At 42.3% G+C, this 504605-nt stretch overlaps 33 protein-coding genes and 4 long non-coding RNA genes across 72 annotated transcripts; 22 read left to right on the forward strand and 15 right to left on the reverse strand.

Moving 5' to 3' along the window:
• Window positions 1–3657: 3657 nt before the first annotated feature.
• On the forward strand, window positions 3658–15068 carry bcap31 (B cell receptor associated protein 31). The gene is made up of 8 exons (XM_086035161.1): window positions 3658–3822; window positions 4734–4827; window positions 7435–7535; window positions 7641–7785; window positions 11082–11217; window positions 12754–12880; window positions 13755–13855; window positions 14647–15068. Exons 2-8 carry the CDS (start codon window positions 4736–4738, stop codon window positions 14671–14673), a joined length of 729 nt encoding a protein of 242 aa, XP_085891287.1. The 5' UTR covers window positions 3658–3822; window positions 4734–4735; the 3' UTR covers window positions 14674–15068.
• Window positions 15069–17315: 2247 nt separating this feature from the next.
• On the reverse strand, window positions 17316–41825 carry slc6a8 (solute carrier family 6 member 8). The gene is made up of 13 exons (XM_086035175.1): window positions 41128–41825; window positions 33163–33294; window positions 31501–31768; window positions 30011–30143; window positions 26380–26514; window positions 24049–24152; window positions 23829–23953; window positions 22898–23010; window positions 22677–22814; window positions 22493–22595; window positions 20718–20818; window positions 20312–20482; window positions 17316–19251 (listed from the first exon to the last, which is right to left on the reverse strand). Exons 1-13 carry the CDS (start codon window positions 41438–41440, stop codon window positions 19117–19119), a joined length of 1971 nt encoding a protein of 656 aa, XP_085891301.1. The 5' UTR covers window positions 41441–41825; the 3' UTR covers window positions 17316–19116.
• Window positions 41826–51219: 9394 nt separating this feature from the next.
• slc35a2 (solute carrier family 35 member 2) lies at window positions 51220–74936 on the reverse strand. 4 transcript variants are annotated; one of them, XM_086035198.1, is made up of 7 exons: window positions 74920–74936; window positions 69071–69391; window positions 63448–63630; window positions 63013–63164; window positions 61610–61732; window positions 56699–57252; window positions 51220–51437 (listed from the first exon to the last, which is right to left on the reverse strand). In XM_086035198.1, exons 2-7 carry the CDS (start codon window positions 69132–69134, stop codon window positions 51410–51412), a joined length of 1104 nt encoding a protein of 367 aa, XP_085891324.1. In that variant the 5' UTR covers window positions 69135–69391; window positions 74920–74936; the 3' UTR covers window positions 51220–51409. The 4 variants fall into 4 exon arrangements, 3 of the variants coding, with proteins under 3 accessions (XP_085891324.1, XP_085891315.1, XP_085891331.1); XR_015087411.1 differs by lacking the exon at window positions 74920–74936 and having other exon boundaries at window positions 52320–57252; window positions 69071–69466; XM_086035189.1 differs by lacking the exon at window positions 74920–74936 and having other exon boundaries at window positions 69071–69466.
• A 4171-nt stretch (window positions 74937–79107) lies between these two features.
• Window positions 79108–94872, reverse strand: otud5a (OTU deubiquitinase 5a). Its single transcript, XM_086035221.1, has 9 exons — window positions 93940–94872; window positions 87162–87255; window positions 86055–86119; window positions 85601–85757; window positions 83841–83989; window positions 83239–83424; window positions 82503–82707; window positions 81267–81338; window positions 79108–80352 (listed from the first exon to the last, which is right to left on the reverse strand). Exons 1-9 carry the CDS (start codon window positions 94543–94545, stop codon window positions 80216–80218), a joined length of 1671 nt encoding a protein of 556 aa, XP_085891347.1. The 5' UTR covers window positions 94546–94872; the 3' UTR covers window positions 79108–80215.
• Window positions 94873–95994: 1122 nt separating this feature from the next.
• creg1 (cellular repressor of E1A-stimulated genes 1) lies at window positions 95995–101655 on the forward strand. The gene is made up of 4 exons (XM_086035232.1): window positions 95995–96353; window positions 98969–99088; window positions 99176–99289; window positions 100390–101655. Exons 1-4 carry the CDS (start codon window positions 96072–96074, stop codon window positions 100474–100476), a joined length of 603 nt encoding a protein of 200 aa, XP_085891358.1. The 5' UTR covers window positions 95995–96071; the 3' UTR covers window positions 100477–101655.
• Window positions 101656–102944: 1289 nt separating this feature from the next.
• On the forward strand, window positions 102945–105444 carry cd247 (CD247 molecule). Its single transcript, XM_086035256.1, has 8 exons — window positions 102945–103307; window positions 103738–103838; window positions 103910–103948; window positions 104043–104105; window positions 104311–104343; window positions 104421–104474; window positions 105054–105083; window positions 105180–105444. The coding sequence occupies exons 1-8, from the start codon at window positions 103256–103258 to the stop codon at window positions 105243–105245; spliced, it is 438 nt and encodes a 145-aa protein (XP_085891382.1). The 5' UTR covers window positions 102945–103255; the 3' UTR covers window positions 105246–105444.
• LOC147153727 (uncharacterized) lies at window positions 103633–108677 on the reverse strand. Its single transcript, XR_015087423.1, has 4 exons — window positions 108124–108677; window positions 106314–106398; window positions 103960–104078; window positions 103633–103847 (listed from the first exon to the last, which is right to left on the reverse strand). It is a non-coding gene; the product is annotated as an uncharacterized LOC147153727 (long non-coding RNA).
• On the forward strand, window positions 108294–114867 carry dnajc27 (DnaJ (Hsp40) homolog, subfamily C, member 27). The gene is made up of 7 exons (XM_086035243.1): window positions 108294–108686; window positions 110425–110507; window positions 110593–110662; window positions 112475–112639; window positions 112713–112835; window positions 112922–113082; window positions 114410–114867. The coding sequence occupies exons 1-7, from the start codon at window positions 108600–108602 to the stop codon at window positions 114540–114542; spliced, it is 822 nt and encodes a 273-aa protein (XP_085891369.1). The 5' UTR covers window positions 108294–108599; the 3' UTR covers window positions 114543–114867.
• Window positions 114868–125285: 10418 nt separating this feature from the next.
• On the forward strand, window positions 125286–147462 carry xdh (xanthine dehydrogenase). Of its 3 annotated transcripts, XM_086035279.1 has the most exons (35): window positions 125286–125392; window positions 126192–126249; window positions 128981–129077; window positions 129187–129295; window positions 130392–130518; window positions 132538–132599; window positions 133299–133385; window positions 133450–133530; window positions 134445–134589; window positions 134721–134813; window positions 134906–135057; window positions 135469–135562; window positions 136163–136272; window positions 137078–137262; window positions 137338–137500; window positions 138563–138652; window positions 138732–138901; window positions 139921–140044; window positions 140118–140237; window positions 140874–140970; window positions 141043–141167; window positions 141230–141363; window positions 141435–141522; window positions 142615–142701; window positions 142776–142967; window positions 143035–143180; window positions 143259–143340; window positions 144341–144436; window positions 144516–144719; window positions 144790–144842; window positions 144917–145031; window positions 145404–145469; window positions 145544–145732; window positions 146920–147087; window positions 147178–147462. In XM_086035279.1, exons 1-35 carry the CDS (start codon window positions 125303–125305, stop codon window positions 147226–147228), a joined length of 4050 nt encoding a protein of 1349 aa, XP_085891405.1. In that variant the 5' UTR covers window positions 125286–125302; the 3' UTR covers window positions 147229–147462. The 3 variants fall into 3 exon arrangements, with proteins under 3 accessions (XP_085891405.1, XP_085891415.1, XP_085891423.1); XM_086035289.1 differs by lacking the exons at window positions 125286–125392; window positions 126192–126249; window positions 128981–129077; window positions 129187–129295; window positions 130392–130518 and adding an exon at window positions 130737–130838; XM_086035297.1 differs by lacking the exons at window positions 125286–125392; window positions 126192–126249; window positions 128981–129077; window positions 129187–129295; window positions 130392–130518 and adding an exon at window positions 131158–131257.
• Window positions 147463–149557: 2095 nt separating this feature from the next.
• On the forward strand, window positions 149558–156052 carry LOC147153730 (tetraspanin-7-like). Its single transcript, XM_086035309.1, has 7 exons — window positions 149558–149924; window positions 151698–151886; window positions 152597–152671; window positions 152760–152855; window positions 153361–153516; window positions 153577–153660; window positions 155263–156052. Exons 1-7 carry the CDS (start codon window positions 149844–149846, stop codon window positions 155329–155331), a joined length of 750 nt encoding a protein of 249 aa, XP_085891435.1. The 5' UTR covers window positions 149558–149843; the 3' UTR covers window positions 155332–156052.
• A 1-nt stretch (window position 156053) lies between these two features.
• Window positions 156054–161742, reverse strand: LOC147153731 (uncharacterized). The gene is made up of 4 exons (XM_086035320.1): window positions 161286–161742; window positions 158935–159165; window positions 158076–158174; window positions 156054–157522 (listed from the first exon to the last, which is right to left on the reverse strand). The coding sequence occupies exons 1-4, from the start codon at window positions 161553–161555 to the stop codon at window positions 157412–157414; spliced, it is 711 nt and encodes a 236-aa protein (XP_085891446.1). The 5' UTR covers window positions 161556–161742; the 3' UTR covers window positions 156054–157411.
• An 891-nt stretch (window positions 161743–162633) lies between these two features.
• LOC147153732 (uncharacterized) lies at window positions 162634–172421 on the forward strand. 3 transcript variants are annotated; one of them, XM_086035333.1, is made up of 12 exons: window positions 162634–162870; window positions 163800–164002; window positions 164182–164259; window positions 165112–165204; window positions 165289–165387; window positions 166810–166933; window positions 167030–167300; window positions 167373–167514; window positions 168386–168905; window positions 169460–169915; window positions 170656–170855; window positions 171967–172420. In XM_086035333.1, the coding sequence occupies exons 1-12, from the start codon at window positions 162867–162869 to the stop codon at window positions 172012–172014; spliced, it is 2238 nt and encodes a 745-aa protein (XP_085891459.1). In that variant the 5' UTR covers window positions 162634–162866; the 3' UTR covers window positions 172015–172420. The 3 variants fall into 3 exon arrangements, with proteins under 3 accessions (XP_085891459.1, XP_085891470.1, XP_085891479.1); XM_086035353.1 differs by lacking the exon at window positions 162634–162870 and adding an exon at window positions 162894–163567 and having other exon boundaries at window positions 171967–172421; XM_086035344.1 differs by lacking the exon at window positions 171967–172420 and having other exon boundaries at window positions 162645–162870; window positions 170656–171873.
• A 120-nt stretch (window positions 172422–172541) lies between these two features.
• Window positions 172542–180135, reverse strand: f2 (coagulation factor II (thrombin)). Its single transcript, XM_086035366.1, has 15 exons — window positions 179970–180135; window positions 179681–179761; window positions 179527–179606; window positions 179425–179449; window positions 179135–179200; window positions 178955–179063; window positions 178726–178862; window positions 176838–177131; window positions 176639–176755; window positions 176405–176531; window positions 174681–174848; window positions 174418–174591; window positions 173243–173421; window positions 173082–173152; window positions 172542–172990 (listed from the first exon to the last, which is right to left on the reverse strand). The coding sequence occupies exons 1-15, from the start codon at window positions 180028–180030 to the stop codon at window positions 172841–172843; spliced, it is 1839 nt and encodes a 612-aa protein (XP_085891492.1). The 5' UTR covers window positions 180031–180135; the 3' UTR covers window positions 172542–172840.
• Window positions 180136–182420: 2285 nt separating this feature from the next.
• Window positions 182421–189275, forward strand: fbxo3 (F-box protein 3). Its single transcript, XM_086035380.1, has 12 exons — window positions 182421–182571; window positions 183738–183827; window positions 184188–184351; window positions 185260–185374; window positions 185572–185776; window positions 185861–185906; window positions 186010–186094; window positions 186854–186976; window positions 187042–187157; window positions 187240–187347; window positions 188395–188474; window positions 188550–189275. The coding sequence occupies exons 1-12, from the start codon at window positions 182486–182488 to the stop codon at window positions 188685–188687; spliced, it is 1356 nt and encodes a 451-aa protein (XP_085891506.1). The 5' UTR covers window positions 182421–182485; the 3' UTR covers window positions 188688–189275.
• A 455-nt stretch (window positions 189276–189730) lies between these two features.
• Window positions 189731–216192, forward strand: nhsl1a (NHS-like 1a). Of its 7 annotated transcripts, none has more exons than XM_086035413.1 (13): window positions 189731–189794; window positions 191654–191876; window positions 193505–198091; window positions 203636–203743; window positions 205109–205254; window positions 206330–206404; window positions 207404–207632; window positions 207760–207897; window positions 208920–209200; window positions 210346–211600; window positions 211637–213577; window positions 213652–213718; window positions 214824–216192. In XM_086035413.1, the coding sequence occupies exons 3-13, from the start codon at window positions 197464–197466 to the stop codon at window positions 215335–215337; spliced, it is 5382 nt and encodes a 1793-aa protein (XP_085891539.1). In that variant the 5' UTR covers window positions 189731–189794; window positions 191654–191876; window positions 193505–197463; the 3' UTR covers window positions 215338–216192. The 7 variants fall into 7 exon arrangements, with proteins under 7 accessions (XP_085891539.1, XP_085891520.1, XP_085891558.1 ...); XM_086035394.1 differs by having other exon boundaries at window positions 193505–197185; window positions 197463–198091; window positions 210346–213577; XM_086035432.1 differs by adding an exon at window positions 213800–213833 and having other exon boundaries at window positions 210346–213577; window positions 214824–214973.
• LOC147153736 (uncharacterized) lies at window positions 191357–195966 on the reverse strand. Of its 2 annotated transcripts, none has more exons than XM_086035464.1 (3): window positions 195848–195966; window positions 193485–194384; window positions 191357–191854 (listed from the first exon to the last, which is right to left on the reverse strand). In XM_086035464.1, the coding sequence occupies exons 2-3, from the start codon at window positions 194380–194382 to the stop codon at window positions 191490–191492; spliced, it is 1263 nt and encodes a 420-aa protein (XP_085891590.1). In that variant the 5' UTR covers window positions 194383–194384; window positions 195848–195966; the 3' UTR covers window positions 191357–191489. The 2 variants fall into 2 exon arrangements, with proteins under 2 accessions (XP_085891590.1, XP_085891600.1); XM_086035474.1 differs by lacking the exon at window positions 195848–195966 and adding an exon at window positions 195046–195821.
• Window positions 216193–217809: 1617 nt separating the features above from the next.
• LOC147153737 (uncharacterized) lies at window positions 217810–227057 on the forward strand. Of its 5 annotated transcripts, none has more exons than XM_086044736.1 (5): window positions 217810–218197; window positions 220243–220458; window positions 222472–222525; window positions 222939–223016; window positions 224749–225781. In XM_086044736.1, exons 2-5 carry the CDS (start codon window positions 220248–220250, stop codon window positions 224811–224813), a joined length of 408 nt encoding a protein of 135 aa, XP_085900862.1. In that variant the 5' UTR covers window positions 217810–218197; window positions 220243–220247; the 3' UTR covers window positions 224814–225781. The 5 variants fall into 5 exon arrangements, with proteins under 5 accessions (XP_085900862.1, XP_085900856.1, XP_085900847.1 ...); XM_086044730.1 differs by having other exon boundaries at window positions 217810–218193; XM_086044721.1 differs by lacking the exons at window positions 217810–218197; window positions 224749–225781 and adding exons at window positions 219103–219524; window positions 225830–227057.
• Window positions 227058–233263: 6206 nt separating this feature from the next.
• On the forward strand, window positions 233264–243059 carry sh3yl1 (SH3 and SYLF domain containing 1). Its single transcript, XM_086035514.1, has 10 exons — window positions 233264–233401; window positions 234592–234702; window positions 235657–235770; window positions 237621–237685; window positions 237794–237906; window positions 238643–238771; window positions 238883–239027; window positions 240121–240199; window positions 240311–240370; window positions 241079–243059. Coding segments are annotated over exons 1-10 (1026 nt in total). The 5' UTR covers window positions 233264–233400; the 3' UTR covers window positions 241288–243059.
• On the reverse strand, window positions 242072–258282 carry LOC147153739 (solute carrier family 22 member 13). Of its 3 annotated transcripts, none has more exons than XM_086035503.1 (10): window positions 257979–258282; window positions 255020–255117; window positions 250939–251093; window positions 249624–249792; window positions 249436–249538; window positions 249238–249365; window positions 248287–248498; window positions 244724–244832; window positions 244393–244626; window positions 242072–242304 (listed from the first exon to the last, which is right to left on the reverse strand). In XM_086035503.1, exons 1-10 carry the CDS (start codon window positions 258213–258215, stop codon window positions 242262–242264), a joined length of 1488 nt encoding a protein of 495 aa, XP_085891629.1. In that variant the 5' UTR covers window positions 258216–258282; the 3' UTR covers window positions 242072–242261. The 3 variants fall into 3 exon arrangements, with proteins under 3 accessions (XP_085891629.1, XP_085891622.1, XP_085891613.1); XM_086035496.1 differs by lacking the exons at window positions 255020–255117; window positions 257979–258282 and adding an exon at window positions 252808–253326 and having other exon boundaries at window positions 244393–244468; window positions 244578–244626; XM_086035487.1 differs by lacking the exons at window positions 255020–255117; window positions 257979–258282 and adding an exon at window positions 252808–253326.
• LOC147153740 (uncharacterized) lies at window positions 243978–251248 on the forward strand. Its single transcript, XR_015087443.1, has 2 exons — window positions 243978–244046; window positions 250943–251248. It is a non-coding gene; the product is annotated as an uncharacterized LOC147153740 (long non-coding RNA).
• Window positions 258283–259407: 1125 nt separating the features above from the next.
• On the reverse strand, window positions 259408–263610 carry LOC147153741 (required for drug-induced death protein 1). Of its 2 annotated transcripts, XM_086035533.1 has the most exons (3): window positions 263357–263610; window positions 262874–263142; window positions 259408–261228 (listed from the first exon to the last, which is right to left on the reverse strand). In XM_086035533.1, the coding sequence occupies exons 2-3, from the start codon at window positions 263036–263038 to the stop codon at window positions 261094–261096; spliced, it is 300 nt and encodes a 99-aa protein (XP_085891659.1). In that variant the 5' UTR covers window positions 263039–263142; window positions 263357–263610; the 3' UTR covers window positions 259408–261093. The 2 variants fall into 2 exon arrangements, with proteins under 2 accessions (XP_085891659.1, XP_085891651.1); XM_086035525.1 differs by lacking the exon at window positions 263357–263610 and having other exon boundaries at window positions 262874–263328.
• Window positions 263611–264604: 994 nt separating this feature from the next.
• Window positions 264605–269495, forward strand: lipt1 (lipoyltransferase 1). Its single transcript, XM_086035554.1, has 4 exons — window positions 264605–264739; window positions 265305–265855; window positions 267792–268013; window positions 268827–269495. Exons 2-4 carry the CDS (start codon window positions 265327–265329, stop codon window positions 269237–269239), a joined length of 1164 nt encoding a protein of 387 aa, XP_085891680.1. The 5' UTR covers window positions 264605–264739; window positions 265305–265326; the 3' UTR covers window positions 269240–269495.
• Window positions 269496–271297: 1802 nt separating this feature from the next.
• eif5b (eukaryotic translation initiation factor 5B) lies at window positions 271298–285496 on the forward strand. Its single transcript, XM_086035567.1, has 26 exons — window positions 271298–271596; window positions 273601–273711; window positions 273784–273847; window positions 275153–275308; window positions 275432–275909; window positions 275985–276115; window positions 276198–276275; window positions 276703–276853; window positions 276934–277029; window positions 278433–278519; window positions 278617–278676; window positions 278756–279039; window positions 279127–279234; window positions 280101–280211; window positions 280303–280370; window positions 280503–280644; window positions 280713–280844; window positions 280941–281123; window positions 281195–281356; window positions 281898–282029; window positions 282120–282251; window positions 282410–282486; window positions 282561–282725; window positions 282810–282948; window positions 283728–283889; window positions 284965–285496. Exons 1-26 carry the CDS (start codon window positions 271562–271564, stop codon window positions 285070–285072), a joined length of 3552 nt encoding a protein of 1183 aa, XP_085891693.1. The 5' UTR covers window positions 271298–271561; the 3' UTR covers window positions 285073–285496.
• An 821-nt stretch (window positions 285497–286317) lies between these two features.
• bco1l (beta-carotene oxygenase 1, like) lies at window positions 286318–297242 on the reverse strand. 2 transcript variants are annotated; one of them, XM_086035588.1, is made up of 12 exons: window positions 297077–297242; window positions 295944–296072; window positions 294371–294500; window positions 293757–293904; window positions 293530–293677; window positions 291764–291984; window positions 291415–291681; window positions 289920–290025; window positions 289420–289514; window positions 287722–287833; window positions 287436–287628; window positions 286318–287344 (listed from the first exon to the last, which is right to left on the reverse strand). In XM_086035588.1, exons 1-11 carry the CDS (start codon window positions 297138–297140, stop codon window positions 287474–287476), a joined length of 1575 nt encoding a protein of 524 aa, XP_085891714.1. In that variant the 5' UTR covers window positions 297141–297242; the 3' UTR covers window positions 286318–287344; window positions 287436–287473. The 2 variants fall into 2 exon arrangements, with proteins under 2 accessions (XP_085891714.1, XP_085891705.1); XM_086035579.1 differs by having other exon boundaries at window positions 286318–287628.
• A 7187-nt stretch (window positions 297243–304429) lies between these two features.
• On the reverse strand, window positions 304430–345175 carry LOC147153745 (kalirin-like). Of its 4 annotated transcripts, none has more exons than XM_086035610.1 (57): window positions 344670–345159; window positions 343589–343663; window positions 343406–343520; window positions 343119–343311; window positions 342778–343001; window positions 342323–342641; window positions 342111–342233; window positions 341819–342010; window positions 340075–340206; window positions 339862–339996; window positions 339703–339795; window positions 339464–339586; window positions 339257–339373; window positions 337722–337796; window positions 337526–337648; window positions 337348–337400; window positions 336989–337136; window positions 336745–336914; window positions 336564–336661; window positions 333365–333528; window positions 333132–333251; window positions 332968–333047; window positions 330948–331086; window positions 329139–329273; window positions 328771–328924; window positions 328530–328645; window positions 327680–327802; window positions 326738–326920; window positions 325111–325235; window positions 324638–324704; window positions 323572–323681; window positions 323424–323493; window positions 323245–323334; window positions 322652–322744; window positions 322477–322588; window positions 321499–321689; window positions 321312–321413; window positions 321088–321242; window positions 319535–319637; window positions 317932–318093; window positions 317647–317815; window positions 314862–314915; window positions 314010–314113; window positions 313484–313615; window positions 312407–312520; window positions 312253–312323; window positions 312100–312166; window positions 311916–312019; window positions 310913–310982; window positions 310713–310799; window positions 310121–310213; window positions 309992–310042; window positions 309826–309903; window positions 308183–308368; window positions 306295–306466; window positions 306079–306224; window positions 304430–305311 (listed from the first exon to the last, which is right to left on the reverse strand). In XM_086035610.1, exons 1-57 carry the CDS (start codon window positions 344722–344724, stop codon window positions 305126–305128), a joined length of 7041 nt encoding a protein of 2346 aa, XP_085891736.1. In that variant the 5' UTR covers window positions 344725–345159; the 3' UTR covers window positions 304430–305125. The 4 variants fall into 4 exon arrangements, with proteins under 4 accessions (XP_085891736.1, XP_085891745.1, XP_085891727.1 ...); XM_086035619.1 differs by having other exon boundaries at window positions 312407–312517; window positions 314862–314918; XM_086035601.1 differs by having other exon boundaries at window positions 314862–314918.
• Window positions 345176–347382: 2207 nt separating this feature from the next.
• iqcb1 (IQ motif containing B1) lies at window positions 347383–357993 on the forward strand. Its single transcript, XM_086035712.1, has 15 exons — window positions 347383–347578; window positions 347651–347758; window positions 349942–350110; window positions 350224–350341; window positions 350420–350495; window positions 350629–350728; window positions 351610–351776; window positions 353494–353588; window positions 353656–353774; window positions 354363–354429; window positions 354520–354595; window positions 355627–355787; window positions 356137–356274; window positions 356371–356527; window positions 357142–357993. Exons 2-15 carry the CDS (start codon window positions 347653–347655, stop codon window positions 357393–357395), a joined length of 1803 nt encoding a protein of 600 aa, XP_085891838.1. The 5' UTR covers window positions 347383–347578; window positions 347651–347652; the 3' UTR covers window positions 357396–357993.
• Window positions 357994–358137: 144 nt separating this feature from the next.
• Window positions 358138–361489, reverse strand: pomca (proopiomelanocortin a). Its single transcript, XM_086035738.1, has 3 exons — window positions 361459–361489; window positions 358796–358910; window positions 358138–358713 (listed from the first exon to the last, which is right to left on the reverse strand). The coding sequence occupies exons 2-3, from the start codon at window positions 358907–358909 to the stop codon at window positions 358252–358254; spliced, it is 576 nt and encodes a 191-aa protein (XP_085891864.1). The 5' UTR covers window position 358910; window positions 361459–361489; the 3' UTR covers window positions 358138–358251.
• On the forward strand, window positions 358151–389252 carry LOC147153748 (sentrin-specific protease 7-like). Of its 8 annotated transcripts, none has more exons than XM_086035638.1 (22): window positions 358151–359305; window positions 360842–360961; window positions 377336–377420; window positions 377525–377568; window positions 377651–377827; window positions 380154–380245; window positions 380318–380442; window positions 380534–380744; window positions 380818–381008; window positions 382239–382272; window positions 382346–382546; window positions 383786–384009; window positions 384103–384170; window positions 385443–385559; window positions 385632–385751; window positions 385808–385915; window positions 385999–386066; window positions 386174–386214; window positions 386942–386985; window positions 387064–387132; window positions 387901–388051; window positions 389030–389252. In XM_086035638.1, the coding sequence occupies exons 1-22, from the start codon at window positions 359289–359291 to the stop codon at window positions 389168–389170; spliced, it is 2448 nt and encodes an 815-aa protein (XP_085891764.1). In that variant the 5' UTR covers window positions 358151–359288; the 3' UTR covers window positions 389171–389252. The 8 variants fall into 8 exon arrangements, with proteins under 8 accessions (XP_085891764.1, XP_085891773.1, XP_085891782.1 ...); XM_086035647.1 differs by having other exon boundaries at window positions 385823–385915; XM_086035656.1 differs by lacking the exon at window positions 360842–360961.
• On the reverse strand, window positions 363584–377592 carry ftcd (formimidoyltransferase cyclodeaminase). The gene is made up of 15 exons (XM_086035725.1): window positions 377395–377592; window positions 373409–373518; window positions 371913–372096; window positions 371215–371343; window positions 370142–370230; window positions 368940–369119; window positions 368689–368826; window positions 367919–368050; window positions 367777–367838; window positions 365758–365884; window positions 365519–365680; window positions 365356–365399; window positions 365134–365272; window positions 364943–365038; window positions 363584–363735 (listed from the first exon to the last, which is right to left on the reverse strand). The coding sequence occupies exons 2-15, from the start codon at window positions 373463–373465 to the stop codon at window positions 363652–363654; spliced, it is 1623 nt and encodes a 540-aa protein (XP_085891851.1). The 5' UTR covers window positions 373466–373518; window positions 377395–377592; the 3' UTR covers window positions 363584–363651.
• Window positions 389253–389289: 37 nt separating the features above from the next.
• On the forward strand, window positions 389290–416622 carry LOC147153750 (interphotoreceptor matrix proteoglycan 2-like). 2 transcript variants are annotated; one of them, XM_086035761.1, is made up of 23 exons: window positions 389290–389392; window positions 392151–392383; window positions 392455–392622; window positions 393236–393402; window positions 394113–394141; window positions 395669–395701; window positions 396126–396181; window positions 402338–402471; window positions 402568–403695; window positions 403769–403921; window positions 404069–404127; window positions 404219–404239; window positions 404344–404597; window positions 404709–404770; window positions 404843–405068; window positions 405237–406792; window positions 406869–407088; window positions 408831–409041; window positions 410479–410667; window positions 412516–412711; window positions 413670–413749; window positions 414261–414313; window positions 414451–416622. In XM_086035761.1, exons 2-22 carry the CDS (start codon window positions 392305–392307, stop codon window positions 414292–414294), a joined length of 5055 nt encoding a protein of 1684 aa, XP_085891887.1. In that variant the 5' UTR covers window positions 389290–389392; window positions 392151–392304; the 3' UTR covers window positions 414295–414313; window positions 414451–416622. The 2 variants fall into 2 exon arrangements, with proteins under 2 accessions (XP_085891887.1, XP_085891877.1); XM_086035751.1 differs by lacking the exon at window positions 395669–395701 and having other exon boundaries at window positions 402338–403695.
• A 1963-nt stretch (window positions 416623–418585) lies between these two features.
• Window positions 418586–419190, forward strand: LOC147153751 (uncharacterized). Its single transcript, XR_015088607.1, has 3 exons — window positions 418586–418688; window positions 418797–418962; window positions 419044–419190. It is a non-coding gene; the product is annotated as an uncharacterized LOC147153751 (long non-coding RNA).
• A 15-nt stretch (window positions 419191–419205) lies between these two features.
• Window positions 419206–436971, forward strand: abi3bpb (ABI family, member 3 (NESH) binding protein b). Of its 2 annotated transcripts, XM_086044768.1 has the most exons (21): window positions 419206–419294; window positions 419432–419564; window positions 425754–425916; window positions 427577–427756; window positions 429291–429359; window positions 429431–429563; window positions 431285–431466; window positions 431669–431721; window positions 432721–432760; window positions 433428–433487; window positions 433619–433678; window positions 434073–434120; window positions 434195–434335; window positions 434405–434494; window positions 434566–434775; window positions 435203–435308; window positions 435422–435501; window positions 435600–435629; window positions 435709–435867; window positions 435942–436064; window positions 436131–436971. In XM_086044768.1, the coding sequence occupies exons 3-21, from the start codon at window positions 425835–425837 to the stop codon at window positions 436244–436246; spliced, it is 1962 nt and encodes a 653-aa protein (XP_085900894.1). In that variant the 5' UTR covers window positions 419206–419294; window positions 419432–419564; window positions 425754–425834; the 3' UTR covers window positions 436247–436971. The 2 variants fall into 2 exon arrangements, with proteins under 2 accessions (XP_085900894.1, XP_085900904.1); XM_086044778.1 differs by lacking the exon at window positions 433428–433487.
• Window positions 436972–453319: 16348 nt separating this feature from the next.
• LOC147153753 (uncharacterized) lies at window positions 453320–475634 on the forward strand. 2 transcript variants are annotated; one of them, XM_086035772.1, is made up of 12 exons: window positions 453320–453687; window positions 456044–458779; window positions 460173–460368; window positions 461581–461907; window positions 462890–462991; window positions 463603–463874; window positions 465569–465706; window positions 465897–466063; window positions 467456–467601; window positions 470424–470501; window positions 471867–472047; window positions 473327–475634. In XM_086035772.1, exons 2-12 carry the CDS (start codon window positions 456068–456070, stop codon window positions 474312–474314), a joined length of 5307 nt encoding a protein of 1768 aa, XP_085891898.1. In that variant the 5' UTR covers window positions 453320–453687; window positions 456044–456067; the 3' UTR covers window positions 474315–475634. The 2 variants fall into 2 exon arrangements, with proteins under 2 accessions (XP_085891898.1, XP_085891906.1); XM_086035780.1 differs by having other exon boundaries at window positions 460200–460368.
• A 6025-nt stretch (window positions 475635–481659) lies between these two features.
• On the forward strand, window positions 481660–500969 carry cdk15 (cyclin-dependent kinase 15). Its single transcript, XM_086035806.1, has 14 exons — window positions 481660–481891; window positions 482949–483077; window positions 483201–483295; window positions 484641–484720; window positions 485616–485710; window positions 485801–485863; window positions 486016–486139; window positions 486230–486350; window positions 486948–487041; window positions 487486–487549; window positions 488529–488577; window positions 490189–490331; window positions 490409–490551; window positions 500278–500969. Exons 1-13 carry the CDS (start codon window positions 481712–481714, stop codon window positions 490519–490521), a joined length of 1350 nt encoding a protein of 449 aa, XP_085891932.1. The 5' UTR covers window positions 481660–481711; the 3' UTR covers window positions 490522–490551; window positions 500278–500969.
• On the reverse strand, window positions 484458–486175 carry LOC147153755 (uncharacterized). The gene is made up of 3 exons (XR_015087464.1): window positions 486048–486175; window positions 485692–485872; window positions 484458–484705 (listed from the first exon to the last, which is right to left on the reverse strand). It is a non-coding gene; the product is annotated as an uncharacterized LOC147153755 (long non-coding RNA).
• LOC147153756 (frizzled-7-A-like) lies at window positions 497113–499586 on the forward strand. The gene has a single exon (XM_086044803.1). The coding sequence runs from the start codon at window positions 497231–497233 to the stop codon at window positions 498890–498892; it is 1662 nt and encodes a 553-aa protein (XP_085900929.1). The 5' UTR covers window positions 497113–497230; the 3' UTR covers window positions 498893–499586.
• On the reverse strand, window positions 500959–503050 carry LOC147153757 (claudin-24-like). The gene has a single exon (XM_086035793.1). The coding sequence runs from the start codon at window positions 502989–502991 to the stop codon at window positions 502338–502340; it is 654 nt and encodes a 217-aa protein (XP_085891919.1). The 5' UTR covers window positions 502992–503050; the 3' UTR covers window positions 500959–502337.
• Window positions 503051–504605: the final 1555 nt, after the last annotated feature.

A 504605-nucleotide genomic window follows, 5' to 3' on the forward strand; every position in this document is an offset into this window, starting at 1 on the left:
TGACACGACCAACCAATCAAATGGCACGTCCCCTTAGAATCAGTTCTGCTGCCCTGTGTTTCCATATGACTTTGTTGCCAGATTTACCGACTTCAGACCACAGAAGTCAGGATTTATTGTTTCCCAAAAAAAGTGCCAAAACTAGCGACTTTCACTTCAAGACTGGTGTTGTAGCACTGTATGTCAAGTGTGAGTTTTTTCTTCCCCTCTCTGTCTCCTCTATTGAGTGACGGAGAAATGTAGTGGGTGGGCCGTCATTTTTGGCCACGGCCATAACGACAACTATGGATAGCGACGGTTTAAAGCGGGTAGTCTTATTGGGCCATGTTTCACTCAGTATTTCATACTCGCTCCATTGTCCAACAGCAGAAACGGTAAACAAAAATGAGAAAAAAATTAATTAGGGATTTAGCTCTATTAAACGACTGTGAATGTGCGCAGAGAGCTGAGCTCTGACTTTTCTTGCAGTTTTGAGCTAGTAATTCGCCCCTGGACTAGTCAACCAGGCTGTGGCGGTAAAAGGTGCTAGCATGGCCTCTCTGAAACCCATCAGCAGCTCATTAGTCAATCAGCTGTATTGCAGTGTCTTGATTTACTTAGCAATTGAAGTATTAATTTAGATTTCAACACCCAAGTGAGATGTTTGTTAGCGTTGTAAACGTTTGCAAACGAGTCTTTCTTTTGAATGGCTGTTTTGGGGGTGTTGGAAAATTTCAGCAGGTCACTCACTTGGGATGTAAGCTCAATTATTAGTTTAATTCAATTATACAACAACCATTATCCAATGCGTGTTCATTTGTAAATCAAGACTCACACAAGTTGATTGAATTTGCTCGTCCATTTCTTTCAATCTCTGAAATGCAGCAATCAGACAAGGTCAGGTCTGGGCTTCTTTTCTTACCTCGCGAACACTCACACCCGTGGAGGCGAAGTGAGAAAAAGGACGCTGTCGAAGATGCAACCCTCACATATTTAGTGTTGTCCTGTCAGATAAGTCTAATCAAAAATGTTGGTTCTCCATCTATGGCTCATCACTTCAAGGACCAGATGGTCTGGGCCGGTGACATCCTTGGTCACAAGGTTCTTCTACCTCTGTCAGATATCCCTCAAAGCCACATTCCATTGCACCAGACAAAGCTGTGTGCGTGCAGTTATGTGAAGGCCTGTTGGCGTGTGTGTTACACAAGACATAAATAGTTTTCTTTCTTCCCTTATTATTGATTGTTACATGACTGCTTATGTGTAAGGACATTTAGCGGTTTGTGTGTGATGACCATGAATGTGTAACGCAATTACCGTCTGATCAACATATGGCTAACATATTGGCTAATATAAAGCCATCCATCTAGAGTCAGTAATGACCAGCCTGAATTCTAATATTGGACAAATCCTTCAGGGGGAACGATGAGAATCGATTTGCAGCTGTGAGAGAGCCGTTCGTTTGTTTCCGCCAGTTTTTATTCGGTAACATAGAAGCAATCTGGTTAAACGTACGAAATATAAAGTACAATTGTAGAAAATAACATTTCTCCAAAGCTTGGGGGATGTTGTGATAACTTGACTTGTATTGAAGCAGATGAAAAAGTCCTGGAAAATAATTTCAAGAAAAGAGTGGAACCCTGATATTCAACAAAACAGTTTTAAGCCTAATACATGTGACAACAGGGCAATGGCAAAGACTTAAAAACCTAACGCGCAAGCAAATGAAAGAATCCCCCCCCCCCCCACTCCCTTCTCTCCCAACACAAACACACACGGGGTACAGCTTCAGCAAACATTGAAGCAGGGATTTGATTGGATCAGAATGGCTACTTGTGAATGGTCTTATTTAACTAATTACATTGCTTTTTTTTTTTTTTTTTTAAATCATGTAACATAAAATACTGTAGAAGTTTAACCGAGCTAGCTAGATTTCTGATGGTGCTATAGCGCCCATTTGCTCTGGCGCCGTGCCTGGTGACGCATCAGCAGCCCAGTAAAACACAGCATCTTGCCATTGATTTTTCAATCTTTGTGATAAACTAACAATCCAACAAACAGACAGTGTCACTATGACATTGGTTTTTCGAACTTTTGACACAGCTGCAGTCCAGCAAATAGACAATGGCACTAGGATGTCGACATCACCATCGTCCTCCCAACAGAGCGAATCGGTTACCGTGGTAACCTGTATTTCATGAAGCATGACATCATGTCAGCACAAAAATTGATGTTGCTGAGATGTCTCACTCGGACAGGAAGTTACACGGTACTTTACCGCCATGACATCGTTGTGGGTTGAAGTTTATTTTTTGGGGGAAAAAAAAAAATCCAATCCTGTCGAGGGAATCAAGTGAAACAATTGGCTCCTTTCTTCCGGTGTTTATCGGGGGTTAATCGGCCTGGCAACAGCCAGCCGGTCCATCTTGTGCATCATTTATGATTGGGTGGTGGCCAGTCACATGACCACAGCTGCCATGTTTAATAAATGATTGGCAGGCTGCTTGGAAATGGAGAAACAGAAGGCCAACAGGGCTAATAGCGTTAGCTTGTTAGCAAGTCTTGTGTCTGTGTGTCCTTCTGATGTTTCTTAATCATTTGAACCAAGCACCGTGACACCCCTGAGCTCCACGCCCCCTCCCCCAAGAGGAAGCCACATTAGCCTGAGAATGAACTGCCAGGATTGGGGTGCTGCATGTTGCTGATAACAGCACTCTAGGGGGGTGGGGGAGTGAGGGATTATGGAGGGAAGGGTAAGGGGGGGGGGGTTGGAAAGAAGCCAAGCTAAATAAAAGTGGAGCAGCAATATGGCCGCTGTTTCATACTGAACAAAATGTGTCCTAAAGAATACATCGGAGACCCCCATCCAGCATCCCAAGACACACCCACACACACGCACACACACCCACACACACAGAGCACCCTGTAGACCAGGGTTTTCCCAAACTTTTTTTGATAATAATTCTCATTTTTAATTGTATTATTAATGTCTCTCTCTCTCTCTCTCTCTCTCTCTCTCTCTCTCTGCTGCGACACACCTGATTCAATTGATCAGCTAATCAGCAAAGTCTACAGAAGCAAAATCTGCAGAAGCCGGATAACGATCCTGATCATTTGAATCAGGTGTGTGTTGCGGTAGGGAGGGATAATAAACAGTCTGGACGCCGGCCCTCAAGGAACAGTATTGAAGACCCCTGCTCTAAATTGTTCCTAGGTATGATTGTGAGTGTGAATGTGTGTTTGTCTGTGTATGCCCTGCGATTGGCCGGCAACCAGTTCAGGGTGTACCCCGCCTACACTACCCAAAGACTGCTGGGATAGGGTCCAGCACCCCCGCGACCCTAGTGAGGATAATGGATATAAATGCATTTGAAGTAAAATCAACAAACAAATAAATAAATAAACGGCTAAATAAAGCAGATGTGGAATGTGGCTCCCTCTGCTGGACATCAGGCAAATTTAGTACCGTGACGCTCATTGACGCTCATTGACGCTATCCAAACCTCGACTCAATCAACGTGACGTAATGTAAACATGACACGTAAATGATCAATTGAAAATATGTATCGCATTACACGTAGATAGATGTGTATGAACTCAAAATAGCATCCTCGAAATTCACTCTACAAGAACTCAACAATTGCTGTCACGCGTAGTCCCGTCCCTTTTCACGAATCTAGCCAATCACATGGCGTTCTCGGGATGAGCTGGCATTTTCCCCGGAAGTAGGAAGTGTTGGTCGCATAACAAGCTGAAATCATAAAGCTGTAGAAATACTTTAAGACTCGTATCACATTTGCTAATTACGTTTGTTTTTAGCGATTGTTGGTGATTCATCTGCAGGTTGGTGTCAAATTTTCTTCTTCTAAGATTTTATTCTTTCACCGTTCCCCTGGAGCCAGTTTGGGGTTTTTATCTCCACTGTTCTCCAGTAAATAGACGGCCCCTGTTCAGCACGTACATATTTTAAACCTGTTCTTAGTCGTGGACAACATAGTTAACATATTATTACAACTTCGAGTGTGTACGATGAACAAAGAGAGCGTGTTTAGTGGGCTTTCCGTCCTAAACTGGTTAGCTAGCAGGCTGTGCGTTCGGTACTGTTGGCTTTATTGACGTTAGGACTCAAAAGAACACAAATTGTTCCACTTCCACTTGTTTATCTTTATATATATATAAAAAAAACTCTACATATAAAAGACTAGTTTCGAATGAGTTAAGGTTAGCTTTAGAATTGGGTTCTTGGTAATTTTGGTTATTCAACTGTGTTTCATTTGAGTTTAGAACAGTTTTAAACTAGTTTTCAAATGAGTTTACATCAGCTTTACACTGAGTTTCATTTAGTTTAAATCAGGTTCAGACTTGCGTTCAGACCATATGTTGACTGTTTCAGAAGAATTTCTATTGATTGAATGTTTCTTAAACATGCAATATAGTGTGAGTAGTGTTTGCCTTGAGTTTGAATCAGGTTTACTGCAGTCTACAACTCTTGTCTAAAGTTTTTATCTGGTTGCAGATAAGTTTTAGATCAGCGAAGACTTGAGTTTCGAATGAGTTTTCATTGGGTTTACGGTTTAGATATTTCAAACCAGTTTCAGAAAAATGTGTATCAAGTGTAGAATGAGTTTGAAATGAATTTAGATCAGGTTAACCACTGTGATTGGATCAAGTATAGAGTGATTTCAGATTAAGTTTAGAACTTTAGACAAAGAAATTGATGACTCTTCAAGTTCGTGTGTGTGTGTGTCTCACAGTGATGAGTCTCCAGTGGACCGCCGTGGCTGCCTTCTTGTATGTGGAGGTCTTCTTGGTGCTCCTCCTCTGCATTCCTTTCATTTCTGCTAAGAGGTGCGTGCTGCAACACACATTAGCAGGGGTCTGACATGAAGCCTTTTTTGGTGTTGGCTTGTAGGCCTGTCGGGCCTTCATGGGCCATGTTGTGGTGGCCCTGTATATTCCTGCTATAAAATGCGAAGTTTCAATGATTATTTGTGAGTGCAGGTGTGCTTTTGGATACCTGTCTTTGTGTATATTGCAAGGGAGGGAGGGAAGGCGAAGGGAATGGGCGGGTTCTCTTTTTATGTTGTATTTTGACGTTTTTAGTGTGCAGCACTTTGAGTTGCATTTTACGTGTGAAAAGTGCTGTATGAATAAAATTTGATTTGATTGCATTTCGGATTTAGTGCCTTCATACTGTATTATTTAAGCCTTTAAGGAAATATTACTTCTGTGTCGCTGTTGTTTTGTTTTGCATGTTATTTTTGTTCCTCGGTATCTAACTGAATATTCCTTATTTGACATTTTCTGGCCTGTATATCTTGTTCAAGCCAAGCCATTCCTTAAAGAAAGATGGACCCGAGGCACAAAATATGTATGCTCCACGGTAAAAAGGTCAATGATGATTCATCAATTTAAGTGCAAACCAGTTATTTGCAAAGTTTGCAGAGGCTCGGTTCGGACGTCAGCGCCAACAGCCAAAGCAAACGGAATATCAAACCATTGGTAGCGCGAGGCAGCCGCTAGCTCCAAGCTAACGCAACCCACGGTAACGCAGTCATTTAACGAGGGCACGCCAGATGGAAAAAAACAAGCAAGCAGTGTAACGAAGTAACCGAGGCAGTGACTAATTACCTTGCTGAGGACATGATTGCCATTAAAACAGTGGAAAACGAGGGCTTTAAAAGACTCTTCAAAGTACTAGACCCGCGTTACGAGCTGTGTTTTTATGTTTACGTTGTGGTACCTTTTATGTTTACATTCACTGCACATTTTGATAAAAAAATGGCACTATTCAAATTAAAACCTGTTCAGAAAGCTTAGCTGGCTTAAAATGTCTTTCTTTTTTTTTTCTTTTAGTGTTTTATATACATTTTAAATATGTTTTATATGTTTAACATGAGGAAAATGGTCAGAATTGTGCAAATTAGTCTAAAAAAAGGATAAATGTAATGTAAAAAAAAGAATCATGATAAAATTGTGATCGTGATTTTATTTTTTTAAAAATCGTGATGTGATATTTTTGCCATATCGCCCACCCCTAATCCCGCATGTTGGGGCTCATTTAATCTTCTCATTTTGCCAGAATTGTGAGGCGGGAGAAGGTAGAACTCGAATTATTTTGGGGATATGAGGCAACGCTCCTCCAACTCCTCATTTCACGGGGACGTCGACTAAAGTTGACGCATGTAATAAATGAGTCGTCTGTGCGGCTGAATTACTACAATAACCACAAATGTCCATTTTATGATACATGTTTAACATAATATGAAATTAAAGGCAATTGTAAAGACAACAAGGGTTACTCAAAACAACTTTTGATGACGTATCGGTCGGATGTGTGCAGATGAGCTTTCATATTCAGACACATCGCACACATATTTGATTTCCATTCACATACGGAAGAGGCCTATGTCGAATTTGGAAAATTGGAATTGTACTTACGTTCACATTGCATGAAAAAAATCAGGTACGTGTTGCATTTGTAATTGAGCTGCAATGTGAACATAACCTTAGATTATAAGAATCACTCCAATTACGATAAGATTCAATACAATTTTGATACGATTTACACTGATTTTGATACAATTCACTCCGATAAGTATATGATTCACTTCGGTTACAACACGATTGACTAAAATTATGATACCATCGATACTGACTCCGATATCATTCACATTGATCCGGATGTGGTTGACTATGATTGGAAGTCACTGAGAAGATTACCATGCAAATTACTACTATATAATATGAATCACAACAATTATTCTACATTTGACAACAATTACATTTTGACCGACTACGGCTTTGATTCATTCCTATCATGATGTGATTCATTCCAATAAGGTTGCGATTCACCGCCATTATGATCAGTCACTGTGATCACAGTTCACGAGAATTGTGATACGATTCACTTCAATTACGCTGCAATTCACTTTGATGACTATGCACTACAATTATGGTACAAGTTAATTCACGATTCGCTCCGATAACAGTAGGATTCACATCACCATTATGAGGAGTCACGCTGATTGCTGTTCACAATAATTAATGATGCGATCCCCTACAATTGACTCTGATTACAATTCACTACAATTATGATCCGGTTCCCTCTGTTTATTAGTCACTCCATTTGCAATATGAGTCATTGTGATCATGATGTGGTTCTCTGCCTTAACTGTTCTCTACATTACAATATGATTCACTCCGATTGTCCAATTTACTCTGATTACAATTGACTTTGATTATGATTCACATTGTTTGCTACCGCTCACTATGATTGTGATACGATTCTTTGTGGTTTACGATACAATTCACGCTGAATTCAATTCACTCCAATTATGATACCGATACTATGATTCACTGGAATTCCGATATGATTGACTCTGATTAAGGCGAGTTCATGACTTGTGTTTGTTGTGTGTGTGTGTGGGTGTGTGTGTGTGCACGTGCATCCAGGTGGAACAGTATCTTTAGGTCTCGGCTGGTCCAAACCATCGCCTTATATGGCAACACTTCCTTCATGGTGGCCATGGCCATCCTTGTCTTCCTGCTCATTGGTGAGTGTGCGCGTCTACATGTGCATGTGCAAGTCATTTGCGTGAGTTGGTTGCGTCCGATCCAGTCACCTGCCGGTCTTTGATCTGGTTTGTCGTGTTGTGTAGATGCCTTCCGTGAGGTGAGGAAGTACAGTGTGACCGAAAAGGTGGACCTAACTAACAATCCCACCGCCATTGAACACATTCACATGAAGCTGTTCAGAGCGCAGAGGAATCTTTACATCGCTGGATTTGCGCTCCTGCTTTGCCTGTGAGAACACGCACAAACACACACACACACACACACACGCAGTCCAAACAGAATTTAAATTTATTTTCAACACAGTCCAGAACTGAGCAATAGTTGGTTCAAACCTGATCTATAACTCGTTTGAAACTCTGCCTAAACCTGGTCTAAATCAGTCTAAACCGAATCCAAATCGACTCTAAATTTATTTAGTCCAAAACTGATCTAAACACAGACCAAACCTGACCAGAACTCATATGGCATCACTTAACTTCTTCCTTTGCAAAATTTTATTCATTGTCTCCTATATTTATTGGGGATGTAATTTAATCAACGCGTCTGCCGCGCGATCTAGCTACATCGATAGGCTGGTGCACATTGATGCTGGCTACACATCGACACAACACTGTTTTTACAAGTTATTGATCGATTTAATCCATATAATTGATGAAATATTTTAACATTCAAAATTTCCAACACCCTTTTATTTTTTTAACCCTTTTATTTTTTTTTATTATTCAGGTTTGAATGTTGGCTTTAATAAACTTGTATTTGTTTTTCACCGGTGCACGTCATCTCTTGTCGGCACTGGAGATTATAATTAATTGCAATAAAAGATCGACATGGATCATGCAAGCCTTTGGCAAAATTGTTTACAGCAGGGTTTTTCCCCCGGTGCGATATAAGCCTGACGGCCCGCCGGCCTTTCTTGCACCCCCGCCGGCCTAAGGTGGGCTCTGTGATGCGCCCAAATATCACAAGGCGGTGACTGAAAATAATTATTAGTTGTACATGCCTAACCAGACAAAGTCTCCTCGACTCTTTAAAAAAAAAAAAAAAAAAAAAAAACATTCATCCATGGTCGCTCGTTTTTATTGTTCAATTGAAAGAGAAACGAAATGCATCAGAAGAAAAAACACGACGAGCACACTTCACAGCCGGCAAGACGTGGCTCGATGGCGTCATAGCCGCCTCCTTCACGATTTTGCCCTGCCTGGAAGATTTTCAAAGCCTAATGCGAAATCACGGAAATACTTGGTTAATGTTTATCAATACCAGAAACCGTTCATGACAACATGGATGTTGCAAGTTTGTAAAAATCATGTCCCATACACTTTAACTCATTCACTGCCATTGACACATTTGTCTTTTCGCAGTCCGTCCATTCAACCCCGGGAACTTATTTAGATTTTTTTTTTTAATTTTCAAACGTTAGGATAAAAGAGGAACTAAAAATATCTGGCAGTGAATAAGTTAAAAAAAACAACAACAAACAAATGGTACTATTGTTTATTATGATAGCTTCTGGGTAAATATATTATCCGCAAAAATGTGTTATCGTGGCCCACCAATAAATATTTTGAATACATTACACTGACGCAAGTAAAATATCTACTATGAAGGTGGTCGGATTCTCTACCACCAGGATTGCCAGCAAGTTTTCTGGGGGAAACTCTGACACAGTTGTTCTTTAAACGGAGCAATCGCAGCAGCAGGTTTATTTTATGTGAAAATATACACGTTTAATTCTTGTGTATATTTTTTGTTCCACAAAAATGTCTGAATAATTAATCAGCTATGAACAGCGTATCAAAATTCCCTTTCTTGTATCAAATTGTATCGCTCCCAAAAAAGCGATGTATCACTTTACGTTTAATCATTTGGTATGGATACGTATGGTATCGGTCTAAAAACATATCGTTACACCCCTGATATTTAATGCGTACGTGTTTCTCAAACACACATACATTTGACACAGCTTAGATAAGTGATGAGCACCTTATTTTTCGGGCCATAAGGTGCACTTGAAATCCTTCCAATTTTCTCAAAAGTTGTCGGTGCGCCTTGTCGTCAATAAATCAAAATCCTTCCAATTTAGCATAACATTAGAATAAACTATTTAACATCAAATTCTTCCCACAAATAATGCGCTTTAAAACCTGGTGTGTCTTATTCGCTTTTTTAAATAGACCCATCCATCACCAATTGACAGGAGGCTTAACCAGTACCGCAAAGAGAACCCACGCGTGTTGGTGCACTAAGAAGAGCTTCCAGCAGGGGGCAGTGCACCCACCCACATACACACGTGTGCACACTCACACTCACACGCTGCACTGTAATAGACAGTGACTAGTGGATTTCTATGTTGGGAGTGACACCCAAGTTAGTGGAAAGCGTCGGCAGCTGATAGGATATTTCCGGAGCGTCTATGACCCTGCGGCCATATTTGGACGCCGAGTCACTTCCCGCCTTCTCTTCTCGTCTCCTCAATAGACGTCACCCCGAATGCGGCGCTCTGGTTCGTTTGTCCTTTCACGTAGCGTCTGTTACTTTACGCGAACGACATTAGCGTTGGTCATGTTACTTTGACATCATCAGCAGCAGCGCACCACGTGTCGAGGCCATGAGCTCAAAGTGTGCGTGCGTGCGCGCCCGCGTTACTAAATATAAGGCGACGAGATGCAACAGCGTCTCGCGTGTACAATGCGTGCAAGCACGTACGCTGACTTTTAACTCGCCTCATTTCCAGTGTGCTGGAAAGTTGATCTGAACTCATTTGAAAGTCAACCTGTCTAAACCTGTTTGAAACCCATTGACAACCCAGTCGGAAAATGATCGAAAGTCATTTGATAGGCAGACCTGCTTTCAACTCGAGTCTAAATCTGACCGAGTCTCATTTGAAGTCAAAGTCGCCTAAAGCCGAAACTCACTTTGAACCTCTGTTCTCAACTCGTTGGAAATATAAAATTCCAAAATGGCGGTCATTGCAATAACGACATGCGATAAGTGACGATTTATGGAATTGGATGCTTTTACCTTTGACCAATCATACGCAACCTTAAATGCGCATCACCGTCCAATAAGAGAACAGCATCCGGGGGGCATAACTAACACCAAAGAGCTTATAAAATGAATGTTGCTGCATGCAAAAATCGATTTCTTTCATCCGATAGGAAAAATGTCATTTCTTTAGGTGCGTGGTAAATTTTTTTAGTATGGCGCAGCCTTGTCTAAACTCGGCTGATTTGAGATCAGTGTAGCCTTGGCATTGTTGGAGGCGCTCCCAGTTTCATCAAATGTATTCACCTAGCACTTCAACATTGGAAAAACACAATGTGTTGTTTTTTTTTTTTTTTTTCCTGACGTTGAAAGCAGCAACTCAACGTAAACTTTTGCTCCTGCCTTTCGGAGACGAGTCCAAAATGCTCGGCTTGAGATGAGTCGCGGAAGTTGGTCTATCGCAAGGCCGTCCGCCGCGTCCGCCTTGTTGGGAGAAGTTGTCACCACTCCTACTTGATCCCAAGCGTTTGTGCGTGCAGGTTGCTGCGTCGTCTGGCCACTCTTCTTTCCCAGCAGGCCTCCCTGATGGCGTCCAACGAGGCCTTCAAGAAGCAGGCGGAGGGCGCCAGCAACGCCGCCAAAAGCTTCATCGATGAAAATCAAATGCTGCAAGAAGTGAGTGGAGTGGTCGCCATCGCCGCCATCGCCGCAATCAGATCAGATGGCAAGCGAAGCCCTTGCGGGAGGACTTTGATAGTCGGTTGGAACGTCCAACTCGTCTTTTCCTTGTGCAGTTTTCTTGTTTGTGCTTTTTTGGACTTTTCGCTTTTCTTTTTCTATTCCTGTCCAGTTTTTTTTCCCCTCACTTTTCCTTTATGCTCTCCATTTAATTTTTCTTGCGCTTTTTCTCTCACTCTTTCTCTGCCTTTATCTTTTTTCCAATTTGTATGCGTGATTTGTCTCTTCTGTCCCTTCCACTCTTTCTTCTGCTCTTCCCTTTATCTTGCTTTTCTCTCCCATTCTGACTTCTCCGTCACTTGTCTTTGGCTTTTGTTCTTTTTCTCCCACTTTCATTTCTCTTTGTGTCTTGTCTTTCTTACGTGTCCTTTTCTCTTGTCTTTTCCCCCCTTTCGTTTTTTTCTTCCATTTTCTTTTCATTCCAGTCTCTTTTCTTCTCTCTTTATTCATTGTTCTTTTTAAAAATTTGTTCCCTCTTTCATTTCTCTCTCTCTTTTGATTTGTGTCATTCTGTCTCCTTTCTTCCATGATTAAGTTATTCACGCACAGTTACCTGTTAACCCGTTAAGGCCGGGAGCGCATAACCGCATTCCTACCACTGTGGAGCGCTGTTGCGTCTTTCTACCTTTCAAACCGGGAGAGCGGATACGTCACTGTACTTTTTTTAATCCAATTCTCCGTCTCTTAGCCAACTTAATGCATCAGAATATACACGCAACAGTGTCGCGAGACCGCGCACGATGTCGTGGAATTTTTTTCGAGCCGTAGGTAGGCTAATGATCGCCCGGAGCTCTGATTAAAGTAATTACCGGCAGTGATATTTAGACGACGTGCACGACCAGTGGAACCAGTGGAACCAGTCGAACGTGATATGATATGATATGGTTTGTAGACAATGACGATATTGACGTCTTTGTAACAGAATAGAGGATGGTAATTACCACTCGATTTTTTTTAAAAATTAAAATGGTGCTTCTCTGGCGCACTGACACATTATTTTTACATCATCGATTGAAACAGTAAATAATAAATTCTGCCTGTGTGAAAGCCACACGCCTAAGCTCTTTAATTCTTTTGGAATTACTTTTCTGTCTGCTACAGGGGCTGAGATATTAATCATTTTGTAAGTGTTGAATTTCTGGGAGGACGTCCCGTTTTCAAGGGTAATTCCAAAGGCGACCCGACGGTTTTGGGGAGTCCCAAATGACGTCAGTGCGGGAAAGTGAGCCGATGATGATGATGATGATGATGATGATGAAGACAACACGTCGACAGCTGTTTGACTCCATCGCTACTCAGCTGCTCTCGTCACTCACTGCATGGCCTTCATTGACCTTTTCTCAGTCAGGGCACTCGATGATGACATCACAAAATGTTTGGTTTGAACACCCGCTGCTCTCCGGGGGGGCTGCGGCAATTTTTTGCATCTTCTTTCAAACCTGACCAAGACTCTTCTTCTCCATCTTCTGACAGAAACTCAGAGAAGCTGGTCTGGAGGTACCAGAGGCAGGGAAGAAAGGAGGCGGAGTCCACGAAGAGAACAAGACTCTGAAGGAGGAAGTGAAGACCTTGAAGGAGGAACTAGACGCCACCAAAAAAGGTGAGGAGGCAGCGCTCTCACATTAATTGTTGCACCTCTCCTACATTATTCAAACGGCTGTTTGACTTTCCTTCTTCTGTACAGATGTACGGCAATACCGAAATACGAGGCCAGTTCCAATGACGTTGGGACCTTGTGTTAAGCATAAATAAAAACGGAATACAATGATTTGAAAATCGTTCCAACGTCATTGGAAGTGGCTTTGTAAATACATTTCAAATGAACCCTGAAAGCTTATGTATGATATTCATTGACAATGACGAACACAAAGGACATTTCTTTCACTATAATTATAGTTAGGTTTAGTTAGTTTTATTAATGTAAGATGTCTGTTTTTTTGTTTTTTTTTAAAAGATGAAATCAACCCAAACACAGTATGTTCCCAGCAGGCTCATTAGTTAAAACACGGCATTCTGATTAATATTGCGTTTGTGGAATATGAGTTAAGCAGCAAAATCCACCCCTTTTTTTAGCTATCTCTGCGGGCGGCCATTTTGTCACTTCTGTCGACTGAAAATGACATCACAGTTGCTCAGGTAACGACCAATCACGGCTGACTTGTTTTTCGAAGCTGAGCTGTGATTTTTTTTTTTTTTTTTTTGTCACCCGAGCCCTGAGCACCCGTGATGTCATTTTCAGTCGACAGAAGTGACAAAATGGCCGCCCCCGGAGTTGGCTAAAAACAGGCGGATTAACTCTCATTCCACAAACGCAATATCTATCAGAATGCCTTGTTTCGAACTTGTGGGCTTGCCTAGAACACATTCTTGAAAAAGCATTCATTTTTATTTCATTAAGGAAAATACGCTTTTTCGATTTGATTTTGAGTTATTTGGCTGTTTTTTGTTCACTGCATTGACCTGCGTGTTTGCAGCTCTGCGCAAGAGCGACGGTGATGTATCAGCTATGAAGAAACAAGCTGCCAACTTGACGGTGGAATATGACAGACTGCTGGACGAGCACAGCAAACTACTGGTACACACTCCTTCTTTTCTCCCTCCCTTTCCACCGAATTCGGGCCTGCCGGTCTAGCGAGTTGGCCATTTTGTTAACCGGTGTAGTGAGTAAAGTTCAGGTGATCCTCGGAGCGTAGCGCTCTCAAGGCACAAGGAATGCTTTCATATTTTTTTTTTGGGAGGGGGGGTGGGGGATTGGTGGTGAGTAAACTATAGTAAGACCCCATCCAATAATGTTGCTCTTATGTCATCTATCTGTCTACTCTCTTTTCGTCGTCTTTCTTCCCATTCTTTGCGCTGTCTTTCTTCTATTTTCTCTATTTTCACTCCTTCATTTTTAAAAAAACGTCTTTGCTCACTTTTTCTTCTTCTTGCGTCGTTGTGTTTTTTCTCTTCTGTCTTCCTTCCCTCCTTTCACTTTGCTCCCTCTTTTGTCTCATTTTCTCTTCACTATCTCCTTTCGTTTTTTTTAATGTCTTTATTCTTTCCTGTCTCGTTTGTCTCTTTCTCACATTTCTTTTTCCACTCTTTTCTGCCTTTTTCCTTCACTCCTTTCTCTTCCTTTCTTCCTTAATCTCCATCTGTCCTCTTTATTCATCTTTGTCCCTTTACTCTTTCTATTCTTTCTTTCTCATGTCTGTCATCGCTCCTTTTATATTTTCTTGAAGGAATTCACGGCCGCTATATACTTTATACTTTGCCTGTTAACTCCTCCGCACGCACACTCACACACAGTTTGCTGACAATTCCTCCCTGGTTTCTTCCAGGCGGCGCTGATGTATTTTATTTATTTTATTTTTTTGTCTGCAGGCAAGTGGTGACAAGAAGTCTGATTGAGGATGATGACGATGGGTGCTCTTCATCTTTATGGTGGTGGGCCTGCTCCGTGGTGTGATATCACTTCCTGTTGGCGCCTCAATTCTTTTTTTTTTTTTTTTTTTTTTTTTTCTTTGATTTCTTCAATAATAAGAGCTCATATTCCCATTGTTGAAGGTCCCCAAAAACTATGTGGGGTGCGAAAAAAAGAGCATGACCCGAGCGGCCTATGGACTCGACAGGTGTTTGACTCTCGCGGCTCGCACCTAGTAGCCTTTAGCATTGACTCGTTAGCCGCGCTCGCTTATGTGACGCTTTTTTTTTTGTGTGTTTTGTGTGACTCGTGTGTCACGTTGCCATGGAAACTGCAAACACAACATGTAATGTGTCACCTCCAATACACAACTTGACACAAACTTGTGCCGTGACTGAGTGTGTGTATGTGTGTGTGTGTACATCCATTGAACGCGCACGTGGTGGCTGGAAAAGGGGTTGGGTGTGTTGAAAGGCAGCTGTTGGCCTTCTTTTAGAAAGCCCCTTTTTAGCCCCACCTCCTCCAGGATCTTGTTCCTCTAAGCGCTGACTTGAACCAGCCAACTGAGTTAAATTTGGCTCTGTCCTCCACTTTGCTGGTGACGGCGGCGCCATATTGGGAAGGAAAACGACACTCCGGCGTCAACATTGAACGCTCCCGGTCAAAGATGTTCTCGTGAGTGGAGATGCTCTGCTCACATTTCTGTTGACACTCCACTTGACTTGTTTGCCAAATAAAACTAAAATCAATTCTGTAATAGTGACATGATTTTTATTGTTACGGTATATGGCATCCTAGTGGCCGGCAGACGTGCTTATCACGACGGGAATGTGAGTTGGCATACTTTGTTAGTATGTGCCCTGACATTAACTGGCGACCAATCTGCTGTTTGTATCTGTCCAGATGTTGACTGGCAATCAGAAGGTTTGTCACTATCAAATAATTTTAGTCGATTATTGCATGGATTGATCGAATGACCTGCAAAAAAAAATGTTGCATTAAAATATTGCAAAATATTTTGTTCTCAGATTACTTTTTATTAACTGCTTGTTTTAATATTGTTTAACGATTAAACACAACCTAATAAACAATAAAGCAATATCACATGAGAGGGAGTTTTGTGACTCACCAACATTTTGAAACTGAGCTACTTTTTGGGTACTGAGTATTTCAAAGCAATACACTTCTGGGCTTCAAGTTGAACTACATCTTAATTACGCGTTATTTATATTTGTAGTATGACTGCTTTAATTTTTTTTTTCCAGATTCAAACCCACGACCTCGGCACTGTGAGGCGGATGTGCTAACCAGTCTACCACCGTGCGGCCTGCTGATCGGACCATACCTAATTGCAGAGCTGGGCAGTCCGTCCCTGGGCCGGACCGTTCGGATGCCCATTATTCGGACGTGGGGGCCGCGGCTGACAAATAAAAAAAAAAATGGCCGGACTAAGCATGGCCGGAAGTCGATTTTAGTCCGGCCCACTAATCGGCACTCATGCGTGTGACGTGCTCACGAGGCGGCAAAATTTCATCTCAGCCTAATCGGTGAAAGGCTTCTTTTTAGGCTTCTTTCTACTCCCGCGTTGGAGCGAGCGACAACTGATGTTATAGGGATTGTGGTATTGACCCTCGCCCCCTTTTATAATGGTATGCCCCAGTTGTAGATGGGAGGCGCGGCTTACGTGATGTGAAAATAAGGAAATACAAACACGCTTGAACGCACGTTGCTGTCGCACGTCTCTTACACAAACAACTGCCACATTGATTCACATGACTGACGCATTGTGCAGTTGGTGCCAGGTCTGCAACACATGCCACGCACACAACGATTTGTTGCTGCTCCGATCGGTCCATTATATCCCATTTTGCGATGACATAGTTTCCCACACATACTCGATGCCCCACGCAGCTCGTTGCTGCTGCAAAGCAAATAGTCTAGCAGCGTTGTGTGTGGAGAGAATTCACTCACCCACGTTCCCCCTTTGCCGCCACCCTCCACATCGTTTTCGCAATAAAATTAAATGCATCGTCTAGTCATCTCGGTCCCTTTATGGTTGTAGCAGGCACGATATCCATTGTGGCCGCTGACTTTTTGAAGCGACACCCCCTGACTTGTTTCAAAACAACTTGTTTCCACGAGTATATATATTATTATTATTATTATTATTTTATTTTTTGGGGAGTATGCACATTCAAGCTGTGCGCAGCACTGACTCAAGGATGACGCAGCCACATCAAAGTGGAGTTCATGCACTTCTCTGGCGTCTTCCCTATTTCCGGAAATACGCCATAGCCAACCAGCTGTGTCTTAGTGGTTTGCTGGTATGCTTTTATTTTGAAGGCCGGGAAGGAGGGGAAGTGTGGAAAATAAATAAGTAACCTGATTAATCAGCATCAAAATTACGTCTTCATAGAGCCACCTTTGATTAAAATTTGCTATTGAACAGTGTAATGAAAGCGGACTGCAAAAATCAGGTAACATTTACTTTTGCAAAGCTGAAATTCTGAGCATTTGGACAATTTTCAAGTAAAAAAGGTATCCAAACGATTCATTGTTTATGAAATTTGATGTTTATTATTTTAATTAAATACAAAGATAATCAGTTTGCTTTTATGTAGTACTGTCGAAGTCAGAGAAAGTTTACTGTTGAGAGGCTGCAACTGGAGGATATGGGACAATCTTATACTAACAATGGCACTAAATGATTCATCATAAAAAATAGTTGCCGATTAATATGATGATTGAATTGATGATTTATTGATTAATTTTGACAGCTCTAGCGCCGACCAGATCATTGTGTGTGTATGTGCCCTCAGAGTAACTGGTGATCAGTCCATTATTTGTTTAAATGCGGCAGGCGGGACCGTGCCGGGCCGCGAATAGTGAAATTCAAATTCCACGTCTGTGGCCATTGAAACGTGTTGGAGTTTTCTATGAAAAATGAAGGGGATTGGTTTATTTGTTTCAGAGTAACAACTACAAATCAAAAAGAAAAGAAAAATCAAAATCTGCTGTTATTAATAATCTGATTTTTTATTTTTTTTAATAGTGTCTTGTTGAGTTTTTCATCTTTGTGGTTAACCCTCCTGTTACGTTGTGGGTCAATTAAGCCCGTTTTTAAGTAAATGATGTAAAAAGCAGTATTTGTAATGGCTTGATAAATGTAATCATGTAAAAATATTGCTAGTAATTGAGTTAATAATGAAATACAAGCTAAGTTTATTGGGACCCTTTCCCGTTTTTGACACTTTAGGGCACTGCCCAGCAACATTATTGCTGTTCTGACATCCAGGAGGGTTAAACACCACTTCCTGACATTTACATTTGCACAGTAGAACGACATAACATTATTTACAACTTTTTCACAGTTTCTTTCATACCTTTGTTTTTTTGTTTTAATTTCCATTTTCCATTGCTGGTCATGTGACTTTGCGTGATGTGTAAAACGTTCAACAACAACAACAACAGCAACAAAATGGCTACGTGACGTCATTACTGATATCATTCGTAGAAGCTAAAGGCGACAGGAAGCATGAGGGACCTCATTCTTCCTATCGGCTCAGGTGATTGGCTCGCCGCCTGGAAGTAGATCGGCTATATTTGGTACATTTTCAGATTTGGGTGATGACAATTTACAAAAATGGACCGCACAAAAGAAATTTAGCGAGCTAAAATGATCAAAGACTGAAAAGTTTTCAGCACTTTGAACGTTAAGGAAAACAATTTTTATACAACAAATAAAAACTCAAAATCAGTGTTAGTCAGTTGTTAACATGTGCTATGTGCCTTCACTAGTCTAAACATGGCATTCTGATTCATATTGCGTTTGTGGAATATGAGTTAAGCAGCAATATCCACCCGTTTTTGTCCACGAAATATTAGTCGGATTGCCATGTTTAGACTAGTGGGTCTGCATAGAACAGATTCTTGTAAAGAAAATATTTTGGGTACAATCAACATATGGAAAAGTGCCCTATTGATATTAGCATCCAAATAGTTGTATAACAGTTATAAAAACGTATCTAATTGTTGTCTCAAGGGGTATTTTCTTTCAACGGCAGGTAATGCTTTTAAATTGTGTTTTGGGGGTGGGGGAGGTCGGGGGTGAACATATGTCTCCTTTAAACCAACAACAATAAGATTCCCTTTTTTGCATCAAAAAAAACAAAAGACTGCTGATTGGCTGGTGAACAACGAATGGCATTAAGACAACAGCGTAAGGCAACACGCACGACCACTCATTAGTCTTCCTGTGCTGGTATAGTATATTCTTTCTGGGCTTTGTTCGGGGGGGGGGTGGAGAGGATGGGTGTCCGGTCCTGGCTTTTATGCAGGACCAGGCGCTTCACAGTGTTTTTAATTTGGCGGGTTGGACAGGAAGACGAGCGTAATAAAGTGCGATTGAGCGAGCGGGCTGACGTTCAGGGTCACATGACGCTCTCAAAGATGATGACTTTGTTGTCATCGCTGGCGGGCGATAGGGAGTTGAGCGGCTTCACGTCAGGTGCCATGTACTCCAGGTGGTGGCTCCCCCACACCGGGCTGGTCAAATGAGCCCAGCGCTGCAAACACAAAACAGGAAGTCACCGGGAGCAAGTCTGCCGGACGTCAGGCGACTGATGTGTTCAAATGTTGTCAAGGTACATTCTGGTAATTCTTGTTTTCTCTGCTTTGCTTTTGAAATATTGTTTGCAAACGCTTGGTGTTGTGTCTTTGCTTGTGTGAAGCGCATTGAGTTGCCGTGTGTATGAAATGTGCCGTATAAATAAAACTGCATTGCCTTGCCTGGAATATTTATAGCAGGCAAAGGATTTACGATGAAGAGCAGTGATAAAATTAGCGAATTATCAACCAACATTCCGTCCAAGCGAAGTCACATCTCACTTTGATGAAACAGACATAATGTGCCGGGTGGACAGGTTGGGATACGACTAAGGCTCGGATTCACACCCAAAATAAATAAGAAATTAAATGTTATCCGCATGGATAAGCGGTTCGGATAATAAATGGATGGTAAATGGCAGAGCTGGGCACTCCGCCTATGTGACGGACGCCCGTTTTGTAGGCGAGGGGAACTCGTCGGACTAAGCCGTTGGAATTATGTCGCTATCTTAAACGGTTCATGAGCTACGTTGATTTAGAAGGATAGACGGATCAAAACGTAGCAGTTAGTTGGTCGCAATTTGGAGTCGGAAATGCTAACGGAAGCCCGTTTAAAATCATAGGCGGCCCCGTTCCACAGGCGGGTAGTATTTTCTCCGGCCGGACAAAATGGCGGATAAAGGCACGGCAGAAGGCGATAAACAGATTGCGAAATTTGACTAAAATGCCCAGCTTTAGTAAATGGAGTGCACTTACACTACATAGCACTTTATTTTCATGTTTTCCTTTTTAGTTTAAAATAATTTACGTTAACCTCCGGGATCCTGCACTGTACCCATGGCAGACTGGATTTGTTTGTGTTGTATGAGCCTGATGCTATCTTAGCGCTAAGCTAGCTTGTCTGAGGTTTGGCGTAAGTTTGCACGCTTCCTTTCGCTTGCTGCTAGGATGGTGTTAGCGGCCAACGTCGTATCATTTTTTTTTGTTTTTTTTTTTTGTTACGTGGTTGTGAACTCTGACCTGTGCGAAAGAGCCTTTGGCGCGGAACAGTTTGTAGACCAGACTGACGGGGATGCACAGCATGGACGACAGTGCCAGACACCAGCCAATCGCTTCCCCCCACCACGGGTACACGTAGGTGTTGTTGTACGTCAACGCCTTGTAGTTGACCAGATGGAACAGGAAGATGCCCTGCAAGCCACGCACACTTGTATTCGTCCACGTTTTGCCGCGTCAACCGATGAATGCAGATATTGGACATGCTGACGTCCTCCTTCCACATTTCCTCCGTAACTATTCCAACAGTAAAACTGCTCAGCCCGTTCAGGACATGTAGCGTTAAGAACATTCGCTGCATTCCCACATTCATGGTGAAAAGAAGAGACGTTTGTCCGTATGCAGCTATCCGGCGCGCGGCGTCACGTACCATGCACACGCACGGCGTGATGAAGGACCAGCACCACTTCATCCAGGGCAGCGGCCTGTAGCCGATCATGCGTGCCACGTCGTCCATGAAGCGGTCAGCGCCTGCCGCGGGATGGCGACGTCAGCAGCGGCAGCATCGCCAGCATCGTCATCGGCAAGAGCGAAAACATGAACAAATTCGCACAAAAATCTCATTCCATTATTATGAGTCATTGACTTGAAGTGAAATATTTGTTTCATGACAAATACGCACAATTCTAAGATTGTGAATTCTACAAATTTTTTTGTTTTTATTTTGTTGCCATAAATGCCACAACCACCTATTGGTTGGGATAAATGAAGAATGCGCAAACATGTTGAAAGACATTGAAAATGGTTAATTTTCATAATACAATTAGAAAAGATTTTTAATGTTACCATTTACAATTACTATATTTATAATGAATCAACCGGACGGAGGGATAATAATAATAATAATAATAATAATAATAGATAAATGACAAGTTAATTAAATTTAACCATTGAAAATCAGACATCAGACATAACCAAGCAACCAATTTAGGTAATAAAATAACTCCAAAATATTAAACGCACATGTATTTGTGAAATTGTTTATTTCACTAGTATTTTCTTGTTGGATTATGTTCAATAAATTATTTCATTACAGACATTAAAAAATATGAACACAAAAATAACAAATACAGTGGCAGTGTTTATTATCCATCCATCCATTACACACACCTCACACATCACACCTAGGGGCAATTTAGAGAGTCCAATCAACTTACCATGCATGTTTTTGGAATGTGGGAGGAAACCGGAGTACCCGGAGAAAACCCACGCAGGCAGGCACGGGGGGAACATGCAAACTCCACACAGGGAGGCCGGGGCCGGATTCAAACCCACGACCTCTGAACTGTGAGGCGGACGTGCTAACCAGTCCCCCACCGTGCCGCCGGTGTTTATTATTTATAGTTATGCATACTTATTATGACTCAACAATGTATTTAAAAAACGAATACAAAATCGTAAAGTGGAAGTCAACCCAAACATTTTTTTTTTTTAAGAATATGTTCTATGCAGGCCTACTAGTTGAAACACGGCATTCTGATTGATCAGCAAAATCCGCACGCTTTTAACCATCTGAGGGGGCGGCCATTTTGTCACTTTTGTCGACTGAAAATGAAAATGAAAATGACATCACAGTTGCTCAGGGGAAACCCCGAACACATACACACACCGCTGCCCAGATCCCCGCCCCCAAACGGTGACTAGTTACAGGGGCCGCAAAGGGTCTTGTATGAACGCGTCCGTGGTAGGAAAAAAGAAAAAAAGGATTGGGGACCACTGTTGTCACTTGCATTATTATCACAACGTTTTTGGAAAACATTACATTGTCATTTTGTATCGAAATTGTCGCCATCCCCTCCATTTTTTATAACGCTTATCGTCACTATGGTCGCAAAGTGTGCCGGATCCTATCCCAGCTGACTTTGGGAGAAAGGCGTGTATCACCCTGCAATGGCCAGCCAATCACAGGGCACATGTGGAAAAACAACTATTCACACTCACATTCACGCCTCGGGACAATTTTGTAGTCTTCGATGAACCGAACGCGCGCGTTTTTTTAGTTTTTAGTAAGTAATCACGAAGGCAATTATGCTACGGGGTTAACGATCTGCTTGATCATTTGGATGACGGACTATATGATTCCATAGCATTTCTTATACATGTATACTGTATGTTAAGTTAAGGCACTATATAATGTGCTCGTACCGTAGACCCAGGACACCACGATGCATTCCCAGAATGCCTGCCACAGGAGCGTCATCCCGCTAGCTGAATAGTAGTCAAACAACTGGAAGACGTACATTCCTCCCTGCAAGCGCAATTAAGTCAGCCGCTGGATTCTCTCGGCCTAACGTGGCGCGAGGCCGACACGTTGGCGGCGGCCACCGACCTGCGTCACCATGGAGATGTCGATGATGAAGCACAGGAAGCAGCAGAGTGCGACGGCGAGCTCCCTCTTGTAACGGTGTTCGTATTTACCCGGAAACAGATCCAGAATGCCCGTCACGAAACCCTCGACGCCGACAAACTGTCAAATCACGCACGCGGGACACGATTGACCATTAGTGGAGGTCGTGTGTGTGTGTGTGCGTGTGTGAGACTGTGTGTCACCTGACTGTCCAGACCAAGCAGCAGCAGCATGAAGAAGAAGAGTCCTGCCCACAATGGTGCCACTGGCATCAAACTGACCGCCTTTGGATATGCGATGAAAGCCAGACCAGGACCTGGGGTGTGAATACACACACATACGGGAGTCAACCCAAACATATTTTTTTCAACAATTTGTTCCCAGCAGGCCCACTAGTTGAAACACGGCATTCTGATTCATTTAGCGTTTGTGGAATATGAGTTATGCAGCAAAATGCACTTGTTTTTAGCCATCTCTTGGGGCGGCCATTTTGTCTTCCGTCGACTGAAAATGACATCACAACTGCTCACGACGACCGATCGCGGCTGACCTGATTTCTGAATCTGAGCCGTGATTGGTCGTTGTGAGCAGTTGTGATGTCATTTTCAGTTGACAGAAGACAAAATGGCCGCCCCCAGAGATGGCTAAAAACGAGTGGATTAACACTTATTCCACAAACGCAATATTTATCAGAATGCCCTGTTTCAACTCGTGGATTAAGCAGCAAAATGCACCCGTTTTTAGCCATCTCTTGGGGCGGCCATTTTGTCTTCTGTCGACTGAAAATGACATCACAACTGCTCACTGCGACCAATCACTGCTGACCTGTTTTCTGAACCTGAGCCGTGATTGGTCCTTGTGAGCAGTTGTGATGTCATTTTCAGTCGACAGGAGACAAAATGGCCGCCCCCAGAGATGACTAAAAATGAGTGGAGTAACACTTATTCCACAAATGCAATATTTAGCAGAATGCCCTGTTTCAACATATTCTTGAAAAAAAATGTTTGCGCTGACTACCACTTGAAGGGAATGGAAATTAGCGGCCCAATAAAACACTAAGCTCTGTTAAGTTAGCCCCACAAAGTGGGATCTTGACCAAACATTTAGCGTTTAGCATCAAGCTAACGTGGTCACCTGACTCGGCGACCTGCGAAATGTCCACGCTCTGCTCGGCCGCCATGAAGCCCAGGATGGAGAAGACCACGAAGCCGGCAAAAAAGCTGGTCCCGCTGTTGATCAGCGCCAGCACGAAGGCATCTCTGAGCGCGGGGGGAAACACAAACGTTGAGTGGCGGGGCCGTTGCAGCCGTTGCAGCATTTCGCCACCGGAGTTGCGCGGTCCCGCCACACGTACTTGTAGCAGTCGTTGTTGAAGCGGTTGTAGCTGCCCAGAGCTGTCAGCGCTCCCAGACCGATTGCGTATGAGAAGAACACCTGCGTGCCAGCGTCGATCCACACCTGCGGGGTTCAACGCTCAAAGTTCAGATCATCACAACCGCCGGCATTCGCACACGTAGGAATGGAATCATCCGTACGTGCAGCACCTGACAGAAGTGAGTAAACCTCTCATATTTTAGGAACATTTTATCCTATCTTTTCATGGGATAACACTGAAGAAATGACACTGTAAAGTAGTCAGCATGCACACTCTAAAAACAGTTGGGTTAAAAATAACACAATTTCGATCAAAAATGGACTCATCCACAACTTGGGTCATTTTGACCCAATAGTCTTGGTTGTTTTTGCAGAAAATAACCCCCCAAAATGGGCTGTTTTGTACAAAAGAATGCAAGAAATTAGGTCAAATTGACCCAATGTTTGTATCGGCCCATTTTTTACCCAAAATGGTGTTATTTTTAACCCGGCTGTTTTTAGAGTGCAGTTTGTATAACAGTTTTTTTGTTTTTTGTTTTTATGTATATTTTTTCAGTGTACTGCTCAAAAAGATTATTTTCCGAAAGTAGTAATACAAAAAGGTTTCTGTTGAATTTACTCACTTTTATTTCTTCAAAAGTTGCATGAAATATAATCATTTGGATCCAGATACATTTATTTAGGAGATGTATAGTCTACTTACACTTTTAAAAAAACAACTTAGGATATGTATAGTCTACTTAAAAAATGCATCAAGATCCAAATAGTTATATTTCATGCAAGTTTTGAAGAAATTAAATTGAGTAAATTCAACAGAAACTTTTTTTCAGCCATACTGTGCCCGATGGACTTCTCATATACTGTCTCCGATTTTTTAAAATGACAGACGGCTCAACTAGGCTACGCCAAAACTCGCCGGCGAATTGAATGAATGAGGGAATGAAAAGGAGTGTGTGGCTGTGAAAGAGGGCGGAGACAGAGAGAAACTCGAGGTTCAGTGGGTTGAACCTGCTCCCGACCAGGTTAGGTTGAGAAAGTCTGTTACTGCAGTAACTGACCGGGGGATTACGTTACCTCTCTCTGAAATTGCCTCGAGTTGCCCCTCTTTCTCTGGTCTGAGTTACCTCCCTTTTTGAAACGGAAAAAACAGAGTTCCCCCCCATTTCAGGGTTATCAGACTCTGAGTTTTTACTAAACCTGCTTTGTGAAACGGACCCCAGGACTATAACCTTCACTCTGGTCTATTATCCCCTCCCTTGACTAAAGCCTTCACTTGGGACTAGAAGATTCACTTCAACATTCTCAGGCCAAGAACCTTCCCTTGGAAGAAGAACCGAATCCCAGGGACTAAAACCATTTCTCTGGGGAGGACAACCTTCCTTTTGGACCGGACTGCAACCTTTTCTGGGGACTCCATTCTTCTCCCTGGACTACAGCCTGCTCGAGACTAGAACCATCACTTGGAACAAGAAACTTCCCTTCAGACATGAACCTTTCATGATGACAACCTTCACTTGGGACCGGAATCTTATCTCAGGACTAAAACCATTTCGCCGGGGACGACAACCTTCTCTTTTTACTTGAACCTTCTCACTGGACAGCAACATTTCCTAAGGATCAGATCCCGCTCCCTACACTACAGCCTTCTCCCAGGGCTCATACCTTATTTGGAGATGAGAACCTCCTCCACGGACTATATCCTGTCTGCGATATAACCTTCTTTAAGGACAGGAAATTTCACGAGGGAATAGTATATCCTCTCTGGACTAAAATCCTTCATTTGGACCACAACCTTCTCTTGGGACAAAACATTTCCTGGGGACTAGATCCTTCTCTTGCCACTAGTACCTTCTTAAAGGACTAAAACCTTCTCTTGGGACTAGTATGGTCTGTCTGGACTAAAACCTTGATTTGGGAGTACAACCTCCTCTTGAGATGAGAACCTTCACTTGGGACTGAAAGTCCTCTCAGACTCGAACCACATTTTGGAACAAGAACCTTAACTAGGGATTAGAACTTTGTCCCATGACGACGACCTTCTCTCGGGTCTAGAATCTTATCTAAGGACTACAACCTTCTTTTAAGACTAGAACTTTGTCTCTTTGTGGCTAGAATGTCTCACTTTGGTTGGTTTTGGTGCGTACCAATGACATATTTGGGGAAAACATTTTGAATCATGACGTCTTAAAGAATGAGCGGCGTTCATTTTGTGCACTTTGAAGTCAGTCCACGGACTTGCATTCGTTTACGAGGCCCATCTGCCACATCCAATATCACGGTATGTCTCCGATGTCAGAGATCAAAGACTGACCTGGGCCTCCTCCAGCTTGGACCAATCGGGTTTGATGTAGTACATGATGCCATCGTACGCTCCGGGCAGCGTGACTCCACGGACCAGGAGGATGATCAGCACCACGTAAGGGAAGGTGGCCGTGAAGTAGACAATCTGAAAGACATATGACTCCCTGCTTAGTGTTCCGTGGTGACTTGAAAAAGTGGGATTGTCGTTACTTTCTAGCAGAGCTGGGCAGTCCGTCCCTGGGCCGGACCGGTCGGACCCTCCGGCCCGGCCGGATGCCCATTTTTGGGGCGGAGGGGTGGGGGGTGACAAATTTTTAAAAATGGCTGGACTATGCATGGCCGGAAGTGGATTTTAGTCCGGCCCACTAATCGGCCCTCATGCATTTGACGTGGTCGCGAGGCGGCCGTATTTCATCTCAGCCTACTGAAAATGCTTCTTTTTAGGCTTCTTTTAAAACAAATTGTGTCCGGGAGTATATTCAAGCTGCGCGCAGCACTCAAGTATGGCACATCATGCACTTTCCTACTTCCGGAAATACGCCGCAGCAAAACTGCTGTGTAGTGGTTTGCTGGCATGCTTTTATTTTGAAGGCCGGGAAGTGTGAAGGAGGGGAAATGTGGAAAAGAAGTAACTTGTTGAATGCTTGCAGACTTGTCGTCTGTTGAACCCAAATAATTATACAATACGACAAAACCAACCCCAGGGCTCGCAATGGAAGTAAGCGCACGCAGTTGGGTAAGTACGTGAGTAAGTGGCGCGCTTGAAGCGTGTCCACAGCGGGTTTGAATCGTAAATTAGCCAGCTAATTGTCTTTGAATAAACCTCTTCCGTTAGCATCTCTCCCGCGGGGGCATCGTGCAGGGTTTTTGAATCGAACCGTTGAATCGGAACGGGGCGGGGGGGCCGACAATGTTTACGAATATGGCCGGGGGGTCGCGGCCGGAAGGGTACCCAGGTCAAGGGTGGAGGGTCGCGGCCGGACGGGCAAAAAAGGGCCAAGTGCCCAGCTCTGCTTTCGACATCACTCCACTCCATCTGACACTTCAAAGACCAACAGGCGAACACTTTTGTGGAAACACAGACAGCTTCAAACTCCTCGTAAACATCGTCTGCAGCGACCCATGAAAAACATAATATCCGATTTTAAGTCATTTTCAGGCTGAGTGACAGTAAGTCTATTTTCATTGGTTACATTTGACTGCAATAGTACAATGTGAGGTTTAACAACCAGCTCACATGGCCTAATCCTTTACAACTTTTTTTTTTTATCAACATTTATTTTTACTGCTCTCCTTATCGGGTGTGTGCGTGTGTGCGTGCGCGCGCGCGCGTGTGCCTCAACGACCTGACTCACCTTGAGCACCTCGTATAGTTTTGCGCCGCCTGCTGCTAAACGCCATCGGGGATGTTTGAATTGAGAGCCAAGCTCCGTGAGAGCGCGCACGTACGCACACGCACGCACGCGCGCACCCGCGCACACACCTATACAGTGCATGATGCTGTTATCAAAGGATTGTATAACTCGTGGTTTGACATAAGGGCTCGGTGCACATGGCCCATTCCGCAATTCAATCTGACCCATTTAGCATTGAAACATTTCAAAAGTCCTGAAATATTTGTTACATTTATTTTACACATTTTTTTTCCCCGAAAACGTGTTCATGAAATTGTGTCCGCTATTCGTGTGTTGTTTATTCAAAAAATATTCCCGAGGGAAACTTTATGAAAAGGGAGGTAACTCAGACCGGGGAAAGAGGGGTAACTCGAGCCCGTTTGAGAGAGGGAGGTCATTTAAGCTCTCGGTCAGTTACCGCAGCAACAAACTCTCTGAACCTAACCTGGTCGGGAGCAGGTTCAACTCAGTGAACCTCGAGTTTCTCTCTGTCCCCGCCCTCTTTCTGAGCCACACACTCCTTTCCATTTCCTCATTTCGTCAGTTCGCAGGCGAGTTTTGGCGTAGCGTGGTTCTGCCGTCTGTCATTTTAAAAAAAATCGGAGACAGTATATGAGAAGTCCATCGGCTGAAAAAAAAAAGTTTCTGTTGATATTCACTCCATTTTATTTCTTCCAAGTGGTTGCGCGAAATATCATCATTTGATTTAGATACATTTTTAAGTACTAAATAAATGTATCTGGATGCAGATGATTTTATTTTGTGCAACCGCCTGATGAAATAAAATTGAGTAAATTCAACCATCATTTTTTTCCAGTGTCCACCCATGAGATTATGCCGAGGTCCTCTATTATATTATTGTGATGGCAAAGGACTTGAAACTTCCGGAAACTCTGAGTTTCCTATCTCCGAGTAGATCAACTCAGAGTTCCAGATTAGACTCTGGGTTTGATCAACCTGCTTTGTGAAATTCTACAAACAATTTTGTATTTTGGTGTTAATTTTATTGTATAATTATTATTATTTTAAAGTACATCATTTCAAAATGATTATTATCATTTTACTGCTGAATACATTTAATATTTTATTGTGTTTATTCAAGAAATGGTCAATTCATTAGTAATTCATTACTTCATAATTTAATTTTTTCCAAATCTGCCCTCATTTTACCAAGAAGAAGAAGAAGAGTAATGTATCTAGTAATATTTATGACTGAAGGGATAGCTTCAGCAACAGATGGAATTTTTTCGGAAAAATCCCCGCTATAAATTACAACGCATGATAAAATCCGTATTGCACAAGCTTTTATAGGACGATCTCAAAAAAACATTGAGGGTTGAAACTTGAAAACCTGATTTACTAAAAAAATAAAAAAAAATAATAAAAAAAAATACAGGTATTTTTGAAATACATTTAGGGACGCATAAAACCAGCTCTGATTAAAATTAGCTGATGACAAGTGTTATCAATTACAATATTAATGGAGCGAATTGTTATTTTCTCATTGTAACAAGATAGTTGACGCATTTTACGTGCGCATTCGAACTATTTTTTTTTTCCTGTTTAAATTGTGGTTTAAAAAGCATCGCTGTCGGAGTCCTCTGACAGGTGAAGCCACCTCACACTGCCGCCCCGCCCCGCCCCCGTCTTCCCTTCCCTCCATGCAGAAGTCAAAGCGTCCCATGGCGAGATGTGATGTCATAGCTGGAATACACATACCATCTTCATGTGACGCATTATGTAACATTTGGTCTCCACGCGCACACACACACACACACCCCCCCAAACGCACGCCTCTGAGTCACGTCCCACTGCAGAATAAATGACCCCTCCCCCTCCACAAAGGACAAACCACAGGCTGCCACATCGCAGCCTTGCCGCGTCCCTACTCAGGCCTCCTCGCAGCATCGTTGCCATGGGAACGCTTAGTCTGCCGTGCGACTGCGTGCGTGCGGTCAGACAGCAGTGTTCGGGGTTCGAGTCAGGCTCGTTTGGGTTGACGGCTGACCACGTGACCTTTGACCACGCCTGAGTGCGCCACAGCAGCCTCACACACACACACACACGCACGCACACGTTCAATCACACACTCAAGGACACGCAGACAAGGTCAGTATGAGTTGGGTCCTTATTCTAACTGAGTGTGACTCTCTGCTCCTCTCGCTCTCTCGCTGACGTCACCGGCTGATGATGCGAGCAGTGCGAATCCGCGTCACGGGCTACTAGCGTGTTGTCGGCGTGTTTCACCTTCCCAGTGGATTTGACGCCTTTCCACACGCAGAAATAGATGAGCAGCCACACGGCCATCAGACACAACATCAGCTCCCAGTTGACGTCGCCCGGATCGTCTAAGCCCGAGGAGATGTTCAGAACCTTGTTTCTGCACACGCGCGCACACACACACGCACACACGCACACATTATGCAACACATTAGTTTACCTGACACACCGCATTTAACACACGACATGTCACCAGACGTTGCGCCTTTTGGCGCAATGGCACATGGCAGACTTAACATTACGCTCACGACATGACAAGTTACAAAACAAACCGCACGGCACAACATAGTGTCAAACTGTGATTTGCCCATGCCGATGATTTAGTCGGCCGCGCATGTGACGCGGGCAATTGCGCGGACACCTAACGCACTACGTCAGGTGACACATGGCATTTTATGTCACATGACACGTGGTATTTAACACTACATTTGTGTTACACTTTTTGGGCACACTGCATGTCACGTGACACACTGCATGACCGGTTACGTGACTCACTACATGACGTGACATGTCAATAACAGTACATGTCAAATAACCCAACACATTACATGATACATGACACATTAAAGCCACACAATATATGGGACATTACGGTACATGACACACTACATGTAATGTGACATCGCTTAGCATTATATATCACATGGCGTGTCACGTATCACGCATCACCTGACACATTATAGGTCAGGTGACACGTGACATTTAATTTCATGTCACATGACACGCACTGGATATAACGTGTTAGATGTTACATGTAACATTGCACTACAGGAAGTTTCACACGACACACAGTACGTAGTATAGATAGACCGCTTTTTTTCAGGGCCGATACCGATTATTAGAAGTCAAGGAGGCCGATAACCGATATTTGGAGCCGATATTCATTTTTAGAAAAAAGGAAAATATTGGCATCAAAATCTAAAGAAAAATTTACTCTTGACGTTTTTTTAATTATTACATATGCCCTGTCATAAATTTCTAACAAAAGGTTCAGGGGGCACCCAGGATTGTCAGCATGTCTTAAAAAGGATAAAGAAAAACTTAAACAATAGCTCCACGAAATTTTCTTTCGTAAATGTCAAAATTTCAAGATGACAGAAATGTTAAACTTTCACATATCTTTGTTTTGATTTCCACAGTTTTAAATTGATTTACTAGCGGCCAGCAGTTTTAAAATAGGCCGATGCCGATACTCGTAAAAAAGCCAAATGTCGGTGCCGATAATCGGCCCGGCTGATAATCGGTCCATCCCTAGTACGTAGTAACGCATTACAAACGAACATGGCATGTTACACAACATACAGTAACCCGAGATACACTACTGTACACAATACATGACCAGACAGCTAGGTGACACATTACACTACAGGACACGACTCACGCGGCACGTAACGCACTACAATGGTCAGGCCACGTATTCAAGTAGCGGGTCGCGCGGCGGCGATAGCAGGACTCACTCCCAGAATTCGATGATGGGCGATCTGCCCTGGGCCACGTGGGCGCAGGTGAGGTTGCTGCCGGCGACGGTGGCATTGTCGCTGGCGTTGTTGCATTGGTGGAGGCTGAAGGCGTCCACGCAGGAGTTGGTGTTCCAGGGGTTGTCGCACGTGGACCACGGCAGCTGGGCGCTGAACGACTTGATGAGGTAGTAGAAGGCCCACGCCAGCACCATGATGTAGTACGTGTTGCAGAAGAACACAATCACCATCGACGCATAACCCAGACCTGAACACGACAAGTGGAGGACGGTGCTTCTCAAACTTTTTACACCAAGTACCACCTCAAACAATGTTTGTCTTCCAAGTACTGCCGGAATGATCAATATTACCGTATTTTCCGGACTATAAGCCGCGACTTTTTTCCTAGATTTTGAGCCCTGTGGCTTATAGTCTGGTGCGGCTATTCTGTGGATTTTTCTTCCACCGCTAGGGGCGCTCTAACCGGAATGTCAGTCCAATTCAATACAATACATTTCCCATTAACTGGATGTGACTGCAGGTGGAGGAGTTCAACAGGAGAGGGCGCCATAGACTAGGTTATTGCATTAAGTGCTGTAATGCTTTGATTCTATGTTTTCCTAGAGGTCCCTGAAGTGCACATGAATGCGATTGGCTGATGTTACGTCTGTTCTGTTGTTTCCATGTGAAATGCTATTGTTGATTTAGCACGTCGTTGTGTGTTCGATTGGCTGACTTTATTAACATAAAACAAGAAAGGTGCATATGTAGAATGTAGTAGAACAATAGATGGTGGAGTCTGGTGGACATTAGCCGACAAACTGGAGCGGCAGTCGGCAGTGAAATGAAGATAAGTACTGTTTATTTTCTCTTGGTTCTCTTCTGTTTTAATCAGCAACGTTGCCGCCGTGTTAAAAGGCGCTGTTAGGAAAGAATGTGCTCAGGTACATACATGTACATTTACAGTTCATAATTGTTCTTTAAATGCAGTAAATATAAAAGTTTTCAACATAGATAGGTGCGGCTTATATAAAAGTGCGGCTTATTTAAGTTTTTTTTCCAATAAAGATTCAAAACAAAGCAATAAAATGCAAATGCTATGCTCGATTAAGGTCTTTCAAAGTATTTTTAAAATCACCTTTTCGAAAATCGTGTACGTAATTTCTGTAAGATATTTTTCATTTCTTTGCTTTTAAATGCTCTACTTTTAATCACACTACGTGAAGCATATTGAGTTACATTGTGGACCTATTGTACTATAAATCGCTGATTCTATTTAAATTGTTCATTTCTTATCAAGCCCCATGTTCCAATCCTTGATCCGGGATATTTTTTTTGGTTGGGCAAAAAATGTAACCGTCATTCACCGGATATAACAGTAAATGCAACTGAACATATATACTGTACTGGATTAAAAAGCTACTGCGTTGAAGCTACTGTGTCATTATGTACAGTTTGACGATTTCATGAAGTGATTCGATTACAGAGATCCCGCATACCACGAGTGGTAGTCGTACCACACTTTGCGACCCTCTGGTCCACAACACCTGCGGCTCTTTATTTTCACCCTGAGCGGCACTTTGTGAGTCCTCTTTGCGGGAAGCACACTTGAACTTCCCGACGACATGATTAGGACAGGAAGCGCGCGTGTGTGTTGGCTACCTTTGAATAGCGGCGCGATGTTCCACACGTTGATGCTTCCCGCCTTCATGAACTGACCCAGTGAGATCTCCAGGAAGAAGATGGGCACCCCGCCCACAAAGACGATCAACAGGTACGGGATGAGGAAGACGCCTGAGCGGGAGCAGAGAGGAAAGAAGTGACCTCGTCAAGTTAACCATTAACCTGCTCTGCCTTTTGTCACGTACGCTTTTTTCTTTTTTCCCCTCGGTCGCCCATAACGCACAGCAAACACAATATTTCTGTAGACCAACATACAACACATTAGTGTAGTCTGTGTAGTAGTAATAGTAATAATCCTGTCGTTGTTATGAATGAAAGACATAATGTAGGGGTAAAGTACACGAGTTACACTCCTCCGTGTTGAAGTTGTACAAATAGAACACACGGTAGTAGAGTGGCCTTACTTGTTGACCAACGCTAACAGTTTTGAGAGCAGCTAAGGACAGCAATATGAAAACCAGGACAGGAATACGGCAAATGAGGATGTAATGATGACGATGTAAACTATGTTGAAAAAAAGACCCCGATGTCAACTCTGTCAAACGGAAATTCCCTCGCCCGGAAAAACAACGTACGCATTAAATTTTCTACTACTTTATTACATTAACGATCGATTCCTGACAACGGAAGTTTCGGTACCCGGAAGGCGGAACCAATAGCGAAGCCCGCAGTCGCGCAAACTCAAGCAGTCGCCGCTCTATACGACGAAAAAACTTTGACCGCTCCGCCATCATTAGATCAAAGGGAAATTCTCTCTCTCAGAAACGTATGCATTAAATTTTCTACTACTTTATTACATTAACGATCGATTCCTTACAACGAAGTTCCGGTATTGTATCATGAACCCGGAAGCCATAGCGAAGCCCGCTGTAGCGCAAACTCAAGCAGTTCCACCTCCGACTTCCCACTCGATACTATGCAAAAAGTTTGACCGACATGTAAGTTACTTCTTTGGCATGCGTTTTACCAAAATTGCGAAAGGTTTTAAATGTATTCATTTACATTTTCGTCTGTAGTTCATGGCGTCCGAACGAAGAAGAACGGTAATGACCGCGAAAGCGAGAGTGAAATGCATCCGATTATGCGAAGCTGGACACAAAGTAAAAAAAACATCCAGGAGACACTTGGAGTCGGAAAAACTCTAATCTACTAAATCTGAGAAAAGTCAACATTAAAATACTGTACAGTTTACTCTAGTTAAGTACAGTACTGTACTGCATTGGTTTTACAGTATTTTTTCAACAGTATTTGGACCATTTTTGTTCTACTGTACTGTATTTTGTTCATATACCTGTACTTTATAGTGCCGTTTTTGTTTAATAAAATTTGTATTATTATTATATTGCTTGTGTTGTTAACTTGTTACACATGTATTTTGTTAACATACTTGCACGTTTATACAGGACATGTATGGTAGTCATTCCCCACATAAGGAAATATAAGGAAAGATTGGACAGTGCAAATATGATTCCTTACTAGAGAATACTCACTGCATTAAGAACTGAAGTTAAAAATGACAAATTGGGGCCGAAATACCCACCCTTGAGAACTTTCATACATTTCCATTAACGCAGCTAAAATGGTTCAAATCCAAAATGGGCGTAAAGGGCACACAAATGGCCAGCACATGCGCAGCCCAAAAGGACATGTTGTTGATATTAACGACAAGCTGCCGTCCACGTCGACGGAATCACGTCACGCCCGCGCGATTGGCTCAGAGCAGACTAGTGAGACGTGTTTGCATGCTAAACTGCAGCCAGTGCGACAGTTACCAAGATAATCTGGCTAATCCCGGCTAAATCAGTGTGCTAATTGAGGTTTTATTTTTAGAAAAACACTTTATTTACAGCCGGCACGCTGGTCAGCTGGTTGGCGCATCTGCCTCACAGTGCAGAGGTTGAGGGTTTGAATTCGGCCTTGGCCTTCCTGCGTGGAATTTGCATGTTCTCCCCTTGTGTGTGTGCGTTTCCTCCGGCTACTCCGATTTCCACCCCACATCCCCCCCCAAAAAAACATGCTAAGTAGGTTAATTGAACACTCTAAACTGTCCCTAGGTACGATAGTGAGTGTGAATGTTTGTTTGTCTGTGTGTGCCCTGCGATTGGCTGGAAACCGATTCAGGGTGTACCCCGCCTACTGCCCGAAGACAGCTGGGATAGGCTCCGGCACGCCCGCGACCCTCTTTAGGATAAACATTTTGGATAATAGATGGCTTGATTATATGGATTTGATTTACAAAGGAAAATTAACAAACTGAGATCGTTACTATATTACCAAGACCAGCAACCTCATTCAACGAGAGCACTGAAATTCAGAAATTCAGTTTGTTTTGTTGGGACACACTGCAAAAAATCCCTTTATGACCCAGCACCTCCGTAAAAAAAAAAAAAGTTGCCTGTGGTCTTGTAGAATGTCAACCTTGCTTTCTCGTGGGCACAGCAGTGGAGTGCAATTTGTCTCTTCAACTGTAAATAGCCAACTCGGGTTCCCTGATTCGATTCATTAGACATTCATCAGATCACTGGCGGCATTGAAATGTAGTCAAAGAAGACGAAGAAGTACAAGTTGTGCCCGTGAATATTTTCATTCCACCAGGTCAGTCCATTATTAGGCCATTTGAATTGATTGCAACTGGACTGTTCTCGCTGTCTCAGCTGTTTCACCTCTATCAGTTCATGTTTATGGTAGAAGTGATTAGTCAACTTCTCTAATTCACGGTGACTTATCAGTCAACTCATCGCAAATGACAAGATTTTGATTTCTCGTCTTCTAATTGGCCAATATATAGAGGACAGACGACCGGATGATAAAGCTGGCAGTGGGTAAGAATTAGCGCTTTGCCGAAATAACCTCTGCTTCCGTTTGCCTCTACAGTGGTACCTCTACTTACGAACGTCTCTTCATAAGAAAAAGTTACGAAACGCCTCAACAGGAAAATATTTTGCGTCTTGTTACGAAAGAAATTTCAGGATACGAAAGGTAAAAGTATGGGCTGCTGCTCGCAGCTCCGGAGTTTCCTGAACGCAACATACTCATAGCTGCTCTGCCATTGGCTATTACCTAGCATCTTCCTGGCATCCCATTGGCTAAGAGGGACCTCTACCGTATGTCTATGTGTGTGCAGATAGACAGGTAGATAGATAGATATGAGATATGTCTATGCAGCGTCCTCGTCATTCGCCCCTCGGGCCATGAGGTGTTCCGATAGTTTGACGTGAATTTGAAACGAGAAAAAGAAAAAAAGGGAGAAAATCGGGGTTTTTTTTGTCCATACAAACAAAGCAAGAGATAATAGAAAAGTATGAAAAGGGGACGCGTTTTGTTGATCTCACCAAAGAATATGACAGTCGCCACGTTATTAAATCAGCTTGTTACAAAACGCCAGGCAAAAACCACTTCTGAGAGAGAACATGAACCAAAGAGGGCAAAAAGCGATGAGGACAGCAATTAAAAGGTAAACAACCATCATTTTTATTCTTTACTCTATTCTTTGTTTTTTACATTATGCACAACTCTCATTTATTGTGCAATAATCTAATTGTAACATGTCTTTGTTACATGTTTTGATTTCATTTTTATGCTTTATAAAACATTTATGTCTCAATATTGGGGGGCTTGGAACGGATTAGGACATTTACATGGAAAACGCGTCTCAATTTACATAATTTTCTACTCAAGAAATTTCTTCCAGAACCAATTAATTTCGTAAGTAGAGGTACCACTGTATTCTTGAAAGATAAATCGTTGACTGGCGAGTTGAAAGTCATCTATGAAGAGATAGTGTGGCTTGTTGAAGCGAAACAATACAATACAGGACTCCCGCTCATTACAGCAACTCGGTTGTAATTAATATTCATAATCATTTTGGGGTTTATTTCCATGCCTATTCGTACAAATATATCACTACGTGAAACCGGGTCGTGGTGTACAAAATGGAGGCTGTACTGTCCTGAAAAATATCAACAACAATATCGATGAATCGACTTCGACTCAATGTTGATGCCATTATCGTCGAAAACCAAAAAAATCGTCCGTTTTTTTCAACCTCTAGTTGATGCACATAAGCTAGCTGGAACAACACGAGCTTGGGTGTTGGTGTGGAAACCCCAACGATTTATCTCCAAAGTAAGTAAGCGAGCCACTCTGTCACACCCAAGTGTGTGACAAGTCAGTGACACTTTTGTGAATTAACTTTGGGAATTAACGCCAACGAGTTACTTGATGAATCCTGGTGAGCTATCGTCAATGTGATTTGAGGTCTACGCCGGACCTCCCCGCCAACAGGTGGCGGCGGTCATCAACTTCTGGCACCTGGAGGTCACCCAATAGGATTAAAGGATTATTGTCAACTGCCGCTAAACTGCGGCGCACGTGGCGTCAGGCATGACCGCGTCACGCTTGTACACACTGAAAATATCCCTACGCCTTTGAACCCCACATACACACCGGGCCTCGTCACCATGACGACAAATCATCAATAGACAGGAGAGTGGGCGGGGCAAAAGACAGGTTACCCTGGCAACCAGACTGATGACTCAGTCGAACAGACTCCCAGATCCTGGAATCTCTCCAGAAACACACACGGGCACACACAAACAAACAACCCACGATTGTGTACACAAATACATGTACGCAAACACACAACCAACACACTCCTACACACCGGTTAGTGTAATGTAGCTCAAGGTTATTTTGAGGCCTACATCGATACCCGTGTGTGGTCTGCGTGTGTTTGCGCGCGTATGTTCGTGCGCGTTTGTGCTCGTGCTGTATGCTTTATGTATGTACATGTGTGAGAGTGTCGTGTTTTTCCGCGTGTGTTTTGTACACGCGTGTTTGTGAGTTGAGCATGCGTGCGTGTGTTGGGGTGCTGGAAAAGTGTGTGACGGGATGGAGGAGGAGTTGCTGGAAGAAACAAGAAAGGAGGGAGCGAAATGAGAAGCAGCGCTAACATTAGCCGCTAGCAAAGGTCCGAGCCGACATGGCCGCCTACGGAGTCTTTGATAAATGACAACGTGACCTTCAAACGGCGCCAAAGTCAGCAGGGGTGCGGCGACGTCCAGCCGACTTTAGGCGTCGTTCAACTGACCTTCGTCTGCGTAACAAGGTTGTCGCTGTCTTTGTGAGACGCTGAGCGATCGCTTTTGGCTGTGGACGGCAGCGCAGTCACAAAGAGAGCAAAAAAGGGACCTTCATCTTCGTCCTGTGAGAGAGAGCGGACCTTTTCCACCTGCGTCCCTCCGCCCACTGTCATGTCATCCCTTGACATCCTTCTCCCAAACACTGCCGCTGAGTCAGCAGATGGCGTGTGCGTGTGTTTGCGTGTGACCGATGCGCGCACTTTTGCGCGCGCGTTCGCGTGAGCGTTCGCGTGTATAGGCGTGCGTGTTCAAGTGTTTGAGTGTGTGTCATTTTTTGGTTTGTGTGTGTATTTGCGTTTGTGTGCACCTGCGTGTATCCGCGTGTGTTTGTGGGTGTTTAAGTTCGCGTGTGTGCATGCAAGTGTGTTTGTGCACGTGTACGTGGTCTGTGTCTGCATGTGTGTGTAAGCAAGTGTCTATTTGTGTGTTTGACATGTGTGCGCGTGTTTGTTTGTTTGTTCCAGTTTTTTGCCAATCATTCTGAAATTAGTTTCAGAACCTTGATGTAAAGGTTCCCAACTCTAGATACAAAACTCACAACCATTGATTAAAATCAGGGGCGGAGCCATGGGTGGGTCTGAGTGTGCACAGGCCCACCCAGATTGACAGACAGTGAGATTCATGAAAAAAAAAAAACTTTTTTTTTTGTAAATTATGACATTATTTTTGAATTTGTGTTTTGTTGTGTTTTTTTATTGTATTGACTATTCAAGAATGGCATAATTGTGGTTGTTTAAGGAAGATCTGAACGTCATATTATTCACTTTGTCATTTTATTTGAATATACGATGTGTCAGGAAAAGAAGACTGCGCTCAGTGAGAGAAATTTTTCCAGGCCCACCCATTAGCCACGTTTTGGCTCCGCCCCTGATTAAAATGCACTTCTCCCCCTAATTTCTTGGATGCAAATCACATAAACCAAAGATTGTTTTTTCATTGACCGATAATCACCGGTCCAAAATGACAAAGTCAACATCAAAGTACAACCATTTCAAGCTGCAAATGCGCACTTTGCACACACTACTTTTGAGATAACCGCCTATTCATTTCATGACAATAACCCAACAATGTCAATTGATTCAACTTCTCAAAATGACAAGTAAACGTTGCGTTACTCTTAAGTCTTACAGTATGTGGAAGGGGATGATGAGCATGTTCGGATCATAAAAGGAGGATTTCTTTTTTCTCCACAAGCCAACATTGTGACGACGTTACAGGCTCGAATTCGCCGGGCGCAAAGATACTTTCCAAGATATTTGGCAATTGATACCTAAGGCCCGATCCACAACACCGACTTGATGGCAACGATGAGAAATTGTTGATCCTGTGCTCTTTTTGTTCTTCCCGTACAGTAGCCGGATGAGGAACATGTCCGTATGTTTTTGCCCGATTTTTGTTTCCCCAGTAATTGTTGCAGTAGCCTATGGTGTCCTTTAGTTTGTATTCATCAATACATTTCAGCTTTGTTCAATGATTCCGCCGTCTGTGGTATCGTCTCAGCTCATCGTTTTACAGGGAAATTGTGTAGCACAGGATGAGTCACATATTTTTTGTCCTGCAACATGAAGTGGTTGTACAAACAACTAAAGAGTCAAACTATGTGTCTGTCGTGTGTGGGTGATCTAAAGAAAGATCTTATAGCAGTATTTCATGATAAAAGAGTTGTTTTGAACCAATGATCGTGCGAGTGAAAGCTTTTTCCTTAAAGATGTAAAAACACAATGTCATGTTTTGAACGTTAGACTGCAGCCTGTGGGCAAAATATTTGCGGCTTGGATGCACATACCTCGAGTCAAACATTTCTAATATGCACGAATAATTACTTTTGCAACATGCACTGTTAATGTCCGTGATGTCATTCGGTGATTTCATTGCCACTGGCTCCGGGATTGCCTTCCACCGAGCTCCTTCCCTGTCATCTTTTCTAAAGCTTCTCTCTGTTCACAGCTACCTTGTTGTTCGTCAAGGCAAAAAATATGACTTACTTTACGATTAAGTTTCATTTTGAAATATACGATTATACTTTTTTATTTTATTTTATTTTTTTAAATAAAAAATATCTGTCATGGTGTTTTTTTTTTTCCTGAAAAACTATGACGTTTTGTTTTATTAACTTCACAACTTTATTTTGGTAATTGGTTTTCTTTTTCTTGTTTTATTGCACAACTTTAATATTGGTGAAAAACTTAATTCTCTTCATATTCATTTCTATTCATGCTTACGATGCATTTTTATCATGACAAAATACAACTATTCTGGTATTTTTTTAAAACAATATGTTTTCCCTTAAAAAAAGTATTTTTGTTGCTTTTATTGGTTTGTTTTTTCAAATATTTGTCTTAAAAATAGAACTTCGTTTTGGTAACACTGACAGTTTTTTTTCCCCCCTGTATGACTTTTATCTCTGGTTTTATCGCAAATTCTTGTTTAGAAAAACACGACTTGTTTAAGGGATTATGCTTTATGCGTTTTATCAAAAAAATATATCTTGGTGAAAAATATGACTTAATACTGTTAATATGAAATTATTTCTTGCTTTACTGTGACAGTGTATCTGACAACCGTAGCAATTTGCCACATTAAGTACTTTATTACTTTTTTTTTCTTGTTTTATTTACTCAACTTCTTTCTGGTATTCGGACTTTTTGTGGAAGAATGTAACATTTTTTCTTTGTTTCCTCCGATTTTTTTTCCCGCGGAAAACCCGCCAATATTGTAGCGCAACTTGTTTGCATGCGTGGGCATTATGGTGAGTCGTGGAGGCGCCGTGAGTGAGGGCTTTTGCGCTTGAGCTTTGGCCTACCTCCTCCGTTCTTGTAACACAGGTAGGGGAACCTCCACACGTTCCCCAGGCCAACCGCGAAGCCCACGCACGACATGATGAAGTCCATCTGTCTGCTCCATGTCTCGCGCTCCTGACGCACCGGCGGCGGCCCGTGCACGACCACGCCGCCTTTCTTGCCCTCGGGTCCGAGTCCGTCCGACCCGGGTCCGCTCGGGCCGGCCGCCGCCGCCGCCGCTGCCATCAGCCCTCCTCCGAGGTGACTCCCCCTGGCCTCCTCCGGGGGCAGCAGCGAGCAGGTGGAGGGGAGGGGGGGCGCGGGCTGCCTGTCCATCAATCAAAAAGGCGCTCGGTTAAAAATATCCAAAAGATTCTCTCTCTCTCTCTCTCTCTCTCTCTCTCTCTCTCTCTCTCTCTTCGATCTCGAGTGTCAGCCGTCAATCAAATCAACGTGGACGCGTTCCAAAAGAATCAAACCCAAATGAAACGTCCAAAGTGTTCCGACGCCGACGTTCAGAAACAATCCACAAAACACTTGAACGTCAGCTTGAAGAATCTCATCGGCGGGCAGACTGAGAGGAGGGAGGGGGGTTCATCGCCCGACGAGCATGGGGTCGCCGAGTCCTCTTTCCAGTCCGAGCGGGGTGGGTGCAGAAGGAGGGGCGGGGGTGGTGGGGTTCTTCACCGGAACGGTCACGTCTTTGTGGAACGAGACGCAGGCTGGATGGGGGTTGGCTGATCCTGCTGCTGATCCTGTGAGCGCCCGGGCGGTGAGCGCGAGCTTTTTAAAGGGGATGCTACTCCGGGTGACGTCACTGCGCATGCACCGCCCCCACCTTTTCTGACGTCTCAGTCAAGGGTCTCCCTCGCATACGCGCGCACGGAGCATGAATGAATGAGCCTCTCATTAATGGGAATCAAATGAGCGCGCGGTGCGTGGTGCGCACGGAGCGAAAAGACGCACGCGAACAAGTAAACATACAAACATTAACGCGCGGGCAACACCCGCGCACGCTCAAGCGCACGCCAACACGCGCTAGCACACACAGATAGGTAGAAACACGATGGGCAGCAAAAACACACGCATCCTGCACATAAATCACTCGTGCGAACACGCTTCACACAGTTTGCGCAAAAACACTCACATATTGCTCACATCACTCGCTCATGCGCGAACACACAAAACTCGCAGAAACACACAAAGGAGGAAATACACACAATAATTAGTGGAACGCTCACACGCAGACACACATTCATGCGCACAGAGCCATAAACACTCAGCGCGAAAACACACACACACGCGCACACGCACACGCACACTTTTTAAATTGCTGGGTGTGTTTTCCACCTTGTCCTTTGGTCCATTGAGCGACGCTACATAAATCAGGTTTATTATTTCGATATGGAGCACTTGCAAACATTGAATGAATGTAATCGTGTCAAAAGTGCAGCAGGCGACGTGGGGGCGGAGCTTGGACATGACGTCTTCACTAATTGGATTTTCACTATTCTAATAGTTTTGCTCGTCCTTAACCAAGTCTTTGTGTCCCTCGAGTGGTCGCAGGAGCAAACTACACCCACGTGCTCTGATTACATGCAGGAGGTCCTCCCATGTAGGCTTGAACCCCTTCTTTTAAATCAGGGGTCTCAAACTCCGGTCCTCACGGGCGGCTTTTTCCCGCATGTTTTTGACGTTTCCCCCTGCAACACATCTGATTCAAATGATCAGGATCTTTATCAGGCCCCTGCAGAACCTGTTGACGATCTGAGCGTTTGAACTTGATTTGGACCTTTTTGCGATTATCTTCGTTTGAATTTTGTATTCAAACCTACACCCACCTAGAGGAAATTCAAATTTTACTAACTCTGCCTCAACCAAACAAGACCTCGGTCAAAATTGGTTTGGCCCAGTGATGGGCCACAACCCACCTGCACTTGGCCCACATACCTCAATGAATGACGGTTCTTTAGTGGTCCACATATTCACAATATGGCTCATGAATGAAGTGGCTTGGTTAAGGTTGAATTAAGGATGATATCAGGAGCCAGTTCCTGTCCGTTATAGGGCCAGCAATGGTTATACGATGTGGCCTTTTTCCAACTCCCTTTCCGCCGACGTCGCACGTACTCTACGTAATACCCATGTGACACCCCCCTTAAAAAAAAATTTTTAAGATTTTTTAAATTTTAAACACAGTAAACCCTCTAAATAAACAAAAAAAACCCATAAATTACTTTGAGCAAATAACAGATATCTGCTCAATGCAAATAACAACAGTGCCCTCTTGAGGCTGTTTGACAGAAGTGAAATTGCGCTTTGAATAAACCAGCACTGTCAACATTTTTGTTTTTTGTCTTTTCAAAGACCTCATTTGCATTCCCATTCTTCATAGGTCAAGCCTAGGCACAGGTTTGACAAGTCTACCAGACCTGGTTGGAAGCAGTCCCTCAGTGTTCACCGTTTGGGCCAGCGGGTCTGGTTGGGCTAGTCTGAGCGTCTGGCAACTCTTTTTCAGGGCTCGTGTTGTTTGTCGCCGTGACCCCTGCAGCAGGAAAAGCTTGAAGGTGCCGGCGGTTTCGCCTGTACAGAGCTGCGCGCTCGATGTCTCGATGATGTAAGGTCGCTGTGTGGAGCCTCCGCCTGTCACCACAGCAGGTGTGGTCCAAGTCTTTTGGTTGTCTAACCCAGTGTTTTGCCGAGATATTGTCAGGTGTGCCGTGGGAAATGATCTCATTTGTGTGCCCGTACCTGTCAACCCCGGGCTGTGCCGAATCTTACAAAAGTTGTAATTTTCCCGTACATTTCTGTATATAATCTTACACAGTATCTATTTATAATCTTACACAGTATTTATCGCTCAGCGGGAGAGGTGGGGGGAAACGGAACGGACATTTCTATATAGAATTTTACACAGTGTTTATCGCTCAATGGGGGGCTTTGCTCGTGAAAGTCGGGCGAAGTTTGCAGTCGGAATCGCTAACGGACGCTCCGGATTAGAGCCGAAATGGGCAAGACGAGACCGGTCTAGCAAAAAAACGAGTTTTTAATTTTTGTTTTCCCCGCACAAAAATTGTGATACGGCGTACACAATTTGAAATGATCGAAAAACGTATAAAATACGGGAAAACGTATAAATTGACAGGTATGTGTGCCTGTGCGGTGTAGCGCCAGGCAGTGTACTCATGTTTTAACTACATTGCAGTACTCTTCCATACCAGTAGGTAGCAGCAATGGGGCAGGGGCCGACAATGTTTATGATTATGGGGGGGGGGCAAAAAAGGGTCAAGTGCCCAGCTCTGATGATTTGTGATGCCATTCCAAGCCACCATTTTGAATCATTGGCTCTATCTCAGCATTTGTTAATCCCTAGATGGCCCTCACGTTTACGATCTAGCATCTCTGACCTCGTTTTCCGAAACATTATTCTACACCCCCTTGTTACAAACCCATCACTCACAGAGTGATGTGTTCAGGCCAGCCCCCGCGAACGTACCTGCACGTCTTTCAATTGCCGGTCTGCCGCTGTCTCAGGACGGATACGGCCCTCCACATCTGTGTGATTGGCTTGGCTGAGTTCTGTGTCTCTCTGTTGGCTCCTGGACAGCAAATCCACCTCACCATCTTTGTTGATCACCTGACCAAGGAAGTGCAGCTTCCCTTTTCTTAGAGATTCTTCTACCAGTTCTGAAAGTGCAATCAATCATCTCTGCACGTTCCCCCCGGGCGCTTCACCTTCTGATTGAAATAAGCCCGTTCATGAATAATATTGCCTCTCGGGATAAAGTATGCATCAAATTGAGCTTAAACAGTCTCACAATCCAACTCATCTTCCCTCAAATCATAAGTGAAAGAGCAGGAGCACTTTGCTTCCTCCTCGAGCGCATACACCAACGTGCAATTTTGAACCGTCCTGTACCGTGACAACTACTCTTTCCACTCCGTCCACTTCTCAGGGCTTTCGACAAACAAAAACTTTCTGGGGGCTGGAATTTCGCCATGCCAGCACATGACATCATGTAAGGAACATATGTCAAAGTCAAGGCCAAAGTCAAGGTTTTCTACGGCCCCTGGGATGATATTGCTTTATTATTAGATCCGGCCCGCAGCAAGCCGGTGACCGGATCGGGTCCTTCGCGCCTGCGGATGACGTCACGCTTTAACATATATTGTAGCGTCTTCCAAGAACACAGACGTAGTTTAACTATCACATTTTATTAGTCCAACCGGCAACTGTGGGCCGCAGGCGACGACAATACAGTACGACAACCGTTCAATCATGCTCTCCTCTTCGTCCTCCGCTACTGTCGCTCCCATGCTCTCTAGCGAGCCGCGCGATGCATTCATTAACCTCGGAAACAACACAACTTGGCAAGACACCAATTCGAGCACAACATAGATAACCCAATTCGTTACACTATTTCTGTAACATATTTCTTTGCGTCTATATTTGCCACCCCCTGGCTGTTGTTATAACGAACATTACCGCTACTTTTGCGAGGATCGTCCTTTGGTCGTCTACTTGCCGATCCAAGACTTCACCTCACTTTTCGTGGCTTTCAGAATCGGATTGTGGTGAAGTTATTCGGAGTAAAACACGCTTTATTAAGAAATACTTCATGTTAGAAAGATCACGTTGTTTTACTATTAGTAATTGTTGGCATTTGATAAATTCATTTGAGTTTCTACGTAGTGCTGAGAGCAAAGTGTTGATAGCGAGTGACTTTTTTTTTTTTTTTTAATTTTTTCTCCTTCGACACAGCTCGTAGTTTGTTCGTGCCAGCAAACTCAGTAGTCGCAGATTTCCCGTGTTCCACCACGTTTGCTGTTGTGTGTAAATGTTAAAAGGTGAGACTAATCATTTAGGTTCGTGTCAGGTAACTGCTGTACATAATAGCCTAGATATATTTTCTCGTGGGTGACGTCAGTCCGGTAAAGTTAGCACCAGATTGGCACAGTCGGAGTTGTCGGTCCAAACTTTACCTAACTAGTGAAGTCACGTTGATGAGCACTAGTTAGTTATTTCGGCTAGTATGCGTACTATTTTAGTGATGAAACGTGTGAATGTGTATTGTATGTATTGTTTGGCTGATTAATTTCTTGATACAGTGAATTGTAATGTTTAGGCATATTGTTAACAAATGGATATGCATTGGATGATGTTGCTAGGTTATTCTTTGTCTGTGTTGTTGCAGTCCACAGTAAATAGAGATGTCAAGTGGAATACGCGCCTGTGTTCTCTGACAGGAGCATCCACATCTATACCTTAATTGCCACTCTAAAATAGAATCAGCTGGAGACATCATACCAATCATATGATCCTCTCCGTTTTACTTCACATTAGGCCTATGTACAGTTCATACAATCTAGCAACCCGAGGTCAACCAGAAAATTGTTTCCAGTTTGGCAGGAGAAACGCAAACGGTCGGTCCACTGATCTTGTTTCACAAGACGGGCTGCGGCTTCTTCTCGGGTCATAAGCGGAAGTGACGTACGAGCTGCCTCGCAAAAGTAGCAGTAATGTACTTTATTTTATTTTTTATTTAGTAACCCCGAACATAAAAACACAACAACCAGGGGGGGTGACAAACATAGAGGCAAAGAAATATATTACAGAAATATAAAGCGTGACATCATCAGCGGACATTTTTTAAAAAATGCAATTAACATTCTAATCAGTCCGGCCCTCGGCTTGTCGCAAATTTTTTTATTTGGCCCTCCGTCCATTTGACTTTGACACCCCCGATGTAAGGTATAGCCTCAACAATAAAACGGGTTCGGGATCGAGATCGTTATCCAGCTTCTGCAGACCGTATTGATTATATGATTATTTTGAATCAGGTTTGTTGGCGCATGGTGAGATGGACCCCTGGTCTAAGCGATTGGGTTCAAAAGTTGTGGTCAGAAGACATACTTTTTACGAATAAGGGCGGGGGGGGGGGGGTCGCGGCCGGAAGAATCTCAAAGTGATCAGATCTTGGAGAGAAGTCTCGGCTCAAGCAGTGCAATTATGTCCAGCGCATCTTCTTCGTAGATACCAACGCGATCTCTGAAAGTTATTTCGTGAAACTGATTCAAAGGATTACTCCTATCCACAAGTATTTGCCTGGCTGGCCTCTGTAGTTAATGTTGTTGTTCTTGATTTAGATTTAGATATTCCAAATATTCCCAAACTGTCCGTGATTGCTTTCACAAACAATACTAAACTGAAGTTAAACCTGCCTCTTTGCAGGATTAATAGAATTGGATTTGCTTAAACCAGAACAGGCTAAATCTATGATCTATGTTAAGAGTGACTTGAAATTAGGTCAGCTCAAACAGCAATTTAGTCCAGGACTAGGCTGAAGCCTTTTCTGTGAAACCGGGCCTTGGATAACTGATCACGGATTTAATGGTCAGTTAAATACACAAAAAATAGTCACGTTGCCAGAATGAATCTTAAAAAAAGAAAAAATGAAATCCTAAAAAGATGAAGAAAGATGATTTTAATGGAAAATTGACTATACCAGAAACCACTGAGGTGGTTAAGAAATCAAAGAAAGAAAAACTTAAAAACAAACAGTACAAAAAGAGCAAAAATTCGATTAATCAAGTATATGCTAAATAGGGGTGGGCGATCTGGCAAAAATATCATATCCCGATTTTTAAAAAATAAAATCACTATGGATGAGTTCATAAATCAGGATAGATATGATGAGGGTGGTGTGCGAAATTAAAAAAAAAAAAAAAAAAAAAAAAAAAAAAGAATGACTGTGTTAGTGACATACACATAAAAAAAATAAATGATTCAACCATTTAGAACAAGAAAACATGCAAGCAGCGGATGTTGATCTAAATTCAAGGACGAAACCTGGAGTTATTTTAAAACTAGCAAGAAAAAGTTATGTTTTTGTATGATTCATGACCACCATGATTCATGCGAAAAAAGAAAGCCACGCACACGCACGCACAAAATGTAGAGATGTCCAGAGAGAAAATCATTATCAGAGTTGCTAGTGGAGCAAGAAATGTAGATATCCTGAGAAAACACTCGTTGTTTATGATCCAAAAAACGGAAATCGTGTCATCATGTCAAGCACCTTTAGTAGTGGCTTCGCAGTGTTCAGTCAATTTATTTGGTCGAGACTTAATGATTGCATTGAACATTGCAGTTGTTCCATGCGAAGATGGAATGATGGCAAAAAGACCGGGGCAAGGGCAAATTTAGGTCTTATGGTAGCTAATGGCTACCTAATGGTAGCTAACTGCAGACTGTTAAGACAAGATTTTGTGAAAAGAACAGAGTTTAGGAAAACATTGAAGGTGTGGAGAATTTACCAAATCCATACACACTGTTAAACTATTTGGAGACTGAAATAAGAAAAAAAAAAAAAAAACAACATTTGTGGATTTGAGTAACACATTCTTCACTACACCAGGATATCCAAATAGCAGTTTCTGGTTTGCTTTTACATTTGAAGAAAAAGATACACAAATACCCCAAAGAGATTGTGAAAGTCTCACAATATTCTCCAAAGAAATCAGCCCTCATTTGGGCACATTTGATTCTCCATGTGGAAGTCAGATTTTGACTTGTTGGCATTCTTGTGGCATGTACAGGATGCATCTATTTTTGAAAAAGCGAATAGGACAATTACCGCCAAATTATTCAGCACACGCAGCTGAACTACGTACGTTAACAGAAGCGTGCACAATACCGAGAGGCAAAGATGTTACTATTTACACAGATAGTAGTAGTAGTAGCAGTTAATATGCATTTGCCACAGTACACACCTTTGCACAATATTGGCCACACACTCTAGCTGCTTGCAAGTGTGCAGCACACACACCAGGCTCAGACAGTGTGTCCTGAGGGAACGCATTTGCAGATAAAATAGATAAGTGCGCAGCTGTAAGACAGACACACGTGTTAGTGATGAGGAAAGTAATGCAAATTTATACAAAGACACATTAAGCGACATGCAACAACAAGGTATCAAAGTTGAACAACAACTTTGGAAGAAAAATGCCGTTACAACGTTACAAGAAGACATCTATGTATGACCAAACAACAAACCCTATCCTAGAAAAAATAATAATAAAAATGGGCTGCTATATTGAGTAGGGTTGCAACGGTTCACAAAAGTCACAGTTCAGTACGTACCTCGGTACGGGGGTCAAAGTTCGGTACGGGTTCGGTACAGCAATAAGTCTCAAATGCATAGTTTTAACAGAGCGCAAGCTACAATTCAATTTATTTTAAGTCAGGTAGCACTTGCCAACTAGTAACTTTAACTTCATTATAAGAGCAGCCCCTAAGGTGACATGGAAGTAAAAAACAACAACTTTGCGTTCCCTCGCAAAAATTGCGAGATAACGCAAAGTTTTTTGCGAGGGGAACGCATTTTTTTTTTAAAATGCGTGTTTATGTACTTACGGGTCATTTTCCGCGTAAACAAAAGCAACAAAGGGAGCGTTTTCAGCCGTGGGTGGGTTTCATGGAATTGCTTTGAAATTCGCTTGTAATACAAAGACCTAAAATCCGTTTTTAAAATTAAGCACGGTTTCTCCGTCCCTGACTACTGTCGTCTCTCAAACAGCCGCGCGTTAGTGGCTAGGCTAGCTGCTAAACTGACCCGGAACTACATAAACACGCATTTAAAAAAAAATGCGTTCCCTCGCAAAAAACTTTGCATTATCTCGCAATTTTTGCGAGAGAACGCAAATCTTTGCGAGGGAACGCTATCTTTGCGAGGTATCGCAAAGTTTTTGCGAGGGAGCGCAAAGTTGTTTTTTTTTTTTTTTTACTTCCAAGTCACTTTAGGGGCTCGTCGCAGAGGACAGCTCACGCTCCACCACTCTTGTGCGATTGTATATGACAGAGACCACGATCTTGCGCCCGGGATGGAACATTGTAACGGGGCTCCAGCATGGGGGGGGGGGGGGGGGGGGTTCATTGGTATTATACATCAATATTATACAACTTATGGTTTTAATTGCCCTGCTATTGGCTGGCAACCAATTCAGGGTGTCCCTCGCCTACTGCCCGAAGACAGCTGGGATAGGCTACAGCACGCCCGCGACCCTTGTGAGGATACGCAGAATCCCAAATAATGAGTGTTTTTCAAAGGTCAGTCTATGGCTTTCTCAAAGTGAAACACAAATGAACACAAATACACAAATTCAAGGAATCATAAATGAAAAGGATACAAGTGATGGTAATGAACTCTCTCCTGAGGACAGCGCGCCAAATAAGAGTAGCCAAAAAAGGAACAAATCCACTGCCTCATCTGCTAAGCCAGTGCTTTTCAAACTTTTTGGAGTCAAGGCACATTTTTTTCAGTGAAAAAAATCCCGTGGCACAGCACCAGCTGAAATTGTAAAAAAAAAAAAAAAAAGCTGCCATAGTTACTTGTCGGGCACATTCAAATGATTAATTTGATCCCAATTATTCTTTTTGTTCTCGTTCGTGTCCTCCACTATAGTTTCCCCTTCAGTTTTAAAAATATATATATTTCTTTCTAGCTGGGTTTTTACTCATCGTGGCAGGCCTTGCGTTTTTGAAAAACAATTCACAACGAACGAAGATTTAAAACACAATAAATATATTTGGGTTTGACTTCCTCTTAAACTTTCAAAATTTCATCAACAGGCTTTATTAGTGAAGAAATTATGTCGTGTGCATAACCTTTCCCCTCAGAGAAATAATTTGGAGCAATTCTAATATTATCATAAAGTATAAAACTGTATAATAAAGGTGTAAAGGTGTATTGAAAGGTGTATAATTTATGTTTCAGATTTGTTTGACAGTAATTGCAATATTTATAGATGGATGAAATAACCCAGCATCGTCTGGGTCCCTTTTGGACCTAGCGCTGGATTTGCTATTTCAATCAACTTGGGTTGCTTTTAACGCAGAATAGTGTATGGCATGAGTGGGCCTATATGTTGAGAAAGTGGCAATATTCAGAACTTGCGGCCATTTTTTTAAATGGCTGGCAGTCAATTAATCATTATACTTTGCTAATCCAAACTAGAATCCAAGCTTGAAACGATAACCATTTCTTTAAAATACTAATCCTGGCTTCCTCCAAATGTTCTTGCTGCAATGTGATATCTATATCAACACAGTCATGTATCAAAATAATGCTTTTAATTTCACTTTGAAATTGTAGTGTTACATTTTCAGTATATTTCAAATAAAAAAAAAAAATGAAGTCGTGTTACATTTTCAGTCATACAAAAAAACAACAACAAAAAAACCCCTTCAATTTAAGAGTCGTCCAAAACACGAGAAGATGATGCTCTCATGTGTGTGACAGGATCTCAAGATCTTTTCTCCTTCTTGCCGTACCTGCACAATGGAGAAAGAGGAAGAGGAGGAAGAAGAGGTTCATGGTTAGAATCCTGGAGGTAAGCAGTTCCAGGATTTTTTTTTTTTTTTTTAAGCAGTCATCAGAACTCCATAAACGCACGTTCTTCCTTCGGTCTCTTATGATGGATATTAATCAGCAGGATGTCACTACTTTATTACATATGTTAATCCATATTAGTAAGTAGTTTGACCTGATGGTACGTGTCAGTTACGATGGACCGGAAGGCAACAATACATTCTTTGCTTCCACTAGCAGTAACAATAGGGGTGAAAAAAGTAACAATTCACTTTCCTGCATCATATGCATCTATACATACGTACACACACACACACACTCGTCACTCAGGCACAAATTCATTGATACAAATTCTCACAGCAGAATTCAACATTAGCAAAATATGGTAATCTTCACAACTTCTGCAAAAAAAAAAAAAAAAAAAATCGCAGGTGGCGGCAGCTTTTTGTGCATTTGCAATTTGCTCTGGTGTCACTCATTAAGCATGCTACACTAATTATGACTTTTGATCGGAATTCAACATGATTCATTCAATTCAGCCAACCAACTAGGTAGGACTTGGCGATTAATCAATTTTGCTGTTTTATTACAAATTATTTAGAAGGGTGAATTTTTTTTTTTTTTTTTTTCCAAGCGGCTTCCATAGTTGAAAGTACATCCTGTTGCTTACACTGACAGCATGGCTGCCAAGACATGGCAAATAAACCGACACGAGCGGAATTTTTTTTTTCAATTTGTGCGTATGAGAACTAAGGACCCCAGTGGAAGGCAATCGGTCATTACATAGCAAAAGCAGGCGTTTATCTACATGTCAAAGAACTTTGGACAAGGTCATTTTGCCTCACCTGTACAATTTATGAGGGTGGTGGAGGTTGAATGGGGTGCGTGCAACTTTGCTCTTTGATCCATGCAGTTTGAAGATGGAACATTTCAAATAGATTCAAATTGGAAAATGGATTTATGTGGGGAGAAAAGAAGGGAACATTTTTATTGTTAGGCCATATCGCCCAGCTCTACAGTATGTGTTGTTTTTCCATTTAACCCACACAGTTAAAGGAAGGAACAGTTGTTGAAATGTTTGATTTTTCAATGTTTTTTTTTTTTTTTTTTTAATCCCCAATAATTTAATGATCATAATAATCCCAAATTCACATTATATACAAATCATACATTAAAGGGACAGTGTGTAAAATGCAATTGCCATCTAGTGGTGAACTAAGAGAATGCAATGACCGAAGCAAGAAGTGCATACATTTTGAAGCATGCACACTTCGGTGCCTCAGAGAGATCACACTTCACAAGCCTACCACCAATTTCTTCAGCGGAGGTGCAAGCAAAATGTCTTCACAAAAGACTTTTAGTATTCCCTCAGGTGACAAAGTGCATTGCATTTGCTAAACACGCTGTAGTCATGATGTTCAGAGCTGGGCACATGACCATTTTTTGCCGGTCCGGCCGCGACCCTCCACCCTTGACTTGGGCGACCCTCCGGCCGTATTCATAAACATTGTCGGCCCCCGCCACATTACGCAACCCCCCCCGCACCCCCCCAAAAAAAGGCGGCCGTGATTGACGTCGCTGCGGGAGGGACGCTAACGGCAGAGGCTTTTCATGGCTCACTAGCTGGCTAATTTACTATTCGAACCCGCTGTGGACACGCTTCAAATGCGCCAGTAGTATTTACCCAACTGCGTGTTTCCTTGCATTGCGAGCCCCGGGGGTTGGATTTGTCGTATTCTATAATTATTTGGGTCCAATAATTATAGAGAAGAGTCGTAGAAGAAGAAGTCGCAGTCAAGTTACTTATTTTCACACACTTCCCCTCCTTCAAAATAAAAGCATATCAGCAAACCACCATACACAGCAGGTTTGCTATGGCGTCTTTCCGGAAGTAGTGAACAACAGAAAAAGTGCATAAACTCCACCTTGATGTGCTAGCGTCTGAATATACTCGTGGACACAAATTGTTTTGAAACAAGTCGGGGGGGGGGGCGTCGCTTCAAAAAGACAGCGACAACAATGGTTATCGTGCCTGCTACAACCATAAAGGGATGACAAGACGATGCATTTAATTTTATTGCGAAAACGATCTGGAAGGTGGCGGCTAAGGGGGAACGCAGACGCGGGAGTAGAAAGAAGCCTAAAAAGAAGCCTTTCACCGAGTAGGATGAGATGATTTTGGGCCGCCTCGTGAGCACGTCACACGCATGAGGGCCGATTAGCGGGCCGGACTAAAATCAACTTCCGGCCATGCTTAGTCCAGCCATATTTTTTTAATTTATCACCCCCAACCCCTTCGCCCCAAAAATGGGCATCCGGCCGGGCCGGAGGGTCCGACCGGTCCGGCCCAGGGACGGACTGCCCAGCTCTGATGATGTTGAGGAACTACGTTCATTAAGCTTCGCTCCTTTGGGTACCCATAGCAGAAAGATGGCGGCGTAACGCCCTATGTAATATAATTAGTGATTACTAGACCTACGATACAATTCCATATTTTCAAAAAAAGTATGTCGATATGATAGAACATTTTTTTGCATATTAAATTAATAGTGGGTTTTTAAAATTAACATAAAAAAAAAAAAAAAGGCCCGCACACTGTCCCTTTAACAAAAATGAAATAAAAAATCCCTCCTCCTTTGATGAAACAATTTTGACATGTTTTACTTTTCTGGCATTCACATGATAGAAATGTGACATAGGAAAATAAATGATTTTGTTTTATCGATGCATCCATTTTTTTTTTTTTTTTTTTTTTATGTCCTCATTTGGGTCATGAGTGAGCTGGAGCCTATCGCAGCTGACTCTGAGTGACAGGCGGAGTAGACCCTGGCGGACTGGTCGCCGGCCAATGTAATGGCACATACAGACACACAAAAAGTATGTTGGCCAGTGAATGTCAGGGCACATACTGTACAAACAAATGACCGGTCGCCAACCAAAAAAAAAAAGGGCACAAAAATAAGTATTCCACGTGAATAGCTGCCGACGGCTCGCGACACATCGCCAGTTCATGCGGCGGGCCCGGATGAGAAGAGAAGGCATCAGTCGCGAGTCCGCAGGCATGCTGCTCTCGTGTTCTTCCTTCTTTGCTCCAACGAGCCGGCCGATGATTAAGCCATCAATCCGAGGCGTGAACTTGATGCATAAAGGATCGTAACAAAAATCGGTGATCAATAAGGCTTCTTTCTCCATGTAAGGCTCCTTCTCCGCCTGCCGTGTGCTGTGTGCGGCCAGTTAGTGAGTTAGGTGGCAGGTCAAAAGCTGACAGGAAGTGAGCGGGGAGAGGCTGTGATGGAAAATCACTTTTTCACCAACTACTTTTGAGTTCCTAACGAAGAGCCATCTTACAATTAAGTACATTCTTGGTTTCGCTACGCAAATTCTCATGTAAAATTTCCCAAATTCCGTAATTTTACAACTCTAGTAGAGAGCGTAAGATACCCTCGATATGACGAGTCCTCAACAAGGTGTCCGCGTGCACCAGACAGCCCCCCAAGGATCCCATAAGTAGCCCGTGGGCCCATTTAAAAAAAAAAAAAAAAAAAAAAAAAAAATTGCACACCAGAGATGGGACATGGTAATTTCCAAGAAATGTTGTAAGAAGGCTCATTTGGACATGTTAAGTAAACACTTGCTTATCTGTTTCCTACTTTGTTCATTATTAACTATGAGAAATCATTACCATGATGAGTGTCCTCACATCGTTGAATATCAATCGTTATTAAAGATATCGAGTGCCTAAGAAGTAGCTCTCAGTTTCACAACAAATTGGTGACCCCTGCCCTAAATAGTGCCCTCAACATACCTCACAATTAGGGGTGTCCGGGGCGGATAATTGTATCGGATATCGGTCCGATACCAGCCCAAAAATCGGTATCGTATATTATCGGTCTACATCCAAAATCTCCCATATTAGCCCTCTAAGACAAGCAGTCCATTCCAGAGTCCACTCCGGGTCTTTTATCCATCAGCGTCTGAATTTAGCATGCGGAGCCCACGTGATCAAAACAACCACTCCTGTGAATTTTTAAAATAGGAAAATTAACAAGTCCTTCAGGTTGGCAGCTCTGTGAATGTGATCGAGTCATACATTTTTTAAATTTTAGCGCTTATGCAACCAAGTCAAAAAGTTGGGCGCGCCAGTTTACAACCAGTACAAAAACAGTCAGCCCTGCTTTAATTTATTTTGCATGAATTTTATTCATGTGCAGTACATCCTCTTGTTTTGAGGTTGAATTTATGGAACCCAAATGTTTGGAACAAATGGCTCACCTGACTATTGTTACTTGTTTTAATAGTAAAACTCGATCAAGTTTCGTCGAACAATTCATACAAAAAAATTAATGAAAGCGTGTAAAATTCCTGCTGATATCGTATCGGACTGCCACAGTATCGGTATTGTATCGGAGGAGAAAAAAGTTGTATCGGGACACCCCTACTCACAATATATGTTGAGTAGTGTGCAACAACGCACAGGCTTAATTTAACCACTACATCTTGAAATGTAAGTGGTCAGGAATTGCGGAATAATGGCAATGTGTGTTTGTTACTACTGCTAGCTAGTAACTGGTAGCTAACTCATTTAGCAATGAGCTTCCGTTCACACTCTCTCCAAGTAACTGAAGCTCTTCATTCACTCGCATTATTGTTTGTTATGTATATTTTAGCCGTTTTCTCCGGCACAGCTCACCCCAGCGGCATAAAAGTGGCCCGCTGGTGATGTTTGGCTTACGTGTCGTAAGGTACGTGACAATTGACTCATTTCCGACAGTTTTCGCGAGGCCATTTTCGTTTGATCACGTCGCGTGGGTCCTACTGTATTTTGCGCCACTCTGAGAAAAAAAAAAAAAAAGCGCTCTGCTTTGTTAAAAATGTCTTTTCTGCGTCTATTGTTCGATATGATGTCCAGAGTAATCTCCTGTCCACTTTTTTTTTTTTTGTTCATTTATCTATGCCAACCACGTAGAGTAATAGGCAAAATGATCCAATGGTTTTCCATTCGATGACAGAAGTTACGTAATTAATCTGTTTTTCAACTGTTGTGAATCATTTTGCTACGAGGTATGCCGTGAGATTTTTGACAATGTGAAATGTGTGCGTTGGCTCAATAAAAAAGGTAGAGGAAACACTGGAGTGGGGAATGAGTGAATGTTTCCGAACACAGCCCGCGAGAAAAAGAGGGGGAGGGGGGGGGGGATTCAAGGGTCACTTGACCACCACTGACTTTGTCTGAAAGGCCTCCACCTTGGCGCCGTCCTCAGTTCTCAATGTCGAGTCAGACGAACTGAGTTTGGGTGGCGATTTAGGGAGGCTGTACATGTAGACGGCACTGATGACCAGCCCGGCGCCGGCGGCAAACAGCAGGTCCACGCGGAAAGCGAACAGGTAGATGGACGTGATGGTGGAGATGATGATGGAGAAGGAGGTGGCGAAGCCTTTCAGGATGTTGTCGGCGTACTTGACCACCACGGCCACCAGCAGGCCGCCGAACGCTTGATTGAGGATGACGCACCACACCATGGACGTGTAGCCCGAGAAGAAGCCGCGGTGGGCTAGAGCGGCGCCGTCATTGAAGCACAGCGCCAACATGCCCAGCGCCGTGCCAAAGATGCCCAGCTGCACATTGCGCACCCACACCGAGGCCGAGCTCCCCTTCAGGATCTTCTCAAAGTAGACGCCGGCGAATCCCGACGACAGGCAGCTGATGACCACAGCCGTCAGGCCGACTGCGTAGTTCTGATTGGCTTTCTCCGTCTCCTTGCTGCCACCCTGCTGCACCTGCCAACCAATAAGTAGACACGCGTGGGGGGGGGGTCATTTATCATTTATTTATTCATCTATCACTGTGTAGATATGTCATTTTAGTATCACTTTTTTCTGTATTCGTTTTTCACATTCTATTTCCTAATTATAACAACATAGCAGGGCTACACAACGGAAGCCTATTAAAACAATACAATTTAGTGTTTTATAAAAGGTACATTACATGTATTTTTAGTACAATTTTGTTGCAAGGCCCATCCGAAAAAATTAACTGCCCGCCTCCGACTTACGGTATGGGACCCGGCGCTCGACTAGCTAGCTTAGCAGACATCTCGAGGCAGATCCGTCGCCAAGGTTGGGCCATAGGGGCCCGTCCCGGTCCGTCTACGACGGACGCCCATTTTGTAGGCAATAAACGGCAGACGGGAACGTTAAAAAAAAAATAAACGGACTAAGCATAGTCGGAGTCCCATTTTATCCATCCATGTCATCGTCTAGCGCAGGGGTCACCAACTCCGGTCCTCGGGGGCACCTGTCCTGCAGGTTTTCAATCTCTCCCTGCTGTAACACACCTGTTAAAATGATCAGGATCGTTATCAGGCTTCTCAAGTGCTTGCTGATGAGCTGATCATTTGAACCAGGTGTGTTGCGGCGGGGAGAGATGGAAAACGGGCAGGACACCGGCCCTCGAGGACGGGAATTGCCCACCCCTGGTAGAGTTGGACCGTCTTCCGCAATCTTGCAGAGAAGGCTCCAACGGCTGTGTCTCGACCTTACTGGCATCCATTAAATAGTTCAACTGAGAATATGAAGTCTTTGGGTAGTTACTATAATCATAGCGAGCATTAAAGATAAAAGGACATATTTTGACGGACCGTTGGAGCCGCAGCACTGCCACACGGAGATAGCCGTCTCGCCGGCGGCTCGCCTATGATGCGTTTGGCCAATGGCGAGCGGAGACGTTAGCGCCGGAGCTAGCCCAGTCAAGACGGCCACCGCGACAACGATTGTTCAATACGCTAGGCAACGCGGGGGATCAACTTCAAAATAAAAGCGGAAAAAAAGTTAAGACTGTACATGGATCTCAATGCCTTACTTAGCTTTGATTCGGAACATTTAGCCCTGGGCCACAATTGTCGCGGTGGCCGACTTGACTTTGAATTGAGGCTGCACAGCCTGTTGGCTGTCAAGCTGACTGAGCTGCATTAGTCAAATGCGCAAAAGCGCCGGTGACAGACACAAATTGGAGCACAATATTCAATTTGCAGTGCTCATGCGCAACGGTGCACCGCTTATGTGCACCTCTGGATACAGCCTAACTCTTTTTCACCTTTTCAGTCGTCGCAATTTTTCGGGGCGGGGCTTAAATGGGGACGAGCTGATGCAACCGAGGAACATCTTGAGTCACCCGTCCCCGCCATATAAATGTCCTCATTTCATCCGTGGCGATTCAGCGCAATTGCCACTTCCTTATTAATCATAACTTATTTCTACCACCACAACATGCAGTTCGTAGGGGTGCACTGATCACAATTTTCTGGACGATCCCCAATTTTTTAAAAAGCGTGACCTGCCGCTCCCAATTTTTGCCGATTTTTTTTTCTCAGAACCGCCAGCATACGCCTTCGATGTGCCAGTCTTGTCTTACTGTGAAACATTGGACAATGCCTGTGAAACAATACCAAGTGTTTGTTTCAACTGCACATGAAATAACTATCTCAAATAAACAAGAAAAGCAGGTAAGTCATCTCACAGCAGAAAAAGACAGTAGCTGACCTTTTCATACTTCCGCGGAGCGAGATGAGATAAATGAGAAGAAGGGTTTTATTTTAACCCATTAAGGACTAAAGCGCCTGTCTCGAAAGCTCCCCAAAACCGTCGGGTCGCCTTTGGAATTACCCTTGAAAACCGGAAGTTCTCCCAGAAATTCAACACTTACAAAATGATTAAAATCTCAGCCCCTGTAGCAGACAGAAACATAATTCCAAAATAATTAAAGAATTTAGAAGTGTGGCTTTCACACAGGCAGAATTTATTATTATTTACTGTTTCAATGGAAGCTGTAAAAATAACGTGTCGGTGCAAGAGAAGCACTATTTGAATTAAAAAAAAAAAAAAAAAAAAAAAAAAAATCAAGTGGTAATTACCATTCTCTATTCTGTTACAAAGACGTCAATATCGTCATTGTCTGCAAACCATTTCATATCACGTTCGACTGGTTCCACTCCTCGTGCACGTCGTCTAAATATCACTGCCGTTACTTACTTTGATCAGAGCTCCGGGCGATCGACGGCGTCCGCCAAAAAAAAAATTCCACGACATCCTGCGCGGTCTCGCAACACCGTCACGTGTATTTTCTGATGCATTAAATTAGCTAAGAGACGGAGAATTGGATTAAAAAAAGGACAGTGACCTATCCGCTCTCCCGGTTTGAAAGGTAGAAAGACGCAACAGCGCTCCACAGTGGTAGGAATGCGGTTATGCGCTGCCGGGCTTAATGGGTTAAGGGATCTGCAGATCACCGATTGGCCAAAATGAATGAACTTGACGCAGGTACCGATCCCGATATGATTGATCAGTGCACCCGTAGCAGTTAGCCATCAAGCTATGCCACGCCCAGGAAAAAAATACATACTTCCCATAGTGCTGTGTGTTTTGTGCTATTTGGGCTCCAATGTCTCTGACGTGTTGGTGGCGGATGTAGCAAAATTGCCACAGTGCAAAATGTTACGTCTCAAGCCTCACATTACCTAAGGGCTCAGCTAACGACTGTCACGGCTCACTTGTTGTTTGGGTTTGGTCATGTGGCATTTTCACGCTAAGCCCTTGGGCACTGGGATGTCATTTTCAGTCAACAGCAAGTGGTAGTAAAAAGGCAAAATGGCAGCCTCCGGAGATAGATGAAACGAAGTAGATCCTTCTGCTTAATGCGGTTAGGCGCACCCGGCCTCATAACAGCGTTTCTACCATGAAAGCCGGGAGCGCTGTTGCGTCTTTCTACCCTTGAAGCCGGGAGAGCGTATACGTCATTTTCACTTTTTTTTTCTTTTTCTTTTTATCAAATTTTCGCTCTCTTAGTCAATAAGATGCATCAGAATATACCTGTGACGGTGTCGTGAGCACCGGGAGGATGTACGGAATTTTTTGGGGAGCCGTAATGGCGGACGCAGACGATCACGGGAGCTGTGAAATAAGACGACGCGCTTGAGGACCTTGAACCAATGGAACCAGTCGAATGTGTTATATGGTTGGGATTAGGGATGTTCTGATTAGGGTTTTATGACACCGATACCGATCATGCATGAGTGAGATCGGCCGATACCAATCACATGGAATATCTGTATATTTTCCCATTTATCTATGGTGACTGCTATTATGCAATATTATCTGGAAAAATTTGCCAAATTATGGCCGTAATTTTGACAAAAATCTATAAATATTTTCAAAAGCATGAATAAATACAAAACCGTTGCTGGCACAATACAACAATTACTCACAAAGATAACTGAAAAACTTAAATTTACCAGCTTTTAGTCACACAGTTTTTAACACATCAAAATAATCATCAGTCTCAACAGACTAAATTATGCAAAAAGTCAAATAAATAAACATTGCATGGTTCAGAATATAATCAAAATAGAAAAAATAGTCACATGCAGGCTTCAATTGAATAAACTATTCATTGAGTTCCTAAATTGAAACGACTCAGGAACTTGCTTTCTTTTTCTTGTCTTGTGCATAGGCAAAATATCTTGTGCATTTGTCAACGAGAAAAAAAGTCACTGTTAATCTTTGTGAATCACACACTTCCGCTTTCGAGCTCGCCAGGCTGTCACTTCGGAAAAACGGTTACTTTGTCAAATATACGAAATAGAAATTTTCATGCTTTATTTTTTTTTGTATCATGATTCATTTCTTTACTTGGATTTCATTTGGCATTTTCTGAAGTTACTTTAATTTGAAGTTGGCCCACAGACGAAATCGTTGTGGTGGAGGAGGCTGGCCTGGCCACAATCATGCTGACGGGGCTGCGATATGCTTAGTACGCAAACGCATACCGACATACTTGAATCTGGCACACACAAGAATATTTTCATAACACATGCCTACCTGCGCGCCGATTATGCACGCCTGGTTACAACGCCGCCACATGGATGCATTAGCTTTAAGCTAGCGGGCTTAAAGGTTAGCCTTTGTGGGTTGATATGTGGGTTGTTTTAAATACAGGTGTCATTTTCTTGCCATATAGCATCGTTGTAGCGCCATCAAGGGCCGATGCGCGCCTTAATGCCGACTAGCAAGTCAACGGAACATAAGTAGAGAGCTTACAGGGGTGCAAAAAGATGAGGGCGGAGGGAGGCGCGCGGCCTACCTGTACAATTCCGACACCAACGAAGAGTAGCAGTAGTGAAATCCACTGCACTTTGGACAGAGTCTTCTTCAGCATCAGCACACTGAAGAGTGCCGTGGTCAGGATCTTTAGTTGGTACGTCACCTGAGAACCAACCACCAGCGTGAGAATCATCACCATCAAGAGTTGGCCCACCTTTCTCCCCCAACCGCTCCGAAAAACACTTCTATTCTTGCAATACTGAGAATGTTTCACAAAAATATAGCTATTCTCACTCACGTTATTTTTTTTTTGGAAAACATCACTAGCGTCCCCCCCACCCCGCCACAGAAATATAAAACGCGCGAGCAAGCGTGACTTCATTCTTGTCAGATTACAACTATTTAATTTGAAATTTTTTTTTTTAATCTTGTGAATAAATGATTTCATTCCCAAAGGTTTCCAACCAAATTTGTCGGAAAAAGACGAAACATAATTATTTACAAGGTTAATTCATTTTGCGAGCAAGTTCTTAATGCAATTTACTTGTATACGAAGTGAAATATGCAACATGTGAAATTGTCCCCTTACCCAAAATGGGAAGTGACATAATCCAGAACTTTTCACAGAAGAAATATCACAGTCAGTGTTGGATGAACATTTTTACATGAAATTTCTGAATTGTTTTTTTTTTTTTCTTTCTTCCCTGACAGTCATATCAATGAAATATTTGGGTGCTTACTAATTTTTTAAGAAGCTTGGACGTGAAGGTTATGCATATTTCTCTGCCGTCTTAAATTTTAACCATGCCCTCTGTGCACCATTAACTGAAGCGGCAGATAACAAAGTTGGTGCACGCTCATCAGTGTTAGCGTCATCATGGTTGTACATTTTTACAACCATTATTATTATCTATTATTAGATAATATATATCGATATATCTATTATTTGTTGAACAACTCAACTTCTCTGGTTTTTGTTTAGGTCAAAGTCCATTCCAAAATAGAATCCATCTTGCCATCTTGTGGCATTTTGGTGCCAAGTAAGTTGAGGGGTTTACACAGTGCTTTGCTGACTTCTTGCAGAAATGAAAGATGATCACCTTTTTTGTGGGGGAGGTGTCGTGGCAGATTTTTTAACCATGATGATTTTCAACCATTACTGTAGCAAAACCATTTTCAAATGCGTAAGCGGAGTCGCAAATGTGTCATGAGAGTCACGAATGCAGTCAACGACAAATACATAAACCAGATTCACAAATTTGTAACTGGACTCACAAAATGTATTTGTGATTCTCATGACATATTTGGGACTCTGCTTACGCATTTGAAAATGGTTTTGCCACAATAACGGCCCCATAAGATCTTTTTCTTTTTTCTACTTGCCTGCTTTATCAATCATGACAACGTTTGCATTTGTCTTGTGGTTGTGATGCATGAAGTGACCTGGAAGGTGGCGGCGGGCAGGTTGGTGATGGCGATGTACTGCAAGTTGTTCTGCAGGGTGTAGATGAGAGACGGAACCGCCAGCTTCAGCGTGTCCTTGTACTGTAGCAAGACGGTGTCAACCAGGAACAGTATTGTCTCCTTTATGTTGACTGATGGACCACATGGTCATGCGCGCGCGCACACAAAAACACACGCACACAAAAAAGAAACATGAGACAATCAGTTTCATAACTCGGCAGAAATCATCAGACAATTTCTTGAATTAAAAAAAATACTAAGGGGGTTGCTGATTTGATATTTTGCGGTATTAATAAAACGTAAACAAAACGCTCTGTGATGATTTCGCAAAATCTACCTGCGAGCTTTGTGCGTTTCATTTTAGTAACATCTTGACAAGACGGATAATTGTGGCCAAAAGGACCTGGGACTCACATCTCTTCTGCATCAGGATGATGAGGAGACACACCAGCACCTTGAGGATCTCCGCCATGACCACGGCCGACGTGGCCAGGAAGCGCTCGCCTGGCAACGTGCGCACGTATTTGATGCTGAGGATGAGCGACGCATTCTGGACCACCAGCACAGCCAGACTTATGTACTTAAGACTGTGGTTCACTGACACACGCACACACACACACACACAAAGACACACAAACATCTGTCAGGTGGAATCCTTGTATCAACCAACCATTCAGGAAATTAAGTTGTTGGTATTACACTTTATATTGTCATCATACAATAACAAACGCAATACGCAATGATGTTTGGCACAAGCGCGTAATTTGATCGACACATTCACAATGTGGTATGCATCTGGAATGGAAAAAAAAATGAAAGAATTTTTTTTAGCTAAATTAGTATATTCTAAGGTAAGTTCACTGACTTAGAGTATTTTTCCTCTGTACTATGTACAGGCCAAAATGAGTGTTCCTCATACTTTTTATGTAGATGTATGTTGTTGTGTATATACATGTGTATATACACGTGTTACTGCGTATATTTACATAGGTTTGATCCTGAATGTTTGGCGTCAATGTTATACATTAATGGCTACATTATGCCGCCGTCCCTGTGTGACCTATATCTTTGCTGCTGTAACAATGAAAATTTCCCCACTGTGGGATCAATAAAGGCATTCTTATCTTATCTTATGTCTTTTGTTAAGTGTTGCTGTATAGGGCTTGCGAGTGCTGGGATGTCAGATTTTGGTTCGTCTCGGTTATTCGATGAAACGGTTTGGATCGATTTTCAATCCATTTTCGATGAATCGTTACATCCCTATTAGGGCTGGACCGATAATATCAACGTGTATCGCGATTGACACGCGATCGATACCAATGGAAAATGCCTTCGATAAAACGTTCGCTCGACAAAAATGTGAAAACAAACCCGATTGTGGCATGGTGCGTGATGTAGGCAGCGCGCATCCGCCTCCAAACATGAAGAAGAAGTTAAAGCAAACGAAGAAGAAGCGTTTAAACTAACGAAAAAGATGCGGCTAACCCAACAGAGCGCGCATGCGGGCCCGGCAGCTTGTGCGCCATACTCGCGTCGAGCGAGCGGCGTAACTTCGTTCAAATAAATGACCAGTCGACTCAGTAGAAGTCTTACAAAAAAAAAAAAAGGAATTTATTATGCACGATAACCCAATTAAGACGTGGTGTACAAGTAAAAGAGTTCCCTATCTTTGACATGCTAACGCCAGTTAGCCATTTCTGAGCCGCCGCATCGCGCTCAAGTTAAAAATCAAGCAAGTAAAGTATGGATGGACTATGGCAGACAAAAGTAGCCCTAAGACGGTTGGTCAACGATAATGTATGCACTGCCAGTGACTATTAGTTCACTTACATTGTATGAACATTGAATGAAGGCTAATGTATGCGTCCACAACGGCTTTGGGGTACACATAATGCAAATAAGTATTTAGAATGCACTGGTGGAGGAGAAACTGCACATCACGCTACATAATGATGTGCACAAAAACAGTTAACTGTTATGTTTTTTTTTTTTTAAATAGGTTTACAACAAAATCAATAATTATCAATATTGACTGATATGAAATACTTCGATTGTGACAATTTTCAGACATCTCGCCCAGCCCTACTAAGCACATTATGTTTAAAACAGATGATTTAATCTTTATATTCACCAGTTTATTTCACTCTTTCATTGCTACATTGGCCTCTTCTTAAAGGTTAAGATTAAGAAGCTTCCCTGAATTAGTCAGTCATTCACAAGCAAAGATGGGGCAAGGTTCACCTCTTTGTGAACAGCTGCGTCAGAAAATCGTCGAAACGGTTTCAGAACAATGGTCCTCAACGTAGAATTGCAAAGAATTTGGGGATTTCCTCATACAGGATACGGTTCATGATATTAGCAAAAGGTTAAGAGAATCTGGAGAAATCACTGCACGTAAGTGCCAAGGACAAATGCCAACATTGAACGCCCGTGACCTTCAATCCCTCGGGCGGGCGGCACAGGATCAAAAACCAACATCAATATGTAAAGGATATCATCACATGGGCGTAGCAAGACTTCAGAAAACCAATGTCAGTAAATACAGTTCGGCGCTACATTCTACAAGTGCAACTTCAACCTCGACTATGCCAAGCGAAAGCCATTTAGCAACAACACCCGGAAACGCCGCCGGCTTCTCGGGCCCGAGCTCATCAGATGGACTGCGCAAAGTGAAAAAGTGTGTCTAGGGTCTGACAAGTCCACATTTCAAATGATTTGGGGAAATTGTGGATGTCGTGTCCTCCGGGCCGAAGAGGAAAAGAACCATCTGGACTGTTATGGACACAAAGTACAGTAGTAGATGTGCAATTAAACGTTTTTTCTAATTCAAAAAAAAAAAGAGCTGTGAGCAGCTATAACGGGCCCTCGCAACCTTCGCCACATTGGAGTACTTGCACATAGGGCAATAAACATAAAAAATGTAGGTGTTTATGCCAGGCCTGATGTTTGTCCAAAGTTGCATGAGTTTTCACCTAGGTTTAGACCATCAAAAACAGCATAATTGTTCTTTGCAAATGGCTCACCACCACGGGAACAGCATGCAACGAAATAAAAAACGTTCAATAACTCTTCATGTTTGGATGAAACACTCAAAGTTTGAAGACGATCGGATAAAAACTCTAGGAGGAGTTTGTTAAACGATGACCTCCACAAAAGGCAAAAATGTCGGCCAATTCCAAAATAAAGCCAAAATGGCGGACTTCCTGTAAGATTTAGCATATGGCTATAGAGACTTTTTGTAGGTCTTGGGCTGTTACAAATTGTCACAGATCTAGGTAAAACCTACAACCGGCAATGCTTCCTTAAAAATATGTAGGGGGGGCGCTATCGAGAATTATTTTTTTAAACAAGCACAATAAATCTCTACAGTATTTATTTTTATGCCAGGTCTAATGTGTGTGCAAAGCTTCACGAGTTTTCGCCCATGTTTAGACCCTCAAAAACAGCATCATTTTTCTGTATGGAAAATTTCTGGAGGCCATAGCTGACTAGCTAACCTTAATCAGTTGATGGACTCCTGGATCATTTCAATTTGTGAAAATCGTGAATGTAACGGATGCTGTTGCACCAATAAGAGTCAAAGGCACTTTGTCCAAACAAAAAACACAGTGGAGAAACACTGTGGTGTAAAACACTGGTTACAAACCAGAAAAGACAATGTGGAAAAGCTGAACGAAAATGGAGGAAGACAAAACTTCAAATTCACTATGAGTTATACAAACAATTTTTTTAAGAATGAACTGTGCAAGGCCAGACAGCTCCATCCATCTGAAATGATCAACAGCAATGTCAACAACTCTCGCACTGTTTCTTATGATAAACTTACAAATCTTCCTAAACAGATAAACCCAGAACTCTTCTCCACTGAGAAGTGAAATGAATTTGCCAACTTCTTCAGCCAGAAAATCAAAACCATTAGACAAAAAAATGAACACTACGCAGACAAACAGGAAAACTACCCTGTCTCTAAAACCTAGAAAGAATTTGAATGTTATGTCACAATTGAATATGGCAGATTTAAAAATCTTCGAAGAAACTGTTCAGCATTTGCAAGCAACAACATGCACTCTGGACGTGATACCGTCTGACTTAAAAAAAAAATACAAAGTTTTAACCTCAGTAGAAAGTGATCTCCTACAAATGGTTAATAGCTCACTGACATCAGCCCTTTTTCCAAAGTCAACTAAACTACCTGCTATTAAGCCACTCCTCAAGAAAATTACTCTTGATGCCTCTATGATGATCAATTATAGACCTGTTTCTAACCTCTCTTTTACATCCACATTTCCACAAGTCACATTTAATCAGCTTAGCGACTTTCTGGAAAAAAAAGTGAAATTCTTGATACATTTCAGTCAGGCTTCCGAACCACATCAAAGCACTGAGACAGAACTGATCAAAGTGTTAAATGACATAAGGCTGAGCACTGATTTTGCTGGAAATCAGTGCTGCATTTGAGACGTAGAATCGTGAACGCTGAGTTAAAAATTTGTCGGGGGTCGCTATAGAGCTATTTTGGGGAAATAGCACAAAAAATTTCTAAAATACTTATTTTCATGCCAGGTCTAACGTGTGTACGAAGTTTCACGGGTTTTCGACCAGGTTTAGACCCTCCAAAACAGCATCACTTTTCATTGTATACAGCGCATCTCCACGACCACATTGTACAACGAAATAAAAAAGATTTCAAGAACTTTTCATCTTAAGCATCTTTAGATGAAGCATGCAAAGTTTGAAGACGATCCGATAAATGCTTTAGGAGGAGTTCGTTAAAACATGACCACTATGAAAGTCCCCCAAAATTGCGACGAATTCCAAAGTGAATCCCAAATGGTGGACTTCCTGCAAGGTTTAGCACATGGCTATAAAATATGTTCTTGCAACTATTAGGCTGTTACCACCAAATTTTTGTAGATGTAGGTGAAACGTACAACCCAGAATCCTTCGTTAAGAAGGAATTAAGAAAAGCAAAGTTTGATGCTACGCCCCCGTCAAATAGTGTTTCTAAAACGTAAAATATTTTCCCTGTTGTTGTCCCAAATGTTGAGTACAACCCAAATTTGAAGTCAATCGGGTGAACCGTCGAGGACCAGGGGACAAATGTATGAACGCTGTAAATGTGCACAAATGGGCCAAAATTCTACTTTAAAATACTCATAACTCACTTCCTGTACATGTTTGGGCATGGGAACCAAAGAATTTTTGTCTGAGGGTGCTACACGTGACTCCCAGTTTTCATAGTCGTACGTCAAACTTAACGGAGCTGGGCTTTGATGAACAAATCTAGGGGCTCTTTGGCGCCTTTTTCGTCGTCGTGTATGGCGACTTCAAAATATGACATTTTTCGCCAGGCCCGATGTGTGTGCAAAGTTTAGTGAGTTTTTCATTCACGTTTAGTCCCTCAAAAATGTGAATCTTTACGGAGAAGAATAGGGTCCTTGCACATTCGCTTCTCTGGCCCTAATACAAATAAATAAATTCATAAATAAATAACGAAATAAATAAACATGTTCTCTGGAGTCACATGTTATTGCAGACTAGAGCCATATATTGTAATGCAAAGCACTTGCGGCAAATAACTACCAGAAAGTGTTATCAAATGTCATGTAGTGTGCGCCAAAGTCTGAATGACGCCCTGTTTCAAGAAACGGTTGAAATACGGGGTGTGAAGTTACAAAAGGCACCTTATAGTAATATTGACTCTGCCTATGTTTACACTGGGAAAGCGACGGCAGCAACTCAGGCCACTTCCGTGACACTCCCATGCTTGCGTGTCGCAACACAAATAACAGTACCTGCCCCACGTCAGCACCTGCGTACATCAATTTGTTTTTTTTCCCACCGGATTACTTCACTTTAGCATTTGTACTCCAGTGACGTCACGGATGAGCTACTTGTAGAAGTGTTAAATCAACAACTCGCACTGCTAACTAAAAGTCACTCATAATTCTGGCTCACTTCGAGGAGGTAGAAAAATACCTGCAACTACCACGGCTTCTAGAGGAACACTAAAACATTTCTTCACAAAACCTCTTACTTTCAGGGTGTACCCGTCTCGTCATCTTGTTCTCGGCCACCAGGTTGGGTTTTCCATCAGCCATGCTAGCGCTTGCCCCGCTAACGCTCACGACGTCGAGACAAACGGAGGCCCGAGCGCGCGCCTTAACGGGGCTGACGGACGAGCGCTGGGTCCACGAGACAGCGTCTTAATCGGGGCGGAGAGCTGCAGCAGTACCGGGGAGGTCAGCGGGACTGCTGGAGGCAGGGAGGAATCCCGCCGAGAAGCTGTGACGTTCGGGTAACAGACAACCCGTTGAGCTCCTGGAGTGTTAGACACCCTGTCACGACGTATCACTCCCTGTGAATAAAGTCTTTGCATAAACCAATGAATATCAACAAGGTGAACGAGTTCCCTATAAGAGTGACACATCTTATCTGATCCTACTAACTGAGGCGTGCTTGTTCCTCACAAGGGGTGGATTCTATTGGCTGTTGAGCTGGAAAAGAATCCTATTGGCTGTTGAGAAGTTCACCTGACCCTAGACACTCGGGAGCCTAGACTGACTTCGGACATGCAAACAAAGACGCCATCTTGAACCGGTAGTTCACGGCCATTTCTTGCATTCACTTGTATTGAAATATACGGAGCCCCTCTGGTGCCAGGGTATGAGAAAAAAAATATTTTTTTGCTAATCTGTACCCACAGTTTAGTAATCTGTACCCACAGTTTAGTAATATGTACCCACGGTTTACCAATCCGCTTGCATTCTGCCACCCTATAATGACATTTGGGTGATTGCTTGTGGCGAGCGAAAATGGTTGTGAATGAATTTGACGCACGAAAAATGAAAATAAACATATTGGCTAATTGTAGCTGTTCGCAGCTGCTAAAACTGCTTAAACAACACCATAGAACTCAAGCAATAGTATTTCTATTTGATATAAGGGGATGAAAGTGAAAATAAACCATGCCATGACTGCTCTAAATGTGATTCACAAAGAAACAATATCCTTCCTAATTGAATTTACATTGACAGATATACGGCTGTGTCACGGAACGGAAGCGGTTTTCTAAACTGTGGGTACATATTAGTAAACTGTGGGAACAGTTTATTAATCTGTGGGTACAGATTAGCAAAAAAATATTTTTTCTCATACCCTGGCACCAGAGGGGCTCCGTAGAAATAACTGTGATTGGCTCCAATAATCTTAATTTGATGAATGAATCCTATACTCCTCCTCTACGGTGGCAGACAGGGGCAAACGCACGGCAAACGCAGGAATGCTGCGAACAAACAAAAAATGATGCAAAGGAAAAAGACAAACATGCACATGTAAACTAAAAAACAGAAAACAAATGCAAAAGAAAAATGCTGCAAGTAAATGCTGCAAACGGCCAAACGCTGCAAACACAGGAATCATGCACAGAAAAAACAAACACATAAATGAAAAAAAACAACCAACCAACCAAACAAACAAACAAACAAACAAACAAACTCAAGAAAGAGATGATGCAATCATATCAACAAAGTGGAGGCAAACATTACAAACCAGTGAACCACAAAACAAATGCAAAATACTACTACTACTACTACTACTACGACTAATAATAATAATAATAATAATAATAATACGCCTCGGAAATCTAAAACACACCAACCAAAATTATGCAAGTTTACCACCGTTGTTTGTCAATTGTGTAATTTTACTTCCTGTCTTGCGCTAATTTGATATCTTACAAGCTCTTATAATAAAATACGGTTCAAGCCATGTAACTATGCTGCGCTACTGAGGTGGGCATTCGTCAGTGCGCTAGTCCATTTGTGATTTCTTGTCAGCAGGCCCGCCCAGCCGGTCCGAGTCAGCCAAACAGCGTCGAGAACGGACTTGCTGGTACCACATCACACGCAGGTGCCGCAAACCTAACACGCAGCCGATTAAATAAAAAATAAAACTGTGTTAGTGTTGTATAACTTTCAGTCCCACAGACCTCAATGGCGTGTCCCATATTGTTTTTATTTTACTGATCACCACACTGTGTGTGTGTGTGTCTGTTGTTTTAATTTAATTTTTCTTTATGAAGCTGCATGTTTTCTATGCCGATTGGCTGTTGCCGACGAGGGACGGACTTGGCCAACGTGCCAGAAAGACTGACGGGAATTTAGTGTTGGACTGACGATGCCCACCTCTGCTGCTCTCTTATAATATTGCAAAAGACAACATCCATGTGTTTAAAAAGACATGAAGTAAAACGTACCTTTTATTTTCTCCAAAAGATGACAAATTACAGCACCTACTAATCAAACAATCCCACTTAGGGCTTTCAAGAGGATTTGGTCTTTGGTACCGAGGTACCCCCTAGTTGTTTGGCAAACGTCCGTTTAGTCTATTGAAAAAAAGCATCTTTTTTTTTGCCATAGTTTTTTTTTGCATGATAGTCAATTAGAGTTTTGCCTGGCTCAGATTGAGGCAGAGGTGATACCATCCTGACCATGCGCCATGATGTGCATGTATTATGTAAATCAAACTGGCCAGCTTTCTTTCACAGGGAACATAGTTTAAGTTAAGAGTTTCAATAAGAATGACTATTATCACGTTAAAACATTCATTTATTAAAATTAGAGCCACATTTTTTAAATTGTTACTGCAAAGGCCACATTATACATATGGGTGCAAATAAAATAGACCAATTGAACTCAGAGCACATATGCTACCTTTGCTGTGCATTTGGGCTGATTTGTTTTTGTTTTTTTGTTTTTTTCTGGGGTTGCCATTACATTCAACAAAAACGGTGTTAAAACGTCCTGTGTTTAATTTCATATTTTCATTATGCTCAGATTTTTTCCCCATTCCCATTTTGAAAGTGAACTTGGTAGACTACTCAACATTTTTTCCCCCTTCAATCTCATTCGCGTCGAAGCGCATGCATGAGATGCACATAGCTGGTACCACACTTGCCGAATGTCTTCTACTCAATCGCCGCATTCGAACAAAGCCTTTATCAGACGCGCAACAGCAAGCCCATATTTGGAAGTGAGGCTTTTCCTAGTGGTTTAAGAATAGGCATATTTTATTGTTACAAAAGAAAGCCCAGTCTTTGCTCATTTAAAAAAAAAGGAAAATCATGAGGAGACAATATGTATCTTTCAGTGTTAATACAATAAATGCACTTTATTTATAAAGGCTTCCTCCATTGTCCTCATGACGTAAATTCGTCAAAATAGCAGGGACTTCGCTAGTTAGGTAAAGTATTCGGAGTTGTCCGGTCAATAATTCCAAAATGCAACATCATTGCAACGCAAACGATGGCTTTTTCCAATCTCTGAAAGGTAGCCGAAGAGCTACAACTTGAATTTCAGCAACACAATTTGTGGTCTGAGCAGTTAAAGGTAAATGGGCTGTCACTTGTATGTGCAGTTGTGCTTTTTGAACAACCTCCACTGAGACTTGTGCCCTGGGACCGTCAACAAATAGCAAGCACTGACAAGAAAACTAATCAAAAATGAAAAAAAAAAACCATCTTTATTATTCATTGTCGTGTTTCTTTAATAGTTACACACATAGAAGATCTCCAGCTGGTTCCAGTACCACCCTCATTTTTGGAAAAAAATTAATAAATTAGATTTTAGAGGGGAGTTTGTATCAATACTCAATAACTTCATGATAGTACAGAATTAGCCCTCCAAAATCACATCACATATTGATGTGGACTACCTGTTTATACTACAACATTGATATTATGGAAATACAATTTTCTTTAATTTTGTGAATTTCGCACTGTTACTACTGCTCAATAACTTCATGATAGTACAGAATTGGCCCTCCAAAATCACATCACATATTGATGGGGACGACCTGTTTATTCTACAACTCTTATATTATGGAAATACAATTTTATTTCCCCCCCCCCAGGAATACAGTATTTGTTGTTAAATACTGCTCAATAATATGATTGTACATAATTAGGCCTCCAAATTCATATCACGTAAAGATGGGAACTACTTGCTTCTACTACATTTTTATTAGGTGAAAATACTCTTTCCTCAATATTTCAGGATTTTATTTTGTATGTATGCATGCATGTATGTATGGATTGATAAGTAATAAAAAAAACAGGAAATTGTATTTCCATAATATAAGAGTTGTAGTTTAAGCAGGTAGTCCTCTTCAATATGTGATGTGATTTTGAAAGCCTAATTATGTACTACCATGAAGTAATTGAGCAGTAATAACAAGGCGAAATTCACAAAATTAAAGAAAATTGTATTTCCATAATATAAGTGTTGGAGTATAAGCAGGTACCTAATCCACTTAACTCCTCAATTATTTTAAGAAACGTGACAATGAATAACACAGAAGTTTTTTTTTATTTTTAATAATTGTTTTTCTTGTCGGTGCTTCTTATTTGTTGACGGTCCCAGGGCACACATCTCAGTAGAGGCTGTTGAAAGAGCACAACCGCACATATAAGTGACAGCCCATTTACCATTTACCATTAACTGCTCAGACCACAAATTGTGCTGCTGAAATTCAAGTTGTAGCTCTTCGGCTACCTTACAGAGATTGGAAAAAGCCATCGTTTGCGTTGCAATGATGTTGCATTTTGGAGTTATTGAACGGACAACTTCAAGTGTGCCAATCTGTTGCTAACTTTACTTAACTCCTTATTTTGTGAAAATACCCCTTTCTGTATTTTTCAGGAATTTTAGTTTTTATTACTGCTCTGTACATACACATACATACATACATACATAATAAAATGTTAGTAATAACAACAAATAATTCTGAAAAATACAGGAAGGTTTTTTTCCAGAAAATAAAAGTTGTAGTAGAAGCAAGTAGTCCCCATCAATATCTGATGTGTCTATTTGAAGGCCTAATTGTGTACTGCCATGATGTTATTGAGCAATAATATCAACAAAAAAAATCCTGAAAAATACAGAAAAGGGTATTTTCACAAAGTAAGAGTTGTAGTAAAAGCAAGTACAGTGGTCCCCATTTCTATGTGATATGAATTTGGAGGCCTAATTATGTACAATCGGGAAGTTATTGAGCAGTATTTCACAACAAATATTTCTGAAAAAAATAAAACCGAAAATTGTATTATCATAATATAAGAGTTGTAGTATAAGCGGGTAGACCACATCGGTATGTGATGTGATTTTGGAGAGCTAATTTTGTACTATCTTGAAGCTATTGAGCAGTATTTCACAACAAATATTTCTGAAAAAAATGAAATTCGTATTTCAATAATTATAACAGTTGTCATATGAGCAGGTAGACCCCATCAATATGTGATCTTATTTTGGAGGGCTATTTTTGGACTATCATGAATTGAGCAGTATTTCAATGGTCAAAATTTTTTCTGACAGCATCATACTTAATCGTTTCCTCTTCTGTAAAGATACAGTGTTGTACACGTCGAGCGCACTGCGACCAGCTACTGCTAGCAACAATGCTATCTTCCTCCCATCATAATTTTCTAGACCGACAGCCATCTTTCAGTTCTCATCAACATTACTGCTCAACTTCAATTCCTCGGGCTGACGAACGGAATTCACATTTTTTCTGTGTTTTTATCCTGATACCATGTATTGTTAGTACATTACACACCAAAGTCAGTCCGTCTTTATTTCCTTATTCCTCCACATTAACATCCGGCCACTGAAATCCAGAGCTGGCCATTTTACAAAAAAATTGCTGTCCGTTTATTGCCTTGCGCCTACAGCTGGCGTCCGTTTATCTGCCATTTTGTCCGGCCGGACCAAATTGTAATCGCCTATAGGCCGGTCCGTCTATAATTTCAAACGGGCTTCTGTTAGCATTTCCGACTACCAACTTCAACTAACCCTCCAAAAAAAAAATAAAATGAAACGAGTGACTTACACTGACTCTCTGGACCATGGAAGCCTGTTCACATCCTGGTCCCTCACTCAAATCTGTCCCCCAAGCAACAACAACTCACTATTGTTCCTCTTCGCGGCCATCAAATCCTCGCCACGAAAAATAGACTAAAGACTGACTGCAGACGAAAGACGGATTAAACGCATGGGCTTCCGACTATGCTTATTCTGTCTATTTTAAAATTTTTCTCGTCATTCATCAACCGTCAGCAAAATGGCCGTTTGCCATAGGCGGATAGACGGACCGGTCTGTCACATAGACGCATTTGCATTTTATCCAAAGGTCCTTGTTGATGTCGAAATCAAAACTTAATTTGCCATGATTACTTCCAGTGACAGAGCTTCTTCTTCTTCGTCGTCTTCAAAAAAATAAAATAAGAGAAGACGACAACGACAACGAAGAAGAAAAAAAAGAAGCCGTCGACAACAAGAAAAAGAGATGATTACATAGACGGGGAAAAAAAAAGAAAAAAATGGCTTCCGATTATGCTTAGTTGGACTATTTTTTTTTTTATCCCCTATAAAATGGGCGTCAGTCATAGGCGGATAGGTGGACCGGTCCGTCACAATGCCCAGCTCTGCTGAACTCAATACCCTAAGCATTACTGAGCTAGGAACAAGAACAATACATATCGATACAAAAAGCAAAAAATATTAGTGCCAAAGTCAAAGTTCAGTTTGAAATTAAGCTTTCAAGTCAGAAAAGTTTTTTCTAGTCAGGAAAGGGGAAACTAGTGAAACTTGCCTATTGAAGGATTTGTCCAATATTAGAATCAGGCTGGTAATTACTGACTAGATGGATGGCTTTACATTAGCCAATATGTTAGCCATATCAGACGGTGATTGCATTACACATTTATGGTCATCACACACAAACAGCTAAAAGTCCTTTCAGATATGCAGTCATATAACAATCAATCGCGAGGGAAGAAAGAAAACTATTTGTGACTTGTGTAACACACACACACACACACACCAACAGGCCTTCACATAAATGCACGTAGACAACTTTGTCTAGTGGAATGGAATGTGGCTTTGAGGGATATCTGGCAGGGGTAGGAGTCCTTGTGAGCAAGGATGTCTCCAGCCCAGACGACCTGTTCCTCGTCGCCCGTTGTAGTGTGTCGTCAATGACCGCTCCGCTTGTCTGACTGCGCTCCGCTTGATTCTACGGGGAATGTAAATCGTTGGTGCCTCTTCAGCCAGTTTGTCCGATTGGAACCGCTGATAAGTTACACGCTGCTTAAATAGAGTGCTGCTCTGTGCCAGCGCTTCTTCCTGCTTGGTGGCCCTCGGCGGAAAATTGCCATCCAATCAGTGTGCGGCTGTGTGCGGGAGCCCTCCCATCAGTGTAGTGATTGTTTTGGGTTTTTTTTCTGTCAAGATGGTCTTCCATAGCTAGGTGTACATTAATGAGAAATAAAAAAAAATTAAAAAAAATTTGACTTTGGCAAATGGCCCAAATGACACAAAGTGAAAATTTTCAAGGGGTCTGAATACTTTCCGTACCCACTGTCTGTGTCTGTATGGTTTTGTATGTGAAGACAGACATAAACACAATCAACTGAATACAAATAGTTGATCAAGTCTTCTCCCTGCTCTTTGTCTCAATCTCTCTGTATCATCAAACAGATGAAACGCAGATAACTAAATATTGTGTTTCACATCTAATAAGACATGAAATGATACATTGATCCAATTTACATTATTCTCGAAGGATGGACCTGTTGGTCACTTACCTGAACCTGGCTCGTCCGTTCGCTCGACCAGGGGGGGCAATCAATTTTGCACAGGGGCAGCATGCGAAACTGGAAAGCTTGTCGAGGGCCAAGCCAACATGCTAACTTTGTAAGTTTGTATTTAAAAAAAGCATATTGATTTATTTCAATAAATTGCTACACGCGTAGATATGGTATGTACTGTTATAATTTGGAAATATGAATTTTAAACAAAATTCAAAGTGGTCATTAATTAAAATAATTACAGCTTTGCATTTGATTAACTATAACATTTTGTGCACCAAGCGCCATCTCATTGTAACCATTCCTAGTTGGGAGTCACAAATATATAGATAAGTAGGAAGTATATTACTGACAGTGATGTATAATGACAAAGTGATGACTTATAATAAACCTATATGTAAAGTATATAAAACTGTAGATTTATGTGGAGCATTTCTCAAGTAAATCCTCTTGGCCCTTTTCCCTCCATTGTGCAGGAAATAAGAATTTTGCTAGCATTAGGACGACTGTTGTCATTTTTTCTAGTCTTTTTTTGGGAAAAAATGTTGCTAGAGGTGTCGGAAAAATTGCAAAATATAGCCTAAATGTTAATATGTCAACACTGCGGGCAAGTCGTAGCTCTTGCTTGGTACCTTATCTTGTACGAGCATCCACAGGTGTACGCAGAAAATAAAAGCACAACTTTGAGAACAAAAGCACCGCATATTTTACGTTTGACTTCATGGTCACTGTGAGGGCCGGTCAGAGACTGTGGGCGGGCCAGATGTGGCCCTCGGGCCGTACTTTGCTTAGCACCCACCTAGACTAAAGCAGCTCTTTAGGCTTTAATTTAAAAACATACACATTGCATAACCTTGTTTCTTTAACTCCAATCAAAAAGGACGGTGGCAGATCTACTATTTGAGCACCTGTAGCATTTCGTAGCTTGAAAAAAAAAAAATTCAGCTAACTCCTACCTAGCTACTTGAAACAGAAACGCTACCCCCCGCCCCCTAAATAAACAGCTCTTAATGATTTGTTAAAATATTATGTTTCAACTTGGTCCTGTGTGTGTTTTTTACAATTCTATAGCTTGTTATAAAGAACACATAGAGTAAACCCCTAAACATGGGCGAAACATGCCTATGATTACGAATACTATATTGCGGCTAACCACATTCGACACTACAAATGACCAACCCTCTATTAATGTCTAAATGACACTTTACAGTGAATAGGTCAGAAAGTGATTCCGAACACAGCCAGGGACTCTGACAAGAGAAGCAGAAGGCCCTGAACAAGTTGTGCCATTTAAGTGGCAGACCTGCTGTCATCTCATGCAGCTTTTCAAGAATTAGCAGCTCATTCTGTCTGAAACATTTTTCCTCTTTTTATTCCAAGAAAAAAAAAAAAAAGTTCTTTTCATCCCAAGCGTTAAAATAAAAACAAACTTATATTATTAATAATAACAATAATCAATCGTAAAGAGGATAAGTGTGACAATTCTGTTTGTCTCTCATTTGTCGCTTTGTCTCCATGGCGATATTGGTCATGATCAAACATGCAGCTAAGGATGTTGATGATGATGATGATGATGGAGGTAAGAAGAGGAAGACAGACATTTTAAAAATAGATTTCCAAGCTAACTCAAACACGCTGGTCGCCAACAGAAAGTCCTTTCAAGTTGTACAAGGGGTAGACTTCAGGCGTTGAGAGTGTTGCATGAGGCGCCGCTGTCTTTTATGTCAGATTAGCCTTGCTCACTTAATTGTGCTACATGTTCAATAACAATCTGTCTATACAAACCAGAGGGGAAACTTAATTTGCCAGTCAGCAGATAACATGCTAATGCTAATCCGTCAAATAGAATCGCTACAGTTCAGTCGCACAAAGCGATGACATTTTTATGTTGCAGTTAGGTGAGTTATGCTAGCTCACTGAAGTAGAACATAAATAGCTTGAGCGGTGAAAACATTTTTACCTGGTATAAATTTCCCTTTGTCCCAGCTAACTGCTATCAGATAACAAGGTGCTAGGAACTCTAATTTTCACAAACAGTAGATTAGCAAAGCCGCTAATTAGCAACTACCCTTTTAAATTATGACATGACCTTGCTAGCTTTTGTGTTTTGGCTATTGTGGACAAAATGAACTCGTAGTTGGGCCGACAACCAATAACAATGCTGAGAGGCGGTCGCCATGAGCTCTTCTCGAAATAAATATATATATATATATATATATATATATATATATATAGTCACAAAGTTTGTGTTATTTGGCATTCAGGCAAAATTCCAATATATATATATATATATATATATATATATATATATATATATATATATAAATATATATATATATAAATATATATATATATAAATATATATATATATATATATATATATATATATATATATATATATATATATATATATATATATATATATATATATATATATATATATATATATATATATATATATATATATATAGTCACAACGTTTGAGTTATTTGGCTTTCAGGCAAAATTACAATGCACTATAAGTTTTTCAGGTGAACTTTGACCTACTCTAAACTCTTGAAACGACTAATTCAACTGCTTAGTGTTTCAGCACTATTTGCTTCTCTTAAAAAGGACCTGAAGTGCAACATTCACATGTGTTTCCTTATTTTAAATTTCCAACTTCTACGCCTTTCTGTGACTCTTCCAGTGTCTCTGTTGCAAGCACTGTGACATTCTAAACTCAATGGCTGCATCCTATTTAAAGCCTTGCAATGGCGAGGTACTCAATTGCTACACTGAAAAAAGTTGGATCCAGATACATTTCTAAAGCAGACTTTGTACCTATTCAAACAATTTATCTGGATCCAGAGGATTTTATTTAGTGCAACCACTTGACAAAATAAAATTGAGTAAGATCAATTCAAGATCAATTATAATTCAAGCAGAAAATGTACTGGTCCATTTCTGCATCAAACATCTGTGAATTTTGCCCTTGAGCTCCTTATAAGAGAACAAGTTGTGCAAACTACTGAAACATTGAACAGCTGGACAAGTGCATTCAAAATTTCACAGTAGATCAAATGTGTGGGGCGGGGGGGGGGGGCGAGATTATAGTGCATCTTTCACCCAAAAGACCAGTATTCCTAACTTTTTGTGAGCAGTATAAATTGTGCAAACCAGAATAAATTAGAAAAAAATCAAAAATCAAAGTGATGTCATGTGACAACATTATTTCTTGTGGCCAAGAGCTGGCTTGTGGTCGTAGCGGGTCAGTGATCACATATGATAACGCGGAACATGCTAGCAGAAGAAGTGCGTGTTTTGTTCCCATGGATTAGATCTCTCCCGTGACTTGATGTGCGGTTAGCGTGTTCTCGACTGTCTCGTTGAGCCAGAATCCCCTCAAGTTCCCGCTCGGAGGAAAAGACAAGAGGGAGGGAAGGATGGATGACAGTTTGAGAGGAAAAAAATAACTGCATTTCTTTCTTCTGGCTTTGTCTTCAGTGGTTCACGGGGGGGGGGGAGGGGCGTTCATAGGTCGTGTATGTGCGTCCATCAGCTGCTGTCGGGCGACGCTTCTCGCTCTCGATGCTGAACGGCGCCGCTTTGATGTTTCATGCTGTCCAAATATTCCTGTTGGGACACTGCCAGGACTGACGCCAGGATCTCGTCGTCCTCCCAGTCGCTCAGACCTGAGGAAAAAAAACAACAACATACACAACATAAGCAATGCGTATGTATGTATGTATAGATAGATTGGTAAAATAGATTAGATTGATAAAATAGATTGATTCGATAGATCGATGGATTGATTAGATAGATAGATAAGATTGATTGATTAGATAGATAGATAGATAGATAGATAGATTGGGGGGGTGCCACTATACATAAAGGGCACTTAACTTATTCAATGTGTAATAAATCTATTTATTGATTATTTTTATTTTTAATTTTTTTTCCTTAATCTTTTATTTTCCTTTAAGTTTTTAAAGTGTTTCTTTACATTTTTTTTTTCTTAACTTTTTTCTGCTCTTCCTGTCTACATGCCTCTTTGTTCTTATCGCTGGTGCAAATGCAAATTTTCCAGAGGGAGTCATTCCAACGGGATCAATAAAGTCAAGTCTAAGTCTCTAAGATGCAGCGTTGTGTTTGTCATATATATTTTCTTTCTAACGCAAGGCAAGGGTAGCCAATCAATTGGTGTTCAGTAGCATGTTTTCAGTAACAGCTGCATTATTGCATTGTCTTGAACGTCTCAAAAATAAAGCTCTTGTGAAAAATAATACTAAATAACAATACAAAAAAAAATGTACAAAAATAAATATACTGGTTAAAAACAGCCCTTTGAATAATCCATGGTAAAGTTTACAAATAGTAAAAAGTTCATGAAATTGAAGGACAGAGAAGTTCATGTGATTTGTCCATAAATAACTTTTTTTTTTTTTTTTTGGAATCGGAATCGAGAATCGTTAAGAACTGGAATCAAATCAAAGAACCGGAATCGGAGCCGTCCAATAGGAGTGTAACGGTACACTAAATATATATCTTACGCACACACACATCAATCACCCAGCCCTACATAGTGCACACGGTTGATCTTTCTCACCAAATGCTGTAGGTGACATCTCCTGCATAATGGCTCTGTACTCTAAATGATGACGACTCTGATTACTGGGACCTGCAAACACATCATAAGAAACATTAAAAACACAAACGCAAAAAGTAGGACACATCTCATGGGAATTCCTGGAAATTGACGACATTAAACAAGAATGACGCAGGAATTCACCAAGTCGAAAGTTGGCACTTGACCCATTCTAATGCATACACTGCTCTTCTCACAAATAATGATCCCAAGGGTTGACATTAACGGTGGCCCGATGGCCACCACGTTACTGTTTCTGGCCACTTGAAGTTGCCTAATTTTACTTACCTTTATGTATTCTAACCATTTAATTTACAAACCTTTAATTATTTGCCTGAATTGTTAATTGTTAAGTCAAATACAGCTGTTAGTATTAATTACAACATGAATGAATTTATCAAATCATGTATCAAATTAGATCAATCATGTCATTCAAGAATATGCACATTGTGTTTTTCATTTGATTTGTGTAGTATTCTCAGTAATCAGTCTTGTATTTAAGGCGGAAGTCAACCCAAACATATATTTTTTTTCAAGAATATGTTCTGAACAGGCCCACTAGTTGAAACACGGCATTCTGATTCATTTAGTGTTTGTGGAATGTAAGTTAAGTAGCAAAATGCGCTCGTTTTTAGCCAGGGGGCGGCCATTTTGTCTTCTGTCGACTGAAAATGACATCACAACTGCTCACAACGACCAATCACGGCTCAGATTCAGAAATAAGGTCAGCCGCATTTGGTCGTCGTGAGCAGTTGCGACCAATCACCTGTTACTTGAAGCACTGTTGTAATGAATTTTATTCTTTGCAATTGCTTTGAAAATAACTTGGACAACCACATATTTTGATTTGCCTTGACTTTTTACGGCCACTAAATATTTGTCTTGTGTGTTCTATCGGGTGTCAATATATGAGGTAATGCAAATGCCCCTACACATTTCATAAATAAATGTGATGAAATCAACACTGTTGTGAAATGTGCTGTACAAATAAAATTGTATTGTAAAAGTGGTCTCCAAAAAGGCAATTTTTTCAATTGAAATTTCTATAGACGGTATCACACAAATGTTTTCTTGAAAACGGCAAATAACATAAATTTCCAGAACCCATCATATGATTTGAATTTACCAGACTATCCAGAAATGTACTATACATTTTTTTTTAACCCTTTTGCGACCCAAATCACTCGTGAGTGTTACCTGGCGCACAAGGTGAGGGCGGTTTGTTGAGGATGTGGGCGGCACCAGCAGGGGAAGGCGGCTTGATGACAGTCGACGGGGCGCTGGTGAGGTCCGAGTGGGAGGGGTCGGAGTCTCGTTGCCGCGGCGACCGAGCGGCCCAGTCCTCCAGGCCACTGGAGGCCGCCGCCGTGGCTGAGCTGCAGGTGGCACTGGCTTTCCTGGGCTGGAGGGGTGAAGATTACAAGCAGTAGGCAGGAATTATTTGAATGAAAAAAGATGGCAGAAATGGAAGACCTATTTTAAAAAGCCAGGCTATTTATGAATATCTCATGTACTTTATTTTGTCTTGCACGACGCAAATGTGCTTGATTTTATGAATTATCAACATTTTGACTGCCGGGGGCGGCCATTTTGTCTTCTGTTGACTGAAAATGACATCACAACTGCTCACAATGACCAATCACGGCTCGGATTCAGAAAACAGGTCAGCCGTGATTGGTCGTTGTGAGTAAATGTGATGTCATTTTCAGTCGACAGAAGACAAAATGGCCGCCCCCAGAGATGGCTAAAAACGAGTAGATTAACACTTATTCCACAAACGTAATATTTATCAGAATGCCGTGTTTCAATTAGAGGTCCAGCTGGGAACATATTCTTGAAAAAAATATGTTTGGGTTGACTTCTGCTTTAAAACTTTCTATCAATCAAAAGAAAAGGAAAGGAAAGCAAAGTAGTAGACAAGGCAGGCGCTGACCTGTCGGGCCTGCTTCTCCTGGTCCCGAAGCCACTGCAGGTACGACTCCCTGGCCACCTGCTCCTCGATGGCCTCGCATGTGGCCTCCCAGTCGCTCGCTCGCTTCTTGTCCTCCAACATTTGCTGTTCAATCCACGACTCCTCAGACGTCTTGATGGCCGACTTCATCAGAGATTGATCCGCATACTAGGGATGTGATTTAAAGGGGACATAATCAATCCTCTTATTCATGTTAAGGGTATTAAAATTCAAGAAAATAATGGGACAGAAAAATCAAAGGATTTTTTTTTTTTTTTACAATAAATAAAATGTGCGATTAACGACGAGTTAACTACGAAAAAATGTGATGATCACGATTAAATATTTTAATCGAGTGACAGCACTAATATATATATTGTTATTATTATTAATCTATCTCCGAATGTGGTCCCCCAGATGTGTGTTTTCAAAATTACATGCGGCCCACTCCTTAGCTGTGCTAAACTGCAGAGTAATTTGTCAATTTGAGGTGTGGCATGTTTGTTCAAATGCACCTATTAGAGCAGTACACCCTGTGTGCGTGAGCAAATCAAAAAATGGCGTGCGAGCATGCAGGTTCGTACCCCTGGCTTGAAGGCGGGCAGGCCGAGGCCCACACCGATGGTGGCCTTGTTGGGGTTGACCACAGAGTTGTAGTGGATGTTACGGTGGTAGCTCACTCGGATGGGCTCGTCGTTATTCTGGTGGATGCCGTGGAAGGTGTTGATTGGCTCTGTGTCAGGAAGAGGCGGGGCTTAGCCTGGAGGCGGCTGACTGGCAGTTGCAATGAGCATAACAAAACAAACTAGGACTGCAGATATTGAATATTGTTAGATTATAGGATTATACCGATTATACCATCAATTAATCGAATAAAAATTGATTTAGCATTATTAAACGCTAGCGGTGTAACAGTACACGTGGGTGTATTAATACGTTTCGGTATGGAATGTTCGGTTTGGTCCACTTGCGTTCGGTTCGCTCCACTTATTAGCGCGAGTTTACGCACGGGCGTTATTTACTGTTGCATGCCAGAGAGAAGGGCGGCGGCACTAAAGAGGAGCCAGGACGCCAGAAGCCTGGATGGATAAATGACATTATAATGGCATACGCAAACAAGCCAGAGCTCGAAGGTCCCCCGTACACTGCGGTCTCCTGTTTGGGAACATTCTGGCTTTCCTGTTAAAATCGCCTATGGAGAAAGGTACGTGTATAAGTCCCAAAGTTGTGTGCCGACATTGCTACATGAGATTGGCAGCAATGTCGCAACATGTCTGACATAATAACGAAGATCCGACTTTGAATGTTTCCAATTGGAGGAAGCAAGCAGTATTTTTAGCCAAAAACAAAGTACAGCTCGGCTCTGTGCTACGTTCTCCGCTGCTTCTCTCGCTAGCCGTACGATGCAGTCATGAACCTCGGAATCATCACAACTCAGCAACACACAAATCCGACCACAACACAGATAACTCAATCCGTTACAATATGCTGTTTAACATTCAAAGATTTCGATGCCTAAAAAGTGTAAATAAGTTCATAAAGACTTTAAAGTTACTGTATTTCATTATAAAAATAATTTTAATACAATTAGCAATAAGTGTAACTGTTATTGCATGTATTTTCTTTCATCACAAAAAGTGTATAAGTACTATAATGACAACTTGTCTTTAACTTGAATACTTAGATGTGTCATAGGCTGTTGCTGCTGAATGTTTAAAGATTTCAGTGTCTTAATTATTTACATTAAGAGATCTTTATTGTTAGTGTATTTTTTATTCTGGTGTAATTTCTTAGAATGTCACCCGAATGGTTCGCTTTTATTTTTTTTCTCTAAAAAAAAATGTACCATTAATTTGTCATCTTTTCGAAACAAACATATATATTTTTTCAAAAATCTGTTTTTTTGTACCGAAAATATACCGAACCGAAGTTTTCAAGAAACCGAACCGACATGTGACTAAACACAATAACGTGCATATGAAGTGCAGGTACTATATTGGTTGATTTGGTTAAAAGCCTCACGTTCTACAGCAGTATCTGTGTTTCTGAAGTGCGTATGCCTTTAAAAGGCGGCCCTGGCCTGGTGCGTGACGTGGGCATCAGCTGTGACATTGTGTTGGTGATTGAAGACGTACTGTTGTGGTACAAATTGCATTTCATCATCATGCTCACTTATTTCTACACAGAGTGGTGTGCGACTGCGGCGACATTTGTCTATGTGGAAAATTATCACTGTGAAGGTTTAGGGCAGAGATTTTGCTTCAAACTTTTTTTTTTTTTTTTTTTCAATCGAGTTATTTGATTAATCATTGCAGCCCTAAAACTAACAACGAGCAAAGGACACCTGTGCCGTACTGGTACACCTCCACTGGCCTGTTGTACATTTCTGCCATGGCCTGCATCTCAATGTGGTTGCCATGGCAGTTGTTTTTCCTCTTCCGGTTGATGTACGTGGTGAAATCCTCCGTCACGTAGTTGGAAAAATAGTCGGCGTTTTTCATCTGCGAGGAAAAAATTCAGACAAAAAAAAAAAACAAAACTCATATATTATTACTATTGATAGTCCGACTCAAATTGTTTTTTTTCATTCTGGTGTCATTCTGTTTTTTACCACTCACAGATCAATCAATGAAGATGAGAATGCACACATTTTTGTTGTTTTTTTTACTTTAAAAAATGCACGTGAAAACTATTTTTATGAACGTGTTAAAGGACTACATATAAAATACAGTATATTATAATACTTACGACCAGAAATTTCAGTTTTTTCTTTTTTCATAAATTTGCATGCCACTCACCAGGTAGTCCATGCAGTGTTTCCTTACCACCTCGTGCATGTCCTGATCGCCATATACCTGGTCAGCTGACAAACATACACACGCACACACACACGCGCACACACACACACACACACACATTTAGTGTTGCCAACTCATTTTTTGTTTTACTTTAAGGAGTTGAAGCTATTACCCACTTAGACATGTGCCTGTTTTGATTAGAATGAAAAAATATATATTAAAGGTAAATAAATAAAATGTTTTTTTTTTGTTGTTTTTTAACGTTTTTCTAATTTTGTATACTCATTTTACCACACTGACCATGCTAGGTCGAGCCGAGGTGGGGCATGGGTGGGGGTAAGTGGCGGGTTGTTGTTTTCATTTGCATTTGTTTTCATATGCAGCAGATTAAAGCATTTTGAGTCACTTCTCAAAAGTTGCCAAAAGTCTCCAAACTCATTTTTATTAAGTGTTCCTTGGCTAGAGGAACCGAGCTTTGCCGCAAACAGCGACTTCCTAAAGATGCCGCAAAACATTACCTTTGTTGAAATCAATTTCACTTCAAAATAATTTTTGGGCAGTGTTTCAGAGAATAGTGAAGGATATGTTCCAAAGGACAAAGTTAAAATCTGTGAATATGCAAATCTGTGAGTCACAAATATGCAGGGGAACACTGTAGCTACATTTTTCCCAGCGTGCTTTTTGGGACTTGTATTCGGTGATCAAGCTTTGAATTATTATAACGATGATACTTTCTCATTAAACTGTAAACGCTGCATATTCAGAATGCTATTCTGTGTGAATTAAATGTTGGGAAGGGAAGGGGAAATACATGCCAAGCATGTATTATTGGTGTTAAAATGTGCTCCCGTTTCAGTTAAACTCTTTTGTACATCATATACAGCTATGGAAAAAAAAAATTGTTTGTTTTAATGTCTGGTGGCACTAAATGTACATCAAGTGACTAACTGACATACAAGAAAACATGGTATGCTTAAAAGCGCCGTTTTTGGCAGTACAATGTCATAGCTATTGATATAAGAACTTGCAAAGTGATTTTGTCAGTGTTTTGGCTTTCCAAACACCACAGTGACACCTGGTGGCCATCGGAGGAAGCATTCGACTCACCGACGGCGCGGAAGAGACACGCTCCATCCTCCTTCATCTTCTTGATGACGAAACCTTTCTTGTCCTGCAGAGTTTTTTCAAACCAGTGCTCTTGCTGCACACACGAGCACACACAGGGACGCACGCGCGCACACACACACACACACACACACACACACACACACACACACACATACACAGTCGGAATTAATCATTGTTATTACAGCAGTAAGGAGTGAAAACACTGAACAAGAAAGTCCTCAGTTTACAAGCGAGTTCTGTTCCCACGGCGACTCTGGTCCAATAATCTTAAAACAAGGCCTGAATGATTGTTGCAAGCTCTCTCAAACGCTTTTCTCATGTGGAAGAGTTGCACAGGTGAAACAAGGCACATACCTCGGATAAAATGTTTTTGATGTAAAACAGTGCATACGGCGCCAAAGACCAAAGATGCCTTTAACCCATTAAGGCCGGGAGCACATAACCGCATTTCTACCACTAGAGCCAGGAGTGCTGTTGCGTCTTTGTATATATATGTATATATATATCAACGTCTTTGTAACAGAATAGAGGATGGTAATCACTAATCGATTTTTTTTGTTGCTTTTGTTCCATCTATTAGCTATACCGCTTATCCTCACAAGGGTCGCGAGGAGTGCTGGAGCCTATCCCAGCTGTCTTCGGGCATTAGGCGGGGGACACCCCGAATTGGTTGCCAGCCAATCGCAAGGCACACAGAGACAAACATCCGCACTCACAATCACACCTAGGGTCAATTTAGAGTGTCCAATTAACCTACCAAGCATGTTTTTGAAATGTGGGAGGAAACCGGAGCACCCGGAGAAAACCCTCGCAGGCACGGGGAGAACATGCAAACTCCACACAGGGAGGCCGGGGCCGGAATCGAACCCACGACCTCTGAACTGCACGAACCACGACCCCGTCACCACGTCCACGCAATCACCCAATCCCAGTAGCCACACTTGCATCCTCGTGCTCCTCACTTCCGCGTTCCCGCCGAGGGTACGAGTATGTATGGCAATGTTGTTCAACATGCGGCCCGGGGGCCAGATCAGGCCTGCCAAAAGTATGTTGGTCTGGCCCACGTAATTATATGCACATGATGTCAGAAAGAGCAGATGCAAATCATGCACTTAATTTCATTTTGAAATGTTGACTTTACAAATGTTTTTTTAAAGTACGACTTTTCCCGGTAGTAGTTGAATAAAACTTGAAATGTGAAAATGTGGTTGTTGCGTGTTGTGTCGTAGCACGGGGGAGACACTGTGGCGCTCCGGCCCCCGGCCCCTTGGGTTTTTGATAATGCGCTCCCCTGAATAATTTAGTTGAATAGCCCTGGTGTTGGGTGTCCCAATTCTGCGAAGTGCTCTGTCGCCCCGCCCCCTTTGCGCCCTTGTTCCGCACTTTGGCTGAGCCCGCATCCATGGCCCCTAAGCCGAAGCATATTACCCACAATTCATTGCGGATTTGACCAAAATAGCGGGAAACTGACGACATTCAGTAGAATTCCTGTACCTATGCCGAAAATATGTCTCAAGTGGAAATATCCAATTATTACAGTTTATCATATGTATATGTGTAATTTCAAGCGATGTTTTAAAGTCACCGCGTACCCATTACTTATGATTTAGCGCCTCCGTAGTGGCGAACGCTGCAACTGCAGTTAAAATACGTTGCAGAGAGACATCAATCACTCAATCAACACAGCGAGAGCTTTACTGTGTTAAGTGACTTCAATCGCTCTGTCTGGGGGTGGGCACAAAATTAGCTGCAGGCGGCCGCCTTGCAATTTTGAACGCAGGAAAAACCCTGCAAGATAATTCTGCCACACAGCTGTGGCGTAAACATGAGTATATAATAGAGTGTACATCAATAAGGCACAAACTAAAGTGCAGATTACAACAATAATGCAAATCTTGTCCTTACTTCCTACATATCACTTCATTTCATGAAACGTGATATCCATGTTTGGACTGCACTTCTTAATCAATCACAGCAAAGGCGCTCCAACTCTGTCAGACTGCACACAGACGGTGGTTAAATCCTTCCTCTATTAATTAAATTTATTATTATTATTATTTATTATTTTTCATTTTTTTTAAATCGAGTGGTAATTACCATGCTGTATTTATTCTTACAAAGATGTTGAAATCGTCACTGTCTACGAACATACAATTCTGGATATCCTCCGACAACTCACGACACCATCCCATGTATATTCTGATGCATTTCATCGGCTTAGAGACCGAGAATTAGATTTTAAAAAAAGAAAATGACGTATACGCTCTCCCGGCTTTAAAGGGAGAAACACGCAACAGCACTCCCGGCTTTAGTGGTAGAAACGCGGTTATGCGCTGGTCGTTACCTGAGCCCTGAGTAGTTGTGAAAATGGCCGCCCCCGGAGATGGCTAAAAGCAAGAGGGTTAACTCTTAGCCTTGTTTCAACTAGTGGGCTTGCATAGAACATATTCATGAAAAAAATATGTTTGGCTTGACTTCCCCTTTAACTAGCGGTGTTTGATAGGACGGCTTTCCATTCATCTCACCCCCATTCACTGAGGCGCTCACAACCCACTCCGCATTTTGGCATCCGAGACTGCGCGCTTATCTATTTTCAGTGGTATAAGTGGAATTACATACACTGTTGGTGGTACCGTTATAAAACACAGTATGTATATGGCCGGTTTGGTCTCCAACTATCTTTATAATATTTTTGTGAACTAAAACAAATATGAAGTTGTTTAGCAGTGAAATATTATTTCACTACTTTTTACTGATATTTTAAAAGGATAAAGATCCATTTTAGTACCGATGTCATTTTTACATGCAAACCTATTATATAAGCGACAGTGTCAAGTGTCCCTTTAAAGCAGCACCGGGCAAGAAATCGACCTTAATAAAAAAAATTTCACAACTCTTTTGATGAAACATTGACTTACAAGTACAGTAGTTGAATGGGACTTCATGACCTGAGGGGGTCTGTATCGTTTTTACTGGCACAAAGCAACTTTGAGGAGGATGGGACCAACCCTGGCACACATAAAAATACAAATGTCCTGAATTTCTGTACGGCATATTCACTTCCTCCTTTCGCGGTAAGGACGGCCCAGGATTTCACGAAACTACGCGCAGCCACGCATGGGAAATGTGGTTGATTTATGTCAAAACACTACCGCTTTTGTCCACATGGTGCCGCCATAATCAACAAAAACCATCATGACACAGTGTTGCTTTAAGTTTTTTGCCATGATATCTAGTTCTTATTTTTTGGCTTCATTTTAAGTTATATCAAATAAGTGACCTGACAAAATTCTTACAATTATATATTTTGCAACTAGGGGTGTTCTGATACAACTTTTTTCACCTCCGATACAATACCGATATTGCGGTGTGGACTACTATCCAATATTGTCCATTACAATATGAGCAGGAATGATGCATGCTTAATTTATTTTTAGTATGAATGGTTAGAAGAAACTTAATCTAGTTATACTATTAGAACAAATAACAAGAGCCTGCAACTGTATGTATGAGAAAATATTCCAAATGTTTGGGGTCCATGAATTCGACCTCAAACATGAGAATGTACTGCAAGTGAATAAAATTAATGAAAACTAAATCAAAGCAGGGCTCTAGACTGTTTTTGTACTGGTTGTAAACTGGCGCTCAACAACTTTTTTACATGGTTGCAAAAGCGCTAAAGTTAGAAACGTGTATGACTGAATCACATTTACAGAGCGGCTAACTTACAGAAATTCATTTCCTAAACAATTTCTGTTCATTTTCCGATTTAAAAAATTCTGTCAGGAACATTACAGCAGGACTGCCCATGGGAGTGTTTTACTGTTTTTGATACTATTAATGCTTAAAAGAATAAATCACTCACAGATTTTTTTTGACTTAAACTGTGACCTTTCAACAATGCACGCTGCACATATTTGCGCACACATTTATTTTTAAATAAATGCAGGACCCTATGTCAGTATAACGGTCATTTTCATGTGACGACATTCCCAAGCACCAAAATAAATTATCTAAAATGTCACTCACCATGGCTGCACTTCCAACGAGCCATGGCCGTTATTCCAACAAGTATTAATGACTATTATGACAGGAACGACACAGTCCTTGCTGTCATTTTCTGATGCACTTAACCTCACCAAGATCCGAGCATGCCATAAAGTTGTCGTTTGTTGTAGTTTAAGCAATAAAGGACAACATAAGCCGGCAATAAAAAGTTCACTTTGTGCTGCAGTTAGCCTCAAGTACAGTTCGATTGAAGCGTGGGAGAATCTGAGCAGGTAGCGGCGGATGCTAATTGCGTAGCTAGCTTAGCTCCGCAGTCCCGCTTTTGTTTACATGACCTCCGCGGCTTAAAGAGTCTGCCAGATGTGGCAGCAATTCCTCGGAGATCCCGCTATCTTCTCCGGGATGTTGAAAGTGCTCGTCAACTTGTCAGTATGTAGTGTAATACAATGTCGATTAAGTCCACACGATTATAATATCCAGCGGCAGGTATAAGTACAGTGAAAAAGGAAAAGGCACCACCGAGGGAGCCTCGGCTACTGCTCTCATTCAAGTGAATACGCCAGCAGTGCATGCGCTCGTGTTTTTTTTCCTTTTTTTTTTTTTTTTTTTCCAACCGTAAGCTTCAATCCTTATTAAAAAATATGTTTTTTTTTTAGAGTCCAGGACACTTCGGCTCTCGACTTCGGCTAGTTGTAACGTACAACCTATAATTCTTTTCAATCGCCACATCGTGAAATTTGGGCGCCTGGACGGAGTGAACCCCAAAATCCAGCGTACCATAGAGCCCCGTAAAGGACTACCACACCACCGACACCTCCTTTAGCTCATTCACAGGAGTGGTTGTTTTGATCACATGGGCTCAGCGTGTTAAATTCAGACACTGATGGATACAAGACCCAGAGCATATATGGAATGGACTGCTTGTCTATGAGTGCTAATATCGGGGATTTGGGGATGTAGACCGATAAAATCCAATACTGTTTTTTGGGATGGTATCGGACCGATATCCGATACAGTTATCAGATCGGGACGCCCCTCTATGCAACTATATCTTAAGTCACTGTCAATCTTTATATCATACAAAACTACTAGGGATGGGACGAGATCTCGTCCTACAGGATTAGAACGCCACAAGATTTCTCGTCCCTGCACAGCACGAGATCTATTTTCATTTGACGGTGTTTTGGAGTCCGGGTGAATATAGCAGATGCCCTAAAAGGAGCTGTCACCGAATGGGAACTTCCGAGGCCAAATCACGGAGTCGCTGTTGTGACCGACAACGCTCGCAACATGGATGTGGCGATACGTGAGGCTGGCTTTGAGCCACACGTTGAGTGCTTATCGTGCAGGCAATGAACGCAACGCTAGTGCAGCTGGTCCGAAGTTGGCCGCGTATCATGTTTGTTTAGACGTGTCAAGCGTATAGTTTCTTTTTTCCACCGATGCTCAACAGCAGCAGCACTTTTGACGTCTAAATAAAGACAGCTCGAGCTGCCCGCGCACAAACTAATTATGGACGTAATCACGCGCTAGAACAACTCTTTGGACATGATGGCTCGCGATCTAGAAGAGCGGGGTGCCGTTTCTGCAGCTCTGAGGAGCCCAAAACTACGACGAGTTGCAGAAATCTTGGCACAGACGCAGTGACATTCCTCTTGTCGACTGAGAAACAAGTTGAACTCTACAATACAATACAATTTTATTTATATAGCGCATTTCATAATAGCTAGAGCTGTAACAAAGCACTTTAAAAACAATACAATAAATTAAAAAAACAATAAGAGGCAGTGATACATCTATTAATAAATATATCGATAAATATTAACAAATATATAAAATATAAATAAATAAATCCAATACATTAACATAAAACACTATATACAATTGAGTTACTATGAGCACAGTTGGATTTTGTCAAAGTATTCGGTGTGAGGAAAGATCTCGGCTTTAGCTGTTATTTGCAGCAATATTTGAGAGCATGTAACGAAAGTGACTCCTGTTTGCATTTGCACTTTAGAGCTAGATGATTAATTTTCTTGCAGTCTGTTCGATAAAAAACATTTTGAAAACTGGAAAAATTACATTAGGTATTTTTTTGTATTCGAAATTTAGCAAAAATCTCGTCTCGTCCTCGTGGACTCAATCTCGTGAGACATCTCGTCTTGTGGGATTTTTGTCTCGTCCCATCCCTAAAAACTACGGTTTGCCAATTGAGATGACTATACATCAGCAAATTTGTTCATGCTTCAACCGAATCTGTGCTGCTGCGACCAACTTCAGCAGTCTACCAGTGCAAAAGTTAGTGTAGAGCCCTGGCCAAACACACGTTTTTGTTCAATTGTTTTTACTTCAAGTCAGTGGTAGTCAATGACTTCAAGCCACTCAAAGTACCTGCCACTTTTTGTTTACAAATACCACGGAAATGTTCTTTATTTGTAAATTATGAATTGGAGTCGAAAATACAGATATCTGTTTTCAAGTGTAGTGGGTGAAAGTGATAACAAAAGAAAATAATCAAGTAATGTGCAGTTACCTAAAAAATATACTTCAACACAGTAACGTGGTATTTGCACTTCGTTAGTTGCTATCACAAGCGTCTTAATACTGGCAAGCCCAACCGTGTTGCCATGACAAGGACGTGATTGACGTAACCCTAAAACAAGTGTCATTCATTCACTCCCACGTCCCGCAGCGTCCATTTTAGACGCGACCCAGAACCCCTACACGGGATTGAATTTCCAGATATTACCTGCTCGGCGGTGGCCGGGTCAACGGCCTGCAGGCGGGCGGCGTTCTCGTACTCGTCCTCGCTGTTGTTACCGCCGGCTCCCTCGTCCGGTTCTTGGCTGGAGCCCACGCCGCCGGGACCGCTCACGCCGGCCTGCCCCCCTCCGGCCAGTGCCGCCGAGCCGGAGCAGGTGCCCGCTTGCCGCCGCCTCTTACTGAGTCCGGGCCCGGAGCAACAGCCGCCGATACTCCCGCCGCAGCCAACCACGCCGGCCTGTACCACCAGGTCCCCGCGGGAGGTCGCCACCAGGGCGCCGCCGCCGACTCCACCGCCGCCGTCCCGGCCGTCGCATGGCCCCGCGGAGGCCACGGAGCCGCCAGGCGGAGGAGAGGCCTGCTGCGGCCGGGAGCTCGCCTCGATGCTTCGCCGCTCGTCTCTGGCGGAGGGCGGCGCGGGCTGGTACGTCCACGGCGGGGGAGAAGCCCGCGGCCGGGCTCCGGTCCTCCCCGCGTGAGGGTGCGGGTGCGGGTGCTGGTGAGGATCCGCGACGCTCCGCCGGTCGCTGTCATCAGCGTGATCCGCGACCCCGACCCCGGAGCTAGGTTTCTTTTTGGGCAGGATCGTCATGGTGGGGAGGAGGAGCGGGAGGAGGAGGGGTTGGATAGGGTGGAGGGGTAGAGGGCGACGAGTCAGTCCGCCTTTTTGGATCAAAAGATTGGCTGTGTTCGGCGTCGAGCTGGATGGCTAGCCGCAAATCATCGAGCGAATGTTCCCCGTCGACAACACGACGATTCCCATCGACGTTTGGACGGAACACAACATACAAACAAACGAGAAAAAAACAGAAATACGTCTCCGTCTTCCCGGGCGAGAGCTCGTGCACAAAACATCAACACAGTCTGACGGGCCTGGTTGCGTCACTTCCGGGTTAGACCGCGTGCTTACGTCACCGTGTCGACGTTGCTGCCGGGAATACAAAAAAGATTGTAAAAAATAATTGACTGATACAGCTAAACATGGATATGCTGCTAACCACCATGCTGACTAGTATTTAGTGCTGATGGCATCATCACACCCTGGAGAAAAACATCTGAAGGTATTGCTGTACTGTATTTCCATTTGTTAGTATTCTTCAAAACGCGACCCTTGTGAGGATATGCGGTATAGATAATGGATATATATATATATATATATATATATATATATATATATATATATATATATATATATAAATAAAAGGGCTTTACGATATTGGAAAAACATGATGAATGTGGATATTGACTAATTGTTGTCATTTTTAACTGCACCTGCAGAAATTAAATTTTTATTATCTAATGAAATAAATATTGTTATTTCCCATGCGGCAAAATAAGCAAGCTCAATGTGTTCTTAGATAATCAAATATCAATTGTAATGCCCCTTGGTACTGTTCACCTTTTGGATGGTGATGCGGATTTAAGGTTGCATCTGATTGGTCAAAGTCAGATAAAGTATACAATTCCCTATGATGATGATTTTTATTATGCAGACCTTATATATCTACTATATCGAGTTAGATAGATGGATGAATGGATAGATAGATAGATAGATAGATAGATAGATAGATAGATAGATAGATAGATAGATAGTCAAAGTAAATATTTTGCTTTGTCAATTTATTTGTTTGTGATTAGATTTTAAGTTTAATTAATCAGGCCTGACTTGAACGGAGATAAATTCTTAATGTGAAGGTGTGTGGACTGATGGCATAATAGTTTGTTTTATTTTCTAGCTATTACGGTGTAAATGTTTGTGCTGTAATTTGAAAGGATTAAAGAGAAAACTTCAGACTACTAGCAAATCTTTCATTATTTCAACTATTGATGATTTTTTTTCCTTTTAAGTTTAAGTTGATTTATTTTGGAATGATCTGTTTTATATCTGTCTTAGTTTGAAACGAGTATAGTATATTTTACTTCGAAAATATGGACAAGATTTTCGATTTGCCTATTGGTTACAGCTCCGTCTTATAATTTGTTTACGGAAGTAATTGCTTTTCTCTATTACTTTGAAAATCTGGACCGGATCATCCGGTTACTCAATAGTTTTTTAATCTTCGCCCTGCGCTTTCTTTGCGTACTTCCCCAACTGGTGTCAGAAATCTACAGCCGACCATGAGAGCGTTCTTGCGGGGTCTCGTCTGCCTGCTTCTCTTCGGCCTCAACGTGGCCTCTTTCCGGGTCCGCGTGCCACCCCACGACCAGGTTGCCCGGGTCGCCCGCTTCGTCGCCCACCAGTGCGACTGGGCCTCCATGGCCACCATAAGCAGCCACAAGCCGGTGGTGGGGCAGCCCTTCTCCAATGTGTTTTCGGTGAGCGACGGGCCACCCGGCTTCAGCTCCGGCGTGCCGTACATGTACTTGACCCGCATGGAGATCTCCGTGCAAGATCTGGAGGTAATTTTTCGATCAAATGTGACACATAAAACGTCAACAATTCATAAGCCTAAGATGCCATGTGCGAGGCTGATGCCATCCGTGTTATTTTTTTACGAAGTTTAAGTTTGTTTTCTTTGTATTCAGGAACAACATTTTTATGAAGTGACAAAGTAACATTTGAATTATTATTATGTACAATCATTCATATGCTAAAATTGCGGGCCTTTGCAAATTCCTGTAGTCTATATTTCTGCACCCAAGGACAGTTTGACACTTTGCTGGAGAATGTCCATCAAGAGTGCGTGTTTTTCTAGAAACCTTATCTTTGACAACACCCCAAACAAGAAATCCGTTGGGGTGAGGTCTGGGGTTCGACTGGCAATTGTTGACCTATTCATGTGTGCTAATTGAATTGTAGGTGTGAAGGTAAATAATAAGCAACTTGATATAATTATTAACCGTATGCCATCTTTTGCACATCTCACCCTGTGATGTAATAATTTATAATTCACGTGATTTATCAAAAATATTAATCTATCCCTTAACCAATTATGTCATTTAAAATTAACAGTTGTCTTCAGTTTCTTAGTCACGGTTTACACTCATATAAATGTGATCCATTTTTGCTTACGTGTGTTTTAGTCTGTCACCAGGTCAACATGTTACATGAATACTTTATGCAACTGTAGAAGTGCCACCATGACTCAGCAGATTATCAGGTGTGCCTCAGCAGTTTTGACATACAGTCACGTGCTGGTGATACAGTCTCGTGACTCAAAATATGGCCTACTGATCAGATTACTTTTTAAAAATTTTATTTTCCTACTGTCAAATATAGGAGGGGTCAAAAGTCAGTCAATTTGTCATGTGATCAAAGTTGTTTAACAAGAGAGCAATAAAGGTGCATCTAGGGTTGCCACGATACTAACAATTCAAACTCGATACCCGGGAAAACACTCCATACTCGATACCATTTCGATACCATGGTGATAAAAAAACTGACAAATAATTTAAAAAAGCATTGAAAATATTTTTATTAACATGAACGAAACTGGCTGTTGGCCATCCTGCCGCCGCCACATTGGCTGTGAGTGCTCTTCTGCAGGGCTGCCACAAACGATTATTTTGCTCGTCGACTAATCACCAACAGTAGTCACGATTATTGAGGCTTCTTTATACTCTCGCGCAAGACGTCCGCAAGAACGTCACTGTGGCAATGCCGCGTGCCGTTTTGCCTTTATACTTGCGCGCAACCCACACTCGTTGTTTTGAAAATGTGTTGCGGTTTCACTCCAAGTCGTGGGGTGTCGCTACGGCTGATACTGACGAGGACACCGCCAGGGCGGAATTTCCTCTGCCTTTTATGGCCAATTCCTCTGCGTGTGTCTGCAAAAGGAAGATGGCCTCAAGCAGTGAAGTTCTCACTACCCCTCCGCTCCTCGTTGAAAAGCGTGGAATTTTGCTTACATGGCTGACAGTCATGTCAAGCCGACCAACAATAAAACAAAAGCCCGCCTGTAACGCTTGTTTTAAAACTACCGTGGCTTGAGGTGGGAACAGCTCCAGTCTGATTTTGAATTGATAAAAAAAACGAAAAATAATTTGAAGTTCAAGATTTTGAATCGAACTAAAAATAATTTGAAGTTCTTTTGTCAGTTTTAATTGTGCAGCTTTTGCTCATTTTAGATTTTTGTCGAGGTACCATTACGGTACCGGTATTGAGGTACTTTCCATTTCCATTTTTTATTTGTTTCCAGCAGAAACGACTTTGTGCAGGTATACTATCGAAATCAAAATGTTGGTATCGTGACAACACTACAGGCAGGTCATGTGTTACTTTGAGTGCTGAGATGTCCAAGTTCATAAACGCAACGCTGTGCGTCGTCGCAAGAGATTGCGTGGTGGCACATGTGCTCTTGCTGTTTGATGTGAAACATGGGTGCACAAAAACTGTGTTTTTGTTTTTAATAAATGTGAGTTCACTGACTAATGCCTCCATAATCCACAATAGACGCTACAAAACAGTATGTTAGCGTACCACACAGGACATGTGTGCGGCATTCCATCAGATGCACACGCTAGCATGTGTGTGCTAACTACAGCTAGCTTCCAGAAACGACTGTCCCAATGTCAGAAATAAAATCAGGCATCAGCCGCAACGTGCTTCCATTTTCGATGCTCATTTGTCACCACCGTGCCTGTATGAAAGGGAGGATGATGACGTCGTCGTGATTAGTCGGCGAACCCCCGGTTGCCGGAGACTGTCTGCCGTATAGGCTGCGCTGCTCGCAAAGAGTGCGCGCGGTGGACGCTGCGGGCACGCGCACCGTAGTACCGACACCATGACATGTTAATATCTTATTTGGATAAGGCGTGTAAGTATCGATACTTTTGACAACACTAGGTGCATCTCAATAAATTTGGATATTGTAGAAAGTAGTACATTTATTGCAGTTAACCAACTGGTTAATTACATATCAGAATTTTATTCTGCCAAATATCGGAATCAGCCTAAAAAAAAAAAATCCACGTTTCACGCGCCTTAATTCAAATATAAGTGATGCACCTTTTTTCAGTTGCGGGTCCAGTTTAAAGCTTGAATGAAGTGATTTGAAAACCTTGTCTTCGTGCAGGTGAACCAGCAAGCGTCGTTGTCCATGTCTCTGGCTCAGACTGACTACTGCCGCCAGCAGGGTTTCGACCCTCAGAGTCCTCTTTGCGCTCACATCATCCTGTCCGGATCCATGCTGGAGGTGTGTCCCCGCAGACACTGCACTTGCACTCACGCTATTGCGGTTCTATTGTCAGACCATTTGCACGCACTTGCTCATCTTCTTCAGGTGAACGGCACAGAGGCAGAGTTTGCAAAGAAAGCCCTCTTCACTCGACACCCCGAGATGATCGGCTGGCCCTCAGACCACGACTGGTTCTTTGCCAAGTTCAACATTACACAGGTAGTTTGGATGGCAATAGCGCATCTGTAAAGTATTGTGCTTTGGTACCGAAGGGTCATTATTCATGTCATGCTGCCAACGGCCCAACCCGAGCTCAAGGGGCACTAAGGCACACATGCAAAAATCATGCTGTCTAATCTGGGCATCGTCCCTGAGTTCCCATCCTGCATATTTAACCGACCCACGAGTTCCCAGTCGGTTCGAGTCAGCCAAACGACGCAGAGAACGGACTTAAACTGTACCACGTCACACGCAGGTGCCGCACTCGCGACACGCGGCTGAGTAAGGAAAAAATAAAACAATGTTGTGTACCTTGCGGTCCTACAGATGCATTGTCATGTGCCCCATATTTTTAGTTAGTTTTTGTTTGATATTTTTTCTTCATCTGAACCACGGCTCAGATTCAGAGAACAGGTCAGCCGTTGTGAGCAGTTGCGATGTCATTTTCAGTCGACAGAAGACAAAATGGCCGCCCCAGAGATGAAAAAACGAGTGCATTTTGCTGATTAACTTGTATTTCACAAACGCAAAATTAATCAGAATGCCGTGTTTCAACTAGTGGGGCTGCTGGGAACATATTCTTGAAAAAAATATGTTTGGGTTGACTTGCGCTTTAAACAAAGAAGAATTTCAGAAATATGACTTGATTATCATAGTGTATTTATGCTTTTTTTCTGGAAAAGTCACTTTTATTCTTAAGAAAAAAAAGGACTATAGTCTCAGAAAAATCTGCCTTTTTGTTCTTGGGAGGAGGGGGGGGGACTTTATTCCTGTTATTACACAATTTTTGTTTCTAAAATCCCTCAGACTTTACTCATAGATTTATTTGATGACAAGTCACAATCATAGTTTTTAATTGGCACAAATCTAAGTTAGGGAGGAGTAATTTGTTGTTTGATTGGTGCCCCAGGTCCCATATGTAGTGTAGGTGTGGACTTTTTTGAATACGAAATAACGGTCCACAAATATTTTGTGAACAGGCGAGCTACGGCTCAAAGACCTCGATTTGAGAATCACTGTACAATTAAAAAAAAAAAAGAAAAAAAAAAGAAAGAAACAACAACATTTTTATCTTTATTGCCATCCCCTCTGTGTTGCAGGTGTGGGTGCTGGATTATTTTGGTGGGGTGAAGACAGTCAGTCCGGATGACTACTACCAAGCCTCTCCAACTAATACGCACAAGTGACGTTCATGGGGGTTTAGTGTGTTGTTTGCAGTGAATCATATTGTGAATTCCTTCCAGTGAAGCCACTGATCTGCTGTTACTCGCGAGTGCCATACATACAGTTGCAGTGTGAGTGTTTGGATTGGCTTGTTGTACTGTAAATATTGAAAGACCGGTGTACAATTGAAACGAGGAGTTGTCAGAGTGGAAAATGATACAGTCACGCGGGGGGCGGAACTACATAGTGGCCAGATGTGGCTTTGGCCACTCCCACTTTTAGGGGAACCTTTTTTACCCGTAACTTTTTTGCCAATTTCACATGAATGCAGTATTCTTAGATCTCTTGATACAGTGCCACAATTCACTTGAAGCGACTGTATATTTAAAGAAGAAATTGAATTGATCTTTGTAAAAATCCAACATTTTCACTAATGTCAATAAAATTCATTACTTTCACGCCATCGCACACAAAAACATTGCAGAGAAGTCATTGTCATTATCACAGCCATTGTTTCAGGAAACAAAATGTATGCATATACCAATCTTGCCCAACGCACTCAATAACACAAGCAGGAACAAACCTATAAGTAAAAAGCACCGTTTGCAATTGTGAAGAATTAAGGAGTTTTTGTCATGATGAGTTTAGATTTGATGATTTAGATTCGATAGGAGCCATCGATCACAGTATGCAAAATGGCGTCGACCGTCGGTGACAGTTAGGCCTGTTACCTAGGGAATCGGTGCACGAGATATAAGTAGACTGTTTGCTAGTGTATAGCAGCATAGCAACAGCAAAGAAAATGACATTATCTAGTATATCAAGCTCGTCAAAATGTTGCTTTTTACTTGATTTTAGTAGACTTGTTCCTTCTTGTATTATGAGTGCGTTGGGCAAAATTCTGTATATGTGTGCATTTTATTTCATGAAACCTGACAGTTGCTATGGTATGATAAACAATGACTTCCCAATTACAGAGGGTGTTGCGTGCATGCTAATGTACACATGCAACACGCTTATGGCCACCCCTCAGTGAAATGTCGCGTCGCCCTGGCCACCTCACTGAAAAATTTCTGCTTACGCTCCTGCAGGCATATTGCCTTCATTTTTCTTTTTCTTTATCAGACCATGTTAATTCTTATTATATTTTGAAAGAGACCATGGACATATTGTTTGTTAATAAAGTTTATGTAATTTAACAATGTCTCCACCTCCTCTGTTTGTAAATGATATCGATATGTTGTTGTGTTACGAGTTACGAAGGTGTTCGCTACATCGATCAGACGGCGCAATCCAACGCTTACCGACGTCCTACGTCCGGTTGGTGTATCTAGGTCTTAAAATCTAAAATAGCATTCAGTACTGTGCAGACCCCGGCTAAAAGTCTAAAAGAAGATTTTACAGCGCGACATTTGTGTTTGTCTGACCGCAACTTTTTTGTCTGACAAAAAAAAAACAAGGCAATAGATGGCAAGAAATTACCGGCTTATCTGTTTTTTTGGGTTTGGTCACATGACATTGTCACGTTCGCAATACGAGCCCGAGGGCACTTTGACATCAATTTCATTCGACAGCAAAAGGGCGTGAGGTATATTTTAATATAGAATAATGCAGTTAGACTTCAGTTACGCCTGTGTTAAGTGAGAAGTGGGCACGCGTGAGATCTTAAGGGATCAGCAGGACACGGGTCTGCTAAGGCGGAGACAGGATGTCATCAGGTAGGGGACATCTGGGTAAGATCTCCTTTGTTTTTCCTAATTCAAGTTGAATAGTCTTAAGGTAATCAAACTTAGGGGGTGTTAGGAGTAGCAAACTTTGTGGCACCTCTCTGTCTGGGGCATCCGAGGGGGTTAGGCACCTCCCTGCCCAGAGGGTCTGGAAGGTGTTAGGCCGGAAATAGACAAAGGAATTAACGATTCAAGGGCACCCAATGCATATGTAACAATCAAGTTTGAATATTCATCCTGCTCCCCATAAGAAGAGAGACACGAGACGGATTAATCTCTTACATTTTTGCAAAGATTTTTGACTTGGTCTTAGTGTTCTTACTCATTGCTTATTGGATAAGAGTTTTCTGAAAATTTTAAGTCTTCTCATCATTATTTGTCTATAGCAGAGAGAAGCGTCTTGAAGGTTAATCTTATTTTTGCTCATTTTCACAACCGTAACATTGATTTTCTAATGAAAGTACAGTATATCAAGTTTTTGTTGCGCCTGGATTCGAGTATCCAACGGAGGTATGGTCCCCTTATTTAAAACAAGACAATGAATTAATTGAGAGAGTAATACTCACTCGTAGACTGCCAGGCTTTTCCGGGTACTTGATATTAGCAACGTTTAGCAAACTTTAACCGTCAGTCTAATTCATCGTCGCGTTATGTCTGATCTGATTATGGTCTACAAGATTATTAATGGTCTAGTGCAGGGGTCCCCAACCACCGGGCCACTTTGGACCGGGCCGAGGTCCGCGGAGGGAGAAAAAGGCAGAGCTTTAAGCGGCGCTGTACACTGTTGCTGTTGGGAGTGTGGGAGTTGTTCAAATGAATGGATATGGTTAGATACATAATAATGTATACATAATAATTAATACATAAAAGCAAGCTTCAGCAATTAACTGAATGAGTTCAATTTGGAGTAATGTCAATCTTTGGTAATCTCAAAGCCTCTCACCGTTGCAATTCAACATTTGACAGTGTGTGATTCGACGTGGGCGCAACGTCACCCGACAACAGTAGCTCCTCGCCACTTCCTGTCCCACTTCGCAGCCCAAGACGTCGTTTGAGAAACTCCAAGCAGTTCGGGATGGCGTTCTGGTGGACATCAGGTTTGCTCGTGTTGGCGGTCCAGCCTGCAGGTAAAAAAACTTCCTCAAATCATCAGCGTCAAATTGTTTTTATTTGGTGCTCTGTTGTCATTTGAAGCACACAGGAAGTGCTTCAGATGATTCTCTTCATGGGTTTAAAAAAAAAGAAAAAAAAAGAGAAACCCAACTTCATTTGAACAATTCTGTACACATTTTAAACTTTGGCTTTGCATCTTGAAGACAGTCCTAACTGATTTAGTGTAATTGTTTAAACTAATCATCAAACCATCAGATGGTTTGTTTGAGGCAACCAACCAGGAAGCGACTTTGTGGTTTTTACTCTAAGACTTCGGCTGCTCGGGGAACATACCTTCCCCTTAAAGTAGACCAACTCCTTTGCTCAGACAGAAGAATGGAGGCAAATTGGCAAATGCGCGCATTTATTGGCAGGCATTGTTGTTGACCACAACTTCATCCGCAGATGCCATGATGACGCTGTACGACCCCAAGCTGTGCTACATCCTGGATGGCTTCCTTGGTCTGTATGGCCTGGTCATCACTGCCATGTTCATCAAGGAGAAGGTCAGTCTGCTGATTGCACAACCCACACACAATCTACTCCAACCATGTCACCTCTAGTCGTCTCTGCGCAGTTCTTCAGAACGAAGGCGGCGGCGGACGGTGGTTACACGGTGAGACTCACAAGCATTAGCGGAGCGTCTCAGCGCTCTCCTGTCGCCATTTTGATTCGTAACAATGTCGGCGCTGTCTCGTTCACTCCATCAGGGTGGAAGAGGCCAAAGGGTCGATGGCGACTTGCAGCTGAAAGGAGACCCGGAGAGAGGACGTGTAAGTATCCAGGAGAAAGTCATCCGAGGAATATTGTTGAGAGTGACAAAAAGCATATCTGGAAATGGAATCTGAAGATCTCAAGATCTGTCAAATGTTCAACGTGAAGGAATGCAAAAACCCTTGAAACTAAAGAACTCAACTTACCAGTGAGCTAATAGTGTATTTGTTTTTAACAATGTTCTCCCTTAAATCTGTCCCACAGAACCGCTGGAAGAATGTTAATGCGATCTACACGGTACTAGTATGTCTGAGTTAAGTTTGTCGTTTGAGAACAAAACAAAACAGTGTGTGTCTGCACATGCTCTGTTTCAGGACTTGAACGAAAGAACAGAAGACGAGTACAAGGAACTTCCTGGAAAAAGAGAAGTACGTGTCGGCTTCATTGTTTCAGTCTCGTTCGTGGCAGTCTATGCATCATTCCTTCTTTACATTTTGAATTGGCAACGAAATGATCCGTTTTTAAAATCTAACGCTAAAAATGACCAAAAAGCCGGATTTTTCATAAAGTCATGTCTCGAGGAGATACTCGGGCCTTGACTTACAAGATAGTCAAAATACGATTTGGCTTTGTGATACAAGCAACAAATCGGAGATTGCAGCCAACTTGACTGCATCAGGCCACCATCAAGTCACATTGGCGGTTTCCTTGCAGTGGCAGGCCAATATCAGTTTGGTGCTGCTTATATACCATTAGGCCAGTTTGCCAAACTGCCACAGGATAAGAACACGCAAGGACAAAACATAAGTGTAGTTGCGGTTTGCACTTTACTGCAGGTATAGGGAGCAAACATGACTTTTTATTACTAGATATTAGGATTATTTTTGTGTTTGATTAAAAAAAAAAAAACAATCAGTAATTTTGAGCGGATGTCACAGTTGTTTCAGATTAATGTCAGTGTGTGATTTCAATGAACTGACCGTTCACATTCATTTGTTGCTTCCCAGCGACCCAGAGCAAAAGATCAGGTCTACCAGGTGAGTGCAATCTCAATTTCAGGAAATACATGTCATTATCATCGTAACTTCCACCACGCTCACATGGAAATATCACTTTTGAAATGTGACTTTCAGGGTCTCAGCAGAGCAACCAGAGACACCTACGATGCCCTCCAGATGCAGCCGTTTCCAAGCCGCTAGAATTATGTTGTGCACGGTGCTCTTTTCCATGTGTAATCAATCAATCTCTACTGTTTTATAGAGTAATACATAGGATTCATTTTATTATGAAATACAAACATTGGCGTTATTTCTGTTGAATCTTATTTTCTTCCAATATGTATACATAAAAACAGTGTAACGTGTAAATACATGTATTTCTTTTGGACTACAACAATAATGCAATTTGTTATTTTTGCCTTCTTCATAGGAGCTTCATCAAAGAAGGACAACTTGGGCTTTCTGTGGGTTTCTATTAAGTCATTGTACGGTACTCCTTCAGTTTGTAGGGGTGGTGGCACAACATTTCATTAAAGTGACGGTGGGGCCGGATGGCCATGTTTTCACTAACAAGTTCATTTTATATATTTTTGGATCAGGAAAATGAAAAGAGTTGCCATTTTATATTTTAGCCATTCATTTTGGAGAAATTAGGAAATAAGTAACTCCATGAATAACGCCTTTCGTTAATTAGGCCAGTGGCCGCGCCCCCTACCGTTCTATCCTTGTTCGGCCGGAATAACGGGAGGAACCGATTCCAAACTCTCCATTGGAAATCATTGTACTTTCATTGCTTATAACCTTCAAAAACTGTGATCAATTGGCATCAAAATGTATGTGGACATCCCTACTAATGACCACTTTAACATATCAAAAGGATTAACCTCTCCGTGGCTGATTTATATGAGAATGAGGAAATGTGGAAGTGAGCAGAGCTACATAAATTTATAATGGGATGAGCGCACACTGCTTATTTGCTAAAAAAAACAACAAAACAACAAAAAAACACTGCTTGGTTGCTGCTCACGGTTAGGACAGGCGAGGCATTAAACACCAGTCAGGATATTTACAGAGACTGAAGTGGGAATGAGTAGACGTGCACATTTATTTGGATGAGGAATGGCCCCAGTTTTTCGACCTACAACACGCCGTCCAATTTGGAACGTAACAGCCGAAATGGCACGTTCCAATGCGGCCACACTCGGCTGTGCAGTCAGCCTCGCTGGAACTTTTTGTTCGCTGAACATTGCTTGTTCGAAGAGGGCTTACCTCTCTCTTACGCCGCTTCACTCGGGCAGAAGGTGGCGGCTGCAAGCAGTGTCGGACACTGCACGCGACTGCTTGGGAGGCAACCCTGCGACATGAAGACACAGGCTTATGTTCACCTCCACAGGCTGGACAGTAAGGAGCTAATGTTGTTGTGCTAACGCCTTTTGTTTTAACGGCCTGAAGCTAGTTGTTGCTATTAGCTATACTGTTATCCTTCTGTTAGCTGGGGAGAGGAGGGAAAGGGGGGGATAAAGATCCATGCTTGCCTGATTGCTTGGCCACTGCCAGTCACCGTCTGCCTCTCGAGAGTTGACACGAGTTTAGCGTCGCTAAATGTCAGAAATATAACCATTCGGGGGTTCGTGTGCACATTCATGCTTTTGTCCACTTCAGCCTGTGTAAGTGGAGGAGTGATCGCCACGGTATTTTTGAATTTGTGGAGTTGATCATGATGAGCTCACGTTTGATGTCAATAAATCCAAACTATTGTGCAGAACACTTTTATCCTTTCACAGGTTGAAGTGGACAAGAGTAGCAATGTGCATTTGCATTTTGGTGGCGATCGGTCGCCGTTTTAGACAACCGAACCGACAAAGCGAGCAATATTTACCATTGCTTGCCTCCCTCCCGTGACGTAGACAGCTGAGACCGAAAACATAACATGAGCCTCGCCCCAAAAAGGGGGCGGGGTAATTTGTTGTAAATACAATCACAAAAAAGTCCTTGAATCACAACAGAGTCTTTTGGGGGGGGGGCACTTTAGTACTGATGTCATTTTTACATGCAAACCTATTATATAAGTGCCAATGGTAATATCACGCAAGTGTCACTTTAAGGAGTGGCCATGAGCATGCATACATGTACCATGCACATACATCTTTTACTCATGTACATTCACATACTCTGTAACTGAGAAGTCATTGTCTATCAAACCATCCACAGTCAGGGTTTCATGAAATAAAATGCCCTTCCCCATCCATCAGCCCATCCTGCACCTGCAAGGGAGTTCATTTCAGAAGAAACAAAACCAATCAAAGACCAAAAATCGGACATCGGCCAACTGGGAGGAGCAACAGACTGGAAGTTGGTAGCAGATGCGAACCACAGGCTCCGCTCCCCATCTGAGATCACGACAACAAATCTCAGGCCAGACCTCATGCTCTGGTCCTCCTCACTTCACTCCGCTTGTATCATAGAACTCACAGTTCCCTGGGAGTCTGCTGTTGAGGAGGCCTTCGAACGCAAGAGCCTTAAGTGCGCCGAGCTGGCAGGTGATGCTGAGCAATGCGGATGGAAAGCCAGTGTTTGCCCAGTGGAAGTTGGCTGGAGAGGCTTTGTGGGCAAGTCGACCATCAGGCCACTTAAGGACTGCGGCCAAGCCCATCGCCAAACCATAAAAGCCCTCTCAGGCACAGCAGAGGAAACGAGTCGGTGACTCTGGTTGAAGAGGCGAGACCCCTCCCTGGCCCCCAAAGTCACAACAGCACACGGGAGTTGAAAGCGGAGGGGGTCGCACCTGGGACGCCAGATGTTGCCGATGAGCCCCCTGGAGGTGTTGTGGGTCTATCAACGAAACACAGAGGAAAGAGGGTGCCCACCTGATGACCTCAATGAAGCTTACAACCCTCTGGCAGAGTAGCAAGGGGTCGAAGAATACTGCATCCATGTGAAAATGGCAGAAAGCTCACAGATATCACAATTACAAATTCCCTAGGTGTGGGAGTGGCCAGAGGGGTGTCATAGCTCGTAGCATCGCCCGCGCATATGTGCAGCCTAAACAAGTAAAGACTACATCTTACCGCTAACTTACTTTCTCAACTTAGGCTTCGAGCTTTTGGAGAAATGGATCACCTTGACAAGCCCGCAAAGACTGCAGGTGTTCATGTGGCTGCCTGACCCTATTTGATTGGTGAAGTGGAATCAAACGTCACTAGTGAGTGGCACGGTTGATCATAATGTCGGCTATTATTGTGAAAAGAACGAGCGGAAGTAACATCTCCTACGACAGCGGCTAACGGTTATTTGGATGTAGGCTATGGCACTCGGAAGTCCGTTCGTTGTGTTTATGCTGCCTTTTACGACAGATTGTCAAATCATGTCACTCGTGTCCAACTTAATTATAATTACATATAATAAATAATGCAAAGGTAGTTGTATCGTAGATTCAGTCGCGCATTCATGGATCGTGCCAAGTGCCACCGTTAGCCGTTAGCCAGACTAGTGTGTTGTTACATCGTCCTTCTGATTGCTTCCTTACAAAGTTTCAGTTTTCAAGGATTAAAAAAAATGGATACGAACGTGCCGAAGAGACGCGACAACAAGAAGCCACTCCGCGTGAAAGTAATAAGCCTCGGCAACGCTGAAGTCGGGAAGGTAAGTTCATAACGGAAATACAGTGATCCCTCATTCATCGCGGTTAATGGGGGGACAGAACCCGGCGCGATAGTTGAAAAACCGCGAAGTAGCGTCGGACTTATTATTATTCTTATGATTATTATTATTGTTTTATATGATATTTATTGTACAGTTTTATTTTGGGGGGGATTTGCGCCTCTGTTACAAACCCCAACATGGTTCCCACACTTCTAAATACTTGTTAAACAATCAGTTTAACTTTAAAAATGCAAAATGAATAATAAATACCAAGCCGCAGGCTGTGATCAGAATTTAGCTTCGACCACGGCAGCTGACGATCACGACGGAACGTTCGCTAAAAACGACGTTAAAGTTTTCATTTTTATCATAAAATTGACTTACCTTAACTAGAATGCCATAGTGTAATTTATCCAATCCTGCACTTTAAAACGATTGTCGTCGTCGTGAAAAGTGAAAGTAAAAACGTCCGCTGCTTCTTCTTCTTCTTCTTCTTAGCTTTGTTGCCTCCTACTTCATTTAAAAACGAAGAAGAGCATGGCCACCGGAGGGGGATGCATTAACTTTCTCTTTGCACAATAAAATCAATAAAGTCCTTTGGATAAAATGCAACGCGGGATTGTAGTTAAGGTAAGCTGTTTTAAGACAACCTAAGACAAAGCTAACAAACACTTTCGCACTTTATTTGGCGAAGTCTAAGTCGTCTGTGCCGCTGGCCGGCCGGGAGCTGCGCTGCGCTCACGACATAAACACAGTACTGTACTGTACTGTACTATCTGATTTTTACAAAACTTTATTAGAGCAAACATATCATTACAAAAACGGAGGAGAAAGTATCCGTCTTGACTGATTAAATCAATGGCACATTTGAATAGTGGACGAGACTAAGCGAGAGGCTGCAATGATGCGCACCGAGTCAGCTATAGTACACAGTGGAAAAAGTAAATCCATTTGTGCCCTCGTTGGTCGAGCTCGCGCTGGGAACCAGTCACCGTCTTTTATGCGTGCCTGCGTGTATTTACAAAGCCTCAGAGTCAACTCATATCTTTGAAACAATGCGTCTTTCTGCAATATAGCTGCCGATATGGCTGTGTTGTTTCATTTTTAATGTGTTATGAATGCGAAAGTTGAAGCGCGAAATAGCGAGGGATCACTGTAATCAACATTTTAGTAACGTCGCATCGTGATGTAATTAAACGTGTAGTTTACAGTATGTAGCTACGGGTAATTTGACGACGTATGATTTGCATGTGATCAATTCCCAATTTCTTTTCTGTCCCCCAAAAAGCCACCCATTTAGTTTAGTCCGATAGGCGGGTTGTTATGCGTGTGAGCGCTTGGCCGTGAGTTGTGGCTAAAAACAGCTCTTTGCAAGTACAGTTTTCTCATTTTGCATTTTATTTTTGGCTGTTTTCCCATTCAATAAATGGCAAAATATGCATGGACAAAATCATGAAAAAATGCATGTCCAGAGCCTGATTTACAATACACTAACTAGAGCTTCCTGTAATTGTGTACTTTTATTTGTGAAAATAAAAGTTCAAATTGTAGTCCTTTTTAATGAACTTCCACTGTTCTACATTTTGATGTCAGTTGGAATTTAATTATTTGTTCATTTAAACAACATCTTTGCATGTGATAGCAAATGCATGTATTGTTTGTCTAACAATGTTATTTTCGAGCGCGAAATGGATTTACGGCAGATGTACTGTAATTGCGTTTTCATTTCTCCCTGCAGAGTTGCATCATTAAACGTTATTGTGAGAAGAGGTTTGTTCCCAAGTATTTGGCCACCATTGGAATTGACTATGGGGTCACCAAGTAAGTGTGTTCACTTTTGTTGCTGTGTACAGTTTAGCATTTGTATGTATCTGTCATGTAACCTGATGAAAGCATGTTTTGCCAGGGTGCAGGTTCGCGACAGAGAAATCAAAGTCAATATCTTCGACATGGCTGGCCATCCATTCTTCTATGAAGTGAGTCTGAAAAAGTTCATCTTTTAATGTTTTTTTTTTTTTCAAACAGTAACCGTATCCGGAGATATGGACCGAGCCCTGCTGGAAGTAGCGCAAAACCGCGAGTAATTGACAGCCACCCTAAAAATGTTTCTAATTGCTTATATTAAATCATTCACTACTATGGACATCAACTGGAATCCAAGTGTTCACTGATATTGACATCTAGCGACATAAAGTATGTTTTCATTAACTGGCAGATGTGGAGAAGGATCCCAGCTTGTTTGTGAATATCAAGTTTGTAAACTGTAATGACAAACATTTGCCTCTAGATGGCGGCATTGCAGGCTTTGGATTTGCAATGGGCACAGGCTTTGAGTAGAAATACATTAGAGGGTATATTTTGGTTTGTCCTGTCAATTATCAGGGAGAGAAAGGCCAACACGTTGAAAGTAGGTCAAGTTTAATCACCTTACGCTCAAACAACATGCATGCATTATGTATGATATAAACAGTGTATGTGTCACAATGGATAGAAGACAATGTGCGTCGCAAACATGGAAAAAAAGATGAGGCCGTTATCTGTATCAATGATGAATTACATGTAAAAAAAAAAAAAAAAAAAGTCACTGACGTTCAACTCGAACCATGCGAACCAGTGAGTCAGTTGTATATCTGTAAAAAAATTACCATATTTTACGGACCACGAGACACACCATATATTACTAGGCACAATATCAATGAACGGATCTATTTAAAAAAATAAATAAATAAAAAAAAATATATATATATATATATGAAGCATTGTATGTTAAATAGTTTTTTTCGAATCGTACCAAATGTTTATTTGTTAGATTTAGCGCTATCATGCTAGGTTCAGACCAGCCATGAAATATGGGGTAGCGCCACGTGTTGCTTGCGTTTGTTCGCCGTGCGACTACACGGGGGTTGCTTTCAAGCTGAGGAGGATCGGATCCTGCGACAAACGAAAATAACACGTTTGAATGTTGCTAGTCAGTCTGGTGACCGGTTGTGTGTTATTACTTTGGCTAATGCTAAATGCTATCTTGGTTGACAGTTCAATAGCTGTAAACGAGTCGATGATTTCACCATTATCCAACAAAGCTGCATTTGAGTATCTGCGTATGTATATACAGTATGTATGTACTGTATGTAGCAAATTTAACGATTCTTGTAGAATCAGAATCATAGTCCCGCTTCCACTCAATTCCCGACTATTGATGCCCAACCTTAGTCTTAAAAGATGAATTAAAATGCTCTAAAACGGCTGTCAATTTAGTGAACTCTGCTCTGAAAACGGCTGGCAGCCAGTGATTGAATTAATCAATTATCTCATAAATATACCAAAAAATGTGATCCCAAAGCATTTTATTATAATTTCAAACACGTCTTAAAATATTACTTTTGAAATAAACAGCATAGGCAGTGCTTGTGTACATGTACACTCCATGAACCTAAATGCCTCTGTAACTTCCACTAACAACCCGGGCTAAACGTAGCTCCTCCCTGACATTAAAAGATGTTAGTCGCACAGTTGAGATATGTATCGCTTCAACACACTTCATTGACACCAAGTCCTACTCTCGGGTTAGGCACGGCTTTGGCACCATCGTATGGCATTTTAGAGTGCTATAGAAAGAGCACAAAACCACCATTAGCCGGGGTTTTGAGTGAATAGCTCCACAGAAAGAAATCCGAAAAGGCGAATTGGTAGTTGGCGAACTGCAAATAGGTGTGGGTTTACTGTCGTCAACGTGGCGCAAACACACCAGCAGGGGGTGCTCTCATATAAAGCCATCTCTTCCTCCGCAGGTGCGGAATGAATTCTACAAGGACAGTCAAGGCGTACTGCTGGTGTACGATGTCGGTCTTCGGGACAGTTTTGACGCCCTGGATAGCTGGCTGGGCGAAATGAAACAGGAAATGGGCTCTCAGGCCAACATGGACAGCATCGTGTTCGTAGTCTGTGCCAACAAGGTCTGACTTTTCCCCCTCGGGCTGATTCGCGATGAACTCCCCAAATCTGGAAGTGACCCGATTGTGTCCGCAGGTGGACCTGTTGAAACGGCGGGTGGTGGACGAGGGGGAGGGGCGTCTGTGGGCTGAGTCTCGGGGGTTTCATTACTTTGAGACATCGGCGCAAAGTGGAGAGGGTATCAATGAGATGTTCCAGGTAGGAAAACGTACTGGAGCCTCACCTGGCTCTGAACCGGAATGTAGACTCAGTCTGTGGTGTTTTTTTTTTTTTTTTGTTTCCAGGCATTCTTCTCCTCCATCACCGACATGTGTGAAAATGGCGGGAAGCGTCCCGTGTCAGAGGTCAGCGTAGGCTTCACCAAAGAGCAAGCGGACACTATCAGACGTATAAGAAACAGCAAGGACTCCTGGGATATGCTGGGGGTCAAACCTGGTGCCACACGGTGAGTGGAACAGCCACGGCCAAATAGACATGAGTTTCTCAAATGTCTTCAAAGAGACGCAATATGTGATTTTTTTGTTGTTGTTGTTGTTGTTGTTATTTTTCTACAATTTAAAACATTTCCCAGGTATGTCTGTGACTTGATTTTTGTCAAAATACCCCAACAATCAAGTACCCTTTCACCCCGTTTTTAAGATAAACTAGGTTAGGCCGCCAAGATTAGTCAACTAATCACGACTACGTTGACGATCAAAATTATTGGCTTTTAATTTATAGGGGCCATATCATGCTAAATGAACTTTTTTTTTTTTAAGCTTTTAGCCATGTTAAAAGTCTAATTCTTCACTACAAACACCCCCAAAGTGTTGTTTTCCTCCATTCACCCATCTCAAGAAAATGACTGGGTCCTCACGTTTGAATGTCACAAAGTCAGGAGGCACACACCCGTACCACCCGTGCAGACTAAAAACATGCCCAGTTGCCCGCTTTCTCGAGCAGCCAGCAAGACGTCTTGCCTGGCAAGCGTATCCGGAGAAAGAGGCGCTATTGAGCGGTCCCCTCGGCCGAGGCGCCGACCTCCCTAGCGACAGACCTTTTAGCAGCTTGTTTGTCCGATCATCATATCTCAGAGGACTGCCATTCCTAAGTACTGATCACATATTTAACAAACCCGACTAACTCACATGTGCTGTTTTAGTCGGCCAAAATTTGTTTAAAATCTCACTTATTAAATATACTTACTGTGCTCAAAAGCACTGTGCTGTCTGACGAAAAGCATACAACTCAAAACAGGAAGTCACAGAGCGTGTGTTATAATAGTTAGCAGAAGTATGTGTACGTCATCAATGAAACGCAGTACAACAACGATCGCGGAAATACATCGAGGATGATGAAGTTATCATGTGAACAGCCACTAACAGCTGATGCGGCATTCTGTAGAGTTGGCATTCACAAAAGCAAACGTTGCCGCTTCAAAGCCACTGTTCTGCTTGATATGTTTTCACACAAAAAGCTGTTTTTCCCCGGCTTAAGTGAGAAGCGTCTGAATTTCGTAAACCTTAGCTATGTTCTACTGCTGATGACTCATGAATGGAAAATAGGTCCAGCTTTTTTTTTCCTGGTGAAAGAAGAGAGCGTCTTTCGTTTGTTAATAAATTCGATGTACGAATGGAGCCCAATATTTTGTGGGTCTTGAAAAATCTGTCAAAATGCTCTAAACTGGCTGGCACTTTAGGGGTTGTCTGATTTCTGAAAATTCTGGCATTGGATGAGTTGGACAAATCGGTCCCCCCCCCCCCCCCCCTTCCTTCCTACATGCTTGTTTCCAGGGAGGAGGTCAACAAGGCATACAGGAAGCTGGCGGTACTATTGCACCCGGACAAATGTGTGGCCCCCGGGAGTGAAGATGCGTTCAAGGCAGTGGTGAACGCTCGCACCTCACTGCTGAAGAACATCAAATAACGGCAGCTCACATAAAACTTTCAGTCTCGCAGTTGTGTATTTATCAGCACTTTGTGTTCAACCTCTTCGGTGCCATGTTATTCTCTGCCAAACCCGTTTCATCACGTCTCCGAACGCATGCATTTATTTAACATGAAATCATCTTACTATGTTACAGCGGAAGTCAACCCAAACATATTTTTTTTCAAAAATACGTTCCCAGCGGGCCCACTAGTTGAAACACGGCATTCTGATTAATTTTGCGTTTGTGGAATATAAGTTAAGCAGCAAAATGCACTGGTTTTTAGCCATCTCTGGAGACGGCCATTTTGTCTTCTGGCGACTGAAAATGACATCACAACTGCTCACAACGACCAATCACGGCTGACCTGGTTTCTGAATCTGAGCCGCGATTGGTCGTTGTGAGCAGTTGTGATGTCATTTTTAGTTGACAGAAGACAAAATGGCCGCCCCCAGAGATGGCTAAAAACGAGTGGATTAACACTTATTCCACAAACGGAATATTAATCAGACTGCCTAATTTCAATTAGTGTGCTTGCACAGAACACATTCTTGAAAAAAAAATGTTTTTGTTGACTTCCGCTTTAAGTAGGATTGATAATGACATTGAATTTTTTATTTTATTTATTTTTTTTACAAACAAGACATTTGTCATTTGTTTTTGCGCTTTTAGCATGTTTGTGAGCATGGTGCCGCAAGTTGTCAGCAAAACAGGTCAAAGTTCAGTGTTAAACTTGATCCGGTCTAAATGTCAGTCAGGTAACAGACACGTGAAGGTCATTTGTGTTCAATTATCATTTATTATATTACTTGGATTAAACTCTACCTCTGAAATGAGTGAATTCCGGTTAAGGTAAATGCGTTAGCTAGCTTTGCTAATCATGCATGTTTGTATTTAAAGGAAAAATTATTGTGTATTTTTTTTCACAATTTAAAACAATTCACAGGTGTCTTAATAACATGCCTGCATGTGACATGCTTTCATCAAAGTAAGACGATACAATTATGAAGCAGCTTTTCTTTCAGGGTCTATTGTGTCGTATGAAATTGAGTGACGACTCACCCCACTCGCTCTACCAATGGCAAGTGCAGCTTTTGTGACCATATCCAGGGGACAGAGTTATTGGGTTAAAACAAGACAAATGGCTTTTACTTGCCTTGTCAGAATGGAAAAATATAAAAGATAACACAACAGGTTTCACTTAGAGTGGGTACGGAAAGTATTCAGACCCCTTGAAAATTTTCACTGTTCCGTGTCATTGCAGCCATTTGCCAAAATCAAAAAAGTTCATTTTATTTCTTAATAATGTACACTCAGCACCCCACCTTGGCAGATTTTTTTTTAGACATTTTTGCAAATTTATTTAAAAAGAAAAACAAATATCGTATGGTCATAAGTATTCAGACCCTGACACATTTTATTGAGTAGACGCATGCTTTTGAGCTAGTACAGCCATAAGTCTTCTTGGGAACGATGCAACACGTTTTTCACACCTGGATTTGGGGATCCTTTGCCATTCTTCCTTGCAGATCCTCTCCAGTTCTGTCAGGTTGGATGGTGAACGTTGGTGGGCAGCCATTTTCAGGTCTCTCCAGAGATGTTCAATTGGGTTTAGGTCAGGGCTCTGGCTGGGCCAGTCAAGAACGGGCACAGAGTTGTTCTGAAGCAACTCCTTTGTTATTTTAGCTTGTGTACTTCAGGTCATTGTCCTGTTGAAAGGTGAACCTGTGGTCCTGAGCACTCTGGAAGAGGTTTTCCTCCAGCATATCTGTTCTTGGCCGCATTCATCTTTCCTTCAATAGCAACTAGTAGTCCTGTCCCTGCAGCTGAAAAACACCCCCACAACATGATGCTCCCAACCACCACGTTTCACTGTAGGGATTGTATTGGGCAGGTGATGAGCAGTGCCTGGTTTTCTCAGCACATACCGGGTACCTAGAATTAACACCAAAAAGTTCAACCTTGGTCTCATCAGAGCAAAGAATCTTTCTCATGGTCTGGGAGTCCTTCGTGTGTTTTTTGGCAAACTCTATGCAGGTTTTCATGTATTTTACACCGAGGAGAGGCTTGCGTCGGGCCATTCTGCCATAAAGCCCCGACTGGCGGTGGACTGCAGTGATAGTTGACTTTCTTTCTCCCAACTCCCTACAGCATCTCTGGAGCTCAGCCACAGTGATCTTTGGGTTCTTCTTTACCGCTCTCACTCACCAAGGCTCTTCTCTCACGATTGCTCAGTTTGGCCAGACAACCAGGTCTAGGAAGATTTGTGGTCGTCCCAAACGTCTTCCATTCAAGGATTATGGAGGCTACTGTGCTCTTAGGAACCTTGAGTGCTGCAGAAATTCTTTTGTAACCTTGGCCAGATCTGTGCCTTGCCACAATTCTGTCTCTGATCTCCTTGAGCATTTCCTTTAACCTCATGATTCTCATTTTTTCTGACATGCACTGTGAGCTGTAAGGTCTTATGTAGACAGGTGTGGGCCTTTCCTAATCAAGTCCAATCAGTTTAATTAAACACAGCTGGACTCCAATGAAGGAGCAGAACCATCTCAAGGAGGATCAGAAGAAACGGCAAGCATGTGAGTTAAATAGGAAGGCCGCTGTAAAGGGTCTGAATACTTATGACCATATGATATTTCAGTTTTTCTTTTTTCATAAAATTTGCAAAAATTTCTACATTTCTGTTTTTTGTCCTGTCAAGATGGGGTGCTGAGCGTACATTATTGAAAAATAAAATGATTTTTTTCCAAACACGATGTGAGTACTGAGCACAGTTAATTAGTGTAAACTAGCTGCTCTGTTATGACAAAATTCTGAACAGCTGGCTCACAGACACATTTTCAGAAAGACGCAACTCCCAACAGATTTACACGTCTTGTGCATTGTCTCCGTGCATTTGTCAACAATGACACTTCAGATGGGAGCTACAAAAGTTGTCGTGTTTTATATTTTTACAAATGTATCTAGTTAAAATAAATATATATATATTTAATTTCAACGATGGTCCGCATCATCACAAGTGTTTCTCTTAAATGAAGTTAAAATCTGATATGATTGAAAACACAGTAGGGAAACTTTAAGTACAATATTGATGAAAGGGTGTAATTTATCAAATAATTATATTAACAGTCATCTTTTATTCATCCTGAAAAAAAATAATTAGAACTTGGCAAATTGTTATGTACAAATTGTTCAAATGTATTTGTGTCGTTGTATATCTGTGAACAATGCATGACTGTGAATTTATGTCGGCATCATGTGAATATGATTTGATGTACAAATGTTTTTTTTATATATGTCCTATTTGAATGAAAACAATAAAAGCTTTGAATGTCAAGAGAAGAATGGATGTTTTGATTTTGAGGACAAATATAATCAGCTTGCCGGTAGTCATTGGCTTTTTACAAGCATGCGGCAAAATGTTTACTTGACTGGCTGTTGTTCATCAAAGTCAGGGGTGCCCAAGTCCATACCGCGAGAACTCTTATCCAGCCAGTTTTACACGTTCCCCCTCTTTCAACTCACCTGATTCAAATGATCAGCTCATCATTGCCAATCACGCCTCAGATTCAGAAAAGAGGTCAGCCGTGATTGGTCGTTGTGAGCAGTTGTGATGTCATTTTCAGTCGACAGAAGACAAAATGGCCGCCCCCGGAGATGGCTAAAAACGAGTGCATTTTGCTGCTTAATTTATATTCCACAAACTCAAAATTAATCAGAATGCCGTGTTTCAACTAGTGGGCTTGCATAGAACTTGAAAAAAAATGTTTGCGTTGACTTCCGCTTTAAACACTAAAAAGATCAACCAAACAATAGTGGGCCTGCTGGGAACATATTCTTGAAAAAAATACGTTTGGGTTGACTTCCGCTTTCAACATGTCATGTTGAATTCTATTGTATGCGATGCTGCTCCATGAAGTAGCAGTTGTTTGTTTATAATTAGCATATCATCCATGCTAATTTACATCACCTGTCTACGGAGTTTTACATGACTGTACATGTTAGCATGGAGCTAGCAGACTATGGAATGACAAAATGACACGGTTTGGTTGAATATTTTGTTAAATATACGGTGATGTCTCGCTACTTTGCGCTTCGACCTTCTCGGCCTCAATGCATCGCAGATTTTTCAGAAGCATTCATAAATTAAAAATGAAACACCACAGCCATATCGGCAGTCATATTGCAGAAAGGCGCATTGTTTCAAAGAGATGAGTTGACTCGGAGGCGTTGTAAATACCCGCAGGCACTCATAAAAGGCGCGTGATTGGTTCCCAGCGCGATCGACCAATGAGAGCACAAGTGGATTTATCCCGTGAGCTGATGGCTGCGCATCATCGCAGCCTCTCGCTAGCCTCGTCCGCGCTAACCAACTAACAGCACTTTTGAACAATGTTCTGTTCGGAAACTCAGAACGTTATTCAAATGTGCCGTTCGGCAGCTGTGTTTACAAGTTGTGAGCAGAGCGCGCTCTGCCTCCTGGCAAGGACGACGATACAAATAAGAGACAAATAAAGTGTGAAAGTGTTTGTTAGTTTTGTCTTAGGTTTGTCTTAAAACCGCTTACCTTAACTAGAATCCCACGTTGGATTTTATCCAAAGGACCTTGTTGATGTTACTGTGCAAAGAGAAAGTTAAGGCATGATTACCTCCGGCGAACGTGCTTCATCTTGGTTTTTAAAAGAAGTAGAGGGAGGCAACGAACTATCTTACTATCGCTTTGCACAACAACAACGACGACGAGGTAAGTTAAGGTAAGTCAATTTTATGATAAAAATTAACTTTAACTTTGAACGTAGTTTTTAGCGAACGTTCCGTCATAATCGTCCGCTGCCGCGGTTGAAGCACAATTCCTCTCACAGTCTGCAGCTCGGTATTTATCCTTCATTTTGCATTTTTCAAGTTAAATTTATTGTGTAACAGGTATTTAGAAAGGAACCATGTTGGGGGTTCGTAACGGCGAAACAGAGGCGTAAATCCCCCCCAAACGAGGGATCACTGTACAACATTTGATTCTCTTTTTGTTTTATGACAGTTTAACAAAAGACCTCAACTGGGAGTGACAAATACATCGAGTAAAGCTTTTAATGTGTCATTTTCATCGTAAACTTCACCTAGGAGAGACATATAGCAAGCACACTTTGTGCCTTTGGCTAAGCGAGAGAGTGAGAACTAAAGGCCTAGATCTGCGGTCGGCAACCTTTGACCTTCAAAGAGCCATTTCGACCTGGTTTCCACGGAAAAGAAAACACTGAGAGCCGCAAACACTTTTTGACATGTAAAATGAAGACGTACAGTATATGTCCGAGTCGGATTCAAGTAACTAACATTGAACTTAAGATCATTTAGTGGGATGAAAAAAACCGAACTGTCTCGAGAGTGAATAACAGGCGTTTGGACAAAGAATTCTAGTCAAGTATCTTTTGACACCTCATGCCTCAGAGGCGTGTTTAATTAGGATGGTCACAAGTTGAACACGGGTTGCCGCAACAACATGCGTGACTCAATGGATTTGGAGGGAGCGCATGACACAATGCACTTCAATTCAATGACAACATGCGTGAACACAGCGGATTTGCAAGTTGTTATTTGGCCTAAAAGTGAAAAGTAACCGCTTGTTGGTCATCTTCGATGCAGTGGACTTAACACTGCCAGTCGATTGTAAACAACAATAACAAAAAAAATAAACAGAAAAAAAAAAAAGATGATTTAGTGTTTCTCTGATAATGTTCTAGCGATCACGGCGAGTGGCTAATTTTCGCCGCCGATACATCAATATGAATATTTTATTCAAATCAAATCAAATTTGATTTACATAGCACTTTTCACACATAAAAACACAACTCAAAGTGCTGCGCAATAAAAACGTCAAAATACAACATAAAAAAAAAAAAAAAGACTCACACACACACACGCACATATATAACCTGATGAACTGTAATTAAATAAATAAATCAAAAATCCTCAAGCGTGGAATAAACTTTTAATTTTAAAACAGCACACAGTGTTGATATCGCGATGGACGAGCTTAAAAATAGCCAAAACAGGAGGCGTCAGTTAAAAATACACGGTAATACGCCATTAAGTTATCTTCAAGTCACACCCTTGCGCACAGCTAGCGATAGCTTTCGAATGCTGCCGAACATCACTGTTGATCAAAACAACACAGTTACCAGTTTGCTGTCAGCCAGCTGATACAAGATCATCAGAATCACGCAGGCCAAGTTCGAGACTGTTGGCTTTAATTTTGAAGCCAGGGGGCGTAGGTCAACGGGGTGGGATGTAGATGAGCCACATGGGACCAAACACCATAACTTCTGTTTTCTTTTTGTTGAAATTTAAGAAATTTAGAGCCATCCAGGCTTTGATGTCCTCTAGAGGCCAAAATGGTCCTAAGGAGTAAGCGTATTTTTTGCTCAGCAGGACATAGATTTTGTTTTCGAAAGTGGGAACCCAGGGGCAGCAAATACAAAGAGAACAACAAGAGCCCGAAAAGAGAACCCTGTGGAACGCCATACGATAGAGGGGGAGAGCAGGACTCAGAGGAACCTAGTCTAACAGAAAAAGTCCTTTCATCCAAATAGGATCCAAACCACTCTAGAGCGCTTCCACTAATGCCCACTTGGTGCTGCAAAAGAGCCAAAAGAATACCGTGGTTCACCATGTCGAATGCGAATAATTATTTCATCCTTTAAAACTATTCTAGATTTCATTATGGAATCAAGGTTTTGCTAATAATTCAGCCCTTCATTCCAGATTCGTCTGCTAAGTTTAGGAGTTATTTTTGAGCGCTATTAACAAATGCAGAATGAGCATATGAACCATATGATGGTTCGACTGGGTGGCACCGGTGCGCAATGTGATGAAAATTTCCTCCACCTTTGTTAGTTCAAATTGCAAATTATTTTTGGGGGTTTTCATTCTACTTTAACGCTTACCAACTGGCCATTTTCTATGCACGTATATTATCTTCTTGGTCAGTTTTGACTGGGGCCAACAATATCCTTGTAATAGCTGTCTACATCCAATGTGTGTACTACAAACCTTTCATGTGTTATTTTTTAAGCTTTACATCCCTCGTTTTTGGACAAAAACTACTATTGAACAATGCGATGTCCTAGGGCTGGGCGATATGACTGAAAAGTATATCACGATTTCATACTGGTCGATATCAATATGGATTGCAATTTTTTTCTTTTTTTTTAATTATTGAAGATAATGACCCAAAGAAAAATACATTTCCGTCATCTTATTTTAACATAATACTTAAACTTTAATAAGAGGTCAATGTAACTATGAAATAATGAAATGAAATGGTCGATATGAAGATTAAATGCTGCGATCGTGTCATGTTTGTGTTTTTTAGTTTCTTTTTCTCAGCATTTGTTTGTCTCGTCAATGATTGTGTCCACCTGTGTGCATTCCACCCCCTAGTGTTGGCCAATCAGCTCCCACCTGCCTTGTGTCTCGTGCAGGTGTTTCTCATTGTCTCCTCAGTATGCCTGTTTTTAAATTTCCAGTTTTCATTCAGTCCTTGTCGGATCATTCTCGCTGTCATGTTGTTTTGTTTCTCCCGGTGTTATGTTTTGTTTCTTAGTGTTTCTTTGTTACTTTGAGTTTTGGATTTCTCAGGTCCTTGTTTTATGCTTTTTTTTTTTTTTTTTAAATAAATAATTTATTGAGTATGCCCTGCCTCTCCTGCTTTCCTGCATTTGGGTCCTCCGTCCCGCAAACGTGACAGATCGGGTTTGTTTTCTCTCTTTTTATTTTTTCCCCCTATCAAACGTTTTATCGAAGGCATTTGATATCGATCACGTGTCAATCACGATACATATTGATATCGAATTATCGGCCCAGCCCTATGATGTCCTATTTTGCCTAAGATGTGAAAAATAACACCATATGACTTCTGTTACCTATGTTTGGTATGTGTGATTGAACCTTTGTAAACCTGGTGGAAACAGAGCTGGGCAGTCCATCCCTGAGCCGGACTGGTCGGACCCTCCGGCCCGGCCGGATGCCCATTTTTGGGGCGGGAGGGGGCGCCTGACAAATTTTTTAGAAATGGCTGGACTCAGCATGGCCGGAAGTGGATTTTAGTCCGGACCACTAATCGGCCCTCATGCGTGTGACGACAAATTTCATCTCAACCTACTCAGTGAAAGGCTTCTTTTTAGGCTTCTTTCTACTCCCGCGCGAGCGACAACTGCTGTTATAGGGATTGTGGTATTGACCCCCAGCCCCCCCCCCCGCCCCCTCTTGTAATGGTATGCCCCAGTTGCAGGTGGGAGACGCGGGTTACGTGATGTGACAATGAGGAAATACAAACACGCTTGAGTGCACGTTGCTGTCTCACATGTTGCGATGACATACCGTTTCCCACACGGAGACGGATGAGCCACGCAGCTCGTTGCTGCTTCTGCAAAGTAAACAAGCTACTCACCCACGTTCCCCCTTAGCCGCCACCTTCCAGATCGTTTTCGCAATAAAATTAAATGCATCGTCTTGTCATCCCTTTATGGTTGTAGCAGGCACGATAACCATTGTTGTCGCTGTCTTTTTGAAGCGACGCCCGCTGACTTGTTTCAAAACAATTTGTGTCCATGAGTATATTAAAGCATTTTTTTTTTGTTTTTAATATCTTTTATTTAATAAATGTCAAATATAACAAATTGAACACAAATTACATTTTAAAACAAACATAACGCTCGGCTGCGCGCAGCACTGACTCAAGGATGACACTGCCACATCAAGGTGGAGTTCATGCACTACCTCTGGCGTTTCCTACTTTCGAAAATACGCCATAGCAAACCTGCTGTGTATAGTGGTTTGCTGGTATGCTTTTATTTTGAAGGCCAGGAAGGAGGGGAAGTGAGGAATAACTTGTTGACTGCGACTTCTGGCTCTCTGTTGGACCCAAATAATAATACAATACGACAAAACCAACCCCGGGGCTCGCGATGGAAGTAAGCACACGCGGTTGGGTAACTAGTAAAGTACTAGTGGCGCATTTTGAAGCGTGTCCACAGCGGGTTTGAGTAGTGAATTAGCCAGATAATGATCCTTAAAAAGCCTCTGCCATTAGCATCTCTCCCGCAGCGACATCCATCACACTTTTTTTTTGGACGGGGGGCGGAACGGGGCGGGGGCCGACATTGTTTATGAATACGGCCGGCGGGTTGCGGCCGGACCGTCAAAAAATGGTCACGTGCCCAGCTCTGGGTGGAAACAAACAGTGGTGGTAACACATTAAACAGCTAGCTATATTTTTGGACCTTTGTCTCCAGACACCAGGTCAACTGTAAATAATTATACAGTCATCAAGATCCGTCTGTGCTTTGCCAGGTGTCAAAGTTCAACATGCAGTGCTCTCAATCAGTGTTTACCAACCAATGAGTTGGATTCCAAGTAATTCTCTTGTTTAAAAAAAACAACCAAAAAAACACCCGTGTGTGAGATCTGCTCGGCCTGTTTAATCAAACACAAAACTATTTTCAAATGATTGAATGGCAAAAAAGTGGATACACAAGAGTGGCGTGGAAGAGCCTGTCACCATACAGCACTTCATCCACCCTCATCACCGGGGCACCCCAAGGCTGTGTGCTCAACCCCCTGCTGTATTCACTCTGCACCCATTGCAAGGCCATCACAGACTCCAAAATCATTATCAAGCTTATTGACGACACAGCTGAATCACGACCAGAGGTGGGTAGAGTAGCCAAAAATTGTACTCAAGTAAAAGTACTGTTACTGCAGAATATGACTCAAAAAGTAGTCATCCAAATAATTATTTGACTAAAAGTAAAAACAGTCCTTGGTAAAAAAAAAACTACTTAAGTACTGAGTAACTGTAGCAGCGTCTTTTTAGTATATATATCTTTCAAACAACCATTCAATCAGACCAAAATACAAAATAATCCTCTACAGGCAAATAAAGTACATCCACGCCTACGTACACGGAGGGGATTTAAGTAACAGGTTCATTGTAGTCTAATGTAGTGGAGTAGGAGTACAGTTTCTTCTTCACAAATCTACTCAAGTAAAAAGTACAGTGATTTAAAACTACTATAAGTACAACATTTCCCAAAACTTACTCAAGTAAATATAACGGAGTAAATGTAACTCATTACTACCCACCTCTGATCACGACTAAGATCATCCATCTTGAAAACTGGTGCAGGGTGCAGACGCCCAGAGCGGATTTCTCCAGGAAGTGGAGGAGAAGCTTTATTCCACTCATCATAGTTTGGAAATCTGCATCAACGTCTTCCAGGACCTTTCTTGGTCCAAATCATCACTTGGATGTGGAACATTACCAATTTAGTGAGACCAACTGAGCGGATCATCATAACCACCCTCCCACATCTGCATGATATCCATACCAAATGCTCCAGATCAAGATCCAGGTGGACCACGCGCAGGATACAGGATGCTCAGGGCCAATGAGCCGCCTACTCCGAATGAACCGGTACCCGCACGCAAACACATTCAACTGCTCTGGTTGATGTGTGTGGATATTGTTTTATGTGGGGTATTTTGTTGTATTGATTATACGCCGGAAAAAATACAAAAGCATTTCACTACGGGCTTGTACCTGTATACTTGTGACCAATAAGGTCAACCTATGTGACCAATGAAGTTGAATCTTGAATCTTGTTGGGTTGCTGCAAGGGGCGGGGCTACAACCACACGCCCCCCTCTGCACAGCGGATGCCTGGAATCATTAAAGACACTGAAGTGGACATAGAGGTGTCACAACATGAGGGAACTGGACAGAAACATGAGGGACTGTACAAACTGTGCCCGGTCCTCGTCCGATGATCTCGTCTTCTTTGTGAATGGCAAAAAGGTAAAATGGCATTAATTTAACTTTTTTTTTTTTTTTTTTTTTTTTTTAACGATTACAATGGTTTATTCATATGTAGGATGTTTAGTTCATTCGTTTATTTGTCAGGGACCATGAAAACATTGAACTCAAAAGTTAGAGATGCTTTTGACCAGATTATAGATTTGTAGCTGTAATTTCCATCTGCAAATTTCGAGCTGAAACGTTAAATTAATAAAGATTAGAAGCGACAAAATGTGTGTATATGTACGGACATGATTAATTTTATTCATATATATACATTAACAAAATTCATTACTCACATAGTATATGTAAATATTCCTACATACGGTACTGGATAGCATTAGTCATGCATCATAAAGTGCAATAGTCATGCATATACCGTATACTCACATCGCTGACATTTCTACCTCCTATGTATTAACAAAGTGTATTAGTCAGGAAGTATTGACAAAGATACTCAAATGAATTACATTACTGTATTCAAAAGTCGACACTGACAGGCTGGTTCTTAAGATCTGTTTTTTTGTGTGTTTCTTTGGAGAGGGTTTTATAACTTGTGATAGTCCTAACTCTCGATGAATGCTGAAAAAACAGTAAATGTGTCGGCGGTGTTTTCAAGAGCAGGGGACAGTGTGGTCTGCAAACAAGCCTGCAGCTGTTAATGTATAACTGCTCACATTTTTTGCTATACCATCTGTTGAACACAATCATGCATTAGATTTGATTTTAGTCACGTGTACCGGTAGAGCTAAGGTGAGCAGAAGTGAAAGATGTTGTTGTTGTTGTTGTTGTTGTGCAGATTGTGGAGACAAATGCAGATCCCGAAATGACCTTGCTCACCTATTTGAGGAGGAATCGTATGTCTCACACACACATCCACACACGCACACATAAGCACACTCACGATTGGACCAGAAGCGGCAGAAGTAGTCACACTCTGTGCTTAAGTAGAAGTACAGATAATAATTGTGTAAATAAAAAAATGGTAAAAGTAGAAGCACTGATTTGACTCCTTTACTTGGGTAAAAAAAATTCAAAGTGGTGTCACCTATGTAAAAATGTATTTTTACTGTCAACTTTTGCTATGCCATGGATCGGGTTCCCAAATATCATGGATCACCTGTTTTCAGGGTTTGATCAAGTGATGTCAGTCAACAGCACAGGGTGGTTGATAGAATAATTGTTCGTAGGTTATACCATATTTACTCTTATAATTATTGTAAGGTTTTTTTTTCCTCCTTTAGTTCTTATTTAAATCCTGCAGGTTTATTATCATTATTATTATTGTTATTTTCTTTTTTAAGATGGCCAGCAAAGTCATATCTTGTCATCCAAAGGTTTAAGTGTTGTATTTTGGAAGGACAGTGACGCGCCACAAATTTCCAATCTTTGCATGCGAGGTTTTGTTCAGGATCACTTTTATCACCGATTTTACTGTTAGCTTTGCCCATTCTTTTGATGTAGGGTCAGCTTTATGACATCTAGGGTGTCCTACACTGACTTTTACCTTATAATTGATCTAATTTACTAATTTTAAATTTTACTAATTTATCACGGAAATTAGTACGTACAGGGCACCGTTGCCCTAACAGTTTTATAGACTCACTTTGTCTTGCTATGATAGGGACTAGTATTCTCAAGGCTTACACAGTTTTAAAGACTAACTTTGTCTTGCAGTTTTAAAGACTTAACTCTGTCTTACAGTTTTAAAGATGAACTCTGTCTCACAGTTTTATAGACTCACTCTGTCTTGTATCACTTGACAAGGGACTAGTATTATCAAGGTTTTTTTTTACCAGCGCGCAATTCACTCATCCACGAGTGTCGTGAGTTTCCTACTCATCCAGAGATGTCGTCACTCCTCCGGCTTCCCGTTAACCTTCAGTTCCCAGAAGTGGAGCCAAGGACCAGTCCTGGAAAGGGTCTTAGAGCCTTGGCCACTTTACCTGGAGGTTGACTCTACAGCTGGAAACTTCCGGCCACTCGACACGATATTGTCTTTTTACTTGCAAGGAGAGCGCAGGGAAGTGTACTTTTACAGTTCCTAAAACCCTCTGCCCGGCTCCTGCGCCTCCTCCCTTTTATTTTCTTAGGAGTCCCTGATTACAAAGGTGTTCCAGCTCTAAGGGAAAGGGGAGCGAAAGCAGCTGGAACACTCAGAACTTGTTTTGTCTATGTGTGTGAATCCGTTGGAAATACGTTGCCATCTTAAATGGTTCATGAGTTACGGTGATTTGAAAAACATGTGTCATCTTGAACGGTGTTAAAAGGAGACGCATTTATCTTGTTGCTGCTAATACAGACAAGGCACCAGGGGGCCCAAGTCAGCAGGATGGCCACTGGGAGCAAACACTATAACTTCTGTTTTGTTTTCAATGAAATTCAAGATATACAGTGCCATCCAGGCATTGCGCTCCTCCAGTCAGAAAAAGAGTGGCCTCAATAAGAAAGCTTCATTTTTGTTCAGCGGAACACAGATCTGACAGTCATCCACATAGCAGTGGAAAAAAAGACCTTGTTTTCCTTAAGATGGAACATAAGGGCTGCAGATACTATGAAAACAGCAGAGCCCCTAAAATTGAACCCTGTGGAACACCATGTGACAGTGGAGCAGTGCGGGACTCAAAGACAAACACAAGTTCTGTTTACCTAAAAAGATCTAAAACACTCAAGAGCAGTACCATGAATGCCTACCTGGTGCTGCAAACGAGTCAACAGAGTGCTATGGTCCACCGTAGCCAACGCTGCAGTTAGATCCAACAAAACAAGACACACATAGTCTCCAGTGTTATTAGCCAGGAGAATGGCATTAAAAATTCATAACATGGCTAACTCTATGCTATGGAAAACCTCAGTGATGTTATGTTTATCCAAGAAAGATTTGAACTGTGTGTGCACCACTTTTTCCAGATGTTTTTTTGGTTCTGTTTTGAATGAAAGGCAGTTAGGATCACCACAAAATCCCGCGATATAGCAAAAAAAAAAAATCTGCGACATGAAATTAGAATTACGATTCCTTCTCTAAGTTTCTTCTTTTTTCCCCTTATGTTGTTTTTTATTCCTCCTTCCACGGTTGAGAGGTTTAGTTCGCTGATCATTGTCAACTGTGGGACTGTGAAGCTCTTTGACACCCGCTTGTGGGCTACAAGAAATAACTTGACTTTAAAAATCCGTGCTACAGTGAAACCACAAATTGTGAACCGCAAGGGGTGACTGCTTCTGTGTTCAGATGTAGTAAGTACAAGTAAAAAGTCACCAGGAAAAAAAAAAAGGAAAGTACAGATAGTCAAAAAATCTTTATGTACAGTAATATAGCGTAGTATTTCTACATCGTTAATTCGCATCACTGGATACGTTAGCAGTGTCACACGCAGTCTTAATTTGACTGATGTTCTGCACATTTGACCATTTCAGCAGAACTAACGTGTCACTTGTTTTGACTCACACAAGCCTCTCCCTTCACCCTGTTTTATTTCACTGGCAGCGGAATCAATGTGTCACACTAAGACACTGCATGAATCAATTATTACCTCGTGACCCTTTGAGGACATTGTATGCCTATGTATGTGTATTTGTCTCTTCTTTCAGTGGGCCTACCAGGGACCAAGCTTGGTTGCGCTGAAGGTGGCTGTGGAGCGTGCACAGTGATGCTATCCAAATACCAACCTCACACGCAAAACCTGCTGTATCCTGACGCACAACCCCGACACACACACGTTCATGTGACGCCGGCGGCAAACTGATTTTAAGCGGATGAATTGTGACACGGACGATAAATCCTTAGCTCTGCTCAGTCATTATGCTGTGAACGCCTGCCTTGCCCCAATCTGCTCCTTGCATCTGGTTGCGGTGACCACTGTGGAAGGAATTGGCAGCGTTGCCAGGCAGCTGCATCCGGTTCAGGTAAAGGATCCCAAACTGTCCTGTCATATAGAAAGTCGTCTTTGTATTCACTAGTAAGACTATTATTCAGTGCGCTAAGAGCGACCATGTCTTACTAGAGACCTGATTTATTTCCATGCCTTCCATGACTCTGACAATTCAGTGCACTAGTACAACGACTAGCACACACCGGTAGAATGACAGTCTTACTAGTTTTACCACTACTGCCTACCACCTCTGTGTGACGTTTCTGCACACTACAAGGGTGCACTATAAGAACCACTGTCTTAATAGTGAGTTTGTTTCCACTACTCTTTGACATTAGACGGCAAACTGAACCAATCAGAGGTCACGTTTGAATACAAATTTTCAGAGCTTCCAAGTCAAAATGCCAGGGACAAATTTTGTGCCAGTCTACCCTGGTAACACGTAGTTGTTCTTCCAGTGTATCCGTAGTACTAGTGTGTTGAATTGTCTTACTTGGTGAGTACAAAGCCTACTAGTTCACAAACAATTCAGCGCACAAGTAGTATATCAAATAAATGTTTAAACAGCTTGTCATACTGTCATTGCCCATACATGTGAGTTCACCGCTGCATTAATGGTGAAATCACCACTAAAACAGTTCAGCCCCAAATCAAAATTTACAGAAGGAGGACCTTAGTTTCAATAAAAGTGCTATGAAATTAAAACTGCCAATCCTTTACAAATGCCTGACATGGTGATTAAAAAGGAGAATTATTTATTGGAGGGATCACCCATGTCATGCGCGCGAACGCCAGGTTCGCCCCCAACGACTACATTAGTAACACTCGGGCCTGTTCTAAAAATAGCTCACCAGTGATGTGACATTGTAATTTCCTTGGAATGTTGTAGAAGTGATCATTTCACAATGTGAATATTTAATAAAGTGTTGACACTCAATCGGTTTCCTACCTTGTTAAATATTTATTGGGGTGAACCCATTAACGTGATGGGTGTCTTAACATTGATTGATATAATTAGAGCAAATTTGTTATGCCACAAATCATGGATGAACCTGGTAGCCCGTTGTGTTGATCAGTAGCCAAGAAGTAACTCACAGTTGGTGACTTCCTTTTTATTGTGTTGTATTCAGGAGCGGATCGCAAAGGCGCACGGCTCGCAGTGCGGTTTCTGCACTCCCGGTATCGTCATGTCCATGTACGCTCTGCTAAGAAACAACCCCACTCCCAAAATGGCTGACGTGGAGGAGGCTTTCCAAGGTAGAGAATGACTTTTCACCATGACTTTAAACACACAGTCTGGGTGGCAATAGTTGCTTACATGCTAACAGCTTGTCGAGTCAGAAACACAGGAACACTCTGAATAAAGGCAACACGGGTATTAAAAGCCAAGTAACAATATAAAAAATAAAAAAAATCACCTTGTTAGTTTCTTTTTCTGTGCTTACTGAGATGCTTAAATTTGGAGAGCAACTTATCTCTGATGTGTTGGCCGAGAAAAGGGGTGGAGTCGGGCGAAGCGAAGGTGTCAACAACGGATAACGTTCCCCACCGGACGACGGCACGTCGCGGTGACACATGTGAGCTGTCTCGTTCGAAGATTGATTGTGGCTGCTAAATCCGTTATGCGCCATAATTAATATGTGCTTGACTTCACATTAGTTCTCTCTCGATTTTTTTTTTCTTCAAATCGGAAGATTAATGGTCTGTAGCTAACGGCTGGCATTTTGTTTACGTAGCTCGCGGCAGAAATCTCACGTGCGCCAGTCAGCCAATCATCAGTGGATGTCTTCCGACGTGTCAAATTATTACGTGGGTTATGCAGCCAATCGGATGCCCGTATTGCAAATACAGGCATCCGATTGGCCACGTAACGCAAAGCTGGAAGAGGGTTACGGTTAGCATTAGGGTAATGCCACACTGACGGGTAAAACTACATTTTAAGAAGACCGGCTCATTATTTATTTTTTATTTAAGATTATTTAAGACCAGGATGCTAGTAAGAACCTTTTACCGCACCATTACTTGCTCGCCACCCCTCGTAATTTTTTATTTCTTTTGTTAAGAAGCCTGTTAGTTTGACGTTTCTGTTGATCCGATTAATGGCACAGATGTGCTGTTTTAATGGCGAAATGGATAGCGTGCTATATGTACAGCTGATCTTTTGTTGAAATGTTGAAATTACCCAAAGACAACCCATCAAAACATTTTATGCATACCTGTGAGAAAATGCCTTGGACAACCTGATGATGGAGGTTTAGTTTGCGGCCCGTCCCTTTGGAAGTGACTACTGCAGTAGTCACAGTAATAGAAAAATCAATACGAAACACTTGGATGGCATCACAGCTTGGCAACATGTGATCTTCTGTGTACACCTATTTACAACATCCGCTCGATTGATCCTCCTCACTCTCAAGTTCCCCTGGTTTAATTTTTATTATTTTGGAGAATATTGAAAACCTTCTGGGGCACATCTGGCAGCACAACCCCACCCAAGTTTGTGTCATCATTTCATTTCATGTCAGTGATAGCCAATCACTTTTTCACTCGCCCAGAAGTATTCTGGCGCCTCTTGTTATTACCAAACATGAACTGTCCTTTACGTATGTAAATATCCATCCATCCATTTACTTCTGTCGATCCAGGATTGGCTCGCAGGAGCAGTAACTTTTCTGACTTCACACAATGGAGCAGGGACAATGTGCTGGTGCTGAATACAGCTAAAACCAAGGAGATGGTTGTGGATTTTGGTAGGCAGAGATCCCGGCTTACCTCCCTCTCCGCCACGACAAATCGATACAGATTCCACATCACTGCAGATGCTTGCATTGATCCCCCTCCACTCTTCCCTCACTTGTGAGCAAGACCCCAAGATACTTGAACTCCTCCACTTGTGGCAGGATCTCACCCCCAACCAGAAGAGGGCACCCCACCCTTTTCCGACTGAGTACCATGGTGTCAGATTTGGAGATGCTGATTTTTATCCCAACCGTGTCCCATTACATACATGTCCCTTGGATGTGCCCCAACTGACAAGCGTGTCAACCAGGATGGAATCCAGAGCCTTTAGGAACTCCAAATCTCATCCACCCCGAAGGGCCTTCCCACTGAGGACCTTTTTAACCACCTCGGTGACCTCAAGAATCACCGTTGGCCTTGCCCTCTGCATGCCTTTGGGTGACACCTCAGGGGATTGGGGGGGGGGGGTATGCAATTATTGGATCTGTCATTGTATGCTGCATATCGTGTGCTTAATTTCAACTCATGACTCATTTTTAGGAAACCTTTGTCGCTGCACTGGATATCGACCCATCCTGGAGGCCTATAAGACCTTCACTGTGGTGAGAAATAGTCAGATTAGACCAGAGTATGTCAACATTTATTGAGCCAAGGTACATACAGTGGCGCGTTGAGAAAAAGTTCAATTCAAGTTGCTACCGCGCTTATAACTCAAACCACTGGTACCTCAAATCATCTTTCCCCATTGAAATATACTCAACAAAAATACAAACGCAACACTTTCATTTTTGCTCCCATTTTTCTGAGACGAAAAGGTCTGAAACAATTTCCAATATAAACAATGTTAGGATTTCTCTCAAACATTGCTCACAAACCAGTCTAAATCTGTGATAGTGAGCACTTCTCCTTTGCCGAGATAATCCATCTCACCTCGCAGGTGTGCAATACCGAAATGCTGATAAGGCATCATGGTTAGTGCACAGGTGTGCCTCAGACTGCCCACAATAAAAGGCCACTCTGAAAGGTGCAGTTTTGTTGACGGAAACACCAACGGAAGCCTGTTTCCGTACTGTACTGTCCCCAGACCGCCCCCCTCAATAAAACAAAACGGCACCATTCAGAGACATTAATTCATAATTAATAATAATTATTCTTAAAATAATTTCTGACCAATTAAGTGAATATATAGATGTACCGTAATTTCCAGTTGCATACATGATTTCTCTGGCACACTGGTTAAATATCACTGGATTAGACTTTATTATAGTCTGAAAATCACTCAATTTGAGATGTCCCTTTAGGAAGGTGGATGCTGTGGAGGGAAGGGACGGGACAACGGTTGCTGTTTAACAAATGGGACAACAGAGGAGAATGTGGCGGATGTGGACGTAAGTGTGTCGCACTGTAAAGATGCCGCATTATTGCAAGTGTAACAGCGCAGTATATTTTCAGGCAGCCTCAAAGCTGTTCAACGCTGCTGAATTTGCGCCGCTTGACCCGACGCAGGAGGTCATCTTCCCTCCAGAGTTGATGGTGAGAAACAAAACACATGTACAGCCGCACGGCCACGCGTCTCACATCCAGAGGCGGCAAATCTACTTTCACTCTGTACTTAAGTAGAAGTACAGATACTTTTATAAAAATAAAAAAAAAAGACTGTGGATGTATTCATTCCACTTCACTCAAGTTCACACTATAAAAGAATCACTTTTTTGTTAGACTTTAAGTGGTCAGTATGACATGACTTTATTTAGTTAATAATTAAAATTATCTGTGGGGGGGAAAAAAAATCAGCTGCTCTCGCCTATGTTATGCCTCTGATTTGATTTGTCAGCTATGAGTGTGCCTGTGAGTGATTGTGTATAGTATTGTGTATTTATCTATGTGACAGTAAAAATAAAATTCTACTTTTACTATTTTACAGACATACATTTCAGAGTCTGGACTTTAAAGTCCTACAAGCATTTTTTTTTTGTGAGAACTTTCACTTGAGTCTTTGTATTTGCACTTTGAAGTATTTGTACTTCCACTTAAAGCGAAAGTCAACCCAAACATAGTTTTTGGAATATAAGTTAAGCAGCAAAACGCACTCGTTTTTAGTCATCTCTGCGGGCGGCCATTTTGTCGTCTGTCGACTGAAAATGACACAACCACGGCTGACCTGTTTTCTGAATCTGAGCCGTGATTGGTCGTTGTGAGCAGTTGTGATGTCATTTTCAGTCGACAGAAGATAAAATGGCCGCCCGCAGAGATGGCTTAAAAAAAACGAGTGTATTTTGCTGCTTTACTTATATTCCACAAACGCAAAATTAATCAGAATCCCGTGTTTCAACTAGTGGGCCTGCTGGGAACATATTCTTGAAAAAAACTGTTTGGTTTGACTTTCGCTCTAAGTACTGAGTGCGATGACTTTTTCTTTTACGTGTCTACACTTTTGCTCCATGTAGTCCCTGAGCAAAAGTCAAAAGACTGGGTCGCTGCATTTTTGCAACGACAGGGCAGTGTGGCTCCAGCCTGCCAACTTGGACGAGTTCCTCAGTCTGAAATGGAAACATCCTGATGCACGAGTGGTGGTGGGAAACACTGAAGTGGGTACGTGTTAACTCCCATCCGCTCAAACACACACAGACGCGCCCACACACACACACACACACACACACACACACGCACTCCCACACCATATCTCAACCACCTGCTCACTGTGTGTGTGTGTGTGTATCTAGGTATAGAAGTGAAGTTCAAGAACATGTTATATCCAGTCATTCTGGCTCCAGCTTTCATTCCGGAACTCCAAAGAGTGACACACACTGATGAGGGTGACTACTGAGGCAGATTGTGACTCTCAAATCATAAAAATGGATTAGGAAATGTGGTTATAAAAACAAATCCGTGTGGTTCATGCTTGCAGGTATCGTGTTTGGTGCCGCGTGCACGCTCACCCAAGTGGGTGACGTACTGAAGCAGGCCGTAGACGAGCTCCCTCCTCAGCAGACCCAGGTCTTCCTTGCCGTCCTGGAGCAGTTGCGCTGGTTTGCGGGGCAGCAGATACGCAACGTTGCGGTGAGCGCCAGCAGACCGTTGCGGAGTTTGACTAAAGCCCAGCGGTCGAAATTAAAAAAGCCACTTGGACACAAATCCCAACCTCTCTTTTTCCATAAACCAGCATTGGTACACCCCATAAATAAACAGAGTGATATAATAACTGAGGATACATCCATACAATATTCACCCTTTCTTGACACCAGTGGTAGTTTCTGTCATATGGGTTATGTGCGGTCGTGGCATAAAATAAACAACAAGATCATCAAAATCATCAAATTTACATTTATTTGAAAAAAAAAACAACAACAACAACTCACAAACCCAGACAAAATGACATTTAAATTGTCATTATTTACTTCCAAAACCAGAGGGAGCCACAGCAGAGGGATTTTGCGGACATTAATCAAATGCGTCTTTGATTCATTTCAGGCTGTTGGTGGGAACATCATGACTGCCAGCCCCATATCAGACCTTAATCCTGTTTTTATGGCGGCCAGCTGCAAACTCACACTGACGGACAAAGGTAAGACACAACGGTAAACGTGCTGGATGAAGCTGAACGTGTCACCATTAAAATGATGTCATGTTTGAAAGTCGTTTCAGTACTTAGTTCATATTCATCTTATGATCCGTGAACAAGTAAGCTTCATCCTTTTTTTTACCCCTGCTTATGCCCTTGACACTTCTATATGACATTACTGCGCCGAAGTAAAATGGCAAGTGTGCACTAGCTAGTGGAAGAATAACAGTACACTAGTACGATTTTGTCTTACTAATATTTTTTACTGTAGTGTACACAAGTATGACAAGGCCGTACAGTGCACTAATATAGAGACAACTTAGGACACACTAGTAGAAAGACTCGTACCTGTGAGTGAAACGACCGTGTCTTAATAGTAATGTTTTCTTCACTCCCGTATGACATCACTGCACTCTATAGTAGAACGTCTAGGGCTTGCTTGTACAACAATTAAAGCCTACTGGTAGAACACTTACATGTTACTGCTAGTAAAACAAATCCACGCTCTAGCTGACAACTGCATGCTTCTTGTCCTACAAGTCACATGAATACTATGTACTGTAGCCTATCTTGTGACCTATCCTCCCTCTTCCTGCTCATTAGATGGCAGTCGTGTGGTTGAGATGGACGACAGTTTCTTTGTGGGTTATAGAAGGACTGTGGTGCGACCACAAGAAATCCTGCTGTCCATCGAGATTCCCTTTAGCAAGAAGGTAGCTGCATCGCTAAAGCTAACCACTGTCTGCCACCCTCAAACTATAGTCTAAATGAAAAGAAACGGAATGGAATGCTATTGATAAGAGTAACTGAGTGTCAATTGGTCACCCAGAGGTGTACTCACACTCATAGTCAAGGAGAAGTACAGATCTTTGTGTAATAAAATAAAATAAAACACCGGTAAAAGCACAAGTATTGATTCAGCTCCTATGAAAATAAAAACGACTTACAAATGTCTTGAAAGGGGAAGTCTACCAAAACATATATTTTTAAGGATATGTTCTTTGCAGAACCACTAGTTGAAACACATCATTGTGATTAATACTGCGTTTGTGGACTATGATTTAAGCAACAAAATCCACCTGTTTTTAGCCATCTCTGGGGGCGGCCATTTTGTCACTTCTGTCAACTGAAAAGGACATCATAGACCCTCAGGGCTCACATAACGACCAATCATAGAAGACAGCTTCAGAAGACAGGTGAGCCGTGATTGGTCGTTATCTGAGCCCTGAGGGTGTGTGATGTCATTTTCAGTCGACAGAAGTGACAAAATGGCTGCCCCCTGAGATGGCTAAAAATGGGTGGATTTTGCTGCTTAACTCATTTTATATTAATCAGAATTCCTTGTTTCAACTAGTTGGACTGCATAGAACATGTTCTTGACAAAAATATGTTTGGGTAGACTTCCTCTTTAGGTAAAAAAAGAACAACTACTCTGTCATATAGCAACAGTCACCCAGTCATAATTCCTGTCTTTCCTCAAGCACTCGTGTTGCTAATATTTCTGCACGTCCTTCCTAGAATCAGTTTGTCTCAGCCTTCAAACAGTCACCTCGTCGAGAGGACGACATCAGTATCGTCACCGCAGCAATGAGTGTGAGTTTCACACCCGGGACGTGCATTGTGGAGGATATGAGGCTCAGCTATGGGGGCGTGGCTGCAACCACAGTGCTTGCAAAAAATACAGCAAACAAACTGTTGGGAAGGTAATAACTCGGCGCAAAGAATAGAAATGAATAGAGGAAAGAAGAGAGGATGGAACACCCTGTGATGTCATCCAGATGCTGGGGGGAAGAGTTGCTGGAAGACGCTTGCTCCTCATTGGCAGAGGAGTTGACCCTCGACCCCTCCGCGCCAGGGGGCATGGTGACATACCGACGAACTCTCACCCTCAGCCTATTCTACAAATTCTACCTGACAGTGCTGCAGCAGCTCCGAGGGCAGGTAACCAATGTGTCACTTAGCAGACGCAACTAGTAGAGGTGGGAGTTAGTCACGCAAGACATTAGACTTGAGTCTTAACCTTTATATTTCAAGTAAGGCAGAGCTAGGCACTTGACCCTTTTTTGCCCGTCCGGCCGCGACCCTCCACCCTTGACCTGGGTACCCTTCCGGCCACGACCCCCCGGCCATATTCATAAACATTGTCGGCCCCCGCCCCGTTCCGCCAAAAAAAAAAAAAAAAAAAAAAAAACGTGCATGATGCCCCCGTGGGAGGGATGCTAACGGAGGAGATTTATTTAAAGACAATTAGCTGACTATTCAAACCCGCTGTGGACACGCGTCAAACGCGCCACTTACTCACGTACTTACCCAGCTGTGTGTGCTAACTTCCATTGCGAGCCCTGGGGTTGGTTTTGTCGTATTGTATAATTATTTGGGTGCAACAGACGACAAGTCTGCAAGCAGTCAACAAGTTACTTATTTTCCTCACTCCCCCTCCTTCACATTTCCCGGCCTTCAAAATAAAAGCATGCCAGCAAACCACTACACAGCAGTTTTGCTACGGCGTATTTCCGGAAGTAGGAAAGTGCATGACGTGCCATAATTGAGTGCTGCACGCAGCTTGAATATACTCCCGGACACAAGTTGTTTTGAAAGAAGCCTAAAAAGAAGCCTTTCACCGAGTAGGCTGAGATGAAATTTGGCCGCCTCGCGAGCACGTCACACGCATGAGGGCCGATTAGTGGGCCGGACTAAAATCCACTTCCGGCCATGCTTAGTCCAGCCATTTTTAAAAATTTGTCAATCAAATCAAATCAGCTATTACTTAGCAAAACTGTGACGTTAACATACTGTAGCTTACCCATCTTTGTGGGTTTGATAGTGGCAGATATCGTTAGACGTAGTTGTTGTCGTCGTTTATCTTGAGTTGCAAACGTTGCATGTTTTCATTCTCCTTTTCCCAATTTGATCAAAAATGGTTTTAGCCAAACAAGTACTAAGTCTTGGAACTGGTGCCTTAAGTCTGATCTGAGTCTAAGCTTGAGCTTGGTCGTCTGTCAGGGCCTTAACGTGGAAGAGGTCGGATCTGATCTCCTGAGTGCAATCGAAGTTTACCATCACGAGACGCCATCCAGCGTTCAGATCTACCAGGTACAATCAACACCCGGCATAAATTCCTATTGTCCATGAGGCATTTAAGGAAACAACTAACAAACGCTTTCATCTGCAGGAGGTGCCCAAGGCCCAGAACCAAGATGACGTCCTGGGCCATCCCATGATGCACCTCTCAGCTCTGAAGCAGGCCACGGGTGAGGCGGTGTACTGCGACGACATACCACTGTTTGAGAACGAAGTGTACTTGGCGCTCGTTACCAGCAGCAAGGCGCATGCTCGCATCATGTAAGACTCGCTTCATTCACGTGCACGCTCCTGCTCGTACACTCTGTACATCAGCTGTTGTCCCTGACCATTTTTGGCACCATGGACCGGTTTCACCAAAAAGCAATAATACCGTATTGGCCCGAATATAAGACGGTGTTTTTTGCATTGAAATAAGACTGAAAAAGTGGGGGTAGTCTTATATTCGGGGTCTAGATGTTATATCCATTCACGACGCTTGATGGCGCCAGATATCATTGAAGCGAATGCTGAACTTGACTCCGCAGGCCAAAGCAACACGTGAGGATGACGTGCTATGGGAGGAGCCAAAGGATGGGATTAAGGACAGAATTGTTTGTGAGGAGTAATGTTCTGTCACGATAGATCTCAGCTACTCTCAAGTTAAACCAGTTTGCATTATTTTATTGCAATGTTTTTCCTTATTCAGATTTGTTTCAAGACTACAGCTCGCTTGGTTAATGCAGTTATTGCAATTTTGTTGTTTGATCACAATAGATTGGTTTATTTACATTTCAAAAACCAGAAGCCATTCATTTACGAGTGCGATTGCACTTTAGTTTACATGTTCAAACGTTGAGATATTAAGATTTGAATGAGGCAAAATAACATGCCTTTTTTCTCAAATGTATATTTATAATCATTTGTGTCAGATGTACTGTCATTATTTTCTGGAGGAAAATTAATTTGGTGTTCAAAAAGACTTTTTTCAAACTTGAGTCTTGAAAAAGAGAGGGTCGTCTGATAATCAGGGCCGTCTTATATTCGGGCCAATACGATATTTTGACACAGTCAATGTATTTTTTGTAATTAGTGGAAGCCTTGCTCTTGTTTTTCTTCAACAAGCCGTTCCCAACTTGGGGGAAGGAGAGACAACGACACCCGAAGGGGGTCTTTTTGTTCAGTATCTCTGTGTGGGCTACTACCAAATGTCCCACGGACCGGTACCGGTGGTTGGGGACCGCTGCTGTACATAAATGCTCCCGCTCTCAACTCTTCACAACCGTGGGTTTGTCTCACAGCTCCGTTGACCCGTCAGCAGCCGAGTGTTCGCCCGGCTTCATTTGCTGTGTCTTTGCCGACGACATTCCTGGCAGTAATACCACTGGGGTAATGCACGATGAGACCGTACTTGCTGATGGCCAGGTAGCTTTCTTTCTAGTTACTCGCAAAGGCTGGCATTACGATCGGGCCGGTCAAGTGTCACTTCTCATCATAGGTCACATGTGTGGGTCACATCATTGGCGCCGTTGTGGCTGACACTCAGCTTCATGCCCAGCGAGCCGCCAAAGCCATCAGGATCCAGTATGAGGAGCTCCAGCCAATTATCACCATTCAGGTTAGAACGCCTGGGGACAGATTTCCTAATCTGGATTTCTAGATTTTCTAAAATCCCAACAAGAAGACACTAAATTGCGTGTTCACCTGCTCTAACAGATTGCGCTCGCTGTTGGCAACAGGTATAAAAGTAGTGGCGACCATCGGATTAAAAAAAAAAAAAAAAAAAAAAAAAAAACTCTTGAAATTGGCAAAATGACGTTTGAAGTGATGCAACTAGAAGTATTTATGGGAGAGGCAAAAAAAAATATCACTGAGTTACAGAAAAGAAATCTATCGCTCAGATAGTTTCGGGGAAGCCAGCGACCGCTAGAAGTCACGTACTGTTTGATTTAACTCGTCCCAAATACATGCAGATTGGATTTATCTTCACGCCCTATCATAACATTGCGATTGAAATTAGGGACAGGACACCTGAAAAAGTGCTTCAGCAGAGGCCAGCACCAATCGCTGAGTCAGATGCAAGCAAATGCTGAGTTGAAAGTTTTGGTTACATGGCATCATAACTCCTTCTGGTGACTGGCTCCAAGTCAGCTCTAAGATCATTCTGAACCTCGAAAATCGCATTCCCGAATATAATTTTTTTTTCTGGCCTTTCAAAAATGTTCTTCTGAAAAGCATCCGGTCTGCTCGACAGGAAGCCATCGCCGCCCAGTCCTTCTATCAGCCAATTAGAACACTTCAGAGCGGAGACCCGGAGGCAGGATTCAAACAGGCAGACCACATCCTGGAAGGTGTCATTTTAAGCCTTTGAATGCAAATGGACTTTATCCAGCTGCTCCCATGACTGACTGATTGACCGACAGGTGAGATGCATATCGGCGGTCAAGAACATTTCTACCTGGAGACCAATGTGACCGTGGCTGTCCCACGAGGGGAAGACAACGAAATGGAGCTCTTTGTCTCCACTCAGAATCCCACTGAGGCACAGGTGAGGGGGAAAACTTAGCACAAAATGTGATTGGACCAAGACTTTAATTGTTTGCACGTCAGTCTCTGGTGGCCACAGCGTTGGGAGTCCCAGCTAACAGGGTGGTCGTCCGAGTAAAAAGGATGGGCGGAGCTTTCGGCGGGAAGGAGAGTCGGACCACCTTAGTGTCCACCGTGGTGTCAGTGGCGGCACACAAGTACGTCCATCAGTCACTTCTCATTCAGGCTCGTACATTCATGCCAACACGATTCCGTGCTTGCGCGCCAGGCTGCGACGACCTGTCAGGTGCATGTTGGACAGAGATGAAGACATGTTAATCACCGGAGGAAGACACCCATTCTATGGAAAATATAAGGTACAAAAACACTGTCTCATTGACCAGGTCAAGAACCACACTCCTCATACATTATAATGTGTATGCACATGTGGACTAAATTGTTGGTACAACCCCCCCCCCCTCTGGTTAGTGCAAGACAAAAATGCAGTGGTCCCAGAAATAACTTCAATCTGACAAAAGTAATAATAAATACACATGTGGATGAAAATTAACCATTGAAGTATGGTTAAAAAAAATGTATCTTAAAAATCAAATTCAAGAAACAGACCTGGACAAAAATGATGGTACACTTAACTTTGCACAACCTTTTGAGGCAACCACTTCAATCAAACGATTTTTGTAACTTTCAGTGAGACTTCTGCACTTCTTGGCAGGTGTCTTTCTCATGATGGCAAATTCCAGTCTCACTTTTTTTACGATATGATTTTCGGCAGGGTTGTCCATTAATAACCCATTCCACCCTTCTGCCCAAAATAACAATACGTTTTTATTTTGTGTTTTTTTTAATGGGAAAAATAACACTCTATAATATTGTACTTTCCTAAAGTGGGGACATAATTAAATAGAACGTTAAGACTTGAACTGTTTTTGTCAGATATTTTTGCTTCGGGTAAATCAATTGATTCTCACGTGTGCGACTTGGCCGCCTTGGGTGGGGCAATATAATTCAGATATTCTAATACATATGGAGACAAATTATTAATTAATTAATATTAATATTCATCACTTTTTTTTGCAGAGGATAAAGAATATAGGCCTGTGATTATTGTTATTTTATGTTTACAGCACGTGTTGCTTCATTTATCCACCGCTTAAAAGGTCCACACAGACCCTATTAGTGACTCAGTGTCTAAGGCGTTTTCCATTATGGGTTAGCATCAAGCTAACTGAGGCTATCTCGTTGTTTTAAATACACGTGTAATCCACAGCTTGGAGAGTGGCATTAAACTTTTTAAACGTTGTCTTTTTTAAAGAATTGTTCATCTGACAAACTGCCTTTAACAATGGCCTTTGATCATAAATTGAACCACACGCAAAAAAACTCGTTAAATGTCTTTTAAATGCCCATCCGTATAGTGAAAGCACTTAATTCATCCCTTTCTTCGCAAGGTGGGTTTTCTGAAGAGCGGGAAGTTGGTAGCCCTGGATGTGTCATTCTACAGCAACGCTGGAAACTCCCGTGACCTTTCTCTGGCAGTGAGTGTGCCTAATCACACACGTTCATGATGAAGCATTTTACATCGATCCCATGATCATACTTTGTCGTTGAGGTCCTGGAGCGGGCTCTGTTCCACATGGAGAACACATACAGCATTCCAAACGTGCGTGGTCGCGGCTTTTTATGCCGCACCAACCTGCCATCTAATACAGCCTTCAGAGGCTTCGGGGGTCCCCAAGGCATGATGCTCGCTGAGAGCTGGATAAATGACGTGGCTCAGAGCCTGGGCTGGCCGGCCGACGAGGTCTGTCAATTTCCCGAGTAAGCATGTGGGAAGGAAGTGTCCTGACGCCATCTGTCCCCTTTTGCAGGTTCGACGAATCAACCTGTACCAACAAGGTGATGTGACACCGTTCAATCAGATCCTGGAACAGTTCACTTTGGATCTGTGCTGGGACGAATGCCTGTCCCGCTCACATTACCGGCAGCGCAAAGCGGCTGCCGAGCTCTACAACAGGTGGGGGAGGATTTAGAGAAGGCGTTATTGTCACTTCAAAAGTTGCAGCCTTGAAACAAGTCGGTATCTCTCTGCCAGACAGAACCGATGGACCAAACGAGGGCTTGCCATCATACCAACCAAGTTCGGAATCAGCTTCACCGCTGTCTTTCTTAACCAGGTATGGTAAATGTAGGCTCTGGCCTTTCTGGGTGGAATTTTCACGTCGGGACTTTTAAATGCATATAAGACAAAACAAAACGGCACCATCAAGGACAAAACAAAAAATCTAATCAAAGAAACAAACACTAGAGACAAAACAAGTTAGAAGAACAAACAAACCCGAACATTTCGTCAACAAACGAAACAGGACGTTGATCCCAGTCAGTAGATTCAACCAATGTATGTGCCCTGTGATTGGCTAGCAGCCGGTCCGGGGTGTACACTGCCTCTTGCCTGAGGTCAACTGGTATAAACTCCAGCTAGCTCGCAGCCCCGATGAGGACAGCTTAACAGTATTCTCTTAAATTAAACAAAATTAAATATGAAAATCATTTAAAAATACTCTTTTTCTTAAAAACATTAGAAAAATTAAAAAATGAATACAATAACATAAATTCTAAAAGCATCAATCACTATATTTTTTTTTCTTTAAAGTCTAAACTCTTAAAGTCTAAAATTGTAAGAGAAAAGGCAATTAACTCTTTTAATAAAATGAAAAATCCACTTTTTATTTCTTAAAGTGGAAGTCAATCCAAACATATTTTTTTCCAGAATATCTTCTATTCAGGGCATTCTGATTCAATATTGCATTTGTGGAATATGAGAAATCCACACGTTTTTATCTAGTTCAGGGGGCGGCCATTTTGTCACTTCTGTCGACTGAAGATGACATCACAGTTGCTCAGGGCTCAGATAACGACCAATCATGGCTTAGCTTCAGAAAAACAGGTGAGCTGTGATTGGCCGTTATCCGAGCCCTGAGCAACTTCGATGTCATCTTCAGTCGACATAAGTGACAAAATGGCTGCCCCCCGAGATGGCTATAAGTGGGTGCACTTCTAATGTACTATACTAATAAAACTTCTAGACGCTATAGTAAATGGATGGTCAGATGTATCAAATAATGGATGCTCACGATAAAACTAAGCTTTGATGGACATTTATATTTGTGTTTACAGGCTGGAGCGCTCGTCCACATCTACACAGACGGGTCGGTGCTGCTGACTCATGGTGGGACAGAAATGGGCCAGGGACTCCACACCAAGATGGTTCAGGTAGTCTAAAGACAGCAGAGGAACTACAGTTATTACAGTCATTTCGGCATTTGATTTTGAACAAATTCTATCATTCCAGATTGCCAGCCGGGTTCTTGGTGTTCCCTGCTCAAAGATCCACATATCGGAGACCAGCACCCAAACTGTCCCTAACACAAGTCCGACTGCTGCTTCGTCCTCTTCGGACCTCAATGGAGCTGCTGTGAGAAATGCCTGCCGGCTCCTCAATGAGCGCCTTGAACCCTACAAGAGCAAAAACCCCAAAGGATCGTGGGAAGACTGGGTAAGCGTCATGTTGAGCGTTACTAAGCTGAAATGTCGGCTCCCATTGAGTTGCAGCCTCTGTGTTTCAGGTCAAAGCAGCGTACGTCGACAGAGTCAACCTGAGTGCCAACGGCTTTTACAAGTGGGTCCCTTTTCGAGCTGTCTGCTGTCGTCATTTATATTAGTCCAGTTTGACTGTTGGCTGTTTTGTGTCAGGACTCCAGACATAGGATATGACTTTGAAACCAACTCTGGCCGAGTGTTCAGCTATTTCACCTATGGAGTCGCCTGTTCTGAAGTGGAGGTCGACTGTTTGACTGGAGCTCACAAGGTCACAAGGAGAACGCTTTCTTATTTCCATTTTATTTACCTTTATGTACGATACGATGTGTCAATCTATCACAAACCTATGCAGAAAACGTGTTGACATGTACAGTATACCAAGTATATACGATGGTGCCTTGAGATACAAAGGACCCCATTTCTTTTTTTTTTCTTTGATTTATCAGCTAAAAATAGAGAAACAAAGTTCATTACATTTTGCGTATTCAAAACAACCAGATAGCTTAGCCTTGTCGTTCCATTAATGCTGAAGCTAATTAGCATTTATGTTGCGGTGCTACAATCGTACATCATACTGCATTTTGGATATCCCCGGGGTACACTGTTTATCAGTCTGACATTATACTTGTGCTTGATTTAGAACCTGAGCACTACCATTGTAATGGACGTTGGTGTTAGCCTCAATCCCGCAATAGACATCGGACAAGTAAGCTAGCAAGTCAAGAAATTCAAGATGTTTTATTCTGGCATGACGCTGCAATGTTGTCCGTTTGTCTAAAGGTGGAGGGGGCCTTCATGCAGGGTCTGGGTCTGTTTACCCTGGAGGAACTTCACTATTCCCCCCAGGGCGTCCTCCTCACCCGGGGTCCGGGTTCTTACAAGATCCCCGCCTTTGGTGACATTCCCACCAAGCTAACCGTCTCGTTGCTTCGTGACGCAGCCCACGACAAGGCCATCTTCGCCTCCAAGGTAACCGTCACCGGAGGTGGGGGACTCGAGCCGCATGACTCGAGTCGACTCAACTTGATGATTACCGGTAAATGACTTGCGACTTGCTTGGCAAAACTTAAGACTTAACTTGACTGTGACTTGGATTGAGGAGACTTGATTTTGACTTGACAAGACTTGGAAATCGACCTTTGCTTTTGAGAGAAAAGTTATTCTTATATGCACAAGTCATTCTTTTTTTCATGCGTGCCACAAATCTGGCCACAGACTGAGGCTCACTCGTGTAAGTGTCACAGATGACCCTCCTTTTCTACGGCCCATGGGATGATATTGATTAATTATTAGAACCGGCCCGCAGACCGCAGCAAGCCCGTGTGGGTAGCAGATGTAATCGGGTGTCCGGATTGGATCGAGTCCTTCGCGCCTGTCCATGACATCGCGCTTTATAATATAGTTCTGTCATATATTTCTTTGGCTTTATGTTTGCTCCGGCAAAAAAATATATTACAGAAATGTATCACGTCGTCAGCAGGTGAGAAGGACCCAATCCAACCTGGACATTTTAAAAATTTTCAATGAACATTCGTTCAATCCGGCCCTCGGCTTGTAGCTCCATTTTTTATTTGAATATATCCTGAATATTTCTCTCACTGAGCACAATCCTCCTGTCCCAACGCATTGTATATTCAAATAAATGACAAACTGAATAATATCAAGTTCAGATCTTCCTTAGACAACCACAATTATGCCATTCTTAATATTCAATAACTATTTAAAAAAAACACAACAGAACACAAATTCAAAAATAATTGAATAATAATTTTTAAAAAATTACAAGTATATATTTTTTCATGAACCTCACTGGGTGGGCAGTCTGTCAATCCGGGTGGGCCTGTGCACTCCCGGGCCCACCCATGGCTCCGCCCCTGACGCAAAGACTGCCCAACGGCTATTTATGTGTCTCGACTACATTGCAACATATCACTTCTGGATCCACTAATTACTGTACTATGATGTGGCCAGTGACAAAAACGATTTTGACACCCCTGCTGTACAGGATAAGTGGTGTGGACGATGACAAAAAAAAAAAAAAAAAACGTTTCTTGAATATTAAATGCAACTGTATTGAACTTAAAGTTAAATAGAGCCGGACTGTACTTTCACGTCACTGGGTGAAGATGATAAATGTGATTTGTTCTCTTCGTCAGGCTGTGGGTGAACCTCCTTTGTTCCTCGCTTCATCCGTTTTCTTCGCCATCAAAGATGCCATTAGCGCAGCTCGGGCTGAGTCGGGCATCGCGGGCCCGTTCAGGTTGGACAGCCCCGCCTCTGCGGAGCGGATACGAAACGCTTGCAACGACCGCTTCACCAAACTGGTAAAAATATTTTTAATAAATCAGCACTGCAACCACAATGGATTTTATTCCTGTTGTGGAAATGAGCAACAGTGGATCTTTGTGTGTCAGTGTCCCCCTGCAGACCCTGCAACCTTCCGCCCTTGGTCTGTCCAAGTCTGAATCTATTGGAAACTTGAACCACATGCTACCAGATGGAGAAGCGCATATTCAAGAACACACCAGAATATAGTGTCCATAGGAAGAGAACATTAGTGGAATCAGAAAAAGACCTTCCTGTCACACTACAAGTGATTGTTGTGGCACAATTTATCACTGCACTTTAAAAATCAGTGTGACCATAAATGTGTGACTGTGAATGAAAGAATAAATCATTTACAGCAGGGGGCAACCGCACCTTTTGCACCTATCTCCCTCTTCGCTTCCGTTCCGCGTAAAAGTGTCAACTAAAAGTAATTCCTTGTGCGGGGGGAACTTTCACCACCGCCGTTTGAGGGAGGTCGTTGACATTTGGACTCTGCCGCTCGCACAGTTGTCCAAATGAGAGGCAAAGTTGCTTTGTCATTCCTACTGGATGTTTACTGAAAAACTGACACATTAGAATTAAACACATTTGAGATTAGAGCACTGTATGGTGGCAGTCAACGCAATAACAGTAAGCAGCAGTTTGGAAAATAAAACATTTATTTAAAAAAAAAACCCAAAAAAACAAGAGGCTTCAAGGTGTTCATTGCCACTCCCAGTTGAAGTTGACTGTCAAACATTTAATTAGGAGAATTACACATTTAAAATATAAAATCACACTAGCGTAGTTTTTAATCCCCATATCTTAATGCTAATGATAAGACATCTTGGGCCATACATATACAGTATAATTATCCCTTTAAGCAACTGACATCTTAATACAAAGTTTGCGTGGAGGAGTGGAGGACCCAAAGTGCATGGAAGCAATGAGTGCAGGAGTCGCAAGAAACATTTATTTTCAAAAGCAAAACAAAAAATGCAAACAAGAAGTGTCCAACTATCAAAAATACTAAATTAACAAAGTCACCAAAACAATAACAAAATAACAAACATGGGCAACAAGGACTCACCATGACATAACATGGGAGTCATGACAGCAACAGAAACAATTCTCAACAACTCTACAAAGACTCAAAAGAAAGCAGGGAACTAAGTACCACCAAATTGATGACACTACAAGGCATACTTGGGCAACAAACGAATGGCTGCAGGAAGCCGATTGGTACACACAAGGAACTGGGCTGACAAGACCAGGTGGAGACAAAAACCTATTGAGTAGACCTAGGGAAACAAGACATAACACGAAACTAAACAAATTATATTCAAAACAAAGCAAAAGTCCACAAACACCAATCATGACATTTAAACATTCAATATGACAAGACTCACAGTCATATGTACAGAACTTTAGAATCTGTCTGTCTTATACTGTCCCCTAGTGGTGAAGGCGGGCATTAATACAGTGGCCATCTTGCACACTAAAAATCCTGGGTTGTTTTCCTAACCCACTCAATGGGAAGATGTGGATTTTGAGCAGATTGGGTTACTTTTACCCCAAACTGGATTAATTATTTTGACACAGCAGATTGGGTCGAAGATCGGATTTGAAGAGCTGAAGCTGCGGTCGCCATTTTTGTCTACTGAAATTTAAGTAATTTTAATGCACCCCGCTCAGAAGGCAAAACTGCTAGCTTTGGGCACAGGGATTGGGGGTTCAAATCTTCGACAGGGTGGATGGCCCACCCACAGAAAGTGGGTGGGTTGTGTCAGGACAAGCATCTGATGTGCAAGTTATGCTGTGGTGACCCCTGACAGGGACTTATTTTTTTGAACATGTAAAAAATATATGGGATTTTTTTTTTAAATTCAAAGTACAATAAAAAAAAAGCAAAATAAATACATACAAATTCAAACATACAAACAAAACTAAACATCAATCGAGAGCTACAGGAGAAAAAATAAGGCAGTGGTCAACCCAGTCATTAATAGTATTTTAGACATGCAGTACATATTCGAAAAAGAGCAGGAAGAAGTGAACAGAAGTTGCTGCTGCTTCTTATAAGAAAATGTTGGTCATAAAATTGGTATTATTTTTAACCACAGCTACACTGAGAACCTAGTAACACATTTATTGGTAATTTAAACTCATCAGTATTGTATGAAAATTTTGACCCAACGTGCTGCCCGCTGTGCTGAGTATAAATAACCCAAGCATCCCTTTTGGACAAAGCGCTGGCTTTCATCCAATTTGGGCTACTTTTGACCCACTAGTTAATAGAGGGTATTGATGCAAAGTGAGACAAAAACTTTAAATTCTTTTAAAATATGTCCTTACCGTATGTTTTCATAAAGTACAATATGCTATTTTTCTTATTTAAAAAAAAAAAAACACAGTCCGAAACTGTTTTTTGGGAGGAGGAGCTAAAACATATCAATGGAATTTTTCCTTTCATTTCCAAAAGCCGAATTGAATCAAAAGCTTGTAAATGTGTGCTATGACAGGATGCATGTTGGTGTTGGAAACCAGTGTCTGGAGATGCTTGGCGTGACGGTGTTACAGCTTCACTACGATGCTAATTGTGTGGTCTGGGTGTGAAGTATGAGCTTGTCGTGCATATGAAGCCTCGCACACCGACACAGTGCTCAGATGTGAGCATGGCAGCCGAGTGCGCGAGGTTGCCAAACACAAAGTAGGTCCAAATTACTCCGCATGCGGTTCAAGTCTGACGACCAGAGAGAGAGAGAGTGGAGCGATGGCACCGAGGAGGATGGAGACCAAACCGCTCATCTTGTGTGTGAAGATCCTGCTACTCTTCTACTCCTTCATCTTCTGGGTGAGATGCTTTTTCGACACCGCGTCTCCATAGGAACGTTTGAAATCTGTCGTTTGTTGTTTTCATCTTGAGCCGAAAGGTTCAAAGATGTTTTTGTAGATCACCGATCAAGTTTTAACCGAGGATTTGTGGGGGGTTTTTTTCTGATGGATTGCACGAGGATCCAAGCTGTTTATTAAAAAGATGAGGTCAGAGTTCAGGCATGGAACCATCTGAGGAATGATGACGAGAAGCAGGGCGAAGCTATCTCACCCACTTGGTAATGAAGAGAGTGGCTAACACAGGCGTGTCCAAACTTTTTCTTCCAATGGCCATATGAAATGGAAGGATGCAAGGGCCACTTGGACATCCTTCACCTTTGTTATACCAATGTATCGGTGTGAATTAGGGGATGCTAAGCAATTATATAGTTTATATATGGGCCTTTCCAGGGAGTCAGTGATGAAGAAAATAATGAAATGAGATTTGAATTGGGAAAAATAGGTTTTGATTTAACTGAACATTTTAAAAGGTATACCGTCCTCGAGCCGTATCACATTCCATGTATCGATCGAGATACATGAGATATGCACTTTAAGTATGAATCAGTATCTTCAGTCACTTTGGTTTTGCTGATGATTTGTTGTTTCTTCGAATTGGATTAAACTGGATAGCTTGAGCTTTGAGAATTTACCTGTCGATATAAACATGACAAAAGCTACATCCGTACCATATCGAATTGGACCGTAATCCCACTGAATCAAACTGAATCAAATCGTTCCACTTGTAAATGTACTGTTCAGGAATTGTATCATGCCTCGTACATGTCGAATGGCCTTTTATTGGAGAGAGGCACACGCCTAAAAAACAAGAAGTTGAAATGGGCCATCTCAGACTACTTTTTTTTTATGTCATTATTTTATTATACTGAATTTACTCATTTTAGTAACAGGAACGAAAGTAACGGGAAGGTGTTTTTAACGTAGAATCAGCAAATACATTAAATATAGCCACATGGAATTTACGCTAATGGTATGTTTATGCTAAGCACTTCACAGTGATTCAACTTTTTTTTTTAAGTAAACAAACAAAGCATAAATAATCATTTAGTTAAAACACTGAGCCAAGATTTTAAGCCCCAGTCAGTTGAAATCATTGAATAAGCAGAAAAATAAATGCGTGACTTACTTTGGGCCTTCCCGTGGCCGACATGATCTCAGTGATTTATGGACAATGTGACTTGTGAAGAATTCAACATTTTTCAGAGGTGTGTTGTGTTAGTATTGCAATTGATTTGAATAGTTTTGATTTGATATTCGTAATAATCCTATACCATTTATTATACGTTTTTTCATAGTGTTCTTTTGTTAATTCACAAAAATAATGCATTTTGTTTTACTAAAATACAAAGTACGTTTATTTTCATCAAACTGGCGGCACTTCACTATCGCACTTTCCATATTATTCAGGAACTTTTCCAAGTTACCTATAGATAGTTTGGATTTGATCTGATACCTTACAATTATTGTTTCTCAATAGATTGAACAATAATGGGCCCCAACACAGATCCCTGGGGGACTCCACATGTCAACTGGTCATAGTTGCGCTTTGTGAAGTTGTAGTTCAACCTACTGATCCCCGTTTCATAAATAACGGCTTAACCGTCCTAGCACAACATCTCTAATGCCACGCCGTTGCAGTTTTTTTTTAACCATTAACCCATTCACCACAGTGTCAACTTGACTTCTAATAAAGTGCATTGTGTGATAATACTTTTCCCACCTCTGTTGACAGGTGACAGGCGTGATCCTGCTCGCAGTGGGTTTGTGGTGGAGGTTCATGTTGAGTCCCTACACGCTGTTGATCTCCAGTGCACCGTCCAACGCTCCCTTCGTCCTCACCGGCACCGGCGTTGCCATCGTGCTGTTCGGCCTGTTTGGGTGCTTCGCCACATGCAGGGGGCATCCGTGGATGCTCAAACTGGTGAAATATTGCATTGGTTTTCACATGATTTTGTTTTGGTCTGACTTTTTGCAATGGATTGATTATGAAAATCAGGGATACACGTACATGGCACCTCAAAACGCTGTTTCCTAATAATGCCGTTTTTCCTTTGCGAGTTGGTTTGATTGGCAATGGTGTGGAGTTGGTGACTGTTATTTATATTTGTATTGGTCTGTCATTGTCTATTTCAGTCGTCTTCAGCGGCGTTGCTCTGTAGCCGCCAAAAGTCACAGTCTGAGCCACAACCACAATCATTTCAATCGGGGGGTCTTCGATTCTGTTCCGAAGGCCGGTTTCATGGATGATTTCCATCTTTCCCCCGCTGCAACACTCCTGATTCAAATGATCAGAAGCTGGATGATGATCCTTATCATTTGAATCAGGTGCGCCGCAGCAGGGAGAGATTGAAAAATAGAAAAGACAACGGCCCTCGAGGAACAAGAGTGAAGACCCCTGATTTAAATGATTCCTCAGTCGTACTACATCAAGATTATTGTAATCTGCTTCGTGCATTACATCAGTCACTTTTTAACTTTCAATCGCCATGGATTTCTCTACCTTTTGTGTTTTGTTGAATCATTTCTATGAGCCGTATTGCACACAGTAACGTAAACAATCGGAGTAGCTTTGATAACACACGTCCCCGTAACCTCTGAGCTTTAGCTGAATTCCGTGTCCGACCCCAACAGTACGCCGTCTTTCTGGCTTTGGTCTTCCTGATCGAGCTCATCGCCGGAATCTCAGGCTTCATCTTCCGCCACGAGGTTGAAACCCGACAACCGAATCGAGGCATTTTTTCGTTTGATAAGCCAGTCTAGTTGTGTAAGCGAGGGTGTGTTTGTTTGTGTTCAGATCAAAGGCACATTCCTCACCACGTACAGCGAGGCTGTGCTGAGATATGACGGACGGAGCGACAGGAGTGTGGCCGTGGACGATGTCCAACGCAAAGTCAGTGTCCCCGCATCAAGTCATACAAAGCAGTAGTCAATCAGTGTGCGGCAGTTTTGGGCCAATAAGAGCAAAGAGAAGAACTAGTAACATAGTGTTGTTCGACTAGTGCATCCTAGTCGTTCTAAGTAGTATGCAGTAATGTCATACAGTGGTGGAAAAACAACTTTACTAGTAAGACATAATCATTCTACAAGTGGGTTGAATTGTCTTACTACTGTAGTGAAGACTAGCTAAATAAATGCTCAAACGGCTTGCCATAGTTAACAGCTGTAACTGCTGATGTAATCATCTGTTAACGCCCGCCACTATCAATATTGATTCAGACCTTTCGTTGCATCATCTTCAGAGGTTCGCCACTACTGGAATCTTTCACCACACTGCTGTTAGCTGTCTTTTTTTTTTTTTTTTTTTTTTTTTTTTTTTACATTTTTCAAAAATGTTAGTGGCGAAATTGACCTTAAATTCTGCTATGATGCCATTTTGCTTTGTCATCTCCGTGCAGTTGCAATGCTGCGGCGTTCACAACTATACCGCCTGGTTCGCCAGCGACTACTTTGCAAGCGGGGGAATCCCCGTCAGCTGCTGCGTTACTTTCTCCGACTGCAAAGAAGCAGACTTGAAGAACGCCACTTTGGCAGCTCGCAAAGTCCACAAGCAGGTAATGAATGATGACGTCGCAGGCTAAATTGGCCTCGAATGAATAAATGTGTGTGTGCAGGGTTGTTACGAGCTGGTGACGTCCTTCATCGAGAGCAACATGGGAATCATCGCTGGGGTCACCTTCGGGATTGCCTTCTCTCAGGTGCTCCCATCCTTCTTTCACTTCAGCATTGCATTAGGGTTGCCAACTGTCCCGTATTAGCCGGGACCGCCCATATATTGGGCTGAATTCGTTTGTCCCATACAGGATCTCAAATGTCCCGTAAAATTCAACTCTTGCGAATGCGGCACTCTACAGATCCTAGATCAGATCAAATGAAAATGTCCGCTCAAGCCTGGAAGCGACGACTCGACGAAAGCCTTCTGCACTCTATGCCTCCGGGAATTTTCGATAGGAAACGGAGGTGAAATTGACCTAACTCAGCATGCCAGTACAGAAACCCACAAGAAAGCTGCGCTAGCAAAAGGTGCTAGCGAAAACATGGGCTCGGCTACAACAGCACGGACTTCCTTGTCGAGCTCAAAAATACCTTTTTAACGACTTAAATGTTGTGAAGAATATTCGGCTAGGAAGAACAAAAGCAGAGATGATTACGTTTTAGGACCAAAGACTATGCAGGATATTTTGGATGATCTGATCAGAGTGTCCCCCGCCTACTGCCCGAAATCAGATTGGATAGGCTCCAGCACGCCCTGCAACCCTTGTGAGGATAAGCGGTATCGATAATGGATAGATGTTGCCAAGGTGAGCCAGTGTGTTTTTCCTTGGCCACGGATGCTTCAAACAAGGGAAACAGAAAAATGTTTCCAGTTTTTGTTCGATTTTTCTCTGTCTGTTACTTGACGTTTATGACGGCAGCGATGAAACTGCGAATGGCATTCATCAAGCTCTGATGAAGTGTTTGGAAAAGCATCAGCTGGATATTAAAAACGTCACAGCCTATGCAGCGGATAATGCAAAATGTCAACTTCGAAAAACATCACTCGGTTTACCAGTTACCGAGCAGTGCCGATAATCACATTCTGAAAGCTAATTGATTTTCTCTCCGATGTTCATTAAATGGCCAGACTTGAGAAACAGATGCAGCACAGAGCTGCTCAAAAATGAACTTCAAAAATCTGTAAACTGTCCATTGTCATGTAAGGACTTCTCTCTTTGGCTGCGCAAAAGGACAGCAGACTGCTTTAGTCAGTCAAAAGCAGTCAAAAGTATCCAGGGAGAAAATAAATTTGGTGAGTCACACTCCTCTTTTGCATTTCAGTTTTTATGGACCTGTTTTTTGATGTCAAGAGACAAATTGGGGTTTCTTTGACGTTTCATATAAGGTTACATATAATAATAGCCTACAGTAAGGATTAAAGTGAATATACGCACTTTTTGCATTTAGACTTAAATCAGGATCAGAATATACACGTCATTCACACATCATGCTCACCACCACTGAGCACCGGTCCCTTATTTAGTGAGAAAGTTGTCAACCCTACATTGCATCAACAACCACACTAACCAAACGCAATGTTGCCTTCGGATACAAACGACATTCATTCAGTGACCAAACTTGTATCTTAAAACATTTGTACCTCAAATCATCCTTCCCCATTGAAAAGAATGGAAATGCCATTAATCCATTCCAGCTTCCCATCCCAAAAAACAGAAATGAATTAAACTTGGTAAACCAAGGTTCCACTGTGGAGAAAATAAAATACAGAAGCATTCTAACAAACAACATTGTCTGTGCCCCAGCTCATCGGCATGTCGTTGGCCTGCTGTCTGTCTCACTTCATCAACACTAACCAATACGAGATGGTCTGAAGAAGTAACGACCATGGAAACCTGTGGAACCTGTGGAATCACGTGCTACATTGTGTAAAACACAGAAGTGGTCACTCTTTGTCTGGTTCTTTCCTGCTTGGATTCGTTAATCTTAGCTGAGTTTTGACTTTGAAAAATGTTATAAGTGTCTCTTGAGTGCTAATCTGAAAGCCTGTAATGTACGGGATTGTGATATGAACTGTGCTATTATACAATAGAGTTGTGGTTACTTATTGTGCAGCGCACAGCAGGTCCAAACCGAGCCACTTATTAAGTCAGTTTGAAAGTCATTCCCATTTTGGTATCTGAGCAATATGAAGTTTATTAAAGTCCTTCTTTGTGTTCGTTGAACTGTGAGCTGTGGTTCAGTTACGTCTCAAATAACTGTGACGCCTTCCTTTTACACTTGGGTCAGGGCCCTGAGCCCACTGGAGCAAATTTTGTATTGCTTAACCATAGGCCAATTTGCAAAGTGACTGACTCTATTGTCACATAAAATAAGGACCAATACAGTTTATGACCACATCCAAGAATGGAGTGTATTATTTCAAAACCAGACCTAATTTGATATAGAATGCTGGTTTACAGCTAGCTTCGCCACACTGTAAAAGCAGTTGTTGGGGCACGGCCACTCGGAGTTTCCCACTGACTGGTTGTCTCTCAAACTCTGCAGAGTTTAATCTGGTATCTGCTGTCAATAAAGTACTCTTTGTTCATCAAACTTGTATCAGCACTCTTTATTGAGCACACCTCAGCATACCAATCGTATTCTAACCCAGGGAAGGAGGTAATGTTAAAGAAGAACAAACAATCATCAGTCTGCGGAGCGCGCCTATGAAATCCACATTGAATCCATATTGAAAACTAAATTCAGTTTCTAATGTAACAAATGGTGCCTAGGTTTTGTTGATATTTTGCAGCACAGTGTTGTGTCTTTGTGACAATGTCAAAGCTTATTTCTCACGGTGACGTTCCACCTAATGCTTTGCTTGTTTGATCCTGGTTCAGACTCACCGTGGTTCATTTTGTTAATTTTTGAAGCAGCAGCACAAACAACACTAACTTAATGGCGGGACAAAGATAAAAGACTGTCAAAAGTGCTTTGTGGTTGTTAAAAAGTAGAGCTGGGAATCAACTAAGCGACCCCCCACCCCAATTCCGTCCTGCATATTTAATCGACCACGTGGTCCCGGTCCATCTTTTGTTGGCGACAGTCAATTGGCGTCGAGAACGTAATCTTCACGTCACACTCAGGCGGCGCACGAGTAGGCACGCCGCCAAACAAAGAAAAAAATATCAAACAAAAACAACAGACACACACAATGTGGTGTTCGGTGAAAAAACAAAAAACAATATGGGGCACAAGTCATTGCGTCTGTGGGACCGAAAGGTAAACAACACTGTGTTACAGGCATAGCCTGAGGCAGCTACGTAGCGTGTGACGTATGCTGGTGGCGGGAGGAAAACCCGGAAAGAAAGTGCTGGTGTTGGAGAGAAAAAGGAGATCAAAAAAATAAATAGAACCCCGATTGCTAAACTACTTGACGCCTCGTTGTCTTTGTCCACCACGCTGACTGCAGTCAGTTCGCCCCTTACCACGGTTTGGGGCTGATACGACTGACTCAAGCCTGATCACGGAAGGTAACAACTGTTTTTTTTTTTTCCCTTACTCGGCTGTATGTCAGGAGTGCGGCACCTGCGTGTGACGTGGTACAGGTTAAATGCGTTCTCAACGTTGTTTGGCTGACTCTGACCGACTGGGAACACGTGGGTCGATTAAATATGCAGACCGGAAATAGGCGATGCCCAGCTCTGTTGAAAAGCTTTGTTCTACATCTCGTTTTGACTCTCAATTAATTACACGCTGTGTATTATATCTTTACACTGAAGGTTGATTAATTGTACATACAAGTAAAATAGCTGAAAATATCAACACAGCCTCCCAGTGCCCACAGAAGTCTTGAATATGGTCTTTATCACATCCCCTGCTGCCCACGTCACTGTTACTTGATGTGTGGGAATTTAGAAGGCCGTTGCGGCCTCGACCGCTTCGTGGCTCCATTGGGTGTGGATTTGTGTCTCAGGGCACAATCACCCTGGTGGAGCTCCAGTAGGCTGCCTGCTGTGGCGTGAGCACTTGGACGTGACATGTAGGACATGATTGTTTTCTCCATAACCATTCCTCTATACACTGAAAGACAGAACAAACAGAACCGGGAATTTAACCAAACAATAGCGAAGATACTCTAGGGCAAGGCGGCTTTATTGTCATGGCGCATTTCATACACAATGTGCTTTACATAGTTAGAAGTACAACATTCAAAGGCATTTACAAACAAAATTTTAGACTTTTAAAAACAAAGTTGGGGGGGGGTGAGAAGAATTTAAGATATTTAAAAGCAAAGTAAATAAATTAAAAAGAAGTTTAGTAAAATTTCTATGAACAGTGGAAGAACAAGATTTGGGGGGGAAAAAATACAGAAATGTTTTAAAAGACATTAGGTATAGGGGGAAAAAAGCATGATTTTTAACCTGGATTTCAAAACATAAACACTCAGGCTAACTTCACTTCTGTTGGCAGCTTATTCCCTTTGCGTGCAGCATAACAGCTAAAAGCTGAACTCTGGGCTCCACAAATTGTGTCAAGACACAAAATTAAACATACTTTTGTACTTTTGGTCAATATTGGTGTTGGCCTAATTTCACATAAGAAGTGGCAGTTAATGACTTCATTTGGTAATTACCTCTCTGTGGAAGGTGTGTGTGCACTGCAGCTCACGGACACCGCCAGCTACTCGGTTCAAGTCGTTATGGCAGATGAGACACATGCTGTCTGCATCACTCTGAAGTACACACAAGCGCATTTCTGTTATTCTTTGCAAAACAATAGAATGTTAATGTTTGAACACTAAAGGTGGAGTTTCCAAGTTCAGTTGCGTAATAAGTCATGCCTTCTGGGGGAATGTCAGCATCACAGTGAGGCAGCTCAAGGTGTCCCTAATGCACCGTCTGAAGCTCGGGGACCCAAAAATGACCATTCAACAGTAAAACTATAATTTCATAGAAATGTACATGGGATGAAGAACATTTAAATAATTTGCAGAACTCTGAAAGCTGATTAGTGATTGAGGGGCGGGCCCAGACAGCATAGAGTGGATAAAAAAAACAAGTCTACACAACCCTGTTCAAATGGCAGTTTTTTTTTGTGACATGAAAACTGAGACCAAGGCTTCAAAACTCAGCTTTTCTAGTAGGCTTTTTCTGATATTTTGTTGTGTGAATAGAATTCAGAGCTCCCCTCTACTTTGACTGAAGCTCCAATTCCATCTGAAGAAAAAACATTGGGCTTCCACCATCATGTTTCACTGTAGGGATCGTGTTCTTTTGGTGATGAGCAGTGTTGTGTTTGGGCCAAACAGACCTTGCCAAATTAAGACCAAAAAGTTCAGCCTTAGTTTCATCGGAACACAACATGCTTATTAGAGTTTTTGTTTTGGGCGGCAGTAAAACCCAAAGTTGCTCTTTTTGGGCATAGTTCCAAAAGGCATGCCAGGTATGACCTTGCAAATGTACTAGTAGCCATAGCGCTCGCTGCTCACCCACCAAAGACATGACGTTGCGTCTCCTGAACTGGCTCTTTCTCTCAGGCACGATGGCCTCTGGGATTGGAGGGATGAGAGATGGTCTTCGTTCAACGGCGGGCGCGCAGGCGGCAGCCTCCTGCTGCGATGACAGAAGGCGGCGAGAAGAGGAACGTCGCAACAGAGTCTTGGCGGTCACGGGAGCCTGGGTGCAGGAGTGCAGACGAGCAAGCTGCATGCCCGTGAGAGTCGCCTGCGCGCAAAGATAGCTGTGTAAAATTGATTGCGGTAAAAGTAGAAGATCTGATTCAACTCGATTACTGCATGTTAGGGATGGGCAACTTAAATGATGGAGGCGGCCACAATTTTTCATTTGTGCTATACCAGGGGGACATTTGGGACCATGCACTTCCGAACCAGATGTATGACAAAAATTCCATTCTAAATATGGGCAAAATATGTGCAAATGTCTGTTTTTTATTGAACCAATATACTGTACAGGACAGTATGTTTCGATTTTTTTTCCAGTTCAGGCTCTTGTGGCTTAAAATTACCATTCAAAGATGGCACAAAATTGAACAACAAACCAACATAACGTGCAAGAGATCATTTTGCGGATTTTTTTCCACAAAAACCAACTAAAATGACACATCCAAAATGTTTTATTAGTACCAAGCCTACTCATCTTGCAGAATAGAGCAGTTCACTCTGTTTTGTTGAAGGAGCCCACTCCCCAGTCCTTTCACATGTCGAATCCACCATATGTGTTTGCAACACTATTAATACAATGAATATGTGCATATAAGAGGACACAAATTTTATCCTCATGAACTTTAAACGAGCTATCAACAGTTGTTGTGGGGAAAAAAAATCACTGTTGTTTTTGTTTTGATTTGAGAGCTTTGGCAGCTTCAATATTTTTCTCACATATACTTACACCTTGAATGTGTGTCTTGATTAACATTCGACTTACATTTACCGCGACTGCATATTACACATTGTTTGCTTAAAACCCTGAATGAGTAGCAACCACCCGGTCAGTCCCGTTGTATGCTAAACTAAGCTGAGCTAAGTGTTACCTGGTGTCTTACCAAATATATAAGATGATAACTTAGATGATATACAGTACGAGATGTGTGTTCTTCCTAGTAATTATGTCTCTTGGCAAACTTGGTAGATAGGCTTGCCTTTAGATTTTTAGAAAATATAAATTGCCTCCTCTTTGTGAGAATGGCAAATACCCGATGGTGAAGTAACTAAGTAATATCTGCCATCTAGTGGTGAATGGTGCTACTACAAGGTGCAGGCTGCCAGTTGCCAATCCGTGCTGTATGCAAAATAGGCTACCAGTTTTGTTAACTTGGCATAAACGCAAAAAAGTCCTTTATAGGAAGGCTTCTTTAATTTCACATGCGTGGCTTGATTGATAGTAATTAATTAATTTAGCTTGGAAAAAAACGCATAAGAGCTGAAAAATACACCTCCATGTTGATATATTTCACTGTTATGGCAACATTGTCTACACACAGGTATATACATGATGTGTCCAGTAGTTGGCTGGAAACTATATGGCTTCGTTCTTTCAGCATTAATGCTACAGAATAGATGAATTCCATATGGCAAAGCTGTGTGTGTGCGTGTTTATCATTGTGCAGTCTCATCCAACGTTACACGTGACAGTTAGCTAGTGGCCTGTGTAATGGACACAGCAGCTAACTATATTAATCTTAAAATCGTTTTAGAAGTTATTAAATGTACATGAAAAATCATGAAGTTGTTAAGTCAATAATAGACAAACGTTTAACTGCTGCCAATGGCATACATATATAAAGTATCCCTTTACGGCCAGATGTCAAACTCAAGGCCCGGCGGCCGGATCCGGCGCGCGACATTATTTTATGTGGCCCAGGAAGGCAAATCATGTGTGTAACTTGACAGGTTTCTTTCAAATTGTCTTCACTTTTAACACGACATATGCGATATTGCAAGCATTTGTTACCAATCCCTCCTTTAAAATACACTGAAAAATTGTTGAACAAACTATTTACTGGCTTGTGATTCCCAAACTATTTATCCATTATTTTGTCGTTTACATGTGTGAATATAAGGCGATCGTACATTTATATGGGTTCACAGTCGTAACGGCCCTCCCAGCGACACCAAATCTATGATGTGGCCAGTGGCAAAAATGAGTTTGACACCTCTGCTTTAAGGAGTGAGGAGTGAAAAGAACATATTTTTTTAATTTCAAATGAAGTGAGTACAAGTAACAAGCCGCCTGAAAAATAAATGATCAAGTAAACTAGGCTTACAGATACCAGAAAATAATCTCCTTCAGTACAGCAATGAAGAATTCTGCGGGTTGCATGTTACCGGACACGGCAGTGATGATCGGCGCTTGGTTTGAAGACGCGCTGCTGACTCCACGCTGTTTCTGCTTTCAGCTCTTCTTTCTTCCCCCTCCTCATCTTGCTCCTCATCAGTTGCCTTCTGGTGTTCACCACCTCTGTACCGCTGCATCCAGGCATTGAAAATCTTGGCATCCTCCTCCTCATCTTCCTCCTCCACCTCCTCATCTTCCTCCCCCGAAATCACAGGGTTCTGGTCTTCTGCAAAGACCTCGCCTTCGTCTTCGGAATCCATTAAATCAAGAAGGGTTCTAGTCAGCTCACTAAGGGATAATTAACAGGCCAGTGTTTAGGTAATAATGGACATGCTGTAAAAGTTCACAGTGGCGGTAAGTTGGCTGTAACAAACTAAAACAAAGCTCGTCTTTCTTTATCAACCTGCTGCCTCTGCTTCAATCTCTTTGCTTGTGTTGCTCTCGCCAAAAGCCTGATAATCCGTTTAGGCAAAGATGAGTAAAGCTGGTTTAGTGTATCTGTGTCAATGTAGCCCAAAGGTTAAAAAGGTGTGCAACGTGTTAGTTTGGTTGCCTAAATAATAGTAGCCACATACATACAAACCGCAATTCCAATAAAGTCGGGACATCCTTTTACACTCGTTCAATTGAATAAATGACAAAGACAAGATATTTATTTCTTCTAATTGGTATTATTTATTTTGCAAATAGTCTTTATATTATTTATTTATGTAGTGGTAATTTAAGGTAGGTATATGAGTTTTATGATTAATCAAACAGGCCAAGATTTCACACTGTGTAAGTCAACTAGTGAGTACACCAAGATGAGTCATTATTTAAATATTTGTGTTTGGTGGTGTTATGTGCTCTGATATTTTTCTTGTGGAAGACGGGTGCCTCGGCTCAATACACATCTGTCTTACTGCTAATGGAACTTATTAGATACATTTTAGTGCATCATTTATGTTAAGAAGGAATCCTCTGCTGACCATGAACAAGAAACCCATCTTCATTTAAAACGTTGAAGTTGCCTCATCTGGCTGAAGAAATATTGTACTGTATAAGAAAAAAATATTCTAATTGCTCAGTTTCCGCATTGTGAAATAAAGCTGTAACTTGAAGGAATAAAATATATATATATATATATATATATATATATATATATATATATATATATATATATATATATATATATATATATATATATTTTATACTATGACAATAAATTAAGTACTGACGTTCATGCGGTAAAAGAAGCAAAACAAAAGTTTTCAAATGTGTATAACAATATACACAGCAAAACATACATCTTTTTAAACAAATAAAGTTAAAATCGAGAAAGGTTATCCGCTCAAGTTTATTTTTTTAACAACTACTTTATTTAGGAACACAAGACTTCCGCTCAAGAAATGTTCCGATTGGTTGTTCATTTACATAATGACGAGTGTGCGTGAGCCCGGATGTGTACTCCAACCAGATTTTAAACTTCCGCTTTGATGGTAGTGAAACCTCATGTTGGACTGTATGATGAAGGCAGATAATTTGTCAACATTTTCACTCACTTGAACTTCCAGTCCGTGCCCAAACTCAAAATGGGTTCGTGTTGATGCATTTTATTTTTTATTGTATTACGTGAAAGATCGTCATTTTCCGAACTAAGCAGCTAGCCAGCTAGCATACAACTGTTTGCTCGCGAGTTCTCAAATGACATGAAACAAAGCACCAGTAATCCAAACGTTTGGCGACTCTTACATTCAGTTAGGTAGATATAGCCATTGATAATAATTGGAGTAATAGATAAATGTATTTATTAAATATCTCATTTTAGCATGTTTACTTCTTTATCACATTGTTCTAAGTTATTAGCCCGTTCGCTATATGCGCCTCATTATCGTCATTGTTGTACGTTTGTCGAAAAAAATAAAAATAAAATAAAGACGAGAAATTAATTCGATTCAAACTTTGCTATTACCATGACCTGTAAGAGTCTACACAGACAGAAACAATAACGACATTTTTTTTTTGCTGGGACATTATTATTTTTTAAATATTATATATAAAAATAACACTATGTAGTTGTGGGAAATGTTTTTCAGTGTAAACCTGACTAAAACAACCAGATTTCATGCAAATACAGTGGCACCTACTTTTTTTTTTTTTTTTTTTACGAGTTACCGCTGTGGCAATTGTATATTCATTTATTATTTATTATTTTGCCTTGTGTTGCAAGCCACCACTTGGCTACGGACCTCAAGTGACATGGAAAAAAATACATGTAAATGGCGCAGTTGAGGTAATGTAATGCCCTCGTGTGGGCAAGTAGAACTATCGATTTGGCATGGATGTCTGCTTGTGACACAACTAAATGTTCACGTGTATGTGAGAATATGGTAGCTTTACGTTGAAATAAAGTAAAACTACTGCTAGTCTACTACATTTACTACCCACCTTTGAAAATTATTATATATTATATAATTATTTCCATGTTATTCCATTAAAATTCTACTGGTGCTCTCACTCTGCAGCCTCTTCACTCTCCTCCTCCTCGCTGCGTCTCCTTGTCTCTCCTCTTCGTCTGCTGACGGCGGCAATGTGGCAGGTGGCACAGCAGCAGAGTGTTAAGAATTATGGGATTCTGGAAGAGTTTGTGTCTCTGATGACAGAGGCAGTACCTCAGTTGCTGACAGAAAAACAGAGGAGCCTGCTGCTGCTTGCGCTCAGGGCCAAGGTGTGTGTCTCATTATCACTCAATTATTATTAGAAATCTTGTCTTGTTTGTGTTTTTTCTTTTCAACCAAATGCACCGTTTTTTTTTTTTCTCATGACAATAAAATTCCACGTTTCGAAATGTAAATGTCATTGCTGTTTTAAGAAATACAAGCATCAAAGTTTCATCTTTTACCACAGGTGAGCCTTTACGATGCTGAACCGCAGACTGACCACCAGGTCCACCAGGACAGGATTCACTCCAAATCCATAGCACCAGTGAGAGAGACACACACACTCTGGTTTCATCATTCAGTTTCATTTCATTCAGGTTTATCATCATTGTCACACACTTTAAAAAAAAAAACAAGCAACTGTTGCAATAAATGGATTGAAACTAGGGCTGTCACTAAATAATCCTTTTAAAATCTGTTATTCCATTGCTTTTTCTTTTTTCATTGAATGTCGCAAATGTCCGTGCGATTTTAAAATGACTAATTATAGTTTTGAGGCAGGAATTTTTGCGTCAATCCATTTTTGTGGTCGACGTAGCTGAGTTAGCCACTTTTTTCTCAGCTCAAAAACAAACAAAATGCATGTACGTAAACATTTTACTCAAGATTTAAAAAATATGCACCCCCAAACTACAGGTAGTCCTCATCATATAAAAAAATGTAAAAACATTACAAAAAAGAGAATTCGGAGAGGGTCTAGTTACCCCCAACACTGAACATGATAAGCAGCAGAGAAAATTGATAGATGGAAAAATTCCATGAGGACCTTTAGTGTGAAAATTGACCAAAGTATTGGGTTGAAACAGTCTAGGAACATTTTACGATTTTGTTGTTTTTGTCTGCACTTTCTGCTCCACCGTACACACAAAACCAAGGCACATTACCTTTGTGGGGAAAAAAAAGAAAATACTAGTAAGTATATGTGATGTAAAAAGCTGTCAAGTGATCCATTCAACCACTGAAATTGTACCAAAGATGGAATTAACGAAGAAAAGTGGAAAAAATGGAAACCAAAATGATATGCAAAGTAACCTGATTAATTTTTGCATGTAAACATCGCCGTTGTCAAGTTAGTATGATCAAACTGTGCTTCACTTTTGTGATTTTTGTTTCCCAGCTCAGTACAGGCCTACAGATTGTCGACTGTGATTCTGCTTTATTGACTCTGAGTGAAAAAACGAGTCCGGTGGATAGACAGTGCCTCTTGCAGGTCAGAGTAGCAGCAAGAAGAAGATGCCACATCTTAAGATTAGCCTGTCCTTTCATGCTCTTGTTTTTGGCTTTTCTCTTTCAGGATGTGTTCAACCAGTCGTTTGATGAGGCTCTCCAGACTCTTCTCTCTGATTTCTTGGCCAGGTTGGAACAGCTTTTTCCTGTCCCGGACTTCAAACAGGTACTCTCCAATACATGTGATAGACAAAAGGCGTATTGTTATGGGAATGAAGATGCGAAGCTATGACATCACTTTCTGTCAAGTACCTAAAGACAATAAAAAATACCATAAAATGCAGTTTCTGTAGAAATTGCTTGTCATTGCTGACAACATGATGCTGAACTGAGGAATTGCATAACCGCATTTCTACCACTAGAGCCGGGAGCGCTGTTGCGTCTTTCTACCCTTAACGCCGGGAGAGGGTATACGTAATTTTCTATTCATTATTTAATTCTCGGTCTCTTAACTAATGAAATGCATCAGAATATACACGTGACGGTGTCGTAAGCCCGCGGAAGGTGTTCCGGAATTCCTTCTGACCATAATGGCGGCAGCCGCGGTCGGGTCCCCAACCACCGGACCAACCATTGGACCGGGCCGCGGCGGGTCACACAGATGGGAAAAAAAAAAAAAAGTACAGTACTTCCGGTTTTTTTATTATCCGAGGTTGAAAAACATTTTATTTTGAAAAGTGACCAGATTCTCTCCGTTATATCCATCTATGACTGACATCTATGTGAAGTTGTCTCCGTCGCGTAACGCTAATATTAAATGCACAAGCTAGCAAATGATTGGGTGCCTGTATTTGCAATAAAGGCACACGGTTGGCCGCGTAACATGAACCCGTAAGTGAGGTGCTGAAAGGCCACACCTGAGAGTAAAATTACATTTTAAGAAGAACGGCTCATTATTTTGCAGCAAAACAAGACCAGGACGATAGCAAGCAATTTTAACGCACCATTCCGTGCTCCTCAGCCATTACCACATACACAATAATGGGGTTGACGGCTCATAATAATAAGCTCATTTTCAAAAAGGGCTTCAGGAGCCGCATGAAACCGGCCCAAGAGCCGCACGCGGCTCGCAACCCGCGGCTTGGCCAGACCTCGTATAGAGCATATTATTTACACAAACAAAAAAAAAATTTGACTCAACTTGCCTTTAATTTGGAATTTCACTGTGAAAATTTGTGAATTATGAGTAATGTCATAAATACTTCCAAGAATTGTAGAAAGAAGGATGTGTTTAAATGTGTAAAATAGCTTTAAAATTGTGAAATTTTACTGTGCATTTTAATGTAAAAAGTGAGGGATAATGGGGATGTAAAAAAATAGTTCCCAAGATGTTCTAAATGAGCTAAACACTTTGCATTTGGAATGGGGAAGGATGGGAACTTTTTTTGTTGAATGTCTTATTCACTTTGTCATGTGCAAAAGTTGGAGTTTGGGCACACTTGGATTCTTTTGGAGCTCCTAATGTTTAATGTTTTGATACTTTCATTTTGAAGACTTAATGTACCACCATTCACACAATAACTGTCAAGAGGTGCTGCTCACTATCACACACACAAGTGCGGACAAACTGTGGACTTTTTTTTTTCAGGCTGCGTCATGGCTCAATGCTGCCCCTGCTTGCCTGGCCGACTGTCTCAGTCTGGCTGACAGGGAGGACCTGAAAATACTTCTGAGTAATCATAGCTGTCAGTTGGGTCAAATCGCTCCTGCAGGTAGAAATAATTCACCCGGCGATGCGTCTTGTGTTTGTTTGAAGCCTCATTTGGAAAAACATTGGTCTTTTTTTTATTATTATTTTTTTTTTGTAGTTGATTGTGACACAGAGAACATCCTCCACACTGTTTGGTCCCACCCCCTCATCGCAAAGCTAACCAGTCCTGAGCCTCCTCCCCTCAGTGTACAAGTCCAATCAGATTCCCACACTGACATGGGGAGTCCCGCCCTGGATGTGGATGTGGAAGTAACCGTTAGGATGGAAGATGAAAAAGAGGAGACGGTGACAGGCCAGGTGCCATCGCCGGCTGAACCTGAGTCCAACCTCGTGGATTCGGTCACTCGTGTGAGCCTGGAGGCAGACGGGTGAGGTCTTTTCATGCTTGATGTCGCCCACGCCACATTTCACATATCTGTCCAATCGACTTTCCCAACCAGAGTGGAGGACTCGGGCGCAAACCAAGCAGGACATGTGTCAGATCAGCCGTGCTCCGATGCCATATACAGTATTTCCCAGCATTCTCAGCGAGTGGCTCACAAATGTCCACAGTGTGGGAAACATTTCATCTACCGCTCTCACGTGAGTGTCTGTCGCCACACTGCCACAACCAGAACTAGATCAAGGAGAATAAACTCTTAAGGTTGCACGGCATGCCTAGAGTGCAAAAGTACCGCGATACCTCATTGTCAAAAATGAAACGGCACCGCATGATTCCAGTCCCATTAGTTTGGAAGATAGTGAACAATTTTCCCAAAAAGTGTGGGTGCTTCAAGCTGTTTATTTTTCACTCCTGTAAATAATGTTTGTATGCGAAAAGAACAAAAACGTGATGAGCATGCTTCCGGCCGACGATGGAATAAATTAAAACACAAAATACTATATACAATGGGCATGGAAAACAGCAGCAGTCAGATAAAAAGCTGGAAAATAATCGTATTTAAGGATCAAAGAAAGCTATTAGAACAGTCTTTGAATCAAACTTTAATTTTTTCCATATTATTTCCAAGATTTTACTGAAGTAAATATCGTTTCCAAGCTTTGTAAAAAAAAAAAAAAAAAAAATTGTAGTTAAAAAATACGATTAATCATGATTATGGAAAATTTTGCGATTACTGTAATTAGTTAAAATAAATCACACACATTAACACATTAGAACAGGATACAAAGATTCATTCATTCAACCCCCTCTGCCCCAAAAAAATGAATAGGCAAAAAATTGTCCAAAACTATAAAAATACTACTGTAAAACAGTCAAATGTTCTGCCTGTAATTGATATCTTTATTGTTGTAAGCAAAAAATGGGCCCAAAAAAGTGACTGTATTTTGGTTATGTTTTTTTTTTTATTCATCGGTTGATTAAACTGATCTCGGAATTTTACCCTTCTAAATGTCGGAATCAGCCTGGAAAAAAAAAAAATCCTGACAGCACTAATGAGCCGTTTGTCTGCAGGTGATACGTCACCTGCATTCCAGCAAGTCCTGTGGCTCCTCTGTAGCTTCCGCTGTAACAGCGCCCCAGGCTGAAGCGCATGCTGGTGATAAGGCGCCCCCCTCCGTAGAACCCCAACACAAATACCTCCGCTCCGCCAGAAGCCAAATGTGTTTCCAGTGTGACGATATCTTCGCTACCAAAGCCGAGCTGCTGTCGCACCAGCGCACCCACCGCGCCCGGCCCGTCTTTCGATGTGGCCGTTGTGGCAAGGAGTTCCTTCACCTGTCCAGTTTGACCAATCACAAGCAGGCACACTGCGACAGCACCGGCTACGTCTGCGACCAGTGCAGCAAAGAGTTCGCTTCGGCCAAAGAGAGAGACGCCCACCGCCTGCATCACCGGCCGCTCGACCTCACCTGCACCGTGTGCTCGCAGACATTCAGCTCGCAGTCGCAGCTGCTGCGGCATCTTCAGACGCACACGATGGAGGGTGCTGAGCCATGCTATCGTTGCCGTTTCTGTGAGCAGACCTTTTCAGGTAATGTGGACAGAGGTGGCATAAATACTTGAAGCATAAGGCAACCCAAACCTATTATTTTCAAGAATATGCTCTATGCAGGCCCACTAGTTGAAACATGGCATTCAGATTGAAATTGCGTTTTTGGAATATGAGTTAAGCAGCCCAATCACAGACAAAATGGCCGCCCCCTGAGGTTCCTGAAAAGGGGGAGATTTTGCTGCTTAACTGCTTGATATTTATCAGAATGCTTTGTCTCAACTGGTGGGCCTGCATAGAGCATCTTCTTTGTCAGTGACAGGGCGTCCACTAGAGGGCAGTCAATGCCTGTGAGAACAATACTGCGGGGAGAGAACGCACATGAAAAAGAGCACCCCAGTGTTGTGCAGGCTTAGCAAGGCAGTCTTTCTTTTTAAAAGAACTCAACACAACACGTCAGCTGGGACTTAACCCGGTTAGGGACGATTAGAGGGACAAACGAAAACCTCCCTCCGTCCTTGCTTGGACGGACGGACCGTTCCGTCCCTGGGACGGAATGCCCAGCTCTGGTGTTTACCATGTCTGGTTCTCTGCAGGTGTGACTCTGCTCCGTATCCACCAGCGCTCTCACACGCCCCGCTCGTACCAGTGTGAAAAGTGCGACAAGACATACGCCTCGCTCACCGGGCTTCAGTCCCACCGAGCGAGTCACAACACGGACAACCGATTCCTGTGCCCTCAGTGCGGCAAATGCTTCAAGACCCGTGACGGGCTGGAGGGGCACCTGAGGACGCACAGTGGCGAGCGACCGTACCGCTGCCCCTACTGCTCCAAAGATTTTACCGCGCTCGCTGGCCTCAATGTGCACGTGCGGCAGCATACCGGGGAGCGGCCGTATGTGTGCACCGTTTGCGGCAAGGGCTGGCCGTCCGGAGGCGACCTGCAGAAACACATGAGGGTTCACACAGGTGAGCGGCCGTACACCTGCCAGGAGTGTGGGAAGTCCTTCGCCAACTCCGGCCACCTGAGCGAACATCGTCGCATCCACAGCGGTACGTTCGACTGCTCTGCACTCTTAAGGGCCTGATTTACTCAAATGTCGCACGAGCGATAGACCAACTATCTACCGGGCCCGCTTATTGGCGCAGATATATGGCGTTTTGACGTATATCGGCATCTGCCTTTTTAAAAAAAAAAAAAATTTTTTTAAACCTTCTTGGCCAATGAGAAATCATCTTTAAATTGGGTAAACCTCAAGACATTTTCAGTTAACTCAATTGTTTGCGAGATATTTATTTAAGTTTTCAATTACCTCATTTGAGATCGGATACATATCAAAGTATACATTTGGGAAATTCTTGTGACAAGACAACTAATTAGATATGCATATTTACACAACTGGGGATTTTTTTTTTTTTTTTTAATGACCCCTATTTGACCTTTAGTGCACCCTCCCGAAAAAGCCGTAGAATTTCAAGAGGCAAAACCATGTCTAAAATGTTCAATATCCATTAGGGAACCCCAAAGCACTTTTTGTCTTCAGGATTTGGTCACAAGACCTACAGGCTGATACATTCATTCATTCATTCTCTTGCGCTTATCTGAGGTCCTTTCGCCGGGGGAAACAATTCAAGCAGGGAAGCCCAGACCAAAAATGTGAAAAACAATTTAGCTTTTGCTTGACAACCAGCTTTTGCTTCCGCTTCTTCCACTTTGTAAATCAGGCCCTAAATGTTTAGTGTCCTACATGTAAATGTGGCTGATTGGCGTTTGTGAAATGCTTGCCATCTAGGCGAGAAGCCCTTCTCCTGTCCGGAATGCGGGAAATGCTTACGAAGGAAGTTCGACTTGAAGAAACACTTGTTGTGTCACAGCAACAATCGTCCATATGCCTGCGTTTTGTGTCCCAAGAGCTACACTCGCAGGACTCACCTCAACAGACATGTGTTGACACACGGGCAAGCTGGCGGCGAAGCCATGGCACCTGACGAAGTATGACACGGTTTTTCACTTCACCACCTTTGAATGATATGCAGCTTTTCATGAATCTTTTTTGTTTGTTTTCAACTAGAACATTTTGGTAATTTTCCAAAATTTTCATAGTAATTTACTGTGAATATAAATTTAATGTTGTCATCAACTATCTATATTCTTTTGTGATATTGAGGATATTTTTTTAAACAAAGCCACCACAATGACAACAGTATATTTTGGGGCAAATTACTAGGGGCGTAACGGTACACTCGGGTGTATTAATACGTTTCGGTATGGCATTTTCAGTTTGGTCCACTTATTAGCGTGAGCTTACGCACGGACGCTGACTGTTGGGCGCGGGAGACGAGAGTGGCGGCACAAAAGAGAGAGCCAGAAAAGAGCCAGAGCTCGAAGGTGCCCGCGTACACCGCGGTCTCCTGTTTGGGAACATTCTGGCTTTCCTGTTCCCCATCGCCGATGGGGAATAGGTACGTGGATAAGTCCGAAAGTTGTGTGCCGGCATTGCTACATGAAATCGGTGGCTATGTTGCGGCTAGCACGTCTAACATGCGCGGCATCATCCGACTGTGAATGTTTCTTAGACGAGGAAGCAAGCAGTCTTTTAGCCCAAAACGTCAAACTTAAATAGCGAGATTTATCATATTGTAGCGTCTTCCAGCAACACGCCGTCAGACGTAGTTTAATTATCACGTTTTATGAATCCAAGTACAACTGCTCGCGCTCTTCTTTCTCCGAAAATATACCGAACCGAAGTTTCCCCAAAAAAACGAACCGAAATGTGATTTAGCGTACCGTTACACCCCTATTAATTACTTAAAATATAAGAATTAATTCATCATGTACAACAGTTTGCTAAAAAAAAAAAAAAAATAGGTTGTAAAATTTACATAAAGATCTTTTCAACCCAAAACATGCTTGCCAATAAAATTCCATGTTAAAAATGTAGTCTCCCTTCAATCTCACTTTACATACAACTCTCATCCATTGAAATTGTAAGTCAAAGCTGTTTCCGCCTGTCTCTCATTTGAGGATGCAAGAAATGCCTCACAAAGATTCTGTTTGGAGATACATTGCTCTCCGCCCTTAACTACCGTATCTTCCTTTTCAGGATGCCCCCGCCCCTGCACCTTTACACCAGCACCATGCCGCATGCTAATTAATTAGTAGTTCAATGCGGAAGGCACGATTCTTCTTTTTATACAATGGCATGTAGTGGTCATTTACAAAGTACACATTTTTCAGAGGACACCATCAGATACTCTCAAGGGACCTTCCATGTCATTCCCCATTGCCCCCCCCCCCCCCAAAAAAAAAAACATTCTGCCACATCCTTACTGTGCTGATTTCATAACCATGTTGGGACATGGTAGCCATCGACCAAGCTTTTAGAACATCATCCATCTTGACCATGCAAGGTTACATCCATCAGGAAATAAAACTGTCTGAAAAATAGCCTTCATGTATTTCGTTTCACCTTATGAAATTGTTGAGGGGCGGCCAAAACACAGATTTTTGCATGAAAGCTTTGAAGGATCCTGTACCTAGAGGTTATTTAGACTCCCAAAAGACCATCATCACCTTCAAATATTTAATTGGACTTATCTGGGAAATTAATTATCAAACCTGTCTGAGGATTGATATCAGGGCTCTAAAATGACAATGAGAAACAATACATGCAAAAACTCCCGCAGAAAACTAAAACTGTTTATTTTTAAAAAAATCATGCAGAATATGTAGAGCAGACGACATCAAAATGACGTTTAGCTGAGACATGATTGCACTGATCCGAATGGTGGCTAGCGTTGCCATCAGCAGCTCTGATTATGGCTTTTATACGGTTGGATTGCCATTCTGTTATTGAAATGTGCATTTTATTGTAAACATGGAGGATTGTTGCCGCGGAGATTGTCGCTGCATATTGGGTCCTATCAAAGTCATTTCTGAACGGGATCAACTTTATTTGCATCGATTTGCTTCACAACCTATTCGTCGTCAACAGTGTTTTCAATGACTTTCCTCATCCATCTGCTCATCCTGAAAACATGCGTGAAGAAGCCGTACTTCCCATCGCGGTCGCAGCCTTCACCCCACGACACAATACCGATCTGGTACCAGCGGTTTTCTGCCGGATGCTGCAAACGACAAGGAGACTTTCAAATGAATATCTTTCAACAACAGACAAGAGTTGATGGATGGTGATGATGATGATGATGTTCCTTTCACCTTCATCACAAAGGGTCCGCCGCTGTCTCCCTCGCAGGCGTCACCTCGGTCTGAGTCTTCAGGTTTATATCCTAAAAGGATCAATGGAGTTTAAGGGTGTGTATTTTGGTCGGAAAAACCAAAAACCGAGGAAAAACGAGAGCGGCGGAAACAAACAGTACCAGCGCAGAACATGTTGTCAGTGATCCTGACGGAAGTGGAGCTTTTGCAGATGCTCTGATCTGCGATAGGCAGATGGATTTGCTGAAGAATTGTAGGCAAAGCTCTCGCAGATGGGCTCCAGGCTTCCTTCAGGTTTCCCCAGCCGGTCACTCGACCTTTGAATCCTGCATTCATCAGCCTGTCGGCAATCGACAAACGTCATCAGTCAATAGTCCATCATTCTGATGAGACCATTAAAAGCTTAAAGGGAAGTCAACCCAAAAATGTTCTTCACAATAATATGGTATATGCACCTCCACTAGTGTAAACTTGATCTTCTGATTAATATTGTGTTTGCGGAATATGAGTTATGCAGCGAAATCAGTACCCCACCAACCACCCCCACCCCACCCGTTTTGGCGGCCATTTTGCCCCTTGCTGCCAACTGAAAATGACAACACAGTTGCTCAAGGCTCAGGTAACAACCAATCACGGCTCACGTGTTTTCTGAAGTTGAGCAATGATTGGTTACCTGTCATTTTAATTTGACAGCAAGTGGCAAAATGGCCGCCGCATGAGATGGACCAAAACAGGTGGATTTTACTGCTTGAGTCATATTCCACAAGCACAATATTATTCATAATTCAGATACACTGAAAAATAGGTGAACAAGTTATTTACTGGCTTCTGATTTCAAAACTAGTCATCCATCGATTTGTTGTTTATACGCGATAATATAAGGCAATCATACATTTACGTGGGTTCACGGTGGTAACGGTCCTCTGAGGGACACCATGACTATGATGTGGCCCGTGACAAAAATGAGTTTGACACCCCTGCCCTACAGGGATGAATGCTTTTATCGGAAGGGATTGGGGGAGCCACAGTACTGCTGCAGCCAGATCCAAGATCACAGCACGTTCTTTACATCGAAACAGAAAATACCATATTTGGAGTAGGATATAGCTCCATTCGTCCAGAAGACGTTTGTCCCAACCAATTGGTCAATACCTCTCAAGCTCTGTAGTGCTTCATCTGATAATTGCTGTCAATAAAGTTGTCCGTTTTTGATGAGCTTGCATCAGCGGAATCTACCTTCGGCACCGCCACCTCATTGTCTTTTACCACGGGAAGGAAAACCGCCTGGCAGACGACAGCGTCCAGGTGTCAAAAGATGAAGTGTGTGTGGTCTCACATTTTGGCCACCTTCTTGTTGGGCAGGCAAACGGGGTGGATCTGGTCGGTGAAGATGATCGGCCGCCTCATGTGCAGTAGTGCGATGTCCCGGTTCAGATTCACCTTCCAGTCGTACTTCGGGTGGACGATGATCTTGTCAATCGCCACGATCTTCTCGATGTTCTTTTCAAACCTGCAAAAGAAAGCAAAGTCAAAAACGGCATCACCCACATGTCGCCGGCAAATGGATGCATGCGGTGGCAAGGGAAAGTTTGGTCTTACTTGACCCTGTTGTGTTTGCCCAGTCGCACCAAGATGTCGTTGGTGGTGAAGTTCTTGTTCCAGGGTGGGTACAGGATGCAGTGAGCGGCTGTGAGGATCCACTGGTCGCTGATGAGGCTGGCGCCGCACAGTAGCTCCTGAGGGCTTCGTTTGTACAGCATCACCTGCCTGAAGGACGTGGATATATGTTTTACCTCCATATCACTCAGGACCATTTAGTCATTCAAGGGCCCAAGGCAAACCTCAGTACGGGGCCCTCCACATCTGTGTACTGCAAAGATTTTGAAGATGTTCAACTAAAAAGTGGGATTTGGGGAAAATTAGCCAATAGTAGTTTCTGAGCTACAGTAGACAGTCCATAGAACGCCCAGGTTTTTTAAAAACATTTTTTACAACTATTGAACTACGAATGTGGGTGATATTTGACAAACAACTCTGCTGGCTACATTTAGCCAACTTTCACTTGTAAATTGGCCATTACTTGCCAAAGCAGCTGGGAGTATGGCGATGTGACATATGTAAAGCAGAAAAGTCAAATGACAGGCTCTTGGGCATTGTATTGTTAATTTTTTTCAAGAATATGTTCCCAGCAGGCCCACGAGTTGAAACGCGGCATTCTGATTAATATTCCGTTTGTGGAGTATTAGTTAAGCAGCAAAATCCACCCCTTTTTAGCCATCTCAGGGGGCGGCCATTTTGTCACTTCAGTCGACTGAAAATGACATCCCAACTGCTCAGGGCTTAAGATAACAACTAATCATGGCTCAGCTTCAGAAAACAGGTCATCCGTGATTGGTTGTTACCTAAGCCCCGAGCAACTGTGATGTCATTTTTAGTCGACAGAAGTGACAAAATGGCCGCCCCCTGAGATGGCTAAAAACGGGTGGATTAACTCTTATTCCACAAACACGATATTTATTAGAATTCCTTGTTTCAACTAGTGGGCTTGCATAGAACATATTCTTGAAAAAAATAGGTTTGGGTTGACTTTCCACTTTAAAATCTTTCATGGACATTATTGTCCAACAAGTGAATATGTTATTGATAAGAGGATAAGAGCATTAATCAGCATTTGATATAGATTACCATTTCGGCCAATTTGATACACTTTTTGTGACGAAAAGCATCACTCATGTCACTCTGCAGCACCTTTTGTCTTCTGCATCCTCTTCAGCTGACACTGACAGCTGTCGGTTACGTTCACCGTGGCCGTGCAAAAAGCCTAAAACCCCCCCGGGACCTTTTAATAAGATCCATTTTCGTCTGACCTTCACTGAGATAACTCGACTTCATTTTCCACACAACGGCCAACACATTTGTTTTTCTAGTGCCTACCCTCTTGCTGAATCGAGTCTGCGCATGCCCAGTGAGAAAATGGAATAGTCCATTGCATGAGAAGAGAGGGTGGAGCACTAAACAATCATTTTTTATTTTGCATTTTGACATGCTTATTTGCAATAAATTGCTTTCAATCAAAGAAAACTTGGTCATCAGTTTTCTTTTGAGGCAATTGCCTGTCCGTTTGGTAAGTTCGTTCCATGCACAAGTCTTACTCTGAAGGAGGTGTGACTTAATGGAGGGTTAACAAGAAATCTACTAAAGAACAGTAACAAAGTGCAGCATCTGTACTTGCAGCCACTGACTAAATCGAGCCTCGTTTGGCAATGTAGGCAACGTGTGATAGTAATTAACTCAAGTTTCTATGGTAATTCAAGCGTGGTTACCATGGCGCAGAGGACAGCTCTGCGTCGGTACCCCCAACGATGCGTTGTTGTCGGTATGATTCCATTAGCTCCTTCTCATTGGCATCCGCCTTGTTTTCCTTTTCAAACAGGGGCCGTTCTCCACACACTGCAACACAGCCAGATCAGGAGCATCCATTTTTCCCGCCAGATACGAACTAACTTCATTGTGCTTGCTCGTGTTGTGGCCAGCAAATAAGAGGAGGAAGGTCATACCTGTCTCCCCTTGCCCAAAGGTCCGAGGGTTAAAAAATATCTTCTTGGCGGGTGCATGGATGGAGCGCTCGCGGCCTTCAGACTCTGGCGGCAAGTCATAGTCAATCAGCTCTTCTTCTGTATGTGAAAAGAAACATAGCTGAGATCCCCCATTGGCGTGCTGTACCGGTTGAAGTGGTGCCACTGGCATCATATTTACCACACAGCTGGAGGTTGCAGTAATCCATTGTCACATTGCCAGCTAACTGAACATAGCACCATGGGCCCTCTGGGTCACTGTCAGGGTTACGACACTTGTTGCCCTCGAGATTGACTTCAGGTAAAAAGTCCTTGCCCTGGCTCAGCTTCTTCACTTCCGGCAGGGACCATTGCAGGCAGGTGTGGCCCCCCATGGTGACGGTCAGGTCGCCAGTGTAGTCCACGCCATTTTCCAGTAAACAGTCACTCGCACTTTTTGGCGCAGGGGCCACAGTGGAGGGAACAAAGGTTTCCCCTTGAAGGAAAAACAATACATGGTACAGCATAATACTAACACTGAATATCTTAAGACCACTTTACCATAACGCTAGAGGAGTGATGTTAAAACCTTATGCTATCAAACGGACGGCGGGCTCTGAATGTACTCCTACTTTGGAGGCAATAGTGAGTTATAGAAATGGTAAAAGCGGAAGTCAACCCAAACATATTTTTTTCAACAATATGTTCCCAGCAGGCCCACTAGTTGAAACTAGTTGGCATCCTGATTAATTTTGCGTTTGTGGAATATACATTAAGCAGCAAAATGCAATCGTTTCCTGTTTCCTGAATCTGAGCCGTGATTGGTCGTTGTGAGCAGTTGTGATGTCATTTTCAGTCGACAGAAGACAAAATGGCCGCTCCCAGAGATGGCTAAAATCGAGTGGATTAATACTTATTCCACAAACGCAATATTTATCAGAATGCCCTGTTTCAACTAGTGGGCTTGTATAGAACATATTCTTGAAAAAAATGTTTGTCTTGACTTCCACTTTAAATAAGAGAGAAGGCCCTCCTGAGGCAGTTTGATGCGAGTAAATCCAACTTTCTGTACAGACACACAATGACAAACTCAACTGAAAAGCCAAGCTAAGTCATGTTTTGCTGTACCATGGCTAAAAGTAAACTACGTTTGCTGCACAAAGTGATTCTTAGATAGCAGAGCTGGGTACTTGACCCTTTTTTGCCGCTCCGGCCGCGACCCTCCACCCTTATTCATAAGAATTATCACCCCCCGCCCCGTTCCGCCCCCCCCGGCCCAAAAAAATAAATAAAAGTGTCCGTGATTGACGCCGCCGCGGGAGAGATGCTAACGGCAGAGGCTTTTTAAGGATCATTAGCTGGCGAATTCACTATTCGAACCCGCTGTGGACACGATTCTTAATGCACCGCTGGTACTTTACTACTTACCCAACTGCGTGTGCTTACTTCCATTGCAAGCCCCGGGGGTTGGTTAATTATTTGGGTCCAATATACGGCCGGAAGTCGCATTCAACAAGTTATTCATTTATTTTCCACACTTCCCTTCGTTCACGGCCTTCAAAATAAAAGCATACCAGCAAACCACTATACACAGCAGGTTTGCTACGCCGTATTTCCGGAAATAGGAAAGACGCCAGAAGAAGTGCATGAACTCCACCTTGATGTGCCAGCGTCATACTTGAGTGCTGTGCGCAGTTTCTCCGTGTGGGAAACTGTATGTCATCGCAACATGTGACATAATGGAGCGATCAGAGCAGCAACAATTCCTGACGTGTGCGCGGCATGTGTCGCAGACCTGTCGCCAACAGCACAATGCGTCGGTCACGTGAATCAATGCGGCAGTTGTCGCTCGCGCCGACGCGGGAGTAGAAAGAAGCCCAGAAAGAAGCCTTTCACTGAGTAGGCATTTGGCCGCCTCGCGACCAGTCAAACGCATGAGGGCCGATTAGTGGACCGGACTAAAATCCACTTCCGGCCATGCTTAGTCCAGCCATTTTTTAAAAATTTGTCAGCCCCCACCACTCGCCCCAAAAATGGGCATCCGGCCGGGACGGACTGCCCAGCTCTGTTAGGTAGTGAATGAGACTTGCCACATATGGGAACCCTGCAGGTCTCCTTCGGCACCATTGGGTCCTGAGTGAAACACCAGGGTCCGTCATCTTGCCCGTCTGGGTTCCGACAGTAGTTCTCCTTTAGGATGCTGCCCGGTTCTGAAGCGTTGAATTCCCTGAGAGAGACACGTTTTTCAAAAACATGCCATAAAAGCACTTTGAGCTCATATTTGTGTTTGCGTGCCTCACTCGATAGAGCTGATCATACCTTATTATGGGATGCGGGAAGCCACTACTCCATCTTTGACAGAGTCTACCAGATTTAGTGATGCGGATGTCCCCTTCATAGTTGAGTCCTTTGCCAGAAATACACTGACCTGGGCATAAAAAACATAAACACTGACATAATGATGCTTAGATCCCATTAAGCACTTATTTCCGCTTTTACCTTGTATGCAATCTTTGACCAAGTCGATGTTGGACTGTGTTCGTACCAACGTTTTCCCCTTGCAGTCTGTAGAGGGACACATTTGCACAGTTTGTGTGCTTGTGTGAGTTCAGCTGCTCTGGACTTTGTTCATGTTTGATTAAACTTCTCGACGAGTCAAAGAACTTGAATCGAATGTAACCAGAGACTTGTCCCTGCATTGTAGCTGCGCTAGCTTCTTTTTCCTGGTGCTTTTGCAGAAGTAAGACAACCCAGCTAATACTAGATGCTAAATGCTACAGTGTACTCACCGTGATATTTCTGCCAGAACTCTTCCTGAAAAGGAATCCCGAGTCATAGTTAAACTCCGAGTAGCTCTCACAGTCAGCAAGTCAAAATGAGTGTACTCGTACTGTTTTGTCTAGCTGTTCAAACACTTCTCTGGCCTCTTCGTGGTCACAGATTTCCTCTATGCATTCTCTCTCCAGGTTCCCTGAGTACAACAGTCAAAAAGTGACCCATGTCGACCGGGTTTGGTTCTTTTATCTTGGGGAGCAGGTGGCTTACCTGGTTTCACCTCCTCAAACAGCTGGTTGGCTCTTCGCATTCGGATCAGAACCTCTGAAGCCCGCTGGCTGTCAAGAAAAACTACACAAACAAATTGTAAATGCGCCTTTTAGTACATAAACTGGGGTTCTTCCGAGAAGTGGTTTTGCAACTTTGACCACTTGGTCGTGAGTCAGGGTTTGTGAAATTAATTTCTGTTGTACCTTATGTTCTATTAAAAAATTTTTTTTTTAAATCCTGCCATTTTCACTTCACTACTGGTACCAAAGAAAGTACAAGCATCAAATACCATTTTCTGTCAGACAGCCGTGCAGCAGGAACAGGAGTAGAACTACCGCTGGTCCCACCATGATCTATACCTCCAAGCAGAATCTCCAAACCAAATCCAATAGATTCCTGTTAAGTCTCTTTGTAGACCCGCGTCATCTGGGGGGGCGGGTATATTGACTGCAAGGTCAAAGTATAATTCAGGTTGATGAGGCACAGTTTTGTTTTTTGTTTTTTTTACTTTAACTCATCCAGCTCCCTATAACTGGTGTTAGAGCCCCGGGCTTGCACCCAAATTGTCCATTCGCCATTTGTGTTAGCATCAGCATCGATTTGCATCTTGCGCTTACCCGAAAAAACACGTCATAGCATAATTTCCTCAAAATGGTAAATGGAGTTCACTTATATAGCTTTATCTTTATCAGAAGTTTACAAAGCCATATTCAGTCATCTCATTCAAACATATCCTAGTGTAGCCTAGCCGCGCACCAAGTTATTTTAGTTTAAAGTAACTTACTTTCATCTCCAAGATTCCGCGCCGTACCCTGGCCAACGGGAGAACCCACAATGTTTTTTTTCTCTTTGGTCCCATTTTAAGTCTATTTTCATTGTGCTGTAGTAGCCTCATCCTAACTAAGGCTAAGCTAGTTCATCCCTCAGGTCTGGCGTCCATCTTGGCAAACTTCCTTTCGTTTGTTGCTAGGATGGCGTGAGTGACCAACAGTGTTGATACACTATCTTCTAAATGGGCTTCATTGACGACTGCTTAACAGTTGAACTTAATGCACATTAGCTGGCCAAATATTCCCATACACACATAACTACTTCCGGGCATCCACTCGGACATAGCTCCTACTTAGCTTCCATGCACTGATTCACTGGTTAGTGCACAGATTTACCTGGTGTAATATGATTATTGAGGTGTTATCTGAATGCTTGCTTGTGTTCTGGCTTGTCTGGATATAATGTGATTGTGTAGCTATAAATTGATTATCTGAATACACTGATTGATTGGATGTGATTTCATTCCCTGTTTATGCTATACAGAATAGTGGGATTACATTAGCATCGATGTGCTTTCAGATTATCAAGAAATGTCCTCGTTGCTGTGAAAAACCTTTGTCCATTTTTTTAAATGTTCTTATTTTTATGTGAATGGTGTTTCCTCATTACAGACACCACATTATTGTGTTTTTTATTTATTTATTTTAAATTGGACATTATTTTTCACAGGACAGATGATACGGTAAACTCAGTTGACAAACGCTTGCTTAATGATCTTCAACCTGACATCACAGTGACCATTTTGAACTTTTGTACCCGAGTTGTTTAAATGTGCCAGCAGTACAAATGCTAAGCTTCAGAGATCTTTCTTGTGTTCTCGTCCCCTATTTCCCATCAAGCAGCCGGGTGATCTTCTCAATAATTTATAAAGTTCAATGAAAATAAGAGATTAAGTTGAGGGTCTCAGTAGTCTCTCTTGAACTTTAACAACTTTATCTCGAGTGTCCGATCAGCACACGTAAGAGCAAATATTGACGGGAAGAGGAGAGCATATTGAGAGCAAAAGGCAGGACTAAACTTTATTCAGTTTGTTAATGTGACCGTCCAAAACCACTAAATAAGTATATCTCAGCATGGAAATTTGGCCTATGGCTACAGTACGAGACAGAAGATGAACGAGGAATCTCTTCAGTACTTAGGAATTATCATGTAACAGAAAGCATGGTAATACCGTATAGTTAGCCTCACAGCCACAACATTGGGGTTCTAATCTTCCTCTTACATCCCAAGAACATGCTTCTTGGGTTAACCGAAGACTTGACTTTGTCCATAGATGTGAATGGTTACGTTGCTATTGGTTGACCTGCAGGAAGTCCAGGTGTAGTTTTTCAGCTGTCATTTACAAGTTTGTCTTTTGTTGTTGTTGTTACTCAGTTCACAAAATAAGCAAATGGGACTCAAGGGACTGTTGTTTTGATATCATAATTTAAAGTCAAGCATATGCTTGGATTGAAAAAAAGAAATACACAGTGTGTATTGTAAGCTTTTTTTTTTATTACTCACTTCACAACATTGCGCCTCCAAGTTGTTTCACGAGCATGAAAGTCAAGCTAATGTGAGCTAGCGCTGACAGTAAAGCTTCAGTATTTGTGTGCTTTGTAGAGTCTGTACTTTTCTATTTTTATTCATGCACAAATGTTTAATCTGTACTTTTACCATTTAAAAAAAAAATACAAATATCTGTAATATTTGACCACATTTCATGCTTGGTATTAAACAACATCAGAAAACAATGCCACCTTGTGCTACCAAGTGTTCTGTTGGAACCCGAAAGGTCAAGTAAAGGAATGATCTTTTCTTAACGGTGAAGCCAGCTTTCACCATCTGCCATCTATTAGCTTTCGACACCCCCGTCGTCCTATTTGTTTTTGTAGGTGTTACTACCGTCCAGGTGGGGGCGACACCATACCTTAAAAATCGTTTGCCAACGGTTGACTCTGGCCGAGGAGCAGAAGAAGATAAAGCTTGTCAACAATGGCGACCGAGTTTCGGATGGAGTTGTTACCTTCGGACCCGCTGCTGCACATATTATCTTTCCTTGACTTTCGAGACTTGATCCAGTGAGTATGTGATACCCAATGCTTCTTACGGCCACTTCGTGTACGAGTCGGTAGTGACGTTTCTTGCCGAAAACGAGCGGAAAGTAAAGTGGCCCCATGGAGCTAAGACGGCTAACAACAACAACAGTTAGCATTTAGCCAGCCAACTTGCCAAGTTATCGAAACAGTAGCGACAGAAGTTGAGTAACAGAATGTTTGTGTCTTATTCCAAGAAACAGAAAACACGGAACTGATGACAAACTGCTGAATGTTGTAAAGTTAATGAAAAAGACGAACATCGTTTCAATACTTTAGCCACCTACCTACAGCTATCTAATAGCAAGATGTTGCAAACGGGCTCCCACGCTGTACTTAAGTTGAAGTAGATGCTTGTGTAAACGTGTGAACTCCTTTACTTGGTTATTTTTTATTTTATTTTTTATAAACAAAAATGTTCTGTCGAAAATAGAGTCCATTCTTGGATGTGACAACGCAGAATGGGAATAACTTGCTTCTCCCAATCTAGAAAAGACGATGTGTCTACTGCAAACTGTCTTACACAACAACACGTTGATGCATGCTCAAGTCACCTAAAGTGTATTGTAATGCCCCCTGCGAGTGGTCAAGGATCTACATTCTACACAGCCGCCGTTGCACTTACAAACGGTTTACTGAACAAAGGCCGCATGTAATAAGCACAAGCTTCTATGGCTCACAATTGATGCCCAATTGCGTCAACACGCAAATTGGCTAAAGGATAGCCAGTTAACAGGCAGCCTTACTTGAGCCAACAGCAGCCAATTCCCCACTATCATTTGCTGATGTGCACGTTGCTCACCAAGATAGGCTCCGCCTTTTAAAGCCACACGCATTCAAAAGTCACAAAATAAGCCAATGTAGAATGTGAAGATGGACAAAAATAATACCCTAAGCTCTTGTGCACTTATTATTATGGTATTGTTGTTTCATAATGTAAAATCAGTTTGTCCTTGATTAATTCATAATTCCATTCGATTCTAAAAAAAAAAAATATTCGATTAGCTGCAGCACTATTCTGAAGCAAACAAAGTCCAGATATTTGAAACATGTACTTAAGTAAGCCTATATGTTTGCTACTTCTAAACACTGCCGAGTATTGCATTATTATATTTATAATGAGTGTGTTTGTGTGTCTGCTTGGTCTACAGTGTCAGTTCCACCAATAGGAGGCTGAATGAATTGTCCAAACACAATCCGCTGTGGAGGTCGCTGTGCTTCAAACACTGGCTGATCACAGAGTAAGTGGTTGTCGGACAGGCCGATATTGCCTTAAAATAAATTCTCATTTTTTCTTATATTTAAAGTGACTTTTTCCTCCACCTGCAATGACAAACCAAATACAGATGACATTAAAACAAGTTTTCTTTTTCTTTTTTTTTCCCTTCTGGTATTTGCTTTATTTTTCCTGATACTAAACAAGCTTTGAAAGTTTTCTTTCCAGCACGTTTTTTTCGCAGCGTTAACTCCCATCAACTTCCATAGAAATAATATGAACAAATACATAGTTAGATTAGATAATGCACAAAATATTCCTTCCTTACTTTGTTGTTGTTGATTTGTGCGTAGACGTTGTTGTTTAAATTTGCTTCCATTTTTAGTGATGAGCGGCTGCGGAGTGGGCAGTCCTGGTTCAACCTCTTCAGGGAGTACTACGATGACCTGGGCCGCTACATCCAGTATTACTCGGTGTTGAAGAGAGCCTGGGAACAGCTGACCAGTTTCCTGCAGCAGAGATGTCCACGCATGATAGCGTCACTTAAAGGTGATGACATGAGACGCTCTCATTGCAGCCTCTTTGAGGGCGAGTTTTGCGCTTGATGTCGTCAAGCATAACGTTTATGTAACGCCGATTCAGTTCCAACCTTTAATGTAGCATTCAGACCACATTCAATTCTGTGAATACTGGAAGCGTTAACGCATGTCGGGTTGGGCATCGTTTCAATTTGGACGATACCGGTTCCCAACGATTCTCGATTCCGATTCTTACCAAAAAAAAAAAAAAAAAAAAAAAGGAGTTATTTTTGGACAAATCTCATGAATTTCTCTGTTATTCAATTTCATGAACTTTTTACTATTTGTGAAGTTGACCTTTTCCTCGATCTTTAAAAACACTATAATAGATGTGCAGAACTGCGCGGTGCGTTTACACGTTCCAAAACGTCGTGAAAGTACCCAAAATGGCCCAATTTTCTTGCGGGCCGAGCAATAGCGTATGTGATTCCGCCGTCCATTTAAAATGTTTGATAAACCCTCCGGTTGGAGTTAACTGTGACACTAACCACACAACAAAAATAATTACACACTTTGTGAACTTAAATACAAAAAATGCTGAGTTTCTAAAAGATCGCTAGCCGCTAATGCTAAATCACACGCAAGTTCTCCAGAGGTTGCATTTTTCTAGTTGTCTGTGCTTTTGCTGTAGTTTTTCGATGGCTCTCGTTTTAATAAACGAGCTCGAGTTTCAATAAATGAATGTTTTAACGTGATGCTAGTCATTCTTTTTGGAGCTCTAAACCTTACAGTGCGTTTCCTGTAAAAGAAAGCGGGTCAGTTGAATTTGCGGAACGCATGGCCACGTCATGGCGTATGGTCAGGATGGTAGCACCTCTGCCTCGGTTTGAGCCCGGAGAAACCCTGTAATGTTTGGATCCCGTCTGTTTGGGTGTCCAGAAGGTGCCACGGAGGCAGAGCTGGGCAGCATCGAAGCTCAGATCGGCTGCCGGCTTCCGGATGACTATCGGTGCTCGTACCGCATCCACAATGGCCAGATGCTGGTCATCCCAGGGTCAGTATGTTTGAGAATGTGTTGAGTGTGTGTGTGTGTCCCCACGTATCTTTTTGTTCCATTGTGTGTGTAACGTGTCACGCGTATACTTTTGTGTGTGCTCCTGTATGTGTGTTCTCGTGGGCGTCGGTGTGTGTCTTCCCTTATGGGCGTGATTGTTTCCCTGTATACGTGTGTGTCCCAATATGCGTCCTCAGGTTGATGGGCAGCATGTCGCTGTCCAATCACTACCGCTCGGAGGTGCTGCTGGATGTGGAGACAGCGGCGGGGGGGTTCCAGCAGAGGAAGGGGATGAGACGCTGCCTTCCGCTCACCTTCTGCTTCCACACGGGCCTCAGCCAGTACATGGCCCTGGAGCACACCGAAGGGCGCCGCAAGTTTGAGAGCTTCTACCCTTGCCCTGTTTGTACACTTCTTCACGCCAGCAGAAAATCCCCCCGCCCCCTCCAGGAAGTGTTAGCTCACTGCCACCTTTCTCTCTTCCAGGATCAAACAGCCCAGGATCCCTCAGCCGTCGACATGTTCATCACAGGTGGGTTTGTTGCCACGCTTACTAGCATGTCCACCTGGGGCTTTCTTTTTTTTTTTTTTTTTTTTTGGGGAAAAAGAAACAAGTGTGTTCTGCATGTCTTCAGGTTCCTCCTTTTTGGAGTGGTTCACCACCTACGTCAACAACGTGGTGACGGGAGAGTACCCGATCATCCGAGACCAGATCTTCAGGTACATGATCTCGTGCTATTTGCGGGTCTTGTTCATGATTGACCAAATGTTTAATTACTAATGGTTTATTTTACGATTATATTTTCGTTTGATTATTTACAATAAATCAACTCGCAATTATTTGATGAGAAATCACTGTAAAATAGTGTCGTTTAATAATTCTTGCTTATTTTTAATGGTTTGGTCATTTAATTACCTTCAATTAACCAATTCTTTGAGAATTCTGACTTTATTCTGACTTTAAAGTCAGAATTCTGGGAATAAAGTCAGAATTGAGAATTAAAACGAGAATTCTCACTTTTATTTCAGAATTCTGACTTTATTTTCAGAATTCTGACTTTAAAGTCAGAATTCTCACTTTTCAGAATTCCCACTTTAAAGTCAGAATTCTGAGATTAGTCAGAATTCTGAAATAAAAGTGAGAATTCTCATTTTAATTCCCAGTTTAAGTGAGAGAATTCTGACTTTAAAGTCAGAATTCTGACATTAAAGTCAGAATTCTGAGAATAAAAGTGAGAATCTTACCAACTTTATTTTTTTTCCCCCACTGGCCCTAATCCTCTTCCGTAGATTTGCATTATGTAAATTGATTTATATTTTTATAAAAGGGGGAATTGGATTAAAACTTGACTTCCCGTGAAAAAAAAAAACCCATACACCGTAGTATTAAAGCAGAGACTGAAACCCCCACCATACGGTCGGCTGGACTGCACTTTAATATTGAACGCCGTCAACCGATTGTGGCGTCACTCCGCGCAGGTACGTGCACGACAAAAGCTGCGTGACGACCACCGGGGATATCACCGTATCCGTTTCGACCTCCTTCCTGCCCGAGCTCTCCTCCGTCCACCCGCCGCACTTTTTCTTCACTTACCGCATCAGGTAGTATTTGTCTGTTTGCGCTCGCCCGTCTTGTCCGCCGCTCACCCGCCAAATGTGTCGCTCAGACTGGAGATGGCGAGCGGCGCGCCGCCCGAGGTGGCCTGCCAGCTGGACAGCCGCTACTGGAAAATCACCACGTCCGACGGCAACGTGGAGGAGGTGCAAGGCCCCGGCGTGGTCGGTACGCTGGCTGGGCGCGGGCCTCCACTCTGGTTGATGCGGGGCGAGACATTAAATGCGTGCGTCTGTGTCTGTGAGAGCAGGAGAGTTTCCGGTCATGACGCCGGGAAAAGTTCACGAGTATGCAAGCTGCACCACCTTCTCCACGCCGTCCGAGTACATGGAGGGACACTACACCTTCCACAGACTCGGTAACACAATTAAAGGATGTTATGAAAAGATGGTATCGCCTCTCACGTGCACAAATGAAAAATGCTCTCACGTTTGAATAAAACACTCAGATTTGATGATTGGCTGAAATTGTTCGCTTATATAAAATACGGTGACACTCTCTCACGCAAAACTACTGTAGCACTCCCAGTCCCAATTTTCTAACGCTCTAACACACACTCACACAACTGAAATGTTCTCACACACTAGAGATTTTTGTTGTGTTTTTGCTCATGTTCGTTTTCTGAAATGCTCTCTCACGCGCCGGACGTTGTTTTCACTTCTAGATGATTGAAACGCTATCACACACACTACTGAAATCAATGCACAGATGATATGCTCTCATGCAAACTGCTGAGACGCTCTCCCTCACACTACTGAAATGCTCTCACACGGAATAAGGATCTTTTTTTTTTGTTGGCTCACATGCACAACTCAAATTTGCAGGTCACATAAACTTTTAAAAAGCTCCACTAAAACTGCTAAAATGTACTCACAGAAGATAAAATGGTCGTTCACTTTACTACCTTTTTCCCCACTCATATACACAACTGAACTGCTCTCACACTTACCGAAACACTCATACTCATGAATTGTTTTTCACTCACACTAATGAAATGCTCCCATACTCACAAAACTGAAAAACACACACACCCTACTGAAACACTCTCACACATGACATTTCTTTATCTCACACACACAACTGAAACGCTTTCCCCCAGTACTGAAATACTCACACCGATGAATTGTTTTTCACTCACAAATAAAACACTCTCACTCTGACTACTGAAATGCTCTCATACACACTACTGAAAGCCTCTCACGCTACTGAATTGTTTTTTCACTCACACCCAACTGAAGCGCTAACAGTAGTGAAATGTTTTGCTGACAGACTATTGAAACGTTCTGGCACACACTGCTGAAACACACACACGCACACACACTGCGGATGTTGTTGTGCTCACACACACACACACACACCAGTATATTTATTATATATTTTGTGTGTATTTTCTTTTTTGTTTCAGACAACAAGGACGTCTTCAACGTAGCAATCCCTCGCTTCCAGATGGTGTGTCCACCATTCCGAGAGCCCACGTTGCGGACGGTGAGTTGACTGCAAGTGACACCGTGGCAGGAAATTGAATAATCATCAAAGCGGTCGCCTTCATTCCTCGGTCAGGAGTCGAGCGATTACACGTCAGGCTTCAACGGCCGCGACGGGAGTGACTGCGGCAACGCAGACGAAGACGACTATAATGGTCTGAGGGGAATCAACATGGCCGCCCTAGAGGGAGCGTGGTGCCCCAGACACATCTGATGTTTGCGGCGAGGCCTTGCCGTGGAAACCAGCCGGACGGTCCGTCATTGTTTTTCACCGGTGGTGGATTGTGGGGGGAAAGCCATTGGGACGCTGTCGTCTCGCAGCTCGTCTCGTCCGCACAACTTCGTGGCGCTTGTTTGGCTTTTTAAATATTTCAAGAGAAAGAAATGGTGAAGACTCACTTTTCTTTTGTCCCTTTTGAACTCTTTGGCTTCCAGCAGCCGGAACAGAATTGCATTGTAGCTGGTATATGCCAGTCCTTTTTTTGGGGGTGGGGGGGGGGGGGCGGGGGTGTCCATCACTGCTTTAGTTTGATAGTAGTCTTTTATTGCAGATTGGGGGTATTGTAAACAGTGTGAATTTTGTTTCAAGTCGCTGAACAAATGTTGCACTCGATCACTTCCTGTGGTGGCTTAAAAGATCGCATCCCCGCCTTGCGTTACACTTGTTAGCGAGAAGCGCGATGACAGCAATGCAGACTTCTTGCAGTTTCTGTGCTAAAGTGGACATCACTTTGTGATTGGTGGCTTTGGTTATTGTTTGTATGTGTTGACTCAATAAATCTTCATCGCTGCTTCACCTTAACACTGACGCCAGCTCAGCTATATTTGATCAACTCAACCGAGTGGCAAGACATTCATTTTCACACATCCAACACAAGGACGGAGGAACAAACGTTTGGGAATGACAGTAGCCTCAAACATGTTGGAACAGGTGGGTAAACGCCATTGCTTGGTCTCTGCTTTAATACTACTGTGTCACATTTGATTTTTAAAACAGATGGGCAAGGCTATAGTTGCCAGCCGTCCTTTGAAGAACGGAATCGGCCCGTATTTAGAAATATAAGTACGCGTCCCGTAATATCATCAAAGTAAAAAATAATCTGTAAAATGTCGATGGAATTAATGAACAACAGTTCCCTTTATGTGACACTTTACGGTATCGGTCCTAAACCCGCCCCTGTTCTGTGACCAATGAGGTGGCGGAACAGAATCCACTTATCTTATTGGTCGAGGTAATATTCCTTGCCAAAGTAGATAGCGGAAGTCAACAAAGCAGCATGACAAATTGGTTGCCCACCAGGCAACGCCAGAGATAGATATGGTATGTAAAGAATATCTATATATTTTTTAACCCACTTATCAAGGTTAATATGGGAATGTGCAATGTGTATGTCAGCATTGTAAGGACAAACAACAATTTTGGGGTGGAATAAACGAGTAAAATTGATTGACAAGTACGTTAGATTATGCGTAAAATGAATACATTGATGAATAACAGAAATTTAGCCTTACATTTATTACACGTTCAAACAGATATGCATTTTTTTTTTACTGTACAAGCAGTCGATAAACTATGCTAGCTATAGAGTAAGAAAAACAGCAAAAAATATATTTTTCTCATTTATGAAGTGGACAAATGCGTGAAACATATTTTCTGTTGAACCGATTAAAGGTGAGCACATTTTAGCCTAACTATAACATGTCTTGCTCAGCGTTTACTCTGCAGTAGTCCCTAGTTGAAGGCAGTTAGGTCGGCCGTCCCTGCCGATGAGGTGTCCCTTATTTTTCAGGGAGTTGGCAACCTTAGCTGGCCGGCACAGTGGAAAGTGGTTACAGCACATCCGTTGTTTTTCTTCTGTTGGACATAGTTTGTCAATGGTCGTCTGTGTGCCCCCTTTGACTGGCGACCAGTCCTGGGTGTATCCCACCTCTCGCCTAGTCGGCTAGAATAGGGCTAGCTCACCCGCGATCAAAATTAAGATATGTTGTAGTTACATTTTTTTAATCTTATTTCCAAGAAATTCCCCAACTTGCAATTTAATTGGAAATTATTGTACAGTTTATTTTAACAATTGATGCTCATTTTTAATTGTATTTATCATTCATTATATTATTTACACTTCTGTTAAAAGACTTAAATCTTGTCTGGACAATGTTTTTGTGATGTCCATATCAAGTAATTAACCAATCATCAAAGTGTACACTTTACTGTTTTATCTAGAAGAGCGTCTCAATCTCCGGTCCTCGAGGGCCACTTTCCTGCATGGTCTAGATTTTTTTCCGGCTGCAACACACCTTATTCAAATGATTGGGATCAATATCAGGCCCCTGAAGAACTTGCTGATGAGCTGATTTAAAAAAAAAAAAAAGTTTTAATTACTGCAATTAAGCAAATGTTTAATTAAAAAGGGTTGATTACACAATTTTTTCTTAATTTACAAATGAATTTACAATCTAGTGAGAAATTATGAAAAGTTTATTCGACTGCTTGATGCTCATTTTTAAGTTTAGGAAGAATTCTAATTAATCAAACAATTATTTAATTGAAAATTGGCCATTTTACAATAAATCGATGAGATGAATACAAAAGTGGAAAAATGCTATTTAAACCAATTTTAGAAGAAAAAAAATATTTTCTTATTCTTGCTATCCATGGAGGTAAACGCTTTTTGTTCAGTCTCCCTCTTTTGGTCATTGTGGTTTTTTTGGGTTTTTTAAAATTCTCTTTGGACAGGTTAAATCCTTTGAAATAATTTCCTTGTGACGTTCAATGACAAAAAAAATTCAATTTCCATTTGCCATGCCAACATTTTTTTTTTTTTTTTTTTACTTTGACAAATACAACCAATTATTAAATATAAATATAAATGAATACAATACAAAATTATTAAACGCACTTTAATCAACCAATAGTAAGGGAAAAAAAGACAGCTAAGGAACGCGACAATTGTGCAGGTCGGTGGGCTGGATGGAAGGCCGGCGCGGACTGTATGTACAGTACTTTTCCCACCCCGTGTTAGAACAACATGAGGTCATCTTCATCCCCCGCCTCTTCTATTAGCCTCCGTGCTCTTTTCCTCCCAGCTCTCGTTTCCTTGGTCTCCTCCTTGACCACCACAGCCCCTCTCCCCTCGTCGCCCATTATCAACTCCACCCCCCCTTCCCCTTCCTCGCGGGCAGTGCATCGGCTGCAGTGCCTCCGGAAGCCGGCCAGGAAGTGCGACCTGAAGCAGCAGAAAGGGCAGGCGTAGCGTCCCGGCCGGTGAGCCGCTCGGATGTGCTGCTGCAGTCGGCTGGGCAGGAAGAAAGTGGAATTGCAGTCCTTGCATCCGTACGGACGCTCCACGTCGTGGCTACGCACCACGTGACTGATGGCAAAACCTGCACGTTAATAAACACGTCGGTGAGTTCAAGTTCTAGCTGTGACCTTGTAACTATCACACATTGGCGCGGAGTATAGGGTGACACGGAAGTGGATTTTCAGTCCTGACCCATCCCACTCTCCAGAAAAAAACCCAAACAATCCCGTACCATCCCGAACCATAGTAAAAATCCTGTCCAATCCCATCCCAGTGAAAATGTCTCCCATCCCGTCCTGCTCCCACGTTCAGAATGAATGCCGCTCCCGTGCCACTCCCATTTTGGAGGTCAGCTACATAAAAAAAAAAAAAAAACTTTAAAAAAACAGCTTGTTCTTCTTAATGGACTCTCCCGCTCCCGTGAACTTTTTATCTTATACCGCCCCAATTCCGTGATTAAAAGGTAAAGTTGACTCCCATCCCGCGGGATTCCTGAAAAAATGTCAGCTTCTAGTGCAGCGAAATCTGCATCATTTGTCATTTCCAGAGGCGGGCATTCTGTCAGTACTGACGGAAGGTCGGTCAATCCGTCGCTGATGGATGCTCAATTTGCTGGCGAATGGCAGGAAACTTCAAAAAAACGGATGCGGCTATTCACTGACGGTAGCGGGTTTTCGTCACCGGATGAAAGTTGAGCCTGACCTGCCGACGGACCGGTACTATTTTTTTCCCCCGGGAAAAAAAAAAGCCAAATGATGGCCGACGGATGGGTGCCTACGCTGCAGCCGGATGACGAAAAACAGATGCTCAATTTTTAGTCAAATGATGTATATCAGACAGACAGAGAAAGATCACTGGAGAGAGCGACAAGAGCGTTTTGTTGTGTGATGGACTTTTATTATCTTCGCTCGATCTACTACTGGGTTACAAGGTGCACATGGTATGTTATTTTTTGTTTATTTATTGATTGAGTCAAAGACTTGATGGTAAATACCGTACTACGGAATATCTTTGTTTTAGTTTCATACCTGTCAACCCCGGGCTGTGCTGAATCTGACAAAAGTTGTAATTTGCCCGTATATTTCTGTATGTAATCTTACAGAGTATCTATGTACAATCGGAATCGCTAACGGACGCTCCGGATTAGAGCCGAAATGGGCAAGACGAGTTTTGTTTTTTTTTTTTCCCGTACAAAAATTGTTATACAGCGTACACAATTTGAAATGAGCAAAAAACGTATAAAACACGGGGAAAACGTATAAGTTGACAGGTATGTAGTTTTCATGGTATGAGGCGTGGTTCTTTACCGGAGTAGATACACTGCTTGTGCTGTGTGGCATAGTAAGTAGTAGTAGTAGATCTGAAGCTCCTAAAATAGTGGTGGCGAACTGTAATCTTGCAATGGCGGAAGCACGGTTAAAATAACGATGACCGAGTGACAACTGACGATTACAGTTTTGGTTTGGCTTTAGATAGTGCCAGATCGACGATGACGGAGGCCCGGCCGCTGGCAAATGTCGAATGCCGGATCTCAATAAAAAAATTTAAAAAAAATTTAAAAAATTAAAAATGAATGAACCGACGGAAAAACTGTGATTGAATCGAAATGTTTGGACCGATGGGTCCTGCCGGTTTTCAAAAACCATTCCACCCCTTTCGATTTCCGATTGAAAATACAAAGAAGAAATGATGTGCGCACGCCGAGGCCTCACCTTTCATTTTGGTCTTCCAGCCGCAGATCACGCAGACGTAGCGATTGGAGCGAAAGTGGACCACTTTGGCCGTGGCCTCCAATTCTTCTTTGAGAAGGTCCGCGCTCAGCCCGTCCTCCTCCTCTTCATCCGCGCCGCCGCTCGGATGCCTTTTGGGTGCGAAGGCGGAGGATGATGACGCGGGGTCGTCGTGTCGGATCCTCTGGGAGGCAAACTCCCTGGGGATGCTATGCTTTCGCACCACGTGGGTAATGGCCGAACCTTTCAGTTTGTTTTTCCACCAGCCGCAGATCAGGCAGAGGTACGTCTCGCCGTCAAAGACCAACACGCTTTCGTCCGCGCCGCAGATCATCCTCTCGGCGGTGTCGTCTTCGTCCTTTATGTCCACGCCGCCGTTGGGTCTGTGAGGGGTTGCCTGAGCCTCCTCATTGGCTTCCTTCAGAGCCGCGTCTACTTCCTTTACTTCCTCGTTCCCTTCCTTTACTCCCTCGCTTCCTTCCTTTGCTTTCTCATCTGCTTCCTTCACTTCCTCGTCTGCTTCCTTGTCACCCTTTTCGCTCCCGTTGTCCTCCACCACGTCGGCTCCGCCCCCACCCGCCGCCGCCGCCGCCGCCTCGTCCGAGCAGTGTTTGGCGATGATGTGCTGGTACAGTTTGCTGAAGTCGCGGCTGGTGAAGAAGCACTCGGCGCAGTGGAACAACCGGGCGCCGCTCTGGTACATCACGATGTTGCCGAGGCGACCCATCGCCACGCCGTCCAAGTAGGTGGGGTGGGCAGAGGCGATGTGGGACAGCTGGTAGGCGTGACTTTTGGCGAAATTGCCGCAGAGGGGACACTGGAGGTGGGTGGCCACGCCGCCGCCGCCCGCTTCCCCTCGAGCCTGTTTGACGGCTGACATGACTGCAAGGCGGGACATACACAAAGATGTTTCAGCATTTATTCTGTACCCTACTAGTGCGCGGCATTGTCCTTGCACCGGTGCACTAGTGGACATCTGCATGATACTACCGTAGTATTACTAGTGAGCCACTAGATGCTCTTGGTAACTGGTACAATTTAAGAATGACACTAGTACCACACAGTTGTTAACTAGTGCAGTTTACCCTTACTAGTAAGATGTAGTTGTTCTAACAAAGTACCCTATGGACACTCTACTAGTGCATAAAAATGTCATAAAGTAGTGGCAAAAACAAGTTCAGATAAAGGGTTTCTACTAGTGTCCCAGTGCGCCCACGCTGTTCTACTAGTGCGCAGATTCGTCCATGTACTAGTATCCTCTTCCATCCTTTTCCATCACTGAAAGACAACTGAGCATAATGGCAGAATGAATACATGACCAGTGAGGCAACTACTTGACTTGTGCTACTGGTACCACCAGTGAAGCACGAGATAACTAGTAACATTTTGTCAAGAGTAAAGAGGTGAGGAAAAAAAGCATCGAACCACAACACATTTTTCCACTTACGGGGGATTTCACATATATTTGATTTGTTTCAAAATTTTGAAACTAAGGTTGAACTTTTTGGTTCTAATTCCAAAATGCTAATGTGTTTTTCTTCACCTGGAACTCAGTCAAGGTGGAGGGCATTATGAACAGTTCCAGGTAGCAGTCAGTGATAACACAAGCCTTCTGCTAGAAAGCATAAAAACATATCAGGAAAAGACCATGAGAACATCTGAACTTTATTTTGGGGTTATTAAGAGGCACTTTCAATTATGACAGGTGTGTGCTGACTACCATTCAACGCGAGTTTACATGATTGTCGGTTGGTTCTGAACACATTAGCATTTGCAGTTATAACAGGGACGCGCACACTAACCCCATCTTGTATTTACTTTCCTTTTATACATTGTTATCAACTGATTTGTACAGGTTAAAGGACAAATTAGTGGCGGATCTTGTTTTCATTCTTTTAAGAGTTACATCAACAAAAATAATAGCATTTGAAAAGGGGTGTGTGTGTGTGTGTGTCTTAAATGTAACAGAATCCAGAACTATTGATGTATTAACACCAACGTCTACTTCCTGGTTAAACCTTGTTTTGCTGGCTCAAGCAGACCACGGTTGAATAATTATTCGTCACACTGTAAAATATCAGCGAATGAATGAAGCCATCCAGCTATTTGCCTGGTTACAGTAGTTTCCCTTCGAAAGCAATCATGCGGCTAACAGCGAGCAGGCTAATAATTGTCTTGCTCGTTCTTCAACGTGCATGTTTTCCGGATTCACTTCGACCGATCTGCCCCTGGCGGGTGCCGTCACGGTGTCAAATCCGTTGTCCATGACATGTAGCATAATCTCAGCGCTAAAACAAAGGAAATTCCATTTTTTTCCCCCCCCACAAAACATAACGCGTACTCACCGCTTCAGCAACGCGTCGCAGTGACGTCTCTACTCGCCTCGGAATGACCAATCAGACCGTGCGTTTCCTGCGCCCTACATTGAGACTCACCAATCGCAGCGTCTCTTTGATTCACGCTAGCCAATCAAAACTCCATTCCTCGCATAACAGTAGTTATTGTGAGAAGTCACAATCTGCCAGAGGTTTCTTGTTGGTTAATTCCATGTAATCAAGTAACAGAAGATCTTGTAATAAAGTTATGCAAAACGTTTAAAAGAGAAAGCACATCAATAGCATCGTTCAAGCACAGTTTACCCTTGTTCTTTGTATATTTTTGACTTAAATCATATTAAATAAATCGTACTAAAATTATTATATAATAATCATTATAATAAAACATACCGGTAAATCATATTACTTAAACTTACACATACAGTGGGTACAGAAAGTATTCAGACCCCTTGAAATTTTTCACTTTGTCAATGCAGCTATTTGCCAAAATCAAAAAAAGTTCTTTTTATTTCTCATTAATGTACACTCAGCATCCCATCTTGACAGAAAAAAAAGTAGAATTTTTTGCAAATTTATTTAAAAAGAAAAACTGAAATATCATATGGTCATAAGTATTTAGCCTCTGTGCTCAGTATTGAGCAGAAGCACCCTTTTGAGTAAGTACAGCCATGAGTCTTCTTGGGAATGATGCACATTTTTCACACCCGGATTTGGGGATCCTTTGCCATTCTGCCTTGCAGATCCTCTCCAGATCTGTCAGGTTGGATGGTGAACAGCCATTTTCAGGTCTCTCCAGAGATGCTCAATCGGGTTTAAGTCAGAGCTCTGGCTGGGCCAGTCAAGAACGGTCACAGAGTTGTTCTGAAGCCACTCCTTTATTTTAGTTGTGTGCTTCAGGTCATTGTCCTGTTGAAAGGTGAACCTTGGGCCCAATCTGAGGTCCTGTTCACACTGGAAGAGGTTTTCCTCCAGGATCTCTATACTTAACCGCATTCATCTTTCCTTCAATTGCAATGAGGAGTGCCTGGTTTTCTCCACTTATTCCACAAATGCAATATTTATCAGAATATTTCAACTAGTGGGCTTGCATAGAACATATTCTTGAAAAAAAAAAATGTTTGCGTTGACTTCCGCTTTAAGTACACAGTTCGAGTACTTTTGCCACCTCTCTCGGCTGCGTTGACTTGAGTCAAGATAAGCAGTACTGGGGTGACAATGACTCATTCCAAACTCCTCCGTCGGATGTGATGCAGAGTGTCAGGTGAGCGGTCACATCAGGGTCCAAGATGCAAAGAAGGAACGACCCAGGGTGACTCCGGAATTGAAGACGGAGCAACATGTGTTCAGGTCAGTGACCATCTGCAGACCTGGATAATCCTCATTAGTAGATTAGCAACACACAGGAGACACTCAGAGGAAGATCGCATTCCATGTTCTGATGCCTCTGGGCGGCGGCGAGGTCGGCCGAAACAAGTCGCTTTCAACGCGGGAGGACCGTTTTCAACCGGGCGTTTTAGTTTCCAGCCGACGTAAAAATGTCAAGAACCCGATGTTTATTTTGAAGAAAAAAGTATCCTTCATCGTCAGTGACTCTGTGGTGCCATCCTTCGAACATTCGCCACAGGATGATTTCCTACGTGGAGTGTTTGGGTCGAGACGGGGCGGGGAACAGCGTGGCGTCCCACTGCTGGAATTCGGGACCGGACGAGGAGCAAGACCGGCTTCTTCCTCGCAAGATCACCCCGCTTCAACCCAAGACGGAGGGCAGCCTTCGGCGTCGTCTGCTGACGGCTAAAATCCACCAGCACCGTGAAGCCATTTGGGGACGGAACGCGGGGATGGCCGGCTGGCCACCCTCTGGTGACCAAAAGCCCCTCCCACCTCAGCCGCAATATCCCAACCCCTGGTACGGCCGGCACTGCTCTCCACAAGCCCGAACCCACACGAGCGTCCCCTCAGAAGCTCACGGCAAAACGTTGCTCCTTGAAGTTCACGCAAAGCAACCGGTCCAGTCCCATCAGGTTACCCGCCCCGCTCTCACCCAGTGGCGACGGACAAGCTCCTGCCCTCCAACCCCGGAGCCTCGCCTCGGCTACACCCCTCCGGACCCGTCGCCTTTGAAAGTCCCGTCTCCTTTCGGGGAACTAGAGGTCCCGCCGCAGTACGGCTACCGACCCGGCAAGAGGCGCAAGAACAAATTCTTTGGCTTTAAAAAGCAGCAACGGAGGGAGACCACGCCCCTTTTGCTCCAAGGTATTACGTCCCAAAAATTTGGAGTTCTGTAGAAGGTTGTGGGCGGCACGGTGGGCGACTGGTGTTAGCACGTCCGTGTAACGTGTGCTGTTTATTGAATCACGAAAACATGGCGTGATTGTCAAGGAAGTAGCGGGTTGTCATAAAATCAGAAAACGGGCGAGAATGAATAGGACAATGTGGTTAGTTTGAGAGACTGTTGGTAATGATCATTCACCCCATTCACTGACTGCACCCGTGCATTTGAGTGACAGAGACTCCCCATGCTTCGCTTTCTAGTCACAGATACATATCGTCGCTGTCCTGTGAAAAACACCGATCTCCACTTTTGGTCATTTTGTTATTTTTTTACACGAATGCTGTTTCCGCGTTACAGACGTCGCATTAATGTGAAAATTCAAAAAGTTTACAAAATTGCGTTTTTCACAGGACAGCGACGACATGAAACTATAAATACAGTATATTGAGTATTACTATATTATATATTTGACATATTATTATATTATTATCATTATTATACTGTATTTTTTTTACGGCTCAGTGGTTTGGCAGCGGCTGCTGGCCTGCTTGGTCTCGCTTCCACTTAAAATCCCGAAATATGTTATTTGTGTAAGCACGTATTTTGGATTGGTGCTTACATCCGCGATGTGTATGCACAGTTATATCAGATATGTATCACATAAAAAAGTACATGGAAATAGACTATTATTTTTCAGAAATTAAATCTGAATCGGGCACTTGCAGTGTCTTATATTTTTTTTGTTGGTGTTTTGGAGACAGAAAAAGCTAACAAATGCTGGCTATTGCAATCAATTCACATAATGACCCATTTCAGTGCGTCATGTGCACATTTTTGTTCAGGTTAATTTGACCTAAGCAATTTAAACCACCAGAAATTGTTTACATACGTTTGTGTCATTTATTGATTTTGTTTATTGACTACCTAAATAGTACTAAATAATTGTTCTATGTTTCATACGGCCAAGCACTAGCCTGGTGTCAAACCGACTTGAAGCAAAACAGATGCGTAGCACAACAATGAGCACAAACAGACTGAAACACATCATGTTAATTTACCATTCTTTTAGTTTACACAACTGGCTGTCTCCACTGTATTTTGTTGTCCCCGCCCCCTTTAATTTTTGGGCGATTATTTTTAGCTGACTGACTATTAGTGAGGCATGCTGTGTCAATGGTGAATCCTCGCTCGTGTCACTCATGAATGGTGGAACATGACTTATGTGTGTGCGTGTCTGTTGTGAAAAAAAAAACAAAAAAACTTGGCACTGTTCAGAACTGGTTACACATGGTTTGGGCCATTAATTTGAATGACAACGGCAAAATTCAAACTTTTTAAAACAGGTCTCCAAATCACATTTTTCGAGACCAACGTTATTATTTCCATGGATGTACATAGTTCTGATTTTACTTTTTGCTTTTCAGATAAACGTACCCTAATTCGCTGATTCAACCCAGATGTATCGCATGTAAAAAAGAAATAAAAACTGTTTAAAAACAAGCAGTTCTTGAAGCAGAAATGGACCCAAACATATATTTTTTTCAAGAATATGTTCCCAGCAGGCCCACTACTGAAAAACGGCATTCTGATTAATATTACGTTAGTGGAATATGAGTTAAGCAACAAAATCCACCCGTTTTTAGCCATCTCAGGGGGCGGCCATTTTGTCACTTCTGTCGACTGAAAATGACATAAAAACTGCTCAGGACTCAGGTAACGACCAATCACGGCTCAGCTTCAGAAAACAGGTCAGCCGTGATTTTTTTTGCTATCTGAGCCCTGAGCAACTTTGATATCGTTTTCAGTTGAAAGACGTGACAAAATGGCTGTCCCCAGAGACGGCTAAAAAACAGTGAATTAACTCTTATTCCACTTACGCAATATTCATCAGAATGCCTTGTTTCAACTAGTGGGCTTGCATAGAACATATTCTTGAAGAAAAAATGTTTTCGATTGACTTCCGCTTTAAGTAAAAAAATGCAACTGAACTTAAAACTTAAATACAACTGACCTGTACAACACAGTTGGCCATTAATTAACCCCGCTTCCTGTGAGCTTCTGCATGTTTGCTAAGGATTAGCTGCAGGTCCATACGACAGGCTAACAGCTGATTTTGAAGACAGATGGCTTTATCGTTCAGCAGCTGCTACTTGGCAGCTTCACCCGTGAGCCTCACATGCCTCCGGCCTTAGCAAAACCACACTTACATTGAGGAGTTGAAGCTTCCTGTTTTTTTTAAATTTTTTAAATGTTTTTAATTTTATTAAGCATGCCCAAGTGTTTTCCACCAGGCGCACATACAGTAAATGGAACTTTGCCTTGTGTATTTCCAGGCAACACTGTCTAAAAAGTCAGCTTGGTGTTATGGGTTATTTATTATTTTTTTCAGAAGGAAAACATTTTGCAATATCTTATAACATTGAAATGTACTTATTTACAAGACAAAAAAAAAATCTAATGACACATTTTCATTTGACTTTTTTAAATATAATGTTGAAAAAAACAATTAGTTTTAACAACAACAAAAAATGTGTGCTGTCTTTCAACATTTAATTTTTTTTCTCTGAGCATTTTCAATAATGGCTGGTTTAATTTTCCTCATTAGAATATACGGCGGGCCGAAACAAATTGTGCAAATGGCGCCTTGGGGCAGAGTTTGGACACCCCAGATCTATGAATAACGAATATAAGTGACGGAGCACCCGTAACAATACGACCTATTTTTTGTCCAATTATTAAAACTAATTAAACAAGCATGGAAGAAAGACAAGCTGTCAGGCATAAAGAGAGATGTAATTAGTTGCTCCACTGGCCTCAATAGTTGGCACACTTCCCATCTCAGTTTGTGGCTCAAGTTGAAGGTGCTTTTATCATTCACACCACCGGTGTTAAACTCGTGGTCTGGGGGCCCGATCCAGTCCACCACGTCATTTCATGTGGCCCACCAAAGCAAGTACATTGTGTCCACTTGATGTTTCTTGCTGAATATTCTTTTCATTTTGGTTGAATATCTGCACCAAAATTGCAATTTATCCTTCATTTTAAGCGGTCGTAATCCGCATTTATTTCCCCCTAATTCCTTCTTAAAGCGGAAGTCAACCCAAACATATTTTTTTCCCAGCGGGCCCACTAGCTGAAACACCTCATTCTGATTAATTTTGCATTTGTGTAATATAAGTTAAGCAGCAAAATGCACTCGTTTTTAGCCATTTCCGGGGGCGGCCATTTTGTCTTCCGTCGACTGAAAATGACATCACAACTGCTCACAGCGACCAATCGCGGCTGAACTGTTTTCTGAATCTGAGCCGTGATTGGTCGATGTGAGCAGTTCTGATGTCATTTTCAATTGACAGAAGACAAAATGGCCGCCCCGCAGAGATGGCTAAAAACGAGCGCATTTTCGCTGCTTAATTTATATTCCACAAACGCAAAATTAATAAGAATCCCATGTTTCAACTAGTGGGCCTGCTGGGAACATATTCTTGAAAAAAATATGCTAGGGTTGACTTCCGCTTCAACAAAATGTTGGACAATGGTTGTACAGTATACTGTTAACCTCTATTTCTCCATGAGGTCTGATTACAAATTCAATTGTATGTTAAGATTTCACAATGTATGCAATAATGATCAAAGGCAGGGGCAATTGCGTCTACGGGAAGTGCCTTGACTTACAAGCGACCCAACTGACAAGTCTTTTGAGTTACGAGCCATCGCTAGGTTCTTACTTTGTGTTGCGGGCCAAAATGTGACGAATGGCTGAACTTCAATCCCCTTAGGGCTGTTCAATTGTGTGTTCAGTTCAAAATACCCACACTGCAGAGTAGAGATAAAAATGAATAAACGCACACTTTTAACTGCCTTTAGCTTCAAAGACTGCTGTGTGTGCGTGTGTGTGCACTTATGCCTGTTTGTGTGTGTGTGTGTGTGTGTTTGAATAGCACGTCTACTGTACTGCGGCTAACCTTTATCAGCTGGTGACGCCCACGAAGGGCACACATGCATGCTGGCTGACTGCCAGGATGCGTGTGTGCGTGTGTGTGTGTGTGTGTGTGAAAAGAGAGAGAGAAAGGTAGTGACTGACATGGGATAGAGAGAGAGACGATACACTGCATGGTAATGTTTAGTAACTTTGGTGAGGAACTGTAGTCTGATTGATTGACCGGAAAAAGTAGAACATCGGATTAGTCATGAAAGAAAAAATGCGCACATTTTGGTGCACCGCGTTACTTTGCAATGCGTTACCGACATCATTGAAGAGTAGAGAGGGGGGGGGGGAGAGCGAAGATAGGGAGGGATGGGATTGATAGGCTAGTCGTATCGGAGCGAGACGGATAGCGGGATAAAAGATAGGTATGGAGAGAGATGACAGAGCAGGGGTGCCGAACTCATTTTTTGTCCCGGGCCACTATAGTTATAGTTTACCTCAGAGGGCAGTTTATGAGGATGAAGTGTTATACACAACAAATTGATGGATTACTTGTTTTGAAATCAGAAGTCAATGAGAAGTTTGTTAAATCATTGTTCAAGTTACTGTAAAAATGGTATCAGATTCGCACATTATTTATCGTACGTGACAATTTGACGACGCAAATCTCTCTCCTTCCTCAATTGTTGTTTATGTTGTATGGCACGGACTAAAAATGTGACACGACGCATGCGTGATGTCACTCCCTTGAAGGCTCCCACAATGCCTCACTATATTCAATGTTTAATGTTGAGTGCTTTTTTTTTGCGAGTACTATTGTGTTAGGAATCAGGGGTACTCCCGTATTTTGATATTCATCAGCCATTACTTTTATTGTTGCCTGCACAATACATGTGTGAGGGCTGAAAATTGCGTGCTGTTTATTGAAGTGGTTAACTGAAACTACCTTTTTGCGGTGAAAGTTATTTCTTGCACCGTCTGTATCGTGATGTTTTGTAACTTTGAGTAGCGGTAGTCTGATTACGTGACTGAAAAAAGTAGTAGTGAAAATTAGCCGCGGCAGGAAAATGTGCACAGACAAGATAGAGAGATGAGATATAGAGGGAGAGAAGAGAGAGAGATAGAGATAGGGCAACGCTTAGAAAGAGGGAGAGAGAGAGGGAGATGAGAACGGGAGATGAAGAGGAGTGTGATGATCACTGCTTTGTGCTGCGGTGGCGCTCAGCTGCATTTGTTGTTGTGTGTGTGTGTGTGCGTGTGTGTGTACTGCAGCCAGCTGCTTAGGTTGTGTACGCGCGCGCGTGTGTGTGTGTGTGTGTGTGTTTTGGCGGGATGGTTCTGATCGGCGCAGCCATCAAATGCGCCTTCGAGTATCTTAAAAAGAACACAGGTGAGTTTGTTCTCATCCGCGCATGCTTTGTTCGGTGCGTGTGCGTGCGCGCGCGCGTGTGTGTCTGTTTGTACACATGCAGTAGCTTGACCACTTTTGGAAAGGACAGCTTCAGGTGTATGACGTGCTAGTTACCATAGCAACCATCTCAGTCCCTCGTGTCGAGGTCCACCGCAGAGCCATGTCCTGATTCCCTCCTCCTGTCTGCAGCAAAGGACGGTGACCGCTGGTCCATTCACTACACTACCCAGAAGCCCCAGCAGGGTCTGCTCTTCATCCGTGCAAAAAGGCAACACGCGAGCGCCGAGGACTTGCAAGGTCAGAGTTGTTTCAAGAATGAAGTGGGGTTGCAAAAGATGTGTGACAAGGACATAGGGATGAAGGAAGATTACTGTAAATTTAACATTGTTTATTTCAGCTACAGTGGTGGTGTAACTGGTGTAACTAAATTATTTAGTTTCAACCCAAACATATATTTTTTTCAAGAATATGTTCCCAGCAGGCGCACTAGTTGAAACTTCATTCTGATTAATTTTCCATTTGTTGAATATAAGTTAGCAAAATGCACTAGTTTTTAGCCATCTCCGAGGGCGGCCATTTTGTCGTCTGTCGACTGAAAATGACATCACAACTGCTCACAACAACCAATCACGGCATACCTATTATCTAAATCTGAGTCGTGATTGGTCGTTGTGAGCAGTTGTGATGTCATTTTCAGTCGACAGAAGACAAAATGGCCGCCCCCAGAGATGGCTAAAAACAAGTGGATTAACACTTATTTCACAAACACAATATTTATCAGAGTGCCTGGTTTCAACTAGTGGGCTTGCATAGAACATATTCTTGAAAAAAATATGTTTGCGTTGACTTCCGCTTTAAGGCATGAGCAAAATGTGTTCTGTTTGTATCTCAAAACATGATTCTTAAAGCATCATTCCCAATTGAAATGAAAGAAAATTGGCATTTTGACATGAAAATGATCACTCTATAGTGTTGTACTTATTGTACAGTGACATCATTAAGTAGAATTTAAGAATGAAACCATCTTTGTCACATTTTTGGTTTCATTCAGTGGACATTGCGCTGCACCTTCTGGTGTGTGTGTGGGGGGGTGGGGGTGCGTGTGTGTGTGTATTACGGACATAAGGATAAACAGTGAGATGGTCACTGCTCCTCAGTAAACCACAGTAATATTAGTAATTCTTTAAAGAGGATAAATAATATATGCCTGTGAGAACTGTTATATTATCTATGTGTTACAGATGCTATTTGTTAGCCTGTCTATGGCATTTTGTATTAAAGCTACAAAGAGAGATTTTCACAGCTGACTCAGTAAGCGACAGTAATATTAGTTGGGTTTTTTTTTTGCAAAGGATGAATAATCTAAGCATGTGAGTATTGTTATATTGTCTGTCTTTGTGTGTGATGCCACTGTTTGTTTTCAAATATCCATTGCTGTTATAACACCGCTACATAAAATAGTATTCATTAGCCTGCCTATGGTGTTTTGCACTTTATGTTAGCATTAAGATAAAGCAACTTTATTAAGGAGGAGCTAAAAGTCCAAAACATCACAAATCTCAAAGCGGTTTGGAACATACTGACATTGTGTCCCATGTGGAAGACTTTGGACGCCAAAATGTTGTGTTTTTGTGCCTTTACTCTACATGGACGTGTTTGTAGCATACAGCAAAGTGACTCAGCATGGAGACAGCAAACCTAGCACCTCTCTGCTCTGCACGCCGAGCCCCACCTCTTGCACATCTCCTGGGCTCGGCCAATCAGAGGGCAGGGTGCACAGGCGATGGAGGGACACAAGCAGGAAGATGGTGAGAGCCTCTCATAAACATTTTACAAGGCTGCAAATATAAACACAAATCCATTGTTCAACATAAATGAATCAAGCCCAATAGATTTGTGAGAAAATCGAGATTGCCCTTTCAGAACCAGTGGCAAATATTACAGAATACAAAATGCTCCTACAAATGTGCATATAGGTGCATTTTATACGTCGCTTGTCCTCGTTAGGGTAGCGCTTGAGCCAATCCCAGGCGACTTTAAGTGAGAGGCGGGTCACACCCTGGACTGATTGCCCAACAATCGGCGCATTTCCTCAGAGAGAGACTGTATTTACACTGAGCAAGCACAAGTTTATCCGCCTATATTAATTAATCTAAAAAATACATTTATATTTTAAATAGTAACATTAAATCATAATTAATGCATGAAAGGGTTAAAAATATTTTTAAAAATTTAGATTCATTAATATAGGCGGAGGCAACTTTTAAATAGCTGTCCACTGTGAGTGACCACTATGCATGAAAGGGTTAAATATAAAATATGGTATCTCATTGGACATTCAGCCTTATTTGGCTTTTCTGTTATAGGTAGTTTTCTGATTGTGTCATAAATATGACAGTTTGGTTCACATTTGAATGGTGTCACGTATTGCCCTCCAACTTGCATTTATCCTTCACGTTGTAGCTTGCCGTGCGTTTGACTAGTGACCAGTCAAGGGTTTACTCTCCCTGTCTGCTGGGATAGGCCCCAGCTGACCCTTAACCCTAATTAAGAGGACAAGTGCGATAGAAAATGGAAGGAAGGATGGATGATTACACGCCAATGTAAATCTCGCCAAGTTCCATTTCATATTCTAAAGTCTTATACGCTAGTACTTGACCAATCTCAACTTTTAAAGGAGATGTACCGGTCCTTATTTATGTTGAACATTGTACATGAGCGTGAGACTTTTAACTTTACTGCATCACAATTAAAATGGAGGCCTCCGTGCTATTAAATTGCACACACATGTTTACAACCTCAATTTGAAGGTCTCTGGTGACACATCTAACTCCTGCAGTCGTCTCACTGTCACTTCTTCTGTCCGTCCTTCTGTCGCCTCAGAGGTCCACAATTTGGGACTTTCTCTCTCAGTCGTGCTTTTCTGTTTGTCTCGAGTGGTCAGTTCGGAGAAGAAAGGTAAACACGGAACCCTAGACTCTAGACTATAGAGTAGACTAGCACCCTCACCCAGAGTTGTTCCTCCAACATCATATGTACCTTAATCCGACCACGTTTATTTTAAAGGCAAACCCCACAGTTTTCTGATTGTTCAGTGTATTCACTTTTCGGACCTTAAACTTGATGCTAAACCGGGTGACGGAACCTCCGTCGTTTGTTAGCCGGAGCATTTTGATAGCCGCTCGGCAAAGCAAAAGCATACACTTGTGGAGAAGACTCTCTTTTACTTGCACTAACAACCAAGTCTATACATTGCTCCTATTTGACATACAAGGATCTTAAAACAGCTGAGATGTGTCACTTAAACACAAATTGACACCAATTACTACTTTCCTATTACTCACGGCTTTGATGGGATCTTGTGGCATCATAGGTTGATAAAGACTACAAAAATATGCCTAAGGTGAATTTTTTCAGTGGATAGCCGAGTAAAGCTGCCACCGAAATATTTTGTGACAAGAAAATCGCAACTAGGCGAGGGTTCACAATAAAACCAGTTGATCCTCTAATTGTGTCCGACCACGACACATGCTTGAGGTTGCTTCATTTTTGGTATGATTCCGTTTCACGACCACAATCACGTTTGTCTTTGCCTCCGACAAACTCTGCGGTGACCACACACAAGGATTCGCAATTGTAAAAATTGAACAGGTTCAATGGTTCAGATTGTCGGCCAAGATCTTCCGGCGGGAAATCTCTGAACTCAAATCCCTGACAGTATAGTATATTTTTTAAGGGGCATCTGACAATTGGGCCTAGCTAACTGAAAAGGGCCAAAAGGATTATCAGCATGTATGTACCGTGCTTAACAGGTTAAAGCAACCTTGAAAGAGTTTAAGTAGGTTTCAACTCATCTTTGTGACTCTTCTAGTGGTTTAATTCAACCCAGTCCTTGTAGATTGTTAGTTGAGTTAAAAGTAGACTTACCCAGGTGAATAAACCAAGATGTTGTCCCAGTCCTCAGCCTCCTCGGATGGAGAGGAAACGGTCATCCTCAACGACACACGTCCTCTGACCCCACTCGTCCTCAACCCCATTGATCTCACCTCCTGTTGGGACGTCTTTGCTCGTGAGACGGAGCTTGGTGCGAAGGCAGAGCCGATCGCCCGACTCCCGACCCCAGAGGAGAGGATGAGGCGACAGGCAGATGCTGTGACAACTGAAATAGTTCCTATCGACATAACAGGTGGGCACAGGGCAAGGGACTCAGGTCAGAACGCGATTTTGGCCTGACGTGAAATGACAAGTGAAGCACGGTCCAAGTCGGAATGTTGAAGAATGACTTGAACTTCTGTCTTCAAATTCGGTGACAGGTCAGAGTTTTGATCGCCAGGCCAGCTTCCGAAAAGTGGCTTGCAACATAGACTCCTCATCCCGCCGTCGTCGGAATCCAAGCCAATGCACGACAGTCACTGGGAACCATGTTGGTGTCGTCGGTCGCCAGGGTGCAGGTAACACTCTCCAGTTCAATGATTACCATTAAATTTCGATTACTGGTCTGAAAATTAATATTTAGTTTCAACAAATAATAACTTTGTTCATCTATCCGGAATAGATAGAACGGATATGGATGACACATAACAATGAAATTGACAATAACGCAAATGTATTCATCAAATACAAGACAGACACTTAATTCCTCAAAGGTACGCTTAATATCGGTGGCAAATCCAGGTCCAGAAAGTAAAAACCCAGCCCCAGTTTGGCTTTAGCCACAGGTGCGCCTTCTCCACCGGCAGGTAAACGAGCTCTTGAGTAGTAGCACCTTAAAGCCAAACTATGGCAGGGTTGTCACTTTCTGGACCCGGATTTGCCATCTCGGCTTATTATTGTAACCGATGTACATGATGCACACTTTGAACAGTGCGTTTTGATTTAAGAAAATGACAAATCTGTACTAAAAATGCCCATTCATCCATTTTCTAGACTTGCGTATAGGGTGTCAGATAAGTTGGGTTCAATCCCAGATGACTTTAGGCGAGAGGTGGAGTACACCCTGGATGCCAACTAATTGCAGGGTAGACAAACAATCATTCATATTCTCGCCTTTGGACAATTTAGAGTCTTCAATAGATTTCGTCAAGTAACGTGTTTTTGGAATGTGGGAGGAAGCCCGAGCACTCTGACAAAACCAACGCATACGCAAAGAAGGAGAACATGCAAACTCCACAAAGGAAGGTCGAAGCTCGGAATCAAACCCCCAACCTCACAACTGGGAGGCAGATATGCTCATCACTCGTCCACCACCATTAACATTTTTGTATTGAACCCAAAGTGAAATACAACTGAACTGCACTTGTGAACCGAAAAGCGATTCTTATGTATGACTGGTTTGAGAATCGCTCTAATGTTCTAATGTTTATTGAGCCTTGGTTCAATTAAAGTTGGGAAACACATGGCTGGAGTTCCTCTATCAACTAAAATCACTCATTCAAACGTATTCCATGATATTTCCTCCTGTGTTTCACTTCAGATTCACCTGTGGGTCGGTGCTCCGCAGCATCTCCGCTTGGCCAACAGGAAGAGGAGGTCATGAAGAAGAGAGAGTCGCTGGCCAGAAAGATCCGAGCCCCGAAAGGGGGAGGGATTGCCAGCCTCATGATGTCCCTCACCTCCCCGCGTGTCGACAGCCTCTCTTGCTCCTCTGACGTCCGCAGCCTGCCCCGCATGGCCGCCAGCTCCTCTCTGGACTCAGACGGCAGTTGTAACAGTGTCGCTTACAGGACACTCAGCACCTCCTCATCCTGTTCCCAGGTCAGTTTCAACAAGCCATCGTCACGGGGAATACTCAAAGGAAGAGAAATTTGGCGAATCACTGCCTCTCTTGTAGTACATTTTTTTAGATCAGGGGTCACCAACTCCGGTCAGATGCCCTCGAGGACCGGAGTTGGTGACCCCTGCGCTAGACAGACGATTGATAAGAACATCCATCCATTATCCATACGGCTTATCCTCACAAGGGTCGCGGGGCATGCTGGAGCCTATCCCAGCTGTCTTCGGGCAGCAGGCGGGGGACACCCCAAATTGGTTGCCAGCCAATCGCAGGGCACACAGAGACAAACATCCGCACTCACAATCACACCTAGGGGCAATTTAGAGAGTCCAATCAACTTATCATGCATGTTTTCGGAATGTGGGAGGAAACCGGAGTACCCGGAGAAAACCCACGCAGGCAGGCACAGGGAGAACATGCAAACTCCACACAGGGAGGCCGGAGCCGGGATCGAACCCACGACCTCTGAACTGTGAGGCGGACGTGCTAACCAGTCGACCACCTTTGATAAGAACAACGATTATAACATTTGCTGATGATTCAGTGATGGTCATGGTCTTCTCATAAACCCGAAGTGCATCACTTTGTTAAATAGTCTGACGACTCAAAAGATAATGGACACGCTTAGTGATTTTCAGAAGAATCCAACTTGCTCACCTCAACAGACTCATACAGCAGATCCACATCCAATATAAGTACGGTTAGTATAAGTGTCCTGGGAACAATAATTAACAGCAAGCTGAGATTTGAGACAAACTCCACCGTAAACATCAGAAATTCATCAGTGCATGAGCCCGGGCGTCGTTGTTTTTTTTGTGTCCGGGCTCTATTTTTGGGGACAAGTGCTTGTGCGCGGCGTGAAAACTGGCGCGGCTTCACTTTCATGCCGGTGCGAGTCTAGTTTACCGTGTTTGGGAACTTGATGGAGCGCGCCACGACATGCTGGCCGTTTCGGCGGACGAAAATAGGGCCCTATATATATTTTGTCTGTAATGGTGTACCTCTGCTTTGATTTTCTCGACTGTTGTACATTGTAGATTGAATAAGTAAGTTAGCAGAGGTTTCCCTTTGGGACAATGACGTTTTGATGAACTGAACTGAAATACGACGTTGTTTCCATCTCTAGGATTTCTCCACTGACCTCCAGCCCCTGCTGCCTTGTGATGTGAGCGTAAATATCATTCCTCTGTGTCCTTCCCCCTCCCATCTCGGCACCCCTGCCTGTTCCCGGAGGTGGGGGGGGACTTGCGCTCGTGATCATGTCGGCCAGTCTCAAAACTGCACCCGCTGCCGCTCCCCTTCCATTTCAATAGCAGATCCAGAGTCTCTGGATGGGAGGTCAACCCTCTCCCGCTTCGGAAGCCATTGTTCCCTCCGGACCCCGTGTCACACTGGTGGCAACTGGAGTCCCATCAACCAGGAGATATGGCCGGTTCCTGTTGTTTCCTCTGCTCGCTCCTCCCCTTGTAACTTTGAGTCGGTGTACTCAGAAGATGTGACGTTGTCTTCCTCGCAGAGTCGAACTAGTTTGTCCAGCGCCTCCTCCTCTTGCCGTAGCATCTCCCTCCGCAAGTCCAAGCGTCCGCCGCCGCCGCCTTTAAGGTCCGACTCCCTTCGGCGCCGAATAAGCCGCAGCAAGTCATGTCGTTCATCATCGAGCCCCGCTGCGGAGAGAAGTCCTCGCTCATCGACGCAGGCCTTGCACGATCCCTGGGTACCTCGGAACCGTACCAAACAACACCAGAGTGAGATCGACTGCGGCGCAGTCACTACTTTTGAACCTTTAAGCGTAGACCAACAGGGAGCTTCATCCGACAACCTCCCTTCAACCTCTGACTGCGCTCTTGGACTCACGCATGGTTCTCCGGTCTCAAAAGAGGAGGGACGACTTCAGCGTCTCACTTCCCCCTCGAGTGGTTACTCCAGCCAGTTCAATACGCCCCTGACGAGCACCCCTCCAGAAGCCTTCTCTCGTTCCCCAAACTCCCCTTTCTTCTACCCTTGTGCAACCTCTCTCCCCCTGTCTCCCAAGAAGTCAAAACCCCACCCTCCGGATAGGAGGTCCTCGCTCCTCTCCTCCATCTCCTCCTCTTTTTCTTCCTCCTCTTCCTTGTCCTCCTGCTCCTCTTCCAACTCCTCTGCCCAGCGTACTCAGCCCCACTTGCTTCCAACTCCCCCTCCCCCACCTCCTCTCCCGCCTTCTCCTCATCCCCCGCCTCCTCTCCAACAGATATCCCTTCATCCCACACCTCAGCCACCTCCTTCTCCTCCTCCTCCCCCACCTCTCCCACCTTCTCTTCATCCTAACCCACATCGCCGACTGTCTTCTTCTCCTCCCACTCCTCTCCAACCTTCGTCTCTTCATCCCACTCCACTGGCACCTTCTACTCTTCCACCTCACCCCTCTCATTTCCCGCCTTCTCCCCTTCCCCCTCCACCTCCTCTCCCACCAACATCTCTTCCTCTTCAGTTGCCTCATCTTTCACCATCGTCCCTTCCTCCTTCCTCTCCTCTCCAACTGTCATCTCTTCATTCCGGTCTTCTGCCACCTTCTTCGCTTCGTCCTCCTCCTCCTCCTCCTCCTCTCCCACCATCAAATCTTCCTCTTCACCCTGCTCTTACCAATTCGTCATCCCTGCATCCCACACCTCTTCCAACCTTCTCTCTTCCTCCTCACTCCTCCCATTTCCCACCTTCTTCTCTTTATCCTCCAAATCCTCCGCCCTCAACACTTCCTCTTCAGCCTGCTCACCTCCCATTGTCTTCTCTTACTCCTTCCGCTTCTCTCCAACCGTCATCTCTTCATCCCAGCCCTCTGCCACCTTCTTGTCTTCCTCCCGACCTCCCTCATCTCCCGCCTTCTTCTCGTCCTCCTCCCTCCACTTCTCTGTCAGCTTCATATCTTGCTCCTCTTCCTTCTCCGCCTTTTTCTCCTTTTTCTCAGCCATCAACAATGCCTCCACCTGCCCCACCTCCTTTGGCCTCTCGACCTCCTCCTCCTCCATACTCCCATGCAGTCAAGCAGTCCTCCCGTCATACCGTGCTGTTCTCGATGCCTCCCACCGTCGCCCCCAACCCGGCCGCCAGGCTACACTTGCCACCGGGCCACGACACGCCCCCAAGTCGCGGTGTGAAAGCGTTCAACCTCTTCACCTCCCCCCTTGTCACCGCACAGGCTTTGCAGAGCGTCAAGCTTCGTTCCATTACGAACCAGGACGTTCCAACCCCAGACGGCATGCTAGCTGATGCCAAGCTTTCCGACGCTCCTCGGCTAGATGTTGCTCAGAACCTTCAAACTCCTGCCCGTGTTAATTCAAAGCAACAACAAGCTGAAATATTGCCTGGTTGTGAGGTGGCGTCCAAGAATAAGTCTGTTTACAATCAAATCCACGCTGCAAACCAAAATGGTGAACTTATCAATGGCCAAATACATTTAGGGGATTCTCATGTGCATGCCGGAGGGATGAATAATCATATGTATGAGGGTTCCTGTCTGAAAATGTCTGATGTTCCTTCTGGAAAACAGCAGACCCAGACTCAAGTGTTATCAGAGGCGAAGTCAACCGAGTCGTCATACAGGCCACACCGTGATAACCATCAGGTCACTAGTGATTTCGCGTGCCATCCATGTGAGGTTGCAAGCTTGAGGAAGAAGCCAGTTCTTCCAAAGAAGCCCAATCTTAGTATTCCGGGGAAGGTAGCATCTCCAGAGGCCAGAGAAGAGTCAAAAGGGGAGTGCGGCAGGGCGTCAATCGCATCGGACCGTGTGAATCCACAATGCTTCCCGGAGACCATTACAACCACGGAATGTGTAGATGGACCCGCAGGTAACTCGTTGCCCGATGACCTCGCATCAAGCAACAAGGGCTGCCATTCCTGGAGCGTGGCGGATGTTCTGTACTCCTCCTTCGATGGCACCGCCGCTGGACCGCCGTGTGCTTTCGAGACTTTAACACGTAGCACTTTAGCAGTCCAAATTGGTGCTGGGACATCACCCCGGCAAGAAGTGGACAAACAATGTCACAGAAAGACAACTATGATGTTTGCCACCACCGAAAAAGACAAATCAAGGAAGAAGAGAAAGGCAGCAGGAAGACGCCTGCTAATGTCGTCGAATAGGGTATCTTCATCCTCGTCATCGTCATCATCCTCCTCCTCAGATGAAGAGGCTGAGCCACAGACAAAGGAGAGGACGTTGCGCACTCTGATCGGTCTGAGAAGCTGCTCCTTGAGCAGTGCGCTGTCGAGTGACAACCTGCAAGGCGCAGTATCACTCACGGACCTCCTTATAGAAGAGCCAGAGGATGAAGAGGAGGAGTTTGCGGCCAGGAAGATGGATGCCGGCCGGCGTTCTGAAGGTACGCTGGGCCCAGCAGTCGTTGTTGGATGTGTGCTGCGATGTCACTAAGCGGCTTCTCTTGTGATCGGGCAGCTGGCTTCTTTACAGGCGAATCACCCGGACCGCGAACAACCGAGGACCTCTTTGCCGTCATCCACAGGTACGCGTCACACACACACACACACACGCGACCGATATGTCCATCAGGTCGACTCACGTGCTTGTTTCCTCCCACATGAAGCAGCGCATTATGGGAAGGAACGGCTTGATTGGTAGTAAGTGAAGGCAAACGGGTAGACTTCAAATCCTTTAGCCTTAGACCAGGGGTTCTCAAGCTTTTGGGGTCCAGGGGCCCTTTACAGAAGTTTAGTACATTTGTTGTATTGGTGTTTCAATCACCATATCGTCACCCTCTTAAAGTAATCGCTTACGTCATCTTTTCCATTTTTTTTTCTTCCGGAAAACACTTCAAACGGAACCACGTTCTGATGATCTTATATTTATTAATAATTTCATTTCAGGGGTAAAATTGAATGATCTGTTTAACTAATGACGCTGCCGATTTTACAAGAGGTGGCCGGCATCCTGAGGAGATGTTTAAAACCAAAAAATAAATTTGGTTAAAATATATATTTTAAAGCAACACTGTGTCATATGTCAGTTGTTGTTGATTATGGCGGCGCCATGTGGACAAAAGCGGTAGTGTTTTGACAAAAATCAACCACATTTCCCAGACGTGCCAGCGCGTATCGTGAAATCCTGAGCCGTCCTTACAGCGAAAGGAGGAAGTGAATATGCCGGACAGAAATTCAAGACATTTGTATTTTTTTTGTGTGCCAGGGTTGCTCCCATCCTCCTCAAAGTTGCTTTGTGCCAGTAAAAACGATACAGACCCCCTCACAGGGCATGAAGTCCCATTCAACCACTGTCCTTGTAAGTCAATGTTTCATCAAAAGAGTTGTGAAAAAAATCGTATGAAGGTCGATTTCTTGCCCAGTGCTGCTTTAAGAGGCTGACGCATTCACCTTAAAAAAAAGATATGACATAATAAACTGTTGCAGATAATTTTGCCCCCAACTTACGGCTCCTAGAGGTCCTCGGATCCCAGTTTGAGAACCACCATCTTCGACGCACCCTCTACTGTCCCCTTTTTTTGCCAACGTTATTCTAGTCAGATTCCTTCCCTCTTCTGCCCTCACTGCAACGAGAGAACGCAAGCACACCATCCAAAAGAAGTCAAAATCTTATCCGTCTGTCTGCCTCAGGTCGAAGCGAAAGATGTTTGGACGAAGACATTCTTCCGATCCGAGCTCAGCCGACTACCGGCCTCGACCAACGTCACAAACCTTTGTAACCCTCAAAGGTAAAAGGCCGTCAAAAAGTGAGAACTTCAAGACGCTGCTGCTGAGAAAGGGGAGCCGCCTGCAGTCGTCTTCTCGTGTATCGGCTGTTGAGCGTCTTCGCGTCGCTGCTGCCCCCGCTGCCTCCGGCCCTCTGTACGGCCGCATCCAAGCCACGTGCTTGCGTGCTGTAAACGCTCACCTGACTCTTGATGTGTCACAAACATACCTGAACATGACCGCACCCTTGGCCATGAGGCAAAGAGGCTCGCACTTGCCACTCTTCTCCTCAACGCCGGTCATTGTTCCTTCCCCGCTTGCCACGCGACCTCGCCCGCACGCCGCCCGGCGGTCAGCGAGTCGGCGGTGGCCAACTCGCCACCGCCGCTTTGCTAGCCCCATGACTGCAATCTATGAGAGGGATGGAGAAGAGGAGTGAGATGTACACTCCTCACATCAAGTTTGGGAAATTTTGGTTTTTGCGTGAAATTTCAGGATGTACCTCTTATCATCTATCGTTTTTTTCGGCGACTCTTCCAATCTCCCGGTATCTCACGTTAAACTCAGTGGCCACTTAGCCCCCTGAGGACATTGCGTTTCAGGCCTCGTTTGGAGTGACAGAAAGGTAAAGAGGTAGAGGTACTTGGAAATGAAAAAAAAAAAAAAAAAAAAAATGTTGTGGATTTTACCATTCAACTCCTTGTTAGAGAGCAGCAAGTTGTGAAACCGTATTGAAACATTAAGGAGTTGGACATGCGCGTTCAGAAGTAGGTCAAATGAAGTTCACATGTAAAGTTTGTAGTCCATTTTACCAAAACTTCTTTATGTAGTCTCAGAAGACTTATAATCATGTTCCATCATGTTTTTAAATTGGTCTTTTTTTATTTATTTTTTTTATTTGTCTTTTCTCTTTGTTACATCCGCCTAGACATGAGGTCAGCGTTTGAGCATCATCATTATTTTCTCAAACATGCTTGAATAAATTCAGCTTTAGTGAAATGTGATACAAATATATCATATATTTTAATTTCAATACGTGTAAAAATAAAATAAAATAAAAATCAACTCTCCTGGGTTGATCATCTGCTGTACCGTAGTCCAGTTGTACACAATGAAGCAGGTTGGAACCTGTGACCATTTTACTAGCAATAAATCTGGGTTTTAAGTATTTAAAAGCAATAAATGAGATGAATAATGATGTAAGAATCCATGCAAAGTGGTGAAAGGTCAAGAAGTTGTGTAAAAAAAAAAAAAAGTTTTAAAAAGTGCAAAATAAAATCAATATTCACTCATACCATTTCTTTCATAAGATTGCATGGCAACCACATCAATACAACAGCTTGAAGCCACTTTTTTTGAAGAATTGTTCACTATCAGCCAAACTGCTACTTTTTGTGAAATAAGTTGAGTCTGCTACCCCCTTGCAGTGCTTGTATCGCAAGTATACAGTATATACACATGTATGTAAGGCACTGATCAGTAATCGGTCATGTGGTGAGTGGATGCTTGGGTGTGCAACGGTGCGAACATATTCCAGTACAACAAAACAATCGAAACCAAAGACCAAGCATGTGGAGTCTGGAAGCTGGGGAAGGAAGAGAAAAGAGACAAAACGACAGAATGAATGTGTTTCAATCATCTCAAGGGGCTCTCTCAAGTGGTACGCGAAATAATCACTGAAAATACAGACACAATTTTGGAAATAACAGTCAAACACTAGACCGACGCTTGTAGCTATGCAAACATTCTGTTTTAACTGTTTTAAATCAAGTACAGTACATGTTTCACTTCTTATGTACCGTACATTTTTTACTTTAAGTATAGTACCGTTTCAAGTGCTGTTCAGTTGTATTTAACTTTTTAGTACAGCACAATACATTTGCATTTAATCTTTACGAAATGTTTGCTTTCAGCATTTATTGGAATGCATTTTCAATTTAACTTATGTGCAGCAGGCCTACATTTAAATTGAATCATTGATGAAGTGAAGTTTATATTTATTTTCCTGTATTCAAGCACAGTGTTAGAGGTCAAGCTATGCATAATGTTATAGTGGCTTAAAATAATGTTGGAATACTTTTTAGGAATAAAGCCTCTGCCTTGTTTTTGATGAACATCTGTCACGCTACTTCCACAGCTAACAATTTTCTTTTAGGTGGTACTTGGTGTAAAAAGTTTGTGTAACCATTTAACTGATCATGAATAGTTCAAGTTTCTAGTTCATGTTTAAAAAATGGCGTCTCCTAGAGGATCTCAGTGGCTATCACAACAGAAATCGAGTCCATGTGAAAGGATATCATGCAACCTCATGCGACATGTGATTCGTTTCCTTTTCAGGACGATTACTACTTGCAATAAAAGGGAAACTATGATGTGTGCCTTGTAAGGCCTTGTCGATCTTTATCACCATTTCAGCTTGTTTGTAACCACATACAGATAGTCTGTGAGTTTTATTTTATTTTATTTATTTTTATGTTTTGGCTTTCTTGTAAGAAGCATTTTCAAGTGTTCAGTCTAGAATGAAACCCGTTTTACCCACGTTAACTCAATACAACGCATTTTAAAAAATGATTTCAGGGAGTTCAATTGGCCAAGCTTTCCACGAGTAGAAAATGATAGAAACAAAATATTGATAGATTTAAAGGGAAGAAAATCTGACAAAAATCCCATCGTTGTGAAGTTTGCCCAAAAAAAAAAAAAAAAAAAAAGAAATGATGAGCCCACAACTGATCAGCATTCAGAGCCTATAGACGAGATTGTTAATTGCTACGACCGAGAGGGGAAAAAAAAAGTTTTCAGAATTTAAATCTGCTAAATTGGGCGGAACTGATGCGACGCTGTGATTGGTCACCTCCGTCTAGGTGTTTTTATTTCACGTAACTGGACACATATACAGTAGGCTATAGTACAGTGCAGGTAAGGGAACGACGTCACGCGCAAACGAAGAAAAGTGATTTGTTTTTTTCTCGTTCGACCTCGTTCAGTTCTCCAGGCAGTAGTAGTCCAAACTTTTCGCGTTCCGTCCGTCGTGTGCTCGTACGTGCAGTTTGTGCTTTCTTCCCTTCCTCCACCTAATTCCCTTAGGAGGAGGAAGAGGAGTAGGAGGAGGAAAAGAAGAGTAAGGGGACCTCGTCGAGAAGTGGTCCGTTTCAATCGACTTGACATGAGGACGAAGATGAGGCTGAGGATGGACTAACCGCTCCAGTGCGCGTCTGAACAACACTTTTTGGGAGTGACACCTGGATGGGACACGCCCGGCCAAAGGACCCGAGAGAGCAAGACAAAAGGAAGACGTGTGGGTAAAAAACATATAGGCTATAAAAAAATAATGAATAGCAATTTAATATAAAGGGAGAAAGTTTGGCTCTTTGTTGAACTAGGTAAAAATTGGTCTAGTACAGTATGAGGGTCATTCCAGAAATTGAGAACAAAGTAGCCGCCAACATTTTCGAAAAATTGACCATTTATTTCATGAATTTATGTTGTTTCCCCCCAAAAAAGCATTTATTAACCCATATTACCGACGTAATTTGATTCGTTTAGTTCAACAATCAGCGGCGCAATTTTCACATATTTTATTTGTCAAATCACATATTTTTCTGAATTTAGCACAGCGCCTGGAAAACATGCAAAAAATAATTTACAGTTAAATAAAGTTACATTGCATTTGTATACTAATGTATTTTTAGTTTTACATAATTACAGTACCAGTGGCAACATGACAAGTGACTTTCTTTGTGGAATTTTCAACAAAAAAAAAACCGTAAAAAAAAAAAAAAAACATGGAATGAGGAATTTAACCCCCCAAGAAATGCTCCGTAAATTAATTCACAAAAAAACCTATTGATTACAATGTTACATTTGCGCTTTTAAAATGACTTTTTAGCTGACACTGTTTAAGGTGTGTCAAAATAATGCATTAATTGCGAATCAATTAATTACAGTCACAGTTAAAGCGTACATTTTTCTAATCACATTAATCTAATTTTGAATCTCTAACTTTACTGTTTCTGTATGATGATGTGATGCATTTTTGATTTGTGGGGCTTGAGCTATCGGGCGTTTAAAAAAAACAATGGTCAGTGTCACACCCTGAAGTGGACACTGGTTGACTATCATTGTGTTTGGCAAAACCTAATAGGCTCCCATTGTAGGTGGGAGGGCAAGTTCAGGAGCAGAGAGAAAACGTGAAAAAGAAGGAACATGTGAGAGTACCACATAAATGCAAAGTAACCAGCTGCGACTAAAACCCACGGATAATGACGTTAATGTAATGAGCCAATGAAAAGCTCTTTGCCAAACTAAACAACAAACACGAGAACAGCCCGCGTACGAGCAAATCTGTGACCGACAGCCTGACGAATGTTATTGCGAAGCGAATAGCGATGAACTGCAGGCAGATCAACATAGTTGAAGACAAGGGATTCATTGAGGTGTTGCAAACAGCGTCCAATGACGCGTCATACAAACCACCGGGCACGACTGCAGTGATGACTAAAATCAGCAACATGTATGACGGTGAAAAGAAAAGCAAACTTGATGTTTTGTTGGGGGATTCAACTGCACATCACTGGACCTCAACTCGCAACCACGGTTATTATGGTCTTACTGGACACTTTATTGATGGTGAGTGGAACTTCAACTCATTATGCACTGATCTTTGTGAAAACAGAAACCAGGGACTTGGCTGGTAAATGCCGAAAACAGTTCCACAAGGTGGCAAATGACTGGGTAATTGAAAAAAAGATATACACCATAAATACAGATACATTCATACAAACAAAGCTTTGTGGCCTTTCTCAGCAATTTTCAAGTGAGATTAAAAATAGATTAATTAGATCAATTAATTTAAGATCATAATTAATTAGTCTCTCAGTTTTTTTAAATCTCTTGACAACACTATTTTAAAATGACATGTGGACTAATGTCAAATAGCTTACGAGTTTATTGGTATATGTTTTAACTGAAACTCGTCAGCTAATCAGAGAAGGGTTTACCCGAGTGGTGTGTGAAACCAAATCTTATACTTATAGTTATACTGTTTTAGTCTAATTTGAATGTTTTTTTTTCGAAGCAATACCACACAAAAATGTTCCTCAAAAGGCATTTTTTTTTCCAACACAAGTGCAGGTTTCTCTATTTTATGGATGGATTACTTGAAATTTCCTGCGGTATACAGAAAATGTCCTCCAATTCTGGAATGTCCCCGTAATAACATTTGAGTATTTGATTGTGAAAATTAAAAAAAAGGCCTTCCTCATAAAAGCCGCATGTGCTTCCTGAAAGTCATCTATCCGGGCTGAAAGACGTGCGTTTGCGTTTGTGTTTGTGTGTGGCCCATCAGTGACGATGGTCCGGTGGCTGTCGCTCAAGTTCGTACGGCTGCTGGTTGCCGGTTGTTGCGCTGTTGCTGCCCTGCTAAAAAGCTCTGGATGCCAAGAGGCTCACAGAGTGCTCAAATTGGTGAGCCACCACTCCGGTGAAACATCTGAGTCGGTGCAGAGGCTCAGCGGACACCAGGGAGAGCTGAAGACAAAGAGCAGGTCCAGCATTCAACTAGGTCAGTATAGCTCAAGTCATCGTAGCTGTTCAGTTTAGTTCAGTTCAGTTGGCCTAAACACAGAAACCTTGAGAAACAATTCATCCGACCTATGTGTTTTTCTAGAAAAGGCCGCTTTGTTGACACATAATGGGAAATGCCATATGGGCTTGGGCTTACTAATTGCATCTACGTTGTGATGATATAACCCTTGAGGCAGTGGATATTTGAATACAAACAATGCGGCAACACATGTAGACAGACAATATAACAATACTCACAGGTGTGTATTGTTCATCCTATATGAAGAGCGACTATTACTGCTTTGCTGAGAAACCGGCTACGTTTACATGGACACATTTATTCGGATTCAAAGCCTGATCGGAATGAAAATGCTTCAGGTACAAACCCCATTCAGGATATTCTGACCCAATCAAGCCCAATTACGATCAAGATTTTATTCCGAACGAGAGAGGTAGTATGTGTCGATTGTTAATTTGATCATGAAAACACTTATTCCGACATTTCGGAACAAACCAAACCGTGCATGTTTGTGACGTCAGTACAGGAAGTTCTCGAATTACGACGTACGCGACGTTTCGACTTTACGACGCCCGTGACTCCTCCTCCATTTCGTCCCCAGCACCACGGTGACTGTTTACATACAGTCAATATTCGGGTTAAGGTCAAAATTCCGATTTCTGCAACATTCTGAATATCCCGTTTACACGATCGAGCGGACAGAGTTGCTCCGGCATTCGAATAACCCGCTGCGTACGGCGACACGCGGCATCATGACTCAAATGGACGTCATTTACGCTTGTTACTTTCAACCGTCAATAAAACACTTGATATTCATGTCACTCACCGCAGGAATGAAGCAGCCGGTTTCCTCCTCGCTCCAAAAGTGTGCTTTTGTGCTGCGTCTCTGAGCTTGTTTACCTCTGCACATCCGCATACAAGCACTTCCTGTACTACAAAGACCACAATTCCTTGCGGTTGAGCATGCACAGGGTGTCTCGATCGTGTCCGTGCGCGCCGGCAATATCTTTGCCTCTTTGCCCTCCTCTCCGTCTTCTCCGTGCACCTCTAAGCAGTACTGCTAAGTGCAGCATCTTATGTTTTTATTTCAATGTATATTCTGGTTTTCATACCAAATTTCGACTTTAACGGTGAATTTAGAGTTTCATTAATTCAGTTCAGTTATAAATAGTCCATTTCTAGCTCGTTTTTGGGGTTGCGCAAGCACCCCTAAATTGAATCCCAGCAGCCCCCCCCCGCCGCAAAAAAGTTTTGACGAGATGTCTAATTTTTTTTAATGTGTCTTGATTCTTTTTTAAACGAGCTAGCGAAGTGTATTGACTTACAGTACATTGTTGGAACTTAATATTTTAACAACAAAATTACAGCAACGTCCCTGCCATAAAAATGGTTTCTTCCACTTCATCCCTCCCACCTCTACCATACTGTTTTGTACAGATGAATATGCTGCCTTCCAACTATAAAATGAAAGTACAGTAATATACAGTCGTGGTGTAAATAGTAAATACGGCTTAAAGTGGAAATCAACCCAAACGCATTTTATTCAAGAATATGTTCCAGGCAGGCCCGCTAGTTGAAACACGGCATTCTGATGGCAGCATTCTGATTGAAAGGGAGGTCAACACCCTAAAAATTCTTTACAATAATATGTTCTATGCGCCTTCACTAGTCTAAACACAGCATTCTGATTAATATCGCGTTTGTGCAATTTGAGTTAAGCAGCAAAATCCACCCCTTTTTAGCCATCTCAGGGGGCGGCCATTTTGTCACTTCTGTCGACTTAAAATGACATCACAACTCCTCGGGGCTCAGGTAACGACCGATCACGACTCAGCTTCGGATAACAGGTCAGCACCCCTAAATTTCTGAGCCTAGAATCGCAACTTTTTAATATTATTGTAAAGCACTGTAGCATTAACCACAGTTTGAATATTGACACTGCGCTAAAATACTGTCTTGGAAAATGATTCTACCGCTTCCATTTTGTTTCAGCAGCTCAGAGCAGAGATCTGCAGAATAAAGACAAGATCATCAAACACCTGACAGGTCAGCCCCTTTGTGTGGCCATATGCTAATGCTAGCAAATCTGTCAGCAACCGTTGTTGCGTGTATTTTTAAACAATTTAGTGTAGAGGTTACCATGTCCGCCTGCTTGGGTTTAGAATTGTAGGACTTCCTGTTGGGTCTCTCCCTGTGCTTCGGTGGCTTTTCTATGGATACAACGTGAGTGGATATGGTTGTTTGTTTATACTATATGTCTCCTGTGAGTGGCTGGCATCAAGTCCAGGGTACTGTATACCCTGACTCTCACCCAAAGTCAGCTGAGATAGGCACGATAGGAAATGGATGGAGCAAGGGAAATTCACTAACAGTAACGATAAAAAAAAATATATAATAATAATAATAATAATAATAATGCCATATGTCATGCTAAGAATAACATCTTCTGTCCTCTTCAGGTCCTCTTTATGTCAACCCAAAGTGCAGGCGTCACTTTCATAGACTTTACCACATCAGGGACTGTGTGGTACCAGCCTGTGAGTACCTCAGCCTGCATGCTGCACCCGCTTGAACCTACACTGACTGTTACGGCCCTAGCCGTTTTTTTTTTTTTTGTTTTTTTTGTCTTATTATGGATTTGCTGTAGTCATGTTGTTAGCCAGATCTGGGCGTGGCCTAACCGCCACCGAGTTCGAGTCTGCATATTTAATCGACCCTCGTGGTCCCCAGTCGGTCCGAGTCAGCCAAACGGGGTCGAGAGCGGACTTAACCTGTGCCACGTCACACGCAGGTGCCGCACAGCTGACACGCGGCCGAGTAAGGAAAAAAAAAAAAAATCATAAAAAGGTTTTTAGTACCTTGCAGACGTATTGACAAGTGACCCAGTGATGATGCCCAGTTCTGGTTGTAAAGGCCTCCAAACACACCAATCTTATTATTATCTCATTTGCACGATCTTTTAGTTTAGTTTGAATGCACTCTAAATAGCGTTTTATTTTGTAAATACCTTTTTGCCTTTGGCTAATTTGTGTAATTCTGTACATTGATTGTCGTTTTTTTTTTGTTTTTTTTTGCGTACCACACTTGGGGACCGAGAGTGATTCCCTTCTCTTTTGTTATGCACATTTTGTGCTTAACACCGACACCACCACTCCAGTCATGAACAACTCAGCATCACTTTTGTCCTCAATCTTTGTACCCCTCCGTTGAACATACTTCATCACATCTACTCGGACGCTTCACCCCCTGTATCCTGAATTTATCTTTACTACAAAACGTTTATAATACTTGTTATTTTTAATATATTTCCAACAATGGATCAGGGGTTCTCAAGCTCACCTCAGTAAAGTTCTGCGGGTCATAATTCGAGTCTACAAATCAGCAACAGTGTATATTGTTTATTTTTCAAATGTGCATACCCACATGCTGTATGAGGACCAGCGTGCCGAATAAAACGGACAATCTCAATCAATTAAAAGATTTTATATTATTCATACAGTACGTAAATCTGACATGTGAATATTTGTGGATTGGAAGCACATACCTAAGGTCAAAAGTTTCCAACATAAATGATTGCTTTTGCAACATATGAATGAGCATCGTGACTTTGGCGATGGTCAGACTTGACTTTACCCCCCCCCCCTTACTCTTCTCTTCGGACTCTCCTCACTACCGACAACAAGGCGCTCTAAAACAGACTATTCGAAGATGCATTTTGTGGGTGCATGTCACAATTGCGCCAGATAGCCGCTGACGCGAACTAAGATGCATAAGTTCTTATATCATGGAATGGGGGCTCAAGCCAGATTGCAAAGTGCGTCATGCAGCACTGTTTTAGCCACGCCCCCAAAATCAGGAAACCGAAATACTGAAAAGAGTTTCATGCTGTTTCTCAACAATTGAGTACTGTATAGTCCTCAATCTTTGCGCGTTTTAAGCTATTTTCTTCAAACATTATTTATTTCCAAACACAGTCGCTGATTTCAGTTCACAGGGTCTTTAAGGTCCTTTCTATTAAACAGGTCATGACTATTTAGGTTAAAATTATTTTTAAAAATTTGGCTGCACATGGTAATGTTTATTAGCGTTAGGACATTTAGGATTATAAAGGGGTGCTTGGCAAAATTGGTACATGGACCCAAAAAGTTTGAGAACCCCCGGTCTAAATGCTCAGAAAGAGGCAGAAGAAGATTGTAAAAGATGAATAAGCAAACAACAGCATCACATCTGCCCCCGTTGTTAATGTTGAAATGTTGTCTCCCTGTGCAGATTTTAAAAGGTGTGCTCGTCTGCTGACTCGACTGGCCAACAGCCTCCGTTGTGCAGAGAGGTGAACGCTGTATCGGTACATGTTCATTGTCACCATTCAAGCAGTGATTCTCAATCGCTGTCACTTGGTCCGCAATTTTTAAAAAAGTGCCCCGTCATTTGTCAATCAGTAAAACGGACTGTGTGACGGACAGTGACGGTCCGTCAGTCTTGATGGAATCCTCCCCTATGGTAAACGGTAAAAGTTATTTTGTAAAGGTCCTTAAACACACTTTAAAATAATACCGAGACATCAAAAACATTGAGAGAGATGAAAACATTGTACAAACAGTGTAATGGTGTGTTTACAGTAAGGAAAGCACTTTTTTTTTTCCCAAGCTAACAAGCTTAACATCTCACAACAACATCGCTAATTATGACTAACGAAGATACATTCGTAGTACTGGAAGTACACGCCGAAACGTGTCAGGTAATTAAATGATCACGATTGTCTGTTATATATGAATCGACCAAAATATAGATAACAAGGAAGACAAAATGAACTTAATACAACAGATACATTAAAATTTGAATCTGATTTTGAAGTTAGGACAGGACAGAAAAAAAACAAATCTGCAAAATGACATGGCCCCAAACCTGGAACCCGCAAAACAAAGGTTTTGCTCTATTTTTAGTATTCATACATTTTGTGATCTTTTTGTTTGGTGATGTGCCATGAGATTTTTCTCACGTAAACTGGGTGCCTTGGCTCAATAAAGGTTGGGGAACACCGATTTACAGAACCAGAGCTGGGCATTTTACATTTACATTTTACTTCCGCCGTCTGTCTATCCGCCATTTTCTCCGGCCGGACCAAATAGTAATCGCCTATAGGCCAGTCCGACTATCATTTTAAACGAGCTTCCGTTAGCATTTCGGACTACCAACTTTCGACAAACTGCCTCTGAATCCCCCAAATAATCACATGCCTGACCCCAGATGGATGTTATATTCTATTTTTTTTTTTCAACCAAAATAAATTGTGAGATATGAATAGTTGTGGTTTTATATCATTTTCAAAGAGCTCTTGTTGACTTCACAGAAACCAGCACTGACTTGTATACCAAAACAGCAGATGGTCAAGCACTGAGATGGGTATTGGTGCTTTTTTTTTCCCCCCTTGCTTGCAGGCATGACAGAAACACACACTATGGCCCAAAACAAACCAGAACACATCATTTTCCTTAAACTGGAGGGTGAACATCTGACAACACAAAGAACTTCAAACGTTGCATTCACAAATACTCGGAAATGAGTCAGGATGAGCCCAGAAGATCAGCGTGAGTCAGTCTCTTTCTGGCAAATGCTCAATGGGATTTTTTTTTTTTTTTTACCTTCAAGGTACTCAAAGCGTTTTAACACATCTCCTCATTAACCTACGGATGAACAGGCATCGGGGGTTCAATGCATTGCTCACTGCAATACATGTGTATATGGGGATTTTAACTCGGGTTACGTGCGATAGAAAAAAAAAAATCGTAAATAAAAACTGCAAATATATAATCAACAAACATCTTATGAAAGAGTGTCCATTTTAATGTTTCTACGTTCAAGTATACAGGTCATTTTTAGATATTATTTTTCACAGGTAGGAAGTACAGGGATGCAATGCACCAAAAGTTGTTTGCCAAAACGCCCCAAAAAAGTAGAAGAAGAACTGCAGGGGCATGTTATTGCCAGAGCTGGGCAGTCCGTTCCTGGGCCCGGCCGGATGCCCATTTTTGGGGCGGAGGGGAGGGGGATGACAATTTTTTAAAAATGGCTGGACTAAGCATGGCCGGAAGTGGATTTTAGTCCGGCCCACTAATCGGCCCTCATGCGTGTGACGTGCTCGTGAGGCGGCCAAATTTCATCTCAGCCTACTGAATGGCTTCTTTTTAGGATTCTTTCAAAACAACTTGCGTCCAGGAGTATATTCAAGCTGCGCGCAGCACTCAAGTATGGCACATCATGCACTTTCCTACTTCCGTAAATACGCCGTAGCAAAACTGCTGTGTAGTGGTTTGCTGTCATGCTTTTATTTTGAAGGCCGGGAAGTGTGAAGGAGGGGAAGTGTGGAAAAGAAGTAACTTGTTGAATGCTTGCAGACTTGTCGTCTGTTGTACCCAAATAATTAACCAAAACCAACCCCAGGGCTCGCAATGGAAGTAAATACACGCAGCTGGATAAGTACGTGAGTAAGTGTCGCGTTTGAAGCGTGTCCACAGCAGCTTTGAATTGTAAGTTAGCCAGCTAATTGTCCTTAAATAAACCTCATCCGTTAGCATCTCTCCCGCGGCACGTTTTTCTATTGGGGGGGGGGGGGGGCGACAATGAATTTTTATGAATATGGCCGGGGGGTCGCGGCCGGTAGTGTACCCAGGTCAAGGGTGGAGGATCGCTGCCGGACGGGCAAAAAAGGGTCAAGTGCCAAAGCTCTGGTTATTGCTCATATATTTACACTGCCTCAGTTATGACAAAAATAGCGCAGGTGAAAAGAAATACATTATGGACAGAAACTGCCGGAAGGTAGGCCTCAAATCTTCAAATGAAAATTGCGACTTCAATGTGTTTAGTTTTCGTGAAAATTAGCAACACGAGGTTAGCTAGCTGGACCGCACCGGAGCGGGATTTTCTTTAAATGTTACTAAATCGGAAATCCTTTTTTTTTTTTTAAACATGCTTTTACTGTACACGACATGTTATTTGATCAAATGAGTCATTTTGATTTTGTATATTCTTTTTTTGTGATGATATTGAACATTTTGAATGTGTCCCTGAAATTGCTTCAACCCTCATGACTTTACAAGCAGAATTTCACCTTTAATCACTCGAGGCTAAAACAGTGGACAGAATGAACATGTACACTTGCATTTTGTGACTTTCATTATACTATGTATTGTTAATTTGTGTTTTGATTTATTGATTTCACTGTTTTGTTTTATTATTGCTATTTTGTAATGTGCTTTGTTACAGCTGCAGCTGTTATGAAATGGGCTATAAATAAAGTTGTGTGGTATTCTATTGTATGCGTGTAGTTGGATGATGTCGAGCTTAACATGACCACTCCATCATAATGAAATATGAATTGATAAAAAATAAATAAATAAAAAAACAACTTTCTGAAATCCCAATATTGCTGCTAATCAGTATACAGCCAGCTTGCTAACTGAATCATGGTGGTAGGGTGAAGGTCCACCGTATGCTCATTAAATGCTAAAGTTAGCCAAAAATGCCCACCCTGTCGGCGCAATTTTTCTGTTTGCATGTTCAGTTGATTTATTAAAAAATATTAACATCGACAGGACAAAACAGTGTCGCTCATTTATTCAGTTCTGCCGTTCCTCAATTCCCACCGAACAAACTCAGCTAACGTCAGTCGACTGAATCCCATCAAAATGTAAACTCTTCTGTTGTGTTCCATGATGGACTGAAGGCTTACCAATAAAAGAACTAAAAATGTTCTCAGATTTGCGGCTGTAAATGGATTCCTGCTGTTCTGTCAATAGTGATTTTTTTTGAATGTTATGCTGCTTCTTTGAAGTAAGAGAAGATGATTAAATGGTTGTTGTGCAAGTGTTTCACAAAGAACTGGAATTGGGCGTTCTGGCTCGATGAAATTTATTTCCTTGTTATGTTTTCATTCGACTTCCTTAAGATCAATTCATCACGATCAAAGTCTAATTAAAAATGAGATTCGTTTGACCTCCAAGTACACTACTGTAATCACTTGAGCAGTGAGTGGTTCTAACATGTAAATAATGCTTGTCATTTTGCCTCGAATAACAACACATCTGGCTACCAAAGGTTCTCTGCCTAGTCTAAAAATTAGAGAAGAAAATGCAGGTAACATGTATTTCGGCAGGTATCACATTGTAATGTTTATGCTCAAGTATTACAAACGTGGCTCGAGCTTTCTCTTTGCTTTTCCACTTCCAAGTCACTCAAAAATGTTCTACCTTTCTACAATAGATAAAGCGCTTTCCGTCCGATGTCTTCCCGTGGTTGGGCGGTGGTTATTTGTTTGTTTTTGCTAACCCACATCTTTCTATTGCCTCAATAAAATTATTTTGCACTTCGGGTGTGCCCTCTATGTGTCTTTTCATATGTAGCGTGAAAAGCTCTTTGACCGTCTCCTTGAATAGCCGGTGTACATTGTTCACACCGCCCTTCAACAGGGTGTGGGTTGAAGTTGGTGCAGGCATCAAGGGTGGCAACATTCACATTGTCAGTCAGCTGCAGCTGCACTGCGACAGGCAGAACCACATTGCTGCGCTCATGTTGACTTTGGCTGAAGCTCTGCGTTCGACAAATGTTTTTTTTACTTGAACATCTTGATCAACACACAGAAGCTCCTCCCACCGTGAATGTGTGTCCGGTAGGACCGATAAGGCTAAAGGTGCAGTCCCCAAGCAAATAAAAGAGAAAGCGTGAAAAGGCTGACAGTGACTATTCTGGTTCTGGTCGCTCTCAGACTCAAGTTCTCAACGCAATCCTGCGGACCGTTGTAATGCATATTTGAACACAACTGGTGGAGAAACACATGTGAACAGACAGGATAACAAAACTGACAGGCATATTTTCTTTATACCGTATTTTCCGGACTATAAGCGGCACCTTCATATAAGCAGCACCGACTCTATTTAAAAAAAAAAAACTAAAACAAAAAAAACATATATCCCGCACCTATCTATGTTGAAAAATTTGATATTTACTGCATTTACAGAACAATTTTGAACTGTAAATGTACATGTGTGTACCCGAACAGATTCTTTCCTAACTTTGCTGATTAAAACCGAACAGAACCAAAAGAAAATAAAGTACTTATCTTCATTTCACTGCCCGCTGCCGCTTCAGGTTGTCGGTTAACATGCACCTTTTATTGCTGTACTCCCGCATACCACCTAATTCGTAACTTAGTGTATAGCGCCCTCGCCCGGTGAACTCCTCCACCTGCAGTCACATCCTGTTTATGCCAATTGTATTGTATTGTAACACCGGTTAGACCGCCGCCTCTAGCGGTGGAAGAAAAATCCACAGAATAACCGCACCTTTATATAAGTCGCATGGTTCAAAACCTTGGAAAAATAGTAGTGGCTTATAGTCCGGATAATACTTTACTCTGCAAAAAATGGCTAATATTACTGCAGTTTACTCATCTTATATGTCTATATGTCTGTTTTAAATTGTCTCCAGGTGGTCAAGGTGCACACCCCAGAAGGAGTTGCAGTGAATTATTACTTAGTGAATTATGATAGGGCGGCACGGTGGTCGGCTGATTAGCACGTCCACCTCACAGTTCAGAAACGACCAATCACGGCTGACCTGTTGAGCCGTAATCGGTTGTGATGTCATTTTCAGTCGACAGAAGTGACAAAATGGCCGCCCCCTGAAATGGCTAAAAAAGGGGTGGAATTTGCTGCTTAACTCATATTCCACAAACGCAATATTAATCAGAATGCCTTGTTTCAACTAGTGGGCCTGCTGGGAACATATTCTTGAGAAAAAAAAAAAGTGTTTGGGTTGATTTCCTCATCAAACAAATTTTTTCATGAAATATAATGTCTCGCATGTTCTCTAAAACATATAAAAGTTTCAGAGATTTTTTTTGTTTAGGAGTAATAATGAGTCAAAGTATCCATACCCTCAGACTTTCAATGAATATTTAATGACATAAGGACGCATGACACGACCTGCCGCAGGAGCTGTTGAGGCGGTCATTGAATCAATCCTGTGCTCATCCGTCATAGTGTGGTTTGTTGCGACCACAAATGACAAAATACAACTGCAAGGGACTGTCGGGACTGCTGAGATGCTCAGCAAGCCCCCACCCCAGCCCCCACCGCATTTCATCTTTGTTTTTAAAGTGGAAATCAACCAAAACACATATTTTTCAAGAATATGTTCCCAGCAGGCCCACAAGTTGAAACGCAACATCCTGATTCATATTGAGTTTGTGGAATAGGAGTTAAAGCAGCAAAATCTAGCCACCTCAGGGGTCGGTAATTTTATCACTTCTGACGACTGAAAATGACATCACAACTGCTGAGGGCTCAGGTAACGACCAATCACGGCTCAGCTTCAGAAAACAGGTCAGCCGTGATTGGTCGTTACCTGAGCCCTGAGCAACTGTGATGTCATTTTCATAGAACATATTCTTGAAATGTACAATACATTTGAACTACATCACTATTATATTATTATTATTGTTTACGGTTTTTGCCCTTTCCCTCTATATTCCAGCACAGTGTGAATGTTCAAACAGCATAATGTTACAGTGGCTTACAATAATATTAAATATATTCTTTGAAAATTCCTTTTTGTCTTGTTTTTTTTGTGAACACTTGGGCTTGCTGTGTTACTGGATTTGAATGTTGGTCATGATGATGATACTTAGAGAGTTGCATTTTGTGATGTGGTACTTGGTATGACAAAAAAATTGTTACCAACTGCACTGGAGAGTGCGCTTGATTTGTTTGTAATGCTGCCTAACACATGCCAAGTGTCCATCGAGGCAGATGTGACTGTGACTGTTTTGGTCCCGAGGGCCTATTTTCCAGACTGCTTCCATTCAAGACAATTAAGAATTGCGCTCCTTTTTTTAAAAAGCTGCATAGGTTGCGTGCCCTAACACCTTCGAAGAGCTCGAAGATTCAAACACAAGGCAACTCGATGTGCTTCACACACGCAAAGACACGACAACTACAAGCATTTACAAACGCAACAGTTGACAACATTCAAAAGCAAAGCAAAGAAAACAAAAGTATCTTAAAAAAAAAAAAAATACAAGAATATACGTTGACAACATTTAAACACATTCTCAGAAAACTTAAAAAAACATTTAAAGGTTAAGAAATAAAGTAGGTCAGCAAAATATCTAAAGTCCCACTTGCCGTCTTATTCCACGTGTGTGAAGCATAACGGCTAAATACAGCTTCACCAAGTTTACTTTGAACTCCGATCTCCACTATTTGACCCATTTGCACATCCCAGAGCCTTACAGGATTTATATTCAATCAGCATTTCATTAATGTATCCAGGACCCAAACCATTCGGTGATTTATAGACCAGTAGCAGAATTTTAAAATGTATTCTACAGCTAATTGGCTAATAGCACATAGTATAGTTGCCAAATTGTGCACAGTTTTGTCTCACTATAGCAGTACGTCGGGTTGCTAGTTAACTGACAGTCTTATGCTGCCCCCTGCTGACGGTTAAAAGTACAGTACAGTAACACTGCTTTAGCAAAACAAAAAGTTGTTCATATCCATATATTTACTGTATTTATTTTCTATAGCATTCGTCTTTACTAGGGTGGAGGATGAGCTGGAGCCTATCACAGCTGACTTTATTGGGCCAGAGGCCGGGTATGTGGAATTTCAGTCATGCTCTGAAGTTGTCTCTAAATATACTGTACGCACAACCCTGTTACTAAAACCTCTTTAGTAGGGGTGTGCATCTCTCCACAAAAGACATTTCGATGCGGTTTTACATATGTCAAACGAGGTGCAAAAACGATTCAAGGACATTTCGATTTGATAGGGGAACGATTTGTTTTGGTTCAACTCAGTGAGATACGATTACATTCGATATAGTATGGCTCAGGTGTTGTTATTTTACACACATTTGAATGAATTTGTCAGTACCGTAAATGTGCCAATTTCTTCCCGGATATCTCTCTCCAATAAAAGACGATTCGATAGGTATCTCGATATATTTCAAAGTGGATGCGATTTGGTTCCATTCGATGCACTCGCACCTTTTAAATAAAAAAACCAAAACGTTTTTCCAGTTCAAAACGGTTTTTGTTACACCCCTACTTTTTAGCCATCAAGAGAAAAAGAAAAAAAATGAGCTACATGACCATGCAGAAATGGCATCACCAGGCTGATTGCTTTGACTATGTATACACCCAAGGTAAGTCCTCTCTTCTATTTTTCATATATATTTTCAGCTGGAATGGAGTGTCACTCAAACCATTGCATCTGTGATTGTATTATCAGAAAGACATGTTCTCTTTTTTTAATTAAAGAGCTCAGTTTGTTCTTAAACAATTAGCATAGCAGTTAACACAGCTTGCATGTGAACAGAAACTAACATTTGCAATTATTTGCAACCCTGCAACTGTTAGATTGTTAGATCTATTCATTAGATTAATACAAACATTCAATTAGTATTCAAATCAAATGTGACTTCCTTAATTTAAATGTAAATCATTTGTTCAGCAATATTTGGGCAATACAAGATGTTTTATGTTTTTTTTTTTTAGGTCTGTCTGTTTATTGTAACAACTTAACAAGGTTCTGAATAACGCGGCAAAATATATGATAAGACAAATAAAATAGCTCATAAGAATGTGTCATTGATGGTAGAGGAGGACGAATCAAATTCCATTCTTGAAAGCATAACTAAAAGTGATCGAACAATGTGTCAGAAATGAAATTCCAAATCTGGAATGACCCGGAGGCGCCAGTAACCTCTCATTATCATCCTCGTCAGCTGCGGCCACCTGGCACGTGACGTTCCAGTTCACTTGTGATTGGCTCGCGAAAAGAGTAGACGACGCTGCAGGTGAGGCGGAAGTGAAGAGATACATTGTGGCGGGTGAACAACCTGACGAGACGCTGTTGAAAAAGTAAGTTTCTTAGATAATCAGCTTGGTGTTTGTTTGTTCGTCTAGTGTTTTAATGTGCGTCCTACTGGACTAAACACGAAGCAAGTGCCGTCAGAGCTGCCTAGGAGCGTTTTATAAGCTCCACCAACTTGAGTGGGGAATTATTAGTTTGCTTCACGGAGGACTAAATAAATTAGAATTCACGTTTGGCAGGCTGACATCAGAGGGACTTTCCCAACTTCCTTTCCATTTTGCTTGCTTACAAGAGTGATGTTTTACTGTTTTTGATGTCAGTGTCACTATATTTAATTAAACGTCTACTCGAGCTTTATTGTGATTGAGTTGTGAAAGAAGCAGAGTTTGATACTTGTATTATTTAGTCCTTTGGTCACTCCATAGAGGAGTAGTTGAATGTGGGATATGTGCCCCCTTTCGTTCTATTTCGATTTTGTGTCTAAAGCTTTTTATTAGAGAGTTTATACAACCTTGTTGATATTGGAGATTCCGCTTGCCGTCCGCACACAAAGTTTGATTCAACATTGCTCTGATCCTAAGCCAAAGTTATTTTAATGTAATGAGCTTGGTGTGTGACTAAGAAATTCGTTGACCACACGGTGGTGGTGTCTTCCTTTGTTTACGTACAATAGTTGGCTCGGCCTCAGGAACACAATGAAATGCAAAGGCAATCGTGTTGCATAAAAAAAATATTATGGGCTGATGACGCACTTATTTTTCACAGTCTCCCGCTCTAGAATGACCTTTATGTTTACATTAAAAAAAAAAAAAAAGGTTTACTTTTAAGAGTCATGCACATACCAGTGATTTCAAAGCTTGATCCAGATGTGAATAGAAACACTAGAACTGTCACACGGACCCAGCCAGAAATTGTCCCGTGTGACTGGAAGTACACTGTAGTGATCTAGCACTGACGGGCTCCTGTTAGAACTTCGACAAAACTGTCCATCCGGCCAAGCCAGTCTGCCAACGTTCCACCTGCTGCAGCAGCACATTCACCTGGAACATCCACAATGTGTTTTTATTCTGACAGATCTTCATTCAACATGCAGTTCAAGCATCCGTTACTGTAATTGTCTTTCCATAACAAAGTTCCTTTTTTTTTTTTTACTTCATGTAAATGACGTGCGGGGGGGTTACCAACATGGTGGCTAACCTTGACCTGTAACTAACAATGTCTATGCCACTGTGTGCAGTGAACAGCCTCATTCCATCTGACTTATCGTCTGAGGTCAAGAAAGCCACCAAGATCCTCAGAGGATTCACTGAAATCTCCTCCGGGAATGGGCTGGATAAACTCATCCCAGGTAGGGGTTTCCCCACAACAGCTGCAAGTGAGGCAGAAGCGAAGCCCCTAATGCGACAAATCAAACTCGTCTCACTTTCTTACACCGCTGCTATTTTTAGTGTAACGCTGTTGAATTTGATGATGCCTCTGGCGATTTACAGCCGATTTCCTGTGTGGGGGGGGCCAAGCCTGGCTGCTCATGATGTTTCCACAACAACGCTCATCAATCATTCTCTTGACATCTTTGTGCATAATTACACTGGTCAACATTTTTTTTTTTAACTAAAATTTCAAATCAGAGATGGAAGTAAACTTTTATAGATTTATTATCTTGGAACTGATTCTGGACCTGCCTTATTTTTTTTATCTGGAACTCAGATTTTCTTCTTCTTCATCGTCATCATAATAATCATATGTAATAAAGTCTGTAATATAGTCATATATTTAGTATTTTTTATGAATTAAGGCAGGGGTGGGTGGGCAATTCCGGCCCTCGAGGGCCGATGTCCTGCATTTATTTTTATGCGTCACCCTGCGTTTGACTGGCGACAAGTCATGGGCCGGGCTGAAACGTTTAAGTCGAATAATTTGATTGCAAAAAAAAACATTTAATATATTTTGAACATATTGCGACGCCCGCACAAGTGGTCAAGGATAGACACGGCCTTTATTGAACAAACAGTCACAAAACTAATACACATTCATACACAATGGCCACGACTGAAGCCCAGGATCGACTCGTTTTCTATCCGGCGCCCATGTCACTCACCGGACAGGGTGAGGCGAAAGGTGATAATGTGGAATATGATGATGCCGGCCCCAAGTGGACAAAAGTAATACTTGTCCTTCGAATGCACATTCTGTCGTTTTATGAATGCAAAAAACGATTTGTATGCAATGATTCAATGGATTTCTCCTTTGTACCGAACGAATTTGACATCTGTACCTGTGTTTTTGTTGTGTGTGTGTGCAGCAAATGTGATCGCAGCAGCTGAGGGGCTGGCCATCATCTCCGTGGTGAAGGCGGGCTTTGTGATCACGGCGAGAGGAGGCAGCGGCATTGTCATCGCCAGGCTGGGTGACAGACGTGAGTGAAGCGGCTTGGCGTCTGCCTTTGAGCTTTGACGGGCCCTATGCGGTCCAAGGCTCTCCTTATTTCTTGAATGACTCGTTTTGACATTGATCCAAATCGCTAATTAGGTATTAAGGAGTGGCTACCTTTTGTTCTACGTCTATTTCTGAATCATTGTTTTGCCTCCAACAATGTTGACCACAGATTTTTTTTTTTGGGGGCTGCGGCGAGACTCGCTTTTCAGCATGATGTCTTTGCAAGTCGGAGCGCTAGTTGGTTGTATAGCGTACAGAAATCTGGCAGTGTTTGCAGACTGTGTTTATTTGATCAAGTCCCTTGGTTTCCTTTCCCTTTTTTCCCCGGCTTTAAAACCAAAATGTGTCCAAACATCTGCCTTGAGAGACAATGGCGCTGCAGATATCTTGTTGGCCATTTTTCTCATTAACTTTCCTCATTCAGGTGCTTCCTTCTCATGTGAGTCGCTGGCGCCGCTGCGGCCCCTAGTGTCAGGGAGGAGTATCGATACTCAGAACTACAATATCGATACGGTATCGTTTTTATTCATATCAGTGCGTATCTAGGTATCAATATTTTGAGCACAGGCCTAAATACTACATACTTTTTTTTCCTTTGCTGTTTCCTCAAACTTACCAGGGCATCTTACCAGAGATGTTTTTTCCCCACGGTCCACCTCATAATCTTTGTCAATTAAACATAACTACCAATTGTACACCTAATCACAACAGGAATTGCGAGTTGCCTATTTTCAAGAAAAAAATGACGAGTTTTTTGTTTTCTTTTTTTCCAAAAAGAAAACTGTTAAGACCAAAGATGTCTTTTATCTGGATGATAAGTCATATTTTTCTAAGTGTAAATCGTGATGTGATTTCAGTGTGAATTGAAAAAAAAAAAGTGAATTAAAAAAAATATGTACTTCTTGTAATATTACAACTCTTGGAAAATATGTATTTATTCGCTTTAAAAAAGGATTATCATCTTGAAAAAGTGCCTGTATTTGTTTCTTGGGGGGGAAAAAAAACCCTGAAATAATACACCTTTTTCTGTAAATAAATATTTGTACTACTCGTCGTCAGATTTGTGATGTAAGGTAAAAGAGGTTTAATGGGTGTGTTTGTATTACTGTATCGGCGCAGTGATGCCTAAATGTAGGCGTGTACTTTTGAAAATGATACAAAAATAATTGAGTGCAAATTAATTTCAAGAGGCGATGATGGGATTGAAGTTTTACCGGATTTTACCGCTTCCAATGTAATATCAGAGATGTAAAGACGGAACGCCACCAGCTGCAACCAGAGTATGACGTTTACCAGAGACTCGATGTCCACATCCCTTCATGTTAAAAGCAATTATTGGTGATGCACCAACGTTGTAACACATTTACAGGGGAAATCAACCCAAACACTTTTTCTCAAGAATATGTTCTCTGTAGGCCCCCCACTAGTTGAAACACGGCATTCTGGTTAATATTGCGTTTGTGGAATATGAGTCAAGCAGCCAAATCTGCCCCTTTTTAGCCATCTCAGGGGAAGGTCAGTCCGTCACTTATGTCGTCTGAAAATGACGTCACAACTGCTCGGCGACCAATCACGGCTCAGCTGAGCAGTTGTGATGTCATTTTCAGTAGTCAGAAGTGACAAAATGGCCGCCCTCAGATATGGCTAAAAACGGGTGGATTAACTCGTGTGGCAAACTGCAACTACCGTGTGCACGTGCTGAGGTGAATTCTGTCTGAAAAGCACGGTCGACTAAATCCCAACACTATTGTTGCATCTCTGACGTACCCATTTGAAATTAAGTGTGAAAATGTCAAAACGACAAAGTGTTTCCTATGCTTCTGTGCACAGGCTGGTCAGCTCCTTCTGCAATCGGCATCGCCGGCCTGGGCGGCGGCTTCGAAATTGGTGTGGAGGTGAGTGGTTTGAATGGCGTTCCTAAAATGTCTGGAGGCCGGGAGGAGTCTTTTTGATATGTTCAAGAGCCACTTTAACAGATTTCTCACTTGCCCATCTGCCATCAGGTTTCAGACCTGGTGATCGTCCTAAACCATCGGCGTGCCATTGATGCATTCACGAGGGGTGGGAACTTGACGCTGGGTGGGAACTTTACAGTCGCTGTGGGTCCCATGGGCAGGTTGGTTGTATTGAAATGAAGGAGAAGCTTGTGATGTGCTCAGTGTGTGTTTTTATTTATTTATTTATTTTTTAAAGTTTTCTTGCAAATGACATCAGAACGTCTTCTGTGGGCAGCAGGTGTTCTTTTTCTTTTAAATGTGGATCAGGGGCTCCCAGACAATCCAAAATACAGGTTCTTACACTTTTTGGGTCCGTGGACCCCTTAGACTAGAGGAAGACATTTTTCCAAGGACATTCTCATAAACCTAGTGACAGCTAAAAATAGGTAATCCTACCATTTGTACCCCGATATGCCGTGGGATTTATTTTTGAGCATTTCGAAGTATTCAAAGCGAAGTATCGAAGTTTTCACGACCTGTTTTAGCAGGAAGGGACTTGATCAAGTTATCTAATAATTATTCATTTATCCGTTTTCACAAACCGACGGGTCTGGCTAATTTATCCGTATTTTGTTTACCTTCTTAAAAGCCCTCCTGTGGACAAGCGATCAGAATTAGCACTAGTGCAGAAAAACTTGAAGCAGTCCATTTTGATCATCCAATGCTTTTTGTGATGCCAAATAAATCAACGAATGAATAAATACATTAATTATTCTCGGGGGGGATCCCTAAGTTATGGCTCACTGAGTTTTAGAACCACTTTCACCCTGCGTGTGCCTCTGCGACGTCAACCTCTGTTCCTTGAAATAGGCGTGAACCACTGCAGAAGAATTATGACAGTTCTCATCCCTTCAGGAACATGGAGGCCGATGTTACTCTTCGCAAGATGGCCGCAGTCTACACCTACTGCAGATCCAGAGGGTTGTTTGCCGGCTTGTCTCTGGAGGGCTCATACCTGATTGAACGCAAAGAGACCAACCGCAAGTGGGACAGCTTGGCAGCCAACACCTTCTGTATTTTTTGTTGTTGTTTTTTTGTTGTTGTTGTTTTTTTTAAAATTTGAATTCCAATACAGCTGTCGGTGTGAGCTTGCAGGTTCTACTCTCGGGAGTTGCGAGCATCTGCCATTTTGAATGGCGACGTGGACCCACCGCAGGAGTGTGACTATCTCTACGATATGTTGAATGCTTACACGGAGGCCCATGTTAAAGACTTGAGCAGCAAGAACGTGACCACCAAGGTAAATTATTTTTGAACTCACAGTGGCACCATTGCTATGAGTGTGAAGTGCCACGTTGTGGTCTTCCTTCCGTTACAGTGATGCGCTTGAGGGCAGAAGTGGCAAAAGTACTCACACGCCATATTTAAAACGGAAGTCAACCCAAACAATTTTTTTTCAAGAATATGTTCCCCGCAGGCCCACTAGTTGAAACACGGCATTCCGATTAATTTTGCGTTTGCGAAATATGCGTTCAGCAGCAAAATGCACTTGTTTTTGTCATCTCTGGAGTCGGCCATTTTGTCTTCTGTCAACTGAAAATGACATCACAAGTGCTCACAACGACCAATCACAGCTGACCTGTTTTCTGAATCTGAGCCGTGATTGGTCGTTGTGAGCACTTGTGATGTCATTTTCAGTCGACAGAAGACAAAATGGCCGCCCCCGGAGATGGCTAAAAACGAGTGGATGAACACTTATTCCACAAACGCAATATTTATCAGAATGCCCTGTTTCAACTAGTGGGCTTGCATAGAACATATTCTTGAAAAAAAAAATGTTTGCGTTGACGTCCGCTTTAAGTCTTTGTGAAGTGAAAATAAATGTTGTGGAAATTTGATACTGCACAGAAAAACTGTTTTTTTCTTATGTCCAAACATCTCTACTTGTTCGAGCTGAGAAAATGGATTTGCTTAAAGTCTCCCGTGGTTGGAATATATTGCAACGGGTCATCGCGGGGTTCCACTGGGCGGTGGGCTTGGCCTCGCCTAGGAATTTAAATAACACTGAGCTGTTCTGTAAATTGATGCATTCTGGGAAGATGTATTTTGAGGCGAAGGTATAGCTGGTTAGCTAACGGCATGCTGTTGTAGTGTTGCGGTTGAAACATTATTAGGGTGCGGGGACTCGTCCCAGATACACATCTAGAGACAGGTAGTCCAAGTTGCTGTAAAAATAGCCTGTCAAAAGCACATAATGGTCATGTAGTGTAAACAAACTTGTTTGCGCTCAAGAAGACCTTTTCCAAGTGCGGAGCTCGCCTCGCCTCAAAGCTAACACCTATTGCATTTTGTGTTCAACATTAGCAATGTTTTTCTTAATTGTCTATTTTCAGTCATCACGTCCTCCTGCCAGACCTCCAGCTCCTACTCCTTCGCGAGTAGTGAACGCCTCACCGCAACCTGACGGTCATGGTAAAAAGACGACATTACAAGCCCTGCGTTGTGTCCATCACATAGATATCATCCATGAAGCGCAGTTGGTCATCACTGTAACCATGACAGCATGACTGTGTGTGTGTGCAGGCGCAGCAGGTAAAAGGTCACTCTACCCTAATATCGCCGTCTACAAATCTGACACTTCAAGTAAGTTGGTCTTCATGGAGGTGGTCCTTTCAGGCTGCGGCACCCCGCCAGTGGATATTGCAAATAATCAATAACTTGATTTATTCCGGGGCTGGCGGGGTTTGTTTCATGTAAAAAAAAAAAACATCTCAATTTAAACACCTGCGTCAAATATAAGTGATAAAGGGTACAACTTTTCACTATGGTGTAAAACACTCCTGGGTGGCAAAAGACTGATTGCACTACTTGTAAACAAACCCATCTGGCATTTTGACCAAGGCAGACCGAATGAGAAAAAAAGGCAAAATGGCCTGAATGGTGATTTGTAGCCTTCTAAACCACCGTAGTTTGAAGTGTCAGTGAAAAAGTGATGTGGGGTAAATTTTCTTGGAAGGGAGAGGGAACGCCAGCCATAATTTCAACAAGTAAATGAAATTAAATTGTAAATTCAGATATAGTTAACATGATCTTTGAAGGACAAGCTAATTGACAAGGAGTCTTGTGAACTTGCCTGTACATCTATTTGCGTCATCCACACCGTTTATCCTGGATTAATTTTTGTCTCCTTTTCTTATAAAGGATATCGAAAACATAAAAAAAAAAAGCTTTTGATTATCTACTTGCACATCCGGAAATACATCTTTGTCATTGTTTCATTTCACTTGGAAGTATCCTTGAAGTATCCCGATGCCTTTCCCCCCCCCCCCCCCAAAACATTCTTTCCATCAGGAGGACAAGGAACGCCAGTGGGCGGAGCTAGCGAAACTCTGGTGGTCACTGCAGTGCACGCATTTGCGGGTCAACAGCCTGGTGACCTGAGCTTCAAACCCGGCGACCGCATCACCATCATCACCAAGACCGAGAACCAGTACGACTGGTGGGAGGGGGAGTTGGGTGGGCGAAAGGGCATCTTTCCTGCAAACTATGTCACTTACTGACCGCCGTCATCTGGTGGGCTACAGGAGGGAGGGGAGGACGCTGCACATTGGTTCGGGAACTATGGCAAGCCGTTTGAGCATTTATTACATATCCTTAATATTCATCTTGAGATCCACGTACTAGTACGTCCATTGTTCTCACTAGTAAGACAGTAGTAGCTACTAGTACAAAAACCCGTCTGACAAAATGTATTTTTTTTACTACTAGTACCTTATTAGTATGCTATGGAAAGCCGTTATGTACTAGTATACTGTTTGCCCTAACTAGTAAGACAATTCAGTGCATTAGTTGAATGACAATCACTAGTAATGTTTTTCTCACTACTACATGGCGTCACGGCACATTACTAGAACAACTGAATGTGACTAGTTAACAGTTAGTGCTTCTCTATGAGTGCGCAGATATGAACTCATGCACAGATTTTTCTTCACTAGTAGTCAGTCGTTCTCTACTAGTGCACAAAAATGCCATACGATTGAGGAAAAGCATTCCTCGTAAAATGTTATTGTCTTACTAGTGAGGGCGAAGAGCGTACATGGCAGTGGAATAAATTCTCAAACAGTTTGCCATATTTGTACAACTTCTTCACAGGTCAAACATTCATAAATCGCAAGTCATTTTGCTTCAGATGCTTCCAACAAATTGATATTTTAAAATAAAAGCAATTTTGTATTGAAGACCTTTTGTAAGTGATTCACGTCAAAAACCTCCAAACTATTGCACACGTTCTTCAAACTGAGCAAGTTTGCTACCACACGTTACATGTCTGTTCCACTTGAAGCAATGAGTGAAGAAAGCTTTTAATCCCTTTCATCCAGTGACAAATACGACCATTCACCACCCATGCGTGTTGGTTCCTCATAAATAAAATAGTGTTCCAAGACTTAAATCAGACTAAGTACAAAAATAAAAGTGACTCATTAAAAAGGAAACATGGCAGTTTCATGCTGCCTGAGAGCTGTTGTGTTGGCCTTCAATCTGTTGCGTCAATGACAGCCATCTGGGTTTGCAGCTTCCTGGAAAGACGGTAGATGTAGGGACTTTATTTCACAACTTTTCAAATGGTTTTCTGATTTTTTTGTTGTTGTTTGTTGTTGCCACTTCAATAATCATTTATCAATTAATTTGAGTTTTTCAGAGGATTTTTTTTTTTTTTTTTTTAATACCGGTACGTTTTTTTTTGTTGCACACTTCAAAGTGCGTCTCTGCTGATGTGCAGAATCAAGCTAATTTACAACAGCAGTCAACGTTGCCAGTTTACCGACTTTTTCACTATATTTATTGATTTTTTTTTTTTTTCGACCCCTCTAGCGACTTTCCAAAGGAGTGAATAATAACTTTTATTCCTGCTAAGAAACAGACAAGAGCTCAATGAGTTAGTCAGTTCTGTATGACAGGAAAGGAAAAGGAGTCACTGGGCATTGAAAATTTCCAAAGAAATAGTGCTCATGTATACAGTGCAAAAGAAGTCATTTATTAGAACCTTTCAACTCAAGGTCTGTGCGTCCAGGCTGTAAATATTTGCTGAGGTCGCCTTGCCTCACCTATACAACTCTTCGTTACGAGAGAGCCGAAGCAGTGCGGCTTGACGGCTTATTCTATGATCAATTGTAGGACATTTAAAATGTTAGTTCATTAGGAGCATGTTTACCTCAGGGCTGTACTTATCATGAGAGGAACAGAGGTAGTTGCTTGGGGCCCAGAGATTTTGTTAGGGTCCCAAATGTCTCATAAAAAACGGATTATTAAAATTTTCTTTGGTGTAAAGCAATTTTTGTTATAGTGACTTATTTCACACACACCTAAAAACACACCGAAAGGCTTAATCTGTCTTGATCGCTTTCACTGCTCCCCCTTTTCAAGTAGTTGACAGCTCCATTTTTCTCCTGCGCATTTGCAGACTTGATTCAAGAAGGAAGTTACAAAAACTTGACGCTGATGTGGGCATGGAGCGGTAGTTACTAGTTTCCCAAGTGGAGCGGAGAAAGCCAGTGGAAAATAGTTTTTCTGAACTGCAAAATGTTTCAGACTTCAACATGGTAGCAATTAGCAAATATAGCTATGTAATTTGACAACAGCAAGATCCAGATGCGATGACAACTGTGGTCAGTGCTGGCCAAGGAGGGAGAAGTGAAGAGTTGCATGAAAGATGATTCATCGTGAAGATGTGAGTAATAGTGTTGAAATGAGTGCTTAACCATTTTGAAAAAGAACCGAATTGCTCTTTATAGGCCAGGCTCTCTTGACTGTTAATTGTACTTGGGTGTCACCAAGTGGTCCTAAGCAAGTGCTTAGTTGGCTTGTGTCTCAAGCGGGCTCTGCTGTAGGGTTGCTAACTGTCCCGTATTAGCCGGGACGTCCCGTATTTTGGGCTAATTTGGTTTGTCCCTTACGGAACCTTAAATATTGACCATTAACTCTTGCAAATACAGAAAACTGCAATCTACCGATCCTGTAATATAAAATGCTTTTAGTAAAGCTCTGGATGGCGATTGATTGTCAATAACAACGGACACTGACCGGTTGGCAGCTCAATGTCTTTTACCGTACTTGTATACTTGCTCGAACACTCATTGCTGGTTCTTAAACAGTGATAGCACATTACAGCGCTCGCTAATGGAGACTCTCGGTACTACACATGACAGATCCTAGATCAGATAAAGCGTCAATCTCAGAACAAGCGGCAATCACTCCACCTGTCATGTAAGGATGAGTCAGTCAAAAGCAGCCAGAAATATCCATGGAAAAAATAAATTAGGTGAGTCACACTCCTCTTTTACATTTCACATTTCTTACACCCGTTTTTTGATGAAAAGAGACAAATTGTGGTTTCATATGAGGTGACATATCGTCGCTGTCCTGTGAAAAAAACTGTCCATTATTTTTTTCATTTTTTCTTATTTTTACGTGGATGTGGTTTCAGCAATAACGTGAAAATTTGAAAAAAAAAAATCCAAAATTCATACATCATGCCGTGCACCTATCCCTTATTTAGGAGTGAGAAAGTTGGCAACCCTACTCTGCTGTGACTCTTTTGCCAGCTGTGCCGACGAGCTTGTGCTCATCACAGCTCCAATCGGGGTACTCGTGTGCTCAGTGCTCACCTTGTCTTTCCGGGGGAGTGTTGAGTTGGCCTGAGACAGTCGTCCACGGTGTCAGGGAGCGTGGTGCCGCTCGTCTCTGGAAGCAGTAAACACAATCCGCAGCCTATGATTGGCCCGCTACTGTATATGAGCATGACGGCCAGTGATATGGTTCCTCCGGAGCTGGGCGAGAACAGAGTGCTCACCAGACTGCCGAGCCGCAAACACAAGTTGACCAGCGACACGCAACGCTGCCTGCAGGTAGATTACGCAAGACATTCAAACGAGTAATCAGCTTCAGGGGATGGTGAATTTTGCCATCAGTCTTCCTTCACAACAGTTGTTACCTCACCTGACTACTGTGGGAAACAACTCGATGCTGTACAGAGTCAAGATGAAGAGTGTGGTCAGCATGCACAATTTTCCCAGCAGTGCCAAACTCATCACTAGTATTGCGTCACCTGCACAACAGACGTGATTATAATCCCATCATTAGCCTTTGAGCACCTGTTAAAATAATGAATGTGGACCAGATCAGACATTAGTGCAGTGATTCCCAACAACACTGCCTCGGCGCATTAGCCCGCTGTGAGAGATTACTCAACTTCTTCTACTTAGTCCAAAAATGATTGATTACAAGTAATGTATCCTTCTTCCAAAAACATATAGTGACAGGGAGTGCAATAAAATGTTCTTCCACTAGGTGGTGGAAGGTGCAACGAACCTGAATGTCTACCTGTTGCCACTCATACAACTTGGCTTCCTTTTTGTTTACCGCCTCTGGGTTGAATGAAACTTGTCGAGATTTCACACTGAATTAGGACAAGATCATCATTTCAGTATCCGGGTCTTTAATAGATGCCACAGGTTGGTGGCAAAGCACTACTTATATTTAATTAAAGCTCCTCAACTCACTTCAATGGTGTTCCTTGGCAGCAATTTACCACAAGATAATGCTAAAGCAATAAACGTAGTTTAGTAATAAATGTTTGCCTCATATCTATCTGAGAGAAAACAATATGTAACTGTCGATGGTGTCAAGTCAGTCAGCCTACAGTCCAGCATCGGGGTTCCACAGGGATCGGTCCTCGGGCCCATTTTATTTTCTTTGTTTATTAATGACTTGCCTAGTCAATGCCAGAATGTACACACTCTGTTGTATGCTGATGATGTAGTGATCCTCAGGGAGGGAAAAACAACTGAGGTTTCTGACTCCCTCACACATGTCCTGACATGTATTCACGTATGGCTAGCTAAATCTTGCCTCTTGCTGAACTTAAAAAAAAAAACTGTATGTATGATGTTCAGTCAGCTAGAAATAACAAAATCAAAAGTGGTACTGGATGGAAAGGAACTCAGTCTAGTGAAAGAATTCAAATACCTCGGAGTCACTCTTGATCCCTGCCTATCATTCAAAACGCATATGAAAACTCTCTCTAATTCCATTAAGTTTCACCTTCAAAATTTTAAGCAAATATGGAACAACTTGACGGACAAGGCAGCTAAGATATTTTTATCCTCGGTGATCATTTCCCGTTTGGAGTATTGTCTAACAAGCTGGTCCCTTACTGGTGCAACAACATTATAAGCAGCGGAATCACTCGACAACAAAGACCTGAAAATACTTGATAAAAAAAAAAAAAAAAAAAACGTTAACTCATCACACTTGTAACATTTTACATAAGTATGACATTCTGAGTTTCACTCCTGGCGTACAAAACATGACACGACCTGGCCCCTCATCCACTAAATGAATTCATATACCGTCCACACATTCAAACTTCATCCGGGTTAACGAGAGCTGTAGCGAGAGGAGACTGTACAGCCGAACCACTTTCAGTCAGGCAGTTCTGTCCATCACAGTTGGGAAAATGTGGAACAGCCTACCACTCAGATTTAGAGTGCCCCACTTACACCTCCTTTAAAACAGAGCTAAAAAAACTGGCTGTTGTCTTGTACACACTTTTAACAATTCTATCTGAATTATTATTCCAACAGCTAATTATTAACTAAACCAGGGTAATGGTTAGCAGGTTCATTGGATTAGGATGAGTGTGTGTGTGCGCACGCGCGGACGTTGCGAAATGTATATTATTGAATTTTTGCATATTGCACTTTGTTAACCTATGTATTTGCAATTTTTTTTCTTTACGACGCAATTACATTTTTTGTTATGAGTTCTTTTATCATGTTTATAATTTTTATTTTAGGGAACATCTGCCTGGGGAGAACAGATGGTAATTAATTAACCTACAGCTATAATCTGCGTTGTTTACGTCTGCAATTTGTATATGACGTTCATCAACTTGCGCTGTCTCTTCAAATAAATCGATTGATATAAATTGAATGAAATTCCGATCCCAAGCCACTACTTGCATTGGAGAGGAAAGCCATTTTGATCATTTTCTTTCTTTTTTTGCTTGGCGTTTGGCCCTACTCCTCCTGCCTGACGTCAATGAATGATGGGGAAAAAATGTAAAGCCAGACTGTTTTGTACCACTGAGGTGCTCCAGTAAACTCGCCAAAATCCCCATACAGTCATAGCGCTAAGAAACAGTGTACAATCTGTTCAACTATGACGTGTTTATTATTATTTTTCAAAACAAAAATGCCGGACAAAAATGGCGGCTAAATGGACGGAGGAAGGGCCCTAGCTGTTGATGGATGAAGATAAACGGATCGCAAATCTTTAGTAAAAATGCCCAGCTCTGGTCCAACTTAACTCACAAGAACTTCTCTGTGAAACTGTCTCTGTTTTCAAAGCTACTTTATTACCTCTTAGCTCATTAATTAGTTGTTGCCCTCCCAGCCTGAGGAACTCATGATTTTCTTTGCTGCATACCGCCACCTACTGTACATATACACTCAATGCAGTCTACTCAAGAAAGCATGCCGTCATAACACACGCAAGACAGGGTTGCGTTTCCGTCTCAAGTTAGTAAAATTGGCATCTATCAATGATGGGCTGTGAGGTCGTCGGGACTTGACCGTGTTAGTGACTGACGGACGAAAACCCACTTCCATCCGTGGTTAGTCTGTCTTTTAAAGCTTCCCGTCTATCGTTAGCAAAATGGGCGTCTGATTGAGGGGCTTACCTCAGGTTTTAGATACACAACATGTAGTTCTCTTTGATTTATGTTTAGTTTGACAGTAAACGTAAACTGGTGGTAGCAATAAACAGCGCCGGGACTTTTTTTTTTTTTTTTTTAAAGCGGAAGTCAACCCAAACATATTTTTTTTCAAGAATATGTTCCCAGCAGGCCCATTAGTTGAAACACGGCATTCTGATTCATTTTGCATTTGTGGAATATAAATTAAGCAGCAAAATGCACTCGTTTTTATCCATCTCTGGGTGCGGCCATTTTGTCTTCCGTCGACTGAAAATGACATCACAACTGCTCACAACGACCAATCACGGCTCACCTGTTTTCTGAATCTGAGCCGTGATTGGTCGTTGTGAGCAGTTGTGATGTCATTTTCAGTCGACAGAAGACAAAATGGCCGGCCCCAGAGATGGCTAAAAACGAGTGGATTAACACGTACTCCACAAACGCAAAATGTATCAGAATGCCGTGTTTCAACTCGTGGGCCTGCTGGGAACAAATTCTTGAAAAAAATATGTTTGGGTTGACTTCCGCTTTAAGTGAGTTTAATTCACTGCTTCCATACAGCGACCGTATCTTCACTTTTGCTGACGAGTCAAAGTCATATTTTGAAGAAAACCTTTAAGTCAGCTCACTCGTAACTCAAGGCACCGCTGCACATACTTTTAATGACATTGTTGTTTGCTGCGTGCCTAAAATGTTCACCTTGGCTCAATAATGTTTAAAAACACTGCAGTAGTGGAGGGAAGTTGTCCAGCAACGGAACGGGCACACACAGTTGCTCACGGTTATTTGTACGTTGAAGCCTCACATTGGTATTTGGACAGCAGCAAAGACAGAAAGCAGGCAGTGCCGCTCAGGAACAGAGTCAGCATGCTGAAGGAACGCCGATCCATGCGGACCAGCGGGAGGAGCAGACAGGGAGCCTCTGCAAGGCCGGAGAAGAACTGGGCGGTGTAGACGTTCACGCCGAAGGAGCCAATGTTCATGCAGATGCCATAGTATGTCAGCGCAGTCGCAGCACTGACCAATCACAACACAGATCAGAATTTTACTCGGCGTGGACCGACGAGAGATCTGCAAAACAGCACTCGGAGCAGCATGCGAGTTTTTACGCGACGGAATGTAAGGACGGAAGCGCTTTAAAAGGACGGGGACGGGACGGGGTGGGGGATGATAATTATTATGAATAAGTACGGAGTGATGAGGACGGAAGCGTAGCAAAGCGGCAAAAAAAAAAAAGGGTCAAGTGCCCAGCTCTGATTGTTTGTGTAAAGTGCTAATGCGCATATGTTTGCCCATGTGTGATATCAGTTTGTGCGAGCGCATTTATTTTGCATAGTATCCATGCTAATTTATGAGCTTCGCGTGAAGGTGATTTGTCTCTGTTGGATATATTTACTATTACAGAATACAGGAATCTATGTCACATGGATTCTTGGATGCACGGTGTTAATGCTTTGCTCATCATTCATTGATTGTATTGTTACCGACCACATAAATCAAAGCAAACTGCGTACCATTCTATGTTTTATGCGCTTTGTTACCATCTTGTGGAATCTAAGGGCAATTATAAAACGCTTGGGGGGGGGGGGCATCGGTTATTCAGCAAGTTTCCTTATTTGCTGCAGTGCTCGGGCGCCTGCTGCATCAGCCAGGATTCCGGCGCCATCTTGCGACGTCTTAGGGGTTACGGCGTTGCAGAAAGCGCAGGAAAACTGGGAATATGTGGGCGCTCGCCCGTCTATAAACAACATGTTACCTCAGATAGCTCATGATTGACAGCCGCAGCAGGACAGTTGGGTGTTTGAAGAGGAGGAAGTCGCTTGGCATTTGGGCTCTCTGAGCCTCAGCAGCTCTCTGCTTCTCCACCATGTTTGATCCCAGAAGCTACGTTTGCGCAGAAAAGTCGGATTATTCAGACGGTGGGATAATGTGTCTGTGTTGCGTCTGTGTGTACCATGTCCACACACTGCTTGTCAGCCGCACTTGCCCTGCTGTAGCAGTACAGAACATCCATCCTCCCCATTAACATCAACCAGCTGGGAGACTCTGGAAGGGAACTGTGTGGACAAAGAGAAACACGCCAGAGAAGGACAAATGGGTCAAACGTTTGGACAGAAAAAGACACTGCAGGCGAGGACAGACCGGTAGAGTGGCAAGCAGATGATCTGAGGCACAGCTAGAGAGAGGTGAAGCTGTGTCAAAGTGGGACTAAGCCAGGCCAGCAGAGCTCCGCCCATTGTCCCGAGACTGAAGCAGAAGCCCAAAAAAGCGGGCGGCCAGAGGCGGGCGGAGGGTCTGGTCCACTCCACAGCTGGAACGTCCAAGAGGAGGATTTTGCAGTAATCAAAAGCCAGGAGCATCGATTATCAGCAAAAGGGAGCCTTGGTGTTATGCTGTGTTAGACGACGAGCATCACAATGTCACGGTCCCGCTATATCATGAATTTAGCTGTTAACGCACCATTTTTTCCCCCCCCACTGAAATACGTTTACAAAAAAAGTATGTTTAAATAGTTTTCAATTTGTGCGGGTCGGTGACGTTTTAAAAGCACAGAGCGCAGAATTTAGTTCCGTCTAGTGGTGAACTAATACAATGCAACGAGCTAAACTCGGAAGCGCACGCATTCTGAAGCGTGCGCACTTCGTTGCCTCAGAGAGACCACACTTTCGCAAGCCTACTAACCGCCGATTTCCTCAGCAGAGGTGCAAGTCACAAAGACTTCTAATATTCCCTCAAGTGGCGAACTAAGTGCGTTGCATTTGTTACACATGCTGTAGTCATGACGTCGAGGAACTACGTTCACTAAGCTTGTCTCCTTCGGGTACCCGTAGCAGAAAGACAACAAGAAAACATGGCAGCCTCCTTGCAGGGGACGCTCGCCCTATGTAATAAAATTAGTGATTACTTCACCTACGATTACATTGAAAAAAAATACGGTGATGTCACAGAGCATGTTTATTGCATATTATTGAAATGAATAGTGTTTTTTTTTTTTTTTTTTTAACATTCTACACACCGCCACTTTAAATGCATGATTAAGGATTGAAAGACGGTGCATTTTTACATGGCTTCCTATAGAGCGGACTTTCACCTATCGTGCGTGGGAAGAGCAAGAAGAACTAGAAAATGTACATGCAGTTGTTCACTAATGTGCAAAAATGTCACACGGTAATAAAAGGCAGTAGTGGGAAAAACATTACAAGTAAGACATTCACTTATATGTGCTGATAGTGTGCTGATAGTGGAGAAAACGGCACAGTTCAGCGCACTAGTACAATGACATGGGTGCACTTGGTAGCTAGAGCAACATTTTACTAGTGAGACGAAACCATGCACTACTTGACATCTGTGTGGTACTAGAACTACTAGTAAAGCACTGGATGTTAACTAATTGTATAATGTCACTCGGAGGACTAGTGGTTGTCAATCGACTAGTATGTTTTTTTTTTTTTTTTACCAAGACTGAAGGAGCAGTTGTTGATGCAGCAGCAGCAAACTCCCGTCAGGCAACGGATAACGAGGAACAGAAATGGCTGATGGAGAAGAGCGGGCACCAGGCCGCACAGAGCCTGCACGCACAAGCACAGCAGGAGCACCGGACGCTTCCCGTACCTGCACACGCAAAGATAAAAGGCCGCATGTTGCAACAAAAACGCTCACACGTACTTGTGTGTGAGTGCGTAACAAAGTACAAATGCATCGGTGCCTACACACAAGTGACTTGATTTAGAAGGACCAAGAGGGACAATAAACTAGCTACAGTACTAGTGTGGTGCACTTGCATTTTCCGTGTTTGCTGGTTATGTGGACCGAAAATGTTACTATATGTTTTTATTAGGGCTGTCAAAGTTAAAGCATTAACGATGGAGATTCGTTTCAATTTAATAACGCACTTAACAAAAAATGAACTCAGTTTTATTTACTTCCTGTAACAGCTAACCTCTGCTCACGTTGCAGCCAAACTTAGAGGAGAGTCACTGTAGTAAAGGCGGACTTTTACATAGTTTTACTTTAAAAAGTTGCTCGACGGCTCATTGGAGAAATCCAAAATAATTCGCACACTTTGCAAAGCCAAATTCAAATTTAACTGTACGCCTTTGGTGTATCGTTCAACTGTTGTATTTTACAGGAAAAGAATCGTATTCAAGGATCAAAGAAGGCTATTAGAACATTCTTTGAATCAAAATATACTTTTATTTTTTGTCCATATTAATTTACGATTTTACTCAAATAATATAGGCTCCAAGCTTCGTAAAATATTGTGGTTGGAAAATACGATTAATCGCGATCAATTGTAGACAATTTTGAGATTAATTAGTTTAAAAAATTTAATCGCTTGACAGCACTAGTTTTTATACAGTACAATACTGTTGTAGGGCTGCAACAAATTATTTTAATAGGCAATCCGTCTATTATTTTGGGTATTATCGAAGAATTGCATTAAAAAACATTTTCTATTTTTCACTCCTTTATTCAGAAACATTACATTACATTACATTCACAAACAACTTTATTCATACTCACAGTGCAGAAAATACTGAAAGTACTAGTGTGGTCCGTCAAATGTCAGAAAGTTTCAAAATGTTGATCACTGTTTTCAGAAGCTATTTGTTAATGTTTTATTTTGACCCAACACAAAGATAATCAGTCTGCTTTCATGGAGGACTAAAGTAACCTGATATTTATTGTTGAGATGCTGAAATTCTGAGGATTTGGAACTTTTTTAACTAAACAAGTTGTCTAGTAGATTAATTGATTACCAAAATTACCATTGCGAGGAAGAGATGGGAAAAGTACAGAAATTCTGTACTTGAGTAAAAGTACAATTACTTGTATAAAAATGACTTTGGTAAAAGTACCCATTAAATTAATTACTCAAGTAAAAGTTAGAAAAAAAGAGTACAGTATCTCAAATGTACTTCGTCAGTAAAAGTAAAGAGTACTTTTATGTTTCCTCCTCATGTCATGTCATAATTTGAAGGCTATTATATTTGAAAGGTCGTCACTCTTTAAACTGACTGGATTGTTTTTTAGTTCTCAAACTTCAAAATTTCAAGGTCTTCCTGAGAGCAAACAAATGAAACCAAATGGTCTACTCTACCACGCTAATACAGCATGTTATGCTAAATAAACTAACATCATTAACCAGGGCTAAGCTAACGAAAGGGTAATCATTTAGCTAAGCCTTGACATGTTTTTTCAGATGGGAACTGGGAATTCTTGTAGGCGGCAAGCTCGTGGATTTTAGGTTTACACAGGACACAATACATTCGCCAAGAATTTTTTGTCAATACATTTTACATCGTCAATCTTTTACTCTCCTCACCTTCGAATTAAATTATCTTCTGTAGCGGGTAGCATAGCGTCTTCTCCGGTGATGTCATAACTTCAGATAGAGCCAATCACAAGCTGGGATGTCTGGGACCGCGCGTAACCCTTAATATGATTGGCAGAGCCACAAATATTGGTCTAATTTATATTTTAATCGTCATGCATCATGTAAAACAAAAGTAACGACCCTGTGTTGAAAAAGTATGGAGTAAAAAGTACAGATAGTAGTATTAAAATGTAACGGAAAGTAAAAAGTATTCTAAAAAATAAATACTCCCTGAATTACAAAATGCTGGAAAAACAACTCAAGTACGGCAACTAAGTATTTGTACTTTGCTACTTCCTATCTCTTTTGAAAGTTAAATAGATTAGTTGTCGATTAAAAGTGGAAGTCACCCCAACGTTTTTTTTCCCAAGAATATGTTACGCAGGCCCACTAGAAACAAGGCATTCTGATTAATATTGCATTTGTGGAATATGTGCTAAGTAGCAAAATCCACCCGTTTTTAGCTATCTCAGGGGGCAGCCATTTTGTCACCTCTGTTGACTGCAAATGACATCACAACTACTCAAGGGCTCAGATAACGACCAATCATGGATCAGCTTCAGAAAACAGGTGAGCTGCAATTGGTTAACATGCTAAGCTATGAGCAATTGTGTCTCCAATACAATTTCTATCCTCCTCAATCTGAACTGAGTGTTGAAAGCACTGCCTAAGGAATTTGTTTTTCTTACCAAAAACTACAGTTGAACACCAACCCATCAACTCAAAAGTGGGTACCATTCCTATAAAAGGGATTTCTCTCGTTGATTAAAAAAAATGTACAAATTCATTAGACAGTGTCTTACTGAGAATCTATTCCCTGGTAAAATCAACAAAAATAACATTAGAAATGAATATGACAAAACGGCCATTGAAAAGCCAAGCTTTCGGCTTAGACACACTTGTTTGTGTGTGTGTGTGCGTGCGTATGTGTGTTCTTTTCTGTTGTTCTGCAACTGTGATGTCATTTTCAGTTGACAGCAAGTTACAAAATGGCCACCCCCAGAGATGGCTAAAAATTAACTCTTATTCCACAAACGCAATATTAATCAGACTGCCTTGTTTCAACTAGTGGGCCTGCATAGAACATATTTTTTAACAAAAATGTTTGGGTTGACTTTCACTTTAATCGGTTAATTGTTGCAGCTCTATATTGTTGAGTGCAATTTTTGTTATAAGAAAAGAAAAAGTTAAAAAAAAAACGTTTTTGTTTTTCTTTTAATGGGGAGGCTAAAACGGATTCATTGCATTTCCATTCATTTCAATGGGGAAAGTAGATTTGACATACAAGGATGGTCATTGAATGAATTAAGCTCTTATCCCCGCACCACTGTACTTTGTCCTTAAAGCGGAAGTCAACCCAAGCATAATTTCTTCAAGAATATGTTCTCAGCAGGCCGACTAGTTGAAACACAGCATTCTGATTAATTTTGCGTTTGTGGAATATAAATTAAGAAGCAAAATGCACTTGTTTTTAGCCACCTCTGGGGGCAGCCATTTTGTCTTATGTCGGCTGAAAATGACATCACAACTGCTTACAACGACCAATCACGGCTCAGATTCAGAGAACAGGTCAGCTGTGATTGGTCGTTGTAAGCAGTTGTGATGTCATTTTCAGTCAACAGAAGACAAAATGGCCGCCCCCAGAGATGGCTAAAAACGAGTGGATTAACACTTATTCCACAAACGCAATATTTATCAGAATGCCCTAGTGGGTTTGCATAAACCATATTCTTGAAAAAAATATGTTTGCGTTGACTTCCTCTTTAGGTAGATTTGTTAGTCATCTGTATTTGAGTATTTATTTTTCTGACAACTTTTTACTTTTACATCCTACATGTGAAAGCAAATATCTGTAAGGTAGTGCCTTAAGATAAGAGTTTAATTCATTCCTTGATCATGCTCATATTTTAAATGACTCGTACCGCAAATTATCTTTCCTTCTTTGAAATGCATAGAAATGCAATGAATCAGTTCCAGTGCACATAAAACTCAAAAATTCAGTTTTAAAATGTTTTTCATGAGAAAAGAATAAGTACAGTCCTTCAATTTTTACAAGAACTTTTGGTTGCTGTTGTTGTTGTTTTTAAACAAGAAACTTCACTTTTTATTCTATATCAGTACAGCGTGTAAGTACTCTTGCCACTTGTGGTGAGAATTGTACCTGTCAGACAGAGCTCCGCCCACCAGCGATCCAAGCAGTAGACCAACCATGTAGACCGTTTGGCCATAAGACAACCATGGAGTCCAGCCACACACTGACTGATTCACACAAAAAACAAATGTTGAATCTTTGTTTGCAACACTGGATTACACTCATGAACGAGTGTGTGGATCTTTATATGAGGTGCATGCAGCAGACACACCCAAACATGAATATCCCCTCATTCTTAGACGACACGATTGAACTAATTCACATAGTGTTCTGGACCAGATAGTTATGGTATTTTTTATTTTGTCGTGACTTTTGTTTTTTAAATTGAGTTAGTTTAAATTAGAGCGGGTTTGCTAGTTTTTACTTGCTTTTAGTCTGCTGGGGGATAATTTTAGTTTCGGTTTTAGTAGTTTTGTTTTTTTGTTATTTATGGAGTAACTGTCGAGTGCAAAGGTAAAAAAGGTCACTAAGTATTGTGTAAAAAAGTAAAGTAAACTGTAATTCCCAATCGACTGTTCAACGTTCCTTCTTCCAAACGGCCATACTGTACAGTAGTACTGAAATAAATACATTTAAGAGAAAAATATACAGATATTCCATGTGATCGGAATCAGTATCGGTACTGGCCGATCTCACTCATGAATGATCGGTATCGGTGTCATAAAACCCTGATTGGAACATCCCTCATATTTATCTATTTATTTATTTATTTATTTATTTATTTATTTATTTTTTTACGTAAGATGTTAAGATGCTAGTATGTTAATTTCATTAATGTTACAGATCCATTGTGACACCTGTGATCGGTGGTATCACGAACAGTGCCTGGGAATGAAAGATAATCAACTAAAAAAGGCAAGGGACGTGGAAGTTCCTTTTGTGCCAGTAAATACGTATTGTTAATGTAAATAGTTTTAAATATTTATATGTATGTTATATATTTAGTTAAAATGTGTTATATGTTAATATATGTTAATATGTGATTGTATATTTTTCCTAAAAAAAAAAAAAAGTGTTATAATGTTACAGTCTGTATGTGTGTTCATTTCAAAGTCAAAGCAAACTTACATTATCTAAAGCCAGATGGGGGGAAAAAAATTGTGGGATTTGTGGTTTAATGCAGTAAAATATTATGCATATTTCTCATTAATGGATTTCTACTGGTTTTTATGGCAGTCCAAACTTGAGGGAAATGATGATTTCTGTACTGTATGTACTGTATTTTGTGCAGACTTTGCCTCTAATTTTTGAAAAATCTGTACAGTAAAATAAGTCAAAACTTGGCATGCTGATAATAGAGGCCACCAGGAACAATAATCCACTGGAATGATTTTCTACTTATTGAGGGAATGGTTTTTATGGCAGTCCAAACTTGAGGGAAATGATGATTTCTGTACTGTATGTACTGTATTTTGTGCAGACTTTGCCTCTAATTTTTGAAAAATTTGTACAGTAAAATCAGTCCAATCTCCGCATGCTGATAGTATGGGCCACCAGGAACAATAATCCACTGGAATGATTTTCTACTTATTGAGAGAATGTATTATATGTATTTAGTTTAGCTTGACCACGGAAAAAAGAAAGCGTGATAGCTTGACCGCAGAACATGCTGATGGAGGTCTTAAGTGTTTGAACAATGTTTTCATATATCATTATCTGTTTCATTTAGGTGCAATCTCGCACCTAAATGAAACAGATGAAATAAATTAATAGGCGGAAGCAAGCAGTTCTCCCCTGTCAAATTATTGTGATTGCAAAGGACTTGAAACTTCCGCATATATTTGCAACACATGATTTAGTTGGCAAATTATATTTTTCTTTATTTTTTTATTTTTGGGATTGCATGTATTATTTAGTACTTATTGGTTTTCTAAGATGCTACATTGTGTTTTAGTATATGTATATATTTTTATTTTGCTTGAGTGTTTGTTCCTTTGGGCGGCACGGTGGTCAACTGGTTAGCACGTCCGCTTCACAGTTCAGAGGTCGTGGGTCGATCCCGGCTCCGGCCTCCCTGTGTGGAGTTTGCATGTTCTCCCGGTACCTGCATGGGTTTTCTCCGGGTACTCCGGTTTCCTCCCACATTCCAAAAACATGCATAGTAAGTTGATTGGACACTCTAAATTCCCCCTAGGTGTGATTATGAGTGCGGTTGTTTGTTTGTCTCTGTGTGCCCTGCGATTGGCTGGCAACCAATTCAGGGTGTCCCCCGACTGCCCGAAGACAGCTGGGATAGGCTAGGCTCCAGCACGCCCGCGACCCTTGTGAGGATAAGCGGTATAGATAATGGATGGATGGGTTTGTTCCTTTTCGAGTTGCTTCGGCACGGCACATTTTCGTGAGCGAAGAAGAAAAGAGAGAGTGTGTGTATTAGAGCGAGGCTGTTGAAATAAAGATAGAGACGTATTGGAACATTGTCCTGCTGTGTCGGTTGTTTTGTCAAGGAAGACACCAGAAGTGCACGAACTCGATTTTATCTTGTAGCCCGCCATACCACGGCCTCCGATAAGGTGGAACAACTTATTAGGGTTACATATTGACCCAAACAGCAATGTTCTCCCACGCCACTCCCTCGTTGCTATGGTGACTCGGCAAATCCGGGCTCCTTCATGCTGTTTTTGCATGTTTGCCGTGGGTCAACCCAGAGTTCAGCATTAGACTCAGTGTTTGATAACCCTGTTCATGAAATGGAGACCAGGTAAGTATATGTTAGCGTGTGCTAGCAAACTCGGCTCATTGACTTTAGACCACTGAAGTAACTTAACTACAAACAAACCAAATAAAATACGTACATACACAAACAGTACTTTAACTCATTTGTTTTAAATACCAAGTATCAAGTACGTGTAGTGTAATAAACGTTAAGACTTTATTATGATTATTATTATGATGATTATTATCATTATGAATATCATGATGATGATGATGATTATTATCATTATTATTATTAATCTAATGAGTCACTCACGTCTCTGTCGCCGCTTTTACTCATCCAATCAGATTCGTCTCCCGGAAGATCCTCGACCTCTGATTGGTTTCGCGGTAGCGTTATTCCGTGTTTGGTTCCTGAATCGCTTGTGGCGTTGCCAGGGTGACAATTTGCCTCCACCGCCGCGGCCAAGAACATGTCGAGGAAGAAGAGGAACGAATTGAAGAAGAAGGCGAGCGACAAACGCCAGAAGGCGGACAGCTGAAGCGGAGACATTGCGCTCTTCACGTCTGGAACTTTTTTTCCCCCTGGAATGTGGACTTCACTAATCCAGCGGCATATTGACAGCCCGAGCCAAAGGTCTGTTGTTTGGACTTTAGACACTTGTGACCTGCCGACGTTTCTTTTTATAATTCAACATGAGCTCGTCTTGACCTCCCCCTTCTTCTCCGTTTAAAGACAGCCTGGAGGAGGGCCAGGAAATGAATATCCATGCAAGGGATTAAAACATGGTTGGGCAAGGCATGACGAAGTCTGCGAGTAAACCAAATCTCAAAATTACTTAAATGATGAGCCACATGACGGGAGAAAAGGAATGTAATTGTAAAATTCAGATGCAGGCCTTCCATAAGACTGCCCCCCACATAGCCACCGCCCAACGGACCCCCTACCCGCGCCCCTCAGCGCCCAAAAATTTAAATTGCATCTGAAATTCTGTTTGGTCAAAATGCTCAGTGGCTAGAAACTCCGGGAAACCGGTAGCAACAGTGCCTGGTGACGAAAATATTTCAACCGTATCTTTCATTCCCATTGCAACATGCATTCCTCCATACTCTACCACTTCTCCTGTTCATCATCATGGCTGCTGGAATTCATCCCAGCTGACCTCTGGTGAAAGACGTACTGCACCCGGAGCTTAATTGTCGCCAGTCAGTGCGGGGCACATATTCACCATTCACAACCATTCACACTCACTCTTAATCACAACCATTCACACTCACTCTTACTCTGTCACTTATTGAAAACTGAACCCACACTACTTGCACTGAATGAAGTCAGGCCGAACGTACGGGCAACCAGTCGCACTCAATTTTCATACTATCAGTGACTCCATTACAACATTCAACTCAAAATCTCTTCTAAACGGTACAACAGTGTACAATCATTATCTAATAACATGTCATAAGAATATAAAACCTAAAAAAACGACATCATACTCATCAGAGATGCTTACTATTTGTAGACAAACTCCATCGCCTTTTTCTAGTAGCAGCGTTGATACAGTATGTCGATATTTTGTGGCAACTTTGAAAGTGGCAAATGAATCGTTTACCGCCAAGCCAGCCAGCTACAAGCGTTCTCTGATTTATTCTCACATATCCTCACAATGTCCAGGTTTCTTTTGGGGTCTTTTTTCAAGTCCGCCTTGAAAATGAATTTCAGTCATGTGAAGTCATTCTTTCCCGGCTTCATGCAGTGAATCCCACACGAGTCGCTTTGAAACAATCAGAGGACGGACAAGTGCCACCTACCCAGAAGGGAAGCATGCAGGCTCTCCTATGCTGAATCTGTAATCTGATTGTTTCAGATTCTTAAAAAAAAAATCCCGAAATCTATTTTATTTTAATTTTTTTCTTGGTACGGGCCCGCAATCCTGCGTCTGAAGGATTTGGGAAGATTATGGTGATATAGTAACACATAGAAGCTGAAATCTGATTGGACAAAAAAGATAATAATGACGATAACCCACAAACGCTGCGCTTCACAGACACACGATATTGGATGAAGACAAAAGACTGTTGGAAAAAAATTTTACAAATTCAATATTTATACAATTGTATACAAACTTTTAAATGCAGGTCAGTGCTTTTGATAGTGTTTATGGCAGAATTTTAGTGCTGACACCTTTTCCATACAGATCTATGACATAAGTGCCAATGTTCAGTCCAATCAAGGGTCATTTTAATTTAGGGACTATTTGGCTAAGAATATGAAACTCGTTTTTATTTTCTATTTGTCAATTTGCTTTGGAGAAATCAGTAAATAATTAATCGTGGAATGCCTCTTTTTCGTCAACGACATGGAAAATACAGTGCTTCCCAATTACTGTGCCATGAGATATCATCAGATGTGCCGAAACTGAAACAAGTTCAACATTAATTAGCTATACTGTTGATTTATTGGAACATTTTTTTGTTTGGCAGTGTCTGAAATTTTCCTCATGTATAGTTCTGTGCCTACATTCTACATTTATCTGTGCTTAAGTCAGTTTTGCTTAGGGAGGCGGTCCAAGTAATGCCTTGAGCTTTGAACTAACATAATTCTGATGTTAAATGAGGATTGAAAGAGATATATTGGATTATCGTAAAGTTGTCAAGAATCATTTCAAATTGTGGACGCCGTATAACAATTTTTGTACGGGAAAAAAAAATTAAATTAAAAACTCGTTTTTTGTTACATCTCGATCTCGTCTTGCCCATTTCGGCTCTAATCCGGAGCGTCCGTTAGCGATTCCGACTGCAAACTTTGGCCGACTTTCACGAGCAATGTCCGTCCCCCTCCCCGTTGAGCGATAAGCACTGTGTGAGATTCTAGATTGAAATATCCGTTCCGTTTCCCCCATCTCTCCCGCTGAGTGATAAATACTGTGTAAGATTAAAAATAGATATTGTGTAAGATTATATACAGAAATGTACGGGCAAATTACCGGTACAATTTTTGTACGATTCAGCACAGCCCAGGGTGGACAGGTAGGTTATTCATAAAAATTATCGTCCTCTGACCCCGGCCGTCCTCGTCGTTTGAAAGCGCTTCCGTCCTTGCATTTCAGTTGAAAACTGAGTATTTGCTTTCTTAGTAATGTGCTCTTCTGATTGGTCAGTGGTTAGAAAGTGTTTAACATACAGTATTTTATTTGATACAAAATCCGTATCAAATATCTATACGGATCTATCTAGTAAAACAACTTCAGCTAAATAACTTTACAATCACGAAACTCAAAGGTGACAATACAACAATAGCTGTGACATACTGTACAGGAAATCAAATTTATGATGGATTAAAAAAAAAACAAACAAACACAAAAACAAGTGACAATTATACATTGAAAACATTTGATAGGAAGAGTCCCAGTGAGTCTCCATCCACGGGCCCGTCATGCTTTACTGGTCACATCTCGTTGCTCCATCACTACGGCCATAGCTGACAACGGCGTGGAGAACGTGACAGCCAGGCTCTGCAGGCCAGACACCAGGCAGCGCCAGCTGAAGCTGCAGGCTTTCTTGACGTTCTGCCGAACAGAACATACCCGGCCGGTGAGTCTGTTGAACTTCACTGAAGTGTACTACTACTACATTTTGTCTAGTTGTGATGTTGTTTTACCCATTAAGGCCAGGAGCGCATAACCGCGTTTGAGCCGGGAGCGTCTTTCTACACTTAAAGCCTGGAGAACGTATATGTCACTTTCTTTTTTTTAATTTTTTTTATCCAATTCTTGCTCTCTTAACCAATGAAATGCATCAGAATGTACAAGTGACTGTGTCGTGAGCCCGCGGAGGATGTTCCGGAATTCTTTCGAGTCATAATGGCGGACACCTTCGATCGCGGGAGCTCTGAAACGAGTAACGGGAGAGATATAAACGACGCGCTTGTGGGCTTTGAACCAGTAGAACCAGTCGAACGTGAGATATGGCTGGGATATATGTTTGTAGACAATGACAATATCGACGTCGTTGTAAAAGAATAGAGGATTTAAGTAATTACTCTCGATTTTTTTAAATTAAAAATATTTATTTTTACATGTAAGATTGAAATAGATTGAAACAAATTGGAATTATGTTTCTGTCTGCTACAGGGGCCGAGACATGAATTATTTTGTAGGTGTTGAATTTCTGGGAAAACTTCAGGTTTTCAAGGGTAATTCCAAAGACGACCTTAGGTTTTAGAGAGATGTTTAGCCGGGCGATTTAGGGGGTCAAAGGGTTAATGCATTTCAAAGTTCAAAGCTGTACTGCCGACTTTGGCACACCTATCATTTTATTGCAATTGAAATGTTTGTTAAAACTAATAAATCCTCAAATTAATTTTATATACTTATATCTGTGTTTGTTTTATTACTATACTGAAAAAATGGTGTGTTGAATTTATTCAATTTTATTTCGTCAAGTGGCTGCACAAAATAATATCATCAGGATCCAAATACATTTTTCAAGTAGATATTTAGCCTACTTAAAAAAAAAATATCGCAATTATCTACAAAGTATTTGTGCTTGTTTTCAACCTGTTCGAGCACTGTGACCCATTTTTATTTAAATATCCGGAAAAATCAATGTTATGAGTGGGACAAGCTTGCTTTCAGTGATTTTCACAACAAAATACTGGACAGGGAATCCGTAACTGTTGGAATCTCTGCTACATTCAATTTTTTTTCATTTAACAGTAATATTAGCAATATTTTGGTGTTGGTCACCGTGGCTATTTTCTCGCAATTGCACCGTAAAATTTAATGACAACTAATTTATGTAATTCACGTTAAATGAACAATTCTTTCGAAAACCTTAGATTAAAAATTCTATACTGTCTTGCCTATGTGAGATTATCTCAGTGCTACACATTATTACTCCAATTTAAACGCACACAGTTATTTGTTAAAGCATTATTACTTATTTCATCATTGTATTTATTGATTTAAACAACTCCAATAGTGCCTAGCCCTACTTAAAGCTTGACATTTTCTCCCTCTGTACCTGGATAGTGCCAGCAGCACCAAAGGAATGACACCTAAATACAAATTGAGTGCTTTTGTCACCTCGTTTTAGTTGCTAACTAAACGAATAAAACATACCATTCGTTCATCCAAAATTAGCCTTTTTGTCGGACAACAAATTCAAGACATAATCAATAATAACAACAACTAAAGTAGATATTTCTTTTACCCTTATGTACTTCTTCCTCCTCCTCTTCCTCATCTCCTTCCTCCTCAACCTTTCCTCTGGCGTCTTCTGGCTTCCTTCGTCCTCGATCAAAGGTTCGTATTTATCTGGCAGTATGGCGAAATATACTTCCTTAGAGGTTTTCTGCTGCATCTTCTCGGTTCCCATTGTTCGTCTTTGTGGCAAAGTTGTTGTTTGTGACTTCCTCAACTGAGGACCTTTGGAGCCGGGAGTCCAACTTTATTAGTAGCCTGAAGCTGAAGCTCTGTTGGCTTTGAAATAAATGCAGGATAAGACAAAGAATGTACAAATCATTTTTTTCTCTCTGACCCGTAACTCTTTACATCCCCTCAGCTCATCTAAAAAAAAAAATGTCTCCTCTGTGCAGGAGCTTCTCCATGTTTGTTTTACAGAATAAACACAAAACTTGTCACTGAGTCAATAGGAATGTTATGTAAATGATATCGGTAACAGAAAAACCCTTACTTTAGTGCGCCTCATTTAATTTAATCTGGTAAGGTCCAAATGCCGTATTACTCCTTGAAGGTCTGAAATTTGCTTGCAAGTAAGAGCAAATAAGCATCAACCAACATATCGTTTATGCGAAACAAACTCCTCCTGCTTGCGGCCAGACCACCGATTGACATTGAAACAAACACCGCTTGAAACAAACAACGCTTATAAGTGTACATAAAACTTGAGACACACTACTGAAAACAATCTTGAGTGGTTTCCTTGTGTACGCACTGCCGGCCTGGGGGACCATGACCCCATGCAGTTGTGGGAGGAGCTGCTGTGTGCACCTGTACCAATAACATTTATGTACAGTCTTGTTTTTATTTTTCGGGTGACTGTTTGAAACAGAACTTGGACCTCTGGGAATAATCACTTCATTGGATTTGTTCTCTCCAGTTTGTCGTGTTTTGGCCTCATTATTCTTATATAGTCACTTTAGGGAAGCCTGTTGTGAGGGTTTAGTTAATTATCTTACAGTTTTCCATGCTCTGACTCATAGGGGCAATAGTGGCACAGATTAAAAAAAAAAATGTAAAAAGCACTAGCATGATCTTATTTAAAACTTTTAGTGCAGAATGCAAATAGTGTATACTGTAGATGGCAAAGGTACTTATCCTCGATAGTTTTTGGTTAAAGTATAAGTATTGATTCAAGTCATGTACTGAACAAAAGTAAAAAACGGTACACTTTGAAATGTCTTTCATAGAATAGAGGTGTCTTTTCCTGAATTAAAAGAGTATCTAATATTACTAGAATAAAGTAAATATTTTTTAATTTACCCACTAAAATATGACTTCTTTCCTTCATTCAAGTTTGACTTTACCATAGCACGAATTTTTTTTAACTTTATTCTCATAGATTAAGATTAAGACTCTCTATACTGACAAAATGTGTGCTGACCTTGAAAAAATTGCCTCCTTGCCTGGACCCAAAAACTTTGAGAACCACTGCTGTAAATGGACGAATGGAAGGCCACCTCAGATAGATGAATAAGCGCTTTGTTAATGCTTGGTTCTTAATTTGAATTGAGGGATGATTTACAGATGAAAATATGGAAATATTTCACTGTCATTATATAAAACCATCACAACCTCAAATTTTTAGGCAAACACACACCCGCTTATGTTCCTTTAAATCAATGTGTTCCTTTCTGCGTTTTATATTTCATATCATAATGCTTTTTTTGTGTCCCCAATGGTTTTAAATTGAATAACAGTTTGCGATTCAGGTCCATAAAAGTAAACCCATTTTGGTCGGAACCTTTCGCTGAGCATCTGCATCGACACGTCAGCTTTTCGGGAACGGACAAAACCCACAACAATCGACAGCGACATCTAGTCTTTGCCTATGCACGTAAGAACCCCTGTTTGGTTGCATTGAATCCCTTCTGAAGAAATTACAGTTTATTGCTGTTTGTGGAGAATACACTCGTAACAATATGTGTTTGTTTCTGCTCTCCGAGTGCAGCGAGGCTAATACTAGGCTAGTAAAGTAGCACTCGGCAAGGACGAGTCAGTGACGTCGTGTAGCAGCGCCGAGGAAGAATGAATTACTGCTAAGTGCTAGCCATTTGATCATTTATTTCATATCATTAAACGCAGCTCACGGCCGTATGGTTATGAGGTGGACTGCATTGTAGTCTAGCGTTGCAAAGAGAACACTTCTGGTAAATGTCCAGAAAGTTTCAGTAAACTTCCATGAAAAGTTAAGATGTGGAACTTTGGCAATGGTATCAGCATTAATATTAACATTGTTTTGTGATAAGCAGACATCCATACAAAATAATACAATTAAAACCCTACTCTGGGCTGCTCATCAGTCATGGGGGGATTGCGAGGAACATGTTGAAAGGGAATTGCCCTTGTAAACCACTACATTATGAAGATCTCACTTGTGTTCTCATTCCTGGCCATTCTAGAGCGCAACGTCATGTGGAGGCGATGGGCATCTTGTTCCACATTAGAGCGACATTGCCTTTCCTCAGAGGCTCCTCAGGGACGTGCACTTGTAAAACGCTCCCTGGGCTGAGTCGCACCTGCAGCACTCTGTTGACTGACAGCAGCAAGGGGGGGCTTGTCCTTTTCTCACAGTCCACCGACGTGTATGAGAACCTTTCCCTGGAGGACTGGATCGAGGCAAACGTGGACCTGCGGCATCGCAACATTCTGTTGCTGTGGCGCAACATGCCAGCGGTGGTAATTGGGCGACACCAGAATCCATGGCAGGAGTGCAACCTGTCGCTCATGAGGCGTACCGGGATATGTCTAGCCCGCAGGCGAAGTGGTGGAGGCACGGTCTTCCATGATCTAGGGAACCTGAACTTGACCTTCTTTGCTTCAAAGAAGGGGTACGACCGCCAGAGAAACCTGAAGGTCATCACTGAGGCCCTTAGACATCTCCGACCCGGACTGGAGGTTGAAGCCACCAAGAGGTTCGACATTTTCCTGAAGGGGCACTACAAAATCACAGGTAGGGTTGTGAAATGATGTGAATTTTCAAAGTTGGACACTTCCCATGGGAATTAGTAAAAATTGATAGTAATAAAGTATGAATTTCTCATATTAAACATTGGCTCTTAATAGGAAACTTACATATTGTTGGGAAACAAAATATATCTTGGCATAAGTCAGACTAAAAGAACCACATGTCATGCAAGGACAGTATTGCCTTGACTCATGACTGTCTCAGTTTTTCTGATTACAGGCCTTCGTTGGTCAATTTTGTTTTTTGGTGTGTTGTGAAGCAAAATTTGATGCATGGACATTCTCTGGGTACCCCGTCAGTTGATAAAGTAGAAAAAAATGAAGTAAAAAGTATTGTAAATGTAATGCCTTTGCATGTGGGAAAGGGGAGCTATCTGCAGTGTACATGGATGACTGCTTATGACAAAACAAAATATTTATACTTGAATGTGATACATTTCTATTAAATTCCCATGTAAAGTTTCCAGTTTGGAATGCCTTGGTGCCTTGAGATACGATTGACCTGACTTATGAGTTATTTGAGGTACCAACGCTGTATTGTGGCAGTGAACTCAACTTCACTCACTTCACAACAAGCAGACGTTTGGCAGATTGTGAACAATCAAGCTGTCTATTCCTATTTCCAGTCTACTGTCAAACTAAGCATAAAACAACATTATACATTATGTATGTAAACCTACCAAATAGCTATGCCTTACAAAATTCCATGTAGTCTAACGCTAACAAACAATGCTATCAAATAGCGTAATTGTCACAGCATTATAACCCTTTTATATTCTTTATCCCCTGTGAAGATTGACATATTACTAGCCGAGTTTACACAGAGCCACGTATTCCGATTAGAATGAATCCAAATGATGTAATGAAAATGCTTCATATAAACACTTCAATTGGGGGGAAAAAAAAGACAAATCCGAATGGAATTTCATTTGTATTCACAGGGGTGGTATATTCCTTTTGCCAATCCGAACAAGCGTCATGTGAACAGTTAAGTCAGAATAGCCAAGCTGCATCCGGTCTGCGTGTGCTCTGTCTTGAAGTAAATGCGTAGTAACATCCTCGTATACGCACTTTAAAATGGCAGCGTATTACCAGAGCTCGTCTGCGACAAGAGAACTTGTTTTAAAGTACTTGTAACCTGTTTTTGTCAAGTTGTTGCTTTAATAAAAGTGTTAAAACTATCATGATTTCTTTTGCCGAATAGACAAATGAACTCCATCTTTATAAATCACGTGATGCATACATATCCGTGTGTCACACGACTCATCATATTAACGTAGTGGTGCATGTAAACGACAGATCGGAAAAGATTACATCACATGTAAACAGGTGACCAGAGATCTTCATTCGGAATGATTTCAATCAGAATGACAAAAAAGTCTCCATTGTTAACCCAGCTAATGCGGCTTCTTGAGAAATACAGTTTTTTATCGCGGGGGTTACATTCCAAAAATAATCCACGGTAGGTGAAATCTGCGATGTAGGAATTTTTTTTTTTTTTTTGCAATTATTATACTGTGAGTTTTAAGGCTGTAAACCTCACCATTAACACTTCTCTCTTCATTAAACATGCTCAAAGTTGAAACCTTAGTAAGAAAAAGAAGTATACTTTTTTATTATTAGCATTATTATTATTGTCCTAATTATTAATATTGTTAATATTTGATAACAAAACAAATGCCAAAACCTTTTTTTTTTAACCCTCCTGTTATGTTGTCGGTCAAATTGACCAGTGTAGACAATCTAGGTAGAAAAAAAGGATTAAGCTTAATTTTTTTTTTTTTTTTTTTTTTTTTTTTTTTTAAATATTAAAACCATTATGTGATATTTTTTTGATGACTAACATTCGAGCCGATCACACATGGAAATTTACCGGAAACTTTAAAGAAATGTTCCGCAAGTGATTCTACTGTTGACCCCAGGAAGTGCCTCTAGAATCAGCCGGAAGTCATCCTACCATCATTGCACCCTGCTGCACTCAGCCAACCACGCCGCTCTTTCTCCCGTGTTGCACTCCTCCTGCCAGGGTATCCACAGCAACGCCACGCCCAGTGTGCCCTCACCTGTGGCCAACCTGGTGGATCATGACCCCACACTGACGTGGGAGGTGCTCCTTGATGCGTTAGCGGAGCAGTACATTGCAGGTACAGTGAACCATCGGTTCATGCTGCTTGTTTCAAGACTGTGTTTGCAAACTGAAATTTTTTTTTCCAATTAAAATGAAATTGAAAAAAATTGAGTTACAGTAATCCCCCCTCCATCATGGCGGTTACATTCCAGACCACGCCCGCAATAAGTGAAATCCATAATGTCTCAGGGCATTTTTTTTTTTATAGCATTACAGAACTTTTCGTTTTAAAGGTCTTTAAACACACATTTGAAACAATACTAACACATTTAAATAAATATATTGAGAGTGTTCACCTAGACTGGGACATGAGAGAGCAAGAGCAATGGATAACGAAAAATATTGTACAAACAGTGTTACAATGTACCCGATCTGTGTTTTCCAGTAAACAAATCTCGTTTTTCAATAATCACGGCCAAAGGTGTACATTATAAAACGAACTTCAAGTTGTCACTTTCCATAGGCGCAAATTGTCACTTTCCGTAGGCGTAAAAAGCAGGATTACAGTGGATTGCATTTTTATCATTTTTAACAAAAACTAGGCTGAACTGAAATACTTGCTGTTTCGTTCTTCTTTCAAATTTACAGTGTCAAACTAAGAAATTGTGCCGCCATCTCTCGGTTAATGGTGAAATTACATCCGATATAAACGGGTTTAACCAAAATAGTTAATTGTGCAGTCCCCCCCAAAAAAATGAAATAGTGGGAACGCAAACCTGGACCCCGTGATGGAAGGGGGTTTACTCTAATCCATTCCACTGTATTGTTTGGATCGATGTGATCCTTCACCAGTTGTCTTTGTTTTTTTCGTTCTTGCATGCCTCCTCAGAGTTTGGTGGCCGCGGCGCAATGAATTTGGTGAATCCTGGTGATGACTCTACCTTTCCTGGTCTCAGCAGCACGTCAGCAGAGCTGCGAGGGTGGGACTGGATCTTCGGAAGGACACCAAAGTTCAGCGTCCAAACACTTCTGAAAATGACAGACCATCTGTCATCAGCCGGACGCACTGTCGAGCTGCATTTAGAAATCAAGCATGGTGTGATTGAGAGCTGTCGGTTGGACGTTCCCACAGACTGGCTTCCGCATGGCTTGAGCAGTGATCTGAGTGGTGTGCTGGAGGGAGAGCGATTTTGTCCACAACGCGCCGCGGCAGCTTTTGCGATGCTGTTGCGTTGCGAGAGTGGCGAGAAGCAGAAGAGACTGCGCAGACTTTGTGATGCCATATTGGCTGTCATGGGCTAAAAGAAGCGCGACAGGTAATAGGGCTGAACAATTTTGAACAATAATCTAATTGGATTTTTTGTTGTTGTCAGTATTGCGATTGCTATTTAATATATGAATTGTTTTTTCAAGGTCCTCTTCCTGTGTTGTTGTTGTTTTTTTATAAACAAGCAATCAATGCATCTGTATTAAAATTAACAATATTAGGTTTATTGTACACAAAAGATTGGTCTAGTAGGTTTGGCTCAGGCTAAAATAAAGGCAAATGAAACATGAATTCATATGAAAGACAGTCTACTTCGGTTAGTTAACTTAAACACATCTACAACACCTTATAAATAAATTAAATAAACATATATCAAAAAGAGAGCCTTCTGACCCACCAAAATGAAGCAGGGTTTTCATTTTTATTTTTTAATTGCAGCCTTTACGAATTACGTTCTACTACGTTGTGATGTCCATTTGAATGTAATTGTGTAGCCCTAACAGGCACCAGTAGCTGTCCCCCAATTTGGAGGCAACCCTAGCTAAACCAGATGGTCTGACATTTGTTGGATCCCCCTACAGTGTTAAAGAACACTCCTTTACATCAAAACACTTTTATCTTCAATCATCTTTCTCCATGGAAATACTGTAAACGGAATCTGTTTCAGATCACTCTTGTGCGCCTGGCGTGTGCACCTGTGCCAACAGGGGACAGTATAATAAAGACATGCGGATGTACAAAAATAAGTCGGTCACACCGGCTCAGTAAACTGCAGCTCTAAAAAAAAAAATGGCAGAAGAGCAAAGAAAATTCACTTTCTGAAAAGCAAAATTTCCATTTCCCCCAGTTTTTTTGTAGCATGTTCATATTTTGGATTTTTATAACTTTGTTTCTGTGCAGTGCAACATTTTTCATTTATTATTAAGTCCCTGTTAAGTAAAAATGTCTTAAATATGACACTGCAGAGAAGAGTTGTTAAATAGGAAGTCAACCCAAACATATTTTTTCCAATAATATGTTCTATGCAGGCCAACTAGTTGAAACAAGGCATTCTGCTTAATATTGTTTGTGGGATATGAGTTAAGATGGGAAATCCACCTGTTTTTAGCCATCTCTGGGGGTGGCCATTTTGTCACTTGTGTCAACTGTATATGACATCACAGATGCTCAGGGCTCAGATAACGACCAATCATGGCTCAGCTTCAGAAAACAGATGAGCCGTGATTGGTCGTTACCTGAGCCCTGAGTAACTTCGATATCATTTTCAGTCGACAGGGTTAGGGTGAGACAATGAGATGGCAAAAAACGGCTGGATTAATTCTTATTCCACAAACACAATATTTGTCAGAATGCCTTGTTTCAACTAGTGGGCCTGCTTAGAACATATTCTTCAAAAAAATATGTTTGGCTTGATTTACTCTTTTCATCACTGACAACCATCCCAATTACAATACAGATTTGGTTTATAGCCAATGTCATATTAAACTCGGGATGAGGAGTGGGATTTCACTTCGGCTTCAGCATCGGCTGATTACCGGTTTGATGGTTTACTGTGGTTTTAAAAAGTCACGTTTTCAATAACCGCTAACACTGGCTGTCGCCAGTAATGAGCTCTTTTCTTTTTTGAGATGTCTCAGCAGGGCACAGTATGATTGGCACCTTGCAGAGTTGGATAAAAAGCCACGCCTCTTTGAAGTTAATGGCCTCTAATTATTTTTTTATTCTTCTCAGTGAGCAGTTATTCAAAATTCAAATAGATTACGTTTAATAGGGAAATGGCTGTTTTTATTCACCTAATTATTTTCAAAAAGATTATTTTAGAGCTGTAATTTTAATACCGTGATACCGCAATATTTTTGCTCCCGGTGATCATACCGTCAGAATATAATATCGGCCCATGCCTTGTGAGTAAAGGTAGGTGAGCGAATATTTTTGGCATTATAGTATATCTGCCTTGTCTCAGTAAAGGTAGGGAAACTCCACTTTTACGTGTTTAATTACTTTCTTTTCTCCAAAAACTGAGACAGCTGAAGACATGACGTAACATTGGATGCAAAACCACAGAACGATTTGTGTCTCACTTTGTGCGTTTTCTAAGGACCAAATTAGTTGTTTTCATTTCATTGTACCAGAACTTGCCGTGTGGCATCGCGCGTATCACTGCGTTAAATTGCACTCGACACCTTATTCAGCATTTATTTAAAACCGTCTTATTTCTGTCCTTTGTTTTTATTTGATAATCAGGAAAAGCAAATGCAGTTTGACCTCTTGTCCACGCAATCAATAGCCGATCTTTGGTCGATGTGAGCCATCTGTGTGTAGTGTGCGTGGTGAAGCAGAGAACCTCGGCTTGAAGGATGGGGAAGAAACAGAAGAAATCCGGGGAGGACAGGTAAAGAAAGCATCCGCGGGGGGCAACGCAGGGTTTGCCCTCGCTGACATGCGGCGGCACTGAGCGCCTTGACGAAAACGTGGCGTTTGCGCCGCAGAGTGCCTCGGTTAGCTTAGCAGCTAACTAAAGCTAACCACGAGTTGGCGGCTGCAAGAGTGGAGGCAGGCACTGAGTACATTCGGAAATAGGGCAGCTTCACAAATGTTAGCCTTACTGTCAGCGTGGTCACGCTTTGTGCTCTTAGGCCGCTCAAACCCGATGTCAGTGCCCTGCTTGTGCGTGTTAGCTGAAAGTCAGTCATATTAGCCGGCTAGCGCTAGCTTCCAGCTGGCTATCAAACGCAACCAAGAGTCACCTAAAGATTACACCTTTACTTACGTGGCGGATTTGTTGTGTGACCACTGGTCGTTCCATTTCCAGCCTCCTACAATGCACTATAAAGTTTTTGTCACGAAAAAAAACAGCACTGCTTGGCAAAATATAATCATTAAAACAATATAAAACGCTGTGTAAATAAAATGAGTGTGATCAAGCCGAAAGTAACACATTATTCAATTTGTGCGATAGTGTGTCCCTTTAAGGGGCATGGCATAGTGGTGAGTGTCTTCAGGAGTAGGTGTTGTCCAGACTAGTCACATTTACGACTCCACTCGGAGTGCAACAATTATTTTAACAATTCAATTCATAACACGTTTGTGGTTGACAATTCGAATTGAGGACAATATTGGTTCTTTTAGAACAGTGCCTCTCAATTCTTTTCTGAAATTGGGAATTTTTGACATTTTATGAATAAAGAACAACCGAAATATCATATGGCCATAAGTATTCAGACCCTTTGCAACGACCTTCCTATTTAACTCACATGCTGGCCATTTCTTCTGATCCTCCTTGAGATGGTTCTACTCCTTTATTGTAGTCTAGCTGTGTTTAAATAAACTGATTAGAATTGACTAGGAAATGTCTGTATAAGACCTTACAGCCCACAGTGCATGTCAGAGAAAATGAGAATCATGACCTCGAAGGAACTGTCCATGGTGATCGGAGACAGATTTGTGGCAAGGCACAGATCTGGACAAGGTTACAAAAGAATTTCTGCAGCAGTCAAGATTGCTAAGAGCACAGTGGCCTCCATAATCCTCAAATGGAAGAAGTTTGGGAAGACCACAACTCTTCATCGACATGACCGTCCAGCCAAACTAAGCAATCATGGAACAAGAGCCTTGTTGAGAGAGGTAAAGAAGAATCCAAAGATCACTGTGGCTGAGCTCCAGAGATGCAGTTTTGAGATGGGAGAAAATTACCCAAACTATCACTGCAGTCCTCCACCAATCGGGGCTTTATGGCCCGATGGAAGCCTCTCCCCAGTGCAAGACATGAAAGCCTGCATACTGGCTGGCGACCAGTTCCGGGTGTCCCCTGCCTACTGCCCAAAGACAGCTGGGATAGGCTCCAGCACGCCCGCGCTCCTTGTGAGGATAAGCGGATTGGATAATGGATGGATGGATGGATGATTTTGACAAATGGCTGCATTGACTCAGAAAGTGAAACATTTCAAGGGTCTGAATACTTCCCGTACCCACTGTATATATTATAGGTTGCATTGCTGACGGAAAATGCTTTAAAATCAATTAACTTGGCAAAAACCTTTTTTTAGCAAGCGTGTGTTTACTTTATCCACTGTAGTTTAGTGAACACTGTGCGGTTATTGTGTCACGAGAAAGCGCCACACTTGTCAAAAATTGTCTTTGCTCACAACGTGTAGTGACAGGTTGAACAATTTGTGCGCTTCCACTAGATAGCAGATAGTACAATTGAGCTGTCGCCATTCATACAACAGAATAATAGCTTTAACTAAACAGGCCCAGATTTCACACTGAGTAAGTAAATTCTGCAAGGGCTGGCGAGTCAGCAGCGCGTGCGCTTGTTCCAACAGAGGGACCAGAATGACCAGGTTTATGTCCCTTTGAGAGTGTTTGTTTGACCGTCTGATTTTGACTTCATCAGCTCAAAAGATGACGACATCGATGCTCTGGCGGCAGAGATCGAAGGAGCTGGATCGTCAAAAGAGTCAAAAGGAAAGAAGAAGAAAAAGGGAGCCAAGAAGGATGACTACGAGTATGTGACTTTGTTGTTGTCCTCATCCCTCCCCTTCTTCACATCTCTAATATGTTTGTTTGCTGCTTTTAGTGAGGATGACATCTTGAAGGAGCTGGAGGAATTATCCCTGGAGACACACGGTGGACAGGGGATGGTAAATCAGTCGTCTGATGCTAATCACATTTGTCAGGGTTGCGATACTGCGGAAATTTTCAAAAAGTTACAAACTTTCCCTGGGAATTTAGGTGAATAGATAATTTCCAAAATTGGCAGTTGGCCTTTAATAGAGAACTTAAATACAAAGTGGCAGCTTGAGTCTTAGTTCTCCAACTTAGGACTTCTTTTTTGTTGTTGTTGGAGGTCGCTTGGTCGTTTTGTATTTTTGTTTGGTGTTGCGTGCACAAGTTTATTTTATTTCTGCCCTCCCTTGCTGGCAGTCTAAGCAGATAGCAAGAAATTCTCCAAATAAGCTTACTATAACATTTTATGGAAACGTTCGAGACCACTTTACTTTATGCATGAAATGGAGAAATTCACCATATCGCCCAAATTGAGTTAGTGAATAAACTATAATACTGTTGATAGCAACACACTAATGCACTCAGCAGAACTATAAACTTTAACCATACAGTACGTATACTTAGAAAAATTGCAGGTTAATGGGCATATGAGGACTGACATGGATACCGTTCACTCAGAAAAACGCTCTGTCAGCCAATACTGTACGTGCCATCGGTTCCTGATAATAAAACGGCCACAGGAGGGCACCATGATATCGGTGATCGATGGCAGTGCCCGATACATTTAGATAAGGCCCTTGATACCGATACCTGTAATCGGTACTCGCCCATCCCTATAAATGTACCCCATAACTTGGCTTTACATGCCTGAATATTCTCATTCATCATTCGAACCTGAGAACTTTACCTCATCGAAGTCTGCTGTCGTAATGCCAACTAGCATTTAATGCAAAACGCCTTTGACGGGCGAATGTTAACTGACATCGACATTGTGGTGGTTTAAACAAATATTTGAACACGACAGTGGATCAACAAATACTGTACATATAACAAATGGGATTATTTTGGGGGGGGTATTTTTGTGTGAGTTTATGAGGTGATTTTTGTAAAATTTTGAATGGGTTCGGTACGGTGTAATATTTAACCCAACATTTATGTTTTATTCGTCAATGAAATAAATGGTTCTGTTAAATACTTAAAACCTGATCTACTTTCAAATCTGTTAAAATGTTGAATGAATGCTTTTGAATGGTACTATTTGGTATGAAGGTGGCCTTATGACAAAACACAACATTTCTATTTATATTAGAACATGATAATGATACCTTTTCACAATATCTTAATTCACCATGGAAACAATTCCCTTCCTTTGCAACCCTATTTGTCATAGGATACAAATGTTTCTTCACCGCGCTGCCTCCAATTTTGTTTCCGTGCAGAAAGACAACGTCGCTGTGGAAAATTACGTGGAGCCTCCTAAAGCAGAGAAGAAGAAAACCAGGAAGGGAAAAGTGCAGGGTGCCGGCCCTGAAGAAGTGGAGGACAATAAAGCTGAAGTTGCAGATGATGAGTTGAGGAATGGACAGCAGAAGAAGGTGGGGCAAAGAAGGGGTTACAACTCATTTGTGTTGACTTTTTGGACATTTTTAATTAAATAATGTTTTTTTTTTGTTGTTAAAACCTGCCCGTCGTTAACAATGTCAGTGTTGCACCTCAAGGTGGAACCTCCTGCTCCGTCCGAGTCCGATGAGGAGAGCAGCTCACATTCTCGTTTGAAGACCAAAGGAGGTAAGAAAGGTGCCAAGAGACCTTCGGGCTCTGACGAAGACGACAGCGGTGCTGCCAGAAACGAGAAAGAGGACGAATCGGATGGGGATGAGGAATTCAGCTCTCGGAGGGACAAAAAAAATAAGAACAAAGGTAAAGCTGCAAAGAGCGAGGATGAGGATGAGCAGGAGGAAGACGGTGGCTTCAAGATGAAGACCGCCGCACAAAAGAAGGCGGAGAAAAAGGAGCGGGAGAAGAAGAAGAAAGAGGAGGAGAGGCTCAAGCAAAAGAAGCTGAAGGAGAAAGAGGCCAGCGCAGACGTCAAAAAGGAACCGGAGAAAACGACTGCAGACGTCGCGCTCCCAAAGGAGGTCCCGGTGGCCGATGTAGATGTGGACGAGCCGGAAGGGGCAGAGCCTGCTGGTGACGGTAAGACATCTGCCCCGCCGCGCGCCGCCGTACACAATGAGAAAGAGAGTCAAGTTTGTTGTTTTGTTCAATCAGATGAGGGTGATAAGAAGAGGAAGGATAAGAAGAAGAAGAAAGAGGAGAAGGAGAAGGAGAAGGAGAAGAAAAAGGGTCCAAGCAAAGCCACGGTGAAGGCCATGCAGGAAGCTCTGGCCAAGATGAAGGAGGTGTGCTGGTCAAATTGCGGGGAGGGCAACATGCTGGGTGTTATGGCCCCTCAGATATTAGAGCTCCTCTTTGTCTCTGTAGGAGGAGGAGCGCGCCAAAAAGGAGGAGGAGGAGCGGATTAGAAAGCTGGAAGAGCTGGAGCAACAGAGGCTGGAACAGGTAAAAACCAGACAGCCAACCTCCATTCGTGAGGAGGGCGCATCAAATGTCCCATTAAAAAAAAAAAAATCACATCAGAATTTTGACTTGGTCCTACAATATTTTTGTTCTACTCCAAAATAAGTACAGATTATTTGGAGAATGTCTACTATTTTATTCATTAGATTTTAAATTATTGCTAATATTTTGGCTTGCTTTTAAAAATGACAGTCTTGGGGAATTTCATGCAGCTTTGCATTTTTGGTCCTCTAAGCAAGAGCTTTTCACTGGATTTTTTTTTTGTATGTAAACATTGGAATATTTGCTTTTGGGTTGAATTCAATGACCTTATCCAAAACCACTTTTGCATTTTCTCTTTGATCCGCCGGGTCTCTTCATTTCATGGTCTCTCCATGGAACTCACGTTTTTACCCCTGACACCTGGCAGGAGCGTCTTGAGCAGGAGCGCAAGGAGAAAAAGAAGCAGAAGAAGAAGGAGCGGAAGGATCGTCTGAAGAAGGAAGGGATGTTATTGACCAAGTCCCAGAAGGAGGCTCGGGCTCGTGCTGAAGCCACACTCAAACTGCTGCAGGCTCAAGGTGTGTTGGCCAATCAGCTTGATTCTCTCGTGCTTGACCATTATTTGCCCTGTCATCAGCTGACCTGTGTCACTGTGCAGGAGTGGTGGTGCCATCCAAAGAGACTGTGTCAAAGAAGAAACCGGTTTATATGGACAGGCGGAAGAAGAAGCAGCAGACCACTCAACCTCCAGAAGGTTCGGCGAACCAGTTAGCTATTCAGCTCTTCACATTCCCCCCCCATGTGGATCCTATCCTCAAGCTGTTTATGGTTTAAACTCTTAATGCAGTGTTCCCTTGCTAATCTGCAGTTTGGTCATTTGCGGCTTGACTCTATTGAGAGTTTTTATTTGTGACCATATCGACGTTTTACTTTGCTATTTTTATTTTTATTTTATTTGGTGGGGGAGTAGCTATTTTTCTTCCCTTAATATCCAAGCAGCAATTCATGCTTGTAGTGTTTCCACCTGGCGAGCCCGACGCACCGGCGCGCCATTTCCCCAGTTGGAGCGCCTAAAAATCGTACCGGCATTCCATTTTTGGTGCACTCTGAATAACGTAATGCCACATTTGAACAATGCTCTGCGTTTACAGTCAGAGTGAAGCAGTGGATTCTCAGAGCGTGTTTCTGAACGCGCCGTAGAGCTTGATGCCCCCAAGATCCCTGTTCCCTCATCATGGTTGTTTCGGAAATATGATCCTAGCGCGCTGCTTCACTCTGACCGTTTGGAAACTCAGAACGCTGTTTAAATGTGCCATTCGGTTATTCGGAGTGCCACGAACAACGGAGCCAGTGCACAGGTAAACAAACAGCCGTGTTCATAAATGAACGTGAGAGGATTGCGCTCTGCACAGCAGCAGCACACGAAGATGATGAACCATCAGCTATGTTCAAGTTTTTCTTTTTATCTTAAAATGGCTTACTTAAAGTGGAAGGCAACGCAAACGTTTTTTTTTTTTTTTCCCAAGAATATGTTCTATGCAAGCCCACTAGTTGAAACAGGGAATTGTGATAAATATTTAGTTTGTGGACTAAGTGTTAATCCACTCGTTTTTAGCCATCTCTGGGGGCGGCCATTTTGTCATCTGTCGGCTGAAAATGACATCGCACCTGCTCACAACGACCAATCACGGCTCAGATTCAGAAAACAGGTCAGCGGTGATTGGTCGTTGTGAGCAGGTGCGATGTCATTTTCAGCCGACAGAAGACAAAATGGCCGCCCCCAGGAGATGACTAAAAACGAGTGCATTTTGCTGCTTAATTTATATTCCACAAACGCAAAATGAATCAGAATGCCGTGTTTCAACTATTGGGCCTGCTTGGAACATATTCCTGAAAAAAATATGTTTGGGTTGATTTCCGCTTTTAACAAGCATCCCGCGACGCATCGTAGCCATGGGTTTAATCCCGGTGGATTAATGCGCTTTGCGAATTGTTGTTGTTGTGCCAACCGAAAGTTAGTTGCCATAACTACGGTATTCTACTTCCATACAGACCTTGCTTCTTCTTTGTGTGTTGAAGAAGAAGCATCAACGGCAGTCACGGCAACTAACTAACTAAACGGAATACTTTTCATTCATTTTTTTTTCTGTTAAACAGAAACATCTGCGGTGACCTCGCCAACATCAGCGTCGGCGGAGCCTATTGCCCCGGAGACGGAGGCAGTGACACCGCTAATAGAGCCAGGTGAGAGGTAGGAGCTGTGTATGTGTGGAGGATAGATGCGGCAAGATTTAACTGTGGCGGCTCCCGGCTTTTTTATGTTTTTATTTTCGTCTTTTAGAGGCGAAGGCAGATTTTGCCGTGGACGATTGGGAGGCGATTGCCAGTGACGAGGAGAAAGGTGAGTGCTGAAGCGTGATCGGTTGGACGTATCTGCGGCCAATCGCAGCTGCTCGTTGCTTAAGTGCCTTCTTTGGCAGAGTTAAAGAAAGTCCACATTGAGGTCAAAGAGGAGCCGGGGGGCCCGCCTCAGCCCGCCGTCAGCGAGGAGGAGGAGGAGGACGAGGAGGACGAGGATGACGACGAGGACGAGGAGGAAAGCGAGGAAGCGCCAGAAGAGGAGATAGCCAAGGGGGTGGCGGGAGGTCAGGGGAAGAAGCAGCAGGCGAAGGAGAGCGAAGATGAGAGCAGTGACAGCGATGACGACGACGATGACAGGACCAAAGAGGAGCGTCTGTACGATCGAGCGAAAAGGCGGATCGAGGTGAAGTGCGGTGCCCCAAGAGCTCCTGAGGAGTGAGCGCTCGCCTGCTGTCACTCATTTCTAACCGCATTCCTTGTGTTGTCATAGAAACGGAGAGCGGAAAACCTCAAGAACGTCGACGTAAACAGGCTGAGAGCGCCGGTCGTGTGCGTGCTCGGACATGTGGACACCGGCAAGACCAAGATCCTTGATAAGGTACACACTCAGCTGACTTGGAGTATCTCCGACTTCTTGGTATTGAATAATCAACTGGACGGCCATTTTTAATGTACTGTAGTGGCTCACATGCAGTATGTAGCGAGGGGCTTGCTATTGAAACGCTTCAGGAATCACAGCCCGATTGCATCACTTTGCCTAGTGTACCGTTCTGTACGTGGTTGATTCCCAACCACTGTCCCACAGCTGCACGCCATAAGAGATCATCAGGTGTGTTGCGGGAAATGATCCAATTGAACATAAGTGGTCAGAAAGTAATTACTACAAGTAATGTACCGTATTTTTTCGGACCACAAGGCGCACTTAAAATTCTTCAACTTTCTCAAAAGTCGACAGTGCGCCTTGTAATGCGGTGCGCCCTATGTATGAATGAATGACGGATTTATTTTGACGTTACGGCTGACCCGTTTTCTGAAGCTGAGCCGTGATTGGCCGTTACCTGAGCCCTGAGCAGTTGTGACGTCATTGTCAGTCGACTGAAGTGACAAAATGGCCGCCCCCTGAGACGGCTAAAAAGGGGTGGATTTTGCTGCTTAACTCATATTCCACAAACGCAATATTAATCAGAATGCCGTGTTTCAACCAGTGGACCTGCTGGGAACATATTCTTGAGAAAAATGTCTTTGGGTTGATTTCCCATTTTAAGCCATGTTTAGTGTTGTTCTAGGTTCCAGATGGTATAAAGCCCCTTCTGCCGTTTGCTTTTCCTGATGGGCTTTTAAGACTTGTTTTGTCTGGCAAATTCATTGACTGGAAGTGAAGTGGAAGAAAATGGATGTAGGGGACGGATGGTTTTCTGGTTATTGACCCGGTTTGGGCTCTTTTTTGCCTTCTCATTCACACAGCTGCGACACACCCACGTTCAGGACGGCGAGGCAGGAGGAATCACACAGCAGATCGGCGCCACAAACGTCCCGAAAGAAACGATTGAAGAGCAAACGAAGATGGTGAAAAATGTACGCACCCACGCACCTAAAGACACGACAACAACACAGGGCAGACACACATAAAGACTCCCATGTTGCAATGTTGTTTGTGCGCGCGTAGTTTGATAGAGAAGCCATGAAGATTCCCGGCATGCTGATCATCGACACGCCAGGGCACGAGTCGTTCAGGTGAGAGTTTCTCAAAAACGCCAAACTGATTTGAGACATTATCTTGTGCGGAAAAGAAAAAGAAAAAAAAAAAAAAAAAGAGGATGATTCGCTCCAGTCTGATTTGGCTAACAAGTCGTTGTACTTGATCAGTAACTTGAGGAACCGAGGTAGCTCCCTATGTGACATCGCCATCCTGGTGGTGGACATCATGCACGGTTTGGAGCCGCAGACTATCGAGTCCATCAACCTGCTGAAGGAGAAGAAATGTCCCTTCATTGTGGCGCTGAACAAGGTGACTTCCTGTCAGCCGCCAGGCGTGTCACCTTCGTGATACCGGCTAACGGCGATTCCGCTTTTCAGATTGACCGTCTGTATGACTGGAAGAGGAGCCCTGAGACGGACGTCTCGACGACACTGAAGAAGCAGAAGAAAAACACCAAAGACGAGTTTGACGAGAGGGCGAAGGCCATCATCGTGGAGTTTGCTCAGCAGGTGAACATTGCCGGGATTTTTGCCACCCGAGTCTTCGCCGATTCGCCTCCGCCGGCGCGTCGGCTGACCCCGCCCTCACATTGTTGACGTCCTCAGAGTCTCAACGCCGCCCTGTTCTACGAAAACAAGGACCCCAGGACCTTTGTGTCGCTGGTTCCCACATCGGCTCACAGCGGCGACGGGATCGGAAATCTCATCGCGCTTCTGGTCCAGCTGACTCAGACAATGTTGGCCCGCCGGGTCGCGCATTGCGACGAGCTCCGGGCTCAGGTCATGGAGGTGAAGGAGTTGACCTGAGGCACTTCAACCGCTGCGAAGACGAACGCGTGCTGATTTTGTCTGTGTCTCAGGTCAAAGCCTTGCCCGGCATGGGCACCACCATAGACGTCATCCTGATCAACGGGCGCCTACGGGAAGGCGAGACCATCATCGTCCCCGGAGTGGACGGGCCAATCATCACGCAGATCCGAGGGCTGCTCCTGCCACCTCCTCTCAAGGAGCTGCGGGTCAAGGTACACATGTTGACAGAACTCCCAACATGTGTTCGTTCACATGCTCACCTGAACGCATCCACTGATAACGTTCATGTGGAGTTTTTTTTTTTTTTTTTTTTTTTTTTTTCAAAGGCGTAATAAGCATATAACATAACTCTCTGAGGCATTATAATTTAAGATAAAGGTAGTGGACTGAACCCACAAATAGCAAAAAAAAAAAAAAAAAAAAAAGAATCTTGGATGACCCCTGTGCTCAAAACATTTGAACATCATTTCAATTTCATTTTATATTACCCTTAAAAATAAATGTCTTTAAAAATTATTAAAAAAAAAAAAAAAAAACACTAAAATTGCTTGTCACTTCACTATACTTCTGGACATTGATTACTATTTTCATATTACCCAAATATTTGGCACCCTTTTGTGGCATTTTAGAGCAATATAGATTTTTCTGGGGGGGAATAAACTCTTTATTGTAAGATGATCAACACCATTTTTGTGACGAATATTATTTAGCCTTTTTGTGCCGTTATTGTTCTTTTTTTTTTTCCTCATGTAGAACCAATATGAGAAGCACAAAGAGGTCTCGACGTCTCAGGGTGTGAAGATTCTGGGTAAAGACCTGGAAAAGACGTTGGCGGGGCTCCCCCTGCTGGTGGCACACAAAGAGGATGAAATACCTGTCCTGAGGGTTAGTCTACTCTGCCTCCGGACTCACACACACACACACACACACCGAAACCTGGAATGGACACATCTGATATCTACTGCTGGTCTTTAGGATGAACTCATCCATGAGCTCAAACAAACGCTGAGCTCCATCAAGCTGGAGGAGAAAGGCGTTTATGTGCAGGCATCCACGCTGGGATCGCTCGAGGCTCTGCTTGAGTTTCTGCGAACATCTAAAGTACCCGTGAGTACCAATCTAGTTCTGTTATGTCAGTGGCCCCTGACCTTTTTCGCGCCAGGGTCCGTTTTCGTGACCTGAACTCTTTTGACGGCGCAGCAAAAAAAAAAAAAAAAAAAAAAAAAATCAAACCAAACGATTTGTGTGTGTGTGTGTGTGCGCAGTACGCCGGCATTAACATCGGTCCTGTCCACAAGAGGGACGTGATGAAGGCCTCAACAATGCTGGAACATGACCCGCAGTACGTCCACTCCTATTCTCTTTCCCCTGTCGAACGAGCTCGCGTCGGCTCTGACGTCGCGTGCGTCGCCACAGGTATGCTGTGATTCTTGCCTTCGACGTGAAGGTGGAGCGAGAGGGCCAGGAAATGGCGGAGAGCTTCGGCGTCCGCATTTTCTCTGCGGAAATAATCTACCACCTTTTTGACGCCTTCACCAAGTACCGTGACGACTACAAGAAATCCAAACAGGAAGAGTTCAAGTAGGCGTGAGCATTTTGCCGCTCGGGTTTGGTGCCTGGCTGTTGATTGACGGCTTGTGTGTGTGTGTGCGTGCGCGCGTTCAGACATGTGGCGGTGTTTCCGGTGAAGATCCGCATCCTCCCTCAGTTCATCTTCAACTCCAGAGATCCCATCGTAATGGGCGTGTCTGTGGAAGCTGGCGTCCTGCGGCAAGGGACGCCGCTGTGCGTTCCCAGTAAAGGGGTGAGTTGGGGCGCAAAGGGGTGGAAGGGGTTTCTGGTCATTTAAAATATTCTGAAATATTCCACATTGTAAACGTTCCATGGGAATTAAAGGTAGTAAATTTATGGAAATGCGTAATAGGATCAAGCATAGGGTTCCGGAGGAAGTTTATAAAAATGAATTGTTCATAAAAATAATGCAATAAAATAATACTTTTTGTTTTGATAATTGAAAATATTGTTTGATTGTTGTAATGAATTTAAAAAAAAAATAATAATCTGAGGCCCCTCGCACATCGCCCGCTTGACCTTGTACAGTCTGCAGATGTTAAAGAATTCAAAAATGAACAAACGGATCATTTCATAAATCGGAACACATTCAATTTCAATGTTTAATTGCCATTTGAGGTCATTCAAACAAGATACTGTAGTGTGGCGCCGGACAATAGTTGTCTCAAAAAAAATGAAGATTGCCGAAAACTGCAAGCCAACCAAAAGTCGGTCATACTCCGTCAAGATCACACCACTCAACTATTACTTCCATGGGGGGATTATGTCAACAAGCGCCATACTTGTACCGTAAACTTTACTTTTAACTCATTCACTGACAGACATTTTCAGACCCTCTTTTACCCTTACGTCACGAGGGCTAACATTCCATTTTGTACATTCCTGGTTTATTCCCGCCAATGTGGAAAGTTTCCAAATCTGAACATTTCTGGAGTTTTGCAATTTTGGGGACGTTTGGGTTAACACGTGGCAGATGTTCCCCGTTTCACGACTTGCGCCCGTGCGTTGCAGTTTGTGGACATCGGTGTTGTCACCAGCATTGAGATTAACCACAAGACCGTGGACAGCGCCAAGAAAGGTCAGGAGATCTGCATCAAGATCGAACCCATTCCCGGCGAGTCGCCCAAGATGTACGGCCGCCATTTTGAGGCCACCGACATTCTTGTCAGCAAGGTGAGTCGGCCTCTCAGAGCAGTTTTCTGTCATTGCGGTGACGATAGAAATAAAAATAGTAGCTACTTGTAAACATATAGTGATAAGGAAATAATTTAGCAAATAAATGACCTTCACTTTCACAAGATCTTAATTTGATTTTTTTTAAAAAAATTTTAATTGCCTATTTCGCTAAGCTTTCCTCACTTTCAGCAGCCTATTTATCTTCTCTTGGACAGAGGTTTGTAGCTTCCAAAGTCGGACCAAGCATAGTCGGAAGCCCATTTTTCCTGTCTATTTAATCGTCTATTTTCACGCCAACCGCTCGGTGATTTGCGGTGATTTGAAAAACACCTCATCTCTGGAAGGTGCTAATTCATTCGTCTTGCTGCTGCTGCTTCATTGTTGGCGGCGGCTTCTTCTTCATTGTTGTCGTCTTCTTCTAGAAAACGAATGCAATGAAGAAGAAGCAGCAGCAACAAGATAAATGCGTCTCCTTTTAGCACCTTCCTTTTTTTTTTTCTTTTTTTTTTTTTGTTCAAGTTTGTCGATTTTGGTCGTCAGAAACGCTAACGGAAGCTCATTTGAAATGATAGTCGGACCGGCCTATTGGCAATTACTATTTGGTCCGGACGGACAAAATGGTGGGTGTATAGACGGCGAAAGGTGATAATCGGACCGTAAATTTTTTAGTAAAATACCACCATCTGGATCACTGACTTTTACCAAGCACATTAATTTTTTTATCGATATTGTGACTGTAATTTAACTACAGGCCATATTTCACTGAGTGGCAAAGGTTTAGCAAGTGTGCATGTGGCAAATACATTTTTTTTTTTGTCAGGATGCCGTTGAAGGTTGCAAAGACGTTTGCCAAGAATTAGAATGATCTCGAAACAATTTTTCTTGAGTTGAACCGTCGACTCATTGTAAAAACATAAGCCGCGCGTCTTGCTCACCGGTCTCGTCGAGTTGAACGATTTCGATTCTACAACGTGAGGACAATACTGAAGTAGGCGTGGCCAGATCATTCTGAATGTTGGACCAAAATGTCATTCTGAGAGCTAACCACTGATTTAAATTGACGATGTTGCAGATCACGCGGGCATCCATAGACGCACTTAAGAACTGGTTCCGGGACGACATGCAGAAGTCTGACTGGCAGCTGATCATGGAACTGAAGAAGACCTTTGAAATCATATGAGCAGTGCGCACATACAACAGGATGCACCTCTCTTCCTGTCATGACGTGGAATGAAAAGTTTTTACCCGCGAGAACGCTCTCGTCCGGCGCGCCCCGGGTGAAACAGTGCCACGATGAAACATTTCACTCTCAGTACCCCAACGTGCCTGTTGTCTTTCTTGATCTCTGCTCTGATTCGTGGCTGCTGTTGCTTCCCGTCTCCGCCTCCAAACAGACAGACATCGACGAGTTTAACCAGCGCCTGCTTTTCGGGTCTGCCGAGGTGCGTTATGGGACCGTTTTTTTTTTTTGTTTGTTTTTTTTTTTTTTTGCTGTGAGCTTTCTCGGCCACGTTGGCGGCGGCGAGACGTGGACAAAGGACTACCCTCTGAAATGTTTTACTTAAGTGCTGATGTAATAAATTCCCATGAAACTTGGAACGGTTGATACGCGTTTGTTCTCATTGCGTCGGCACCTGCAATGTGTTAGGGCTGCCGGTTGATTAGAAATTCAAGTGGAAATGTAAATGCGTGACGCATCCTCTTGACTTTCACACACAGCAAGAGGGCTGCCTATGCTATGTGACCAACTGTTTTTCCAATGATTCGTGGCGAATGTGTTGTCTTGTACTAGTCTACAAACCACCCGTTTTTTGCCATTCAAAAATACCGCAATCTGAGTGTATTTTGGGAGTTATCGTTGGCTCATTGATGGCACTGTGGCCAAGTTCTTTGCACATCCACCTCGCTGTTCTGATGATTATGGTTTGAAAGTACTTGGATACTCTTAAAGTTTGCACTACTATGGGATAAACAGTGAGCACCTTTGCTTCCTTAATCTTACAAGTACAAGAGCGAGGGTTGACAATGTATTTCACGATACTGCGTCAAGAACGTGAGGATTTACTTGGCGTGGGAGTTCAGCGCGAGCGAAAAATATAGCTGAATGCATCGTTTACGTTTTTATAAAACGCCCCTGGCCACTTTTTCGAACCATGAGAAATAGTGACTAGTAGGTACTTTAATGGTCAGCGTCGCTGTCTGTCATTGCGGTGTATTTTTCCAGCGTGACGTGCCGACAGTCGGCATGACGCCACACGGGGCAAGCGTTGTCAGTTTGCCAATTGGTCTATCTAGGCCTTAATTAAGGCACACCTGTGCAATAAAGACGTTTTCACGTGAGGCAAATTGTGGTCACAGATACTGAGGGAGTCAAAGTTGCTTAGTGCCAGTAAAAACGATAGACGCCCCCAGGGCATGACAAAAGTCCCATTCGACTACTTAAGTTTTTTATTAAGGTCGAATTCTTGCCCAGTGCTGCTTTAAAACAATCACATAGCTTTGCTGTAACAAAGCACTTTACAAACAATACAATAAATTAAAAAAAAAAACGATAAAAGGCTGTGATACACGTATTAAGTATAGATGTAAATAAATAATATAACATTTTATCGGTTTGTTGCCTTGAAATTTGGACTCCAATTTATATAGCGCTTTCACATCAACTGCAGCTGTAATAAAGTGCTTTACACAACTTATAGCATAAAAACATGAACAACAATACAACAGAACACAAAACATTGACAATAATACAACGATTGCAATTATCAACCTTGAACTTTGTAGAATCCTCTCGTTAAATCACGATGGAAAATGTACATATTTGAAAATTCGAAAGCGCAGTTACGTTTCCACCATTGAGCAGCTAGGTCAAAAAACACACCCATACATGTTACAGTACTGTACACTGAACACAAATAAAAATGCAAGATGTGGGTTTGTGCTTCTATTTTTCAAGAGCTCAACTCAAGACACTGAACTCATCTGTGTCTAAATTTGTGTTGGTGAGCACTTTTCCTTTGCTGACATAATACCATCCACCTCACAGCTGTGGCATCTCAACATGCTGATTAGACATCAGCATCATTATTCCACTCTGAAATGTGCTGTTTTACTGTATTGGGGAGGGGTCATTTTCTGTTACGGAACAACACAGCTCCTTTGCTTAAGAGTCGATTCTGGACTGTTGACCGGAATTGGAGCTGTCCAATACGCCGATACACAGCATCCTAAAAACATCCTCAGTAGGAGACACGTCCCATGAGTATACTGGCCATGCAAGAACGTGAATGTTTTCAGCGTCCATGAATTGTGTACAGGTCCTTGAAACAGAGATTTGCATTGTATGCTATGACATGAGGTGATGACGTATATGAAGGAGATGTGTTGCACTGCGTGACACGATCGGTGGTCACGACAGATACTGACTGGTTTTCGAAACCCTTTCCCCAATTCTGTAAATTAAAAAAAAAAAAAAAAAGCACATTTTAGAGTGGCAGTTTACATTGACTTTTTTTAAATCCATATTTATTTAAGTATTTGTACCTCTACTTCAAAGTACAACGTTTGAGTTATTCGGGCTGTCAGTTGGTATCGGGGATGAAAAGTCCATGAAGGTCCAAGTGAACGCTGACAGGAATGGCAGCCCGTGCCAGCTCCTCCAACGTCTTGGCGTCGAGCACAAGCATGAAGGGTGAGGTGTTCGGGTCCGGAGAGATGACGGATGACAAGATCACGCCTGCAGAGAAGTGACAGAATCTTTCAAAAAAAAAGTATTTCATCGGAGCAAAAAAAAAAAAAAAAAAAAAAAAAACAGTTGGTGAAAGCCCACCGTCGTCTTCGTCCACAGCTGTGGGTGACGCCACAAACACGGGTTCTGACGGGTAGCAGTTGTCCTGATGCCATTCTACATGGGTCTTGGCCACTGTGTCAAACTTGATGATCTGGGAGACAAAAAAATGGGGACGTTACACATCCCTGCTTTGATATCTCTTGGGCATGTCTTTGTTGCACTGTAATGAAGGACAAGATACATAACGGATTGCATTACAAAATTGATCTGTACTTTCCGCTCCTTAAGGCGACGTGGACTAAGAAAGATTTCTTCTCAACGGGTGTGTTATTCATCTATTTTTAATTACGCGTTCAAAAAATAAACATGTAGTAACTCTACATTACGAATACGTCATGCTGCCAATGTAGCTTACTCAGTGCTAATGCTAGCTTAGTACGGCTTATGTGATTATTTGTAAAGCTGGATATGTGTTCTCTGACTATTTATCAGAGCTGGGCACTTTAGGCTTTTTTTGCCGGTCTGTCCTAGTCCCTTCGTCCTTTTTCATAAAAATGATCGTCTTCCGACCCCATCCTTACGGCCTCGTCCTTTTAAAGCGGTTCCGTCCTTGCATTCAAAAAGGCATCTGTGCATGACATTGTTTCAAGATCATTAACTGGCTAATTTCCAATGCACATCCACTTACGGGCTAGGACTATCTTGAGTGGATTCAGTTGTTTACAACTGTTTAACTAAGACAGCTTTTTAGCTGTCAGCCACCACATGATGATAAAAGATGATGATGATGGAAATGACGCGGACGGGATCAAGCCAGGGGACATCACGAGAAAATTTAAGATTGCCTAATTATTGCAAAATAAGGCAATGTTATTTTAGGAGGAGAACGAACGTCTTCCACTTCCGGGTCACAGCTTTGAGTGTTTTTTCCCTCGTCAGTGAAATGGGCATCCACTAGAGGGCAGATAATGCCCGTGAGAACAATACTGCAGGGAGTGAACGCACATGAAAAAGAGCACTCCAGTGTCGTGCAGGCTTAGCAAGGCAGTCTTTCTTTTTAAAAGAATCCAGAACATCACGTCGGGATTTGACCCGGTTCGGGAGGATTAGAGGGGACGAACGAAAACTTACAACCCGTCCTTGCTAAGTCCGTCTTTTTTAATAGAGTTCTCGTCCTCAGTCCGACCATCCACAAACCGGGCGTCCGTCCGTCGGACCGTTCCGTCCCTGGGACGGAATGCCTAATTCTGCTATTGCTGTTATTTGTCAAGTGAGGCTACATTACAATCTTGCTAGCAGTTTTAACACTGCAAACCTCCACTTTAAGACCATTTTGGATGTTAAGTCTAAGAATGATTTGTGGCAAATGCGTTTTCTAAAAAATTGACCACCTCATCTAAAAAACGATTGAGGTGTATTTTTTAGTTTCCATCAATAACTAATTGAGCATTTTTTTTTTTTAGTCCGTTAGCAAGGTTCAGAGTCAGCTTTCAGAACATGTTTTGATAGCATAAAAGTGAAGCTAACGCTATTAAAACAACCTGTAACATAAAGTGTTTTTTCCCCCCCCCATCTCAGTATGAGCGTGCCAAGCTAATAAAAGTGAAACTGAAGTACTTTTCCATATTTGTACTTTTAAGTCTTTTTTTCTTCTTCTTTTTTTTTTTTTAAGACGACCAATGTGTTCTTCTACTCAATTACCAAGCGGGAGGACTTTTTGCGACCTCTGCTGCTGACCTTGTTAGGTTGTGGCGACCAGTCCACTTTGGAGCCATAGAAGTATCTGTACTTCTTGCCATTGAACTTGTAGTTGATGTTAGGCAACTCCAGACCTGGCGAGAGAATGCACAATTATAGCATTTGCAGTATCAGTATTTATTTACTATGTATCTATGTATCACGCCCCGCGACCCCTGTGGGCTTAAGTGGTTTGTATAATGGATGGATGCTATCCTGGCAGTGAAGCATTAGATGTTAACTTGTAGAATTTTAGAACATCACTAGTTGTTCTACTTTTTAGTGCGCCGAAATGTCATAGTATCGGGGAAATAAATTCACCGTTAAGACATTAGTAGTCATTCTGCTGTTGTGGCAAAATTGTCAATACGAGTGAGGCCGAAGAGCAAACTAGCACAGGGCCAATTTAGCGCACTACAGTAGGGCGTTGAATAAATTGCAACAAAGGCTTGCAAACACTTTGAGCAGTGTACAACTTATTCACGGCGCCTAATGCTGACCTTGGAACAGAGTTTGCGGCTGGCAGTAGACTTCGCCGTTGTCCTTCATGACTGCTGTAGCTGTGGTGTCTGCCAGAGTCACCAGGTTGGCTCCTTTGGGTGAGTCCTGCACAACATGCACTTGTGGGGGTGAATCCAAGTAATACTTCGGTTGGACTTTTTTCCATTTAGTTTTGAGCTTCTGTTTTTATGTTTGATTGACTTTAGAATAAACTTGCAAATTAAAACACGTGCACCGAAATTGAAGGTGGTCTGAATCACTGTATAGTTAAACCTCGTCTATTTGCAGCTCACTATTCACTTATTTGCTGTAAAATTTGACCTATTGGCATATTAGCACGCATTTTCTGTAATGCCCAAAGATTCCACAAGATGGCGCCAAAAGCTCGGACTAATAGCAAAGTCATAATTTGTGTCAATGAAGGATTGTTGATTTTAACTCGGAAGATAATTATGTAGCATTGGAGCTAAGATTAGCCTGGGTTGTTAGTGGAAGTTACGGACAGTGAATGTACACTAACACTTTCTCTGAATCAAATCTATAAGATATTTTAAAGAGTAGTATTTCAAGATGAGTTTGAAAGTGTCTTTGGCAACATAAATTGTGACGCATTTCAATTTTTTGTCTTTCAAATAATCCATGCATAAAATACAGAAACATGCACTTGTGTAAATTATAATCCTCCTCAGGAAAAATGAAACTCCAGGTGTAGTAAAAGTAATTCCCGAATATTATTTAAAATGCCAAATGATCTTTTGAGCACCTCCTGAAATGATTTTCTTTTCTCTTGTCCTTCCTGCTTGACTACCAGCTTGTATATTATAAACACAGTATGACAAGTCTAGTCAATTTTAAATCAGATTTTTGGTATGATTTTTGTTGCTATGCATTCCTTGTAATTGCCAAAACATTGCGATTCCTTACACACATTTTAAACAGTAGAAATTATGCTCTGAAGTTGCCTCCAGCCAATATCCAGCCATGGCCAAAAACATTGACGGCGACAAAATTATTTCATTAACGCTCCTTTTTTTCATGACGATAACAAGACGAGCTTAAGGTGGTTCTCTGGTGACTAAAATATGCCGTGAAGTATGAGTTTCTCGTTGACGAGACGAGACTGCACGAAATCGTTAGCGTGTGGCCTGCGAGACGTTCAAAAATGCATGACCGGAATCGTTCCGATTTTAGAATGTCGGTGCTGAGTTTCGATTCCTCGTTAGCAGCACGAACAAAGTAGGACTGATTAAAAACAACCGAAAAAGTGGGTGGGATACATTTTTCTTGCTTGCCCTTAAAATGCACCGTTGTGTTTGTCATATTTTTTTTTTTCTTCTTTTCTTTTCCAAAGTAAGACATTAGGTTAGCCCGTCAATTGATGGACGGACTCTTCCGTCCCTGGGATGGAATGCCCATCCCTGGCAACTGCTTTGAATATTTTTCACAATATATTCAACGGTCCAATTCTACTTAATCAATGCCCTCGCGCCTTACCTTGTTGACATTCAGCGGCAGGACAAACCGCTGACTGACTGGCGGCGACGAGTTGGAGTTTGCCTCGGTGAAGCTACTTGTATTCATCCTCAGGTTCTTCATGTAGAACATGTCGTACAGATTGCTGTCCTTATAGGCGATTAGGTCGAACACCACGTGGTCCTCGGTCTCGTAGGCATTGATGTGATGAAAGACCACCAGGGCGTCACCGTAGAAACTAGCGGAAACCCTCTTCCCGGTCGTGCGGTTGAATAGGTGAAAGAAGGTCTAGGGAAGAGCAGAGGGTCAAACGCCAATTGGGGAGGGGGACGGCGTCCAGATACGTCCACATACAGCTTCGTCCACATACAGCCTCGTCCTTGTCGAACTTGAGACAGCTCCCCCAATTTATGCCACGGACATAGGCGGTCGCCAGTTTGACAACGTCCAGCTTAAACGGTTGCTCCACGAATACGATGAAGTTCTCGGTCATGCCAAAGCTGTGGAAGTAGCTCGGGAACAGCATGGAGCGAAAGGGAAGTGAGCAGATCTGTTGCACTTGCCGGAGGGCGGGTTTCTTCTCCCCAGAACCTGAAAGAAGGGACTCGTTAATGTCGTCAAAAGTGCGCTCAGGTTGAAGCTCCACTCGTGAGCTTTGGAGCGTTAGCAAGGAGTGTCAAAAGTGTCTTTTCTGTTCCGTGGTCACAAAGTTAACAAGCTAAAACCAATCCATCACTGTAAATGTATTTTATGCAATTGTATAATTGGTTCCTTGACTTATGAATGCCCAACTTGTAAGTTTTGCGTATTGTGAGCTGTCGTTTAGTCAGGTTTTTTTTTTTGCTTTGTGTCGTGTGTAAGAATATGACTTATGATTGAGCTTTTTACACAGTATGATGTCTAATTGGGCTGAAATGAACAATTACTTTAATGACACTGATCAACATCACATTTTAATCAGGGATGGCTTTTTGCCTCTCTAAAAGTATTTTTGATGCCAATTAAAAAAAATGTCGTTAATTGTTTTTTCTAGCACATCAGGTTATTGAGATATTTTCATTATTTTTGTTTTGAAGTTTGACCTGTAAAACATTGCACAATACGGATTGGCGTTGTCATTTATAGTTATGATGTTTCAGAAAAAAAAATCCACGTTTCTGAATTGAACCCTTAATTTATAAATGTGACTAAATATATAATTATATTGCATTTATTATTATGCAGATTCGGAATCAGCGCCAAAAAAAAAAATCATCTAGAAAACTTGGATCTCTGATGAAAAAAATGTAATAAAAATTTGATAGCCAGTGTAACCGATTAAGCTGTGGATTGTTTTGTCGATGAATCTGATTTTTAAAAACCAAGTTTGAATTTCCATCCCTATATTAAAACACAGGGCATTATTTTAAATTGACAACAAAAATGAATTAAGATTCAATTACTGGTTAGGTCCGTAACATGTCATAAAATTGGTAAAAACGTTGATGTTTGCTTTCCAAAGTAAAAGCAAATGTTTGCAAATGTTTTATTTTTGATTCAAAACAAAGAAAATGTGTCTGTTTTCGTGAAGCACTACAGAAATCTGAGATTTATTGTTGAGAGGCTGAAATTCTGAGGATTTTGACCATTTTAAACGCTTGATCAATTATCACAATAATAATAGCTTCATCTGATAACTGATTAGTTGTTGATTATTCGTTGCACCTCTAATGATGTCTACTTTGCCTCCCCTCAGCATGGATCATGTGAAGTTAAGAAGATTTTAACTGTTACAGTTCTTCAAAAAAGACGACAACTGTATGCTAGCTTAATGTTAACAAATAATGCAAAACTAGCATCAATATTGCGGTAGAACTACTATTTGAACACAAACACACGGACAGACCGCATATAACAATACTATAGGCTACTATTTATGCTGTGAGAAAAAAAAAAGGCAACTATTACTGCAGTTTAGTGACGGTCTTCATCATCAAATCTGTTGTTTGTTGTATTGATTTATGCATTATACAGCCCCCTGGTGGTCATGTCACACACACCAGAAGGAGTAACATATTATCCAGTGAATTGAACCAAAAAGGATCACAAAACCTTAGTTTGGACACCCGTGGCATAAGTGAACAAATTTAGGACTACCTGAAGCATTAGCTGGGACTTTAAAGATGACATACTTTGGTGGACCAAGGCCTACAATGGCTGTGCCCATGTTGTATGTGTTGCCTTCATCGTCATAGTGAGGATGAGCTGTTGCCAAGTTGATAGCAATATGATTCCTGTAGTTAATCTGTAATGGATGAATAGTTTAAATGAAAATATCATACAGTGTTGAGCAAAATTTGCAAGTGTCCCGGCATAACATTCACCCTCCCAACGGTGTCCAAAGTGACAGGATCAATTTGGTTAATGTAGTTGATCTCGGAGGAGGCATAGTAGTCCTGGCCATAGCGGATGATATTAATCATGTTGTTGTCGGTAAAGTCAGGAATGACGTTGCTGAGATGTGTGAATGCTCTGGTGGGAAAGAAACATTAAGTGTGGAAAATCACATTTTCACAGACAAGACAACCGAACCGGAGCTGGACTCCGAGCTCCTGATGTCACTCACTAGGCCACGCCCTTTAAACTCACTCGGCCACGCCCTTTAAAGACACACATCCATTCATTCTTTACACTGCTTATCCTGCTTATCCGGGTCGTGGGGTGCTTGAGCCTATTCCAGCTGACTAAAGGTGGACAAGACCCTGAACCGGTCACTAGTCAGCCACAAGGCAGACAGACAACCATTCAGACTCACATTCACACCGTCACTGAGTGGAAACTGAACCCACGCTTTCATGTACCACTAAACCATCAGTTAAAGATCCTCAGATGATTAAAAAAAATAGATATACAGTCTATATAATCTTTGATAGAGTAACTTCAGCTGACAACAAATTCATATTGTAAGCCGATCTACCACTGAAGTTTCGTACGACACCTGGAGAAGATGTTTTTGCAGGGGTCGGGATAGACCATGGTGCCGAACTCGGAGACGACGATCCGGTCAGCCTTAAGGTTTTTCTTATAGGTTTGGCTCTTCAGGAACTTACTTCTGTAAAACACCTCACCTGGAGAGACAAAAATGTCAACATCAAGAGGAGCAGCAGCATGATGGCAAGAGAATATTGTCAGAATGACATCAATGCCAGGGATGTACTGGGCCCAAAATTCAGTTTGGGAATTTGAGATGGACGGCCCCAGGTGCAGATGACCAATGCCCGAACATTGTTTGTTTCTCCTGCTGCATGGCGAGGCTCATTAATCAATCAAGCGTTGAGATCGTCCTGTATTTGTTGAACCGTTGTCGGTAATTGTGTTTTGCTAAAAGATGGCTGTGTGTATTGGAAATTAGACACAATGCAAAATAACGCTGCCCATTTTGACCCGCTGATGGGGAGTTTTCGTGAACTTGCTATGGCTACCACGCCCCTGGTCAATGCACTGGCGCGTGGTCTGTGCCAACGACATCTTCTCTGCTTGCCTAAAAATCTATCAGAAGTACTGACCTACATTTATAACCTTAAGGCCAATATTTATTCTGTGAAATTGTATTAATGTATTCCCAGCTGTCTTTTGTCCTCATTTTGTCATCATTTCTCAATGATGCCCAATCGAAATTTTTCATCAGTGGGGGGGAGTCAACCGAACAAATTAAACTCATTTGTCAAGGTACCACTACACAGTTTTTAATAAGCATCTCTGGTGAGTATGTTGTGTTTTTTTTTTTATTGAAATGTTTTGGTTTGTCATGTTATTTAATAAATATTGACTCTGAACTGCGCCACATGATGTACTTGGCACAGTGTTGTTGTTTTTTTTTTTTGTGGTTATCTTGCATTTTTGTGGAGTATTGATGTTTTGCTGTAATTGTGACGTGAAAGTGATGGCATCAAGAGGTGAATTTCATCCCCCTGAGGGCCCAGGTTGCAAATGCACGCCTCGCCACTGCGACACCGTTACCCACTGTAAGTGTTGCTCTGCAACTCTTGGATTTGAAAATTAATAATTCATAGTTTGTCAGTAGAGTCAGAAATTCAATGATTTTTGTTGTGGATTAATACTTAATTTTATGTAAATATAAGCAATGTATTACTTAGATGTAACAAAAAGAGAACATGTTAATATGTTAATTACTGTTGATGACGTCATATTGTGTTCGTGTCCGGAACCTTTTATTTCTTGTGTTGCTACTACTGCAAGTTTGGAGTGAGGGACATTAACCGCAAGCCCACCTGTTAATGCTAATGCTACCGTTCGTGCTCTGAAGTTGTCGATTAGCGGACATTCACCTCTTTTCACGGCAAGCGGCCAACGAGGTATTGATTTGTTCTACTTTTCGTTTACCTTGTGGACGCTGTGCGTCTCATTTGTACTGTTTTATTGTTTATAAATGTAGTTCTCACGGCGTGTGCAAGTCGTGCGCATGACCACGGCAGAGGATGCGAAAACAATAAACGCCCGTTCCCACGAACCGCCTGTGTCACTTTTGTTGTGGCGAGAGCTACACCCACCGTCTTTGAAAGTGAAGCTGTGAATGAGGGACATCCCATCAAACCAATGGTTGTACTCTGAGTCTCCAACAGAAAAGAGAGCGGGCCCGTTCCTCATCAGCGTTCCCTGCAGCCATGGGGGCACACAACCTGCAAAGACCGCCAGTCACCAACCATGAGAGCCAATAGAGTCAACTAAAAAATGAGAGCACAAGTTGAGGGGTCTTTTGACCAAAACAATCACAGGTGCATAGGTGGTTTGATAGGTTGGCAAGGAGTTGCAGCTGCCACATCCATCAAATGCCTTGCCACCCTTACATATTGCAATCAATCTATCAATAGCAAATTCAAAATTGTATTGACGCTAAACCTTGGTGGGGGGGGGGGGCGCATTGCATATTTAGCCCGCTGCAGCAGCATTTCCGAACACCAGCTTGAAAAGAACCAGAAACTGTTTGAAATTCCAAGGCACAAATTGAAGACTGAATGGAACAGTACATGTGACATGGGGAGCAGGTTTTTGGAGCAACGAAATGTCATCGCAGCCCTCGAGCCAATATGCGCAGAGATTTTATTGGGGATTTTTTAAAACTTTTTTTTTTTTTTAGTTTTTGGAGCAATAGCGTGTTGAAAGCAATTTGAAATGGAATTTCTATGTTTTGTCAAAGGGATTTTGTGCCAAGCATTTAGTCTGAAGTCAAGTTCATATTTTTTGTAAGTAGAGGCCATTTTTATTGGGTTGCAGTTTGATTAGTTTATGAATTAAAGCTACAATAATAATCAATAATCATTTTATGATCATGATGGTTATCGAATCGTGAGGTGCCCACTCCTATTTTACATCAAGGAACACCTAAACAAATACTGAGGTTAAAAAATATAAAATGTAAATTTATTGCACAGTTTAAATAAAATTGTACCAAAATGCATAAAAACAAACAGTTCCTAAAGATTAAATGCAATTGTATTTACCTTAGAAATTAAATATAACCGAACCGTGTATAGGTAGTAATTTAAATTGAATTTTTTTTTTTTTTAGTAAGCTAGAGGGAGCCCACACTTTTAACAATCACTGCTTTTGGAGTTTGAAAATATCCAGCTGACATTTCCATGACACAAAAGGAGACTTCTATTGTCTTTCTTATTTTCCTCACCTTTGACGTGAGCTTTCACAGGCTCTGATGTTTCTTTCCCGTTCTGAATAAATAAGGATTGCATTCTCACAGCTGAGCTGGACTCGATTAGTTTCCCTCCGTTGCTGCTGTCACGCCGCTTTCAAATTGATGAAACACAAGCGGACGGTATGTACTTATGCCAGCCTTTATCTGTCAGTGGGCGTCCTGTAAATGTTGCATAAGAGCTGCTTGGTCAGTACAGAATTGGACTACGTTTTCCGCTGCCCCGTGAAATTTCAAATCAGCCATGTGCGACGTGGAAATATGTACTTGTTGTGTAAACTATCATTGTTCTTAGGGAACATGTAAAAAATTTTAAATCGCAATAGCTCTCGAGGACCCTGTTTCTCTTGTTCTTCCCTTTTGACGACATATTACATAAAGGTAAAATACAGGTCAAATGTGTTTTTTGGCGTTTGATTTTGTTGTTTTCCTTTTAATAGTTCAAATGGTTTTACCTCTGGCATTTTAAAAATAATAATCCTCTTTTGAAGTCGTTTCTCAACATACACTGTCACAAAAACCTTTTTAACCATGTAGAGCAAAAGAGAAAAGAGCGCTACATACTTAGCAGAAATGACATCAAGCTAACCTTCCGTAGACCTAATGTAAGTCCTCTCTTATTTTGTTATTTTCATTTTCAACTTTAATGAAGGGTGTCACTCAAACCAAAGCAACCCTGCTACTCGTTGGAAAAAGCATAGCAACTAACACACCTAACATGTACTTTTGTTTTCAATGACATCCTCCTGGCAAATGACACTGGAGACCACGTATGTCTTGTTCTGTTGGATTTGACTGCAGCTTTCGATACGGTAGACCACAATATTCTTTTGACTCGCTTGCAACACCAAGTGGGCCTTAGTGTATGCGCTCTAGGGTGGTTTAGATCCTATTTAGCTGGCAGGACTTTTTCTGTCAGCTTAGGTTCCTCCGAGTCCCGCTATGCCCCTCTATCGTATGGTGTTCCACAGGGTTCTATTCTGGAGCCATTGCTGTTCTCATTGTATTTGCTGCCCCTGGATTCCATCCTTAGAAAACACGGAATCTCCTTCCACTGCTATGCGGACGACTGTCAAATCTATGTCCCGCTTAGCAAATAAGAGGCTTTCTCCTTAAAACCACTTTTGTCCTGCCTAGAGGACATCAAAGACCGGATGTCACTAAATTTCAACGAAAAGAAAACAGAAGTTATGGTCTTCGGTCGCAGTGGCTCTACATCCCACCCTGTTGACCTGGGCCCCCTGTCTTCACATCTAAAGCCAACAGTCTCAAACTTGGGGTTTTAAAATGGACAGTGATCTTAAATTGGACCAGCAAATCAGCGTTATTGTAAAGTCGAGCTTCTTTCACCCTCCTTTCCCATCAGCACTTAGAAACAGTCATCCATGCCTTTGTTACATCTCGGCTAGATCACTGCTAGGCACTTTATTTTGGAGTCAGCCAGTCCTCCCTCAAACGTCTCCAGTTGGTCCAAAATGCTGCTGCCCGCCTACTAACTGGAGATCGGAAGACGGAGCACATAACACCAATTCTGGCCTCCCTTCACCGGCTCCCGGTGCATTTCAGGGTTCAATTTAAGATCCTCCTATTTGTCTTTAAATCATGAAATGATACAAATGATCACAATCATTATCAGGCTTGTGCAAAGCTTGGTGATGAGCGGATCATTTAAATCAGGTGTGTTGCAGGCAGGGAGAGATGGAAAACAGGCTGCATAGGGGCTCTTGAGGAATGGGATTGAGCACCCCTGCTTTAGAGTAATATTAAAAACTCAATTAGTAGCCAAATAAAATGTTAACTTATAGCCAGTTGCCACATCCGAAACGTCTCTCGGGTATCTTTGATAGATTTCCCTTCCGTCATAAAGTCACAAAATTCATTTTATCTGACTTTATCTGAGTCGATTTTTCCCATTTAGACAAATCAAAGCTGGAAAAAAAAAAAAAAGTTGCTCGTTGGTAAACTGCAGACACGTTTTGTTTGCTACGTGTTGAAATGAAATCCGAAGAATCCGAGCAAGTGACCTTTAGACTCTATTATCTCTAATTGGTTAAATCAGTTTATGGCTATATAACGTCTCTTATCAATGCCACACACAAAACTTTGACCCCAATTTCACGTTGAGGTGGCAAAAGTACTTATATTTTGAGTTAGAAGTACAGATAGTTTTGTAAAAAATGGTCTCGTAAAGGTTGAAGTACTGATTTGACTCTTTAATTGAAGTTAAAAAGTGCGAGTGAAAGTTTAATCCGATTCGCAGACCGACGGCCGTTTAAAATTAGAGGCAGACCGGCCTATAAATGGGTACTATCACCCCCCCACACACAGACTGCAGACGGATAACGAACAACGGTCGCTCAATTTTTAGTCAAATGCCCAGCTTTGCTGAAATGTACTTACGTAGATATGAATTTTCGCAATATTTTTTCATTGTGTCATTCACAGAGGTTTAAAATAGCCTAGCCCATCCCTCGCCGATTCGCGGTTCAAGTTTCGCGGCCTCAGTGCGTCGCAGGTTTTCAAAAAGTATTCATCAAAAAATAACAATGAAAAATACAGCCGTTTTGCAGAAAAACGCATTGTTTCAAAGAGACGAGTTGACTCGGAGGCTCTTCGTAAATATCCGCGGGCACACATAAAAGGTGCGTGATTGGTTCCCGCCGCCAGATTGACCAACGAGAGCACAAGTGGATTCATCCCGTGAGCTGATTGGCTGCGAATCACCGCAGCCTCTCGCTAGCCTCGTCCACGCTAACAAACTAACAGCACTTTGGAACAACGCTCTGTTCGGAAACTCAGAACGTTATTCGAATGTGCCGTTCGGTTGGTCAGAGTCAAGCTGGATAAGCGGATAGTAAACAGCATTTTCAGCCCATCATGCACACAAGGAGAAGTTCTCACGTCTCTACTTCCGGTTTTAAGCCAGCGAGACACAACCGCCTGCCCTCCAGACGAAAATAAAGTGTATACAGTCCACATAATTTGTCTTTTAAATCAACATTGAACTGGGGGAACCATAACCAACCAAACTGTACATTTACAATTTCATATGTACCATATGATGTAGTCTCCGAAGCTGCCATCCCCGAGGCAACAACCGTCGGGCCACTCGGGCAGCCGGAGGCTTCTCATTCAAGGGAATGACTCTTCTCCCCAACTCTTGTACTAACAAATGAAAGCATTTCCCTGTGGTTGGCACTGGTTGCTCTGGGGAAAAGGGCGTGTGTTTAGTCTACGGGGGGGCGGCTGTGGTTCCTCGCTTCACTTTGTGACGTTGAAAAGTGAGGAGCCAGTCGTTTTCTTGGATTGGGCGCAGCTGCTTAGAGAGCACGAATGAAGAGGAATCCTCAATGGGTGAATGGAGGAAACACCACTTTGGGGGAGTTTTTGGTGAGGAATTACCATTTCGACATGGATAAGAGCCCCCAAAAGTTAACTGAGCATGATATGGCCCTTTAAAGAGCTTGTTTAACTTAAAATGATCCAAATCCTCAGAATTTCACCTTCTTAACAGTAAAAATTCTCCAATTTCTGTCGTCCTCCATGAAAGAAGACTGATTATCTTTGTGTTTAATAAAAGACATTAGCAAACATTTGCTTTTACTTTGGAAAACAGTAATCCACATTTCTGCCTATTTCTTTTTTTTTTGTTACCGACCAAACCATCCATCCATCCATTATCCAAACCGCTTATCCTCACGAGCGTCAGGGGCGTACCTATCCCAGCTGTCTAACCAAGCCGTTCATTCATTGAGTAAATCGTAATCAGTTTGTGCATTTTCTGCACTGTCAAATTGAAATAACGTCCTGTTTTTGAATAAAACGATGGGATTCCAAACAAAAATGGGTTTAATGATAACTTTTAGTGTTATAGTAACACTTACGAACAAACAATACTACCAACGTAATCCATGTCTAACATTTTTACAGCGCTAATACTAGCTTAGCATAGCTAGCGCTGTTATAGTGTTGAAGCTAATTTTAACCTTAAGGCAAAATGAATATTTTTTTCCTTACAATGACGCGCACATAAAAACAGAAGGCAAACAACGGGCTCCAGAAGCAAGGGCTGATGCCAAAAACGTTTCCATACAACAAAGAACGCCACGACTGGTCTTGGATGAAAAATGACGTTTATTACAAACATTTGACAGAGAGCTGTTAGTGGTCACTTAGCAGCTGTTTGATTTGTAGAAATAACACTTTCTGGTTGGTTCGGTCTACTGCTCGTCAATGGGGCTGGCGCTCAAACAGCACCAACGCTCGCTTCCCATCTTGACCCTTCATAGTGTGCTTTTTTTCCCCATCACCTTTGTTAGTGGTCTTGCGTCGGCCTAAAAACTGAGTAGTACACTACAATCCACCTTAAATCATTAGTGGTGCACTATATTTCATCTTAAATCTATCAAATGTAGTGTGCTATGTTCTCCCTTAAGCCCTTTGTCGTCGCTCTAAATTTCCGTTTTAAACCATTTAGAGTGCCGCACTCTACCTTTAACACATTAGAACAAGGGTGGGCAAACTTTTGATTTCAGGGCTTGATTTTTACAATGAATTGATGGGCCAGGTTATTGTTGGATGAAGTGAAAAAAAAAATATTGAAATTAAAATATTTATGTAAAAACTAGCTTTTAATGTTGAAATAATAATATAGTCATATGTTCAATTGTTTTTAATTAATTTGATGAAACATTTACCATTGAATAAAATAATTTGAAATGTGAGGATTTTTAACGTTTATTCACAATAAATTAATTGAAGGCAGAGTTTGCAATTGGAAAAAAAACCAACCATTTTTTGTGTTTTTTGTTAAAACTGCCATTTGTACACGAATAAAAAAAATAACAAAGTCTGGCTTTTCTGATAAACCAGAAACCAGCACTCCCATGGAAAATCTATCCATTTTTTTTAAAACTGAAAATTGATATGAAACATTGAAAACTGGTCATACAGTAGGCACGAAAGGTACTTAGATCCCTTGACATTTTTCAATTTTTGTGTCATTGCAGCCATTTGCCAAAATAAAAAAGGTCATTTCTCATTAATGTACACTCAGCACCCCGTCTTGACAGAAAAAAAACCCAGAAATGTAGAAATTTCACATGCTTTCCATTTATGCTGATCCTCCTTGAGATGTTTCTGCTCCTTTATTGGAGTCCAGCTATGTTTAATTAAACTGATTGGACTTAATTAGCAAAGGCCCACACCTGTCTATATAAGACCTTACAGCTCTCAGTGCATGTCAGAGTAAATGAGAATCATGAAGTCGAAGGAACTGCCCAAGGAGATCAGAGACAGAATTGTGGCAAGGCACAGATCTGGCCAAGGTTACAAAAGAATTTCTGCAGCACTCAAGGTTCCTAATAGCACAGTGACTTCTATAATCCTCGAATGAAAGAAGTTTGGGATGGCTACAACTCATCCTACCTGGCTGTCCAGCCAAACCGAGCAATCGTGGGAGAAGAGCCTTGGTGAGTGAGAGAGGTAAAGAAGAACCCAAAGATCATCATGGCTGAGCTGCAGAGATGCAGTTGGAAGATGGGAGAAAGTTACACAAAGTCAACTATCACTGCGGTCCTCCACCAATCGGGGCTTTATGGCAGATTGGCCCGACGGAAGCCTTGGGGTGTTTTTCAGCTGCAGTTGCAATTGAAGAAAAGATGAATGCGACCAAGTACCATACAGAGATATGCTGGAGGAAAACCTCTTCCAGAGTGCTCAGGACCTCAGACTGGGCCCAAGGTTCATCTTTCGACAGGACAATGACCTGAAGCACACAGCTAAAATAACAAAGGAGTGGCTTCGGAACAACTCTGTGCCCGTTCTTGACTGCCCCAGCCAGAGCCCTGACCTAAACCCGATTGAGCATCTCAATACTGAGCACAGAGGCTGAATATCTATGACCATATGATATTTCAGTTTTAATTTTTAAATAAATATGCAAACATTTCTACATTTGTATTTTTTCCTGTCAAGATGGGGTGCTGTATAATACCCATTGAAAAACAGTCAATTCTGATAACATAATTTTGAAGAAAAATTGCAAATTGAATGCAACAAATATTACAGGACTCTTGGTCATGCCATACTGAAGCACATCCGCGTAGTCCTTTTGTGGCCGTATTTTGCCCACCCCTGCCTTGGAATGGAAAGTATCCAGTGTAGTGTTCACCATTTTCCATCTTAATGTATACATCCGTGGCTATTCCCCCCCCCCCCCCCCCCCCCCCAGAAAAGGTGGGGAACTTTCTGTCCCCCCATGACTTCTTAGAAGAATTGGTAGCAACACTCGGATAATTATCAAAGCTGGAAACTTTCCATGGAATTAACAGGAATAAACAAGGAATTTACTAAATTGAAGTTATCTTAAAATTTTGAATAGGTTAGATTGGTGGGTGAGTGATAATATTTAACTCAGTCATGTTTTTGTTTTTTAAATGAAAAAGATCAAAAATATTGAACATTTCTACTCACAAATAAATCTGATTCGTTGATTTGTGCTTGAATGCGATGACCTTTCCATTAAATTCACCTACCGCCAGTTCCCCATTTAATACCCGAGAAAAGTGTTCGGTTTGTAATATTTTCATATAATTTTTCGCCACCGCAGCCCTGCCCCTTGGTAATAATAGTGCACTACATTCAAGCTTCAATCCTGCCTAACGCAACTACACAACCAGTCAATAACTAAACTCTACATTCTACCTTTAACCCAGCGCTACTTTCTCAGGCTGCATAGTTCCTTAAGGACGAGGGTGTTGTCTGAGAATGGCACCAGAAGAAAGACGCAGACATGTGGAGAAGCTGACAGGAAACAGGAAGTTGGGACACAGAGAGAAGAAGTTGGGGAGAGAGGAAGTTGCACGGGGAGCCGGACAAAGAGAAACGCAGGTCGGACAGAGAAACAGGAAGTCAGACGGAGAAACGGGCGGGATGCGGGACGAGATGACGGTCCGGAAGCAAGATGGGCAAAAGTTGGAGGGCGGGACAGACCCAGGTAAACACAAACGAAAAATGCATAATCTGTAGAGGCAAAGTCACCACGGTGGCGCCACCACGGTTTGGGATGGTCAAGGTGGCCAACGGGGACAATAAACCTTTTCAGGAACTTTGTAAACAGTAGGCACCAGGGTGCTTCCAGAACGCAAGTGACTGCTGCTGACCTGAACTAAAAACGATGTTTGGGGTTGAGCTGCACGATGCATCCTAAAAGGATTTTCATTTTTTTTCGATTTCCCTACAAAAAAAAAAACAAAAACAAAAAAAACTAAATTAATACAGTAGAACCTGTGGGTAAATTGAGTGGATGTCATAAATAGTTGTTTAGAATTGTTGTTGTTTGAGTTTATTTACTGATCGGAGATTTCTCTTGCCGGCCGGAAGTACGTGTGGCGTCATGGTGAAATGGACTATTCTGGGCTGCCCAAACAAAGTCAAGAAATGAAAGTTGAACCGCCAACACAAAATGCTTGTCACGGCAATGCTACAGTTGGGCACCACCAAACGGTCAGTGGATCAAAACCTACACAGGAAGGCGCCACTAAGACACACTCTGACACATTCACACACACACACACACACACACACACACGCGCTCTCTCCCGCACACACGAATATGACAAACAGTTTCTCTATTAAGGTGAAAAACAGATTCTATTCTTTGTATTGATCATCTTCATCCAATCAGTGGCATGTATGCAGTACATATGTGCATCCTCATCATGACAGGGGCAGTCACGCAGAGACATCCAAAGGAACTCCGGTACTTTATTTTTTCTCCTTTTTTTTTTTTTTTTTAAACTGTCTCTTGTTGCTAGGCAACGGCAGCTTCCCGGATTCAAAAGTTTGTGATGTCATCTGTGATTGGCTTGGGGACCAATCGGATAGCAGTCCTGAATGGATGATGTCTGGAGGTGTTTTTTTTTTTTTTTTGTTTTGTTTTTTTTTTTTTACACTGAAAACACAAGAAGCAGGGCGGGCCTAACATTACCTGCTACGGGAAGTCTGTGTATGTGTTTGTGCGTGTCATTGTGTGTCGAGTGCGCTGCGTGCCACCCAGCCTTCGGCCGCCGGCGAGTCGCTGTTGGCCGGTCGGTACACGAGACTCTGACCCTGTTGGTTGGAGGCCAGGATTTGAACCTTTTCACCCCGGAACACGCAGATCTCGTCCTCGCGCACGGCCACAAAGTCCTGAAGCACCAGCACCAACTCCTGAGGGGAAGAAGGTTGTGAGTCGGGAGTCAACGCGGAATGGATGCGACAAAACTGGACCTAAAACGAGGCCTCAAAACAAACAGTTCTTAAGGATTAAATGCAAATGCAAACTACTAGAGCAAGGGTGTCAAACTCTTTTTTTTTGTCGCGGGCAACAAATTGATGAATGAGTAGTTTTGAACTCAGAGGCCAGTAAAAACTGTTCGTTTTTTTCCCAAATATTTTGATTGGTATTGATCGGTAACAAAAAATGCTTGCAATATTGCAACGTTCTTTAAAAGTGAAGTGAAAACATGAAGTTGAGGCAGGTCATTTACTTTTGGGGGCCAAATAAAACAATGTCGCGGGGCCAGATGTGGCCCCCGTGCCTTATATTTGACACCTGTGCACTCAACCTACCACTAACACCACACTGTAAATCACTGCTCTGATAAATGGCATCGGGCCGATACCCTCCTCATTTCAATGAGTCGGGTACTTGTGAAGGCTGCCGACACTATCCACCGATATTTAAAAAAAAAAAAAAGAAAATCTGACATCGATAACTGTTTGACACTAGTTGGTCTTACATTGCGGCGGTTTGACGCACTGGCGTATTATGTACATAGAAAGTGAAAAAAGTGAAAGCTACTAGTACAATTACTGACATGATTAATTCTACTAGTTAACATCTACAACTTTAGTAGTATTGCTATTAGTGCACCGATGTCAACTTGTGCAGTTTTGCCTCAGCGGGTGTCGCCCGTTTTAGATTAGACTCCCACCTGGACCTCCTGATCGCTGTCTGGCAAAGGCTGAGGGGCGTGGCCATTAGGTGTGGGCGGGGCTGACGGCGATCGCCCCGACGACAGGGGACGGGTCACCGATATCCCGCCTTCCTTTTTCTGGTACTCGATAGGAGACTGGAGAGCTAAAGGATGGCATCAAATGTCAACGAAGTTCACAAGATGTTGCCGCGCGTTCGCCGTCCCTTCGCTCACCGGACAAGAAGTTGTTCTGCGCGTCCAGCAGGGCGGCAATGTTTTCCACCCAGGCGGTCTTGACGCCGGTGGAGGACGCCTGGAGCGTGAAGCGTTCCGCCGAGCCGCGAGACCACAGCATAAATTTACAGGGGTCTCCCTCCACGCTCTCCTGCATGGCCAGGTAAGTCACCTGAAGACACAACTACAATGAACAACTCACACGATTGCCGATTTTGAAGCTTTTAAAGGCAAAGCCCAATTTGAAGTTGCACGAAGCAGAGAACTGTCTGGCCGTGGTTGAACATTTTGGCGTTTACTGGAGCCTAACCAATATGGATTCGTTTTATAGGGTCAATTCCGATATTTGAATTCAGATAAGCGATGAATCGGCCGATTAATTAAAAAAATATATAATGACAAAAATAACTTCCTTTTTGCTGTTTCACAATTGTTGTCCTTTAGTATTTGTTTAACTTTCCAACAGAATCATCTTTTTTTAGGGGAATTATGTGTGAATGTCTGCTTTATCTTATGTTGTAATTTGCAGGGATGGGCATTCCATCCCAGGGACAGAACGGCAGGTCCGACCGTCCCGGACGGACACGCATTTTGTGGATGGACGGACGGAGGACGAGAGGTCTTTTAAAAAGGAGGGACTAAGCAAGGACGGAAGTGGGTCGAGTACTGATTTACGTGTTGTGTTGGGTTCTTTTAAAAAGCAAGAGCACTGTTCTTTTTTGCGATACAGTGGAGCCGCCTTCTTTAATTGCCTGCACAGCACTTCATGTGCGCTCCCATTGCACATACATATTCTGCCCTCTAGTGGTTGAACACATGTAATAGCATGGATTATGCCACAGGAGTCAGGAAGCCATTTCACTGACTGACAGAAACTTTTCTACAGACTTTTTTTTTTTGGCATATTGTATTGTCTGAATAAAGGTAAAAAAAAAAATTGACGGAATATAAGGACGGAAGTGCTTTAAAAAAAAATGAGGATGAACGGGGTTGGAGGACGATTATTTTTAAGGACGGAGGGACGGGGACGGAAGGGTACCCAGGTCACGGATGGAGGACGGACTGGCAAAAAAGGGTAAAGTGCCCATCTCTGGTCATTTGTCATGGGGAAAAAAAAGCAACAAATATGGGCTGTTTTTTGCCGATTTTTAAAAGAGATAAAGCACCCTAATGTTTTCATATTCAACGTTTAATTTTCTTGAATGCAATGCTGCTCCATTCGTTCCGGTAGTAGCTGTTTGAAGGTTTATCATTTCTGTATCATCTATGTTAGTTTCTGTTAGCACGCTGAATCTTTTTTTTGCATTATGTGTTAGCATTAAGCTAGCAGACATTTGTTATCATACGGTTTGGTAAAACATATTGGTGTCTAAATATGCAACTTTGAATTCTCTTTTCTTGTATGCTATGCTGCTTTGTGAGTTTGAAAGTAGCAGCTGTTTGAAGGTTTATACTTACAACATCAATGCTACATTCAGTTTCACATAATTTCAAATTAAGATTTTTAAGACTACATGTTTAAATAAACAGTGTTCAATTGTGTTTTATGGGCCCGTTTTACAGCAAACTTAAACTGGGTGTGACAACTTGATGCTTTGCAAGCGCATCTTGAGCAAGTCTGCTATACGATAGTCTACCATTTCTTGTCAGGAAGAGTGAACCGAAGCACAAGGAAATTGGTTAAAAAAAAGTGTCTTTAAATAGTTTAAATGTGAGTGGGAGAGGTAAAACTATTTAAAAACATTTTATATCATCAGTTCGTGTTTCTCATTCGTTTTTTTTTTTTTTTGTTGCGAGCGGGTTTGGAACGCATCACCCAAATGAGTGGATTCACTGAATTTCGGTTTTACCGCTTTTAATGCGTCGTGACCAGTCTGCTCAATCTGACCTTGATGCTGTTCTTGAACTGGTATCCTGGGTTGTTGGATCCTTTGCGGAGAAGTTCGCTGAAGATAATGATCTGCTCGAACAGGAAAACCCGGCGCTCTTTGCTCCGGGACAGAACTCCGCCGTCCTGCTCCCACACACAGAAGGTCTCCTGTTGCAGCAGCTTACCCTGAGAGGTCAACTTCCCCTGAGGACAGACACATGGGGTCAGGTTTTGCTCCAAATGTTACCATGCACTAAATCAGGATCAGCATTGTCATGTCACATAGCGATCACGCTTGGCCTTCCTGTCATGCCAGAGCAGGGAACGCGACGTGCAAGACAACATCAGATAACCTCCAGCTGCTTTTTCGACATTTTTGGTTCAGATAGTCGAGGAAGGATATGCAAAATGTGCCTACAAAGAGCGGCTGTTATAGGAGGCAATACTTCCAAATACGAGAGTGGCATCCATCACACTTTGACAAATTCAAGGTAATGTTAGCAGCTATGAGAGTTTGGTGAAATAAATACTACAAAATGACTTCTGAGGCAGATGCCTAGCTAACTACATGAACCCCTTTTTGAGTGGGCCATGAGCCATGCTTTTTTTTTTTTTTTTTTTTCAAGAATATATTCCCAGCAGGCCCACGAGTTGAAACAGGACATTCTGATAAATATTGCAGTTGTGGAATAAGTGTTAATCCACTCGCTTTTAGCCATCTATGGGGGCGGCCATTTTGTCTTCTGTTGACTGAAAATGACATCACAACTGCTCACAACGACCAATCACGGCTCAGATTCAGAAAACAGGTCAGCCGTGATTGGTCGTTGTGAGCAGTTGTGATGTCATTTTCAGTCGACAGAAGACAAAATGGCCGCCGCCAGAAATGGCTAAAAACGAGTGCATTTTGCTTCTTAACTTTATATTCCACAGAATGCCGCGTTTCAACACGTGGGCCTGCTGGGAACATATTCTTGAAAAAAAAGATGTTTGGGTTGACTTCCGCTTTAAGCCTATAAGAAAATATTACTTATGTGTAGTTGCTTTTTTCCCATGATATGTTTTGATATAAAAATAAATACTATAAAACTGAGTACTTAACATTTGATATTTTGGGGGGCTTAATACCGTATCTTGTTCAAGCTATTCCTTATGGATGGACTTTACGTTTGCATCAGAGTAAAAAGATCAATAATGACTGATCAGAGGATAAAACTCAAATAAGAATTATTAAGAAGAGAAGAACGTGTTGATATCAACCTATTTGTGTAAGAAATGTGTATTGGCCCAGTCAGGCCAGCGTCAGTGAACTTCACGTGGCCCAACACGGTCACGTAGTGGCCCCGAGTCATCGGGCCACTGTTAATGTTGAGCCCTGAACTAGCATGGCTAACTTCAGCTTGTTTCTGTGGAGAGGAGCAGAGAAGTAGCTACTCATTTTCTGAAAAGTTCTTTCGGCATTCAGTGTAAATAAATTGTTGTCGTTTACCCGAAATGTGAAATGAATCCATTTGAGTGCTGTAATTGCAATACCATGAAATTGCGATATTTTTTGCTCATGGTTATCCTACTGCCAGAATCGGATGCCCGGTGGGAAATTGATCATTGACTTGACACTTACTCACTCCCCGAACTCAGCAATTTCTCTTGTACACGCCTACCTCGTATCCCTGCAGGCGGCCGAGGTTCATCATGTCATTGCATCGCTTCGGTACCAGTGACATCAGGTCCAGTGCTTTCTACACACAAATTGCAGAAGGTGGTGACTAACAGAACGGACGCTCGGGTTCGAATGGTCTCGTAAGTTAAAACCACCGAGAAACAGACCTCGATCTCCTCGCAGTCCATCCCAGCTTTGGCCGTGTACTTCAGGAAGTCCTGAGACACACGCAAATCATCTTCAACATTTGCCACCGCGTGAGAAGCTCGGTAAACGTGACATGTCATGCGAGTAACCTTCAGGAGGAGCTGATACTTGGTAATCCTCTGGATGGGCTTGATTAGGTAATCACTGATGGACATCCTGCAGCTGATTTCATGCTGGATTTCCTGCGCACGCACACACACACACACACACACACACACCAATGAGTCAAGTCTACTTTCAGCATGACTGAGTGTGAACTGACTTCATCTATGGCAGTGTACCTTTACTCAGCCAGGGCACTTCCACCTATGTCATTGTATTTATAGTATGCTTATCGTTTGGATCAGCTTACTGTACGTACGATACAGAAACAAGAAACAAAACTGAGATCTTGAAGAGATTAGCTGTCTGCACGCGATGTCTGATGATCCCAATCTAGAAATACTGTAAAGCGGAGCACCTGTCTGAAAATGTCTTGTATGTTCATTGAGCCGAGGCAAAGTACTTCCTGTCAGTACATGTAGCTAGGATGGATCGATGAATGACGATGCATCATTTGCTGTAAATAGATCATCATTTTTGAGCCGGTGAAGTGAAACAGGTTAATTTCCCACAGCACAGTTGTTACGAATCACCGCTCTAAGGTAGGCACTGTAGTACAAGCTCGGAAATGTAGAGTACCTCAAAGAAGGTCTCGTACTCGATGACGATGTACTCTGACCGTGGCTTGTTCTGACAGTAAACCACGTACATGTGAAGGCGACGCTCCTGCAACGTGGACACATGCAAAAAGAGGAGAATCGGTCACGTCCACTGTTCATCTCCATTTGTTTACGTACGAATTAAAAAAAATAAATAAATAAATAAAAAAAAGTGCTCACATGTCTGATGAAGAGGTCGGCCAAAAGGTCGTGATTTTGAATACATCGCTCCAGCTCGACTAGGAAGAAACTAGCGAACAACATACAATGAGTGTGTTGTGTTTGTGCTGTGATCATTAGTGATTCTTATCATCTTATTGTATCTCAACATACACACAACCCCGTTACAAAAAACATTTTAGCCATCTATAGGAAGAGAGATGTGAGCAACATAAATCAGCGCAAAAATATCATTCTCCGACCATGGGTAGACCAAAGTTAAGTCCTCTATGTTTTTCATATTAAATCTTTTTTTTTTTTCAACTATAATGCAATGTCACTAAAAACAATGCAACCCTGATACTCATATCAGAAAAAGTCATTAAAAGTTCTTTTTTTTTTTAAATCTTATGGCTAAGTTTGTTCTTGACCAGTTGGCATAGCCGTTTACACAGCTAGCATGTACTCTTGGTCAAAAACTCTTAACATTAGCATTGATTTACAACCGTGTTGTTGTATGGAGTAATACTTAAATTGAGTTGGTATTGATATAAAATGTAACATTCTTAATTTAACTGTAAATAAAAATCAAAAATGAAAAAAATTCCGACTGGAAAAATATCTACCTTGATCCTCATTTTTCATCTATCACCGTAAAATGTCCATGTAAATATTGAATTTCCATATATCTATGTATGAAATATCCATTTAATTGAATCATCAACATCGTATCATCCTCAAAAAATATCAACTATTCAGTTGTGAATGAATACAATTCTTTATTTTATATATACAGTGAGTGTACGGATGGCAGGGCTTAAATTTGTAAGCTTTGCTTCTGTTTATATTGGTTGAAAAAAAAAAATCTTTCTACAGGATTTACTCTACAGAAATTCAGCATCTTTGTATGTTTTTCAGGTGCCTGAATCCCTTTTTTAAAAATAACTTAAATGGTCCAGTTTTGAAAAATGCTGTTGCCTAAATTGTCCTCCAATTTTGGAGGACCCACGTATTGCATACTCACTCGCGATGCCAGTCGTAAATCTGCTGGATGTTTCCAAAAACGATCTTGTCTTTTCCCCTCATGTCCTCTGGGATCCCTCTGACATCCAACCTTGACATAAAGCCCTGTCACACGCACATTGGTGTCAGATACATCAATACCTTCAATAAACTATGAATTACGCAGTACACATTTGGCATCTGACCTCAACAATGACACCCAAGTCCTTCACATAGTCCTTCTCTGATTGGACCATCTCGTTCACTACAAACCTGCACACAGAGACAACCAACGTTAATCTTGCCACGTCTCGAGTGCTAAACTTGTCTTTCTCGGCCGAAGAGTGCTTTGGTCTCACATGCGTCCTCTCATAGCTTTGTTTTGCTGCTCACTGTCCGACTCATTGGAACTTTGGTCCGAGTCGAGCGCCTGCGGACCGATGACAGGCATATGAAAAAATACACACTGCAGCTAGGTAAAAAAAAAAAAAAGAAGTGGTCATTAAATCTTACCGCGGTGTTGTTGGGATCTTTGATGATCTGCATGGGAGGTGGTAAAGGAGTGGTACTTTCTTCCTCTGGCTCCTCCTCTCCTCCACTTTGTCCCGCCTCCTCCTTCTTCGCCTTCTTTGCACAGAAAGCAAAGTCATCTGCTGTGTCTGTCATTGATATACTATAAAAAAAAAAACACTTCTTTTTTTTTATCTTTGTGTTGAGGCTCAGTGGTAAAAAGGACGGATGAATCCAAAAAAAACAAAAAAAACACAACCGTGGTGCCTAGAGAATCAAGTTGAATTTGTTCTGTTCTGTGTTCTTGTATTTCCCAAAATTATTTTACCATTGAAATGAATCCCATTTATGTTCCAGGCTTCTCCCAAAAACTCAAAACATTGTAAATTTGCATCCTAATGATGAAAAATGCACTCCATAATATTATACTTTATCAAAACATAATGACATAATCAAATAGAATGTGAAGAATTAAGTTTTTGTCGCACTGCATCAATGCAATGGCCATTGTGTTGCTACTTGTGGTGTTCCCGTCTTGGCTACCTGTGGGCAGTATATGAAAGACAGATGATACACGGTAGTAATATCTGTATGCAGATGATAAAGAATATATAACTGTGAGCACTGTTATATTGTCTGTTACTATACCATTTGTGTTCAATCGATTGTTTAAAGAGCCGCAACATAGATGCTAGCATTAGCATTAAGCTAGCAGAATGACAGGCTGAGCTATGTGGTTGTTTTAAATACACGAGGTGTAAATCACTTCTTGTATTTAGTTTGACAGTAAACTTCTACTTTTTCTAATTGGATATGACAAACTGTGAGTTGAGTCACTGCCAAGTCTGCACTCAAGTCAGAGCAAAAAATAAAAAATAAAAATTGGGACAATGATGGCTCGCATCTCATAAGATGAGCCACTTCTATGCACCACTGTAATCAGTCACTTTGTCTTTTTTTATTTTAGAATGTCAATTGGCAATATCATGTAAAAAATATAATGTACAAAAATAAATTACATTTCATAAATTACATTATTATTACAAAAAATTACAAATTCTTTCTTGTCTGTGTTCCTACCATTGTTGAGTTCCCTGTGAGGGGCATAGTCACTTCCGGCCTGTTGTCCCGCCTCCTATTTCGAATTGGAGCTTTCTTCTGTCCATCTGCTTTGCCTTGACTCAACCTCCGAACGGGACTGGTCAACCAGCGCTGTGATGACACACACATTACCTTCAAATGAGTCAGTCTGATTATGGTATAAAAACTGGAGCTAATTGAACCCCTATGGTACTGGTCAGCATATTTTGAAATCAAATCATTTCTTAGACATTTATTTTTAGGCGTCATGTTGTAAAATGATTTTGAAATGATGAGAGTGTTTTGGCAACATAGATTATTGTACATTTAGGCTTTAAAGTTTAATTAATATAGGCAAATCTAAACATTTTTAAGAGGAGTGTTAAATTTTTGCTGAGTTTCGTGATTCACGTCAGGGTTCATGCTGGCTAGCTCCCTAGCTAGAAACTGTCGATAGAATCTGAGTCGGGCGGAGTTACTGGATGTGTGACTGCTATCACTAGAATCGACCTCACGTCCTCATTACCTTCAAGGTGTTTCCCGTCCCTGAGCCACTACGTTTTGGTGCTGGTGAACTGGCAACAGCCCCTGGAGCCCCACTGGCATTGGAGACCACAGTGGACGTCCCACCTGGGAGGAAAGACAAGGGAAGGTCAAGTCATAAGTCTCATAATCATCAAATTTTAAGCAAAGTCCCAAGTTTTTGTGGCAAAAATCAAGCAAGTCAATGTATTACTTGGGTTAAGCAAGTCATAAGTCAAGTCATACAATCATGCCGAGTAATCTAATATTGAACCATCCATCCATTTTCTGAACCACTCTCACATATTTTTTCAATCCCGCCTCATTATTATCTAAGACTTGTCTGCTCAGTTTTCTATCAATGGATGAAGTTAGATGTTGTAGTTGTCTCTTAACTTTAGGTTGCAAACCTTGCATATCGCCGCTTTTCCTCCCTGATTTAATTTAAAAAAAGCAACAAACAAAAAAACAATCATTGTATCGAAATGAAATAATCTTTGGAGCTTCCTCTATGATACTTGCATCATCAAGTGGTGTAGTCTGCACTTCGCATCACAGCCCACTGTTGGGTTGTCAGATCTGTGTGCATTGTACAGAAAAAAAAACCTCAAATACAATTGACACGTTATCTTGAAAATTCCGATTGTCAAACGTCAACAGGCAAGACTTGTCAAGTCATGTAGTTCAAATTAAGTCTCATGAATACAAAGTCAAGGTGAATGTTTGATAAGTTTTAGACAAGCAAGTCCCAAGTCCTGAGAGCGGTCACATAAGATTGACTCGATGTCAGGTCATGTGACTCGAGTCTCCCCACCCCTGGTAACTGGGGAGTAGTTCATTTTCTATTGTGTCTTACTTTGAGTGGGTTGAATGTGCAGCCCGGCTGTCTCAGGGGTTAATGGTATAGCATCTGCTGAGGCAAACAAACACAGACAAATACATTTAAAGTGGAAAGTACTGGGAAATACAGACAAGTATTTATTTACTACAAATAATGTATCTTTCTTCATCTATCTATGCCAGCAACGTATAGTGGCAGGAAGAACAATTAAATGATTTGCCGATAGACGACCAATGATACAGCATGATCTCACCCCTCCCGTTTTAGACACACTTAGAGAAACGGCACTTGTCATGTACAGTTTGTAGATCTGTTTACATTTACTGTCCCCGCAAAATAACTCAAAACACAGTCATTAATATGTAGACCTCTGGCAAAAAAAAAAAAAAAAAAAGTGAGTACACTCCTAAGTGAAAACGCCCAAACTGGGCCCAATCAGACATTTTCTCTCCCTTGGTGTCATGTCACTCGTTAATGTCTCAGGTGCGAATAGAAAGCAGGTGTGTTGAATTGAGTTTTATTGCTCTCGTACTGGTCATTTGAAGTTCAATATACTCTCTGAGGATTGAAACCAAGTATTGTCACCCTACATCAAGATGGCCAAGGCAATAAGAAGGGTGCCAATAACCCTGAAACTGCTTTGTAGCAAAGTGTCATTTGTTCAATGTTGTCCGGTGTGCCGTGAGATTGTTTTAATGTCCACTAAGTTTGGCAACACTGACAATCCAAATGCACTGATTGACACATCTGCATACATCAGATGGATGCGTCACATTGCTTCACACGCAGGAAGAAACCTGCGTGTCCAGTTTAACACGTCTGAAACATTCCTGCTACACGTCAACACTCTTCGCTGTCAATGTTTAACCACCTCTCCCACAAAACGCTTCAATATTGGACCCACCTCGTCCGTCCTCGCACGTAATCCAACCCCACACGACAGAACAATCCCAGCATGCACTTGTGCCACGCCGCATGCTTCAGTGCGCATCCATGTGGACAAAACAGACGTCAGGGTGACCCACAGAGAAGCGACACCGTTGTTATGAACAGCTCGACCCAAGTCCAAAGGAGTACCGGTCAGGGGGCGGGCTTAAACCAAGAGGCGAGGTCTTGAAGGGAGGGTGTCTTGAGATGAGTTCTGATTTGTTGTTTAGTGACAACAAGTGAACTAAAGTGCTTTAAACGGAGTTGATGACATGATATTGAAATCGATGATCGGGAAAATAGAAAAATCATTTTCTATAGTCCTTGTCCTCACGAGGGTGGTTGGGGGGCTGGAGCTTATCCTATCTTACTTTGAGTTGAGAGGGCAGGGCACATATAGACAAAGAACTGTTCACATTCAAGGATAATTTAGAGCAAAGATGTCCACATTTTTTCAACGTACAGAAAAATGGAAGGAAGCGGCGGCCCAGAAATGAAAACATATTTCATATATCTCCTTACATTCAAATTAAAATGTAACATTCAACATAATTTTGTAATATTTTATAACATTGACATTTATTCATAATTATTAATAAAATCATGTGGAAATTTTTCATTTATTTTTTTTTAACAGTTCAAGAAATATTTAAAATAAAGTTTGATAACACATTCAAATGCGTTTACAATTTTTAATAAAACAAATGTTCATATAACTTTTTTACATATTCATTTTGAAAATTAAAGTGTTATCACTTGTTCAATTGAAATGTATTTTAAATTTTGATTAAAAAAATACTGACAAATTTTCATTTTATTTTTTACATTATTTTTTTTTAAAGGGGAAGTCAAGTCAAATATGTTCTTAACAATAATATGTTCTATGCACCTCAACTAGTCTAACCATGGCAGTCTGATTAATGTTGCATCTGTAGAAAATGAGTTAAGCAGCAAAATCCGACTCTTTTGAGCCATCTCAGGGGGCGGCCATTTTGTCACTCGCTGTCGACTAAGAATTACATCACAAACCCTCAGGGCTCAGATAAAGACCAATTATGGCTCACCTGTTTTCTGAATTTGAGCCATGATTGGTAAAAACATTAAAACTGCTGCTGAACGTCTGGCGAACATTTGGCGAACGTTTGTGACATTGAACAAACCCTGACAAGAAATCATCATTCTCTTCATTCACAAACGTCGCCCTTCAGTGGGATACAGGCTTAAGGGGCTTTCCCACTAAAAGAAGAGATTTTTTAAAAGCATTTATTTAAACGGTATTGATCCCGGTAAAGCAATTGACAACATATTCTTATTTGCAATGCCGAACTGGCTGGTAGACTGATCAGTGAAAATAAGATACAAACAAAATTTTGTGGCCTTATTTTGTGCAATCATGATATTTAACAGTACTCTATTTATGTATACACTTGCAGTTGTCATCCTAATCTCTAGTTTCTTAACAGAGTGCTCTGAAAGGCACTTTGAACATGTTAGCATAGTACTGTGTGTTTTTAAATATATTTATGTTAAACGTGTTTTCAAAATGTTATTTACGGACAACCCCTTTTTTCTTTATTGTTATAAATTGAAATTGAAATGTGGGTCAATTGTGGGTCCCTGGGTGACAACAGTTGAGAACCACCGATTTAGAGGACACAGCCCAGAGATAGGACAGGACCTAAATACTGGGCATCACGAAGTTCCCGTCTGTATATTTAGCCGACCCACGCTAAATATACAGACGGGAACTTTGTGACGAAAGGCGACGCTCGGCACCGTGTTGACCAGAATGCCTCAACAGGAAGTCATACGGACAGCAGATCGAGGAAGTGGGCGCGGGGGTGGAAGGATCCGGGTTCCTGAAGACACTCACCCTTCCCAGAGCTCGTGTGCGAGGATGAATTGGAGGCACTGAAGGATGTGGTGGTGATGCAGGAGGAGGCGTTGCCCGAGGAGGCAGGGGACGCCGGGACCAGTGTTTCCATGTCGGCAGCACTGTGCGAGTGTGACAGGCAGAGGGCGCTCATCGGCAACAGGCCCTCCTGGTGAGAAAACGCAGTCGCCATCAACACTCGACACCAGTGGCGGTTTCTGGCATGTACGTTTTGTGCGAAACGGGCGATGCTAGGACCGCCACAAATGTATCTGAGCCTCTGACCTGTTGCGGACTTTGATCGGTGGTTCTGACCAGACACCAGCCGGGTCGCTCCGCCGAGCGTTCCACGAGCTCCACGGTCTGACCGCAGCGGACACTGAGCTCTCCCGGTGACCCAGAGGAAAAATCCAGCAACACCACCACTAACTCGCAACCTCCTGACAGCTGGATGCGGGGACACATACACGCAGGTGGATTATTGCAAAGTCCAGTTTGGACAGAACCCGACCCGTGCGTCATAAATAAAGACACAGCCAGGAAGTAACAAACAACACACGCTTTGTGACTGTATTGAAGTATAGTTTTCTGCAGACTTTCAGACAAGCTACTCTGAAATGTATTCTTTCAGATTCTTCTGGTGTGTGCGCCGTGGCCACCTGGGGGGCAGCATAATAAAGATTTATATACGTGATATAAGGATATACGTGGAGAAGTGTCAGTACTCAATAAGGCACACAAATATAAGTCGTTCTTCACAGAGGATAAATAATATATGCATGTGACTACCGTCAAATCTGTCTTCATGTGTTGCTCCACCATTTGTATCCATTGATTAAAGGGTTATAACACCGCAACACTGTTGCTATTCGTTAGCCTGGGTATGTCGTTTGTTAGCATTAGGCTCATTGAAAGACTACGCTATGTGCTTGTTTTAAATACACAATGTGTAATTCTCTGGGTTTTATGTTTCGTTTGACAGTAATCTTCAACTGGGAATGTCTTAAAATAGTTTGAAGTCACTTTTTTGAAGATTATTTCACCACCTCAAGAGCCACAATCCAGCCTGTTTTAGTTTTACCCCTACGGCAATACACCTGATTCAAATCATCGGGCTCATTATCAGGCTTTTGCAAATCTTGCTGATGAACCGATCAGCTCTTGAGGACCGGACTTGGCCACCCCTGCACTATATGTACCAAACTGTCGCTTGTTGTGAAGTTCACAGTCGTGCTGTATCCCAGGTCCCAAACTCAAAGCAAAAAAAAAAAAATCAGCCACACAACTGAACTCGGGTCACTCATATCTACTGACGTTTTTGTTTGGCGATGTGCCGTAAGATTCTTCTAATATGAACTATGTATCATGCTTAATGACACCGGGAAAAAACTGTTATAGCGTTCATGTGGTCACCCTTCGCCCCACCCACAAATCACACACCTACTCAGTCCGTGGCAAAATTAACCAGCATGAAGCAAACCGGTCCCTGTTACCAAAATGGTTAGAGGCCACTAGCCTACAAGAGAAGTAAAAATTCAGAAGCTGGAAGGGCATCATGTCAAAAGACATTGCCTTTAGACCGCTTTATATGTGCAACGGTTAAAAGCTGCAGGATGACATTTTTTCATTAACGCTGAGCTGTTCTATGTACAACTGATTGTCAGAGAATTTGATATAGGTTGACGTAAACTCACTGGTCACCATTAAGAAATAAAACATACCTCCGCAGCAGAGCGACGACGTGAAGTTTTCTCGAGACCATGAAGGGAGGAAACCCCCTCACACACAAACACACACGCTCACGCACCCGCGTGCACACACCCAGCTGCAGCAGTGGTGAGGTCATTACACACACGCCTCTCACACAGTGTTTGTGAGTGAGCAATACCTTGTCGCTGTCTGCGGTGTTTTGGGATGTTCGGGAGGCGATGGAGACGGTGTCGGGCTGACTGCTGGCATCGCCCAAGCTGTCGGCGTCCTCGCTGGTCTCTCTGTCAAAGGGGAAACGCAAAAAAACGCTGTACAGCAGCCATTCTCAAAATATGGAAAGCTTATCGGCGTGGAACACAGGGCTGGGAAATATGACCTAAAACTCATATCACCATGTAAATTGAAGCACTTTATGCGTAAAAAAAAAAAAAAAAAAATGTAAACTGCATTTAAGGGTGGGAGAAGACTGGCTATACACCTATGGCCCAGACTTCGAAATTGATTTCTGGGTCAGATACTTCACTCAACAACTGGCCCATATCTTGTTTGCCAGAGTCAAGACACTCCGGGCGGCACGGTGGGCGACTGGTTAGCACGTCCGCCTCACAGTTCAGAGGTCGTGGGTTCGATCCCTGTGTGGAGTTTGCATGTTCTTCCCGTGCCTGCGTGGCTTTTCTCCGGGTACTCCGGTTTCCTCCCACATTCCAAAAACATAGATGGCAGGTTAATTGATCGCTCTAAATTGCCCCTAGGTGTGATTGTGAGTGCGGATGTTTGTCCCTGTGTGCCCTGCGATTGGCTGGCAACCGATTCGGGGTGTCCCCCGCCTACTGCCCGAAGACAGCTGGCATAGGCTCCGGCACGCCCCGCGACCCTTGTGAGGATAAGCGGTATCGATAATGGATGGATGGAAGGCAGTGCCTCCTTTACTGGTCCTGGGCCATGTTCGGTTCACGTATACCGTATGCCACTGAATGCCACCTGTGCCAGCTTCATGCCAGATCTGACCCGAATGCCTTCGCTATGCGGGTAGGGCAGTGGTTCGCAAGCTTTTTTCCGCCACCGACCGGTTCATGGTCGGACGGCTATTTCGGGGACCATGCGTTACATTTCTGCCGTGGTGATAACGTACAATTGGGGCACATATGCGGCGCAAAAAAAACGTATCTATCATATCTCTGAGGCTCTGTACTGAGTGGTCCGCAGACGTTTGGTTGCGGACCACTGTGGCAGGGGGCCCCTATCTATGCCTAGCAACGCCCCTGACTCTGAATAACCAAACAACAAATTTGAGCAGCACTCGGAACGGTCAGTGTGAACCAGTGGACGCTCGGAGCGGATTCCTACTTGTATGTACTTATATACACTATTATACACTCTAGGCATAAAAACTCTGCCTTGTTTCTGATGAACACTTGGGCCTACAACACTACAGAGTGTTAATATTGGTCATTTGGTCGAAGAAGTTCACGAACCGCTACTGTAAAGGTTTGTGCATATGATTAGCGAAAAACGGCAACAGGGATGGACATACTAATCAATTAATAGAGGTCAACATGGAACACTAGTAGTGAGCATAAGGTCCAAAGTCTGGACCCCAAATCTCAGAATTGTGATGCAGATATTCTCAGTGCTCCTCTAATGATTCTCCCATTCCTTTGAAATCAATATTTAAAAAAAAACCAAAACAACGGATTAATTGCTCACTGAAGGTGTCAAAAGCATGCTGACCTGCGTGTGATGCTGCGTTGTCGCCCGAGAGTCAGATTGGGGGTCTTGGGAAGGGGGATGGGCTCCCTCAGCGCCCCCCGCAGGTGACCCCGTCTCTCCTGGATGACCTGGCGAATGCTGCGGACCCACTCCTGCTTCAACTCCAAGGACGATGCCTGGCATGACAGGTTGAAGGACGAGTCACGCCGTGGTTCGGAAAGAAAACCGGCATCCTCAACACTTACCTTCAGGACCGTCTTGTTGTCCGAAGTTGGCGTCCTGCCAACCCAGAGCGCAAATTTACACGGATCCCCTTCGATGTGCTCCGTCACACCAAGCTCCGATGTCTGAAGCGGAGGGACAAAATAGTCATTTAGCAGAGGCCTAGTCCATTTGTCTTCCTGTACGCCTAAGTAGTGGGAAGCGCGCTACCCTCAAGCGGCTCTTGTAAAGGTATTTGGTACGCCCCGATGAATCTTTCATTTCCTTGCTGAAGATGAGTGACAGCTCAAACAGGAAGAGGTGTCGGTCGCGCCCCTTCCTGATGAGGGACTTTGGTTCCCAAACAAGAAAGGAGTCCTGCAGCAGGAGCTCGCCTTGCACCTCAAGACCCTCTTCAAGACCTGATAATGACATCATTGTTCCTTTACAAAACTGGCCAGCGAAGGTGCAATTAACATGCAGATGCGTACAACAAAAGAATCGCTTTGTGTTCAATTAAATAGGCCCAGATTCAACACTAAATGAAATTCTAAGAAAATTGAGAGACCATCACTTTTTCAGTGTACAGTAACTGAGTCCTGCGACGAGTAGTTACTTATAAGCCAAAAGATGCCACAAGATGGTGGCAAAGCACTACTTTTGTCGAGGTGAAGCTCCTCAACTCACCTCAGAGTTGAACCGTAATAAATAGACATGAACTTGGTACCAACATTATCCACAATACCCAACTTTACATTCAACTTTAGTACATTATTATTGGTGCTTAAAGGAAATTAATTTCAAATTCCATTCTACATTTTGGGTCTGACAAATGAGATTTTGAGTTCAACATGTTGGAATTTTGCGTGCTTAGCAATATTTTTCAAAAGAGTGGCATTTGAAGAGTAAATGTAGCTATTTTCATGCTTGTTATCACTACTAGAATGTAGAATGTATCTTCTCTACTAATAGGTGAGTTTAGTTCATGATGGCGGCGAGCGTCACTGACCCCACCCCCTCCCCTGCAACAAATCATCAATTGTGAATATGTAGAGGAACACCTGATATAGTTTTGGTAAAATATGTACCTTGACAACCCCTAAACACAAAAAGCGTTTGTCACTGTTTGAAGTTCAAGTCAGCAGTAGAACTTATTATTTTCAAACATTACAAAAAGCTCTGTGTGGCCCGGGAACACGACACTGTTACCTTCTAACATGCTAACATGCATAGCATCGTTAGCTCTCTTGGGAACACTCAGCATGACGTCCAGGCCTTCTTTGATCTCGCCCTTTCCTTCTTCACAGCATGCCAACAATTCCTGCAAAAATGCACACGTGTCAATGGAGCCTATCGTCGCTTACGCCGCGTGTCACCCGCTCACCTTCAGAAGCAGTTGATACTTAGTGATCCTCTGAACGGGTTTGATGAGTGCTGACGAGATGGAGTTCGCGAGCCCGTGTCTCCTCTGGACCTCCTGCAAAACCAACCAGACCGGAAATTAACGCTTTGAACGATCTGAGACCAAGACTTGCCTGAGACCAGACCTTATAGAGACCAAGACAAGATTAAGATTTTGGGAGTCGAGACAGAGTCAAAATCAAGACCAGGACAAGCTGAGACTGAGACGAGACCAAGACTGAGACAAGCCAAGACCATGACAACACCAAGACTGTAAAAATCACTTTTAAAAACCTTAACAAGGTTGAACAGTTAAATAGCATTCTCGCTTCAATTTTAATTCTCTTTGAAATACTTTCTTTAAATGCTTCTCCTTGTTGTCGCACTAATGAAGTTGAAGAACAGAAGATCGGTGCTGGTCTTGACTGGTCTCGACAAAAAATCGGGAGCCTGGCCAGTTGGAGACCGAGACAAAAATGCGATCTTGAAATTAAGTGTTATAACACTACCGGAAACTAAAACCCGTTGGCTCTGGAGACCTATTAGATGTTTTGAAGAAAAAAAAAAAAACATTACCTCAAAGAAGCCAGCGCCATGCTGCTGTATCAATAAACTGGAGTCTGGCTTGTTCCTGCAATAGGTCACGTACATGTGGAACTTGTCAGCCTAGGAAGAGGAACACAAACACACTTAAGGATAGGATGCATGATCAAGTGTTGTTGTTTTTTTATTACTATCTAAGTAAATTTGAGTACCCAGGTGACGAAACAATGTCCCACATCTTCCGGAAGTTGCTCGTAGTTCTCCAGCTCCTTCAGGAAAATACTGGAACAGACATCCCCGCATCATTGCACTACAGACACATACACACAGACACACTCTTTTTTTGTACTGATTTTCTACCTGTTATGGAACTCGTAGATATCCTGGATGTTCCCAAACACCACATCATCCCTGTTGCTAAGGCCAGATGGGACGTCCTCGGAGCCGCTTGTCATCTCCCACATGTATGTCTGCAGCAGGTCAGATCACACGGTAAGGAAGAATCAGTATTATCACTGTCGGGGTTTAAAACCAGTAGTGGGAAGTAACCAAGTACAAATACCCCATTACTGTATTCAAAATAGATTTTTCAAGTGTTTGTACTTCAATCGAGTATTTATTTTTCTGACCACCGAGTTAAGATATAGATCAGGGGTGCCCACACTTTTTCTGCCTGAGAGCTACTTATGACGTGACCGAGTCAAAATGATCTACCACCTACTAAAAATGCATAACACATTATTTATAAATATATTGAGAATTATTTTTATATGTGGAGTTTGCATGTTCTCCCCGTGGCTGCGTGGGTTTTCTCCGGGTACTCGGGTTTCCTCCCACATTCCAAAAACATGCATGGTAAGTTGATTGGACTCTCTAAATTGCCCCTAGGTGTGATTGTGAGTGCGGATGTTTGTCTCTGTGTGCCCTGCGATTGGCTGGCAACCGATTCAGGGTGTCCCCCGCCTACTGCCCGAAGACAGCTGGGATAGGCTGCAGCACGCCCCGCGACCCTTGTGAGGAGAAGCGGTATCGATCATGGATGGATGGATTTTTATATGTACCGTATATGCATGTTGTGATGTCATTTTCAGTCGACAGAAGTGACAAAATGGCCGCTCCCACAGATGGCTAAAAACGGATGGATTAACTCTTAGTCCACAAACGCAATATTTATCAGAATGCCCCCTTTCAACTAGTAGGCCTGCATAGAACATATTCTTGAAAAAAATATATTTGGGTTGACTTCCGCTTTAAGTACATTTCGATGTTTGTACTTGTTTTGTACTTCTGTTTAATTCAGTGAGTTGAAAGTCTTTTTGTAAATTATTCAATTCTCTGTGCTTCTCGACTCAATGACCAAGTGTGAGTGCTTTTGCCACCTCTGCCTAAAAGAAAAGTTAGCTATGCAAATTGGATTGAGTAGCACCTCAATGCATTCTTGAAGGTCTCTGACGTACACTCTCTCTGTCTGTAGCAGCTCCGCCATGATGTACCTGCAGCATACACTTGTCAGCCAACATCAAGCACGCTTCACTGGTTCTTATACTTTTTATGACTACTTCAATAATACTTAACTCTCCCAAGTACCATCATCATGACCAACATTAAACTACAGTAGCGTAGTGGGCCTACGCGTTCATCGAAAAACAAAGCAGAGGCTTTATTCCTATAAAGTATATTTAATATTATTGCGAGCCCGATGTAACATCATGTACAGTTTGAACATCATCACTGCACTTAAATGGAGGAACAAAAAACTGGTTGTATAAATTACATAAACTGCATAAAAGCTAAATAAAAATTCTATCTAAATGAATGTTAAAAAAAAAAAACATTATTAAAAGATTAAATGTTAAAAACCATTGCCCTAAGGCAAAGATTAACACTTAAGTTACTCACTCTTTCTTGCGGGCTGAGCGTCTCTTCTCATCGCTGACCTGGTGGCTGGGGTCCGACAAATTGACTTCCGGGTCCGAGTCAGACAGACTGTTGGGAATGAGCTCGAGCTCCAAGTCTTTGTTGTCCTAATGGGGAACAAAACAACTCCTGCTTATGTTATTTAACATCCATCCATCTATTTTCTGTAACACGTGTCCTCTTTGGGGTTGCGAGTGTACTTAGAGGCTGTCCCAGTTGGATTTGGGTGAGAGGGAAGGTAGACCCATGACTGGCTGCCAACCAATCACAGGGCACATACAAACAACCAATCGCACTCACATTAACGCCTATGGACAATTTAGAGCACGGATGCAAAAAGTCAAGTCAAAGCCCGATGTCGTCCCCACATCATTTCATTTAATGCGGTCCGTGAAAATTTATGTCAATTTTCTGTTCAAAACTGGCTATAAAAATGATCAAATTATCATAAAATGTCATTTGACGGGGTGTTATTGATACAGCCGCATGGTGCTGCCTTGTTGGTTTAGGCTGAATGGCAAAATTATCACGATTTGATAAAACACGATTTCCAAATCCAATTTAAATGGTCATTGAGACATGTGGCAAGGGGGCAAGGTTTATAAAGCTTGCGCCGTAGGTGCACCTAATTTTTCTCCTGACACCGCAATCTTTTTTGGCTCGAGAGAAAAAAAAATCACTACTGCTGTACGTATAGGAGAACTGTGTGCGTAGGTGTGCGGCTGATAAATAGGAGCCTGTCGTGTGAGCACACCACATCTGTAAAATAAAATAAAAGTGTGGCTCTCGCACTGACGAGCGTGTGCGTTTGCACACAGGCGCTACTGAAAGGTGACGCAACAAAACGCATCCTTCGGTCAAATGATTTGAGAATGGAAGCGCTCTGCTAAGTTGTCATCGATTTTGAGGATAAACAGTACGCGGCCGTCGTCCGATTTCAATGAATGAAAATGTCGACAGACGAAACCATTATTGCTCGTCATTCGTCGTCGTTTATGAGGTGCCGCTGCCGTTTGTAAGTGAATGCTGCTGGATTTTGAAATCGGAAAATGTTACGTTTAATAAGCAGGCATAATCGTACTTTCTCTGCTCTTTAGCACGTGTGGTGATACTGACTGGAGAGTTGAAATTTTTAAGTTTAAGTATAAATCGAATTTATTTATCGATGTTGGTAAGTTCAAACAAGCAGTCCAACTACTTACAATGATATGATGTTTCATGAAAAGTTGGATATGTTGTCGTGGTAAAGCCACAGATTTGTTTGCACTATAATTATAATTTGCGCTTCAGTTTCGATTTCTTACTGATTTGCAGTATAGTGTCACAGTCACACTTGTGTGCATCATTCTGAGTGCTTCTGCCATCGAGTCGAAGATAATTTCATTGTTCTGCCTGTCTATGCGTCGCTGGCACAGATAGAGGAACAATGACACATTATTTGTAGTCAATAAATGATAATTTGCCAACCAATTAGGTGAAATTTTATAAATGTGGTATAGTGGTTGGACTCACCACCCTGATGATTATACAGTTACGTGGTTCCATTGTTACAACTGGCAAGCATAACGATGACGTGGTCGATTGGAAATGCTTTTGATGCGGACGGTACCTGCGAGCAGCCTCCCAGTGCCGTCTCCAGCAGGTGGCGATATTGGCCCATCCTGACGGTGAAGTCCCGGTACCGTTTATCCACGGCAGAAACACACCTGCGAAGCTCCAGGCGGTGGGCGTGGCCTTTAGTCAGCATGCTCTCAGCCAGTTGGATGAGCAGGTGAACTTTCTCCTGGGTGTGCTGAGGGCAAGACAGACAGAGTCAGAGGTTTAATGCCATCGTCTTTGTCAGCACGCACACTCGGAACTGATTTAATATTATCGTAGGCCACTGTAACATTATGTAGAGCAGGGGTGCCCATTACGTCGATCGCGATCTACCGGTCGATCGCAAAGGCATTGTGGGTAGATCGCCAGCCTGTCATTCGTCCTCACTACTGTTTGTTTTTTTTTTGCTATATTTGTGCTATATAGGTTGATGCAGTCATGCAAGGTCCACCAGCATATACGGTACATATAAAAATAATTCTCAATATATTTATTAATAATGTGTTATGCATTTTTAGTAGGTGGTAGATCATTTTGACTCGGTCATGTCATAAGTAGCTCTCAGGCAGAAAAAGTGTGGGCACCCCTGATGTACAGTTTGAATGTCAAGACTACGCTTCAATATAAGAAAATAAAAACAGTTCTTAAATACTGAATTAAAATGAATTGCACAAAATTGGTTTTAAAAAAATTACCTAAATAACACAAAAACAATCACTTCTTAAAGATTAAATGCACTAAAAAGTTAAATAAAACTGAACTGTATTTAGGCAGTGATTCTTTCACATACCACTAGGGGGAGCCCATTATCACACTAAAACTCACTGCGCAAGGCCTCCTAAATGGAATGCGCTTTATCTACACTATATGGTGTCCAAAGCGCTTTAAAACTGACAAAAGTAAACATTTATAACATGCTTACGCCTTGGGCCGGCTGCGTGCACACTCTTACCTTAGCCGAAACACAAAACTGCCGGTGCTGGTTGAGCAACTCCTGCGTCTCTGTCGCTGTTGCTCCTGGTGATGTGTGTGTGGTCAGGTAGTGGTCCCCTGATTGTGCCAACCAATCCAGAGCCTGTAAAGTTCACAGTACTATTATTATTTATTTTTTTTTATAAATGACTCGAGGAATCATCTGACCTCTATTCCTTATGTTTAGTTTGTATGATCATTCTAACGCTATTGTAGTCTTTCACTGTTTCAAGGATCCCCCACGACCCTTCAAAGACTAAAAGCTGCATGTTTTTAAGAGAACCTGTGACAATGTGGTGGAAACTCATACAGTTCTCCGTACTGTTTCAAAGTCCGACTGTCTCCTGAAAGTACAAACATACTGTACATGACTTTGACTCTTACGGTTTCAAAATCCCCTGCATGATCATCCAATGACTAACGTGCATGTTTCTGCGAGAACCTGCAAAAATGTGGGGGTGCCTAAGACAGTTCATGTGACTTTTTAACTCCTTCTTGAACACAAAATTCCCACCCTTACTAAAATCTTCCTTGAATTATCGCATACTAGTGAATCTAAAATCAATCCAGTTGACTCCAATTTGACATACATACAAACTTTGAAACACTTCTACAAAAGAGTGACATTTTTTGATATTTAAATGTTTGTGCATTTTGGTTCACTTTAGAAAAAGTCATCAAATTTCCAGGTGCACGAATGTCATTCAGGCTATTCTTGTTGCTGTAAAAATAAATAATAACTACATTTGATCAGAACAGTATGCAACGATTAATAATTGTAAGAAAATTACGATACCATCAACGCAATGTCAGTAGCCGTCGTTACATACCTGCTGTGTGTGGTTCTGAAACATGACGTACTGCTGGCACTGGTCCAATCGGCGCTTCTTTAATGTCCAAAAATGAAGTACTCTATTTTCTCTTTGAAGCAACTCACTGAGAATACCTGTACACACACACGCGCACACACGCACGCATGAATGATAAACTCCTTGTTTTCTGTGGCTCCCTTCCATTTTCACATCGTGTTTGTGGGTGGGTGTGCTCGTGCGTGTGTCGGGTTCATGTCACCTTTGACCTGTTGCTCTGGTACCCGTGAGTGCCCGGTCACCTCAGTGACCCCCGACACGGTGACATTGTGGCCAGAGATGTTCGCCATGGTGACGCTGTTGCGGTGGATGTACTTGAGGAAAACCTCTGCGTTCCGTCTTGCTAGCGTGCAGGCCTGATTCCATAGTAACAAGCAAATGAAGGATGTTACATTGCGGCTTAGCAAATATATTAAAATCGCACTTCATATTCTCCAACTTTTTGGGCCCAAGCGAGAATTTTCTTTTTTTTTTTTTAATTTTGCCAATTATTTTGAAACGCCCAAATTATAGCCCGCAGACCCTTGGGACTGGGCCACCCAGGTTGAGAGTCATTGCTTTACGCAACACCTTGAGAAAGGCCTCCTTCTGCTCCATGTGTTTGTTAATGAGAGGCAGGAGATGCTCAGGTTGTCTGTCTCCACCCCCGCACCAGTCCTCCTCCCTGCGGTACTCCTGCTCCAGACTCTCCAGCACACCGCATACCTGCATATTCAAATTGCACACACGGTTCAGTATGAGGGGCAATTTGGGACATAATTCGGGATTACTGCTCACAAGCACTACTAAAACGCTGTCATATAAACTACTAAATTGTTTGTTGTTTTTTTTTTGCTTGCACAAACTACTGAAATGCCCTCACACTCAAACCTAAAACGCTCTCATATACACTACTGACATTTTTTCCACTCGATTTTTACTACTGAAATGCTCTCACACACTACTGACTAGGACTGTGCACAAATCGGTGGTGACTTGAATAGAGAGGCGAATTCTCCATTAAAAATGGACGTCGGATCATCATATGAGGGGCAATTTGGGACATAATTCGGGATTACTGCTCACAAGCACTACTAAAATGCTGTCATATAAACTACTAAATTGTTTGTTGTTTTTTTTTTGCTTGCACAAACTACTGAAATGCCCTCACACTCAAACCTAAAACGCTCTCATATACACTACTGACATTTTTTCCACTCGATTTTTACTACTGAAATGCTCTCACACACTACTGACTAGGACTGTGCACAAATCGGTGGTGACTTGAATAGAGAGGCGAATTCTCCATTAAAAATGGACGTCGGATCATCATTTTGTAATTCGAGTCAGAACGGGTCACGGCAAAATAATAATGCTAACTGGTGCGCAGCCTAGAGTGTTATTTCTCTCTTCCCTCTCCCCCGCCGTCCAACATACTCTCTTTTGACGGCATCCCCAGACCATATGAAAACCGCAGAACTTGTGAAGGTTTGATACAGTGGCCAGTGAACGTCGTGCGTGAATGCGCACTACGTTCAAATGAGCATTAAATTCAACTATTAAGCAGTCAGTCAGTACAGCACAGCTAGGCAGTGTTATCAATGCCTTTCTTTACTCACTGTTGGCCTCTCACGACATCCTAGCAAGGGAGACGTGATACAAAAATACTCAGGTTAGCTTAGCGCTAGCTAGCAGTTGGTATGGCACAAGATTTAAGTTTGGTTCAAAATAAAACAATGGGTTCTGCTGTTGGCCATTGTATGGCAAGGGGTCCTATAGGTTAAAATAAGTTATTTTAAACTAAAAAGGAAAGTCTTCCCCTAGGTTGACGCGGCTGCATTAGCTTGTCGGTGTACACTCCGATACGTTTTCAAAAAAGTGAATTTGAGTCTTGATAAAGCGCTTTGGACAAAATTGGATTTTATTTTTTAACGTCGTATATTCCTGCAATAGCAAAATTAGTAACCCTTTCGAGTTGATTCAGGATTCACCGATTAAGCGGTAAACAGATAGTGAAGGCGGATTTTCGGTGCTAGTCAGAGCTCTATTACTGACACACGACTGAAAAAAAATATCTCTAATGATAACAAATGAAAACTACAACTTACCTGTATGGGTTACAAGAACTACTAAGAACACATCCGCCACAAATCATTTTTATAGCCAACAAAAAAAAATGAAACAATTCTCTTAAATAAAGATACAATGGGTAATATCTTGCTTCACTGAATCTATTGCATCATCGGTGTTGATGCTCCCCAAGATCTCCATCAATCAGTCAAAATCTGAAGCGCGAATGACATGTAATGTGCTTACTAACAGCATTTGCAAAATATTTCTACTTCACTATTGGCCAGTCATACCATTGATATACTGACAGGAGGACAAACTTCTGCTAACCTGTTGCGATGTTCTGTAGAAAGCAGCAGAAGCGTTGACCAGTTTGAGTCGGTCCTCGATCCGCAGCATCAGAGTCTGCCAATGGAGTGCCACCGTTTGTGCGCAGGACCTCACTGCATCTGGATCATAATGGCCTGACCTAGATAAGGGGCCAGTGTTTTGGATGAAGCAAACAAACACAAACCCGTAGACGTTGCTTGCCATTATTGGCCGTTAAATTGATCATATCAAATGAAATTTTACGTATATAGCACTTTTCACACATCAAACGCAACTCAAAGTGCTGTACGCTAAAAAACATCCAAATACAACATAAAAGGAAAAACCCGCTCCCGCCTTCCCTCCCCCCTCACAATATACACAAAGACAGATATCCACAAGCACACCTGCACTCACACACACACATACAACCGGAAAAAGAGACACGGCGGGGCACAGAGAAACCATAGGACGAAAGAGTACCCAAGGGGGGCTCCTCCACGCTGAGAGGAATGACACGGAGGCCCCCCCCTTGAGGAAACACACGGAGCTAATATTGAAAACAATAAGATTGGATAAAAATAGTAAGAGACTAAGAGCAATTATTTAAAAGCCAAAGTAAAAAGGTGTGTCTTCAGCTTCCTCTTAAAAATGATAACCTACAGAATATAAAATCAATAAGTAGTAAGCATTTATAATCATCACATTTAAAGTTACATATGATTTTTGTGGTTTTGGTCTCAAATATATTAGTTTGTGTGCATGGGAGCGATTATCTTTTTGCACTTTGTGGATATATGACGTTCAATCCATTCATTTGAATTATTTTCTGTAGGTATTTATGTTTATGAGTCAACAGTCCAAATTGAACTGATTAGTCAATGGGTCCACTTCAAATCCATCTATTTACAAAACTTGAAGACGACTAATTGCTAATGGTGTGTTTTTGGCATCTAATCTTCCAATTTGCTGATTTACAGAGGCCATTCTACTCGAACGTCTGCTTCCGCCGCCGGACAAAAACATTCTGTGGAGCAACGAAATGCCCACCCAACAAGGCAAGACAGTCTTCATATATCTGTTTTGGTCTGAAAGTAAGAAAACAAACTGGTTGTGGAAGAGAATAGCTGTTGGTCTTGCTAGTTGCAACTGTTCTGATCACAGCTAATCTTAAAATATTCATGCCAGTGGCACCAAGTGGTGGCAAGAAAAGAAAGCAACAACGCAAAGCCTGCATTCAGACTGCCAGCCAAAATCCGATTTTTAGCCCATCCAGATTGAAACTGGATGGCTCTTTTGTAGTCTGAACATTCACAAAGCACACGAAATCCAATTTTTTTGCGGGACAGATTGAAACCACATTCGGGAGGTAGTTTCATATCGCATTTGACGTCACTCTATGTGACGAAAGACCCATTGCGCCAGTGCCAATCAAAGTGCGGAGTGGTAAAAAAATGGAGCAGACCGAAGAAATTGAAATCAGTAGTCCCTGGACGGAGCAGGAAACACATTGCCTTATTGGTCTGTGGGGAGCAAATCTCGAGGGTATGTATTTGCTGTTGTTGCCACTGTCGCAATTATATGACGTCAAACACTACACGTGCTGGACGACGACTCTGTTCCAATGTCGTTGCTCTAGCATCTTGTCGGATGGGTCAATAATGTGGCCCAGTCCGAACAGGACCATATCCCATTTGGACCCTTTCTAAACAGTGAGGACAGTCAGCACTAAAAATCGGATTCGAGGAGGAATCCGAATGGAATCAGATATGCCTGCAAAAGTGAAGCTTCAATTTCATTGCCGAAATGTTATGTCCAACAATTTTGTTCCTACGCCAGCTGTCCAAATATGTCCTTGCGCGAAACTGCTTTGTGGTGCAAAAAATATTGTGGACTGCTGTATTGTGCTGAAAAAACATCAACTGATGTAACTGATCAATCGAGTTTGACTCGACTTTCATCACATCATAGTTGACTCCAAAAAAAAAAAAAAAGGCTTTAGTTGTTCAACTCCTAATATGGAGTATGCCTTTTGACCAACCTGACTAGCAGTTCTGCTCTCTGCTGTAAAGCCAGAGCCACCTGGTGGGTCCTCTGCAGGGAGTCAGCATGTAGGAGAGACTGGAAAATAACACCAGTTAGATGTTCCCCAATGGAGCTCTTAAACCTTCAGGAGTGCGCGTGTGCGTGTGTGTGTGAAGTAACCTCGATGGCCTGTTGGAGGCGCTCGTGTTCCCTCTGCAGCTGTTCCGCTTCCGACAAACAGCTGGAGTTCAGCATGCAGGATGACAGCATGACCTCACCCTCCGTGATCCAACCCAGCACCTGACCAACGCACATGAATCAGAACCAAAGGTACACACCTGTTGCATATTCGGCTTGCAGGCGTGTACGTGTGACCCATTTCATCTACAGGTGTGTCTGTGTGTGTGTGTTACCTGCTTGACCTGGTTCTGCAGGTGTCTAAGCTGCAGGTTCTGTTCCAGGTGTGTGTGAGTGTGATCTGCAATCTGCTGCAGTTCTTTCTGTTTGTCCAGCATTAGGCGTTGCAGCTCCTCCACCTGAGAGGAGAGATCGCCCTCTACCTCTGACAGCTCGATTCCTGACACACACGGAGAGACACACCCGGGGGGGACACGCAGACATGTGCACGTGCATGTCAGAAAATAGACTACACCAATGAAATTCAAATCCATTACTATAAATGTGCAATCTCCAATCGTGTGCTTACTGTGTGTGTATGTGTGCGTGTATCCGTGGCAAAGTCAATGAGCCGGTTTCCATGGGGACCATCTGAGTGCAGTTTCCATGGCTACCCCATCCCCCTTTCTCCCTCCCCCATTATCCTCCTCTGCCCCCCCCCCCCAACCCTTAAATCATCGGTATGTTACTGAAGCAGGCAGACTTACATCAGCCCCTCTACTGTATCATATTCTACTCTATCACATTTTGCTCCATGTACAGTAGTTCTTTTTACTTCCATAATGGTACTGGTAATGCTATTAACTGGATGTTTTACTGTAAGTGTCTGCAAGCTCCAAAGTGAAAAGATATACAGGTGCTTTACGGCCCCCGCCTCAGTAGCTAACCTCCGTCACCCTCAAAGTGACACCATTCAGGTGCAATGTTGACAAATGAACACACTGCGGAGGGAACAAGAGAACCCAAACATAAGAAACACAAAGCTACTTATTCAACGTAACGATAAGCGGGCATAAACTACACTGTTGAGAATAAAATGACTTTCGCTCAAGGAAGTGTCCAGCAAACCAAAGAACAAACTAGCACACGGAGAACGTCCGTCCATTTTCTTTCGCTTATCTGGGCAGGTGCAGCAATTGAGGCACGGATGCCCAGACTTCCTTGAGAACCCCTTTGGCATTTCCAGCTGTGAGACAAAGTCCTGGCCGCTGCCATTCATCTGCCCTAAAGTGGAGTCTCAGTCGGTAGAGCCTCACCTTTCTAACTGAAAACAAAGGCGTCCAATTTGTAGCAACACTTTCTAATCCTCATGCAGGTCAAAGTTTGATGTGGCCATCAGGACCAAATGATGGCAACCTTAATCCACCAACCCATTATGCCTTGAAACGATCTTCAAAAAGTTGATGGACAATTTTCTCCTGGTACTCTGGTTCTGTGCACGTTAGGTTATTTCTTGAACTCAAAATTGCCTGTAGGTGTGAATATGAATGGGCACGCTTGTTTATCCAAACATGCACTGTGATTGACTGGCAACTAATCTCGGGTGCACCCCCGTCTCTCAATCAAAGTGACCCCGTGAGAGCAAAAAAGGATGAAGGCAAAATGGATGAACAGAGGAAGTGACAGAGGCCAGCCAACCTCCACCAAGTGGGAGGTTGGCTTGTGACAGGTTTGATGTGCAATGCCTTACTGATGTTGGGGGCAAAGTAGTTGGAAAGTGTACAAGACCGCGAGTAGTAGTTGTACCGCCGAACACCACAAGGGACAAAGTTGAATAGACATAATGCACATGATAACTGGGTAGGGCAAACTCTTTCTCTCTCTCTTTCTCTCTCTCTCTGATGAGGGGGTAGATGTACACATCTTTGGTCACCCCCCCCTTTTTGGGTGGGATGGGGGTTGTGGGGAACATGACTATTTAGTTTCCTATCCAGAGACTATCCGTGATATGTTGAAGAGATGTGCCAAACATGACCCACTCTTAAAAGATTTTGATTCTTCATCCATCTTCTTTGATACAGGGAAGTAAGGAGAGTAGAAGTCTCCAGGTAGCGCCAAAGGATCCACAGCTTCGGAGGGTGGACAGCTCCTGGTCTAGCGCCAAGGCCTTACACGGGTCACTGACGTAACGGTCTCCTTGACCCGGCTGGACAAAAGAGGGGCGCAATCGGAACTGAATTCCACACCCATGGGGCAAGGCTCAGGGTGGAGACCATCCAGGGTTCCGAAGCCAGAGCATACCAGTAACTGAGCTGTCGACGGGAAAAGTAAATGAGGGCCGGCCCCAAGGAGTTAAACTCCGGCCCCCAGGGGCCCAGGAGGAAGGCCGGGAGTGACTGGGAGGCATGCAGGCAGAGGAGCGAAAGTCAGCCGCTACCAAGAAATGAGTTACCAGGTTATCAGTATATACATTTACTACCAACATTTTCTAAGAAGAAAAAGTCAATATCCCCTGTCAGGGATTGCCAGAGCAAGTCCCTCATATGAGGTTTGACACTCCAGATGCCCTTCCAGATGCAACCCATCCACTTTAATCTAGGATTAGGACCCAGATGGATGTTACCATTCACTCTAACCAGGATTTGAACCCCAAACTCACACTGAGCCACCACTAAAATGTTCTATCCATCCATTATCGATACCGCTTATCCTCACAAGGGTCGCGGGGCGTGCTGGAGCCTATCCCAGCCGTCTTCGGGCAGTAGGCAGGGGACACCCTGAATTGGTTGCCAGCCAATCGCAGGGCACACAAAGACAAACAACGACTCGCGTTCACAATCACACCTAGGGGCAATTTAGAGAGTCCAATCAACTTACCGTGCATGTTTTTGGAATGTGGGAGGAAACCGGAGTACCCGGAGAAAACCCACGCAGGCACGGGGAGAACATGCAAACTCCATACAGGGAGGCCACGACCTCTGAACTGTGAGGTGGACGTGCTAACCAGTCGACCACCGTGCTGCCCCTAACATTTTCTAATAATATTGAATTCAATTTCGTTTAGTACACAACCAAAATGGCGACCTGAACTCTTCAGCCCGCCCAAATGCAATTTTCAAACCGAATCAGATGGGTCAAAATAACTAACCCTGACCATGGGTAAAAGTAACCCAATCTGCTCAAATTTCACAGATACCCACCAAATACGTTGGGAAAACTGCTCAACATTTTTAGTGCGCAGTCCAGCGGAGAACAAAGTTCTCTAAAAGTCCAAACGTGGCAAACATCAGAAACTGCAAGAATTCTATCCACCCATCATCACACCTCAAAGCTCACAGAATCTTTTAAGGAAGTGAGCTCTTAAAACCTATCAAGAACGTCTGGAACCATGAATCAATCAATCAGCCATGTGATCCTTTGATCCATTTTGTTGGTTCTATTTTCCCAAAAATAACAGCTTGCAATACACGTTTGGTGTGTAGCCCAGTGACTCACCTGTTGACTTGACCTCGGTGATATACTGCTGAAGGTCGTGACCTTGCTGGACCACCTCATAGGTCATGTTGTTCACAGCGAGCCTCCGTTCCATGTGCCTGCAGATCAATCAATTCAAGTCTAAAATATCAGTGCCGAGCGGACATTTTTTCCCTCTTTGCCTTAATACCAAAGCGTCCACCTGTGAATACGTTGCTGTGCTAACGTAAGTGCCTCTGGGCTAGCTTCATTTAGCCGCGACGGCCCGAGTGCTTGCTTGTCTTGGTTTGCTTCGGATAGCCGCTTCTCAGCGGAAAGGTCCTGGGATTGTTTCTGGAGCTCCTGCTTCCAGGCGTCCATCTCCCCGGTTACCTAGGCGACATCACACTCACATTGAACAACAACTGGAAGGTTCGACGCTCATTTTGGAATGTCCCAAAATGTACCTCCAGTATGCACTGTTGCAGGATACGCAGTTGCAGGTAAACATCCAATCGGATCTTCTTCTGATGGAAAACCTCCTCCAGCTGAATGTGGAACTCCTCTAGTTGCTGCAGCACCGACTCCACGTGGGCCACGGAGCTGCCCTGGGGCCTAAAACAAATGCGCGCTACATTAACTTTGCAATCCACCTGCGGCGATCACCTTCATGCACTGAGCTGAAAGCAAACGTACCCAAATGCAAAACAAACACACGACCGAGAATCATCTATTGAGCCCGGGCGGCAGTTTATAAAGGGAGGTAGGCGGAGCAAAAACCATGCAGCAATGGGACGAGAGAACCGAATGCGTGCAGGCTCTCTACCTGAGTTGCAGGATGAGGTCTTCACCTTCTCTGATGACACTCATCGCAGCCTCCTGCGGGGCGGGGTTAGAGGCCGGGTTAATGTGAGGGTTAGAAGTCGGGGTCGGAGGTGGAAGGGAGGTCGGCCTTTTTGTGAGAAGGTTAGCGTTTGGTTCTGAGATCGGACTTCAGGCGTTACCTGTGTGTTGGCCTGCTGCTGTTGTTGCTGGTTCATGAGCGTCTGCAAAGCTTCCACCGATTCAGAACCAATGCAGAGGTCAGCCGAGAGCTGCTTCTGGAGCCCTTCCATCCATGACGACAGCTGTGTGCGGTAGGCGGGGGATTGCGGTAGGGATCAGGTTCAAGTTTTGTCAGTCGCTTCCAACAGATGTTACCTCTTTGGTGTGTGTGTAGAAGGACACTGCCAAGTCTAGCAGCATCTTCCTTTGTTCCACTTTCTGAATGAACGCCTACAGAAAGACACACAAACACACGGCACGTCACCTGCTTGTCTCTCCGGATGAATAATCTCATAAATGATTGCAGTTTCTTTGAAAAGAGAGTTAGACATGGGAGGAACACTTAAAGGGGAAATCAACCCAAACACATTTTTTTCAAGAATATGTTCCCAGCAGGCCCACTAGTTGAAACACGGCATTCTGATTAATATTGCGTAGGTGTGGGCGATACGATGATATTAGATCGTTAGGCGGTTTAACGCGTTCACGATCTCATAAAGCCGAAAGATCGTTTGATCGTCTACATGGCACATTCTAAACAGTTTAGCTCGACGCGTATACCCGACCAACCAATCACAGCACGTACAGTGCACTTTACGTGACACTCCCCACCTCACTGTTTGTTCGTATAGCGGGAAGCTGTAGCGGAATGTCACCACGAAGCAGAGTTGGTCCCAAAAAGGATCTCCACGTACACAGTGTCGATTCGGTTTGGCTTTTCCTCGCAGGAGAAAGCGCAAGCCAGTTATTTGCAAAGTTTGCAGGGACTCGGTTCGGACGTCAGCGCCAACAGCCAAAGCAAACGGAGAACAGACCATTGGTAGCCGGAGGCAGCCGCTAGCTCCAAGCTAACGCAACCCACGGTAAAACAGTCATTTAACAAGGGCACGCCATATAAAGAAACAAGCAAGCAGTGTAAAGAAATAACTGAGGCAGTGACTTATTACCTTGCTGAAGACATGATTGCCATTAAAACAGTGGAAAACGAGGGCTTTAAAAGACTCCTCAAAGTACTAGACCTGCGTTACGAGCTGTGTTTTTATGTTTACGTTACGTTATCTTTTATGTTTACATCCACTGCACATTTTGATAAAAATTGTCACTATTCAAATTAAAATCTGTTCAGAAAGCTTAGCTGGCTTAAAATGTTTTTTTTTCTTTCAGAGTTTTATATACATTTTAAATATGTTTTATATGTTTAACATGAGGACAATGGTCAGAAATGTGCAAATTAGCCTTAAAAAAAAGCGATGTAAAAAAAGAATGATGATAAAATCGTGATCGTAATTTTATTTTTTTTAAATCGGGATATTATAATTTTGCCAGATCGCCCACCCCTAATATTGCGTTTGTGGAATAAGAGTTAACCCACCCCTTTGTAGCCATCTCAGGGAGCGGCCATTTTGTCAACTCTGTCGACTGAAAATGACATCACAACTGCTCAGGGCTCAGGTAACGGCCAATCACGGCTCAGCTTCAGATAACAGATCAGCCGTGATTGGTCGTTACCTGAGCACTGAGCAGTTGTGATGTCATTTTCATTCCCCAAACGCAATACTTATCTGAATGCCTTGTTTCAACTAGTGGGCTCGCATAGAACAGATTCTTGAAAAAATATCTTTGGGTTGACTCCCTCTTTAAGCATTGTGCTTAATTTATTGGCTAGAGATTGTCATGCCCAGGTGGGTCACCTGCATGCGGAGCTCCAAATCTCGGGCCGCCTGGTAGATCTCTTCCTCCTCACACTCGCCGGACTGAGCCAGTTGGTCAGCTGCTTCCAGAAGCTTCTCTGCGTTGGTGTACGTGTTCTAACGCATGCACATCCATCACACGTGCACAGTGAACACGTCGCACATGTGTAATAATTGAACCGTGACAATGGTGAAGGTTGCACTCACCTGAGCCACTTGCTGGAAGTCGTCATGACGTTTCTGAAGAGCTCGCGCTCGGTGCAGAGACTTCCCAACACCACTGTGTTTGTTGAGGAAAACCTCACCGTGCTGCTCCACCCAGTCCAACACCTGACACAGTTGGAGGGAGGTACCGACAGATGAATATGGACAATATGGTGAGACAAAAAGTGTACAAGCCAGGGAGTAGGCAGGTCCCATCATTTCGGTTAATGTGTGCATTGCACCTGTCTGACATCTTGTTGAAACACGCACAACTGAAGGCGCTGGTGGAGGCGGAGCTTACGGTGTTGCCATGCATTCTCCAGGTCATGGTGACCCTGCAACAGAGTTCGGTTCATCCACACCTGTCCATCCTTACAGTAATAGTGAGATGCGAACGGTACCTGCATGACCTGGTGCAGAACTCCCATGATGCCGTGCGTGGTGGCAGTGAAATCTGGTTTAGGTGATGTGTCAGTGTTGTCAGTCACTGTGCTTCGGTTTAGCACGTCCAACAAGGCTTTACCGCTCTCGCTGACCTGCACAAAGACAGGTGAGAAGAAAGGCAAACAAACAGATGTCCAGAATGGCACACTGACACAAAGTCAGGCAGTCACCTGGGTGTAGTTGGCAGAGACCTCCTCATTCAGCTCCTGGTGTTTTTTTACAGCTTCCTCCAGCTCAGCCGTTGCCAATGGCAGCGATGCCTCAGCATAGGTCTGAAGCCATGCCTCTGCTTTGTGAAGGAACTGCATACATAACCAGGTAGGAGGGCAGAACGGGGAAGCTATGAAGATGTAAGGCAATCTCACACTTATTCGAAATTTGCCATTACAATATTTACTTAATGTTTTTCTGTGGAACCTATCCGTGGCTATTTTCTAAAAATCTCCCCTCTTGGTGTTTTTCCGCTCTTTTTATAATGCACTAATATACCACAAAATGGTGCTAAAGCCCTGATCCCAAAGAGTGTTACACGTGTATTTGCGTACCTGTACACATTAGTGGTGCAGTGCAACGAATCATCTTTGATTTGTAAGGATCAAGCATCGGTTCAGGATTTGCACGATCCGCAGAATGGTTGGTGAAAAAACTGTGCACGTTCACAATAAGGCAACGTGATTAGTCCGCATTCAGCAGAGAAAGTTGAAAACCCTTATGGATCACGTAAGTCGCATGCATGGGAACGTTTCGCAAACATACACAACGAACGCACTGCTTCCACAATCATTAATGCAAAGGCAATAGCCTTAGTGAACTTTTACTTTGAAGATGGCCCGCGTGGTGGCGTAACAGCTAACTTGACTTCCGTTTTCGACATATCGGCAGTTTTAACGCTTGCTACCAACACAACGCTGTCTCGAAATCATATTCAATCGCAAATTTAGGGCATAAACCGCTAGTTGATTATGCTGTCATTGTATGATACGGCACAAATCTCGGACGTCAGTGGCTAGCAGCTGTTATCATTAGCTGGTAGTTCACCAGCTGCTGCTTTTTTTAAAACGTATTTTTCTATATTGTGGACCTAGATTACTTTGTAATGTGCTGTCCATTCTTTAAGAAATGTGCCTTAAATTGCACTTCAAGTCTTTTTCATTATGAAAAAAATAAATAAATAAATAAAACTTTGTCTTCACTTAATTTATAACAACATGACAACATGTTTGCCTAATAATTGTAAGAAAACATTCAGCTCAAAATGTCTGGCAGGATACCTTGAAATTTAAACAATGTACCACTTCCAAAATCTTGTTCTTAATATTAGACATTAGGAGGGTTTTTTTTATGGGCAAAAGTGTATTACAAAATAAATGAAGACAAAGTTCTATTCAGTTTTTTTTTTGTTTTTTTTTTGTTTTGCTCATGCAAAAAATGATCCTCAAAATCTATGACCGATCCGAACCGTGACTTATGTTATCCGTTGGACCACTAGTCAGTACCAAAGACAATCTCCTGGTACTCATGTGAGTACCGCATGAAAAAAATTATGTGCACCCCTGCACATAGCTTTACCTTAGCAAAGTCTGCTTTGAGTGATGCAAACAAACAATGAAAAATGCCATCGACAGCAGCAGTTAGCATTGATAGCAGCAGTTTTAGAACCCTTTAAAGCCACACATATTCGAACACAAACGTTGAGGCAACACTTGTAGACAGATAGTATAACAGTACTCACATATATTCTTTATCCTCTATGAAAAAATTACATTTCTTACTGAGTCACTTACAGTAGTAGTAGAAGAAGTACTATTCTTCTTTGTTTGTCTGCATGACTGTATTATACTGTCTCCTGGTTCCCGATAGCCGAGGTGGGCCCACCAGAAGGAGCAGCACAATGAATGACTTCTGACTAATCACCTGCTCTGCCCCTTGGTGGAAGCCAGTTGCCATGGCTAACGTGTTGCTTCGCTCTTCCAAAGCCGTGGTCAATAACTTCCAGTCTTCTTGTAGCTGTGAGGACACCGTGGCAATCCTCTCTGCCCCAAAGTGACCAGCCTCTGCAAGCCTGGCTGCCACAGTAACCACACTGTCCACATTTACACTACCGTTCTACACGCACACACACACATGCACGCGCACAAACAAACGCAACGCCAGGTGACATCAACAAAAGGTAAACACATATTTCTGAGAGACTTCACATACTCACCATCACATTTGAGGTGAAGTGCTGATGTTGTGATTGCAAGTCAACGGCGTGCTGATGGTTCTGACCAACCTCCACCAGCGTCTGCACGAACAGCTCCTTACTGTGGGCGATCCACTCGGACATCTGTCGGGGGCAAGATTTGACGTCGTTTGATGAAGGGCGATTTGCGGACGACTCGCCACCTGATGGTTGGCGAGACCGCTCCAGCTCACCTTGGTGGCGTCCTGCTCGAAAAGGTGCAACTGCAGCGCCTGGTCCAGGTGGAGCTTCCTGTCGCTCCAGCTCTGCAGCAGGTGACTGCGAGCCACCTGCAGGCGGTCGAGCAGAGAGGAGACCTTTGGCGCCACGCTTTGGAAGTCAGCCCCGCCTGACAGCCAGCTGCCGTGGCTCCCGGCGCCGCTCTCGTTGGAGGTGTCCCCGTGAGAGGGGCCCAGGCGCATGCGCTGGAGCAAGCTCCTCCCCTCTCGGTCGAGGGCGTCAACTGGCGCCGTAGCGATGGTGTTTCGGAGACGATTGTGTTCTTCGAGTATTCTGGAGGTAAGGAAAGGTTAGCATCGGCAATCAGTACGTTACGGTGGAGTCTGATGCTCTCGTTGAAACCTTCTCTGTCCTTTTGACACACACACTGGCAAGCTTTAGGCAGCTAATCAATAAGTGGGATCCTCACTTGCGGGAGTCGTCCACATCCTGCGGTTCTGGTAAGCTGGTCAGACCAACTTCCAGCTGATCCAATTGATTCAACAGTTGCGTGGCGGCCGCTGAGAACTCCTCCAGACCCAGACGCAGCTCAGTCCACTCCACATGATCATACTCCAATGAGCCACCCAGGTCGGACGTTAACTGAGAAGGGTCAACCAACCGGGACAGACCTTCTACGGACACTAGAGTGGTCTGAAGACAAAATTGTGCATTTGTAACAAGCTTTAGTAGGAATGACTTTTTATTAGTAGACGTTGTCAGTCACTTAATGGCATTAGTACTCAATTATAATGAAATAGTAAGTAGTACCTCAAAGGTGAGCTTGGCACTGCCCAGGTTGGTCTTGTGTTTCTGCCAAAATGTATCAGGTTTGATGAGCAGTGCCATGTGGATGTTGGAGGAAAAGGATTCCTGCAAAGTACGTAACACCGGCTTCACGCTGTCCCACTTACTACCACGCATGTCCACTACCACGGTGAACCCCCGTGCACGCACGTCCTCACTGAGACGGAGAGAGAATGAGAGCGAGACAGAGAGAGACGCGGTCAGCGGAGATGGACAGACATGCAGTTAGATGTGACGACAAACAAGCGCACCTCGGTATGGTTGACAGGTACGTAACCAGCCTGCTCAGATCTTCCTGTTTTATTCGCTCGTGGTTGGTCCTAGCTGGGAATGTCAGGATTGGTCCTCCTCGTTTGTCTCGTCCACCTGGACATTCAACTGGGTCAAGACCAGACCAAACCGGAATGTCGCCGTGCTCTACCAGTCAACTTTACCTGACACAAAAGCCACTTTCTCTCTGAGCACTGTCAGGACGTCACCTGCCCGGACGCACTCTGCTTTACTGGATACTGGAATGCCAAGACACATTGTTATCTGTTTCTGCCTACATTAGTGCACCAAATGTGTCTTTGCCCTGGTCCGTGCTGGGCTCTGTGGCTGACATTAGAGCAGTCGGACTTGCTTGCAAGTGTGGGAGTTTAGCTAAGTGACTCATCATGAATGAGGTTTGCAGCATGGACAGGTCTTTGAGGAGCAACCATCAAAACACTCAATTAGCAACCTGAGTGATCCATCCCATCAGTTGTCAGTTTGAGCAGCAGACAGCAGATCAGTAAGGGATGCACACACGCACGCAAACACACACACTGAGTCAGTGACGAGCCCAAAATAACTTTGTTGTGGGGGGCTTCAGACAAAGTTGCTCTAATTGTCAGGACTCATTAGCCTGATTACACAACAAGCATCATGAACATGTCTCACTCTGACTTGGATGTGGCCTATAGCTGCTTCGTCCATCCGTTTTCCTCATTAAGGTCATGGGTGAGCTCGACCGATTGTGGGCGAGAGGCAGCGCGGTACACCACCAATTGGCAGGGCACACAAACAAGCATTCACACCTCGCATTGATTTTGAGGTTTCAATGAACGTGCATGTTTTGGAACGTGGGAGGAAGACTGAGGACATGGAGGAAGCCCACGCAAGGGGAGAACATGCATGCCACTTGGCCACCGCTGTTTTGACAAAATGTCAAACGTTCAGTACACGAGTAATCATCAGAACCACCCCTGTGAAAATCAATGATGGAGTCCATAATTAGATCGCCTCCAAGTCAGTTGCGGTTGCTATAATACGGTAATTAAAACGTGGTCGCCAATCAGAGAGCACCATATCCATTGGCTTTGGAGTACAAAAACTCGTAAATGGGCACGTGACCATATGCCTATAGTATCTACAGTAGGGTGCTCTGAGCGTTCTCCACACGCACGCGCGCGTGCACACCTTCCAAATCAATGGGCGTATATGTGAAGGCATCATGGCGATAAAGCAGTTCGCGCGCACGCTCACACGCCCTACCTGCCGTCGCCAGGCCGTCCGGGCCCGTTTCTCCTGCTCCATCCGCCGGATTCATCCTACACCCTCTTCCTCCTCCTCGTCCTCGGGCTCTCTCCTCCGTTATGCACCGATGGTCACCTCCTCCCCTGCCTACCCGTCCATACCCGCGACTTCACATCAGATGGGGCACCCGAACTAAGCTAATATTAGTCCGCCGTAAGGGACGGAACGTTCCCCTCCTCCCGGTAACGATCAGTGGGTCAGTGATGGTGCATCCTCCACGTTCAGCTTCGGCAGTCCTCCTTCTTCACCTCCTTTCACCTCCTTTATGATGATGATGGTGATGCTCTCTACGGTGACGCCGCCGCACGGCACTGAATCTCACGCTTCATCGTAAATGTTCGCTTTACCGTTACCCTATACACGTACCATCACACGAACCGGTATCTCGCCACCCCCCCCTCCGTTCTGTCTTGATGATAACCTCGCTCGGTTCGTCGCCGAGTAGCCTAAGCGCGCATGCGCGCAGAGAGGCGCCGTGCACGAGGGCTGCGCCAGCTGCTGGACGCGCGCGCGCTCGCACACACTCACAAGCGCACGCACTCACACAACACGTATAAACACGCGAGACGCCGCGACGTTTCGACGTATGGCAAAGCCGTGTGATTTATTCGATGTACGAGTGCGTTGGATTCTCCATGAATAGCTCTTTGTCCTCACAAGTATGACAGCGTCCTAGTCATTGTACTAATAGCGTGGTAAAAATGTCACTGTTCTACTAGTGTGCGGAATGTCTTAGTAGTGAAACCAAATAGTGTAGTAATGGATAAGTCACTACCAGTCACTAGTCACTAGTGAGAACAACTGTGCACTAGTTGACAACTAGTGCGCCGTTCTTAATCCAATACAGTTGTAGACGGCAGTAGTGGGAAAAACCAGAGCTGGGAATTTAACAAAAAATTCCCGATCCGTTTATCACCTTCCACCTGCACTGCACATTTTTGTCTCACTAGTAACATGCAGGGTGGTACGGTGGTTAGCACGTCCGCCTCACAGGTCAGAGGTCGTGGGTTCGATCCCGGCTCCGGCCTCCCTGTGTGGAGTTTGCATGTTCTCCAAGTGCCTGCCTGGGTTTTCTCCGGGTACTCCGGTTTCCTCCCACATTCCAAAAACATGCATGGTAAGTTGATTGGACACTCTAAATTGCCCCTAGGTGTGATTGTGAGTCTGGTTGTTTGTTTGTCTCTGTGTGCCCTGCGATTGGCTGGCAACCAATTCAGGGGGTGTCCCCCGCCTACTGCCCAAAGACAGCTGGGATAGGCTCCAGCACGCCCGCGACCCTTGTGAGGATAAGCGGTAGATAATGGATGGATGGATAGTAACATGCAGCTGTACTACGAGTGCGCTGAATTGCTTGACTAGAGAGAGCGTATCAGTAATACATAGACATTTCAGAGACACTGATGTTAAAAAAAATATATACTAGTTCACATCGCATTTCATAGTTTTATTAATAGCAGTCAGACATCAAATAATGCAGTTTTATACCACTAGTAACATGTAGTTTCTCTACTAGTATGCACAAGTCGTACTATAGTGCAAAGAAATATTATACACTAGTGCAGGGGTGTTTTTGTTGCGGGTCACATCATAGTTATGAGTCCCTTAGAGGGCCGTTACGACTGTGAACCCATATAAATGTATGATCGCCTTATATTACCACTTATACACAACAAATTGATGGATAACTAGTTTTTAAATCAGAAGCCAGTTAATAGTTTCTTCTATTATTTTTCATCAATGTATTTTAAAGGCGTGATTGGTAACAAATGCTTGCAATATCTCATGTTGTGTTAACAGTGAAGACAATTTCATAGATACATGTCAAGTCAACACACATGATTTACCTTCGCGGCCCACATAAAATGATGTTGTGGGCCGGATCGGGCCCCCGGGCTTTGAGTTTGACACCTGTGCACTAGGGGATAGCAAAAAAGACTTCACGAGTAAGACAGATAATATTTGAACAAAAGACAATTATTTCCCCCATAATGTACTACAAGTAGTTACTTAATAAAAACTTTAAAACTTATAATAATATAATATAAATATAATATAATACTTATAAATAAAAACTTAATAAAATCATCTGTATCCAGATACATTTTTAAAGTAATAAAAACTTTAAAACTTATAATAATATAATATAAATATAATATAATACTTATAAATAAAAACTTAATAAAATCATCTGTATCCAGATACATTTTTAAAGTAGAAGTATAGTTCACTTAAAAAATGCATCTGGATTCAGATGATTATATTTCGTGCAACCACTTGAATAATTAAAATTGAGTAAATGATGCACAGCATTTTTTCAGTGGAAAGATATACTGTACAGTAATTTAATTTAAGTAAATACTTGTAGTACATTATGGGGAAAATAATTGTTGTTCAAATATTATCTGTACGTTCAACAGTATGGACGTACACGACCTTTCCCCCTCTTTTTATTAATAAAAAAAATGTATATATATATATATTTTTAAATGTAACTTTTAGGTGACCGAACCAAATGGCAATCACATGTCTAGCACAACAACAACGAAAATCATAGTCTGACTCTGAGGTATATCTTCTTAAAAAGTGATGTATTTACAGATACTTTCTACCTCTCAAAATCTTTCAAGATAGACGCCTAAATGCTTCATGCGTCATCACGGAGCGCCACCAAGAGAGCCGGATCGATAGTCGTAGAAAGATGACGGTATTGTTTTTCTGCACTTTAGCTAAGTTGGCTAGCTAACGGTGCTAATAATATCTCAAACGGCTCTTTTAAAGTACGTTTATATGCGAATTGTGTGGCATTCGTTGTCGTTAATGGAGCGTTGAAACGGTGCTAACTTTAACCCACTTTGTTTCGTGAAGAGGTGAGTGGTTTACGGTGGGTTATTGTTGGCCCGTTGAGCGTTAAGTCCATTGATTACTTTACTATACTGCAGTTATGATGGATCAGACCGAGGAGGCTGTAACGCACCTAAAGCGACAAGTGGAGGACACATGTTTGAGCAGTACTGACAAAATGAAGCTGCTGAATGATACTTTAAAGCGTAAGACCTTTTTCTGTCTTTCTATTACTCACTGAATTTGTTTGTCTGGTACCACAAATGGGTAAATTTGATAAATTAAAAAAAAATACTCAAGTAAGAGTACTGTTACTTAAGAATCATTTGATTCATGTACAAGTCCTTCAAATAATTACTTGAGTAAATAGTAAAAAAAAATAAAAAGCTACTGAAGTATCATTAATTAACTTATGTTTTCCCCCAAAAATATAGAATCGCTAATGTGCAAATTCAGATATTGCCCAGCAATATCACTTTAAAGGAAATAATTATAATTTAAATCTTTATAAATAACGAATTAAGTCAAATTCAGCCATAAGAACGAAGGTCTTACATTTATTTTCTTTGTATGACTTAATAGTCTGTGAGGTAAACCTAATGAATGAGAGGCCAGGAGTGTTCTCCCTCCTCTGACTGCGACTCGCACAGCATTGTTTCTGTCATCCTTAACAGAAATATTAGTCACATTATTGCTGTGTGGGGCTGTGGAAACATCGTCTACAAATATGTGATTGCCTGGCTCCATGCAATTGGTGAAATGGAGTCAAACATTGCTTGGGGTTACGTTAGATTGATGAAATGGAGACCGCCCAAGCCAAAAATCTCTGACATACCAAAACAAATAGATCACGCAAGCCATAAAAGGTAGATAAAATAAAAGTAGCAACCTGAATTTATAGACCGTTTCGAGGTCTCAGGGATCCCCCAGACTGCACTGCCCGCGTCCATTTTGGATGTCATGCTCCGGCGCGGCTGCTACTGCTTCATTTGTTGCTGTTCAGCAAAATAAGAAAGACGTTTGCCATGCATACGTTTGTTGTTGTTGGCTGTACAAATCGAGGGGGAAAAAGCGGTAAGGGATTCTACAGACTCCCAAAAAGTCCAGCCCAGAAAAAAAGTGAAAGACGAAGACGCCTGTGGCTGGCTGCAATAAAGAGAGCAACCTACCAAACTCAGACTATGTTCGAATTTGCTCAGATCATTTTTGACAGACACAAAAGACAAATATAAGACAAAAGTTCACAAGTCCAGGTTTTATTTTGTGGTATTTACATCTAATGTGTTAAACAACTAAGGACAGAGCACCTTTTTTTTTTTTTTTTCTTTTTTTTTTTTAAGACACCCACTTTTCAACCGAGCAAAAGTATTGGAACAGATTATTGATGATGTAACTCATGATGGTATCAGCAGAATGAATTCTGAAGTCTACAAAACCACTTTGTCTTGCACTTTACGGAAAAATGCATTCAAACTAATTGGGAGAAGCTTCATCATGCAACAAACCAATGAACCATAAACTGCCAACACAACAAAGAACTTCATCAAGGGGAAAAAGTGGAAAATCTTAGACTAACCAAGTCAATCATTGGACATTAAACCAATAGAGCCTGGATTTTAAGTTCTGAAGAGGAAACTTAAGGGAGAAAACCCCCAGAAACAAACAAGAACTGAAAGAGGCTGAAGTAAAGGCCTGGAAAAGCATTTCAAATGAAGAATGAACAAGTCTGGTGAAGTCAATGGGTCGCGGGATTGCAAATAAGGCTTCTGCTACCAAATGTTAAATATTACTCACTTTAAGTTGATTTAATATGTTATGATTTAAACGTCCCTTCCAGTACTTTTGCTCCCTTGAAAAGTGGATGACTTCAAACTAAAGTTGCCTTGTCTATCCTGAGTTTTTTTTTTTAACACATTTATATGTAAATAGAAGGAAATAAAAGCTGGACTCTTGAACTTTTGTCTCATATTCCGACTTTTTTGGGTTTCCCCACAAAGAACATAGAGTGTATATATTGGGTAAGCTTCAGAAAATGTCACTCACTTGTGGTCCAGTCACTAGCAATTCCGTAACCAAACACAGTGCAGCTCGGCCTTTGGCTGGCGTTTCATCATCGCGAGCAATAGGCTTTTGGCGGTATGTCAAACTCATTTGAAATGGCGTTTGAAAATTTATGTGGATTGTGAAACCTCTTGTTCGATTTGATGTTCTCTCCAGTTTTCTGCTCTGCTTTTCTTTACACCCTTTTTTCTTTGAACTTGCTGAGGCGAGGATGTACGATCTGCCATTACTTTTTGGGCCTGAATTTACCATCAATTCCCCCCCAAATTTTGAATGTTGGAATAGTCCAATGGAAAAAAAGTAAATGGGATCTTGATCTTCGATCTAGAGTTTCTGAACATGGCGGCGCCGCAGAAGGACAGCGGTACACTGACCAGAGTCAAGTCTCTTTTGTATCAGAGCGGTATCCTGAGCCACTGCGTCACCCTCCTCACTCTGGATCCCCAAAGACCGCAAAGCACCCGGAGAGCTGCCGTCACGCTTGCCTCGCTCACAAGGCAAGTGGCAGACGACAGGCCAATAACTTTCTCTTTCTTTGTTGTACTTGATTATGAAACACGCAATGAGGGCGCTTCCGATCTAACTTTCTGCTGCATGCTTGTTGCTTTAGTTCCTGTTGTGTGGGGGTGGAGCCAGGTGAATTGTCCGAGACTTTTCATAGGCTGTTCCTGCCGTCAGTCATGGATGGCCTCCTGTCGTTGGCCAGTCATCTTGCGAGGCGAGCAGAGGTGAGGTGGCGCGCGGACACAGTTGCCCATCGACCGCGCAGGACTTTAAGACGTGTAACTGCCGGTGTGCGGCGTCAGTGTCTCTCTCTCTTCAGGAAGGTGATGGACTCAGTCAGCGGCCTTCTGCAAGCGCATGCACAGCTCACCGCGCAAGGTGAGTGCCCCGCTGATTATTGGAAATAATGATATGCAGGTATACACCTTTCATTTATAATGGTCCCAAAAATGTGATTTTGGCTGTGACAACTGTGACTGAAATTACTTTATTGACACTCGTATGTTCTTAGTTGTCAGTTCTTCCCGCTATGAACTCATTCAGGACTGTGATGAGGTCACCATATCACTGCTCTGTGTCCAGATGTGGATTAATATATGTACAGCAAATAGGTAGCGCACGCACGCACACACACACCTACATGAAATAGAGTGAACCGCCGTTTATCACAGGGGCTATGTTCCGGACCAATTGCAATGGGTGAAAAACATTGATAGTCTTTGTAAAAAAACATTTTTAACTCATTCACTGGCATAGACGAATTTACTTATCTTTTCACAGTCCAGCCATTCAATCCCAGGAACTCATTTCGATTTTTTTTTCTTTTTTTTCCCAAACTTTAGGGTAAAGGAGGGTCTGAAAATGTCTGGCAGTCAAATACAAAACACATTTTGACCAACCTTTTTCAAAGTGAGAGCTACCAAACCATATAATAATAAATGTCTTCTCATTTCTTACGAACAGATAAAGCGGAAAAAAAACAACATGGGTAAACAGAATTGTGCATATAGTTGCTACAACTACTACTCAAACAGATGTTTGCTTTTTATGTGTCATTTTTCCTGTAAACACCACCTGGGAGTGACAAATAAAAAGAGTGAAGAAAGCACGTTATGGCTTTTATTTAAAGAGCTGCGCTCGCGAGACCTCAGTTTTATTCTCACAATTAAGTCTTTTTTGTGTTCAAATAATTTTACTATGTGCTTGTGTTTTTTAATAAGTGTAAATGTGTTTGAGCCCTGCGTGAGGGACGCAAGTCAAGTAACTATGAAAATTTTTTTCGTTTTACTGTATACGATCTCTATATCTTGGATATTTACCTGTCGCGGTTGGGTCTGGAATATGTCCCTATCGCTGTACTGTAAAAACCCATAAAAAACAACAACAATCGCTTAAAAATTGGTGATATAGCAAAGAAATTCATTGAAATAACAAAGTAATCTTTTACTGTCAAAAATGTCCAAGTAAAACACCTTCGCTCTCATGTGTACAGTGACTTCCTCTCCAGTTTAAGCGATGATGCCATCCTGCTGCTGCTCAATGAGGCTGTCGGCCAATTAGCTGTGACTTCTGATGAGGCAGTAGGTGGAGCATCTGTCAGACTGATCCTCCACATGGCCAATCAACTGCCGCTTCAGGCCTTCCTCTTCAACTTCAAAGGTTAGGTGGCGATGTCTGGGGACATTTCATTTGTTTATTTGCAACTTGTTGGATCCTGGTTCCTCGCTCCTCTGTTCACGTTAGCTCCTCCCACCAGAGAGCATATTGAGGAGATCAACCGAGGAGCGAGGAGGGGTACATATTTAGAGTTTCCAACCCTGGTCCTCGGGGGACCCTATGCAGCCCGTTTTCCATCTCTCCCTGCCTGCAACACACCTGATTTAAATGATCCGCTCGTCAGCAAGCTCTGAGAAGCCTCATAATAATCCTGATCATTTGAATCAAGTGTGTTGGAGGAGGGAGACATCTAAAACAAGATGGATAGGGGCCCTCGAGGACTGGGGTTGGACACACCTCGTTTAGACAAATGAAATGTTCTCTGCTCAATGTCATCATTTCACGGAGATGTCAATTAAAGATGACTGTATCAGAAATTAATCGTTTCCGTGGCTGATATATTACAATCACGACTAGACTTGACGTGATCAGAAGGTTTGAAAAAATATGATACTCGATCACCGATCCGATCGGAAGATGGAACAATAAATCTTTTTAAACAACTTGTATATTTACTCTACAGTCGACCGCCGCCATAGCGAAAATGCATTGGGAAAGCAAATTAAACCCATGAAAAACCCTGATAAAAAAATAATTCTAACATGGAATGTTTACAACATCTTCCTTCTCTGACACTATTGAAAAACAAATGCTTGAACATCGCCAGTCATTCAGGTGGCCGGGGCTTTTTGCTCAAATTATTGCCATCTTGGTTCAACAGCTGTACACAAGTTCGTACACGTGTTGTACAAGTGCCCGCAGACCGCAATGATTATCAGAGCTGGGCATTTTACTAAAAATTGAGCGTCCGTCTGCAGCGCGGGTACCCTTCCGTCACCCATCATTCTCCTTGTAAAATGTAATCCCGACATACTGTATGTCTACTTTATGCTTTGCTATGCAAGTGGAATTAAATTTACCTCAAATATTGTCAACCGGCGGCACTGTGAATGATTGGTCAGGTCATCTGCCTCACAGTGCAGAAGTTGAGGGTTCGAATCCGGGCTCCGGCCTTCCTGTGTGGAGTTTACGTGTTCACCCAGTGCCTATGTGGTTTTTCCCTGGGTTCTCTGGTTTCCTCCCACATTCCCAAAACATGGATGGTTGGTTAATTGAACACTCTAAATTTTCCCTAAGTGTGAATGGTTGTTTGTCTATGTGTGCCCTGTGATTGGCTGGCAACCAGTTCGGGGTGTACTCCACTGCCCGAAGACAGCTGGGATAGGCTCCAGCACACCTCACCTCGTGAGGATAAGCGCTTTGGATAATGGATGAATGGATATTGCCAACTGTCAAGTATTATGTGGAATGCAGAAACAGAATAGAAATATCAAAAGTTTGTTCTTAATGTGGCCTTTTATTGTGCAGCAACCATAATCCAGTATAATTGTCATTTCAGTATTAAAAACTGCCCCAAAAAAAACCAGACTCGGCATAATATACATACGATAATCAAGGGATGACAAAAATAAAAGATGAACTACCGGTATTTAAAGTCCTGCTCCGTTTAGGATCCAGCTGGTATTGGCCCATTTTTCACATCTGTTATGGAGATAATATGACTTTGGCCAAGGTTGCCATGACACTATAGACTGCTGTCCTCATTTTTGTCTCGCCGCATGCCACAATGATCCGTGAGGTTGGCCCTTTGTCTTGGCAGGTTTGGACAGCCTGTTAGACAAAGACTGGCGAGGACGGGGCTTTGACCAGGAAGTAGATCAGCTGATTGCACTAACCCAGTCTCAGGAAAGCACCGTGAGTCAGTTGCGAGGGTCCGTCCACAAACTGCCTGTCTGTGCTGACACCCTTCTCTTTTATATAGGCTTCTGTCGACCGTGTGAGAGCGGCGTGTGTGATTCAGGCAGCCTGGAAATCGTATCTGACCAGACGTAGAGTCAAGAGTCTTGGTGGAGTGGTTTCCATGCTGCAGCGTCGCTTCAGGTGTGTCACATGATTAAAGGTTGCGCTGGCTGATCTGGACTTAAAAGTAAAATCTCAGATTTTTCTTTTTTCCTCTGCTTTAAAAAAAAAAAAAAAAAGGCAAATGACATTATTCAAAACAAATTTTAGCAACATAAATGGGCACCATGTCTTTGTCGATGTTCAGCGCAATTAACTTTATGATTGCCTTCCACAGGGCTTGTTTGTTGTCATACACAAGACAATGTGACAAAGACTGAGCTCACGTTCTTGAGCGTTAATCGTTAGTTGCTGTAGGGGTTGTAAAATTCACTCAATATAGCAACCAAATCACGAAGTTGGCTACACTGATGATGATATTTTAAAACGAGCTCTTCTCTCTTCGCAGCCATGTTGTTAGTGTAAGCAGTGCCCGTCAGTGGGGACGGACTGTGAACTGCGGAAGCAGCTTAAAAAAAAAAAAAAAAAAGGATGAATAAAAGCAATCATCCCAACAAATAGGCTTGAATTAATCAATAAAATTGATTCATCTCCAAGTCCTAGTTAAGCAAACATTAAAAAACGTTTAGAGAGGTGTTAATAAAGTACGTGCGCGTGTGTGTTTGTCAGGGCTCGCAGAAGACAACAGCAACAGCAGAGGGATGCGCAGCGGTGGCAAGAGGAGTTGAATTACCAGGTTAAAAAAATACAGTAGCAGTCGCACACCTGCACCACCCAAGATGACGGTGTGTGCGTGCGCGTGTGTGTGCATTGTGTGTTCCTGCAGGTCTGTTTGCAGCGTCAACAGGCAAGGACAAAGTTTCATCAAAAGCAGAGAGAACTGCTGCAGCGTCTACCTCCTGGTACGTGCATAAGGACACTCGCACGCACGCACGCACGCACACACACACACACACACACGAGGTGAGAGGAAGTCATAGGTACAGTAGATAGTTTTGATATTAAAAAAATCTGAAAACAGCTGTAATTTCAATGCCTTTTTTCAAATCGTTTCAATAGGAAAAGTAAACTGCAATACTTTTGTTGCAAAAGTGTTCACACCCTCTTTTAACTGGGATGCGGCTCTGTTCAGAAATCACATTCAAACTCATGTTAAATGGGAGTTGACACATCTGCCACCATTTGAAGTTCCTCTAATTAACCACAAAGTTCGACTGTCCTAGTCGTCTTTTCCTGACATTTTCTTTTTGCTTTCTAGCAGAAGACTAAAGGTTTTGTGCGAACACGGACTGCTATTTCTAGCTGTTCATAATTCCCTCTACCTCGACTGTGGCCCGAGTTCCACCTGAAAAAAGAACAACCCCGAATTGTGGAATTGTGGCCAAAAATGGCAACCTTGGTTTCATCAAACCATAACACATTTTCCAATTTTGTTTTGGACCGATGTAACCAAGGTGGAACTATTTGGCCATAATTCCGCCTGGAATATTTTGTGCAAACACAACACTGCTCATTGGCAGAAGAACACAATACCCACAATAAAGCGTAGTGATGGTAGTGTCACATGTTGGGGCTGTTTTTTTGGGGCACTGGGCCTTACGAGGTTGAAGGAATTATGAACGGTTTGAAATAGCAGTCAGTGTTAGCACAAAAGTTTCAGGCTTCCTCTAAAAAGCAAAAAAAAAAAAAAAAATGGGAAAAGACTACTAAAACAACTGAACTTTAATTGGGGTTCGTAAGAGCCCCTTTCCAAATTTACAGGCAAGATTCAACTTATGTACTTCAAGCCCCATGAATACCGAGTCAAAGTCAAGTGGAGTCTTAGCCAAATTGACAACTTACGTGTGACTCGAGTCAAGTCACGTGACTCACTTCTGACACACACAGTCCCCCCCACGCAGTCACACATACTTTTAACTCCTCTCCTGTCCAGACCAGGTGCAGCCATACCTGCAAGAATGCGAGCTCCGCGCAGCCGTGTTGATCCAGAGCGCCTGGCGAGGCTTTCTAGCCAGACGACGCATTGACTCGCAGCGACCCGCATTGAGACTCGCGCACGCACAGCAGGATGCCGCCAGGACACTGCAAAGAGCCGTACGCATGTTTTTTTTTTTTTTTTTCCTCGTTTATTTTCGAACATGTATCAGATAAAATAAACATACTGTTACCGGTATTATAAGTACACTTGTGTTGGACGAATAAGACAGAGCAGACAAATATACAAACCGAAGACAAAGCATCAATGAAATCAACTCAAAAGGATGTTACCCAGTAGTCCACAGAGTCATTAGTAATGAATTACACGCTTACACACACACACGTTCGAAAAGGAGTCGGAAGAAGTACGAACGTATCCATTGCTACCTCTTTAATCTCGATAACAAGCCTACTTGAATCAAGAATGAATACCAGCTTGAGTCTGACTGGCTGTGCCATCGTTCAGGTCCTTCGCTTTCTCCAAAAACGTCGGGCAGCTAAGATCTTGGCCTCTGCGCCTTGCTGGATTGGCCAGAAGGGTTTGACAGATGGCAAGAGGGTGATGTTGAAGAGACAGGTGGAGGAATACATCAGCCTACATCCTGTAAGGCACTTTACCTTGAGTTACTTGTACACAGGCTCACTGGACTGTACCACTGAGCGCTTATACCTGAATGTGTGTGCGTGCGTGCGTGCGTAGTCAAGCGGGGTGAGTCGTCAGCAATGCGAACAACTCCACGTCGACGTGCAGTGGCGGCTGCAGGCGCTGCTCCAACGGGGAGCGCGACAAAAAAGGGAGGAGCAAAGAATGGAGTCCCTGTTGGCTCACACTCACACTCAGCTGGATCTACTCAAAGGTTCGTTTTTGTATTTTGCCATGTTGTTTGAAATGATTGTGCTGACGTTAGGACGCACTTGCCATGGCATCTGTAGAATTTGAACATCTTATTTGAATTTTTTTTTTTATTGAAGTCACTGATGGTGTAGCGGTTCACTCACCTGATTTCTACGGAGGCAGTGTGGGTTCAATTTCCACTCAGTGACAGTATGTGATTAATCCGTATATCATTCATTCTTTTAGTTTCAATTGACAGTAGAAAAAAAGTGACATTCGTTTATTTTATTTTTTTCGACTCAACAAAAATGGGAAAAAAAAAAAATCCGATTTTTCACGTTTTCATTTTAGGCTCTTTTTTTTTTAGACGAAATGGAAAAAAAGGCCACAGGGCGTAATTTCTTTCTAATTGAACTGAAAATGGAAAGAATGAACGATACACAGATTGTGAATGGTCGTCTGTCAACATATGTGCCCTGAGAGTGACTGCCGACCATTCCAGGGCATAGTCTGCCTTTCGCTGGAATCGGCTCCACCACATACGTGACCTTGAACAGGATCAGCGGTATAGAAAATGGAAAATATGGAAAAGTCTTGCATTGGTCATCGCATGATTTTCTCTCTCTTCTTCCGCAGATGCCCCACCCCTCTCCGCTGTCACGGCAACCGATATCAAATCCTTCCTTAGCCCTTCTGGTACCATCGCCACTCGGGCCCGCGATGCCCACAATGCCAGGCTGCAGGCCAACAGGCTCCCCTGGTGGCGGACTCTTGGGGAGACGACCGCCGGACTCAAATCAAAGGAGGAACTGGAGCTTGGTTGGAGTGGAGAGCGGCTGATCAACTGTCACATTATGAACCATCACAGTGGTTATTGTGTGCTGGACTGAAATTTCAGTTGTGAGAACATTTCAGTAGCCTGCGTGAGCGGAATCCAAATCCAGGCACGTAACATAGGCGTGTCTAGCCCATTTTTGGGGGTGTTGAAGCACCTGTAAAGTAAATCCATGCGCTCCCAAAATTTGAGAGGTCTGAAGATTTTGTTTAACAAGCTGGAGAAGTGTTAAAACCATACTGTACTTGCTAGAAACTATTTTATCATTTTATCCCGACTGAGCCACGGGCCAAGCATGTGCTCTTTTCCAGCTGCATTTAAACCGTAGATCTCGGCCGTGTTTATTGTTAGCTAGGAGTTGGCTGACATTTTTTCAAGCTAGGAAATGTTACAATTGGTAAGACAGTACTACTGTTCTTTTTGAATTTGCAATGAGAGAATCCCACTTTTGCCACGCACACGTCTTAATATTAAAGCCAATGTGCTACTCATTAGCTAACAGACTGGATGCTAGGGTTGGGCATCGATAACCGGGACCATCAATTCAAACAATGCCCAAACCTACTGGATGCCCATTGTCATTGTCAAGTCCTGTTGTGTGTCTGTGTGTGCACGTTAACATTTTGAGCATAAAAACGTGAAGCCCACAACAACCAGCCGAATGTCCCCCTATCGAACTTCAGATCCTAGACCCGCCCATGTGCGCAAGCAAGCATTTTTGTGTGTGAGACTGCCCCCAGTAGTGTTTTAGGGTGAGATGGCAGTTGTACGAGACTCAAAGAAACAGGCTGCAATGCTTTTGTTTGCCAGAACTTTTTATGTTTCCATGTCGTCAATATTTACAATCAGTAGTGGTTCAAACACACTTGGTGGTCAGCACATCAAGTCATTGCTGACCACTTGCCATGTCACTACTTCTGCGTCTGTCCATCTTTGTTGATGACATTCTTGAGGAGCGTGACCAGTGGTCTCTGCTCGGTCTCGTCCCAGCTCTTCATGAAGCCGCCATAGCGTTTACTGGCGGGAGGGCTGCTCCAGCGAAAGTGCTTCATCTTGTAGGAGCCGTCTTTCTTCTGGACTCCGTCCTCCTCCATCACCTCCTCCTTCCCTGCACCCACTAGCAGCTCATTGGTTAAATCGCGCCTCATCTCCCCGGGGAAAACTTCACTCGACTCGTCTTGTGCTCCGTTGGACGTGTACACTTTAATGGGACGGCGTTTTCGGCCTACGGGCTTTCCCCAGCGGAAATGCTCCATTGAGTAAGAGCGCTTAGCAGGGTGGGGGGAGTCAGAGTAAGGCGTAGTGGGAGACTGGAATGGGTCCGGGTTGGGGTTCAGCCCACTGAGGTCAGCGTGACAGAACTGCAGACACTCCTGAAGTGAAGTGATGTAAACACCAATACGTTAGGTTGCACTTTGGCAGGATAACCTACAGGAGGCGACCATCGTCTTTTACCATCATGCTTTTTGAGTCCAGCTCCTGACAGGCCGCATGGTCCCAACACTGACTGGCGGCTCCTCTGGCCACACCCACAAGCACCACGGTCACCAACAGCCATGGAGAACACATCCTGCCAATTAGCCGGTACGCACACACACACACAAAGACAGAAATACTTGTATAAAAAGGACTGTGGTTAAAGAAGTGCTGATTAACTCCTGTAATAAAGTCAACACAGAGTCGTGTTGAGGTACAAAAGTAATAAATGATTTATTTTTTGTCTCTCTAATGACAAAAATAGGACAATAATGTTGTACTAAAACTTACATGAATGACATAACTAAATAGTTCTTGGCACACTTTTAAGCTTCAATCAGATTGTCCCGCTCCCTCTTGTTTGTGCTCCTTGACCACCTGGTGGCAGCGTACAGACGTAAGAATACATATGGAGACAGAGGAAACGTCCCAACTCCTCAGCATACTGTACTATTAGTTGTTCTTTGCAGTGATGAAGACTACATGCCAGTGAGTTTTATATTATCTTTCTGCATGTATGAGTTGAGTAAAGTGTTCTAACACTGCCACATAGGTGCTACATGCTACTCGTTAGCTCTTTTATGGTGTTTCCCCATTATGTTTTAGCATTAGCATTCAATTGGCAGACTAAAGGCTAAGCTGTGGTTGTTTTAAATACAGTACACAATGTGTAATTCTCTTTGTTTAATGTTTACTGTGATTGTAAATTTCTAATGGGCGCTTGAAGCATCTTTTGAGAACAATTGTTCATCCATCAAAAGTGCTGTTTGTTGTAAAGTTGAGTCACTGCCACCATACAGTGCTCGTATCAAATAATTTTAAAAAATCGTCCGTATCTCAACCAATTCGTAAGTCGTGTCATTTGCATTTCAAGGCATCACTGTCTTTATACATAGTGCTCGGGCTAATAATAATAATAATAAGAAGTAGAAGAAGAAAAAGAAGAAGAAATACTTTACATATGTTCAGAAATGTTTTTGTCCAAAACAACATGTCATTGTTTTACCAACCTTGTGAACTGACTAACAAAAAATTCTAAATCAGTTCATGAAAACAAACATTTGTTTTCCCTTGCTTGGATGTATGTTTTTCATATTAGATGGAGATTTTTTGTTTTCCCCTTTCCTTGCATCTTAGTCAAAATAGATGTTGACAGTGCTTGAGACATCTTGTTACCATCATCAGCGTCATCCCCAAATGTCGAAAAAAAAGCTGATAGCCTATTTTTATTTTTAAAAAGTAGAAAGTACAGATATCTGTTTTTAAATGGAAGGAGTACTGGAAAACTAAAAAGTTTTCAGAAAAATAAATACTCAGGTTATTTTCAGATAGCGACATGAACAATCTCCTTGAGTACAGTAACGTATTTGTACTTATTTACTTCCCAACACTGACACACATACGCACACGTTTTAAATGACTAATGTGATAATCCTAATATTCATAATATATTTAATTAATGTTAATTTAAATCTCTTTTTTTAATCACGTTTAGCATCATGAAATATTATTTACAGTGAACGCCTGTGCAGGTCGGTATTCACAAATTCCCAGATTATGATTTAAAAAAAAAAAAAAATTCAAAACCTATCCACTGTTATTTGCTGAAAAACTCATGCTGTTTTTGTGGTCAGCCAAAGCAACAAAAGCTTACGGTACAACTACTATACGTATCACTTTATTAATTACTTTGATGCCATGTTGTGGCTATGAAACTATCTTTAAGTCAGGTGAGGAGCTCCATTTAGACAAAAGTAGTGCTTTGTCACTTTACATTGTCTGCATCCCAGTTCTGAGGTTCTGAATTCAAATCAAGGCCTTCCTGTGTGGACTATCCTAATAGCTATAAAGTAAAATTGACTTAAATTGTGCATCATGTGTTTGTTTCTGCATTTGACGAGTCCAGAGTATTTAATCTAAAAGTTTATCTTTGAGTTGGGTGGGGGTTTTTTTTGGTACTTGATTATCTGAAAATAAGTTGACTCTGTAAGTCACTGATGATTTTGTGGTTTTCCACGCTGGCAGTGACAACCAACGTGACTATGAATGGTTGTCGGTCTCCATGCGCCCTACAATTGACCGGCGACCAATGCAGGGTACACCCTCCCTCTCGTCCAGAGTGAGCTCACCCACAACCATCAAGAGGTAGAGAAAAGGGGGGGATTGATTTTCTTCTTAATACATCGCTATGTTGTGTTTTTGTTTATTTTTGCATTGAATCTACTCAAAAAGATCTATTACACAAGAAAGTTGAACATAACATTGCCAACTAATTTTTAACTGCATTTTTTAATCAGAGATGCAAGTGTTTTCATATTAAATTTTTGCACCGATTCTTAAAATGCCCTCATTTTTTTCTATAGCATCAGATTTCATAATAATACCATAAAAATCTAATAAAACCGTAATGTGTATATATAGTAATATATTTAGTAATATTTATGAATTAAGGTTTAAAAGGTGGCCTTTTTTTCTAAAATGTGATAAATTACAACACATGGTAAAATCCATATTGCACAAGCTCTTGTAGGTCAAACTAAAAAAAAAGATATCTCAAAAACATTTTTAAATCAGTGTCAAAAATACTAATTAAAATTGGGCAGCATTATTAATGAAAGAAGGAAAACAAAAGTAAGTCTTACCTCTCCTCTTTGTCTTGTTGTCTGATGATTGCTGGGTTCTTGTATCAGCCCACTTTTATATTGTCAGCCAACAGCGCGCGCGCACACACACGGCCACACACGCACAAATGACGTTATCACCAGACGTTCAGTCTTTCTTTGACGAATAATTTGCTGATTAATTGGCCATGTAATAAAAGCATCACTAATGGGCATCACTTCATCATGGAAGCCACGCACGTTATGAAAAAGCCCATTTGCCGTTGTGTGGTAAATGTCAAACGTTGGATTCTGTAGATTAACACCAGGTCGGTATGTCGTCATTGGGATTTTAACCTGCAAACCGAAGTGTATGGTTACACGTCTGCACACCTGCTGCCCCGGTGTTCTTTTGTCTACAGGCTCAGCATCGCTCAATAAGATTGTCCATGACTTTGTAGGCTTCAGTACTTTACTTCTGAGATTTTTTAAATTCTCTATACTTTTCAACCTTAACATACTGGAAGTTATACTAAACTGTTCCACACCCTCACCCAACACAATGACATACACAATCGTTCCCGGTTTGTACAGTTTCTGTTCATTTTGAAGTTATAGTTTCCTCTTACGTTACAGCCCCTCTCAAATTTCAATAATTTTGATTGTAAGAGAAGAATAGTGGTGCAGAGGTGACTGATGCGGTTGTGTTGATGACATAAATAACATCTAAATTAGGGATAGACCGATTATCGGCCAGGCCGATTATCGGGGCCGATATTTGGCATTTTGGCGATTATCGGCATCTGCCTTTTTTTTTTCATTTTAGGCAAATTGGCCCGCCCAAAGCACCATCTGATTGATTCCTTGTGCAGTGCGTAACAGCCAATCAGCGTAAAGCTGCGTGTTTGCTCCCTGCTCGCTCTTTCTGTGTCTCCCGGACGAGCCAGGCACATACACGACGGGAGTCGGCGAGTTAGTAGTTCAAAGTAATGCAATAGACTTTGCCGAAATTTTAGTAAATGTCAGTCTACTATACTCACTTGTCACATTACTATGAGCCCTTCTATTTCATATAAACACAAGGGACAGTTCTGCTCGCCACAGTAAGCTGCCTTGCGCCTTAAGTTAACCACTTCCCCAATGTCACAACAGTTCATTTTCCTTGTGAACGACATGGCTCCTGAGAGAAGTTGCTTATAATATAGGGAAATGGTGATAAAAGTAGGACGTGGGTGAGTGCCAGTGTGTGCGTGTCTGTGTGTAAGCCATGTCATGAAAAGCTAAACTCAACTTTATTTATAGAGCACTTTAAAACAACCACCTCTCCAAGTGCTGTGCATAGTGCAAAAATTGACGGCAAAGTACTGCGTGTGAAAGTCCGGTCTTGGAAACATGCTTATTTTTCTGGCTAGTAGCTGCGTTGAGGATTCACTTTTATGTTTTTGAACTTTAAAACAAAGATGTGTGAAAGATAAACATTTCAGTTATAGTGGATTTTTAGAAAACTATTTACTGTAAGAGGTTTGTTTTCATTGAACTATATAAGACATGCAGCGGAGCCCTGGGAGCTACCTGCACTTTTTTGTGAGACTTAAAACAAAGATGTCTGTTTTTTAAGATCTAGAAAAGCTTTAACATCTTGTAAATCACTAAAGTTGTTTAATAAACATGGGCTTAAAGGCATTCAAACGGAGTCAAGTGTTGGAGTTTTTATTTTTCATAAATTTGACACCATTTTACCCCTTTTTTTCGATCTGATATCAAATAAGTATCGGCTTCAAATATCGGTTATCGGCCGCCTTGACTACTAATAATCGGTGACGGCCCTGAAAAAAGCATATCGATCTATCCGTAATCTAAATAATAAGAATTAAATAACATCATATAAAGTCTTGTGAAGTGAATAAATAACACTGGACCTGAACTATAACATGCATTTGGACCATTTAGAATATTTTCCACTTCTTTTAAAGGTCATATGTCCATTCCTCCAAAAATAGTTTTGTCTCTAATGGAACACGTGGCGCCATTAGCCGTTCCTGTGGCCTTGAACATCCCTGACAAACAGGCTCATATCGGAGGGGTTTCCAAGTAATGGCTCTTAAGACAAACCGTCCCAAAACAAAGACTTTTTAATGACTTGTGGTCAAACATTTCAGCCATCATCTGACGTCACAAGGTTTTATTGGATTTGCACGGCACAATTTTTCACAAGAACCAAGCAAGCACCCAGGTTCAAATCCGTTTGTCTGCAGCTTCAAGGATGGTGGAGGCACAATTTTTTGCTTCCTGTAACAATGCTGAAACTTTGGACTGAGTCTGCAAGATAGGACGGGAGAACAAGTGACTGTTAGATCGACTTGCAAATGCACACAAAAAAAACAAAAGAAAAGAAGTGGGTCAACTCAAATTGAAATTTTAAGTTGGGCAATTCAACAAATTATTTTGGGTTTTGTTAATGTGAAAATTGGCTTTCCCTCATTTCACACCAAAGAAATAAGAGTTTACAGAACTAATTGTCCCTTGTATTGTCCCCCGAGTCCCAACTTAAAGATATGAGTAAAAACAAATTCAGCATATTGTTTTGGAGCAAACAACTTAATTGCTTTGTTGTGCCAACTAACATTGTTGCCATAAATGACAATCATTTATATTTTAAAGTTGTTCCATCGTAACTGTTTTAGCGCCCCAAAAATATGAGTTGTGTTTTTACATTGACGGTGCCAAAGTACCACTTGAATTGAACTGATGACAAAAACTTGTGCAAAGTTACTCCCGCATTGAATTCAACGGCGAGGCACGGACAGCGTTCTTGCGTTTACTTTTTACCGTCAATAAAACACATTATATTCATGTCGCTCATCACAGAAATAAAGCAGTAATTTTCTTCCCTGTTCAAAAAAAAGTGTGCTGCGCGTAGCCACGTGTGAGTTTTGCCATGGTTGTCTTCTTTTCCTCTGCTTGTGTATTAACGGCGAGTTGCGCGCCAGACGCACGGACTTGTATACACGTTTGTGTGTTTTAAAAAAAATAACATAAGTAAAATAGTAAAATATTTAGGAATTAAGGGTTAGGTTCAGCAACAAGTGGATTTTTATCTGAAACATTATAGCTATAAATAACAATGAATGGAATCTGTACTCCACAAGCTTTTATAGGTCAAAAAAAAAAAATCTCAAAAACCTGATGTACCTCAAAAAAAAAAAGTAAAGACATTTTTTTAAAATCAGCATCAAAAAGCCATTTCTGATTTTAAGAAAATCTGTAACCAGTGTAATCTTTTAAAATGAGTGTTTATCAGGCCTTACCTGTTGAAATGTAAATTATGACCGGCATTTCATCTCCCTTGAAAGCAATTTAGCTCACGTAACATCTTTTTAATTGACACTTCACACATTCAAACTACAGTGGTAAAGAAGAGGGCTAAAATCCTAGAAAGGTCTGTCTTTTGCCACCTGAAAGTACGTGCGGCACAATTGTGAAAGGGTCGTTATGACTCGCATTCAAACGGCATGTGGAAACCTACCTCCATCTTGAAATTGTCATCAGTGATGTCTTGAAGGTTGATGATGACGTTGTAGTAGGCCCCGAAAACCGCCGTCTCCAACGCTTTTACTGCAACCTGCAAGCCACACAGACAATGCTCGGACCCAGGTGCTTTCAGCTCAAACAATTCATGATAACGCAAGACCGATTTCTCCGCTGACTATTCCCCACCTGAATATCGGATTTGCAGCTGATGTTCCCGTATAAGACAAGTTCTTCAAGTGATGGCCAGAGGATGCTAACCCTCTCCGCCAGGGCCAACGGCACACTCACTGCTTGCTTCAGGCCCTCCTGCAAGGCCACTTCACGCCTGCCAGGAAACGACACATCGTCCAAATGAAATGTTTCCATGCTGCCGCAAGACAAAACTAGCTCTCTCTGACGTGTTTCTACCTTTTTACTTCTTCCTTAGAATTTTTGGGCATCTTCAACGCTGCCTAAAGTCAAAACAGAGTTGATATGAAGCACAAGACCAGATATGTTCTGAAAGATCAGTAGATTGTACAAAATAAAGAATAGAAGAAAATAACAAGTAATCCAGCACTGAAAGCGAGACCATGTAGCTGTTGAAGGCAGACGAGTCACTGTCCACCATGTCCAGCAGCTCGTTCATGGCGTGATGAAACGGAGGAATCAGTCTCCTCATCACACCGTCCACAGCCGCAAACTGCCTCTTGCCATATGTCATCTGGCCCACCATGGCGCCCAGTGCTGCTCCCTGCAGCACAAAAATTCGTCACAAACGATGACAAGGTTTAGCAATCCGACCATTTTTTTTGTCATGCGCAAAGTTACCAGAGCGGCCACGGCGGCTGAGACTGAGCCTCCGCCGGGGGCAGCCGTCCGAGCGCCAACGCTGCGAACAAACTGCTGCAGGGAAAGAGAGGCCAGGCGGCCGTTGTCCTGCGACCTCACCATGTACCTGTTGGTGGTGGGAAGTAACATAGTACAAATACTCCATTACTGTGATTGAAGACCCGGTAAAGTGAACTCGAGGGTTTATTTCTACTAATACATGTTTGAAGTTAATTGCTGAAAAATATGGAAAGACTGACAATTTTGTAGTGCGGGGAGTCCTCATTGTACGAACGAGTTCCGTTCCTACACTGGCGATGTAACACGAATTTCTTGAATGTCGGATTTCGCCGTTAAAGTCGAAATTTACGTCACAATACTTTGTATAAAAAAAATGAAAAGACATTAAAATAAAAAGCATAAAATGCTGTACTTAGCATTACTGCTGAGAAGTGGAGATCGAGACACTACGCACGCTCACTGCTCAACCGCAAGGAATGCTGGTCTTCGTCGTACAGGAAGTGTTTGTACGCGGAAGTGCGTTGTTTGGCGCAAAATACACAAGCAGAGGTAAACAAGCTCAGAGACGCAGTACAAAAGCACACTTTTGGAGGAGGAAGCCGGCTACTTCATTCAAGTGGTGGAATGACATGAATATCAAGTCTTTTATTGACAGTTGAAAGTAACCAGCGGAAATGACGTCCATTTGCGTCATGACATCGTGTGTCGCCGTACACAGTGGGTTATTGGAATGCCGGAGCAACTCTGTCCGCTCAATCATGTAAACGGGATATTCAGAATGTTTCAGAAATCGGCATTTTGACTTTAACCCGAGTATTGACTGCATGTAAACGTAGTCACTATGGTGCTGGGGACAAAATGGAGGAGGAGGCACGGGCGTCGTAAAGTTGAAACGTCGTAGGTCGCGTACGTCATAATTCGAGGACTGCGTGCACTCAGTTGTAGGGACACCCAGAAAATGCATCTTCTCTTCGGAAAGTCCATTGGCGTGGCCGATTTAACGCGCCTCAAAGTCGGCTGTGAGTGTGCACACGACTCGGAGAGAAGGCGGAATCGCAACTGGGGGAAAAGAGTCGGGTACGAGAGCCAGCATGTGGACAAAAGCGTTGCATTGGTATGGCCGCTTTAGAGCGCCTTGTTGTTGTGATGACCCGGTGGGATGTATTTCAAACACCTGAGGTTATAAGCGGATATATTTTCGCCATATAAGAATGATGCTAGACGAAGTAGCATCTACTTTTGCAAGTGGTATAAATGGTATGTGATTGACAGATGACAGTTGAGTGGGGCATGGTTTCAGGGCATTCAATGGAAAACACCCGCAGCATCTGAGAGCAGAGTGAACAACTTCATTTTTCACGACTTCGAAGTTTCATTTGATATACTTGCCGATTTTTGTAATCATTCAAATTGGGCAGGGTTGTTAACACTAGTCTTGTCTGTTGTGTGTCAAATTTAGCAGACATAGTATTTGTTTTTGTTTTACAGGGACTTTAGGGCAATTCTTTAATGGCGTCAGCTACGAAAACTACTTGTGGTAAATATGTTTGTCTTGTGCCAGCCTAAAAGTCACCAGCTAAAGCAGCTAAAAAAAATTCCTCTTTTCTGAAAAAAAACAAACAAAAAAAAAACACATACAGGTGAAGGTGTTGATTTTTTGTTATTGTTTGCTTATTTTGTATTTTTTGTTAGTCACTTGGTAAGCTAAGCTATGAGAACTCTTTTTGATAGCATGAAAGCTTGAGCCTTCCTTGCCAGTATGCAAGTGAAAAAAAGCGGGAAACTATTTTGTGTGCAGAGAAGTTGTTTTTTTTTCCATCGATCTCTCTGGGTTGCCCTCTGATGGAAAAGGCTGAAAGTCGCAACAACAGAGTCTACTTCCTTAAAAAAGAAAAAAAACAACTTTTACTTAAGTAAAGGTGTTGCATCATTACTTCTTGTACAAGTCTCAGTGTCACACGCTTCACATGTTAGACCTTGAGAGGAGTTCAAACTCACTCAATTATTCGCTCCTTCGCTTTGAACGGACCCAGTGAATCGAGGCCCAGCTTGCTGATCACCTGATCACAAACGCAAGGTTGAAAAGGTTAGTACCATGCGGAGCCATGTGACAGAATTAATGAAGTCAAGCTTCCCTCACCAGGCGCACTTTATGCTCCTCTTCCATGATGAAGAGTTTCTCCCTTTCAATGTAGAAGTCTGCGGCATCCAGAATAGCTTTTAGAGGAATCAAACCGACAATCTGAGAGCCGACGATGGGCAGCTTCAGATCCTGAGGGCGTGTGAGCATTGTCAGTAGAGGGGACTCCGGCTCGGGTTCCACTTTTTACAAAGTAAAGTTCGCAAGAGGCCGAGTCTACCTATCTCTCGACTATCTATTTTACACAGACAAAACATAATACGGACTGTTGTCAAATAGCTGTGGTCAGATAATTGTAATGATTCATGTGAACTTGTCATGAATTGTGTTTTTGTTGATTTAGTTTAAATGATACAGTTCAGTATTGTGTGATGACGTGTCTTTTTCTTGTGTTCCATATTCCTTGTCTTAACGTGTTAGGTTATCGTTTCTATCTGTTCTTGTCAGTCCGGTACCTGGTGTCTGCCAATTAACTTCCTCAACCGCTCGTCTTGTCCAGGTGTACCTCGTTGTCTCATCAGTTATCTTGCATTTAGTTTCTTGCTTTCTGTCAGTCTGTGTCTGTTCATTGTTTCGTGTCTGTATGTTGCTGTCAAGTGGCCGCGTAAACCTTAGTCATGTCATGCTTACTTGTAGTAGTGTTTTGATTTCAAACGCCCGCGCCCATTTGCGCTAGTCTACCCAAAATACCAAAAGAAAGAAAACTCCACCCATGCGCTCAATTAGACTACGCTTTGAGGTGTGCATAAAAGTTTTGCGGAACTTCTGACCTCCGCATCCTTGCAGATCTCCTCATAGACACAGTGGAGGGGCGTTAGCTCAAAATCCAGGATGTTGGTGGACACCTGAGCGATATTGGCCTCATCCAAGTACCAGCCAATGGCTTGAACCTTTTTCAGCAACCCTGGCTGGGATGTAGCCAAACACACACATCTCATCATCGGAGTTGATGAAAAATGATGTTTGACATGTTCTTCGTAACTAAGGGAGCATTATGAAGTTAAATATTCCCAACATGCACCTGGTCTTTTCCTCGGCCCTGCTCCCTTATGTCCAGTGCGATGCGATGCGCCTGCTCCTTGGTGCTGATCACGTTTACATTGTAGGCGATGAGGAATTTACGAGCGCCCGTGACCGTGGCACCCCATGATGCCACAAAGGTGGCGGGGCCAAAGTCTGGAGCCCACTCCTTCTGTTTCAGCTGGATGGTAGAATCATGCAAAAAGTTGTTTTCAGGACAATTAGGGAGTAATGGAAAATATATCACAAATGATAACGATGAAAGTGGTTATTATCGAGTGAATTCAAGATACCTGATTTTATACGTATATCAGTGTTTTCCAGCCTTTATTGAGTCAAGGCATATTTATCGATAGATTAGAAAATTCTAAGGGAACGCCACCAAAAAATGCCACAAAACATGGTGAACCTCTGTTATTCGCAAAGGATAAGGAATACAAATAAAAATACGAAAATAAATCTGCAAATAATTAACGCCAGTCAGTGAAAGGGGTTTGTAACTGTGTACAGATGATAGCAAAGCCCTTAAAGGGAGGGTCAACCCAAACCCAAAGGTGGCAAAAACACTCACACTTGGTCATTAAGTAGAGAAGCACAGAGAATTGAATAATTAAAAAATAGACTTTCAACTCACTGAATCAAACAGAAGTACAAAACAAGTACAGATGTACTTAAAGAGGAAGTCAACCCAAACATATTTTTTTTCCCAGAATATGTTCTATGCAAGCCCACTAGTCTAAACATGGCATTCTGATTAATATTGCGTTTGTGGAAAATGAGAAATCCACCTGTTTTTAGCTAGCTGAGGGGGCGGCTTTTTTGTCACTTCTGTCGACTGAAGATGACAGCGAAGTTGCTCGGGGCTCAGATAACGGCCAATCATTTCGAGCATTTTCGATGTCATCTTCAGTCGATAGAAGTGACAAAATGGCCGCCCCCTGAGATGGCTAAAAGTGGGTGCATTTTGCTGCGTAATTTATATTCCACAAACGCAATCTTAATCAGAAAGCTGTATTTCAACTAGTGGGCCTGCATAGAAAATATTCTGGAAAACATGTCACACTTGAGCAAAGAAACATCCGCACTAATAATAATTTGCCGTGTACACCTGATGATCTCTAATGAAAGTGGTTGTAAATCACTATTCTGTTCCACAATGTTGTGCATGGCAGGCATCTAATTGGTTTCAAGGTCATAGCCCACCTTCTCTGCTAAAGCTTCATACTCGCCGGCTCTCACAGACGGAAGAGCCCTCCGTGCCTCGCTGTGTGCTGCTTCGCCGTAAAGAAACACTGAGGAAACAAAGCTAGTTCATTTTTTATATTCAGCATTTATTAGGGGTGTAACGGTACGCTAAATCATATTTCGGTTCGGTTTCTTGGAAACTTCGGTTCGGTATATTTTCGGTACCAAAAAAAAACAAACAGTTTTTTTTTTTAAATGTTTATTTGGAAAAGAACGGTATATTCTTTACAAAAATTAAATAAAAGTGAACTATTTGGGTGATATTCTAAGAAATTACACCAGAATAAAAAATACACTAACAATAAAGATCTCTTGATTTTATAAATTATTAAGACACTGAAATCTTTAAACACTCAGCAGCAACAGCCTATGACTATGACACATCTAAGTATTCAAGTTGTCATTACAGTACATATCTACACTTTTTGTGATGAAAAAAAATACATACAATAACGGTTAGAATTATTGCTAACTATATTAAAACTCTTTTTACAATGAAATATAGTAACTTTAAAGTCTTTATGAAATTATTTACACTTTTTAGGCATTCAAATCTTTGAATGTGTAACAGCATATTGTAACGAATTGGGTTATCTGTGTTGTGGTCGGATTTGTGGTTTGCTGAGTTGTGATGTTTCCGAGGTTCATGAATGCATCGTACGGCTAGTGAGAGGAGCAGCTGAGAACGAAGGAAAGTGATGTTGTACTTAGATTTTTGCTAAAAAGACTGTTTGCTTCCTCGGCAAGGAAACATTCAAAGTCGGATGATGTTGTTTTAAGTGTTATTATGTTAGACGTGCTACCCGCAGCATTGCCGACTTAACACGTACCTTTCCCCATCGGCGATTTTAACAGGACAGCCAGAATAATAGCACCTGTGCCTAATCTCGCGCTATAATAAGTGGACCGAACCGAACGCAAGTGGACCGAACCGAACATGCCATACCGAAACGTAGTAATACACCCACGTGTACCGTTACACCCCTAGCATTTATGTTGACTTTTCTTTTCAAAACAATGTGGCATCCAACCTGGCACATGCAGCATGTCCGCCAGTTTCTGTCCAAAGACATTGGCGCAGCGGACACAGTCCTCCATATTGACATTCTGGACAGGAATGAAAGGACAGACGTCCAGTGCTCCCATACGAGGGTGCTCACCTGCACGTACGCACACATTTATCCATGTGCTCCGTTTCTGACAGATCACTGTAACTCACTCCTCTGCAGTATCAATCAAAATCAATCTCTCACATCCAGTTGGTTCAGAATGTAGCAGCGCAAACCAAACAGAGGTCATCGCGTCATTCCAATGGCTTCCGTTTAGTTTTACAACAGGTTTTGACGATTTCACTGATGATTTTCACAGCACGTATGAGCCTGACTCCGAGCTATATAAGCATACTTTTAACCCCTTATGAGCCAGCCCACAGCCTCAGATCCTTGGGTGTCGGCGTTCCGGTTGTTTGAAAGTCGGGGCTTAAAAGTTAAGGTGATTGCGCCATCTCCGCTGGGGCACCTAAAATTTGGAACGACCTGCTTGAGGAGATGCACAATTGGGGGGCATCCTCACTTCTTAAAACTCACTTTTATACAGTAGACTGACTTTTATGTGATGTTTTCTTCTGCCCCCCTCCACTATGAGTTTAAAGGTGCTATATAAATAGAGTTATCATTATTATTTGACACAAGTGCCAGCAGATGATGTTCCGGTCACACTGTGGACTTACCCGAGTGGCGACTCATGTCAATGAGGCTGAATGCCTGACGGGCGGCATTCAGCGCTCCTTCCACCACAGCTTCAGGAGAGCCCACAAACGTGTACACGGTTCGGTTGGTGGAGGCTCCAGGGTCTACATCCAGCAGGGTGCATCCAGGCGTGCTGCTAATGGCCACCGAGATGGCGTCAATGACCTGAAAGTTGACCACGATGATCAAATCCATCCATTGTCTATCTCGCTCCAATCAGGGCTTTTCAAACTTTTTTGGATTCATGGACCCTTCACGGGGAGAATTGTTTTCAAGGACCCCCTCATAGGCCTAACGATCAATCAAACATAACGGTCAGGTTCATCCCTGTGCACCCCCAAATTTAACCCCAGACTTAAAAAGTTGTCCATTTTCCAGAAACAAAGTTGCAATGTTGCGATTGAATTCACTTTTATTGTTTTTTGAGAGAAGCAATTCTAATTTCATGAGAATATCAAGGAAAGAAAGATTACGATCAAAAAAGGTTAAGAACAAAAATATATTTTGACGGGGTGAAAAGTTGTAAACTATCAAATCAAAGTTCACCAAGGGAAGGAAGTCATATTTTAACAAGTACATTTCCAAAAATCAACTTTATTTTCCCCTCTTGCAACTTTTATTCCGGAAAAGGAGCATTCATTCTCTACAGTCCATATTCTTCCATTCACGTGCAAGTCTTTTTTTTTATGCGCACCTTTCACTTATACGTACGTGCATTAAGTAATAAGTAAGGGCCACTGCACAGAAAGCAACACAACCGAACGCCACTGAACTGCCGGGCAGTGTGTGGGGTTCTTTCACTTATTTCTATGAGTCGTCGGCCTTTGCCCTCTAGTTTTGCTGTAATTGGAAACGTGAATCAGGTCAACATCGCAGCCATAACAGTCAATCAATATCATATTGTGTCAAATGAGCTTTCACAACAAAAACAAACATTTTACAAGTATGATGCGAGAGCCAGTTGCCGAGCCGTACCAATACAGCATATATGTTTTTTTGCGTTTTACAATACAGTGTTTAGAATTTCAGATGTACAAAGTACCTGTGGCTAGAAAGTGAAGCGTGTGTAGTCTCGGTCACTGAGCTACACAAGTGTGGTCGCCTCCCAAATATCCACACTGTCTCCTTCACTTCTCTTTGTGTTACATCTATAGCACAGGGAAATCCGCTTCTTCCTTGAAAACCGCTGTTGTTTGTGCTTCAAGAAAAAAAATATTTCCGTACTGTATGTGGCGAAAACGTTGTTGGTTATGTGTCCAAGAGTTAATCAACTGGTACTGTATTCAGGTGCAGCTGACTATTTTTTTTTTCGCGATTACTGCGCCCCTCAGTGTGCAGCGGGCCTAACACATGTGAAATAAGCATGTTTTTAAAGATCACCAGGCTTCACAGGACAAAATTGGCAAACCCTGCGTGGAAAGAAACAAGCAATAGGACATCAGACAATTAATCCCACAAAAACTAAAAAAAAACTGACCTCTTGATTTTTGCCCTCTGAGAAGTTGGGGACACATTCAACCAGCTCTGCTGCCATAATGTCTTCTCACTGACCTCCGTCAAGAACTGGCCGGACACATCCGTTGGCTCCTGAATCACATATAGACACAAACACACTCTCAGCTGAATCATTAACAGTAGGTCATCACAAATGTGTACACAGCAGAAAGCGCCCCTGCAAGCTAGTAGATGCGCTGCAACCGGACGGTGCTAAATGATCAATCAGCTGGTAGGATGTCTGCTCAAAGTTCATTCAGCTCCTCACAATAAGTAACTCCCAACTTGACTAACATCGCTAACATTTCAAGCCAGTGATTGAAAAAAAACAGAAAACTATGTGATCCGTCAGCAGGAACCAAGAAGCAAAGATCACATCAGCATGCTCCCATGTTTATTTCTGACGGACTGGAATCTTCAAAGAGAAACATCATTTTGGGGAGGTCAAAAGCCATGTTGTCCCCTTTGGTTGAACATAAACTCGAACTCTTTGAAATGAGAAGACAACAATCTTTTTAACCTCTCTGAGTTAAAGCTGATTATAACTAGTGGGTCTGCACAGGACATATTCTTGAAAAACATGTTTGGGTTGACTTTCCCTTTAAGGCGGAACGGATATAATTGCCACGCATTCACACCTATGAACAATTAAGAGTCTTCAATGAAACTGACGTGCATGTTTTTGGAGTGTTACCCAGAGACAAAACCCACATAAGCACAGGGAGACAAACACTACACAACACAGCCAGAGCCCGCTTGTGTACCGGTAAATAAGCCTGTATTTCAGATGAAGTTGCTTTTGGGAATTTCGTTGCATTCCGAACAATGTTCATGGCAGTTGTGGCTGAAATCTTTGTTTGTTTACCTGACGATGGCTTGGTATCAACAGAAACTTTAAATGTACATTTATATTTCTTTATCGGACTTCGAACACTACTGATTGCCATTTCCAAATTTACCAATTGCTATTTCCAAATCTTTAGATTTTTTTTTTCCTGATTTGTTAAGTTCAACTACCTTTTCTCGCAGGCCCTTTGACAGGTCTTTTGCTTTACATACAATATCATCATTAGATTCAGTAGCTCCACTTTTAATTAAAACAAGAAAAACAAAGACTGTACCGCCGTGGAGAAACAATGCAATCAAAATATCAAAAAGAAAATGCAGGAGTGCAGCCAGGAGGTGGAAAAAAAGTAATCTTACAGTACGCTACGAAATATTATGTGAACAACTAAAAACCTACAGTAAAACAGTCAAACGGGCAAGAACTTCCTATTTCTCAAACCTCATTACAGTTAATAAAAACAACCCCAGAGTTCTCTTCTTCACCTTTGAACTTTTAACTAGCTCTGATTTTGACAAGTCCCCGCAGAGACCAACAGACGCTCTCTGTGAGGACTTTGCAGACCACTTCAGAAGTAAAATCGATGACATAAGATCCAGTGTTTTAGCCCGTCAAAACGCAAGTTTTAATAAGCCTGCACAATCATATTTACATGAGGAAACACTGGAAAGTTTTCCCCTTTTTGATGCAAGATCACTTGGTCGAGTTTTCTCCCAGGTAAATCCTACAACCTGCCTTTTTGATCCAATTCCCACATTTCTTTTTAAGGCATTTTATGGATTCTTTGAGGAACAGATTTTAAATATAGTCAATTGCTCTCTTCAGACGGGCGTCTTTCCCCCGACGGTGAGGCCCCTTCTGAAGAAGAGCAATTCTGACCTTAGTGTTTTTAATAATTACAGACCTGTATCCAACTTACCGTTTCTAATTAAGATTTTAGAAAAACTGTTTTTTCTCCAGTTAAATCATTTTTTAAATACAAATAATATTTTAGAGAAATATCAATCTGGTTTTAGGATGAACCACAGTACGGAGACTGCTCTTTTAAGGATTTTAAATGATATTAGAATCACTGCAGACGTGAAAAAACGCACAGTCTTGGTGCTACTGGATCTAAGCGCTGCTTTTGATACAGTAGATCACCAAATTTGATTAAATAGACTTAAAAACCGAGTGGGCATATCTGGTACTGTTTTTAACTGGTTTTATTCCTATCTCACAGACCGATGTTTCTTTGTAAGTATGGATACTTGTTCCTCCAGAACCCATGAAATTAAATGTGGGGTTCCCCAAGGTTCAATTTTAGGCCCCCTCCTTCTTAATCTTTATATGCTTCCCCTTGGGGATATCATCAGGGGACACGGCATCAGCTTTCACAGCTATGCTGATGACACACAGCTGTATATTGCCGTGTCCCCTGATGACTCAGGACCCATTGATACCCTTTTAAATTGCATTTTAGATATTAAGTCATGGATGGCATATAATTTCCTACAGCTCAATCAGGACAAAACTGAGGTTTTAGTTATGTGGGGTTCACCCGGCTAATCCGCTCCAGGGGTCTCTGTGGTGGTGGCACCCCTGTGGCCGTGGGCTGTCATTCCCCTCCGCGTGGATGAGCTCCCCTTCGGTAGCCTTTCCTCATATGGTTTATCTGTGCCTTGTCATGTCTTTTTAACATATCTTATCTTATCTTATATATGTTTATTGGGAGGGAGGGCGTCAACGGGTCATCTTTTTATGTTGTGTTTTGGATGTTTTACAGCACATTGAGTTGCATTTTTATGTATGAAAAGAGCTATATAAATAAAATGTAATTGATTGATTGATTGATTGATATGTCTCAGTATCCAGTAAAGTCAGTGCAGCCCTGGATGAACTCTTAGAAATAAATTCACTGTTTATACATTTTCAATGGTTTCTGCCATAATGGAGTATCACTCAGGCTAATACAGTCTGTTAGATGTTATCAGAAAATGACAATAATATGAAAGTTAGTTTTATGTTTAATTTGTTCTTGACCAATTACTGTACCCGAGAGCAAAAACTCTTTACATTATTATTGATCTGCAACAATGTAACTGCAGTTAGACATGTACATTTTTACTTTATTTAATTATAAAGGATTATTGAGCAATATTTTTGAAATACTGTATATACTTTTAAGGTGCCTTATCTGTAAAAGTGTTGACCTAAACACACCAAACCACATGATGACAAATGAAATTTCTCATAAAAAGTGTGCCACTGGTGGTTAAACCGGACTAATGAAAATGTATGATGGTTTGATTTCTGCTTTTCTTGTCTTTCTTAAAAACGTAAAAATATACGGTATAAGTCATAGTTGGTCCCCACCAGCATATTTCAACGTCGGTGGCGTGAATCTACGTAAATTACGCACGTTGTTTACGTAAAATGCAGCTCAACTTGTGGACGACGAAAAATGCTTCCTAACATGTTTGGGAAATAAGTTATTACCTTTCATCAACCGCAATGACAAAAGTGTTAGTACGTCATTCGACTTTACTGTTTTGGTAACGTCGAACGCGAACAGCTCACTGAGCTGTACCGGGTTAACAAGCTAACCGGCCGGCTAAGCAGCTTTGGTAGCTATAGCTAGCGAGCTACCTTGGGGTTACCAGCAGCACACAGTAGGTTGGTCGTATTAAAGTTCACCGCGAAAGCCGTCTAGTTACTCTTTGCAACACGTTTACGGACGGGCTTATTATTTTTTTTTTAAGATGGGGAAATATGTGCAGTCATTCGGCTGCGCCTGTGGTCAACCTTTTGGTGGATTCTAACGAAGGATGCTGATGCAATTGTAACTTATGCGTCCTATTCGTGTGGTATACATTCACTGACAAATCTATCTCGGCGGTTACTTCTATGAGTAGTTTTGCCCTTATTTTGTGGGGGGAGTTTTGGAATTATTTTGGCTAACGTTAAGGTCACGCATAGCAAAGCACGGACACGAAACAGTACCACATAAACTAGTGACGAAGAGAAAGAGTGTGTGTATACAGTATATATTTTTTAATATTTGTCACAACATGACGTTTTCTTTAGAATCCCCAAGAAGACGTCGATCGAAGCGTCTGACTTCTCCCACCAACGGTTACACTCACCGCTGAGCCCCGCGCTTAACTTCAAGGTGATCTTTTATTAATACTTTTGAAGGCATTCGTCGCCTGTATTGCCCCTGAGAGTTGGCACCAAAGTGGTTGCGGTTTTGTTTTTAATGTTGTGTTCGATCAGAAATTAGGGCGAGGGTGGAGTCATGGCAGCCTCCATCGTCAGAGGTCAGGGGAGCGCCTCCTGCAGGTATCACAATAAATGATAATCGGGCGAATTTCTTGAACGTTTCTTTTGTGTCTGTAACAGCGCGCATGATGGTAAGATGTATTTTAAAGACGTTGTCAAAAAGCTGATCGGACTGGAAAGCTCGCCCACTGAAACATCAACGACCAATCACGCGGCAGCAGCGGGCAGTAGCAGCCAATCACAGCCGTCAACGGAAGCTCCTGGTCCGAGGGGGTCTTCAGTTCCTTTGTTAGACAGGTGAGTTTGCTTACAGTAGTAATACAGTAGACATTGCAATCGTTCGCTATTCGTAATTTCATCTATTTGTGCGTGTGTGTGCGTGAGTTTGTGTTTGGAGCCAGTCATCAGCTATTGACGCAAACATTCACTTATTTGTGGTTCCTGTGCTATTTCTAAAACTCCACAAGATGGCACCAAAACCCCAGCTAAAACAAAAGCTCATGGGTGTATGTTGAAATTATTGTCTTGGATCGTTTGTAAGATTAGCTTGGATTGTTAGCAGAAGTTGCATATGACCATGCACTTTGTAATCAAATGTATGACAAAAATGTCATTTTTGATATGGACTGCCTATGGGGGCAGCCAGTTGCTCATTGCAGCTGGACATAATGCATTAATGCAATATAATAGTAATTTACACAAATTCAAACATTTTATTGTAAATGTAATGAGAGAGCAATCCTTTGTCAAAACAATTACACAGGTTGACCCTTTACTAACGCACATACTTTTAAACGTCCTAATTTGGAAAGTAAGATGTTGTCTAAGTTTTGCAGTAAGAAATCCTCTTTATATCAAGTGTAAAGTTAAAGTGGAAGTCAACCCAAACATAATTTTTTCAAGAATATGTTCCATGCAAGCCCACTAGTTGAAACAAGGCAATCTGTTGAATATTGCGTTTGTGGAATAAGAGTTAATCCACCGTTTTATAGCCATCTCTGGGGGCGTCTATTTTGTCACTTCTGTCGACTGAAAATGACATCTGCTCGGCTGACCTGTTTTCTGAAGCTGAGCCATGATTGGTCATTATCCGAGCCCTGAGCAGTTGTGATGTCATTTTCAGTCGACAGATGTGGCAAAAATGAGATGGCTAAAAAGGGGTGTATTCTGCTGCTTATCTCATATTCCAAAAACACAATATTAATCAGAATGCCGCGTTTCAACTAGTGGGCCTGCTCGGAACATATTCTTGAAAAAAATGTTTAGGTAGATTTCCTCTTTAAATATGTTCTTTCCTTCATTTGTTTTTCAATGCTCAAATTGCTTAACAATTGTTACAAATGGGGACGAATAATATTCTAGTAGTTTTAGTTACCAACATAATTGTAACTGAAAATAATTATACAGTGGAACCTCAAATTACGAACAACCCTTTTAACAAACTTTTACGCACAATTGTTTTGTAGAAAAGCTTCCTCTATTTTCGTACGTTTCATTATGCGAACGTCTCAGCATGACAAGCGAATGCACCTGTGATGTGCTTCTTCAATCAATCAATCAATCACATTTTATTTATATAGCACTTTTCATACATAAAAATGCAACTCAAAGTGCTTTAAAACATTCAAAGCAAAACATAGAATTATCTTCAATCAAAAGAAAAGATAAATTATTTAAAAGTTGTTGAAGTTGTCTTGTGCTAGTTAACCATCATTGGCTCTGTGCGGAACTCATTGCATTAGTTGTACTGTTTTATTTGACTCTTAATTAGACCTCAGAATTACTTAAAGTGTCACTGTTGTTTGCTATAGACATCTAAAAAAAAAAAAAAAAAAAGACACATAAATCTCGATGTCAAACGGAAAATCTCGCAAAACCCCTCGAAATTAAACGTGACTTCCGAGTAAACATACATGGCAGACAAAGAGGCAGCAGGGATCTCAAATCAAATTGACGGTGGCGTTAGTTTGTGAATTATTTTTAGCTGAAAAAAGCACAAAAAAAGAAAGACATTGGGCTCTGTAGCGCCATGACTGTTTTGATTTGGATTCCCACCCCGCCTCCTCGCCGGCCCATCGCCTCGTTTTCTGATTGGCCTCACGTCACTGCCAATCAGCTGCGTCATTTGTCCTTCGGGCACACCATTCACAGTGTAAAGTCGGGCCAAAACAATCCAAAATGTCGATTATCCCCGATTTGAGATCGGATGTCCTTCCGCATGACCGAGATCCATCTGAGCACACCACACACGGCAGGATTAGCTGCTAAGATTATCTTTGGAGCCATTGCGAGAATCGGCCCCAACGTACGATTGTCGGGAGGGGAGATTCGGGGCTAATTTGGGGCCGATAATCCTGCTGTGTGACCGGGTTTTACACATACACTTTTCCAATCACAATTCAAACAACAACCGACTGGATTTCTGGTTAATGTGGCAAAAAAGAGATAATGTCATGAAATGTAAATCTAAGTATTTGGGGGCTGGAATGGTTTAATTGCATTTACATTCATTTCACTGGGAAAAGCTACCTCGAGTTACAAATGGTCTCACTGAACCTATTAGGTTTGTAATTTGAGGTACTGCTGTATAAATAATTTTTTTATTGTCCATTTTGTCCACCAGATGGCGCCCAAAGCGCGCTTCAGACAATTATCTACCGCCTGTCTTGGACTCAGAGCGTCTTCCGACACATAAGAGTGAAAATATAAGAAAGAGTATGCTCGTCTGTTCTTGGGATAATCCAATTTGAAGTTTGCATGTCTTAAAATGCAAATGTTTCCCTACAGGTTTTTGTTCACCTGGTAAACGTGTATTCGTGGAGGCATATGATTCCCTGACTGAGCTGAGAGGACACCAGCATGATAGGAGGCCGAGTTCCTCCTCGCTGGGATACAAAACAGGACAGCAGGAGGTGACGATCAAAGCTCATGTAATCAGTTGCTGCGGTATAGTCAGCCAAGATGCTTCCTAAATGATCTGGCTGCCTTTCATCCTTTTCTCAGTCTACTTCAGCTACAAGTGAAGCGTCATCTTCACTAGAGACAATACCTCATGCCCATCAGATTTTCAACAGGAAGCTCAACAGGAGCATGTCAAATGAGGAGCCGGGCGAGAAAGAGAGAAATATTTGGATGGCCTTCAGACAGAAGAAGAAAACGAGCAGAGTGGCTGGTCTTCATTCTCGCAGCAGGAAACAGCCCCGATCGGAACCGAGTGAGTTGCGAGCAAACTCTAATCACCTTCCTTGCTTCAACCATCTTGTGTTTCAACGGTTCTCTTCTTCCAGTTGTTTTGTCCAGTGAAGATGACGAGCTGGATGAAGGAGATGAGAGCAAACGGAACGACCAAACTCCTCCTTGGAATCAAATTCCTCATCAGACACCAGGAGGAGATCCGCAGCTACCATCCTTTCTGGAGTTGGAGTTTTTGTCTCTTCACCTCGGCTTAATGTGTACTGATGCCAGTGGGAAGATGATGGTGAGATGTAAAGTCATTTCATAATGTGCGACCAAGTGACACGTTTCCTTTTGGGAACCAACAGGTGACGCATCGTCTGTCAGCAATAGCGGAGACATTTGTTGGTTGCAGTGGCGGCTGGTGGAGTTTTCTCCGGCAGGGCGGGCGGGAGATACTAATGTTACTTGTATTATTCAGAACATGTAAAAAGCATTTACATCATCGAATCTTTTTTTTTTTTCATATTTGAAAGGTTAGAGCTTTTTCATTGTCCTTTACATTTCCAAGGCTTTTACAGTGTTTTATATAAGCAGGCAAACTGCATGGCAAAAAAATCAAATAAGCCACAAAAGACTTCCGACTGTGTTCTGACCGAGAATCAATCCTTTGCCACAGTCCCCATCGGCTTCAGAGTTAAGTAGCACTACCCGCTAGGTGAAACGACCGTGCTACTGCCCCATAGTCCAGAATGACTTTTGGGGGGTTGCACATTACGAGCTGCCATCCATTCGACTTAAATTGAAACATACCTCTTCCACTCTGAACATCACAGAGAATTACGCTCACCGAGAAATACAAATTCTCCACATTTTAGACATGTAAACAATTTATTTTAATGACTGAAACAACGTCAGGTGACGTCTTCACTCGTTTATTATTGCTCAGTAAGCACGGCCACACTAAATCAGCATAAGAGTAAGCTAGCAACCAATGTTAGCACACTTACTTTAAAAGTTGAAGAGGTACATCTTGAAATAACTAATTAGTAACTCCAGCAGGCAGTAAGTGAACATGCTGGACTTGACCGGAAGTCCCATATTTGTTATTTTGTTTTTTTTTGCTTTATTGAATCAGCAAAGTACATGTTGCGTGCGTAGAGGCTAAGGTATGTGATGTCGGTCACTGTAGGAGGAGCTACAGTCACTTTTTACATGAGTCAGACCAGAAGTGCATAACGATTCATACTACACACTAATACACAAGAAAAATAATTTTATAATATCAGTCATAATTAACTACATACTGTTTATCCTGCTAATCTTAAAAACATACATTTGGACTTTTTTTTAATTTACTATCAATCTTTTTATTATTATTTTTTTGTTTTCAAGAAAGTAATGTGCTGACCACCACGCTTGGTGGGGCGGCGCCCTCTATTGACCAGCTGCCACTGGTTGGTTGTCTATCTCTGATATTAGACTGTTGAGAATGAGTAAGGTTGTAACGAAACATTGGTGTCTTTCTGTCCAGATCACATCAAGTGGAATCATTCTGCCGCTGAAAGGTACCAAACCTCGCCTCACAATTGTGTACTTGTGTGTCGGGATGTCTGATGTGTCTCTGTCCCTGTCCAACAGGAGAGGATAAAGGCGAGGTCACTGTGGTTGCATCGCAACTGCGAGGCTACGGTTTATGGGATGGTGGTGTAGCGCTGGGAGGTACTCTGCTAGATGATCTGGTCGGACCCGCTCCATCGCTGCTTTTCCTGTGGGTGACGGACGCTCAGGCCAACGTGCTGCACAGGGAGATGACCTTTATCCAGAACACCAGTGCCCCAGGTAAAATCACATGGAGTCGTCAAGTTTATTTCAATTGCTGTATCAATGTTAGTGTGACAGTTGAAATGCTGTTTCGAAAACTAGTAACTCACCAATTACAAATTGTCATTTTATATTGAGACTTTTGCCAACATTTTTTAGTCTAATGATGACTTCAGGCACTGGCAGTGCAACATAATCTTATATACAAGAATATGATCTATGAACTTTTTGGCCATAAGTCCAAAAGATATATTTCTTTCTTTCTTTTTTTTTTTGTTTCGAGCAAAATTACTTATAAAACATATATGACCTGCATATAAAAAACAAACAAACAAAAAAGACTTGAGCAATACTTAAAGCAGAAAATATACAGGTTCGATATTCAAATCAAATCATTTAACACTCGAACAGGAGTGGGAAGAAGAAAAATTTATTTAATCCCACCTCTATTTCTCATCAATAACTTAACAGTTTAAATACTTCCTTCTGTCCTTTAACATCATCCAGAACAATAAACAAAAAGCCAAGGCAAAATTGACCACAGTATGACAATACATAACCAAAATATGAATGAAAATAAGAGCAATATAGTTTCGTTCATTCATTCAGTTAACCATACACTCTGTGAAGCATGATGGTGGCAGCGTAAGAACTGGGGCCTAAGACAAGGTAAGAGCAATTATGAACAGTTCAAAGCAAAAAAAATAAAGAAAAGTCAGAAAAATTCGACTAGAACATCTGAACTTTATTTGAGGTTATTCAGATGCACTTGAAATTGTGGCAGGTGCCTTCTGACTTCCTTTATTAACACAAGGTTGAATTTGATTGCCTAATTCTGACCACAGCAGGTTAGCAGAGGGCGTGCACATCTCAGGTGTGTATTTAACAGATGATAGGTCACATTTAATTATGGAATACCATTTGAAATGAGTCATCTTGGCTCTCTTTAATCACAAAAACCTGGCATTTTTGGACAGTGGTGTGTAGACTTCTTTATATGTACAGTGATATATTCTTGGGTCCTAATTGTTCAGATTTGGTGGCGGCCTGCGGTCATTCTAGTTTGTTTAACATTCAAAACTAATCAGTAAAATATCAGCGCGTACTGAGCTGTGGTTGCCAACTGCCTACCAGGTCAAGGAGAAGATCTGCCGTCTCCCATGAAAACAGAGAAAGTTGTTTCTCTGGACCAAAAATGTTGTTCCGTGGCCCCATGTGAAGTGATTAATAACTAACCGGTTCTTCTGGGGACCACAGGGCCACCGTGCTACATCCTACTACTGGTGATGACAGAGCAGCTTCCTGAGCCCCAGGCTGCATTGCTGGCATCGATGTTGGAGATGACGGAATTCAAGGATGGCCGCTCCTCCTCGGCAGGGGGGCTGACCTCCCCCCTGAACTGGACTGATGGACTGGTACTCATCCACAACTGCCCCAGCCCACTGGATGAGCACCTGCTCCGTCTGCTGGGTCAGTCACCGGTAAGACTAACCTTTTGTCTCGTCTCCTCTCTCCGGTCGTCGTTGCGCGGGGGGGCGGTCCACCTCTCATGTGTGATTGTGTTTGTCTACCAGGAGATGTCCAATCCGCTCAGGAGAAGCTGCAGAAATCAGGCATCTGCTGTGCAGCTGGAGAGCAATAGGTGAAAGATTGACTCAACTTTACCAGTGACTGGTCTAAATGGGGGTGTAAAACTCATTGCAGGGGTCACATAGCGTGTAATTTGATGTTGAGTGGGTTGGACCAGTAAAATAATTGCTTAAGTAATTTAAGTAACAGTAAATTATTGTTTTTGCTTTTCTTTTAACGCAAAGCAACACAAGTACATTAGGAAAAATTTTATATTTATTGAAATACCATTTCACCAAATATTAATAACAACCTCTGATTTTTCAAGAAAAACATGCAAAAAATGTATAGGTACATTAAATCCAATGACAGTGATTGTAAATGAAGGTACAAAACTTGGAGGAATTTGGAATGGAAAAATATTGTTTCATTTTCTAAATGTGCTGAATAATTCTCAAAACCTGCATTGACTCCAAAACCGTCCTAGTTGAAATAAGATCGCCTGTACATTAAACATGTAAGAAAGATTAAGCTTTACCACTGCAAGAAATTATTTTCATTGAACACAATGTAGAACTGGCGTTGCAAGAGGAGCCGAACACCATTTACACTACAATTTTATTTATATAGCGCATTTCATAACAGCTAGGGCTGTAACATAGCACTTTACAATATAATAATTAAAACAAAAACAATGAAAGGCTGTGGTACATGTATTAATAAATATAGACATAAATAATACATAAAATACACATAAAATATAAATAAATAAAGCCAATAAATTGACATAAAACACTATATATAATTGACACCGAAAAAGAGCCGAAAAATTCACGTCTGATCAAAAGCCAGAGAAAACAAATGTCTCTTCAACTGGGTTGAAGTTTTAGTCACAGTTTAATCATTTAGTCACAGTAGCTGCTAAAACCATCATGTGCAACCACAATTTCTGATATATTGTAGTGTCTTAAGTTTGGACACTACAGTTTAGACTCTAAACAGATGTTAAAGGAGCGCGCTTCAAGGAGCGGTCCATCAACAGTTGTCAATAACCACTGTGTGGCGTACCTGCACTAAAATAACGACAACAAATTTGGCTGTCTGTTCAATCGTTTTTTTTCCCTCCAGTTTACTTAGCGTTCTCATCCAATCGGAAGTCTGGACTCAGCCTATACACATTCACGGCCTCACAGACAGTTGCTCCAGTATTTTGGCACTTTCAAATTCATCCTGCGGGGGCAGACTGAGCCCCGGGCAATGTGTATGACACCCCTGGTTTACATTTTTTTACACAATCCATTTTTGAAGCGTTGATTGACATTGTGTGCGTGACATTTGGCGGCAGGTTGATTCAGTATCCGGCGGCGCCCTCCAAAGGCCGGATCACAGTGACAAAGGAGGACTTGGCTTGTTTGGAAAGTGGAAAGTTCCTTAATGATGTCATCATAGACTTTTACCTCAAGTGAGTCAACAGGAAATGGCAATCTTACGAAGAAAATATGGCCTACCTTCACTCACTGGTGTGTTCACCCAGATTCCTCCTTGTGGAGGGTGGGGGCCGCGCTGTGGCCGAGCAGAGTCACATCTTCAGCAGCTTCTTCTTCAAACAACTAAGCAGACGGCAAAGCTCCAACGAGGCTGCTGCTGTCACCCCGTAAGAAAATCGTCGGTCATGTTGTATAAGGAAATGCCAATGTGTGTAAAATGCAGTGATTTTGTTCTCAGAGATCAGTACATGCGGCACCAGAGGGTGAAGACGTGGACTCGCCATGTTGACATTTTCACAAAAGACTTCCTGTTTGTGCCCATCAATGAGGAGTAAGTAAAGTTAGCAAGAAGTCCCTGAAATGTTTATCCCAGCTTCGTTTTTCTGCTCACGCCTCTCCGGGTATTTCCTGCAGAGCTCACTGGTACCTGGCGGTGATTTGTTTCCCAGGTCAGAATGGCAACCATTACGAGCGGCGTACATGTAAGCTCATTTACAAGCTCCGTTTCAATCGACTAGTACAGTCTTCAGTGGCTGCTTGCGTGACGCGCCGACATGCAGTTGCATTTTAACCTGATCTCTTGTCTTAGGTGGGTCCAAGCTCCTCAGTACGAGATCAGAGCAGCCGCCGGTAAATATCGCAGAAAAACGAGCAAAGGGTGAAGGATCCTTCAATTAATTGATGCATCAATTTATGTTCCTACAATCCAACTGCATCTATAGCGCCTCATCAAATTGTCCCTTGTGTTGGACATATATGAATATATGAATTGAAAGTCAGTAAATAAATAAATATACACTTTTAACATGTTTAATAATAAAATGCCTATTAATCGGAGGTGGGCATTTTACACATTTTTGTTGGTCCGTCATCCGTCAGTGGCAATGGTACCCGTCCGTGATTCGTCAGTCAATCATTTTTCGTGACAAACTGAATTGTAATCAATGATCATTAGTCTGTCAGTCCGGCAGTTGGTCCATCAGAAGCCCATCACTCCGTCAGTCGGTCCCTCCAAAAACATACGAAACACGGGCATCCGCCGGTGACAGACTGACAGACCGTCGCTGACGTAGGTGGTTAGTGATGATTACATTGATGGATGAAAACCCATTTCCGTGATTCATCAATCTGTCATTTTCAAAAAGGTGTCCTGTCATTCGTCAATTGTCAGCAAAACGGGCGTCCGTCAGTGACATTCTGACAGGAGTGCCCACCTCTGCTATTAATCATTGTTCAACTTTCCCTGGATGTGATGTCATTGGTATTATTGTATCTCTAAAACGTAATAGTTACATCCCTGCATTTTGGTGTTTTATTTAGCGTAACTCTAAAGATTGAAATGGAGTGTTTTTTTCAGGCATGTACAGAGCAAGGCTGTATGCGGGAGGTCACGATGACGCAGTGAGTGTTCTGACCAATTAGTGAATAGCTCCACGTGATCTCATTTTGTTTTTGACCGTTTTTCTTGTTCTCCCGCAGGCCGTGTATCCTCGTCATGGACTCGCTGAAAGTGCAGCAGCATGAAAATGCTTGCAAGCTTCTACGAGAGTGAGCATTTATATTAAACTGCAAGATTTACTGTGCAACCGCAAAGTATTCAGACGTGTTCAGATTGCTTGACCTTTTCCACATTTTATGTTACAGCCTTATACCAAGTCCACTTGGATGCAATTTTTTTTAATCAATAAACTTGCGAAAAAATTCTCAGAAAAACTTTCATGTTGTCATTATGAAAAAAAAAAAAGATTGTGTTTCATTTTAGAATAAGCAAAAGTGGAAAAAGTTAAGTGCTCTGAACATGTTCCGGATTCAATGTGTTCAATGACATGGATACATTTCTGCAAGCCACTTGTCAGTCTTAAAGCGGAAGTCAACCCAAGCATATTTTTTTCAATAATATTTTCCCAGCAGGGAAACACAGCATTCTGATTCATTTTGCGTTTGTGGAATATAAATTAAGTAGCAAAATGCACTTGTTTTTAGCCATCTCTGGGGACGGCCATTTTGTCTTCTTTCGACTGAAAATGACATCACAACTGCTTACAACGACCAATCACGGCTCAGCTTCAGAAAACAGGTCAGCCGAGCAGATGTCATTTTCAGTCGACAGAAGTGACAAAATGGCCGCCCCCAGAGATGGCTAAAAACGAGTGGATTAACACTTATTCCACAAACGCAATATTTATCAGAATGCCCTGCTTCAACTAGTGGACTTGCATAAAACATATTCTTGAAAAAAAATATGTTTGCGTTGACTTCCGCTTTAAGCAGTGGTCACTTTGCTAGTCACCTGAGCACTAACAATGGTGTGTGCAGCTACCTGCAGGTGGAGTGGGAAGAACGTAAGGGGCTACATCGCGTCTTCACCCCACACAGCATGCACAGCTACAGCTGCAGCGTCCCACAGCAGGACAACAGCAGTGACTGTGGTTTGTACCTGCTGCAGTACGTGGAGAGCTTCTTTCAGGTGATCTTACCGTATGACCAAACTCATCGTTGCGACCTTGAACATACGCATCATGACGTTAGTTTTTGTGTTTGCAGTCACCATAGAAATGTGCAGTAATATGTCCTGCAGATGGGGCAAAAGTACTCGAACTCTGTACTTGGGTAGATTACCAATACTTGTGTAAAATATGACTGGTAAAAGTAGAAGTAGTGCTCTTAACTTGTTGAATGAAGTAAAAGTAAAAACAGACCGAAATGTATAAAATCACCAAATCAAAATGAATGGTGTCTGTCAATAATTTACAATAATCGTTTTGATAAATTGGCACAATGGAAAAAAAACCCCCAATAGTTTCTCTTATAATAACTGTGCTCGCACTGAGAAGAAGAAAAATGAGCACATTACATGTTGTACGTTAAAGCGATAGCTAGCATTGGCTCAACTTTTTGTGCTAGTAAAATAACATACTAACGTTGAGAGCTCAGTAACAAAAAATGCAAAATTAGCAAATGATAACTGAAAAAATACACCTTGTATTTGTTTTGTTTTTTCTAGATTAGAAGACTTTCAAATGCGAGAAGCTCAAGGTTTTTAGGCTGGGCTTAAGACAAAACGCATTTATCATCAGTTTACTTTAATAAAGCTATAGATAGTAAATATTTTGTCTCCCCAAATCATTTGCCGTTTTCCTTTACTGCTCCCTGATTCACGATCCTCCGTGATGTTGCTGCTGTCCCTGTTTTTTCTGCCTCACATCGCAATCAACCAGTCAAAATCGCTTCCATGTGACTTTACCTCTCTACTTACGTCTTGTTCACGTTGCATAGTCATCTGCGAAAGTTGAAAAAAGTAACAAACCTATTTTTAAAAGTCGTATTGATGGCCTGTTACTAAAACTGCATCTAAGAGCCAGCAGTTATCTTTTTTTTTTTTCAAGGAAAACATAAAGACAAGTGTGTGTCACACATTAATCAATTGCTATCTTCGGCTCCCCAGAACCCCGTGGTGCACTTTGACCCCCCTCTGCTTTTGGGCCGCTGGTTCCCGCGACAACAGGTGCGACAGAAACGTGAGGAGATCCGGCACTTGATAATGAGGCTACGCAAGAGTCAGTCACAGGCTGAAATGATTTTGTGATTGTACAGTATATGTCTTTGCTATATATTTATACATTTTGTTCATGGAGACACAATAAAACACTTTCAAGTAGTTCCTCTAACGATCATCCGTTTGATTATTTTCTGTTTGTGGAAATGCAGTGTCTTCTTGGTATGTCAGATGGGGTGAAAGGTCAGGTACAAGAGAGAGAGCCTGTCGACGATCAATCAGCTTACAGCTCATTAGCGGGATCGCACAGCAGTAGGTTGATTTCTTTTTTTTTTTTTTTTAAAGCTAGACAAAATCCTTTTTGTTTTTGTTTGTCTTCCAACGAGATCATTTTCAGGTCAACTTTTAACTTGTCGTCGTGTTGATCTGCTGTGCAATCTTTCCAAATAAATGTTCGTATTTTGGTGAATTTCACCCTTTGGTGCTGCTCTCAAACACGACGTCTGATGTCTGCTAAATCACTTCAGACTTTTTTTTTTTTCCCCCCCAGTCTGGCCCTCTTTGGTCCTGGTCCTAACTGGATCCCGCATGGTACTCATGCCATCGTAGCCTTGGCTAATCTGCCCAATGGGAAGGGAAGATTAACGGATTTGTATCCCAGACTCCAAAAATAATCTTTGTCCTTAAGATACTGATCCTGATCAGCTACGTCCATTCGACTTCAAAGTAAAACAAGCGTCGTGGGGGTGACGTTGAGTATTTTGTGCCGTGATCTTTAGACAAGTGTACTGCAGGGCTTGAGTTTGTCCCCTGGTGTCTAATAAGCTGATTATCCAATAAAAGATGTCCGCTCTTGTTGACAAAGGGATGGTGGAGGTGTTGGGGAAGCTGGAATCACATTCATGTTCCCTCTCTGAGTTTAACGTGATGCTAATTTGACAGGAAGGGAATAGTGGGAAACCAGAACGGCTTTAAAGCAGAAGTCAACCCAAACGTAATTTTTTCAAGAATATGTTCCCAGCAGGCCCACTAGTTGAAACACGGCATTCTGATTAATTTTGCGTTTGCGGAATATAAATTAAGCAGCAAAATGGACTCGTTTTAGCCATCTCTGGGGGCGGCCATTTTGTCTTTTGTCGACTGAAAATGACATCACAACTGCTCACAACGTCCAATCACGGCTGACCTGTTTTATGAATCCGAGCCATGATTGTTATGATTTTCTAATTGTAAAGATGGAATTTTAATGACCGCTTCAAATTCATCTACATTTTTTGAAAATTATATAGACAAAGTTGAGGTCAGCATGTTGGCTTGGCCCTCAGCAAGCGTTCCAGTTTCTCATGCGGCCCCTTTGAAAAATGAGGGATCGATCCCACAACCTCTGGGTTGGGAAACGACTACCCTACCACTGAGCCATGCCGCCCCAGCATTTATTTATCAATAAAGTGGATATAAAAAGTCTATACACTCTTGTTCTTTTGTAATATAAAAGAAAATTAGACCAAAATAAATTATTCCAAAACATTCACCATTTAATATGACTTATAACGTATACAACTAAATTGTCTTTTGAAATCCTTTGAGGAAAAAAGGGATGAGGAAAACGGTGCATGTAATACTGAAGTATTATGGTTGCAAATGTGTGCACACCCTCTTAATTGGCATGTGGCTGTTTAGATTTAACCAATTAAATTCAAACTCATGTTACATACACACTTGTCACCACTTAGTGCCTCCGATTAACCCTAAATACACATGAGATCTTGTTCTAGTAGGCTTTTCCTGACATTAGTTTTTGCTTCCTGTCACAATCCTGAAGGTTTTTTTACTAACACAGACTGCTCTTTAAAACTGTCCATAATTCCCTCCGCCTTGTCTACGACCCCATGTCCAGTTGAAGAAATACAGCTCCAAATCATGAATCCGAATTTTATATGGCCTGATGAAACCAAGGTTAAACTTTTTGGCCATAATTCTAAAAGGTATTGTTTGTCGTAAACACAACACAGATAGTCGCCAAAAGAACACCAAACCTACAGCGACGCATGTTGGTGGCAGCAGCATGCTTTGGAGCAGCTTTTGTTCAACTGGGGTCTTAGTCAAGTTCGATGAAATTATGAACAGTACAATAACACAAACACCAGTAGGTGTTCACACAAAATTCTCCAGATTTCTGCTAGAAAAAAAGCCTACTAGAACACCTGAAATTGAAATAGGATTGATTAGAGGCACTTTGAATGGAGGTAGGAGGTGAGTCCTAAATCTCATTTAATACAAGTTTGAATGTGACTGAATGTCCATCCATCCCACTTATCCTCACAAGGTCGTGGGGCGTACTGGAGCCTATCCCAGCTGTCTTCGGGGGACACCCTGAATTGGTTGCCAGCCAATCGCAGGGCACACAGAAACAAACAAACAACTGCACTCACAATCACTCATAGGGGCAATTTAGAGTGTCCAATCAACTTACCATGCATGTTTTTGGAATGTGGTGGGTACCCGGAGAAAACCCACTCAGGCACGGGGAGAACATGCAAACGCCACACAGGGAGGCCGGAGCCGGGATCGAACCCACGACCTCTGAACTGTGAGGCGGACGTGCAAACCAGTCGACCACCGTGCCGCTGTGACTGAATGTGAATGTGTTAATTCTGAACACAGCTGCATCCCAGTTATAAAAGGGTGTGCACACTAGTGCAACCTGAGTTAACTTTTATTACCCCTCTTTTCAATTCAGTTGTGCAGGCCATAGGCCACATTAATGCTGGAAACTTTTTTTTTTTTTTTAAATGATTTATCTCGATCTCTTTTTTATATCACAAAAGTTGGCATTTGATCAGGGGTGTGTAGACTTTTTACATCACCTGCAGTGCAAAAAATAATGGCCATCGTTAATATTAGTTGACATTGACAATTTATTAATATTTTGAGTACAACTGTAATTAAAGTAAAGACAAGACGGCCTCGGGAGGCATTTGACTACTGGGTTATTTGACACGAGAAACAAATTGAGGAAGCCGGGTCAAGTAAATAACGTCTGCCCGCTAACGCTCATCCACCCCAACAGCTTAACAAATAGGATTAGAGCTTCCATCTGCTCACCTGAGACGAGGCCACCCGGCGAGCTTCGTCCCTCCACCGCGTCACCAAACGGCGTCTGGACAAGTGTGAGGGACGTTACACATGAGCTGAGGACGTGAGCTGCGGCGTTGGATTTCGACATGGCGGGAAAGCATCGCGGGTTGTGGCTGTGGACGTTAGGGCTGCTGCTTCTGTCCGGCTGCGTTGTCATGGACACAGGTCAGTTTCTCGCGGTGGAAGGCTTGTCACTCCCCTGTTGTAGTCACACCGTGCCTCCTCACCATCCTCAGGTGACGAGACAGAGGATTCGTCTGAGGACCTGCAGCTCCTGTTAAGGCAACATGGATCCATGACTCGCAGGAAAAGGAACCTTCTGTTTCCCAGCGGAGTGAAACTTTGTAGTCAGGAGACATTAGACCAAGCTATCTCCAACCACCTCAACTACTTTCACCTCAGAGGTTTGTCAGATTGCGCCAGTGCCCATTTTGTACCTGCATTTGTGCTTCAAATGCACAATGCTCTTGTCTTAACACGCTTGCCAGCTTAAAATCTACATCTGGCATCATTAAAGGCAAACTAATGGTTGAGAGGTCAGATGTCACACAAAGCCACAAAGAGTCTAATACGTGGGTCACAGAATTTTGATTTCCGTACGCTACGCTAACCTTTGTGAAACTGAGAGCTACTTCTTGGGTGCGGATTAATGCACCAGTTTCATATAGACTTCTGAAATAACCAATTTGTGATTTAATCATAATAATTAAACCTATTCATCTCTGTGAAGACACTCATCGTGTTCATTTTTTTCACAATAATTACCAACAATGATTTAACAAGGTACAATCAGATCAATATCGACGTGTAGCAATTTATCTGAAAAAGTTGCTACAGTGTTTACATTTTCAAATGATAACCCTCCAAAATTTCTACAAAATAACAATTCCCGGTCGCTGGCAAGGAGCTATTTTTAGAACAGGCCTGCGGGCTACTCATGTGGTACCGTGTGGCTGACCTGGCCCTCGTGGGCACCATGTTGGCGAGCCCTCGTCTAGCGCTTCTGTTGTGTTCCAGTGTGCCAGGAGACGGTCTGGGAGGCCTTCAAGATATTTTGGGACCAGCTGCCAGAACGTGACCAGTACCGGGACTGGGTGGGCCGTTGCATGGATGGCTCCATCAGCATCAAGGAGATTGGCAGGTTCTTCAGTCAATCGGAGGAACACCTCAGCCTCATTAGGAGCGTGAGTATCTATTATGCACTGTAAAAAAAAAAAAAAAGGGGAGTGATTTTTCCTTGTAAAAACCTAGGAAAGCTTTTTTAACTCTGAAATTTTAAGTACATTTTGCAAGAAGACTAAATTTGACTAGTTTATTAAATTGAAAAAAGTTAGTCAAGGGAAGACAGTTTTTTTCACATAGCATATTTCATACACAAGTTAACTCAATGTGATTAAGGATCGAAACCCGCATCCTCCCAGTTGGCAGATGGCCACTCGACACCTGAGCCATGCTGCGCCTACTGTGTGTTAGTATATTTCTGGTGTCTCCAAAAGGAGACCAAAATGTTCTCTGGAGGTATGAGGATTCCACCTGACACCAGCAATATACTAATAGGCATTTGTAGAGGCATAGCGCAGGTGGCTTTCTCCCAACCTGGAGGTTGTGGGTTTGATCCTAATCCACGTTGAGTTGCCTCGTGTATGAAATGTGCTGTCGAAATAAAACTGCCTGACCTTGCATCAACCCCGGAGTGGCCCTTTCTAAAAAAAAATTTAATAACTATTCAAATGTACCCCAAAACTCTTGTAAAATTTACTTCAGAATTGCTGGGTGAAAAAAAGTCCTATTTTTTTTCCGAGTAAATGTCACGCCCCATTTTTACATTGAGGTTTGATCCAAATAATGTTGCAGCATTACAAGTTTAACGAGCTTCTTTCAATGTTTCTTTCAGAGAGTTGGCTTGTCTGCGCCTATAAGCAGGTCAGTCTCACCTTGCTCGCAACAAAATTTCACATTATCGCTGAGCGATGGGCATATTTTGACACTTGGGAGGGTGTTGACAGTAATTACAATGCGCCACTGTTTATTATCGTCAATTATTATTTCTCCCTCAAAATAACTCAACCCGCAGCTTTTATTGCCTAAATGGCTGGCAACAAAAGTGAGTACACCCCTAGGCGAAAATGTCAAAATTGGGCCCAAAAGTGTCAATATTTTTATTCAGCCATTCTTTTCCAGCACTGACTACTTTACAGTTTAGCAAAGTGTCACATCTTCACTGTTGTTCCATGAAAACATATAATATACATATAGGAGAGTACCGTACTTTTTTTTGTGAGATACTAATATATATTTTAGCTTATAACATGCAGCGATGATACTACACATGCTAGAATGCATTATTGGCCACCTGCTGCTCTGTGGCTCGAATTAGTGCTCATGTAACAAGACATATTTGGTGGGGCAGAATGCAAATTTGAGGTATCATGTTTGTTGGTTCTTTTTGTGAAGAACGCAAGATTGTGGTTGTGCTCAGGTGACAACCAATCATGGTTCAGGTGTTTTCTGGTTTTGGTCATGTTACGTCCACAAGCTGGGCCGTGAGCAATTGTGATGTAATCGAAAGCAAGTGGCCAAATGTCAGGGATGCGAGATGGACAAAAAAAAAATGCTTTTGCTGCTTAATTCATATTCCATCAATGCAATATTAATCACAATATATTGTTTAAACAAGTGGGGCCACATAGAACATATTATTGTAAAGAACATTTTTGACTTGACTTACTCTTTCAAAATAATTTCAGCTAAAGACTTGATTGATTGATTGATTGATTGATTGATTTATTGAACATATAAACAACATGAAAAACACGAAGGAAACAATAAACCAAAACAAAAAATCAAAATAAAGGGTCAGTACTCATCTTAATTCAGTAAAGTTTATATGTTCAAGGGGAGTAGGAAGAAGTAAAAAAATTGTCGAGTCCTACCCCTTGTTCACTATAAAATATTGGAAATCATGCTCTAATAATACTAAGGTGGATTATTCATATATGCATACACAAATATACCTGAGCATAACCCATATAAAAACTAAACTAAAAACGCTTACTTTACATATATACAAAGTAAACGCTATAAATAGAAACAAAAAAACAAAAGTATAAATATAAACAGACATGCCCCTATTATACACTTGTATAGATAATCATATTCATAAACCTTGATTTCTATATTTTTGTAATACTATATTTTTAAACTTCTTTTTAAATACTGAGAATGATTCACAACTTTTCAGTTGTATTTTATAATTATTCCATAAATGAGTACATTTATTATTATTATTATAAGACTTATTAACTATTGGCTCCCTGCTTAATATTCTATTTGGGCGGTCAGCACCCCAAAAGTTTAGATCCTACGTTTAGATACGAACCTCACACACACGTCACAAACGTTGATGTCTCGTTGACAAAACGTGTGTTGTTTGTTCCTCACCTGCTGCAGTGTTCCCATCAGCTCGGGCCCACCTCTATGCAGGTAGGCCTCCATGTATCAATCACTAACAGACGGCAGGCTGTACCTTTTCTTGGTTTTAATTTTTCAAGAGAAGATCTCAGATACAAGCTGTGATGCTATGACAGGACTAGCTGCGAACCACAGGAAACTACTTTCGATATTAAACCGATTTACTTTAGTGTCACGCTGATATGTTTAATAACCTGTAATACGGAAGGTGAATTTTGCCGCCAAAATGTGCAATGCCGTAGATATCCACTGCAAAAAATGTCTGGCTGCTATTTCATTCTAAATCAATTCCCGCTGCATTTGGTTGCTTCGCATGCACATTTATGTGACGCTCCTATTGTGCTTGGTCGCTTGGCATACGTTGATGTGTAAAAAGATTACATGTAACAAAAACTTTTGGTGTTCTCCTATTTTACATTGTGTTTGTGTCCTGTAGTTCTGAAACTTTGTCGGGCATTCCAGTTGGAGAACTTCTGACCAGCGCCCGGCCAGGTAAAATGTTACCTAACACTTGAACCATCACGTTTGATGTAGACGTTAGTGAATTCAAGCAGCACTCCTTCCATATGAGTACATTTATTATTATTATTATTAATATTATTATTATTATTATTTATTATTATTATTATTATTACTAGTAGTAATAGTAGTAGTAGTAGTAGTAGTAGTAGTAGTAGGAAATGTGAGCATCTACTAGAACCATTGCTAATGTGCTCATGATTGTTAATAATCAAACAATGGTTGTTGATAGTATTAACATTGTCCACAATGATAATAATCATACTATAGATTATACATCTATTTATAGAAGCCTTTCTGGGCAGTGAAGGACACCATGTGAAGTATAAATGATTAAAGAAACAATAATCCATCCATTATACAAGCCGCTCATCCTCACGAGGGCCGCGGGCGTGCTGGAGCCTAGCCCAGCTCTCTACGGGCAGTAGGCGGGGTACAGCCTGAATTGGTTGCCAGCCAATGGCAGGGCACACGTAGACAAACAACCAGTCACACTCACAATCACACCTAGGGTCAATTTAGAGTGTTCAATTGACCTACCATGCATGTTTTGGCAATGTGGGAGGAAACCGGAGTACCCGGAGAAAACCCACGCAGGCACGGGGAGAACATGCAAACTAAACATAGGAAGGCCGGAATCTAACCCTGAGCCCCTGTACTGTGAGGCGGACGTGCTAACCAGTCGTCCACCGTGCCACCCGAATATATTAATATGAAATGACATTCAAAAATCAATAAACAAATGAATCAAACTTGGAAAAGATATAGGCAATAAACAAAACAGATGAGGCCAATTGGAAGGGTGTTCCAAAAACAAAATTGTGAATGGTTGTCTGTCTTCATGTGCAATTATGTGTTCATGTGCCAACCAGTCCAGTGTGTACTCCATTTCTTGGCCAAATTAAGCTGGGATAGGCTCCGGCTCACCCGTGACCCTGAACAGGATAAGCAGTAGAAAATCGATGGATTGATGGTCGGGTGAGTTAGTCGGAGTAAGCTTTTTTTGTCTGAACTAATATGTTTTGAGTGTTATGATACATATGAGAAAAAAAAGTATTGCGAAGGTCAGATGGTAAGTGGTGGCAGTGGAACTGCTGCTGGACCAGGGTGACCTAGCGAATGCAGAGTTCTGCAAGAGCTGCAATTTTTGCCGGGAATTATGAGGGATCTCGAGTATTCGAGGATTCTAGTCGTCAGTGTGATGGATGGGGATGGCAACCAATTGGGGGTGTCCCCCGCCTACTGCCCGAAGACAGCTGGGATGGGCTCCAGCACGCCCCGCGACCCTTGTGAGGATAAGCGGTATCGATAATGGATGGATGGGATTATTAATATGCGTCTGAAATGAAAAGTTGTCGTTGAGAAGTGTTTCCCACCCTTCATTGAGCCAAGACATTTTACACACATTTTACATTAGAATAAATCTCAGGGCACACCACCAACAAAATGAACAAGAAGAAGTGGCAGAGCATTTCATTGTTTTGCCCGCAGATAGATAAACAAAGATAAATCAAATTAGTTTGATCTTCATTGTGCCAATTTTTAACAAAGGTTTTCTCAAGGCGCTTTACATGTGGAGTGGGTCTACAACCGCACTCATCGACCATTAAAGAAAAAAACCAACCAAACCTCAATGGCAAAACTCCCTTTAGGGTGGAAATGTCGAAGAAAACCGAGAATCGGTATGCCACATCTGTCCGCCTACCGGTTGGGTTGAGATGTTGATAAAGAGGAGAGGGAAGTGAGAGGAAAAAACGGATAAAGAAAATGGTGCATGTAAAAATAATTGCTTTGCTAGGGTGGTGCGGGGACAGTTTAATAACAACTGCTCGCAGTGTTACTAGTGCTAAAATAATAAGATAATGGTGTTTCTGTTATTGGCTGCACCCCCGGAGGACGGAGAATAGAAAATAGAAAAGAACGATTGCATGACGTACATTTAGGCATAGAGTATGAATGCAAACAGCTGTAGATGGAGAGACGGGCTGCGTGTATCGTAAGATCCCCCCCCCCCTCGGCAGTCTAGGCCTATGGCAGCTTACGTCAGGGTTGACCCAGGACAAACCTGAGTCAGCCCTGAGAAGAAAGAGGAATAGTTTAGTCTGCATTTAAAATGATGAGAGAGCATCTGCCTCCTAGACAAACGATAGATGGGTCAACAGAAGAGGAGCCTGATAATCGAAGGTTCTGCCACCTGTCCGTTTTTCACAGATTTGGGGAATCGGTGTCAACGTGAATTTCGGGAGCGTAGCACCCTAGTGCAGCGGTTCTCAAACTGGGCCCCTGTTGGTCTGCAAGCTCTAGCTCGGGGTTCACAAGATAATTTGTAATGATTCATTGTTCTATCATTTAATGTGACATATGGGGACCGGCGCACAAATAAAACAGACATACTAAACCAATTACTTCTCCCGACCTTAGCTTTGGGCTTATTAAAAGCTCTGATATGATTGTGACGTGCACGTACAGTAAATCTGACAACCCTGCATGTGCGCAGCATTTCTTGCGTGCAACATGGACAAATATTTCATTTAAAAAAATGACTGGATCTTAATTGGCTTTCTATTTGCCATTCCACCTGGCAGTTTTACCTGAACCAAAGGTGCACCAAAACAATTTGATGCTGCACTTGAACCATTTGGGGTATCGGCATAGTTTTGGTCTCTTTTTTAACATAACTCTTTGAATTGTTCTCCTCAACTGTCAGAATGTTTTTAAGTGCTACTGGCTCTGAATTGGGGAAGTTTGAATACATAAAAGAAGGCCGACCCACGGACGGCCCACGGCCTTCTCGAGAACCATTGCGCTTGTAGGTTCATAAGGCACCAGTTTAGTGATTTACGATGAAGTGAATTTGAAGTTAAATTCTAAATTTTACAGGGTGTCGGTGTAGTGAGGGAAGCCCTGTGGAAATAACACTTCTTCTCCTTGTTTAAGTCAGTAAATGCCACAACATTTAGAACCAGCTGGAGAGTCTTTAGCGACTTGATGGAGCAGTTTGCCAAGAGAGAGTTACAATAATCCAGGCTAGAGGTTACAAGCAAGCACAAGTTTTTCAGCATCAGGTAGAAACAAGATTTTGAAAAATGTTTCACATGTGAAAAAGATGTTGTCCTTTAACACTTGTATGTGGAAGCTGAATCACAAATTCTGATCAAAGGGTCTGCTAGAGGGGGAAGATCAAAACGATCTAGAGCAGATACAGTATTGGAGACTTCGCCTCTAAGCCCCTGGGTGCCAAAGAGTTTAGGTAACATTATTATTATTTAGTCCCTCCAGAGAAGTTGCGATCGCAACTATTAACGCAAAATCAAGAAAATCCCACGAATCGCACTTTCCCGTAATTGTACTGCAACAGCTACGTTTTAAAAATGAACATTTCACGTAGGTTTGTGGGTTATTTTGCCTGAAATGTCTCCGCGGGCACCCTACTGGAAATAGTATCGGTAGCTGAATTCACGAAGAAGAAAATCCCTACGTTGAATCCTATTTCCGACGATGGAAAACGCTGACGGCAGAGAGATGTGGAGCAGAGAAAATGCGAAGCATTTGCCAACTAAAAACACGGCATAGGACCGTGCAAACCAATATCCGGACCTCCTGCACGAAAGCAGGGGTAAACTATTTTGTTCTAAATGCAGTGTAATAATAGATTATAAAAGAAAGTCATCCATCGGCAAGCTCTTCACGACTGTGTCGTTCAATTACACGTGAAAAGTTTTGAAAGAAACATGCACTCTCTACAAATACTCACGGAGGCGACGGAAGCAAGGTCATTCTGGAGCACAGAACGAATTAAGGTGAGAAACTTTAACTTAGTTACGTAAAAAAATGTATGTGAATAACATGTGTTAAGCCGAGAGTTGGGCAATACACTGATGTAAATCAATCATTAAACCTGTCTTTAAATGTATTAGTTGAAGTTTAATCATCGGACAAATTTGAAAAATGTGCAAAATTCTAAACTGAAAAAGTATCACTATCACTTGTGTACAAAATGTTACTTGTGTATTATTATGACACTAAAAATGATTGTAAATGTACTTTGACATGTTTTCACATGCTCCAGTCCTAACAAAATTCACAAATTAATTTGAAAATTTGATATATTGCCCTCGTGTAGGTATTTTACAGTGCAGGCTGATGATGTGATATTACATTTTATCAAGACACGAAGTTAGGGAAAAAAGTCCAAGAGTGCTGAAAGTTTTCACTTTCTTTTCAGATCTGTGAAGCTATCAACATCCCACTGTCTGTTTGTGACCACCCAGCTATGAGACGATCCCCGAGAGAGAAAGTCATCAATGGAGGAGCCATTCTGGGTTATCAATCTGCTTAAAAAAAAAAAAGCTGCGGTCTACCTGAAAGAAGAAAAAGAAGGAGCACTGAGGAGCCACATGGAGAAAAAGACTCTTGCTGTCATGTTTGATTCAACTCCAGATGCTGAGATGAGATGTGTGCTAAATATCCTTTTTCAATAAACAATATACACATTTGCAAATATCTGTTGCTTTTTCAAACATCTTTTGCAAAAATCCACTTAAAATTTGTAGGAAAAATGTGCTTAATTGAAAACAAATTAGGTTTTGAGAAAAAAAGATGGCAACTTTTATGGCGAGTTTTAGGGGATTTGCCTGCAAAATCAGACATTTTAGACATAATTTCAGTTTTGTCATCCAATTCATTGTTTCTTCAAGGCAAGCCTTAAATTCTGATGACTGATTGGTTTTTTTCATGTTTTATTGATAAATAAAATTGCATTTCATCTCCATAAAGGTCTTTTCGCACTGCACTTAGTAATGTGCAGTGTACCGTAGACCAAGCTATTCATTGTGAATGTGCTGTGAGGGAAAACTGCATCTCAATGCAACACACACGGTGAAAGCTTGCTGCAATGCGCCTCGAGTTATAAAATATTCAACTCGAAAGCAGCATTGTGGTGATATCAGAAGGCGCATCCAATAGAAGAGGGGCTAGCTAGTGATTTCAGAGTGCTAACAGTAACCGACCAACCGTTCAGTACCGATATTAACAAACTGTAAGCGATCTGACAAGTAGGATTTAAACCAATTAAAGACAGTTCCTTTCACGCCAAGATTAGTAACTTTCACTAGTGCTTTCTCAGTACTATAAACATTTGAATTCCTGACTGAAAGTCCTCAAATAGATGATTGTTTCATAGAAAATCCTACAATTATTTTGCAGTTGTTTTTTTTCTTGAGAAGCTGGGAAAGAAAAGGGTGCATGTGGGCCTAATGGGCTAAAACATCTCAAGACAGATTATTAACCTGAGAGGAGGGGGATATTGAGCTATCAATTGTGAAATGTTTCCTGTTTGCTAGGCTTGGTTAAAATAAGGAACATTTCTGTTTTGTCACTGTTTGGTTAAGTTGGAGTGAGGCACTCAATAAGGGAGAAAAGTGGAAGACGTATGGTGGAGATATATTGCTGGGTGCCATCCACACAATAGTAAACATTTAAGTTAAATGTAAAAGAAAATCATTCCAAAGATGTTTGTCAACTGGAAGTCACAGAAAGGAGTCAAATCTCACAATGTCTTCATTTGCAGTGGTAATGCACAGTGACCCAACATTAAAACTTGATTACCAAAGCTGACAAAGGGAGGTTGCTGAAAGTCACAAAATGAAAGTACACCCATAATGAGATGTAGGGACCGTGTTGTGTAAAAATGTGCACGCAGGTTTGACATCGGTCAGCTATCGTCAGTCCGCTTACACCCTACAAGCAAGAGCAAGCAGTGGGTGCCAGAACACATGCACCCTGTGCCCAGAATAGCTCATTAAGCCTATTTACAGGCCACAGCCTGGTCAATGGCGAACCAGTAGCTGAAGTGTTCCCGAGCTTAGTGCTGGACGAGTACCAGGGTCATCACAACCACAGGGCTTTGATGACCTGTGAAGTCTGGGTTTGGTAAAAATTAGTCTAGGGGCAGTCTGGAGTTCAGACGCTCAGAACATCGTTGTCAGATACAAACTACAGTATGACATCACTGTTATATTTGTGCATGAAGAACCAATCAGGTTTACCGTACGTGGCTTTATTCCATATGATTAATCCATTTAAAGAATGTATTTCATCTATTTTTTTCTTGGAATGTTGCTGTTGAAGAAACCCCTGGTCAAGAGGCCCAAACTTGGACACAATCACCCTCTGCACATGAAGAAGTCCTTGAGGGAGAATTAACAAAGACTCCTGTGGAGTTGACCTATGACACTGTTGTTGCTGCCGCGCCAGACGACTCGGTAGGCTGTGGTTCCAACATCGCCAGTCACTCCGACAAGAACACTAAGGTTCCTCCTGATGCTATTGTAAAGCTAATCTCTAAGCCGACTGCCCAGGTCCCACAAGAGGATAGTCGTGCAGGGGTCACCGCTTTAACCAGGGAAGGATTTCCAGATACATTTCAACCAGACATGGTGACTGGAGGAACGACATTGGAAAAAGAGAAAATGAATTCTATGGAAGATCCAATTGAAGTTGGCGACGATGCCACAAATAAGGAAGAGCCCATGGCTACAAAAGAGTGTGTCAAATTAGTTGATGAGGCACGAGAGGAAGGACCTATTGAAGCCTCAGAAGAACCAGATGAAAATCCAGTTGAAGCACCCAGTATGCCTGCAGAGGCAGAGATTGTCACAGAAACTGTGGGAGAAGAACAACTCTCAGATGATATGAAGCTCGGAGAGGAAACTGACCCTTCAGGAGTAAACTCAATGGGAATGGAAATTGGACCCGAAGCACCTGACACACATAGTACCCATCTAACATTTACGGCAAAGACACCTAAAGCTGGGGGGGAAATTTTGGAGGGAAAGGGTGACGTGACACACTTACCCGAAGAATCCACATCAAAAAGTTCTGAACCTGAAGCTCCGATAAAAGTAATCCAAGCCAACACTGGCGAGTCACATGCTGAGCCTGATGATGATGCAAGTCCAGTTATTTATCTGGAGAGTTCGGAGAAATTACTGCCAGGGACTGAATCGGAGGTGCTGGAAGTTATAGAAGAACTTCAGGAAGACTCTGAGGTGGGACGTCCATCAGAAATGACCACACAGAGTTCTACACTTGAAGTTGATAATGCAGGAAAAATAGAAATACATCATGAAGTTGCGGGAGAGCTTGCGGGTAAAGATCTTGGCCCTGTGGTGTCCTCTGAGGGTGATGACCCCCCAGAAAGTATCCAGGCACGTCCCGCAGAGGTTTCCCCTGACACAGTCCAGCTCATCTTTACTGATGCAGCAGCAGAAGAACGAATACATACAGAGGCACCGTTCCATGAAACAGTTGTTGAAGCCACTGTAGAGAGTGATGCCAAGGTTAAGGCCACACCGAGCAGCTACGTGCCAGCCACCACAACATATATTGTGGAATACAACAATGGCAACTTCCCAGATTCCACAGAGAGCCCATTGAAGGCTGATGACAACTTGCTAAATTTCCCCTTTGAGGAGCAGGAAAACTCGGTGAGTCATACACATCGGTAATGCCATTTTTTTTCAACTTCATTAAAGGTTTTCCATGTTATTACACATTCAGCTTCATAATGAAATCGACAACAACGTCCTGAGGCCTCTGAAGGACCAGATGGTGGAGCTGAGCATCACACTGAGAGAAGAATCCTACAACGGTGCTCTGAGAGACCCGAGTAGTGTCCAATACCAGCAACTAGTTCGACACTTTACACGCAGGGTACGCTCATGCGCGACCAAGTTGAGCTTTGAGTTAAATTTTTTTGAACGGTCTTAACATGTTCAATGGGACACCGTTTTTTTCTTCAATAAGTTCTTTATAAACAAGTAATCAGCACAATCTTTGCTTACTGTGTTTTGCGCCCAGGTCAGAGACGCCTTCGAGAAACTGCCAGGCTTCCAGAATGTCTTTGTCATCGAATTCAGGTACAGATCTGTTATCCTGAAGTCATTGCCATCAGACTTGTGTTGAGAACTTTTTTCCCCAATTTTTCTGTGTTCTTTTCTCTGTTGTCAGACCTCAAAAGGACCTGGAACGGTAAGGCTACATCCTTTAAGAGTTATAACTTCTGCATGTGCAAGAAGCACAGAGATAAGAGAGTGGGCAATCAATATGTCTCTGGTTCGTTTTTGTCTTTTTAGGGGTCTGGTGGTTCATGTCCACTATGCCATCACTTTGGCGGTGAATAGTGACGGCATCTCCAATGCCACGATGGATTTCATCACGCTGCAGAACAACCTGGTAGAGAAGAACTACCCTGCTGCTGCCGAGGAGCCGACCGTCGTTTACACCATCACAGACTTTCGCAACTACATTACGGAAGCTCTTCGCAAAGACAACTTCCTGACCAACAGCAGTCTGGGGACCCACTCCGACCCACTGCTGCTAGAGAATGGTGAGTGCTTACAGAATTTGATTTGATCTTTTCAGAATGAGAGGAGTTGCCACTCATGTTAATCAACTTCAGACTTACAAGGTGTTGAAATGTATCATCTGTGTCCTACAGCTGAGAATTTGTTACCTCCAGGGAGCCCGACAAGTCGACCAGCCGACATCTACGAGAATATGGTGACTTGCCACCAAAGTCACAAAAATCCATCTTCGTTCCTGCTGATTAATATGTGATAATCATCTGAACAGGATAACGTCCTTGCTGCAGAGAGACCACCCGATGCACCAAGTCAAGAGATGGAGAACAGTGATGTTTTTCTGAAGAAGGATGACTTCCTTTTTGACTCATTTAACTTGTGGAAAGACATAAACACTGAAGCGGTGAGCGAAAATGACGTCCTCGCGGTTGATGAAAGTACAACATTTCCACCGACCCCGGAGAGGATACCAACTCTACTGCCAAACACACAAGACTGTGAGTTAAAGTAAAGGATCCAAACACGTTTACTGACTTATTTATGCTATTCTCCAATGGTATATTTTTTTTTTTCATCATTTCCAACCAATATCAAAACTAGTTCTGTTCTATCCATTGTTACACATGCGTTTTAATGTTGCCTCCATGCGTTTCTGTGATTGACAGCTGATGAAAATATTGCAAAAGAGGGGTATCTAGTGAGCAACGCTGGAAACAAGCCCTTCCAAGGGAACCATGAAGCTTCCAATGCTCTACCTCCTCAGAAAGGCCTTGAGGTCACAGTGGACTTTGGATCAGGCTCTGGTTTCTCAGGAGATGGGCAGGAAGGAGTTCTTCAATCTTGGGACCTGGAATCAAGCTTTTATGGTGAAAGCCATCTGGAGGTCCTACCGCCCCCGGATCTGGAAGAGACAGATGAGGATGATGCAATCCAAGACGTGGTTGAAGCTATTGGTCAGCCACTAACCAGCAAACAGGATGGCGTAATGGGTTTCAAGTCGACTCCTTCTACACTTTTACACACACTTCCTACATTTGAGGACTCTATGCCAGGTGGAGACATGGAGAACCCGTTCTTAGATCAGGTTTTATTTACACCACACATCAGCACGCACCCACGGCTCTCAACCACTGATCCACCAGTATTTTCACCCAAAGGCACCTTGACAGTAGAGTTGTCGATGCAAACAGTGGAAGCATCTGGCCTCTATGAAGAGTCTCAGGTGACGCAGGATCAACACAATTTGGTGGCATTTACGGGGGCACCTCATCTGCAGACCTGGTCTCATGTGCAGCCAGGTTTTGCACCAGAAGTGGCAGTGACAAGTGAAACCACCAAAATTTCTGTTGTGCAGCAAGACACTGATGCTGCAGCAGTGATTGTGACTCAAAAACCTGACGAGATGACACAAGGGCCAATAGTTGAAGAATCTCTGACAATTACAGTAGAAGAATCACACTTGGAGGCTGTACCTCCTCAGGCGCCTCGTGAGGAAATCTTACCTGAAGAACCCAGTTTGCCACTTCCAGAAACCCACCATGATGAGCCTGAAGTGTTAGAGGAGCAACTTATCCTGTTTTCTCAACCAACGCCAACGGTCCTTACCCTCGAAGAAGACCTGGCCGTAGATGAAGTCTTAGTTGTCACAACATCTCCTGCTACTGCTCCTGTTATCACTTTATCTCCTGTTAGTTCGGACTCCCACCCCATTGCCCTCTCTCCTGAGAAGGATTCACCATTCACTAGAGTGTCAGATTCAGGGCCCGAAGATGACGACTCACTTAATCCTGAGCACTCCAATCACGAAGATCATGGTCTATTCAGCACAGTGTCTTCAGGAGTCAACAGAAAAAAACCAGATGAAGATTTGGGAACAAACTTGGAAGTCCTTAAAACGGAAACTTTGATGCTTCCGGAAAACACTAACAGCACAGAAGCAACGGAAATCCCAACTATCAAGCACAACCCCTCCGGTGTGACAGGCATCGATGTCAGCCTTGACATGTTCCACTATGGTAATATGGTAACAGAAGGTGACAGCAGCGGCTATTCCAGTGGGGCGCAGGGCTCCGAGCTGGATGCTGTTGCATTGCCGACCAGGCCAATCCAAGCTCTGACAGTGTTCTTCAGACTCCGGGTGACCAACATGGCATTCTCTATGGACCTTTTCAACAAGAGTTCACCTGAATACAAAGCACTGGAGCAACGGTTTCTACAACTGGTGAGAACTGATCCAATATGGAGGAAAAACCTGACACTAGAATAACATTTTATGTTCCACTTTGTGTTTATTTCAGCTAGTTCCATACTTGCAGTCCAACCTGAACAACTTCCAGAACTTAGAGATCCTCAACTTCAGAAATGGCAGTATTGTGGTCAATAGTCGCATGAGATTTGGCAAACCAGTTTCTAGAGGTGTCGCCAATGTTGTTTTCCTCATCCTTGAGGACTTTGCCAACACTGCCTACCAGACTATGAACCTGGCCATTGATAAGTACTCTTTGGATGTTGAATCAGGTAAGACAAAGTGCGTCTTGCTGACTTGTTTGAATCTGCACACAATTTTGTATCTATGGATATAAGTTATAATGCTTAAATAAGTCATTATTGTATGTTTGTGTAATATAAATTAAGCAGCAAAATGCACTCGTTTTTAGCCATCTCCGGGGGCGGCCATTTTGTCTTCTGTCGACTGAAAATGACATCACAACTGCTCACAATGACCAATCACGGCTGACCTGTTTCCTGAAGCTGAGCCGTGATTGGTCGTTGTGAGCAGTTGTGATGTCATTTTCAGTCGTCAGAAAACAAAATGGCCGCCCCCACAGATAGCTAAAAATGAGTGGATTAACACTTATTCCACAAACGCAATATTTATCAGAATGCCCTGCTTCAACTAGTGGGCTTGCATAGATCATATTCTTGAAAAAAATATGTTTGCGTTGACTTCCACTTTAGATCCCAAAGCTGAAATGCACTATAAGCTTGATCATTCATGTTTTGCTTATTCCCATACTACCGTTACTTCCACTTGGAAAACGATTTAACATTAATACTGAGCAGGACTCCAGTCTGCATTGGGTCACTGCGTGCAAAGACTCTTGACACGCAATCGCTGCAGTCAGGTCGCATACAGCCGAGTTAATCTGTCTGGGCGGAACGTGAGCGGAACAGAGTCACACTGGTCAGCGGCCATCTTTGTGACCTCTATCTGCACAGTTCACTCCGTTACTGCCATCTTCAAATCATCGTCCGATCCGTTAAAAAGATATTTAAGGATATACTTTGTTACATTGCACTTATATAAATGTTGTATAAATGTACTTTACTGGAGTATTTAGTTTTTATGATCTCTTTTCATTCTTACTTCTGCCTAGTTTTGAAAAACTCCTTACTCTGTTGAAATAGTCTTGTTACTGTTTTGACCTCTGTAGATCTGCATAAAAAAGAAGTTAGGACACTTAAATTAGATGATTAGTAGATCATTCAGATCTTGGGAGACTTAAAATGTGGGAAACCTAGCAGCTACATTGAGGTACATGAACCAGGGAGCATTAACGACAATTGCAACAGATTCGGAGAAGCAAGAACTTCCCCATCATATCCTTATTTACAATTATTATTTGATATTGTCAGCTCCAGGAATGATTCGGAGCAAATGTTTTGTCTTGCAATAGTCTAAAAACACCAACTTTAGTGTTCAAAAATGTTCCCACTTAGTGATGTGTTGTCATTAGCTAAATTAGCATTTTTGTTAATCAGCTTAAAATGATAGCAAAGCTATAGGAACATGATATGTTCGCATAGCCTGAGATTGTCTTCTTCTCAGTATGAGCATTATGCAAGTTAATAAAAGGGTGCGGAGATGTTTTACTTCTCCAAGTTATCAAAAAAAATTGACAGGAAAAAAATCTTTTTGGACTTTGGTACACTTCAAAGTCTTTTTTTTTTTTACTCTACCTTAAATTAAAGGAGTTAACTCCGTAGGTCACGTCAACTATACCCATTTTTTTTTCTATACACATATCTGTACTGTACATGTTGCGAGTACTTTTGCCACATGTGTTGTCAAGTCGAAATGAAGATTCTGCTGGAAACAGAACTGTTTTAACACAATACAAGGAATTTAATGAGGAAGATATATATATGTTGAAATATACTGTACAGTATGTACTTTTTTTAAGAAGGAGTGACAGGAGCTCAACATGATAGTTAGAAGTTGTTAATGAGAATGAGAATCATTTCATTATCCTGTCTAGGTGACAACGCGGACCCCTGTAAGTTCCAGGCATGTAACTCCTTCTCACAATGTATGGTCAATCGGTGGTCCGGCGAGGCCGAGTGTGTTTGCGACGCTGGATATCTGAGTGTGGACGGCCTTCCTTGTCAGAGCATCTGCGATGTGCAGGAAGACTTCTGCCTCAATGATGGCAAATGTGACATCATTGCTGGCAAGGGCGCCATCTGCAGGTCAGACTACTTTTATGCAAAAGCCAATTAGAGATTATTTACAGATAGTGTTTCTTTTTGGAACAAAAGTTGCCTATGAACATATTCAGCAGCAAAAGTGGAGGAAACATGACCTCTGTTACAACACAGTAAATTAATTTTCGTCTGTTCGATGATGATTTATTTTCATATTACCGCACCTTATCTGGAACAATTATTATACATATATATATATATATATATATATATATATATATATATATATATATATATATATATATATATTTTTTTTTTTTATTTTATTTTTTTTCAAATGTTAGAGTAGAAAAGGGTCTCTGAAAATGTCTGTCAATGAATGAGTTAAAAACAGTAAAACACCCGGTAGTCCACATGTAGGCGTTAAATGTAGTATCAAAAATATGAAATGATCTTTTTAGAATCCTAACTGTATGTTGCACATGCATGTTTAATCTGGAGAGGGCATGTGAGACATACTGTATATGACTCACTCCCTTCTTTATTACTTATTCAAGCATTTACTGTATCAAGACCAAAACAACACTCAATAATAAACATACTGTTAGATTAATTCCGTCAAAACTGACCATTATTACCGTTATAATATAAAGACTGGATATTACAGCTGAACGATTTTGAAAAATAATCTAATTGGGATTTTTTTCCCCCCTCAATATTGTGATTGTGATTTAATAAATTAATATGTGATTCTTTTTTTAATGTCCTCTTCCCATGTATAAAAAATACAGGTAAGAAATTATTCTACATTACAAAAAACAAAAACAAAAAATCAGATCCTTGTTTTGGCCTTATAGGTTAGGCTCATGCTAAAATAGAGGCAAATGAACCATGAATTAACATGAAAGACATTTTTTAATCTACTTCAATTAAAATGGTTAACTTCGTACATTTTCAAAATTATTTTTTAAAAACGTTTTTCTTGCACTGTCCTTTCTTTTAGTCATTTTAGTAAGATACCTTTTATTTCTGTACTTTAAAAAAAGCCTTTAGTTCGTTGGTTTTTAAATGTTGTACTTTTGATAACGCAAAGCACTATGCGTTACTTTGTGTGTGAAATGCGGTATATACTGTAAATAAAGCTGCCTTGCCTTGCCTTGCTTGCCTAAACACTTTGACTTGCAGTCTTTTAAGCGTTCACCACAACAACTTGACAAAATTCTACCAAATAATTGTGGCGTAAACATAAGTCAGCAAGTCAATATTGCAAACAAATTTGTGGTTTCATCACTTCAACTTTTCAGATTTCATAAAACAGTAAACACTTCTTAAGCACTGAACTTACTCTGGTTGTCCACCGAGTAGTATCATTCTCAGCTGTTATACAAGCGTAATGCTCAGTTAAGTAGAAAACAATGTGAATTACTAATCTAAAGGTATGTGATGGACGGTTGCTGCAAATATTTTGTTGAACAACTGCAGGTGTCGTGTAGGAGAGAACTGGTGGTACCGCGGCGAACACTGTGAAGAGTACGTCTCCGAGCCACTGGTGGTCGGCATTGCCATTGCCTCAGTGGCGGGTTTCCTTGCGGTGGCGGCAGGAATCATCTTCTTTCTGGCCAGGACCCTGCGTGAGCAGTATGACACCGAGGACATGGAGGATCCGCTGAGGTTAGTAAGCAGAGATGGGAAGTAAGGAAGTACAAATACTTCGTTACTGTACTTGAGTATTTTTTTCCCAGTACTTTGTAATTCAAGGGGGATTTATTTTTTAGAATACTTTTGATTTTTATCCATTACATTTTATCACCATTATCTGTAGTTTTTACTCGTTACATTTTCAAAACAGCGTCGTTACTTTTGTTTTACATGATGCATGCCGATTAAAAAATAAATGAGACCTATGTTCGTGGCTCTGACAATCATATGAAGGGTTACACCCGGTGCCGGACTTCATCTCAAGCTATGACATCACCCGAGAACATGCTATGCTAGCCGCTAGAGAAGATAATTTAATTGGAAGGTGAGATGAAGTAAAACAATCAGCGACATGGAGTGTGTCGATGTTGAAACTGTCAACAATATGGGCTCGACTCAAAAGGAGCCAGCGCCAGCGAATCAGCAGCTGGCTTATACCAAGCCATGGCCTTATCTGAGAAAACATATCAACGTAAAGCTAAATGATTACCCTTTCATTAGCTTGGCCCGGGTTAATGACGTTAGTTTTATACTGTTTGAATGAAACAGCAGTTCATTAATAAAAACCTGATGGTGTGTTATGTGACGACCTTTCAAATTTAATAGCCTGACATTTTTACTTTTACTCACAAAGTACATTTCAGAGCCTGTACTTTTTTACTTTAACTTAAAACGGAAGTCAACCCAAAACACATTTTTTTCAAGAATATGTTCCCAGCAGGCCCACTAGTTGAAACACGGCATTCTGATTAATTTAGCGTTTGCGGAATATAAGTTAAGCAGCAAAATGCACTCGTTTTTAGCTATCTCTTGGGGCGGCCATTTTGTCTTCTGTCGACTGAAAAAGACATCACAACTGCTCACAACGACCAATCACGGCTGACCTGTTTTCTGAATCTGAGCCGTGATTGGTCGTTGTGATGTCATTTTCAGTCGACAGAAGACAAAATGGCCGCCCCCGGAGAATAGTTTGTGCTCAGGCCCGGATTTCACACTAAGTAAATTTGTGCATTAAGAGATCATCATTTCAGTCAGTGTTGCTTTGAGATACGAGTGCTTTCGCGTGAGGACATATTGATGAACCGTCTTGCCGGTGGCCCTCCTGCAATGCGTTTGGCCACCATCTCATGGCGAATGTAGCCCTTAGCGGTGAGTTAAGCCTAGTCAAGTCAGCCGCCGCAACGGTTGTTCAGAGGCTAACATGCAACGCGCCGCGAGAATCAATTTAAAAATAAAAGCGAAACAAGTAATACAACATGGATATCAATGCCTGACTTAGGTATTATTTTGAAGTTGGCCCACTGAAGCAATTGTGGTGGCTGACTTGACTTCAAATTGAGGCTGGCCTGACGTATTCTAGTGCACAAAAGCACAGTGACAGATTTGAACTGGAGTGCAATATTCTTTATATATTATCTATAAATATTATTTCCAGTCACCATGCGCACCGGCGAATTGCTTACGTGCACGTCGATATATCTTTTTTATACTGCCTCCAGGATGGCGCACACAGTCGAAGGTGCAACACAATGTCCATTGAATTGTAGCAAAAAAATGTCAAAAATTAATTCCTTACTTTAATTATCTTATTACTGGATGTTTTTATAAAACACAATATTGTAAAGTGGTATTTTTGTTAGTAGAAAATAGTGAAAAATTCATCTAATGTTGACATCTTTGTTTGGTGTTGTGCCATGAGATTTTTCTAATGTAAAATATGTTACTAACACTGGTTTACACTTTAGTAGGTTTTATGATGCCAGTTAAAGCAATTAGTGAAAGTCCAAACTTTGTGCGAGTGACTAATATTCTGCGTTGCAGACGAGGTGACAGCGTGCCAACTCTGGAACGTGCCACTAAATTTAACCCCATGTTTGAGAGTGACCCAGTCACCACCCAGTATTATCGACGCTATGACGATGACCGTCCCCAGTACAGCAGCCCCGCCGCCACGTCCAATGAGCTCAGTAGCGAGGAGGTCCGACACATCTACCAGAACATGGCGCTCACCAAAGAGGTGCGACACCTTTGTGGTTTGATCTTCATGTGGTTGTGATGCTTTGCATTTCGTGTGCCTCATATCATGTTCTCTTTGACTGACACGGTCACCTCAGATGACTTGTAGGCTGGATTTGCACTGCAGGTCCAAGAGCCTGATTGCAATTTAATGCCTGTATCCAATTTACATCTATACTTCAAGTGACACATATGCGGTGAGATTGTTTTTATGCTAACGGAACATAAGAAACAATCTATAGACGCAGACCCCCAAATTGCAAGTAAATTCATTCCATTCATTTTTCTCAATCTGATTGCTGTAGTTAACACCTTTTTCTCATTCTGATTCCTCTAGTAGTTGACAGTGGTACACCAGTACTTACTGCAGCTCAAAATGTCACATCATTATGGAATAACAGCAGAGACATTTAAAGTTAAATATTCCCAAAAATCAATGTAAGTCTATACATCATTTTTTGTTCTTTATTGTTAAATATTGTCATAGAATATCATCATGTTTTGCAGGAGCTGTATTTCGCAATTTAAAAGAGATGTTGTTCTCAAAAGCGGTCTATCCTCAATTGGTCTGTGAAGCAAGTGCAGATTGGAAAATATTTTTTTGTAGAATATCGTCAAATTATCGTTATTGAGTTTTTTGAAAAAATATAGAGATATTTTTTTTCACTTTTAGTGAATCATTTTGCAAAGTGGTGTGCCATGATTTTTTTTCTCATGCAAAAGATGTGCCTTGGCTCAAAAAAGGTTGAGAAACACTGCTGTACTGGATTTTAATCCATATTTGAAGAACTCTGAACTGATCCAATTCCATACATTTTGTTTCCCTTTACGCCATATTCCAAATGTGCCACTTGGGGAGCAAAAATCTGAATTGTGCCACTTGAACCTTGCAGTAAAAATCCAGCCATCGTGTTGATACATTTAGTGGACTTGTATCACTGACTATTGACCTCCGGCAGGAGATCCAGGAGCGTCTAAGGATCATCGAGCTGTGTGCCAGGGATCAACATTTTGCAGACTTTGTGCGACAGACACAAGTGTGAGTGATTCCACAACAGTATGAAATGCTGCTAATGAAATGTCAGTATTAGAAAATAGACAATACTGACAGGTGTGACGTCACAGGAAGTCCCGTCTTAACCACGCCCCTTTTACGACACCATATCCGCTTTAGGCCACGCCCCCTGACAATATCATTCTGTAGTCCCAAATTAACCAGGAAGTGACGTCATTTTGCGGACTACAAAATGACACGGTCGAGGGGCGCGGCCTAAAGCGGGTATGGCGTCATAAAAGGGGCATGGTTAAGGCGGGACTTCCGGTGTGATGTCACACCTGTCAAAAGTTTGACGAAAGTAGTATTTCCCATTCTCTAGTATTCACTAACTCAAGCATGAAATACTAATTCCAAATGAACTTTGGTTTTGAATGTTCATCTAAAACTTTTATGCCATTGTCCACATTGTCATTGTTGTGACATTTTGCTCTTTTTTTTTCAAATGTAGCCAAGCTAAACGTCATTGTTTTTTTTGTTTTTTTTCACTAATCAGATACCTGGAACGACGGGGCAGCTCCACCACCTAATGAGTTGCAAGCTTAAGAGGTACTCAGTCACGCTGTTCATCTTTTTAACTTTATATTCAAGCTACTTCCATTTTTTTCACATTACTTTACACAACTGTATTTTTTCTAAATCTACAATATCACTGTGTTCCCTAATATTATTTTTGTACTTTTCAGGGTGGCCCCAGTTCTCCTTGTACCGGTCGCCACTGAACCTGATTCATTTTATTTTTGCATTCTAGAATGTTCAAATCTCTCACTGAAGTAGAGTGACGTTCTACTTAGGTTAATAGCATCTTTCTACACAGACAGCTGCCTTTGCCTGCGACTGTGAAAGTGGTGACTTGGGCGGTCGTAGCTCCTGATTGGACAGGGAGGTGTTGAGAGTTTTTTTTTTTTTTTTTTTTGCAAGGCAACTTTTGACCTTTGACCCTTTTCACGGTCGTGTCTGGTCCTTTGGTTGTCATTATCTGCTCGTATCCGTTTTTCTGAAAAACGTATTCCATCATGATCTCCGTCTGCTTCTCGCTTCACTTCAAGGGCCTGATTCACTAAAATCACAAATAGCGAGCACTAATTTCCATGTTCACTGACTAAAAAATTGAGCTGTGTTGGCAACAGGCATAAAAGCTGTGGAGACATTAATTTTAAAATTGCTATATTTTAAAAGAGGGTTTTTGCACTTTATGTAACTATGACGGTTTTCACCATGGAAAATTTGAGAGAGCACCGCAAGCCCAAAATTAAATTTGAAGTGATCGTAATGGGAGCGTTAGTGGAAGAGAATCAAACATGACTTAATCGCAGAAACGATCACTCCAATAATTTTGGTGAAGCTCGCAAGTGAATAAAAGCCTTTTTTTTTTTTTTTTTTTTTTTCTCGGATAAAGTCGCCCCGAGTGCATGGCGATTGGATGCATCTCGCCATCCTGCGTAGCATTTGGACAGTACACCAGGAAAACAACTCTTTCATAGAGGCCAGCACCAATTGCTACACAGTGCTGGAACGATCCACAGATAAGGAAATGCAGACAGAATTGAATACAGTTTTGTAATTGGTGACATGGCAGGACTCCTTCTTGTGCCTGGCTCCTTCAATCATCCGGAAGCTCCAAGACTGTATTGCTGTATAAACGATAAAGCCCGATAGTTTTTGTTTCTGGCATTTCAAAAATGTTTACACGAGCGCAAAAAGATCCGTTCTCCCCGTCACCTCTCATTTCGCCTGCGCCTCCGTATCGTGGTTAATTAAGCGCGACGGTGCCGGTTGCGCTTGCCTTTCAAAGACCTCAAGTCAGACATCACAATTGGTCTAACGTTTTGAGAAATCACATTGTCTTTGCTCAATAAATTTGCATCTACTCTTTCTGGAGTGTGCAAAATGAACAACTGGAGCAATTTTGCATGTTTGGCAGACGCAATCCTGTGTGCGCCCGGTTAGCAGATCGGTGCAAATCTTTAGTAAATCAGGCCCCAAATATTTTTTTGCTGCTGTCATGTCTGTGTTGCTTCCACTGTCAAGGATTTCTCTGAGCACTGCTTGCACAGGAAATGTAGTGATATTGTCCTCTTTCCAGGAACCTTTCCTTCCGTTTTCTTGGGTTTGTTCTTTGGGCCGGTGTTACGCCTCCTCAGTGCCTTGGTTGCTCTGTTAGCTCGCGGACGTGACGCAGCCCGGGGCCCGAGAAACAAACAACTTAAGCGTTTCAACCTGGATCAGTTAACTCGTTCCTCTTGTCTCGATCTGTTCAGCCGCCTGCAAAGTGCAACCATGCACCCTGCATGTTTACAGCAGTCGTAGATTAAAAGTAGTCTGACAATACATTTGCATTTTTTTTTTAAAAAAACGATAACCCGGTGTCGCGCTTACTAATAACATGCAACATTGCAAACGTGTCTATTTTATATATTTCTATACTTTCATGGTAATTTAGCAAAAAAGCTTAAGATACTGACCCACGTTTCTCAAGATGGCAAATTATGCTGCTTATTTTTTTTTGGGGGGGGGGGGTCTGTGTCACATTAGAATCTTTTTAGCGTGTTAAAAGTTTCTGAAATTCTGTTCCTACTTAGTCTGAAGTCGAGCTTTGAAATGGCCACATCAAACCTTGTCGCATCATTTTTCTGGTGCAAGGGTTCGTCAAGGCAAACGTTGCACAGCTCCATTTTGATTTTGTCTCCCTCTATTGACTTTTTGTCACTTTGTGGGTCTGTATGTCTAGATGTCTGTGTGTTGGACAAGAAGCAAACAAGCTGCTTTTGCCGAAGTTTGTCTCGTGTTTTGTATCGTGTTTTCTATTGGTAAATCACAGACCAACATGACTGAAAATAAAATGAGAATATTTTTTACTCCGTCTCCTCATTGACATTTTTACATGCACACAAAGTGAAAATGTGCCTGATGAACATTCCTGGAATGACCCAATGAAGATTTGGTATAATGAATCATGTTTATATATGTGTATGTATGTATGTATATATATATATATATATATATATATATATATATATATATATTTTTATTTTTTTTTTTTTTTTTGCTTAATTGCTAAATTTGAGCAATGGTTTGCAACTTGTTTCAACTTTCTGTATTTACCTGATGAAGATACCTTTTGTATTTGGACAATGATTGACTTCTCTAGAATATTCGATATTCTTCTAACCGTCTGTTGATGTTTGAGGGGTATTTTTTTTTTAATTCAACAAAATATGCATTCTGACATCATCCACTTTGCTCAGTGGCCTGATCTCAACTCAAGAGAGCAATGTTTCCACCTACTGAAGGCAAAAATGAAGAAAGTAACAACCACAAACTAGCAACGAGGGAAGGTGGTAGTAAAGTACTGGTTATATTTACAGTAGGGCTGGGCGATAATTCAATATCAATATGTATCACGATAGATACATCCCTGATTCCGCTATTTCTGCACACATACAGTAACAAGAGAGATTTACTTCTATGTGCACTACAAATTTAGTTGTTGTTGCTAATAGGAAAGTAGGTGTCCAGGAATTATGCTTCAATTATGCTGACTTTGGAAGTCAGAAAGATGCTCTTGTAGGTTTTGCTAAATTTGAATTGAATCACTTAATCTGTAATGCATTTATTTTTTTCAGGGTAATTGTATTGCTAAAGTCCCTAACTGTATGCAGATCAAATATTTGCTTGCTTGTTATTTGATGTGTTGTGTGGTGATTCCAGAGACACCGATGTTTGTTTTTTAATGTGACCGGTGTCAAAACATCAACTTACATGACTTCTATTTTTATCGCTATATTTGATAAGTAAAAAAAGATCCTTTGGATACTATTTTTTTTATTTTTTTTTATAATTCATATGTATTTGTTTTAGGGCGGCACGGTGGTCGACTGGTTAGCACGTCTGCCTCACAGTTCAGAGGTCGTGGGTTCGATCCCGGCTCCGGCCTCCCTGTGTGGAGTTTGCATGTTCTCCCCGTGCCTGCGTGGGTTTTCTCCGGGTACTCCGGTTTCCTCCCACATTCCAAAAACATGCATGGTAAGTTGATTGGATACTCTAAATTGCCCCTAGGTGTGATTGTGAGTGCGGATGTTTGTCTCTGTGTGCCCTGCGATTGGCTGGCAACCAATTCAGGGTGTCCCCCGCCTACTGCCCAAAGACAGCTGGGATAGGCTCCAGCACGCCCCGCGACCCTTGTGAGGAGAAGCGGTACAGATAATGGATGGATGGATGGATGTATTTGTTTTGGTACTTTTAATATTAGTAGTATTGTTTTCACTGTCGAGACTAACAGCAAATATTAATATCTATCTATCCATCTATCCATCTATCCATCTATCTATCTATTTATCTATCTATCTATCTATCTATCTATCTATCTATCTATCTATCTATCTATCTATCTATCCATCTATCTATCTATCTATCTATCTATCTATCTATCTATCTATCTATCTATCTATCTATCTATCTATCTATCTATCTATCTATCTATCTATCTATCTATCTATCTATCTATCTATCTATCTATCTATCTATCTATCTATCTCATCCATCCATCCATCCATCCATCCATCCATCTATCTATCTATCTATCTACCTACCTACCCACCTATCTACCTACCTACCCACCTACCTACCTACCTACCTTCCTATCCCCCCAACCAACCTCATCCATCCATCTATCTTTCTATCTATCTATCTATCTATCTATCTATCTATCTATCTATCTATCTATCTATCTATCTACCTGCCTACCTACCTACCTACCTACCTACCTACCTACCCCCCCAACCAACCCCATCCATCCATCCATCCATCCATCTATCGATCGATCGTATCCATTATCCATTCATCAGAAAGACCGACAGGAAGTTGTAAGGCATTCCTGAAAGTGTCCGAGTCTTCTTTGCAGAGCGCGACTGCTCGTTAAAAGGTAAACGCCATTGTTTCCTGCCCACCCGGACCCAGACAAAGCGAGGTCGTCTGTTGCTGTTACATAACAGAGAAAAAGACAAACAGCGTTTCCTCTTTTCCCTTTCAGTCTTCGTCTAATTGAAGACAGCGAAAGCTTCCTGCGGGCATTTATTCGGGAGCGCGCGACGAACATGTATCAGGTGAAAGGTCGACATCTGTCGCCACCTCGATTTGACTCTTAAAAGCCGCGATGAAACGATCGCGAACGCTGAACGTCAGAATGAGAACACAAGGTTGAAGGGCAGAATAAAACGGAAGTGCGGCGGGGGGAACTTGAAGTTTGCCGTCTCCTCGCTGAACTTCTCATGTTTAAGATGCTGTGGAAAATTGGCGGAGGTCTTCGCCACTCTGCTTTGACCATCCGAGACCAAGACCCGAGCAGAGGAGCGAATATGGTGGTGGCCACACAAGCAACCTCTGCTAATCCTTTTCCAAATCGCAACACATGGAAGGAAAGTGTGTGTCCTCTGAATAATGACATCAAACGCGTTGATGTCAAGATGCGGGGCCACTTGTCACACGCGTGCTCCCCTCATCTGGAAAACCTGACAAGAAAGTCAAACACGTGAGTCTCTGAAGAAACTAAACAAACACAAGTACAACAACCAATGTTTGTTGGTCTACTAGAGGAAGTTGTTTGTCTCTTTGCTGTTTTGTTGGAATTTTCCACATGTTTGATTGACCACTTAACTGCTTTCCCAGCCGCTCTTGAAGAACTTTCTGTGTTCTGGCTTCCCTCTTTTGGTCTCTGGCGTCATGATCCCGAGGCCTCTGTGCTGAGTTTCTGGCAAAGCGTTCAAGGCGTTTGGAAAAGAAAAAGACGACAATTGCCCAGGTAATTACCGTACTTCAATAACTCCACATAAGAGCCTGTGGAGGCGGCTGGCTGCCAGCCGACATCCTATGGAACGGCGAGTCTCAAAAGTGCCCAAGTGTGGTTCAGTTGTAGCTCATTGAACTTTTTATTTGTATTTTTTTTTCTTACATTTGTACTTAAACATTTATTTGCAACCTTAATGAGGGTCCAGATTTCTCTCTTTGTTCATAAACAATAAATCCCCTTCCATTTCGGGTTCCAGGTTGGCGGCCCGCTATTTTGCGGATTTTTTTAAAATCCAGTAATAACGTCATATTGTGGTTATTTTTGGGTGTAACTGCACCCTGCATTTTCGGTCATTTGGGGTGGCGCATTATTGTTTAACGCTGTGTAAAGTGTTCCCTCACTTTTGGCCGGGTGATACGTTCTTTTATATTGGTTTGATGCTTTTGCTCATAATGAAATCCAGGAAATGCAGGACGGGAATTCGGGGACGGAGGGACGATTCCCGCGGCCCACCGGGGAAAGTCCCGCCTTCCCTGTAGGCCAGCCCACCCCTGGTAGAACCTACCAAAGCACATCAACAGTCTCGGATGATTCTTTTTTTCCTCTGTATTTAACTCAATATTATATATTTTCATTCGAACATACATTGATACACACCACCGGTAATATTTATTATTATATGCCTCCGCCATCTGCTGTTGAGTAAATAACACAGTCCTGACACTGTCTGTGTAAAAGCTGTAATGCAGGGATCAACAAACTTAAATACTCAAAGAGGCTTTTGTTCTCACACAGAAAAATATATATATATGTAGATACCAGGTGCCATAAAACACTAAAGTGAGGATAAAATTGCACATAAAATTGTTTCCTTTCTTGTCTTAAAAACATTGTTTTTTACATTTATGAAATCAATTAACTGCTACGGAGAAGTCAATTTCATTTCTGAAAAAAAACCAACTAAAAAAATGCTTGGTTGAGGCTTACTTTCAAATAAAAATAGTCAATAGCCAAAATTAAGTTATCCACCTCCAGCAGACCAAAAAAAAAAACGCATCCCCAAATGCCATCTGCTTCAGTTTCATCCTTATTTTACTGTGTTGCGACATCAGATGTCAAATTGGAATTAAAAAAACAAAAGAATTTCACTTAGCAAGAGAAATACCGGTATGAATTTGTAGAATAATAGCCAAGTTAAATATTTACTTTAGCTGGTTCATGTCATTTTTCTCCTGAAGCTAGCTCAGCGCACAACGTCGGCACACATCATGGCTGTTGACAGCCCGGGTTCGCGCGCATGTTTTCTCCAGGTACTCCGGCTTCCTCCCGCATTCCCATAAAGCCCGTGTTAGGTTTATTCAAGTATTTCTAAATTTCCAGTGAACGTGAGTGTATATTTGCTCTGCGATTGGCTGGAGACCAGTCCTGGATGTATCCCGCCTCTCGCCCAAAAGTCAGCTGGGATATGCTTTAGCTGACCCACGCCTCTAATGAGGAAAAGCGACGGATGGATTGTTTCGAGCTGGTTACTGATGGATAATAGTTTTAAAATGTTATGTGAGATGTGAGGCATGGCGAGACCCGTGCGCAAATGAAGCGTGTCATCGGAGCGGATGGTTTGCTGATAGGTTCCCGAGCATGTTTTCGTGCTAATCAAAGGTGGTAACATACTGAAATGAAAATCAAAAAGTACAGACTGTGAAATGCCCTTTCATAAGTTCGAAAGTAAAAAGTAGAAATATATTTTTACTGTGAGTTATATACGTTACAGTACCTTTTTTTTTTTGATAACTTTTAAAAATCATTTCCCTCATTTATTGATTTATATTTATTTATATAGCCCGCACTCTTTCTAGAGTGCTGCTACTAAGTAATGGTGAGTGGTACTGTGATATTTGGTATCGATCCAACACAATATCGACAATATCCATTATTGCCATATCCCATACCCATCCGCTTTAAAAATTAAGGTTGAAGCATCATGAAATTGCTGAAGCTGAATGAATTTTCATAACCTTTGTGCTGTTTTTCCTGTGTAGTATTAATTAGTTCAAAACCGGGAAAGGATTTGGGCAACTAGTTTATGCAAATAGAAAGATTATCAAGATCAATATTTTACTCACTAGATTTTGTGCAAGTATATCAAGTACACAGTATCGAAGTATTGATCTCATGATATCGATTCATCTCAAAATCATTTGTAAAAGAGCTACACGCTATAGCTAGCGGTGGCATGACTTTTATTTTATGGAAGCAATGTGATCCCTTGCCTCAGATTAAAAATAACATGCAAAATCAACGTAATGGTAACTGTTAAAAAAATAACGATTATTTGTGCTTTTACAGATTAGGTGGAGAATTTTTGAACGCGGGAAACTAGTGGTTTCATTTGTGGAGACGACGATGTCAAAAGGTTTTCCTAAATAAGGTAGAAGGTAGAAAGGTAGAAAAAAGTAACAATCCTATTTTGACAAAACAAGGAGAAGAAGGAACAGATATGTAACGGAAGAATTAAAAGAACAGTCGTCTGAAAGGTACATACTATAGTACCTGAGAAACTATTTAAACACAGTCCACCACTGTAAGTAATTATCGAGAAAACCAGGTTGAAGTAAAACAAAAGTATGCGTTGACAATGATGAACGTGCTTAGAGGGATAACCTTGAGTGAGTGGGTGGAATTCTTGTGTGTGGGGCTCAAACGCTGACCAGTCCTGAGGTACACAATAGGCAGCTTTGTCCTGCAGGTTATGTAAGCTCGAGTGTTGGTTACCATGATGTCATGCACGTGCGGAAATGCCGAAACTTTGGCAGGGAGTCTTCTCGGATTGGTTAGGAAGCTTTTTAGCTCCTAGCGTCGGGCGACGGTTGGTTTTAACCAGTTTGTTGTTTTTTTTTCATTTTATTATTGAAGTTTATTTTGTATTTTTATATTATTGTAATCCACTACAACATTATGCACCGTTTGTACATTCGTCATTTGCTTAAATGATTCAAGTATTGCACATGAAGTTTGAATAAATTGGCGCCCACATAAATGTTTAAAAACAAGGTAATGAGCAATCCTGACTCAGCTTCAGAAAACAGGTGAACAGGTGATTGATCGTTACTTGAGCCCTGAGCAATTGTGATGTCATTTTCAGTCGACAGAAAGTGGCAAAATGGCTGACCCCTGAGACGGCTAAAAACCAGTGGACTTTTCTGCTACCTTATATTCCACAAACGCAATATTAATCATTTTCAGACTATTGGAGGTGCATAGACCATATTATTGGAAAGAAAATTTGGGGATTGTTTTTTCAAATACAAATGGGAGTTAAGTTAGTTAGTTAGCTAGTTAGTCACAAAAGGGAGCTCAAAACAAACAGAAATGGCAGAATATGCATGCAAAAAAGAACATAAGCCTTTTAAAACCGGGTACCTTTAAGTCATATCATTACATAAATCTGACATACATGTGAAAAGAGTCAGTATAACGTCCTATTTTTCAAGAAGTGAAGGCCTATTCTTCGGGAATAGTCTCCTACAGAATAAATGCACCTTTATATTTTTTAAATCCACCTGTTAAGCTATGACTTTTTTATCATAAGAAAACAACTTATGTCATTGGAAGGGTACAAGTTTGTGCTTTAAGAGATTGACTTTCTATTGAAAATGTAACTTCATTTCCATAACATTATGACATTTTTGAAAAAAAAAAATTGTTATTATTACATCACTTCTTTTTTTTCTCGTAAATAGCCCACCTTTTTATTCCTATGGCATTAATTAAGGTACATGGTAGTTATTTTTAATTGACGATCACGAAAGGGTCCTCCCTGTGCCTTTAGGGCCCAAGTTTGAGAACCCCTGCTCCAAGCAATACAGTATTTGCCTTATGAGCCCAAGTTGGGAAGCGTGAGCCTGGAGTAGCAGGCGCATTTGTGCCACCTTATAATTAGATCGTTTGATGAGAGCCAATTCAGTTGTACAAGATAAAACATGGAGCCACTGTGTGACGGGCCAGAGAAAACAAGCGGCCCAAATTAAGTCGTGCTCAAAGAAGTGTTAAGACTTCTGATGGCAGCTACGTGTAATGCGAGAGGCGAGTCGAAGCGTGTCCTAGCACCTGTCAGCAATTTTATTGCCAATAAAGCTTGCCCACTTCAAAGCAACCAGATGAACAACATGATGAATTCCGGATTTCATTTGACATGAAAGTTGCTTCTGGCTCAAGTACTGTGTGCACATCTCATTGTTCACTCCACAAAGCGGCTCTTGAGTAGTTCACACATTTCAACACACACAGGTTTATTTTTATGAAATCTCAGGGCTCAGTCCCCATCCATTGTAGGCCTACCGCTTATCCTTAACTCAGGGTCACTGGTAAGCCAGCTAATTTTGGGTGAGAGGTGAAGTACACCCAAGATTGGTCCAACAGACACCCATTCAGGTTGACATTTATACCATCAAATCCTCACTGACAGCCTGAAAGACTGGGTCGGCATTTCGGGAACCGCTCTGGTTCATATCTGCCAAATATGTCATTTTCTGTGGTGAACGCCCCTCCAATAGGTCAAGAGTCTGTTGTCATTCCCTGTGGTGTTCCTCAAGGGTCAACTTCAGGGCCCATTCTTTTGGCACTGTACTTGCTTCATCTTAGAAATCTTATCGCCAAATTGGAAAGGAATTAGAAGGGATATCTCACATGTATGTTGATGACCCTCAGATTTATTTTGTCTTTTAACCCTATGTGTCTTTCTTCTTGGTTTTTTTTTTTTTTTTGGTCTTTTTGATTCACATTAAAACAGTACCGTTCATGCGTTTTCCACCTTCAAAATGTTTCTAAACTTAGGTCCACGGGCTCTCATCTTGAATTCTCCTCACGTCTCGACTATTGCAATTCCGGCTCTTCACCCGTCTCAACGAAACTTGATGATTAGACCGTCTTCATTTAGGCCAGAATGACGCCGGCCAGGCTTTTGTCTTGATTCCATAGGTTCAGCTAGATCACTTCTGTTTTGATGTCATTTTATTGAGCTGTTAGATTACTGTGGTCTGATGAGCGCCTTTTATTTACGGTCCTTCACACGAGATTACGGGATTGCAGTTCAAATTGTGGAATGCACTTTCAATTGAGCTGCCTTCTCTGTTGACATTTAAAAAAAAAAACAGTTTAAAACACATTTATTTAGACAGGCATTCCAGTAGCACTTGTTTTTTTATTTTTTATTTTATTAAATGTGTGTGTAGTGGGGAAAACAATTAAGAGACAAAAAATGAAACACGGGTGCTTGAATTTAATTTAATTTATTTTTATTTTATTTTATTTTATTTTATTTATTAATACTGTGTTTCATTTCCTACAAATACATGCGCTATATGGCAGTCTTTTTTATTTGGAATTTGGTCATTTTGTTGTGAGTTGTGTATAGAATGAAACAAAAAAAAAAAAAAAAACATTTGACATTTCAAACACAAACTACACCTCCAAATTGTAAAACCCGAGAAATCCATCATTTTGGAGTGGTCTCTTTACTTTTTCCAGAGTTTCAGTAAATACAGGTTGTTGGAAGTCAATATATACTTGCGTTTCATTTCAGGTGTCATTTGAACAGATGTGAGGCCATCATCATTTGACATCTTAAACTTAGCAGTTTCAAGAAACCAAGAGCAAGAATGTAACATGTCCTACGCCACGTGATTCAGCCTCATAGAGAAACTAGCCTCTCTAACATAACATCAATTTCCTGCGCACACCTCAATGACCTGCGGCTGTAGCCATAAATGTTTATCTACCGTGTCCTGTCGACAGATGTTTGTTGAGTGTTTATAGTCAAATTTGCCCGTTGCATTCTTGTCATTCCTCGTCGCCCAAAGCCGAACGCTTCACCAGCACGTTTTCACACGTGAAAAAATAAACAGCCGAACACGCGGTCTTGATGATCCGATGCATGTTGTCACAGCACAGCACTAATTTGAGATTTAATCCTGGAGAGGAGACAACCCTCAACTTCGGGTGGGACGGCGCCGACCTCCGCCTAGAGGGCTTGAAGTAAAAAAGAAATGTTTTTGTCATATTTGGGACTTTCCTCTTTCTCCGTGGAGGTGATGGGGGGGGGGTGTTATTTGAGAGGGAGAAGTCAATGTTTGAGGAGGGGCCACGCCCCCCCCCTGCTGCAGCTATAAATTCTATTCTGCCTGGTCGTCTCCACTCTTGAAGGCATCTGAGGGGCGAACACATCTTGAAGTTTTTGTCTTGCTCCTGGTCGAAAGTCTTCCAGCTCCGTCACCCCGAGAGGCCATGGCAGGCACCGCTTCCCTCCTCCTCCACTTCATGCTGTTTGCGGTTCTGCCCAGCTGCATCCCAGCGCAGAGGACCCGAGGTAGGTGACCAGTTGTCACAAGATGAGTCTTCAGCAAGGACTGAACTAAAAGTTACAATTTTATATTTCCTTGGGCAGAGTCCAAAAAATACTCAAAGGCTTGGGGGGACATCAATTTCACTGTATTTTTTGTTATTCTTTTTTTTTTTATTATTCGTTGCATGGAAATATTGTAGAACGTATTGCCAGTGATGCATCTAATCTGTGTAGAGTGCAATAGCACCCCTTTTTTTTTTTTCCAGTTCTGTTGTGAATATTTAAAAAAAGAAAAAAAAAGGTCTTCCAAACAGTTGAGCTACCATCTATGATTCTTAAAACAATATTTTTTTTTGCCTCTTTAATGCTTTCTACTGATTGATCAAGCGGGTACGTGAAGGGCCAAAGTGTCTTCTTTCCTGGTACGATATCATCCATACTATCATCGTGTTGCAGCATTTGGAGAAGCGAGGTGATGTTTGTGATAATGGCATGTTCAGTTCCACTGAGTGGGCTGGGCTTCGTGATCAAACCTGCAATTGGCCCGCCTCACCGCACTCTGCTTCAAGTTATGTAAGGCGATCAAAAGCTGTCAAGACCGGCGCCAAGAACAACAGGATGCCATGCTTGCCGTGCCTGTTGCTTCACATTGATTTTCATCAGCAGAGGTGGCAAAAGTACACGTACTGTGCCGAAGTAGAAGCACAGATCCTTGTGTAAAAAAAAAAAAAAAATACTCTGGTGAAAGTTGTGCGACTGATTCAACTTTTATTACTATTGCAGCGGTTCCTCGGAAACCCATGTTATGTATTTACACCTTATGAAAGTTCACTAGCCTAATGCTAACACACCGCGCAACACGCCACAGATGGGCTAATTGAATTGGCACTGATGTCACAGCAGTTAGAGTATAATCTTTTAAGAAATGGATATTGGAACACAATGTAGACGCAGACTATAAAACACTACTCGCTAGCATATGTTGTTTATCCTCTCCGACAAATATTACTGCAGCTTACTGAACTGCTGTGACCGTCGTCTTCTTGTTTTTATTATCTACTGTATGTATTATACCGCTGCATGATTCCTATTGAATTATCATAATGCACACGCTGTTTATTTATATTGTATCTAATTATGTTATTATTATATGTTTTTGAAAAGTACAGTACTATAAAGTGCTATTTCTGTTTGTGACAATTTGAGATGCGGACATTTTGAGTTTAGAGAGCGGTCACTAAATGACTTAAACTAGTGAGTAAATGCACCACTGTATTATTATCATGTGTTTTATTACAATGGAAACAGAATAGATTAAATTAACAGATTATGGAAACCCGGTGAGATTTTACAAGTCTTGACTTCTCCCCGCTATTTTGTGAACATGGAAAACTAGTATTGTTTCACTGTCCATTTTAAAAATTGTTTTCAAAATAAACATTCAAATCAACTCAACAGACTTGCATTGAAGTCAAGATTGTGAAGGTCCCAATCAATCAAAATTTCAAATAGCGGTTGACTTAATCTTTTGCCTTTTGCGTCTTTGTTATGTCGTGTCGTCATCCGTGGAGGTACAAAAGAGTAGCAAACCGATCTTGACAAAGTAGTAGAAGATATCTGTTTTCAAGCAAACCCGATTTGGCGTTTGAATGCGAATATGATGTCTTGTCGTTTCTCATCGCAGTCCGTCGCCACAATGTGAAAGTCAAGATCAACGCCACGGGGGACACGATCGTCATGAAGTTCCTGCGACCGAGTCCCGACTTGAAGCTGGAAGGTTACATTCTGGGTTACGGCAGCAGCATCGCCTCCAAACAGTTCATCCCTTTGCCTGAAAATGGGATACCCTACCAGGCCGAGATGGGTAAATATTAACGCTTATTGGAAAATAAGGTTGCGTTTTAATTTTGACATTACCTGACAGGTCCTTACATGGTCGAGTCATGTAACATTTGTTGCAATAATTTTGACATTTTCTTTCCTGTAAAATTGGTTAGTTGAATGAATTTCTTTAGGTTTTGTTTTAGTACTCAATTATCTAATGAAAAAATTGTTTAATTGCTTTATTGTGAACAATAAGATAAAAAAAAAAGTAAAATATATTGACAATTTTAAATCAATAATTGTCCAAAGTATTATAATTAAATAAATCACAAATAATCAAATCAAAAGAGTGTCAATTATTATTTTACTATCCAAGTAAACATTGACATATTTTACATACAATACACACTTTTGCGCAATCCTGGCTTATTCTGACAGGGAAATTATAGCGAATATATATATATATATATATATATATATATATATATATATATATATATATATATATATATATATATATATATATGCCCACCTCTGGAAATTACACATTACACTCATGTAAAGACAGTCATGTGGAAACAGCAAACAGATGTTTGCCTCGGATCCTTCAAAACCCCCCCATTGCATTTTAGCCAACAACTTTTATTCCGTTAGGGCTGAAAGGTTACATTTATGACTTTTGGTGTTGGATTTCATGGGCCACTCGAGCTGCAACAGGAAACTTGCTCTGTACCATCCATCAAAACACGCCGCTTCATGAGAAACATTCTAGGATTTTGTCAGTGGCGTCATTACAACAAATGTTCCGTGGCTTTTAAACCTTGTATCTTGAAAAGTTGTATAATAGAATAATAATAGCCTTGCCTGTCATCTATCAACCACTCTGTGCTCCCAGGACTCTGTAAATCTGTATTATTACCTCCAGCAAGCGCAAAAGTGCAAAGGGGCCACCCTGACAACTGAAAAAATGAAATCCTGAAGTTAGGAAAAAAACAGTCCCTCTCTGAACAGTCATTTTCATTCAATTTATGCTTGCAGTAATGCAACTTTATTCACGGAGCATCGGCGGTTTGTTTTCTTGTCATATTCACAACTTATTCTTGCTGGTGGCAGCAAACTTTACCGTCAAAAAAAAACATCAAACAAAGAGAATTAGATGTATATTTAAAAGAAACACACAACTATGCGCTCAGATTGCCGTTGTTCTCTTAATGCTAACACATAATGGAACTTGCTGTAGATGGGTTAACGATTAGCATCGATAGACGCCGTATTGTAACTCTTTTAGCAATGGGTATTTGAACACAAATTGCGGAGCAACACATATAGACAGACAATACAACAATACTCACATGCAAAAAATGCAAACAGAAGGATTTCTTGTCTGCCTCGTTTTGTTTTTCCTCGCTTCAATTCAACCTCGACGACTGTCACTCGATGTAGTTGCAACTTTGTCATTCCCCTTCATTTCCCTTCATTGCCAAGAGGCTGAAAAGCGAAACTAAGGGTGAAAAGTCTACACGTGTTGAAAAGAGTTTCTCTGTAACAGATCAATCATCTGTCTGTCTCTTTAGACGCAGAACCAAAGTACCTAGTGGCCGTGCAGCCGGTCCTTCCCAACGACGTGACCAAACACTGCACAGGTATGTGCGTGCTTCCTGTTTTTCTTCCTGGTGGACGCAAGTTGTCACTATTGTCTTCCCTTTGTGCACAGGAAAGTTGAACTTGGATGAGCCGCTCAATCTGGCGATTGTCACCGTCAACCCGACAGCGGTGCTGCTGTCCTGGGGGAACCATCTGAAAAGTTCCTATGACAGGGACATCCTGGATGATTGCCTGGAGGACGGGTGAGATGCGGATTGCGGGGCGAATTTGTATCACGTTGACGAAATAATCACTATTTGCTATGTGTAATATAAAAAAGTTGCTTTTGTGCCGTGACCTATGTTGATGTGAGTCGAGGAGCTTCAAATACTACTTCGCCACCCTCGTGGCATCCACAGGCCATTAGAAACCCTTTTTAGGAAATACGAAGTTTTGCTATTCGCGGCAGGTTTCGGCCCTCAGTGCCACGAGTGGAAAAGAACGACACGAAGTTCCTCGGCTCACTTCAACATAGTTCCTTATACAATCTATAGTGTGGTGTAAAAACGCCAGCCATACAATATAACCCCACGTGGTTTATATTGATATTTTGATGTGTGGGTTTTGGGGTTAGCTCTGTTGCTATGCTAACGTAGCATCCGAGATGGCAACGCAACAACAGCCGCCTTTCTATCGCTTCATCCTTGTGCCTCACTCTTCAGGCACGTCTTATTGATTTGTACTTCAATCCAACCGTGACACAAATGTTGCAGTTGGATTACTCGTGGCTTGATTGGCCATAAATGATGACGTGCTAAAGAGGCGACTGCTAACGTTACGCTGTTCACTCGTGAGACAAGTGACGGACATTGTCTTTAAATGCCCTGCACTTCAGATGCTACACTAACACTGCATGAGCACTGAATGAAGGTTAATGTAACTGCAGCTAATACTTTGCATTAGCATAGCACCAGCAAATATTAATTTACTCTACATTGCATTACATTGTACACGACAACAGTGTACATTCCTTCAAAGTTGGTTGTACTACCAGATATCTGGAATGGTATTTTTATCTTTTCTTAATTTTATTGTGTTTTCTTATGTAAAGTAAGTGTTTATAAATAAAAGAAAATTGATATTAATTTCATGAAAGGAAGCAAAAAAAATGATTGGGATGTACTGGTTATATCGTTATCAGGATATAAAAGGATAAAAAATTACCTACACAGGGATAATAAATTCTGTCCATATCACACAGCACTACTTTCTTGACACCAAGACGCCACAGACATGGCTTTAGCCTGACAAAAAACGAAAAAAAAAATTGCTAACAGGCGAACCCTGTGAGTAAATAAGAAGTGGGACACTGTACATCATTGGGTATAAGTACAGAAAAAAAAAAATCATCATTTATGATGACAGAAGACGTCTGCTTCCACGTTATGTGACCTGCGTTCTGTAATGATCCTGCTGAGAGATGTTACGTTGAAGAATGGTCTATGCGTTCTTGCTCAGTTGTTCCAGTTGTCCCTCGCCTTGCCTGTAATTGTCACCCTTTCCATCTGTTATTCCCGCCTTAAAAAATAGATTTTTCCTTTTCTGTCAAACAACTTCAAGTTGGAAAGATTGAGCTTCGTTTTGTAACCACTGTACAAATGTCTTCTTGCCAGAAAATGGCCAGAGAGTACGGTCGAAGGAACGAAACCCAAAAAACGTTTTTTTAAATGTGTTATGTAGTCAAGGTGCTCCACATTATTCTTGAAAGGAGGTGAAAGGGATTTTACGCAACAATTATCTAAGCATGACTTTAAAAAGTATTTTTTCAGTTTATACAACTGGTTCCTATTTCCATATTTTTTGACCATCCGGATTCAGGGCTTTAACTCTCAAGTCTCCAATCTGTCCTTAGCTATAGCATGCAGAAAATTAAAAAGTGCAATGAATAGAGCCCTGAGGAACATCTGCTTCTTGTTTCCATTAGTTTCTACACCGTCCGCTACCGGGAGAGAAACAGGAAGTGGATCTATCAGACATGCCCGACAAGTGACACAGTCATCGACAACCTGACTCCTGACACGCCCTATGAATTTGGTGTCCGCTCCAACAAGGGTGACCGCAGTGGTGCCTGGAGTAAAGCCGTGATCCAAAGTACCAACATGGCTGGTAAGAAGCCAATGATGTTAATTGTATGTGATGCCAAACACAGCATTACACTTGTAAAGTCTAGTCAAGTCTTTTGCTATAAAGTCGAGTCAGTCAATTTGTCAAGCGGACAAATGGATGAATAATTTAGGGCCAAACTAAAATATATAATTGTGTTTGTATGCTTTTCTCTGCTTTCATGTTCATTTACTTTGTGTTTCAGCTAAAAAAATACAGAAGCCACCAAAACTCCGTCTTCCTCTCGTGAAGCCACTGGTGCGTAAAGTGACAAATGTTATTTTTTGGGGGGCTTTTATTCGGAATTATGTACATTGGACTCACACTCTTCATTGTGGTTAGGTACCAAGCTTTGCCGAGAATAGCAAAAATTTGAGGATAATAATGCCCCCCCCCCTCGCCCCTTAAAATGTAAAACACTAAACTTGATTGTGAAAAAATATAAGTACGATTACGCTTGTGTGAATAGTAAAAATACCAATTACTACTTTCCAGTTTGTACTTTTTGTTATTTGATTCAGTGATACATAAGTATTCGCATTTTTTAAATGTGGAGAACACAAGCCCTGCAACTAAGAGCAAAAATCCCTACTTGACGTCCAGACAAATTTATAATGTTTGTAGTTGTCTATAGATGCTGCAAAATGAAGGCTAACCACTTTTTTTTTTCTTGTTAGACAAAGCTATGGCCTGGCTTAAATGACGCTCTTCCCCTCAGTTCATCAGTGCTTTGAACAAAGATGCCACTATACTGCGCCAAAGCAAAATCTTTATATGATACATAGCTTTGGCCTGAGCACTCAAACAGGAAGTAGGCTTGTTTAGGGTAAATAATGGAGGATGGATTCCCCCTGAAAAAAAAAAAGAAGATACCCAAAATGGCAATTTCCCGAATGCTAAACTCTCTCTGCATCATCTTGAGAAATTTACAATCCTGCTTTCTCTGGCATCAGCCCTGCGAGGAGCCTTGCAGCCCATCGCCTGGTAGCCTTCGCTAGCTTGGAGCATTAGCGAAAGCATTTTTTTTGGGGGGGGGGGGGGGGGGTAATAGTTACTGTATGTTTTACAAAAAGGGTTGCAAAGAGCTTAATTTGTAATGAATGGGTTTATACTTTTAGCTTCTGTTGGAATCTTACTTGCCGATAAGTATGACATTAATGCTAATAGCAGCTAAAATGAAATGCAATGAGCAATTTTGGTGACATTCTTTGTTCCATTCATCAATGTGAACACTGCGACCCGTTCTTTGTGTTTCAGAACCCTCTCAGGCCTCGTGGTTTCTTCCCACCACGTCCAGGTAGCACCTTCATCAAAATTATGGACTTTTACTCTCTGACAATAGTGAAAGTTTTTTGTGGCAGTTTGCACATTGCAAAAACAATTAAGCGACATGCTAATCCACCGCAGGAAGCAGCATGAAATAAACTTCCCAAGACGAAAAAATGCCTCTCTATCCCTTAGTGTCTCATCAGGGAGGGTTTTCAGTGTAGGGGTGAGGTGACATTGAACGTGTAATGTAACTGGGCATTCCTGAAGCCTGATGTTGTAAACAGGCTTGTTATTTTACTGTACAAAAAAAAATTAGTAAAATTGGGCAATCTAAATGGAAGGTACCTGACTGTAGTTAGACTATAGATCTTATACTGTAGCCAGGATTTTTTTTTTAAACATATTTTTGAGGGACTCATGCTACCTTTACACATGTTGTGCTCAGTGACAGTCATATTTTACATATTATCCCAAAGGGGTTATTACATTTTTTTTATTAATTTAAATAAAGATTATTAATCCTAAATTGTCTAACATTTCAAATGTTTTATTTAAACAGGAGGAATAAATCGGACATTTTGGTTATATCGCCCAACCCTAGTTTCCATCCAGGCCATAACACTAACTTCCTTGTCAAATGATGCGGGAAAAAAAAAAAAAAATCTTTACTAATGTGATGTTGCACTCGTTTGCAGCATTTCACAACCGGACGCAATTTCGACTTCCTTCGCTGCTCCACCGCGCTGCTATCCCAGGCAAGCGGCACTCTTCTTTTTTGTCTCAGTCAAGGCATATGGCACGCTGAAGCACAGCACTACTGGCGGGCTACTAGGACGCATTAGCATAAGTGTAAGTGTAATACTGTTTTTTTTTTACCTTCCAACAGTGAAGGGACACCGGGATTTCCCCCCAATCAAGCCCGCCTTGTGGACACGTCCTCGATCAGGTAAACAAATCCTCTTTGGCTCTGAGGAATTCGATTGTAAATTGTTTTGCCCAAATGTACATGAGGGCTGATTAGTAGCAGCAAAGAGTCCCTCTTGTTCTTCAGTGATGGTGGCCAGATGCTTCCTGGGCTGCTCACCTTCTTTCTCTCAATTCACTCCTGAGATCCTCTTCCAAACCGCGAATGAATTTAAGCCAGGATGCAAATGTTACCTGGTAGCTTGGCGGTCGCCATCTCTGTTTATACAAAGCTGATTGGAAGGAATGTGCTTTCAGCTTTCTGCCGTGTCTTGTTCGCTTTCTTTTTATGGAAAATAACGAGAGCCTTGATTTGTGATGGCAAGCATTAAAGGAGTGTTCCACACCTAACAGATTTTGTGGTGTGGGTGTTTTAGGGTCTCTCAACAAGAAAACGAGCCTGCTCGGAAAACCAAACCAATCAGGTGAGGTGAACAGTGAACCGGTTGCGTTTACTATACGGCCGTATTCCATTTCCTAAGTTGACTTCCTTCCGCAGAGAAGGCCAATGTCCGGAAACTCGCTGACAAACTGGCAGTCCTCAAGCCCAAAGTTCCAGTAGCCATCGCCAAGCCAACTACCGCCAGGCCAACCGAGCAAGAACAAAAATACACCACCACTACGTCACCCGCAACACAAGGTACGACATCCTTGACGCAGCCTTCGCCGTGATAGATCCTGCTCCCTAACACGGAACGTCCTCTTACAGGCCCTCAACAGGAATCGTGGGAAAACTCCGACTTGTTTCAGTCGCTGCCGACCTCAGACGTTGACGCCATGGGCAAAAAGCGTTACGTGGGTAAGTGTCTCTTCTTGTCAAGACTCCGCGAGGATCCAGACTGACTCGACCCCACCCTTCTGAATCCGCAGCACCTCACGTCATCTACCAAACGGGCAAGAGAGCGGACGAGCCATGTTCGATTACATCGTCCTTGAACTTCTTCCCCGAGGATGAGCGCAGCGACGGCAACGCGACGGCTGCGCCTAAGTCGCCGCCCTCGAACCTCACTGTGGTAACGGTGGAGGGATGTCCCTCCTTCATCATTCTGGACTGGGAGAAGACTAACAATGACACTACAGGTGCGCTATTGGTGTTAAAACCTCATCTCAGATGATAAAGGGGAAGTCAAGCCATATGCGCCCGCACTACTCCAAACATGGCATTTTGAATAATATTGCACGAGCAACTGTGATGTCATTTTCAGTCGACGGCAAGTGGCAAAATAGCTGTCCCCCTAAACGGATAAAAACAGGTGGATTTTGCTGATTAATTCATTCACAAACACAATATTAATCAGAATGCCATGTTTTGGCAAGAACATTTTAAATGGGCTTTGTCTTTAATTCCAGTTCAACCAGTACTTTTTAAAAAAAATTTCAACATGAATCGATCCTGATATTTTTGGTTAGCAATTGGAAATGTTGCGCCTGGACGTTCCATTGGACACTTTGAATAATAATAACGTCCGAAAACAGCTAACAGTTAGCTTCTCTTGCCTTCCAACAGAGTATGAAGTCATCTCGACCACAAAAGGACCCGATGGTGAGAAAGTTTCCATTTTGACCACCAACCAGACGCACACAGCGGTGGAAAACCTGAAACCCGAAAGCAGGTAATATCAGGTTCCATCAGAACCAGCTCCGCCGGGCATCTTTTAAAGTCGTTTTAAAGTTGGATTGAGTGGAACTCAATTTGGATTACATTGTGTGCTGTGTTTCGTGATAGTTATGAGTTTAAGGTGCTGCCAAAGAATGACTTAGGCACAGGTCCATCCAGTGAGCCGGTATCCTTCAACACCGAGTCAGGTACGAGTAAACTTGCATATGCATCGTTTCTTGTTCAGAACCAGTGAGGAAGTTGCAGTGATTCATTTTGTTTTCATTTTTTTCTTTTCACCCCCCAGCGGATCCTCGAGTTAGTGAAAACGTTTCAGGTGAGGTCAGAGTTTGTCTACGTCTTTAATGGCCCTGGCCCAGTATGGGACAAATCGAACAAAGCGGCTGTCTTGACAGGTAAAGACGCCATCTGGACGCAGTTCCCTTTCAAGTCAGACTCTTACTCCGACTGTAATGGGAAACAATACGTCAAGAGAACCAGGTACCGCAAATTTGTGGGGGTCCAGCTATGCAACTCGCTTAGGTACAAGATCTACCTGAGCGACTCGCTAAATGGTGAGTTTCCTTCGCCGCCACTGGAACCACTTGAAGCCTCGACATAGGCGCGCGCTGATCCGTTTGCATCCCAGGTCAATTCTACAACATTGGCGACCAGAGCGGCTTCGGCGAGGATCACTGTCAGTTCGTCGATTCGTTCCTGGACGGAAGAACTGGACGACAAGTGAGCGCAGCCCGGCTGCCATCCAGATCTGGTAAGACTCATTTGAAAGCGCATCGCAGACGTCAAAGCAAACTGAGTGCTAATGTTTACCATTCAGGCTTTCATCGAGCAGTGCGACAAGAGCCTGTTCAGTTTGGCCAAATCGGTGGGCATTCCCACATCAGCTACGTGTCCTGGTACGAGTGTGGAACTCCCATCCCAGGAAAATGGTAAACCATGATTTGGTGCCAAGGCATATTGTGGTACGGGACATTATTTGACCTTTGTCATGGCGACGGGTGAAGCTGACTAACAGTCTGCCATCCAAAAAAAAAAAAAAAAAACAAACTCAGCTGCACGTTACCTCATCAGTGTGGAAATGAGACTTCTATACAGTATTTGCGATTTGCACATCAGTCTTGAGTCTTTCTGTGGGTACACAGAGAATTTACTGTCCTGAAATGTTCTTCACTTAAAGGAGCAGTCAAACAAACAAACAAACAAACGAACAAAAAAAACCTGACGAAACCGATCTTTTCTATTGTGCTGTTTTAGCTCGCTCTCAACTACAACTAAGCAACACATGTACATATGTTAATGTTAAAACATCTACGTTGCGGGGAGGGGTTCAGGTTCATTGGCGGTTAATGTTGACATTATAATACTGCTTCATTTAGATCCATTAATGTGTACGATAAAATTGTAAGTTTGAAAAGAGGAACAAAGGGGTGTTTTTTTGGGGTTTTTTTTCTGTATACAGGTACTTTTCGTCAAAGAAAATATTTGTTTTCTCAACGTCATTTGTATTTACTTTTAAAATGTTCAAAATGTACGTATTGTATGTATTTAGCGCCAGAAGCTGTTAATGTTACTTTGTTGGCGTGAAAACACAGGAAGGTTTTTTTTTCCCTGTTTGTTTTTATATTTGAACAAATAAAGACTTCAATTATTTTTCACAATGTTTGAGAATATTCTTGAGTCTCTTACGCCAAACATCGATAAGCACTGAGAGCAGTGTTTTTATGGCTCAGAATTTAAACAATGTGCTAAAACCGAAGCAACACCTCAGTTCAAAATAAACAAAACCCATCTATTATTATTTAATTGCATTACTACATCAATAAAGCCATAATCTTTATTGTGTATTTGATTTCTTAATAAACATAGTCACCGATGACTGCATAAGTACATTTGCCTATGTTGGGGATTTTTTTTCTGATAGGAAAAATAATCGTGAACATTAACCGCAGTGGGGGAATTCTGTAAGGAGGTAAAGAAAACAGCAGGAAATGATGTCAGAATAAGAACGTAGGCTTGAGTCTGCCACTGTTACGTAACACTGGGCCACCATCCATTTCTGACTGCGCAAAAACATGGAAACGGTCTGTTGACATGACCACGATTCATTTCAACAAGTGTGGCACGGCATTGGCGCCTGCCCGGTTTGAACTCCCGTCACTCTGCAGCACTTCAGTCATCAAATGCAAAATGAAAACACGCATGAAAGGTCCGGCTATCAAAAAAAAAAAAAAGTGGCATGGTTGCAACACTCACCAACTAACAGACACTAATACAATGGGTTCATGTAAAGCTGTTTTAGCTGTGCAAATCCCCGAATTATTTACGACTAAAACTGCAAAATTTCTTTAAAAACATCCTTGTGAATTCAGTTTCAAACGCAAAAAAAACGTTTTTCTACTATTTCTTCTACGTGTCAAGGTCTGACCTGTTAACATATCACATGAATAACCCCCAAAGTAAACAGAGATTTTTTTTTTAATACAAGATGGAAAACAATTGCTGAAATCATGCAAATGAGAACAGTGGCAGTATAGCGTTAAAGTATTTTTCACCATTTCAGTGTTCCTGATTTTTTTTTAAACGACACTGCCTGACGAACTTTATTTAGAGTTCATCATCAGTCACCCCTCCCCTACTTTATAAGGACCTGCGCACCTTTGTTTGAATCACTGGTTATCTGGCACAGTTAGCTAGCTAGAAATGCCTACACCCTGCATCTTCCTTTCAGATAGTGTGCTGCCGTTTAAATTCTAATTGTATTTTTTGTGGGAGTGGGGGCAGTGGACAACCCCGGTTTGTCGTGAAAAACGCTTATTTGGAGGCTTATCAAGAATTGAAAAAATTTTTCATATAAATATAAAAAGTTCTTTTTCACTGCATTTATAATCTAGGTCAGGGGTCGGCAACCTGCGACTCCGGAGTCGCACGCGTCTCTTTCATCCTTATTTTGCGGCTCTGCGTGGCTTGGGAAAAGAAATGATAAGCGTCCGATTGAAGTGTATTGTAACATCTTCCAAGGACATGACGTCAGACCTAGCTTAGTTATCGCCCGTTTTATTATTGCAACACAGCTACTGTGGGTCGTAGTCGACGGAACAACAGTGCAACAGTTCAGTCATAAATACACACGAATCTCTGGTCCTTCTCGCCCTCCGCTCACTCATCTCTCAAACGCACGCCCCTCCAATCCAGTGAGTCGCCTGATACATTCAGGAACCTCGGAAACAACACAACTTAGCAAAACACAAATGTCACCACAACTCAAAACTCAAAAACGTGTATCATGACTTCTTATTCAGTCAAAATTTTGAACTTCTTTCTTCAGATCTTGTGCAATTTTGGCGATCCGCATTCGCCTTTCCCAGATGCGTTTGACAGAACTTGATGACGTGTTAGCAGGCAGCCGTAGAGTGCTCAGAAAACCCAGCGACACTAAACACATTGTAGTTGTAGTAAATTGTAAGGTTATTGTGACCTCGAAATATTAAAAGAAAATTATATACCGGGTAGTCACTGTCGGCCGAAAATATCGGAAGTCCAAATATGGTCACATTTATTTTTATCACAAATCAATTCTAATAGTCCACCCCAACTTCGTCTGTAATTATTAGACAAATCTAGCCAATTTTAAAGTGGTGAAACTACCAAATACTCAAATAAAGCTCGATTTCACAGCCGGAGGTGTGTGCAACACAATGACGTGTTTTCCTTCTGCGGCGGCCTTTATTTATTTATTTATTTATTTATTTTTTTACAAGAACTAGTGAAAATAGTAAGGTTTGCTGTATTACGTTGGCTTGTCTGTTTAATATGGATCGATGAGAATGTGTGTCGTGAGTTAAGTCTCCGTTTCATTTTAATATGCACTTTAGACGTTGATTGGATCATTGTTTGATTTGCTGCATCAATCATGACTTTAAACTAGAAAGAATGCGTTTTGTGAAGGCGTTGGAAGCAAAATGAAGATGTATTATATTGGGCGGGTGTGTTTGCTGGTGTGACGTTTCAAAAGCTGGGGGCATGATGAGCGTGGACTTTGAAGTACTCGGATGTCGCCGGCTTGGTTTTTGCACTCTTTTAATCACTTCAAGTGGAAATTTACCGACTGAACTGTATTTTGTAGGTAGTAATATGTGGACGTGAGTGTGCAATTGCAATACATGGCATTATACAACTTGAACAAAGCGGTGCCTGGGAACTCAAACAAGCTGGCGTTTTGTGGAGGTTAATGTCAAAAAGTGTTTGCGCCTCCCATTTCTCTCTTTTTCGTGAAAACCACGTCGAAATGGCTCTTTGAGTGTGAAAGGTTGCCGACCCCTAATCTAGATCAATCATGCACAGATTTTTGCTTTTCACGGGTGATCAGGCCTGGGCCAGCCAGTGAATTGGGAAAATCCACATATAATTCCATCACATTTTGAATGCATGTGGCTCCGCTGTATATAAAAACAGTATAGAATTGCATGATGATTAGGTCTACAAGAGAATGTTAAAGTGACCCTTCGATTTTTCTGTGTGCAGCTCTCTGAGAAAAAAAGTTTAGACACCCCTGCCTCTAATGAAAAATTTTTTTTCCGCAAACACAAGGAAAACAAGATTCGTGGCGATTCCCAAAGCCATTGAAGAGTTTCTGCTTCTTATTGACGTCTTGGGATGGCGGTTTTTGGACATGTGGTGAGTGTTTGACTGCAACTGTACCTTGGGGCGGCATTTAAAGGACGTGCAGCCTTGAGCTGGCAAGCTGTTTCCCATCAAATCCAGTTATGTAATCTGCCATCTTCCGTTATGCTCGTCTAAGCTTGTTGGCCACGGGTGCGGCAGGCATTCCTGACGACCCTGTAGCAGATCAGACCAATCACAGCGCAGATCCATGTTTAAACGCAGTGATGCAGAATTGTCTTACTCTTTACCTTTGCCTTGATTGGCAATGGCAACCTGTCAGCGGATAGCCAGTGCAAGCTGTGGCAAACGTATTTACCCTCTGTACCTAATTAGAGGTACAGATACTTGCATAGAAAAAGACTAGATTGGTATAAGTAGACATATGTATTTGATGCCTGTACTTAAAGAGGAATTGAACCCAAACATTTTTTTTCAAGAATACATTCTATGCAAGTCCACTAGTTGAAAATTTAAAAAAAAAGTTGAAAAAAAAAAGAAAATGACATCACAACTGCTCAGGGCTCAGGTAACGACCAATCGCGGCTGACCTGTTTTCTGAAGCTGAGCCGTGATTGGTTGTGATGTCATTTTCAGTGGACAGAAGTGATAAAATGGTGAAAAAAGTGATTTTGCTGCTTAACTCATATTCCACAAATGTATTCCGAGAGATTTATCAGAATGCCTTGTTTCAACTAGTGGACTTGTCATAGAACGTATTCTTGAAAAAAACATGTCACGCGAATGCTGTGTGATGGCAGTGAACTCAACTCTCTTTACAGTAAGCAAAAGTTTGGCAAATAGTGTACAATGCCATTCCCACACCCCAAAAATTGCACATTGTTACATGAATACAAAATTACAAAACAGCCTCAAAACAGCATTAAGAACGCCCCCATTAGCCAAATGCTAACAAACATATCATGGAAAACGCCATTGACAGGTCCCCACATAGCAAAGGCATTTGGGCCAGAACTGGCATGAAGCCGGCACCGGTGGCATTCAGTCGGCACTGGCGTACGGCATGTGAACCGAACATGGCCCAGGAATGGCAAAGGAGTTCACTGTCTTCTATCCATCCATTATCTCTACCGCTTTAGCCCTATACCGGCTGTCTCCGGGTATTAGCTAGTATACCCTGAACTGGTTGCCAGCCAATCGCAGGGCACGCAGAGAAAAACCAAAATACAAACTCACAATCACACCTAGGGGCAATTTAGAGGCTTCAATCAACCTACCATGCATGTTTTTCAAGTGTGTGAGGAAACCCGAAGAAAAAACACTTAGGCACGGCGAGCACAGGCAAACAGGAAGGCCGGAGCCGGAATCGAACCCACGACCTCTGAACCCACATAGCTCAATGAATCACGGTCCTTTAGTCTCAGGAAAATCGTATAACCATAGCTGGCCTCACTCTGTTACCTATAGGTAATTGTACATGTATTTATTTTTAAAAAGGTGCTTATTTATTTCAAATGCTTTAGTAAAAACACAGATCAGCACGTGAAAATAACAGCCAAGGAGAGACAAACAAACAGGAAAAGAAACATAATATTCGAACGCTCTCATACCTAGAAAGTTTGGAGTGCTTTCCTATTTATGGAGTGTACTATCATTTTAATGGATTGTCTGACTTCATTTTCAACCATGAAAAAAAATGTGGTCTTCCGTGGCTCGGTCGGGTTGAAGTGGTGGGTCTGACTTCAGAGTGGCTCCACTTCCCACTCGGGAGACCGCAAATGTGAGTGTGAATGATTGTGTTTGTGCCTTAAAAAGAAGAAAAAAAAAAAAAACACGGGAAAAACTTTAATTAAAGAAGAGTGTGGTGGTAGTGTTTAGTCTTAAAAATGTACTGAGGACCGAAGGGAGTTTCAGTTTTTAAGAGAAACGAGGTTGAGGAAGAGAATTTAGCTTTGTTTGTTTTTCTGCTTGTACTGTGCAGTAGGCAAGGCAATTTTATTTATATAGCACATTTCATACACGAGGCAACTCAATGTGCTTCACACACGCAAAGACAACACCTCAAAAACATTTACAAACACAACAGTTGACGACATTTCAAAAGCAAAGCAGAGAAAACAAAAGCAGCCAACAAAACTACTCGAATGTACGTTGACAACATTTAAGCACATTGGCGGAAAACTTTAAAAACATTTCAAAGTAAAGAAACAAAAGTGGGTTTCTAAAATATATAAAAGAAAAAAAAAGATTTAAAATTGCATAGAGGACTTTAATCAAAGGTATGAGAAAAAAAATCAAAGCTTTTAACCTGGATTTAAAAGCATTTACACTCGGGGGGGTTAACTTCACTTCTGTTGGCAGCTTATTCCATTTGCGTGCAGCGTAACAGCTAAATGCAGCTTCACCATGTTTGCCTTGAACTCTCAGTTCCACTAATTGACCCAAGTCTGCAGATCTCAGAGCCCTACAGGGCTTATATTCAATCAGCATTTCATTCATGTATTCAGGACCCAAACCATTCAGTGATTTATACACCAGTAGCAAAAATTTAAAATCTATTCCACACTTAATTGGTAGCCAGTCTCAAAAGCCTTTAGGACCGGAGTAGTCATGTACTACTCTGACCACATTCTAGCACAGTAGGTGGCAGTAATGCACCTCAAACGTCAGCCGCCACCCACCAATAAAGAAGAAGAAGAAGAACTAGCCAGAATCCAGAATCTGGCCTGTGGACAACGTTGACCCGTTTGACGACATGCAAGCTCCGGTTAGACATCCAGCAAACACGTGCTGAGTAAATGCATTTATTTTATGTTTAGGATAACGTTTGACCTGTGTGTGTTCTTCGGATTCAGTTTCTAGTGGCACATTTCAGCCCATGTTGTCACACCTAGTTTAAAGTGGACGTCAAACCAAACACGGCATTCTGATTAATATTGTCTTTGTGGGATATGAGAAATCCACCTGTTTTTAGCTAGCTGAGGGTGCGGCCATTTTGTCCCGTCACGGTTCAGATAACGACCAATCACGGCTCAGCTTCAGAAAACAGGTGAGCCGTGATCGTGGTCGTTATCTGAGCCCTGAGCAACTTCGATGTCATCTTTGGTTGACACAAGTGACAAAATGGCCGCCCCCTGGGATGGCTAAAAGTCAGTGAATTTTGCTGCTTAACTTATATTCCACAAACGCAATATTAATCAGAATGCCGTACTGTATTTCAGCTAGACCAAAAAAATGCATAGAACATATTCTGGAAAAAAATATATGTTTGGGTTGATTTTCGCTTCAAAAATCCTCAAGAGTTATTTTTAATGACCATACATTGGTAATGACGTGCACAAACATTGTCCATCCTTGTGTTTACTTACATCAGTTAAAAAAAAAAAAAAAAAGTTTCTTTGGACTGAGCTGTAAACATTTGGGAAACACTTGAGATCTGACACCACAATATCAGTTTTAGTTGAATTATTCTTTTTAGTAGTCAAACTCATGATGATACAAAAAGTTAACTTAAAACCGTGTTTGCACGCTTCAAACCGCCTGGACCACACATCTGGGCCAAAGACCAGGAAATCGTTGCCAAATCCAGTTGGCTACATCTGGATGATGATCTGATAGGGATGGTGGCAGGAAGGAGAGGATGAGAAGAAAAGTGGGCATGGAGAGCACAACCATTTGATGGAGGGATAAATGCTGTTCAAGAGCAGGCTGTGTCCTAGTTTGCACTGTTCAGTGTTAAAAAAAAAAAAAAAAAAAAAAAAAAGTGCAGTTTTCCAGTTTATGTGCGGTGGTTCTGAATTTCTGACAATAAAGATCTGTTTATAGCCTTGTAGTTGTTGAAGCTTTTTCGAAAAATCTGGAACAAATATGGATCATGAATGAAGTGGTTTAGTTCAGATAGAATTAAAAGGATGGTTGGGTCGGATGGCCATGTTTTCACTTCACAACTTTCAAGTTCATTTTATATATTTTTTGATCAGGAAAATGAAAAGAGTTGGCATTTCATATATATATATATATATATATATATATATACATACACAAAGTATATAATTATATTATATTATATTTGAACACGGGGCGGCACGGTGCATGACTGGTTAGCACGTCCGCCTCACAGTGCAGAGGTCGTGGGTTCGAATCCGGCCCCGGTTTTCCCCGTGCCTGCGTGTGTTTTCTCCGGGTACTCCGGTGTCTTCCCACATTCCAAAAAACATGCACGGTAGGTTGATTGAACACTCTAAATTGTCCCCCAGGTGTGATTGTGAGTGCGATTGTTTGTTTGTCTCTGTGTGCCCTGCGATTGGCTGGCAACCAATTCAGGGTGTCCCCCGCCTACTGCCCGAAGAGAGCTGGGATAGGCTCCGGCACGCCCCCGCGATCCTTGTGAGGATAAGCGGTATCGATAATGGATGGATGGATATTTGAACACCAGTGGCGGAGCGAGACATATATTCTTCATGAAAACGACTCATATGAGCTTACTGAGTGCTGACTCTTCATTTGTCTGTGTGACCGTTTGCCAAGACGGGCACACCAGAAGGAGCAGAATATAAACCCAGCAGGGCCCTCAGATCCAAGGACTCAGATCAGCTAGTCCAGACCAGAGTCCACAATAAACATGGGGGGGGGCAGCATTTAGCAGTTATGCTGCAAAAAAGTGGAACAAACAGCCAGTGGAGATTAAACCTTCACCAAATGTCGACACTTTTAAATGCAGGTTAAAAACCTTTCTGTTCTCATGCACCTATGCATGAAATCCGCATGGTAATTTTTTATTTTATTTTTTACTTAAGGTATGTTGCTTTTAATCATTCTATGCGATTTTGATTTTTTTAATCCTTATTGTTTTATTTGTCTTTCTGGAAGGCTGTTGATGTTTTTATGTAAAGCACTTTGAATTGTCTTGTGCATGAAATGTGCTATACAAATAAGCTTGCCTTGCCTTGCCTCTATTTTTATTTTTCTAACTAAAAAGAGACACTTCAAGAATTTTTCTTTTGGTGGGGACAGGTTGCAACGGGAAAACTACTTGTCTAAAGTAACAAAGCCCTTCTTTACTTCTCGCCGCAGTATCTGTTGTCTGCTTTTAACCCATTCCTGAGGAGCAGCGGAGGGGCGCAGCACCTGGGGATGATAACCAGATCACGTGTCAGCACCTTGGTCAGGAAATGACCTGCACAAACATGTCTGACTGACTCCTAAGTAAGTTTCCTTCTCAGTCGCCGTGCAGGGTGCTTCCGCTCCACCCGCAGAAGCTGATGAGTGAAGCTGCAGGTCTGCCGGCACGAGCTTGTTAACATCCCGGGTCATCCGGTCATGGAACCGGACAACATATTGACTCCGCAAGTGAGTGGAGGACTTATGGGAGTGAGAAAAAAAAAAAAATGGCCATTACAGTTTTGTACTCACGTGTGTCCCCGCTGCCTTTATTGGCCGGTTAATTGGCTGCAGCTGTGCTTCGTTATGTAACTCAAAAAATCCTGAATGTGTCACGCGAATTGCCAGAAGGCGACAACACGAAGCGGTTTCCGCTCGAAAAAAGAAACAATGTATTATATTAAATGATGTATTATGAGCAGAGGTGGTTCAGTCACCTATCGTATGCGGAAGTCATGAGTAAGTTTCAGGTTTCAAGCAAGTCCTAAGTCACTGTGGCATAAACCAAGCAAGCAACCACTGAATTTCGTTGTCACTGACTTAAGCAAGTGATAAGTCACAAACATACATTTGCACTTTAGCAGAGCTGGGCACTTGACCCTTTTTTTTTTTTTCTTTACACATTTTATTTATAATTTCCGACTTTTCCAAAACAAAAAAAACCCCAAAAAAACAAAAAAACAAAACAAAAAAAAACTCTCTCTCCCCGCAAAACAACAATTAATTCTAGATATAGAAAACATAACGAAGAACAAACAGGGACTCGGTTTAGTTCAATAACATTTTAAGTTGGGTCACAATGTTCAGAAAAAAAGGTGTGCAAATTGATTGAAAGACATCCAACTTTTCCTTGATTTCCTTGGAGAGAGCGGACAGACCTCAGAGAAGAGGCAAAAGCTGACGTAGATGCAGTGATAACAACAAACACGAGGAACAAAAACAGTACACGGCAAAGAAAGAACAAAAGAATACACCCACGAAGACAAAAACTGCAACAGTCCAGCGATGTTTTAGGTGTGGGAAGTCGCCATTGCATTGAAAATCCCAGTGCCCAGCCGAGGATGGGGCACATCATTGCCGATCGAGACGCCGTACTTACAGAACCGGGCAGGCCTTTGATTGGCCCCGAAGACTGCTGAGATAGGCTTTGGCACGCCCCGCGACCCTTGTGAGGAGAAGCGGCACAGATAATGGATGGAAGGATGCCCGGACGCGTTCCCATTCCCTTACTTGGCAAAGTGAAAGAGGAGTTGGAGGAAATGGAAAAAAATTGGGAGTAATTTCGAAGGTGGAAGAGCCAACGGAGTGGCAGTCTGCAGAGAGAAATACATCCTTCCTTCTGTGGAGCACACGCTCGAATCACTCGCAGGTGCACAAGTCGTCAGAAAATTTGAGGCGAATCGAGGATTCTGGCAAATCCCGTTGTCCCCAGACTCAGCCAAATACACAACATTCATAACACCATTTGGACGATTTCACTTCAACGGGGTTACCTTTTGGTATAGCCTCAGCACCTGAACATTTCCAGCGGCGAATGTCCCTGATTCTCGATGGTGCGGTATGGCATATGGATGATGTTCTTGTGCACGACTCTAGACTTCATGCAGATACATCCAGATTTTGGAGAATCGAGTAATGCCATCCAAGCATCCGATTGCATATCTAATTTGATATGTATGATTGATTGATTGTTTATTCTGTCATCAGTCATCATTACAATCCATAATACATACACGACATAACAGTTACAATCATATGTCCCATGACAGAATGGCACAGGCAGAAGCCAATGCTAATTTAAGCCGGGCCTTTTCTCCCCCCTGAAGGCAATGAAAAACTACTTTTACCGATAGACATTTTACGCAAACACAAAGACAAAACACAAAAAAAATAGCAATAAATAAATCATCATCTAAATCATTCTCTGCGACTTTCTGCAAAATAGCTTTGCGAAACAATTTAAAAAAATAAAATAAAAGTGATACACAGGTTTTCCAATGTATATTTGCATTATTCCAATATGTCACCCCGACAATGGAAACACAGTCTTCTTTTAATTCCCTTAGCTGCTTTTTGAACACTGAACTTACAAACACCTCTTAAGCAGTATTGAGTCTCCCGGATTTCAAAGATCTTTTGTATACAGTGAGGAAGAGATTGAGTTCATCAATGTATCATCATCATTTTTCTGTATGGGCGAATGTTACTGCAGACTCATGTAGCAAAAAGGTGAGCCAGGAGAAAAGAGAGCATAAAAGACAGAATTTCCAAAGTTTGGGGTCATTTTATATTAAGAAAGATGTCTGCCGCAAACTGGAACTACCTTACACAAAAGCACATCTACGGTGAAGTAAACATTGTTAGCTAATTGAATATAGCCCACCGCTTATTGGAATTCCTCCACAAACGGTCAAGTATTGACACTTTTGTTGCCGCTGAAAAAATGGTCGCGAAATAAATACATTCAATATTCATCACATCAGCCGGACGGTCACAACTGACGCCCAGACATACTGAAAACGCAGACTAGCTAACGGTTTGCCAGTTAACAGCTAGCCATGAGCTAGCCAACGACAGCCAACTCTGCACACATTCGATCCTAAAAGAGTTGACTTGACTCCGAGCCGCGTCTGATCATGAACCGAACTGCATTCATCAAGCGGAGTGGTTTTTTTTTTTGGTGAAAATGCTTGCGTCTTGGCAGTTCCTGGAAAAGCTTCCAAGACCTTTGCGGAGGCGTCGGGAGAATCTTTCATTTTTCTGGCGTGGTTTCGCGTGCAGGAGCAAGATCGTTTTTGTTGATGTCTGTCAAAGGAACGTGCAACCGCTTTACCATCACAACTGGTTGGAACTTATTGTGGTCGAGTTGAAGTGGCGAAATGGTGAAAATAAGAGGAGTTCAATTGTTATTGTTATTGTTTATATTTGAACCCTTACACATGTTTGGGTCAAATTTGACCCTTTTTAACATTTTCACAGTGATAAAGATGACGTAAATGTCATTCTTTCACCCTGGAATTTGGTGACTTTTCCAAAAGTGACAAAAAACACACAAAATGTACTAAAACGTGCATGTACACTGAGGCCCTTGTGAATCAAAGTTAACCATTTTCCACTATTTTCTTCTAAAATCAGTCTTTTAATTACCATTGTGTACAATCAAGGAAAGTAGTGGCGACGGTGGGAATTTTGATGTATATTTTTTTTACGGCACAGTGGTAATGTCATCTGAGAACAGTCTGTGTTCCCACCACATTTGCGTAAGGTTCCCGCAGAATCATGCAACTGTTGCTCTTTAAAGGTTCTGGTGGAATCTTGAAACGGTAAAAGAGTCCGAGTTATGGATATGTGTATTTTTATGGGACTTGGGGGGTAGTGTTCTCGTGGGGGGGGGGGGGCGGGGTTGAAACAGTCTCAAGAACTGTCTGTTTCAAGCACATTTGTACGCGTTCCCACAAAAACAGCTGCTGGTGTTTGAAGGGTCGTCGGGGGAATATTTGAAAAGTGAATGAGTAAAAGAGCATGAGGACGATCATAAACACTCATCATAAGTAAAAAGGGGTGCATTGACACAGGCACAAGATCTGCACCTGTAAAAAACAAGTACCTGCAATGTTTTGTCCAAAACGCCGATTAAAGGTTAATCATCCATTTATCAGACCTTCTATAATGCCTTTGGAAATATCTGTGGTCGATATTTTTAATTATAGACATTCATTATGATTGTTATTATATTCTTGGCTGGAACTTCCTATGTGTGAATTGAAAATAAACAGTAGTGTTAGAAACGTTGCAAGAATAAAGACTAAGTGGCGGCCACCATTAAATTTGCTGGTGGGAACACACCTGCCATCCTTACTCATATATCACAAAAGTAGGTGGTTACACTTTCAATAATAGTTCGTTTCTCAATATGAAGAATTCAGAGTACGGTCGCGTGAACTCGCCAAGTTCGGTCTTCCTACGAACGCACACGAGAACATTCTTCCGAAGAGCGCAAGTCCCTTTGTCAAGTGGAAATTGTACTTGACGTATTTCCTTGATAGCAGCACAAAAAAATGCAATTTGGGTTACTTTGCTCGCCAAGTCTTCACACGTACTGTATCCGACCGATTCATTTGATTTAAGATAGCCGCCAAGAACAACATCTGGGTATTCAATGCAGTCTTGGCTCATTCGTTCTTTCAATTGGACCAGCGCTCGGGCTGTGACTCGAAATCACAAGGACGAAAGAACGAATAGATACGCCCGCTGAGGTACGCCTTTGTCTCGACGGTACGTCGATTCTGTGAAAACGTAGACGGCGGAGATTCAATAAGCGGCGATGATTGTCAACTGTAAACCAGTGGGATATAAATGGCAAATTGCCAGGAATGAAGTATTGGAAAAGAGTAGTAGACAGTTTCAAGTCAAGTCCATTTTATTTATATCGCTCGCAATTTAGCGCAGGAGTTATGTCGGTGCGCTTTACGCATTGAGCTCGAGAACCACACTCCTCACGCATTAAGGAAAACCAACCGAATCGGACACGGGCAAGCATTTGGCAACGGAGGCAAGGGGAAAAACTCCCTCAGGGGAGAAAACCTCATATAGAACCCAAGCTCTGAGGGGCGACAGTCTGCCACGGCCGATTGGGTTGAAATGCAGATGGAGGGACATGGTTTTTTTTATAGTATTCAAGGCACTTATTCTCTTAAGGTCTATAAAAAAGGCTTTTAAAATAATACAAACACTTTTGAAAACATACGTATCGGGAGAGAGCAAGAGCAATGGATAACACGAAAACATTAGCACTCTGCACTGTCTAAGAGTGTGCCGATCCCTCTGTTTAGAGTACAACTACGCATGCCCCGCCCACCACATCCGACAACCTTCTCATCTCACAATAGACATGAACGTCCATGCCAAAAGACTACATTACAAAACGAATGTACAGCTGTTGCTTTCTGCAGGCGTGAAACGCAAGATGGGAGAGGATTGAGACGTTCAATAATCACTTTCTAATCTCGTCAGCAAAAATGAGGCTGAGCTTGAAGTGCCTCCTGTTTTCACGCTTTCAAATCTACTTGGTGCTAAACACAATAATGGGCCACCATCAAAAGTGGAATTAGACGCAAAACAAAAAAAATCAGTTGCAACGTGACCAAAATTTAAAAAAAAAAACCTGCGAAACCGCGAATCTGGAAACCGCGATGGAGAGGTGTTACTGTTTACTGCTGTTGTGTGCACCGTTGAAGAAAAGACGAAGGGAAACTTGATTCATCGAGGGAGATCAATCGGCGCAAATCGTGTAACGCTCTCCATTGTTGTTTTTGCTTTGGCCTCGGCCCAACGTAAACTAATCCACACTTTACAAAAAGTGTTTATTATTTTTTTCATTCTCTTTTTAGGGCTGTTGTAGTAGCCCGCTTGACGTTCCTCCGCGTTATGTCACAGAAGCAACCACGTTCATAGCATGTTCATATACACCGGCATTATATTAACACCTAGGCGCCCACACACATGCTCACGTTATTACTCAATAAGGGCATGAGCAGAGGAGGAAAACCCCCCAAGATGTCATGAAGTCACCAAACTCAACATCTGCTTCTAGTCAGCAAGCTCCTTTCAGACCCTGGAGGAAGACACCGCCCCCTCAGAACCTGTCCACCAGACCCCCTCAACCCCCCCCCGCATACTTCCACCTAGCCCAGCTGAACCCTGCGCGCCGTCCCCTCGACGCATCACTCTACACCCCCCCCCCCCCCCCCCCAGGCTCAAAAGTGAATCCAGCAGCAGAAACAACAAACAATTGCAGCATTTATGGACCTTTCAAACAGATGGACACGTGTTTCTTCCCTCATAACCACATGTTCACTTCCAGCCAGTGTCAGCCAGTCACGTGACCTTCGCCTTGTGCGGTCAGAAGGCGGAACGCAGATGTACGGCTGCTCTTTAACGTTTGACAACTCGTTTGCCTGCTTTGCTTGATTAATGTTGACAGGTAGAGTTTTGACACTTGACAGTCGTGCAAATACCCTAAATGCCATTCTTTCACCCTGAAATCGGATGACTTTTCCTGACACAAAGTAAACAAAAGTCTGTGGCGTGCAAAGGGCGGACAGAAGCATCTACCTGAGGGAGGACAAAACAAATACACGCACACGCCCCTCGACGATCGTAATTCCTGACGAGGCTTCAAAGGATAAGAAGGAGCATCTATCTCGAAGAGAGAAATGTCCACCAGACGGTGGATGTATATTGGCAGCGAATGGCAAAATCTTTCCTTTCACATTTATAATTAAAAGTACAGTGTGTGGAATATAGAGCCCTCTAGTGGTGAACTAATGGAATGCAGAGACCACACTTCGCAAACCTACCACCAATAACTTCAGCAGAAGTGCAAGCAAAATGTCACCACAAACGATTTCTTGTTTTCCCTCAAGTGACAAAGTAAGCGCATTGAATTTGTTACACATGCTGTAGTCATTGATTCAGCAAATTTATGTTCGGGTGATTTACTCTCAGACTTGTTTATTACAATTCACCGTGACATTGTAAAGAACTACCACTTACGCTAATGCCAATGGCTAACTACGTCCACTTGCATTAATGGCAAGGCAAGGCAAGTTTATTTGTGTAGCACATTTCATGTACAAGACAATTCAAAGTGCTTTACATAAAACATTAAAAGCATTACAGAAAGAGACACGAAATATTAAGACATTACAAATGCAGCTAAACCAAGCTACAGGGAACACACACTGAGTCATATTCGTGTTTTGTAGATATTTGGACCATCTCAAGGGAGGGTGCGAGGGAGGGGCCGTATGTGTGCTTGCGTGTGTGCGTGTGTTTTTTATTATTTCGGGGTTTTTTAAGTATTATTTTGGAATCGCTTTTATCATAGTTACATTTGTCTCAAGACAACTTTAATTTACACAGCAAGTGCGTGTTTTTGTATTTTGAGCATGGATTGTTTGAAACTTCGTGACGACCAGTCCATGATGCCAAAATGGATGCTCACAAAAAACTTTGGGATTAAATATAATCTCTATTAAATATAACGTGACCTAGACTTGGCAGCTAACAAGCATTGAGTGCTAGTGAGTTAATGCAAAAAAAGACACCCTGCTAACAAAAAAAAAGGAAGAAAGAAAAAGAAAAGAAATCTACTTCATGATTTAAATTTGTGAACTGGTCAAGTGCCACTTGTAATTCTCCATAAATCCACATAGAGGTGCTGATGTCACATACTGTGTTATAAAACTCATGCAGGCGCCTGATTTACAGGCGCCAACATGATTGAATAAAGAACTCTTTACTTTTATGATACTTTTTTTATTTCCAAGAAAAACAGGAAATAGTTGACCATATGATTTGATTCCTACTACTCGATCATCAGTGGTACACTTTTAGTTACATATTCTATTTGTCATATCATATTTTATTTTGTTTGACCTAGCCCTGTTACAGATACTCGGGCACCTGAAAACAAATACTGTAGTTCAAAATCACTGCACAAAAACAGTTTTTTACAATTAAATGAAGAAAGTTACAGAAAGTTTGTTTTAATCCAAATTTAACTGTAGATACACAGTATACATTTTAGAAACTCTACCCTTTCTCATTGAATATAGGAGTTTATCACTGCTACTTTTATCAGAGTTGTTTTTTTTCTTTTTTTTCTTTACACAAGTAGTCTACCTGTACTACTTAAATACAGTATGTGAGTTATTTTTAGGTCTGTGTATGTAAATGACAATAAAATATAATTTCATTCAAAATATCATAACATTTCAGTGTCTGCACTTTTTTCTTTCTTACTTAAATAAACGAGGTGAATCAGTGCTCCTAGTTTATTTTTTATTTGTCTCTACCCAAGCATCTGTACTACGAGACTTAAAGCCACCTCTGCTACTATTATTTTTATTTTTGATTTTCGTACATACGTACATTTATTTTTACTTACATACAGGAGTAGCCTACTTCTACTTTCACCAGAGTCATTCAGATACTTGATATCTGTACTTCAACTTAAATCGCACCTGACTGTTAAAAAAATAAATAAAAAAATAAAACATTGTGGCTTTTGTACAGAAGTAAAAATCAGCCTACTTCTAGTTTTCTACATCTACTTCTCCCAAAGTACAGATAGTGAGTACAGTATTTTTGCCACCCCTGGTTGCCGTATCTTGTTTATTTTGAAAGAAAGCCCGGAAACGTGGCGTAGCACGAATGATTTGACGCGAGAATCAAGCGAGGGTGAAGTGAAATGAAGAGGGAGAGCTGACTGACGCACGCACACGCGCGAAAACGCGCACACGCAGACGTAACATAACATTAATTTCTTCCACAGACTTAGCACGTTTTCCCAGTTTTTTATTTGAAACCTTCCCTTCATATATTTTTCTCTCAATATAAATCAGGTTGGAATATTTGTTATGCGGCGGGACACTCGCACAAGCTGATCGTGTTGGATTGGACGTTTCCCTTTTTTGGACTCACGAGCACGTGCGCGTGCGTGTGCGCGTGCCACATTGATGACGGCAGCCGTGTTTACTTTGGCACGCGAGGAGACAAATATCACGTAGCCCACCGAAGACAGAAAAAAGGTGAGTTGAACATTTGACTTTCAATGTGTCAAGTTAACGTTGAACTTCTCAATCTGGTTGTCGGTAGAACTTCGGTTTACACGCTCAGCAGGGGCGGATCTAAAATCGTTTGATAGTGTGTGTGTGTGTGTGTGGGGGGGGGGGGGTTCAGGCACATTATAAAAGAGTAAAAAAAAATCATAGCAAAATGTGACTCAAAATATCTTTCTGGTGCCTATGTGATATTCCTGCTGCAGGTGTTTTTACTCCATTATTACTGGCAGCTTTTCTTTTTCTATTCCAACTTCAGTCAAGGTCGATTGTGATTGTTCACGTGGCACTGTGGTCCGATAAGGTGGACGTCACTGATGGCTTAACGGCGCATGGTGGAGGTGGCTGGTTTGTTAGCGAGGAGAGATGATTTGTCTCTTAACCTTTAATTGAGCCAAGGCATATGTTTCACATTGCAAAAATCTCACACCGCACTGCTAAAGGCAAATGGCATAAAAAGTATTCAGTCTCACAAAAGTGAGCACACCCTTGACATTTTATTAATGTTTTACTCTGAATTTCACTTTGCTGCAATGTAAAGTATTCAGTGTACAGTTTGTATAACAGTATACATTTAGCGGCCCCTCAAATAAGTCAACACGCGGCCATTAATGCTTAAACTGCTGGCAACAAAAGTGAGTACCCTGGTACCCCGCTGTATTGCGGTCCACTTTTTGCGGATTCTTCGCTACGTCATGGGATTTTGTCTTGATTATCTTTCCACACGGACTGTAATTGCAGATTGACATAGCAAGAAACGCAAGCCGGGAGGAAAGCATGTGTAAAAGACAGAGAATGTCCATATTTCGGGATCATTTTACGATTGATTTGATCAAAAGTGTAATTGTCCTATTTCAAAGGACAACTTGCTTAAGTTACACTCTATGGTTAAGTAAACCGCTAATTAAATATCGCGTATTATCACTGGTTAGAGCGAATTGTAATCCATGCACAGGTTAGACACGGCCACTGGTGCACTTTCAATCGCTTTATTGATCAAATAAAAGTAACCTAATGTAACGTAAATACAAGCACATTCTTTGTCGACCTACGAAAGGTCTTAACTGATGTCTGACGCCGTCACCCAACACGCATCTTTGAGGTGTGGTTGAGGTCATTATCATGTTGCAAAAGTGTCCAGCGGACCAGTTTCGGAAGTGAGGCGATCTTGCTCAGCTTCAGAATGCCACCAGAATGCTACATGTTGTTACCGTAGCTCTACAGCGCAAGTAGCACTCATTGAGGTGCAAATATTGATTGTAGGTGCGTTTAATTTAGAGACCGGAAAACAAATATTGTGAACAGTGAATACTTTCACGGAGCATCTCGGGTTCTGGACTTTTTCGTTGGGTCCGCACTTGTTTTGCGTTGTTCTGTGCTACTTAGTTTCGAAATGATAAATGTCCCAGCAGCCTTACTTTCTGCTTCCATTAATTACAGTTAATTGCCCAGTGGAGACTCATTAAATAACTCAGAGGACGGAGTGTTAATTAGACAATTGAAATGAAAAGACAACAAGATTTTTTGCACACAAAGACGCCATAGAGCGGAGGTGAAAAACGTTTTCTGCCGAGGGTCGCATCCATAAAAATCAAAGGGTCCGGAGCGTACTTTTTTTTAGTACCTTTTCACGTCCCTCAATAGTCTGGATATAAGAGCTGTTATGAAACAATTACTGTGTCCCTGTGTACAAATTGATGTGTCTGCCCGATCTGTTAAATCAGTGATAAAATGCAAAACACTTGCAATTCAATTCTTTTAAAATGCTTTGATCTGCGAGCAGGGTTTTCCGCAGGGCCTAAAATAAAAAAAAGTCCCAAGATTTGAAAATCAAAATTCTGGGCCTATTAAAAGTCTGAAATCATTTTAAATAATGGAAAATTTGAGAGAGCACCGTCAGCTCAAAATGAAGTTTGAAGTGATGGGGTTTGAAATGTAAATTGAAATAAAAAAAATAAAATAAAAAAATGCACTTAAAAGTCAACCACAGCTGAAATGTATTTAACAAATGTACTGTAATTGCTTGAAAAAAAAAAAAGTTGAAACCACTTCAACCATTATATACAATTTGAACATTGAATTCAATTATTCTTTCCCGTATTGTCATTGCGTATAACACTTTGAGAATGACTGCCTGAGATCATTCAGAAGCTACGAAATGGGACAGACATTGGAATAGATTGATTGGAATAGAACATTTGCCGTGCTCATTTTAGTTTCTGGTATTTCCAAAAATGTTTTTTCAAAAACGGACCCGCTGCTGGATGAATTGTTGTGCAACCTACTCTTTCTTCTCACCATGACTGAAGTCTCATGCATGTCGCAGGTGGATGCTCGCACTGCTTTCTGAATGGACCCTCTCGCCTCCCTCAGTGTGGACTCCGAGCCTGCGATGGGAAAAAAACTCCTTAGCGAAAGTCTTCTCCCTCCGGGTATGCAACCTGTCCTTGCAGACCGGGCTCGACTTGACACATCTCTCCCGCCCGCTTATGGATATTGCAAGTATCCATCACCGGAGCTGCAGAAAGTACTGATTATCCCTACAGCTAGAGGCACATTCACATCCGATGACAAGCATCTGGATTCGGGCCGGAATAGTCTCAGTAGCTTCCTGAAACTCCCTTGCATCAATCCGTACGCTGATGCGACCGTGTACCCATTTCTTGACGTGGCGTACAAGGCCTCAGTCCTGGCCCAGTCTTCCCCATTCATATACCAGCAGTTAGCATACCAGTCTCTTTGCGCTATGTCAGAAAGCGGCTCACTTGAAGACAGACTCTTTTACTTCCCCCAGTATGTCCCTGCACTTGTTTCTCCCCAATTGGATCCTGACTTCAGAATCCATACATCCACCCCAGCTGCCCTCTCAGCCCTTCACACGTTGCAGGCGCCTCTGGTCCGTCAGCAAATATCTGCCTTCGGCGCCTCTCTCCACCAGGGTACTCTGTCCTCCGCTTTTCACTTTGATGAGTGCCATCTTAGCAACAGTAGTGCAAAGTCCCGTCTCCCCACTTCCACCGAGACCGGTTCTACCAGCAACGGTAGCTCTGCTTGTGATCCGCTCAACTGTTTAGTTCCCGCTCCTGCCTCAGTGTTGCCTCCAGTATCAACAACAGCGGACTCTTGGGAGACTTCAAAGAGGAGCATCGCATCGCCAAGCAAACGTTCGGGGTTTTCTCCCTTCTACGTTGGCAGCCTTAGTTCTGACCTAGACTCCCTGAAACAAACCGGCGGCTCTAGTCCAGATCACCGTACAGCTGGGAGGTCCCCGTCACCTGCAAGGACACCACTAGACAGAAAAGTGCATCCGATACCTTTGGATCTTTCTGCCAAGAAGATGAAAATCTCATCAAATGACTTCCAGTCCAAATTAGACTCCTTAACCCGGTTGAATTATGGGCTACGGGCTGGTGATAAGCAGTGCCTAAAAGAGGGCGTTTTTCCTCCTGAAACTATTTTAGCAAAGGGCCCAGAACCTCCAAAAGTAATGAACTCTCTGCCCTCCGCTTTGAATTTGGATAAGGCCGCATATCTTTTACAGAGTCAAAGCTTAGCTGGCGCACGAACACTTCAGGTTGGTAGCCCATCCACACAAAAATCCCCGGAATCATTCCCCTCCACAAAATTGGGCCGTCAAACACTGCATGTGACAAACAGTAAAGAAGCGCACGCGTTCTCTGGAAAACAAACGCTTTCCAAGGTCCAAGGTCGAGGCAACCGACCAAATCGACCGAAGCAACGACAGCCAAACGTTGAACTGGGATCCACTCCCGGACGAATCGGCACCGACTCTTTTATTCCACTTGGTTTCGGCCACAGCAATGGCTACCACCCATACCCGATTGCAGACGACGTGTCCTTGCGGCACGTGTCCATATCAGGCAAAGGACCCGGCCACCGCTCCCCCGTCCTCCTTGACCACGGCGGCGGTCCGACTCACACGTCTACAAAACAGGGTCTTCCACACAGAGTAGATTCACAGGGTACTTTACCTCCTGTCGCAACTCACAAAGACCTCAAAGAACTGTCAAACAGATCTCTGCCAAAAACCTGTCCCGCAGACCAAAACGGAAGCCAAGAAAGCCAGCAAAATCCAAGCCAGAGCAAGAAACCAGATCTTGAGCACAGCGGTAGCGGCAGCAAACGGACCTCAAACCAAACCTTCAAATCTTTGTGCAAGCCATTCGATAGCGTTAGCGGGAGCGTAGTTTGTGTTGACGTACCTTTTGAACAAATTGATACGTTAGCCACCAATCGCGACAAAGGCTTCCTTGCCAGCCAGACTGCAGGGCGACCCGGCTTACAAGCGCCCACATCCCAGCCACACCCCCTTTACCACAAGTGTTCTTCACCTCCTCCTCCTCCCAGCAAAGAGATCTCGATGGAAAATTCTCTTAGTCCATCTCAGGACCTCCCAGACCAGCAGACGATGCGTTGTGCCCGAACGTCACCTCGACAGTTTTTCAAAAAGAGGCAAATTGGAGCCCCGCGTGGTTCTACCAGCTTGGCAAGAGGTGAACACGGCGCTGACGGACTTGATTTAAGTGATGACGAGGAGCAGGTCGATCAGAGCCCGTCCTCAAATATCTGTCCAAGTAAAGAATGTGCTAATGTCTGCTCCGGTACCACACAGTTCGTTGATAGTCCAGCTGTTGGATGCAGCTCCCATTCGGATGGTTCTGTTTGTACCAGGAAGACAACAACATACGGAGATGCTCGGCTACAGGTGCCGGCTGGTGGAGTCGACAGCAAAACTGAGTCAAATGTCTCCGTCGAACAAACAGAACAAAACAACGACAGCCAAAGCATTGATCTCAGGCCTTCTGCGAACGGACGCGATGTCAGTGATTGCTTGGGTCAAGATCATTTGCTTGAAAATAATTCCAGAGTCACCACCTTTAGCGAGGTGGAGAAGAGCACCCGGGACATCATGGATGTCCAAGTTGCTGAGCTTAAGGATAATGGACAGTCCTTAATGACCTTTTTGGACAGTCAACCAAAATATGAGACAGAGGAACCTTGTGTTTCCCAGTCCGGCCGGCCAAGTCAAGAGCAGTGTAAGGTATGATCCGTCTTTTCAAAATGTCATTCATTTTGCAGGTAATGACCACTTACAAAGTCGGAATTTAGGAGCGTCAAAAGCAAAATACGAATGCTTATGAATGTTGATGTTTACATTGCACTTTATATCAGATGTGACAGTTTGACTTGAAACTCCATTTTACAGCTACACACACACACATGATCGCGGATGGAAAGCGGTCTCCAAGTGCCCACATCACAGCGGCTAACTGCACATCATCCACAAGTGGAGATCTTGCAGTTCCTTATAAACATACTTTTGCATGCTTTGATCGTCTGCGTGGACTCCAGCGAGCTATTTCTTGCTCCCGCAATGTCAAAGACTGCATTTTTAAATTGAATGACAGGAGTCACTTTCATTGGCCATGAAGTCGGCTGTGTTCACCACCACAATGGCGCAAGCTCCCCTTTCTACCTGCGCCCAGTCGTGAAAATACCAAAAGAAAGAAAACTCCACTCACGCGCACAGTTACCTTGCACTTTTCGCTAGACTTGCGCTAGAAACGAAAATAGGGCACTGTGTCTTTGTCCTATTTACTTAATCATGGCCTTTTGCCATCAATGTCAGTTTAAAGAGGCAGACGTCGGAGCAAGACGCATATGTGCAAGTCATAAGAAAGTCTCATGTCTTAACCTTTCACTTTCAAGTCCCATCTTACCGTGGCAAAACAATCAAGCGAGTCCCCAAGCAAGTACGAATTTCAAGTATAAGTCAAGTCGAGTCTTTTTAAGTTCAAGCCAAGCATGTCCCAAATCCTAAAATTCGTGACTTAAAGGGGAAGTCAGCGCAAACATATTTTTCTTCAAGAATATGTTCTATGCAAACCCACTAGTTGAAACAGGGCATTCTGATAAATATTTAGTTTGTGGAATAAGTGTTAATCCACTCGTTTTTAGCCATCGCCGGGGGCGGCCATTTTGTCTCCTGTCGACTGAAAATGACATCACAACCGCTCACAACGACCAATCGCGGCTCAGATTCAGAAAAAACAGGTCAGCCGCGATTGGTCGTCGTGAGCGGTTGTGATGTCATTCTCAGTCGACAGAAGACAAAATGGCCGCCCCCGGAGATGGCTAAAAAACGAGTTCATTTTGCTGCTTAACTTCTACTCCACAAACGCAAAAATGAATCAGAATGCCGTGTTTCAACTTTTCAACCTGCTGGGGACATATTCTTGAAAAAAAATATGTTTGGGTTGACTTGCGCTTTAAGTCTGACTCATGTCAAGCCATGCAAACGCGAGTCTCCCGCCTCCGTCAAGAGGGTCTTCCCAAGATGCCGCTGCTGCGGTTGCAACTTGTGAACACTGAAAAGTATTTCTTAGCCGTGCATGAAACGAATGTGTCATTTGTTGATTTGGATGTTCTGCAAGCTTGAGATGCTGCTGCCGCCTTCTCAGCCGAAAGAAAGCCAAGATGACGAGACGGCGGCGGCATGGGAGGCCGAGCTGGCGGGCGGCCAAATGTGTGACGCAGGTGGGGGCGAAGGGGGATGGTCGGAGCTCTGCCGGCAGAGTGACGGGAGGGGAGGAGGCCCCCCTCCTGCCGCACACGCCCGAGCGCAGAAAGGTAGGAGGAAGTTGTGCAGGAGAATGTTCATTCTCACACGCACGCACGCTTTTCCCCTTGATCTCACTTGGCATGCCTGTAAAAACGGGCACACTTCAAATCACGTGTCAAATCACGTCAGGGCTTAGCGCCGGGAAAAAGGCGGCTGTGGTTTTCAGCAGAATGCAAAAATGAGTGATTATTGTTTGAGGAACGAAAATGTAAAACACTCGTTGTGGTCGAGAAATTGCTTAACTGCTTATTTAACCCTTATGACGTGTTTTCATGCACACATTTTTTTCATCTATCCGTTTTGGAGCTGGGCCAAGAATATATTTAACAAATTAAACTATTGCGTATATTATATTATGAACTACAGAGCTTTTCAAAATGTAGTAATAGCTGGTCTCACATTAATAAAAGGATGATTAATGCTTAGTCAGTGTTTCATTGAAAGAATTGCAGGCACTAATCTCATATCTGGGTCAAGGCACCCTCTGACCTCTGTATGACTTCTTCGCCCTACGTTTTAGCATGTATGATCATTCTTGGGCTCTTTTACGCTTTGACTGTGTTGACGTTTGCAGGTGCATGTTTCTTTGGGAACCTGTGAAAATGTGGCAGAAACACAAGACAGTTGTTGGCACTGTTTAAATGTCCCTCTTGACCACCCTGCCCACTATCACACCAAAATACACTTATACATGACATGGACTCTTTTACTGTGTAGAGTTTGCATGTTCTCCCCGTGCCTGCGTGGGTTTTTTCCGGGTACTCCGATTTCCTCCCACATTCCAAAAACATGCATGGAAAGTTGATTGGACTCTCTAAATTGCCCCTAGGTGTGATTGTGAGTGTGGTTGTTTGTCTCTGTGTGCCCTGCGATTGGCTGGCAACCAATTCAGGGTGTCCCCCGCCTACTGCCCGAATACAGCTGGGATAGGCTCCAGCATGCCGCACAAATATATATTAAAAAAAAAATATATATATATATATATATATATATGTATATATATATATATATATATATATATATATATATATAAAAAAGAAAGTGGTGACTGCGGTCAAGAGGGATCTTGAGTCCCGCAATGAAAACATATATATGTCCAGTCCATATATATGTTGTGTGGGTTGTTGTTTTTTTTTTTTTGTATACACAACGGTCCAATTTTACCCCAACAGTATGAAAGGGTTAATAAAGTGGCTTTATATTTCTTTTTTATGACGTAGGTGCACAACCATCAGGCATTCATGTCCCACCTGTATACCACCGTGCCAGCGACCTCGTAGGCAAGGCTGGGCGCTCAACAGAGAATATCCAAAATGAAGAAAGTCGCAAAGAAGAAATGCAAGGAGCTCTACCTGTTACCAGCGGCGCTCCTGTTCATTGGAATAAACCGCCCTCTGTGATGGGCCTCAGCAGTTTGGATCCCAACATGGCGACAAAACGCAAGCACATTTTCAGCCTGGAGCCTTTTCACCAGAGCAGTATCAGCGGTCGCTGGATGAAGCGAAGAAGAATGGAAGACAACGGGATAAAAAACTTGTTTAACAATGGTTTGTGTTTTAGTTTTTTTTTTTTTGTCATTCTCCATATCACCATCATTGTGTTCTTTACAATATACAGTAGCTACAGTGATACCTTGACTTATGAGTGGCCCAATTTAGAGTTTTTAGACTGAATGTCATCACTTGGTCGATTTGATCTTTTCTTTTTTTTTTTTTGCTTAGTGTTACAAGTAAAATATCATATATTTAGGGTTGATCTTTTTTTATTTAAATCAGGATGTCTATTCTGCACTACCTGAGCTTGCGATATGCAGTCTGGCAAACAGATGACAAAAACGAGATATAGTTCACTTGTGTCGAGCACTTTTACTGAAAACCTGTACATAAACCAAAGACAGTTACACATTATGTATTTCAACAAACCAGATAACTTGGTCTTACCAAAGACCACTATCTTAATGCTAACTTGTTATGCGAAATGCATAACCCATTTACAAAACATGCTACGTGCTACAGGCTACAAATAAGCTACAAAACAAACTAGCATTGACATCGTGCAAATACTGACAAAGCATGTAGCGATACTCAAGGGAATGTATTCTTTCTGTTTCTGTGTAAAATGACTAATATTAGTGCAGCATAGTTAAGACAGTCCCATTTGTGGTTCATCATCAAAGCTTGTTATATTATATGTACGTACGATTTATACTTCCCCCTGGTGGCCAAGGTGTGCACACCAGAAGCAACGGTACAATGCCCATTAAAGCAGAACTGTTTAAGTATTTCCATTCTATTTAACGTATTGCTGTGTAGAGTACATTACTTTAGAGTGCTACATTTTATGTTAAAAAAAAAAAAAACATGTTACAAAAATTTGTTGGTGTTGTTGGGGGATGGAATGAATTAATGGCTTTTTCATTCAATCCAATGGGGAAATGGGAATTTAATTATGGGCACGACCCTGGTACTACTGTCGTTGTAGTATTTTATGTCACCCGTCCACCTTAATGCATACTTCTTTGCTCAATAGATGTGACACCGGAGGTTGAGGACATCAACAAGCAAAAGAGTTGCGTCGAGCTGATTGGCCCCTGCTTGAAAAAGCCCCATCTACCCGATGATGACGTGAAAGGTATCACCTCACCTCACCTCATGTTTTCACAATAATTGCAGAAAGTAAACTGTTGAAGGGTTCACAAGTGTGTGAAAACTCAACCCCATTTCACAAAAATGTTGAAATTCACAGGCAAATGAGTAGGAATTTTCAGGAAACAAGTTAAATGTTAAAAAAGATTCACCCATGACGGAACTAATGCCTGAAGACAGGAAATGCGTCCAGCTGATAAATAATTCATCCGTGGGAAAACAACCACAGGCTGCATTTACGCATTTCTGGTTTCTTTTTCCTGCCGTCACCTACTGGCTTGCACGATGACTCCCGGCATTTGTGTCTTGTGTGAAGTTGCTGGTTTGTTAGCGAGGAAGCATGCTCACTTTGCAGCAATAAGACTGACTTGAATTTCAGATTAGAAAAAAAAAAATCATTTGTAAATCATTGATTTAGATCCCAACCAAGTGATCTTAACAGAGTTGTTAAAACAGATGTTAGGAAATTAGTAAGATGTTTTGACGTTAATAGTCACTGGGGGAAATGTGTTAATTTCCGGTTTTCTATTGATTCAGTCCTCAGTTTTTTTATCATGTCATGAATGTAAAATTGCATGTATATTTTTTTTTCATCAGTACACATGGCCTCAACCCTGAGGTTGCCTCGTTCCTCAAGACAGATGGGCAGTTCCGGCCTCTGCCAGCCCTCCCGCGTCGCCCGCTGCCGCCTCCAGGAGAAGCATCAGAAGCTGAAGGAGAACCGCAGGGTCTTGTCCATCCTTCCCCTCTCAGCCGATGAAGACCTGGATAAACCCACGGAGGAGCGTCTATGCAAGGCCGAACCCACGAGTGAGCCAGCCGAGGAGGCAGATGAGGAAGGCGGTGATGTAGAGGGCAGGATCATGCAGGTGAGTTGTGAATTTAAGGGTTTAAGTTCTTCAGTCCTGTGAGCAAGTGCCTTAGTGATAGTAGTGAAAGGATGATTTTCCTTATTATAATAATTAGGGATGTAACGATTTATCGATGTCAAAAAAAAAAAGAAACAATCAAATTCGCAACGGCATGTTAGCCATAGCCGCCCTCTCATCTCTTTGCTGTAAACAAACTGCAAACGCGCATTGGGTAAATTACTTGACATTAGACCTGCCAAGATTAGTTACTAACACGACAACTTTTGAAAAAAGTCACTCATAAATCACATTTTTGCGCGCAACACAAAGCAAAAGAATCACAACCGAGCGTCGGCTCATGACTCGGAAAAACCTGTAAGTTGGGGTGCTTGTAAGTACAAAAGATTGTACAAGCAATTCCTTCTTCTTTTCCTGTTCTTTATCACGGTGTGTGCGTGCGCGTTTGTGTATGTGTTCCATCGTCAGCTTGTGCTTTGAGACAGCAGCCGTACAAGACGTTTCCTCTGGCAGACTGAACACGCGCGCGCGCACACTCACGCCCCTCCACGCACACACTTTTCTGTCACTCTTCGCTCTGACGTTGCTGGGTAGCACAAACACAACACACGCGCCCCTCCAGGGCAAAGCTTGTATCCTGTCTGCCGATGCGTGGCGGCGAGCGGCGCCTGCGCGCGGACGTCACGCGCGCACGCTGGCACACACGCCGCGCGGCTGCTAAGCAGCACGGGCGGTTGCTGGTGTCAGCCGCTCTGCGATGAAGATTTTCATCAACAGACAGAACATGCAGAGCGCACACATTGGAACCTATCACGTTCACTGCAAGTGTTGCTTAGTAAAGTCCGTCTAGCTTAATGCAAACAAACAATGCAAAACGCCCTTGAAGGACTAACAAACAGCTTCTTTCTTTTAACCACTGATATTTGAACACCAACAGCGGAGCAACACATGTAGACAGATAATATAACAGTACTCACGTGCTTATTTTTTAGCTTTTGCCCTGAAGGACTAATATTACTGCTGAGGACTTGTGACATCTCTCTCTCCATGTATATCTGAATGTCTGACTAAGACATATACACCAGAAGGAGCTGCATAATATACACTGAATTGAAGCAAAACATGTCCAAAACTGTTCAGCTCTTTACTTTCTATTTAATTATGAAGTGACTTTATACTTTGACAAGTGCTATGGAAAATGGATAGACGGATGGGTGTGTTATTAGAATAAAACAACACTTAGCAAATTTTAATTAGATGGCATTATGTGTCCTTAAATGAATTTTTGATGCTGATTTAATATGAAAAAATGTCTTTTCTTTTTTTCTACCACACCAGATTTTTGAAATATTTTCATTTTTTGTTTTTAGGTTTGACCTGTAAAAGCTTGCGCAATATAGATTTTAACATGCATTGCAATTTATAGCTATGACATTTCAGAAAAAAAAAAATCCATCTATTGCTAAACCTAACCCTTAATTCATAAATATTACATATTATTGTTAGTATGTAATTATTATTATGAAAATCTGATTTGCTAGAGAAAAAAAAAACAAGAGCCGATTTGGAATCAGTGCTAAAAAAATTCATCTGCAAAGCTTACTTCCATCTCCGATTAAAACATGTACGGAAAAATGACCAGTGTAATACATAAAAGATTGTAATTATCAATCCGTTGTTTTGGTCTCTTGCAGTTTTCATCCGCCTCATGCTCGCCTTCTCTGCAACCAAACCTTGCAGTCGAGCCTGCGCCCTCAGAATTGCGCCGTCTAATTGTGAATAAACACGCAGGAAAGACATTGCTGCAGCATGCCGCCCGGCTGGGAGACGAGGTGACTAACACTGCGATTCATTTTTATTGTATTCTATATTATTGACGACTTGGAAAAAAAACGGTGATATAGCAGGTGTGCAAAAGATGAAACCGTATTTGCTGGAACATACTCTCATTGAATCATTAGAAACATTCGAAACGTTGAAGACGCTCTCTCCTCATTGGCTGTTGCTCTCGCATGTGGCCAGGAGGCGGTGCTCTACTGTCTGCAGCTGCGGCTCTGCAACATCAACCACAGAGACAATGCTGGCTCTTGTGCCCTGCACGAGGCCTGCGCGCATGGCTGGCTCGCAATTGTGCGCCACCTGCTGGAGCATGGGGCAGACGTCAACTGCGGCGCTCAGGACGGAAGCAGGTAGAATACTTGGGATTCTGGTCACCAATGAAGTGCCTCACAAAACCGAATCCAGCACACCCCTCACTTTTTAAATTTTTTTTTTATTTTTTATAAATATTATGTGTTATTTATCAGTGTACGGCTCGTGTAAAATGACTGCCCCCTCAAGGTAACCCGACACACAGCCATTGATGTCTAAACCACTAGCAACAAAAAATGAGTACAGTACACCCCAAAGTGAAAATCGCCCAAAATGGCCCAGTAAGCCATTTTGCTTCCTTGGTCCCATGTGACTCGTTAGTTTTACAAGGTCTCAGGTGCGAATGGGGAGCAGATGCGTTTACTTGGTGTTATTGCTCCCACGCTCTATGGTGGTTGACTTTTGTGCCTCACGGCAAAGAACTATGAGGATCTGAAAAGACAAAATTCTTGCTCTATGGTAAGGTGGCCTAGGTGATAAGAAGATTTCCAAAACCCTGAAACTGAGCTGCAGCATGCTAAGCGTCATATCCAGAGGCTGTAAAATAGATGAATGAGTGGTACCGGCATTGCTGTAGAGGTTAAAGGGGCGAGGGAACTATGTGCTGTGGTCTGACGAGCCCAAGATAAACCCATTTGGCTCAGATGTCAAGGATGTGTGGTGGCAAACCGCAACGTCCAATGGCCCCCAGGTCACATATCTGCCGGTAAAGCAACGTGGCTCTCGATAGTCTATTTCAGGGGGTGCCCAAGTCCGGTCCTCAAGAGCCGCTACCCTGCCTGTTTTAGATGCCTCCCTCCTCCGATACAACATCCAAATTCAGCTTTGAACAACCCCGATTACGATCCTGATCACGGAGCCACGGATACTTCATGGTCACCAATTAGTTTTTCTTCTCGCACCTTATTCCTATTCCGCGGCCCAAAACATTTCTTTCCCATGTCATGGCTGAAGACCATCCACATTGAACATACAAGCTGAGGGTAAACAAGATTTCCTGTCAAGGAATGTAAGCATGATATGTGAGTTTGGCAGCTCAAAATACAACACTAAGACAACACTATACACGCTAAGTTCGATAGCAGGCCTGTGTCTATTTGCTTTGGTCGTCCCTGTACCTCTAGGGTTGTAACTGAGGGATAAAAGAATTCCTCTCAGTTTTGAATCTATTTTTTCCATGTCATTATTGTTTTGTGAGGGGACTAACGCTCTCCCAGCTATGGCGCACTCGTTGGCTCATTAGTTTCAACGGGCTCCATTGCAATCTCCTCTTCTTCTGGCCAGCGTGCCAGTTGAGACTGACTCGACTTCGCCCTCTGTTGGTTGCTGCATGTCAAGTCAATTTTGCTCAGAAGCAGTTTTGGATCCAAAAATGCGCTTGCCCCTGTACGGTTGTCCCATGACAAGCTGCGTGTCCTGTCTGTCGTCAGGCCGCTACATAACGCTGTTGAGAACAACCACGTGGAAGTGGTCCGTTTCCTGCTGGCCTGTGGCGCCGACCCAACCCTGACCTCTTACTCCGGACAAAGACCAATAGACATGGCGAGCAGTGTTGCCATGGAAACATTCTTACAAGGTAGGACGGGAAGATAAAAGTGTTTGGTGTTTAAAGCTGGCTTCACATCGGTCGGGCTTGGTTCAACTCGAATTAGTGCGATCGCTCTGTCACTTCAGATCACGAACGTTATCATTCGAATCCCAGTGCGCACCAATCAAGTGGAATGGGACCACTTGAAGGAGGGGTCTGAGAGATTAAGATCTTTGTATGCCAGGGCGGAGCTAAATTTGTTAGCGGGGATTTTGTTGTATGCTGAAATTGAACGATATTAAAGTGTTATGCATTCTAGTTTGCGTACCAGTAGTCCCTTGTTTATTGTGGGTGTTAAGTTCCCTGACCCCCGTGACGGACGAGACGCGGTTCGCCTTAGGACCCGTTCCAGCCATTCGATGTAGAAACCTTCACAGCAACGCCTTCAGAGGTAGCGGACCTCCTCAGGTCGCGGCAGAATCCTCCACAGGAAAAGTCTGACTTCACCAATCGCCACCTCTCTGAGCAGAAGAGGTGGGGGGAGGAACGAGGAGGGAAGCGGCAGTAAAACAGGCCCAAATCCAGTTTTCAGCGGGTGAGGCAGGGCGAGAGACACAACACAAAGTGGCTAATTAGCACGAACAAAAAAAAAGTGTGACTTGGTCTTAAAAATGTTGAATGTTGAAATGAGCTCGAAGGGGTACCTCCGACGGCCCATTTCGAATTACTGATGGGGTAACGGAGCAATATCGTAAAGTTTGATAAATATCTGGTGTTGTGTCTTGTGGTCGCCAAAACAGCGCACCCGCGATCCCCCCGGTCAATGTTGATGCCATGTTCGGAACAGATGTGACGTCACGCCGTTGACTGGTTTCATTACCTCTGAATCCGAATCCATTTGAATGGATTACTAATTGTACTTTTGCTGAAAAACACATCATAGGTCCCCAAAAATTAGCATCCAATTTTCTCATGATGGTAAATGAAGCGCAATGTTATAGTACTTTATATACTCCATATATTGTCCAAAGCGCTTTGCCAAGCCGCACATTCACTTTTGTGAAAACATACAACATATGCATACGCGCTATCAGCAACGCGGCATCAGCCTTTAGATCAACCCATCAAGGACGGGAGCGCGTTTCTACCACTAGAAAGCGATGTTGCGTCTTTCTACATTTAAAGCCGGGAGAGAGGATACGTCTGTGTCTTTTTTTTTTAATCCAATTCTCCGTCTCTTAGCCAATTTAATGCATCACAATATACACGTGACGGTGTCGCGAGACCGCGGAGGATGTCGCGGATTTTTTTCGAGCCGCAGGCCAATGGCGGACGCCGTCGGTCGCCGGGAGCTCTGAAATAAGTAACGGCAGTGATGTATAGACGACGCGCTTGTGGACTTTGAACCAGTGGAACCAGTCGAACGTTATATGTTTGTAGACAATGACGATATTGATGCCTTTGTAACAGAATAGAGGATGGGTAACTACCACTCGATTTAAAAAAATAAAATAAAATAGTGCTTCTCTTGCACTGACACGTTATTGTTACACCTTTGATTGAAACATAATATATTATTATTTACTAGTAAATAAAAATCAACTCTGCCTGTGTGAAAGCCACATGTCTAAGCTCTCTAATTCTTTTGGAATTATGTTTCTGTCTGCTACAGGGGCTGAGAGGGGCTAAGTGTTGAATTTCTGGGAGAACTTCAGGTTTTCAAGGGTAATTCCAAAGGCGACCTTAGGTTTTGGGGAGCTGCTGAGCCAGGCGCTTTGGGCCTTAATGGTGTTAAGATAGTTACCTACTTCCCCCGCCGCACACTGTCAAACGGCAAGACCCAGGCTGTTCTTCCATTCATCCGTCCACCCATTTTCGGAAGCGCTTATCTTTTTGGACTCATTTTAAATCCACCCGCTTGTCGTACGAGCTGCCAGCTTGTATGTGCGCGTGTGTATGCGTGTGATGTGACTCGAATTTGGAAGTTTGACGTTTTTAACGGGCAATTACCGCTTATCAGTTGAAAAAAAACAAACAAAAAAACACTTGTTATTGAGACACCCATACGCTTTGCATTCTGCCACGATAGCTTTTACCTAGACCACAATCCTGTGCGAGCGGGTACTGCCTGCGGTATCCAATAGCGATCCAGACTCACCTTTCAACGACGCTACGTCACGTCTCCGCTTCCAGCAGGCCAAGAAGAGGCGAGTATGTCTGAGCGCTTAGCTACCCATGGCATATCAGACGGAAAGGACCCACGAGCTATTATAACCTTGCTTTTACTTGAGCCGTGTTACCAAAACATATTTCGAATGCAATTTTTCCCGATAAACCATATATACACACTAATTTAAACCGTCCACTTTAACATGGCAGGCGTGTGAGCTCAAAGTAACGCTAACCATGAGTGATATAGAGCACCTGTGTCACAATGAAATGACGACCCGGTGAGTTCGTAAACCGTACACCTAAAATCCCATATACCCATAGAAGAGAACAAAACCAAACAAGCATCAGTCGGACGTGCGCGAGAGAACAAGAGAAAAGTGCCGCAACGTGCGTGCGTCTGCCAGCCTGATTACAATTCACCGCCCGTGTTTGTTCTCTCCCTCCAGAGGGTTTTAATGAGGCTTGGCTGCTGAATCTCAGAGCAGCTTACTGCCGCGCAAACACACACGCGCGCGCGCGCACACACACACACACCTGCCGACATCCGTCTTCACTCGGCGATCAGCCGCCTCCCCCGTCTGAACACGCCCGCCCGTCTCTCGCCGTTAGCGCGGCTCCTTTTGTTGTCTTTCTGGCGCCGTCGTCTCGGGTCGCTAATGGCCCCGTCTCTCTCTCTCTCTCTCTCGTTCTCTCCGCAGAATATCTCGCTGATCTCCAGGGAAGGCCGGAAGGTGATTCGGAAATCTGCTGGGATTTTTACGGCAGTTCCGTGTGCGGTTAGTTTCACACGATCACACAAAATTGCGTGAAGGAGTGCCGCGAGAACCAAAATGGATTGAAGGAATTTGGCATACATGAGACCAAGTCAGACCGAGAAATTTGTTGAACTTAAAGTCGGAGTCAAGTCAAATTTTTGTCCAATACTTTCTATGTGCCCTCACCAGAGTAAAAACGGTCTTCTGATTACTATTGCTTTTGAGGAGTAAGAATAAAGATGAATCCACCTGTTTTCATCCATCAAAGGGCGAAGCGCCCTCTGCTGTTGATTGAAATCGACATCAAAGTATCCTTGCTTTCCTCACGGCTCACGTTTTCTGGGTTTGATCACGTGGCATTCACTATTCAATGAATGCATTCGTCAATTAATAAAGCCATTAATGAACTGTTTGTCTGTTCCGGTCCCTCAAAAAACACCACCATTTTTTTGTGGAATTTTTGAGAACGAAAAATAGCGCCGTGTTGTGAAAGTATAAATATAAAAACATAGTAAAACCTCGATAAATTGAGGAAGCTGTTTTCAGAAAGTTTATTTAATGCAAGCCTCTCTCACGCTGTCACACACACACACACACACACAGTAGTACACTTGTGTGTTTGTATGCCTTTAATGGGCATGCCTTAGTAAGTGACATCAAGGGTTGAACTCAAATCAGTTTACTATTAGCGTCACCTCCATGCTCCTTGTGAGTGTTTTCATTTTCGAATTGGTGTGTTTGACTGTTTGTTCTCCGCAATAAACAGCTGCAATTGGATCAGTGATGTCATGTCAGTCTCCTTTTTCCACTTCACTCAAGTGGTGGTGTAAATGAAGCTCACTCTGCGCTCAGATTTCAGCTGCAGTGAACGGCTCCAGGATTTTTTCCCTCCCGGGTTTGAAGGGGGTCTCGACCGATACAAAGATGGGCCGAGAAAATAATATATACATTTTAGGATATCAAATAAAAGGCTGGAGGGTCTTAACTGGGGCTACACAGATTTCTGGTGCTATAGCCACCTCTAGGCCCAGTGTTGCGCCAACGCTGTTCGGCTCACAACACAAAGCAAAAAAAAAAAAAAAAAATCAAGCATTTGAGAGGTTTGTAACTAATTGTAAGTCAAAATTCCACTTTATTTTACAGTATAAATGTCCACAAGTGTATACAGTCCACCAGTCAATTGTACCTTCTGCCATCTAGTGAAAGAGCATTTAATTGATCTGTAACCAAATGTCGCTGTGTGGATTGATAAATTATCATTATACATTTGGTAGGGAATCAATGTGCTAGGCTGATATAGACTCAGTAAAACAACTTGTAGAAAATATATTTATAGATCCTGACTACATTGTTTCTCTTTGTTGATGATTCCTGCGGATTTGGTAGAACCTTCCAGTGAGGGTGGAGTTTACAACATCCTGGCCCAGCCGCCAGAGCCTGAAGAGGATGAGGAGGAGGATGAGGAGGAAGAGGCAGAGCAGAAGGTCAGAGGGGAGGAGTTTGAATTTGAGCTGTCAGACCAACCGCTGCTTCCCTGCTACACCCTGCAGGTGTCGCCGTCAATGGGGTAAGGGTGGCTGTGCCGCTGTTTGGCGACCTTCAGCTGAGGTCTGTACATGTGTCGACGGTTTTGCAAAGTGAAAGAGTGATGAAAGGCAAAAGAGGAGGACAGTTGAATAATAGAGATCACATATCTATCTCTCTATCTCTCTCTCTCTCTCTCTCTCTCTCTCTCTCTCTCTCTATATATATATATATATATATATATATATACCTGTATCCATCTATCTATCTATCTATATATATATATTTATATATAAATATATATATTTATATAGATAGATGGATAGATATATAGATAGATATATAGATATACCTGTATATAGCTATATATATATCTATATATATATTTATATATATATATCTATATACCTCTATATCTATATATACATATATAGATATAGATACCTGTATGTATATAGATATATACATCTCTCTCTCTCTATACACATATATATATATATATATATATATATATCTGTATATATACATATTGCTGTAATATCTGTATATATATATATATATATATATATATTAGAGAGAGAGAGAGAGGAGAGAGAGAGATGTATATTTCTCTCTCTCTAGACATATATATATATATATCTGTATATATACATATTGCTGTAAATATCTGTAATATATATAGAGAGAGAGAGAGAGAGAGAGAGAGAGAGAGAGAGGAGAGAGAGAGAGAGAGAGTGAGAGATGAGAGAGAGGAGAGAGAGAGAAGAGAGAGCGAGAGAGAGAGAGGAGAGAGAGAGAGAGAGAGGAGAGAGAGAGAGAGAGAGAGAGAGAAGAGAGAGAGAGGAGAGAGGAGAGAGAGACGAGAAGAGACCGAGAGAGAGAGAGAGTATATACTATATATATATATATCAGTGGCGGCCTCTCCTTAGACCTGGGGCCATCACTGGGTATTTAGTGACCTAATCCACCTCTTAATAATGCCATATATGCCATCACCTCTCAAAATAATGTACAAACAAAACGTTATATAACTTTTGTCTACCTTCACACTGCACAGCGTCTTACTGAACTCTTCATCTCTCCGTGCTGAAACGTATACCTGATTCAAATGATCAGCTCATCAACAAGCTGTGCAGGAGCCTGATAACGATCCTGATCATTTGAATCATGGTTAGTTGGACTTTGCTAGTGCCGGACAAAAGACTGTGGAATGAGCTGGATGTGGCCCGCGGGTTGGACGTTTTCCTAATCTGCTTCAGAGTTTCAAATGCGTCAAAAGTTAATTTTCTCCACGTGTGCTCTTCTTCATGTCCCATTTCCAGTCCTCGGAACTGGCTCCTCCTCTGCGATGTATCGTCTCGTCTTCGAATGACGCCTCAAGCCTTCCGTCGCCTCTTCCCACATCTCGGAGTTTGCACTATTCCAGCGGCCGAGTTCTACTGCCAGACATCCCTGTCGCAGCTCTCGACCCGTCCTGCTCAACAGGCCTCCTTCGGATCGGATGCCAAGGACTTGCTGGAGTTGGTGGAGGCTACGCCCGAAATGGCCGCCATGCTTGGCTCCTCCCTCGAATTTGTGGAAAACCGGGAGCTGGCACAACCTGCGCCATCATCACCTGGCCTAGCCCCACCACCACCATCATCATCATCATCATCATCATCATCACCGACTGTCCCAATTCTGCCAGCGCATGCGACCACGGGCGGAGCTTTGCAAGGACAAAACCAGCGTTGTGCTCCGGTCGCCGCCGTGGAAAGGAAGGCGGATGCAAGCAGCTGTGTCACACACAACCAACTTGCCCCAAGTCACACTCATCCCAAAGAGACCATCAACATGTTGGAAGATAAAATTCAAAATAACGATTGCGCAAGTCCATCCTCAAAAACAGACTCTGGTGTGTGGGAAGTGCGGCGCTTGGAAAATAGAGTCCCAGTAAGTACAAAGTGTGGTACCGAGCCAAACTTGCAACGTGGTGACATTTCTGAGAACGCAGATGCTAACGTGAAAAATCACAATTCTCAGAATGAGAACAGCGAGGGTGTTCCCAAAATAGTTGGCGAAGATTTGAAGAAAGTAAGCGTCGGCGCAGCTGAACTGAGTTGTCAAACCTTATCTGACCGCAGCGGCCCGACTGTGAAGATGGACGCCGCATGGCGAAAACACTTGGCAAATGTCAGAGTTCATATCCGGGATTTGGGAATGAAATTTGCGGGAGGCCTGACCCCAAACAATGTGAAGGATTACACTAAGGTTGTTGACAAGGTCACTGAGACCAAAACAACTCAACCCACAAATCAGCCAAGGAGATAAAAAGTTACAAATGACTCTTGACCTTTGACCAACCTTTTTTAGAGGGCAACATTCTTTTTTTTGGACCTTGCCATGGACCAGACATCCGTATCAACCAACCATCCATTTTCTATCACATCACGTCCTCATTAGGGTCACCGGTGAGCTGGAGCCGATGCCTGCTGACTTTTGGCAAGAAGCAGGGTACACATCGGGCTGGTCGCCAGCCAATCACAGACCGACCGGCCAACCAACCCGTATTAAGTTATTATACTGTACATAATGTGTACATTAAATGTTTATGAGTGTGTGCAAAATAATCTGTATGCTCTGTAAATGCTGTTGGTTGGTCGGTTGGTTTGATCCAGTTTCAGTGGCAAATCTGTTCCAATTCTGGAATATCGTTCGCTATATTTGTACGTGGTTTTGTATTCTACTTCCTGTTGACATTTCTCAGCGATCAACCACCTTCATGCCTCATCAAATAAAGACAAAGGAGTAGAAGCGGAAATGGTTTGAATCTGACTTCGAGTCACTACAACGGGCTTGTATGCCAATCAACAGTGTACAGAGTTCTTGTAGCTTAGTAGCGAACTGTTAGCACTGTTAGCATGTTTAGATTGTTAGGTAGGTCGGTAGATAGGTAGATGCTATTCATTAATAAAGAAATTAGGGACCATTCATCGCCAACTAATTAACATAATAAGCAGGGCCGAAGAATCTGTGATGTAGCTCTGGTTACCGGTTCCGTTTGGTTCATTTGTGGGTCCATCACATCTGACTTCACTAAGTCTAGCTCTTTGATTGTCTCGTTTGGTTCCATTTTTTGACAGGAAATGTAAGTTCACATAATGTGGTAACAAGCAAACAACAAGTGGTGTAGACATTGTTGTCTGGCAGCACATGTTTCTGTGTTTGTGTCCATGTGTGAATATTTGAATGCTGTGAGCGGGGGCCATCATTTCTTGATTATGGCGGAAAGAAAGCTGAATAGCTGGCCTGTCGACGAGCTGCTTGTAGGTGCGCGTGTCGCATGGCATTTGACTTGTGGCTCAAAGTGTTGAAACAAAACCTTTGTTGGGTTTATGGAAGCACATTTTCTTTCAGGTATATAGAATGTTTGGATGAGTTGTCTTGAGTAATTTTGCAGAAGATAATTCTGTTAGCTAATGTGAGATCTACAGAACGGGAGCCATTTCAGTGTCATAGGAGCACCATAGCGGCATAGCCAACCCCTCAATTATAATGTGAACTACAGTATGTCTGAATTCCCGCATCTATTTTGAATCAACTTAACGTGCTGAAATGTATATTAAAGCCACTGTTGGGTCTCCCTTTCAAGCAATTTGCTTATCTTTTTGTCACGTCTTCAAGTTAAGTTAACACAATAGGTTAAATAACGAGACAGTGAAAATCAAAAGTGCAAAAAGAGACCCCAAATTCCTCCGAGGGCTCCATTATTTTAAAAAAAATCAATCAATAGAAGTGAATACCATGGGCACAAAAAAAGGCAAGCATTATTATTTTGTGAAAGTACTCCAAAAATGAATCCCCAACCAAACATTTCATTCATACATGAAAAATGCTTTGGTGACCCGATGATGGAGGTTTTGGTTCTCAGAAGCATCCATTACGGCTTGCAATCGTCTCGGTACAACTACTTACAACATCCTTCCAATGTATCCTTCATTTTAATTTTTTGAAGGACAAAAAACACCTGGTGCGTGGGGCGCGTCTGGGTGGCTCGACCTCAAACACAACAGGTTTGTGTTACCGTTTTAGTACAGCTCGGCGGTTGCCATCGCTTTTCACCTTCCGGAGGTTACCTGGCGCCTATTATTTACAAACATTACAAAATAGGTTTATAGCATACCATGTCTTGACACCATAAAGTAATAAACAACTAAAGAGTTGACCATGGCATTACCATCTCTGCATTAATGAGACTGTCGCCTGACCGCTTGTTTGGCTCTTAAAGGTCATTTTAGGTGTTAACATAACAAGAAGGCAGCACAACAATCACCGAGTGGAAAATTGTGAGGGAGAGCGAGGATGCGTTTGAATGAGAAAGAGAGAGCGGAACATGGAGGAGGGAAGCAAGACAGTTTCAAGGTTCCCTTTTTTTATTTTCGCTCGCACACGAACACACTTTTACACATGCATTGTCACACACGTTCCACCAAGACAAGGTCACTCACACGCACACGCGCGCGCGCGCGCGCACATCTTCATGCTTCACCGGCAAAGCTTTTAACGCTACTTTCTCTCTCCCCCTCAGACGGTTGCTCTCTCGCTCACTCCTGCTCTTATCTGACCTGCTCGCTCTTTCATGAGGAAAATTAGGAAATCAATTAGTCCCCTTCCCTTCCTCATTTCCTCCCCCATACTTCCTCCTTTTCTTCCACACGTCCTGATGGTGGTGAGGTGTGACGCGGAACGGACGTGACATAAAAGCTTCATCAGCTGCAATGACAAACTACCTAAACTAGATCCAGTCCTTAACACCCTTATAAAGAATTCATATCTGGTGAATCGTTTCAATACTTTTGTTGTGATTGTAAATGGTAGGAATCAATGCTAATATCATTTTCTATTTTAGCTGCTTGAATACTTACATCGTCAGGATGGAAAGAGTCATATATCGTTCTCCACTGTATCCTCCTCGACTCAGACTGACAGCAGCGCTGCTGCAAGTGGCAAAAGTGTGTGGCTCTTGCTGTTTTCAGTCATGCACATTTGCCACCGTGTTGAAACATTTAATAGCCATGAAAAAAACCTGTTTGCTCCCCTCTCGACTTCTCCGCTTCTGCGCTCCACTGGGATAACGCCACTTCGTTTGCTTCACAACATGCCAACAAGTTTGTAATTTTTGTTCACGTCATCTTGAATGAAGTCTGGGCATTAAGAAAATGGAATAGTCCATTGCATGAGAAGTGTGGGTGGGGCAGCATTTGAAATGCTCATGATAGAGTAGGCGTTTTGACGTGAATTTAAAGGCACGAACAAGACTAAAACGATACACAGCAAAATCACCGGAAAGGTGTTTAATGTATATTTGTCCACATTGTTGAGTCTTAATTTGACACTTTTTAAAGTGTTCTTTTTTTTTTTTTTTTACACCGAACTAATGTTACTCCAACACTGTATAGTGTTACAAATCTACCATACATTGGAGAACACTGCACAGTGTTGATAGTAGCCTACTCTACACTAATGTCTGTGTTAAATACAGTATTTAACTCTCCCAAACCACACTTGACTTGAGTGTGTTACCACTTCTGAGTGTATTGCAATTAACTCCAATGGATGTAGAATGTTGAAGATACTGCCCCGTCCCTACAAACTTGTTAATATCAAGAAACAAGGAGTGCACGTTTCACAAAATGTGTGTATTTATCAGCGGGTACATCACTATTAACGTTGACATAATTTCCGCATGTTTACAAACAAATTAAAAATATGGGATGATGTACAGTTGCTCATCGCTGCTTTTGGAGCGTTGCCTATCATTGTCAATTGATTGTAAGCACGTGCAGCTTCCCCCGCTTTAATTAAAAGAGGATTGTTTCATCCGCCAAGATTTCATCTGGATTTCACTCATTAACCAAGCTGCTTTTCCTTTTTTTTTTCTCCGTTTATTTTGGCTTTCAGTAGTTTACTGAAAAGAGTTCATCAAGAAGTTTCATTCCTTTAATTAGTTAATAATCAACTACCAGAGCTGGGAATTCCGCCTATGTGACGGACCGGTCCACCTATCCGCCTATGATGGACGGCCATTTTGTAGGCAATAAACGATAGACGGGAAGCTTTAAAAAAAAAAAAATCGGACAAAGCATAGTCAGAAGACCTTTTTTTCCATCTGTAATCGTCTATTTTCGCTTTCCCTCATTCTTTGCTTGCTAGCGGTGTTAGTTTACCTCTGGTTTGCTTTCAGTTGTTTCTGAGTGTGTCGCATTTTATGCTCTATGCAGAAATACTGATTTCAAAACAGTTCGCCTTGCTCCTCTTTGCTTGGTTTAATTACCTCACAGTAGAAACAGTTTGACTTGGAAATCATTTGAATCCAAGAAAACGTTTTTCATCCGTTTTTGTGAGACTTTTGGGGGCCCCTGGAAATCTCAAGGCCCCGGTTAATCGCCTGTGTTATTACTTAATGGCAAGTCCACCCTTGTTTATGAGCGCCCTCACGACAATTTTCCATCTGTCAAACACGAGAAGGAGTGGCCGGGGATACATTGGATTCATAGCAAATATTGATTGTTTTTTATGGGTTTCTTCAGTACACAGGCAAGCCAAAATGTATGCTTACGCGCCTTTGGTGTAGTATCACATTGTGCCGTAACATGCTAGGCAGCACTGTGCTCCACTGGATATAGATGACGTGCTGCTCCTTGTGTGTTAAAGTAGCAGCTGTTTGAAGGCTTATAAGTACCATAACATCTATACTAATTTCCGCTAGCTGCATGATTTTTGACATTATTTGTTAGCTGTTAGCATTAAGCTAGCTGACTTTTGTCAGATGTTATTAACATGTACAGTATTCTAGGGGCGGATCTGTCTCATACAGTGAGCCAGCCCTCTCTGACAATGAGGGACGTGAGAACAATGGGCACAACAACCGTCGTATCATAGATCCATGATCCAAGCCGCTTATCCTCACGAGGGGCCCGGGCGTGTTGGAGCCCATCCCAGCTAGCGTCGGGCAGTAGCTAGGGTACACCCTGAACTGGTTGCCAGCCAATCGCAGGGCACACACAGACGGACAACCATTCACACTCACAGTCACACTTAGGGAAAATTTTGAGTGCTCCATTAGCCTACCATGCATGCTTTTGTTGTGTGGGCACGGGGAGAACATGTAAACATGTAAGGCCCAGAATCGAACCTTGGACCTCCGCAATGTGAGGCGGACGTGCTAACCAGTCGACCACCCGGCCGCCCACTGTCGTATCGACAATAGTATTGTTTACATGTGTTGAACAGATGGAAAAGTAAGATTCCCCAAGTTAAGTAAAATGTGCAATGTTTTGTCACATCAACAGCATCATCGGTGTGAATGTTGCATTGTTTAGTGTGACTGTACAAATGCTTCTGTCTATTCCTGATCGTCAACTACAACAACAAAGCAACAACATAATAAGATTAGTTATTTGCTTGTGAAGAAATGTTGACCATCACTTGTTAAAGTTACAACTTTACACTTGTTCATATCACAAATATATTCTTTGGGGGGGAAATATATTACTCATTCTTTTAACATTTTGGTTTTAATTTAATGTAAATGTACGTTTTTTTACTTATAATTGTACTTTTTTTTTTTTTTGTCCTTGTCAGTGTGTCCTTACTAGACCACAGTCCGTAGAATTTCTTTGGAGACACACGATGTGCCACATTTACACGAGCAGTTTTACCGATTTTCAAAAATGTCACACAACTTGGTGGAGAATGTCAGCACACACACGCACGCACACACCAATAGCCCGTGTGTGCGCGCGTGTGCGCGCGCATCACATTATTTAAATTGGCTGGAGGAGAAACACGATAGACAGAAATCTCCCTCGGCCTGTCCCTCCCTCACACCCTACCTCCCCCAGGCGTCAACTCGCTCTATCGCTCGCCGCCTTTGTCCGCCATCCTCTCGTCCGTCTTACTCCCCACCCCGCCCTCCCCCAACCCGCCTCCTCCTCCTCCTCCTCCTCCCCCCGTCGTCCAATTACGTCCCATGTCGCTGCCTCGTTTTTCATCCCGTTGCCAAGGGCTGTCACATTGATCCGTTGAGGACGCTAAACAATTTCCTACCTAGCGTCGCTCTCTGCAACGCCATGTGCATTAATAAATGTCGACGAAAAATGCTGCGATGAACAGAAAGAAACATAAACACGTAAGCTTTTGTCTCACAAGGAGAGAGGTCGAATGCCTCCAGGAAACGTTTAAAGGAATAACACTTTTGTCTTCTGTTGAAAGCCATTATGTTTCTTTTGTGAAATGGGAACATTTAAACTGATAAAGTGGATTTAAATTTCTAGTTGCACATTTGAAAATAGTGGATACTGTATTGAGATCGAGAACAGGCCGACCAAAATAATGGAAAAAAAAAACTGCTTTTCCCATGAAAAACGGGTTTTGCCACCCTTGCCCCACACACAAAAAAATAAGCTATTTTTAAAACTATTGGGGGGGGAAATGTGATTAGGTAAATCCGCAGGGTGCTGAACTTCGAGTATGCAGGGGTCCACTTACAGTGTTTTGCGACCAAACCCTTTCACGAATAGCTAACTTCTAACATGTGCCTAAAAAGGGTTATAATTTCCTACAGATGCCACAAGATGACGGCAAATTCACTTCAAAATAGTACTCCAGCAACAAATCACATTTTCACATTTAAATAAATGCCATCAATTAGTTCCAAATGCTCCTCCCAAAATGACCCCAAAAAATACGTTTTCTCTCTGAGAAAACTAGCACTTTATAATATCATACAAAAAGCATACAGTAATGCCATAATTACATGGAATTAAAAACAAACCATTTTTGTCACACGTTCTCATTCAATTCAATGCGCATTGTGCTTCTCATTATGGTGTGTGCCCTTGGTCACCTGAGGGTAGTGTAAAGGCCTAGATAGACCAATCCGACATTGGCCACTGACGCTTTACCCCCTGTGGCGTCGGGCCGGTTGTCTGCACCGCCCACTGGAAAAATGTCTCGAAAATAAAAAAACCCAAGTCGGGTCACCTATGTCAAGGCACCACTGTTTTACTACTAAGATCAAATGACTTAATTTTACACTTATTTGACGGTTAATCACATTAAAATCTTATTCCAGACATCAATATGCCATTAAAGCAAATGTAATTTCATATTGGTGACTGAACATGGAACGGATTCATTCTAATTACACACATGCACACACTGCGATTGGCTCTTTATTGTATGTAGTCATACTGCCCCCTGCTGGTCATCATTAAACATCCGCCGTTTGGACCACCTGACCAACCTTCCTAAAAAAAAAAAAAAAAAAAAAAAAAAAAAAGGCCACTTGCGTATTAGTTTGTTGGAAGACTATTTATTGTAGATGTCTGGTTTCAAATGTAGTCGCCATAAAAATAAATACTCAAACCATGTACAGATACCTTAAAAAATGTACCAACCGCAAGTACAATAGCAACATATTTGTACTTTATTAATTCCCACTACTGGACAAGTGGTATAGAAAATGGACAGATGACGGAAGTTCTTGACTGTGTCCACTGGAGAGCAGAAATATCCCGCATGTTGAATGACGTTGTTGTTCTCCTGCCCGAGGGGATGGAATGGGGGAGTGCAGATCGTAGTCATAAGACCATGTTTGCTCTCCTCCAGACAGCACGCTGGTCATATGAGCAGCAGAAGAAAAGCAAGACGAGGAAGAAACAGCGATGGACGGCTTGTCCAGTTGGATGAGGAGGTGCTGCTGTGGCGAGGTCGAGGAGAACGAGGGAGGCAAAGAATCATGGGAGGGAGAGGAAGAGGAGGCGGAGGAGGAGGTGGAGGTGTTGAGAATGGAAGAAAGGGGCGTCAAAAAGAGCAACAGTTCTTCATCGCTGCCGGTTTCTGAGGTATCTGATAGTAAAAACACTTCCGCATTTCCTTTTAAAGCAGGCGAATCCATTTTACAGTGGACAGTTTGTTTCCAATATCCTTTGAACTACATCATATTTACTGGATTTGTCTGTCATATGTTTTAAATTGACGCGCGGTAGCCCATCTAGTGGCATCTTGGTGCCAAGGAACTATGTTGAAGTCAGTTGAGGAGTCAGTCACCTTTTGTGTGTGTGAGTGGTGGTATTAATTGTCACTATTGCGCCCAGATAGCAAAATTGGTGTGTTCAGTGTTTAAAAAAAAAAAAGTGTAGTTTTCCAGTTTATGTGCGGTGGTTCTCAAATTCTCAAAATGAAGGTCTGTTTATAACACTGTAGATGTTGAAGCTTTTTCAAAAAAAAATTGGGTCACATATGGATCATGAAGTGGCTGAGTTAAGGCTGATATAAGGAACCAGTTGCGGTCCATTGTATAGGGGCTAGCTATGGTTATACGATTTGGCTGGGATATGGGCCTTATGTGGTCCACATTGTGGCTACAAGATGTGACCCACTAAAGGATCGGAATTCATTGAGGTATGTGGGCCAAGTGCAGGTGGGTTTTGCTATTTATTTTGCTATCTGGGCTTCTTCCGCTGACGTCAGTCAACCTTTAACGTAACCAAACTTAGCACGTCCTAATGGTGTGGGTGTGTGCGTGCGTGTGCTAATGTAATACAATTCTTACGTCTGTAATGTAAAATAAGACTGTGTGTAGAAAAAAAAAATATATGAAACCGCATTTAAAGGTGGGAGAAGACCGGCGAGACACACGTGGCCCAGAGTTCTATATTGATTTCCGGGCCAGATCTTAGGCGCCTCCTTTGCCGGTCCTGGGCCATGTTTTTGGAAACTTACCGGAAACTTTTCATTCGACCAATATTTCCATTTCTTTGCAACTCTAGCTGGGATACAGAAAACTGACGACCGGATGTTTGTTTTAAATTGCATTCCTTTTCAGTTCACATTGTTTTTTTTGTTTTTTTTTTGGGGATGTTTAGATTTGAGATTTTTCTTTCTATCTGCCTGGCCTAGCTGAATCCAGACAGTGGCCCGCAGCCTCACTGGTTCCACACACTGCAGATGCGACGGCTTCGGGTGCAAAGAGGCCGCAGCAACAGTGACCCATGGAGCCAGGAGGACTGCCAGAACCCCTTTATCTGGGTCAGCTGACGCCCATCGTCAATTTTAAAGCTCAGGTGACGTTTCGCGGCACCACTAAAGCATAGGCCTGTGTTAGAATAGTATTTGTGTGTGTGTGTGTTGCGTGTGCATGTGTGATGTCAGAAACCAGGACTTCAGTTCGGAACAGCCAACTCGTACGTGAGTTTGGAGAAACTTGGCGAAGGCTCATATGCTTCTGTTTATAAAGGCATCAGCAGGTGAGAACTCACATGGCTGGCTGTCAAATTTGAAGGCGCTCGATGTAAAATGCTTGCAGAGGTGGAAAACGTTTTCAGGCTATGTAATTAGGTAGGACTACAGATACGTGTGAAAACTGACATCAAAGCACCAATTGAGCGGCTCGTTCTGTGTTGTTAAATTCTACTGAAGTTGAGCCATCCGGCTCAAATTATGACTGAGTTCCTCCTCATTTCTTTAAAGAGGTCCTCGTGAGCATCGGTCGAATCCGTTTTGGCCATTACCAAAAGCGGTCTGCACCCTGGTGTAATACCCCAACATTTTCAACATGCTGTGATGTAACCCCTGTTTAAGGAAATTTGTTTTGATCAAGCTGTGCTGTCTAATTTTAGTGCCATTTCCAAGCTACCTTTTATTTGATCAAAAATTCTGGCAAAAGTGGTGTACACTCGTATTAAATCTTTTTTATGTCTTTTTTATGACTATGTCTTGTCTTGTTTTGTTGGATCTGACTGCAGCATTCCATGCGGTGGACCACAGTATTCTGTTGGCTCATTTGCATAGTGGTAGCACCCTAGAGTGGTTTTGATCCTATTTGGCAGGGGGGACTTTTTGTATTAGCCTTGGTTGCCCTGTGTCCCACTCTGCCCCATTGTCTTGCGGCGTTCCACAGGGTTCAATTTTGGGGCACCTGCTGTTTTCATTGTATTTGGGTCTTAAGAAAGCATGTTATTATTTCTTTTCACTGATGACAGTTACTATGCCCTGTAAAGAAATAAGGATGCTTGCTCCTTAAAAATTCACACAGGTGCCGGGGAGAACATGCAAACTCCACGCAGGAAGGACAGGGCCGGAATCGAACCCGCGACTGAGGCGGACATGCTAACCAGTTGACCACCAAGCCGCCTTTGTATTAATCAACAGCAGTCTAATTGCAATCGATTCAATGCAATGAGAAGCTGAGGCTCGCTAAGCTCCCATTCTTTTATATGTAATAACATAACAACTGCTCACAACGACCAATCGCGGCTCAGATTCAGAAAACAGATCAGCCGTGATTGGTCGTCGTGAGCAGTCGACAGAAGACAAAATGGCCGCCCCCAGAGATGGCTAAGAATGAGTGTATTTTGCTGCTTAATCTATAAACCACAAACGCAAGATTAATCTGAATGCCGTGTTTGAACTAGTGGGCCTGCTGGGAACATATTCTTAAAAAAAATATGTTTGGGTTGACTTTCGCTTTAAATACAGTGACAATGTATTTTTGATTTGTTAGTTCCCAACTCTGAAATACTGTGGTATTAGGTGTGCAGGAAGATGATGATGATGATGATGATGATGATGATGTTTCCTTGGTTTGTGGAGGATCAATGGGCAGCTGGTGGCGCTGAAGGTGATCCAGACAAAGACTGAGGAGGGCATGCCGTTCACTGCCATCAGAGAAGGTGATTAGCCACACACAAGGAATGTATATGTAACATGTGTGTGTGTGTGTGTATGTATATATATATATATATATATATATATATATATATATATATATATATATATATATATGTGTGGACTATATGTGGTGAAGCCTTGTCCAGTCAACTGACTGCCGACAAATTTGATTAATTAAAATGCATTAATTCATTTTCTATTTGATTTTGTATTCCTCAAATTAAATAATCGTTTAATTGATCCAAAAAATAAATATTAGTGAAATAAACAATTTTACATTTGGTTTTTTTTTTTAAATGAATAATTGGTTAAGTAATTATAGTACAATTAATTAGAAGCAATGACAATTTATCATTTCATTATTGAAATATATTGTTTTAAATATTTTACATAACCCTATTTTAGCTATTTTTCATTTATCTTTATTAAATATTTAAAAGATTTATAGAATTAAATGTAAAAAAAAAAATACTATTTAAAAACAAGAATCATTATATCATTATTAAAATAAACTCTTACATATTTGTTGAAACCCCAATTACAGAAGATCTGGCCCATCTGGCTCTTTTAGAAACCAAATGTGCTCCTCAAGCGTAAAAGTTTTGCATTTAAAGATAAATGAGACACCATCTTTGGTCTTTTGCTCTCAAACCCTCATGTTTTTATTCTACAGCAAAACTAAAAGAATCAGACTCAGTGTAATTTGGGAGGGAGTGTAAATATATTCAACCCCCCCCCCCAGCTCCCGTTGCCCTTTGGCTGGTCCAGTGTGTGCCAGTGTCGCTGTCGAATTTTCTGATTCATTGACAACGTGACAATAGAACACTTCTTCTATGAGTGTGCGTGCATTTGTGTGTGTGTGTGTGTGTGTGCGGTCGTCCGCGCGTGCGGGCGCAGCCTCACTGCTCAAAGGCCTGAAGCACGCCAACATCGTGCTGCTGCACGACATCATTCACGCCAGAGACTCGCTCACCTTCGTCTTCGAATATGTGGTGAGATGCCCTCGTACGCAGCGGGGGTTGGCGCCGTGCGCCGGGGCCACTGGCCTCGGGCACCAGCAAACATTCATTTTGTGACTGCAGCAGACAGACCTGGCCCAGTACATGAACCAGCATCCCGGAGGTCTGCACTCTCACAACGTCCGGGTAGGAGCCCTTCACATACGTTACATTCAATCGTCCATTTTCATCGTTTCTCGGTAACAACAAATGTGAATTGAGTTTCGCATTGTGGGATTATCATGAGTATTAAAAATGTATTCATTCTAGATGGGATTGAACGGATCTTCTCCCCGTAGATTTTCATGTTCCAGCTGCTGCGCGGCCTCACCTTCATCCACGACCGGCGGATCCTCCATCGAGACCTGAAGCCTCAGAACTTACTCATTAGCTACTTGGGAGAGCTGAAACTGGCCGATTTTGGTTGGTTCACACACGTGGTTCACACATACCCGCTGCACGTCGTGTTTCCGCGGCGATACCTAGCGACCCGCTTTATGGTCCGATGCGCAGGTCTGGCTCGTTCCAAATCCGTCCCTTGTCAGAGTTTCTCCTCGGATGTGGTGACGTTATGGTACCGCCCTCCCGATGTCCTGCTTGGATCGACAGATTATTCGACAGCTCTGGATATCTGGTGAGTTCTTTTCCGTGGGTCAATAAGCACAACAGCACTGAGATCAGAAACATTTGAAATATATTTATGTCTCTCAGGGGCCGAGGTGGTGGATTTGAGTTTGAGACTAAAAGTTTGAATTTTGTCAATTTCAAATATTTTTCACAAATCTATACTATTGGTCAGTCCACACGGGCGGGTGTTATTTTCCAAATGAGCAATCAAAAAGTGTTGAAAACGGCTTCAACTCTTGACGATAAAATGTTATGATTGAACAAACATGCCATTTTTTGGGGAGTCTCCTGAAAAGTGACGATTTTGGAGGTTCGAGGCCAAAGTCTGTCACTGGGCCGAATACTGTAATTGAGGACAACATAGTTCTCAGTCTTCGTACATATTTTCAGCAATTCTCTCCAAACATATTTAATATATTTACAAACAAATAAACAAACAAACCTTATGACTTGCTTTACCTAAGTAATGATTCGACTCAATGAAACGTAGTGGAGACTCAACTAGCTCGATTTTTGTAACTTCCGACATGCTCGAAACATAAGCTCTCATAAGTCATGAGCCTCGTGACTCGCATATATGGAACTCACTCCCACCTGTGTCCAGGGGTGCTGGTTGCATCTTTGTCGAGATGCTGCAAGGGGCGCCCGCATTCCCGGGAGTTACTGACGTGTTTGACCAGCTGCAGAAAATCTGGATGGTTGGTACAGCAAACATTTGAATTGAAAGTCATTTCCCAGATAGCAAAATTGGCGAGGCCCAGTCGTGGGCCACACAACTCACGACTGTGTAGAAAAAAAACAATCGGGAACTGTTTTTAAGGCTGGGAAAAGCCTATCTCGGCCCAGAGGTGAAATTGATTTCTGGGCCAGATGCTTCACTCAACAACTGGCCCACATCTTGTTTGCCAGAGTCAAGACGGTGCCTCCTTTGCCGTTCCTGGGCCATGTCGGGTTCACATGACGTCAGCCAGTACCGACTGAATGCCACCAGCGGCAGCTTCATGCCAGTTTTGGCCCAAATGCCAAATGCTATGTGGGCTGTTAATAATTTAAAGAAACACATTTTATTCGCACCACCACACGCAAACTCCACAGTCACAAACGAAGGTGTAGTGAGCCATGACTCCTTTTTGTTCCTCCAGGTGCTTGGAATCCCATCAGAGGATACGTGGCCCGGAGTCACCCGGCTGCCCAATTATCAGTCAGGTCGGTCTCGTCTTGTCATACCCAATTGCCGTGGTTGGTAAATCTCGCATCTGTAAATGAATGAATGTTCTCCGGGGTCACGCGTGCACCCCCAGGGAGGAGAAGGACTCGTCTATGGGGTTGTAGTTCTTCCACATGTAATGAAACTGGTCTCCACTAGGAGGTGCTATCACACTGAAAGTGGCAGTAAACTGACTACAGGTCCAGGGACACACATTTTTTTTCCCAGGACTCCCTCAGTTTCATGTGAACGCCATACCATAGGAATGAATAAATTGTCTATTTTTTCTTTTAGGAAAAAAAAAAGTGTTTATGTTAGGATGACAAATTAATATTTTGTCGGAGTATAAAGTCCTAATCTTTTCAGAATATACTATTTATTTCAAAGTAACTGCTTAACAGGGGAAGAAAATCCTATTTTAACAAATGACTTTGAAAAAAATCCACATTTATTTTCATAATATTGTGCCTTTTATTCTGAAAAGGAAAGATTTTTTTTGTCAAAACCAGAACTATATTCTCACACAAATATGCTGTTCGTTTTTTGTAAAGAATGATTTTTACTTCTGCAAAAATACGCCTTTCGTTCGAAAGAGAACTACTTACTCTCTTTGAATTTTAAAATTTAATTTATTAAATGTATTAGTAGAAATTCAACTCACACTCTTCTGCTGTAAATATATGTTGCACACCACACAGAAATAGTTGTTCTACAAAGCACCTCAGTCATTCTACTAGTCCGCAGAAAATATATAAAAAAATAATACCGGAAAGAAAAGCAGTAGCGGAAAAAAGCCCCTAGTCTTACTCGTGAAGACAATCAGCATACTAGTGCATTCACAATTCAGCGGTTGTGGGAAAGGAACTCGTTTGTTAAATGAGGAGAATCATTACATGACAGTTGCTATCAGGAAGCATGCATGAGGCCAAAGTCTGTGAAAGTCCTCAAGTGTCTTTGTTGTTGTTGTTGTTGTTCCAGATTGGTCCCTTCCCTCTAAGCTGAAGCCAATTCGCTCTGTGTGGAAAAGGTGAGAAAGGAAAAGTCGACGCAAAAGAAATGCTTTTAACTAGGGGCCGCCCGATTAATCGTTCTGCAAATCATATTGGCCGATATTTGGCCTTTTCAAAATAGGTCGTACTAATCGACCGGAGGGCGGCGCGGTTTTCGACTGCTTAGCACGTCCGCCTCACAGTTCAGAAGTCGTGGGTTCGATTCCGGCCCGTTCCTGTGTGGAGTTTGCATGTTCTCCCCGTGCCTACGTGGGTTTTCTCTGGGTACTCCGGTTTCCTCCCACATTCCAAAATCATGCATGGTTAGGGCTGCTCGACAATGAAAAAAATATTAATCACGATTATTTTGGTAATAATTGAAATCACGATTATTCAAACGATTATTTATTTTTTTGCTACAAAACAAGAACGGGTTTAAACATGTAAAAAATATTAAATACAAAATTCTTTGAAACGCTATAATTTAAGTTCTTTAAAACATTTATTAAATTAATTATTTGAAAAAAAAAATGAATGTGCAAATGTATAAATTAAAGTATGGTTTCCTTGTATAAACAAACGAGTTAACTTGCTATGCACTTATAAATTGCCAAAGTAGTAAACTGCTTGGAAAAAATGTCATTTTTGACAGAATAACCGACATACTATTCATCTATACATTTAGACCTTTGTCTGGAGCCTTTTTTGTTTTGTTTTTAACGTAATATTTACACATAGTAAACAGCATGCTAGCTTAAAACCAGCGAAGACAGGAAACATTTAAGCTGCACCTTTGCACCGTAAATGCTTAATGTGCTGCAGTGCATTCGGTTCATTACGCCACGCCCTTCTCCATCCTCTCATGTGCACATCGAGACGCAATGTTCGTAAGTATATACGCTGAATATGGCTGGCATCGGCCAGAACGCTCGTGCCTCCAAAATCATTTTTGCTCAACCATTAACAATTCATCGTCAGAGAGAGCAAGCTATTTTCAACACTTTAGGTCAATAAGTTGCAAAAAATCAATAAAATAACACCCACGCAATGTCGACTCACCAATAGCTCCAACCCTTGAGCTAAAAATAGTAACATATCCCACAATCCCTTGCAACCAACCATACTGGTAGTCAGCTTCGCCTTTTCTTTGTGAACGCAGTACACCTGTAAGTGTACTTTGACGATTTATAGCGATGGAGGAGTACACCAAGACTTAGACAGGCAGGCGAGTGCGCCGGAAATGGCGTTTGATTGAAGATTTGGTTCTTTAGAAACTGCAACAGGAAGACTGGATTGCTGACCCGAAGGTACTACCCAGCGTGACTTACTTGAGCTTGTCAATTATGTACAGTGGGTACGGAAAGTATTCAGACCCCTTGAAATTTTTCACCTTCTGTGTCATTGCACCCGTTGGCCAAAATTAAAAAAGTTCATTTTATTTCTCATTCATGTACACTCAGCACCCATCTTGACAGAAAAAAAAACAGAAATGTTTGCATATTTATTAAAAAAGAAAAACTGAAATACCATATGGTCGTAAGTATTCAGATCCTGTTAGTACAGCTCATAAATGACGAGGGTCTCGCATTCTAACTAACATTCCAGCAATATCACGGGTTATTTAAGCAGATCTGGTTGATCCGCATCAGGTTGAGTCGACTCCCGTACAAAACTGAAGACCTGGTTCAGAAGATGCTGACGCTGGCGCCCGCAGACCGGATCCCGGCACCAGATGCCCTGCAGCACTCATATTTTAACACCTTACCACCGCCCATCATGCACCTGCAGGACAGTAAGAGCCGATCCCATCATGCACCTGCTCGTCGCCATCATTTTGCATCCCTTGACAATCTCTTGTCTTTTACCCAGCCGTGTCCATCTTCAAGGTGCCCGGCGTCCATCTGGAGACGGAGTTCCGCGACACCTGCATTCCTAGCGGCCGTGTCAGACCTTCACTTTTGCCCGCCGCCAAGTTTTGGTGATATCTTCAGCCCCAGAAGATGAGCAATCAGGTGGCGTTTTAACAAGTCTAACCCATATGTAATGATCATTTTCTATGCGCAGATGATATGTTCCACTTGCCCACCGATTCCACAACTACCCACTTGCTGGGTAGTTGTGGAATTTTGAATAGACTGGATTACTTTTACCCAAAGTTGGGTTCATTATTTTGACGCAGCGGATTGGGTTGAAGGTTGGATTTGAGCGGGCTGCAGATCTGAAACTGATTGCCATTCCGGAGTGGTGTACTGAAGTTGACGTAAATTTAATGTCACAAGCTTGGTTTATATTGGTGGCAGCTGGAAATGAGAAGGTTGCATCAGTGTAAAAAGTCATCCAGTGTAAAAAAACTGGGCCAAATGTATCATGCGACTGACTCTCTGTGGTGACCCCTGACAGCGGAAAGTTGTTTTTCCTAAGCAACTGTTGCTAATAAAATTACAGTATTTTTAGCCAAAGCTATACTGACAACCTGGTAAACCTTTCGTGGTAGCTATAACTCATCAGTATAGGCGTTTTTTTACCCCTTATTGAATCAAAATCTCGACCCAGCATCCATGGTCAAATTATTAACCCAATGTGCTGGGTATAATTGACGTGGTCACTTTGGGATCCAGTGCTGGGTTAAGATAAGATAAGATAAGATAAGATAAGATAAGAAGGCCTTTATTGATACATCATACATCTACATAAAACGTATGAGGAACACTCATTTTAGCCTGTACATAGTACAGAGGAAAAAAACTCTAAGTGACAGTGCTGAAGTGCTGTAGTGAAATGTAAGGAACAGCATTGGATAGAAATAAAAGTAGACTAACAGTAGTGGGGAATGTTGAGTATTGCACGGTATTACAGTAGTGGGAAATTGTTGGGTATTGCACGATATGAGCTCAGGCGCAGGACTGCACCCAATTTGGGTTACTTTAAACCCAGCAGTTTTAAGAGTGTTACATCTTTTTTTAAATGTATTCATAATTTGTCTAACATAAATGACAGAATTAGTAAACACAATATTTGCACATAGAAAATGGAAAGTGTTAGTTTTGCAGGTAAATTGGCATTTTGAGATGCGAGTGACCGGATGTTTGAGAGAATAAGAGCTGTTGTTTGGCCAATTTTTTTGTTTTAATTTTTTGGGGGGGTTTTTTTGCTACCAAAAAAAAAGACATATGAGCACTGTATGGCAACATAAATACAACTGGGCTCACCACACAACAAGCAGCAATGTGACAGATAGTGAACAGTACTTTAAAAAAGAGGATTCAAGCTGTTTATTTGCATTCCCAGTTGAAGTTTACTGTCAAACTAAACATAAAACAATGACGATTACTTGCTGTTTATTTAAAACAACCACATAGCGTGCAACTTATACAAAAGTCCACTAGCTTAATGCTAACAACCAATGAAAAACGCCACGGATGGCTCACAAATAGCATCTGTGTCGTGATGTTATATCCCTTTGAACAATGGATATTTAAACACAAGCAGTGGCGCAAGACATGTAGACAGACAATATAACAATACTCACAGGCATATGTTCTTTATCCTTTGCGAAAAATGACCAATATTATTGCAACTTACTGACTTAGTTGTGAAACTCTTCTTCGTCTGTGTGTTCGCTCTGTGTTATACTGCCCCCAGATGGCCAAGGTGCACACACCAGAAGGAGCAAGACACCAAAAACCATTGAATTGAAAAAAAGTAGTAGAAACTGCTCAATTAATTAGTTTCTGTTTAATTACTGCGTTTTTCATAAAGTACAATTTTCTATACTGATATTTTCTTCTATTTCTATCTCTTCTATTTTCTAAAAAACATTTTTGTTGCTTTTTTGGGGGGCGAGTGGCGGCGATCCTGGAGCAGATATATGGCATTTCCATTCATTTCAACCAGGAAAGATGGTTTGATACGCGAGCATTGTGAGATACGAGTGTGCTCGCGGTACAAATGCAACTCTTATCTCAAGGCGCCACTCCCTGCTTGTTTGTTTTTTGCAGGTGCAAATCTCGCGCCTTTCAAGGCACCCTCTGTCCTCTGTATGACTTACGATCCTCATGTTTAGTATGTACATTCGTTCCCGGGCTGTTTCAAGGTTCCCCCAGGGCCCTTCAAATAGAAGCAGGTGCATGTATCTGCAGGAAATGTGGTGGAAAACACAGACAGTTCTTCACAGTTTCCATCTTCTTACTTGCCCCATAAAAATACATTTATGGCATGTGCAGTTTCACAGTTTATGATTAGCATTCGTTGATTTAACCCACATCAGTAGATCTAAAAATCACATTTAGTCAACATAGGTCAAATTGGATCCAGAACGGCCTCAGTGTACACAAAGTTGAAATATTTGTAGTTTTATGTATGATGGGTCACTTTAGTTATCATATTTCAGAGTGACAGAATGACATTTATGTTGCTGTCAAATGTCAAAAATTGTAAAAAAAAATTGATCCAAACTGTTGTAAGGGTTGAAGGAGAAATTACTGTGGCGGTTTTCAAACATTTTTCCGAACTCAAGGGAAAAACTTTCTGTTGGATGCGAGAAGCTTCCTAGAATAACAACTGCATATTTAATTTTACCACTTGCTCTCTTAGCGTCTGTTAGCATCTCTTAGCATCTCTTTGCAGCTGCTCAATTCTGTCCCCAAGAGTCATTATTAATAATTAATCTCATTTGTGCGGAAAATAAACCCTTTTGATTACCGCTGTGGCGCTGTGCTTCTTACAAACAAAATATGTCAGTAAGTGCGAGAAAAACAATTTGAACAGACTGCGGGACAAACAAATGAAACCTTAGCCTGGTGGTCCCGGTAGTCGTGTGATACAGGTTTGGTCAAGGAATTGACTTCCAAACACAAGCAGTTCCAATTGTTTCCACCAGAGCTGGGCATTTTATCGTTAGGGGTGCCAACCGTCCCTAGATAAATGGAATCGTCCCGTATATAGAAATATAAGTACGCGTCCCGTAGTGAGTTGTAAAGGGATGCACTTTGTCCAGTGATATTGTGAGAGTCAAAAGTAGTCATAATGAACAACAGTTCCCCTTATATGACAACTAATGGTAACGGCCCTAGACCCTCCCCTGCTCTGTGACCAATGAGCTGACAGCACATTCGTGCGTATCAGGATACAGGATCCGCTGATCTTATTGGTTGAGGTGGATAGCGGCGTCAATACACTATTATCTATTACCCTTGCAAGAAAGTAAGTCGCGCATGCGCAGATGTCCGGCCAAGTTTGCTCGCTAACTACGGCAATTACACTAGGACAAAACAAGACGTACAGCTAATATGGTATTTGAGTTTGGCTTTGCAAAATGGGCAAATTATTTTGGATTTCTCCAAAATACGTATTGTTACATTGAGGAGTAGAAGATGATACGTTTTGAGGAGTAGAAGAAAATCACGATCGATTTTCGTACTTACAACTTGGTTTTTAGCAGCGTAGGAAGAGCATATGCCTGTGAGTATTGTTTGGATGCTTCTCCGTGTGCCTTCCTGCAACGTTTGTGGATCATTTCCCGTTGTTTGAGGGATTCAAGTGCCGCGATTAGCACGCTAATTTCCATTCGCGACTTAATGGCGTTTTCATTGTGTACTAGCCATGAGCTAACTACGTTCGGGAAATAAAAGTACAGTACTGTGATTTATGCTCGAATGTTTACTATGTGTAATTCTTTTTTTTTTTTTTTAGTTTTACAGTTAACTTCAACTGGAGTGTAATAGATGGTTTGAAAACAACAACATTGGACTCTTTTTGAGGGTCTGTTCGCTATCTGCCAAACTATACTCAGTCTGCAGAGGGAGGGCAGGATACGTATGTTATGTTTTGCACCTTCTATAACGTGCTTTTGGAACATTTTAGGTCCTTAAAGTTGAGCTTTGCGATGGAGTTTTATTTATATTTTACATTTTTTCTATCTTGCATTCATGTGTGTCAGGAGCAGTTACTGGAACAATTTATGCACTTTTCAATCATGACACTTGAAATGTCAAATGGCACTTAACTTAAAACTTTGGAAACACACGCCTCAGTTATTTAAATAGGCGTTTTTAGAATATTTAGGTATCGCGATACGTATCGTAACGCAACCCGATCAACCGAGTCAAATATGCTAGTGACACAACTTGGTTTTGTTTTGTCACACTGCATACAACAAAAAACTTTTTTTCCAGTTTGTTTTTGTTTGTCATCACGTGGAACTTGGCGGCAATGTCAAACAAATGCTTATCCGACAAAAACTTGTTTTCCTGGAGCGAGTTGATTAATTAATACATTACCATTTGTTTGATTCTTTTGATTGACATGAAGTAGCACAAAGTTCGGAAAGATAAAAGAGGGATCTTTGCGTGAATATTTTACTGCATGTTTGTTCTTTTCGGCGAATCTCTGATCATATCTGTAGCGCAAAAATTCATTCACGCCACTCAAACAACGTCAACATAAATAAACATTAGCCTTTGATTTTTGCCCTCTGAAGATTGTGACAATTGAGAAGTTTGATTACAATACTTTTAATCTGTATCTTATTTCTAGATTCGGGTTGCGTTTTTCTGCCGTGCATTGTAAACAACTGCAATTAAAAACTTCTTTGCCAGCTATTTTGGTTGAAATAGTTTTCGAAAGTCAAGCTAACATGCGTAAATGTAATGCAGCAAAGAATGTGTTGGTGAAAACTCTGTAAAACATCATGTTTTTCATTTTAGAGAAAGGAACATTTTCTGTCAGAGGGTTCTGGTGATAGTGAATAAATTAGAAGGACTTTCTTTTCCTTGGGTTTCATTTCCATATCTGGACCCGACATCCTTCTTCACCGTTAAAAGCTCAAACGTCTGAAGGAGGCCCCCGGGAACTTTTCTTTTTTTCACTCTTCTAAGCATCTTTGTCTTCATTCAGCTGCTCTTGCCTCGCTTGTATCTCATTTATCTCCTTTTGCGGCCTGTCTGCTGACCTGTCGCCAGAGCTCAATTGTGGCTGCTGTCCCAGAGTTCATCGGGCCTCCTTCTTGCGGTTTGTCATGTTAATGGCATGTTTTTAACGTTTGAATGGGATCCTAATGGGTTGCTGATAACATCGCTTCAACTCTGCAACAGTGTCCCGGGGGCCTCTGGCTGGAGGATGTTTTTTAAAGACTGAGATTTTTTATTTTCAGTTTGTTTTCTCCCATTTGTACACACTTTTCTGTGAAGTCCCAATTTTTGGTGTGTTACGTTAAGTTTGATCTTTGGACGAAATAAAGTATCACCTCTGACTGCTAGTTTGGTGATTCAGCTTGGTGAGTGGTGGATTTTTCAACAAGGAAGCGGTTGCTGCAGAGAAGTTTAATGTCGTCGCCACCTGCTAACTGGCACATTATGAACTGTTTATTGGATAACTAAAAAAAAAAAAAAAATTCCAACTATTAAATAGATTGATAACCAAACGTTTTAAATGCATGTAAACACCTTCATCTGACCATGCTCTCCTTTTAGTGTTGGATTAAAACTCGCAGACTATTTGATTGGAAACCAAATTCCTTAATACACACTTCATAAATTGAACACTGCAACCAGCTATGTGTTTGATGGTAACATTTACCAATCTTGGACAGACAAGGAAATCATTTTTTTTTAAATATATGGATACAAAGTGGAAAAGCACATGTGAAACATCCATTTTAAATTGTAATTGTAATTTAAAAATAATTGCACTGTATTCCCATATAAAAAGGGTGTTACGAGAGGTCCTCGAGTTTGAGTTACATCGCAGGAACGGAAACGCGTTCGTAAATCGAGGACTTCCTGTGTTTTTTAATACCAAAATGGCATTTTTCCTTTGAAAGATGAATACGATTTTTTGTTGCGTCGAGCCAAAAGACGCCAGATTTGTCACTCGTCGCGTTTTGAAAATGAGTTCCCTGAATCGTGGGGAAGTCGCTCAATGATAATAGTCTTTAAATCGCCCATAGTAGTTTGACTTCTTACGGATCCAAGACACATTAGTGCTACTAGTGTGATGATTTTGAAGCTCTCTGGCCTACACAGTCTTCAGTCATTACTGACAAAAGAGCATTTTGGCTTTGCGGAAACATTTATGTGCTGCCCCCCCGTCCCCCCCATAAGCTGCATTTGAAAAAAACCACACCATCTCCTCATTTTCAGCCTCCCCCTCCCAATTGCCAATCCCCTCCTTAGTTGTCCAGTTTCTTGTTGTTGATCTTGGCCGCCTTTTGTGTCGCTATAGAGAGCCTTGGCGATCTTCGCACGGGTGCCCGGCCTATGTTTTTTTTATGTCCGACTCATATGTACAAGAATGAAAAGTCTTTCATCCGATCATTTTCAAAGGCAGCGGCGCTTCTGTTCTGCCTATCACTGCCTGTATAGCGCTTAAGCTAATCACTGACAAGATAGGGGTGAACAACGCATCCAATTGGTGCAGAGCAGACTGAGTCTCAAGCCCCCCCCCCCGCCCCGAATACCCCATGTTGGAGCAGTGGGGGGGGGGGCGCCTGGAAACAGACCACCAAGCTTGAGACTCACGGAGGATGAGGGAAAAAAAAACTCCATCGAGCTTCACATTGAGCAGCAAAGACGACTTTGCATTCGAAAGCTCTGCGAGAAGCGCAGCGTGGCGGAAAGACGTATCCGGGAAATGCAGCAGTGACGAGCCGGTCAGGGGAACTACTTTTCCTTCTGTTGGCTGGATTGGAGCGTCATGGCGACGTGGGGGACGTGGGGGACCTGGCCCTGGTGGCTGAGCTACGCTTTACCCTTGCTCGTCCGGCCGGGCTCAGCTCAAGAACGCAAAGGCTTTTCTGTCCCCGAACACGGGTTTTGCCGGCCCATCTCGATCCCTCTGTGCACCGACATCGCCTACAACCAGACCATCATGCCCAACCTGCTTGGCCACGCCAACCAAGAAGACGCCGGGCTGGAGGTTCACCAGTTCTACCCGCTCGTCAAAGTCCAGTGCTCGGCGGACCTCAAGTTCTTCCTGTGCTCCGTCTACGCGCCTGTGTGCACGGTTCTGGAGCAGGCCATCCCCCCTTGCAGGTCTTTGTGTGAACGGGCCCGACGGGGCTGTGAGTCGCTGATGAATAAATTTGGCTTTCAGTGGCCCGAGAGGCTGCGCTGTGAGAACTTCCCCGTCCACGGCGCCGGAGAGATCTGCGTGGGTCCCAACGCATCCGACACTAACGGTCCCGCGCCGGCTCCGACACCGGACCTCGCAGAGCTGTTGAACTTTCCGTCCCGCCCCTCGAGCAACGGCGCTTTCTCCTGCCCGCCGCAGCTCGAGGTGCCAGCCTACCTCAGCTACCGCTTCCTCGGCGCCGAGGACTGCGGCGCCCCCTGCGAGGTCTCCACGCCCAACGGACTGATGTACTTCAGGGAGGAGGAGCTAAAGTTCGGCCGGCTCTGTGTCGCCGTCTGGGCTGTCCTCTGCTGCATCAGCACGCTGTTCACCGTCCTCACATACGCGGTGGATGCCCAGCGCTTTCGCTACCCGGAGAGACCGGTGGTCTTTCTTTCTGGTTGCTACTTCATCGTGGCGCTGGTGTATGTCGCCGGTTTCCTGCTTGAGGACAAAGCCGTCTGCGTGGACAAGTTCAAGGCGGACGGTTACAGGATGGTGATTCAGGGCACCAAGAAAGAGGGCTGCGCCGTCCTCTTCGCGGTGGCCTACTTCTTCAGCATGGCGAGCTCCATCTGGTGGGTCGTCCTGTCGCTCACCTGGTTCCTGTCGGCCGGGATGAAGTGGGGCCACGAGGCCATCGAGGCCAGATCGCGCTACTTCCACCTGGCGGCGTGGGCGGTGCCGGCGTTGAAGACCCTGGCCATCCTGGCGATGGGGCAGGTGGAGGGCGACCTTCTGACCGGCGTGTGCTACGTGGGCGTGTACGACGTGGGCGCCCTGCGGGGCTTTGTGCTCGCCCCACTCTTTGTCTACCTTCTTGTCGGCACTTCCTTCCTTCTGGCGGGCTTCGTGTCTCTCTTTCGCATCCGCACCGTCGTCAAGCTGGGCGGGACCGAGACGGACAAGCTGGAGAAGCTGATGGTGCGCATCGGCGTGTTCAGCGTGCTGTACACTCTGCCCGCCGCCGCTGTGGTGGCCTGCCACTTCTACGAGCAGGCCCTGCGTCCGCGGTGGGAGCAGACGTGGCGCATGCAGACCTGCAAGCGCTTCGCCGTGCCGTGCCCGTCGGAAAACTTTGCTCCGCTGACGCCGGACCTCACCGTCTTCATGGTCAAGTACCTGATGACCATGATGGTCGGGATAACGTCAGGCTTCTGGATCTGGTCCGGAAAGACTGCGCAGTCCTGGCTCCGCTTCTATAAGAGGCTGAGCGGGTCTGAGCCAGGCAATGCCGCGCTTTAGCGATTTTCGGTTCAGCCCTCGCATTGCTACATTGAGATCCGTGAGTTGGAGATTTTGTTGGTTTTTGGAGGGGCTGGAACTTATGGATGGCATTTCCATTCGTTTGTGGGTAAAGTGAATCATGACAAATGAGTCTCAAGTCAAAGTCGAGAGTGGAAAGTCAAGGTACCGTCGTTTTTGGAGACGGAACAGACATCAAGGAAATCGGTTTCCCTTTTTCACCGCCTCGCGCGATAGGAGGTCGACGATCGCTCCTCATTACTGTTATTGGTCACCATAGAAACAAAGAACAGTTGCTCTCATTGTGGAACATGAGTCTCCCACCTTTTTGAATCTGAGAGCTACTTCTTGGGTACTGATTCATGTGAAGTTCTACCAATTTGGTCCACACTTCTGACATAACAAATTTGCACAAATTACCTTGAATAATGCGATTATTATGTGAAGAGGATGATCATGATTTTTTCCAAATAATTAGTGAAGAAAATAGCAATACGCAACATTTTATTTTTGAGGATTCTCTGCCAATTTGCAAAGGATCCCCTGTACAATATTACTAGGAAATAACAATGTCCATCACTGGTGAGCTATTTTTTAGAATAGGCTCACGTGCATCACATCGGTGACCCCTGGTACACCATATTTTGTTTGTACAGTCAACTTGAGCACATTTATGATTATTCATGAAGATGTTAAATCATATACTGTACCTGCTCCATGTTTGCGTAGTTTTTCATAATAAAATAGTTCGATTTTTTTTTTTTTTTTTTTTTTTTTTTTAAAACAAGTGAGTTGTTTTGTTTATGATTTGACATGAATCTTGCACAACTTGTTACATAACCTGAAGATTAAAGACTGAAGCCCTTTAGTCGTGCGTCACTTTCTATAGTGGTTCAAACATTCAGTATGTCTGCCGCACAGTTGAAGTTCAGGGTTTGAATTTCTGCTCTTACTTTCCAGCGTGATGTTTGCATCTTTTTCCTGTGCTTGTGTTTGTTTTCTCTGGGCTTTCTCTCATGTAAAAAAAACAAAAAAAAACAGGCTAATTGAAGACTAATCTAAATTGTCCGTCGGGGGTTTGTCTACACGCTATAAACAGTTGGGTCAAAAATAACCCAATTATGTGTCAAAAAAGTCTTGTTTCTTGGATCATTTTGGTCATCTTATTTATTTATTGCACAAAACCACCCTAAATAGGAAACAAACCCCCTAAAAAAAAGTGGCTAGTCCCATTTTGACACATAACTGGATTATTTTTTTACCCAATTTTAAAAACAGTTATGGGTCAAAAAGGGATTGACTGCTACTTGGGTCAATTTGACCCAATTTTGTTTTTTGGGAGACAAAACAATCCCATTTTTTAAAATTTTTATTGTTTTGTTCAGCTTCTCCGTGGATGTTGCGATGTGAAAGAGCGACTCAACGCGCTCATACACTGCGACTGACTGGCAACCAATCCAGAGTGTCAACCTCCTCTCGGACAAAGTCACCTTGGATGAACTCCAGCTCACTATAGAAGAATATACGTATTAGTGACAAAATGTACCTGTATATGTCCGTCAGGACAAATCACAGCGGGACAAGTCTCGCCTCCTCCGGAACCTTCCGACTTCAGAGACCTGGGACCCGCATCTGTGCGATGTTGGCTGCTGATGGCTACAAAGTGTTGCCGTTTGGCTGCTGATGAGAGCCAATGAGGTGAACAATGTGAGGTGGATACTTTCCTTCTTGTTTCTAAACTCCATTGTCCTGTACAGGAAAAGAGCAATTAAAGCGACGCTTTTATGTTGAGGTGTTGCACTGGGGTGGTCGCTTTGAGCGATCACGTTTGACCCGCGACCCGTCTATTCATACGTAATGCGGCTACGGGGCAGGTAGAAAGAGTACAGTGCTCGGAACAATGAGGCCAATTCCTTTATTGTTTTTTTTTTTTTTTTTTACTGTAGATTGTCAATACTTGGCTTTGACATCAAAAGACAAACATAAGCGATCTATACTTCAGCTTTACGTCTGGATATAACAGTTCATTAAACTGAATAAGACAATAAATTCTGTGTTTAGTGGCACCTGACTTTTACACACCTCTTTTGCGATGCATTTCCAGATGTTTGTCACAAGAATGCATGCGCTACAATATGTCTGGAGGTTGACATTGGACACTCTAAACCAAACTTTCCATTTCATGCCCCTGATGAACTGCATCTTCCTTTAAATTGGCAGATAAAACATTTCTGTATCCTCGAAATCGGCAGATAAAAGATTTCTGTGAACTTCTGAGATGCTAACATCGTGAGTTATATCAATGAAGATGGATGAGAAGAAACCTATATGAGGTTCTACATTTTGGCAAATCCCAGCTCTGTTTTTGAAAATGAATTGCACAAATAGAGTACATGCATTTAATGGGAACTCAGCTCCCCAACGGACAGCGGCAAAGTAAATGACACTTGACAGAAAGGAGAGTCATGTGAACAACATTAACACAGAGGCACAGCCGTTTTTTTTTTTTTTTTTTTTTTTTGTAGTTTTGTTTTTGCAATTTTTTTTCAGACAGCCAGTTACCAGTATCATGGATTTCAATCCGTTATACAGAGTTGTTACTTTCAAATAATCTTGCACTCTAAAACAGTCGTGTCGAAAATAACCCAGATTGGGTCAAGAAGGGACCGAACTACGACGTATTTTTGACCCAAGTGGTTTTAGAGTGTTTGACCCACATTCAAATCGAATTTGTTTTTGGGATATTTTGTGTTGTCATTATCATAATTGATGTTGGACAAAAATACAGTAATGCAAGCAGGAAAAAAAGTCAAATAATTTTCTGAATGAAAGAACAAGTAAGGTTAGTGAAGCTGGTTTTGACGACATTTATGGAAATGTTCTCTTCTCCATGAAAAAGTTGGAAGAAGCTGGAGAATTGTGTCCTGCAACTAGTTCGTACTTCCTATAGAATTATAATTCCCAATATGAGAAATTTCTCCAATTTCTCTTTTTCACGAAAATTATTTACTCATCTTTTGCGTGCGTGCGTGTGCGTGTGACTTGCGGCTAAATTACACAGTATAAAACCAGTTTATTTGTTGACATAGTCTTTTATTTTCTCTTAATATTTTGCAATGCAGTGGTCATTTTCTCAAAACGTGTAACAAAATATGATGGTGATTTGGAAGTTAATGCATTTCAACTGATTTTTATATAGGTCAAGAGGTCACGGAACGAGTACACGCGCAAATCAATTGACCACGTATTTAATGGCTTTGTCTTTGACGAAACGGGCCCAGATTTCACACAAGTTGTGAGTAATGAGACGAGATCGTTAATTCGGTGTTGCTTAAACTTGGTGAGACAATTTAGTTGCGTGGTGTGCGGTGAGATTTGTCGACGACAAAATATGTGCCCTAACTGTCTTAATAAAGCGCGTGAAAACATTCTTCAAGTGTTCATTTCAGACGTACTCCGTCCTTGGTGCCTGCTGCAGTTGATCCCGTGGGCTCGGGGCGTGACGGTTTTGCGGGGACGCGCAGGAGGCGAGCAGCGCTGTCCCCGCCATCAGGTGCAACACGCCCGCGGTCCAGCCGCAGAAGAGGGCGTCGCCGAACTCCCAGCGCGGTGCCACGTCCGGCACCGACTCGTCAAAGAAGCGCAGCGCCGCGACGTGGGCGACGTAAGACACCGGGACGAGCACCAGGACCGCGCACGCCACGCTCAGCGCCCCGCCGCACATTCTCATCACTTTCTTGCATCGTCCGTCCGCGCGCACGTTGACCGCGTGCAAGCCCGGGATGGCGAGCGCGAGCACTAGCAGCCCCGCGCACAGCGCGGCGCACACGAGCACGCGCGCCAGCTTGATGTCACGCGGCAAGGCCAGCGGGCTGTCGTGGCGTTGACACAGCAGAGCGCCTTGCACGTCCTGCACCACGCACGTCTCCCAAAGGCCCAGCTCGTAGCTCTCCGTGGGCAGCAGCTCCGTGGACAGAGTGAGCCAAGCCGATCTGAGCGTGGCCGCCAGCGTGAATATCCACGCGCACGCGGAAAGCGCCACCCCGAGCAATTCCAGGGCGCGGATCCTTGGGTCCATGAGCGATCTGATTCTTGTCATGCCCGTTTCTCTTTCTGACTCGGTCACGAAGTTGAGAGTCGACAATCTCCCTCCCTTCGTTCCCCCTAAACAAAACAAAACGTAACACACGCCCCAGCCACCGAACAACCCCCATACGTCCCTTTGTTTAAATTAACCCTTATGAAAGTCGGAACAACAACAAACAAACCGCTGGGGTCATATTGGACCTGTTTTGATTTTTTTTTTTACAGCAGTGAAACTAATCTAAATGTCATTCTTTCAACCTTCAATTTGACCCAAAATACACAAATCACAGTCTTTAAAAATGTCATTCGTTTGTACAGGTGCTACAAATGTTGTGTACACTCTTTCTGGCCAATTTGAACCATGTCTAAACTGGATTTTACCAGCGAGTGCCAATTCAAGAAAAAAATTCATTATGAAAATCCTGAAACTGCACATGACGTAGTTGTGTGTATTTTTATGGGACAGTTGGCACAAGAGGAACCTTGAAACCGTCTAGAGAACTGTTGTTGTTTCCACCACATTTGCACAGGTTTTCGCGGAAATATGCACGTCCTGGATTTTGAAGAGTCATTGTAGGAGAATGTCAAAATAGTAAGGCCCGCCTTAAACCGACACAACCAAAGGCGACTCAACAGTCACGCAAATTCACGCACACGGTCTTCTGCAACTATATTGTTTTAACGGGTGGCAGTTGGCCGGCCACTAGTTTTGTTGTAATAAAAAAATTGACTCACAGGTAAATGGTGTCACAATAGAGCCGAAGTAATGGATTATGAAATGAAATTTGCAAAACAGTAAAGTGCGTTTCTCAAAACAATTTGTACAAATAGCAAAACATCATGGTTCCCCATTTTCTTTCTCAAAATCCTTAGTATGTTGCGCAAAAGTAAATATTTGTGTCACTGAACATGCCAGTGTCATCACAACGGCAAGTCTGTGTATCATTGTGTAAATTATTTAAAATTTTAATTAAATTAGTCAGTCAAATTTCTTCGGCATGCATGTATGAGGACGATTGACTGCGACTGGGCAAGATTCACATTTTACTTTCCAGTGTCCACTGTAACTCGTTGACAAACCAACTCATTGTGATACAAACAGGAAAAAAAGAGTATTGCATAGCAAAAAAAAACAAAAAATAAGTATGGCCTAATTTTTAAAAAGTACAAATGTGATCATGGGACAATTGCCTTAGGGGAAATTGTACATGCAACGCTTTAGGAATTACACTGCAGTCTTCTTACTTCATTTGGGCCACAAATTCTCATCCGCATCACAACAATTATTTTCACGTGCTACAACTGCGTATTTCAGAAAACGGGTCGATCATTGGCTGACTTAATGCTTCGCACATTTTCCTTCGTTAAGCCAAGATTCGCTTGGGAAAAGTTTAATTGAAATGGATGTAAATATATGCTTGACATATTACGACAACGTGTTCAACTATTTTGTATGATATGGAGTAAAATATACCGTGTAAAGACTTATACGATGAACTCACGCCAAAATGGCGTGGGGTGTGACAAGACCCATTGTCATACATTTTGATCAAAATGACATAATTGATAATGTTGGAAAGAGCAGAGAATTGAACATAGCTTTTTTTTTTTTTATCGTGCACAAGCC

This window comes from Filicampus tigris, chromosome 1 (genome assembly GCF_054856515.1).
Source record: "Filicampus tigris isolate MCC_2025a chromosome 1, RoL_Ftig_1.0, whole genome shotgun sequence".
NCBI classification, from domain to species: Eukaryota; Metazoa; Chordata; class Actinopteri; order Syngnathiformes; family Syngnathidae; genus Filicampus; species Filicampus tigris.

Coding starts and splice junctions, on each gene's coding strand:
- f2 (XM_086035366.1), bottom strand. CDS start 180,030: ATGGTGGGACCAGCGGTAGTTCTACTCCTGTTCCTGCTGCACGGCTGT. Junction 179,450..179,526: donor TTGAACAGCTAGACAAAACA/GTACGAGTACAC, acceptor ATTCCTTTTCAG/GAAGAGTTCTGGCAGAAATA. Junction 179,201..179,424: donor GTTCTGGCAGAAATATCACG/GTGAGTACACTG, acceptor GTCCCTCTACAG/ACTGCAAGGGGAAAACGTTG.
- dnajc27 (XM_086035243.1), top strand. CDS start 108,600: ATGGATACGAACGTGCCGAAGAGACGCGACAACAAGAAGCCACTCCGC. Junction 112,640..112,712: donor TCGTAGTCTGTGCCAACAAG/GTCTGACTTTTC, acceptor TTGTGTCCGCAG/GTGGACCTGTTGAAACGGCG. Junction 113,083..114,409: donor GTCAAACCTGGTGCCACACG/GTGAGTGGAACA, acceptor GCTTGTTTCCAG/GGAGGAGGTCAACAAGGCAT.
- LOC147153731 (XM_086035320.1), bottom strand. CDS start 161,555: ATGGATTCCGAAGACGAAGGCGAGGTCTTTGCAGAAGACCAGAACCCT. Junction 158,175..158,934: donor GACGCAACGTCATGTCTTTG/GTGGGTGAGCAG, acceptor TGTGTACTTCAG/AGTGATGCAGACAGCATGTG. Junction 157,523..158,075: donor CACACACCTTCCACAGAGAG/GTAATTACCAAA, acceptor TCTGTCTTTCAG/TGTATAGAGGAATGGTTATG.
- sh3yl1 (XM_086035514.1), top strand. Junction 234,703..235,656: donor GCTGGATAAACTCATCCCAG/GTAGGGGTTTCC, acceptor GTGTGTGTGCAG/CAAATGTGATCGCAGCAGCT. Junction 237,686..237,793: donor GCTTCGAAATTGGTGTGGAG/GTGAGTGGTTTG, acceptor ATCTGCCATCAG/GTTTCAGACCTGGTGATCGT.
- ftcd (XM_086035725.1), bottom strand. CDS start 373,465: ATGGCAGCAGAGCTGGTTGAATGTGTCCCCAACTTCTCAGAGGGCAAA. Junction 372,097..373,408: donor CAGAGGGCAAAAATCAAGAG/GTCAGTTTTTTT, acceptor GTCAACTTTCAG/GTCATTGACGCCATCTCGGT. Junction 365,885..367,776: donor GCGAAGGAGCGAATAATTGA/GTGAGTTTGAAC, acceptor CACCACCAACAG/GTACATGGTGAGGTCGCAGG.
- nhsl1a (XM_086035394.1), top strand. CDS start 197,464: ATGATTTCCTACGTGGAGTGTTTGGGTCGAGACGGGGCGGGGAACAGC. Junction 206,405..207,403: donor GGTCAGTTCGGAGAAGAAAG/GTAAACACGGAA, acceptor ATGTTGTCCCAG/TCCTCAGCCTCCTCGGATGG. Junction 213,578..213,651: donor TGCCGGCCGGCGTTCTGAAG/GTACGCTGGGCC, acceptor GTGATCGGGCAG/CTGGCTTCTTTACAGGCGAA.
- LOC147153741 (XM_086035533.1), bottom strand. CDS start 263,038: ATGGGAACCGAGAAGATGCAGCAGAAAACCTCTAAGGAAGTATATTTC. Junction 261,229..262,873: donor GGAGGAAGAAGTACATAAGG/GTAAAAGAAATA, acceptor TCTGTTCGGCAG/AACGTCAAGAAAGCCTGCAG.
- creg1 (XM_086035232.1), top strand. CDS start 96,072: ATGAGAGCGTTCTTGCGGGGTCTCGTCTGCCTGCTTCTCTTCGGCCTC. Junction 96,354..98,968: donor TCTCCGTGCAAGATCTGGAG/GTAATTTTTCGA, acceptor GTCTTCGTGCAG/GTGAACCAGCAAGCGTCGTT. Junction 99,089..99,175: donor TGTCCGGATCCATGCTGGAG/GTGTGTCCCCGC, acceptor CATCTTCTTCAG/GTGAACGGCACAGAGGCAGA.
- LOC147153736 (XM_086035464.1), bottom strand. CDS start 194,382: ATGTCAGCCGTCAAACAGGCTCGAGGGGAAGCGGGCGGCGGCGGCGTG. Junction 191,855..193,484: donor CTGGAAGACCAAAATGAAAG/GTGAGGCCTCGG, acceptor ATTAACGTGCAG/GTTTTGCCATCAGTCACGTG.
- LOC147153745 (XM_086035601.1), bottom strand. CDS start 344,724: ATGAATCCGGCGGATGGAGCAGGAGAAACGGGCCCGGACGGCCTGGCG. Junction 343,312..343,405: donor TACCTGTCAACCATACCGAG/GTGCGCTTGTTT, acceptor TCTCCGTCTCAG/TGAGGACGTGCGTGCACGGG. Junction 337,797..339,256: donor ATTTGGAGCTCCGCATGCAG/GTGACCCACCTG, acceptor GTCTTTCTGTAG/GCGTTCATTCAGAAAGTGGA.
- LOC147153753 (XM_086035772.1), top strand. CDS start 456,068: ATGGACCCTCTCGCCTCCCTCAGTGTGGACTCCGAGCCTGCGATGGGA. Junction 461,908..462,889: donor AAAAAACTTGTTTAACAATG/GTTTGTGTTTTA, acceptor TTTGCTCAATAG/ATGTGACACCGGAGGTTGAG. Junction 467,602..470,423: donor CATGGAAACATTCTTACAAG/GTAGGACGGGAA, acceptor TTCTCTCCGCAG/AATATCTCGCTGATCTCCAG.
- eif5b (XM_086035567.1), top strand. CDS start 271,562: ATGGGGAAGAAACAGAAGAAATCCGGGGAGGACAG. Junction 278,677..278,755: donor TGCCAGTGACGAGGAGAAAG/GTGAGTGCTGAA, acceptor CTTCTTTGGCAG/AGTTAAAGAAAGTCCACATT. Junction 283,890..284,964: donor CCGACATTCTTGTCAGCAAG/GTGAGTCGGCCT, acceptor ACGATGTTGCAG/ATCACGCGGGCATCCATAGA.
- LOC147153757 (XM_086035793.1), bottom strand. CDS start 502,991: ATGACAAGAATCAGATCGCTCATGGACCCAAGGATCCGCGCCCTGGAA.
- LOC147153756 (XM_086044803.1), top strand. CDS start 497,231: ATGGCGACGTGGGGGACGTGGGGGACCTGGCCCTGGTGGCTGAGCTAC.
- otud5a (XM_086035221.1), bottom strand. CDS start 94,545: ATGACGATCCTGCCCAAAAAGAAACCTAGCTCCGGGGTCGGGGTCGCG. Junction 87,256..93,939: donor ACCCGGCCACCGCCGAGCAG/GTAATATCTGGA, acceptor TCGTGTGTGCAG/CAAGAGCACTGGTTTGAAAA. Junction 85,758..86,054: donor AACACTGCATGGACTACCTG/GTGAGTGGCATG, acceptor TTTTCCTCGCAG/ATGAAAAACGCCGACTATTT.
- LOC147153737 (XM_086044704.1), top strand. CDS start 219,284: ATGAACTGCAGGCAGATCAACATAGTTGAAGACAAGGGATTCATTGAG. Junction 219,525..220,242: donor TACTGGACACTTTATTGATG/GTGAGTGGAACT, acceptor GTGGCCCATCAG/TGACGATGGTCCGGTGGCTG. Junction 220,459..222,471: donor CAGGTCCAGCATTCAACTAG/GTCAGTATAGCT, acceptor ATTTTGTTTCAG/CAGCTCAGAGCAGAGATCTG.
- bcap31 (XM_086035161.1), top strand. CDS start 4,736: ATGAGTCTCCAGTGGACCGCCGTGGCTGCCTTCTTGTATGTGGAGGTC. Junction 4,828..7,434: donor CCTTTCATTTCTGCTAAGAG/GTGCGTGCTGCA, acceptor ACGTGCATCCAG/GTGGAACAGTATCTTTAGGT. Junction 13,856..14,646: donor ACGAGCACAGCAAACTACTG/GTACACACTCCT, acceptor TTTTGTCTGCAG/GCAAGTGGTGACAAGAAGTC.
- bco1l (XM_086035588.1), bottom strand. CDS start 297,140: ATGCAATCCTTATTTATTCAGAACGGGAAAGAAACATCAGAGCCTGTG. Junction 293,678..293,756: donor CTTTGGACACCGTTGGGAGG/GTGAATGTTATG, acceptor CATCCATTACAG/ATTAACTACAGGAATCATAT. Junction 287,629..287,721: donor AGCTGTGGACGAAGACGACG/GTGGGCTTTCAC, acceptor ACTTCTCTGCAG/GCGTGATCTTGTCATCCGTC.
- LOC147153750 (XM_086035751.1), top strand. CDS start 392,305: ATGGCGGGAAAGCATCGCGGGTTGTGGCTGTGGACGTTAGGGCTGCTG. Junction 393,403..394,112: donor ACCTCAGCCTCATTAGGAGC/GTGAGTATCTAT, acceptor TGTTTCTTTCAG/AGAGTTGGCTTGTCTGCGCC. Junction 404,771..404,842: donor CCGACATCTACGAGAATATG/GTGACTTGCCAC, acceptor TCATCTGAACAG/GATAACGTCCTTGCTGCAGA.
- slc6a8 (XM_086035175.1), bottom strand. CDS start 41,440: ATGGACAGGCAGCCCGCGCCCCCCCTCCCCTCCACCTGCTCGCTGCTG. Junction 33,295..41,127: donor GTGTTACAAGAACGGAGGAG/GTAGGCCAAAGC, acceptor GCTCCCGCTCAG/GCGTCTTCCTCATCCCGTAC. Junction 30,144..31,500: donor CCCATCATCGAATTCTGGGA/GTGAGTCCTGCT, acceptor GCGCGTGTGCAG/AAACAAGGTTCTGAACATCT.
- LOC147153748 (XM_086035638.1), top strand. Junction 384,010..384,102: donor GTCTGCTGGGTCAGTCACCG/GTAAGACTAACC, acceptor TTTGTCTACCAG/GAGATGTCCAATCCGCTCAG. Junction 385,752..385,807: donor GAGGCTGCTGCTGTCACCCC/GTAAGAAAATCG, acceptor TGTAAAATGCAG/TGATTTTGTTCTCAGAGATC.
- abi3bpb (XM_086044768.1), top strand. CDS start 425,835: ATGGCAGGCACCGCTTCCCTCCTCCTCCACTTCATGCTGTTTGCGGTT. Junction 431,467..431,668: donor CCAAAGTACCAACATGGCTG/GTAAGAAGCCAA, acceptor TTTGTGTTTCAG/CTAAAAAAATACAGAAGCCA. Junction 435,309..435,421: donor AACCTGAAACCCGAAAGCAG/GTAATATCAGGT, acceptor GTTTCGTGATAG/TTATGAGTTTAAGGTGCTGC.
- xdh (XM_086035279.1), top strand. CDS start 125,303: ATGAGGGAACTGGACAGAAACATGAGGGACTGTACAAACTGTGCCCGG. Junction 133,531..134,444: donor TCTTCCCTCCAGAGTTGATG/GTGAGAAACAAA, acceptor TGCTCCATGTAG/TCCCTGAGCAAAAGTCAAAA. Junction 144,720..144,789: donor AAGGATCGTGGGAAGACTGG/GTAAGCGTCATG, acceptor TCTGTGTTTCAG/GTCAAAGCAGCGTACGTCGA.
- slc35a2 (XM_086035198.1), bottom strand. CDS start 69,134: ATGGCTGATGGAAAACCCAACCTGGTGGCCGAGAACAAGATGACGAGA. Junction 63,165..63,447: donor CATCCTGATGCAGAAGAGAT/GTGAGTCCCAGG, acceptor GTGGTCCATCAG/TCAACATAAAGGAGACAATA. Junction 57,253..61,609: donor TTGGTGTCGGAATTGTACAG/GTAGGCCGCGCG, acceptor ATTGGTTGGCAG/GTGCAGCAGGGTGGCAGCAA.
- cd247 (XM_086035256.1), top strand. CDS start 103,256: ATGGCGTTCTGGTGGACATCAGGTTTGCTCGTGTTGGCGGTCCAGCCT. Junction 103,308..103,737: donor GTTGGCGGTCCAGCCTGCAG/GTAAAAAAACTT, acceptor CTTCATCCGCAG/ATGCCATGATGACGCTGTAC. Junction 103,839..103,909: donor CCATGTTCATCAAGGAGAAG/GTCAGTCTGCTG, acceptor GTCTCTGCGCAG/TTCTTCAGAACGAAGGCGGC.
- fbxo3 (XM_086035380.1), top strand. CDS start 182,486: ATGGCGACCGAGTTTCGGATGGAGTTGTTACCTTCGGACCCGCTGCTG. Junction 182,572..183,737: donor GACTTTCGAGACTTGATCCA/GTGAGTATGTGA, acceptor CTTGGTCTACAG/TGTCAGTTCCACCAATAGGA. Junction 186,977..187,041: donor TTCTTCACTTACCGCATCAG/GTAGTATTTGTC, acceptor TGTGTCGCTCAG/ACTGGAGATGGCGAGCGGCG.
- cdk15 (XM_086035806.1), top strand. CDS start 481,712: ATGGACGGCTTGTCCAGTTGGATGAGGAGGTGCTGCTGTGGCGAGGTC. Junction 481,892..482,948: donor CATCGCTGCCGGTTTCTGAG/GTATCTGATAGT, acceptor TGCCTGGCCTAG/CTGAATCCAGACAGTGGCCC. Junction 486,351..486,947: donor TCGACAGCTCTGGATATCTG/GTGAGTTCTTTT, acceptor ACCTGTGTCCAG/GGGTGCTGGTTGCATCTTTG.
- LOC147153730 (XM_086035309.1), top strand. CDS start 149,844: ATGGCACCGAGGAGGATGGAGACCAAACCGCTCATCTTGTGTGTGAAG. Junction 151,887..152,596: donor ATCCGTGGATGCTCAAACTG/GTGAAATATTGC, acceptor CGACCCCAACAG/TACGCCGTCTTTCTGGCTTT. Junction 153,661..155,262: donor TCGGGATTGCCTTCTCTCAG/GTGCTCCCATCC, acceptor TCTGTGCCCCAG/CTCATCGGCATGTCGTTGGC.
- LOC147153732 (XM_086035333.1), top strand. Junction 166,934..167,029: donor GGGTCAAATCGCTCCTGCAG/GTAGAAATAATT, acceptor TTTTTTTTGTAG/TTGATTGTGACACAGAGAAC. Junction 168,906..169,459: donor CTGTGAGCAGACCTTTTCAG/GTAATGTGGACA, acceptor GGTTCTCTGCAG/GTGTGACTCTGCTCCGTATC.
- iqcb1 (XM_086035712.1), top strand. CDS start 347,653: ATGATGGATCAGACCGAGGAGGCTGTAACGCACCTAAAGCGACAAGTG. Junction 350,729..351,609: donor AATATATGTACAGCAAATAG/GTAGCGCACGCA, acceptor TCATGTGTACAG/TGACTTCCTCTCCAGTTTAA. Junction 356,528..357,141: donor TCAGCTGGATCTACTCAAAG/GTTCGTTTTTGT, acceptor CTTCTTCCGCAG/ATGCCCCACCCCTCTCCGCT.
- pomca (XM_086035738.1), bottom strand. CDS start 358,909: ATGTGTTCTCCATGGCTGTTGGTGACCGTGGTGCTTGTGGGTGTGGCC. Junction 358,714..358,795: donor TGGACTCAAAAAGCATGATG/GTAAAAGACGAT, acceptor ACTTCACTTCAG/GAGTGTCTGCAGTTCTGTCA.
- LOC147153739 (XM_086035503.1), bottom strand. CDS start 258,215: ATGTCTCCGCTTCAGCTGTCCGCCTTCTGGCGTTTGTCGCTCGCCTTC. Junction 249,366..249,435: donor ACAAGCAGTGTGTGGACATG/GTACACACAGAC, acceptor GCGCAAACGTAG/CTTCTGGGATCAAACATGGT. Junction 248,499..249,237: donor TCAATCATGAGCTATCTGAG/GTAACATGTTGT, acceptor GTGATTGGTCAG/TGCTGCGACTGCGCTGACAT.
- lipt1 (XM_086035554.1), top strand. CDS start 265,327: ATGGGCATCTTGTTCCACATTAGAGCGACATTGCCTTTCCTCAGAGGC. Junction 265,856..267,791: donor GGGGCACTACAAAATCACAG/GTAGGGTTGTGA, acceptor TGTTGACCCCAG/GAAGTGCCTCTAGAATCAGC. Junction 268,014..268,826: donor AGCGGAGCAGTACATTGCAG/GTACAGTGAACC, acceptor ATGCCTCCTCAG/AGTTTGGTGGCCGCGGCGCA.